Here is a 538,236-nt window from a genome sequence, read left to right as displayed (position 1 = left end):
TCCAGCTGCTTGCGGGCTGTAGGGTCTCTAGGGTGGTGTACGCAAGGCTTTCTTCTGTCTTGGCTCCTGTGATGGCTTATACACCTGTCTTCTCTTGGGCTGTACTGTGATTCTGGGGTTCCAGGCTCTGGAAGGCTTGGTTTGCGTTGGGGGCTGTCTTGCTTCTTTATCTGGGGGTTGCTGGCTATGGAGTGGTGTTTTGGCTGTCTTCTGGTTAGCTGTTGTTTGTATGCTGCATTTTCCTTCTCCTCTAGCCCACTTGTACCCTTGTTCATTTGTGCAGGCTAGGCTGTCTGACCTGACTTGGATTGCTCTGCCCTCTCTGGTTGTTTGGGTGGTACTTGAATAGCTTGCAGTTTTCTGGCCAGTGACTTCACATTAGTGCAGTTTCATCTGATGTGTGGGCCTCTGTGTGCTTCCTTTGTCTTGTGTTATTCTCAGAGCTTTAAGTGGGCCAGGTCGTGTTCTTAAAAGCAGGTGCCGAGATTAGTCCTTACCGGGCTCTCCATTTTTACCTTCACGGTTGGGGAAAAAAAGCTTATCTCGGCAATAATACCACCCCTCACTGCTTTTGATGTACCTTCAAAGAGACAAATTTCTCCGTTTTATATAGCACAAACAAGAGCACCAGTTACATTACACAGGAAATATTTGGTGTTTTGAATCACAGGATATTGCTGCTTTCTCAGCTCGAAAATCGGCAGCTCTACGCACAACCTCACCCACAAGAACGGGAGAATTTTCAATATGATATACAACAAAGTCATAGTTGTTGCTTATATATCTTATGCAATTTACAACCATTGACAACGTTAATAGTCCTGGTTTGTTGTAGGTGTAATGTTACTTGTTGTGTTACATATCCGGATGAATTGACAGAAGCAACAAAATACCAGTGCGGCAGCAGCAGCATGCTATGCAAAGCACAGATTTTTAGCTTGTGTATTAAGCCACACCCTTAATTACATCGGACACACCCCTGTGAGAGACCCCCAGTTTATTAATCCCACTTAAAGCCCTTGTTATCCTGTTTTATGACATCCCTTTTCATGACTGTCTTTATTGAGTGTTGTTCTGCTGGCTGAGCTTCTCTTCTGTGCTGGGCCTCAGGATCGGCCTCTTGTGTGAGGTTTTTCTTCACTGGCCTTTCTATGGCCTATCATTCCTCCCAATATATTGCCTGAACCTCTGGTTTGGCTGACTCTGTGGTATTTGGTTCTTGTTACATTCTTCCATGTGGCATTTTTTTGCCTGTGCCACATGTTCTGAGCCCTAGGCCTGTGAAGATTTTGGTTAGGCTGCTCCTGGGTTTCTTGGTTTGTCCTAGTATTCATCCTTAATTTTGGAGTATTTCTAGTTTGTTGTATTTGCAGTCACCTGGTAGGGCAGTTCAGCTTTCCTTTGTACCCTGTATCACTGACCCACTGCTCTGTTCTCTTTAGCTGGGTTCCTGGCCTTTCCCTTCCCCCCTTCTTGCATCCATGCTAGAATGGTCCTCTCATGCTTTGTTTTCCTCTTTGGTTGGGCTTTTGTCTGGGGCCTTGTTGTTCTGTGTGTGGGGATGCTCCCTCACTTTGTCTAAATCCTTGTGTTTGCAGTGGGGGCTGGGGTGTTTCTGGCTCAATACACTTATAGTTGCTGTCTTGGTTGTGTTTCCTCTTATAATGCTGTGTACTTCTTTTTGGGTGTCTTATTTTATTTATTTATTTATAAAGTTTTATACAGCGCGAACTTGATCCCGAGGGATATCAGAGCGCTTTACAATTTGAAGGAAAGGAAGGTAACTGTTCAGTGCATGAGACAAAAGGGGAATATACATAGACAATGAATCAAATAGGGAGGTGGGCCTCAAGGCACCGAAAAACTGACCCCCCGCCCCACCGGAGCAGCAAACACCAACTTCTGTGCTGGACGCGCTGGAATGAAATGGGTTCCAGCGCGTCCAGCGCTTCCTGATGACGTCGGCGCGCGCTGTGCGCGCTGATGTCACCAGGAAGCGTGGGGGGGCCAGGGGGTGGCAGCGGAAAGTCTTCCGCTGCCACCCCTCCTAAAATGAGCACGATCGTTGCCCCAGGGGGGGAGCGCCAGCGCTCCCCCCCCAGGGCTGTACTGATGACGGAGCGGTTCCGTCATCAGCACAGCCCAACCAATGCTCATGACGGACCCGCTCCGTCATCAGCATCGAAGGGGTTAAGGGTTTGACTGCAATGCTGTCCTTGATATATCGGACACCCAGTTCTTCATGAACAATGTCGGCTGGCGTACTCTGAGGAACTTTAAGCAGGAGCCGAAGATACTTATTCTCTTCAGTTTGTAGCTGTGTGGCCTGAATAAAAGCCCACATCTCGCTTCTATACAGCACTTTGGCGCAGCACATAGCATTACATAATCTCAACAGCTGCTCAGGGGACCAGCGTCCTAACCTGTGCGCAAAACTCATTATGGACCAGGTACAACTGGTCATAGCCCAGCGCTTTTCTTCTATCAGGTGTTTAAAATTTAGTTGGTGGTCAAATAAAATCCCAAGGTATGAAAAGGACTGTACCTTACCTAGGTGATATGATCTGATTGTGTATATATAGGATTTACCCGTTTTTTTCCCCACTTCCATTACATATGACTTTGCCAGGTTGGGCAATAAATCCAGATTCTCCATAAATGACACAAACCCATCAATTAAAAGCTGCAAGCCTTTAGGGGTGAGAGCTAAAAGTACCACATCATCTGCATAAAGCAGAACAGGGATTCCCGAATGCCTTTCCTAGGGGTGTCCACCTGAAACCTGCTTAATTAACAGTCCACACCATTTATATATAGTGTGAACAGAAAGGGAGCTAGTATGGAACCCTGTCTGACCCCACTGGAGCACAGAAAGCGTTCTGTTGTTTTCCCCTCCTGACTGTATCTGACCACTGCTGTGGTGTGCGAATGCAGGGATTTTAAAATGTTAATGAGCCCATGGTCCACACCAAGCGCACCCATAATAGCCCACAGTTTCCCTTGATTAACTCTTTTAAAGGCCACAGTCAGGTCCATGAATGCCAAATACATTGTCCCTTGGTTAACTATTGTATATTTGTCTGAAATAAGGTACAGATTAAGACATTGGTCGGTGGTAGATTTTCCAGGTCTAAAACCAAATTGGAGGTCAGTTATGACCCGATGCTCCTCTGCCCAGTCAATCAGCTGGTTTAAAACCACCCGTCCTATCACCTTCACTGACACATCAATAAAGGAAATTGGGCGATAACACTGCAGACTATCCTTATTGCCTTTTTTAAAAATAGGGATAATCATAGCAGTAGTCCAAAATACTGGCATTACCGTGTCCACTGCTGCGTTTATGACCCTCGTCAGGATTGGCGCCCAAAGATCCGCTTTACTGATGAAAAGGTCGGGTGGAATCCCATCCGGGCCCGGGGCCTTATTCCTGGTTAGGCCTCCAATTCCAATTTTTACCTCTTCCAATGAGAATCTTAATGGGAGTGTGACCTGTTCCCGGTGCTCCTCCAGCAACTGGTTCATGCTTGGGTTATGGTTATAGAGCCTTTGAAAGTGCTCGTGGGGGGCTTGGCCAAGATTAGCGCCTAATAGCTTTTGTAGGAGTCCGGCCAGCCTTCTGTAGTCCCGAGAGACTTCCCTGCGTCCTCGGCACCCCGTACACCCACGGTGGGTGGCTGCGGACATTCAGCAGCAGCGGCCGAGGTGGGAGCGAAGCAGTGCGGCCCAGCTTGCGTGCCCAAGTTGCGGCAGCGACCTGGAGCCTGGCACCGCAGAGGCTCCTGGGTGCCCTGCGGAGACTACGCCAGCTAGTGGTGTGGCCTGGTGTCCGGGAGCAGTGCGACCTGAGCTCCGTCTGTGAGGGTGGCAGTGCAGCTTGGATGAGCACGGTGAGCAAGCGCTGAGGAGCAGCGCGGCAGCACCTGTGGGTGGGGACCCTCCGGTGCCCTCGTCGACACGCCAGTGCAATCAGGTTGGGGCGTGGCTGCGTCCCTGATTGTGTGCTAGGCAGCCGGACATTTTTGCAGCTGAAAGACTCGGAGGGGGTAGAGGCCATACACACGGCACTCTGAGGCGCCAGAAATAGTTGGTGGCCGTATGAGGTGCCTGGATCTAGACTACTCCTGCACAGGGGACTCCTGAGAGTGTGCAGGTGCACCTGGAGACTTGATTTGGCAGCAAAATTCTCCCACGTGAACGTAGACACAACTCTGAACCTCCAGCCCAAATCCTTTGGAGAAGGCACACACCGCTGGCCTGAAGCTGCAATAGTCCGCCCTCACTCCTTGAAGTAGCACAGGTCTGCAGAAAGTGAAAAGCGGTGAGTGCTTCTTTAGGACTGTCCCAGCGCAGAGAGGCTTGAGTGATGGTTGGGTGCATAAGGGGGGCCCGGGCCGAGATCAGGGGCAACCAATGATTGTCCACATTCCTGAAGCGGGGCCCCGCGGTACTGGGCAGATACCTACAGCCACTGACTGTACAAAGACCTTGTAGGCGGTGACAAATCCTCACATCCCACGCTAGGCGATTCCCTGCTTGCCCCTCAGTGGAGGCAAGCGGCCCTTCAACTAAGCATGGGGGGGGGCCTTCTTCTGCTCAGCGCATTTGGAGAGAGGCGGTGGCTAATGACGCTGCTAGAAGAGGGGTCTTATCTCCCCCTATGAGATCCCTCACACCCCTTGTGGGTGCCCGCATGCCGGTTTCCGCATGAGTATGTCCTCATCCAGAACGAGGAAACAGAGGGCGTTGACAGATATTTTTGGTAGTGCTCAACCCACCTCCAGCCAGGCGATTGTGGCACCCAAGATGTCGTCCTCTCAGCAAGCTTCCGGCCCTACCGATGAGCCTATCACTAAGGCCTTCTTAGAGTAGCTCTTCAGATCGGACATACAGGCGGCGAAGGTTGAGTTGACAGCTGAGTTAAAAGAGATCCGCCGAGATGTCGACAACGTGGGGGAGAGAGTGGCCACTTTGGAAGATAAGAGAGATACCACGGCGACCAAGATGAACATGCTCCAACAGGAAATCATCTGACTGCAAGATCAGCACTTAGACACTCAGGTACATCTGGAGGATTTGGAAAATAGATTGCGCAGGCACAACATCAGGATCCGGGGGTGAAAGCATCATACGACACCACAGACCTTTTCTAGCACCTAGTCGCTAAGGATCACCACAGATTAAAGTCTAGGGCCTTCCCAACACAGTTGTTCTCCTCTAATATGACTAAATCGGCGAGGGTAGCAATTCTGGTCTCCCGTTCCTTTACTGGCAGGGTTCTCCAGAGGGAGGCGGAGATAAAGGGCCGACTGCTCAAGCATCAGTTCTGCCTGGGTGGAGTGACGCTCACCGTAGGCTCCATATATGCACCTAATGATGGACAAAACAGGTTTCTTCTACAAACACTCCAAGAGGCGGCGGCCACTGCGGACCGTCACCTACTACTGGGGAGAGATTTAAATATGTTTTTGGACAACGATCTGGACCACTCCTGTCAGAGAACGCACCAGGCTGGGCTACTTACAAATACAGGGCGGGCTCACCTCCAAGATCTGAGGTTGCAGGATCTTTGGCGCCATTTCCACCCGCGCACCCATAGTTACACCTTTTACTCTGGGGCACACAAAATGTACGCACGGTTAGACTACTTTCTCAGCTCCACTTCCCTTCAGGTTCACGCACTAAACACCGAGATTCTGACAGCCTCCCTCTTGGACCATTCTCCAGTCTTGGCCACCTTTCAATTGCCACCCACAGCGCGACCCCTCAGACACTGGCGCCTCCGGGACACACTGCTCCACCACCCGTCTGTTGCAGGCCAGATCCAGAAGGCCATTTCAGATTTCATCTCCATAAATGCCACACCTGACACATCTCTAGCCACACAATGGGGGGCATTGAAGGCAACCATCCAAGGGGAGCTTATTGCCATATCCACATCTCAAAATAAGGAGAGGCGCCTCAAATGGGCGGAACTCACTCAAAGAGTCGCGGAACTTGAACAAATGCACCTGGTGCATCGCGTGCCTGGCAGCAGCTATGTGTAGAACACAAGCATCTCGCTGCCCTAGACCAGGATAAAGCAGAGTATGCGGCCCTTAGGCTTCGCTACTCCTACTACACCGGGTGGGATAGATGTAGCCGCCTACTAGCCAACAAACTACGGGAAGCCAGACAGAAGCATGGGGTACACGCTATTCAGACACTGAGGGGCGAACCGGTGTGTGAGGGCGCAGATATCGCCGAAACGTTTCGGGACTTTTACGCTGACCTCTATGCTGGGGACTCCCTGGATGTCCAAGCTAGTGCCGAATACATAGCTAAAGCCAATATGCCCTCTCTTTCGCAAGCACAAGCTGATCATCTAGACAGAGCTATACAGGTGGAAGAGGTTATCTCGGCAATCTCACGCCTCAAACTGGGCAAATCACCTGGCCCGGATGGCTACACAGCCGCCTTTTATAAGGCATTCTGCAGTCAGCTGGCCCCCATTCTGACTGCGTTGTTTAACTCCTTTGAGCAGTCGGGAGCTATCCCAAGAGATATGCTAGAGGCAGCGATTGTTGTCATCCCAAAACCGGGGAAGGATGCGACTGTCTGTAGTGCTTACAGGCCTATCTCGCTTCTGAACATGGATATAAAGCTATACACTAGTATCATTGCGGCTCGCCTAGCCCCCTACATGGCCCCGCTGATTGAACCGGATCAGGCGGGTTTTATCCCACAAAGGCAGACTAGCAACAACACCAAGCGTATCCTACTCCTTATTGAGCGGGCGTCTCGAACCAAGGGAGAATACATGCTCCTGGCCATCGATGCAGAAAAGGCATTTCCATAGGGTGCATTGACCCTAGCTTGAGATGGTCTTGATGGTGGCTGGCCTTGGTGTGAAGTTGAGGACTCGGATCCTAAACTGTTATCGAGTCCCCAAAGCGACGGTGCGGGTGAACGGTCACACGTCTTCGCAGTTCCCTATTGGCAGAGGCACTAGGCAGAAGTGTCCTCTGTCACCCCTCATTTTCGCGCTCTATATGGAGCCCCTGGCGCGTATACTTAGACAACACCCCTTGATATCTGGGATTAAATTTGGGGGAGATATATTCACACAGCAAGCCTCTATGCGGATGACATCTCACTGTCTCTTTCTAACCCAATTACTTCCCTACGTGCCCTTTTTATTGAACTACATGGCTTTGCACTAGGGTCGGGATTCAAGATAAATATGGACAAATCCCTAGCCCTCGATATCTCACTTTCACCGCACACTCTCGCCCACCTTCGAGAGGAGCACCCAGTAGTATGGCCCCAGCCGCGATTCCCTACCTGGGGGTTCACTTAGCTCCCACTATACAGGCCACCGCTGAGATGAATTACTCCAAACTCCACACTCGTATACGTGGAGCTTTAGACAGGTGGAAGCATTGCACGATCTCATGGGTAGGACGGATTGCAGCCACCAAAATGACCATCCTCCCTCCCTCCCTCCTTGCCATCAAGATGTGTCTATGGTCTCTGATATTGAACCCCACGTTTCTACACATCTGATGCGCCACCTTATTGATCAGTTGTGTCGAGGGTTCCTCCCTGTGGTTGGTGTCAGCTGGGACGCCTGTTAGAACAACTGTGTACTGGCTTGAGGTAGGAGGAAGATCTAGAACAGGTAAACCAGGGGTACTCTGCGCCAATTGTGAGACCCTGTCTTTTGATTGCTGCGGCACATTATCTCCCCTTCTTGATCTAGAAGTATCCACTGACTGATTCGGAGGATTACCTGGGGTCACTGTCCTAGAATCCCCTGACCCCCCTATTCACAGAACTTGGGTTTGTTCTAGATGTTTCAGGAAACACACAATGGTTACTATTAGCCCCACACATTCCACTGGTACCTAATCATTGACCCTCTTTACCCTCTGCACCATCTGGTTGATAGGAGATGGGGCTTGCGCATTTATGACTTCTGCCCCCCCCCCCCCCCGAAACACATGAACATCTACATGCCCCTGTAATAATTAATACATTATCAGAGTTCTGGAGAAGCAACAGTCTTTTATCTATTGCCTCTAGTTTACGTAAAAGGGGTCCCATAAGAGTAGTCATCATAGTCTCCAATCGTGTCCAGATCTCGGGATCATCCCTAGCCTCCGCTGTTGTGCGATTTTCACCATCTGGGACGCAGATCCCGGCCAATCCAATATTAGGTTCTGATGTCCGCTTATCGGGAAAACTATTTCTTTGTTGTTTAGATCTGGGCTTAGGCTTGGGCTTCTGTTTTTGTGCGGCCCCCCCCTCGTGCGCTTTGCCGGAGGCTCGTCGGTGCTTACTATCACAGATTTCGGGAGGCTTACCGCACCATACCTGGTGGCCTTTTTTGATCAGGTGATGGCCTCATCACTGACACATTTAATTTCCATAGGCACCGTGGGCGGGCTTGCTATTTCTTCAATTAATATGGGTGAATGGTCAGAGTTCCCGTCCCCCAGGGGCTTCTGGGTCGGATTGACAGTGTGAATCTGTGCAACAGTAGTCAATTCTGATCCCGCTGGTTGTAAAACTGCATTCCCGTTAGTGCCCAGGGCCAAGTTGACGGTACATAGATTATCCACAGACTGTGGCGCGCCTGTAGAGGATTCGGGCATAGCTATGCATCCCAATGAAGACCGCTTATGGACTAAAAGGGTATAGGGAGAGAGTCTTTTTCCTGTCAGCTGGATCTGGTGGGTCAGGAGCGACTCTGCTCTTGTCAAAAAAGCGTCCGGGGTCCCTGCAATCCCCCTTACTGGTGGGCCAGTGGCCTTACGTTTGCTCATTTTGTTAAATAACTAACAAAATACTAATAACAGAGACAGGTAAACCCCCACCCAAATACAGTTCAGTACCTTGTTTAATTGCTGAAGTCCAGCATGGAGCATACGATGTCAAGGGGGTGGCCCAGCCCAGCCTCTTCCTGCCTCTTCCGAGCGCAGACGGGCCTGCCCTTGGCCCGGGCCCCCTTTTGAACGCCTCCTGGCGCTCAAAGACGCGTTGTACGGCGTGCGTGCCGCAAAGGATGGTGGGGGATGTAGGCAGTGGCGGCGATCGGGCATTAGCATGGCCCTGGAGTCGTCTCGGTCGTCCCAATGGCGGTGGCAACAAGTTAATAGCCGGTCACAGCAGGTAAGAAGTACGGATTTATAAAAAGTATAAAATTCTTGTAGAATCCCAGAATCTTTATAATTGGGCAATTGTTGATCATCAAGTATTGATTCTATGTTGAATTTGTGTTTTTTACCTTTCAGGTAAGTTGCTAATAATTTACCTGATTTATTTTGGCCCCCATAACATTATGCACTGGATTTAAGTAAGAACAAAGAAGCATTCTCAGTGAATTCCTTATTGAATTTATGAGATCTGGCAATCAATCTTTTGACTTAGTAGCATAGTAGGAATGTTCCAATCTCTTTATCTTTGCAAAAAGGTCTGTGGCAATTTTTCAGCATTATTTCGTTTCTTGGAGACGTACTTAATGTTAAAATCACGAGCCACAGCCTTAAAAGCATCCCAATATATATGAAAAGGGAGAGTGTCTGATTCATTTAAACGGAAATATTCTTAAAAAAAAGAGTTGAAACATGAGGTGAAAACAGGATCAAGTAACAACGAATTGTTAAATCGCCAACGTCTAGGAACAGAAGGTTTGTTAAGTATATCTAAGGAAATGGATACAGGGGCATGGTCAGAAATCAATATAGTACAAATATCTGCAAATTGTATGAATTGAGAGATGTTATGAGAAAAAAAATGTGATCAATGCGTGATTGCGTCTAGTGTGTTGGAGAGAAGTAGGTATATTCTCTCAGGGTGGGATTGCATAATCTCCACATGTCAATTAAATGTCTATGTTGGAAGGAGTGTAAGAATGATTTATGAGCTTTAGATGGTGTAAATGAAGTTAGGAAGTTACGGTCTATAAAGGGATCTATAATTTGATTACAATCTCCTGTCAAAATAACGTTATCTTGAGCGACTGCTTCAATTTTTCCGTAAGGTGAGACAAAAACAAGGAATCACCTGTAGTTGGTGCATAGACATTAAATAAAGAGAGTTGAACCTTCCCAAACAATAGATCCACATTTAACCATTGATCTACATCATCTTTTTCTTGAGATACAAGCTTAACATGAAGAGATTTATGGCATCAACTAATAACACCATTTTGCTTCCCTTCACCCGGAGAAAAGAAAACATCACCAACACAATCTCTTTTTAACTTTAAGGATTCAGATTCTGTGAGGTGTGATTTCTGAATCATTGCTATATCAGCTTTCAATTTAGATAAGTGTGATAAGATTTGTTGCCTTTTGATCAGTGAATGCAAACCTCGAACATTCCAAGTAACAATATTCAATGACATAGAATATCTATTGAGAGAACAAATTGAACTAGACCGACAAAATATAAACTTGATATATGAGAAACCAATACATCATGTAAGTAAGAGAGAATGTAACAATAAATGAAATAGGAAAAAAGAAGAAGAATATCAGGGATGAAGGGTTATAGAAATAGTGGGGAAAAAAGGAAAGAACCAAAATAAAAAAGACAGAAGATATAAATAGATGTAAAGCAACAAAAGATAAGAGAGGTAGATTAACACAGAAGGAAGAACACATACTTATGAAATCCAAAAAGGAGGACAGGGGGGAGAAACCACATGGAAGAGCGTTCCGTCCAGAACTCACGAAGAGAGGCACAGGGGCGACTGGCTATGAAAAGATGCGAGAAAATGAGGAAGACATACAACCGGGATGCCTACAGGAGGAAATAAAGAAGATTCAATTATTAATTAGGGCCATATGTATGAAGCGAAAATCCTGTCGCAAACGCTGCGAATCGCTAAAAATAGCGTTTGCGACATAACAAATCACTAATCCCAATGTATGAAGGCGAACATGCATGCAAAAGAAGGAATCGCTATTTAGCGAGTTCCAAACCTCGCGAAAGTGCTAAATAGCGATTTCCATAGCGAATTCCAAATTTGCGCTGAAACCTGTTAGCGAAATCCGCTATTCTGGAAATCGCAATTAAGAATTCGCAATGGTATGTATCAACCATTCGCAAATAGCGATTCAAGGAAAATCTCAAATTAAGGAATCGCAATTACCATCAAGTTGGAGCAGGTGGTAACCAGGTGCAAAGTATAAAATGAAGCCCAGAATGCAACACACTCTTGTCCACAATGTCTGGGCTCTACATGATACTGAGGAGGCGAAGACTGAGAGCTGTGGCGCAGAGGAGGAGACGGCAGGAGAGGATATTCCGTTTGCGCACCACCATCTTCCAGCGCACTGAGGAGAACATCTACACCCATTACAGACTGGAGGAAGAGAGCATACTTGATTTAATTGAGGAACTCAGGCCCCACCTAGAACACCCCACCCGCAGGACACAAGCCATACCCACACACATCCAGGTCCTGTATTCACTACACCTGCTGGCCTCAGGTAGTTTTCAGGGGGTCATAGCCTCAGCAGGAGGGGTGTCACAAAGTGCCCTGTCGTGCTTCTTTCATGCGTTCCTCGACGCCATGACACATAGGATGCAACACCACATCCACTTCCCCAGCACCCCACAGGAACTAGCACAGACCAAGCAGGATTTTTACAACATTGCCCAATTCCCCCACGTAATAGGATGTATAGATGGGACACATGTTGCCATTTCACCCCCCTCAAACATGGAGTATGTATTCCGGAACAGGAAATGCTACCACTCGCTTAACATACAGATGGTGTGTGATGCCAAAAACATAATCACCGACATAGTGGCAAAGTATCCTGGAAGCACACATGACGCCTTTATATTCCGTCACAGTGGGCTATACCGTAGACTATCAAGAGGTGAATTTGGAGAGGGATACCTACTAGGTAAAAGCACACAATGACAGGCCACATTTCTAATGACTAGCATATGCATTACAGTGACTGACCTTTAAACATTTTCACCCACAGGGGACAGTGCCTATGCAGTCCGGGATTTCATCCTGACACCCTACCTAAATCCTGCCACTGCTGGGGAGCGGCGCTACAACCGGGCACACATTTCTACAAGAGGAACCATCGAGAGAACATTCGGCATATTGAAGAGCAGATTCAGATGCATTCATAAAAGTGGAGGAGCCCTCCAATACAGCCCTGAAACGTGCTGCAAAATTGTAGTAGCTTGTGCCATGCTGCACAACATTGCAACCAGGAAAGGGACACCAATGGAGCTGAGTGACTCAGAATCCTCCGACGTGGAGGGACCTGGACCTGTACACATGGAAGCTGGCGTAGCTGTTGCAGCAGCAGGGCGACAGAGACGTGATGAGCTCATGTGCAACTACTTCTAGGTGAGTAATAATGATACAATGAAAACTTAAGCCTTTGCTAATGTGTTTAATTCCCAATAGCAACAATGTCACACATCCAAATAAACAGAAAAGAACTCTCCCAATCCAATGCACATGTTGAAATCACAGTGCAACAATTTTAGTGTAATAACAGCAAATGCTACACTGTTGCTGGCCCTATTTCTCCCCTGTGAGTTATCGTCATTTGGCAGCAGTTCCTATTGGTGTGTGGCAGGCCTGTTGCTCCTGCCACTACGGCGCCTCTCAAGAGTGGGTGGTGGGGTGTTGGAGCTCCGCACTGACTGGGTCAGCACCCCTGGACCAGCAGTACGCAGGGCTCGCAGTTCATCCAGGGCAGCAGTTGACTGCACTACCACAGTGGCGATATCCTGAATTACGTGAGAGAACTCACGCTGGGTCTCTATGGTACGCCTTGCCAGCATATTGGTAAAGGAGGCCTGCCGGTTAATTGCGCGAGTGTAGTGTTCCATGCGGGCAATCTCTTTGCGCCTGGCTGCGTGTTCTGCACGCAACTCTGCAGTTAGCTCCTGCACAGCCCCCCTGATTTCTTGGCAAATTGCCCTGTTCCCTGCCCTAATCTCTCGCTGAATGGCCTTCATATTTTTTGCTTGCAGGCGGTGTACCTGAAGCATGTGCAGTTCGAGCCCTGCAAAAACAGAATCATCCTGATGCTCCCTGGAGCTGAAGCCCATGCGGGGTCTACGCCTGCCTGTGCCCTGTGGTCTTGACTCCTGCTGCTGGGAAACTGGTGCTTCAGACTGCACTGACTGATTGTTGTCCCCATCCCCTTCTTCCATGATTCTCAATGGCCTCACGATCCTCCTTCTGTGTCCCTGTGGTGGGATGAAAGGACTGTGCTCCCCATCTGTGTCCTGGCCCTGGTTAGCTTCTCCAGAGGCTTGGGGTCCTGTGTCACTTGCACTGGCTGTTGCATTTCCACTTGCAGGTGCTGTGGATAGAACAGCACACATCAATGTTTTGTTCCTGTCATATGATGTTCAAATAAATTATTTCACAGTTTTCCCTAACTTTACTTGTGTCATTCACCTTCCCTGACCTGCACATGTGAAATTGCATTAGATGGATGCTACTCCCAACATTACTAACTATTGTGACTACATGTCCCATAATGCATTGCTGTGACTGCCTGTGTACTTGTTCTAGGCTGACATGTGGTTCCCCTTATCCCTAGGTTGCTGCAGGGGGTTGGTGGGGGTGGTTTAGGGTGGGAAGGCATGCTTCTTACCTGGTCTTGCAGCTGGTTGGGCTGAGCTGTCTAGCATGGACACGCCCGCAACACTCTGTGGGGGCAGTGTGCCCTCTACCAGTTCCTCCAGTGGTGTTGAGTCTGTGACATTGGAGGTTCCCCCACCGGTGAGCTGGGACTGCTCCAGCCTGGCAGCCAATTTCTCCTTGGAGCGCTGGCGCAGGTCGTACCAGCTCTTGCGCAACACTTCTACAGTCCTGTGTGTCACTCCAAGGCCATTTACTTTGGCCTGAATCCCTTCCCAGATCCGTCTCTTCCTGGTTTCAGGCACCTTATGTGAGCTCCTCCCAAATAAAATGTCATGGTTTGGCACCATCTCTGTAATGATGGTTTCAAGTTCTGCCTCAGAGAACTTCAGCTTTCTCTTCCTGGCTGCTTCCCCATCTTGCTGCTCCTGCTGGGTTGCTGGAACATCCTTATTTCCACCTTCTGCCATGGCTCCTGAGTAGCAAACAACACTCTCACACTCTCTCCCAATCAACACTGCAGCACCATGGGAAATCACTCACTTCCTGGATGGTGATGTCATCAAAAAGCATCAGGATTGCGAATGGATGTTTCCAGAAAATCGCAAATTAGAGACTTTTCCCCATGGGAAATCGCAATTTAGCGATTTTCATGGTGCGATCTCGCAATTTAGCGATTTTCATGGTGCGATCTCGCAATTTTGCGATTTTTAACAGATTAGGGAATCGCTATTGCCCATCGCGCAAATATTTAGCGATTCTGGGTGAATCGCTATATATTTGCGAATGTGTTGATACATGCCGATTTGCGATTCTGAATTTGCGATTCGGTAAAATTCGCAATTTCAGAATCGCAAATCGTGTTCTTGATACATATGGCCCTTAATGAGGTAACCTTCACAGTATAATCGGGACAGCGAGAAACAAGAATAATTTAAAAAGAAATACTGAGTATATAAAAGCAAAGGAAAAGAAATACTAATCAATATTAAGTCAAAAACATATTGTCAAAAACATATCTTCAGCCAAGTTGAAAAGTTGAAGCACCAGAAGTGTCCATAGTTTCAACTCCACATGCATTGAGAAAACTTTTAAGCTTAACTGGGTCTTCGAAAGAGGTTGTTTTATTTCTAAACGTGACCTAAAAAAGACAAGGATGAAAAAGGCCATATCTAGCACCGAGAGCATGAAGATCTGGTCTCATGTTTAGAAACTCTCTGCGCCTGTCTGCAGGACTCTTGGCATAGTTTTGCAAAAAGAACCGTGTATAACCCAACCAAGAGATGCGTGTTGACCTTTTAGATGTTGAAAGAACCTTAAAAAGGTCTGTATATTCCAGGAAATACAGAATGACACCTCTTGGAAAGTTAGAATCAGAAGTATTGGCATGCAACCATCCCAAATGTGTGCGCGTTGAATGTTCAAACTAGTATCTTCAGGTAGACCCAACACTTTAGGTAGAACATTTTTGAAGAAGGTGAGAGGGTCCCAACCTCTGTATTTTCTGGTAAACCATAAATGCACAGATTTTTTCTTCTATTTCTATTTTCCAAATCCTCAACAAGCTTCTGCAAAGAAGATACATGTGTGTTAGATATGGGGCTCTCTAGTTGGCAATGGTATTCACCTTTGTCCAAATAGGGACCCTTACTTCTAAGTCAGGCTAAGGGGATTACACTCCTTAATGACCCCTGCTCAACTCCTTGGTAACTTGGCACGAGCAGACAAGCTTATCTCAGAGGCAGTGTGTTAAGCATTTGTGCACATACACAGTAATACAGTGATAACACTACAGATGGACACAACACAGGTTTTATAAAAATAAGTATTCTTTATATAGACTTAAACACAAGACCACAGACAACAAAAATCCACATTACTACACTTAAGATTACTTAAAAGATGATTAAAGTCTCTTAGTTCAACTTGATGGTAGATGAGACAAAGTTCTCAACAAAGTACCTGGATGCGTAATGCAGTGTAAACAAAAAGACTCGCAGAAGGGGAGATGCGTCGGTTCCGTGACCCGGGGGAACAGTTACATCCTTCCTCAATGCTTGCGCAGAGTAGGGGACTCGTCGTGAGCCTTATCGGTGCGGAGGTGATGCGTAGGTTCTCGGCCTGCGGGCCCATTGCGGTGCGTAAGATGGCGCCTCGATGCAATGCGATGATCCAGTTGCGATGCGAGAAGATGACGATGCGATGACACCCTGGCAGCCTTGCGGCGACTCTGTACTTTTGGAGCCGCGACAGGCCCTGCGACGCGCTTCTCCGGTGATGCGATGGCGACTCTATCGATGGCGTCACGCTTCTCCGGCGATGCGACAGCAGGCAGCTTCGATGAACACACGCTTCCAGGGAGATGCGGTGAAGGCTAGCTTCTCCGGCGTTGCGATGATTTCAGCTGCGGCGGCGATACGCTTCTTCCCGATGCGTCGCGCTTCCAGCTCCCAGCGGCACGCAAGTGACTGGAGTCAGAATTCCCAGCAAGGAAATTCAGGATGGAGCTGGAGGTGAAGTCTTTTGGCCCTGAGACTTCAGCAGGTGGCAAGCACAGTTCATGCCCTTGGAGAATATTCTGTAGATGAAAGTCCTTACAAAGTTCCTTCTCCTTTCCCTTGGCAATGAAGCAACCACTGCGGGCCAACCCAGCAAACAGCACACTGGCAGAGAGGCAGTCCAACTCCTGCAGCTTCCTTGGTTCTTCTCCTTGGCAGAAAGGTTTCTTGTTCCAGAATTGATCTAAGGTCTGTGGGACTGGGTCCCAATATTTATACCCCAAAATCCTTTGTTCTCTGAAGGCAGAGAGGCCTCTGCCTAGTTCAAACCAGGTTCTGAGCACGTTGTTGACATGACTCTCCTTTTCCTTTCAATGTGCAGGGCAGAGACATCAGCCGCTCCACAGGAGGTGGAGCCAGCACAGGGGAGGGAAGATACAGCTCTGGAGCACTCTGTTGACAGGATTCCTCTTCTCCTTTCACTGTGCAGGGAAGAGACATCAGACAAGCCACAGGAGGTGGAGCCAGCATTGTAGAGGGAAGGCTCAGCCCTATTCAGGTCCCAGGTGCACTCTCCCCCTCCCATGTAGATGTAAATCTCCCTATTCACCACTGGGCTGTCCCAGACTGTCTCCTGGAATTTCCCCAGCCCTGTCACACACAAACCCAAACAAGGAATACAAAACTCAGCAGAGGCAGGCTCAAATGGTTAGGCAAGCAAATACCTACTTTCTAAAAGGGGTATTTGCAAACACAGAATATTAAAATAAACTTTACTAAAAGATGTATTTTATTATTCCGAGTTCAGGCATACTAAATTTGAATTTCTACCATGTTCCCTGAGTCAGTTAGGATTATAAGAATGTAATCATCTTCACTGCCCATTCTGGCCTATGAGAACAGGTAGCCTTCAATAGTGAAAAACGAAAATGGCTGTAATTCACTATTAGAACATGCTACACACATCAGAGCATGTCCTACCTTATACTTACAATGCACCCTGCCCTTGGGCCTACCATAGGGTTGTCTAATATGAAGCAAAGGGAAGGTTTAGGGACTGGCAAGTGGGTGCACTTGGCCAAGTCGACATGGCAGTGCTAGACTGCACACAGGCCTTGCAATGGCAGGCCTGAGACACATTTTACAGGCTGCTTCTGTGGGTGGCACAACCAGTGCTGCAAGCCCACCAGCAGTATTTGATCTACAAGCCCTGGGCACACATGGTGCACTGTACTAGGGGCTGACAGTAAATCAAATAACCCAATTGTGGAATAACTAATCAGTACATTAATTTAACATAGGGAGCACTTGCACTGTGGCACTGATTAGCAGTGGCACAGTGCCCAAAGCATAAATCCAGCAAAAACATATCAAAACAGAGGAGGCAATCCGTCAAAAATGGAAGTGAGACTCACGTCAATGTTGTCAGGTCTAACACGTGTCCCCTCCAGCTGAAATGTGGGGAGAACTACCCTTCCCCTTGGGAGTTCTCTTCACTAAGGCGGAAAAATCTGGACAGACCATCAGCGTAGGCGTGTTCTGTACCAGGCGCTGAACACTGCAATGTCATCCAGGTAGGCGGCACTGAAATCCTTCAGCCCAGCCAACACCTGGTTGACCAACCTCTGAAAGGTGGCAGGTGCATTCTTCATCCCAAAGGGCATAACCTGGAATTGGTAGTGCCCATCTGGTGTGGAGAATGCTGACCTCTCCTTAGCCCCATCAGTCAAGGCGATCTGCCAGTACCGAGATGTCAAATCAAACGTGCTGAGGTACCGTGCAACCCCTAACCGATCAATGAGCTCACCAGCTCTGGGGATGGAGTGTGCATCAGTCCTGGTGACTGAATTGAGCCCTCTGTAGTCCACAAAGAACTGGAGTTCAGGTACGGAGCCCGGCGAGGCAGCCTTTGGAACCAAGACCACTGGGCTGGCCCAAAGACTGTTGGAGGACTCAATGACCCCTAAAGCAAACATCTTGGAGATTTCCTCCATAATGTAAGCCCTAACCTTGTCAGTCACTCTGTAAGCCTTGTGCTTCACAGGAGGACTGTCGCCAGTGTCCACATCATGGACGCACCACTCTGTGACACCGCTGACACCATCCACTGACCCATCTTGCTCTGCTGCAGACAGGAGGTCAGGAAGAGGCTCGGTCTCCTCCTCCATTCCATCATCTGTCACTAGGAGCATGCCCACTTCGGACCTTTCTAAGTGGGGCTTCAGGCGGTTAACATGAAGGACTCTCAAAGGGTTCCTTGAAGACCGCAAGTTCACCAGATAGGTGACATCACTCTTGCGCTCCACCACCTCGTATGAACCGATCCACCTGTCCTGGAGCGCACATGGCTCCACAGGGGCCATGACCCAAACTTTCTGTCCAGGTTGAAGCTCAATCAGAGTGGCATTCTGATCATACCACCGCTTCATTTCTTCCTGGCTGGCTTCCAGATTCGCCTGAGCGAGATCCCTGAAACACCGAGTCTGGTTCCTAAAGGCCAGCATGTAGCTATATACATCCTGGGGAGGTTTCCTGGGAGATTGCTCCCAGCCTTCCTTGACCAGACTTGAAGGTCCTCTTACCGGGTGACCATACAAAAGCTCAAAGGGGCCGAACCCTAGAGACTTTTGTGGCACCTCTCGGTAGGCAAACAGAAGGCATGGCAAGAGGACGTCCCACTTACGCCTCATTGGTTCTTCAAGACCCATGATCATGCCCTTAAGGGTCTGATTGAATCTTTCAACCAGCCCATTTCCTTGTGGGTGGTAAGGAGTGATGAACTTGTAGGTAACACCACACTCCTTCCACAGAGACTTCATATCATTGGAAATGAAGTTCGTACCTCGGTCAGACACAACCTCTCTGGGGAACCCCACACGGGAGAAGACCCCCATCAGTGCACGTCCCACCAAGGGGGCCGTCACTGTCCTGAGCGGAATGGCTTCCGGGTACCAGATAGCATGGTTCACCAAGACCAGGATAAACCTGTTGCCAATGGCTGTCTTGGGGTCCAGTGGCCCCACATTGTCAATGCCCACCCGTTCAAAGGGAATCTATGACATAATATCGACAGACAGAATATAGACATACAAAAATATCGAAATCAAAAATATCGGATTTCTATCTACATAAAGGTAAGTACAAAAATATCGAGAAAAAAAATATAGTAGTACAAAAATATCGGTTAAAAATATCATTTTTTAAAATGTATTAATAATGATGTAAAAATAATTTTAAAATACATATAATTTAGCAAATTATAAAAATCAACATTAAAACATATTTAAAAAATAATAACTAATACATACACATTTAAAATAAATTAAAAACTACATATAAATTAATATATATACTTACTCTACATATTGCAACAGTAGGAAAAGCGTTGGATAGCGTAGGGGTAAAAATAACTATTCCCACTCCAGAGAGTGCAACAGTAGGGAAAGCGTTGGATAGCGTAGGGGTAAAAATTACTATTCCCACTCCAGAGAGTACAACAGTAGGGAAAGCGTTGGATGGCGTATGGGTAAAAATTACTATTCCCACTCCAGAGGGTGCAATAGTAGGGAAAGCATTGGAAAGCGCAGGGGTAAAAATTACTAGTCCCACTCCAGAGAGTGCAACAGTAGGGAAAGCGTTGGATAGCGTAGGGGTAAAAATGACTATTTCCACTCCAGAGGGTGCAACAGTAGGGAAAGCGTTGGATAACGTAGGGGTAAAAATTACTATTCCCACTCCAGAGGGTGCAACAGTAGGGAAAGCGTTGGATAACGTAGGGGTAAAAATTACTATTACCACTCCAGAGGGTGCAACAGTAGGGAAAGCGTTGGATAGCGTAGGGGTAAACATTACTATCCCCACTCCAGAGGGTGCAACAGTAGGAAAAGCGTTGGATAGCGCAGGGGTAAAAATTACTATTCCCACTCCAGAGAGTGCAACAGTAGGGAAAGCGTTGGATAGCTTGGGGTAAAAATTACTATTCCCACTCCAGAGAGTGCAACAGTAGGGAAAACGTTGGATAGCGAGGGGGTAAAAATTACTATTCCCACTCCAAAGGGTGCAAGAGTAGGGAAAGCGTTGGATAGCGTAGGGGTAAAAATTACTATTCCCATTCCAGAGGGTGCAACAGTAGGGAAAGCATTGGATAGCGTAGGGGTAAAAATTACTATTCCCACTCCAAAGGGTGCAACAGTAGGGAAAGCGTTGGATAGCGTAGGGGTAAAAATTACTATTCCCACTCCAGAGAGTGCAACAGTAGGGAAAGCGTTGGATAGCGTAGGGGTAAAAATTACTATTACCACTCCAGAGAGTGCAACAGTAGGGAAAGCATTGGATAGCGAAGGGGTAAAAATTACTATTCCCACTCCAGAGGGTGCAACAGTAGGGAAAGCGTTGGATAACGTAGGGGTAAAAATTACTATTCCCACTCCAGAGGGTGCAACAGTAGGGAAAGCGTTGGATAACGTAGGGGTAAAAATTACTATTCCCACTCCAGAGGGTGCAACAGTAGGGAAAGCGTTGGATAGCGTAAGGGTAAAAATTACTATTCCCACTCCAGAGGGTGCAACAGTAGGGAAAGCGTTGGAGAGCGCAGGGGTAAAAATTACTATTCCCACTCCAGAGAGTGCAACAGTAGGGAAAGCGTTGGATAGCGCAGGGGTAAAAATTACTATTCCCACTCCAGAGAGTACAACAGTAGGGAAAGCGTTGGATAGCGTAGGGGTAAAAATTACTATTCCCACTCCAGAGGGTGCAACAGTAGGGAAAGCGTTGGATAGCGTAGGGGTAAAAATTACTATTCCCACTCCAGAGGGTGCAACAGTAGGGAAAGCGTTGGGTAGCGTAGGGGTACAAATTACTATTCCCACTCCAGAGGGTGCGACAGTAGGGAAAGTGTTGGATAGCATGGGGGTAAAAATTACTTCCCACACTACTCCCCCTTTAACACACAACACACTACACTTACAAAAAACCACAATTAATATAAATATCAATTAATCAATTAAAAACAATTAATATTAAATTGATGTAATTATAAATTAGATAATTAACACATTAATTACCAATTAATAATTAATTAACAAGATATTTACAAGAATAAACAATATTTATTAATACATTATTTATAATTAATATTATGAAATAATTAAAAAACTAATTACCAATTAATTAATTAACAATGAATTAACAATAAATACCAATAAATAAATACACTCTCTTTAATTAATTTAATTTAATTATGTCACACCCTATTCCCCTATAAACATACAACACACTACACATAAATAAATCACATAAAAAATGTAATTGTCATTTAATCAATTAATAATAATTAATTAGCAATTAATTAGCAATAACAAAAAATTAAAAATATTAGTATATTAACTCTAATTAATTTAACTAACTGATTAATAATAATTAATTACCAATTAATTAATAATTAACTATAAGAAAAAATAATAAACATCACTACATTAACTCTAATTAATTTAATTAACTAATTAATAATAATTAATTACCAATTAATTATTAATTAACAATAAGAAAAAATAATATATAGCACTACATTAACTCTGATTAATTTAATTAACTAATTAATAATAATTAATTACCAATTAATTATTAATTAACAATAACAAAAAATAATAAACATAACTACATTAACTCTAATTAATTTAATTAAGTAATTAATAATAATTAATGGCCAATTAATTATTAATTAACAATAACAAAAAATTATAAATACTACTACATTAACTCTAATTCATTTAATTAACTAATTAATAATAATTAATTACCAATTAATTATTAATTAATAATTATTTATTAATCAAAAATATTTTTAAAACATATTAATCAATTAATTATAATTAAATTACTTCCCACCCTATTCCCCTATAAACCCACAACTCGCTCTGATACTAAAACGCAAAATGTAAACAAAATTACTAATTTCTAAACATACATTAAAAAACATGTTTAACAAACATATAAACACCATAATAAAATACATAACACTAAACAAAATTTCGATATTAGTAACATATATACCTTAATATCGATATTCTGTCTATCGATATTATTGCACATCGATATTCTATACCATCGAAATTAAAACATTGATATTATTGTATATCGATATTTTAATTTTGATATTTTGTCTCTCTATCGTTCAAAGGGGGTACTGACTACAGGGAAAGGTTGTAGAGGGGCCTTGTGCCTCCTTCCACTTTTCCCACTTGCCTGGCAAGTTTGACAGGTCCTACAATGAGTATCTGAACTCTTCCGCATCTGGAGCCAATAAAAGTGGGAGACCAGCCTTTCAAAGGTCTTGTTCTGCCCAGATGACCAGCTAAAGGAACATCATGAGCCAAACCCAATAGGAAGGCTCTGAAGCGCTGGGGTACCACCAGCACACGGGCTGACCCAGGCACAGCAACCTTAGGCTCACTATACAGGAGACCATTCTCCCAGTAGGTCCAATGTGATCCAGACTGATCACCTGCTGCCTGGTTTGTGGCCTGTTGCCTCAAACCCACAAGAGAAGGGCACTTCTGCTGCTCTTCACAAAATTCCTCCCTGGAGGGACCCCCTTCTTGCTGCCAATGGGTCAGCTCAGGTAGGTTCCCCAGTTCAGAAACTTGCTCACCAAGGGGTTCCAGGGCATCCCCCTCAAGGTCTGCCTCCTCCTGAACCGTGGGAACAATAGGGGCTGGTTTCCCGCGCCCCTTACCGCTTCTCTTTAAGGCAGGTCCCTGGGCCATATTTTCAGGCTCCAGGGTCTCTTGAACACCCTTAGCTGCCATAGACTGAGTGGTCACACATGCCCACTCAGGCAGACCCAACATCTCTAAATGCGCCTTCCTCTCCACCTTCATCCAAGGGGAGTTTTCTAAATCATTGCCTAACAGACAATCAACAGGCATGGATGGCCTCACAGCCACTTGAAGAGTACCAGAGACCCCCCCCGCCCACTCAAAGGGAACTTGAGCCACCTTGCAATGGCTCTCTGTGTTGTAAGCGGCAACAACTGGGAAGAATCCATTGAGGACTACCTGCTCTTAAGAGACCAAGTGACACTTGACAGCTGTCACACTTGCTCCTGTGTCTCGGAGAGACTCCACTCTATGGCCATTGATGGCCACCCACTGCCTGTATTTTTTACTGTTCTCAGGCAGCTGAGTTTTAGGGACCATCTCAAAGTCTCCTAAAGAAACAAGGGGCATTTCTGCGGGACCCCACCCACCTTGGGCACCAATCTCCTCCCCACCCAGGGCTACACTGGCCATCTGATGGGGTGGTGCACGGGGTGGCACATACTGTCCTTTCTAAGGACACTGGGGATCATACCAACGGTGTCCCACCTGCTTAGACTGAAAGCAGGTAACAGGCCCCCTAAGAACAGGTTTACCTGTCGGGGATCTTGACTTCTTTTCAGGGGGAGGCTGGGAACCCTTACCTTGATTCCCTTGGGAATTACTTTGGGGACCTTTTTGGAACTCCCTCTGTTTACCCTTGTCCCCCCCACTCTTCTGCTGGGGACCCTGCCCACCTTTGGTGGAGTCTCCCACAAGCCCCTTGTGGACCCTGGTACTGACCCAGCGATCCGCCTCTTCAGCAAGCTTTCTAGGATTAGTCAACTTGCAATCAATAAGGTGCTGGCATAGCTCTGAAAAACAAGTAGCAGACAAGTGCTCCCTAGCAATCAAATCATAGAGCGCTTGAAAATTATCAACATTGATACCCTTCACCCAACCATCCATAGCTCTGCAAAAGAAAGTTACATATTCTACCCAAGTGGTTCCCTCCAGTTTCTTACAACTTCTGAACCTCTGTCTATAGAGCTCTGGAGTTAACCCATACCTTGTCATCAGTGCTTCCTTCATGTGGGCAAAATACATTCTATGAGAACTAAGCAAGTCTAACAAAGTATCCCTACCCTCATTTAAAAAGCGCCCCCACAACCCCGCTCCCCAATCCTCCTCAGGGACCTGGTGGGCCAACATTGCTATCTCATAGGCTGCAAACCACTGCCCAATATATTCACCTTTGTGAAAATCTTTGATGACATCCTTGGGGATATGTACCCTGCCTTCTGAAGGCACAGATGGTACGCTGCCACCAGAGGGATTGATTTCTAAACCCATGGCCTTGATCTCTAACTCCCTCAAGATTCTCTCATGCTCCATTCTCATTCTCTCTCTTTCCAAAGACAAGCTGTTATTCTCCCTGTCTTCCAGCTGCCTGGATTCTAAAAAAAAAATATGTGGTCGCGTTTGGTCTGCACTCACTAGTAGTGTACACCAATCACTGTATATGAAACACAAATGCAAAGTCCAAATCCTCACCGCTGACACCAATGTTAGATCTGGGGGTCTCTAGTTGGCAATGGTATTCACCTTTGTCCAAATAGGGACCCTTACATCTAAGTCGGGATAAGGGGATTACACTCCTTAATAGCCCCTGCTCACCCCCTTGGTAGCTTGGCACGAGCAGACAGGCTTATCTCAGAGGTAGTGTGTTAAGCATTTGTGCACATACAGAGTAATACAGTGATAAAACTACAGATGGACACAACACAGGTTTTATAAAAATAAGTATTCTTTATATAGACCTAAACATAAGGCCACAAACGACAAAAATCCACATTACTACACTTAAGATTACTTAAAAGATGATAAATGTCTCTTAGTTCAAGTTGTTGGTAGATGCGTCAAAGTTCTCAACAAAGTACCTGGATACGTAACGCAGTGTAAACAAAAAGACTCGCGTCGGTTCCGTGACCCGGGGGAATGGTTGCGTCCTTCCTCAATGCTTGCGTAGAGTAGGGGACTCGTCATGAGCCTTACCGGTGCGGAGGTGATGCGTAGGTTCTCGGCCTGCATGCCCGTTGCGGTGCGCATGATGGCGCCTTGATGCGATGCGATGATCCGGTTGCGATGCGAGAAGATGGCGCCCTTGATGCGGCGATGCGATGATGATGCAATGACGCCCTGGCAGCCTTGCGGTGACTCTGTACTTTTGGAGGCGCGACAGGCCCTGCAACGCGCTTCTCCGGCGATGCGATGGTGACTCTCTTGATGGTGTCACGCTTCACCATCAAGCGTCGCATCGTCACGCTTCTCCGACGATGCGACAGCAGGCAGCTTCGATGAACACATGCTTCCAGGGAGATGTGGCGAAGGCTCGCTTCTCTGGCGCTGAGATGATTTCAGCTGCGGCGGCGACACGCTTCTTCCTGTTGCGTCGCGCTCCCAGTGGCATGCAAGTGACTGGAGTCAGATCCCAGCAAGGAAATTCAGGAGTATTTTGGCCCTGAGACTTCAGCAGGACGCAAGCACAGTTCAAGCCTTGGAGAATATTCTGTAGATGAGAGTCCTTACAAAGTTCCTTCTCCTTTCCCTTGGCAATGAAGCAACCACTGCAGGCCAACCCAGCAAACAGCACACTGGCAGAGGGGCAGTCCAACTCCTGCAGCTTCCTTGGTTCTTCTCCTTGGCAGAAAGGTTTCTTGTTCCAGAAGTGATCTAAAGTTTGTGGGACTGAGTCCCAATATTTATACCTCAAAATCCTTGGTTCTCTGAAGGCAGAGAGCCTTTGCCTCGTTCAAACCAGTTCCTGAGCACTTTATTGATATGACTCTCCTCTTCCTTTCACTGTGCAGGGCAGAGACATCAGCCGCCCCACAGGAGGTGGAGCCAGCACAGGGGAGGGAAGATACAGCTCTGGAGCACTCTGTTGACAGGATTCCTCTTCTCCTTTCACTGTGCAGGGCAGAGACATCAGACAAGCCACAGGGGGTGGAGCCAGCATTGTAGAGGGAAGGCCCAGCCCTATTCAGGTCCCAGGTGCACTCTCCCCCTCCCATCTGGATGTAAATCTCCCTATTCACCACTGGGCTGTCCCAGACTGTCTCCTGGAATTTCCCCAGCCCTGTCACACACAAACCCATACAAGGAATACACAACTCAGCAGAGACGGGCTCAAATGGTTAGGCAAGCAAATACCTACTTTCTAAAAGTGGTATTTGTAAACACAGAATATTAAAATAAACTTTACTAAAAGATGTATTTTATTATTTTGAGTTCGTGCATACTAAATTCGAATTTCTACCATGTTCCATGAGTCAGTTAGAATTATAATGTAATAATCTTCACTGCCCATTCTGGCATATGAGAACAGGTAACCTTCAATAGTGAAAAACGAAAATGGCTGTAATTCACTATTAGAACATGCTACACACATCAGAGCATGTCCTACCTTATACTTACAATGCACCCTGCCCTTGGGCCTACCATAGGGGTGTCTAATATGAAGCAAAGGGAAGGTTTAGGGACTGGCAAGTGGGTGCACTTGGCCAAGTCGACATGGCAGTGCTAGACTGCACACAGGCCTTGCAATGGCAGGCCTGAGACACACTTTACAGGCTGCTTCTGTGGGTGGCACAACCAGTGCTGCAAGCCCACCAGCAGTATTTGATCTACAAGCCCTGGGCACACATGGTGCACTGTACTAGGGGCTGACAGTAAATCAAATAACCCAATTGTGGAATAACTAATCAGTACATCAATTTAACATAGGGAGCACTTGCACTGTGCCACTGATTAGCAGTGGCACAGTGCCCAAAGCATAAACCCAGCAAAAACATATCAAAACAGAGGAGGCAATCCGTCAAAAATGGAAGGGAGACTCATGCCAATGATGTCTAACAGTGTGACCGAAGGAAGTTAACTTTATTTTCTGTTACATTGTATGAAGAAACACTTTGTTCCACTTTAAGGAGTTGTTCATCTATTTGAGACCATCTATCAGTCGAAATTTGAAGTTTAGTGTTTGTTTCTGCCATAAAGTGTTTTAAGGCACATTTTTCCTCTAACAGTAGATCCAATGAAGCAGGAGGTGGAGACATAGCAGGAGAAGGTGGATCTTTCTTGAGGCATTTGGGGTTAACCTTGACATGATTTACCAGAGTGGATATCATTGATACTGTAGGTGAAGACGCGCCAACCCTTGACTGAGAAGCAGAAGAGGAATCCATTGCAGCACGCTTTATGAAGACTGTGGAATTGTTGATGATTCTGCACTTCGGCGGCGAAGTAGAAGAATTAGGCCGTGTTAGTCTCCCCATAGACTGTGCAATTATAAAATGTAGGGTCCTTGGTGTGAAGGAACAAATTACAATAACGAGTGCAAAGTACTGACTGTAATCAAATACCAAACTGAATATTTAGAGCATATTCCTATTGGTAGAGAGACAAGACAAAGAACAAGCGACTAATGCTCTTGAAGAAAATACAGACCTTCTATTGTTCAAGAAGTATCCTTAGGGGTGTTATTGAGAACAGGTTCCTCTTGGTAAAAGAAGGAGAAAGGCCAAAAACGAGGAAGATATGACACAGGCTGCTGAGTGGGTGTGTAGACTTTCCTTCATCCACATATGTAGCTACAATAGTGCTCAATAACAATAAAAGAGAGAGTGCTCAAAATTAAAATAGCACGCATCACAGCATGTTGTTGAGGGTTAACATCAAAATTTTAAAAAAATTGGAACAATAATGAGGCGGAGTCGCGTGTCCTCAGCGTTTGAAGAAATAGCAGTTGTAGTGGCTATAATAGCAGGGTTGACAAGCACTGTCCGTTTCTGAGGTAATTGCGCCGATTATATAAATCTGGACTCCACATTATTGGTGAGCGCTATGCATTAGCAAGAAGTCGGTGAGCGCTTTGTAAAATTAAATAACAGCATGTGTAAAGAATCCACATGCTCACTAGAGGTCAAACCGGTAGAAGAAGTTAGATGGTTCACTTCAGTGTTGCCGAAACGGCATTTATTATAGCGGACGCATTTAAAAATGGCGGCCGCGTCTGAGGTATTTGCAGGAACGGTGGAAATGCCTTAAATTCTTTAGGTTGGTGCGCTTCTCGCACTTTCAGGAGGTCGTCGGGCGAGTTATTATGGGATACCCACATATTTAGAAGGGAATGAGTTACAGGACCCGCGAAAATTGTCTCTGACCTGCACAGTCGCACCGGAGCTCACAGAGCAGCTGCCATCTTCCTTGGGCGTCAAGCCACGCTCCCCTCCAGTTTCTGACTTAATTCACAGAAAACCCAGTTTCTCCTAGAAGGAAGTGATAAACTGAAGGATGGTCCTGTTATCAAGTTAGTTGGTAAAATACCTGAGGACTGCCTTAAAAAAAAAAGAAATTATAGCACAAACACACTACAATTATCTGACATTCGATTGTGTAATTTCCCTCTCTCTAATCAAATGTATGACTATTATAAAATGTTCTACCTAAAGTCATTTCTCTTTTTCATTCCATTTCGATCTATGTATATGCCTCAATTGTAAGAGGGTAGATTCTGTAGTTCCTAATTTTTGAGGGTCTCATACAAAACAGAGTGTGCCTATTTGTTTCTTCAGCAACTGCTTGCAAAAAAGACATGCCCTTTCTAGCTTCTGTTTATACTTCTGGGCTGCCATGGGGAAGACGTATGTATGTGGATCAGATTCCACTTACGAGACCCTTGTTTTAACATTTTTTTTCATCTTCGTCATATATTAATCTGGCCAAGATTGCTGCATTAGGGTAAATGGGTGATTTTTTAAATTCTTTAATCATGTTTCAGGTGTATGCAGAATTTATGAACTATATGAAAACACCCTTGCTGCATGGTGTCTCTGCTTTTGGGACCATCCTCTACCTCCCCACTATTTTCTACAACATATGATTTTGGGTATGGGAAATATTCGATGATCTGAAGTTCAAACCGTTTATGCAGTTGTCATCAAAATTCCTATTCTCTCCAGGAGGTTTTAAAAGTATCTACACATCTTTTTTTCGTACAAAACTGTTAATCTATCAGATTCATATACAGTACTGTATACTAAATGAACATACCTCTCCTTCAGATTGTTTTTGTATACCCTTTTTGTAGTGGAAGACAAAAATTATCTTCTAGCTAGGGCTGAAAATGGTCATGATTGACTACCATGTGGATTACGCCAGGAAAATTGAATCTCTTAATTGCCGACACTCAGTCACACTGGCTTTTACATTTAGACTTCAGCAATATAATGATTTTAACTGAACTTCCAACAAAGTTTGAATTGCAGCATTGGTAAAGTGGGACGATGAGGACTGTTCCATATTATAAGCACCAGTGCTAACGGACTGGACTTTTGTCTCGTCTATAAACCTGAGGAAGTACTGGTGCAATGTACTTAAGCCTTTATCTCCGATGTAAGACCAAGATTTTTGACACCTGATTCTCAGACTGAGGGCATGATTTAGATCTTGGTGGGTTACTCCATCTCACTGCTGAATTATAAATCCTAAAAGATATAATGGGATTTATATTTCGACGGACGGGATATCTGTTACTGTTGTGACGGAGTAAACCATCCACTAAGATCTAAATCATGCCCTAAATCTTTTGGATTTAGTCTTGAATGTGACAACAAGACCGTTTTATTGGCCCTAAAGGTTCGAAACGTATTTGTTGCTTGTAATTGGTCATCAAGATTTTCCTACTTTCAAAGATTATTCAAGAGCAATGTTGAAATATCACATCCTGGAGTTTCAGGTGACTCAAAAAACGGATTGTCTTTCCAGGTGCAACCATGCCTGTAGTATTTAATTTGTAAAAAACAGAGTGCCTGGAACTCTGCTCTGAAGCCCGCAGATGGTGCAATTAAATGTCAGTTTGTTGAATACCAAGGCTGCGTAGTCTTGATTTCACCTCATGCCTCTCCACTACCCTCTCGTTCTCTCCAAAAATGCCTGAGGTGGAAAAATAAGTGCCAGTTCCCAAAAGTAAGGGCCCGCTGGCACCCATTGGCGCAAATTAAGCACTGCATACAAGGCAAGATCTGTAGTAGCTGTGACATTACTGAGTTCTGGAGTAAGACAAGGGTGTCATATCCTTTTCCTTGTTTGAAAGTGTGGTATCACAATTATACATAACCCATTAGTTATCTTTGCTTTGTATGCTATAGTTTACTTTATTTTTTTAAAAAGGCTGCGTGTACATGCGGTTTGACGGGAAAAAGTCCATCTGACATTGGTCTGTATGTTTAGTAATGGTTTGATGCATGTAGTTTTAATACCGACTGGTAGTTCACCATTTTCGGAGGATCAGATAGAGATGTTTAGAAAAGGCAATTTGATCGATAGACCTCTGAATAGTTGTTTCATATATATTATGGGCCAAAATTAATCAGAGAAACCAAATTTTGTTCTTGATTAAAATAGGTCAGAAAATCATGAACGTGATAAGGGGTGTAATGTTGAGTCTGATATTTTTTCCCCTCCAAGCATTTTATTAGTTTTCTAATGACCAAAACAATACACTGGACAGAAAAACAAAACACAAAAACCAGCAAAGCAAACACACCAGCCATCGTAGAGCAACCCGGTTCTGGCCTCCTTCCTGCACCCCTCCACCCACACATATTAGTGGCACAACAATTTAACCTTCCCTCTAGTCGCCCAAGCTACCCCCTACCCTACGCTAGCCATACGGCTTACCATCTCATTCTGAGTGTACCCAACGCTTCCCACCTGCTATCCTTCCCCTGACCCCCTTCTCCCAGGTCCCCAATATTTGCTCCTATTTAACGAAGGCAACCCAACTCTCAAAGACCATTTTTCGCCAACTCTGCACCGTTCCATTCCTTCCTGCCATTCCACTAGCTGCATGCAGTGAGGACTGCCCCAGTGTCCGACAATATCTCTCTTCACCACCATTTAGCCCAAATTAACCAATTGCTTGATGCAAGAGGTTACCTATGAGTCCACAAGATCCCCAGAAACACCTTTGGTGCGTATAAAGGCAATGGTACCCCTGCGGCCTGTTCCAGGAATGACATCACTCCCTCCCCAAAAGAGAGGAAGTTTCAGGTAGTCCCACAGTGCATGTAAGAAGGTACCCCGCTATCCACACTGTTGGAGGCAATGATCGTACAGCACTCTACCAATCTTGTGGAGCAGGACCTGGGCATAATATGTCCTGTGCAGCATTTTTCAACTGAATAACACGGAAATTTGCCCTGATGGCCACCACCCTTGGGAATTGCAGAGCATCCCCCCATTCCTCGTCCTCCAGCTCCCCTATTTCTCCCTGCCATTGTTCTCACAGGCTCGTGAGCTCCCCCTGTGTGTGCCCAATCAATGTAGCACACGTGAGTGAAATGGCCTGGGTATCCAAGCAGCCGTCTAAAAGCTGTAATTCTGTGTTTGATGTTTGGCTACAAGAAGAAGGACAGGAGCAGTGATTAACTTGTCTTGTAGAAAATATATATAATAAGTGTTATTTCCCAAGGTATTTCTCAGGAGTCTAGTACAGTTGGTATCACCCACATTCCAGTCACTACTGTTGAATGTGAGTGCCAGCATTACCAATTAAACATTGTGAGGAAATGGTGTGCATTATATGGTGTGGTTGTGTGACCTGACTGTGTAATACTTATCAACCCCTTCAGGACCAGTAGGTTTTGTTTATTAAACCCTAAGCTCAACCATGGGTAACTGAAGCTCTGAGCAGTAGGCTCACACAAAGGAACAAGTGTTAAACATTTAAACAGCGCCAAAACAATTGAATAAGAAATATATGAGACACTCATGAAATCCAACACCAATTTATAGAAATAGACTGTATTTGTATGCATGTTTAGACACCACAATGAAAAAGGTCCACCGGAGGGGTCTGGAGATATAGCAGTTGCAACGTATAGTGCACTTCTTCACTTAACCACAAACAAGCATTGGAAAATTCAATCAATTTGACATTCTTAAACGTTTTCAAGAAAAACTTGGGTAAGTATCAAGGCGGTTACTTTGAGTTTCTTTAGGGGACCAATTCCAGCAGGGGGCCAGTCAAAGGGGGGCAGCAAAGTCCTCAGAAACAGTTACATTGGAGGAAGAAGTCGTCTTCAGTACGTTCTAGGCACTTTTATCCCTTTGGTATAGGTTCCTATGGAAGTGGTCCTGATGCAAGGGATACAGGATGCTGAAGATGCTCAAGGATGTAGTGGATGCAATGCCGGTGATGGGGTATTTCTGCGGCTACTCTTCGGTCCACGAACTAGGTGAGGTAGTCCTAGCCAAAGGGCTTTTCATCCCTTGAAGTCCTCTTAGTCCTTGTAGATCTCAAGTCACCAGTGGGCTACCAGTCACCGGGTATTGCGAATCCTTTCCTGGGTGATAACTTGTCTTCTGGGTGAGCAAGCTGCACTCTAATGACTCTCCTAGGTCCAGGGAACTTGGGTGAAACTTTCAGCATTGGGTCCTGGTCTCTGGTGCTGCGCAGCAGCCAGTTGTGGTGACGTGAAGATACAAGCTATCAACTTGGCCCAGCAAACTTCTTCAGCTGTTGTGGCCCTGTGCTGTAAACAGGTCAGCCAACTGAACGTTGCAGTCTCTTGCTTTGGCTGAGCTCCGAAGACAACGCCTCCATGACCAGGACACTGGATACACAGTCCCTTCGCCTTTTCTAGCTACCAGATTTAGCAGGTGCATTCCACACCGGTACAGCCTCTCTTTGCTGGTTACTCAGTGTAGCAGGACAGTCTTTCTTCAGTCATCTTTTCAAATCCATGGAGATCTGAGTTCTGGGTGCTAGTGGTACCACTTTTATGCTTAGAATATGCCATCAGAACAGGATACAGTTGGTAACCACTGAGCCACCAGGTTATTTCCCTCCTAATGACCACTTCCTGAGACGTGTGGCATCTAGCTATCTAAGGATGCATAATTCTGCATACTTACAACATGGCAGAACCCCTCTATTGACGTACAGTACTCCCTAGTCCAACTCAGAAGTGTGGCTACAAAGGCCCAATTTGTCTTCCCCATCAATGGGGGCATTTTCTGTTTCTCCATTCCATGATCTAACTCATCAGTACCTATATCTTCTACTGCTGTGGAGGTGCTAGTGCACTCCTGAGCCTTCCAAACCATACTATACTCTCCACCAGCCCCAGACTCTCTTAAATTTAAAGGGGTAGCCCTTGGCCTAATATGCTACCCTTCATACAGTTCCATACATGTTCATGTCGTTATCCACATATCTTTAGTGGGGCCCTTTGGCCTCTCCATCACCTTGCAATACCACATTTCACCTGCATTAACCCCAGTGAGCAGAACAGTAGCTCTGCCCTGGGTAGGTCAACATCACTTGGAATACCCAGTATAATGAAATGTGGTGTGTCCGGAACAGAAGCCCGCAGGACCACCGACCATTGAGACAATATCACCTGCCAATATTGCCACGCCCAAACCATATGGGAGAAGGTGCCCTCCGCTACCTAAAATCTCAAGTAGTTGGGAGACAGCGCCCTTCCCATCTTGCAGGGCCGGCTCTAGGCTCACGGAGGCCCTGAGCAGGGAGTGTAGGTAGGGGGCCCGAGGCCGCCAAATCCCTGCCAGGGGCCGCCACGCAAATATGTATCTAAGGATATATATTGGCGTGGCGGCCCCTGGGGTTTGGCGGCCCTGTGCAGGTGCACAGCTTGCACATGCCTTAGGCCGGCCCTGCATCTTGAGATTGCTCCTGTTATAGTACACTCTATATAGCACAGTCAGTTGAATAAGTCTAAGGCTTACATTAATTGCTACCGCACACTGGGACCATCAATGTGGCCTCCCAATCGACATTCTCCAATTGGCCAACCTCTGCCTACCATCTAACCTTGAGTTTGTGTAGGTTGTCTAGTCTGTTGTTTATCAGCATGCAGTAAGATTGGGACATAACCTTGCTAGTCATTTCTTCTGCCAACACTCTACCCTATACAGGGTTGCTCTCTGGCAACTCTGCCTAATCAATCCCAACCACAGCTAGTAGGGAAACCTGATGCCTAGAGACACACGCTGCACCTACGCCTCACAGCCTTAGGTGGCCCAACCGAAGGTGTACAGGCAACCCCCGGCATCCCAACATACATCTCCAACCAGTGGTCACCTCCAGGAAGCCTACCTGCCTGAACCTGCAGTGTTTGTTCCAAATGGAGATGTCCCATTGAAACCAACAGGGCACCCAATGCCAAATCAGCACCCTGCACCCGGCGGCTCCTGTGCTGCTGTGGGTGCACTTGGTGTGCTAACTCGGATCCCCCTTTGCCCTGAGCTTCACCCTAGGAGCTTTGCTCTCTCAACCCTGTGGCTTGCACAAGAGCAGCCACCAACCAACAGCTCCCTAGCCCCGTAGGCTAACATTGGGCCTCAGCAGTCTGCACCCGGCCATCGTAGTGCCGCTGAGGGTGCTTTTTGAGTGCATCCTTGACCCTGGGGGAACCCTTGTTCTAACCCCAGAAACTCAACACCAGAGACCAATTGCTTACCTGAAAACTGATAACCAAATTTTCCTCCATGGGATTGCATTGCCTGTTTTTCCTCTGAAAAAGTTCTAAGTGTTGAGTTGTGTTTATATGGAAACCTAAGCAACTGCGTTTTAATTCGAAAGTGTTTTACTTACCTTTGTCTAGGTAATGTCCCTTTGTGATATCTAGGCATACCACATTGAGTAGAAAAAGTAACCTAAAAAGTACTCTCAAGAGTAATCTGAAAAGTAATCACAAAGTAATTACAAATACCTATTGTCTTTAAATATTTTACAAACCTGTAACAAAGCCAATTTAATCTGGCTTGCTTATTTTGAACCTGTTTCAAAAAGTACAATTCTACTTACCTGTACCAATTCCTGCTTAGTTCTAAAAATACAATACAAATAAAGATTTTTTTTTAAACAATTGGTCTGAGTTCAGTCTTTGAATGTGTGACATCATTTCTTGCCTGAGTGTGTACAATAAATGCTTAACAATACCCTCTGATAAAGCCTTACAGCTCACCCACACTGACACAAATACAGAGTATGGTATTATCTACTTTTACCTCTGTAAGCCTGCGGGGATTCACTGGACTCTGTACACACTGGACCTCACTTTGGTATAGTATAGACAGAGTCAGCTTCCTACAAGGGTCTTCTCCAAACTATGGAAATCCCTTGTTCTCTGGTAAGCTTCTTTTCTCAACAATTTCAAATGTGACCTTGAAACATTTTTGACTAGGTAGCACTAACACCGGGTTATGTTAAAGTTGACCTTTTGACATTGGCATAGTCCTTACACTCCTGATTTATGATCCCTGTTTTGAACTCAATGTAAATGAAAATACACAGATGCTATTTTATTTTGACTAATTCTGATTTTGCTCTGTTTTGTATGCATATGTATTACTTAGATTTTCAACTGTAATACCTTAAATCCTTTGTGCACAAAAACCCCTGTCACTTATTGCAACTTGTCAACTAGTTCTGGTTAATTTTGTTATACTGTAAAATGCTAATTCTTGCTTATAACTTTTATAGTTGCAGACCTTGGACTCTGGGTCTCACCAGGACCGGTCTCTCTGTCCTTAGATCACCAAATTATGTTCACCTGTTTGTGTTCTGTTCCTTTTACTTAAAAAATAAAGAGCATACATGCCAGTTTGTAAAGATATATTTGCATTGCACAGCATCTACTTCCTAGATTATTTTTTTAACAGACTTTTTATTGTTTTCCACGTTGCTCGTATCCTTTCCAATAATCATCACATTTAAAGCCATTACGCAGATGGCCCATCAAGCATTTTTCATGTCAATCAAGGATACTTAACTGTCCCCTTTCCCCAATAGTTCTAACACCCCCTCCCCTCTACCGCCACCCCCTGTCAGTGTGCCCCATCCCATCCAACCCAACCTGTAGCTACCGAACTGTCCTGTCTTCCTGCCAATCAAAAAGAGGAAAATAAAAATAAAATACAAAAAGGAAGTTCCGTTGCCTAAATGTATGTTCCCTTGCGTCACCGCTCTAGTCCGCTAGTACCACTAAGCCTGAAATGTGCAAGGCGGCCCTTCCCCACACTGCTACTTGGTGCACCATCCCGTACTTTACTTCTTGTTGGTTCGTCATCTTCTCTCTCTCCCCCTGATCTAACTCTACATCCTCCTCCTCAGCATCCATAGCAGGGGTTTGGAGCTCTGCCACCAAAGCCCCCTGTTGGGACGGGAAGTCTCCTGCATGTCTCTGGAGAGAGTGCTTCTCCTGCCTTATGCTAATCTCCAGGCAAGTCACTCAAAAGCTACTGTATAGTTTCTAGATCCCTACCTCAGTGAGCATGACAATCATACAAGTCCACTGAGGGTCTCCCTGTTTACATGGATTGAGACCCTAGAGCTTGGCTCTGAGGTTGAGGGGCATGCCTAGTGCACCCCTATTTTTCAGAGAGTGGCTACTGCCCTCTCTATTATGGCTGTGGTAGACTGACAGTGGTGGCAGCAATAAATCTATAGTCAGGAGGGGTGAGTCCCTAGGCACCCTCCTGACCAAGTCTGTGCAGTTTGCCATGCCTGTGGGCCTGTTGCCTTTGTCTGACTGATGTGTATTTGAGAGCCCGTGGGTGTACAGGGGAAGAATGGTGATTTGAGCCAGTGTGAGGAATGCGAGCTGTTCTGCTAACATCCCAGGTCCCCCCGTGCCCCTCCCTATTTCCTTAGAAAGGCCTGGTGGGCTGGGGTAGACACTCTGCTCTTATCTGGGTTTAGCTGCACTAACTTTGTGGAGAGAATCCTCCCCCACTGGTCAGGGCCTCCTGGGCTGGAGTTAATTAAAATTCCTCTCTAGAGCGTTGCACAGCCTGATACCAGAACAGGACCTGCTACATGCTTTACCCATGCATTGAACACGCGGTGAATGGTCTGTGATTGGATGTGTATTCAGAATGCAGAAAGCGGCAGACCCTCTGATTGGATGAGCCTATCAATCAGAGGTGATAAAAGTCTGGCCTGAGTGGTCAGCTGTTGTTCAAGACTGGTCTATGACTGACGAGTGGCCACACCAGAGCCCTCTGACAGTAACCAGCCGCGACCCCGCGGTGTGAAGACAGAAGATAAGACTCTGTTCACTGCGGTCTGGAAGGAAGGCGTCATTAAGGACCAGCTGTTTGTGAGGCTTGGAGGAGCGGTCGCTTTGGACCAAGGAAATTACAGACAGCTGCCCAAGGTGTGGGAAGGAAGCTTGCGGCACATCACCAAAGGTGTGGAAAGGAAGCTTACAGCACATCACAGAGGCTGGTGGAAAGAAGCTTGCAGCACATGACGAGAGCCAGAGAGAGGAGGATGCTTGATTCTAGTCTTTGAAGGTGAGATCAAATCCCCTCTAGGCTCCTCCCTTGCGCTGTGGGAGCCTGTACAAGCAGTAACTGGGAATAGAGGCCAGTGAAGCAGGCCCCCACCTTTCTTTTTGTGAACTCTGAGGGTATCAGGGTGAACTGGCACTCTGCCCAGCCACTACCCTCCTACAGCTAGCCAGTGACTAGTGGGACTCCAGTAAACTGTGCCGAGACATCCGGCACCTTTGATCAGATCCCTGACACCACTAGAGCGGTGTCCTCACTCACAATGGGAGGGCACTTCTGTTGCTTTGGGTGGGGGGGTTATGGGGCTGATGATGAACATTTGACTTCACATCATATGCTGAAACTATATCCTTTCAATACAAAGTTTGGTATCAAGGCTCTAGTGAATGAGAACAGCCCTGTGTAACATGATCTGTAATATGCAATGCTTACTGTGTGTTTTCATGTTAACTGTGTTTTTATAGTGCTTGGCGTCTAGGCGCTATAATACTGTTTGGGGTCAGAACTCTGCCCCAGAGGGTTGTAGAGACTTCTGGTTTTCACTGTTTATCCTAGTTTTATGTGTAGAATAATTATCTTATGTGTATTAAAGTACTTTTCTTTTATAAAAAGTAAAGCACTGACTGGACATTGAGTTTATCAGCTGGTGGTACGGTTTACACTGTATTCTGAATGTCTAACCCCACCTCACCTCCTTGAGTAAGCCTTGGACTGCTCTGTCTCGCTACCCTGAGAGAGTCAAGTGCTGGAGAGGAGTACTTGGTTATCCAGTTTTGGGTCAATCAGTACTGAGGCCCCAGGACACCAGTGAGGGAACACTCCAGTTGATGCGATTGGAGCGCAGTTACCCCTGAGTGCCCTGGTGCCCAGGAAGCCGGGTCTAACACCCCCAATGCCCTTGCCGCCTCCAATGCCTTATCATTAGCAGTGCGCCTAGCTAGTTGCAAGCGAAGTGTCCCTTCGCTGCCCGCCCAATTTAAAAAACTTGCTCTCCATCTCAGATAATTAGGCCCAGCCTTCGACTTCCAGTGCATAGTAAGCTCCCTTTTTGACATAATTAACCCTAAATCACAGAACTTACTAGTAATCTTAGTATTGGGGGTATGTGGGAACCAAAGTAATAAGCAAGTCCCCATCTCTGCCTCTATCGTTCGTCCCGTCGCCTGATTCAAACATGCCACCACCTCCTCCCAGTAAGACCCCAGCCCCGCACAAGACTCTGGGTCTCACCAGGACCGGTCTCTCTGTCCTTAGATCACCAAATCATGTTCACCTGTTTCTGTTCTGTTCCTTTTACTTAAAAAATAAAGAGCATACATGCCAGTTTGTAAAGATATATTTGCATTGCACAGCATCTACTTCCTAGATTATTTTTTTTTAACAGAATTTTTATTGTTTTCCACGTCGCTCGTATCCTTTCCAATAATCATCACATTTAAAGACATTACACAGATGGCCCATCAAGCATTTTTAGTGTCAATCAAGGATACTTAACTGTCCCCTTTCCCCAATAGTTCTAACACCCCCTCCCCTCTACCGCCACCCACTGTCAGTGTGCCCCATCCCATCCAACCCAACCTGTAGCTACAGAACTTTCCTGTCTTCCTGCCAATCAAACAGAGGAAAATAAAAATAAAAAACAAAAAGGAAGTTCCGTTGCCTAAATGTATGTTCCCTTGCGTCACCGCTCTAGTCCGCTAGTACCACTAAGCCTGAAATATGCAAGGCGGCCCTTCCCCACACTGCTACTTGGTGCACCATCCGGCACTTTACTTCTTGTTGGTTCGTCATCTTCGCTCTCTCCCCCTGATCTAACTCTACATCCTCCTCCTCCTCCTAAGCGTCCATAGCAGGGGTTTGGAGCTCTGCCACCAAAGCCCCCAATGCCCTTGCCGCCTCCAATGCCTTATCATTAGCAGTGCGCCTAGCTAGTTGCAAGCGAAGTGTCCCTTCGCTACCCGCCGAATTTAAAAAACTTGCTCTCCATCTCAGATAATTAGGCCCTGCCTTCGACTTCCAGTGCATAGTAAGCTCCCTTTTTGCCATAATTAACCCTAAATCATAGAACTTACTAGTAATCTTAGTATTGGGGGTATGTGGGAACCAAAGTAATAAGCAAGTCCCCATCTCTGCCTCCATCGTTCGTCCCGTCGCCTGATTCAAACATGCCACCACCTCCTCCCAGTAAGAACCCAGCCCCGCACAAGACCAAAACATGTGACGGAAATCAGCTCCGTCTGCATTACACCTCGGGCACGGCGATAGGGAGCCCCCAAAATACTGTAGGATTTTAACCGGCGTCAAATAGGCCCTATGTAACGTAAAGAACTGAACTAATTGGAACCTAGCGTTATGTGTACCCTTCCAAGCCCGCCGCATCATTTGAGACCACGTCGTCTCTGGTATGTATTTACCAATATCCACTTCCCATTTGCCTTTCAGAGCATCTAGGGGTGAAAGCCGCTCAGTCGACAGTCGTTTGTAGAGGCACGTGCTAGCCTTGAACGTACCTGCCGCCATGGTTACATACTGGCAACCTAATGAAGTCGGGGGTTCCAGTAGCCCCATCTTCCACTGTCATTGAATCCCTACTATTAGGGCAGAGTGCAATAAATAGTTTCCCAGAGGCAACCCAAAAGTGCTCAGCAAGTCTTGAAATGACAATAGAGCTCCGTCCCTGTATAAGTCACCTAACATATGGAGCCCATGCTCCTCCCAAACAGCCAGCGCCGACGAGTTCCCCGCATGCGGAAGGGCTGTACACATGCCCAGAGGGATCTCCGGAGCATATGGGCGGGGAAATCCTGCTCGTTTCTGGCTCCGGTTCCAGCATAAGCGGAGAGTACGTTCCTCAAGAGTAAACTGATCGAGACTGATCTTCTGTTGGAGAACTATAAATGACAATACATGCCGGGGAAATACTCTACCGTGTGGTCCTTCAGGGCCTCTAAACTCCCGGGCCACCGCCTGTGTGAGCCACTGTAGCTGCGCTGACAGATAGTACCATTCAAAATCAGGGACCCCCAGTCCCCCCTCTGCCCTCGGTCGCATCAGGGTGTTTAGCGCGACTCGCTTTCTACCGGAACCCCAAATAAACCCTGTAGTCAAGGCCCTTAGTCTCTGAAAGAATGATGCCGGGATCCATACGGGTAACAAACAAAAAAAGTAGAGCAAACGTGGGAGCGCCACCATCTTCAACAGCGCTACCCTCCCGGCCACTGATAGGGGAAGGGTTTGCCAGAACCCCATACTGCCCTGGAGCCCCCTCATCGCCCTGCCCACATTGCCTTCCAGGAGGTCGGGATGGGTGTGATAAACGTGAGTACCCAGGTAAGGTAGGCACTGGGGCTCCCATCGCAAATCCCCCACAGCTAGAGGCACACGGTCATCCGGGGTCAAAGGAAACAAACAGGTCTTACCCCAATTCACTTTTAACCCAGAAAAACAGCCGAACTCCTGAAGCAGAGCTTTGGCACCCTGCAGTGAGTCATCCACATCCGCCAGGAACAACAATAAATTGTCCGCATACAAGGAAATGTAGTGGACCTCCCCCCGCAGCGATAAGCCCTCATAGGACCGTCCCAGTCTAGTATGTGCCCCCAACGGCTCAATTGCCAGGGCAAACAATAACAGGGATAAGGAACAGCCCTGGCGAGTACCTCTCCCCACCTGATATGCCGCTGAGATGGCAAGCCCCGTTCGAACCCTAGCGGTAGCTGAGTTGTATAACAGTGTAGTCCACCGTATGAACTGCTCCCCAAGGCCAAATTCCCTCAGAACTTGAAACAAATACGGCCATTCCACGCTATTGAAGGCCTTCTCAATGTCGACCGATAGCACCACCGCGCTTGGTGCCCTATCCTGTCTTTCTCCCATAACCCTAATCAGCCGACGTATACACGTCGCTGTGTTCCTGGTGGGGATGAAACCCGCTTGATCCGGGTGTACCAGAGCATTCATGTGCTCCAGGAGTCGCGTTGCAAGAATCTTACTTAGAATTTTATAATCCACCGTGAGCATTGAGAGTGGCCGATATGCCGATCGAAAGCAGGCATCCCCACCTCGCTTCAACAACGGTACTATGATCGCTTCTCTGGCAGTCGAAGGCAACCTACCCAGTTCCCACGCTTCCCTGTAAACAGATTGTAAATACGGTGCAAGGAGGTCGAAATATGCCGTATAAAACTCCACAGGGAGGCCGTCCGCCCCCGGCGTCTTCCGCCTAGCCATATGCGTAATCGCTGTTCTAATCTCACCTAGAGAGATTACCTCTCCCAGCCTGTCCCGCTGTTCAGGGTCTAAACGGGGTAGTTGCGCCGCTGACAGGAAGTCGTTGACCCAGTCCGACAGGCCCTGCATCGTACTCTGATAAAATGACGTGTAATAGATCAGGAACTGATCATTAATCTCCTTTTGTGAGTATACTAGGTTCCCGGCCGCTGTAGTCAGTGATAAAATCGGAGTGCCCCGGGCTGCCGGGTTAGCCAACCTAAGCTAGTAAGGACCCCACTCGGTCCCTCTCTGCATGAGCCCGCACCAAGTATTCCATATGGTCAACACAGCGTAACCGTTCAATTTGAGTAGCCACTTTTTCGCGCACTGCCAGGACTGCCTCCTGCCCCTTCGTATCTATATGGCTAGCCTTCTCTGCTTGGCGCAAACGATCCTCCTCCTGCTCTATATCATGCAATAATGTTGTGCGAGCTCCCGTCGTGGACGAAATACACACACCTCTCACTACAGATTTAAAAGAGTCCCACTCCTGGGCCCTACTCGATGCTGTCCCCACGTTCTCCGTAAAGTAATGCTCTATACCATCTCGGACCTCAGCACTAAAAACTGGGTCCTCCAGTGTCATAGGGTTCAAGCACCACGAGGGGATCGCCTGTCGCTGGCTGGACCACTGTACTGCTATCAGACAAGGGTCGTGATCAGAGATCGTCCTCGCCAAATATCCACTATGGTAAGTCAGCCCCTGAGCTTCCGGTGAACACAAAATACTGTCAAGTCGTACATGTAAATCATGCGGCACTGAATAAAATGAGTAATCTCTATCCGTGGGATGGTGCGTCCGCCAGGCATCGACCAGACCCCAGGCGTCTTGCCACTCTCGCCTCACCTTCGCTAGTCGGTGTACCGCAGATTGGGCCAGCGGAGGATGTGATCGATCCAAATCTATATCAGTGACTGAATTAAAATCACCCCCCAAAAACACCGTGCCCGCCAGGAATGACGCCAGCTTCCCAGACAGCCGTGAGAAGAAAGTAGGCTGTTCTACGTTCGGGGCATACACACTACACAGTGCTACATCTCTCCCATCTAGTTGCCCTTGTACTGCCACAAATCTCCCCTCCGGATCAACCACCGTAGTCAAAGGCTGGAAGGGAACACCTGATTTCACCCATATCAATGTCCCCCATGCATATGCAGAATAGGTAGTATAAAACAGTTGGCCCCTCCATCTCCGCAGCAACCCTGCCCCTCAGTCTGATCAATGTGAGTTTCCTGTAGAAAGGCCACCTGAACCCCCTACGCACTAAATATGCATGCACCTTGTATCGTTTCATCATGGAATTCAGCCCCCGCACATTCCAGGTGATACATTTCAACTCAAGTCGGGTCCCCATACAGGAGCATGCAACAGAACAACCTCCTCCCTAGCTTAGTAGGCACACTGACAGACCCCCTGAACCCAAAACATCCCCAACAAACCCTCAACCCATCCCTCCCCAGAACAGGTGCTAAACCATAGTTACCCATCCAAACCCAATCCCAAATAATGGGAACTCTCTGGTAGCTACCAGAGTCTCACAACTAGCGTGAGGTCGAGGGGGTAGCTCTACACCAAGTCAAGCTGGACAGCGATTCCACAGCCCCTCCACCCACGCTCAACCTCGAAAGTAAAACTCCCCTGCGCTGCCCCGTCTCAGAGGAGCCCCCTCCTAAACAATCGCTGCTCCCATCCCGCTAAACGGTGAAGACATTGGAATAAACCTCCCACCACAGTCTCAAGGCCCACATCTGAGCCCTCTGTTATCACATTCTATAGCTAGGATTTCACCCCCTTACTACATACAAACTGGAACATGCAAAGTTAATTCGTCCAGGAGGCCATCAGCAATCCCCGGGTAACATGAGGCATGTTCTGGCTGTCCTCCTCAGGGCCCTCCGACACCAACTCCTCCGAACCCTGCTGAGATCCCGATTCCGCCAAAGGAGCAGTGGCTACTGCTCCCGATATGGCGGAGACCGCCTGAAGGGCCGCCTGCCGTTCCAGTTCTGTCTGCGACGTCGATGGCGCTTGGCTAGTAGCCGCTTGTTTCCTGGTCCGTCGGCTTCTACGAGGTTTCGGTCAGGCCTCCATTGTCCTCTCCTTTCCCCTAATACCATCAAGTCCAGCTCGATATGTTTCCAGCCAGCTCCATGCGTCATCCGGTGTACTATAGAAGGACGCTTACCATCCACCAGCACTTTCAGGCGAGCCGGGAACAGAAGAGAGTACTGTGTGCCCTCGTCACGGAGGGCCTTTTTGACCGCCAGGAATGAAGATCGGTTGCTCTGGACTTCATAGGAGTAGTCAGGATAGATGGAGACAGAGGCATTATCCACATGATAGGGGCCCATGGCCGTGCTTTCTGCAGGATAGAGTTGCGGTCTTTAAAGTGCAATAGTCGTGCCACCACAGGTCGAGGGGGCCGGCCAAGAGCCGGCGGGCGGGCCGGTACCCGATGAGCCCGCTCCAACGTGTAGAACTGCGATAATCCATCGGGGGCAACCACATCGCGCAAGCAGACCTCCAAGTAGGTGATCATACTGTCCCCTTCAACATTTTCGGGCAGGCCCACCACCCGTATGTTGTTACGCCGATTACGGCCTTCGGCGTCCTCAGCTCTTTTCTCTAGGTGCTGCACCCTTCACAACAAATCTCCCGCTGCTGCATCCGTTGCCTTTTGGGCCGGTTCCAGCACTTCCAAGGTAAGTTCCGTGTACTTGACACAGCCCACCAGTTTTCCATGGTCTGCCCGTAATAGCCCCAAACTCGTCGAGACTTGTGCTATGTCATGGTGTAATGCTTCCCTTGTGTCCGAGATGGCTTTCAGAATTTGGTCCATCTGTTGTTGTTGCAGCCCTGTTGTCTGTGGTCTGGATGGATCTTGATCCTGACCCTGCGGCAGCTCCTTAGTGGGGTCAGGGGGCATTGCCCCGGGCTTCGGTCGTGGTTTTCCCATATTCCAGGCCCCAGCTGCTTTCCAAGATGTCAGTCACTCGGAATCTCTCAGGGAAAGTCCCCAGCGGCAAGAGTGCCAGTACGGGCGGTCTGCCGCCACCACTCTATGCTGGCAGATTTCCAACAGCGCTGGAGACCCCTCCGCTGTTCAGTCACGGTCGCAGTAGGGTATCTCAAGAGTCCAAACGTAACTACCCAAGATCCTCGCCGCCAGGTGGCTCACCAAATACTATTAGATGCTGTGCAAGCACAGATGGGCTGCACCCCCAGCAATGTAGCACCTCTCCACAGCAGCCCCGCTAGGCCGACTCCAGTCGCTGAGGGCCGACGCCCGCTCCACCATCCCAACCTCCTGGCAAATGGTCCCGTAGAAACCGTTCCCGTGCTTCCTGCAGCATGCTCCGGATCCTCAGTGCTGCCGCTCTCCCTGATGCTGCCCTCTCAGGGTATGGTCCGGTTCTAATGCCCCCCAAGGTAGAGGGGGGCCATCAACGTGCCACAACACAACTACGCCCGCTGCCGTCCTCCCTCCGGCCGCTACACCAGTCGTATGGGCATCTGGCTGTGAACCCTCCATGGCAGCAAAACTCACGTGGTGGGACGGGTCCCCACTGCAACAGTGGCCGCATCTCGTCGCTGGGAGTATATGCACGGCTCTTAGCTGGCCAGTCCCACAAGCGCCCGGGCGTCCGCCGTCTCTGCACCAGCACAGCGCCCCGCACTGGTCTCCTCGCGGTGCCACCAGCCCTCGGTCACAGCATTCTCCAGCCACCGGGGTCTCCTGCTGCCCTGCACTAGCAGCGTCATTCACTGTTCAGTCCGCGGCAACTCCGCCTCAGAACAACGGTAGTAGGCGTACGGCACCGGACCCAGGCGCAGCCATAACCGGCCAACCCCCTCTCCGCGGCGGTCCGCTAGCCACTCGAGGCTGGGGATGCGATGTTCGGAGCAGGCCCCACCAAGATGGCCGACACTCTCCGAGAAGGCCGTCAGAAATCTCCGCTCCGGTCCTGTCGGCAATCTTCACACGCGAACCCCAGGTATCATATAGGGATCCACGCAGTCCCAGGGGGTACGGTTTACACTGTATTCTGAATGTCTAACCCCACCTCACCTCCTTGAGTAAGCCTTGGACTGCTCTGTCTCGCTACCCTGAGAGAGTCAAGTGCTGGAGAGGAGTACTTGGTTATCCAGTTTTGGGTCCCTCAGTACTGAGGCCCCAGGACACCAGTGAGGGAACACTCCAGTTGATGCGATTGGAGCGCAGTTACCCCTGAGTGCCCTGGTGCCCAGGAAGCCGGGTCTAACACCCCCAATGCCCTTGCCGCCTCCAATGCCTTATCATTAGCAGTGCGCCTAGCTAGTTGCAAGCGAAGTGTCCCTTCGCTGCCCGCCCAATTTAAAAAACTTGCTCTCCATCTCAGATAATTAGGCCCAGCCTTCGACTTCCAGTGCATAGTAAGCTCCCTTTTTGACATAATTAACCCTAAATCACAGAACTTACTAGTAATCTTAGTATTGGGGGTATGTGGGAACCAAAGTAATAAGCAAGTCCCCATCTCTGCCTCTATCGTTCGTCCCGTCGCCTGATTCAAACATGCCACCACCTCCTCCCAGTAAGACCCCAGCCCCGCACAAGACTCTGGGTCTCACCAGGACCGGTCTCTCTGTCCTTAGATCACCAAATCATGTTCACCTGTTTCTGTTCTGTTCCTTTTACTTAAAAAATAAAGAGCATACATGCCAGTTTGTAAAGATATATTTGCATTGCACAGCATCTACTTCCTAGATTTTTTTATTAACAGAATTTTTATTGTTTTCCACGTCGCTCGTATCCTTTCCAATAATCATCACATTTAAAGCCATTACGCAGATGGCCCATCAAGCATTTTTAGTGTCAATCAAGGATACTTAACTGTCCCCTTTCCCCAATAGTTCTAACACCCCCTCCCCTCTACCACCACCCACTGTCAGTGTGCCCCATCCCATCCAACCCAACCTGTAGCTACAGAACTTTCCTGTCTTCCTGCCAATCAAACAGAGGAAAATAAAAATAAAAAACAAAAAGGAAGTTCCGTTGCCTAAATGTATGTTCCCTTGCGTCACCGCTCTAGTCCGCTAGTACCACTAAGCCTGAAATGTGCAAGGCGGCCCTTCCCCACACTGCTACTTGGTGCACCATCCGGCACTTTACTTCTTGTTGGTTCGTCATCTTCGCTCTCTCCCCCTGATCTAACTCTACATCCTCCTCCTCCTCCTCAGCGTCCATAGCAGGGGTTTGGAGCTCTGCCACCAAAGCCCCCCATGCCCTTGCCGCCTCCAATGCCTTATCATTAGCAGTGCGCCTAGCTAGTTGCAAGCGAAGTGTCCCTTCGCTACCCGCCGAATTTAAAAAACTTGCTCTCCATCTCAGATAATTAGGCCCTGCCTTCGACTTCCAGTGCATAGTAAGCTCCCTTTTTGCCATAATTAACCCTAAATCATAGAACTTACTAGTAATCTTAGTATTGGGGGTATGTGGGAACCAAAGTAATAAGCAAGTCCCCATCTCTGCCTCCATCGTTCGTCCCGTCGCCTGATTCAAACATGCCACCACCTCCTCCCAGTAAGAACCCAGCCCCGCACAAGACCAAAACATGTGACGGAAATCAGCTCCGTCTGCATTACACCTCGGGCACGGCGATAGGGAGCCCCCAAAATACTGTAGGATTTTAACCGGCGTCAAATAGGCCCTATGTAACGTAAAGAACTGAACTAATTGGAACCTAGCGTTATGTGTACCCTTCCAAGCCCGCCGCATCAATTGAGACCACGTCGTCTCTGGTATGTATTTACCAATATCCACTTCCCATTTGCCTTTCAGAGCATCTAGGGGTGAAAGCCGCTCAGTCGACAGTCGTTTGTAGAGGCACGTGCTAGCCTTGAACGTACCTGCCGCCATGGTTACATACTGGCAACCTAATGAAGTCGGGGGTTCCAGTAGCCCCATCTTCCACTGTCATTGAATCCCTACTATTAGGGCAGAGTGCAATAAATAGTTTCCCAGAGGCAACCCAAAAGTGCTCAGCAAGTCTTGAAATGACAACAGAGCTCCATCCCTGTATAAGTCCCCTAACATATGGAGCCCATGCTCCTCCCAAACAGCCAGCGCCGACGAGTTCCCCGCATGCGGAAGGGCTGTACACATGCCCAGAGGGATCTCCGGAGCATATGGGCGGGGAAATCCTGCTCGTTTCTGGCTCCGGTTCCAGCATAAGCGGAGAGTACGTTCCTCAAGAGTAAACTGATCGAGACTGATCTTCTGTTGGAGAACTATAAATGACAATACATGCCGGGGAAATACTCTACCGTGTGGTCCTTCAGGGCCTCTAAACTCCCGGGCCACCGCCTGTGTGAGCCACTGTAGCTGAGCTGACAGATAGTACCATTCAAAATCAGGGACCGCCAGTCCCCCCTCTGCCCTCGGTCGCATCAGGGTGTTTAGCGCGACTCGCTTTCTACCGGAACCCCAAATAAACCCTGTAGTCAAGGCCCTTAGTCTCTGAAAGAATGATGCCGGGATCCATACGGGTAACAAACAAAAAAAGTAGAGCAAACGTGGGAGCGCCACCATCTTCAACAGCGCTACCCTCCCGGCCACTGATAGGGGAAGGGTTTGCCAGAACCCCATACTGCCCTGGAGCCCCCTCATCGCCCTGCCCACATTGCCTTCCAGGAGGTCGGGATGGGTGTGATAAACGTGAGTACCCAGGTAAGGTAGGCACTGGGGCTCCCATCGCAAATCCCCCACAGCTAGAGGCACACGGTCATCCGGGGTCAAAGGAAACAAACAGGTCTTACCCCAATTCACTTTTAACCCAGAAAAACAGCCGAACTCCTGAAGCAGAGCTTTGGCACCCTGCAGTGAGTCATCCACATTCGCCAGGAACAACAATAAATTGTCCGCATACAAGGAAATGTAGTGGACCTCCCCCCGCAGCGATAAGCCCTCATAGGACCGTCCCAGTCTAGTATGTGCCGCCAACGGCTCAATTGCCAGGGCAAACAATAACAGGGATAAGGAACAGCCCTGGCGAGTACCTCTCCCCACCTGATATGCCGCTGAGATGGCAAGCCCCGTTCGAACCCTAGCGGTAGCTGAGTTGTATAACAGTGTAGTCCACCGTATGAACTGCTCCCCAAGGCCAAATTCCCTCCGAACTTGAAACAAATACGGCCATTCCACGCTATTGAAGGCCTTCTCAATGTCGACCGATAGCACCACCGCGCTTGGTGCCCTATCCTGTCTTTCTCCCATAACCCTAATCAGCCGACGTATACACGTCGCTGTGTTCCTGGTGGGGATGAAACCCGCTTGATCCGGGTGTACCAGAGCATTCATGTGCTCCAGGAGTCGCGTTGCAAGAATCTTACTTAGAATTTTATAATCCACCGTGAGCATTGAGAGTGGCCGATATGCCGATCGAAAGCAGGCATCCCCACCTCGCTTCAACAACGGTACTATGATCGCTTCTCTGGCAGTCGAAGGCAACCTACCCAGTTCCCACGCTTCCCTGTAAACAGATTGTAAATATGGTGCAAGGAGGTCGAAATATGCCGTATAAAACTCCACAGGGAGGCCGTCCGCCCCCGGCGTCTTCCGCCTAGCCATATGCGTAATCGCTGTTCTAATCTCACCTAGAGAGATTACCTCTCCCAGCCTGTCCCGCTGTTCAGGGTCTAAACGGGGTAGTTGCGCCGCTGACAGGAAGTCGTTGACCCAGTCCGACAGGCCCTGCAACGTACTCTGATAAAGTGACGTGTAATAGATCAGGAACTGATCATTAATCTCCTTTTGTGAGTATACTAGGTTCCCGGCCGCTGTAGTCAGTGATAAAATCGGAGTGCCCCGGGCTGCCGGGTTAGCCAACCTAAGCTAGTAAGGACCCCACTCGGTCCCTCTCTGCATGAGCCCGCAACAAGCATTCCATATGTTCAACACAGCGTAACCGTTCAATTTGAGTAGCCACTTTTTCGCGCACTGCCAGGACTGCCTCCTGCCCCTTCGTATCTATATGGCTAGCCTTCTCTGCTTGGCGCAAACGATCCTCCTCCTGCTCTATATCATGCAATAATGTTGTGCGAGCTCCGGTCGTGGACGAAATACACACACCTCTCACTACAGCTTTAAAAGAGTCCCACTCCTGGGCCCTACTCGATGCTGTCCCCACGTTCTCCGTAAAGTAATGCTCTATACCATCTCGGACCTCAGCACTAAAAACTGGGTCCTCCAGTGTCATAGGGTTCAAGCACCACGAGGGTATCGCCTGTCGCTGGCTGGACCACTGTACTGCTATCAGACAAGGGTCGTGATCAGAGATCGTCCTCGCCAAATATCCACTATGGTAAGTCAGCCCCTGAGCTTCCGGTGAACACAAAATACTGTCAAGTCGTACATGTAAATCATGCGGCACTGAATAAAATGAGTAATCTCTATCCGTGGGATGGTGCGTCCGCCAGGCATCGACCAGACCCCAGGCGTCTTGCCACTCTCGCCTCACCTTCGCTAGTCGGTGTACCGCAGATTGGGCCAGCGGAGGATGTGATCGATCCAAATCTATATCAGTGACTGAATTAAAATCACCCCCCAAAAACACCGTGCCCGCCAGGAATTACGCCAGCTTCCCAGACAGCCGTGAGAAGAAAGTAGGCTGTTCTACGTTCGGGGCATACACACTACACAGTGCTACATCTCTCCCATCTAGTTGCCCTTGTACTGCCACAAATCTCCCCTCCGGATCAACCACCGTAGTCAAAGGCTGGAAGGGAACACCTGATTTCACCCATATCAATGTCCCCCATGCATATGCAGAATAGGTAGTATAAAACAGTTGGCCCCTCCATCGCCGCAGCAACCCCGCCCCTCAGTCTGATCAATGTGAGTTTCCTGTAGAAAGGCCACCTGAACCCCCTACGCACTAAATATGCATGCACCTTGTATCGTTTCATCATCGAATTCAGCCCCCGCACATTCCAGGTGATGCATTTCAACTCAAGTCGGGTCCCCATACAGGAGCATGCAACAGAACAACCTCCTCCCTAGCTTAGTAGGCACACTGACAGACCCCCTGACCCAAAACATCCCCAACAAACCCTCAACCCATCCCTCCCCAGAACAGGTGCTAAACCATAGTTACCCATCCAAACCCAATCCCAAATAATGGGAACTCTCTGGTAGCTACCAGAGTCTCACAACTAGCGTGAGGTCGAGGGGGTAGCTCTACACCAAGTCAAGCTGGACAGTGATTCCACAGCCCCTCCACCCACGCTCAACCTCGAAAGTAAAACTCCCCTGCGCTGCCCCGTCTCAGAGGAGCCCCCTCCTAAACAATCGCTGCTCCCATCCCGCTAAACGGCGAAGACATTGGAATAAACCTCCCACCACAGTCTCAAGGCCCACATCTGAGCCCTCTGTTATCACATTCTATAGCTAGGATTTCACCCCCTTACTACATACAAACTGGAACATGCAAGGTTAATTCGTCCAGGAGGCCATCAGCAATCCCCGGGTAACATGAGGCATGTTCTGGCTGTCCTCCTCAGGGCCCTCCGACACCAACTCCTCCGAACCCTGCTGAGATCCCGATTCCGCCAAAGGAGCAGTGGCTACTGCTCCCGATATGGCGGAGACCGCCTGAAGGGCCGCCTGCCGTTCCAGTTCGGTCTGCGACGTCGATGGCGCTTGGCTAGTAGCCGCTTGTTTCCTGGTCCGTCGGCTTCTACGAGGTTTCGGTCAGGCCTCCATTGTCCTCTCCTTTCCCCTAATACCATCAAGTCCAGCTCGATATGTTTCCAGCCAGCTCCATGCGTCATCCGGTGTACTATAGAAGGACGCTTACCATCCACCAGCACTTTCAGGCGAGCCGGGAACAGAAGAGAGTACTGTGTGCCCTCGTCACGGAGGGCCTTTTTGACCGCCAGGAATGAAGATCGGTTGCTCTGGACTTCATAGGAGTAGTCAGGATAGATGGAGACAGAGGCATTATCCACATGATAGGGGCCCATGGCCGTGCTTTCTGCAGGATAGAGTTGCGGTCTTTAAAGTGCAATAGTCGTGCCACCACAGGTCGAGGGGGGCGGCCAAGAGCCGGCGGGCGGGCCGGTACCCGATGAGCCCGCTCCAAGGTGTAGAACTGCGATAATCCATCGGGGGCAACCACATCGCGCAAGCAGACCTCCAAGTAGGTGATCATACTGTCCCCTTCAACATTTTCGGGCAGGCCCACCACCCGTATGTTGTTACGCCGATTACGGCCTTCGGCGTCCTCAGCTCTTTTCTCTAGGTGCTGCACCCTTCACAACAAATCTCCCGCTGCTGCATCCGTTGCCTTTTGGGCCGGTTCCAGCACTTCCAAGGTAAGTTCCGTGTACTTGACACAGCCCACCAGTTTTCCATGGTCTGCCCGTAATAGCCCCAAACTCGTCGAGACTTGTGCTATGTCATGGTGTAATGCTTCCCTTGTGTCCGAGATGGCTTTCAGAATTTGGTCCATCTGTTGTTGTTGCAGCCCTGTTGTCTGTGGTCTGGATGGATCTTGATCCTGACCCTGCGGCAGCTCCTTAGTGGGGTCAGGGGGTCATTGCCCCGGGCTTCGGTCGTGGTTTTCCCATATTCCAGGCCCCAGCTGCTTTCCAAGATGTCAGTCACTCGGAATCTCTCAGGGAAAGTCCCCAGCGGCAAGAGTGCCGGTACGGGCGGTCTGCCGCCACCACTCTATGCTGGCAGATTTCCAACAGCGCTGGAAACCCCTCCGCTGGTCAGTCACGGTCGCAGTAGGGTATCTCAAGAGTCCAAACGTAACTACCCAAGATCCTCGCCGCCAGGTGGCTCACCAAATACTATTAGATGCTGTGCAAGCACAGATGGGCTGCACCCCCAGCAATGTAGCACCTCTCCACAGCAGCCCCGCTAGGCCGACTCCAGTCGCTGAGGGCCGACGCCCGCTCCACCATCCCAACCTCCTGGCAAATGGTCCCGTAGAAACCGTTGCCGTGCTTCCTGCAGCATGCTCCGGATCCTCAGTGCTGCCGCTCTCCCTGATGCTGCCCTCTCAGGGTATGGTCCGGTTCTAATGCCCCCCAAGGTAGAGGGGGGCCATCAACGTGCCACAACACAACTACGCCCGCTGCCGTCCTCCCTCCGGCCGCTACACCAGTCGTATGGGCATCTGGCTGTGAACCCTCCATGGCAGCAAAACTCACGTGGTGGGACGGGTCCCCACTGCAACAGTGGCCGCGTCTCGTCGCTGGGAGTATATGCACGGCTCTTAGCTGGCCAGTCCCACAAGCGCCCGGGCGTCCGCCGTCTCTGCACCAGCACAGCGCCCCGCACTGGTCTCCTCACGGTGCCACCAGCCCTGGGTCACAGCATTCTCCAGCCACCGGGGTCTCCTGCTGCCCTGCACTAGCAGCGTCATTCACTGTTCAGTCCGCGGCAACTCTGCCTCAGAACAACGGTAGTAGGCGTACGGCACCGGACCCAGGCGCAGCCATAACCGGCCCACCCCCTCTCCGCGGCGGTCCGCTAGCCACTCGAGGCTGGGGATGCGATGTTCGGAGCAGGCCCCACCAAGATGGCCGACACTCTCCGAGAAGGCCGTCAGAAATCTCCGCTCCGGTCCTGTCGGCAATCTTCACACGCGAACCCCAGGTATCATATAGGGATCCACGCAGTCCCAGGGGGCCCCTCCGAGCCGCAAGCACCGCCGGGGCAACAATTAAGACAGGATGAGCATCGAGGTAAGCGCGGAGCTCACAGCTCACGCGTCCATGCTCGTCGGTGGTCAAGCCATGCCCCTCTCCTACTTCCTAGATGTTGCAATTCCCCTTACAGTACAATGTTCCCTCTCCTTCAGGGCGTGATCCGTGCTATACATAACCAGTATTGGCAAAGCCAAAGGTCTACCCTATGCAAGAGCTATTTACTTTGCCAAAGTGTTCTAGACATTTTACAGTATAGTGGCGTAGAGTAGAGTGAACTGGTGTAGAGTGCATTGGAGTAGAGTGTTGCAGAGTAAAGTGGCATAGAGTGCAGCGCCATAGAGCTCAGTTGTGTACAATGAGGCATCATAGAATGTGGTGACTTAGATTAGAGTGTTGCATAGTAAAGTGAAGTAGTGTATAGTAGAGTGGCGTACAGTGGCGTTGTAGAGTGGTGCAGAGTAGAGTATAGTGCTGCAGAGAGCAGTGGCATGCAGTGCAGGGGCGTAGAGTAGAGTGCTGCAGAGTGAAGTGGCGTAGAGTGAAGTGGGGTACGGTAGGGTGGAATTATATCAAATAGAGTGGCGTAGGGTGCAGTGGTGTAGTGCGCATTGACAAAGAATGCAGTAGTGCAGAGTAGAGTGGAGTAGAGTACAGTGTTGCAGAGTAGTGTGTCGTGGAGTTCAGTGGTGTAGAGTGCAGTGTCGTTGAGTATTGTGGTGTAGAGTAGAGGGGAGTAGTGCAGTAGTGTAGTGCAGAGTGACGTAGAGTAGTGCAGAGTGCAATGGCATAAAGTGGGTTACTATGGAGTAGAGTAAAGTGGACTGGTGTAGAGTGCATTGACGTAGAGCGTTGCAGACTTTGTGGCATAGAGTGCAGCGGCATAGAATTCAGTGGCATACAATGCAGTGTTGTAGAATGCAGTGGCATAGATTAGAGTGGTGCATAGTAGAGTGGAGTGGTGCAGAGTAGTTGGCATAGACTGCATTGGCGTAGAGTGCAGAGTAGAGTGGTGTACAGTAGAGTGGCTTACAGTGCAGCTGCATAGAGAGGTGCAGACTGAAGTGGAATAGAGTGCAGTGGCATAGAGTGGTGCAGAGTAGAGTTCAGTGCAATGGCATAGAGTGCTGCAGAGAGAGTTTAGTGGCGTGGCTTAGAGTGGAGTGCTGCAGAATGCAGTGGCATAGAGTACAGTAGTGCAGAACAGAATGGCATCGAGTGGGGTGTTGCAGAATAGAGTGTCAGAGTGCAGTGGTGTAGAGTTCAATAGGGTGCAGTGATATACAGTAGAGTGGTGTAGAAAGCAGTTACATAGACTACAGAGGTTCAGAGTAAAGTGCAGTGATGTAGAGTACATTGGCGTAGAGTGCAGTGGCGTAGAGTACAGAGGCATAGAGTGCAGTGGCGTACAGTAGATTGTTGCAGAGTAGAGTGAAGTGGTGTAGAGTGAAGTGGTGTAGAGTGGAGTGGTGCAGGGTAGACAGATGGGGTTGAGTGGAGTTGTGCAGGGTAGAGAGCAGTGGAGTAGAGTAGAGTGGCACAGAGTAATGGGGTAAAGTGGTTTAGAATGCAGTGGCATAGAGTGCAGTTGTGCAGAGTAGATTAGAGTGGCATACAGTGGATTGGTATAGAGTGCAGGGGCGTAGAGTGGAAAGGCACAGTGTAGAGTGCAGTGGCATAGAGTGCAGTTGTGCAGAGAAGATTAGAGTGGCGTACAGTGGATTGGTATAAAGTGCAGGGGCGTAGAGTGGAAAGGCACAGTGTAGAGTGCATTGGGCATAGAGTGCAGTGGCATAGAGTGAAGTGTTGCAGAGTGACAGAGTGGAGTAACATAGAGTGGAGTGACCTGGAATGGAGTAGTGTAGAGAGCAGTGGCAAAGAGTGCAGTGGCGAAGAGTGCAATGGTGGACAGTTGAGTGGCATAGACTACATTGGCATAGAGTGGTGCAGAGTAGAGTAGAGAGGTGCAGAGTGAAGTGGCGTAGAGAGCAGTGGCGTAGAATGGAAAAGTGCAGAGTGGAGTAAAGTGCAGTGACGTAGAGTGAAATATGCATGGTGTGGTCCATTACAGACAACACATCTTCAATTGAAACCACCATTACATGTGCACAGACATGAAGTTTCACTGATAAAAGTATACAGTGCACAAACAATAATCTGTGGAAATGTCCTCACCTAGTGTATTGATTTGCTTTGATCGTTTTAAAATGTTTCGTTCCCCCATACTCCAGAATTGTTTAAAAATGTGATTCATTTGGGCTGCTCCAATTCTGAAATATCTGCACAGTTCATTTAGAGACATTTCAATTGTGTTCTGTGCTAGAAAAAAATGTCATTGTTCAGCCTTCCTCAAGCACTCGCCAGAGCCAGCATGATTTTCACAAATGTTCTAACTTTGAAGTTAAAGAAAAGTAAACACCAAGGTCCCTGGAAGAGAGAACCTGACATTTGTCCTTTCTCTTTCAACGCACAGCAAATGTGACAACCTAGGAACAAGATTTAAAGGCCTGTTTGTAGAAATCAAGCACTGGTGGACAAATACAGTAAACAGGGTTTGGGCAAGGGAATGGACGAACCTGAGCTGCACTGCCTAAAACAAATAGAAAGCAAGCAAATGTGAGTTACAAAACCAATGGTAAACAACGGGCAGAATGCATTACCAGGGAAGCTTTCTGAATGTCCCCAGGATGTCAATAGCCCAGACAGCTGAGCTGTCTGGTAGGATTTGACCTAAAAAAGACATGGTCAGGGCTGCACAAAAGGAATGGAAATGAGATCCAGAAAAAGTAACAGTGTGAAAGAGTAAAGGAAGAGAAGGTTAGGAGACTGCTGGTCTATTAGAGGAAATGTGCTAAGAAGGGTAGCTCTTGAGTCAGCGTTTTGTAAAATTAACAAAGGATTATGTGCTGTAAAGGTATTGTGTTTTGATTGCCAATGCATAATTAGCACAGTAAACATCCATATTGCCTCTAGCTTATGGTATTTTGGAAAGTCAGAGCTGCAGGCCTCTTGAATTCACTTACTGCAATACACATACACACACTGCATCACTGTGTACTCACTAGCACTGGCACACCCAACCCCCTCATTCCTGTTAACTCACAAATGCCTCACACTCTAGCATTCACTCACTCTCACAATGCAGTAGGTGATGTGTGATGGTAGTGAGTATTGAGTGAAGTGTGGGTCAGTAGGGTATTTTGTGGCAGAATTGTGCCTTATTTGTAAAAGAATGAGTGTCATGGCCCAAATCTTTGCACGGAACTCCGCGGCCTCCGCTATCAATTGTTGCCCTGACAAATACTAAGGCTAAGTGGTCTTGATTCCATCTCATGCCTCTTTCGTCCACCACCAGACAATCCCTGTCCCTTTTTTCTCAATGTTCAAGTTTTCACCCTTGCTTTTGTTCTTTGCCATTGTTTTTCCATACTTTTCTTGCTCCTTTTGTGTTTTTCTTTCTGGCTCTGGATCAAAGTCTGATAAAGAAACTAAGCGCTGGTACCCAGTGCTTTAAATGGAATCATTCTGGAGTATCTGCTTGCTACTGAAAAGTGCTGGTACTCTCCCAGTAAATGTATTGGAGCAGTGCTGTGAAGTGCAGGTACTTTCCATCTCCAAATAAAGGAATGCAGATACTGAGTAACGGTCAGTACCTGCCCATTTAAAGCCCTGCTGGGCCCCAAAAAATAGAGGGCCAGCGGACCCCGCCAACAACCACCGGCTCAAATTAAGCACTGGGGCAGCGTTGTGCGCTGCAAGGGCAAACGGGCGAGGTGGGAATTGGGAGAGGAGATAGTGAGTGATGCGACGTTGGTAGGGTTGTGAGTTGCAAATGAGGCAATTGGGTGATATCGTGTGATTGAGGATAGTGAGTAGGTCTGGTAGTAAGGTCAGCATGGAACTTCTGTCGTCACCCGGCAGCACTGCTGCTGCGTAGTCTACTAGCCATTCCACACGGCTGGAATGTGGGAAGGGGAGGGGGAGACGGAAGAAGCCGAAGATTGTCGAGCGCATGGCCCTCGCTTTCGATCCCAGAGTGCACCGCTGGTCCCCCGGCCCATCCCTCTTCGCAGAGAGCAGCCCGACGCAAAGCGTCTGCGGGACTCAGCTGAGAAAAGTTTTGGGGCTGCTCCACTGGAACCGAGCCGCCGCCTCCAAAGTAGGGACCGCGAGTGCCCCGGTACAACAAAAGAAGTGGGGGTCGCGCCAGCCCAGGACTCGAGACCGCAAAGAGGGGGACGCGAGAAGTGCATCCTCACCCCCCTAGGACAAGCGGCGACAAGAGCGTGAACTCACTCCCCAGCTGGAGTCGGCGGAGCGCGAGGACCGACCACCGCCCTGCAGCCAGCGGAGCGCGAGCCCCTGGGAGCCAGCGCGAGCCCAAGAACTTTCAGAACTCTGGTGGCGCACGCGCGAGCCCATCACCTGCAGCTCCGAGGGGCGCGAGCGCTGCAGTGCCAGGCGCAGGGGGAGCGCGCGCCGCCGCCGCGAGGAGCCCCGGAGGGCGCAGAATGTGGCCGCCGCTGCTGCTGCTCTGCCTCGGGCTGCTCTGCGCCCGGGGGCGCGCCGCCATGGACGAGTGCACGGCCGAGGAGGGGCTGCCGCAGCGCTGCATGCCGGAGTTCGTCAACGCCGCCTTTAATGTGACGGTGGAGGCTACCAACACGTGCGGCTCCCCGCCGGAGGAGTACTGCGTGCAGACGGGGGTCACCGGCGTCACCAAGAGCTGCCACACGTGCGACTCGCGCTCCCCGGCCCTGCGGCACAGTGCGGACTACCTGACCGACTACAACAACCCCCAGGACACCACCTGGTGGCAGAGCCAGAGCATGCTGGCAGGAGTGCAGTACCCCTCGAGCATCAACCTGACGCTGCATCTGGGTGAGTACAGACATCTTAACACCCCCAAAACCCTCTTTCACCACAAACATAATCCAAAGCGCAGAACTCCATTCGGGGAGCAGCACCCTGACACTGCACCTGGGTGAGTACAGAGACATCTTAACACCCCCAACCCCTCTTACATCACAAGCTTACTCCAAAGCTCAGAACTCCATTCGGGGAGAATCACCCTGACGCAGCACCTGGTGAGTACAGAGACATCTAAGCACCCCCAACCCCTCTTACATCACAAGCACGCTCCAGAACTCAAAACTCCATTCTGGGAGCATCACCCTGACACTGCACCTGGTTGAGTACTGGCAAAGCACCCCCATTATCTTGTGTTTGTGCCCCATAAACTACCAACCAACCTTAACCCACTCAGACATGGGGGGGGGGGGCGGTGTAACAGTGAGCCATCACCCTAGCCCCCTTCCTGGGTCAATAGCACCGAAACATCAAACCACTGGGCGCAGTTCCTGGGAAACGTCTGCTTGACGTTGCACCCGGGTGCAAAGGCCAGGGAGCATAATCATCCCGCTGCACCTGAATGAGTAGCTACCAACTAATCTCAACACAACTAACGAATCACGGGGAGCAGTAATACTGGAGCATCACACTAACGTTGCACCTCGGCGAGTGCCAAAGAACGACACAACTAAAACATCCAGTATCTTCGTACAGAAGATTTGTGGGTGAACATCAGTCTGAAAGTTGCACACACACACACACCCATCTCTGTATTCGGGTAGCATCATCCATATGCTGCACTTGAGAGATGTAACAAGTAAACTCAAAACACAACCTCGGGCATCAATGCCAGGGGAGCGTCACCCCAACTCAGCACCGGGGCGATCACCGAGGATCTAACACCCCAACAGGACGATGTAGCAAGCCTCCTCCTCGGAGAGCAGATGCCTCTTGTAACCTTTCTTATACTGCAGCCCTAGTTATGGGTCAAGGACTGACCAACCAACCCAATCTTGCATTTGACAGTCTCCCGTCACTTAAAAATACAGTCTGGAGAGGCACCAGTTCCCAGGTCCTTAAAATGAGGTGATGGCGGAGGGACGTATTCATTCCCGAACTCAAGGTGACCTTAGTTCTAGCCCGAGTCATAAGGAATGTGGATTGCGACAGTGCTTACTGCATGCTTAAAAACACATCGAATAAAGCACTGTTGGTGGATTCAGAGAGTAACAAATCTAGCCTCTCAGCCTGCCTTAAACTGTGCCTTTGTATTAATATTGGTGTGTGGTGAATTCGGGGTTGTGCTCAGCAAAAAACATAAGCCAAATTGTAAACACTTGTAATAATAAACGCTCTTTATGTATTCTGTACCTTCCAGCTATGTTCTATATCCTTTAAGTCTCGCACTTTACCTTGTGTTACTCGTTTTAGGCCCCTGAGGGCATCTATTTCCACTAAGAACCCGTCTAGCCGAACAGACGTACCTATTTCATATTATGTACGTTTTTATTGACGGGCATTTTAGATTTTAAGACTCCAGACCATAAAAAGATGCAATAAGTTGAGGTTCTTTAGCAGCACTGCTGTTTTGAGAACTATGCCCGTGATATAAACTTGAAATGCATTGCAAGTGTCACAAGAGCACTCCTCTCAGGTGTTTTAGTATTTGTTTGCAGCTGCCGACACAAATTCAACCCTCCCATTCTTTCATGGGGTGTAGGTGGGGGGTCCTTGTAGTCTCTAGGCAAAAATGGCACCTGTTTGAGTATATCTCTCTGAAAGATCACCAAATAAATTGTCAGGTGCTGCTTTGTACCCCCGCACAACCTGTTTGATTTTTGAAGCAGCCGGGGTTATTTTGTTGGTAATATTTGCTAATATTGCACTAGTCGGAGAGTTTGAAGCAGATTCATGTTTACCTTTAAAAAGCGACTATGCAATTGCATATTTTCGATGCGCCTAGCTTTAGTCCACTTTGGACTGTGTAGCTGCAGCCGACTTTTAAGATTTGTCCTAAACCTTCATTCAGTTAAGAGCCCAGTATGATCACAAAGTCCTAAAAGACCTCTGATATGCCCCTCTCAATCTGACTGCCAAGCAACCCCTGCAGTCGCTGTGATTTCCTGGGTGCGTCCTGCTAACCTGCTGCACTTGTAATGTTTTATGTGCTATCAAGGTTCAGACTGTGGCTGGTTCTGCACTTGTAATCATTTGTCCTGCCCGGAGCTGCCATACGTCAGATGCTGAGTTTATCCAGCTGCCTTCTATAGAAGTTGCTTCACCCAACTGCTGAGGTGACAACCACAAAGCCGTCAGACTTGATAGCCCCGCAACGATATTATATTAACTGCCGAATGGCAGAACAGCAACGCATTATAAAATCCAGAAAGATCACTGGGCAGTCAATATCTTATTTTCCTGCTGTTGTCATGTAACTTGAAAGCGAATGTACCAAATGGCAAGCCAGTGCTAGCAGCTGCTGTTCCTATTTGATGTATATGCTGGCTGCCCTATAAATGATGTGTTCCAGTACTGCTAACGCCGTCTTTGAGCGGTACTAGAATTGCTTGGTGTTAAGTGGTCGGAAGTACTTTGTTACTTTCTGTGTGGTTTTTGAGGGACATTTTCTTGTCAAAAGCTGGAGACGTGGAAACAAATTAACAAAGCTGCTGTGAGTGTTGCAGTTATAGGGACCCGGCTTTTCAGCCTGGATTCATATATACACGTTCAAGAAGTAGTGTGATGCCTTATGTTTTTGAGATGCTCCTGCTGCAGCGGCAACAATTGTTTTCTGTACAGCACTTTGTTGGTATTAAACAGTGTTGCACTTTTTTTTTTTGTCGGATCACACATTAGTCTTTTAACTACTTTTGTCCACCTGCTCTATTAGTGAGTCGTGGTGGTACAGGTCACAGAGAGAGCATAGGGATTTTACCAGACTTTGCACAAGGATATGCTGTAGCAGAGCTAGGATAGCGCTCTGCTAGTGTAATGTAGGCACTTCTGTTGGTCTCCTGACCTGTAGAAATATGGGACAAGACTTGTGCATCTGTTAATTATGAAGGCCACTTTGAGCGCCGTTTTATTTGCATTGCTGAACTCTGATGCGCTACTTTTAATTTAATGCTGTTTGACATTTTGAGCTATCTTCTGCAAGGTTGCAGGCATGTGTGCTGGTGGCAGGCAGCCATCTCAGAGATTTTTTATTTTTATTCTTGTAACCCTTCTGGTGCTATGGGTGCAATGAGGTCCACGTCCATGGCGCTCACATCTGGGTGCTGTGGAGTTAGACATGGCACTAGCGCAGCAGCTGGTGAGTATTGCTTCTGTGTCCCTCCTGCCCCCCTGTAAATCACCCCTGGATTGGTGTTTAAGACACACCTGCTCTGAGGGGGGGGGGGGGGGGGGGGTTCTCCAAATGAATCATCATTGGGATGTGATTGCCTTGTGCTTCCACTAGACATGGGTTTTTTTTCGTAGAGGGGGGCTCCCCACCTCACCTAATATTTTCAGTTTTCTGTTCCGCCCCCAAGGGTGGATGGGGGTGGTTATCCCAATCAAGCTCACTGGGCAACAGGGAAGGTTAGAAACCAGAGAAGGCTGGGCAGCTCACAGTGCAGTAGAAATCCCACTAAATGCCAGGAATGTATCAAAAACAAAGGGATGGGGCAGCCCTTCCTGGCGTAGGGCCATGACCCCACCTGGGGCAAACTAGTAATTGTACCACCTTTAGGGGACAGGGAGTGCTTTTGCACAGGGTAAGGGGTGGCAGAAAGCACACTAGCACCCACAATTTCTAAATGGTTCCAAAAGAAACAAAGATTGGGTGGGCCACAGTGGTACCAGGTTATACCCCACCTCAGATATGGCATTACAGTATTCCTGCACCCATCTCGGGAAGCAAATAGATTTGTCCTGAATTGAGAGGTTGTCCCTAATTTGCCCCTGGAGTGGTAGAAGGCAAACTGAACACCAGGGATTGTACATTTGAGCAAAGTAAAGGGGTCCTGCATTGGGTCACACCCAGCCTTAAAAAGAGTAAACCAGGATTTGTGCCCTACTGAGGGGAGGGTTGTCCTAATTTGCTTCTTCAGGGATGTGTGTGTGTGTGTGTGTTGGGGGTGGGGGGTTGGAACCACTGGCTGCCAGGAATATGTTGTAAAATAATGGCTTCTAGTCCACCCTGCTATCTGGACCCTTGGACCCTCCCCTAGAGCCTCAACAGTCTATCTGCTCACCTGGGACTAAAGCATCCCAATCTTAAGGCAGGCAAGAGGACATTTTGATTTTTTTGGGGTGTTGTGTTTTCATATGGGCCAGTAGAGTGGTACTAAATCCCAATATCATCCTGCCTGCCATGCTGAATTGCTGCACTGTTGGGCTCTGGCTTGGCCTCCACCTGGCAAATCTACCAAACCCACACATTTCTGAAATCTAGAATTGGGGGTAAAGGGGTCCATGAAGGTGTGCTGTGTGTCTCCCCCATGGTGTCTGACCCTCCGTGCCCTGTAAACCTTCAACTTTGCCTAAAATCACTACTTTTCCTCACATGACTGTGACTTAAAGGTCCTCCCAATAAATATGTTACCCCTTTTATGTGGCTCGGGACCCCAAAACGCAACTTGGAAACATCAACAATACGGGTAGCTGCAGATTTGGGTCCAGGCTGGCTGCCACCTAGAGAAAGTTACCAAACCTAGGCATTTTTCCCAACCTGGACACACTGGGGAATTCAGAGTGGTGTGGCTTGCATGGAGCTAGCAATTTTTTCTTACCCGTTATTCCTTGTAAACATGAAACCTTGCCTAGTCATACATTTTCCTTGCATTTCAGGGACAAACTTCCTACCACCCAGCGTTTTCCCCACTTGTCGCGATTAAGAACACTTTTCCCGCCAGTATGGCTGGGCCAGGTGCTCGCAACAGGAACTGATCAAACATGGGGCAATGGAAGTCCCCAACTGTGCTCTTGGAGGAAAGTGATAGTCTCCTATAAGTACTGAAAAAAATTGTTTCCGTACTTGAACATAAGGATGCAATTTATTCAGTCGGAAAGCAGCAGTTTTCCAGAGGTGCAACATAAATGAGAATAGTGAGGAAAGCCATGGAATCGGTGCTTAATTTGTTAAAAAATAAGTGCCAGGGACCTCATCAAGAGCCCGTTGGAGCTTGCGCCACCCGGTGCACTGACAGCACTGCTGATGACGGTACAAAAACACAGACTAACCATCAACTCCAAGTGTGAAACTTCAGATTATTCCAGACCCCCAAAGCTCTAGGAATGGCTTGGGTGGCAGGTATTAGTTATTTTAGCACATATTGAATGAATAAACAACTGTTGTTATGGTCCCTCTCTAATTGAAATAAGCAGTGCCACCACTGCAGACTGTTATAAGTGCTGGTGTTGGCAGTTAAGTGCCAGTGCCAAGCTCCGAAAACCAGGGGCTTAAATTAAGCACTGCTTGGTATAAGAAAGGGAAGTGCAGAGATGGTCAAGAAAGTGATCCAGTCATGAGCAAGGCCTGACTCCAAGCCCATTCCGTTGCCATCATTAAGAGTGGCCAGGTATTTGGTGTGTGGATGAGTTTATCAAATGCAATAAATGACACTCGATTACTAGTTTTCTGTTTAATAATGTGGATTCTGTACAAAAAACTGCATGTTCTTCTAAGTACCAAGTGTTTCCCCCGACAAGTATTTGCTGTGTTGACCTACCTGTAGTTATTCTACAACTCAAAAACGACCTGAAAAATTATAGGCCCATTGCGAGTCTCCCATTCATGGCCAAAGTAATTGAAAAGGCTATGAATGTCCAGTTATCTGAACACATCGAAAAACATCATCTTTTGGATGACACGCAATTCGTTTTTCGGAAATACCATGGGACCGAAACAGCCTTGATAAAGGCTGCTGATGACATCAGGGCAATCAGGGATCAAGGGGGGACAGCGATCCTGGTAATGCTGGATTTGTCCGCAGCCTTTGACACGGTCGACCACACCATCTTGGTCGACCGTGTCGAAAGGATTGGCATCTGTCATTCTGCCAAAGACCTGCTTGCCTCTTTTTTAGCTAACAGAACGCAAGCGGTCACTTTAGGACCTTTTCAATCGGCGCCACAATCATCACCATGTGGAGTTCCTCAAGGCTCATCCCTCAGTCTGACATTTTTTAACATCTATGTGTCGGACCTTGCTAATGTCATCAAAGCACACGGGATGAGCCTAACCTCCTATGCTGATGATACACAGTTGGTGTTAGCCATCAAAGGCGATGGAGCTCAAGTGGCAAAGAAATTTAATAAGGGACTGCTAGACATAGGAGAATGGATGGCCACCAACTGTTTAAGGTTGAACTCAGATAAAACTGAGGTGGTCATTTTTGGACCTCTTCTCCCAATCTGGCCATCAAGCTGGTGGCCAGAAACTTTTGGCACTCCCCCGAGCCCAACAGCCAAGGTCAGGAACTTGGGTATCATCTTCGACGATGGACTAAATTTTATGGACCATGCAAAAAAAACAGCATCCACAGCTCATCACAAATTGAAGATGATTAGGAAGATTCGCCCTTTTCTCCCGGAAACAGCCATCAAGACCTTGGTCAGCTCCTTAGTTTTGTCTACTCTGGACTACTGCAACGGTTTATTCCTTAACGCACAATCCAGAGTCATAAGGAAGTTACAATCCATTCAGAATGCGGCAGCTCGCCTGCTCTCTGGAAAAACAAAATATGAGCCCACATCAAAAATCATAAAGGAGTATCACTGGCTTACGATCCGGAATAGAATACATTTTAAATCTTTATGTATAGTCTATAAGGCACTGAATAATCAAGGTCCACATTTCTTGAAAGAGCAACTCCAATGCTACAAACCAAGTAAATTGCTACGATCAGCCACCCTCAATCAGCTAATCGTTCCACGTGCCAAAACAGTGTCCTGGGGCGATCGCCGCTTTTTGGTGGCTGCCCCGAAACTGTGGAATACTCTTCCCCAAAATATCAGGCAAAGTTCTTCCCTTTTTCATTTCCGTAAACTTCTAAAAACTTGGCTGTTTGACCAATGACTCTTCATCATGGTTTAAGCTCTCTTCTTTACAAGCAAGTGCAGTTTAGCGCCGAGACGCCTACGGGTATTTGTTGCGCTCTAGAAATGTCAAAAATAAATAAATAAATAAATAAACTCATAATTGCGTTGTGTGGTAGCAGCATTTATCGTATTATCGAAATTAACCATGCCACTTCTAATAAGAGCCTATATACATTGGAAAACTCACAGGAGGCCTTCGAAAGCAAAGCTGTCTGTAGCTGAGACCCTAAAATCATGGAATGCCTCAGAGTAAATAGAGTTGCTGAGACTAATTCATGTCTTCCATATATCACTTGTTTGTGCTATCGCAGTGCACATCCTGTTTGTCATTGTTAACAGGCACTGCAGAAAATCTGTATTGTCGAGGAAGTGATGTCATCACTGCACTTTGCCTCATTCCGAGAGCTGCTGTAACCTTCTTTCAAGTCTCACTGTATTTGCTTCGGGTGTGGAATCACGGCTTTCACGCAGGTTGTGCTTTCACCTTCGTTTTTAGGTCTCGCCTGTCGATGCGCATGCGCATCGAGCAAGGCGAGAGTATTGGCACTTATCCGCTCTTTATCCACACTGCAAGGAATCGTGGCGATTCCTTGCAGTGCACGAGAAATTTAAGCTCAATGCGCATGCGCATTGAGCTTAAATGCGCGTGCACATGCCCCCAGCCGCCTGCCTTGCCTACTCTCTCTCACAGCCTCCCCCAGCTCCGCCCCCTCACTACTTGATTGCACGGCCGCTAGGCCGTGCCTCCCCTACTCTCCTCCCCCCTCCTCCTCTCCTCCCCTGCCTGCCTGCCGCTAGCCTTGCCTACTCTCTCTCACAGCCTCCCCCAGCTCCGCCCCCTCACTACTTGATTGCACGGCCGCTAGGCCGTGCCTCCCCTACTCTCCTCCCCCCCCCTCCTCCTCCTACTCTCCTCCCCTGCCTGCCTGCCGTGTCGCACCTCTCCCCTCTCCGCCCCCTCCCCTGCCCGCCGTGTTACGGTGAAAGGCTTGTTGTTTAACCCAAGTGTGCATATAATCCAGATATCTTCCAATAGAAATCGGTGCTCCTTTTATGGGAAGGATGTTTTTGCGTCTTGTTTTTGGAAAAGCATGTTATTTAAAAAAGGTAAAAGAACATTGGTGGTAGTTAGATACATCTGAGCCAGCGGGGTCTCTTTTCTTTCTGATTTGAATGGTCGTTTCTCTCATTATCTGCGAACCTAAGACGAGCCGAACATGTATAAATAAACCGGTTCCACAATGGATGTTTTTTTAAAGCAAAGATTGCAACACAGCGCAAGAACCGTTGAGAAAGAAAAGCGCGAGGCAAATTCCCAGCAGGCTGCTCCTGTTCTCTCTCTCCGCCCTCCCCTTTCTGAGAAGCCGTGGAGTTTTTTTAATGCAGCTTGCTCGCTCGCTCGCTCCCTTCCCTCCGCTCCCCTCCCCCGCACGTAGGCTCTTGGAGAAAGGAGGGGAAAAAAAGCTCCCAGCCTGACTCGAAAATCAGCCTCGTTTCCTCAGAAACCGCAGCTGCTGCTAGAGCAGAAAACACGTCAGGCTGGCCCTCCAACGTACACAGATGTGCCTTTGTAACTCCACATAAATGCTGGGAAAGGATTGCGCGTTGGAGCAAAAAAAAAAAAAAACTCCCATGCAGGAAGAGGCGAATGTTTCGTGCAGGCTATGTTTTTACCCTCGATGGCGCCTTCCTTCGCCCCTCCCCTGACCTTGTGTAACAGTTACTTTTGAGCTTTAAAGTTGTATTTATTGTTGGTGACTGAAAGGATTTAGACTTGAGGAAGAAAAGGCATTCCGATTTGCAGTGAATAACAGTCCGCTTTTAAGTTTTTTACTTTCGTTTTTTTAGGTTTTCAAAGACCGAGGTAAAATGTCAAGCTGTGTTTACATGGGAAGCTTTTTATTTTGCTCTAGGCTAACTTCAAAGTGTCAGCGTTTATAGGAAAGAGGAATGCAGTATACTTGCTCCAAAGAGCCTGCTTGTGCCTTTAAAAAAAAAAAAAAAAAACCTCACTCACCCTCACCCTCACTCACCCTCACTCACCCTCACTCACCCTCACTCACCCTCACTCACCCTCACTCACCCTCACTCACCCTCACTCACCCTCACTCACCCTCACTCACCCTCACTCACCCTCACTCACCCTCACCCACCCTCAACCCCTCACCCTCAACCCCTCACCCTCAACCCCTCACCCTCACTCTCACTCACCCTCACTCACTCACCCTCACTCACTCACCCTCACTCACTCACCCTCACTCACTCACCCTCACTCACTCACCCTCACTCACTCACCCTCACTCACTCACCCTCACTCACTCACCCTCACTCACTCACCCTCACTCACTCACCCTCACTCACTCACCCTCACTCACCCTCACTCACCCTCACTCACCCTCACCCTCACCCACTCTCACCCTCACCCACTCTCACCCACTCTCACCCACTCTCACCCTCACTCACCCTCACTCACCCTCACTCACCCTCACTCACCCTCACTCACCCTCACTCACCCTCACTCACCCTCACTCACCCTCACTCACCCTCACTCACCCTCACTCACCCTCACTCACCCTCACTCACCCTCACTCACCCTCACTCACCCTCACTCACCCTCAACCCCTCACCCTCACACAGTGCAATAGGTCTCGGAGCATTTGAGTTAGAGCTTTTAGAAATGTTTATGGCTTTTTTTTTTTTTATTCTTTAGCATTGGCTACAGGAAACAAAAATGCTTAAGATTTACAAAAAAACCCATAAACAATTCTAAAAGCACTAACTCTAATGCTGCGAGACCTATTGCATTTCCAATGCTTGTTGCATATTGCAGTTTCCTAAAAGCAATACCTTGAGTAATTTGCAAGAACAAAACATTGTGGACATTGGAATACTGTTTGATTAAAAAAAGGTTTACAGAAACCTTTCGTGGTATTTCTGGTGGTAAAACCTGGCATCCGGCCGAATAATCTCCTAGAAGTACAGTACTTGTGTGGTATTCACTTTACAACATCGCTCTTGCAAACATTTTGGTAAAGTGTCAAGAGTATTTGTCTGTTTCTGTCGGTCACATTTGGAAGCCTGGGTGATGCCTATAAGGCTACAGGCGGGGTGTGCAGTGAACTCGCGGATTACAAGGGCGGTGCCAGTTCTGCTGTGGGAATCAAAGCATGCGTTATCTGGGGTTCATGCGTGGTTCAGAATGAACAGCCCCAGATAAGGCTCATCGGGGCTTGGAGTGGGGGGCTGGGGAAGAGCATACATGGCATGTCTTGTCCGGAGATGTGCTCTCCGTCCCATCAACCAGCAGGCGCGAGTCCGATAAGGTCTTGTCAGGGGTCGGACTGAACTGGCGATGGTCAGCTTGATAGCAGGCCGGCCAGAGGGGCCGTTGAGTGCCTTGGAGGCGTGACGCCTTCCTTTGAAGATGCCTCGGCTCCTGGACCCTATAGTGCTTCGTAAGTTTCGGGTGTCAAAGCTCTAGTGCTTGCTGCTTCTGCCCAGTGCACAGAAGAATTACTTCCGTCCTCCTGCCCGGCCTGCCCAGGTCTCCAGATGCCTTCTTAGGGCGCGGCAGCGGCCTCCTTCCCCTTGACTGCTTCATTCCGGGTAAAACTGCGCTCACTTCCTGGGAACGTCGAGAATGGTCGGGGAGAGAAAGGGCAGGCTGGAAGCCGGGAGACGTGCAGAAAGACACTTTTGTTTGGGAGGGGGTTTGACGTCGCCGCTCCATGTGTAGCAGGATTGTTAATGCACTATCGGGGGCTGGGGCCCTTCGGGGTGGACTAAATCGCAGCTTTGTGACGTCCGAACTTAATTAAGGCCACAAAGCCCGGGCAGTGTTTAATCCGTGGCCTGGAGACAAAGGCAGTGGTGTCTGGGTGCAGGCGGTCCACTTGCAGAGGCGCTTTGCTCGGGCCTTCCTGCCCTCCGGTCAAGAATGCACTTGCTGGTTTCAGGGCCGGACCGTCTAATCTAAATGAGTTAATTAAGGTATGCTGGCTGTGCTGGAGTTAACACTTCTTCCGCGACCAGCATCTGAACACTTTGCGCACGATGGTATAGTACATTACCTACCCACAGCCCGCTCACTTTGTTAAAGAGCCATTTTCGTTTTTTCGAGTGGGCAGGTTTCTTGTGCCCTAGTAGGCAACCGGGGAGCACGTGACTGATGATAGTCCCCCTCGGATATCCATTTAGACGGGCAGCATTCTTCATCTTGGTTGCCTTTTGGGCACATTCCAGGATCTGTATTCGAGCTCTGCCTGTTAGTCAACAGTCAGTTTCTGTCATGGGGGCCAGTTTAGCTTTAATATTTTTGACAGCTTTGGTATGTAGTGCTTGTTTGAAATAGTCCCTCGTGAATGTTAGCTCCCGAGTGTTGCCAGCTGTGATGTGGCGACGGAGGCAGATATGTTTATCGCTGTGGCGTAATACCTGTGACAGCCTCTCTGCTGTCTTTGGGTACTTGTGATGCGTGGAGTAGAGATTTTCAACATGGACGTGACCTCTGCTTAGGCATGTTGTAAATCAGCGGCTCTACTACACGTCTAAGAGAACAGACAAACTTGATAGTGAATGTTTCCTTGAGGGCCACAATCCATGCACCATCTGGCTCTTCCTTCTCTGGCATCCTTACTTCAGTTACAGCTGGAGACGAAGTCAAGCGCCGCCGGGCAATCTCCTGCTTGGAAACCGTGCCAGCCGGAACACCTGACGGGATTTCGCTAAGGGATAGGTTGGCACCTTGTGCAGAAAGCTAGAAAGGTGCATGCAGCCTGCATACATTGTACGTTGAACGATTGTTTAAATTGGGAACCCAGCGCAAAAAGAATTGTCCATGCAGAACAATTGCAGCAGGAGCTCCCAGCTTTCGAGGCCCTTGGCAAGGCCCGGTGCTATTTCTAGAGAGCCGGCGCATTCTTTCCTGGCAGGTCTGACGGAAAGAGTGCTCCTAAAACGAGGCTTGCTTTAGACCCACGGATCCGACAAACATTTATGTAGTCCTGCGCAGCGGGTCGTGTTTATCGTTCTAGCTGAACGTCCCCGTCACGAAATTGCAGAAAATGCCACCTCGTAAATGTTACACAGCAAATTGCCTGAAATATACAACTTGATGAACAAAGTAAAGTTCACCATTTTACTAGGAAGTTTACTGGCTCTGTCTGCTGAACATATCCGAATGTATCGAGGCTGGAAACGGTCACACGGCCTGTGCTCAACTGGGCCTGTGCTCAACTGTTTGAGCGGCATTTTTGGTTGCAAAAACGATGGATTGCCCTCAGTTATAAGGAGGTGGAATTTGGCAAGGCAGGGTCCTGGGTGTTCTAAAACCACCCTTGAATACACTGAATGCGCACAGTAACGTTTTACGACCCCATTCTGACTTTCACCAGTCGCATTGGCTGTAACAATATAACCACACATTTCCCTCATACGGAGTCGTAAAACTAAGCATCCCCCCCACCTCCCAAAATTGTGAACACTGGTATTCATTTTAAGCACAAAACAGCAAAACAGTGTTGGCCCTAGAACGACTGCACTAGTGCTTTTGTTGGATATAATAAATAATAGTGCTCAGCCCCTTGCGGTTCCACTGCCTGGGGACCTCTAAACATATAGGTGGAGAAGCGTGGCTCAGTGGTTAGAGGCGGCAGACCCGGAAGCTGAGATCGACCGTGGACCAGGGTTCGATTCCCCGCCTCGGCGGGTCTCGGGCTCAAAATTCCACGGACTCGACAATTCTCGCTCTGGTGCCTACTCAACTCACGGGGTGACACTCTGCGACTCTGGGCAATAGCTTGCTCAATCTCCACTACGGCCCCTCGCGGCGGGATGCCTGGCTTTCACCTTGTGGACACCCTGCCGGGGTTTCTCACAGGGGAATACCAGGACGGGTTCCCTAAGCAAGCGCCTTGAGACCCCTGGGTGATTCGTGCGCTATATAAATCGAAATACATTTACATTTACATTTACATAAGAAATTCTACTGAAGAAGGAACAATGAAAGTGTTTTTACGCAATTTAAATCTAAAGATTCAGATTAATGTACAATTAAATCACTCAACTTCTTCTTTTACGCAGCATAAGGGAGGGAGCTACGCGATTTCCAGTGAGAACGTATTAATGTGTTCATTACGCTGTTTCAAGACGTTCTGCCTGCTCCGAAAGACATTCAGATGGATCCACACAGAATCCAGAAAGACTGTCACCCATACACTCATCACCAGCAGACTGTACTACGGCAATGCACTCTAGGCCTGCATCACCCTTAAACAGCTCAGGAAACTACAGAACTTCCCAAACACTGCAGCCAGACTGGGCCTCGACATCCACTGCCGCACCCACATCACTCAACACCAACAACTCCACTGGCTCCCAGTCAACAAGAGAACCACCTTCAAGCTTCTCACGCAGCCCCACTCGTGCATTTATATATATATATTTTGTGGTTTACGGTTAATCTTTATTAGACATCCTCTATGCCCATTCATGTCTCTTGCCATGAGAACTAAAGACTTAAAGAAAATGTACTGGACTACTTTTGAGTATTTGATTTTAGTTGCTATTGTATAGATGGAGACAGACCGTAAGAAATGTTGCCTACAGTAACTCTGTTTCTAAAGAGTTTGTCCTTATTTCCAAAATGTTTTGCAGGAAGTTGCCTGCAATTTGTAGCCAGTCACTCCCCTTTAAATCTTAGACCGCTCCCCGCATCGAAGGCTTCGAAAAGAAATAAACTTGCATTCTTCTTTAAGTTTCCACTGCCGTTTTTTTCTCCTAGATTGGAATGCAGTGACCTCATTTCCTTTAGCTCCCTCACACCTTCCCCTCGAGGTCGTAATATAACCCACTGCCAAAAGGAAGCCTTTTACCTTTCTCTTTACTGCCGGTGAGTTCCCGCTTATCTACTTTGTTTAGCATCCCAGTCTCTTCTCCGGTCCAACTTAATATTTCAAGATGCGACTTTTAGCAGCCCTATAGCAAATTGTTTTGTTTTTTTGCTGGTTCTTGTTTTGTCTATCAAGTTAACATTACGCCACCTACACGTTTGTAAATAAGCCATCTACTGTGAAAATCTGGAGGCTTGTGAACGTTTTTCTTGTCTGCAGGTATGTGGAATTACTATAGCCAGACTCCCAGGACATATTGTTTGGGGTCAATGGCACGAAGTTTTAAGGTGTATTTTGTCCTTGGGACAAGTAGGCCTAACCCCTCACAGCACAAACTTTTTGGCTGACAGTTTACAGTAACTCATTATGGACCAGGGAAGGGCAGCGTCTGCAGTTAACGTAATATTTGTGTCCATGTGTTAATGCTGTTCAAACTTTTATTTTTGGTTTATTAATGCAAAGCCTTTATTGGGATGAGCGCTTTAAGTAAATGTTGTAAGCTCGGACTGTACTACTGACAGTGGTTCCAGTAAAAAAAAAGTGTACACACGATTTCAAAGTTTAGCAATATGAGGCTATGTATAATGCTCCCAGAATGCTATGTGATTAGATGCAAATATTTGCAGAGGCTTGAACCAGGTTTGAGGAGTCTTTGCTTTCAAAATGAAAAGTTAACAAAAAAATGCTAGTAGGAAAAAAATATTTGGCTTAACTACTTAAAACTTCAAGTACCATTTCTTTGTAACATTATTTAGTAAAATGTGTTGATGTATGCTAGCATACCCCAAAGATATTCAAAATACAAGATCGGTGTAATCCGCTTCAATATGAGTGTGGGAAACATAAAAATAAACATGCATTGGTAAAGCTAGAAGGTCTGAAATTGATGGTCAGCTTTTTGGTTTTGTCAATGTCTGACTTCGTTTGGCATGGTATTTATAAAATCAAATTGGTGTGGGAGCTGCCGGGCCCTCACCATTGGCAAAAGCAAAAAGTTTTTGGCCGCAAAAAGCACACATTGCCACATTAGTTCCTGGCACTAAACAAAACTACTTTGTGTGCCGATATGCTCCTTGTGATTGAGGAGAATGCTGCTACTCACAGTGAAGCAAGCTGATAGAGAGAGGGAGAGAGAGAGAGACGGAATTCTAATAAACGGAAAAGGCCACGGTTAACGCCAGGCCTAATTAGGGGCTCAATTATTAAAGAAAGTCTAAAAAGTGCACCCATGGTATATGTCCTTGTATTAATTGTAGATATACAACTTCACATAAAGTTACAGAAGTAGGCCAAGAAATAGTACTCATAGAAAATATTTGTGAACTGCATTTTAGCATGAGCAGATATGCATTTGTAGATTTCCTCATGCGAATCTGAGTGTTTGCACGTTCACTTTACCTACAACCACTTTTTTCCCAACCCTGGTAGAAGTTTCACATCTGCCATGGTTAGGAGTTAAGTTCCAATCTTTCTCAGTATGGGAAAAGATTAGAGAAGAGTTGGTGAAAATCCTTAAAACATGCACGTTAGTAGATTTGCACAGACTCAGAGGGGCATTCCAACCCTGGAACTATTGCTTACCACTACCATCAGCCCCAGTATGTAGATCTATGGAAACGTGGCAACATAAGGGAATGGCTAGTATTCAAACCTTACTATAGTATGAGCCTGGCATAATCAGAGAGGCTATATCAGATATCTTGTATAATGAGATTGCTGCCATCGTTTGTTACCGCATTACACAGCACAAAAGGGATAATTAGATTTTGTTACAGGACAAGTAGGTTTGTGAAACAACCTGCCCCATGGACAAGTAGATATTTTATTAAATTCCACACCCCTGTGTCTGATGTCTGTGGGCAGGTAACATGAAATTGAGTTCTTCCTGGAGTACTTAATGTTAAACGGATATCCCTGGAAGCCAATCGGACCTAGTAGTTGCCTTATTTCCATCCAGGATAGCAAAATTAAATATACTTGCATACCCAGCCTTGGTTACCCCTACTTCCCCTGCTTTCGTGCACATGAGAAGTTCGGTTTACCTGGCATGACTGGTTGTTAGTGCCAAGGGACTTTCATCTGTTTCCAATAGTTGCAGGCTCTGGGCGGTCTCCTTGTTGATGCTTCTCCGTTTTGATATTCTTCCTACATGTGGATTGACAGTTTACTGGATTAGTTGGCCATTGATGCCCCCAAATGGATTTGGTTTTTGGGTAATTACCTTGATGGACATAAAGAAAACCTTGTGGCCAGTTTCTCCAGGAAGAGGGCTTCTTAACCTGCCCGGCTTCTTAACTTGTCCCGTTCGAATCTCTTTTGTTTTCAGCCCTACTTAACTATGCAGACTCCTTTCACTTCCCAATTTCTCTTAATGTATAAATATGTGGTCAGACTTATTTGCTTATGTCCATTTCTGAACTGGGGTGGTGGGGTGAACTAAAGAATGATGATGGATTAAACCCAGATCAGTTGACACTGGGTGAGTGCTTGCATTGTTCAACACTCCGTCCATCATTGCCTTTGGTTTTGCTTTGTTCGCCCTAAATTGGCAGGGTATGCCCAGACGTGGGTCCCTTGCTCACTTTGCCACTGGATTCAAGTTAGCTTGGCTGATGACGGCTGATTAGCCAGAAACCGGTCCCAGGATGCTTGTTTCCGGGCTAGGGAAGACTTGGCTTGGCAGTTCGGGCTGGACTCTTCCCATGAGGCACAGGGTCAGACTGATTTGCATATGGCCATGTTTGAACTGGGGTGGTGGAGGGAGTTAAAGAATGATGATGGATTAAACCCAGATCAGTTGACTGGGGGTGAGTGCTTGCATTGTTCAACACTCCATCCATCATTCCCTTTGGTTTTGCTGCTTTAGGAACCAGCGTGAGACCAATATGTGACTGCGACATGACATTCAGAGTGACAGCCTGTAACAGCAGTGAGCCCATGCATTGGTATTGTGAAGGCCCATGTATGTATGTATTGACCTTTATATAATGCAAACCTAGCTAGGAAGCAACAGTTCTGTATATTATGTATGCATGTATTGGTATTTTATATAGTTCAGACGAGCTAGGAAGCAACAGAGCTCTGTATATTAATTGGAGGAATGGGAGGCAATCTGCAAGATAATGTGCATTAAGTGGGGATTACACAAGTATAATTCATAAATTACATTTAACATTTTTAGGCACAGGGAGATTAAAGGATTTGTCCAGAATCACATGATGTGGAGTTGGTCACATAGGCTGGGGTTTGAACAAAGGTCCCCGATTTCCAAGTTCAGCTCTGTCTGCTATGCCACATCTCCTCCATCCTTTACTTCTGTTGACATGAGGCTGCCATGCCCCCACACCCTTCACTACTCCTCCCAGTGCCCTCTAACTGTGCAGCAGCCGGAGTTGTACTACCATTTCATGATCCCTGCACCCCATCCAGAGCGTCTGATCAAGAGGCTGCATCCTACCTGAAAACAGGAAACTAAAAAGAAGCATTGTTTTCTCAGCATTCTCACAATCTGATGCTTGTCTCCAGTGACAACTGTCACAGAATTCGGCAGCCTGCTAAAGTTTGTCCTTCAAGCGGTGTAGGAACCCAAAGAGAGCTTGCACCATCCTGTGGTCGTGCGACAGCAACAAGCCTCGTGTGATCGGTTGACCACAGCACTGAACACTTTATAAAAACTGTGAACACCTGCGCAGCAAAATATATGCACAAGCCTGCGCTCCCTTAGCGGATACAGTGTATGGCAAAATTTTGGGAAAATACTTGTGTGATTTTAACCAAGTTTTCCCTTCACACTCCTAAACCCTCTTTTTGTTTGGTGGGCACATAATTGTTGTAGTACATTCACTATTGCACAAAGTATATAAATGCCCTAAAACGTCTTTAGTTTGTAAGTGACTGAATCCTAATTCTTAAATCTTTTGAAATGATTAACACTGTTTGCACCTTATATTTATTATGCAGAGTACTAGTGCTACCTCATTGTTCTTCCCCACACCACCTTGAAGGAGTAAGCCTTGAGTTGATGACCTCGCTACCTCAAAGTCACAGCATAAAGAGGAGGTACTTGGCAATTCGGTAAACCTGCAGTATGACCTGATTCCTATGCTTCCAAGGGCTGAGGCAATACTCTTTACAATGATTGGCTAACTGCCCTAGAGACACCCCTCTACTGGAGAGCTTGCCTGACAGCTGGAATTATTGGCCAGTTGAGGGACCAGGTTAATTGTGGCAGTTTGTTAACTGTGTCTGGAATTGGATCTGACTTTCTTCCCCCCCCCCCCCCCCCCCCCCCGTCCGTCGTCCCCCGTCCCCCACCCCAGCGATGTTTTGTGTGTCATTCAGGGACATCTGGGAACTGCCAGACCCCTCCAAATTAGTTTGGGATGTAGCAAACCATACCAGAGCTAGGATAGCCTGTAGAATGTACATGTGGCTGGCAGTGCTAGATTGTGTCCAGACACCAGAGCTCCTACCTTTAGGTGAATTATGATGAGTAACATTCTCCTCGGGGAGTTCGCCGGCTTCCCTCGACCACCCAGGCGCTTTAACATTTTCTTCCATTTTTTTTCTTTACCAGTTAAGATTTAAACCTACCCTGTACATACTCTTTCGACCCTGTATGGTTAAAAAACATAAATGCCAGGGTCTCAGACACACGTGATGTTTCTTGGCCAGTGCTGTCTTCGAGCCCAGGCATCTCCATCGCATTCTGCCCTGAGACCCTGTGGAGCATTGTGCCCAGCATTGCAGCTGCTATTGCGGCCTTCGGCTGTAGTCTGTCCTACCTCAATATTTAATTACATCAATCATGTGGCTTGTAAAGTGAGACTACTCACGCGTAAGGTTCTCTAGGCGCGGGGCTACTGATCCTTCGAGGGCACGGTGGTTCAGTCGAAGACCCAGGTCTTGCTGTTCTTTCTGAATTGAGGCAGTGACTGTGATTGCCTGAGGTGGAGAGGAAGGGTGTTCCGGGTCCTTGCTGCGAGGTAGAAGGATCTTCCTCTGGCTGTGGTCTTGCTGATGTGTGGGATGGTGGCCAGATCCACATGGGTGGAGCGAAGGTTCCTGGTGTGTGCGTGGAATACAGGGGGTGGTTAAAGTACTCTGGTCCCATGTCGTATAGGGCTTTGTAGGCATGTGTGAGGAGCTTGAAGGTGATTCTTTTGTTGTTTGGGAGCCAGTGGAGGTCTCTCAGGTGGCTAGTGATGTGTGTGTGGCGGGGATGTTGAGGATGTTCTGTATGTTCTGCAGTTTCTTGAGGAGTTTCTGGGTAATTCCAGCATAGAGTGTGTTGCTGTAGTCGTTTCTGCTGCTGATGAGTGGATGACTGACCATCTTCCTGGACTCTGTGCGGATCCACTTGAAGATCTTTCGGAACGGGCGTAGCATATGGAAGCAGGATGATGAGACTGCATTGATCTGGCGGTCCTTGATGATGCTGAGGTTTTGTGCATTGTCAGTGGGGGTCTCTAAGTGCTGCGGGCCACCAGGAGTCATCCCAGGCTGAGCCCATGATGAGGACTTCGGTCTTCTCGGATTTTAGCTTGAGCAGCTGGTCGTCATCCAGGTGGCGACAGCCTACATCCCTTCGTGGAAGTTGTCATTGATTTTTTTATGTTTGCTGTTTGAGCGAGAGCTTTGGCCCTTACTTATACATATCACAGGCTGCGAGTCGACCTCTGAAATAATTAAATGTATACCATGCCTTGTGTGCTGAACGTGCACAAATAAAAGCATTTAGGTAACGTGCTGCCTACGTCTGTAATTGTAATATTTGGAGCGTTGCAAAGTGGCTGTCTGCAGACTTTATGCTCCTTTCTAAGCAGGTTGTTAGTGTCTTTCTAATATAACAAGGGAACCATTCTGTTTTGTGGGTCACAAATTGTGTTTTTTTTTTTTTTTTGGGTGACTCGCAAAATGGAATGTACTAATGTGTCTCCGACACATTGAGCGATTCCCAATGGGGTTGCAAATGACCTGCCTCCTCAATATTCATGAGGCAGGTCACAGTTTGCAACCCATTGGGGATGGACAATAACGCAGGGATGTCAGACATCGGCCTGCTGGGGACAGCAGATGTCTGTTTGCTTTTTAAATGAAGCAACTTTTTTTTTTTCAAATGCAGACCGTTTTCCTTAAAGAAATATGGCATGCATTTGAAAGGAAAAAAATTAAAAGTTTTATTTTCATTTTTTTAGGTCAGGAAGTCGTCCATGGGAATATTTCTGCTGCTAAACACAAAGGAAAAGGGGTCCCCAGGGCACCTCTTCCCGTTTGCGACTGGCTTACCACCAATTTGAAATTGGTGGTAACTGCGATTATTTTGCGACCACATTTGCCGTCACTAACTATCAGTCACCCCCCATGATTCGCTATTAGGATGGGATGCCCTTGGCATGCCCCTTCCTAATAGCGACTTGCAAACCCTATTTTGCAAGTCAGTAATAGGTTACAGACTCGCAAAATAAGGTTTGTACATGCTAAAACCCCTTTTAGCGGTCGCAAACGGCCCGATTTTCCTTTTGCAGGCGCTAAAAATGGTTGTACATCTGGCTCATTGTCTGATGCTTTGCATTGTCAGCTAAGCACTGTAAGCTATCTTGTCCTTATTTACTGAAGTGAATTTACGCTTTACTTTGATCGGTCTTGAAAGAGCGGTAGGTTATTTCCTGGCAGTCGAAGGGGTCCATGCCTGCAAGCAAACAGTTCAATCGCTACTTTGTGTGGGGCGTTTTCATTTCTTTTATGAGGGCGGGGATGTTCTGCCGGTTTCCGAGGCTTCAGTCCAATGCAAGTCTGCAATTAACAACGTTAGCATTGTCTCTTAGTTTCCCCTAATTAAACTTGTAGCCTTCTATTGTTCAACACACACGAGGGACTAAAATATGTACTACAGCAGCAGTGCGTGCAGCTTACCTCTTTCGCTGAAGGGAAGTGCAATTGCCGATTCATCCATCGGTTTGCCTTGTTCTCTTTGCTGTACATATTATCTATTGAGGGCGCCTGGCCGAATCTCATCTTGGTAGACATTTGTAGAACCCCCTGCATGCAGTGCTGGAATGCCTTATTCTACCATCATGGCCTTGAGAGAAAACATGTTGGCTCTGGTTGCAGTTGTTGATGTATGTGGTTGGAGTATTGCGCCTGGAAGGTAGCTGTTCCAGTCGCTCGGAGGGACCTTGAATAACTTCTTTTGAGGTCAAGATTAAGTTCATATTTTGACTCTTGGCAAGACTCCTGTCTGTTTAACGAGAGCAGTTATTTATTGTACCATAGCTGTGCTCGGTTTTGGAGATTTCCTTGTGCAGATGTCAGATCGCGATGAACTGGACGGGTGGGTGGGGGGAGGGGCTGTGTTTGAGCAATTGAAGGATGTCTTTTCTGCCACTTTTTGGTCCCGATTTTTTTTATTTTTTATTATAGCTTTTAAAAGCTGTTGAACTCGACTGTTATAAGATCCAGTTCAGTTTTTTGTGCGCCATCTTTCAGTGGTTGTTGGTTTGAGGTACCGTAAAGAGAGCATTTTAGTTTAAAATCTGTGATATTTACGTTTTCTAATGATCCGAGTTCAGGTGTGACTGGGAATTCAAGTTATACAAATGAAAATACAGAAACATATGGCCGTATATAGAAAACTTAGTTGGGAAGATCTTTAAATGACTTGGCGGTAAGCAGAAATGTTAAACGGTTACCGACAGTTTTAAGACTGGGAATTATGGGCTGTCTTCTGTGCTAATAGGTTCTGTAGTACAATTCATCTAGACACCTGGCACATAGTGTGATGCCTACTCTCATATCTGTCTACAGAAGATGTACCCCTTAATCTGCTGAATGTGTGTTTAGCAATTTTAATCTAGCAGCTCAGCATGCCTTGGATTACCATGCACGTAAAGATGTGCGTGAATGAGGTTGTGCAGCCTGAAATTCCAAGATGCTGCCTCGTCAGATCTCGGGATGAATCTGAGAAGGCATAAACTATAAATGTTCATCCAAGTAACTGTCCCAGTTGGGAAGAATTATGATAACGTGGAGAAAAAAAATTCTCTGCCCTCATCCCCATTCCTTCAGTATGAGCTTAAACTCTATCTCAACTTACTTACAATGTTATCTTTCTAAGCATCCCCAGCCTTTGTCCTTCTTGCTGGCTCAATGCCAAGAAAATGTAATGATTGCCAGCACTTTTGAATTTCTTAATATTTTTTCCAAATAAGCCAAGACGTAAATGTCCGAGCCGTGGTTGACATTGGGGATCTGCAGTATTGAAACAAAGGTTGTGGGCTGGCCAGCAAGGTTTTTAGAGCTCTCCTAGCTGAAGGTGTATGTAGTGGTGCTGCATGACCTGTTACAGTAAACCGCTTTTCTACCTCTTTATTGGCTAGTGCTTGCTGATGTCACTTGTTCTTTCATTTGGCGCTTGGACCAAGTATTGATTGATTTAGGTTGATCAGTGTCCTTCTGCTGTCAGTCAACTGCTTGCTAAGGTTCAGGTACAATTTTCTTTATTCTTCCCCTCCCAACCTCCACCATTGTCTGTTTTGAAGCAATCTTGACACCTGCGCTTTAGCTCAAAATGTTGACAGATAAATTGTGGGTGTCGCAATTGTAACAAAAGTAAAAAAATAGAAAAAAATGCGTGTGGCCGCATGCTTTTTATCAAATGTATTTCTTTTTCTTTTTTTTTTTACAATTGTGGCACTTGCTCTGCAGCTTTGAACATCTTAAGCTAAAGCGTGAGTGCTGCGATTGCTTTAAAAGGAAACTAACAAGGAAAAAAACTTTTTTTTTCTATGTGTTTACTTTCAAACCAATCGCGGTACCCGCAATTTAGCTCAAGATGTTTCAAGCTAAAGCACAGGTTCAAGCACTGAAGGAGAGCGTCAGGACAAAGTTATTTAAGAGAATAGTGCTTGTAATTAAGGCCTACAGAGTAACACGTAACAGTGTCCTTAATGGAGGTTACATGAAGAGAAAAGATGATACCGAGGAGGGAGTACTATGCTTAGTGACCAATGAAAAGCCACCATTAAAGGATGTGGATAGGAGCCCATTAAAACAAGCATTAGAAATGCAATCGGGCTCGGATTTATTTGAGTTTGAGCTAATGGCATTGTAAATGCCAATGTATTGTTGCTATGTGTTATGGAGTGTGTTCATGTGGTGTGTACTGCCAGTGATCTCCTTGTGAGTGTGAGAATATTGCACCACTTGCCTGTGATGTCCTTCTTGTGAGTGTGAGAAGCTTGCACCTCTGCTGCCTGTGGTCTCCTTGTGAGTGTAAGAAGCTTGCACTGCTGCTGCCTGTGATGTCGTTCTTGTGAGTGGGAGAAGATTGCACCACAGCTGCCTGTGGTCTCCTTGTGAGTGTATGCACTGTCATCGCTAGCCTGTAGATATGCACTGTCATCGCTAGCCTGTAGATAGTGCATATCTACAGGCTAGTGAAGCCAATGCATGTCATCGCTAGCCTGTAGATATGCATTGGCTTCACTAGCCTGTAGATATGCGCTGTCATTGCTATCCTGTAGATATGCGCTGTCATTGCTATCCTGTAGATATGCATTATCATCGCTAGCCTGTAGATATGCATTATCATCGCTAGCCTGTAGATATGCACTGTCATCGCTAGCCTGTAGATATGCACTGTCATCGCTAGCCTGTAGATATGCTCTGTCATCGCTAGCCTGTAGATATGCTCTGTCATCGCTAGCCTGTAGATATGCTCTGTCATCGCTAGCCTGTAGATATGCACTGTCATCGCTAGCCTGTAGATATGCATTGGCTTCACTAGCCTGTAGATATGCACTGTCATCGCTGTCATCGCTAGCCTGTTGATATGCATTGGCTTCACAAGCCTGTAGATATGCTCTGTCATCGCTAGCCTGTAGATATGCACTGTCATCGCTAGCCTGTAGATATGCATTGGCTTCACTAGCCTGTAGATATGCGCTGTCATTGCTATCCTGTAGATATGCGCTGTCATCGCTAGCCTGTAGATATGCATTATCATCGCTAGCCTGTAGATATGCTCTGTCATCGCTAGCCTGTAGATATGCTCTGTCATCGCTAGCCTGTAGATATGCACTGTGATCGCTAGCCTGTAGATATGCATTGGCTTCACTAGCCTGTAGATATGCACTGTCATCGCTGTCATCGCTAGCCTGTAGATATGCATTGGCTTCACAAGCCTGTAGATATGCACTGTCATCGCTAGCCTGTAGATATGCTCTGTCATCGCTAGCCTGTAGATATGCACTGTCATCGCTAGCCTGTAGATATGCATTGGCTTCACCAGCCTGTAGATATGCGCTGTCATTGCTATCCTGTAGATATGCGCTGTCATTGCTATCCTGTAGATATGCGCTGTCATCGCTAGCCTGTAGATATGCATTATCATCGCTAGCCTGTAGATATGCACTGTCATCGCTAGGCTGTAGATATGCACTGTCATCGCTAGCCTGTAGATATGCTCTGTCATCGCTAGCCTGTAGATATGCATTGGCTTCACTAGCCTGTAGATATGCACTGTCATCGCTAGCCTGTAGATATGCGCTGTCATTGCTATCCTGTAGATATGCGCTGTCGTCGCTAGCCTGTAGATATGCACTGTCATCGCTAGCCTGTAGATATGCACTGTCATCGCTAGCCTGTAGATATGCATTGGCTTCACTAGCCTGTAGATATGCACTGTCATCGCTAGCCTGTAGATATGCTCTGTCATCGCTAGCCTGTAGATATGCACTGTCATCGCTAGCCTGTAGATATGCACTGTCATCGCTAGCCTGTAGATATGCACTGTCATCGCTAGCCTGTAGATATGCACTGTCATCGCTAGCCTGTAGATATGCTCTGTCATCGCTAGCCTGTAGATATGCTCTGTCATCGCTAGCCTGTAGATATGCACTGTCATCGCTAGCCTGTAGATATGCACTGTCATCGCTAGCCTGTAGATATGCATTGGCTTCACTAGCCTGTAGATATGCACTGTCATCGCTGTCATCGCTAGCCTGTAGATATGCATTGGCTTCACTAGCCTGTAGATATGCACCGTCATCGCTAGCCTGTAGATATGCACTGTCATCGCTAGCCTGTAGATATGCATTGGCTTCAGTAGCCTGTAGATATGCGCTGTCATTGCTATCCTGTAGATATGCGATGTCATTGCTATCCTGTAGATATGCGCTGTCGTCGCTAGCCTGTAGATATGCATTATCATCGCTAGCCTGTAGATATGCACTGTCATCGCTAGCCTGTAGATATGCATTGGCTTCACTAGCCTGTAGATATGCACTGTCATCGCTAGCCTGTAGATATGCATTGGCTTCACTAGCCTGTAGATATGCACCGTCATCGCTAGCCTGTAGATATGCACTGTCATCGCTAGCCTGTAGATATGCACTGTCATCGCTAGCCTGTAGATATGCATTATCATCGCTAGCCTGTAGATATGCATTATCATCGCTAGCCTGTAGATATGCTCTGTCATCGGTAGCCTGTAGATATGCTCTGTCATCGCTAGCCTGTAGATATGCACTGTCATCACTAGACTGTAGATATGCATTGGCTTCCCTAGCCTGTAGATATGCACTGTCATCGCTAGCCTGTAGATATGCATTGTCATCGCTAGGCTGTAGATATGCACTGTCATCGCTAGCCTGTAGATATGCACTGTCATCGCTAGCCTGTAGATATGCACTGTCATCGCTAGCCTGTAGATATGCACTGTCATCGCTAGCCTGTAGATATGCACTGTCATCGCTAGCCTGTAGATATGCACTGTCATCGCTAGCCTGTAGATATGCATTGGCTTCACTAGCCTGTAGATATGCACTGTCATCGCTAGCCTGTAGATATGCTCTGTCATCGCTAGCCTGTAGATATGCGCTGTCATTGCTATCCTGTAGATATGCGCTGTCGTCGCTAGCCTGTAGATATGCATTATCATCGCTAGCCTGTAGATATGCACTGTCATCGCTAGCCTGTAGATATGCACTGTCATCGCTAGCCTGTAGATATGCATTGGCTTCACTAGCCTGTAGATATGCATTGGCTTCACTAGCCTGTCGCACGTGTGACTCCACTCAGCCTTTCTTCCTTCTGAGGTTGATAAAATGAGTACCACCGAGTCGGATAACAGTAAACATCTTTTATCTGTCAACAGCTGTAAATGCATGTTATATAAGAGAGAGAGAGACATTTTCAGCAGAGCAAGAAGGTTTCAAACATCCAGGCAAATCACCTCACATTTCTGGCAGTTTTATTCACATCCCAGTCTATTGCCGAGATTGTGAGCTGAATCGCGACCCAGGAGAGGACTCGAAACCACTTCCACATGGCATTTTCTTCACGTACGCCCAAAGAATGGAATGTTATTATTATTATTTTTTTTTGGGTGCATGCACATTGTCAAACTTCTCCCGGGCTGCTGATTTAAAGCTTGATAAGCCCCCACAGAGCTGCTTTTTAGGTCTCGCCTGTCGATGCGCATGCGCATCGAGCTTGCGAGCCTATTGCGGCTTAAACAACTTTTAACTGAGAAGCAAGGAATCGTGGCGATTCCTTGCAGTGCCCGTGACTTTTAAGCTCAATGCGCATGTGCATTGAGCTTAAAAGCGCGTGCACAGCCGCAATCGCCGTCAGCCGCATTCCTCCGACACCTTTTGAAGTGAAGCTTAGCTTCACTTCAAAGGCCCGGCTTCTTAACACCCACATGCCGCTCTCCCCGCTCCGCCCCCTCCCCTGCCCGCCTTGTGCATTTCTCCCGACTGACTGTCTGCTCTCTGTAAGCCCGGCTTCTTAACACCCACATGCCGCTCTCCCCGCTCCGCCCCCTCCCCTGCCCGCCGTGTGCATTTCTCCTCCACCCCCTCCCCACAGCAATGCCCTCCGTCTTGTGTTCTCATTCCCGCCACCCTTTTAAATTCAACTGCTTTCAATCCAACAGAAAGCTTTTACCAACGCAGCACTGTAATCCCGTTCAGAGGCCTTACATGTCATCACGTGATTGAGTAATTTCATTCGATGCATTGAAAGGAATTCTGAGGACATTGTAAACCTCAGCTCGGTTTTATTTTATTTTAACTTCAAGAATGCTTTCTGCCGTAGCTGTTTGTTTATAGGACACTTTTGGTGAATCTTATAAACATCCTCTGCCTTTCCTTTGTTGTCGCGCCTCTCACAACAGCCCCTGACCCTCCCACTCCCCCACCACAGAGCGTGTCTCAAGTCCGCACTTTCACGGCCGTGTCTCTTTCACGGCCAATGCTTGTCTTGACATTTTTCGTAGAACATTGAAATATTGCTGTTGGACATTTTTAATTAAAGCATGTGTAAAAATGATAGCAAGACATCTGCATTCATGTAATTTAACCTTAAAAAGCATGGGTCGGCAGGGCCTTGGAAAACGTGCATTATGTGCTCGCTGCATAATATACCGAAAATGGACACATCTACAGATAAATAGACATAAACATACAAGGAGCGTGTCTCTCGGCCGCACTTTCACTTGGCCAATGCTTTTCTTGACATTTTTCGTAGAACATTGAAATATTGCTGCGACACATTTTCAGCAGAAATGATGGTACACTGCAAGGATCTTATTTCAAAAGACAGCCAGGAGCATGTGATGTGGAGAGAATATCAATTCATATATTTTTAATGTTTGCATCTAAGCGTCATTTAACTGCCATTTTAAGTTTCCTCTTTGTTTATGACAAGAACGGGTTGGAAGTCTGTCTTTGGGAAATCCTCGCTAATGGCAAATTCAGAAATTCAGTTCCTGCAAATATGCAGCCAGCTTCTGTTCACTATCCCACTTCTCATTTTAACACATAATTTTATTTTCTGCAAAAACATATGACAGTATACATTTAATTTCTTCAAAAACGTGTTTAATAACTTTCATTTTTTTATTACAAGTGCACTCGCTCTACACCGCGCCCGTGTGATCTCTCCAGCTGGTGCACAGCAGTGCATTCAAGCCGCTTTCAAGTCATGCAAACATGGGTGGGCCCTGGCGGGAGAAAGTGTGAAGGACGAAATATAACCCTAGCCCTTTCTGCTGAGTCACAACACACTGCTGGAACAGTTGGCAGCATTACCTATCTCTGCTCCTCCACCCTCTCGCTCCGCCCTTAGCAAACCGCGTCAACCATCTGCGAGATGAAGGAGTGTTGCACCCTGCTAGTGTGAAAGCTCCCGAATGCCCTGGTAATTGCTGACTGTTGCTGCTCCTGCACTGTCGCCGTGTACACTGTCACAACAGACGATAACAGTTTATTTCAGGAAGTGCTCACGCATTCACCACCTTTGAACAGCTCAACCCACAACAGACTCACTTTAGATTATGATTGTGATACAACATGGTAGAGTTCTATGCCAGGCTTCACCTCCGGGACAGTTTGTGTGCTCCTCTGCAATTCTGGTTTTGGTCTTTCCTCGCCATCTGCTGCTTGCCCATTCACATCCCTGCCCCCCCTTCTCTATGTTACTCTTCCAACCAAATGCTTTTTTCCACCATTTGCTTACATCCCGAACACCCATCCCCTCCATCGCTGCTTCCTCTGAGCCTCTTCCCACTGCAAACAAAACAAGCATTGGCATAGCCCACCAGGTCTCGCTTTTGGGACCTTCTAAGTCATTTCTGATGGAGAGAGAGTCATTTTTTTAGACCCCCCACTCTATTCTTTCTCACCCTTTCTCTCTCTTGCTCCTTCTCCCACTCCCATTCCCTCTTCCCCCCTCCTTCCCTCACTCTCTCGCTCTCTTCCTTCTCTCTCTTTCTTTCTCCCCCTCTCTCCTCCCTCCCTCCCCTCTCTCTCTCTTTCTCTCCCTCCTTCTTACCTCCCCTCTCTCCACCCTCTCTTGCCCCTTCCTTCTCTCTCTCTTGCTCCCTCTCCCCTTCCCTCTTCCCTCCCTCCATCTCTCGGCCCTTCTTTCTCTCTCTCCCTCTTCCCTCCCTCTCCTCTCTCTCTCTCTCTCTCTCTCTCCCCTTCCTTCTCTCTCTCACCCTCTTGCCTCCCATCCCTACCTCACTCTCCCTCCCCCTTCCTTCTTTCTCTCTCCCTCACCCTTCTCCTTTCCTTCTCTCTGTCTCTCGTATATTCAGTGCTTTTCAGGTACATTTGCAAAATATACTTTTGTGACCTCTGTCACATGAAACTAGGGTGATTCTTCTCTTGTAGTTGCTTTCTTGATCTAACATGGTTGTTTTCTGCAGTGAGAAGATAAGAGCGCACGTTCCCCGAATGTCTGAGCTGGGTTCCGGGTCTTCCCGGCTGTGATTGGTTGTAAGGTGGAACACAAACAGAGGCAGAAGTTACACAGTGATGTTTCCCATATGCCGTTAAATGAGAAGGGGATGTTGATGAATAAACACGTTACAAATCTGCCCCACTCCACGCAAATATTCGACAAACACATCGTTTAAATACATAGGGTGAACTTGGGGAGATACTAAAACAAGCACTGGCGTTGCCAATAGGTTTCGCATTTGGAAAGTTGGAGATATTGGTTTTGTAAATGACATTTTATATTTATATATTGTTATTGACAATGCCAATAACGATATATAAATATAAAATGTCATTTACAAAACCAATAGCTCCAACTTTCCTACTGCGAGACCTATTGGCAACGCCAGTGCTTGTTAATTGCTTCCGAGGGATGCAGGTCAGATCTCCAGTTAGCCGCAGCGCCTTGTGGTTGCAAAAGCCATACTGTGGCTTTTATTTGCATTTCGAAAACATTTTTTTTTAACTTATTAATGGCATGTAGGTAAATCATTATTTTTAATAAACGGAAGAGAAGCCTACGGTAGAGGAATACCGTTCACAGAATTATGCTTTAAGGTCCTACTTAAAACCATTCTTTCATCGTCACATTTTTTTTAAAAATTTCCATAACCTCGGCTAAACGAGCGCTCACAAACCTTTCCCTCTCCATTTTTAAAGAGGTCTCGAATTTCACTTCCTAATTGGCTCGAACCATTGATGAGGCATTTCCTATTTGAAGAAAACGTCTCATTTAAATAGCTGCACTTCGGTTGAATCTGTTCTCGAAATTTAGCAATCGTAAAGTGTAACACTAAAGAAAAATGTTATTTACTCGCAGGAGCGGCTGTCAATGCCGGAATTCGCACCCGTGCGCCTTGAGGTGGCAGGAGATGTAAGTCGCGACCTATGCATACATTTGCATCTTTCACTGAAGAATCTTTCAGCGCTCCCACAAAGGGTCCTTAGCTCGCTTACCGTGTCACTGTTCTGTTGCATGCAATGGTGAACGCGCTCGCACCATCTGGATTGCATTACACGGGCACTCTGACAGCTCATAATTAAGATTAATCACTCTGCCGTGCTCGTTCTCGCACACAATATGCCACATCGGGCACGCGTAAATTACTTACAGCCTACCACGTCAACGCTACTACATACACAGCACAGCGAAGACGAATCACTAGGCAGATGACAGAATACACTAAGGAATGTGTCTGTTCAGAGCCCTAGAGATCCTTTCTTTGTTCTTTAGCATTAGGAGCTCGAAGCTCCACCCACTTCGTGGGCGTAGGCCGAGCCCTAAAAATGGGCGGAAAGTAGGTGGATTTTCATGCCCTATCCTGAATACAGCATGTCATGAAGAGAAAGCATAAGCACTGCCTAGGCGAGACCTAAAAAAAATACGCAACCACTGCTGTCTGTCATAGCGCTTTTTCTTATTTACTAATGCCCTGTTTTTTATTTTTATTTTATTAACTTATAGCCAACCATTCTGCTATGCAACGCTCTGATTCCCTCCGGGATCTTGTTCGCGCTATATAAAACTTTTTTAAATAGAAATAAATAGAAATAGCTTTCGCAGAGGCAAGAACTATTTGATTTGCCAATGCTTATATTCTGGATTCTTGCTGTTTTGTATTCTGTTGCCTAAGTACCCGGCTTATATGAGCTCGTATTTGCCAGTGTTTTGTGATGGTTAAACTCCACAAAATAGGCACACCACTGTTGTTTTTGGAAACACTGACCCCGGTGTTGCTGTCAGAGTGACTTTTGCGGTATACACGTGATTTGCTACTGAGTTCCAGTGGTAAACTAGAAGTACTACAGGATTAAATCACAGCAAAGTATTGGTCAACTGGGTACAATTCGATGTATATTTTCTTGGTTAGCCTGCATGTTAACTCTACAAAGCAGTTGACCTAAATATCTATCCCAAATAGATCGCTGTTCAGCGCACCTTTCAAGAGAGGCTTTGGAGCTGTCCACGTGGCCGGTTTCCCTCGAGATGTGAACACCAAAAGAGGTTTTACAAAATATATTTTTCGGGAAGGGCCACGGAGATATGACTGCACGAGAACTTTCGCGGTCATTAGACTTCGTATCGAGGGCTACCCTCTTTAAAATGCCAGCGCAAAACGTGTATTGGAATATTCAGCTCGGACTATCTCTCCTCCGCCCCGGGTGGGAGGGCTCTCTGGGTGCCATCAGATGGGTCTTGGGTGGTCTCTGCCGAAGCCATCTGGGGGCTGGGGATGGTGTCTGCTGGAGTTTGGAACTAACAGGGGGTGTGCTCTGCCCGAGTGCGGCTTGGCGGCTGCATGGGCCTTTGGAAGATGCGGGGGCCCACTGTAAATGCCCTGTCTTATTACCACCCCCACCTCCAGAGCCACAGCAGCCGCCCCTACCTCTGCGGCTGGTATTTTGCAGAGCCCCGGGGCGCTCAGTTCCAGCGAGTCTCACAAAGGACTTGATTTACATGCGTGCAGGTTGCAACACGAAATGCTTGGGAGGCATTTTTTTTAAATAGTCATCAGTTGTTCAGAACTCCAGCTTATGCTTAAATCTGCTTTAAAGCTCTGAACCCTTTCATTTTTTGCCTTTTAACTCCAGACTGCAGTGCCCTCCCCTGTCTGGCTCCCACACACCACCCCCTTGCTCATCTCCCCCGTGTTGACGGTCCGGCAGGAATATCCCGGTGCAGCGGCGCGGCGTTTATTTTGGGGGTGGGGATCGTGTGGCTCTGCGATGCGAGCGGTGCCGGCTATTTGCAGTGCCCTTATCGGTGCAGGGGGGAGCGAGGATGGGGGAGGGGCGTGCAGTTGTCATGCTGTTTTGGGAGAGGGTTGTATAGTGGTGCTCAACAAAGGCAAACTCTGGTTTCTGCATCTCTAGTTGGGACTGGGGTGGACGCAGGTGGGCACATCTCTGCTCTAATGGGTGCCACCAGTGCCCAGGACTGGGCTCTGGAGGCCGATGTGCCGGGCTCTTCCGTGTTTGGCAGCTGCCTGGGACGGAAACACCGCGTCTGATCGCAGGTCGGGCAGGTAGCCAGCTCGTCGGTGGCTGGCAGGCTGCAGGGCCGTGTCCTTACTTGCCAGGCCGCCCTGTTACTGCAGCCGGGGGCTAAAGGAAGTCGTAGAGCGGCAGGAGAAAGAAGCAGTTCTTCTGGCCCCAGTATCCACCTATTGTTAAAATGTTAAGAGCCGGGACGTGCCAAACTTAAATCCACCGACAGCGGTATGGCGTCCTGTGGTACTAATAATGCTCAGAACATGCTTCATCTAAATACAGAGCACAAGCGAACCCTGCGAGCAGAATACTGGCATGAGAGCCCCGGGGGCGCCTTTCAGCGCCTCAGTAGATGAATGCCACTCGAACATTAATTTTGGCAAACGACATCAGAGCTGCTTGGTATGCCATTACTCTTTCGGAAATGTCTGAGGCAGGAGCTTCTGTGCACATTAAACTGGCTGTAGTGACGCCCTTGACCGGACGATGCCAAGCGAATTGTTGTGATGTTTTTTTTCCAGTTAAACCATATTAGTCTACTGCAAAATGTGGAAGGCCTACTTCTTGAGAGCTCAAGCAGCGTCAATGCAGAAAATCATAGTTTTAGAATCCAGCTTAGCTTTTGAAGATTTAGATGTAACACAACTCTCTCACGCAAAGCGGGTTCCTTCGGGTCTTTTATTTTTATTCCAGACTTGCTTCTACTGCCCCACTTAAAAAAAATAAGTTACAAATAATAAACACGGAGGCATTAAATATGAACCGGTCTTTTACGGCCTGCAAGAGGTTAATTATCAGAGGGCTCTTTCAAATACCTTTATAATGAAAAAAAATCACCAATTACAGCTGAACCCTTTATGGTTGTGGCAGACCTAGCACAGTCGGTTGTAGCACAGACGTGGGCAAAAGGAAGAGTCTTTTTCCACCTTTACCTGACACTATTTAAGGTATGGGATTATAGGTGAAAGACAAGCCACCCAAACACTTTTCTTTTTAAACCTGGTTTAGTTTGCAGTCGATATGCTACGCTTTATTACATTTGAAACATCTGGACCCATGTTATCTTTAACTCCCAAGATTCTAATGTAGAATTTAAAATGTTTTTTTGCCTTTGAGTGTCACAAAGTTGTTGGAAGATTAAGTAGAGCCAAACCTCCATGTTAGATTGGAGTGACTCACATGACATAGGCATTAATCGATTGAAAATGCGAGTGTATTTCTGTGATATCATCCTGTATCCAACTTTGTTTAGGGCTTGCCAACCGGACTGCTCATACTGCGGACCTGGACGGAGATGTGCCCACCTCTGTCCAGGCCAGTCCCAAGCCGAGGTCTCAACCTCAACTAGTGAAGTCAACCCATTCAAACGTGACGGCCTCCCTGAGTCACCGCGCAGTGATGCAGAAATCAGTTTGCCTTTGTTGAGCACAACCCTCTCTCACAGCAGCTCATACTGTCTGGCAGCGAAAAGACTTATTGTTAGCTTACTGTGAGCTTGGAGCCAGCCCTTGGTTGATAATTAGATCGCTTTATTGTACTTATAATTTGCTTATTTTTTTATTATCTTGTGTGGGATTTCCGTGTGTTTGTCCCTCCCTATGTGTAACTGCAACAAATCATGGATGGAATACTGAATGATTCAAACATTCTCCCTCAGTCAAGAGATCTGGGTTAAATCCATTGTTCTTTTGCCCACTACACCACCCCAGTTTGGACCCAGCCATATGCAAATCAGCCTTGACCCTGTGCCTCATGGGAACAGCCCAGACAGAACGGCCAAGCCAGGTCCTCCTCCCTGGACTGGAAACCAGCATCCTGGGACCGGTTTCAGGGTATGTCACCCTTTATCAGCCAGGCTAACTTGAATCCAGTGGCACAGTGAGCAAGGGACAAGCCCCTGATTGCCCCCCTGTTTTGGTATCCACTGGTAGAAAAAGAAAAAAAAAGCATGCGTTGTGTATTATTGGAAGAAATGACTCTTTGTTCACTTCTTGGGTTAGAAGCCGTTCCCACAAGCGGTTTGCTCATGATGAGGCTGTTTGAACATGCCGCTTTAGATCTGTTATTGTTTTGTTGTAGGTGACACTGGGATGTCTGTAGTACCAGTGACGAGGAACAGTATCTTTATTGTTCTTCTTACAAAGAAGGCATATATACAATCATGAATACATTAAAATCCTCCACAAACGGGCGTAGGTCAACAATCCAGTATTGTACAAGAGTCTTCCTCCCTACGTATTAAAGTTTATAACCTGATAATAGTGGTACCTTTAAAATGTACATGAAAACCTCTAGCAAATGTTTTGTACATATTTTCTGGACGAATGTCTAATATTTGCCCCTTCAGTTCTAACGTTTTTATTGCCATGATGGGTGCTCTTAATTTGTTTACTTTCATTATGTGGGGTGCACAGTTTGACCATATTTTGGGGGTGCTTGTTGTTTAACTGAATTTTACATGTGTCTCATTGTAAATTTTTTCTTTCTAGTTGTTTTATAACCGTTTGGATTTGACTATACTTAAATGGCGGTTGACCTGTGGAAGAATAATAGTTTCTTTTTGTGTCATCTAGTGCACTATTGTCATGAAAGACATAATTTGAGTGTGGAGCTGTTCTCTACAGCCCTGCATTGCCTAGAACCTAAGCCTGTGGTGAGGTACCTTATTGACCACACCGCCAGATGCTGGTTCTTTTTTGCCACGTTGCTTGGCCTTGGTTTCCTGCAGCTATTTCTCCACCTTTGCTCTCAAAGAGTTTTCAATGTAATGATTCATCAAGAACAGAGGAGTAAAAGGAATTTTCTGCATAGAAGTACTGTACTGCAGCGCTCACTCTAACTGATAGTAAAGGTAACAATACAATTTGTGATTAAAATCATGCAATCAATACAAAATAATAGTTCTAATTAAATTTGCCTGTGATAAGTCAAAACCGCTTGAAATCATCGTCTGTGATTAAAAACAGCCCTATTACCTTCATTTGTGACTGTTAGTTGATTTCAACTTCCTTCTGAGAAGACTACGGAGTCGCCTCCCCTCAAAATCTCCTTACACATCGAATAGCAGGATTGCTTTTATCAAGGGGAGCAAAGTGCCATCATAACTGATTGTATAGACCTGTATGATTCTTCAAAAAAAATGTGGCACGGCTGTGTTCATTTGTCCGATATGGTCTTAAAACAAAACAGTCTACGTATCAATAAAAGCAGCCTCACCTGCTGCACAGATAAAGGAGGGTAGTCTACACGGCCAGGAATGACATTTGTGGGTCTTACAAATGTGTTTGAATGAATGACATGCACCCCTTGTGCCTATAAAATGCTCCTCCACATTTTAGACAACCTTGTTTTCTTTTCTATAAAGAAGTAGCAACACGTGAGACTCTTTGGGTGTGGTGTGGCGGAGTGGTGTAAACCTTGAACCTGTGATTTCACAACATCTGTACACTCCGAGCTGAAAGTTAAAAAGTCCTGCAGTAAACCCCCAAGCCCTGCCAGAGTCTGTATGCCCAGCAAACTTAATTATACTGTTGATTGAGGGACTCTTCTGAAATATACGTTCCTTAAAAATACATTTAGTAGCATGTTATACGCTGCTGCTTTAACCAAAACACTTTTTTTTAAATGGCTTCTGCATGAGAGATTTGTGGTTGTTTTTGTCAAGACCGAAGTGCAAGTCTCACCCCAAGGGTCTTATCCCCTGCTACAGCTGTGTGCTTCAGGGGCGTCTCTGCCTGCTGTGGTGGCTCTGCTAAGAACCTGCTGTGGTCACTGCTCAGTGAGCGAGAGCACCTGGTGTTCAACATACGAGAGTCCAACACCTGCGAAGCAAGTGGGTCTGGTTTTAAAAAATAAATTGGAAAACACCATGCGAACCAGACCTATTGAATTTGCCAATGCTGTTTATAGTGCCCTCTTATACTCTTACAAATAGTCTGTAAGAGAGACTTGAAACAGCATTGGAAAAACCAATAGGCCTTGTGCACTATGATTTCGAAGCCAGACTCGCTGTCAATATTTTCTGCAGCAGCAGCTTATAGCTGTATGGTGTTGAAAGACCTATTTCTGACCCTATTGCTGACAAATAACAAGACTTCAGTGGGATATGGGTCAACCTATTGCATATTATCGGTTGGCTTTGTCAGTATAATTTGGTTGCTTCATATCACTTTCCATTCTCTTCTTGTGTTTGGACCTCCCAGGAGCATAGTTATTTACCATCTTTTTGATTGGATGACTTGTATCCTTCCACAGCTTAGACGCTGGGATCAACTTTTTTTCTGTCCTTTTAGCGCTCCCTGGGAGTGCATGTATTTTATTGCTCTCACCCGTGTGCTGATTTTCCCTTCATGCCCCTACACATGTGCTTTTTTGCTCTCTAACCCCCATCTGTTCTCCCCAACCCACCCGTTTCTGTTCATTTGTTATAACGCCTACCATTTGCCTCTGCACTTTATTTTCCTTCCCCACCCACCTTCTCCTTTGTTGACCTACTTGTTCTGCTTTTAACATTTTCACAATGTAATGCTCTGTTGCAACTAGTATGAGAGTTTAAAAAGTAATTGAAAACCAAGTTTTATATATTTTGCAGGCGGCCATTGGGACCATTGGGGTATGTTTTAGGGTTTAGTGCTGCAGTGTGGCAGCCAATCCTGAAAACATATAAAACAGTTATCTATACTTTAAACATGATCATTTGCTTCATTTGACTAGGCCAATTGCAGTGCATTATAAAAGTATCCAATATTGGCAAAGCCATTTATGTTGTCTACACAAAGCTGTGGCAAAAAAGTGAAATCTGTTGGCTTTGGCAATGCTTGTGTTTTTTCTTTTCTTTTTCCTATGTCCTATCAATCTATTTAGGGTTGGTCTACAGTCAGTGTTAGCTGTTTAACCACCCTTGTGTAAGAAACAAAATGAATATATTCAAAATATATGTTCATGACTACATATACGTGAATGGGCTTTGTAGGCTCACTTTATCCATTGGTCAGTTCTAACTGTTCAGATTTTGTTTTCACTTGCCACAGCATACATGAGGCAGTGGGTCAGCTCTCTTGCACTGTGATTGATGACATTTAGTTCACCATGTGTACATCCACCTAAAAAGTAGCTTAATTTGGGGGATATGGTCAGTGTGCCAATACTTTAATTGGCCGACAATTGTTTTTTTTTTTTAACTATTTATACTTTTTGTCATTCTTTTTGTTTTTAAACTGATTTCAGGTTACACCAACTTGAAGTCAATAGCACTTTTGTTTGCACCAGTGAGTCATATTTTCCTGTTATGTGCCAAGGGTTTTTCCACAGGTTGTATGTACATCCACCTGCTAGGAAGCACCTGTACTGTTGCTATAGTTAATTTTACATTTTTTGTATTGCGAGCATATGGCCACCAAGTTTATGCAGTAGCATGTTTTTTTTTCCTTTTTGTGACAGATGCTTGCAATAAAAAAATGAACAGCTTCCCTAGGCCTAGCTTATTGTCTTTGTCATATTTTCTTTCCACAGCCATATGCTTGTTCTAATGTTATTTTGCTGTTAGTCTCAGTGGCGACGGCATGAGTTGGCAGGTGTACAGTGATTGCTTCTGTATGCTTTTCTGCTATCTTGCGCATGAAATGATATTTCATTGTAGGCTAAGTTTTGTTGGAACAGTGCCCTGTAATTCAAAAGAAGTGACTCATGGATACAAATGAACACTATCAACATCCTTCAAATCCCAAATCGGAATCTCCTAGAAATGCAGTGATGTCACCTTTCTGAGCCCCGTACTGCTTAGTAGTTCAGCGAGATTCTTTAGTTTGCCATTCGTTTGAAAGAAAAGCGTAGTTTGGTTTCTCGTACGCCCAAAAGTTAATGGTCCAGTTACCCGATTATCCTCTTCCATTCTGCTTGCTTTCTTTGATCTCCTTTTAATGTTTCATTTACGTTTCCTCCTCCACTCTGTGCCCATCTCTTCCTGTCTCGCTGCTTTTTCATCCATGTAAGATGGTTTGCCCTGCTTCCTCCCGATGATTCGAGCACTCAGTGTACAAATATACATATAATGTGGTCATTACATTAGTCGCCTTTCTTCAGCTTTCTCAACGGACTGACTTTGCATGTACACTAACACGCACATGGCTTGATTCTCTCATCAAGAACATTGCTTTTGTCCTGCGGACTGGGTGACAATGGATTTCCTATTCATGCTTTGCCCCCGATAGCTGCAGAGGAGAATGGTATGTAAGGTTTCTGGTACAGTTGTCCTTTGGATTATTTTTTTTCTCCCTGCGTAGTGTATTGCTAGTATTTTGTCTCGTATTGGGAGCGCTGCGAGTACCCCTGGCTTTGTTGTTGTCTGTTGCAGGTATCCGCAACCACAAGAGTCCAGCTTTGTTCAGTCACACCCCTGTTGCTGCACATCTTTCCAATGGAACTCTGTGCATAAGAGCTTTTAGATTTACCAACGGGTTCAGCAGATTCTTGCAAATTGATGCATTTAGTTTAGTCCGATTCTAAATGTGATTCCCATTAAAGTCTGAGGAAGCACAAGGCGCTCTAAAGACAGTATTTGATTAATTCGATTAAAAGTACAAAAAACTTGTGTACTCACATGAGGGAGTTGCGTTGGTGTTTGGGTGCTGGTTACAATAACATAACATCCCCCGCTTCTGAGCGAACTAGAGGAAGTACAGTGAGCTAGCCATGATGGACCAGTGAGAGAGAGCAGTCTGAGAAGCCATTCGGCGTCTTCAATGCTGAAGGGGAGCTGTGCTTCCGAGGCAAGCTGTGAAGTTCTGCTATGAGCTTCCTTAAGGTGGTAACGACGAAACTGCACTAAAACTGAGAACGAATTCATGGAAGCCTTGTATAAGGCTGGCTTAGAATATGGTGCACACTTAAAGGGAAGGATCCTGCACTAATCCAGACAACCCTTATGGTGACTTTAGTGGTCTTCGACAACCATAGAAAGCTCTCTTAGTGGTAGCTATGGGGAGCAGCCTTCAGGCTTAGTCCAGAAAGAGTGTTGTGCAGCTTGTTTTACCAGATCTAATTATAGACCGTTTAGGTTGTTAAATGTAAAATAACCACACAGTGTAGTTATAGAAATATGTCTATTATTACACAACACTTACTAACACATTGGTATATCTCCCACCCGGATACACAATAGTACTTCAATTGCAAACGGTAAGTAAGCACAATACACAGTGGTCTCCAAGGAGAGACCAAACCATATACTAAGAAAGTGGAATGCGAACTGCTACCGAAGTCGGGACTTGGACCTGGAGACTCCGAAGAGGTGGGGGCACAAGAAACCACACAAGGTAAGTACCCAGGAACCCCACAGAGGCTGTGTGCAGAGTGGAAACACAGCTGCGTATTCAATAGAAGTCAACGGGAAGGTCACAGTTGCAGTTTCAGAGACGGAGGACCCTTCCAAGAGTACCCTGAAGAAACCCAGTGGAAGATAGAAGGCAGGAGAGTCACCCCACCCATGGATACCCCAGGATCCCTACACTATGGATGCCGGGTGAATAGGTGTGAAGTGACATCCCAAACCGCCATTGACCACAATGGAGGACTTCAATAAAGATGTCGCTGGCGAAGAGTGTGCAAGAGTCCGGTGGAATCTAAGGGTGGATCTTTAAGAGAATAACCTGTAAACAGAGGGGCCAGAGTCTATGCCACTCTGAGGTGACCAAGAGGCATGGAAGAGCAATGCCCACCGATGATGGACAATGCAGGAGTGATAACTGTGACCTTGTCGCTGCAGCTATGAGGACCAGGCATCGCTGAGGAAGACAATGAGCTGTGCACGAGCTGTCCCATGTTGGAAGTTGGGGACCAGGGGATCGGTGTCTGGTAGGAGCACCAACAAGCATTGGTAGCAGCAAAAGACCTGGTAAACAAATGGGTAACGTTGGGACCAGCAAGGTCTAAATTGACTCACTAAGTGCAGGAGAGTCAGAGCAGGCCCTGAGCAAGCAGGGGAGCCCACTGAAGCAGGAGAAGAATCTCACGAAGACCCACACGCCAAAGGCACAGGAGTCGCAAGAGGACCTTTAGCAGCTCACCAAAGATGAAGGCCGACTCTGTAGAGCATGTGGTGAGGATGATCTTGGCAGAAAGAGATGCTGGAGCTTCATGTATCCCGCAGATCCCTGTAGTGCAGAGCCAACAAGCCTTGGCAACGGCAAGTCGACGTAGTGCACAGGGTTCCGGTCCCAGCAGTTCTGACGAGGGATACTGGCCTCAAAATTGCAGAGATGACAGGTCAGGCCTTGAGGGATTTGAAGAACCACCATCTGTGTTGCTGGGCCTTTTCAAAATCTGTGGGACTTCAGGAGAAGTAGAGCGGTCAGCTTTGTTGCGGCACCTGCAGATGCAGCGGAGTGACTCCTTCACTCCAAAGGAGATTACTTTGGGTGTCCTTGATGCCCACAGGTCTGTTGAAAGTCCTGGAAGAAGCTCAGACTGCAAAGAAGACTTTCAGAACAGCGAGACCAGGGATAACAGGAGTCTTCCTTGATGCAGTCTTGGTTCCAGGCGAAGTCCAAGTGTCCAGATGGTCGAAAAGTAACATGGTTTCAGGCTTGAGTCTTGTCCCATGAAGAATCTGAGGACCCACCCACAGGTAAGCCCTTTGATACCCTAAGAAAAAGGTTAGGATGACTGGGGTCCCTCCCAGATGAAGGGCTGGACATAGTGGAGGATACTACCATGTCCTTTGTACAGTTTGGCCCCAGAGCAGGACCCAAAGACTTCCTGAACTGTCTCAAACCGGAGTATGCAAGGAGGGTACCAAATGTGCCCATCAAAGCAGTCGGGTGGCGCTGGCAAGCGCCCCCAGTCCAATGCACTAAGTCCTGTCTGGGAGGCGATCACACCTCTCTGTGACAGGAAACCTAATGTTATACTTTCCCTTGCTCGAGCTCAGCAGCAGGAGGGCAGAATCGTGTCTGGGGTCGGCTGCAGCACTAGCTTGCTAGCAGACCCTTTGACTTTTACCGGGAGTATTGGGGGCTTTCCGGAGGAGCCCTCCAGTGCTTCCAATCTTACCCCAACACCTGTAACGGTGTTGGGGTATGATTCCAACATGTTTGATAACAAACATACCCAGGTTCGGCACACCCACTATATAGTTAGCCATCGCTTTTAAAAAATAAATAAATCTTTATTGCATTTCTGGATTTTGTAACATACAGATGTCATCCAGAAAGGCATACATAAGAGTATACATCTGCTTTGTGAATGAGTACTTATAGCGGAGGTGCATATCAGAAACATTAGTAATGGATATATGTGTGTATACATACATTTCCATAGGTGCACTATGTCATTAAACAGTTGCATGCCGCTCACCTCTCGCATTGCATCACACTAGCCTCTAGTTCACGGATAATATCTGCGAAATATGCAGTCCCGACTCACATGATATCGCTTAACAAACACTTGTAATATACAGACGCGAACCACATGGGGGCTGCGAATGTATGGCCACCTCAGTATAAATTAGGAAATCGCAAAATGTGTCCATAAAAGAAACGTTAACTGGTATATTAAACTAATATCAAACCAAACAAACTGCCATCAAGAAATCCTACACAACCGGGTATGGGTACATGCGTCTATTGGATTATACCATGTAGATTGGCCAGGGAGGTCACTATGATAGTTGAAACACACAAGATGATGGACGGAATGTTGCACAATGGCAAAACATTCACCCCAGTCACAGATCTGGGTTTAATCATCGTTATTTTGCTCACCAAGCCACCCCAGTTCAGACTGGAGTCAAGCTATCCTGGCTGAAGACGGCTGATAGCCAGAAACCGGTCCAAGGATGCTTGATTCCGGTCCAGGAAAGACATTGCTTGGCAGTTCGGGCTGGACTGTTCCCATGAGGCACAGGGTCAAGGCTGATTTGCATATGGCCATGTCTGAACTGGGGTGGTGTGGAGTGCAAAAAAACTATGGATTTAGGCCCAGATCTCTGTACTGGGGTGAATGTATGACATTGTTCTGCGTTCTGTCCATCAACTGTTGTTTTGCACTATGATAGTTAGCCATAGCATGATGACGGACTGCCACTATTTGTATCAAAATGGCTGACCGCACTTACAAAACTTGGACAATTGACTCTGGGGTTTGTAGGGGTGTCTTGCTCATGCAGTGTGCAGTGGTACCCTCACACTTCTAACCCAGTACCCTGCCTTCAGGACTGAAAGTCATACCTTAGGGGTGATATAGGTTTTAAGTGTAGTGACCTCAGATCTAGGGAAACATATCTATCGTATGTGGTGCTAGCACCAGCTTACCCAGGCTGCAATGGCAGGCCTGTAGTCAGTTTGAGTGGTCTCTCATGGGTGACATAATACATGATGCAGCCTATGGGAGACCCCTGGTGTACCTATGCCCAGGTTGCCTCATACCACGTACTAGAGACTTACCAGGGTACACCAGTAGCCAATTGTGGAGGTACAAAAGTACTTACCATGTCAAATTTAGGAAGGAAACCGTGACCAAGGTCCTGATTTATCAGAATCCCAGTCAGACTAGTCAAAAAAAACATACTGACACCCGCAAAAAGTGGGGGTAACCATGAAAGCAGATTCTACTTTCCTACAAGCCTGAATCTAGCAAAGCTATACTTGTACTTTCAACACATCTGGTCCTGCTATCTCGACTAACCTCTCGAAGTAGAGCCAGAGTAGCACATAACTTAAATTCTAGTGGACTGTTGGATAGACCGCTGTGACTGGGGCAGGTTTTGGCGAAGTTGGCAAATTCAGCCAGGGATGATGCCTTTTATGGAGGTGGCTGTGGAAGGGGACCAGTGGTATGCAATCATAGAACCTACATTTAGGTTATTGTAAAAAGCTGTTTCTTTTTGCTATTCCCATTGAATAGTGCGGGAATGGCAATTATACTTGGCACCTCGGTTCTAAGAAGGCCCAACAAAGTTGTAATGCTTGGGTCTTAACTATTTAAGAAATCTTTGAGGGTATATTCCTTTCAACGTATGTTTAATAAAATGTCTCACTGATGGCCAGAGGAATCTGCAAAGGCCCCTTGTTCACTGGCAGTTTTAGGTCTCTTATGATTTTGGTTAGTTAAGTTGTTTCCTCACTTTCTTGACTGTTGTGCCGTAAAAGCCTAAAATAGACAACTTTCCTTTCCTATGTCATTTTATCTTCATCAAATTAATGTCGACTGATTTTTATTTTACTCTCGTCTCTAAAGAAATGTTAGCTGTGTGGGCTTAACTCTATTAGTAATGCAGTTCTCTTTTAGTTGTAAAATAACCGGATGCCTAGTTTACCAAGGCCCAATAAGCACATGTCTCTGAAGTGTTGTTGTGATTAGAGGCCTCTTCGGGGTGTCCGTTCATTCTATGTTGCGGCGGCAGACCTGACATGTCTGTTGGTGTTGCCAGTACCGTTGACACCCTCTGTGTGGTGTGATGGGTGACTTTGTTCCTCCAGTGGAGCTAGAGAAAGTCTGGGCCAACTGCGTTTTCAGCACTTTCGATGTGAAGGGGCCCGTTTGTCGCGGGAGTGACCTCTTTATGGGTATGAGATGGTGTTAAAGGATTGGTGTGATTTGGTTAGTTTTTTTGGTGCGGTTATTGCTGTTTGCAGCAGCCCAGCTGAGTGTGCAGTGGATGAGGAATATGCGGAGTTTGAAGTCGGGGTGGGCCTGTGTTCGTCTAGTAAGGGGGGGGGGGGGGGGGCAGGTCGGGTGAGTTGGGCAGATTACACGGTGGTACCTTTCACCGTGTAATAACTTCAGAGGAGGTGCCCTGAGGTGTCCCATGGCTTTGCGGGCCTGATGTGTGCGTGGCACTTGCGTGCGGCGGCGGAGCGCGCGGGAGGCCAGGACCATCTCCAGACCTCCAGGAATAGGTCCCGGATTGACTGGGCATGCGTGCTAAATGACGTCCAGTTCGTGGTCCTTTTTTGGAAGACGGAGGTTCTTTGCTTCTTGCCTGGTTTGTGTATAGTTGGTAATGTGTTTATGCTGCTGGAGCCCCCGCTGCGCGTGTTCCGGTTGTGAAGCGGAAGCCTCGCGCAGTTACACCGGTCTGCTCCGCCCGTTGACTGATCCCCAGGCCCCGAGGTGCTGGAGTCGCAGCAGGTCGAGGGTGGCGCGCACTCCCCTGCTGGAAATGAGAGCGGCTCTCACACTCGGCGCTGGCACGCACAATGGCTGCGTTTGTGCACGGATCGGCGTTATTTGTTTAAGTCTCCTCTCTGTCCCCACGGTGGCGCCTGTGCCCTATGTGCCTGGCTGGCACCTCGCGGGGCCGGGCAGACTTGAACCAGGTCGATAGATGTCGCCTGGCTGCTGCAGTGGGTGACGCACGGTTCCCACAGGGCGGCATGCTCCCTACGAGGGAAACCCAGGCACACACAAGAGTTTACCTAGTGCCAGGAGGCCGTCCGTATCCATAGTACTGTGCAGTTCATTATAGCCACCCGAGGAGGTTTCGTGAGGCGCGTCATCTACTGACTGCCCTTGGAATGTGGCGACCCCTCGAAATCCAATTGGGACCCCCTGAAATCATACGGTATCGGTTGCGCGGGTGTGAACTCCACGTGCAGGTGAATGGCAAGTTAACACTGTCGTGAAATGCAATAGCCGCTGATCTCGTGTGCGCAGTGACGCCGGTTTGTATCAGACCAGCAGGTTTTAAAACGCCCAGAAAGCTGAGCTCCCGAAAGCAAGAAATCGAGCACCCGGTAGTAGGTTACATGGCTAGATAAGCGTTTTTTCATCAGTAAGTGACGTTGCATGCACCTGTGTTTTACTTTTCTTATGTTTTAATTGGACATGGGTGATATGCCCACGGTGTACAGCTAGTGACCACCTCTGCTGTGACTTGGTGTGCCGAGAGCGGCCTTGGCCGCGGCTTTCCCCTGAATCTCCACTGAGACGGAGGCGCTGCACACCCCTGCTTTCACACACTTCATTTTAAGGCCAGTTCACGCCTGTGTGACTCGTGCTCCCCTGGAGCGCTCGCCAGAGTGAAAGGACCGGGGCTCGGTGCTGTGTGTGATCCGCGTCCCTCGCACTTCAAGCTATGGGGTCGAAATTTTGTACCTCACATGTGATGTTTGGTGCCCACTGGATACGGGATCGGGGCCGCCAGCGCAGGTGGGGGTGTGCTGGGCTCACTCTGCCCTCGAGCTGAACTGCTCTCAACGAGCCCTCCAAATGTCGATGCGCCCTCCGCCGCCCCTTGCGTTTCCGGCTTCGCAGCTTTCCTGCCGCTGGCAGCCATGACCGCGTGTGACACCGCTTCCCACACTAGGAACAATTGGTCTCCCAGCGGTTAGAATAACAGCTCCTCGCCAGAAGAGCGCTACAGCAAAAATACTCAGCGCTTCAGGCTGGTGAGAAGCGTCAGAGTTGACGTGCCGGCCACCCCTGGCACATGCCCTGTCCACAGGCGGACTGGTTTGACCTGGAAGCGACAGAAAACACAACCATGACTTCAGCCGCAGCTCGGGCTTTGCTGCTCAGCCTGCCCCTCCCTCTGCGTGCCCCTGGCGCCCTTTGTGCTGCGAGCAGAGCTCCCCACCAAGGGCCTCGACAGAAATACAAATATTCCTCGATTACTCAAAGTGGGTCAACAATTTGGTGCCACTAAATGCACGGAACCATTCCAGCCTCAAAGTATGGAAAAGTAACCGGGTTGAGTGATTGCCTCCTGCTGAAGTATTTTTCAAACGAGTTTTTACTTGAATAAGGCCGAGTGGTTTTTGCACTCTGTTCATGCTTTTCATTAGGGCTGCTGTTCCATCAGATCTTTTGCTTTTACTAAAATTCTATGCACAATAGACCTATGTAGGCTTTTAGCCAGCATTTTCATCCATTGTTTTGGTGATATTAACATTTGTCTTCCGCCCACTACACCATAGAGTATCGGTCACTGTGTCTGCCCACATAAACCATTGGCTAACTTCACTGTGAGAGCATTGTGCTCTTACACAAGGGGCACGTGTGCACAATAATTATTCTTTCAGTGGTTGGGGACTACTATGCCATTGTATGCTTTTAGAGACATAAACAATGTTAGCTTGCAAGCATTTATTATATTGATGGCACAACAGCGTCCCTAACAAAAAGGCCACGATAAAACAAGCTTTGATAAAACGATTTAGCAACGCTGCCAATACTAGTTTCAGAGCCGGCCTTTGGTAAGATTGCGCCCTGGGCGTGAGAGGAGAGAAATGTAGCGCACTTGTGTGGTGAATTAAATGAGTTAGCAGGGGGGGGGCTTTTGTGTTTACAGGTCATTACCCCGAGGAGCAGGGACTGGTTCTGAACATAAACATCCCCCGACCTCCCCCAGCTCGCTTAAATCACCTGAAGGCTCGGGTTTCTCACGCAGATGATGGTTTGGTTGACGTGTCAGCAGGGGTCCGAGGGTGAAGGGAGGGTACGGAAGGGAGCTAAAGGGGGTGTTAAAAACATCGCCCGATGTATAATAGCGAAGGATAAAACCACCTTAAACTGACAGAAACTAACAGGCAGGGACATGGGTGAAACGAGATGAGAAGGGCGCTGTTGGCATCACAGATTCTGCGCCACTCAGGAGATTGGCGCCCTGGGCTTAGGCCCGACTCGCTTATGCTAAAGGCCGGCCCGGGTGTAGTTTTACCACTAGGTCTGCCAGCCGGCGTGCCCTTCTCAGTCCACCCTCTGCTGAGGGCTTTTCCCTTGCTGCTGTTTCCCCGCCGGGCCTTGGGAGCTGCCCCCTCCTCTTCTCCCTCCTTGAGGTGCCCGAGGCCACGCATTCCACCCTTCGTCGGAGCGCACCTCGGAAGTCCTCTCAGAAGGCCTTCCCCGTGGAGCTGCTGCTAGCCTCCCAGCAGACAGGCACGTGGCGGCAGCAGCAACTGCCCCGTGACCAGGTGCTGTGTCCTGTGAACTTGGGTATTGTGCCTTTTTGTATCTTCCACTGCAGTGTGTTATATCAGCCCGTGCTGTGCCCGGACTCCACCTTGTTGGCCAAGATGGTGACTCCCTGCTCTGCCGCTAGAGCTGCTGCTGCGGTTGTGTTAGTTGAAGGCTGGTGTCATGTGCACGTGACCCCGGCTGGGGGGCTCGATGACGACTTCGAGTTTAAGCATCTTTATTTGAACTTGGCTTCCTCCCGATTTTTTTTCTTGCATTCTGGGATGAGCAGTACACCAGGTTTATATCTTCGATTCACAGCAGAGGAATTGCTAGCTACCGACTGAATGCTGTCTCGAACCCTGTTAATCTTCCTCGGGAAACTTCTGCCAGTGTAGACCCCTCTCTGCCTCTACACACTGATCCATTCCTGTGATCCATTGCTATTTAGTTAGGTGGTACTTGTTGCCCTTGGTATAGGGTGGGGTGGTTGGTGGGGGTGGTATTTAAGTGCCTTAAACTGCCGATCATGAGTGCGGCCCTAAGGGTCTGCAAGCAAATGAGGATTACTGGGGAAAGCAGTACTTCCTCATTTTGACCTGTTTTTTTTTTCTTCCATGGACTCGACCTGCATGTGCGTTAAGTGGAGCCACCTGGTGAGCTGCCACAGATCCGCTGGGTTACTGTGGATCTCACAGTAGGAGTTTGTGGCCCCATGATAGTTACACAACTACCCATAACAAGGGCCCATAGTATAGGCAGAACTTTGTATTTTTCTATGGGTAAGCATGGAAGGGCCTTGGTGTATTTAGCAAAGCTGTTTATCGTGGCCTTATTTTTATTGACTTACACAGTGCCACAAAGTTGCTTTAGAGTTCTGGATCACAGCGCATTCAACCATGGACGACGTAAGCATAAGCCTTGCGACAAGTAAAGAATGGGCATAAAGAGAGAGGTTGGAGAAACTGCTAAAAGGGCAGCTTTTTAAAGTGAACATTTGGGATGCCCTTGATACGAGAGCTGTAAGATTGGGCCACCACTGAAGGTCCTGTATTTATAGTTTTTAATACAATCCTCTTTGTGTGTTTCATGTACCGCCCTTAGTGGCATGGGTATACCCACATGTGTCCCATCCTGGTTACTGGAACTGAGCTGCACCTGGTTGACAAGCCCATAACTAGGGTGAAACTGATTCTGGGTTGCTTGTGTTCTGGTTCAGTAAGGACCTGACTTGGCAGTTCGGCCAGGACTGTTATTATTGGAGCTGGGTGAAGACTGATTTGCATATGGCTGTGTCCAAACTGAGGTGGCATAGTGGGTGAAAAATAATGGCTTAGGATGCGGTCCCGAGCGATTGCCAGTGGCAGAGATTAATTCAAGCATTCCATCAATCACCTTGATGTTGCAGTTGACGTCCAAGTGCGGCTTTGCCCAGATTTGGGTCTCATGCTCACTGTGTCACTGTCACCAAGCTGTATCTGTCTGATGAGCCCATAACTAGAGTGCATCTGGGATGCTTTTGTTCCAGTTCAGGGAGGACCTTGCTTGGCACTTTAAGCTGGACTGTTCCCATGAGGAGCAGGCTCAAGACTGATTTGCATATGGCTGGGTCCAAACTGAGGTGGCATGTTGAGCAAAAGAACGATGGGTTGGAGTGCTACCCCGAGCGATTGCCAGGGGCTACACATTGCAGGTAGCCCCCACCCCCTTTTGTGTGTTTCATAGTCTCAAATATCTACAAAGCAACATGTATTAAGCTTTTCTGCAAGTGGATTGGTGGGAAAGCCGGTTGAATCGGAGTTGGGATGCAGTTGTGGATCCAGATTATTTAATAGGAGAAGGCCTGATGGCTCGTCCTCTCTATCTTGCACTTTCTTGTTTCAAGCCATGTGATGCCACTCCAGGTGTTGCATGACTGATGAGCTTGCTTGCTGGATTTTGCAACGTTAAGGAGTTTACTGTTTTGTGGGAGTTAAAGCAGTTTTTGTAGATCCTACTGCAGATACAGGGATCCAGTTGAATTCGTGGACTGTGAGTGAATTTTGCCCTATTTTTTTTAATTTAATTCTAGTAGTCGTGGTACTGTGTATGCCTTTTTGTTGGGGTATTGATGGGGTATTATAACAGGAAGATAATTTGCTTCCATGAAGGTGTGACTGGATTAGAGGTTGGACAGTGAGTCTGAAGTCGGATTCCAGAAGATATGCCTCGACGTTGTGGAGCAAAGAGTTGGTGACTGGCAATTGTTTTATTTGTGTCGTTTTTTGTGAAGATGAGATTGGGATCTACAAATCTCAGGGATTCAGGGTGTTTGACAATATTTGTAGTGAATCTCCCGAGATTCATGACTGTGACCCAAATTTGCACTCGGAGTTGGCGGGTAACACTAATTTTTTCTTCAAAGGTTTGAGCTCATTCATACTTGCAGAGAGGTAGTCCTTTATACATGCAGGTTAATTCAAGTATTGTCTATCTAGGTATAACCACCTCTGCTTCACTTGTGAGGCAATAGTATTTTCCCCAAAATTTGATATGTGACCAGCACGGACAATAAAACATGAACTTCTCTGAACAATAAAGCATTTCAGATGGGATTGCGTATGAAAGTAAAAAAAAAGGGGGGTTACAGTGAAAGATGGAGGAAAAGAAGGGAAAATACAAAAATGAGGGACGCTGGAGGTACAGGGATAAGAGTTCTGTAGGGGTGGTGCAAAGAACCTTTTCCATGATAAACCTCCTTCCCGCATCTGCCAGTGACAAATAAGGTCTTGAGCAGTGTCCATGCCTTGTGCTTCCGATGTCTATCTCTGCAGCAGTTGATCAAGATTATGCTTCATGCACACTGCCCGTTATGCTGTCGACAAGACTTTGCAGTTAATCATTGTGCAAGAAACCACATTACCCGACAGCGCTACCTTCAACTTCATCATTTCCCTTAATAGGGAGAAACAGGATAGTTTTTGTTGTTGTTTAAATTTGTTTATTGGTTTTTAACATCATACATAGCAGATTGGCATAGTACAGTCATAATAGAGCGATACATGTTCGTAATACGGACAAAGAAGGAAACATCTACTGATGATCAAGTTTGCAATAACTGTTCTTACAGTGTACAAGTAACATTTCTCGGTGGTATTGACTGGGTGCTACCTATTTGGTAGGTCCGAATATTTTAAGAGACGTGCAATAGCCTGGTTGGGCACGGTTCCCGGGAGTCTGGAGGTATGCCTAGCCCCATACTGATGCTTGGGTGCTATGTAGTTTAATAGGTAAGGGATACATTCCCTGTTGATGCTCACCGACTATGGAACTGCCGATGGATAGTATGAACTTCAAACTTGAGGGGGTGAACTGGGGAAGCTGTAAGGGTGGAAAAACGGGGATATGTATTGCTTAAATCCGATATGTAGCTGGTCGTAGTGTGATATCACCTTGTGATCGTGCATACATGGGAGGACCGTCTCGGGCAGTTACGGGCGCTCTTGGTGCAGTGTATGGGGCCTACTGGGTTGACTCGGGTAGGGCGACCATCTTAGGTCCTTGGGCTCCGACTATTGTGTACTGCTGCCGGTCCGATTGAGAATACGTGTGGTGTCTGGGGTGGAGAGGATTCAGGCACTTCCTCTGGTGTGGTTTCGTGTTTAAATTGGTGTAATATCTGTGCCCACTCCAGGGATATTGGGTGTTTGCGCGTTCCCTTCACTTCCTCATCTCGCAACACCTTCTTTGGCTGCACCCCATTTTCGCACCGCCCCCACCCATGCTGGGGAGAAACGGGATAGAGTTAGGCAAACATTGATCACACAATTTATTCGTTGATCATGAACGCTTTAACAAAATACGTTTCTAGAACAGAGTACATTTCTCATTATTTTATTAGATTTAACATGCTTAAAAGAACTGTTCATTTATTTTCTTCTTGGAAATCCACACAGTCTCCTTATTCAGAAGATGCTTTATTAGTCTGTCTCCAACCTGAATTGTTACAACTCTCCCATTGGATCCAGTGAATCAAAATCTTCACATTTAACATGCACATTAAAAAACAAAAACACGATTTCCATTTATCTGTTATTTTCCAACGGGGATAGTTCTTTGCTTTTGCATTCAATCCAATGATTCAAGTCTTTCAGTGTGCCCAATAATTTTGTTACTGATGAGGATCTGAATTGTATTTTCCTGTGCGTGCAATTCTTTTTATGATTACCACCCCAAATGGTCTCAGTCACGGTCTCCCTTTGATTCCATCACAAGAGAGCTGTGCTTGAAAACCATTAAATCGTGTAAGGTCACCAAGGATGGGCTTTGCTACTTGTTGCATCCCTTTTTAGTTTATCGTTCAGGACAAACTGCTTTGACTTGTTCTTTCAACTTTGCATGGTTCCTCGGAAAGTCTACAGGATTTGCACGCATTTGATACTATTAAAGGGGAATTAATATATTTTGCCATACACTCGTTTCAATCCCTGCATTCCTTACAATGGGTCTTGGAGTTCAGGAATATTCAGGGTCACAGTGATGGTACTGCTGTCAGCTGGTTGAGGGCCTGATGATCCGGAGGGATAATGTGTTTGCATTTTTCACTAAAAGGGAAACAAACCCCAGCACTCGTATCCTACTCTTGCAGCGTTTTCATCCGTTTCATCATGCTTTTTTTTTTTTTTTTAGGTCAAGCCTAGGCAGCATTCTAGAAAAGGGGGCCCCCACCACCCCCTTCTAGGAAAAACTATAGGTCAGGGAGAAAAAAGGGGAAAAAATACCAAAAACACAGAGAACAATATGTCTCCCTCTAGACCTAGCCTAGGCAGCGTGCATGCACTGTATTCGAGACGTAATATTTACTCTATGGGCTTTGAACACACCCAGCACTTCTTATTGGTTGTTTCCTCTGGCTTTTGAAATTCCCTTGCTGCTGTTGGTGAATGTTTACATTTATCCTACCTTTTGACTGTTTAGTTCCCTCCCTGGAGACTGTTCCTGCTACATGGATAATAATACCAGTATTTGTAAAGCGCGCACAATTACCCGAGGGTGGAAGGCGTTGGGGGCCGTCAGGAAGATTAAGTGAGCTATTGCCCAGAGTCACATAGTGCTGGGCTAACCTGCCACCGATGCCGGGGATCTAACCGTGAGCCCCTGTGCTCCGGAGTCAGCAAACCTGGCAGCTGCGCCACACCTCTTCCCCTTTCATTATTGACCATATGTTTAGTTACAGTACAATCCCGTTTTATTTTTTTTGTTTTAATTAATTTAGCTGTGATTGCAACTTTGGCTGTCATGTGATCAGCGTGGCATGCTGTGCTCTCTTTAAGTATGGCGGCCGCGCCGTTCCTTTGTTCTGCACAGTGTGGCTTGCCCACCTCTATTTTTATTAATTATGACGAGACTTTTTTTATTTCATTATCGGCGCGTACTTTCCAACTCGTGTTTGAACTCCGCACTTGGCACTCTCTCTGCCTGCTGTCTTTCATTATCGTTGAACACTCTCGCTCCAACATTAGCTCAGTATTTGTAAGCAGGCTTGCAGTATATCTGAGCGTTTAGTTAAACAATGACATTTATTGGTTCTTTTGTGTGTCACGTTTGTGTGTTATGAAAAAACGTTAACATTTATAGTTGCTTTTGTGCTCCGCTTCGAATTTGGTGCTTTTTCTGGTTGTCTGTTTTCTTTCGTTACTAGGATGATTTTAGGCTTACTTTGTTTTCTGCTCAGGTTCCAAGTCCGCTCCATAACTTATAATATATTACAGGCGCTATTTTTTGCAGAGCATTCTCGCTCCGACATTCGCGCTGTACATGTACGGTACTTTTATTGGAGGTTACAGTTGTGTTATGAAAATGTATCTATATTTTTATTCAAACATTCACATTTATAGTTGCACGTAAACTCGTTTACCAAGGTGCCATATCGTTGGTGCAACGATATTCGCTTAACCAAAGTAGTCCTATTTACAGCTGTTGTGATAAACTATGCAAGGACCTACTGTGGTCTATTGTGTGCATGTTCCTGATTTACAGGAGCACAATCAGCAAACACACTAATGCAGCACGTACACATAATTTAACTTACAAGTACACTGTTTACACAATGTGCACTTTTAAACCACAGAAACATAATGCCTCAAAGTGCTGACAACAATCTCATGTCTTTGTCATTTTAATAACTCCCTTCTGCTCACGGGGAGTGCCATACATACCCTAGGCAGACACTGAACATTCCAGTTGAGGGTCGTTCCTCTGTTTTTCTTGTAATCTCCCTAACACTGCCCACATAGCCACCAAGTACTACGCGTAGTAAAATCAGATTAATAACTATTAAACACTTGCAAAATTACATTGAGCATGTTCATGCTAGAATCACACAAATTCATCTCGTATTTACTTGAAAATTGCTGGGAAAAAGCAAAAAGAATCAAGTAACATATATCATGTCACTCCTGCCATTAATCAATATAGGTTTGTTGTAATTGCATCACTAACTGGTGATTTTAGTGACTGCATTATTTCATTTTTTTTTTATTCAACGATTACATTCCTTTAGGTTACATACTTACCCTATCAAGCCATCAATTGCATTTCCAGTGAACAAAAAATAGCACCAAACCACAACCGTAAGGATGTCTGGCCTTTCACCAGTGGCACATAAACTAACATGAAATGTTGTAACACCAGGGATAATGTGCTGCATAGTTTAAAACTTATATGGACTCAAAGGCGAGACCTTTTGGCTATTCAAATGCTTGTTGTCCTTAGTGTCACCAGCCTTCTGTCTGAGGATGCCATCACGTGGTTCTGTCCCTTTGACAAGTGCCCCAGCTGGCAATATTCCCCCCTTTTCCTGTGCTAGAGTGTCATGAAGTCCTGCCTTCCCATGTCCTCTTAGTGACGAAGTGGTGAAGAGGAGACGGGCCCAGGACTCCAACTTTGGGCCCCAACGGGAATGCGGAAGTCGGGGAGGGGTGCCTTTGCGCCCCCCCCTTGAGGTTGGCCTAAGGGCCCGGGACCCCATCCCTGGGACCTGAAGTGTGGCCGGAGGAGGGGGGAGTGCCGTTGCACTCCCCCGAGGCGAGCACAAGCTTCCGTGTCGGCCCGCTGGCGCGGGCTGACCACAACTGCAGGGCCGGCTCCTGTGGCAGCACGCGGGGGTGCAGGCCGGGCGGGGAGCCGGCGGGGGCAGCTGGGGGTGGGCTCCCCAAGCTGCCCTCCAACGAGTCGGCATGCGGGGGTCCCGGAGGGGACCAGGCCCCCCAAGAAGAGCGCGAGAGGTGCCAGGGTCCTGGGCGGGACCGGGCCCCAGAAAATCGGTGGATCGGCTGGGGGCGGGCTCTCCGAGCCGAATGACTCACCCGTGGGTCTGGGTGGGACCGGACCCTTCCATAAACATCCGAAGCGACGTGGGGCGCACGTCACGGCTCTTCCCGGCACAGCAGGAGAGCCACTCATTTATTATGCGGGGAAATCGGCATGAAGTGCCCCAGAATGACTTACGAGGCATTAGGAACTCTGCTGTTTTGGATGCTGGTGGCCCCCAGAGGAGGGTGAGCCTCATTTGTTTAAGGAGGGGCAGGGGGTGCTGCAGGAGCAACACAGCTTCCCCCATCCCAAAGAAGAAAAGTCCCACCCTAAGTGTCATGGGGTCTTAAAAAGGATAACCCCTCAGGGGCTCAGTCACCAGTTCATCTCCTCTTTGGCTGGAACTTCTGTTCTACAGCTGGAGGAGGAATTAAAAGTGCATCAAGGAGTGAAAGGCTGAGTTAGTGTTGTCTGGAGAAGGGCATCCCCTGGAGGTGAAGAGTGTAATTGCACCAGAAATGCATGTACTAAAGGTTATTACTTTTAAAGGACTGAAGGTCACATGGTGTGAAATGTGAAGTGCTGGTGTAAGGTGACCTCATAAGCCATGTGGGGTTATGTTGTCAGACATTCCTGCTAGGGTGTCTGGCTGTATATGCATAATCCTATGATTTCATCTGTGATGCCTTTAGGGGCTGTAATTGCAATGCATTTTTAATTATATCCAAATGTTATGAGTACTGTCATTCTAAAGTGTGCGTAAACATGTATTCTTGCTGCTGCATTTAGGTGAAGAACCCAGACTGTTGGCCCTTAAGATGTAGTGGTACATACTTTATGGTCAGTAGGAGATGCTCAGTCAGGGTCATATGTCACCAAGGCAGGTGTACCCCTGTTTAATGCTTGCTGATGTAATGGGGGGGGGGGCACTGGGATGGTGCCAGTGCGCAGGGCCTTCGATCCAGGTTTGGTTAAACTAATTGCATTGGGGGGGCAAGATGATGTGCATACATGGGAGTGGTGGTACTAGACCCCACCCCCCTGCGGGAGGGGTGGAGATGTTATGCAATGTCACAAAGTAATTCCAACAGCTTATGTATATTTGTAAATTGGTGCATAGTTTTGAGTAGTGTCTGTGTTTAATAAATGTACTCTTACTGTTACTGTTATAAAGCAAAGTACAGACTGGACAATTATTGAGTGTATTCCTGCGCACTTGCAAATGGCGATTACTAGCCCACACCACCTCCCTTGAGTAAGCCTCAGACTGCTCTGCAACGCTACCCTCTGAGAGTCAGGCGCTACAATTGGGTGTTTGGTTCCCAGTGAAGGACAAATGTAGTCATGTTATTTGTGCAGGCCTCACAGATGCTGCCTCATTTTCCAACAGGTGCATATAGACAAAAGTCTCCTGGACCAACCTGGCATCCCCACTGCCTTTTTTCAACTTTTCCCTTGGATGCCTGGGCAAGGGATGCCCTGGGACTTTATTAGAAAGGAGAAGGGTGTGGATAATAATTTGAAGTTTCAGTCTTGATTAGCTGCTGTGGCCAAAGGCCATTCATGTAACCTGCCTTCACTTTGGCAGCTGTAACTTTTTCTGATTTTCTGATTTTCTGATTATATTTTGAGTTGGAATTGGAGTCCACCATATTGAATCCTAGGTCATGAATGATTAACTCGGATTAGTGGTCTTATTTCCTGCTAGGCTGACTGCTGGAGCGCTTCTCCCTCTAAGCCCACAGTTTTTAAATGTATTTTTTTTCAAAACAAATTTTATTTGTTTTCTAAGGTACAGGATGGGCAATGCCCGAAGCAAACATTACAAATACATATCGCTGTAGAAAGTACCATATAAATTAGAACCTAATTAAACTGGCTTGTCTTGCATCTGGCTTAACAACGAAAATGTAGCACCGAACATCACTGAAATCCCTCAACCGCAAGAGACTAGTTGTGTGTGCATTGACGTCAGGGTTACCCGTCTGAGTCTTAGTGGTGAGTCGGGCATTTTTAAATGTACTTTATGTGCCAAGTTTATCACTGCTATAGTTGGCCTGTCTTGTTATTAAGTAAGCGTATTGTTCTTGCTTAATGTTCTGGTGTTTGGGCATATTTTATTCACAAAAGAGAGCGCGTAGCATTAAAAGGAAACTCCTGTGTTGGATTTTTATGACGACTTTAATGGTACTTTCTTCAAGATTTCCATATCCGTTTTGTGGCCCGGATGAGGTGTACAGACGGTTTCTTTTCTCTTCCTGCTCCATGTCTTGTTCTGGAGCCAGTCCGCAGCAACGTCTCTTTTCCATCTCGCATCTGAAGACCTCGGGCTACAGTTACCTGGTCCAACCCCGGTTTGGCGGTTGTCCAGAGTGCAGTTATCTTTAGAACGTGTTGCCTTTGATTGTTTAACGCCTCCTTGGGCACTCCATACAAACCGGATGCATGAAATGGGCGTTTGATGTCTTGGATCCGGTGAGGGTTTTTTTTCAATTTAGGCGTCGGGCTTACTTACGGTTTGTAGTTATATGCTGGCAGCGTGCGTTCATGGCTCCTGCTATTATGAGATTCGTTTTTTAGACATTTGTGTTTTTTTTATCCATCATTATTTTTCTTTCATCAACATTAATACATAGTTATTCACTGTACTTATATAAAATCAAGTTGCAACAAATATACTTCGAACGTTTACATTGATTTACACTCGAGCCCTAGATGTGTAGTGATATTATCAACTTTATAATGTGGAATATGGTTTGCTACACGGAGTGGGCTACACCTAGCCGGTCTGAAGTGTAGGAAAAACCCTAGACAAAGTACATTTGGTTAAAGAGATGAAAGGCTGAAAAACAACCAAGACAAGTCCCCCCCCCCCCCAATGCTCAAATTCAAAACTGCAGCAGGATTAAGGGATCAAACATAGTGCACCAAATGTTCACTTTGGCTGATTTTTACATAGAAATACAGCCAGAATTCAGGCATTTCTTCTGTAAATACTACTGCTAGAAAAAAAGCTAATATGTCTTGCCTACAATGTAATATATGAATCATAACTGCCAACACAATATCATTACAGACTCGTAGCATGAGGAGTTAAAGTTGTTTTCCTTTCAGAGGCATACATTTCTGAAAATGTGCACGTTAACCCCACAATCATTTTTTCAGATCAAGTTAATCGATATTAGAAACCATTAAGATACTGTTTTCTCTGCAAGCAGCTCTACACATTCTTCTTCAGCTTTCATTTTCGAACGCTAAGCTGCCAGCTGTCTCTTCTGCCTAGTGAGTTGTCACTTTAGACCTACTTCACTCTACAGCAGCACTCGGTCACTTGCCACACTTTAACCTGAGAGATTGCGCAGCTTCATGCTGGCATTTCTTAAGTCCACTAAGCATTGCTTTTTTCATGCACGTTACAGCTTTGATACCCAGGCTTTACGAGCTCTACTCATACACAGGAACCTAGACTTGTTACCACTGATAGTGTAAGACTACATATGTCGGTTTCAGGGCGGTGTGTCAGGGATAGGGGTATGTGCATATTCAGGGATTGCGGCATATTCAGGTTTTTTTTTTTAGTTTTTTTACCGTTCCCCCTGCGGTTTCTCCAACGGCAGTGTAAAGTGTTCTAGGAGTCGAATCTTTCTTGAACGTTATCAGTGTCTTTCCCAAGCTAGGCCAAGGAGGAGCACTGTCCTTGCTTGCTACCAAAAATGGACCAGCGGCTCGAGACTATTTATGATCCCTTGTCTGCAGTTCCGGGGTGGGGGCGGGGGGTGGGGGCTGCTCCCAGCCGCGAGTACGTTTGTTTGCCCAGATGTGAATTGAGGAAGGTGGGAGGGATCGGTCTGTCATGACTGTATTGTTGGCTGGTGAAAGACCCCAGTGTTTATGCGTCTGCGACGGAAGCCATGGCACAGGTGTTCTTTGCTACTGGCAGCATCATACGCTGAGATCCTCTCTATTCGCAAATGCTGAATGAAAGAAGTAGTAGCGTTTTTTTATGTCCCATATTCATAAAATGCTATTGATCTTCTTGGGGTTTTTTTAGGAAGCAGATTAACAATTCAGCCTCACATTTTCCTATTAGGGTTAACCTGCACAGTGCTTGCGCTGTGCATAAGAAATCTACTCTAAACAAAAAAGAGTTGACTGCTTAGAGCCCGCCTCTTACCATTTCTACCATTGGTTGGTTCCAACGTCACTCGTTTCCCTGCTGCTTATTGGTCAGAGCCTTTCCTTACCCTAGCTTCCTCCTGGGGCTCCGTGTGTGTCCCTGCCACGGAGCATGGACCAAGTACAGCTTTCTCTCAGAGGCCATTGTTCTTCACTGGCCTTGAGCTTCTGTGGGTACTTTACAAAAAAAATAAACTTTTGTCATGCACTCTTAAAAGTGCATGTCTCTGTAGTCAATTCTCCGTCCCTCCACTTTAACTGCTCCTGCAATGCTGTGCAACATTTTTTTAAAAAAAACAAAAAACTTGACAAAAGCAAATTGATCTCGCGTAGGTGAAATCTATTGTTTTTTTTTCAGGTTTTTTTTCCATGGTTATCTGCCTCCACTGTTTATGGTAAAGGGATCTTTTAAACATGTTATGTTCTACTGATAGAGGAGGCGTTTGTGGAATCTGCATGCCGCTCTGTGTCTGCATGCCGCTCTGTGGATGTGGGCCAAGAAAGAATGGCAACACCCGGGATTTCTCTACTTTGCTTTTCCTTTTTCTGTCTTCCTTGAGTTGAGCCTTGATTTGTTGCCGGTTTCTCGCTCCTTTTCAAAAGGAGTAGTGCAACTGGACTCAGATTAGATTCTTATTGCTTGTAGTCATTGCCTTTGAGGGCACTAAATTGAGTATTAATACGTAAGGGCATCCCTGAGCCAGGTTACCATCCCTTGCAAATCTCGCTTAACATGGGTCTCTGTTAGACGCCTTGTGACTAGTACTGTCCGGTGTCTCACCTGTTGCTGTCTCAGTACCCAGAGGCCACTGGTTCTGACCAAAGGTGTTTGCTTCCAGGGTTTTGTTTGGTCACCTGTTGCTGCCTGGTGTTTCTAGGTTTCGCAGCATGGTGGCTTACTAGCCCTCTTTAACAAAACGTGTAACTTGTCTCCGCCAGTCTTGTATGTATTGAATATCATGTGACCGACTGTCTAGTACTGTAAGAATATGAATGCTTTTGAGAAGCTTTGCAGCAGAAAAGAGAATCTAGTGAGTATTTGCTTCATATTTTCTGGACTATGAGTGTGGAGAAAGTAATTCAGAAATGAGGTATTAATTTAATCAACATTGAACCTTTGTCTTGTATATTGGCTCAGCATCAAAGCATAGTCTTATATATAGGTACCGTACTTGATTGAAAACCATTGTCCACTTAGTTTAGCACCTATTTCTGCTGTCTGAATTTGCACACAAGCACTTTAACGCCCATAGCACTGTTTTATGTGAACGAGAAAGGGCAGTGCTTCTAATTTGTCACTGCGAGGGTCCCCTTTAGTGGCAGTTCCATATCTCATCTTGTTAGGGCCAAATTTGTATTTAACTTGGCACTTCCGTCTTGCTCATTGGCTTTAAGGCCATTAGAAGTAATAGGGTAACCCAGTAACTCTCAGAACCTGGGTATGGAAGCTAAACGACAACAATGGTTCTGTTGGGGATCACAAATAATTTGAACAACCTGTAATTAATACATATAAAAACAACATCCCGTGTGGGATATAAGGAGACACACACTGCCAAATATGGTTCTCAAGGTAAATCTTTTTAGTATAAACCTTTTTGTGAATTAATTCACAATTTATGAAAAGCCGTCCAAAACAAAGAAAAACATAGACTATGTATACATTTAGTGATCAGGTCGTGACTTGTGACAAGGTGCTGTACAAAGTTAAAACAAATGACAAATAATCATACATATAGACAAAACATTAAATCATGAATGTCCACTTTTGAAATTAATTGTCACAACTGGATGAATTATTCCCTTGTTTTGTTGAGACTGTGTGGACGGATACACGAAAAGAACGTCGACGTTTCGACCCTATATAAATGTGCAGCTTTGTATGCATCTGTGTCTGGTCTTCATCAGGACTAAAAGGGAGAGGTAGGACAGCCTGAATATGCGTATATACTTCCTTGGGTCGGTCCTTCAAGGGGAGGGAGAATGTCAGCCGACAGACTCAATAGTAATTCTTGGAGAAATGGATTCTATTTCTTTGTATTAGTCGATCTTCTATACCAGCCGGTGGAACGATCGGGGGGGGGTGGGGGGGTGTATCCGTCCACACAGAGTCTCCACAAAACAAGGAAATAATTCATCCAGTTGTGACAATTATATTCAAAAGTGGACATTCATAATTTAATGTTTTGTCTATATGTATGATTATTTGTCATTTGTTTTAACTTTGTACAGCACCGTGTCACAAGTGTTAACTATACACTCACAAACCTCTCTCTGCACCCTTTTTAACAATACCAGCCGGGGGCTCAATAAAGATTTTTATTTTTTACCCCACGAGCCAGGTATTTTTTAACTCTCACCCACTTTAAACTCATCACTCACATACGTCCTTTACCCCACACACATTTACACATAGACCAATATAAAGTGCTCCCACGTAGTCGTCAGTCGCAGCACACCGCATCCCGTAGAGGGGTGCGAAGCCCCCAATGATTAAGCATGACACCAAGGGGCCTGTTGGTGTGTGAGGGGTATTTAAACAACACTGAGTGTTCCCTACTACAATAGGGACCATCTCATACTGCCCTAGTGGATTCCACTTTGTTTTTGTACTAATACTCGGGGAAACTGAATCCACTTTTCTCTCCCTCCCTCCTTTGTTAGAAATAAAATTGAATTTACACTTAAGTACTTTAACTTCTATAGTGGTGTTTTTAAGAGAATGGTAATTGGCTATCAAGGGGTGTCGAACATGTTTGTTTGTGGTCTCTATTGTTTAAAGTGGCCCTGGAGTGTAGAGGAACAATAACGTTTTCTTTACCCAGTTCTGCAGCAATAGGCATTCTAGACTGTTTCTTTGTTTGATGTCAGCTGGTGTTTTGAGAAGTGTTGTGACATATTTTACTGGTTGGCCCTTTTAATAGATTCAGTATTGTGATTGTAACTCTCCCACCTTGATTGAGGTTTGTTTACCCAAAAACTCCCCCAGGGAGACAGAAAATCCACTAGACACCAAGGGAATTCAACATGGCGCCAGAACAAACAAAATGCTAGGACTTATTTTGGCATGAAGCAAATGCTGCCACCCAAGAACGTGCATTAGGGTCTTTCTGCCCCTGAGGACTAGAACATTCTCATCCCTAATGTAAGAGGGTAAATGTATATTATTTTTGATGTTTGCTTTTTTCCCTTTTTTTAAAAAAAAAAAAAACATGGGTATCCAGGTGGGGTGAAGTCCCTATATCATCCTACTTCTGTCTTGAATTGATGCATTTAGCGAACATAATGGTATGACTTTTGTAAATCTGCCACTGTGACAAGAAACTACAGTTTAAAATGTCTCAAATGGCTGTTTTCTACTCATTTTCAATATTTTTTTTATTTCAGCTGTTTCTTGAGGATTCTACACAAATGACCCCTTGCTGAATTCAGTTTGGTCTCTTTTTCAGATTTGTTTAGGTTTACGGTAACCACCATGGGTTTCGCACTTATTTTCGCCACAAACTGGAAGTAGTCTGAAAGCATAAAAATTAAGAAAAATAGGCTACCTCTTAGAAAAACGCCAAAACTGTGGTGTGGTAAAAAAACATTTTTTTGATAAAGCTCTGTGTTCCTGAAAGCTGGGAAGATGGTGATTTTAACACAGGAAACCTTTTGTTGGTGCCATGTGTAGGGCAAAAAACAGTGAGCACACCCACGTACCCCAACAAAAAAACACAATTTAGGTATAACCTGCCTTTCGTTTTTGGCAACCTACAAAGGAATCTGCAAACCTGGAATACCTTAAGGATTCCCAGGATATTGGGTAGAAAAAACTCACACATTTGGCGTGGATACCTTGTACGGAAAAAGTTATGAAGGCCTAAGAGTGTACTCCCCCAAATAGCCAAAAAATGGTGTGGCATTCTAGTAGGTAAAAGCTTAGCAGCGAAAGTAATTTGCAACTTGGGCTGTCCGCAGCAGAATGTAATGTAGGTAATCTAAATGGCGACGTAATGTATCAATTTATGTGTCAATTTATGTGAAGCTCTTTGACACCCTGTGGATGTAATCTGCGTAGTATAAAACGTATCACAAATAAAGAAAAACATGTTGCCCACATTACAGGTTGGATTCCCACTACTTTTTTTCTGTTTCGTTAAAGCGCCCTCAACTTGTAGGTATCTTCTCCAGGTTTGTGTCAACACTACAGCTTCCTGTGTGTGGTTTGATTCGCCTGTGAAACCTGGGCTCTGGCTGCTTCCTGTTTCTTGAGGCATTCCTTATCCTTGAAACTGAAGCCTCTTCGACCTCTGTCTCGTGCGCTCTCACACCTTCTGTTCGAGCATTTATTTAGTGTGTTCTTTTTCTTACTCAGCCTTGGGTGCCCCCTTCTCTTTAATGTCTGGAAACTGCCCCTAGGGTCTAGCTTTAAAGCCTGTGCTTTCCAGAAAGACGTGCAGATAAGTGTAAAGTTTATCTGTGTGGCTTTGTTGTGACTTTCTGCTCCCCTCATGCTCCTTCTCCCTTCCTCTCCTTTCAGCCGCCATCATTTCTGTCTCCCGTGTTGTGTCTTTATAGGAGAGGGGAGCTCGAGTCTTTGTGAAGCTTGTGAAGGGAGATAAGACACTGCCTCTTCTTCAAATGCCTTCGGTTCGGTTTTTTCTCTCTCCACACCAGACCGATGCTGGGCGGCTGAAGTCCTCTGGTGTCACCGGGATTTGGCGGTGTGCACACTGATTAATGATGCGCCTTGGTGCAGTTAACAAACCAAATTAAAGCTTTAAGCCACCCTCCCTGCCACATAGCTTCACCTCAATTTGGAAGCAATTTTAGTGAGCAAATTACTTTTTATTGTCCACTTGCTGTGTGCTATTTTGCGTGTGACCTTTCATTCCCGTGCCCCTGGTTCTGTCTCCCCCCGTCCCCCAGCTCCCTCCACTTATCTGCATTTTAACCCCGCTCAAAGTCGGAAATAGTTGAGCGTGTCAGTTTACTGCAAGTCAATCCTATGAGTAACACCCGCCTGTCTCTGCAGTGACCACCCTTGCTTTGTGGTCTCACACTGGCATGTTGGGTTTCTATTTCCTGTTTAATTTTAGGACGCCTGACGCCCGCCGGCGGCTACTTGTTCTGCAGGGCAGGCACCAGATCTGATCTGGGTTAGGGATGTTGGAACTACTTCTGAAAGTCTCTTCTGGTGGGAGTCCATTTTTAGGTCTCCCCTCAGGCAGCGTGCATGCGCTATCGCTTGGTGACGAGCTGTGGTATCTTTTAAAAATATATATTTTTTAAAAGCACGTGCCACACGTTACTTCATGGTCTTTGTGTGGCGCTTGGCCCAAGTACAGGTTGATTTAATTTTGATTAGTGTCCGTCCACAGCACCTGCTGTGATTTAGATACAATTCAGTTGTTTGCATTTTTAAATAGAAGGTCCCAACTGGAAGCTATTGGGGTGCTTTACATGAGCACCGATTACATTACACAAGTTCACATTAATTGTTTTAGGCATGGGATATAGTGATTTGCATAGAATCGCAGGATGTTGACTTGAGATTCGAACTTTGGCCCCTAGTTCTGCAGCCGCCTGGCCTCTCTGTAGTGTACATTTCCCCCCACCCCCACCATCTACCGCATTTAGTGATGTAAAAGAATACGGGGAAGGCATCTTTTCCAGAAGGAAAGCACAAGCTTAGGGCAGAGCTGTAGAAAGGAACAATAATGGCATTAATGGCAATTCGCCTTGCTCTTTTACTACCTTTCTCTTTGATGATAGATCTATTCAAAGACCTATTTATTTGGACTTTTATATAGCGCTAGAAGTAGTCAAACGGTGAGATTAAAATGTCATTAGACTCAAGGGGGTTGTAATTAAATGTACAGAACTCTTATGAGAAGTTCTCTTACTGCAGCATTAGAGTATAAAATAAATTCATTTATTAGGGCATTTATAGTATATTAAGTGCTTTAAATGTAATGATGAACGGGGGTGTGCAGCTCAAGAAGTCCAATAGGCCAAAATCTTTCGAGAAAATCACTTCTGTATTCCCCAAAAAATTCTTTATAAAAGCATCAGGTCTAAACAATCCAGCTGGATTGTTTAGACCTGATGCTTTTATAGAGATTTTTTGGGATTAAAAAGTGATTTTCTCTAACGATTTTGGCCTGTTTGACTTCTTGAGCTGCATAACCCCGTTCATCATAATATTCTCTGATCTGGAGTTCAGGGACGCCACTCAGCGGCTGTCATAGGGGTAGTTGGCACAGCGAATTCACGTAGAGGAACTGGCACGAGGTGCAGCACAGGAGAGCCGCCATTGTTGCTCTGGGAGATTTGCTTTAAATGTACCAGCACTCCCCCTCCCCACCCCCCAGAGTACCGAACTTCTCCATTAACCCCTTCGACGCTCATGACGAGCTCAGCTCGTCATGAGTTACGCCTCTCGTACGCTCATGATGAGCTGAGCTCGTCAGGAACCGCGTTTTTTTAAAAAGTGCCGCGCACAGCGGGAAAACGCTTAGCGCGCATGCGGTTAACAAGGAGAGTACCGGTACTTACTGCATCAGTGGTTCATGTTAACACAATGGCAATTTCACACCGGTAGCGACGCGTCATAGCAGAACAACGTGTGATGTCACTTGCCAGGTAGCTTTGCGTCGGGAAGTAAGAGGTAGCTGTTCGCTAGGAAGTAAGGAGAGCCCTTTAAAACACGCAGTTCGAAGAGCCATACATACAATTCTGAGGAGGAGGCAGAGAAGAGCACCTGCCAGAAGCAGGTTTGCCACCCTTGCCAGTCAGATTCAGGGTCTTGCGGAGGACCTTCTGCAACTCCAACATAAGTGAGTGCCCTTCCGGCTGCCCCTGCTCCAAGCACACTGAAGGGGAAAGGATGTAGCGTAACAACCAGAGCTGCTGACTTTGTGTAATGTAACTAGCTCTCATGTAAAGCTCTCCAATAATTTTGGGCCAAGTTCACGCTTATATAAAACTGCAAAAAATCACAGCACCGCAACCTCCCATATACCTCTATTTAACTTTTATTGCTGCTGTACCAAACTGTCTTTTCAACATGCAGTTGAATGCCAAATCGTTATACAAGAGCTCAGGCAATACTGTTGACAGACTCACTAGTTCTTTGTAGCTACAGCTCCTAGAGTTGATAAACAGGCTATAGAAGCATTTGACCAGTGTGCTTTTCTGAGCTTTGAAGCACATGCTAACCATATACAGGGTGCATAATGCAAGCAGCCTTCTGGCCTCGGTTTGTAAAGCGGTTCACTAGTGAACTGGAGTAATGAATGTCACATCATCTAGAACCACGTGGATTGTTTTGCTGCACTATTCTGAGTTTTTAGTGGGGGTACAGAGGGTAGACCAGCAGAGGCACCAGAGGGGGCAGAGTCATCAGGGGCTACAGGCACAGTACAATGATGGTACATAGGTGGATTTACCCGAGGGTAGAGTAGCAGTGCACTGAGGGTGCAGATTAATTGTTCACTTGATTTACTGTATATATTCAAGCACCTTTACACCATGCGCCGTTCCTGCTGATCACAATTGTCACTTGCGTCGCCACTTCTTGTGTCACTTACACATGCCGAGCACCAAGTCCAATTCGGGTTGTTCTGTTATTTATTTGCGTACAGTGCTGTTACAACTGTATACCTTAATTTTCTTTGTTCTTTAATTATACAATGCCATGAGCACGTTTCAAAAACCAATTGAGTCTCCTTATTTCTGTCAACGTAATGCTTTACGCATACATGTTTAATCGCCTTCTACAATAACATTTTTTTTGTAGGCTTGCATGTGTAATAGAACATATACATAACTACAAAATGACAGACCCGAGTTACCACACTTTTTTAATAAACTCTTGTTCGCTATTCTGTACAGCATAACTACAAGGCATTAGCAAAGTTAGTAGGTCCCATAGACGAGATCTGTTGTCTTTACCAAAGTTTGTTGATAGATGGTGTTCTTTCACGTCGTCTTAGAATGCTTTATTTTTTAATCTGCAGTGCTGGCACATTCCCTTCAATTCAGATAAAGCACAATGTCTTTGAGCTTGAGACTGTTTTTCTTTGCAACAATCTGATTCTCCACAAACCGGAAATCTTGCTCTCTAAAAAAATAGCCTTTTGGACTTAAAGTGAAGCAAACTTTTCATCACTCGCTTGGGTGGCACATCCCCGTTTCCTTTTATTAATCAATTACCTGCCAGCACATAGGGCCCCCTCTGTGACTTACTTTTTGTACTGCTCCAAAACATGTTTATCATTCTGACCGAGATGTGTAAAGTAGTTTCTGGACTGTCAATCCTATGAACTGCAAAGTTTCTGACTCCTAAATGGATTTACTAACTCATGCCGAAAGCTTTGCCTTTCTTAGACAGTGCCCCCTACCCTCCTTCCAACTCCTCTGCAGTTTTGCCTAAAAACAAACTTTCGTTTTTGTGTTGTTTTTTTTTAAATCCACACGGGTTCCTTTAAAGAACATTAGCTGCTTTGAAAAAAAAATCGGGAATATACACTCAGAGCTCGTGATCTGTTGTTCCTTGGAGGCCACTACTCTTGTGTTTGTAGCCAACCACAGGGGGTCATAATAACGCCTTACAAAATTGCAGCTAGTTCTATGACTGGCCATTTTTCGATTGGACCTATTACTACAGTACATAGGTCACATTGCAAAGTTAAAGATTGATTGCAAAAACTCAGTGCACAATTTGTGGTCATATTTTGTCACCAGGCTTTTGATACGCCTGGCCTTACTGCTTCAGTGCGAGGTTAAAGAAAGAACGGAACAATGCATTATTGCTAAAGTTTTCAGTGATTGCTGAAGAGGTATCTAATCAAAAAGCAGCCATAAAGTAGAATGGAGTGCATGCGTGTAGATATTCGGTCAATGTATGTAAAAGTAGCTTGTATTTCAAAACATATTTCAATGTCTGCTCCTGGCCTCCTTTGAGGTTGTCGGGTTAGTGGGCTGTCCTTTGAACTGGATTTTTTTTACTCTTTCAGTCGTATCTGTTAAATGACATCGGGTGCTAGCTGGTGCTCATGTTAGCCCCAAGTGGCATCTTGGCGCTGTTGACTTATAACCTGTGGAGAGGTGTGGCGCAGCGGCCAGGGCGCCTTACTCCAGACCACGGGGGCTTACGGTTGGATTCCCGGTGCCGTCGGCAGTTAAGCCCAGCACCATGTGACTCTGGGCAATTGCTTTCTTAATCTTCCAGACGGACCTCTTTCAGTCGTGTCTGTGAAATGGCATTGGGTGCTAGCTAGCGCTCATGTTAGCCCCAAGTGGCATCTTGGCGCTGTTGACTGGTAACCTGATAACCTTGCGCCTCGACACCCTCGGGTAATTGTTCGTGCTTTACAAATACTGGATTTCATTTCATTTCGTTGCTCATTAGCACTTGCGGCATTGCTTGCTGTGCCTTTCCGTAGTTCGAGTTTTAACTTTACAAACATTGTTATTGCAGACTTGAGTCTGATTACGTTTTGCTTAGATGTGGAGTCAGGGGGTTAGTACATTAGTCTTCACAGTAACCCCTCAAAGGTACTCCTTTTATCTGCTGGGTGAAAGGACTCCCTTTATTCAACGTAGACCCGTTCAGTCAGATACATATCTGAAGCGCCGGGCGTGGCAGCAGGACGTGTCTTGGGACAGCGGGCGCCTGGGAGTGCTGTTCCATGTTCTGCTGCTGCTGGCTTGTAGTGTGGCTAACTAATTTTGTACATGGTATTAGCCACAGTGCCAGGTAAGCACAATGTGTTCTTCTACTGAGCAAGTTGTCCGACTTATAGAAAAAGTAATATACCTGTGAGTACCGTGATTGTGGGGGCACCTTTCATGCTTACACTTTAACACTAAACTTGCAGTGGGTAATAAGTACACTTGAGTTGAGTGGTTTTTGTGTGTGCTGGAAGCGGTAGCCACAGAAAGGGCTTGCGTGTATTTCATGTTTGGGAAATCATCTCGGAGTTTATAAAAGGAATGTTTTTATCTTCAGCAAACACAACAAGATGATGGGTGGAGCGCTGACACTTTTCAAACATTCACCCTTAGTCACAGATCTGTTTTAAATCCATCATTCTTTTGCTCACTATGCTGCCCCAGTTTGGACCCAGCCATATTCACATCAGTCTTGACACTGCTCCACGTGGGAACAGTCCAGCCGAACTACCAGGCCAGGTCCTTTCTAGCCTGGAAACAAGCATATTTAGCGTCATTTCATTAGAATTTTGCTTTGCATAATGCCGCTTAAAAATGCACCTGATGTTTTGAGGAAAGGCAGCAATCATTCACGTTTTCTCCATGTCGCGTACCTCCTTTTGGCCTCCTTTCTGTGCCCTTTGCTGCACCATGTTCCATAAATCCCTACCCTTTGTTTCCTGCTCTTTCATTGTTTGCTGCATGTCCGTTTGAGTTGAATGTTCCTTTAAAAGAAGAGGAATGGGAGGGCCTTTGTATTTGCAGCATGAACAAGAGGATTCCTAGGCTGAATGAGCGCAGGGTTGTGTGGCAGGGCAGGTCTGGGAGGTGGTCGCTCACTTGTTGCTTAAGCAAACATTTTAGGAAGCTGTGAAAGGCAGAGGGAGCTCATGGGTGAGCTGTGGAAATATTCTCCAACAATGAAGACCTCCAGGAGACTAACCCCCCCCCCCTCCACCGCCCCCTTCCACCCGTGGTATGGATCACTAGAAATGAACATTCTTGACTACTTCCTCTTTGTGTAAAGCGTCTCCAACCTCGTCAGTAACTCCCTCCCATGTCACAGCAGCCCTATGAAAAGCCCTGTTCCTTCACCACCTCCCCCTGTACTAGTTATCCATCTGCCTTCTGCTTTTATAGTACTCCACACTTCAGTGTGTGCAAAGTCAAATACTATGGAAATTCACACTTTTTATTTTTTATTTTTATTTTCATCAATTTCCCAAAGAGTCAAGGCATTTAAAACAAGCATTGCCAAAGCCAATAGGTTTTCCCTGTGCATGATCTATATAGCAGGTGTCTTCAAACTGGGGGACTCCAGGCTCTGGCCAAAAGTAGCATTTTACTGACAACAGTGCTTTAGCCAAACAGCCGCTCTGTAATGGGCTGTCACTTAAATCTTTTGTCATTTATATTCCAGTTGGGAGTGTCAAAAGTGAAGGGACTCCAAATATTCTTTAAAACTCCCACCCCCATTTCTAACAATCGCACTGTGGATACTTGTACATGTTAGTAAGGCCTGCCTGACCAGACTAGGATGTTGGACAATCATGTATTTGATTGCATTTTTAAAACGGTAACATAATTGCATTTATTTAAATAAGTAGTGACACATTTAAACATTGCCAATTTAATAGAAAAATTGCGAAAAATACTGAAGGGGCGATTTGTTTTTCCTACTGGGCGGGGTGCGGAGTTACATTATGAAGAATACTGATCTATAGGCTTTGTCAATGTTTTTTGTAGACATGTTGCACATGTGCAGCATATGGCTTAAATGTAAAGAATAAAGAAAAAAAGCATTAAAGACGCAGACCGTGCTATCCGCACCGTAGCTAATTTTTACCTGACCAGGCGGTGGGGCAAGAAAGGAGGATGTGGCGGGAATGTGGTAAGCAACAAGGTTGTGGTAGACAGTGGGAGGGACTGGGACAAGCAACAAGGACGCAGAAGGGCTGGAAGTGTCTGGAGCAAATAATGAGGGCAGAGGGGGCGAGAGTGACTGGGAGAGTTAGAGGACCTGCAAACACATGCAGTCTTATAGAGCGCTAGATTAAAAGTAAAAAATAAAAGTACCTCTGTAAGCGTGCGGCCAGTGGAAGGGCACTGACAACATACAGGTTACTTTACTTATTCCATGCACTGTGGAAGACACAAAGTGGAAGCAGGAGGTGCTGATGACTGAGAAGCAGGGAAAAGAGTGCCGTCAAAACCAATCAATAGTAAGTAAGGTGCGTGCTCTAAGCCCATTTTAGGCTTTTTTGTGTTTGTTTACAAAAAATGTTGCAACAGTCTCAGGCAAAACCTAGAAAGGGGGGCAGTATGGTGAAGGGTGCAGAGACGGATGAACAAATGTTGCCTTGCACAACAGTGTGAAAATGGCCTCCTGCTGCCCATGACCTCGAGCTGGCTGGTAATGCTTGCAGTCTCTCACCGACAACCCCTTAGGGTGGGACTTCTTGTGGGTGGGGTGCGCGGAATGGATGCTATATAGATAGCTTCATCAGGTTTTTTCCCCACTAACACAGTGCAATTCCGTGCAGCCTGACTTCAGCCCTTGTCTGATGTAACGTGGGTTGCAGGGAATTGAGCCTGAGAGCAGACTTTCGCTTCGGGCAAAGTGTGGGAACTTCACCCGCCTTTCCGAAGGGCGACGTTGCCAGGCTTGGCACGCGTTAAAATGTGCATAGCCCCGTATCTCCCTCTGATTTCGAACTCTCTGGCCCTTCTTGTAAGCCAACCCCCCTCCTCTATCACGGCTTTGCCTCCCCCTCGGATTCTCACGCGTTGCCCCTTGTTATGCAGCGCTTGGGCCTTCCCTCCTCTGCCTCTCGGTTTAGCTACGGCGGCTTCACGTGCTTCAAGTCTTGCACCCTCAGGCCACGGAGAGGGCCTCTTCGCCACTCGTGCAGGGGCTCTCAGGCCGAGGGCCGGTCGAATGGAGAGGGGAGCGGTGATTCCGAACAATCCCCGCCTGTACCTTGCATGGGAGGGGTGCGGTGGTTACTGTTCAGTCAGCCTTTTGTTCACCTTTCAAGTTAATCTTTACATTCTTGGGGTTGGGAGGTTAATTGAAAGCTGCAGAGCAGGTTGTTGTGGGTTTTTAGTGGAATGTAAATGCGCAGAGTAGTGAAGAGAAACTCCAGCACGCATCCATGGGCACCTGTTAACGATTGTGGGCAACGTTTGACCTGCTTACCCCAGTCATTGGCCTCCCTGTGTCGCAACTTCCACCACCCTCCTCGGACAGACTTGTGTACAGTCAGCCAGAGCTTCATTTTTAAGTATTAAAATGTCTCCAATGGTTTGTTGATCAAGGAGCTCAGCGAAAGCGCTTTCATTAACAAATTACCCTTTTTGCTTGTTTAGTATTCATTTGGGACCAACCAAAGTCATTTCCTCAACTTTTTTTTGTCCTAAATTGATCCGTTTTCTCGGAAAATTCATTTGGAGGCAATCTTCTTTTTGGCTCTCTGATGTGATGCGGAACCTCAGACTGGATAATGTAGGCAGCTTGGCGCCCAGCTTGGGTATGAGCAAATAGAGGGCATATCGTGCATCAGTGGGTTAAACCTCGAGGATCGACTTTTGACGACCGACTTAAATTAATCATTGACCTAGGAGATGCTCTCCAGTTTCTGCGAGGCGACATGCGTAGATCAAAACTCAAAATAAATGGACTATTGGTAGCATCTTGCGTATTCTTCTATTGCAAGTCCTCGTGGAAATGTACACTTAAAAATTATTAACAAGACTTACTGTTAATCAGTAGCGGCCCCCTACCTCCCCCCACCCCCAGCGCCTTGAGACCCTCTCAGGTATGTAGTGCACTTAACAAATGACTGATTGATTGATTAATCAAATGAATGGAGAGATTGTTATATTTAATGGCCCAGTTTGGCTACATTTGCGTTCATTTCAAGACTGCTCATGGGTACCCACAATCGTTGCTCGGCAAAGCCAGTACTACCTCCACTGGCTACAAGTGCAGGAAAGAATACATTTTCAAGCCCTCTGCATTGTCCATAAGGCTCTATGAGGGTCTGGACCTCCTTTTATTAAAACTATGATGCGTCCCTACAAAGCCAATAGAAGCCTCCGCTCTGATGAGCTGTACCCAGCAGCGGTCCCTAGGATTAAGAAGGCCAAAAGTGGCTTCCGCGATTCTCATATGTTGCCTCAAAACTATGGAATAGCCTGTCGCTGCATCTTGTTAGGGAACCCAACTATTTAGCATTCCAGAAACAATTAAAGACATGGCTCTTTCCGTAAAGCTCCTGTCCAACTCTAGTAACCACTTCAGCGCTGGGATGCGCTATATAAAAATCTTTCCTTTCCATTCATTATTGACCATAATGCGGTCAGTGCAAAAGCGAATGTACTAAAGGACAATTATTTGCAGGCAACTTCATGGAGGCGGTGTTTTTTTAAGCCACACCACTTTCACTTAATTGCGGTCGCACACAAGGGGGCACATGGGAGTACTCCTGTTCTGGTATGCTAAGGTGTGGTGACGAGGACGATGAGGATGGTAGAGGGGAACCTGATTGTTTATCCCCGGTAAAATGCATAAATATTTATTTATTTCCTTCCCCAAACGATCCCCGGAAGAAAAAAAACAGCCACTCCGGAGTTGTACTAAAGATAGCAATTTATTTAAGGGCAAATGACAGTAGATAACTTGTTTTGACTCACCAGAGTCTTGGTCAGAGTGTTTATCTCGGGTAGCTTAAAATATATATATGTATGTATGTGTGTGTGTGTGTGTGTGTGTGTGTATATGTATATATGTATATATGTATATATATCTTAGTGGATTCAAAACCTGCCATTTCATTTTGGGTTAAATCAATCCATTTTTGGCCTTAATTCATGTTTGTTCTTTATGTGATGTACAGAATTTTAGTCTTTGGCTTCCAAAAGGCATATTGACTTAGTGAGCAAAAATGGGATCTAAATGGGTCTGCCATTTTACTTTACGGTCCTGAGTTGAGAGCCCATAGTTAACAGCGTTTGAAGGAAAGCATGTCTCTCTCTGTCCTCTTTTTCTGTTGTGTTCCTTAAATGGAATCTCAGTTGTGTGTTTCTGTCTTAAAGTATTCATCATATGAAGCACTCATTTTGGTGGGGGTGCTGACCTTTTTTTGAGTGTTTTTTGCAAGGATTTCTCCCAACAAATGGCCCATTGTTGCCAATTTTGCAGTTTCATAGTTTGCGTTTTGCTTGCGCAGTTTTCCCACTTCCTGCTGCAAAATTTTCGGACTAACTACTAGCGCTCATGATGAAGCTAGAACCGTAAAAAGAGGACCACTTGTGATTTTTCCACCCCTAACTTTTAAGTAATTTGCCTAGAGTACATGGTGGGCTTTTGGGTGGGAAATTCTGCAGTTCCTCTTACAACAAGCCCCGTTACATCTGGGAGATGGGACAGTGCACTTCGTTGGATCCTCTGGTTTCTATTAACTCAGACCACATCTTGTTTGCCTTTGGAAGAATGGCAGCTCCAGGTGTGTCGTCAGTGAATATTTTGCAAATCAAAATGGTATTCTTAAGCTTTGAGCTGACGTCCGAGGCTGGCAGTCACCACTCCCTTACTGAGAATATTGCAAACTGCATCCGATGAGCAGTTCTGCCGAATTTCCATCGGGCTCCTAGGAAAACGTTAATTTGCAGACCCCTAAATATTCACTTCAACATTAATACAGCGGTCCCTCCTTGAGCCCGGTAACCAGGTCTTTCCATGCCGTAGCTGAAACCCAGATCGGTGACTAGGGGTGAGTGTCTGAAAAGTTTCAGTGCTTCGGCCATAATCTGCTTGTGTTTGCTTTGGTAACCCTAAGTTGGCAGGGTATGCCCAGACATGGGTCCCTTGCTCACTTTGCCCTGGATTCAAGTTAGCCTGGCTGATGGGGCTGTTAGCCCGAAACCGGTCACAGGATGCTTGTTTCCGATCCAGGGAAGACCTGGCTTGGCTGTTCGGGCTGGACTGTTCCCATGAGTCACACTGTCAAGACTGATTTGCATAGAGCTGTATCTGAACTGGGTTGACCAAGTGAGCTAAAGAACGATGATGGATTCAACCCAAATCTGTGACTGGGGGTGAGTGTCTGAAAAGTTTCAGCACTCCGTCTATCATCTCCTAGTGTTTGCTTCGTAGCTGAAACTTTGACATTATCCCAGAGGCCCAGATGTTGTAATTCGACAGAAGTTTTAAGGTGAATTACTCCGGTCTTGTGATAGACTGTGCATGATTCCATAAGTGGGGGCACTTTGTGAAACGCTGGGCTTACCTGTTGGGCCCCGTATTCCTTTCCATCACTTGTCCTGCCTGCAGCCGGTCTCCCTCCCGCCGCCGCACCTTCAGCCTACAGCGGCCGCAGAGCGGAGCGGAGGGGAGGGGAGCCGGGAAAACTACATCACCCAGCCTGCACAGCGGCAGGAAGCAGGAAGCCGACACCGCCCGCAATCCCAGCGCCAGGAGGCGTATAAAACTCTCCACAGTATCTGTGGAGCGGGGGCACTTTGTGAAACGCTGGGCTTACCTGTTGGGCCCCGTATTCCTTTCCATCACTTGTCCTGCCTGCAGCCGGTCTCCCTCCCGCCGTCGCGCCTACAGCGGCCGCAGAGCGTAGGGGAGCCGGGAAAACTACATCACCCAGCCTGCACAGCAGCAGGAAGCCGACACCGCCCGCAATCCCAGCGCCAGGAGGCGTATAAAACTCTCCACAGTACCCGCGTCGCGGGACCGCGCGCGGATCTGCGCCGGGCTAAGCCCGGGCAAAGGGCGGGCCCTCTGTGGCCCTCAGAGGCCTGTAGAGACTGGACTGGGCAACGGACTTTGGCCGTAAAAGTAAAGTAGTCATTTCTCCTACATTTTGTGGTATATATGTTAACGCTCCTAGGATATAAGATCTTTGCAAGTTCTGTTTTGCAGTCCATTAGCAAGTGTTACCTGGTTGAGTTATTGGGAATATTTGGGAATATTTTATTTAGGCAGTCAGTTGCAAGTGTGCTTTGTTATTGCTAGGTTCTAAGTTATTTCTTTAGCAACCATGTCAAATATTAAGATCACTCCTACAGTACAAGGTGCCAACACTTTGGACAACTACCTTGTAAACAAGCATTAGAAATGCAATCGGGCTCGGATTTATTTGAGTTTGAGCAATTGGCATTGTAAATGGCAATGTCTTTTCGCCATGTGTTATGGAGTGTGTGCATGTGGTGTGTAGTGGAATTACGTGGGTTGGATTGTAATTTTACCAATGGTGGCATGCTGTGCTTTAGATGAATATGTTTAAAAGTAAAGTGTACCATACTGCGATTGCTACAATAGTTAATTGTGGATGCGTTAACAATTGATGCGTGCACTGATGGCTGGTGGTGTGTGACTCACTGTCACTCACTGTCACTCTGCACTCACTGTCACTCTGCACTCACTGTCACTCTGCACTCACTGTCACTCTGCACTCACTGTCACTCTGCACTCACTGTCACTCTGCACTCACTGTCACTCTGCACTCACTGTCACTCTGCACTCACTGTCACTCTGCACTCACTGTCACTCTGCACTCACTGTCACTCTGCACTCACTCTGCACTCACTCTACACTCACTCTACACTCACTCTACACTCACTCTACACTCACTCTACACTCACTCTACACTCACTCTACACTCACTCTACACTCACTCTACACTCACTCTACACTCACTCTACACTCACTCTACACTCACTCTACACTCCCTCTACACTCCCTCTACACTCCCTCTACACTCACTCTACACTCACTGTCACTGTCACTCACTGTCACTCTGCACTCACTGTCACTCTGCACTCACTGTCACTCTGCACTCACTGTCACTCTGCACTCACTGTCACTCTGCACTCACTGTCACTCTGCACTCACTGTCACTCTGCACTCACTGTCACTCTGCACTCACTGTCACTCTGCACTCACTGTCACTCTGCACTCACTGTCACTCTGCACTCACTGTCACTCTGCACTCACTGTCACTCTGCACTCACTGTCACTCTACACTCACTGTCACTCTACACTCACTCTACACTCACTCTACACTCACTCTACACTCACTGTCACTCTGCACTCACTCTACACTCACTGTCACTCTGCACTCACTCTACACTCACTGTCACTCTGCACTCACTCTGCACTCACTGTCACTCTGCACTCACTCTGCACTCACTGTCACTCTACACTCACTCTACACTCACTCTACACTCACTCTACACTCACTCTACACTCACTCTACACTCACTCTACACTCACTCTACACTCACTCTACACTCACTCTACACTCACTCTACACTCACTCTACACTCACTGTCACTCTGCACTCACTGTCACTCTGCACTCACTGTCACTCTGCACTCACTCTGCACTCACTGTCACTCTGCACTCACTCTGCACTCACTGTCACTCTGCACTCACTCTGCACTCACTGTCACTCTGCACTCACTGTCACTCTGCACTCACTGTCACTCTGCACTCACTGTCACTCTGCACTCACTGTCACTCTGCACTCACTGTCACTCTGCACTCACTCTACACTCACTCTACACTCACTCTACACTCACTCTACACTCACTCTACACTCACTCTACACTCACTCTACACTCACTCTACACTCACTGTCACTCACTGTCACTCACTGTCACTCTGCACTCACTGTCACTCTACACTCACTGTCACTCACTGTCACTCACTGTCACTCTACACTCAGTCACTCTACACTCACTGTCACTCTACACTCACTCTACACTCACTCTACACTCACTGTCACACTGCACTCACTCTACACTCACTCTACACTCACTGTCACACTGCACTCACTGTCACTCTGCACTCACTGTCACTCTGCACTCACTGTCACTCTGCACTCACTGTCACTCTGCACTCACTGTCCCTCTGCACTCACTGTCACTCTGCACTCACTGTCACTCTGCACTCACTGTCACTCTGCACTCACTGTCACTCTGCACTCACTCTGCACTCACTGTCACTCTGCACTCACTCTGCACTCACTGTCACTCTGCACTCACTCTGCACTCACTGTCACTCTGCACTCACTCACTCTGCACTCACTGTCACTCTGCACTCACTGTCACTCTGCACTCACTGTCACTCTGCACTCACTGTCACTCTACACTCACTGTCACTCTACACTCACTCTACACTCACTCTACACTCACTCTACACTCACTCTACACTCACTCTACACTCACTCTACACTCACTCTACACTCACTCTACACTCACTCTCACTCACTGTCACTCACTGTCACTCTGCACTCACTGTCACTCTGCACTCACTGTCACTCTGCACTCACTGTCACTCTACACTCACTGTCACTCTACACTCACTCTACACTCACTCTACACTCACTCTACACTCACTCTACACTCACTCTACACTCACTCTACACTCACTCTACACTCACTCTACACTCACTCTACACTCACTCTACACTCACTCTACACTCACTGTCACTCTGCACTCACTGTCACTCTGCACTCACTGTCACTCTACACTCACTGTCACTCTACACTCACTCTACACTCACTCTACACTCACTCTACACTCACTGTCACTCACTGTCACTCTGCACTCACTGTCACTCTGCACTCACTGTCACTCTACACTCACTGTCACTCTACACTCACTGTCACTCTACACTCACTCTACACTCACTGTCACTCTGCACTCACTCTACACTCACTGTCACTCTGCACTCACTCTGCACTCACTGTCACTCTGCACTCACTCTGCACTCACTGTCACTCTGCACTCACTCTACACTCACTCTACACTCACTCTACACTCACTCTACACTCACTGTCACTCTGCACTCACTGTCACTCTACACTCACTGTCACTCTACACTCACTCTACACTCACTCTACACTCACTGTCACTCACTGTCACTCTGCACTCACTGTCACTCTACACTCACTGTCACTCACTGTCACTCTGCACTCACTGTCACTCTGCACTCACTGTCACTCTGCACTCACTGTCACTCTGCACTCACTGTCACTCTGCACTCACTGTCACTCTGCACTCACTGTCACTCTGCACTCACTGTCACTCTGCACTCACTGTCACTCTGCACTCACTCTGCACTCACTCTACACTCACTCTACACTCACTCTACACTCACTCTACACTCACTCTACACTCTACACTCACTGTCACTCTACACTCACTCTACACTCACTGTCACTCTGCACTCACTGTCACTCTACACTCACTCTACACTCACTCTACACTCACTCTACACTCACTCTACACTCACTCTACACTCACTCTACACTCACTCTACACTCACTCTACACTCACTCTACACTCACTCTACACTCACTCTACACTCACTCTACACTCACTGTCACTCACTCTACACTCACTCTACACTCACTCTACACTCACTCTACACTCACTGTCACTCACTCTACACTCACTCTACACTCACTCTACACTCACTCTACACTCACTCTACACTCACTCTACACTCACTCTACACTCACTCTACACTCACTCTACACTCACTCTACACTCACTCTACACTCACTCTACACTCACTCTACACTCACTCTACACTCACTCTGCACTCACTCTGCACTCACTCTGCACTCACTCTGCACTCACTGTCACTCTGCACTCACTGTCACTCTGCACTCACTGTCACTCTGCACTCACTGTCACTCTGCACTCACTGTCACTCTGCACTCACTGTCACTCTGCACTCACTGTCACTCTGCACTCACTGTCACTCTGCACTCACTGTCACTCTGCACTCACTGTCACTCTGCACTCACTGTCACTCTGCACTCACTGTCACTCTGCACTCACTGTCACTCTGCACTCACTGTCACTCTGCACTCACTGTCACTCTGCACTCACTGTCACTCTGCACTCACTGTCACTCTACACTCACTGTCACTCTACACTCACTCTACACTCACTCTACACTCACTCTACACTCACTCTACACTCACTCTACACTCACTCTACACTCACTCTACACTCACTCTACACTCACTCTACACTCACTCTACACTCACTCTACACTCACTCTACACTCACTGTCACTCTGCACTCACTCTACACTCACTGTCACTCTGCACTCACTCTGCACTCACTGTCACTCTGCACTCACTCTGCACTCACTGTCACTCTGCACTCACTCTGCACTCACTGTCACTCTGCACTCACTCTACACTCACTCTACACTCACTCTACACTCACTCTACACTCACTGTCACTCACTGTCACTCACTGTCACTCTGCACTCACTGTCACTCTACACTCACTCTACACTCACTGTCACTCTGCACTCACTCTACACTCACTGTCACTCTGCACTCACTCTGCACTCACTGTCACTCTGCACTCACTCTGCACTCACTGTCACTCTGCACTCACTCTACACTCACTCTACACTCACTCTACACTCACTCTACACTCACTGTCACTCACTGTCACTCACTGTCACTCTGCACTCACTGTCACTGCACTCACTGTCACTCTGCACTCACTCTGCACTCACTGTCACTCTGCACTCACTCTGCACTCACTGTCACTCTGCACTCACTCTGCACTCACTGTCACTCTGCACTCACTGTCACTCTGCACTCACTGTCACTCTGCACTCACTGTCACTCTGCACTCACTGTCACTCTGCACTCACTGTCACTCTACACTCACTCTACACTCACTCTACACTCACTCTACACTCACTCTACACTCACTCTACACTCACTCTACACTCACTCTACACTCACTCTACACTCACTCTACACTCACTCTACACTCACTCTACACTCACTGTCACTCACTGTCACTCTACACTCACTCACTGTCACTCTACACTCACTGTCACTCTACACTCACTGTCACTACACTCACTGTCACTCACTGTCACTCTGCACTCACTGTCACTCTACACTCACTGTCACTCTGCACTCACTGTCACTCTGCACTCACTGTCACTCTGCACTCACTGTCACTCTGCACTCACTGTCACTCTGCACTCACTGTCACTCTGCACTCACTGTCACTCTGCACTCACTGTCACTCTGCACTCACTGTCACTCTGCACTCACTGTCACTCTGCACTCACTGTCACTCTGCACTCACTGTCACTCTGCACTCACTGTCACTCTGCACTCACTGTCACTCTACACTCACTCTACACTCACTCTACACTCACTCTACACTCACTCTACACTCACTGTCACTCTGCACTCACTCTGCACTCACTGTCACTCTGCACTCACTGTCACTCTGCACTCACTGTCACTCTGCACTCACTGTCACTCTGCACTCACTGTCACTCTGCACTCACTGTCACTCTGCACTCACTGTCACTCTGCACTCACTGTCACTCTGCACTCACTGTCACTCTGCACTCACTGTCACTCTACACTCACTCTACACTCAATCTACACTCACTCTACACTCACTCTACACTCACTCTACACTCACTCTACACTCACTCTACACTCACTCTACACTCACTCTACACTCACTCTACACTCACTGTCACTCACTGTCACTGCACTCACTGTCACTCTGCACTCACTGTCACTCTACACTCACTGTCACTCACTGTCACTCTGCACTCACTGTCACTCTGCACTCACTGTCACTCTGCACTCACTGTCACTCTACACTCACTCTACACTCACTGTCACTCTACACTCACTGTCACTCTGCACTCACTGTCACTGCACTCACTGTCACTCTGCACTCACTGTCACTCTGCACTCACTGTCACTCTGCACTCACTGTCACTCTGCACTCACTGTCACTCTGCACTCACTGTCACTCTGCACTCACTGTCACTCTACACTCACTCTACACTCACTCTACACTCACTCTACACTCACTCTACACTCACTCTACACTCACTCTACACTCACTCTACACTCACTCTACACTCACTCTACACTCACTCTACACTCACTGTCACTCTGCACTCACTCTGCACTCACTGTCACTCTGCACTCACTGTCACTCTGCACTCACTGTCACTCTGCACTCACTGTCACTCTGCACTCACTGTCACTCTGCACTCACTGTCACTCTGCACTCACTGTCACTCTGCACTCACTGTCACTCTACACTCACTGTCACTCTACACTCACTGTCACTCTACACTCACTCTACACTCACTCTACACTCACTCTACACTCACTCTACACTCACTCTACACTCACTCTACACTCACTCTACACTCACTCTACACTCACTCTACACTCACTCTACACTCACTGTCACTCACTGTCACTCTGCACTCACTGTCACTCTGCACTCACTGTCACTCTGCACTCACTGTCACTCTGCACTCACTGTCACTCTGCACTCACTGTCACTCTGCACTCACTGTCACGCTGCACTCACTGTCACGCTGCACTCACTGTCACGCTGCACTCACTGTCACTCTGCACTCACTGTCACTCTGCACTATAAACGCATTACAGTGAGTGATACAGCTGTGCAGATAAGTACAGTGAAAACTCCGCCTCCACCCGACACCTTGCATGAAAAGCTGGTGCCCTCGCGCTCTGCTCTTATGTATTTTTTGCATTGCCATTTGTGTAGCGCACAATCTGCCGTTGACTTGGCATCGCAGCGCCTGGCACGCGTTATACTGTGCTACCCTCTTCAGCGCAGCGCTACGTGGAGCAAAGGGTGACTTTTGAGCGCTTTACGCAGGAGAAGACAGAAAACGAAACAAAAACATCAATTTACAGTCTTAAAAACAATTACTAGTCGAAGCCTATAGGGACAGCTTCCTATATCGCGGATGGGCACTTTACATAGAAAACGCTATTAACGCATTACAGTGAGTGATACAGCTGTGCAGATAAGTACAGTGAAAACTCCGCCTCCACCTTGCATGAAAAGCTGGTGCCCTCGCGCTCTGCTCTTATGTATTTTTTGAATTGCCATTTGTGTAGCGCACAATCTGCCGTTGACTTGGCATCGCACAGTCCTGCCAAGTATCACACATCACGTGTGACACTAACGCATTTCGGTGCGGTGTTCTGCATCATCGCACTGAAATGCTTTGTCACGCATTTTAAATGCCACTGAAACAGCCAGGCTACCGCACTGGTGCTAGCATGCTGCCTATGCTGTACCAGACTTGCCTCAAGCAGCTCTGGCAGTGTGGCTCATAAATAGTTAAATTCTCGTTCTCCCCAGCTCAGGCCAAGTGAGTCACTGAGAGTGCTGGCGGCAGTGCTACAATGTTACCTTTGCGGCCTCAGCCGCCCGCCAGCCTAGCTCCATTAATTAATTAATTCCCGGCCCGACCGCGGTGCCGCACGCCAGGCTGTCGACCAAACTCACTGACTCTACCGATTAAACACCCGGGGCGGGGCCATGACATGTGTGCCAGTGGGGCCATTACCCCGTTACCACAGTTACCCTGTGCTGCTCACCGCCGTGGCCGCTGGACGACCGTGTAGTTAGTCAGGCTTGACTGAGAAGACCCGCGTTACCTTTACACTCTTTGCCAGGGCCGCAGTAAGTGACTACTATTGGGGGGACCATCGGGGTTCACACCGTGGGACAGGGGAGAAAGGGTTTCAAGAAGTTTGAACTGTCAATCCCTGCAAGACGTCATTAACATTATCCTCCACGTTGCCTTCACGCAACAATCATTGCCGTGAATGGGCAGTCGATGACGTTTTCCTATGGGTTTCAGTGACTCGCCCTCTGCCTTTTGCAAACTTCAGCACGAACAATCTCCCTACGTCCCGTGGCTGTAGCACCTAATTTAGAAATACACACATTGCCACCTCGGAAATTAGCTTTGCTAATTGCCATCATCTCATCGGTTAACCTTCCCACTGAGCGACTCCGGAACAAACAAAAGTTTTAGCATCAAAAGGATTTTAATTAACTTGCTGTTTACCCGCTGCACGCTTTTATTATTACTTATTTCAGCACAACAGCTTTTTCACATCCCCCAACCAGTATCTAGTTCCACTTGACCGATATTACATTGGGTATTAAGTTGGCTTTATTCAGAGCTGCTTCCGTTATCGTACCCTGTACTCTAGTATCCCTGCAGTAAAGCAGCGTGTCTCTGCTTCAACAGTGAAACGTTAATGCACATTACTAAAATGTAACAGAGTCGGGGTGTGGGTGAGTGTGCCGTGCACGGGCCTGGGCGCGCCTAACAAAAAGACATTACACGCTGCAGACGAACGCGCGCCTGATACATGCAATGCAATGCTGAATGGTGAACGCGCTCCCACCATCTGGATTGCATTTGGAGGAGCACCCTGACAGCTCCTAATTAAAATTAATGGACTGCCGTGCGCGAAACCGCACAGAAAATGCCAAAAATGGCGGACGAAAATTACATATAGCCTATCGCGTCAAGGCTACTAAAAAGACAGCACAGCGAAGACGAATCACTATGCAGATGCCATAAAAAAAGCTCGCGCACTAAGGAATGTTTCTGGCCCGAGCCCTAAAGAAACCTTTTTTTTCTCTCTTTAACAATAGGAGCTCGGAGCTCCGCCCCACTTCGTGGTGACGTAGGCCGAGCCCTAAAAAGGTCTCCAAAATTAATAGTGACCGGAGAGCCTCATTTGGGAAATCTAGCTCTTCAGGGGTTCCTTCCATTAACACTCTCCCCGACTCAATTTCGTCCACTCCTAATGTTAACACCAGTTTGGGAAGCAGGGAGTTGGTTATGGTTGAGGCTCAGGTTCACTTATCCCCACCAGTTCTGAATACTAACATAGTGGTAAGTGCTGATGATTCCATGGTAACTGATAGCCCCAAAGCAAGGAGAGCAGTTAGGGCCTGCAGGAAACAACCCTCCAAATGTGGTGGTGGTAGGCCTAGAAAGGTAATAGAGAATAAGCAAACACCACGCAAACAAAGAGGCAAGTCTGTGGGACCGGATCAGATAGAACCTGTAGTAAGTTGTAGCTCAAGCATGGCTCACTTTGAGCTACTTTTGGTTGCTTTTGAGGCAAAGCTAGAGGCAAAAATTGTAGACATTGTTACACCTCTGCTACTAAAAATAGACGCACTTGCTACTGAGGTCGACAGGCTGAGTGACAGTTAAAATCAGCCTAGCCCAGGTGTTACTGGCAGGATTACTAGTAAACCTGTTGATAGGGGGCAGCATCATGAGGCAACCAGTCCTGTTTTAACCCAGCACCAAACACAAAAACCTCCTGTAGCCGGGCCTATTCCAAACCTGATCAGTTCAAATGTCCAACGATCTCCTGGGCATAAAAAATCTGACCCTATTGTTATGGTGCCAAAAGGTAGCCAAAATCCTAGAATTGATCTCCCCCCCCCGAGGCTGCACCGTTTGTGTGTGTGTTCTCTCTCGGGTTCCAGAGCGCAAGCAGGGGAAATCAGAAAGCTTTCATGAGCTAAAAAATAAGGTGGCTTATTGGCTCTCTAAAAACAGGCCTCTTCCTCCCTTAATTGATGGCCGAATTTTAAACGTTCGTAGGGTGGGGTGGCTTGGCCATATGACTAAGGACATTGAAGGCGATCAGGTAATTGTCAATTTTAGGAACACCTATGTGGTCCCTTTTCTTAGAGGTTGGCAACCCCAAGGGGGTGATGGTTCCATTGTGACGTGGGAGCTTTCAGACTTCTACCCCAAAATACGCCTATTATTAATGTGGCACCAAAGCTGATGGCACGGTCTAATACCATCCGTTCTCAGGGTTCCACCAATGGGTCTGGCATTGAGTCTTTGATCTCCGCGGGTAGGTTTGCTCCCTTGTCACACCTTGACGAGAATGATTGACTCACTCTAGGGCAGGTTACAAACTCCAGTGGGGTAGAGAAGGGATATGTTCTAACAGCTAAAAGTTTAGAGGTTATCTCCTCTGAACTGTACTTGGAAACCGGGCATGGTGCTATCTCAATAGCGCCACATGACGTCACTATGCCCACTGCTCCAGTCAGTGAGCCTGCTCGGTCTGGGGTTATAATTACAACCGCGATGGACTCTGACTATACCAAGAATGCAGGTTGGAATATAGCAGGGCTTGAATCCCATGTGTGTAACCCACATTGGGTTGATTACATAGATTCCATAAGTAATGATGTGTGAATCACAACACTGATGCTTCATAACCAGTTTATGAGCGGGTGTCCCAGTCTTTTAGGACTCTTGGAGGAGGGGTAATATTTGCCATGCAAAAAGGGGTTTGTTTCTATTGCCCTTCTCTGCCCTGCCCTCCATAGATATAATGGAGAGACTTTCTTTTAGCTGCCAGAAAGAAACGTGGCTCAGCCTGCAATGCTGCTTTTGATGGGGATCCTGCCCTGTTGGGTTTGTGGCTCCTGTATAATTAAGCGTTTGTCAAGCTGAGGCGAGAGGCTGAGCAGAGTAAGTACTGTGTGTGGTGATACTCAAGCTTTGTCTTCTATAGATGCTTCCACCCATCAGCGCTTCGGCTTTGGAAGAGCACCACAGTTTAATTTTTTACTTTTAGTTAAGTTGTTTCAGCCCTCGAATAGAGCCCATCCGATTCTGGGGTCTTTGCCAGGACTACCTCTCCCGTTACAAAAGTGGATGGTGATGGACGGAGCATCTGAACCAATCAAACACTCACACCCAGTCAAAAGATCTGTGTTTAATCCTTCACCGTTCTTTAGCCCACTCTGCCACCCCAGTTCAGACATGGCCATATGCAAATCAGTCTGACCCTGTGCCTCATGGGAACAGTCCAGCCCGAACTGCCAAGCCATGCCTTCCCTGGACCGGAAACAAGCTTCCTCGGAAGCTTGTTTCCGATCCAGGGAAGGCATGGCTTGGCAGTTCGGGCTGGACTGTTCCCATGAGGCACAGGGTCAGACTGATTTGCATATGGCCATGTCTGAACTGGGGTGGCAGAGTGGGCTACAGAACGGTGATGGATTAAACACAGATCTTTTGACTGGGTGTGAGTGTTTGATTGGTTCAGATGCTCCGTCCATCACCACCCCCTTTTGTACCGCTCAGGACTACCTGTCCCAGCCTGTCTACGCATGTACCCTTTAGAAACCTAGATTTATTTTATCTATACTCGCGGCACGCTAAATAAAAAGGATACTCATTTGGGTATACCAGGAGGTATTTTTAATAGTTTCCCTTTCTCCTATTCTGGTTCCCTGTTTCTATCCAGTAAGGTACTTTTATTTAAGAACTCCCACTTTTGGTTGAGTCTGCCTTGGTGGTATCACCTTACCAGGGGCTGCATAGGCGCTGATGATGAAGCATGCCATAGTGGGTGATGCTTCTATTCCAATTTTTTGAATGTTTAAGGTAAACTTTGATAGTGGTCTTTTCCTTTGTTCGCCTTTCTGCCAAGTTACCATTTTGTGTTTAGCTGTTTTATGTGGGAGACTGTAACTAGGATCATTTCTCTCTTTCGGTCTGTGTGACATAACTGTTTGTTTTATATTCCCTTCATGAGAATCTGACTGCCAGAGTTCAATTTGTTAAAGCTTGGGAGGAATCAGACTCACTCCTGCTTGCTCTGGGTGCGAAAGGGCTGTATTCTGGTCCCACTGCCTTTTCTGGTCTACATTAATAACTTGTGTTCCACTTTGGCTACAGTCACCAGTGGCAACCCACAAAACAATGCTTTTGTGCTAGCACTGCTCTACGCAGATGATGGCGTTCTAATGGATCGGTCCCCGGGTGCCCTTAGTTTACTCGTAGAAGCCTTTGTTTCCTTTAAGTGAATAGAATCTGGGCACTAATGACAGCAAGTCAAATATAATGGCTTGTGGACAGAGGAAAGAATCCCCTGGATAATATAATGGTGAAGGGAAATCCCCAGGGTGGTATAAATGATCACAACCATTTAGGGGATACCTTTAGTAGTGCAGGGACTTGGCACACACAGATCAGAAATGCATGCCTAAAGCTTAGCAGAGCAGCTGGAGCAATTCTAAATTTACAATTTGCGGCTGGAAGGGACGCCATCTCCCAAATTCTTTACATGTATGATCAGTGTGTCTCTACGTGCTCTCTATGGGTCTCGGATCTGGGGCTTTGGTAATACTGTCTTCCTACAGTCCAAAGAAAAAAGTATTTGCAGGTGTATAATGAACTTACCGCCCTCATGCTGGCATTTCATCCTGCACACGGATCTCAAACTTTTGTATATTAGTGGCCTGGGCAAGCTGGCTCCATGTTTATTATGGATTAGCATTTGGTCTAAACGCAAGGCAAAAGTAAACAGGGAAGTGATTATGGGTTGCTTTAATCTTGATAATGGGCATGCCATCTCGTGGTTAGCCTATGTAAGTAAAATATGTGATGTCTAGAACCTTTCAATTCTGTTTGAATCACCGGACGAAATTAGGAAATCAGAGAAGGAAAAGACAAATTGATGTTTTTAGACCAATGTCTCTCCCAGAGACTTGTAAGTGACATGAATAATAGGAACAGTTAAACTGTGTTTTGATTTCCATGAATTTGAAAATGATATCCTGCATCTCACCTTACTTTTGTCATGGTGGATCTATCTCTCCGTTTCTGTTTTAGGGCCGGCACCGTGGCGCTGCTGCTTTTGGGTTTCCCGGGTGGAGGCGCATAACTGGCGCCTGTCCCCTTGACGGTCATTCAGAGCAATCCTTGATGCATTTGGGGCTTTTTTTGTGTGCCTTTTTCAGATACATTTTTAAAGCTTATTTAAAACCGATTTTGAAATTCTTAGGCTTAAGAAAGGATAAGGATGCAATGTTTCACCTCCTTTTGTTAACTACTTAGGAAGTGTGTCAATGAGATCTGTGCCTTTTTAAAAGCCACTGTAAGATGGGGTAGATCTATGGATGGGTAATAGGACGTACTATCCCTTCTTAGAGCAGGTATGGGCTGCCACATATGTTTTATGTGCATATTGCATGGGTTTCTTGCAGGGTGGCAGTTTCTGCTATTCGATAAATCTAATCTCTTGCATTTTATTATCAGTTCTTTTTCTTATAGTTTGTTTTTATGTGTATTTTTATGGCTGTGTATATGCCGAATAAAATAATTTTAACTGACTGGGTTTAGTTTTTATCCCCAAATGGCACTAGGAGTGTTGTGTCTTATATTCTTGAGGAATATTCTGCAGTTTTCCTAGTACCTTCTGTCACTCTGGGATTGGACTCGAGTTAGAAATGTCGTGCTGTTTTGTTTAGAAGCTCAATGAAGCAGTTAAAGCCCAGCCAGGGACATATGTAAATGGCTCCTTCAAGGAAACGGAATTTGCTGCCCTAGAGGCCCGGATGTCAGTAATTTGGGGAGCCTGTATGTTTCAGTGTAAGGGCATTGCCTGCAGGAACTACGCTAGTCCTAATTCGAAACCCAGAACGGAGGAACCTGGGGCCTGGCCGATAGAGATTTCGAGAGGTGCGAGAGAGAATGAATAAATATTGATATGTACTATAAACCTATACATGGAATTGTACATACTTAATACATGTATATAACTGAAAGGAAAGCTCTGCTCTCGACTTGGATTCTTGACAGCGATGCTTCGGGCGGCTGATACGGGCGCTGCTCTGAGTTTTAACTTGTGCCAGTATCTGAAAGGCAGGAATGTGTTTTGTTTGGAGACATTCTATATGCATTCTTCAGCGATAACCTTGCGATAGTCTTCGAGGCTTTCTTCTCTTCCCCTGCCCCCTCCTCTGCCAAAAACGCATCGTTTCAACTCCTTCAGTGTTCTTGAATCAGAAATTCCAAGTTAAAAAATGTCTTTTTGCCTCTCCCTTCTCGTTGCTAGGACTTCAATGCATTCCACGCTGTTTCTGTGATAGGCTTGCAGTCCGGCCTCGGAGGATGTACCTGACAAGGTACGACGAGTCGCAGCCATAGAATAATTATGGGGAGTAAATATCTTGTCCGTGCACTTTATCCATGTGTGTTCTCTGTGCCATTATTCTGCCAAATACTTAATCGAATCCTGGAAGGGAGGGGGGGGGGGGGGGGTACTTTCCCTGAAAATAGAAAACGTATGTCCTGGTAATCTTCAAGCTGGTTACTAGTACACATGTTTTTTTTTATGGGGGACAGGTTCAGCCAACCTATGGATCTGTACTCTTTATCCAGATATCTCAAAGTCAATTGTGCCTATGTCAAACTCCCTCACAAAGGTCCAGGCTAGTAACACATATTTTACTTAACAATCCAGCGATTTCCATTGGCAAGGTATGGACAATTATTTACCCTGTAACTCCGGATACATTGTTTGTTGTCTCCTTTATTTTACTGCCTGCCTTCAATACCATTGTTCAGTGTTTTTTTTTTTTAAAATAAATCACGTGGGCCTTAGTAATGTGTATTGATGGAATATGCACCATTAGAATACATGTGGATGATGCAGGCCTTTGCATGAGGGAGTTTTTTGATCGGTGTTCATCGCTACCCTACATACCATAAGCTTGGCAGCTCTGGCTTCCTAAGGACGATTTATTTTCCATACTACATTAAATTGTGCATGCACGCTCTCGGTGCTCCTGCTTGCTGTCATTTCCCTCCTGTTTCCCAATGCCTCATCTTTTCTGTTATCTGTGAGGGATGCTGAAGAGCCTAGTTGCCTGGCGCCAAGCCACCCAGCCATGCAGCATGAACTCTATGCTCAAGCCCCTCCCCCCATCCATCTCTTCCTACGCTCATAATTAACTATTAATCCATGTAGTCCACTTTTGGCACGTCCCCGGAGTTAAGCAGGGTAGGCTGGCGGGACTGAATGGCTTTGTTGAATGTCTCGAGTTATTTTCAACTTGGGCAAATCCCAGGATATAAAAATCCGGAAGGCAATTATGATGTCTACAGATAAATGCGGTGATGATGATGGATTTATGCAGCGCAAACCTGATTACGAAGCAATGTGCTGCTGTTTACAAAGGTGGAGGTAGAGGGCATGGTGGAGTGGATGCATCATCCGGATCATTCATTCCCCGTGGGTCAGGTGTTGGGTGAAGTTTGGGGTTTTCAGTTTCTTCTGGAAGGGCAGTAGTGAAGGGCATAGGCAGGTCTGGGTGGGGGAAAATAACTGATGGAGTTAGGTATGTCAAGATAGAAGTGCACAGTTGACAGTTTTAAGGTCTCTCCTGAGACGGCGTATGTGCTGATGCCTGCAAGATCTTTTGTTAAATTAAATGGGGATTAGAGCCTGCCCATTTCTTACCATTGGTTGCATTTGTCACCCATTTCCTTGCTTCTCCTAGATCAGCGTGTGTCGGTTTCACATTTTTTTTTGTGTTTGTTTTTTGATGGAGCATGGACCAAGTACTGATTAAGGTCTTTATTAGTGTCATTCCCCTGATCATGCTCTGATTTAGGCACTTTGACACTGTAGCCTCAAATGTATTTGCTGAACTTGTGAATAGTGATGTCTCCTAGCATGTACATGGCAGCAGTGCACAGAAAGAGGGTGCTTGAGTTGGGAATGTGTAGTGTTTTCTTTTAATAGAATAAGAAACCTCATCTACGAGGGCGGAGCTTGCTAGCGTTGATGGCGGACGCTTGAGGGCTTGGCTCCGCCGACTCACCCGACAAAATCCTGCCATAATCCTTTCATAACGGTGACCACTGGGCACTGAGGGTGGCGTACAGCTCCTGGGCACCACTTGCACCCTCGACGCCCGGAACGAGAGCCGCCTAACGCCGCAGTGGGGAGAAACGGAACTCTGACGCGGCGCAACTGAGGGCCCTGAAGCCGCGGCCTTGCGCAGTCCTGCCCCCGGGGTGCGTCACGCGACGTGCGGCAGGCGCTGAGCGACCGGACGCTGCAGAGGCGGGGAATCTGATCTGTGCCGGCGAGCAGGACACAGAGCAGAGACAGAGGTGAGTGTCGGACCCTGTCGTGCTCTGCGAGTGCCTCTGGCGGAGGAAGGAGAAGCCTGCAACGAGCGCGGCGACCCCTGATTGTGCTGGAGAGTGTGAGGCCCGTGCAAATCTCGACCACGGAACGTGTAAGCACGATTTGGGGCCAGGTGTTATTGTGTGGCACATCAAGACTTAGCGGACTTGCACTACGACCCGCTGGGGCCATTATCACATTTGCCTGACAACATTCCCTGTCCGGAGCGTCCACCCCCCCCCCCCCCCCCCCCCCCCCAAGACGGTGAGCCCGCTTGGCGCCATTACTGCCAGGAGCCACTTCTGTGGTAAACGCGGAAGGAATCTGGGGGAGGCGCTGTAGGTGGTCATCAGGGCCAACGGAGCCTCATTGTAGCAGACCAAGACGACTCATCCGAACCCCCTCTTCCACCAATACCGAGGGGACGCCCGGCTGGGGACTGCACTCTGCTGAGCAATATTTGACTGCAAGAGATTAGTTCATTGCCGATTGCCCCTGCTCTGCGGCTCCCTCCTCGTAGCGGTCTGGTCGCGTCGGCCCTGCCTACTGGACTTTGGTGGCTGCTCGGCGGAGAGGCATCTTTGAGACCCTGAGTATCTTGGCAGCAACGCGGCGACCACTGAGACGTCCCCTCCCCGGACGCTCACACACGCGGAGCAGGCCTTCTGAAGAGACACAGCACGATGGGAAAAGGCGATAAAACACAAACTAAGCTGCCATTCGAGCAAAGGCGCAATAAAGATATGGGAACCAGAGAGCCGGAAAATGGTCAGCTTCCTACAACGCAACACACCTCGTTATACGCCGACATTAAGGAGCTGCTAGTCAGTATGGAAAAGGGCTTACAAGACAGCATGGCTTCCTTAGGGACGAAGATTGACGCTCTTACATACCGTATGGACAGGATGTCTGAAAGGGTCGACAAGCATGCGGAACGCCTCGACATGGCTGAATGACGAATCACCGAAATGGAGGAAGGTCAAATGGAGCTGGATAAAGATCGCAAACACATTGCAAAGATTTTGCAGGTGATCCAAGACAAGTCGGAGGATTTGGAAGCCCGCTCCAGGAGATCCAACATACGAATCACGGGTGTTCCCGAAACGACCCAAACGGGTAAGATGGAGTTTTTCGTCGAGAAGCTACTAACTACCTTGCTGGGAGAGGAGGATTTTTCACCTATGTTTATAGTGGAGAGGGCGCACCGCAAACTGGGTCCGATACCGCGCCCGGGCGCCCCCCCCAAGACCTATAATAGCCAAGCTCCTGAACTACAGGGACAGAGACTCGGCGCTGCGGACGGCTAGAGAGAGGGGTACACTGCAGTTCGAGGGCTCTAACATCTCCATATATCCGGACTTCACTGCTAAGGTGCAGGAAGAGCGACGTCACTTTGCTCCGTACAAACGACAACTCAGAAACCTAGGCCTGGACTATGCCATGCTGTATCCAGCTAAGCTGAGGATAAATCGACAGGGTCATTCCCATTTTTTTACCGACCCGAAGGATTTGCAGAAAGCACTCAAGACTTGGTCCAAAGAACAACGGAACAGCCCTAGGGGTCACTCGGAGGAGCAGGACCTTAACAGTGGATTGGAAGAACAGGGATGATGCGTTGAGCCATTTATACCACTTGGGGCTACTTGGACATGCTCCAATCTGCTGGCACGACCCCGGAGAAGAGCGTTGAACACTGGTCTCTAGAACTTGCAAGACGAGCCGGGGGCAGAAACTTAAGATCTACTATGTGAGGCCTGAGACTTTGCGCAATGGTGAGACTGTTCCATAATAAAGTTATGATGTTTATCTCTTACATTTTCCTCCTTTATCACCACTGACCTGAGGGTTTTGGGCGGACGTCCACGATTCCGACTGGCTGCTCTGGGGGTGGTTGTTATATGTTGGGAATACGATCAAGCCCTGGCAGGGCACACCCACCTACATAAGCGAACAGTTGGGCATGGTCAGTCGTTAACAATTATGTGCCGGGTGAGGAGGCGGGGTGCCGGATAGCAGAAGCTGTTCTATTTCAAATGTTACCTGTTGCACATCTGGCAACCTTTGCCCCAGCGCTGTTAGCACCATGGGTTCCTGTTGGGATCTATGTAGATCAATTGGGGTACGTGGGAGGGAGGTGTGAACTCAAGCAGGACCAAGTTGGGGACGGTCTGCTGTGGGAGGGGGGGGTACTGTTTTACAGGGGGGCAACCGGGCCAGTTCCAGACGGCGCCGGTCTGGGCACTTCCACTTATGCACTACTTGGCACACACGATACAGCACAAGATGTAGCATTTCAAGAGCGAGACGATGATCTGCACCTAGACGACGCTGATGACACACACTCAATATGCGAGCCTATGACACAGCTGACATAATGGCGACTGACATGACTAACGCACGCCCTGACTCAATACGAGCGCTCACTTGGAATGTGCGCGGCCTCAATCATCATAGGAAGGTACGCAAGGTACTTAGCTACTTGCAGCGACATAACGTAGACGTGGCCCTGTTGCAGGAGACACACCTCCCTACGGACAGCAGGACTTTACAGCTCAGGGGACTGGGAGGTAATATAGCGACTTCAGGCTTCACTAGACACGCCAGGGGGGTAATAACATGGGTGAATCCAAGATCCCGGCTCACGCACCAGACACTAGAATCTGACTCAGAGGGCCGCTATGTCGTATCTAGGTGCACGGGTCGGGGAACGTCACTCGTTGCAGTCAATATATACGATCCTAACTTCGACTCCCCCGACTTTTACAAGACACTAGCAAACATACTCAGACGATACCACCCTGACGACCTATTGTGGGGGGGGGGGGGGACATGAACCTGACTCTGGACCCCACACTTGACAGGTCTGCTGGCCCACACCGTAAACCAGCAGCGGCTGCGATGGAACTGCAAGGGGTGATGACGCGGTTTGGACTATGTGATGTCTGGCACTCCTTAAACCCGACTCGGGGGGGATACACTCATTACTCGGCCTACCATAATATCCACACGAGAATCGATTACTGGTTGATCGCCGAGGCTAGAGTTGGAATGATCAAAGGTTGTGAAGTCCTTCCTCGAACCCTTTCGGATCACTCCCCTGTTCTTCTGGAGTTGTTTAACCGGCATGCATCCATCCCACCCTTCACGTGGAGGTTCCCACCGTATTCATTACTAGACCCGATTTTTTAGGGGAGAGCTAGCCGAAGCCATTGACCTGTTCTTCGAGACCCAAGTTGGCTCGGTCGACAGCTTCCAGACGGTCTGGGAAGCATTCAAAGATTATATCAGGGGGTTGCGATCTCTAAACACTCGGGAGTTCTTAAGGCGATCCGCACGCGACTAGCGACCCTGGAGAGACAGCTGGGTGACTTGGAAGAACGACAGAGACACAATGCTGACTGTGACTTGAGCACCGAAATTAAACAGTTACTGGAAGAATATCATGAAGAAGCGGATAGGGAAGTGAAACACCTGGGAAAATACGCTACTGCTAGGACGTATGGTGAAAGTGATAGGCCGGGCACGCTTTTAGCCAGGCTAATTGGCGGAGGGAGGAAACGCCAGGTCATAACTGCGATTCAGTCGTCTACGGGGGACTCCCTGACTGACCCCACAGACATAGCTCACGCTTTTAAAACCTACTACACTACTCTATACATGGCTCAGGGAGGGGGCCTTGATGAGGAAATTGACGATTACTTGGGACACATAGACCTCCCCTGCTTGCCTGACTCGGCTAGGGAGTTCCTAATGCAGCCGATTGACAAAGATGAAATCTCCGATGCACTGAAGAGCATGCGCTCTGGTAGTGCGCCTGGCTCGGATGGCCTTACGGCAGGCTTCTACAAAGCATTTGCGGAGCAATTAATTCCGCACTTGTCGACTCTGTTTGACGACATTTGTGCAGAGGGCAAGATGCCGGACTCGAGAGAGGCGCAAATAGTCACCATACTGAAACCCGGGAAGCCGAGTGATATATGTAGCTCGTATCGTCCTCTGTCCCTCCTTAATGTCGACGCAAAATTATACGCTAAGGTACTGGCGACTAGATTAGCCTTACTAGCCCCTCAACTGGTTGCCCCGGAGCAAGCAGGTTTCATTCCCAGCAGGAGTCTTACTTATAATATTCGCACTGTTTTAGGTACAATTCAAGACACAGGACAGGTCTGCGCTTGCGGTATTCCTCGACATGGAAAAGGCGTTTGACTCCGTAGTGGTGCCTTTCAAGCGACGGGTGCTACAGCGTCTGGGCCTCGGTCAACCATTTTTGCAAATGATAGGGGCATTGTACCATGGACCGCGAGCCCGGCTACGGATTAACGATCTAGTGACGGACCCATTCCCTATCAACAGGTGCACAAGACAGGGGTGCCCACTCTCTCCCCTGCTATACGCGCTGGTGGCAGAACCGTTGGCCTGCGCCCTACGGGAATACCACGCCAACGAAGGTATCTGCTTCCCCAACTACAAGATAATAGTCTCGATGTATGCAGATGACACACTGCTCTATGTTCGGGAACCAGAAAACAACTTATCGTCTGTGCTGCGAGAGGTAGTGCGGTTTGGCGCGCTCTCGGGCCTCAGAGTTAACTGGTCGAAGTCGTTAGCCTTCCCATTGACACCAGTCACACGGCCGACAACAATGGAGCTCCCGCTCACCTGGACCACTGACACGGTTAGGTACCTTGGGATTCATCTCCACACGGACTCTGAGACCCTATTTCGAGCTAATTATGGTACAGCCTTTAGTAAGCTGGAAGATGATGTGACAGCGTGGTGTAAACTTCCCCTCTCCCTCATCGGGCGCATAGCTATCATGAAAATGGTAGTGCTCCCCAGATTTCTTTTCTTGTTTGCAGCCATACCGATGGTGTTACCTAAAACTTTTTTCCGGAGGCTGCAGCAGGAGCTCACTAGACTGGCTTGGGCGGGCGGACAACCACGTGCGAAGTGGTCGCTCCTCACATTACCGTACAGCATGGGGGGGTCTCGGAGCTCCGGATTTGGAATTATACTACAGAGTTGCACAGGCGGCGCATCTACACACTTGGGTGCACGGGCACAAAGACATACCCCACCTGAAGATGGAGACCTTATTTGCTCTCCCGTTGTCCCTCCCACACCTGCTCTTTGAACCTGTCGATAGGCGCACGGGAATACTTGACTCACTGACAGCTACTACGCATTCGTGGGATAACCTCCTGCAGAGGCAGGGAGGTGCGCTGCTCTACACACCTAGCATGCCTATTGACTGGGTGCGGTGGCTGCCCCCTCTGTGTGAAAAGGGGGTGTTGGACACGATGCGGCAACTGAGGATTGAGACTGCAGGAGACTTGTTCAGTGCCGGGGTGGTGAAAACATGGGACCAGGCGCGGGCCACCCGGGAGGACCTCTACCACTGACAAGATTTCACTTCTTAAGAGTGAGGCATGCTTGCACTGAACTTCTAGGGGGGGACATGGCGTAACCACCGGAGGTTAAGGAACTCACGCACATCATAAAGGTCACTACCCCCCAAAAGTTACTCACTCGTCTGTACGCGCTAGCACTCTCACATAGGGAAAACACGTACACTAAAGCGAGGCTGGCGTGGCAGGTAGACTTACAAATGACACTGAGCGACGATATTTGGAGATACTGCTGCACTAACACCTGGGGCATATCTCTGAATGGCCGACACAGGCTTGTCCACTTTAAATTCCTTAACAGGGTATACTACACACTGTCCAGACTCCATAGGTATGGTCTCAGACCCACGGCAGAGTGTGACAGATGCCATTTCCCGGGCGCAGACTTTCTTCACCTAGAGTGGGACTGCCCAGGCATTAATGATTTCTGGGCAAAAATCTTTGCAGAACTCAGCTCCATTACCGAGGTGGATGTTCTACCGAACCCTGCGATGGCCCTGATAGGATACACCAAACACATACCAGGAGCAACCCGCAGGTTGGTGGACATGGGACTTTTACTAGCGCGCAGGGTTGTCGCATGCTGCTGGATGAGGGGCCCCCTCCCAATTGTTAAGCGATGGTCTCATGATATGCTTTACGCATGTACACAATCTGAGTTATACAGCGAACTGCTGCCCCCTACCAGTAGGCCGAAGAACTTTTGGGGTCTGTACCGTACATACCTGACTACCTCCGCAGCCTCAGATCAAGAGGTGGGGACGCAGATCACCCATGGGGAGGCTAGGTAGCACGGGAGTTGCAGCAGCAGATGGATCATGGGTCTGCTTGTGGAGTTGGGAAGGCGTGGAATCAGTTTACTGTCATTATGCAATTTGCGCTATGTGTGTGTTAATGTCATAGTGCCCTTAAAACGCCGCCTGCCCTTTTCGTGGGGTTGTTGGCTGAATGGCTGTGTACCCACTGGAGATAGCTGTGGAAGTGTGTTCTATATCGAGTTGCATTTATGGCCTATGGGGGGAGGTGGGCGGGGGGGGGGTGTTAGTAGGATCCATGTACTGGTTGTACACTGTATCCCAACATTTTTCACAAATAAAATAATAAAAAAATAAAAGAAACCTCATCTACAACATCTACAAAGTCCATTTAAGATAATGGGGTAAACCCTGTGTCCCTGAGAACCTGGGTATGACAATATAATCTACAGTGAGTTCTGTTGGGTGAAACAATTGCTAAGTAAACCTAATTAATGATTAACCGTATCTATCCTAAAAGACACTAAATGTCAAAGAATGGTCTAGTAATTATTCTAGACAGGAATTGAAGTCAAAACACACCGCAAACAAAAGATCAGTTTTTTCAAAAGATGTATATATTATTTATAATGGTAAACTTTGTATATGGCTGTAACATACACAAATGGCAGAATAAATAACATAAAGAACGTGACTTTGGTAAACAAGTGACATGAAGTGCATGCAGGGTTATGAAAAATAACCTAAATATACATAAATTAGATACATATATATACAACATAGGCCAGACCCTTTTCAGGTACATAAAGTTCTATCGACACCATTTGGACTGCCTTCTTAGTAAATGGGTGAAGAGTTTAGGGACATGAGCCGATCAATTTAGGGTCATTGATCTGCTCATGTCCCTAGTCTCTTTACCCATTTACTCATTTCTAGACCATTCTTCAACAATTAGTGTCATTTAGGTTAGATACCGTTATCATTAATTTGGTTTGCTAAGCAATTGTTTCACCCAACAGAACTCACTAGATTATATTCATCTGGAAAGCCAGCCTTGATGAGTTTACTGTATCTGCCGATTCTGTATGTGATGTAACGCTCAGCAAGGATAACACCTAACCAAAGAATACATGGATTTTGGACGTGATGATAGACTTTTAATGTATTTTGTATTAATTTACTATTTTCAAATCCTGCACATGCACCCTTTTCTTAGAAGAGAGGCGACTTTGATGATTCTCTTGATCCATGCAGTTAATATGTGTACAATTGTTTGGGCTTATTATTGGCATCAATAGTTTAGGGGTCATATTTCATTTTCATATTGTTCCAGTTAGCAACCTACTAAGAGCTTTGGTGGTCTTATTATTTGAATTTTTATTTTTCTTCAATGTTTTAATACAGATAGCAATGTATGTGTCCTTGCAGGGCACTTACTCCCATGCAATGCATTTAACACTTCTTTCAAAAGTCAATGGTGCAATCCAGGATATATCTGTATCTAAAAACACTCTTGCTGAAACAGACTACCACCTTTATGCCAGTGCCTTGTGTTGGGCTCTGGAACCTTGGTAAATTCCTCCAATACTCTGGCCAGTGCAGAGTTTACAATAAACTTGATGATTGTGATCCTGAAGTTGCCGATTCTTTCCCTTATTAGGGCGCTTTCCTTCGACTTTTTGCTTTTCTTTTTCCAGGTTTTGCGCTAATCTGGAAGCTAGCCGTAGGACTTTAAGCGCGTTTGACATTGCCATTCAGTGCTGGAGCACCATACTAGTCCTATACATGATTGGCTGATTCGAGTTCGCTGTAAGTCCCTTGTTGTGTATAAGATGTATACACAGGGCATGCATCATTGGTTTTGCGTCCACGGGGGTAGCTTATCGATTGTGCCACAGGTTTGCCATGGTGGGGTCTATGTGCAGAGGTTACTATTACTCAGGTTGGCATTTAAAAAGCTATGTACCAAGCTTCTGCTGGTCTCTTCCTATATTGGTGCACCCTGGGGGCAGGGTGTGGTGATGGGAAGAGGTAGGGCAAGTGGGTGTGTGCATTTCATGCAAGGGTCGTAAATGGCACCGGGTGGTGTGTTGGGTCCGAAGAGGCCTGCTTCCAGTATTGGATTAGATTGAGGGAATGTAGGAAAAGGCTATTGAGCAGTATTTCCTATGGGCAGAGTAGTAGAAGTATCGTGTTTGATATCAATGAGTTCGTAATGGTAAATCCTCTCCAGTAGTGCGAGTGGATCCAACATTACGTGTGTAGAAATGTCACTTTTGTGAAAGTAGATATTTCGATGCTCATGGTTCTGTGTGCTTGTCAGCCTGTCTCCAATTCACATCTGGGTGCTAGAAGGACTGCTACATCTGTGCATTCCTGATTGAAGGCCACAAACTAGGGGCTCAAGGGAAACTGCAGAACTCTGACTCTGAGTTGTCTTTCTGTGATAGTTATGTGGGGGTGAAATTGGTGCCTGCATTTCAAGGGGCGGGGGTCTTTGCCCCACTAAAGATAGTGATCTAACCTCCCGCGGTAAGAAGGGAAGGCAGGCATGACTGAGTTTAGGGAGGGCCTGTGCATTTCAAAGATGCCCTCTTGAACTGATTGTATCTTCAAAGGTCATTGATGGCAGAACTACTGGGGCTGTGGCCTCTGCAGTTAGAGATGCTTTTAGATTTGGAACCATACTATGCTGGTTCGATGCTTGGACATTGACTTGAGGGAACCTTAGGGCAGGAGGGACTTCAACTGGACTGTCCACATACTTGTTGTGGCCTGGGGCATGTCGTGTTCTGGAAGGGGACTATAACTTGGTACATTTTGCCTGGATGTTGCGGACCTGCAGCTAAGTGCCAACTGTCGTGGCCTGGGTCCCAAAGTACTCTCCAAGGGCCGGTTAGCTGTCATCCTGTTCACGAGATCCCAGGGACACAAAGGATCCCACTGTTTTCACAAGATCATAAGGTATGCACTGGGTGCAGCGGAAACAGGTGGAAATGATTGTTGGTTTGGACCAGGACCGTCTTGACCTACACCATCATCACTCTGTGCAAAGGTGTATGTTTGTAAAGATCAGCAGCCACCTGAGGTACCAACACATGAGGAGTTCGAGGAGTGCGAGGAAGCTTGCAGTGGTCCAAGTGACCCGTGCTTGCTACCAAGGGGACCAGTGTTAGCTTGTTCTCCAGTGCATGTGGTGTCCGAGGGTTGTTGGGGGAACCGGAGCGGGAGCTGAGACGGTCTTCTTCCTCATATCGAGAGACAGTGCCTAAATTGCTTTCTCTGTCCAAGATCACAGCCTTATGTCTACAGGGGATCGCGATTCACACTCATCCAAGTGCTGTCTGGCGCTTGAAGGTCTAATCTGGGCAAAACTGTTCCTTTCCGTGTTAGGTGACTCCGACTGTCAGTGGGGCACCAGGAGGGGAAGCCTATATCGCTGCCTGGTGTAGTTTAATGATCTAGTGACTGTCCTAATCAACATTCCCTGTGCCGCAGGACCCGCCACCGAACCTGAAATGAAAAACAAATGTAAATAAATGTGCCCCCCAACATCCTGCGTGCGCCTTACGCGAACTCTGAGCTACGCACATACCGCCGGTAGCAAGCTGATGACCACTTCCCCAAACGCATGATAGCCCCTTGCCCGCAACCTCGCCGCTGCGCCTCCGTCGCCGCTCCAATTCGGAAAGAGTGCGTGCCATACTGTTTGCCATCGACCCCCAACCTGTCCAGCGCCTTCCGCAGCACCCCTAACAGCTGCGGCCCGTTGCCCGCGTTCCATCTGCATGCTGAAACATCAAACCGTCCCCCCGCCGTACGCCGTTCCAAATTCACCCCCAGCGCACCGGGCACGCCACTCCCCCCCCCCCCCCCCGCAACGTCAGCCAGGCCCCTACCCAACGCTGGTCCGTTTTAGACTGCCTCAGCCATATGCGCACATCTCGGTGCCCCAACCGCACTTCTGACCACCCCAGACCCTGGCCCGTTCTCCCGCCCAACATTCAGACACCCGAAAGGCCCCCGTAAACATCCACACCATCAGTGTCGCAAACAAGTACTTTTCCCGCTCGTCCACACACACCAAATGCAACACCTCCAAAACTCTCCCTAGAAGCTCTTCCGACCAGGGTCGCCGCAGCACCCCTGCCCGCCCGCATTCCCGGGCCCATCCCTCCAACATCCTTGACCCGAGCTCCCCCGCGGAAGGTGCGTACCCCCAACACAGCTTTCCCATGAATGATATCCCTGCTAACTTGCCCGCTATGGTCACCCTCCGGAGACCCCTATCTATCAAGGAGAGCATAAATATGACCACATCTTCCCGTCTGTCAGCTCCCGGCGGCCTCCACCGCGCCCCGGACGCAACAAACTCTCCCCAATCCGCCACATACATTGTCCTGGTCGAGTCTGCCAAAGATCCTAGAACCAGCTGTAGCATCCGGTTTGCCCACCTGCCACAGCTGTGTCGGCATGGGCGTCGGGTCCCGCTCTGCGTCCTCGGCCAACCCACGGAATCTCCCCCTCTGCGAACGAGACAAGGCATCCGCAATGTCATTGTCGATACCCGGGACGTGCACCGCGCGAAAAGCAATGTCATGCCGCAATCAGCCAAGCACAAACACACGCAACAGCTTCAACACCTGTTCGTCCCTGGCTGACTGCCGATTTACCACCTGTACCACAGCCATATTGTCCACATGGAAAGTCACCCTTCGGTGTGCTAGCACCTCCCCCCACAGCCATATCGCCACTACCAAAGGGAAAAGCTCCAGAAAGTCAATGCTCCGGCCCCCTCCGCGCCACTCTAGGGGCCAATTCTCCGCACACCATTTCCCGTTCCAGTACAAACCGAAACTGTCGCTGCCCGCCGCATCTGAGAAAATCTGCACATCCCAAACCATGTCCACGTCCCGCTGTAAGGGCACACCGTTGAACTGGTTCAAGAAAAACCGCCACATCCGCAAATCTTCCCGCACGCCCGCCGACAAACGCACGTGGTGGTGTGGAGGCCTGTTGCCCGCCAGCGCCCTACCCAAACGCCTACAGAATGTCCTCCCCACGCGTACCACTCTGCATGCAAAATGTAGGTGTCCCAACAGCACCTGAATGTCCAGGACTGCCACCTTGTGCTTTGCTACCATCACTTCCAGCAATCCCAACATCTGTCGCTTTTTGTCCGCCGGCAACCGTGCCTCCATCCACACTGAGTCAAGCTCAATGCCCAAAAACGACAGCGCCGTGACTGGCCCCACTGTCTTTTCCGGTGCTAAAGGCACCCCTAGGTCCGCCATGAGCTCCTGAAACCTGTCCAGCGCCACCTGGCAGTCCGTGGAGTCTGGGGCCCCAACCAAGAAAAAGTCATCCAGGTAGTGCGTAACTCCCTGGTGACCCGTGAGTCCCGTAAAAAACCATTGGAGGAACGTGCTAAAACATTCAAAAAGGGCACAAGACATCGAGCAGCCCATCGGCAGAGCCATGTCCACATACCAGCGGCCGCGAAACTGGATCCCCAGTAGGCACCAGTCGTCTGGGTCAACCGGCAACAGCCGGAAAGCCGATTTGATATCGCACTTGGCCATTTGCGCACCGGGGCCTGCTTTCACCACCAAAACCATGGCCGCCTCCACCGAGGAGCACGACACCGTGGCCTCATTTTCATCAATGAAGTCATTCACCGACCCCCCTTCCGGCCATGACAAATGTTGGATGAGGCAAAACTGTCCCGCCTCCTTCTTGGGCACGACTCCAATGGGGGACACTATCAAGTGTTCCAATGGCCAATCCGAAAACTGACCTGCTATGAGGCCCTCCCGACCTCCCTATCCAATTTACTCTGCACCACCTCCGGGTGCTCCCTTGCCGACCGCAGATTGTCCGCCCAACGCCTCTGCTGCGGCCCCGCATAACCCAAACGAAACCCCACCCGAAAACCGGCTCGCAAGCACTCGGCGGCCTCCACGTCCGGGTACGTACGCAGGGCCACTGCCAATTGTTCCAACTTAACCGGAGTACGAGCCCTGGGTCCCAGAGCCCCGACCCCCCCTCGCCCGCTGCCCGCCTGTAGGGTGGCTCCGGGACGCGTGCCTCCCCCCGGCGCCTGTGATCCCCCCCCCCCTGCTGTCATGGGGGGCCCCAGCAACGTACCACAGGGTGTCCGTACCTGCCGCATCCCGAGCATTCGTGCTTAAAACGGCAATGCTCCCTGGCACATACCCCTCTGTTAAAATCCCAACAGGCGCCCGCCGCTCCAGGCTGGCTCTTGGCCCCTGCCCCCACCCCCCCACGGGTGGGGCGCCCTTGAAAGGGCTGGTACACTATCGGCAAACCGCTGGCGGTAAAAATAGCCTTACCCGACCACGCCAGCCCCATCGTGTGCTGCCAGAGGTCGCAATCCAGTTCCCCCCACTTGGCCTCCGGATCCCACGCCATCCGTGCCCGAAACTCCTCATCATACTGTGCCCACGCGGCCCTGACTCTCATAGTGTACCTTTTCCCGCAGGCGCCAACAAAACCTCCTCTGAACCCACACTCTTATCCGCCACATACTTGCCTTTGCACAATCGATTCCCCCCCCCACACCCCCTTCCCCCACTCCCACGGACACCATGCGCGTCGCATTGCCTTTACCTGGCACCAACGCCTCCCTGTGGCGCTCCACGCCTCTCCGCTCCATCGCTGACCTGTCCCTGGAGTGTGTCCGGGCTGCTGCAGCACCCAGGCCCTGTGACACTTGCAAAAAAAGAGCTCACACCGTTAACGGACCCTCGTCCGCCCTAGCAATCCTGTAGTTCTACCCCGCCCCATCTATACAACTGGCGAGCCAGCGGAGGCGCCGACTGTACCCTACCCGAGGCCCGCTCCCCCTCTCTACCACCAGTCCATACAAAACAGTCCTCTTCCCTGCTGCTCTCCGTCCGCCGCTGGACCCCAAGCCGTGGGGTGATGGGCCAGCGAGCCCGCCAGGGCCTTCGTGTGCCAGCCATGTTGTGTTCCCTCGCTGTCTCCAAGCCTGCTGCAAGAAGCACGGCCCTCCCTTCACCTTGGCGCCGTTCCGCCGCACCAAACCTGGCCAAGTCTGCAGCCCCGCGCCGATCATCCCCCTGCAATAAAAACGGTACTGCTGATGTGCTGGGTCCCTGCCACTGCGCGGCCCCCTGACCTCCTGCCACCTGTCCCGCGTCCCCACGACCTCCCCCACATCCTCCTCCTCGCTCCATGCCAGTTCCCCAAACCCCTTTATCTCCGGGGAACACTCCACCACCTCCACTGCACCCCTACCCCCCGCCCAACCAGTGGCGCCGCCACCTCCCCCCTAACTACCCTGCCCCCTGTCGCACCCTGGGCCTCTCTCAACCCCTCCCCCCAGGAATCCAAGACATCCAGGCCCTACCAATCCTGTTCGCCGTCCCCCGACTCTATTAATAATGGGGAGACCCAACCGTTCCCACCCTGTTCCCCTCTCCACCCCCACGACCCTCCCAAATCTCCCACCCGCTGCCCCCTACCCCCCCCCCACTCCCCTGCCCCACTCTCCCTTGCGCCCCCCTTCTATTCTCTGGCCTTACCTCCTTCCTGCCCCTCCCCCCTTCCAAGCTGTCCCCTTGTCTGGCCGGGGAGGGGCTCCCCCTCCTCACCCTCTGCTGTGTCCCCCTACCTGCCCCCTTTCTCTGGGCCCTGCTCTCTTCTGTGTCCTCTTGCCCCCCGCCCGGTACCTGCTATGACGCTCATCCCGCCCTCCCCCCCCCCTTTTTGCCCTGCCCCCCCACGGCCTTCCTCTCCGACTGCCACCCAACCGCCGAGTCCCTGCCCTTCTGAGGGATCTCCCCGCAGTCAGCCGACGTGCTGGGGAGATCCCGCGCGTCACCACGCTGCCCCGGCTCTTTCCCCGGGGCCTTCTCCACATGCGGCAGGCCCTTGTGCTCCGCTCCTTTTTTAAGAGCTCGGTGCTCCCGCAACGAGGCGCCTTTCACCGCGCGCTTCACCCCCAGCGACTGCCCCGCCCCCCCCACCAACACGCGGGCCGCGCTCCTGGTATCGGCGCGGCCCCCAGCACCCACCTGTAATTTTGGGGCTTTACGCGGCGGCGAGCAGGCAAGGATCGCCGCCGCCACACCTGCCGCGGCGCGCCTCGGCGCGCCTCGGCAGGCGTGTAGTCGCTACCGGACCCACCAGGAGGTCCATCCGCCTCGCCTCGCCCAGCAGGCGGATGGCCTCTTAAGACTCTAAAATCCCCTTGTGCAGCCATCCTATCGTCCGATAAAACGACCACCTCAGAAACGCTACCAATACGCTGCCGAAAAACTCCATGCTAGACAAATGCCAAAAAACCTACACTCCGCTCCCAGCCACCAGGTTTCAATACCTAAAATGGTGGCTGGGAAACGCGGCAAGCCCCTTTTATATTTGGGCTACAAAAACATGGAATTGGGCTGCCTTTGGGCTATTCCCAGGCAGCCCAAAACCGGCAAAATGGCCGCTCCCATGTCTTGCTCCCTCCCCTCTCCCAAAACTGCCCGGGGGGGGGGGGGCAGACCTTGCGGCTCGGCTGCCCCCCAAATCCCCCTTTTGATGAGCTATGTGCTGCATTGGGCTGTATGAGAGTAGAGCACATGGGGAGGGGTGGAGGCGCTGGACAAAAAGTGGAGCTGGGGAATGGGGGTGCGAGAAAGCAAAAAGAGAGGATTAAAAAAAAATATGAGGATCAGGGAAAAACATGCAAGTATCCTTCGATACTTGTCGGTGATATTCATTATCAATAGTATTAATTGTCATCATCACAGTCATGATTTCACCTCTAGACTGCAGCAAATGACAATGAAGCATGATGCTAACTTACCCTGAATATTGAACTGCACACCTCTCGATTATGTATTGTAGGACAACAGGGCACTGGATTAGAACTCCCGCCCTTTTTGCTAAGGATGCGGCTTAGCACTGGCTTCTTTTTGGCACTTTGTTCGACGTGAGGAATCTGCGCCTAGTAGGGCTGCTTGTTATGCCCCCTCCAGGTTGTCCTCGTCCATGTTTATCTGGGTGAAGGTTCCACAGATGTAAATCCAGCGGCGGCCCGCTTTGTATTCTGTTGACACAAAGTGAAATAAGTCGCATTGGCTGCCTCTTCTCTTCCAGCTTGTTGAAGCAGGAGTGTGCTTCTGTTTGTGAAGGGGGCATGGGGGCCTCCTCTGAGCCGTGTGAAGTGTGTGCACTGCAAACGCTTTCTTTGGGTCAGTGAGAGGACATGGCACAGCCTCTCGCTAGGATTAGAGGGAAGCAGAGGCGATGTTAATTGGAAGGCGTTGTAGTGGCAGAAAAGGAGAACACTTTGAAACCGGAGGGCTTCACATTCTTCTATTGACCGTCATTCTGGCAGCCCCCAGTGGGTCTCTTAAGTTTTACACAAATTATAGCAGATCAACCAGCATGTCGGACTGACATCAGTGTCTTGGCATTTCCGATCCCTGACTTTTCAGGTGATATTAGGGCTGTGACTACTAGAGCAGAGCAGGTCTCCACTGCCCAAGTTCATATTTGCCTTCAGCCAGGAGGTAGGACTCCACAAGGAAGTAAAACGCACTCTCACTGTTAAGTTTAGAGGGTGTAGGAATGGTTGGTAGTTCATTTTTGTGAAGACTTCCTACTTATCTGGGCAATAATCAGGGAGTTTGTCTGAAACCCAAATGGATTGCCTTGCAATAGATTTATTTCTCTTGGAAATGTTTGGGAATTTGTGGAAAACATGACAACCAAAAAGATTTCTGAAATTTCCCGAAATCTACAATCTTTTCAACCTCGAAGATGGTTTAGAAAATGTATGCATCTGCTTTCCACAGTTACTAGGTTTCTGCAAAGATGTACCAGAGTCCGATAAAGCCACGTTGCTTCAAGTACCTGTAATTGCTCACCCATAACCGCCTGATATTTTCTTCTGTTTTTATTTTGTCTCCGCTTTGGTCCGACTTATAATTCTGGAACATTAATGATACCCTGGAGACTGCTGAACACCGCATCGAGTGCTGCTACTCGAGAGTCAACACTACGTGCCTTGGGTATTCTTCCAGTAGTAGGGAGCTATCTGCACGAAGTGCTTTGTTATAATGAACTCAGTTGTCTGCAAATAATTTTACTGCAGCTGCAGACCTCCTTCGCTTTCATTTTTCCTAATTGAAAGGTTATGTTAAAAATAGAAATATTTTTTTGGAATTAAAGTGTACATCAAACTAAAGGGCGGTGACATCATTTCATCCAGTCTTCTATTGACAAACCTGGTGATTTTCATGTTCTGCTACCAACCAAGCATAGTATATTTCTTTTTACTGTCACTGTTTTGTTGAGCTCTTTGGTGTTTGTGTTTTTTTTAATTTTAAATATTTAGGATTATATTTCCAATATTTTCCTCTCGTCTCTGCTATGACGAGAAAGCCACAGAAAAATCATGCAGTTTTGAGTTGATGGGAACTCGTTTATTTGCCATGAAGGTTTTGGACGGACTTAAACTTCAGATTTTTTCTAAAATGTCTGTGGTTGTTCCATAATTCTATAAACCAGATATGTGAAATCTAAGTATATTGGGGGGGGGGGAGGGGTGTAGGGGTTGTGTAATTGTTATCTCAGATTATGCAAAATCTTTTGCTTTAATATTTTCAATTCCACTTGGATGAATGTTAGGAGGTGCCTTAAAACATGTCCTTAAATGATTGGGGACATTTTGTGGCACTTGAGGACGAACTTCTTGTATTGTCTGCATCCAACATATCTGCATGTATACCTGGTACATATCAAAGTGTATTGTTGATTCTGATGCTAGGTTAAGTTACGGTGGCCTTTCAAAATCTTTAATGCTAATCCACTTTATCCTACTGCCCCTGACTAGCACTGTGGCTTAAACTGCTGTTTTTGCTGTTTGGCGAATTCTGAGGCTGTGTTTAAGAGTTCAAAAGATGGGCACATACAGAGGCCATATTCATCAAGTAAGCTCTACCGCAAGGGCCAAAACCAACTGAGCAACTTATCTATCCACCAAAAGTACATCAATGTCTCATCAGGGTCCTAAAGCACAAAATAAATTGCAAAACAACGTATCTAGTTATGTGATGGTATGTCAAACGAGACAGCTCTTCTGGGTGGTGGGCATGTTAAGATAGCATAGGCGTCCTACACTCAAGGCTTTGAGATTCACATTTCACGATGGGTAAATGCCTATGTTTAATTTAGGATATCTAATGTAGCGCATGCGTTTGGTGTATGGAATGGTCTGTCGTAGCAAGGATGCAACATTTGTCAAGTGCTTGGCCAACTTCAGACAGTTCTGGCTTTTCACCCCCTATAGTTTTATATGCTTGAACTGTTTAGCCCCGTGCTTACGGTCCTTAAAACGAAATTGTAAAGCTCACAACTCAGTGTGCTATTGGCTAAATAAAAGCACCTCTTGCTGCATGTTTTGCATGATACGTTGATACTTGGATCTGAGGGCTCGTGGGTGTTTGCTCCCTGCACAGTCTGTTGGCTTACCCTTCAATCAAGTGAGTTGATGATAAGGGGCTGGTTAATCTCCTCCACTTCTGAACATTGGGTGAGCTCATGGAGTACCGCAGGCATGCGAAGGCTTTGGCTTGTTTATCGTGTTTGGGCGAGAGCAGGATCTTTAGCCCCAGAGGGCCCGAGTTGTCCCGCATTCACATCTGCTGGAAAGGTCATGCCGCTGATGCTCCTTGGTGAGAAGGCCATCCCTGCTTCTCCGCTCAAACGCTGCGCTACAAGGCTTCCCATTGTGCACCGCGAGCCTTCCCCAGAGGGTGGATGGAAGTTGTCTTTTTCCGGTCTCCCGAGCACTACGTGTCCCCTTAGAAAAGAACCGCTTAGACGGCTTTAATTCCTGAAATAGGAGTTTTAATTGGCCTCCCAATTTCATTCTTTAGCCCCCCCTTCCAACTCGTTCCCCTCTTGTGAACTGGGATTTTAAGAAACTACAAACACATCAGAGCAGTTTAGACTACAAACTGCTGGGCGATGTGCTCGCCCGTTCTCGCAAGGCTGCTTCAGCGCCTATTCATTGTAGAGCTTTGTATCAGATTTAACTTGAGTTTTGTCGAACAATGAACGACTCCGGGTTTATGTCCTTAATTAAACTTCAAGGAATCTGATAAAAACGTCTTTGCCTCTAGATAGTTTGGCAAATTACCTCGCTCGTTGGTAGTGTTAACAGGTCTTGCACTTGACAAGATTTTGTATTCTTTTATTTTTTATTCATGGGAGCCATAAGTAACAAGGGGCTTCGGACACCTACTCGGAACTAAACTATATGGATCAAAGGGACATGGAAGTAATAACAAATGCGATGCTTTTAACCTGCATTTAACATGTGCATGTTCATTGTGTGGCTCACAATGACCTGTTGCTGCTTCCCAAATTCGATAATTGCGCCTGGTTTATTTTGTACTGGTGTTTGATTCAACGGCATCTTGCTGCAGTGTCTGCACTGTGTGCAGCCTGGTTATACAGGGCCAGGTGTTAAAGCCACCTCTCGTGGATGAACAGCCCCGATGCACCATAGTAGGTCCCCACTCCTGGGTACTTTCATCCACAGGTCACGTTAAAGATGACCGTCTGGCTGCTTCAGTTTTTGGTATGTTGGTGCTCTTTCTCGCTGCTGGATTGCTGCCTGTACCGAATGTTCTATTGAAAAATGCTAAACCTTCACTTCCTTATTGTTAGAAGGTGGTTCTGACACTAGGGCCGCCCAGATTTTTCGCTTTTTGAGCACCTAATTATGGAGCTTTTACTGTGGGGGAGACTCATAATCTGGGACTCATCCACAGTGAACTCATAATGAAGGAGACTGCATGGAGATTTTACTGGTGTCCGCCTGGCTTGACTAGGCCGCTGCGCAGCAGCTGGAGTATGGGACACCGTGCTGGTTACATGCAGACACGGGTGTACATGCGTGTGCACACGTGTAGGAACTGCGCAGGGGAGATTCCTAGCGTGCGCAGTCCAGGAGCAGCTACAGAGTGAATGGTGTGGCAGGACTTATGCAGAATTGGGTGGTGACATGGAATAGGCTTTATACCCTGGGAAGGAACATGCCAGGGAAAGTCAGTGTGTTTTACTGTGTTTTCACTTCATTATTCCCCTATGGGGATGTGGGGCCCATGGCTAAAATGACTTCCACAAGGCCTACAGATTCCAGACACGCACTAAAGTCCATTGTAGAGTAGGTGAAAATAAGTATTCTGCAGAGTCCAAAGTCATATTTGTACTGCTTTTGGGTCATACAGAACGGTCATATTTCTCTGAGCCAGCCATGACCAGACCCAGGCTGAGGGTTGACCTCAGCTGGATGGATTGATAACCTTTCTTCCACAAGCTAAGGCCTCCTCTCCACAAAGAAGAAGATGGGTGGGGCACAGGCTCATCCATTAGCAGCTGTCACTGGGTGCCAGGCACCAGTTTGCACCCAGGAGAGAAGGCAGTGAAGGGGGGAAGGAGTTGGGTTTCAGAGGCCATGTGGCCAGAGACACTGGAGGACTCCATTTTGAACAAACCCAGAGGCTGGACAAGAAGGAGGGGGCGGGGGCAGGGAAGTGATGTGTCACTGTTTGATAGGACCCACAGAGACTTTCTGCCAGCCCCCTACTCAACTTTTAAAAAGTACTTGCACAGGAAGAGAAGCTCTCTCTGGGGTGTGGTCTGCTGAGGTGGAAGGTGCTGGAGCCTGGCAATAGGCAGTTGGAAGGAGAGACCCCCTGACTGTCACCCAGGCCCCTAACAGCACCAGAAGAAGAGCCCAGGACCGGTGCGCAGAAGCAGGGGCCTCTGCGCAGGGAGAAGAGGCGCAGGAGGAGAGCCAGGCGAAAGGCTGGCGAAGGGAGCCAGTGCAGACCGCTCCCTGCAGAGTGCACCCTCTTGGAGACCCGTAGAGTGAAGGAGAGTGCTCCCAGTGGCTGGGGGCGCCGCCAGGAGCAAAAAGATGCAAAAATGGGGCAGATCGGACCTCCAGGGGCTGAGATATGGCCCCCAGAAGGTGAGCGACCTTGGACCTGTGGCCCCCTGGCGGTGAAGCGCGTGAGGCTCTGCCGCTGGTCCAGGAAAGGCCCCCGGGGTGGGTCAGGTCCCGGGGACTGCCCTCCAACGTGGAGAGCCTGCGGGGGTCCCGGGTGGGACCGGGGCCCCGAACAAGGAAGGAGGAGCCAGGGGCCCGAGTGGGACCGGGCCCCCGACCAATGCGCGGAGCGGCCGGGTGTGGGCTCCCTGCGCCGCATACCCTTACCCGGAGGTCCAGGTGGGACCGGGCCCCCCACCGAGGCCCCAGAAAGCAGCAGGAGCTTGAAGCGCCGCATGATGCCTTGCAAGGCCTGAGGAATGGATTGTTTTTGGCGTTTTGGTGGCCCACAGAGGAGAGGGGTCACCCTTGAGTGTGAAAAGGTGCTGGGGGGAGCTGCTGGAGCAGCGCAGTCTCTCCCCCAGCACAAAACTAACCCCCACCCTAAGTTTATCGAGGATTTAAAAAGAATAACCCCTCAACTCTCAGCGAAGATTGCATCATCTCCTAGGCTGGAACTTTTGTTATACAGCCGGGGGTTCATTGAGAAGTGCATCAAAGATTGAAGGGCTGAGTTGGAGATGTCTCGAGAAGGGCATCCCCTGGAGGTGAACTGGCGTAATTGCACTGAAATGCATTTATTAATGGTTATTTCTTTTAGAGGGACTGATGTTCAATGTGAAGTACTGGTGTAAGGTGATGTCACAAGCAAAGTGGATTTAAGTGGCTAGACACTCCTGCTAGGGTGTCTGACGGTATTTACAACTTAATACTGTGATCATCTGTGATGCCTTTAGGGGCTGTAATTGCAATGCATTTTTAATGATATCCAAATGTGCTGAGTACTGTCATTCTAAAGTGTGCGTAAACATGTAGTCTTGCTGCTGCGCTTAGGTGAAGACCCCAGACTGTTAGCCCTTAAGATGTAGGGGTGTATACTTTAGGGTCAGTAGGAGAGGCTTGGTCAGGGTCATGTGTCACCAAGGCAGGTGTATCCCTGTTTAATGCTTGTTGAAGTAATGGGAGGGGGACGCCATTGGGATGGTGCCAGTGCGCAGGGCCCTCGCTCCAGGATAGGTTCAACTAATTGCATTGGGGGCAAGATGATGTGCATACATGGGAGTGGTGGTACTAGACCCCACCCCCCCTGCGGGAGGGATGGAGATGTTATGCAATGTCACAAAGTAATTCCAACAGCTTATGTATATTTGTAAATTGGTGTATAGTATTGAGTGATGTGTGTGTTTAATAAATGTACTCTTACTTTTATAAAGCAAAGTACAGACTGGACAATCAATTATTGAGTGTTATTTTTGCGCACCTGCAAATGGCGATTACTAGCCCACACCACCTCCCTTGAGTAGGCCTCAGACTGCTCTGCAACGCTACCCTCAGAGTCAGGCGCTGCCCTAGGGTGTTTGGTTCCCAGTGAAGGACAAATGTGTCATGTTATTTGTGCAGGCCTCACAGATGCTGCCTCGTTTTCCAACACTTATCAACTAACGAGTTGTTCCCAGTTTCCCGAGGCCGCAGGTGGTTCCTTTCAGTCCTGTGTTTTCACGTTCATTTATCTCATTGCAAAAATGTATGAGCAAAACAGGAAAGAAAAGGGGAGGAACGGATTTATTTGCCATTATTTTTTCTAACAAAGCAAACAAGAAAAGTGGAAAAAGTAGACTGGTAGGTTCCTCGGAGTTCTGCAGAAAGATATTTACACTGAAGGCATCCTAACCCACCAGGAATTAAAGAATACTGTAGGGAATGGGTGGTTCGTTCGTTCGTGGTAGTTCTGCTCATAGCTCCCCCTGGCATTGCTTTCCTGGGATGGAGAGCGAGATATGTGGGACTGTTCTAGGTGGCCCATATTCAATGGTATAACGTTTTGGTCACGTCAGAATTCCTTCGCCCAGGTAGCACAAGCCCAATGACTGTTACCAAACAAGCATATCTATTTAACCAGCCACAGTCTAGTAGAAGAAATGTCTTAACCAGAATAAACATGGTACAAAGTGCAAATGAACGCAGGACAGCTTTCAGAAAGGACTTGAGTTGACGGTTTCTAGAAAATATTATGACCAGTGGCGGAAACCAGTCTAGTATATGGAAAATCTATGCGGATGCCGGATGGCCTTGTCCTGCAGGTCCCCAGAACCTGGGAGACGGTCGATCGTGCGATGTTACCCTTTTCCGGAAGTGCAATTGAGCTAGGACAAACTATTTTTGTAAAAAGGGTCTACCGGTCTTGCCGGCTCATTTTGGGGTTATTTCAATGAAACGGTGCCAAGTGCATGTGTCTAACTGTGAAGGAGATTGTTTTTCCCGCTGTTCATGTTTCGATTGCCTGACAGTGAAAGTTAGTTGATAATCATAGGCTCAGACGACATAGAACAGGAAATGGTCTGGTTGTGTGAATAATCTGGCTTGGCCCCAAGTGTTGGGCATGTGTGCATGCCCCTGGTCCAGCCGCTGCACCACCTGTGACTGGCACTCCTGTGTGCTGCATACAGTCCTTTCCTTGCATGCTGGGCCAGGCAGGGTGACTGAGGGAAATGTAAATACCTTTAATGTGGTGTACCTTTAATGTACAGCCGCTCTACAGTAATGCCACCATCTTCGCTAGATTTTGAGTGCTATTGGCATCAAACGGTATCCGCTTGTTTGAATGGCCTCCTGGGTACAGAGTGAAACTTTTACTAGTCGATACTTGCAAGAAAAACTTATGGAAGAGGTAGACATTTTTCCCAACTGCTGGTATTAAAGTATTTGAGGAGATACCCAGTAACACAAAACACCGGAAAACAGGACAGCAGTCACCCAGAGGGTAGAGGAAACTTGCACTGAGATACAGGTAGGAGTATAGCTTCTGAAGTATACATTGGGTTAGAGCTGATACCCTCTAGCTAGGTACTAGGTAGGTGATGGAGTCCTCGCAAGGGTAGCAATATTGGGGGTATGAATATGTACACGTGGAGAACCTGTAGTTTGAATGGAGGACAGGTCCAAAGTTATAGTTAGGTTTATAGGTGCTAAAGTATACATAATTGGAGGTACTAAAGTATGGGTCACAGGAGAGGAAGGGGTAAAATAAAAACATATTTTACGGACAGAGGTGGGGGACTGACTTGGATATACAAAGATGTCTAGAGACATGACAAAATTAGGTTAGCCGTGTTGACGGGGAGAAACAAAAACGTGGAAGTTCTTCTTGTAAATGAGACCGGTGATCTATGTGACCGTGAAGTACAGTGCAGATTTTCAATATGATGGGCATTCTCCGAGATGGTTTTGGGTTCTTAAAAGGGAATGCTAGTGATTTTGAGAGCTTTGTGGACCCCGATCTGGTCATTGTTCTAAAATCGCACACAAACGTGTCAACATCAGCACTGCTAATTTGGGCCCACCAGTATTTCTCTGCGCATCATCTTTAAGGAAGGTGCCCTTGGGAAACTCCAACTTGTCATTTAGCTGTGCCCACAGCAGAGTCTGAGAGGATGCGGTAGTTGGTGGTGGAGGTGCTCAGACTTTGCGAGTTCGTTTCATGTGCAGTGTGATCGCTGCTGGCCTGGGAGAGCTGCCTCGCCCCGAGCAGGTTGGGCTCCAGCTGCCGATCTGAAGCAGCGTCTCGACCTGACCTGCCCAGTGCATGCAACTCGAGTACACCCAAGAGCATGAATGTTGTGTTTGGCACGCCCAAGAAATGTTATCTTCCTTCCGTACATGACGACTTGGAATTCCTCACAGAAAGTAAACATTCTTCAATGGCGGATGGAAATCTGTGACTCACCGTCAGTGTTTCTGCTCAGCAATCAGACATGTCCAGAGGCGAATGGGCGCCTCCCAGAGCCGCCCAGAGGCGCTTTCTCTTCGCAAGCTTCTGAACCTGCCGCCGAGGCGCTATGCCCTGATCTTGCTGTCGGTCAGCCTCACGCACGTTGGCCTTTTGTTGTGTTTCGACAATCCACGCTCTGTGTATTGATTAAGGAAAGAGCTGCCTTTATCATGGTGAAGGCCCAAAAATAGGAAGTTGATATAGTTTGCTAAAACAGATTTTTTCCATTAATGCATTTAATGTTGCCGAAGACATGAGTCTGTTCAATTGTAAAGAGTTTTTAACGGTTCAGTGCAACAAGTAGAAAATGTTGGGTACTTGATGAGCAGGTTATTCAGTATGAAGGGGGTGTGGTGTTGGTGGGGTGCTTGTGTTTCCATTGATGTAATTTCGGATTTGGCGAAATACAGTAGTGACGTGACTAAAAACAGTGTACAAAGTGCTGCTGTGATCAGCCGAGGTCTTTTTGCTGGGTTGGGCAGCATAAGGTTGCAGGTCTTGCCAGTGGCAGCAATTTGGTGTGTCTTAGGGTCACTTTCTCGCACCAACGAGAGTCACTGGGGCCATCAGTAGGTCAGTTTTTCGTCCTATTAAGCGCCAGTGGGAGTCCATTACTAGCAGTTGGGTACAGTCTAACATGGGGGTAGTCTTGAGTTGCTAGGGTGGGCACGGCACTTACATGAAAAGGAAAGATACGGGGGAAGGGATGTGGATACGATGCTGGTTATGGGGAGGTTAGACTCTAACAAGGAGCTGCTGGCATCATTATGCCTGACCCAGACCCCGATATCTTCCCTCAACACACACACGTGCCCCAGTTTGGGGAAGAGCGTCCTTGTAGAGCTGTGGTGCTGTGGCACCTTTTTCCCCCACTATACAAAGGATACCTTTGTGGTCACCAGAAGTGATTGAAGTACTGCAGTCAGAGAGCCTGGGGGCGCAGCTGGCCCCTGATCCTCGACTGAAGGAAGCGATGGAGAGTCCTTGGCTGGTAATGGAAAGCTACTCGCCAGTGTTGCCTAGGCACTTCCTTGGCTGCCAAAGTTAGCGGGATTTACCTCCAGGAGAAATGTAGACTTCTGAGGTGAGATAAGGTTCTGGCAGAAGGTTGATCGAGTTGCTGACTGCAAAAAAACAATGGATCCCAGGGCCTTCAAGCCGAGTAGTTGGCTTAGGGAATGGAGGAAGTGGGGTGGTGGTGCAGTTTACTTCCTGCCAAGAGAGGAGATAAACGAGAAGACTAAGAGTGATTTTTGTAGACATTTCTGTGTTAATTATTGAAAAACTGATAGTGGTGAAGCAAAAAGATTCCATGGTGTTCTCATATTCAGTTTAGGAGACTTTAATCAGCTGGTGTGAGGCTTTTACCATTTAGCAATTAATTGTCCTTGAAAAGTGGCATTCTTGGGAGCCGAGAATGTCTTCATACTAGAATATGATCGCGTGTGCTTATAAGCTTCGGTGTATTTGCAAGGAGGAGTACAATAAAGCATCTATTCATGTTAAAGCTTCAAACCCTAGCAAATAGTGGGATAACCCGGATGTGAATTTTTCTTTCAAATGCATGATGTTGAAGGAAATTAAGTGGGTCTCAGCCCTTTCAGCGGACGATCTCTGGGGCAGAGGAAAAAAGGTGCATATGATCCTATAATAAGAAAGCATGCACACACCTACCTGGTATCTGCAAATTCAAACATAACTGCCCTGCGCACCCCAAATAAAGTGCTTTAAGCAATCTAAAGAAATGTGAGCTCAAAATTGAGTCAGACTGGTTTGCTTAGCAATGCTCCCCCCCAGGTTTGCTTTAAGATCCCATAGGTTAACTCTTATCCCAATTGAAAGGCTGCTCAACAACTTTACTGTGGCTTATGCTATGGTTTTAGAACACCTACAGTGGGAGTGGAGTGTTTGAGGGGGAAAAGGTGGGGGTGGGGCAGATTTTGTAATAAACCAAGAGTCCTTGGCACAAAGGAATGCAGCTCAGCATAAAATCGAAAAAGAGGTACCATTGGGCCTTTTAGGGCGGAACCTCTAGAAGGTTTTGTGCGTTCCCAGTGGGTCCTAGTTCCAATAAAGGAGTTCATATTTCCTCACAATCTGTAAGCTTCACATACCAACTTGTTGATTTTCATCTGCTGGGCTTTGGTTCAGTGGTCCCTACTTCAAGTGTATGCAAATAGGTTGCTCTGATTTCTGTGCTTGCTAAGCACCATTCTAAGCTGTATTGGAGCCAGCCTTTAAGGAATCAGCTAGGACAAAGTTGATCCTGCATTAGCTTGGTTTATGTTAAAATGCACTCTCAGCATTTAATGTGAAGCCCTTTACAGGTGTGTGGCTTAGGTCAGGGGGTTTTACCAGTCTAAGATATTTATTAACAGGTCTTTGCGGGCTCCGTGCTGGCATTTCAGGGTACCTGCCGTACATCATTAGATGCATTTTATGAAAGAAGCGAACCTCCTAACATCTGTGCCGCACACTCATTGCCTTTAAAAGTAAATACCTACTAAGGAAACTGAAGGTCGGAAGGTTTCAACTCATTTAAAAAGCAAATTGCAGTGGTCTCTGGGACTTTGAGCAGAAGGCGTGTTACCAGGAGGTTCACATAGGGCTGGTTCGATTAGTTTAGTTTGTTCAAGGCAGAAATCTACGAAACACTCTGCGTCTCCTTCACACGTGCTGGAGGACCATTTGTGCACTGTAGAGCGGGGCTCTGGGCAAGGAAACCCTGCTTTAGAGTCACTGCTCTTGCCAGTAAGGAGAGCATACGATACTCTAAGCTACGAAGCCTACATTTGTAAGAATTTTAAACTATTCTATCAAAACAATCTTGGAGTATTTTAGTTTAAATGTATGTTTAGCAAGCAGCTCAAGTGTATTTGTTTTACAAAGCCCAACCCTTATAATTAAAAGTTTCTGCAATTTAGACAATGTATTACAATTTCTATTGGTTTTTGCTAACTGCAAACCTGTATTAAATAAGGGCCTAAGGCTCTTGGTCTCTGAAGAGCAGCTGTTTACTTTGAGGACGAGATTTGTTCTCTTGCTTTATATCACTGGGACTTAAGAGCTTGGCCAAATCTGGCCCCAGATCGTCTCTCTGTAATGAGTCCCTGACGTAAACCCTCCACCAAGTCAAGCAGAACATAACACAGCTGCTCCGCATCTGCGCCCCCATCCTGGGAACTGGTGCTGTGCCAGTGCATGCGGGAGGGGCAGCCAACTCCTCCGCTACTCTGACATTTTACTTGTTCACTTTGTGAGGGAATGCATTTTTGCAGTTCAAGGATTGATTCGTTGAACACTCGGCATTCACATAACCAGGATTATGCTAGTGTATCAGAAGAACAGACTTAAAATCACTACTGCTAGAAAATGTAGGCTATTAGTAGCACGAATTGTTATCTGCGAAAAAACTCAGTTGCTTCTCCAGGAGTACTGCATAACTAGAGGCAGGAAGATCACTGCTATGCCTGTAGTTCTGATATTGCACTGGTCATTAAAATTCTCATTGGTTCTATGCCCTTGCTTTGTCATTCTTGGTGTATCCTGCCACCTGGTGACGGTACTGGAAACTGCTTGAAAAAAAGCTTATTGAAAGCTGTGTGTCACACATGATCATACCATGGATGGCACTTCAACCCCTTCCATGCTTGACTTGGTAAACTTGCCTCTAGCCAAGAGTAGTCTTAGAATGTTTTTTTCTCTTACACTCTCCTCTTCAGAAGCTGCTTTCCTAGAAGCCTTCTTTCTTAAGTTTCTGATATGCCAAATGGATGCATAAGCAAACTGCAAGGCCTTTGCATTTCAGAGCCATACACTGTATTCCATCGGGACAGTGTGGTCCCACGGATCTATTCCCACCTTGTTGCCTAAGGTTCCGATACAGGTTCATTGGAATGAAGGGATTGTTCTTCTGATGTCTGCATTTTCCTCAGTGGGACCGATTTCGCCTCAGTTGTCAGGTAAGCTACTTCCTGTATCACTTGCGGTCTAGATTGCTGGCTCATCTCCATCCGGTACCTGGACGCACTCCACGAGTACCTTAAGTGGCAGCATGCTCCTGATACAAACCTGGCAAACACCTATTTTGGTTGTCTACATGCATTCAGGTATCCGTACTCCCCCTAAAATAACCAGTGCCCTTTAAACAGTCTCTTGACACATGCAGCCTCCCATTCTACTTCATAAATATTCCTTCTCAATATGTCACTCTTACACTACGAGTTGGAACAGTTTAGGATAATGCACTTTGTACACTGTGAAAGGCAGGGCATGTACTTTATTTAGGATTGTGGGTAAATGTCTTTGAGATGGAGACGCAGGTAATGGAGCAATTGGGTGCCAACATGGATTTACTTACAGTAATGACGTGGTGTTCCAAAGACAAAGCATCTTGGCCATTTTACACCGGGGGACAGAGATAGGGACAGGAATGCTAGTAGATGTGATGTTGCTCTAAGAAATGGAATCTACAAACAGCAGGGCAGGAAGTACTTCGACAAAGTGTCATGCTTACAGGGATTGGGATTTTCTTGAAACTGATTACATAGACACTGAGATGAATAATGTACAGACGGGCAACGACGTGGACACTTAATTTGTCTTCTACTGTGGGACAAAAACATGTACACACCCACACACAACCCACACAAAACAATAGGTTCGAGGCATGTGGGCTGCTAAATTCATATCTTAGCATTAGATCGCCGCCTAGTGTTGGGTCCGGATGATCGCACATTGTTGTCCTGGAAGAGTCTTCGAAGTATCCTGAGATAGGTGGCTCCTCCCCTGGACTACAGTGCGCATGGGCATCGGCTCCATCCCCAGATTGTTTTTTTCCGCCATTGGGTTCGGATGCGGTCTCGACCTCTCTCTGTTGGAACCGAGAAAAACTAACTTTTTAAGGCCAAAAGGCCTTGTTTTCATAGCGTCGGTATTGTTTGCGCACGGTCTCGAGTTCTTCCGTCTCTTGGAGTCTGATTCAGCGGTGTTTTTTCACTCTTCGGACATCGAGGCCTTCTCATCGCGACACGACTGCAACTTTCCAACATGGAGCGGAGTCCGTTTAAGTTCTGTCCGCTCTGTGGGTCCAAATACCCACATATAGATTTGCACCCCGTCTGTAACAAATGCCTTTCACCAGACCATGACGACGGAAAGTGCAAGGCCTGCGCACAATTCAGGTCTAAGAAGACTCTCAAGCTTCGGCGCCTGGAAGCCAGACAAGCGGCCCCGGATCCGGAAAACATTTTCGGCGACCAAGAAGAGGAGGACCAGAGTCATCATCTCCAAATCTCCCCGCCCGAGACGGAGGTCGAGGCGGATCCGGTAGACGACGACGGAGTCGTGGGTCAAGGCCTTGAATACGTCGAAGAGGTAGGAGACGTCGAAGAGATTTATGGGGCCGCGGAAGATAGCTCAGGGGACGAGCTATGCCCCGAAGGTTACGAAGATCACGATCGGGACACGGGATCGCCTGTTGGCCTTACCCAAGACCCCGTACCGCAAGCCACGGCCCCGCCTTCAGGCCCGGCCACGGACACACTTGCTGCGCAGCACGTTTCGAAACCGAAACCGAAACCTACGGTATCGACAACACCTAAAATGGCCGACCCGAAACTTATGGACTAGAGCGTCCCTAAAATGGCGGCCGTACCTATAAAAGCTACCGCACCGGCTACTTCATCGACTCCGTCGGCCTCTGGTCCACAGAAGTCGAAGAAATCGGTCGATTCCACGGGGTCGAAGTCGGCGCCAGAGGAGGGATCCTCTAAGAAGGGTGGTCGGCACGGGTCAACCGCTGCGACACCGTCCAAGCACGCCAAAGCCAGTGGCACGGCTCCGGTTCCGACTGGGACTTCGTTAGTCGGACGCGTGGTGGACACGGAGGCAACACAAGCACACGGATCGAAGGCTGGCACATCTGCGCATCGGTCCAAGGAATCTGGGTCGGCGGCGGCAGCATCTTCGTCTAAGACTCAGAAGGGCCAAGACGTCGGATCCGAGGGGAAAATCAAGCCATCCTCGTCGGCGCAAAAGGCCACTGCAAGTGAAGCGTCCCTCATCGCCTCTTCACTACAGAGAATCAGGGAGAAGGCCGCTGCTACGTCGGCTCCGATGCCATCGCCACACACTCCGGCAAAGCCTGCGAGTAAACTTCTTTTCCTTCTGCCACCAAAAGAGTCGCCGAAGGCCTTTTCAACGAAATCGACGCCAAAGAAGTCGGATTCTTCAACGGCAGGGGCACTTTCAAGTCGGGTACTCGACTCAGAAGAGGATTCTGAGCGTTTTATCGACGCCGACACAGGCAAATTGACCCTTTACAAGAGGAGGATCACTTCAGAGCCAGTGGACTCCTATGTCATCCCCCTGAAGAAGAAAAGGCTTCCTCAAGACGCTTCAAGCCTCATAGAACCTATCCAGCCTCCTCCAAGGAGGAGCCCTACACCCTCACCAGATCATTCTGAGGGTGAGGGATATAATGAGGATGACCAATACACCTTCCCCATCAATGAACCAGATGCACAGCCAGATTCATATGATGACATTGGTGACCAAGGCACCCAAAGTGCGGGGCAAGACCCACAGCCTTTCAGTGCACGTGCATCCCCAACAGAGGACTCTGCAGGTTTTCATGCACTCATTGAGAGGGCAGCTGCTAATCATGATGTGGACATGCATGCTGACCCAGTTGAAGAAGACTTTCTATTTGACACTTTTTCAGTTTCTGAAAGATCAGTGAAGACGCTGCCTATGCTCAAAGGGGTCCTCAAGCATGCTGCGGACATCTTTAAAGAGCCTACCAGAGCGAGAGTGGTCAATCCACGTATCGAAAAAAAGTACAGACCAGCACCTGCAGACCCTGCATACATTCGGGGACAGTTGCCACTGGACTCTCTTGTGGTCGCAAATGCCAGGAAACGGGCCAACTCCCAGACGACGGGTGAAGCTCCTCCCCCGGACAAAGAGTCCAAGGTGCTAGAGGCAGGAGGCAAAAGAGTAGCTGCACAAGCTGCCAATTTTTGGCGTATTGCAAATACACAAGCACTCTTAGCACGCTACGATAGGGCGCATTACGACACCCTAGAGCAGATTATACAACACCTGCCTCCGCAGTTTCAAGAGGCCACCAAACTGCTTATAGAGGAGGGAAAACTGATCTCCAACGCAGCCATCAAGTGTGCACTTGACGCCGCAGACACAGCAGCTAGGGCTATCAACACTAGCGTCATGCTAAGACGACAAGCTTGGCTCCGCATATCGGGGTTTAAACCAGATATCCAGACAACCATACTTAATCAGCCAGTCAATCCTGATAGACTGTTTGGTCCAGATGTTGACACCACCCTAGAAAAAATTAAAAAAGACACCGAAACTGCTAAGTCAATGGGGGCCCTACAGTCACAACAGTTTCGTGGCAATAATTTTCGTCGCTCAGGTGCGCGTGGAGTCACCAGAGGACAGATGGGTCAACAATCGCAATTCTCTAGAGGTGGAGCACAATCCTCGTACACCAAACAGAACAAGGGGGGTTACCGAGGAAACAGCACCAGAGGACGCGGCAGAGGGAACAACAACTCCCGCTCCTCTACCCCAAGCAAACAGTGACTCTCTGTCACTACCCCCCGACCACTTGACACCTGTCGGGGGGAGACTGCAGCAGTTCCTGCCCGTCTGGAGAAACATCACCACAGACAGGTGGGTGCGACAACTAGTCCAGTACGGTTATTGTCTAGAGTTGAAATCCACTCCACCCAACATTCCACCAAGGCAAAGGCCTATGTCTGCAGAGCACTTGCACTTATTGCAGCAGGAAGTAGTGGCGATGCTGCAAAAAGGCGCAATCGAGCTCGTGCCAGTGGGACAGGAAGGCACAGGGGTATATTCCCTGTACTTCCTTATTCCAAAGAAGGACGGATCTCTCAGACCCATTCTAGATCTACGTCCCCTCAACCTGTATATACTGTGAGAACATTTCCATATGCTTACACTGCAACAGATTCTTCCCTTGTTAAACCAAGGGGACTTCTTAGCAACCTTAGATCTCAAGGATGCTTATTTCCACATTCCACTACACCCGTCCCACAGGAAATACCTCAGGTTCACTATCCAAGGCAAGCATTACCAGTTCAAGGTCCTACCCTTCGGAGTCACCACAGCCCCAAGGGTGTTTACCAAGTGTCTGGCGACAGTAGCAGCGCACCTCAGGAGGCAGAACATCCATGTCTACCCCTACCTGGACGACTGGCTCGTTCAAGCCAAGTCGGAACAACAGTGCGCCGCGGACATGTCGACTACCATTCACCTCCTTCACAATCTAGGTTTCTCGTTGAACTACCCAAAGTCGCATCTTCAGCCGGCACATGTCCGGCAGTTTCTAGGTGCGACGATCAATACCCTGACGGCCATGGCTCAACCAAACCAAGTCAGGATAGACAGCATGCAGTCTCTAATCCAGAAATTCAGACCACAACACTCGCTTCCAGCGAGAGTGTTCATGCAGTTGATAGGCATGATGGCCTCCTGCATCTTCATAGTCCCTCACGCACGGTTACATATGCGCCCGCTCCAGGAGTGCTTAGCAAATCAGTGGACACAGGCTCAAGGACAATTAACAGACCTAGTGTTGGTTACCAGTCGGGCATACAACTCTCTGCATTGGTGGACTCCACACAACCTTTGCAAGGGCCGACTGTTCCAGGAGCCAGTGCCACAGATTATCCTGACCACGGACGCATCTCTCCAGGGATGGGGAGCTCATCTGCTCACTTACACAGTGCAGGGACTATGGACGACGCAGCAACAGAAGATGCACATCAACTATCTGGAACTGATGGCAATCTTCATGGCGCTCAAGTCCTTCATTGTACATCTGTGCAACAAGGTAGTGTTAGTCCGGACGGACAACATGACCGCGATGTACTACATTCAAAAGCAGGGGGGCACCCACTCGCCACAGCTGTCTCATCTGGCTCAGGGCATGTGGCGGTGGGCCATTCAGAGGAACATCTTCCTCATGGCAGAACACCTCCCGGGCAAGGACAATCAGATGGCGGATCTGCTCAGCAGATACAGCCATCAAATGCACGAGTGGGAGTTACACCCATCTGTACTCCACCCGTACTTCCAGCAGTGGGGTCATCCGGAGATAGACCTGTTTGCCACAAAGGAAAACGCAAAATGCCAACACTTTGCCGCCAGGTTTCCTCACCCACAGTCGCAGGGGAATGCGATATGGATGAACTGGTCAGGCAAATTTGCGTACGCTTTTCCGCCAGCCCCTCTGATACCGCTGGTCGCAAGAAAGCTAAGGCAGCACGCGATGACTCTCATCCTGGTTGCTCCAACGTGGGCGCGCCAAGCGTGGTACACCACGTTCCTCGAACTCTCAGTGGTGCCGCATCAAAGACTGCGCCTCACGCCCAGACTTTTGACGCAGAACCATGGAGAAATTCAGCATCCAGATCCGCAACAGCTCAACCTGGCGATCTGGCTCCTGAGGTCCTAGAGTTTGGATACCTTAACCTGCCTCCAGAATGCATGAACATCATCAAGGAGGCAAGGAGGCCAACTACCAGAGCATGCTATGCTGCAAAATGGAAGCGCTTTGTCATTTATTGTACAGCCAATGACATCAACCCGCTAGATGCATCTATCCCTAACATCATTTGCTATCTGTTGCATCTTTACAAGTGCAATCTAGCGTACACTTCCATTCGGATACATCTATCCGCCATAGCAGCTTATCTTCAGAACAGGCAGCATCTCTCTGTCTTCAGGGTGCCTGCCATTAAAGCTTTCCTTGAAGGTCTGAAACGAGTCATTCCCCCAAGAACACCACCAGCTCCGGTGTGGAACCTCAATGTGGTCCTCACCAGACTGATGGGACCACCATTTGAGCCACTGCACTCGTGTGAACTCCAGTTCCTAACGTGGAAAGTAGCTTTCCTGATAGCTATAACGTCACTGAGGCGGGTTAGTGAGCTACAAGCGCTCACAATCCAAGAGCCTTTCATTCAAATTCATCCAAATAGGGTAGTGCTACGCACTAACCCCAAATTCCTTCCGAAGGTGGTGTCACAGTTTCATCTCAACCAAACTATTGACTTGCCGGCATTCTTCCAAAACCCACAAACGGTGGCGGAAAGAATGCTCCATACCTTAGATGTACGGAGGGCGTTGATGTACTACATAGACAGGACACAACCCTTTAGGAAAACAAAACAACTTTTTGTTGCCTTCGCACCACAACACAAAGGCAACCCTATTTCCAAAGCAGGAATAGCCAGGTGGATCGTTAAGTGCATCCAAATCTGTTATCAAAAGGCCAAGCGCACTTTAACGATACCCCCAAGGGCGCACTCCACACGCAAATTGGGGGCATCCATGGCTTTCCTAGGGAACATTCCTTTAGAGGACATTTGCAGAGCAGCCACGTGGGTTACACCACATACCTTTACAAAACACTACTGTGTTGATGTGCATTCCAAGCAGCAAGCTGCTGTAGGGCAGGCTGTTCTCAAGACACTTTTTCAGGTTTCTGCAGCTGGCACGGGCAACCGCCGCTGATGGAGGGACTGCTATGTATTCTATGCTAAGATATGAATTTAGCAGCCCACATGCCTCGAACTGAATATGCTACTTACCAGTATGCATCTGTTCTTGGCATGTAGGGCTGCTGACATTCATATCGCCCACCCTCCTCCCCGGTGCCTATCGCAGCTGCAGATGTACTATTGTATTCAGTCATTAGCATGGACATCCTTTACACTTTTCACTCCATCTTCTGCCACAATGGCGAAAAACAATCTGGGGATGGAGCCGATGCCCATGCGCACTGTAGTCCAGGGGAGGAGCCACCTATCTCAGGATACTTCGAAGACTCTTCCAGGACAACAATGTGCGATCATCCGGACCCAACACTAGGCGGCGATCTAATGCTAAGATATGAATGTTAGCAGCCCTACATGCCAAGAACAGATGCATACTGGTAAGTAGCATATTCAATACTAAATAACTCTTATGCTTTTGGTTGAAAGTTGCAAAAACTAACTTCTTATTGGAGCCCCTGTGTTGCAAAGTAAACCATATTGAAACATGTTATGTAGTTCTTTATTCAAGATCAGGATCCCCAGAAAATAGTGTTCTAGGACATGCATGCTTTAGGCGACTGTATTATGCCAAAATAACATCAAGCATATGTAATAAGTCTCGAATTTGTGAGAGTTTAAGCTATTGGCACTGTAAATGACAATACCTTATATTTATGTGTTTAAGTGCGTATTTACGCACTACTCGCAGGTTTTCAAACCACATAAATAAAAGGCATTGTCATTTACAATGGCAATAGATCAAACTCTTGCAAAAGCGAGACCTAATGCATTGCAAATGTTTGGTGCTCTCCTGGCAGCAAGGGCTTCACTGGCCTGTGCTGCCTGGCCGCAGAGGGTCATTTCTTGGCAGGAATGGTTTCAATTAGTTGCAGCTGCCTATGTTCTCTGCGTGACTTCACGCAGGTGCGCGGCCTTCAAGAAGCTGTGTAGCCTGGGACCTGAAGTCTGCATGAGCGAGCGGCGCAGCCTGTGCTCTCTAGGCAGCACGAACTTCAAAGAGCCACAGCAGCCTATGCTCTTTCTGCAGCATGGTTTGTGCTCTCCAGTAAGCAAGAGCTTCAAGGAGCCGGCAGTGGCTTGTGCTCCCTGGCTGGCGCAAGGTTTAAGGGGCCTGTGCTGCAGCAGTGTATATTTTATGGTCCGCAAGGGCTTCAATGAGCTGTCCAAGGTTTGTGCTCCTTGCTTAAAGCAGCTTCAAGGAACTGCAGCGGCCTGTGCTCCATGCTTAGCGCAAGCTTCAAGGTGCTAAAAAGGCCAGTGTTGACCAGACATTAAAGGTTACCTGTGTCCTCTAGGTATCACAGGCTCTAAGGAACTAGCTACTGTGTTGTGTGCTCCGGACTCCAGAGCCTCAGGAAGCTGCAGCGGCCAGTGCTTCAGAACTGCGGCTTCTTCTGTTTGCGCTCCCACGGTCTTCAAGTCGCTGCACAGTCCCACTACTTGGAGAAACGGGGAGCAGAGCGTCCAGGGAAGCAACGGAGAGGCCGACATCAAGAGATCAAGACCTCGAGAAACGCTCTCCCGCTTAGGACTAAAAGACATGGGCGAGAGAGAGAGACCTGGGGAAACATTCACCCGCTCTGTACCAAGAGACAGTGTGAGAGTAAGCGGGGGAGAGAAAGACCCTGGATAACACTCTCCCGCCTGGCACCCTGAGACTAAGAGAGAAGTGGCCAAGGTAGAGACCTGGTGAAAATACTCTCAATACAACAAATAAATAGAAGAAATAGTCACTTACCTCAAGGGCGGCGTCTCATGAATGGTGTGGTGGCCGCCATTGTTAACCCCTTCTGCACCTGTGCGGCCGTTTTAATGAGTGGGCGGGATCATGACGGCCCCCAGCCATCATCAGCACATGTCCACCATGATGCATGACGGACGGGGGCCGCCATCAGCATGGAAGGGGTTAAACAAAAAGGAAAGTGAAGCGAGCAAGGGGTGCAGATAGTAAAATGAGATTAAGCACCGACTGGGTGGGTGAGGATTGAGATGATGCTGGGCGCCCATGTTACAGTGAAAGAGGGCGCCTATGTGATTGAAAGCGGGCGCCTGTGTTAAGGATAAAGCGGGCACCCTTGTTGTTAATTTAAAGCACATAAAAGAAAGCACTGCCGTGCTGCTTAAATAAACACAAGAGCTTCCAGCTGAAGCAGCGCATGTCCTGCCTGCAGTAAGAAAAACTCAATAAAGAAAATAATGCTTATAGACTAAATAACATACTGTGTAACAACCAAAGTAAAAGTCCCATTCGCCATGGGAGGTTACAAATGAAGACAAGGTTGGACTAAGGAGGGACTAACAAGCCTATTTACGAATTAGAATCCAGCATTTATGAAGGGCAATGACACACGCCAGTGACAAATAATGGGCGGAGAGTGGGCGGCGCTTCTATTCCACATACAGCATCCCTTGCCGAGCAGCGCATGCGTGCTGCCTCTATGCTCGACCTAACCAGCTTTCTAAAGAACTTGAACACATCACTTATGCTATCCAAATATTTAACAATTTAACTGGCATCCCACGTACTATATAGCACACTAACTGTTATCCTGGCTCTGTGCATTAATTAGCACATGCATATTATTCACTGTCAGTCATTTTGGTCTTTGAAATGCAGACTGCCTTCCACGCTGACAGGGCAACTTAACTTGAACCCATCCACCTAGCTTAATCGCCATCACTACCTTTTTTTTTTTTTTTGCAGCATTACATTTTTCATCATGTTGTCTTTTCACAGTACATTTTATTTAAAATATAAAACCGCTCTTTCTCTTTGCATTCAACCGGGTTTTAGTCTGGGTTAGGTGCCTTCCCGGTAACCTCAAAACCAAGGACCCGTGGTAGCATTCACCATAAAATGATTCCCCTGGATTATTTAAGCAACCACGCTCCTGGGTCCCAGCCTCTTACTTTCCACGGAGAGATTAAACTCCTTAACCATCCTGTTAATCTCTTTCCTATACCATTGCTTCACATATTATATTAAAGCTGTAATCAAATTACTTTCTCCCTGTTTTTCCAGCCTAACTTTTGGAACACCTTCATTTTTAAAGACTCCTTGAAGCAAAAGTGTAAAAATATGATAATCTCTTCAAAATTCAAAAAGTGTATTTCATTAACATACAGTACCTTCACACCTTAGCACATCAGATTATATCCATGCATTGAGAAGCTTTTTTTTTTAAGTGATAGTTTCTAAATTCATGTTTGAAAACGTTCATTCTCCCCCCCATCTCCCCCTACCTTAACATCCGTGCCAATATTGAATTTAGAGGCATGTCGGATGTTATTTACACTCTTTTGGTAGCCTGGGTTTCTTTTATACATGAACAACTTACCATAGTTTATCAAATCAAACACCATAGAAGGTTATGTATAGTGCACATCCTGAAGACATGTATTTAGAGTTCCACAAGTGACGAAAAAGGATTTAAAGTGAAATAATACAATTGAATAGGATCACACAATTTGGGAAGGTGGAGAAGCCAGAATTAATCCCAGGTTTTCTGGTTTGACCTTGTGCAATTCACCCATTAAATGTATATGCTTCACTACCCTTACGCTCACCTTAACACCCAAACCCCCAGAACACTTCCCCCTTCGGATTCCCAGCTGCTGGCATCAATGCGGTCCTCTGCCACATCACAGAACAAACTTTGTGGGCCCTGGAAAAATGATTGACAGTACCAATGACCTAGACTCATTTTCTTTTGGAATCACACTGGCAGCCCTACATCGTTCCATCTCATCAGTCCTACCCCAGTTGAACTCCTCACCCTTATCTCGCCATATCTGACTTTAGGCACCCATGTGCAAGTATTTCAACATCCTCATCTGCTCCTTCATCTTTTTTTTTTATTATTCATTCCCTGAAAAACGTATGGGATTTAGTTCCGTTTTGACACATTATCTGGAAGAATTGTGTTGCAAATACTTTTCTAATATTATTTCTCGATCTGCTAGTCTAACATTATTCTGTGCGTGACTATTGTATCCCCCATTGGCTGCACGAGAGGCCAAAACCTGTGATTTGAAAATTTAGGCAAATAATGTGCTACAAATTTCTTGAGTTTCAAATGCATAATTATGAAGTCAATTTCTATAAATCATTACGTCGCCCTATTATGTTCTATGGGAGCATGACTTGGATTCTTTTTTAAAACATTTGGTCTATATACACTTTTCAGCCTTGTTAAGCAGCGTGCTTGGGTGCAGTTTTAATTCAGAATTTCTCCACAATCTTTGCAGTAATCCTAGCAATGTGTGTAAATAAACAAAATGTTCAGAATCCGCCTTACATTATACTATTGACAGATTTATTTTTGAGAGAAATACCTGCCTTGCTCAAGGTGCGATCCATATATGAAACATTTACCTTAATTTGGCATTGTGACAATTTAATCATCAAATGCTGTTCCATTACTTCAAAGAATAACAATTCCAAAGATTGTCAAATATTTGCTTGGCCCACATATCAGAAAATCTTCATGGAGGCAACTCAACTTGGTGAACTCCTGACCTAAGTTATTACTCTCTGAAAAATAGCAGGCGAGGGCGCCAATCTGAGGCATCCATTTGCACTCAAAAGTAGTGATAGATGTAAAGTGCTTTGACTTTGGGTGCTGATGAGTTTCGATGTGCACAGTCGCTGTCCTTAACTTAACCAGCAGCTCATATTTTTGGGTGAATGATTAACCACCCAAAAGCATCAATTGAGTCGAAGTTTTGCACTCAATCTGCTCTCTCCACATCTTTTGCTCCCAAGCCAGCTAGAGGGCAGTCTCCAGATGACGGATAGGGATCAATTGACTTTACCAAAATCATAAGTGTTAGGAGAATTCTAGAAATTTACATTCGACTTGTGGGCACATCATTGTTAAACTTCCTCATTGAGAAGGTCTGCATAGAGAGACTACGGCAACCACTGAGCTGTTCTAAAAAGGCATAACCTGTTATTGTCATGGTGTCTGTAATATTGGTTCTGACTGATCAGATGTTCTGGGGCTCCCTTCAGCCTTGGCTTGCCCCCAGCATGTTGGGTCATTCATATTCTAGAGGCTGGGCTCGCTAAGTGGAGGTTCCCATGCTCTGGTGCCATAAAATGCTGTGTGCAGAGAGCTAGCCAGGAAAGCTAATTGTTTGAAGGATCTAATGAGCCTAAATTAGATCGAATGATGCCTGAATTAGCCTCCTAATGAAGGTGTACAGAATCGGAGGCAACTCCCCTCCCCACTTGCACTCCCCAGAGGCGCACTTAGTTGTGGCTCCATAAAGATGTGTGACTGTCTATTCACACCTGGCCCAGCCATTGGGGTAAGAGTTTAAACCCCACGCAGAGCTCTCGTCCATATTTGCTCTGGATAATTTTGAAGTACACGCAGGTGGCCTGTGTGCAGTTGTATTCAATTAAAACTGCTGCATTTATTATCCCATTAGTGGGGTGCAGCCTCTAATTATTTCAGGAATGATAGATAATTAAGTTCCCGACACACAAGCTACCTACCTAAAGTATGTTGTATTTCCGCCCTGAGTCTGTTCATTGACTAATATAATTTAGCTTTTCTTTCACAGCCGGAATGGCAGCTTATTGGGAATTTGACCATCATTTCTTTGCTAGCTTTGGGGCACGTGTTGGATTTAAGTCTTCTTTCATCTGCTTGGGGTAAAGCGATAGTAGCAGACAAGATTTCGACTGATGTGAGCAACGGGAATGTGCTCAAACTAAATGTCAAGGGCGATGCAGTCCCACTGCACTAAACTAACAAGTCATTTACCTTCCGTAATGCCTTATCTGGTAGAGACTCTTGCTGCAGATTCCTTACCTTAGAATTATCCCCAGGTGTCGGACTGGATTTGGGATTTTTTTGTGAGCAGGACCCCTATGCGCTGGTGGGTGGTGGTGTTCGGCTCCGCGTGGCATAGTCTACGCCGGAAGTGAAGACACAGTGCCTATGTAGGCACCCCCCCAGTGCACGGTTGGCAGTTTCTTTTTTAGACTTTCCATGCCAGGAGTGCAGGTGGCACGAACTCTGACCACTGGTGTGGAAAACTAGGGCCCTGAAAGGGTGAACAGCCTTGACCCTAGAAATCACTTTGCTGAGCAGGGAGGATAGGGGAGGTGGTAAGGAATCTGCAGCCAGGTATACTCTACCAGATAGGTGTACCAAAGGTAAGTAACTTCTACATCTGATAGAGCTTTCTAGCAGAAGAGTCATTACCTTAGAATAGATGCATAAGCAATACCTCCCCGTATGTGGGTCTGCAAAACCGTTTCATGCTAAAAAGTCCTGGAGGACCAAACGGGCAAAGTGCCCATCCCAACGGACCTGACTGTCCAGGCAGTAGTGCTTGCTGAACGTGTGCAGAGAAGCCCTCTTTGCTACCTGGCAGATGTCCAGGAATGGAACTACGCGTGCTATTGCGGTGGGCGCCGCCTCAGCTCTGGTGGAAGGAGCACACAAACGCTTAGGGCAATGCTTCTTGACCAGTGCGTAGCAGATTTTAAGGCAGACCACGATTCATCAGGAGATGGTCGGTTAATACACAGCCTTTCCATTCTTGGCTCCAACATAACCCACAAAGAGTTGGTTGTCCACCGAGAACTCTTTTATGCAGTCAAGGTGGAATGACAATGCTCTTTCTGCATCCAGTCGGTGGAGTCTCTTCTCTTCTTTCAAGGGATGTGGTGGAGCATGAAAGGGGTAGGCAAGGTGATCGACTGACCTCCATGAAAGGGAGTGACAATTTAAGGCAGAAGGAAGCTTTAGTGCAAAGAACCAGCTTGTCTGGGAAGAGGTTTAGGTACGGAGGATTAGATGACAAAGCTTGGAGCTCACTGACCCTCTGTGCTGATGTTATTGACACTAGGAAGGCCATCTAGATGGTAAGGAGTCTGAGAGGACAGTTGAGTAGTTGCTCTAAAGGAGCTCACATCATAGACGCCTGAGCCTGCCCGCCCTGATGTTCAGAGTGCCCGCCGGGTGTTGCACCACCAGGGATGTGATCTGATGTTCCAGCCATGTCCAGTGGCGCAGGGCCTCTTGACAAAGGGTCAACGACTCCACCCTAACCTGTTTGTTGCTGTACCACATGGCAGTGCTGTTGTCGGTCAACACCTACACTAGCCTTCCCTTGATGAAGCATAAAAAGGCCTTTAATGCCAGCCAAATCGCCCGGAGCACCAGTAGGTTGATGTGGAGTACAGATTCTGCCAGAGACCTGAGGCCTTTGCTCTCCACATCTCCCAGAGGACTGCCCCATCCCAGGAGTGATGCATCTGTCACCAGTGTCCGATCTGTTTGCGTAAGGGAAAGCGATCTGCCGCTGACCCCCCCAATTGTCGTCTGTTAACCACTACTGCAGGTCTTTTGCAGTTCCCTCTGGCGATGGGCAGTTGTCCTGTTCACAGGAGCCCCTGTACAGGGCTTGGCCCAGACCCCAAGCTAGACACCTGTGAGGGCTTCATTAAATGGGAGAAGTGGTTCTGAAGTGGTGACTTCTGGCTGAAGCACCTCCGTCAAGACTGCCTCTGAAGGCAGGTGAAGGTCTAGGACATCTGCCGCCCTCCTCACCACCATAGCAAATGTGGCACTCTACTCCATAGCCTCAGTAGAGAATAGAGACCAAGCCAGCATCTGGAGAGATGTCTTGTCCACTGGCATTTTCCAATACCTCACACCAGTGCATGTCAGTATCTATGGGCTGGCCTTCCTCAGGGTCCAGTGGCCACTCCCAATCATCCCCAAGTCCTAGCCCATTGAAATAAGGCTCAGGCATGGAGGGAATGGCTCCAGTCTGTGGAGGCGTTTTCGTCAAACGGTGCCCATCCAGCTCTGTGTTGGAGCCAGGGATGAGAATGGGGATGGCACCGGGAGTGTCGACATCTGGCATTGGGAAGGTCAAGGTTGTACGACTGGCAGTGGTCTGGATCCATGAGGGGGCCCAGGAAACCCGAATAATGCAGAGAGAGGATATGTTGATGGGGATCCAGTGGGGTCCCCCTCCCGAACACACGGCGTGGAGGCGTGCCAGTAGGGATTGACCGCCCAAATAAGATATGCAGGACCCCATAAACTGTGCAGAGTTGGGCGTGAGTCGGTCTCATAAACTGGTCCAGAGCTGACCCAGGTGCAGACTCTACCACGGAGCCAGGCCTTGAATGACAACACTCATCTCGCCAGATGACTTCGGACGGGGGTAGAGGAAGACCTCTTCGACTTTATACTCTTGGCCGACTTAGACTGCGAAGAAGATCAGTGGGGCAGTGATCGATCCCAGGACCTTCCTCTCGACCGGGATTGAGACCGTTGAGCACCAAGGAGCTTAGGGACCACTCCCTCAAGGCCTTGGGGTGCGTAGCGTGGCTGTCGACACAGGTCTTCGCGTCGTGGTTGCGCTCAAGACATCAGAGACAGACACGATTCGGGTATGTCACCAACATCTATTGGTGACAGGCGGCACAGGGCGTGATACCAGCCTTTTTAGTGAACAACACTGCCACACCAGAAAAAAATCTCAAAAAACCTCCAACAAAAAGTTGCAAAGGTTCAGCCAAAAATGACTGGGGGTAGCTCTCTACGAATCTACACTGACTGGCACAGAAAGAAATTAACTGATGTCAGCGTGATGGGGTGGTGCCTCTATAGGAACCGCAAACGTCACTTCCATCGTGGACGCCGCTGCCACGTGGGGCTGGATGACTCCACTTACTGACATGCAGGGGTACTGCTCATGTATCATTTCCGGATCCAGTCTGACGCCTGGGGATAATTCTAAGGTAAGGAATCTGAGGCTAGAAGTCTCCATCAGATACAATGTGCATTAAGCATCAACTCATATCTGTGGTCTTTGGAATGAAGAGATGGCTTGCAATCCACACTGGAAAAGGGGATGATCTGCAAGCAGCAAGGTCTTGACTCTTTTCCAGATCAGTGCTGGCAGAGCGTTCTTGTATACGGGTGAACCAACATTTTATGCTGTAACCTTTTATTTTTTTATTTTAGGGTGTTGGATATTAGAGGTAGGGGTGGTTTATCACATTCCTTGTCTGAATCAGGCTTTCCCTTTGTATGCTGGCTTGGAGCGGTCTTCCTTGTTTCAGTGTACGTCGTCTTTTCGGTCAGATGTTTGACTCGTTCTTGACTCTGGGTAGCACTATGCTGACTCACTCTTGTCTCTGGTTGCCTCTCGCTTTTGTTCGTTCTGACGCTCATGCATCCCGCGTACACTGATTTTCTCATAAGCAGTTCATGTAATGTCAACGTTTTTGCTCTTCCCTGGGGGCAGTGTGGTTTATATCTGGTTTTCTAATGTATATACAAAGACTAGAATATCTTACTTCCAAAGTCACTGGATTTTTTTGTACAGGGAAATTACTAGATTGCCTTCTTGATACAGTTCCCGCTGTGACAATGGAGAATCCAACCATTATGGTACACAATGTGGCTACTGCCCATTGAAGGTCTTTGCTTTTGTCGTTTTACAGAGTAAGTCCATGCACGCGATCTCCCCTTACAGGACACTTAACACCTCCAAATGATACAAAAAAAATGTATGCAGCCCTCATCGTTGTGCCAATAGCCTCGCCCTGCTGCTGGTCCAGATGCAGGGTTCTGTAATGGACAACAGATTTTAAGTCTGCATTGCTCTCTCACAGTCTTCCACCTCAAATTTACCATTGTTTCATGTTGCTTCATTTCAGGTAAATCCTTTGACATCACATATGTGCGTCTGAAGTTCCACACTAGTCGTCCGGAGAGCTTTGCCATCTACAAGCGTACGCGAGAGGATGGGCCGTGGGTCCCTTACCAGTACTACAGTGGCTCCTGTGAGAACACCTACAAGAAGCTAAACCGAGGTTTCATTCGCACTGGGGAGGATGAGCAGCAGGCCTTATGTACAGATGAATTCAGTGATATCTCCCCACTCACTGGGGGCAATGTGGCATTCTCGACATTGGAAGGACGACCAAGCGCCTACAACTTTGACAACAGTCACGTACTACAGGTATTTGACACAGGTCTTTTTTTAAGCTGAAGGACAGAGTGGGGATAGTCTCTCTATTTAGTTGGATAAATGCAGAATTAGCAAATGGAGAAACCAATTGTTTTTTACATGTCCAACCTTTAGCATGCTGTCACTTCAATTTATACCTCATTAATCCAGTGAAGTACCTGTTCCTCTAAGGTTTGATTAAAAGTCACATTTTCAACTGAGCGATATCGAGGCTTGCTGTGCAAACACCAGTCAAAAGATCAGGTAGCTGGTATCCCAGGGCTGTTTATTCCTTAAGAGATATGATGGTTAGTAAGGCGTAAAACTGCTGGTGTTTTGGGGGTGATGTTGCTAAGTCTGAATTTGGGAGCGAGGAGAGGTTATGAAGGATATCGAGTGACATTGGCCTCGAGGCTTTACCAACATGGAGAAGAGCGAATTCAGATGTTAACTTGTAAATATGTGGACGTTTTAAAACTAGCTTTGTATTTAATGTGGCTTGTAGCAGTTTGACCTGGGCGAGAGTAGTAGCAGTTTTATTTAGGGGACATAAAAGGGAAGGGTGCTACGGTTCTTGCAGAAAGGAACACACCAGATCACCATGCAGGCTTTTTCTTTGTTTTTCGACATGTTTTCCCCTGATTGCAAATATAGGTCTTTCTTTGCTTCCTGCTTTATTTAGGTCTCGCATCCACTTAGCTATAGTAGAGAACTTTTTGTCTGTAAAACAGTGAGATGTATACATCAAGCGGGCTTTGGGTCAGTTTCTGCTTTTTTTTGGCTTTATGGGCCATCCGGTTTACATGCATCTTATTCAATGGCTTTCCTCCCTATCCCTTTTATTCTGCCTCTGGAGAATTTCTTCTTTACTGTGTTTTGATAGGATGACTTGTGTTCCTCAACTTACATTTCAGAAAATATTTTGTTTTTAAGTACAGCACTCAATGGGAGCGGAAGTTTTTTCTTGATCTGTCCCTCGTTTAATACTTTCCCCATCCCCCATTAAATCCTCAACCACCACTCTGTTGCTTTCCTCTTTCAAGTAACCTGGGGTGGGGGGTTGGAGAAGAGGGGTAGTTGTACTCTCCGGCTGAAGTGCACTGGTATTTGTGGCTCTGGGACACCAGAGCATATGTTTCCACATGGATACTGCCTAGTAACTAGACTGCCCCAGACCCAAAACATGAGGGCATTAGCAGAGCATATGACAATGTAACGAGGCACTTGAGCGCTGGAGGAAAATAATTGAAGAGCTCACCCATATTCAATATATTAATGGTAAACTATATATTTACGTAATTGCTTTTTTAATATCCTCTTTTGTTACTCCTTTTTTTTTTAAATGTCAGTTTCTCATCCCTAAGCTTGTAATGTCAAAATTTCGTGTTTGAGCTTAGGCAACATTTAAACATTAAATAAAATAATTGTGTGTAAAATTTGGATAAGTTGTTTCTTAGATTTCACTTCAAACTTATACCAGTAGCGATTGTAGTAAATGCTGTATAGGTGCTTGTGTATTGTGTAGGCAGCCTTCAGTTAGCGCATGATCGGAACTGTTACAAGTGTTCAGATGGTATATCCCTCACATCCACTACAGTGCCGTCAAGTGAGTCTGGAGTTGCTTACCATTTTGTACCTTTTGAATCCTGGCCACTGAGGCGGGAGTACTTGAGGCTATAGATCCTCAGAATCCCATTTCAGTTCCTACCCAATAACATCCCAAGTAAAGGAAAGCTGCCTTCCTGCCTTCTCAGCTCGGTGCCATTTGTTATTGAATTTTTCTCCTGCAGGAAGACATCCGGGCCCTTAGAAGATCATCACTTTGGCCAATAATAGAGCGAACTCTGTCACTTTGCAGTATCATCTGATAATACAAACTTGTAGCGAATTTGATCATCGTGATTAATGTAATTTGTTCGTGGTTTTTTTAAGGAATGTTTGTTAGAATACTTTCATACTCTTTTTATGGCCCAAACAGGGATATGAGCGATAAGGTGAAAGAGGTATAGAGACTGACAGCCTTCCTAGCTACAGAGGTTCAGATGTTTACCATGTAGTTTGTAGGCAGATCTTAGAGTAAGCACGAAACCCAGTATGTTAGCGCTGTGCATAATTGGTGACCTGTAGGTCACAGTGCACAGCAGCAGATGTTTACCCTTTATGACCATAAATAAACTTTTTTCCCTATATTTTTAAATAAATTCTGTGGTTGGTCCAGTCGGGACTGGACATTGATGCACTCTGGTGAGTGTTTGCTCTCCAGAGGTGCAGGTGCCTGTCTGAGAGTGACCCCCCTACCAAGTGCACAGGTGCAAATGATTGGCTTTTGTAGCACACTCGTGTATTCACTTATGAAAGTAACGATCGCGTGTTTAGTTGCTGTGATGGTTACGTCAATCTTTATTTCTGTGGATTAAGTCCATTCCTTCCAGCCACTATGTGATTCGGTCTGGCTTGTTAATACTATGCAGACTTTTTCAATGCACTTCAAAGTCGTTGGCAACAGCCATTCAGTAAACTCCTTTTTAATGCGAGGACGGAAGTACACACACTAATCTTCTAAAAGTAGTGATCTTGCTCAATCACGAATTGGAGATTGAAGTATAGTCAATACAATGTGTTATTTCTGTTCGAGCAGGGCCAACAGACCCTTTGTGTGAAATAAAGTAACTATTGAGTCTGGATCACACAAACAAAGTAACAAAAATATGAGCTGTTAAAAATACATTAACGGAAACTGAGGGGTTTAGGTTTCAATATTTTTTTAAATTTTTGTTTCATTTCTTTTTTGGTAATAATTACAATATATAACACAATTTGTGCTTACAGTATTATATGAAATGTTTCGGACAGTCCTGTGAAATGTCCATCATATGTTTCAACATTTACAACCCAATGATGTTTTACAAGTTGTCGAGTGGTCATGATGAGAAAAAGCAGGCATGATACGACTTGAACGAGATGTAATTAGATTGATATTTGCAGAAATAATCAAAATTCTAATTTTCTTCAAGAAGTGTATCAATGGTTTAAGATAATTTTGACACAGTAATACATAGTGAGGAATTACTTGTTGAAGCCTTAGAACGCAGTACAGCATAAGAGTAAGTTATCCCAACAATATCTGGAAAGTATCTAGATAAGTTCATACACTTTGCGTTTGCCTGTGTCACTGCATCCGCCAATCTTATCTAGATGCTTTACCTGACATTATTGGGAGAACTTACTCTTATGCTATACTGCGGTCCTGCAAGATTTCGACAAATAACTCCTCGTACCATCAATATTATTTTAAGCCATTGATACACATTCTTGAAGAACCCTTTAAATTTGAATTTTTTTATTTCTACATATATCAATCTAATTACTCCTTGATAAAGTTGTAGCAACGAAACTGGTGTTGGCTGTTTCTCATCTCACCATGATCACTCTTGACAAATTGTAACACATCAGGTTGTAAATGTTGAAACTTCATATGACAAATATTTCAAAGGTCTGTCCCAAATATTTCACATAATAATGTACACACAAATTATGTTTCAATATATTGTCATTTTGACTGCCCATCAAAAACGGAAGCATTACATTTTATTTTTTGATTGAAAAACAAACTAATGACCTTGGTGTCCATTTGTGTATTTTTAGCGGCTCACATTTCTGTTACTTGTTCACACTTTGTCATTTGCAGGAGTGCTTCAGACTTAATAGACAGTGTTTTGGGATAATTCTTTTTTCCCTTTTATCCAAGTTGCAGCCTTATGGTAGCAAGGCACTTGTCTGATTTAGCTCCCATTAATCAAATTCCGTTTGCTTCTTTATAAAAAAGTTTTCTCATCACAGCTTTTACTAGTGGAATAAGTGGTTAATCAAATCCACTGCTGCCATTGTAAAGTTGAAATAAAATAACTTCTGCCAGTCCAAAAATTTCTATCAAAAGTTAGAGGGTAAAGGGTCCCAGTCCTTTGCAATTCTTGGATAATAGAGCCAGATAGTTGTTTCACTTTTTCTTGACAATGGGAGACCCCTACACCATTATGGAAAATGTGCTTGAAGATGTATCAGAACAAGTTCAGATCATCACTCTTTTTAAGGATTTTTTTTTCCAATATATTGCTATTTTCATGCTTTTTAAATAAAGTCTTTATGATGCTTGATTCTTTTACTGAATGCCGATAGATAAGACCAGTCAATGACCGGACGTTCTTCATTTGAAAGATCCTATTTCTGCAGCACCTACCACATGAGCACACTCCGCCATTAACCCTATATCCCGCCCTGAGGAAGCTCCAGGCCAGACGGCCACTGTAAGGGGGTAACACATGTGTTGTCTGTTACTTTACCTTTTGGATTGATGGATCTTTGATCCGTTGTTGTTGTTCATGGCTCTGAATTCTGTAAAAGAGTCAAGCATCATAAAGACTTTATTAAAAAAGCATTAAAGCAATACATTTGATTTTTTTTCCTAAAAAAGAGTGATGATCTAAACTTGTTCTGACACATCTTCAATTCCGAGTATTTCTGCAGTGTCGGTCCGCAGGTACAATTATTGAGCAGTTGAAACTGTTTCTCAACAGCCTAGCACCTAAAGCTCACCAGCTGCACTAGTTTTCATGGATCGCTCCAAATGTAAAATACCTTACCCAAGCCAGATCTGGACAGTGACCCAGTATTAAAAGTAACATTAACCAGGCCACTTTTCACAAGTTTGATAAATAAATAATAGTTTGGTGAGAAGGAAGGATGATTAAGATGCTCCTGGGTACAACGTCCTATAGTTATGTCATACATGGCAACATTAAAGGGCAGTAGCTGTGTTGCTCTCCATGATACAGTACTTGGCCCCAACCACCGCCTACACTTCTTACAGCAGCTGACATCGGGTTGGAGAGCGGAAAGGAGCCTTGGTTTTGGCATCCCTCTAGTAGCGTCACTTACATGCTCAGTTTGGTTGAGGGGGTGAATTTACAAAGCTCTTTTGGGCGATACCCACCCTACGTTCCTCCTTAATTAATAGTTCTTTGAAATATTGATTACTGTGATAGTCTCGGTTTTCACTGGTCTCTTCTTTATTTAAGGGTACAGATTAAGTTTAAGGGCAATCCAAAAGCAACTAGTGAATCGAAAATGGGACTGTAAGGCATTGACACTGGAGTCTGTTGGGCTTTGGGATGAAAGTAATTGCTCCCCTATTCTTGAGGGACCGTTGAAATCCTGAGCAAATATAGAGATGGCATGGTATCGCTCAGCCTTGAGTCAGAAGCAAAGTTTTCCTGAACAGTAGTATCCAGATCCAGGGTGAATCCTGAAAAGACAACATCCGGGGCAAAAAAATGCTTTGTGGACAGTAATGAATTCAGAGGGGCAGTCCGCTTTGGTCATCTAGTAGATGACTGCCCAGGATACGTTAACCCAAAGCTCTGCTCAATAAACATGCAACAAAAACCTCAGAAGAAAACAATCTCAGTTTTGTTATTTATTTAGCTGTTACATATAATTAGCTTCTGAAATACTTTGGCTGTGACATAGCTGCCTAAAGGAAGAGTAGTCCTGCAGCTCTGATTAGTGGTAAGCGGTATTGTCCACTTAACCAAGAAGGCAGCCAGGAGTGATCAGCCCAGAAACCCAGATCAATCTCTGGCCGCTCCCACTCTTTCAGATCCCACCATCTCATTCTGTGCCTCTGGCAGGCCATGGAAACTACTGGGGTTCACAAGAAATAACAAAGTGAGAACTAAGGCGAGCTAGGCAAGGAGTACATTAAAGATACACAATGATGTTATGGAAACCACTGACTCTTACACAAATTCTGTCAGTTATGCCGACCAAGAGTGTAGGAACATGGACCTCTTCATCTTCCCTTGGGAAAAAGCCTGTGGTGGCGGCGTGGCTGGTGGGACTCTGACGGGAATGGGCAGAGAGGCCTGCACACCAGATTCACCCTCGGGTCCAGCTGCTATTCGTCCTGCTTACTTGCGTACGAGCTAGGGCTAGTGGAAAAAACATAATCGGTGTTATTTCTCTGGCTTCAGTCCCGCATTCAAACTGTGATTGATACTTCTGGGCACAGTTTAGGGGATGGAGGCAGCTGCAGCAAGTGCACTGTAAATAGTACCTTTAAACTAAAGAGAAGCTTTATTTTAATTAGATTAATGTTAATGGTTTATTGAAAAATGTCCTTGTGACTAGATGGAAATGAACAGTTGTCTTTGAGAGTGCTAATATAAACCAAACAAATGTATCACTTGGTGTTGCGGTTTCCAGGAACACTACCGTATTATAAAGAGAATTAGTAATCCCTTGTAGGACGTATGCAGGTAATTTCATATTTTTTTTAATGTATATTCTGCTTAAAAGGAAAAACATAATTAAAGCATCAGAGTGCAAGGAAAAACGACTTGGTGAGCTATTGTACGAGAAATTATCACTTTGAAATCTTCCTGTATTAGATATCAGGATGCTTTTTACTGCTCCAATGACATTAAATATCAAAGTCACAAAAATATATTCTGAAGTATGACCTCAGCTCTCTACTTCACCCATATCTGGTCTGAGTGGCTTGCAGATAGCTCTATGGGGCCCGATCCATTATTTTCAGTTATAGTAACAACTGTTATTTACAGTGTTTAGAGGTAGCTCTGCGATGGAGACCTAAATGAATCCTAGTGTGTGGGGTTTGCATAACTTGCAAAGATATGTGCCCTCAACTAGACTATCCTAATAACAGCTGAGAAGTTTAAAATATGCCATTGTCTTTGTACAATTTTATGTGAAGCTTGAGGCAATTACACCTATCTTTTGTGTTGGGAGCTTGTGACTCTTCTCACGTTTAATGACGTAAACCTAAGTGCAGCATTTGAGATATTATGATCTCTGTAGGAGAGCTGGTGAGATATTGTCTTGTTGATGTATTTTTGGGGTTTAGCTGCAGCGTTTCTGAAATAATTGTTCTCCATTTGTGCACGTTCTTTGATGCTGGGCAAACCATTTTCCTTACTCTCTTTTTTTCATAACTACACATTTTGAAAAACCTAGTAGTGAGGTATTCTAAATATTTTCTAAGTAAATTTAGTGGTATCTAGTTTAATCAACTTTCTTTCCTGTGCTGTGTCCTACTACCCACACGTGACTGACTTAATTGTTCTCTGTACTACATAAGATGACTAAGTTTACCGCTTGCTGTTGACTGACGTGCTGTGATTTGCAGTACATTTCCAGCCCTTTCACTCGATGAGAAGGCATATGTGAGTCAGTTCGAGTAGTTCTTCAAGTCTGCTATTTCTCTGACGCTTTGATGGGATAAATGGGCTGAGGTGTTAAAACTGCAGTGGTTCTGACCCAGTGCTGAAACAGGGGAGCTGGCAAAGGGGATTCACCCCTTTCCTCGGCTACCAATAAAAAATAGACTCCTGGTAATGGAACGTCTGGCGTGGTTAATTTTTATAGGGTAGTCTCTTCCTCCTACCTGATCAAGTGGTAATTTATCCTCGCTGCGTTATGGACCGACTGTAAGACCTGGACAAATGACAGCAAAGGGGTATGGATGGTCTCTAAAGGTCTAGGATGAGAGGGCAGAAGCGGCTGCCCATGCACTGGCATGATGTCTTCTTCATGAGGTGGGAGGGCAGGGGGCTAATTGCTGGAGGAAGTGGACTACTAACAAAGAGGCTCTAGATCAGCAACTCTGCATTTTGAAGAGGCTTGAGTATTCTGGTCAGAGGTGCTTGATGTCTGAATGCCAGAGAGGAGGTCCCAAAGACGGCAAATGCTCCGTAGGCAACCCCGTCTCCACCATGGTGGGGGGGTGTATAACTTGCATGGAGAAAAGGGTTAGTTCAACACAGGCAAAGAGACAAAAGCGCAACGGGACACAGGCTAACAAAAAAGCAGAGGCCAGCCATGGCTCCCTGTTAGGGAGAGAATAAAATTTAAAGCCCTATGCGTATTCCACCAAGCTTTCTGGAGAACTGGTCCCAAGATCAATCACTCCCTCCTCTCTCCCTACTGCCCCACCAAGCAACTCCGTTCCACCCATGCTTTTTTGGCTGTAGTCCCCCGGATCAAAAGGTCAAGAGCAGGAGGAAGATCCTTTATGTTCAACGCGGTGCTATGGAAAGCTGTGTAACTCCCTCCCGGTACATCTAAGATCGAATACCAACCTGCTATCTTTTCGTAAACAGCTTAAAACCTTCCTCTTCACCAACTGAACTCTTCTCCAAGCTGTTGCTACCCGAGGCACTATCCTTCTTCTTAGCGCTTGGACGCCTTAGGGCAGCAGTCGCACTCAACAAAACCCCTTTTCATTTCATTTCATTCATTTCATACAAAGATAGAAGAGATAGGGCAAATAAATGAGAAGGAAAAAGCAATAGGACACAAACAAGTCATTGATCAGGTTTGAGCTATTGAGGCATAAAAATGGATCGGTTCTATACAGGTAAAGTGGTGATAGGAAAATGGTGGGGGATCATAATCGTGTCCGAAGAAGCTAGAGGGATGTAGAATGTATTCATTTATATTACGATGTTAAAGGGATATTGCTGATAGCCATTGTAGGAAATTTTTCTTTTTGCGGTTTTCATTATAATTTAGTATTAATATTTACACTTTGGGCATCTGGTATTTGACTTCTGGAATAACTCAATCCCGCTAGTGTCTAAAAAAATGGCTTCAAGTTATTAAATGTCATACTTCGCTATATCAGCTCTAAATGTGCATAAAGAATTTACATAGCTGTACTAAGATAAAATATGAAATCGAAGATTGACAGGTATTTACCCCCAGTTGTATCTAAATCAAGGGCATGTTTAGAAGCACTTTTTGGTGCAACAAGCTGTAAATCTGTTGGTGTAAAAATCTGACAGAGGAAAAACTTTTTTTCCTATCTCTGCTTAGGAAATTCTTCAAATTTGAAAATTGTTGCATATTAGTAAATTGTGTACAAACCTGGTTTTTGTTTGCTTTTTTTTTATTACATTTTCTCAACATTAATAAGTTGTGATATTGCCTGCCTAAAGCACAGCAGTCGTGTCAGCCAAGATTTAATTTTTCTGGCAGACCACCAATGGTGTTCATGCGTCATTGTTCACTTTCATGCCAAATCCCTCCTAGTGCTACAGCAGCCACATGCCAAGTGTTTAAACATTCCCTCATGCAGTAGATGCAGAAAGGGGTAACCTGCCTGCACCCATATTTGAATCACAACTCCTGTTAAGGGAAGTAGAAGATCCAACTTCAGACAAGTTGTGCCTCATATGCACCACATGAAATAAGGACAGATGGCACCCAGAGAGGTGATTTTCTTTGATGCTGTTTGTCTGACCTTGGACGTAGATTCAAGACGTAGAGAGTTAAATCAGTGATAAATGATGGCTTAAATTTTTCTATCGTGAAGGTCCCTGGGATGGCTGTTTTAGAGCCTATTTCTGAAATGGCTAAATCACACTGCTGAGACAAATAGTTCTAAAAGCGTTGAGGGCAAATGGTCCATGAAGAATTACTTGGTCTGGAGAGAAACGCGGAATCGGGTATTGTGGTTGAGGAATATTCTAACCCCACCTCAAAATGGGCGACCACTGCGCCACAAGATAATGAGGTGGCAATCATCTGGATGGGACTTCTTGTGAAACCATTTATAGAAGGACATATTCGTCTTACATATACAAATAAGCCCTAATGAAGTTCAGTGTTGTAGAACGAAATGTGTTTGCTGTAACCTTGGCTGTTTTATATGAAAAGACATCAACATTTCAATAAAGTTGATAACTAATATACCAAAAGAATCTGGACTTTTTCGTGTTTGGGTGCAACATTCTGTGGTCTTTCTTAAAGATCCAAACCTTGCTGACTATTTTTCACGAGTGCCAGTACAGTGTCCTGGTACCACTTCCAAAGTGGCTGAAGCAGACATTAACTTCACTGTACATCCAGTGCACCTGCTGCTATTTCATTGAAGCAAATCATTACATCCACCAGCACCGATGGTGACATGCTGATACTTGGACAATATTGTGCAGCAGTCCTGGAAACAGCACACTCTACCTCTAACAAATGACAGTGAATATCATAAATTCAAAAATGTGAAAGATGAACTCTCCATTACTCGGGAAGGTCTTGCCTTATGAGGTTTGAGAATTGTCATACCAGAGAGTCTGCGACAAAAAGTAATTGGAGTGGCAGATGAAGAACATTGTGGAATTGTCTCCACTAAACAAGCTCTCCGAGACAGTCATCTTGATGAGAGTTGAAAGGGAAGTAAAGGCCTATCATTTGTGCAACTGCTTATCTCCTATATTAACCCAGCATCCATTGAATATATCTGATCTTCCGAAGCATGTGTGGGAGATAATCGCTGTTGACTTATTTGGACCCCTTGACAATGGACATCACCTGATGGTGGTCGTTGATCAGTACTCCTGTTTTCCTTTCGTAGACCTTTCATCGATCACTCAGGAAAAAGTTATCGAGAGGTTAGATGACTTTTTGCTACATGGGGTGTTCCTTCAATTCTCAAGTCTGACAATGGTCCCACCTTTCAACAGTCGAAAATTCAGAGACTTTCTTAATCATCCCCATGTGAAGCATCAGAAAAGAACACCTCTGTGGCCACAATCAAATGGCGTTGTCAAGCATTTTATGAGCACACTCGAGAAGACCATTCAGCGTGCTGCACTGGAGAAGCTTGATCTCAAATCAGCTTTTCATTCTGTTCTTCGTGCCTACCAGTCAACTCCCCATTCAACGGGTGAAAGTCCTGCCACCCTTATGCTTGGGAGAACCATGACAACCATGTTGCCACAGTAGACCAATGAAAGATTAACAATTGATGGTGAACTTCGTCAAACAGATTTGTGTCACAAGCACAAGATGAAAATCTACGCAAATAAATGCTGATGGGCTAAGAACGCTGTGTACGGAAGGAAGTAGGCTCCTAGTAAGACAAAAGAGAAAATGTTAAGTCTGATGCTCCATTTATTGCTGAACCCTTTAAAGTTGTGACTAGTAAAGGAGACATGGTGATGGCTGACCGTCCTGGAAAGTCCATTTTGCAAGATTCTTCGCATTTTAAGCATCTGCCTAATCATTTGCCAATTCCATGTGTCAGAAACAAGCCTGTTTCAATTGTGACTTCTGAGAGCCCACTGACTGCACCTTCCTCTGTATCACCAGTGCCAGTCATGGACACCTCTACTATCTCCTCACAGCCTCTTCGGATAAGTTATGAACAATGGTTCCGAGCTCCACAATGACTTATCAAAGGGTTGTGATGTATATATGTAATATTTGTACTTTTTATGTAACAAAGGGGGGAGATGTAGTGTCTTGTGAGTCAGAGATCACTGGATACTTTTGGTCCCTGACGAACTCCTTAGCACTGGGATGTAAGTTTTCGGGTGTGGTTAATAGAATTTATGATTAAGAATGTTGAATTCACAGTTACACGCTGAGGAATAAAGAAGTGTAATACAAAACTCCATGTGTGGCGTAATCATTTACTTGTACCGAGGCTGCGGAGTATGCTACAGGGACCTAACAATAATAAGTAGAAAAGTTTTATTTGAGGTAACCTATTAATGAAAAATATAGCAATGGATATTAGTAGAGGTGTTGTACTCCTTGCCCGTTTTAGTCTGGAAGTTAATAGGTTGACTTTGAATTTCTAAAATGTAAATGTAAACTTGATTGTAGATTGGGCAATATGACAAGCTAAATAAGTTATTTAGTTAGTAGACTGATCCTAGGGGGATGCCAGTGTTATACTGTTGGTTACTTTGTGTCTTAAGTCTGACTGCAGTGATTTAGAATGTCTCATGGGATCTGTTGGCTCCTTTGAAGAGGATTCCTGTAGGATTAAATAGACAGAGGAGCTTGCATACAACCTAGGTGAAAAGTAATGGAGAGAGCTTTGTGGAAGCCTCATAAGTGAATTTGATAATATGTTGTGATACTGTTAGCTAAGAGTAATTCTCAGAATCTATTGATTGGGCATCGTTATGTTGGCTAAGCTATGTTTGGGTGATGCAGCATTGTGTTGCCTGTGCAACTTCCATCCTGGAAAGGGGGAGTTTTTTTGAGAGGAGGGCAGGTTGGTGCAATGTATGATTGGATGGATATGGTCTTTCTTGAAAATGTGGCCAAAAACAACTCCTGTACTGGTAGTTCTGTAGTTGCTAATGCACATGCTTAATTAAAGTTCAGAAACTGGATCCTACATGTTCCGATCTCAGCCAAAAAGCAAATATTTAAAGTTTGGTTGTTCGACGATTATCTTCTTTCTATGTAGCCATTTCTGCAGGATAAAAGCGCACCAAGTGGCTATAGGTCAAACCAAGTGCGAGTGGCTTGGTATAATTTGGACAGCTCTTGTGTGTGAGGGTGTTATTAATTTTTTTTATTAGATAAGGCACTTTATTTTTGAAAATCTTTATTCTATGAGTAGAACCACGCTTGATGTTTCAAAACTTTGGAAATAACAGGCTTTGCTATCAGTCAACTTCTTGGTACTCTGTGTACTAACAGTGGACGGGCGACATTCTTTCTTGGCCTTTCTGTGATTCAAAATATGACCTGTAGATCACAACATGTTAGCCGAAAACATTGCATTCACTGAGGTTTCGTGCCATCTTGAACACTGTATAAACAGACATAAGACTCTAGGCCATTACAGCTCCCTCTCCAATAACCAACCCTTGCTCGCCCCCAGCCCATGTTGCCTAGTGATTACCTATATCTGGGCATCACAGCTGAGGAGTATTGAGTTTATAGTTCTGAAACTACTGACCTACACCTGTGTATGTTACGCTTACATTTTGGTTTGCTGGCTTATTTATAACTATATGGATCTAGAGTCTAGACTAACATTTTGCTAAAGAAGCCAGTGGCTTCCGAGGCATAAGTTGCAGGCTCTAAGCAACGTTTTTGGAGGTGCCAACGTCAGATGAGTGGTAACGAAGAAATAAAAAAAAATCAAGTCTATACTCGCTTCTGTTACATGTGTTTGCAGCCTGCTCACTCAAGTTGACTGAGTCGCTGGCTACTCCTGTCACTGTTGGAGCTACTTCTTGCACCTAGGCCCCTTGTTTTAGTGTCCACCAATCTGTGTACAGCAAGAATTCACCCTTCCTTTGCTTGCTCCTCACACCCCTTTGCCTGCTTCCTACTTTCGCCCCACAAACCCACCACCTCTCCTTTGCCCTTCCTGCCCTCATGTTGGGGCACCCTCGCACCCGGATCTTACTATTTCCAAAATTTTAAGAAATAATTTTTTTTTTTCATTTTTATGCAAATTGTACAAGGGAGTTGGAGTCCCCATCTTATAAAGCACTGCATTTTGTTGTGGGATCACAGCTTCAGTTTTCAACATTCAGTGGAGATCGATAACACGCCCCTCCTTGTGACAGTAACAGTGTTTGGTAATCTTTTTAAGTTGGTTTAATTTTATTACATATGTTTAGTGTTTTGCGCTGACAAGATTTTACCTTACCATAAATAGTGTTTGTTTTAATGCTATTTTGTAAACGCATATGGAATAAAGACACAAAATAGTGCTTGGGATAGTTCCCTGATTACAGACGTGAATGGGCCCTTTAATAAGCCTCTTTTTAACTCTAGTTTAAGTAATTTCATACGCTTAAATATACCATATCATTCATGTTGTGTGTGTGTGCTGAATGGAGTGCATTTCCAAACTGATAAAGTTCTTGGTGACTGACAGCTTCTTTATTAGCATCTAAGGAAACATCAACAGTTACAAAGTGCATAGACGGCTATATATAGAAACCCTCTTCTAGTCTTATTGGATGTTGTACCACAACTCTTAGTGCTTTTCCCCTTCATTTAGAAGGGGATGGGTGACTTAGGAAGTTTTTTTTATTTGAGAGGGTAGCAGAATTGACTAGCATGCGTTGATTCATGCAGTGCACTTACTCTGATACAGAGAACGAAATGTAAACTAATTTGAATACTTTTCTTCTTTTTGACCACAGGAATGGGTGACTGCAACAGACATTCGAGTGACATTGAACAGACTGAACACCTTTGGCGATGAAGTGTTTAATGATCCCAAAGTATTGAAGTCATACTATTATGCGATCTCGGACTTCGCTGTTGGTGGCAGGTAGGTTTCCCTTAAAGCTGGAAACTAGTTCAGGACTTGATCAATGAGTTTAGTGACTGGTCTGCACACCTATGGATGTGGAGTAATCCAAACAAGACATGTCTCATCTTGGCCGCCTTGTTCAGTGTCTGCAAATGTTGTTTAGTTCCGGGTATCCAGGCATATTCCTAGTCATTTTGCGACGATAGGACTCCAGAATGAGTTTGAGATATTACCTCAACTGGATGATGGAGTGCATTGTGTTGTACGTCCCATTGAATTGATGTAAACTAATTGTGGAAGGCTTTCATGCAGAAGATCCCCTTGTATTCCTTTTTGAAGAATATTTTGGTCATATAGCATGTTTCAAATCCTATATTTAAATTATGCTGTAAGTAACAGATGCATCCATTGATGTTGATGATAATTCTTGGCAGATGGGCCGGACGGTATTTCCCCCCCGCACAGATGGGCCGGACAATATTTCCCCCCCGCACAGATGGGCCGGACAGTATTTCCCCCCCGCATTTCGAACATACCCAGAAGGGACCGGTTCTTGAAAACCTATTAATTGGAAATGATCTGTATGAGGCGGAGTTTTATGATAATAGCTCACGGGTTGCCACATATACGGGAAGGGACTGTGATTCGATAATTGATTTTATTTTTGTATCATTAGGTCTCCTTAAATATGTGATCTCTTATAATGCTGTAGCTATGCCGATGAGTGATCATAACCCGGTGGGGATGGAGCTAGCTAATGGTCTTTTGCTGCTAAATTCATCTGTTACCCCCCAGGCTATAATGCCAGTCAAAACTAAAGATCGGGGGAGAAGGATTAAATGGGGACAGGTAGTCCCTGATGATTTTTTTGTAAAATTAACATCTATGGCTGCTGAAGACTTTAATGTTTGTGCCAATCCCCACTCTAGGAGCGAGGAGGTTTTAACTTCCTTTGAAGGTGTCTGTCGGACAGTGGCCATAAACTTAACAGCTAAAAGCCAGGGAGGTAAAAATAAACCGGTAATGGGCTGGTTTGATAGCAATTGCAGTAAAGCCCATAACCTCCTTAAAAAAGCACTCAATACCCGTCCGAGGGACAAAGTCCTAGTGATGCAGCTTAGAAAGGATTATACCAGGGCAATTAGAACACGTAAAAATGAACTAAAGAGTGATGCCTGGGCCGAGCTCATGGATAAAGCCACTTTAAAAAATAGTGCTAAGTTTTGGTCAATTATTAATACCCCTTTGTTTTCTCGTGACCAAAATACCGTGTTGGAACTTAACATCTCCGAGGAAGACTGGCTTAGCCATTTTGAAAAAATCTACGGTAGCAACATGGAGCAGGAATCCTTTGTAGTCCCTGCGTCCGAATTCCCCCTGGCACCTGTTAGTTTTGATACAGTCGAAGTTATTAGAGCAATCGAGGGCACTGCGGGCCGAAAGGCCCTGGGCCCTGATGGGGTTCCAGCTGATATGTTAAAGGCTAATCCGTTGTATTGGGCTAATATTTTAACCAAAGTTTTTAATGCCTCAGCAACTGTGGGATTTCCTAAATCTTGGTCCTCAGCTACTATAATCCCAGTGTTCAAAAAAGGTCAGAGGGGAGACCCTAGATGCTATAGGCCTATATCACTGCTGGACTCCTCGGTTAAAATCCTAGGGAAGGTTGTTCTGGCGAGAATAGCATCTTGGGCGAAAGGGCATAACATTCTGTCAGATGCACAATACGGCTTTAGGTCGGGGAGGAGTACAGAGGACCAATGCCTCAATCTTCACCTCATAATCTCCAAATATACGAGGGCAAAAGGGGGATCGATATTTTTAGGCTTCATGGACCTGTCCACAGCCTTTGATCTAGTTAATAGATCAAGGCTGTGGACTATGCTCCTGAAGCTGGGCCTTGACTGCGCCTTGGTACATTTCCTAGCAGAGCTCCATAAAGACCTGAAAGCCTGCATTAGGATGACAACAGAGGGGAAATGTACGACAAGTTTTAGATCAAGTAGAGGGGTGCGCCAAGGCTGTATCTTGGCCCCAATGTTATTCACGTTATACGTGAATGCATTGGAGGCTGACCTAACAGCTGTCACTCAGGATATCCCATGCATGGGGGGTGCACCAATACCGGTGCTCCTCTATGCTGATGATGCGGTGCTGATAGCTAGGACCCCAATTGCTCTGCAAAAGCTTCTTGATTCCTTTGGCAATTTTATGTCCAGTCTAGATCTGGTGATCAATAGCAGTAAATCCCACACAATGTCAGTAGGCTGCTCTAAAAATAAAGAGAAAACCTTTTTCTGTGACGGTGAGGTTATCTCTAGCGTTAAGGTTTTCACCTACTTGGGTGTAATTTTCGACCATAGGGGCATTTGGACACCACAGTTAACATCTAAAGCGAATGCGGTGAGAAGATCAGCCTCCGCAGTCTTGGGGTTCGCTAAAAGACTTGGAGGGAAACCCATAGAGGCTATCTTGGCCATCTACAAAGCCAAGACAGCCGCTATTGCAAGATACGGGGCTGCAATTTGGGGCTATGCAAAACCCGACCGCATCCAAACAGAGGAAAATAAATTCCTGCGGTCATTGTTGGGCCTACCACAATCAACAGCAACTTATTCCCTACACCTTGAGCTAGGTCTTGGTTATATTATAGACACGATAAAACTAGCCCCGTTCCTGATGTGGATCAAGCTCTGGCTAAATCCGAACCTTAGCCTTAATCACAAGATCATAAAAGATTGCCTTAAACTAGATCACAGGAGGGATATCCAGTGGCTGTCCTATGTAGAGTCTTTGGCTGTGAAGCTAGGACGCCCTGAGATTTTTCATAGTCCGGAATCCCTGTGTAAAGCAGATCTAGTGTGGGCGAAGACTAACTACATTAGGCTTTGTGTTGCCGAGCGCGAAACGGATGAGCTATGTAAACCATCGGTGAGGGCGCATGCAATGATAACTACATCCTTTGAGCTGGCCCCTTATTTGTCAGTGGTGACAAATTTCTTCCATAGATGGCTACTGACTAATTTCCGTTTCAATCAAATCCATATGGTCCTTTATTTATTTAATTATTTCAAAGTTTTATATAGCGCGAACAAGATCTTCACAGATATCAGAGCGCTTTACATAGAGGGGTACATGAGGGAACATAGTCAAACAATAAATCAATAGATCATACAGTACAAATCGGTGGCTACAAAGCCCATCACGTGAATAATAAGACAACTAATACAAATAAGTAAATGGGTCAAGCATGTAGTACAGATCGGTGCAGGTTGTTAACAGAGTTCTAGATAATAGATCAAGTGTATTTAGCCATAAGGATAGCTTTTACTTCTTTTTTAAAGAGTGTAGTGGAAGAGATAAGCCTGGTTTCGGGAGGGAGTGAGTTCCAAATCCTAGGCGCCAATCCTGAGAAGGAGCGCTTGTATGTTTTTTCCTTCCTGAGCCTCTCGTGTTTCTAATTCCCCCAGAGATTGTCAGTTTCTGAGCGAGGTAGCCGGGTGAGTTTAGGTGTAACGCCTTGTGTGTCATGCAGGCGATTTTCAGATGTATTCTGGCTTCAAAAGGCAGCCAATTCAGGGATTTCAAGTCAGGGGTAATATGGGAATGCTTTTTTGACCCAGTGATGAGTCTCGCTGCAGCATTCAGAGAAGCTCTTAGTGGTGCGGTAGTAGTTAGGGGGAGTCCGCAGAGGGCGGTGCTGCCGTATTCAATACGTGGGATGACTAGCGCTTGTACTGCTGTTTGGAAGTCTTTGGCTGGGAGGTAGGGTTTAAGTTTCCTCAGAGTATTGATCTGGAAGTTCGCTCCCTTTGTTGCCTTGCTGATATGTTGCTGCATGTTGAGGTTGGTGTCAAGTGTTATGCCTAAGGATTTTGCTGAATCCACTATGGTCGGTTGGACATTGAGTGCTGTTAGGTGCTTAAGCCATGTTTGTGTGGTAGATATTTTCGTGGGAGGTGAGATCAGAAGGAACTCAGTCTTCATAGCGTTGAGTTTGAGGTGGTTATCAGCCAGCCAAGATTGGGTGCTTCTGATCGTTGAGTTCAGACGCAAGATGTCTTTGGGGGATTGTAGCTTGAGATATAGCTGAGTGTCATCGGCGTACATGTGAAAGTTTACGTTGGATGCATGTAGCAAGGAGGTGAGAGGTTCCATGACTAGGTTGAACAAAGTTGGGGATAGAGAAGATCCTTGGGGGACGCCTAGCGTTACAGGTATTGGCGAGGACATCAGGTTGTTGCTCTTGAATTTCTGCGACCTGTTGTGAAGAAAGGAAGTGAACCACTTGATAACAGTTCCAGATAAACCCATTCTTGTGTTTAGTAGTTCTAGTAGATTCTCATGTTTAACGGTGTCGAATGCTGAAGAGAGATCTAGAAGGATGAGGAGGCAGGTGTCGTTTTGGTCTAGCATTTGAAGTGCGTCGTCAATTATGTGAGTCATAGCAGTTTCTGTGCTGTGTCCTGCTCGGAAGCCTGACTGGTGGGTGTTGAGGAGATCAAATTGCTCAATGTGTTTAGTCAATTGTAGTTGTGCGCATTTTTCCAACAGTTTGGCGAGAGTAGGAATATTGGTGATGGGACGGTAATTGTTGAGATCAGAGGGGTCGGCTGTAGGTTTCTTTAGTAGAGGTGTGACCTGACCAACTTTGAGGGAGTCAGGTATGCTTCCTTGTTGGAGAGAGCTGTTGATAATTTTAGTCCAGAGAGGGAGAAGCAAAGGGGTAAAGTCTTTTACTGCGGAGGCAGGGAGGGGGTCCGTGAGGTGATTGGATGGTTTCAGGGTGCTGAGCAGTTTGCCAATTTCTTCTTCCGAGTATGTGCCGAAGGTTGACCATGTAGCATTGTTTTTTGGTTCAGTGGGTGCTAGGCATTGGGGTTTGGAGTAGAGGCTTGCGTCACTGAGGAGATCGCTTTTTATTTTGTCAGTTTTTTGGATAAAGAAAGCAGCGAAGTCTTCACAGGAGGGTGCCTCATGCCTAGTGTTGAGCGGTTGGGGTTGTTCCTTGGATTGTGTTCTGATTAGCTCAAACAGTTTTCTCGGGCGGTTTTTTGCTTGGTCGAGTTGGAGGCTGAAGAAGTCTGATTTTGAGCGTTTTATTTTCCTGAAGTAGGCGTTTCTCTTTTTCTTCAGCTCTTTTAGGTGCATTGCAGAGGGAGCTGATCTCCACGTACGCTCTGCCATTCGCATGTCTCGTCTATCCTCATTGAGACTCCCGTCGTACCATGGTTTGGAGATTTTAGTAGAGACTCTTTTCAGCTCCATAGGTGCAGCCTCATTAATTATAGAGGTCATAGCGTTGAGATAGTGGTCAGTCAGAGTTTGGAGGTCTGTAGCGCCTGTCGGTGGCAGTAGGAGGTTGCAACTGTTAAGGGGCAGAGAGCCTGGGTTGAGCTTTTTCGAGTCTCTATTCCAGACTTTGGGCTTGGAGAGTTGAGCCGGGTTAACTTTGACTTTTTCATTGATAAAAAATGTGACAATATGATGATCTGACCAGTCACAGGGTTGGATGGACTCGAGTTGGATAGAGTCCTCTTTGGAGATGATCAGGTCGAGGGTAGAACCTTTCTCGTGGGTCGGGCTGTTGCATATTTGGGTGAGGTTAAGGGCATCGAGGAAGTTTTTAAGACTATTTACCACTGCGTCATTGCGATCGTTCCAGTGGAGGTTGAAGTCACCAAGGTATATTTGGGTGAGTTGCCGTCCGGAATTAGTTGAGATCAACGCCATTATTTCTTGGGAAAAGGTGAGGTTGTCCCTGGGTGGGTGGTAAATGCTGTGAAGCGAGCATATCGGTTTGCCCTCACTAATAATGTCAAGGCATATGTATTCCCAGGATGTTGGGGATGGTAGGGAGGTGGAATTGACTTTCTGAACAGAGAGGTTGTTCCTGTAGATGCATGCGATTCCCCCACCTATTTTGCCTGTTCTGTCGAGCCTGATAATGTGTCCTTTGGGACGAGAAAGATTGGTGTAGGCTTGAGGAGTCGTCCCCATGCAAATGTGATGACCATTCCACCCAGGATACTGCGCATTTTCTGTTTTTTTGCTCCTTGTATTGTGAACCCCGGAATCGATTTTTAAAACCCATACTGAAGGAGATGAGATTTACGCAGTATAAGCCCGCATTGTTATATTCGCAAATGATGGAATCTCCTGTAACTATGTATTGTATTGCCAGTTTTCTGGCTGCAGCTGTAAGAAGTAGGAGATTGAGATCAAGATTGGATTTTTAATGCTGAAATATCTGTATTATGTACTTGATTATTGGACTGTTGGGCCCAAACGGAAATGAAATTGTGTAATTTTCTTTTTTAAACTGGGTTTTAACTATTGTCATCTTTAATACTGTATTAATTGAATTTAAAAAAATGTTTTAACAGTTTTTATAAATGTTTAGAATACTTTTATGATTTTAACTAATCGAATAAAGTGATTTGACTTGACTTGATCATTCTTCTATAGAGCTTGACAGTACAGGCTGTCAACGAGTGAGGCTGCAACCCTAGGACCTTCCAGTTTTATTGACATATGTGTAGTTGACATAACTGCTTTGCAAGCCAGTATCTTTAGGTGTTTGTTGCCGTTTTGGGGTGTGAGTATTCCCATGACTTGGATGACTTAAGCTATGTTGGTCTGGTGATGGACAGTCACTTGTCAGTAGTTTCAAACTGCGTACGTGTGCAAAACACTAATAGGGTCCTAGACCCAGTGGAAGCTGGTGCTCTGGGGAGTGTTCCAAAGTTGTTTGAGGGTCCGAGTCTTGAAACTACACTACGTGCGCCTCAGTTTTGTTCTTTTTGATGTAGGTGAGATACTGCAGTACTGCAAAGATAATGGACTAAATATTGGATGTCTTTTATGCAGTTACAAAAGACTATCTCACGTCGTATTGTTGTTGCCCAGCTTTTGCTTGTGAACATTAAATGCATTTATTACCCTCTCTTTGCAGGCTAGGGATCCGGACTGTAAGGATACAAGTTGCTTCTGTTTTAATTGCTAAGATAGCCCACCGGTGGTTGGGTTTGTCAAAATGATGAAGACTTGTGAACAAAGTGAATCATGAGCCTGATCATAATTAGTGATTGGCACAACCAGCGTCTTTGTCAAATGCTAAGCTCGATAATATGTAGTTTGTACTTATTTTCCATGTATTCCTTTCTGTGTGTTAATAGGATTTTAATTATTTAATAAATGCAGTTATGACTGTGAACACTCTTTGTATGTGGTAGAAAGGTTGACACTCCGGTACAAGTTGTGAGGAGAGGATTTGTATACTGAGGACTGCTGGTCCCCAAAGAGTCCAGAAGCTGACAAGTGCCTACCAAGGGGAAATGTGTAGGCCGCTGGGTGAGCCCCTCAACTGGTAGGCTTAAAGCATCTTGTGCACTGGTGTATGTAAATGTAAATGTAAATTGATACTTGCATAGCGCACTACTCACCCGCAAGGGTCTCAAGGCGCTTGTACGAATACCGCTGTGGAACCCATCCTGGCTTTCCCTGTGAGGTGTCCACTCCTGGGCACCCCCAAGGTGGAGGCCAGGCATCCTTAGCCTTGTGGGGGCCGTTGTGGAGATTAAGCAAGCTATTGCCCAGAGTTGCAGAGTGGGACTCCATAATTGGAATAGGCACCGAGGCGAGAATTATCAGGTCCGTGGAATTTTTGAGCCCAAGACCCGCCGAGGCGGGGAATTGAACCCTAGTCCCGGGCTAGATCTCTGCATCAGGGTCTGCCACTCTAACCATTGAGCCACACTTCTCCATTTGGCGAGAATCGATTGGAACTTTGGTGCTGCTAGACTGGTGTCCTTGGGAGGAACCAGATTTTGAGATAGTGATCCCTAAGAATGTTATGAGAAGAAATGTTTTTGTAGGTTTGCACAGTTAGGCAATTTGTGGCTACTGAAGGAGGACACCCCAGCAGTCCCTGTGAGGGCTAGAGGGCTGAGAGTACCTGCTTGACATCCTCGGTGCCCTGCTACCCTCATGTAAGGTGTTTTCCCTTTGCCAAAAACCGTTTTAAGCTCTTATTGTTATTTTTCAGCTGAGTTAAATTGCACTATAGTTGTAAATGCCTTATTCAATATGTATTTCATTTTTCTAAAAAGCTTAACTTTTTGGTTTCATTGTGGGAAAGGCAATACATAGGGATCCTGTTTGTGGCTTGTTGCTTACGCGTTTTCAATAGGATTTGTCTTGAATCTTTGACCGTGCTGCCCACAGTTTAGCCATTAGTGAAACCAGTTTACATCTGAAGATTACCCCGTTTGTGCAAGGAGGGAACCCTACCACACTTCTCGTTTAAAATTAGAATGCTGCTTCTTTCCTGTATAATGTACCTGGGACAGTTTCCCAAAGATTGATACAAACCGAGCTTTTTGCCTGTGAAAATAACTTTGAAACGTAAACTGTTACATATTAAAACGTATCTCACTCAACGTCCTTGGAGGTGCACTAAATAGGTTTTCCATTATGCTAATCTCCAATCACTGTAAGGTGTAAAAAACTTTATTTGAAGACTGGCATTGTTGACTGCTACATTTTATTTCTCCATCTTCCTTCACCCACTATATGTTGTGTGCAAAGAATATGATCCTGTAACTGTTTAATCTGCAAAACTATTAAGGGATCTTTTTGTGTGTTCTAGACAGTCTGCTGACCGCCTGCTTGTCCTTACTCCTCCCATCTTTAGGTGTAAGTGCAACGGTCATGCCAGTGAGTGTGTAAAGAACGAGTTCGAGAAGCTGGTCTGCTTGTGTAGCCACAACACCGCTGGCGCAGACTGCGACAAGTGTCTCCCGTTTTACAACGACCGTCCTTGGAGGAGAGCAACTGCCGATAGTGCCAATGAATGCCTGGGTATATAGCAATATCTCCTCCCCATTTTCGACTTATTTAATTGTGTATGGGGAATGCTCCCTTACTGTAAAAGCTATATTTTGGTCTTGAATGCAGATAAGTTACTGCCACACACTACAAAGAAATGCTCTTGGTTTATTTTATTTATTTATTTATTTGTTAAGCTTATAAGGCGCACAGCTACCCACAGAGGGTTTAGCACTAGAAATTTTCTCGAGGGAAAGGGTGCTATCTTAAAGGGGAGGCTTAATGGGTGGGGTTCTTATATGGTCCATGGGGATTTGATTTATAGGGTGCTCAATCTAGCTTTCTAAATTGGATTGTGATTTAACTCCCATTCAGCTTGCAACTGTAATGGTCGATCAGGAGAATGCTATTTTGACCCAGAGCTGTACCGTGCTACCGGCCATGGAGGGCATTGCAGTGGCTGCATTGACAACACTGACGGCGCAAACTGCGAGAGATGTCGTGAGAACCACTACCGCCAGGCAAGCGAAGAACCTTGTCTTCCATGCAATTGTAACCCAATTGGTAAGAAAAGAAATTAAGGATAGTCTGAATACTGTCTACAGTTTATGTATTTCTGATAAGTAAATGACCTTGGATATTCCCAGTGCAGAAATGCCCTCATGTTCCTATACTTGCACTTCTCTTCTCCCATTGCTAATTAGATGTCAGGGTTGTTTTAAAATATTCGAAAGAGTAACCTCTCTTTTCCTCAAAGTAGAAAAAAATCCACAATGATGAAACAAAGAGCACTGCCTTAATGTTCCATGTTTAGGCAGAGCCCAATCCAGTGTTTAAGAATTCTGGAACTTCTGAGTTCCTTACAGTGTGATTTGCATTCACACCAGTGGTGGTTCCTCCGCTAAGGCGCAGGAGCGCCACCTCACTATTATTTCAGCACTGCATAAAATAGAAATAAAATGATAATTGGACGTTATTTTATTTTTCTATGCAGCACTATGGGGCAGTGGTGGCCTCTGAGACACCACAACAGAGTGAGGAGTGGTTTCCATTGTAAGTGTGCATGATGGTTTCGCTGGCTCCTTTTGGGCTGGCCCAAACGTCATGTGCACTTAGCATGTTCTCCATGGGGCTGTGTTGCACAGTTCCATGGAGAACATGCCCAGCCTCCCAGGCACTGCCATAGCAGCCAAACAGGTCGCTCAGACCAATCATGACGCTGCTCATGCAGCGCCGTGATTTGCTTGGAGAGTCTGGAAGGCTGGGTGCTTGCAGCAGATCTGAAGAGGACGGAGGAGAGGCGTGCAGCAGGTAAGGTAAGTTAATTTTTTTAATCCACTCTGCCGCACCACCCCCGTTCTAAGGCAGCCGCCACTGATTACCCCCTGGGACATATGACGCCCTGACTTGAGTATGGACTGGATCTTCTTTCACATACAGATGAGGGGGTCTTTGTAAGTTCACGCTCCTATAGTGTTATCTTTTCAACACATTGGACCAAAGTAACTTGCTCAATTTTTCTAATTTTTAAAGTAATTTTCATTCAGTGACCTTCTGCAGTGCATTTGAAAATCATCAGTATTACTCACGAGCAATGATGGACTGATCTGTCAGATTTTTACTTGTTAGTCCTCTTATGACCTTCTTCGAGAAATAATGCAATTTCATGACCAGGGCGGTTCAGTAGATGCAAAGTGATCCAGTGATATGTATGTCAGGTGTTGGCATTTCATCCAGTGTCTACCACTGTCCGAGGGAGCTAACAAATTCTGAAAATGTGCATTTCTATACAGTAATAAATGTCTAGCCAGTGACAGTGATGAGTGTGGCATTGGGATATCACCGCACTTAAGGGTCACTCGGGGATGAAACAGGTGCTAACTTTTCTTGGGACAAATGTGATTACTAGGCAGTGACTGGGATGGTTTTCGTCATGTTTGCAGTATGTGATTCTGTCGATAATGTGCTGTGCACACTATTGGTATCAAGTATTGGCTTGGACATTTCAAGTTCCTTTTTTTCACCCCAAATTTGTAGTTTTGGTTTTGAGGTGTCTTATGATGTCACCTCTGAACCCATAATGCACTTGGGCACAAATGCCACCTCAGTTTTGTTTTTCAGCCATCCAATTCAGCAGTGTTTCCATGGCACCAATACCTCTGCACATCAAAAGATATTAATCATGGTGCCGGATAACTAGAGCACCTCTAACCAAATAGACATCGAGCATTTGACAGAGAAAATCAAGGAATAATCCCTTCTTTGACCTAACCGGAGCTGAACTGGATGATGAGCCTGGAGCCAGATCCTATAACGATGACTTATGTGAAGAGGGTATGAAAAGCACATTTAAATGTATACCCTTCCTGTTCTAGTAAATTCATGTGGTAGAATCAGCATCAAGTCTGAAACTTCTTCCTCCCTATGGACCACGACAAGGCTGCCTATTTGGCCTGGAATGCCTTTTGACTGGCGGAAAAAAACATTTGCCACTGAAGGGGCACACACTGGGTACTAACCAACGCTCCCAAGGCCTTGAAAAGACTGAGGTCACAGACAAGAGGAGATGCCCTCTGCGGAGTGACCTCTGCTCTTTCAAGAGCACCATACCTTTCCTGAAAAACCACGTACAAAGGAGCCCCTTTTGGTGCCGACCACATCATCTGTGAAAACTGTTCGATTTTGAAAAAACACTCTGTCCCAGAGGAACCTCAAATCAAGGACATAAAGCCTCAGGGCCAAGAATGCAACAAACTGGCCTCAGCACCTCCAGGAACCAAAAAAAGCTGCAGATCAGAGACAGAGGACTGTTGAGTTATTTTCTAAAACTGAGAACATATTACCATAACCCCCTTCCAGCACACTCCAACTCACAAGCAGCATAGGCTAACAAGCTAAATCTCCGGATATTGGGGTTTATTCCATTCGTAAGAGAAAGCATGGAGCTATAAACCACCTAAGTCACAAACAGGCGAGCAACCCACCCCACCTGTATTTAGCAACTCAGACCAATATATAAATGCAGACCATTGCACATTTACCATTTCTTCTAAGTCGGATTCACTGTTCAGCAGGATGATGCCCAACATGATTCACCAAGAAAACTCCTTCTTTGAGCCAAACTCATAAGGAGCTGAAACCATTTAAAAAACAACTTACTACCTGATTTTCACTAATGTTCAAGGCCATGCTGAAGAAAACGTTCAAGCCGCTGAAATCCGAGTAGTATTGCCTTGAATATGGAACTCAAACCTACACAAGAAGATAATTTATTTATATAAGAGGTGACATGCTCCTAGACGTACTTAAAGAATTTAATGTTCGTGGAGCCAAAAGTTCAGCACAAACTTAAATGGTGGATAAAAAAACAAAAGTGACTGGGCAGGTTGCTTCTTGATCCACAGCCTCAAGTGACTATCAGGAGACTCATCCCTCATTGGTTCAGGAGCCCACATGATCATCGTAGCAACTCCACACTAGCTGCTCCATCACATCAGTGTGCTGTAGTTAATGGTAGAGCAAATAGCCCTGCATTATTTTCAAAGCAAATTTGCAACAAGATAGTGCCTTTTTTGCACAGGCATGACAACCATGTATTTTACCCAGAAGCAGTGTGGTACCCAATTAGTCAATCATAAATATTAATTTCGGAAAACAATTTCCAATGAACATACAAGTAATAAATACCTGACACATTCAGAAACCTCTAAGAATTGAAGATATGACCATCTCCACCACTTGAATCGAAGAGCAGTATACATACCCATACAGTTTGCTGCCATACAAGACTACAGGCCCACATTTGGCTTAAAAAATCTTCAGTAAGGTTTGAATTGGTTTGTTCACAAGCCGGGTGGCAAAATCGAAGAGTGCACTCACTGTCCTCCCTAAAAAGTGACGTGTTAACAAAAATCAGAGGTGACCAGGATCCTTTCTGATTAAACAGAACCCCCCCTCCCACCGCAAGTGATGGCAAAGCATTATTTATTTATTTATTTATTCAAAGTTTTATATAGCGCGAACAAGATCTTTACAGATATCAGAGCGCTTCACAGGGGGCAACAGGAGTGGGCAACAGGAGGGTGAATAAACATAATAATTGGGTACAGTATAGTAAACGCTAGCATGCTAGAATAGCAGTCATGTGCTGTTATAAATATAACAATATAAGGCGGTGCAGAGTCTTTGATCCAGCTACAATGTAGATCAGCAGGTACCAATAAACACTTAAAATAGACAATAATATAATATATATTCTGTACGATCCCTATTTCCACCATACCTAATGCACACAGACATTCAATTGCAGGTCATCCAGGAAATAAAAGATCTAAACAATAAATCCTAAGGAGATCCTCAAAGGCCAAATTGTTTCTATCCACACTGTCAAACACAGAAGTGAGATCCATAAACATCATTTGGATACTACTTGGCGTAGCCACAGTGAACATAGTGATTATAAGATTTCATTTCAAAGCCTGAAGAATAGTGCTTTTCCTTGGTCTAAAACCATATTGAATGTCGGAAAGAATACGATTCTGCTCCGTCCCCTCTTGAAGACTAACTAAGATGACTCTCCCAACAACCTTGAGAGTTGAATCCAGTAATGATGTTGGCCTATAAAACTTAAGGTCTGACTTGACTCCCTTTTTAAAGATAGGAATAATCAGAGTGCGACCAGGAAGAGGGGATCCCAGTTGTAACTATGGCACTCAAAATCCTAGTGAGAAGAGGTGCCCACAGATTAGCATTCAATTTGAATAAATCAGAGGGAGCCCCATCCGTGCCAGAGGCATTATTTTTGCTAATCCACCCAATCGCATCCCGGACATCCCCTAATTTGAACCAAATGTTAAAGTAGTCCGAAACAGTGAAAAACTCCTCTTTCAATCCCTCGGGCCATAGAACCATAAATCTCTCTAAAGTGAGCTATCAAATTGTCTGGGGCTATAAAATAGTGGAGGGCCAGGGAAACATTACTAGAAGAAGCATTTGCAATGCAATAGGTCTCGTATTTACGAGACTTTGAGCTATTGGCAATGTAAATGTCAACAGCTTAAATTCTCGCAAATATGAGACCTATTGAATTGCAAATATTGTTTCCAAGCGCCCATACCGTGCTTAGACTTAATAGAAGCCACGGCCCTTTCTTTAGGCGAGTAGTGTTTAAAGAAAGGGCCGTGGCCTCTATCAAGAGAATACGCCGCATGGGGTGCTTGGAAACCAACCACAAATAAAATTTGTAAAGCAATAGGTGTTGCATTTGCGAGAATTTACGCTATTGTCGTTTACAATAGCAATAGCTCAAACACTCCTAAATGTGAGTCCTTTGGCATTGCAAACAAGTGGCCGCCATTGTCCCGGCTGCTTGGAAAGTGAAAGCACGCAAGGTGCGCTGAATGTGAGGAAAGCACATCGTGCCTGCAGTAGGGCAAAATCCATGAAAGAAAATAGTGCTTACAGAGTAAATAACACAGGCGGTGTAACAACCGAAGTAAAAGGGCCAGTCCTCATGGGAGGTTACAATTAAAGACAAGGCAGAACTAAGGAGGGACTAACAAGCGGATTACCGAATCCAAAGCCAGCATTTACAAAGGACAAAGACACAAGCCAATGAAAAATATGGACTGAGAGTGGGCGGAGCTTCAGGTGCATAATCTAGTACAGCATGCCTCACAGAGCAGCGCATTTGCGGGCCAGGCTCAGCCTAAAAAACAGGACTGTTACAAATTCCAGCATGTTTGTCCTTTGGGGTCATATTTTAATTGCTCTGCAAGTACAAGTGTTATTTTTGTTTATCATAGCATTGACTGAGCATTGTTTGAATGGCATTTATTCTGCCCTGCTCTGTCCGAGTTTCTAACCTGTACCACCTCCTATATTAAGTTTTGACTGCATGCTCTTGCAATCTAGAGAGTCAGGTGCCGAAAGGGAGTAACTTAGATATGCAATTGAAGTGTAATCTTGTCGGTGGCCTTTGAGACACCAGTGGTAAATATTTCCCACATTAGATATTGACTAGTAGCCAACGATTTCCCCAGGACCTTTAGAAAAGCCAGCTCACGTCCTGTTCATCAACTCAGCTGGTTCTTTGGATGTCACCTGTGACTACAATTTCCTCAGTGCTACTTGTCACATGAAAAGTCAGGGCCGAAAGCATGGTGTCCTGCTGAGTAGGCAAACGTAAACAAATAAAAAGGACCCGCAGCGTTGGAAAGTGAGAAGAATTTTTGAACATGCAAACACATTTGATATTTCACGCAAAATTCTACATAAAATATAGAGGTTTTCTATTGGTAGCGAAAGTGTTTCTTGGAAATAAGGTTATGTTCGAGGCATATGGGCTGCAGATGGTACATTTATGAATAGATCGCCATCTGGTGTTGGGCTCGGATGATTGCACTTGTTTTTCTTCTGGAGAAGTCTTTGTCGTCATAGATGACTCCTCCTCTTGGTGTTAGTGCGCATGGGCATCGGCTCCATCCTTAGATTGTTTTTTTCCGCCATCGGGTTCGGATGAGGATCGAAGCGCTCCGGACCGACTTCGATAAAGAAGGTTATATTCGGCGCGTAACCCTTTCCAATTCGACGGTATTGTTATCGAACGCGACTTCACTTCCATACCGACGCGTTTCGAAGGACGACGACTACGAGAAACTCGAAGTAGTCCAGCCCGGGGTCCATGGAAAGGACTCCATTCAAAAAATGTCCAACGTGTGGTGCTAAGTTCCCACACAAGGACCTACACGAGGTGTGCAACCTCTGCTTGTCCCCTGAACACGAATCCAGGGACTGTGAGGCCTGTGCAGCGTTCTCTTCAAAATCGACGATTAGAAACCGTGGAGCCCGAAGACACGAGGTATCAAGAATGCAGTCACAAGCAATCCCGGAGCTGTTCGAGGACCAGCACCCAGAAGAGGAGGAAGAAGAGGCCGACGAGGCGGGGTCTGAAGCGGACGAGTCCGACGTCGAGGAAATCGACGTCCAACAAACCGTGAGTGACGACGTCCCCTTACCAAAAAACAGACCCCGCACGGTGTCGACCCCGCCCTCGAGCCCGGTCAGACAACCGAGAAAAGTTTCCGACGCCCCGCCTTCGAGCCCGGCAACGAAACCGAAACACTCGGTCTCACATCATGGTGGTTCCGATAAACGGACCACATCGACACCGAAGCTCCAAGTCAAGGAAAGCTCGAAGTCGAAGCAGTCCATGTCGACACCGAAACATGTTTCGACGTCGAAAACACCCTCGACACCGGGGACATCTTCGATACCGAAGACATCGGATCCGAATAAAATCTCGGTGCCGAAAATACAAATGGACAGTCAGAAGAAAAAACACCTTTCGGAACCGAAAACTGCGGTACCGACACAGGAATACAAGACCGATCCTAAACAAAAGACTCTGTTTATTGATCCAAAAACGGGCAAGGTAGTCACAGAACTACCTAAAAAGAGGAAGAATGAACATTCGGACGACAAAATTCATCCGAAGAAGAGAACAATGGGGACAAATACAACTCCTCCCCCTTCTCCAAAACCTAGACACACACCGTCTTCTCCTCTTCCTCACAATAGACCAAATATTCCTCCCACACGACCATCTACACCTACAACAGATGTAGAGAGTGACACAGGGGAGGGAGAACATCCTGGGGATGATGAAGACACAATCCCAGAGGAGGCAGACCCATGGGAAGAGTACAATGTAGGGTCAGATAACGATAACGACCCTGAAATGTATCCTTCAAAACCTTCACCTCCTGATGATAATACTGGTTTTGCGCAACTCATTAATAGAGCAGCAACATATCACAAGGTAGAACTACATGCAGAACCTCAAATAGAGGATTTCTTATTAGAAACACTACCTACTGCACAAAGAACATCAGGAACACTACCAATGCTTAAGGGCCTTCTCAGTCATACATCAGAGATATTCAAAGACCCAGTGAGGGCTAGGGTACTGAACCCAAGAATCGATAAGAAATATAGGGCAGCTCCAAAAGACCCAATAAATATACATTAAAGGGCAAATTCCTCTAGACTCACTAGTGGTCACAAACGCTCGTAAGAGAGCAAACTCTTTATCTACAGGAGAAGCTCCACCTCCTGATAAAGAGTCTAAGCTAATAGATGCCTCTGGCAAGAGAGTAGCATCTCAAGCGGCAAACAGCTGGCGCATAGCTAATACGCAAGCACTACTTGCAAGGTATGACCGAGCGCATTATGATGAATTAAAAAAACTCATCACACATCTCCCTAAAGAACATCAAAAGAGGGCAGATCAACTCATACAAGAAGGGAAGTTAATTACTAACACTTCTATAAAGTGCGCCCTAGACGCGGCAGACACTGCAGCAAGATCTACAAACACAAGCATCATGTTAAGGAGACATGCATGGCTCAGGGTATCAGGGTTCAAACAAGAGGTACAAACATCGTTACTGAACCAACCTTTTGATGGGAAAACACTTTTCGGCACAGGGACAGATGAGGCCTTAGAAAAAATGAAAAAGGGTACAGAAACGGCTAAATCAATGGGAGCATTGCAACAGCCGACACAAAGAGGTTCCTTTCGTAGGTCCACCTATAGAGGAGGATCCAAAAATACAGGTACAAGCCAGCAACAAACCTCTTTTACACCTACATCACCCAGAGGTAATTCTAGAGGCAGTTACAGAGGTAACAACAACAAGGGTAGAGGTCGCAGAAACAACAACAACCGCAACTCTCCAACCCCAAAACAGTGACTTCATACAGCTCCCCCCAGACCATATAACACCGGTCGGGGGACGCCTATCACAGTTCCTACCTGTCTGGGAAAACATCACATCTGACAGGTGGGTGAGACAAATTATCCAACATGGTTATTGCCTGGAACTCACATCTACCCCACCAAACATCCCCCCCAAACAGCGTCCAATGAAACAAGATCACCTGACACTGTTAAAGCAAGAAGTACTATCCCTGCTAGGAAAGCATGCCATAGAGAAGGTTCCACAGCACCAACAAGGAACAGGAGTATACTCCCTATACTTCCTAATTCCCAAAAAGGATGGGTCTCTAAGACCGATACTGGACCTAAGACCTCTCAACGCATACATAAATTCGGAACATTTCCACATGGTCACGCTCCAACAAGTACTTCCTTTACTGAAGAAAGGGGACTTTCTTTCTACACTGGATCTAAAAGACGCTTACTCTCATATCCCGATTCACAAAGCCCACAGGAAATACCTCAGGTTTGTGGTAGAAGGACAACATTATCAGTTCAAAGTCCTTCCGTTTGGTGTCACAACGGCACCAAGGGTGTACACAAAATGCCTGGCAGTGGTGGCAGCTCACCTAAGAAGACAACAAATACATGTCTTCCCATACTTGGACGACTGGCTAATAAAGGCCAAGTCACAAAAGGAATGTCTTCAAAACACACAAAAGACAATTCAGCTACTACACCAACTAGGATTCACGGTGAACTACACAAAGTCACACCTACAACCAAGCAAGGTTCAACAATATCTGGGGGCTACTATAGACACAGAAAAAGCCAAAGTATACCCCAATCCAGTCAGGATCCAAACAATGCTTACAATCATTCAAAGATTCCAGCCACAACACTCACTACCAGCAAGAGTGTTCATGCAGCTATTAGGGATGATGTCATCCTGCATACTGCTAATACCATATGCCAAACTACAAATGCGTCCGCTACAAGAATGCTTAGCGACACAGTGGAATCGGGCTCAAGGACAGATTACAGATCTGGTGTTGGTAGACGACCGCACACACCGCTCTCTGAAGTGGTGGAACACAACAAACATTGCCAAGGGGCGGTCGTTCCTAGAACCAATTCCACAGGTGACAATAACAGCGGACGCATCGCTCACAGGATGGGGAGCACATATGGAGAAATACACAGTACAAGGAAGGTGGAGTGTGCGGGAAAAAAGACTGCACATCAATTACCTAGAACTACTAGCGGTGTTTCTAGCATTGAAAGCCTTCCAAATACATGTTACCAACAAAGCAGTCCTGATCAGAACAGACAACATGACATCAATGTATTATATTCAAAAACAGGGGGGGACGCACTCTCTCCAACTATCCAGACTAGCACAGGAAATCTGGAGATGGGCCATTCCTCAAAACATCTATCTGTTAGCCGAACACCTACCAGGAGTCCAAAACCAGATAGAAGACATCTTAAGCAGACAGTCGGAACAAATACACGAATGGGAACTGCACCAACAAATACTGCAGCCATTCTTCCAAAGATGGGGACAGCCAGAGATGGACCTCTTTGCCACTCATCAGAACGCAAAATGCCAAAGCTTCGCGTCCAGGTACCCGCACCACCTGTCGCAGGGCAATGCGTTATGGATAAATTGGTCCAACAAATTTGCATACGCTTTTCCCCCTCTCCCACTAATCCCATTAGTGGTCAGAAAACTACAACAACACTCAATGACCATGATACTAGTAGCACCCACGTGGGCAAGACAACCGTGGTTTACCACGCTCCTGCAACTCTCACAAGTGCCACATCAAAAGCTACGAATTCTACCCATGCACCTTACACAGAACCATGGAGAAATAATGCACCCAGATCCCACACAATTGAACCTAGCGATCTGGCTCCTGAAATCCTAGAATTTGGGTACTTAGATCTACCCCCAAATTGCATGGAGATAATTAAACAAGCGAGACGTCCCACCACCAGAGCATGCTATGCAGCTAAGTGGAAGAGGTTTGCTATACACTGTACTAATAACAATATCAACCCTCTGGACGTATCAACAAAGGAGATTATCTGCTACTTATTACACTTACAGCAATGTAATCTAGCGTACACATCTATCAGGGTACACCTAGCAGCTATAGCAGCGTACCTACAAAACAGACAGCACATATCACTGTTCAGAGTACCAGCGATAAAAGCCTTCATGGAAGGCCTTAAAAGAGTCATTCCACCAAGATTACCACCTTCCCCAGTCTGGAATCTCAACGTAGTACTCACCAGACTAATGGGACCACCTTTCGAACCTATGCATAGGTGCGAAATACAATTCCTTACATGGAAGGTAACTTTCCTTATAGCCATTACCTCACTCAGGAGAGTAAGTGAATTACAGGCATTGACAATACAAGAACCATTCCTACAGTTACACCAGAATAAAGTGGTTCTTAGAACAAACCCAAAGTTCTTGCCTAAAGTGATTTCAGCATTTCACATCAACCAGCCAGTGGAACTACCAGTCTTCTTTCCAAAGCCACAGACGGTAGCAGAAAGGGCTCTACATACACTAGATGTCAAAAGAGCCATTTTGTACTACATAGAAAGAACACAAAACTTCAGGAAAACTAAACAACTATTTGTAGCATTTTCCCCAACACATAAGGGCAATCCTATCTCTAAAGCAGGCATCGCTAGATGGATTGTAAGATGTATACAAATATGTTACATTAAAGCAAAGAGAACATTAACTGTTCCTCCTAGAGCTCATTCTACACGAAAACTAGGAGCATCTATGGCATTCTTAGGGAACATTCCCCTAGATGACATATGTAGAGCAGCAACTTGGTCTACACCACATACATTCACAAAGCACTACTGTGTTGATGTACAGGCTGCACAACAAGCCAGAGTGGGCCAAGCTGTATTAAAAACTCTATTTCAAACAGTTGCGACAGACACTGGTGACCACCGCTAGGGAGGTAACTGCTGTACAATCTATTCATAAATGTACCATCTGCAGCCCATATGCCTCGAACGGAATATGCTACTTACCAGTATGCATCTGTTCTTGGCATAGAGGGCTGCAGAGTGGTACATGCCCTCCCTGCCTCCCCTGCCTCCCCGGAAACCTGTGTCTGTCCCAACATTATCTTATTTAGATACACTTACATGGGCATATCTTTATGTATTATACTACACTACTCCATCTAACCCTACTATGGCAAAACAATCTAAGGATGGAGCCGATGCCCATGCGCACTAACACCAAGAGGAGGAGTCATCTATGACGACAAAGACTTCTCCAGAAGAAAAACAAGTGCAATCATCCGAGCCCAACACCAGATGGCGATCTATTCATAAATGTACCACTCTGCAGCCCTCTATGCCAAGAACAGATGCATACTGGTAAGTAGCATATTCCTTATTAGGCAGGTGCTGAATTTATTGATCAAGTATGCACCCTGTTAATGCTGATGGTCTTATTAGTGTATCATGGATACTGTTCGTATTTTCATGTTCACAGGACCCCATAAAAATCAAGAACATTCAATCTGACAATCAGTGTTGCCTTCGTTGCAAATTCGAATACGGATACCCTAAAACTATTTAGTTTAAAGCACCATTATAACTGATAGTGTGAGAAAGCGGCTGTGGCACAGCGGGGAAAAAAGAGCAACTTGGAAAGAAGCGCAGTCTTAGCACCTCCTAGAGTTTCGTTTTGCTGAAACTGCAAGAGGGGGAGAACAGAAGACTTAATGAACGAGCAGGGGAATTCTGTGAACATTAGCATTAGGCTTGTGACCATAAATGTACCCCGCTTCATCTCAGCCTTCTCTATGCCCTACAGTGGAGGGATAGCTTTCAGAGTATTTGCGTACACTGCCAGGGTAATTAGGGATAAGAACTGTGTGGGATGGCAGAACCATGGATTGTATTTCTGGTAACCGGCGATTGATGCTCCTGCCACGATATATGCCTGCACGCTTTTCTTTACTTTAGTGCATGTGCCTTTTTTGGAGAAACACACGTGGCAACCTTATTCCAACACCTTTCTTAATATGTAGGTGAATGGAGGGTGCTCTTCACAAGTACACATGCAACATAAGGGGATTTCTGTGGCAGATCCTAGATTCATTGCCCTGTTGTAAATAAACCATCATGGTTACTAGTTTGAGTACAAACTGTTGTACCCGTCTGAGTACCTCAAATGTCTGTTGATGAGATCTTTTATCTCTGTCTGCACAGGGTCTCTCAGCACACAGTGTGATAACTACGGGCGATGTAGCTGTAAACCAGGAGTGATGGGCGAGAAATGTGACCGATGCCAGCCCGGATTCCATTCTCTCACAGAAGCTGGCTGCAGGCAAGTAGATTACTTAAATTGTTTGTGTATTAAGGTATACTCCGTGTAGGATTTCTTGGGAGGATTCCCGCCCTACTTTTGTGAATGTCATCCTCCAAAGAACTGTTCTCCTTCCCTGCTGGATGTGGACCTAACATGAGCCAAGTCTCCATTGTTAATACAGAAAAACTGTAGTTTTGGCATGAGTCTGCATTCTTGCCAGGATTCAGATTTTACCTGCTGTTCTAGCTATAGGTAAATCCACATACTTACTCCTCTTCCCAATAAACAATGTTGTGTATTTTTAAAGTGCACCAGCACCCCAATGGTATCCTAGTGCTGAGCGGGGGGTGGGATGTCTGTGTCTAAGTCTAATCCTGCCTATGGTAGGTCAGTTAATTAAAAAAACCAGGCCTTCAGCTTCTGGTGGAACTCATGAATAGAGAAGGCCCTGGTGAGGAGAAGGAGGCCATTCCACGCTTTAGGAACAATGTAAGGGAATGCGTTGCATGGTCATCACCAAGTTTTACGACTGATGCTGCTGGTTTTCTAACTCTGAATGCACTGAGGCCTGCTAGCCCGACCTCTGTGCCAGTGCCCTGACCTTAAAGTTTGTCGTATTGGCTGTACTCCATTGGATATGGCCAACTCGCATGTAACTCCCAAGTAAATGGCGGCACGCTGGTACCCAGGGCATGTAAGTTAGAGGGGTACCCAAGGGCTTGCAGCACTTGTTGTGCCTCCCTGGAGGTCTCCCAGTCTGCCACTGCAGATTGGCAGAGCAGTCGTACACTATGTAGGAAACTGGGCTTTTGTTGCAGTTGTCCCCCCCCCCCCCCCCCAACACATTTTGCTTCCTTTTTGATGCTGGATGCTGATTTGCATTGAAGCCATCTAACCAGACCTCCATACCAGTGCTCCCTACTTAAAACAAAGGGATCTCATTGTTCTACAATTGGCAAAATACTTTAGTACCCCTGCAAGTCCCTGGAAAATGGTGGTGCCTAGGGCATGAGTACGTAAGAGGATCCCGAAGGGCAGCAGCATATCTTATGCTACCCTAAGGGAACCTCAATCAAATTCCACACAGACTGCCATTGCAGTGTATGTGACATGGTGATAACTATGTCTGAAACATGACATGGTTGTGCCGTGCCAAATACACTGCATGGGCTTATATGTAAGTCACCCCTGCTGCAGGCCTTGGAGCCCTAAGACAGGCTGTGTTATAGTATGTGAGGACATATCTGCATGAGCAGATGTGTCCCTGTAATGTCTAGTTTCATTGCTGGATATCACAAGTGAGCAGAGAAGCAACTAAAAGTATGTTCTGGTCACTGGTCTAAACTAATTTTCCAGCTCCATAATTGCTTCGCAGAAACCTATGGTGTTTGGTATCAAACAACTTGTATTAATAAATTGATGAGTTTTTTTAATACATGCACCCTTAGAGGTACCCCCTGATCCCTTGTTTTCCTCCAGTGTGTTGGCTAACTAGTCCTGCCCAGCCTGATGCCACAGACTAGTTTCTGACCACTAGGAGGTGAGGGCCCCGCTCTCAGAGGTACAAAAAAAAGCCTTCTCAGACAGGAGGTGTTTACACCTCCTCCAAACGGGATATCTAGTAAATTAGCATGTCACGGCAGGGGGCTTCATACAGCCCACTGCCTTTGATATGCAAGCCTTGCTTCCCCCAGATCTGGAGGATGCCACCCCCTGCCCTGAGGCCCATTTGGCACCAGGACAGGTGGGACATTTTGTCAGGAGGCGTGTAGCACTGCTAGGCTGGACACACCTCTGGAGTGGGCATCCAGAAGTGAACATGAAAGAAAGGATTCCCCCATCTTGAGTGTGGTAGAATTATGAACACTGGGGTGGGATGTTACCCACTCCCTACAGCAAGTATTCATCTAGGGGGTGTAGTGATACCAATGGAAAGTAGCCCATTGGCTACTATCCTTCATTGCCCCTAACACCCCAAAATTGAGTATTTCGTTGGCCCCCTGACACCAGGAAATTAGATTATACTCCTGGAAACCGAGGAAGAAAAGAGGACTACTAAAGAGATTGAAGGCTTGCACCATCAAAGATTGGCACAAAACCCTGTCAGGCTGCTTGCACTTTGAGCATCGCTAGGACTAAGCCAAGAGCTTGATATCTTTCCCAAAACCCCTGGAGAACTGCCCCGCACCTCAACAACAAGTAACGATTTCCCTTAGAGAAGAGGAGCTGCTCCCTACCTAGTTGCTGGCCATTGGGGCCACTGAAAGAGCAACACGACAATAGAAGGTTTTGGTGCTCCAGGAGGTCAGATCCATCTTCTTGACACGTTTGGAGATGCCAGGACCCCCGGGAGCTGCCCTGCATGCATGCCCTGGGCACCAGAGCATTTGCAGCAACCAAGGCTTGTTGGTGGTCCAATACGGACTCCGACAGCACAAGGACCGATCTACTTTCCAGGGATATCAGGATCAGGCCATCACTGAGAGTGTCCCTGCAGCCCCATTTCCCCTCTTCTCCAGGTCACCATAAACAGTGAGTCTCTGACTGCCACACCCTGTCACAAGCCACACCCCGATGTCTCAAAGCACCCGAGCCTAAGGTAATACGATGGTGCCAATGGGGTCCGTGATCCTCAAAAACTGAACTCACTCTTGGGTTTGGCCAGACTGGTCTCCTAGTTACCACCTGTGGCCTCTTTCTGCAGTAAACTGAGAACTGTGATAATCTTCAGCAGCACAACCCCGCCGAACAAAACCTCACTGCACACAAGTCCCCCTGCCAGAGTTAAGAGTGGGCCAACAGTGGGTGTCCCTGCATGCCCAAGACACTCAAATCTTGATCCTCCCTTTGGTTTCAGCTGGACTGGCAACCCAGTCACTGCTTCCAGCTACTTTTCTAACAGGACCAGTCCCCATTGACTTAAATGGGCCACCTGTTGCCAATAAGCACCTCTGCACCGAGACCTCCAAAGCTGACTGACATGACCTGTTGGTGCTGCCTTGAACCTTGCCCCATACTTACCTTAAGTCCAGAAGAACAGTCTGGTAAGTCATTGACAAGTGATCATAAGCAGTATGTTTCTACCCCACGTTTTGCATGGTTCTGATGTTGTTTCAAATGTAGTGCACAGGGTTCCTGCCAATCAGTCATCCGTGCACAGACGGTAAGCCTCATCACTAACCGCTAACAGAGACCCTGCCCTATATGAGCACGTTTTAACATCACTTTAATCACTTTAACGCAGTCACAGCGTTTTTCGCCTAGTTCCGCGTCCCGCTACCTTCGAACCCGCCATTGTTTCCATGCAATTACGGGTCGATGTAGGCACCCAAGATACAGTCACCATTTTCACCCTGCCAGTTCACGTCGGTCTACGACTAGAGAGCTAATATAGCAAATTTTCCATATGACACGACTGTATATGCACATTAGATACACTGAAGTGACACACTTTGTATCGCTTTCACTTACCCGTTTCTACAGCACTTTACCTGGCTAATTAATGAGCACCCTTTTAGTTTTTACTGTCTTTTTTTAACGTTTCAGGATATTACCATCAGTAAAACAGTTGTTTTCTTTGTTGACAGAAAGTATATCCCCAGATGAAGGCAATTTTGATATGCCGAAATGCATTGGGATTGCTTGAGTGCATTATTTTGAACCAAAAGGATTGTGTTAAAGACAGAAAAAATCGATGTGACTTGAACATAATGGATTAAATACAAGCATCTTGCAAAACGAAACGTTTTAAGGTCAATCTTTCATTTACATTGGTGAAACCTTTATACTAGGACATTATAGGAGCCCGGGGGACACTCCCCAATCGGGGGGTGCTACCTGTGTGTTACCCCCTCAATGGGACCATGCCAAACGACTGTCGACACAGCACCCTGACTGTGTGCCATGCCCACTAACCTTGTCTGAGGGCATAGCAAGTCACCCTCTACCAGGTCTCACAGCCGTAAGGCAGGGTGCACTATCCCACAAGTGAGCGCTTCTCTGCATGAGCAGATATGTCTCTACAACATTAAAGTCCATTTCCTTATATTGTAAGTGCCAGTGAAGCCATAGAGAGTACCTGGGCTGGAAACTCGACAACTGGAGTTCCACAGCATAATGATGGCTTTGAACACAGGAATGTTTGGTACCAAACTACTCCTCTCAGTAAACCCACTCTGATGACAGTGTGGTATTTATATTACAGTATACCCATTGGGTAACTCGGAGGTGCCCCTGAAAACCTTCCAACCCTGATGTGGTCCTTCACCAGCTGTAGGTAGCCAGCCGCCACCAGATATGTTTCTGGGCCCCCGAGTAGAGAGCCCCGGTTCTCTGGGACCACAAACAATGCACATCCTGGGCAGAGGTGTCATGCCTCCCCCCCCAGGATAGGCCTGTAGAGGGAACCCATAGCCTCTGCTACTAGCAGTAGATGCATCCCCTGGTTTACACCCCCACTTTGGTCGGGAAAGCGGGAGAAAAAAATCAAAAGAATAGGCGTTGTGCCCACCTTTGCCAACCCCACCCCTAAGGTGAGGGAGGCGAGATAAAGCACAACTTACAGTACTAGTAATCTTGAATATGGAGGGGCACCCCTCCAATCAGGCCTAGGTTTATGCCCCTCCCACAGGAGGGTGGCATAATAGAGGGTGTAGTCACCCCAGAATCCAGCATTGACCGACCTCTCCTGGCCCCCACAGCTGCACCTGCAGAGTGAATCTGAAGGGTCCTCCCGACTGGCCGGGAAAGATTTCCGACGTCGAAAGGCACCGCAGCTCACAGGCTTTGGTGCGCTTAACCTGCAGTGCCCCTGTGACCGCCCCCCTCCCAACCCCCCTAAAACCTCAACTTACCTGTTCTGTGGCTGCTGTTCTGTGTTTGCCCCTTGCATCCGGCCGCCCCTGTGCCGCTGGTGGTGTTTGCTGCTTTGTGCCATTCCTCCCTCTCCACTGGGCTGGTCCTAACGCCCAAAGCGTGGCCCCTGCAACTGTTCCCCTACCTACAAGCAGTGTGTCTTTTTTTCATCTGATTTGTCTGTAGCCATCAGTCAATTCTTGAACCTTGGTGCTTTTCAGGTGAACATGTGCTCTATGCGTACTTAGGTTACAGGAATTGTGTGGACAAATTTGCTCTGCAGCCTTCTTGAAATGTTAATACCTAGCAAAAAGGATTGTGTAATCGTGAGAAATTTTGTTTCAACTTATCAACTTTCTACATTGAGCTTTCCTTTAGATTTGATTTCTAATTAACTATTGTCTCTTTTTTTGCAGGCCATGCTCCTGTAACCCAGCTGGCAGTACTGATGAGTGTAATGTTGATACTGGACGCTGTAACTGCAAAGATAACGTGGAGGGCTTCAGCTGCGAAAGGTGAGTCCGCTTACTGGGTATTTGTTTTTTTTAAATCTATTGATTTGTTTGATGGATGCAAACAGTCCTTGGCATCTGTATTTTGGTTCCTAATGCTATTATTTTGTGTAACCACAATAATATAAAAGTAGCATCTTTGTGCTAGACTTTGAGATGAAATCCGTGTTTTGCAGAGTTTAAGAAAAGTTGGCATGAATGATATTACACATATCCTATTACTTTTATTGAATCCTATTATCCTAGTTTGTAGCACGAAAGATCTCCCTTGACCAACATGTCCTACTGTTCTGTATTTCTGTAGTAGGGGATCTCTGTGTATAGTCATAATCTAGTGAATAGTCCCGCCCATGTGCGTGGACCCCGGCAATCAAAAATAATCTCTTAAGTTGTCAGAAAATTGCAGAACTGCAGACACTTAAGAGAAAATTTAAAGACAAATAATGCAGCCTATATCCACAGGCTACACTGTCCAGTACTTCAACTAGAAATTCCACCAAAAATCCACAAACAGCAAAGCCTTTCCTGATTCCCTTGTTTTTACTGCAAAACCCCTCAGAAATGATAGAGAGGAAGACCTGGACAGACAAGCCCCATAGGCTGCCATTATGTGGCTTAAATAGGATACTGTGCCTTTAAGAGAACCTTCCAGAACCTTCTCTCAGTATCCCAGAATGCATAGCAGGTCCAACTTACTTTCAGTTCTTTTTTCCGGCTCCTGCTTACAGGACTCTGTGCATTGAGCTCTCCCCTTTTCAGGGGTTTATTGGAGTTTTTGACACTTTTTGGTTTTAAAAGTGTTCTGCTTTGATTCTTGGTGTTTCCTGTTCACTTCTGTGTGTTTGTCCAGGCTTTTAGGGATCTAAAATGCCTGCCTTATTCGACAAGTGCCCAGCATGTGGAAGGAAGAAGGCCAAGACTGATCCACACGACGTCTGCATTATTTGCCTCCCTGATGAGCATGTCCCTGAAGGTTGTGACATCTGCCAGGCCTTTTCTACAAGGACCCTGAGGGAAAGACTGAAGATTAGGCTCCAAGGCCTGGAGGAGAGGCGTCTGCAGGTGGGTCTGGGCAGGCTGGGAAGGCTCCCTCTGCCCCTGCTGAGGCCTCTGGGGGGCTCCCCAGAGGCAGGAAGACCAGCAAAAGATCCCGGTCTCCGTCGACGTCGATAGCATCGACGACGACGTCGAGAGGGATGACGACGGTGTGTTCCCCTTCTCCCCGGGGCTCCGGGTCGAGACAGCATGGGAAATCGACTTCAAGAGGCCTGGCCAGGCCGCCGTCGAAGTCACCGCAGTCTGAGTCGTCGACGTCATCATCGTCGTCGACGTCGAGGCATCGCCGTCGACGAAGACACCGGCGCTCGCCGTCGAAGCGACACCGCCGGTCGCCGTCGACAAGTTCGACGTCGAGGGGGCCCTCGGCGTCAAGGACAGTGAGGAAGCGGTCTTCGAGAAAGAAGAGTCGACGCTCGCCGTCGAGGTCTGGCCGCTCGTCGTCGAGGGGGCGACGATCGGCGTCGAGGAAGAAGCGCTCGACGTCGAGGGGGCGACGATCGACGCCAGAGCCTAGAGATAGCCGTTCCACGCATGGGAAACGCTCGATGTCGAGCAGGAAGAGATCAGCGTCTCCTGGGGTCTCAACCTCCTCTAAGAGGCGCAAGAAGGATTCTGGCGCCAGAAGTCACGCCGGATCTGGTGGCGGACGTCGGAGGCGTCGCTCACGCTCGGGAGGGTCTGGCTCACAGGCCCCCTCCTCGAAGAAGTCATCGGGCACGAAGTACTCGGTGGTATATACACCACCGAGGCCTGTGACCCCTCCTCCTCCTCTGCCGAAGGAGGCTCTTCCGGCTAAGCCGCCTCTCCCCTCCCTGCCTCCGCCGTCTACTGAGGGGCGGCCTCTGCCGCCAGTTCCTCCTCATAGGCCTCCGAGGTCAGTGTCCCTGCCTCTGCTTCCGACACCTCCTAAGGGTACGCCTACCCCGAAGCCCCAGGACAAACCACGGATGACGCCTCCACGGAAACCGGTGGAGCGCCCACGTGCTGGGAGGTCACGCTCCCGCTCCGGGCAAAGGGAACGTTCGCGTCATAGATCTTCAACGCGATCTAGACGGCGCCACCGGAGACACAGGTCTCGTTCACGGACCAGGTCGTCTGGGACCAGGGACTACTCCCCGACCTTGTCAGATTCGCCGGACACGCGGGTCTCACCGGTCGACGATCTGGTGTCCTTCCAGGACGTGCTGTTACGGGGTGCAGCGAAACTGGGCATTACTTTGACAGTGCCCACTCCGAAGACCTCGGTCATCTTTGAGACGCTCCATCAGAAGCACTTGTCTCGGCCGTTACTGCCACTGGTGCCGGGCCTGGAAGAACCGGCCCTGGATCTTTTCCTTACTCCTGCGGTGACTAAGGCGGCGCCTTCCAGACTGCAGAAGAAGTACCGGGCTCCCGACTCGGACCCAGCCTTTCTGCGGCTGGAGCCCCCTCCAGACTCGGTGATTGTGACGGCGGCGCGCAAACAACATGCCACCACGCCTTCCTCCACTGTTCCGCCAGACAAGGAATCTAGGTGGTTGGATTCCTCTGGGAGATGAGTTTGTGGGACTTCGGCGACCTCAATGAAGGCGGCTAGTGCCACGGCCTTGCTGGGTCGGTATGACAGAGCCCTCTGGGAATCTCTTCAACAATTTGTGGAACTTCTTCCGCGGGACAAGCGGGAAGACTTCCAGGAGGTGCTTAACGAGGGGATGTTGGTGGCGAATCAGGTCATCAGCGCTGCAGCCGACTCCTCTCTTCTGGCGGCGCATGGTTTCTGCCACGGAATTAACCAGCGACGACATGCCTGGCTCCGCCTTACGTCTCTGAAACCGGACGCTCAGCAGAGGGTTGCCAATCTGCCATTCTCTGGCGAAACCCTGTTCGGGAAGCACGCTGACGACGAAATGGCCCGCATGAAGGCGGAGGCTGAGACGCTCACAGCGGTGGGTTTGGAGAAGCCCAAGGAGACCAAGAAGACGTACCGTCCGTTCCAACGCCGGTTCGGTGGTCAAGGTAGAGGGCGTGGCCAGTCTTCTGGACAACAGCAGCAACAACAACAGCAGCAGTTCAGAAGGCCATTCCAGAAACGCCAGAGGGGCAGAGGCGGCCATCAGTCGGCTCCAGCGACTAAGGGCCAGGCCGGGTCTAGGCCCTGAGCACTTTCTTCCCCGTCAACTGTTACCCGCTCCGGTGGGGGGAAGCATTCAATCTTTTCTGGCAGAGTGGAGAAAAATTACTCAGGACAAGTGGGTGCTGAATATTGTTTGCAATGGATACAGTCTTCGGTTCACCAGCCCTCCTCCATCGATCCCTCCGGTCAGCTCGCAGTATCAGCTGCGCGAGCTCCAGGCGGAGGCCGATATCCTGTTAAGGAAAAGGGCGATAGAAGACGTACCTCTGTCTCAAAGAGGAAGAGGTCTGTACTCCCGCTTCTTTCTGGTTCGCAAAAAGGACAAGAACGAGTTCAGGCCCATTCTGGATTTGCGACAAGCAAACAAATGGATTCGCAGAGAAAAGTTTTGCATGCTGTCGTTGCATCAGATTTATCCTCAGCTGCAACGGGGAGACTGGCTGTGTGCCATCGACCTCCAGGATGCATACTTCCATGTGCCCATTGCACACAAACACAGGAAGTTCCTGCGGTTCCAAGTCGGCGCCAATCACTATCAATACACAGTACTGCCATTCGGACTGAAGTCTGCGCCGAGAACATTCTCAAAGTGCATGGCGGTGGTAGCAGCACACCTGAGGAAGAACAAGGTGTTTGTCTACCCTTACCTGGACGACTGGTTGATCAAGGCCTCCTCCTTCGCGGAAGCGCAAGCACACTTCCAGAAGACGTGCGTTCTCTTGAACAAGCTGGGGTTGCACATCAACATGTCCAAGTCGGTTCCGACTCCAGTCCAGTGCATTCAGTACTTGGGAGCCTCCATCGATACGCTGTCAGCAAGCGTGTCTCCTTCGGAGGAGCGACGATTATCACTACTTCGGAAGGCTCGGGCTCTCATGTCCGCTCCATCCACGACAGTGAGGACGGTGTCTTCTCTGCTGGGATCGATGGCCTCCTGTATCTTCCTGATGCCACATGCACGGCTGCACATGAGACCGTTGCAAGAGTGCTTGGAGGATCAGTGGGATCAGAGGAGAGGATCTTGGGACGACAAGATACGCCTATCTCTGCATGCTCTTCAGTCTCTGAAGTGGTGGTGTTCAGCGGAGAATCTCCTCAGAGGGGTTCCCTTCCACAAGGACATTCCTGCTCAGGTTATCGTGACGGATGCTTCTCTCCAGGGCTGGGGAGCGCATTCTGGAGACCTACAGATTCAAGGGACGTGTTCTCCGGCGGAGTCCACGTACCACATCAATTTCCTGAACTCAGAGCTGTTCACTTGGCACTGAAGGCCTTTCACCCGTCCTTCCTGACCGACTCTCTCCTTGTGCAGACGGACAATACAACCACAATGTATTACCTCAACAAGCAGGGAGGATCGAGGTCACGCACCCTGTCGCAGGAGGCGCAGGCGATCTGGCGCTGGCTTCTGGCTCGAGGACTGACGATAACGGCTACCCATCTGCCAGGTGTGCAGAATGTTCAGGCAGACGCGCTGAGCAGACTGATTCAGGAAAACCACAAATGGGTCATAAACGACGAAGTACTAGGAGAAGTCTTCGCAAGGTGCGGGACTCCAGACGTAGATCTGTTTGCCACCGCAGAAAACAGCAAATGCCGAGACTTCGCCTCCAGGTACTACCAGCCGGGGACGCTGGGGAATGCGTTATGGATCAACTGGTCGAACAGCTTTCTGTACGCTTTTCCACCCATTCCCCTGATTCCGACGGTTCTCATCAAACTGTCCCAGTCCAGGGCGCGGATGATACTGATTGCCCCGGAATGGCCCAGACAGTGGTGGTTCACGGACCTGCTTCACCGGTCTCTCCTTCCTCACATTCGGCTGCCGTGCAGGCCGGACCTTCTCACGAAGTTCGGGGGGCTGATGTTGCACCCCAACCTCTCGTCTTTGAGTTTGGCAGCATGGCTCCTGAGTTAGTGCAATATGGTCATCTGAATCTCCCTGCAGATTGCATGGACATACTGAAGGAGTCTAAGAGACCTTCCACTAGGACTTCCTATGCTTACAAGTGGAAGAGATTTTGTATCTGGTGCAAGTCTAAGAACTATGATCCGACGACTTGTAAGGAAGATGTCATCCTTCCTTATCTGCTACAGTTGGCGCAGTCTGGCCTTAATGTCCATTCTATTAAGGTTCATCTTGCTGCTTTGACTGCCTACAGGAAATGCCCTTCGCAGACTTCCTTCTTCCAGATCCCTGTGATCAAAGATTTTTTGGAAGGCTTGAAGAAAGTGTTCCCTCCTGTCAGGCTTCCTTCGCCTTCATGGGAATTGAATGTGGTGCTGTCCAGGTTGATGAAGGAGCCTTTTGAACCTATTCATAAGGCTTCGTTGCAGCACCTGTCCTGGAAGGCGGCGTTCCTCGTGGCCATTGCGACCTCTAAGCAGTCTATCTCTAGGTGGATTGTGTCCTGCATACAGCTATGTTACCAAAAAGCTAATAAGACCTTAGGAGGTAAGCCTAAGGCTCATTCCACCAGGGGCAAAGCTGCCACGACAGCTTTGCTCCGTAATGTTCTGATTGCAGAAATCTGCAAGGCGGCCACTTGGAAGTCGGTTCATACCTTTGCTAAGCATTACTGCCTGGACACTGATGCCAGGGCAGACGCTCAGGTTGGGCAGGCTTCGCTGCGAAATCTGTTCGCACAATAGTGGCGTTAATTCTCTTTTCTCCACCGCCGCTTTGGTGTGGGGATGGCTTGCCATTCTATTCACTAGATTATGACTATACACAGAGATCCCCTACTACAGAAGGAGTAGTTTCTGTCCTGTAACTCCAGTTCTGTAGTAGGGGTATTCTGTTATAGTCATAAGCGCCCTCCCGCCTCCCCGGTGGAGAGAAATGTTCCTTGAGGAATGCGACAGGTCTGGCGTTTTACGCCTTCAAAAAGAACTGAAAGTAAGTTGGACCTGCTATGCATTCTGGGATACTGAGAGAAGGTTCTGGAAGGTTCTCTTAAAGGCACAGTATCCTATTTAAGCCACATAATGGCAGCCTATGGGGCTTGTCTTACCAGGTCTTCCTCTCTATCATTTCTGAGGGGTTTTGCAGTAAAAACAAGGGAATCTGGACAGGCTTTGCTGTTTGTGGATTTTTGGTGGAATTTCTAGTTGAAGTACTGGGCAGTGTAGCCTGTGGATATAGGCTGCATTATTTGTCTTTAAATTTTCTCTTAAGTGTCTTTGCAGTTCTGCAATTTTCTGACAACTTAAGAGATTATTTTTGATTGCCGGGGTCCACGCACATGGGCGGGACTATTCACTAGATTATGACTATAACAGAGATACCCCTTCTACAGAACTGGAGTTACAGGACAGAAACTACTCCTTATGCAGCAACACCCGAGTTAGACTAAAATATTTTAGCAGTGGTCAGCCTTCTGTTAAATTTTTATTCAAGATACTAGCCGCTACAGCTCGATAAATGAAATTTAGATCGCAGATATTGCCAATTTATATGCATTTTGCACAGTGTGCACTTAAGTTCTCGGAAACATACTTCCAACTTCTCTTTTAATTTTATTGAGAGTATTAGATCGGTTTAGTATATCTGCTTTGCGTACCTGGCCTGTGGAGTGTCTGCCGTTTTTTATTCTTTAATTTGTAAAAGACCTGCTGAACCTTCTTTTGTCACCCGATTAGAGTAAATGTACCTCTTTGCTGATTTTTATTCAGTTTTGCAAGGAAGATTTTGTGGCCTTATAACCTTTCAGGTGTTCTTTATATGGCAGAAAACATGGCTTCTAATAACAGTTGTATTGTATTGGGCCCATCCATTCTGCCTTGTACTGCACGGTTTCAAATATTTCAAGAAACAAGCTATAAAAGTTAGTCTAGGAGAATTTCAGAATTGAAGATTTGTCGAATCTTTGAAGAGTACAGCACATACATCCTTGGAACTAGACATCGTAAAGACAGAAGACCAACTAAAAAAGCAACAGGAGGAAGCCCTGACTGGCAGGCAGATCTTCAGTGTGTCAGTTGTTCATCACAGATAGATGAGATGGTTATACCATTGTTTTGGACCCAGCTATTGAAGCTCTGCCTTCACAGCAGGTGCCCTTTAATCAAGGAATTGAGAACCAGCAAGTCGAAATTAGTGTACCTTGTTGTAGTGTGCAGCTTTTACAAAGCTGCCAACTTGAAAGGAGAAGCTGCCTTTGAAGGGCGATTGTGTCACACTAGGGAAGAGGGCTGTCCCATTGTTTAGACAGGCTGGCACAGAAAGTAAAGCTGGGAAAACAGTTGCCAAACCGTTTTCCACAGGGGGTAAACCCTGAGGTAGCCACACCCCAGTGATGGGCTAGGGAGATCTGGACACAGAGAGAGGGGTCTCGCCATATTTGGGGTTGGCAGAATGGTGCATTCTGGGATAGCCAAATGCCACACTCTACAGAAAGTAGTCACCATGTGGGAGGGAACCTGGTAACCCATTAGCTACCAACTGCATCCTACCCTAAGTGCAGTTTCCGATCATAAAATGGGCACCCCTGGCACCCAGCCCTCAGATCTCTATCTACTGAATGAGGGACCAAAAGAGGACTGCCCTGCTTCACCGAGGGACCAGCAAAGAGAGGCTGCACCGAAGATGACTGCACCGAAGACCACCTAGCGAAGGAAGGGACTGTGCCTGTTGTGAATTAAAAAATAAGGTTTAGAGCACATATATAGACAAACAGAGAAACAATCCTATTGATAAAAAAATGAAAGTCCTAATTATTATTTTTATAAATAGCAATGTCGCGTTGTCTTTATAAATTATTTCCAATGAAGGTTACAATATGTTTTTGAAAAATTTAAATATAAAGAATTCCTTTTGGGCCACACATGTGTATTGATCTTTGCTATTAGTCACAGAAAACAAACTGCTGATTCTGTGATACATGTATATACTGTATGATTATAATTTATTTTTGAAGCATTTTAAGTATGATGGGTGTGTACTTGTGGGTATGTGAGTATGTCTGAGGACTGGAATGTATTTTATTAACATAGAAGAAGAAAAACTTTATTCAATCAATTAAAATCTTTACAATAGAAAACACTTTGATGATAAAATATTGTGAAAGAGAATCCGTAATACAGCCGACGACTGTTAAAATAAAGAGTCCATCGATGGTAGCTCCATTGACTGTGATCCCGTCGACGACTGCACCGGTTACAGGGATGGAACCTACTCCAACTACGGTTTTAGCGGTGGCAACTTTTTCAACACCTATTTCATCAAAGACTTTTCAGTTTAAATCGTTTCAAAGACATGACTGTTCATATGTCTCTCCTCTTACTCCATCTCTCCTTCTTGAGACATATGTCCAAGAGGAGGATGATGACTATGACGACGATGATGGAGTTTTTGGGGTAGCTCGTCATCCTTCCGAACGAAATATTAAATGTCAGGATGAAAAGGAAGATGAGGATAACTATCATGAGCATTACTACAAGAAGTCATTGTTGTTCCTCATTACACGGAATATCAGAGGCAATCTCGGCCTCTGGATTCTAGCCATCTGCCTCCCAACCTTATTCAGGACTTGCAAGCCATGTTAGCTGATTATAGGCAGCGCTGTCCCCCGCAGCAGGTCATTACTCCACCTCAGCCTGTGGTGGTTCCAGACCATGTTCCCCCACCCGAGGTTCCGACGCCAATGTCTCCAGTTGCAGAACCCTCTCAGGAGCACCCACCCCCTCAGCCTCCTCAAACACCAAACACTTCTTCAGATGAGGAAGTGGAAGACGGTGAACTTCCAAAGAATCCCCACGTGGCCCCATGGGATTCATATATTATCCCTATGCCTTCTCCACCAACTCCTCAACCATCGGACTCTCCACCAGAAGATATAGGTGGATTTCATAACCTGATGCAGCGTGCTGATGCTAGGTTTCAACTTCCGGTAACTGTGGAACAAACTGAATGTTTCCTACATGATTTCGAAGAGGAGATTAGGAAAATTACCCGAGCCATTCCGATCATAGACTATATATGGAACGAGGGCATCAAGATTATGGAAAACCCTGCATCTGTGGCTGCTGTGCTTCCACGAATCGATAAAAAATATCGGGCTCCAGCCAACAGTCCATCCTGCCTCATCGGACACCCTAGGCCAGATTCGGTCATTTCACAGGCCGCCCAGCAAAGGTCCAAAAATCCAGCAACGCCCATCACTACACCGCCGGACAAAGAGGGCCGGCGCCTTGATCTCATAGGTAAAAAGTTTTCAACCATGGCTGCTGCTTCCATCCGGGCAGCAAACTCATTAGCGATCATAGGGCGTTATGATCGCCAAATGTGGTCGGATATGGCTGGTTTGAATGAGGGGAAACAGGAAGCTTGGAAAAATCTCCTGGAGGGAGAGCGCGCGGCAGCAGAGAGGATCGATTGCGCTCTTGACATTGTCAATACAAATTTCAGGCAATTAGCTGCGGCTGCAGTTCTCAGGCGCCAGGGTTGGTTAAGAGCTACCACCTTCCGACCAGAAGTCAAAACAAATATATTAGATATAGCCTACGACGGACGATCTTTGTTTGGCAAACATATTGATGAAGCCCTCCAAGCAATCAAGACCGACACTGATACGGCAAGATCTTTAGGTTCCTTGCAGTACAAGCGTGGGACATTCAGAGGCGCTAAGGGACGTGGCTACTCCTCTAGAGGAGGTTACAGTACACGACAAAACAGACCATATGAGCCTCAATATCGACAACATTACCAATCATCATACTGCCAATCCAATACGGCTGGTTTCTCTTGGCAAGGAGGCCGAAAATGTTCCAACAAACAAGGGCGAGACTCCAACAGAAAGCAGTGAGTTCAGCCGGGCGGCAATCACATTTCCTTCCTTCCCCGTGGGTGCGAAAATTTCATCTGTTCTAGAACATTGGCAAAAAAATACCTCCGACCAATGGGTGTTAGACCTAGTAAGAAATGGACACACCCTAGAACTTAACAAGCCACCAACCACTCCGCCCAGGGGCCCCCCTCCCCCTCGTCTTCACTTATTGTTCAAAGAAGCTTATACAATGCTCCTAAAGAACGCTATAGAAAAGGTTCCAGTACATCAGAAACTGACAGGTTTCTATTCCCGGTTTTTCCTAATCAAAAAGAAATCAGGGGAATGGCGACCAAGCCTGGACCTTCGCAATCTCAATAGATTCCTCAAAAAACAAGGTTTTCCTATGGTAACTCTCTGATTCTCAACTGCCTGAACGAGGGAGATTTTATGGCTTCTTTAGACATGGAAGACGCTTACTTCCACATCCCAATGTATCCGAAAAACAACACTAGTATCTCCGCTTCACTGTCTGGCGCCCATTATCAGTTCAAAGTGCTCCCGTTTGGACTAAAGTCGGCTCCAAGGATCGTTACGTTCTTGGGGAATGCAGGTCTTCCCGTACTTGGACGATTGGTTAATCAATGGTCCTTCGCAGCACACTGTAAAGACTGCCATTTCAACATGTCTCAATCTTTTTGCCTCCCTGGGGTTAACTGTGAACAAAAGCAAATCCCAATTACGTCTGAAACAAATTCTGCCTTTCCTTGGAGCAAGTCTGGACACAATCAAATGCAAGGCATTCTTATCTCAAGAAAGACAACTTTGACTCCAAAAGCTAGTACTCCGGGTCTCAAAAAGAAAGTCACTTTCTGTTTGAATATTCGCTTCACTCCTGGGAATGTGCTCTTCGGCCATAAATCTCATTCCCTTGGCACATCTCAGAATGAGACCTTTACAGGAGGAACTGCATCTTCAATGGCAGCAAGCGACAGGTTGCTTCAACGACACCAGGGTCACACCACGCATGGCTGGACGCTCTCCACTGGTGGTCACAGTTGACCAATCTGGCACAAGGTCTCACGTTCATACAAAATCCCCCAGACTTTATTCCGACAACAGATGCGTCCATGGAGGGATGGGTAGGTCCTCTCCAGGATTTGCAAATTCAAGGCAAGTTGTCTCAGAAGTACAAACAACGGCACATAAACAGCCTGGAATTGCGAGCAATCTTTCTATCGTTGCAAGCTATCCTTCCAAGGATTACAGGATCATCGGTACTGGTTCGAACCGACAATACCACCAGCATGTTTTACGTGAACAAACAAGGAGGGACAAGATCGGCAACCTTGTCAAAGGAGGCTCAGGAGTTATGGGAATGGATCACACTCCACAACATAACCCTCAAGGCGGAACATGTCTGAGGCCTCCACAATACCCTGGCGGACACGCTCAGCAGATCCCTATCAGACTGCCACGAGTGGGAACTCAACTCGCAGCACAGGGATACAACAACTGAAGATGCCTGCTGGGGCAAGTTGGTAGCCCAAAGTCTCCAAGCCGTTACCACGGTCGCTGTGCAGCACCAATGACCAAGACCCAAAGCATAGAGTTGCACACGAGTTCTCTGAGCCCAGGAGTACTGTCGTAGAGTTGCTGGGACCCTTAGAAGGCGAGTTATTGACCTATGAAGGATTGGCCTGTGACTATGACACAGGGCGACTGGTAACTTTATGGAGAATGTACTTTGGCCCAAAGGGAAAGGACCTTGTGGGTCATCGTACTTGCAACCAGGACCCCTGCACTGTCTTCGTGGACCAAGGAGTACCTGATGGAGCGGTAATTTCTTCTGGTAGTGTCTCAATGTAAAACCCTCATGCTACCTCTAATTTACCGCTCAAAAGGTGTTGGGCCCTTCACACCATGTATTACCTTCAGGAGAATTTAAATAAAGATGAACAGTCAAAAATGCAATTTATTATTCAAGCCAATAAAGAGAGTTGTTGAGTATTTTAAAGGGTTTTATTTTCTAGTCAAAAGTAAAGTTTTCTCTGACCCTTTATTCATTAGTAAAATATCAATCAGGTTACAGAATTTGGAAAACAGGAAAAATAGCATTAATACAGAACATATTACAGTCTGCATATAAGCATCACACTTAGAAAAGCAAATGTGGCGCAAAATATCAGTCAAAATTCTTAAAGAGTTTCTAAGAAAAATAGTCTTGCAAAGCTAATCCAATAATTAAATAGTTGGCAAAAATCTCCCATTAAGAGAAATAAATGCATAAAACAAATCTTTTTAGACCTAATTAATTAGTCAAAACATAAACTTAGTTTAGCATCTAAATCTAAAGAGCCTTTCTATCTGTTGCTGCTCTGTGCATCTCTCTGTCTAAAGAGCAACAAGCATTTGCAATGCAATAGGTCTCGCGTTAGGAAAGTTTGAGCTATTGGTATTGTAAATGACAAATTTTTTATTTGTTTTTTTTTAAAGTAACGAAATTAATAGCTTTGTCATTTACAATGCCAATAGTTATAACTTTCGCGAATGTGACACCTATAGCATTTGTAATGCATTATGTGTTGTATTTACGTGACTTACATGTATTGATATTACAAATAACAATGGTTTTTAACTTTTTATCAATAATTAAAACTTTGAAAAGTTATTGTAATTTATAACGGCAATAGCTTAAAGTTTTGTAAATAACTTTTGTGAAGATTATACGCAGTGCTTTTTTTTCTTTTTATTTAGTGATCCAAGTTGGATCGGCAAATAAAAAGAAAAAATGTGCTAATGCATTTCTTTTTAGGAGGGTTGGGGAGCAATACGAGGCGTGTGAGTGGGGAAGCAACATGTGGGAGCAGGTGAGGAAAGCAATATAGGGGAAAGGTGGGGCAGAAGTGAAACAAGCACGAGTAGCGTGGAAGTAACACAGGGGAGCGAGTGGGATGAAAGCAACACAGGGACAAGAGTAAGATGAACGCAACACGGGGGCACGACTGGCATTAGAAACATGTTACAAGCGGGATGGAAGCACAACACGGGTGCAAGCGGGGTGGAAGCAACACAGTGGTGCAAACTGAATGAAAGCAACACAGGGGTGCAAGTGGGGTGGAAGCAACACAGGGGTGCAAGCGGGGTGGAAGCAACACAGGGGTGCAAGCGGGGTGGAAGCAACACAGGGGTGCAAACTGAATGGAAGCAACACAGGGGTGCGAGCAGGATGGAACACAGGGGTGCGAGCGGGGTGGAAGGAACACAGGGGTGCTAGCGGGGTGGAAGCAACACAGGGGTCACAGGTGGGGCAGCAACATGCAGACAAACTTTTGCGAGCACACTTTTTCCTGACATCTTCTGACGCTAAACAAGGTGTTATGGTACATGATGACCTATGGAGGACATATAATAAAACAGAACATTGGCGATTATACTGCAGAGACCACCAGTTACATGTCACAGGCACGTTAACAAGTAACTTCCCCATTACTAGACTCTAAAATAAATCTAAACAACAGACCACTCGGCGTACTTTTGAAGAATTCCAGCCTTTGCATTTATTTTTTATATAGACTTAGGGAAGCATGCAGAAAGAGTGCACCGGGTGTGTAATCAGGTTCTAGAAGGGCAGATTTTCGGCAGAGAATTATCCGATCACTTACCAGCAATGTCCCACATCTGGAGTCGCACCACGGTTTCTGTGTTCCAGTTCAGCACCTTCAAGGCGAAGTCGACCCCGATGGTGGCCAGGTAGTGCTGGGAGAAGTTCTGGTGCACAAAGCGCTTGATGATGCCGGTTTTCCCCACCCCGAGGTCCCCAATCACCTGGATCTTGTAGAGGTGCTCTTTATCGTGGCCCTGCATCTTAGCTCCTGGTCGTCCTGCAGACTGAGTTTGGTGGAACCCTGCCAGGGTCAGGAAAAATTACTGAGGGGGAGGGCAGAGAAGGCTAAAGGGAGAGTATGGCTAAGGAGAGAGCAGACCTGTCGATATTGATAGGAGAAGCGAACACGGGTGGGAGAGAGAGCATCGGGGATGCTTCTGCCTGAGACGGAGGAAGGGAGGTGAGAAAAGCATTAATTCGGTATCTAGGCGAAAATTGGTTAGGCTGCGACACTGCTCCAATCGCATCTTTATTACATTTACAGGGATTACAGGACAGGCTGCCGGTGAAGATTATCGAGCAGCCCTTCCTCGCGAGCAGCCATGCCTGCACTGGGCAGGGGGAGGGGCTGTGCCCCTGCGCCAGAGACAGCAGTGATACCCTCAATCACCACTGTCCAGCGAATTACCAGCAAACAACCCTACAGTAGTATGCTCTGCATTAGGCTGCTTCCTTGTTGTACTGCTCCTCTGTTAAAGGCAGGCACCCTTCACTTGTAAGGTCTCATTCTTATCCCTTTGCTATAATTACTTGTGCAGGGGCTGGCATAGTAGTTCACGACCTGTGAGAGCTATTTTAAGTTTATTATATAGTGCAGAAATGAGTGTTAGTGCGAATGCTTGTTTAACCCCCCCCCCCCCCCCCCCCCCCCGATCTTGCCAATAATTACCCTGGTCAAGTTGAACGTTCTTGGTTTGAACCTGTTGATTGTCAGTTGGTGATATAAAGATGACTGCCAGAGAATTCGGGGTAGTTGGGTGTAGCAAACTCAAGAGGGTGTCGATCTTATTTCTTTAGTGGGTAACAACGCTAGATGCCGGCCCACACTCTTACGTAACAACTGACCACTGCTGACTTCCTGCTACAAAACAGAGAAACTGCCAAGACCGAAGAGACCAGAGCAGACCCACCACCTCACTCATCCGGCAGTGGTGTGTTCGGGCGGCAGCTTAGCTCGACAGGTGGGGAAAGCCACGGTATGAGTCGACAACCGCAGCCTGAACCAGTCACCCGCTGCCAGCACCCCTACTAGGGGCCGCTCGCCTTACCTGCACCCTGGAGGAAGGGTGGTGCGCAGTACTGGCTGCAGCAACAAGTCGGGTCCTGCAGCAGCGCCGCCCACACGCGGTGACGGCTTTTGACCAAGGGGTGCACTATGGACGATTTTACCAGTGAAGTAGGCTGACGAAATAATGATATTACACAAGCCCAGTCTCAATTAAATAAAAAAAGGTAGGAAGGCACCAAGAGCCTGTGCGACTGTAGAGAAGAGACATCCTAATACAATCTAGTGGCAGAAGAAAATGAAAAAACACATCTCAGCCTAAAGCACTAAGAGGCAGAAAACTCAGACCTACAATCTAACTTTTCACAGCTGATAAAACAAGCAACAAGCTGCAGTAATTACAAACAGATCCCCCGGTGCAATGAATTGATTTCTCTAAGCGAGAGCCTACCTCGCTGTACTGTGGACGGAAGACGCTGTGCCCGCCTCCCTGCTCGGGGCTGCGCTGTCATTGGCGGCCGCCGAGGCAGGAAGACAGGCAAACACGGAGGAGACGTGGAGCCACTTCCTTTGGGCGGGACTTCTGTCTTCTGAAGTCCCGCGCACGCGCCCACGGAGTACCTGAGAGCGGGGCTCCCATGCCCGAGGGAGAGCCCCGGCTACCGAAGTCCCGAATGGCGGTAAGTGGGGCTTAGTTCTAGGGGGGAGGGGAGTGCGCTTGTGTGTGTGTGTGTGTGTGTATGTGTGCGATGGCGGCGGGGGGAGGGGAGTCTTTGTATGTGTGCGTGCGTGTGTGTAGGTGCGCTGGTGTGTGTGTGTGGGGGGTCTCTGTGTGTGCGTGTAGGTGCGCTAGTGTGTGTGTAGGTGCGGCGGCGACGGGGGGGGGGTGTGTGTGCCTGTGTATACGTGTGGCTGTGTATGCGTGTGGCTGTGATGTGCGCATGCGTGAGTGTGGGTGCGCGTGCACGCAGTGTAATCCAGCCGAAGAGAAGCGCGTGGCAGTTTCTTGTCCTTCATTCCCCCGAGTCAGCTAGCTATAAGTCTCCACCTGGACGCATCCTTCGGATGCGAATTCCAGGCTCGACCTAAAAAGGAGGGAGACAGCCCGCCCTTCACCAGACCTCAAAGGAATGTGGCCTGATGTGCCAAGATATGACGTGGAAGCAAGAAACCTCCCCCTGAATCTCCTCGGACGCACCTCCCCTTCAGCAATCTCCCGGGACGTTTCTTGTACCTAACCCATAGAAGCCAGCTGAGCTGAGAAAAGCCAGCCCCCATCCAGAGAGGACATTATTTTATACCCTAATTATTGGCAGACTACACAAAGATGTAGAATCTTTCAGGAAAACCTGTACGTGATTGGTCAGTCATGATGGCATGAGTTCTCAATACCCTGACTCATTCTAAAATCCTGACTTTACCAGTTTTAACAAAAGAAGCATACATGAATAACTACATTTATAAACATTTGCAACATTTACTAGGAAAAATGTTTCATTCTAATTCTCCTTCCTTCCTTCCACAGCGTAGTCAGATCAACACTTTTAACTAACACTGGTACATTGGCAGAATCACAAGAATGTACAGTTGAAGATGTCCTTCACTTCTTGTTATGAGGAAAGCTGCCACAGTCTGCGCATGCTCCCTTCTCATTAAATTGCAAGCCATAGCCTTGATGGATTCACAGGCAGCCATGTTTTGTGTAGGCCCCGAAAATAAAACAAACACAAAGATAATATTAATTTCATGTAAATCAGCCCATTATGTTTCCCTCCCTCATACTAATACCCCTTATAAATGTTTACCTAGCCAAGCTATTAGTGAAAAGCAGCTTTTTTATTATTTATGACAACATGCAAAATAAATGTGAAATGTGCAACATAGCATTTTCATGCTTTAGTGTAAAATTTAAAAGCACACACAATTAATATAGTGCACACAGCAACATGCATTAGTGTTTTAGATAGCTTTTCATGCAAAAAGCATTTAGTCCCCTGTGTAGTGTTTGGTGCATTATTAATTCACACACATTATAAAAAGAGGTGTTTTTAACTGAAAAGGTTTATCAAAATATGCAACAAGTCAAAGTCTTTTAAGACAGAAATATTGAATTTTAGATTGCATGGGATGGGCTGGGAAGAGAAAAACACATTCTATTAATCTTCAAAGCTAAAAAGGCCACTTTTCTCTACACTGTAAAAACACATGTTAATTCAGCACAAGCATTTCAGACTGAATAGGCCTCACTTTCATGTTTTTCATGTGCCATGTTTTTAACTTGCACCAAAATGTGCGTGGCAATTTAAATGCAGTCTGTCTGTAGCACAAAAATAAAACAATGCCTGACTGCAGATGAAATCTGCTCCATCATACCTGCAGGAAGTACCTATTGACCGCATCATATCCACAGCATTTAGATCGTCATCAGCTCCGTAGGAATCTATTACAAAGCTGATAAAGTGCCTAGAACTGCAGGAGGACTGATTCTCCTGTGGAGGTAACTGTTTAAAGGACCTTGCTGGTCTCCCCGACTAGCTGCCTGCCGGAGTTGGTCGCCCCAAGTACTTATACCTGACCACATTGACAAAAAATGTTTTCAAGTGTCTGAATTTGCCAAGGTTTATTCGTGGTTGAGTGAAAATATTTTAATTTATTATTACATGTAAAATCCATATCACTGGAACCTTCTGGTGAATCTTTTTCGTTCCAGTGTCTAACAAAATAAAGTCTATTTTTATACATTTAGGTTGAATTTCTTGCATGTTGTGCTGATTTCTTTTTCAATTGTTTTGGTGCTGTTTAAATGCTTCTTACTCTGTGTAAGCCTTGATGTTCTGTGCCACAGCTACACGGGGTTGGGCTGAGGGTTTGGCAGATAAAACCTCAAGACCTAAAGAGGTTGGTAAGTGTTTTACACAGTGAGGTCGCACAACCACACCGTAAAATATACCCCATTTTCACACACTTAATATTTAGGTCTGTTTTTTGTCCTTTAGACCTTCCAAACCTGCTTCTGTTTATCTTGTCGTCATGATTGCCCTCAATTGCAGTTTGTTATTAATTTTTCTGGGTTAAGGGGCAACTGGATCAAGAAATACCCAAAATGTGTAACTCCTGCTAGAATTGCTTTCAAGGGCCCTCAATCCCTCCATTGAATTATTTCATTATGACATTTGCTGCTTATTTCTCCACTGAGTTATTTAATTATGCCAGTTGCTAGTTGTCACTCTTGCTGCCACACTGTCTAAAACGTGCTGACTAAGCACCTCATTCAACTCTGTTATCCCACAGTCCTCTGAGGGAAAAGCAGTCTCTCATACTGATTCATCAAGTTTTGGTTGCGTTTTCACCTAAGAATGTGAAGGTCCCGGGTCTCCGGTTTTGGCAATGGCCACTAGCTGGTTACACACCCTCACGCCCTGCTCAATCCCTCCCTTAGCACTGTTACCCTGGCTGCAAACTGCACCACCCTTTCCCCAACCTGGAATGACTAAGCCCTCACTCACCGGTGGCCTCCGCTGCTGTGTGTAGTCGGAGAAAAACAGCTGAGCGTGCTGGATCAGGCAATAGCCTACTCAGTCAACGGGCAGGTGCGGCGTCTGGGTGAGCAGGCAGAACCAAGGCTGCCCAAAGTACCCACGGCACGAGCATGGCTGAACTCATCCTTTCGGCCTTCGGCTATTCTGCGGGGACCAGGTCCAGATATGAGACTGAAATTAATTTTCCAGCATTCTCTCCTTGTTTTCTTCAAGTCCAAGGCTGGTCCAGGCAGAGGAGCCGATAATACAGTACCGGGTCAACTTCTGCTCAGCCCTGCTTCTGAGCTCCGGAAGCGGTCTGGAAGCGAAATGGTATGGTGACCTGTGGACTGTGTGAGCAACTAATTTCATCTGCCATGGGACCAGTTTGGGAGCTGGTAAATTTTGCTCAGCTGCTTTCCCAGTCCTTGGTCTCTTCAAATCTTGTTTTGGCATTGGAAAAATCATGATATAACGCGCTGAATTGTCTCAAAGACACTCCACCTCCATAATGAGGACATTCTCGCTGGAGTTGTGGGCCTCAAAATGCTACGGAGTGGTCCGAGAATGCCGTTCCTTAACTGACCAACTAGCGTTAAAAAATGCTCAAAATTGGTACTGCCCACTGTTCAAAAATGTTTCGGCATTCTGAGACAATAACCACCTTAGAAACAGCAAAGGTAATGTTAATTACAGATTATTTTTTTTTAGGTCAAGTGATTCATTGCATTTCACCTCGTAACTAACAGTTGAGGTTTTTAATTATACATGGGGGAACTCGCTAATAAAGAAAATCTTTGAGTATACCTCTAGGTTTATTTTATACTTTTTCTTGCCAATTTATAAAAACTCTCAGGGTATAAAATAGTATCCCTTGGTTGAGGCCACTGGGGTGGTATTGTTCCTACCCCAGTGTGAGAGTTCATCAAATGATGAAGTATGCCCTGATACATTAAGGGTGAGACGACCTCTCAAACCTTTTATTCACCCCCTGCTTAAACAAGTCTGAAGAGCAATAGAATAGTTGTGACTCCAACATATTCAAATAGTTTAGTGTGTTTATTTATGGGAGGGATATACTTGAGAATCCACCTCCATTGCTCTCCCACGGAGATAGAGTATTCATTTGTGCTAACCATTTATGTAGCCTTCATTCTGTATTTGTGTGACTTTGTGGTGCTGTTTGAAGTCTGAAGTCTTTGGGTCTTTCAAATTAGAATGCAGATGTATTTACCTCTCAAACTGCTACAGGTTGTTTTTCTATAGCATGTACCAAAGTGTGAATGAAAATTGGGGTTGCCTAGGTGCAACTTATTTGCCACTTAAATTAGAAAATACTAGCCGATTTTGATTCTTATTTCTGTTTTTTCTTGCTTAGGTGTAAACCAGGGTTCTTTAATCTGGATTCTGCAAACACCCGTGGCTGCACCCCCTGTTTTTGCTTTGGACACTCATCTGTGTGCATCAATGCTGAAGGCTACAGCGTTTACAGCATCTCCTCAACTTTTCAGATAGGTAAGCAGTTGTGTCCATTCAGTTATGTTCTCATCACAACCTCCAATTCATATGGATGCACACTGTACTGCACTTATTTTTTTCATTATGAATTCCTATAACCCAGTCTTACGGTGAGTGGTAATTACCCGAAAAAAGGTTTGAAAGGCTCCATCAGCTCAATCAGTTTTAAAAACAATAGTATCCATGTGCAATTTTTCATGCCCCCCATCTAATGTCTGTCCTGTTGTAATATCTTTTCTCTAGCTTGTTTTATTAATAGTAACTATTTTTTAAAGTTTTACACCAGGGTGCATTAGCTGTCTTTAGAGAGTGTTCATGTGACCAATATAGGGCCACACCATTTACCAGATGGTTAAAAGTTGCCATTGACGTTGTCATGCCCTTGGTGATGTGGCAAATTGCTTCCTTGCTGCACATGCAGCGAGTTTGTCAAGAACTTCACATCCGAGGCGCTCAGTGCTGCTAAGTGCACTCACATAGCCCTCTCCTGCCAAAGGTGTTTGCCCCTGGGTAACTCGGCAGAGCCCTTTCCTCAAAGTGCAGTGTAGATGTATTGGTTTTGTCAGTGCTTGTTTTGGCATGAATTTGCAATAGCTTATAGTTCTGTGCACAATGCTTCCGTTTAGTGCTTGTGTTTAGAAATTTCATAATGTAAAGATAAGCGGGCATGTTTCAAAATCCAGACTGTGCCCTTTGACTGATAAACTCAATTCTCCATGTTTTGAGCTCATCAGGTCACAGTTGTATGTGAATATTTTTTATACGTTTGAAATATGTTGAAGTACGTAGGATCGCTTGCAAATCTGTTAAATAGTAAGCTGCCAAAAATTAAGTGAGATAAGAATTCTGAGTAGCATAAAACTTGAAGATCCCTATTGTATGCATCCATTTAAAGTAGTAATGTCCCTTTTCAGTTTGGTTTATGGTAGTATGCAGAATCTTTGAGGAATGCATGATCATGCTTTATTTCTTGCCTGCACATCTACACACAAGTATGTTGTGACCACATATAGTGAGCTCCATGTTGCTGCTCTGAATATGTAACTTTGGTAGCAATTGTTTTTGCATGATAGATTTTCTGTAGGTGTATTTTTTTTGCAGTTATATGCATTGTACTTTCCCACTAGTAATCCCCATATGGGGCCGTCCGAAGGCATCAAACATCTGCTTCATCTTTTCAAAAACCCTTAGTCTTGTCTATACTGTCAATGACAGCGCATTTAACATCTCCAGGAGGCAAAAGCTCAATAAAACTTTTTTGGAAGCCAGTAGCCTGATTTCAGTGAAACTGGGGGATGATTCTATGTGAAAAGCAAGGATATTGATAAGAAAATCCTGTCTATTAATTTGTATAAATGGTTCTTTTATGTGTAATTCACCGTTAGCAATCAGCGGATTACAATGAGCGCTTCTACTTCACCAAGTTGCATAGTGCGGCATTTATGCATCTGTTAAAACAATTGAGCCATTAAACTTGTGAGTGTGATGCCTGTCGAGGTGTAAATCTGCTGATGCTGAAGCGGGCACTGCTGTGCATTGCTGGAGAACTGGAACTGGCTTGTGCTAACTAGCAGCTAATTTTAAAGGCCACGCTAATGATCGTTCAGGTTTTAACATCCTCCTTCAAGCCTAGGTGGATTGGAGTGTTGTCTTAATTGGCGACCTGTAAACATGGAGCATTGATAGTTTGGGTAGAGGATGTTTCAAAAGGTGTACAATGGCTAAGCCCTAAAGAAAACCCCATTTTAATTTTGATTTAGATTTCAAAGCAGGCAGGGACAAGAACGTGTAACTAATTTAGGGGTGTGCATGTACTGCCATGATCCTAAAGGGGTAGAAACAGCAGCAAATGGTCGTTTGTGTGGAAATTGGTAATCAGATCTAGAAATACCACTGCCCCTTCAGCTTACATTTGTAAGGGCCATTAACAGGCAACAAATATAGCTTCAGCCCTCATTACGAGAAATGTGTCCCTATAATCTGATGCTTTAGTTTCCAGTTGTGGTATCCGATGAGCTTTTTTTTTTGTTGCAGAGTTTTATATAGCGCGAACTAGACCCGAACCGAATCGGGTATCAGAGCGCTTTACATATTTTCCAGTTACGTTACATGAGGACACACTTTCATTTTAGGCACGGGGAGATTAAGTGATTTGCCCAGAATCACAGGAGGTTTTGGCGTCGTTACCGAGACTCGAACCCAGGTCGAGCGCCCTAGCCGTTAGGCCAACTCATTGGTGTGTTTTGGAACACAGCCTGTCTTGTCAGCCAGTCGTGCTAACTTTCAACCATTATTTGCTAGTGAGCCTAGTGGGTTGTATGACAATACAACGCACACCTTTGCCACGCATATTCCATTACTATGCACGTCCTTACCATGCATGTCATTACCACAAGCATACATAGAAATACATTATATGAACATTACCATGCATACTGTTACACGCAGACTTTTACCACTCGAATCTTTACCCCGGAACGTTTTTTAAAATATAAAAAAGTTAATAAATGTGGATAAAAAATAAAATATTTACATAGGTCATATTAAAATTGGATTTTTTTAACATTTGCATGAAAAAAATTGCAAACCGCATCTTCAGGCAGCAGAACACAACAGAATACATCATAAAACAATGCCCATCCAGGGCAGAATCCCTGAATAATTACTATGAGATTTACGTTTCACAGCATGAAGCATTGTAATTTGGAATTATGGAATGAAATAATTATGTTCCTTAGATAACTCCTGCATATTTAAATACACTTTTTTATAATCTTATCCAGTATGTTGAAGTATGTATGCCCGCATAGAGCGTAATTGTGTTTAGATGTGAAGTTATGGTGATTGGCGTCATGCAATGTTTTATATTGAATAAAACGACATGTAGAATACCGAACTGTAACATAAGGAAATGCGCTCCATATGCTGTTCCAATAAGGCGCCTGCCCATACAGTTCTTTATCGCGTTTCAATGAGTTATCTCAGCTCACGAAAATTGACTGTTATGGATGAAAGTAAGTTTCATTATAGATGTATCACCGGGACCCATGAGATTATAATGGATTGCCGTAACAAGCTCAGTTGTATTTACATCGTACTTTCAGCTATTATGACACTGCACATTAAGCTGTAGAGTGTTTTGAGCACTGGGAGTGCCACAGAATGACTTATGCCAGACAACATCATGGTGAATGATATATAATATTTATTTTGATGCAGTGATGAATTAAGTTGTCATAATCTGGCGGCTGTGGATGACGTGATTTTGTTAAATTTAGAAGCAATGTCCTCCATTTATTTTTGCAGTATGGCAATTAACCTATGAAATGTGTTTAAAATGTGGTTCATGACGTGTGCACACTAACATTGATAAAGGTGCTTGCCGGAACGTGTCCATCAGTCTACTCGGGTTGATTAAACCAGAGTTCTTTTGAGAGAAGCAATTGTGAAATAAATATGTATATTTAACATTGTCTTTAAAAATTTTAAAAATAACACTTAACAAAACCTACATATACTTGCCAAGGTGGGGTAAACGGATCTGCGTGGTAATAGCATTTCGTGGTAAAGTCTGTGTGGTAGAGGATGTTTCCCCAACTAGTGTTGGCTGACAAGGTTGTAATCTACACGGATGTGCTCATTGTAGGGTTATCTGACACGGGTGTGGAATTGTTAGAAAAATGTACTAGTCTATGGGACAATAAACGTTAAGACACCTATAAGCCCTCGCCTACTCTGTAAATCCATGTACTTGTCTGGCGTAAACACATTCACGGGATTTATATTTTGTTTTATTGAAATTGCCCAAATGAATGTGATCGTAAAATAAAACTTTTTTTTATAACTAGGACAATATGACTGATGTTTGGAGTTTGAGGCGGTCTTGATTCTGGTGATTTGCATTTTAGAGAACATGTTCCAATCTGTTTAAACTATCTCTCCAAGTGTCCACCGATTTAGAATCGTTACCCTCTTTTAAAGTTTCAGTTCTTTGGTCTGTAGTCTCTTCTATCGTTCTTTTCACCTTGTTTGCCGATATCTATTTTTTTTCCGGGTTTTCTGCCAATGCAGTGCTTGTCTCGTGTGTCCCCTTCGTGCTCGGTGTGCTACAAGCATCTTTAGGCTTTTTACCTTCCATTTTCGTTCCTGGCATCGTTGCAGATTACATGAGTAGGGCGTAATCCTGGATTCCCCCCTGAACGTGCTGCGTGCACATTGTGCATCTTCCCTGCAGGCACGCCCTTAAGACGCCATCGCCATGCATAAACACCTTGCATTAAGGTCGCGCGCACACCCCGCAGAAACTGTCTCACTGACCATAAGGGGACAACCTCCTCCCCCCCCCCCCCCCCCCAGTTGAAGATTAGATTCTAACAGTGCATGCTTAGCTCTTATATACGGAGACTAGACAAAGTCAAAAACATGTCTCTCTTAAACACATGTTAAGTGACAAGCTGTGTGCCTTTTTTTCCCCTCCATCGCATCTAGATGTGTGGACCCCCTTACATTGCTTGGCAGTTCGGGCTGGACTGTTCCCAGGGGGCACAGGGTCAAGACTGATTTGCATATGGCTGGGTTCAAACTGGAATGGCATGGTGAGCAAAAAACGATGGATTTAGGCCCAGATCTCTGTACTGGGGTGAATGTATGACATTGTTCTGCATTCTGTCCATCAACTGTTGTTTTTGCATTTGTCACCCCGAGTGGGACGGGTATGCTCAGATGTGAGTCCTGTGCTCTCCACACCACTGGAGTCAAGCTATTCTGGCTGAAGACGGCTGATAGCCAAAAACCGGTCCTAGGATGCTTGATTCCGGTCCAGGAAAGACATGGCTTGGCAGTTCGGGCTGGACTGTTCCCACGAGGCACAGGGTCAAGGCTGATTTGCATATGGCTGGGTTCAAACTGGAATGGCATGGTGAGCAAAAAACGATGGATTTAGGCCCAAATCTCTGTACTGGGGGAATGTATTGAATTGTTCTGCATTCTGTCCATCAACTATTGTTTTTGCATTTGTCACCCCGAGTGGGACGGGTATGCTCAGACGTGAGTCCCGTGCTCCCCATGCCACTGGAATCATGATATCCTGGCTGATGAGGGCTGAAAGCTAGAAACCGGTCCTAGGATGCTTGTTTCCAGTCCAGGGAGGACCTGGCTTGGTATTTCGGACTGGACTGTTCCCATGGGGCACAGAGTGAAGACTGATTTGCATATGGCTGGGGTCAAACTGGAATGGCATGGTGAGCAAAAAAGGAAGGATTTAGGCCCAGATCTCTGTACTGGGGTGAATGTATGACATTGTTCTGCATTCTGTCCATCAACTGTTGTTTTGGCATTTGTGACCCCCTTAGCTCCCATGCAGGATACTCCACCAAAGAGAGGCCTAATGGACCATTAACTCCGACTCTGTTATGAACGAAGCTGGAATCTGATAAGCCCCTTGCCCGCCTTCACGTTGATGCTCGGAATAAAAGTAGACAGCGTGCAGGCGCTTCTGAATGTGCCCCGGTGTCAGAAAATTGCACCAGTACAAGTTCCGCGTATTTCTGGGAGAAGTAGGAAAGGAACGTTGCACTCCGCAGCTTTGCAGAAGGGTAGACGACTTACGCTCTGAAAATAGTGGGTAAACGGTGTCTAACCAAGTCTACTCTTGGCTCGAGCACTGGTCAAGACAATCGCACCCCAATAAGACCTACCAACCGGCAAACCTCAACCCCACTAATAAAGGCTGCAGCCTGGATCACAGTATGTATATGGGTGCTGGTGGATTAAGAAAAGATCTGAGATTAACAAGGGTGTAGTGGGGCAGTGCAGGCAAGATTGGGGTACATGAATGGTATCCTGGCATGCAGAAAGGAAATATGTGGGTGTTCTGCTGATTCATCCAGATGCAGAGAATGTGGATGGTTCAGTGGGAACAGAGGCGCGGTACAGGGGAGTTCTGACACGAGGCAGTGCCTCGGTGAAGGTGGGCTAGACTACTAGATTATGTTCTGGAGAGCTCTGACGGGTGTAACTGCGGTTTAGGAGGCTTGCAGCCCAGGAGATCCTTTTGTGGCAGTCACTGAAGGGAGAAAGCTGCGACAAGTTGGTCTTTCCGCATCACTGCATGCTCCGCCTATCCGAGGCAGCAAATAATAGAGGCCGGTTTTGATCTTAATGCACAGTTTAGGCTACAGTTTTCTCCTACGTCGCTTCCAGTTTTGCCTTTCCATTATTAGGAGTTTTTCGCTAAATTGTACGTTAGATGAAACTCACAACTTGAGATTTTGCATGACAGTGAGTGTATTTGAGTAAGTCCCTTTCTTTCCATTATTTTATTTCTGGTGTGCTGCAGCCTTCTGCAGTGGATGCTTAACACTGCCACAGTCTTGTTCCTAAGGACGGTGCACTCTATAAACAAATCAGAAAGATGTAAATTCTTTGGAGATTATTCTTTATTATTCAATTTCTTTGGAAAACAGCGGCACACAGCCAATGCGTTTCGTTCACCCGTGCCGTAGGAACTTCGTCAGGGCTGTAAACAATTATATAAAAGACTAACGTAAATATACAAATATATGAACAATAACCATATGAAGTACATAAGAATAGAAAACGTAACATAATGACAGTGAGAAATGATAATGGTACGGTACAATGTTAAACGAGATGACCCATTACAACATGCAAAGATTATGCAATACCAAAAATGCACAAATATAAAATTAGCTCCACACATATTGTCACAAAAATACAAAATGCAAGAGACAAACAGGATTGGGCCACAGGACCCAAGAAAGACATATTTCAGGGGCAAACCGGAATATATCGCGGTATAGATACCAGCGAATTATAGATAACAAACACATTCCGTACTGTTAAAACCGTAAACTCACAGAAAATACTTTTAAAATTAAGGTGGGAATATATTAAGTGAACTACAGAGAGAACAGGATAAGCAACAAAGAATAAATAGAATAACGATTGGAGGAAACAAAGTAATGTTTCACAGAGAACAAAAAAGCTAAAAGCGAAAATGTAGTGAAGAAGTAAAGAAAATAGAAAGGAAAAGAGGAAAAAAGAGAAGAAGAAAAAAGGAAGAAAGAAGGAAGAAAGAAGGAAAGAAAGGACCGCACTTCAGGGACATGAATTTCTAAGTGAGGTTGCAATGATCAGATCAGGTAACTGGAACCAACCTCACCTTGAAGAATATATCTGGGCTTCCAATATCGACCCAAGCACAATATGCGTCCGTATGCAAATACCAAGAAAAACGTCACACCCGAAGAGCAATCGTGGTCCTGAATAGCATAAAGAAATGAAGAATGATATTAGAAAACACTCCCTATCTAAAAACAGTAAGCTCAGAAATCTAAAGAAACCGAACTAGCTAAAAGACAAGAAAAGTGATCAGACTCAGATAAAATTCCCATGAGAATATGGAGATGTCAACTATCCGTAGGTGTCACAAGTTGAAAATAACAATGTAATGTTCTCACCTCGAGAAAACTTGAGCAATATGATGAATGGGAGGTCGATAATTCTACAAATGTATGAAAGAAATGCTGTAGAAAAAGAACCAAGCATGAATCGTGGAGTATATAATCTAAATATCTATAGCAGAAAGGAGGGCCATAACGGCTCCCCCCCCCATTTGAGAGGCTGACCCACCACACCAGTGTATATAAAATAAGCAAGGAAAACTGAAATGTATAAAGAAGAGCACCAATCACACCCTTGCGCCTGGGTCTTGACCATGAACCATAGAAAATCTAACCTACATATGGTTGCTCTTTAAGGATCCCAAATGTTGGATGATGCCATGAAAATATAAGTGCGTGTAACACCGCAAATGTGCGGTGTCCTTTCCAATCACCCCACTGCAAAAAATGAAAAAAACAAAAGAAAGACACCAATTACCTTTCTTGCCTCGAAGTTAAATAGCAGAGGTAATAGTAGCCAGCATAGGTTTAATAACCCAAGGAAATATATAGTAAACGTAGGGCTCGTGTTAACAAGATGATGCCTACACATTTGAAGACACAGATACCGGAATGGTAAATAAACCGTTCATCTAAGATAAAGAAAAATCAAGATCTAGGCCTTCGGCCAATTATGGCTACTGAGCAATTAACATCAAAAGGCGAAATTTAAAACAAAAAAAGGGGGGTACATCGATTGGAGGGCAAGGCGTCTACATCAACAAGCGCTTGTCACATCGGGCATTATATACCTTACCAATCAACAGCAGTAGCAGAGGGTGAGGGTGAAAATTGTTGGAGAAAAGATCTTCGCGCAACGGCCAGTCTAAGAGCAAAAAATTTGGACAAATAAAAATGCTGTGTAGTGGGACCCAAGACCTGTTCATACCAATGCTTAATACATAAAAAAGCAGCTTATGTCAAATTAAGGGACGCAAAAAGTCACAATATTTTATGACACGCATGAATGGTAAATAACACTAATTTGTAGAATGTGGGGAGTAAGCAGACATAAAAAGTGACCCCACCATTAAGTTATATCAGAGCCGACAGTAATGATTGGCCTTTTCCACCCAAACAGAGTCTTGCGATAGATGCATCGATAGTCCAGTGGCAAATATCGCTACAGGACGTGAACAGTAAGTAAGTCTATGAGTAAGCAGGCCAGTAATGCCGTAGCACCCCGTATTTTCCAGAGATAGTTACGAGGAAAGTAGGAAGCCCACCAAATAACTGACAGGGGAAAAAACACCAGCGTAACCCCTTCAATAGTCCAAAGGAGCTTACCAGAAGTTCCGTGATAAGAGACTGACAGGCATAGTAACATGAGACTCCGGCACTGCGAGATCGCTGCCATGTTTTTCAACATTAAATACAGAGTGTATGTGCGTCTCCGCCCCAAAATAATAAACGTGGAAGAGGGACTATATTGCTGCATATGATGCGTTGGCCACATAGGTCACGTAGCTCGATAGAAAAAAGACTACACTAGCGTAATAAACTAGAGCAACATCAAGAAGGATATTTTGTAGAAGCGCCTCAATTAAAGATTATCTACAATAAAGGGAAAGTGAACTCCAAAATGATGGCGAATTATATAAAACCGCATGATTTTGAAGGCGGTAGTCGGTAAAGTTAAAATTCGACAAGGGACTCTATCCGTGATCACAACAACAGTGATCCAAGCATGGTCATGATGCATAAAAAAATCAACAGTATAATCACAAAGGAATTCCAAAGCACAGCATAGCCATAAGTAAAAAAGATTTTAAAAAAAAGGATATAAAGAAAGAACTTGGGCATCGTAAAAAATGCCAAAAAGGACTTTATAGCTGTAATAGGGGCGGCCATGTTGGAAAGGTCATCTATGTATAATATGATTGAATACATGGATTAGCTGTAGCATCGCGCTACCAAAGATGACGCTACACAGAATTGTATATTTACGAGCTCTTTATTAAGCTTCCTCTAGGTTCCCCGTCCCTACTCTAACTGCCCTAACCTCCTCCTCTTAGCTCCTCCTGTTCCTGTTCCCCTAGCTCCACCCTCAACCACTAGACTGCATCACAATACTACATCTCCCCCTTTTTTAACAAAATTAATTTAGCGTCCACCATATCTGTAGTTCTTCGATCAGCCACATGGGTCTGCAGGCCGCCCATTTAAGCTATGACGACACATCTCCAGTTCCAATGGTGTGGCTTCCTCTTGCCTGGACAAAAGTCTCCTTGACTACAGGAGTGCATCTTTGAAATTGCGAAATGTCTTGTGTGATCTTCTTGTTCCTTGATTCATGGCGGTTTCCGATAGGCTTCTGGGTCATCCACTCATCTTCAGTCTCCGAGGCGATCATGACTGCTCCTCGTGATGTGACCATGAAGGGCTCAGCGTGATGGCGGCAGTCCGTTTTCCTTTGAGGCTCTTGTTCAATTGACGCTTGATCTCCTTCATGTGAGGATGTTGTTCTGGTTCTTTTCCGAGCACCGGCACATGATTTGACTTCCTTTTGTCTTGTCCCGTCGAGGGCGGCACTGTCTTCCTGTTCAACGTTATGCATACCAGGCGGTGACACACCATTTGAAAAGATCATCCTAGTTTAGTCCGGGGACTCATCTGCCATCCTCGTCTGATCGAGGGACTCATTTGCTGCCGCTGGTTGTCTCACCCACTCCCACTCACTTTTGGGACTGGTAAACCTGTCGACTACCTGAGCATGTCCATGTTTTCCTCTCCTCTGATGATGATTTGTCTCTATCAACCCATCAGGGTTTCCTTGCAGAGTGGCTGGATAGCCCTTTCTCATCCGGTGTGTAATGTCCCTTATATCCGTTTTCATTAGGTAGGTCCTTTGAGTCAGCCTCGCTGACCCCTTCAGGGATGACGGTATGTTCTTTATGTCTCGACATACCTGCGACTGACATGACAGATTGTCTTGTGGTGTGATTGGTTCTTCAGAGACATTGGTGTGAGATAGTTTACTCTTGATGGGAAGACCGTCCTTTGGTTCGATGGTGTGTTCGGGTGATTGATGCCATGGACATTGTCGGAACCATGACTCGGTCGACCCGAGAGATCGAACAGACATGCTTTCTGAATCGGAAGAGTCTTTTGCTGATTTCCTTCGAGAACGTTCCTTTGGGTGTATCTTGAATGATAGATTTCTTACACAGGTAGGCCGTGACGGGCTGCTCCTAGAGTCTGAGTTCTCTTTGGGATATTTCTTCGGGTACCTTTCTCGAAGTGGCTTCGGTGCCATCTCATTGGAGAGGTTGTTTGATTACCACATGTTTATTTCTTGTGTTTGATCCCCGGGTACTTCGTCTCTGCCTCTCTCGTGTAGGGATAATTGCCCCCTCTCAGTTTCCTCGTTCTTTTGGATGTCATGAATGCGTTTGTCTTCCCCCTTTCGTTGCCTGGGTGGATCAGTCCATCTTATGCAGTTCACTTCCTCTTCACACTTGTTTGGTGTACTAACATCCGTGTTACCGGTGTGGTGTGTTCTCCTGTTTGACGTCTCCTCGGACTCGTCTTTCGAACAGTGAGGTGCTTGTGTGTGGTCGTGTACCGATTTCCAGCGTTGACTTGATTGGTTCAGTCTTCTATATTTTGCCTTTCTTGCGCGTTTGTTGGGCAGACTGTCATCTGGTCCATTTGTGCGATCTGTCCCACTTGACACTTCCTCTGCTTCAGAACCGTTTGCACCATCTGTTGACTGACTCCTTGAGGTTGAATAGCTCCTTGAGGTTGAATAACTCCTTGAGGTTGAATAACTCCTTTAGGTTGTATCAGTGCCGCTATCGCAATCCTGACTCATCCTGGTCTTTTGTGTTGTTGACTCGGAGTATTTCATGACGATATTTTGTGTTGTTGACTCGGAGTATTCATGACGCTATGCCCCTTGTTTTGTCTTGGCTCTGATCTGCCTTCACCCTCCCTCTTTCTGGTTTTGTCTGTTACCTGGGCCTTGCCCCTAGACACGAGGGATGTCTCTTCCCAGACATCTTTGTGTCTTGCATTCGAGTGCACGTCTTTTGATATGTCACTTACTTCGACCCGCACTCCAACCTTGGCCCCCTCTGATGATTCTCTTTAGCGACCACTGCCCCTGAAGAATCTTGCGCTTTGTGTCTGCATTTGAACAGCCGTCGATTATCCGGAGCCGAACTGCCTCTTCATTTGAAAATGTATTGAAGTAGCAGCATGGTACCAAGCTTTGTAACCGGGCGATGAAATTTGGCAATGGTTCTCCTGGTTCCTGCCGGGCTGTGGTGAAGGCGATGCGAGCATGATCCACGTCTACCTGTGCATGGAAATGGGCACGTAGCTTCTCTTGGAGTCTCTCATAGGTCTCTGTGTCCTTTTTCAGGAAATTTTCTGACTAAGCGTCGGCCCTCATGACCTACCAGTTGGAGGAAGACTATCAGACATTTTCTATCTCTTCGTTCACCGATAGCGTCAAGAAAATCGTCCAGTGATTCCAGCCACCGGTTCCACTTGGGACCCAAACTCTGACTGTCAGTCTGTGTCACTGGGGGTGGTACTTCAATGCAGGGATTGGATTTTTGTTTTCCTTTTCTCACCGACATGGCGGAGGAGAGTCCTAGTATGCTACTGTCGCAAGACTATTCACTTGTGCTATCCGCGTTATTCTATAACTCTCTGCAGTCGAGGTCTTACGTACAATTGTGTCCTCTGATTTTAATTGCTTACTTTCACTTAGCGTTGGAACTTACTTTGAGACCTGGGTTCGTTCGTGCCTGTTGCATTCGAGCTTGGTATTGGCTTGTGTGTTTCATGCGTGACTTGTGTTTACCTGCGTTCTTTGTAGTCGCGCCTTACGTTTCCTTGTGCTTATTTACATCTGACGCTTGTTTCTGCTCGGGCTCGTCTATTTCAGGCCTTGCAGTTGCCTGTGTTTGTTTACACGTGAAACTTGCATTTACTTGTGTGTGTTTCTTACTGCACCTCTTGCCTTATCTTGTGCTTGTTTGTATTTGTGCACACTTGTGTTCACTTGTTGCTTCTATCTACCTCTTGCACTTGTCTGTGCTTGTTTTCTTTTATCCTTCTTGCATTTGCTAATGTTCGAATCAATACAGGTGCCAATGCTTGTTTTCATCAAACTGGAGATTGCCTGACTCCAAAATGGCCGCTTCTAGGCCTCGACAGGGGATTGGTGGGGACAGCCTGACTCCAAAATGGCCGCCGCACTTGAAATCTCGTTTCCCACGAGATTTTGGCTCCCTCCACTGCACTTCAGTCATCGGCCGGTTCTAGGCACTCACCGGGCTGATGGGACTCACGCCGGGTGCTGGGGCCTTCACTCTCCACCGCTTCTTTTCACGCAGGATCTCCTTCGCACAGGTAGGACCGGGGTGAGCTCCCGACGTCGCTACCTCTCCCGCAATTAGTCACGCATCTGGGGTGAGCACCCGATGCTGGTATTCTGCAGCGCTTCCTCCGCTGGATCACCTCAGCGCTCGACCGCGCTTCGCTTGCTGGGCTTTGATGACCAGCTTATTCCATCACAAAATGTGGAGCGTTCACCTCACCGCTGGCCTCTTCCTTTTGGCGGCAGTTTTCTTCCAGGCACACGTGTCGCGACGGCGACTTTTTCGGTGTGCTGCTCGGGACGGGTACTTGTCTACAGGGGTTCAGGGTGGCAGGCTTCACCATCCCATCCTCGTCGCCAGCTGTAGCATCGCGCTACCAAAGATGACGCTACACAGAATTGTATATTTACGAGCTCTTTATTAAGCTTCCTCTAGGTTCCCCGTCCCTACTCTAACTGCCCTAACCTCCTCCTCTTAGCTCCTCCTGTTCCTGTTCTCCTAGCTCCACCCCAACCACTAGACTGCATCACAATACTACATCAAAACGATTCCTGCCTCCTCATCCTTCTTGATCTCTCTCAGCATTTGACACAGTCAAACACGAGAACTTACTCGAGTTGTTAAACACCAGAATGGGTCTATCTGGGACTGTTCTCAAGTGGTTCACTTCCTTTCTACATAACCGGTCTCAGAAATTCAAGAGCAACAACCTGATGTTCTCACCAGTGCCTGTAACATTAGGCGTCCCACAAGGATCTTCCCGATCTCCAACATTGTTCAACCTGGTCATGGAACCTCTCACCACTTTTTTACAAGCATCTAATGTTCACTGTCACATGTACGCTGACGACACCCAACTATATCTGAAATTACAATCCCCCAAAGACATCAAACTGCTGAACTCAGCGATCAGAAACACCCAATCATGGCTTGCCGATAATCACCTCAAATTCAATGCTCTGAAAACTGAGTTCCTTCTGATCTCACCTCTTGCGAAAAGCTCCACTACTCAAACCTGGCTTAAGCACCTAACTGCACTCAATGTCCAACCTACCATCGTGGACTCAGCAAAATCTGTAAGCATGACACTTGACGCCAATCTCAACATGCAACAGCATATCAGCAAGGCAACTAAGGGAGCTAATTTCCAAATCAATACTTTGAGGAAACTTAAACCCTTCCTCCCAGCCAAGGACTTCCAAACTGCAGTACAAGCCCTAGTCATGCCGCGCTTAGACTACGGTAGTGTCGCCCTCTGCGGACTCCTCCTTTCTACAACTGCACCCCTGAGAGCCTCTTTGAACGCTGCAGCGAGACTTATCACTGGATCAAAAAAACTCGCATATTTCCCCTGACCTAAAATCCTTAAACTGGCTGCCTTTTGAGGCCAGAATACATCTGAAAATTGCGTGCATGACTCAAAGGGCTATACACCACAGCTCACCCGGCTACCTCACTCAGAAGCTGACAATTTCTGGTGGCTCAAGAACCACAAGAAGTACAAAGAATCTTCTTCTGAAACCACGTAGATTCCGGAAGGAAAAAACATATTAGCGATCCTTTTCAGGAATGGCACCCAGGATCTGGAATTCACTCCCTCCAGAAACCAGACTTATCACCTCCACTACATTTTTTAAGAAAGAAGTGAAAGCTATCCTCATGGCTAAATTCACCTGAACTTGTACTTCTCTTTGGAACTATTTGAGACTCCTCACCTTTGTGTAATATTCGTTTATCTGACTGTCTACTTGTATTATTGTTTTAGCTGATTGACTATGCTCCCTCATGTATCTACCCTATTTTGCTACTCATCTATTACCTATAACTATTCTTTGCTCAAAAACTTGTTAATCGCTCTCTTGTTTTTCCTACCCCCTGTTTTTGTTTTTTGTAAAGCGCTCTAATATCTGCAAAGATCTTGTTCGCGCTATATAAAACTTTCAAAATAAATAAATGAATAAATACAATGATCGGACATGATAACAAGGCAGGCCGGGTGAGTAAGGAAAATCCCTGTTCACTGAAAAATAACCAAAGGTCAATAATTAAGACTAAATAGGTCAATTACACCAATATAGACAACAATGTATAACGGAAATGGTGACTGTATAGAGCATGGGTACTCACAAACTTTCTCTCGGGGGCCAAATTTACAGTGTGGTTTGTGTCCGAGGGCCGCACCGGTGGGGGCGGGGTCAGTGGGGAAGGGGCGGGGCTAGAACAACAAAAAAACTGTGACCATGAGGTTGATCATAGGTCCCTGCAGCGGATGCCTTCGTCCACTGAGCCACCAGACCCGGCACACACACATCTCTCTCTCTCTCTCCCTCTCTCTCTCCCTCTCCCTCTCCCTCTCCCTCGCCCTCTGACTCTCTGTCTCCCTCTGACTCTCTGTCTCCCTCTGACTCTCTGTCTCCCTCTCACTCTCTGTCTCCCTCTCACTCTCTGTCTCCCTCTCACTCTCTCACTCCCTCACTCTCTCACTCCCTCTCACTCTCTCACTCCCTCTGTCTCCATCTCTCCCTCTGTCTCCATCTCTCCCTCTGTCTCCATCTCTCCATCTCTCCCTCTGTCTCACTCACTCTTACTCTTTCACTCCCTCCCTCTGTCTCCCTCTCTCCCTCTGTCTCCCTCTCTCCCTCTGTCTCCATCTCTCCATCTCTCCCTCTGTCTCCATCTCTCCACCTCTCCCTCTGTCTCCATCTCTCCACCTCTCCCTCTGTCTCCATCTCTCCATCTCTCCCTCTGTCTCACTCACTCTTACTCTCTCACTCCCTCCCTATGTCTCCCTCCCTATGTCTCCCTCCCTCTGTCTCCCTCCCTCTCTGTCTCCCTCCCTCCCGCTCCCTCCCCCTCCCTCGCTCTCTCTCGCCCTCTCTTTACCTCCCTCCCTTTCCCTCCCTCTGTCTGCCTTCCTTTCCCTCCCTCCCTCGCTCTCCTTCCCTCCCTCGCTCTCCCTCCCTCCCTCTCCTTCCCTCCCTCCCTCGCTCTCCTTCCCTCCCTCGCTCTCCTTCCCTCCCTCCCTCTCCCTCTCCTTCCCTCCCTCCCTCTCCCTCCCTCTCCTTCCCTCCCTCGCTCTCCTTCCCTCCCTTGCTCCCCTCCCTTCCCTTGCTCCCCTCCCTTGCTCTCCTTCCCTCCCTCCCTCCCTCTCCTTCCCTCCCTCGCTCTCCTTCCCTCCCTCTCCCTCCCTCCCTCGCTCTCCTTCCCTCCCTCGCTCCCCTCCCTCGCTCTCCTTCCCTCCCTCCCTCTCCCTCCCTCCCTCGCTCTCCTTCCCTCCCTCGCTCTCCTTCCCTCCCTCGCTCTCCCTCCCCCCTCGCTCTCCTTCCCTCCCTCGCTCTCCCTCCCCCCTCGCTCTCCCTCTCTCCCTCGCTTTCCCTCCCTCCCTCTGTCTCCCTCCCTTTTTTTTTAAAGGCTTTCTGCAACCAGAGCTCGACTCAGAGACACTGCTGCCTGTGGGGGGCGGGCGATTTCCGCCGTAGTCAGAGTGGGGCTGCAGGGGCCTGAGAGGTGAAAATAGCCTCATTAACATGCAAATGGTCTTTGAAAGACCTGTATACAGCACATCAAGCCACACATCTATTCTTTGTAAGTGCTGTGATTAAAAGATGTTTCTATTTCCTTAAGTCACAGAACTGCATTGAACGACACCAGAAGGCTACAAGTCCCAGCCAGCCTTGCGAGGATTCGAATTTGTGACCTGCAGATCACTGCATGTCTCAATCGTGCGTGTTTAATTCGCTGAGGGATTCTGTCCGATTAGGTAATCTGAGCACTGACAGGGCCAAAGGCGTCAAGAACTGCGCAGTGCTCCACTCCTCTGACATGGTCAAAAGGGTGACCCTGCCTGTGTGCCCTCCCCTCCCGGGCTGTGACAGCTTCCAGGCACGCTCACACAGCCGCATCAAAGCATTTCACAGGTCTTTAGAAGACCATTAGCATGTTAATGAGGCTATTTTCACCTCTCAGCGCCCCTGCAGCCCCACTCTGACTACGGCGGAAATCGCCCGGCCCCCACAGGCAGCAGAGTCTCTGATTCGAATGAACTCTGGTTGCAGACGGCCTTTAATAAAAAAACAAAAACTCAGGTATGATGTCTGAAAGGTCCGCGGGCCGCCAGGGAAGGCTTGCCGGGCCGCCCCTGGCCCGCGGGCCGTACTATGAGTACCCCTGGTATAGAGTCACCCTTCCATAAGAAGTGACGCAAAGGTCCAAAGATCCGACCGTCTGTAAAAAAAAGAAAAAAGAAAACGACCTCCACATCTTTAAACAATTTCAAAAACAAGTATTGTCAAAATTAATAGGAAAATATGTATACTGAGGTTCAAGCTGTATATGGAACGCCTCTGAGAAAAATATGATAAAAGAAATGGAAAATAACTGTACGTTAAGAGTCAGCGAGTATGAATCATGTTAGGAAACACTCAAGACATCATTACCAGTTCAGCGAGTAGCAGGAAATTGTGTACCTTAAAGTTAAGAAAGTACAGACACGCAGGGAATTTTAGGAGGAAATTGAACACAATTGAAGAGCAAAAAGTGAGAATAACAATGTTCCACACACGTAATAAACACATATTAAAAATTACTCGTAACATTTGGGCTATTAATTTGAAAAACTGATTGTAGAACTACCCAAAATGGCATTTATGTCAGAAAGTAATGTATTATGGCCCACCTGGGTCGCTTTAAGACGACAGATCCATTTGTCCTTTCTTTGACTAACCTCCAGTTCCTGGTTGCCACCCCTTACCCCAGACGGTACATGATCGATTGCATGGAACCCAAAAAAATTGTCATCTGGATGGCATTGCATGTAGGGTGAGGTGTGTGGCTGTGTGCCGCTTTCTGATTTGTTTATATAGTTCACCTTCCTTTTGTCCTTAATTCTTATTGTATATTAGCATCTCCTAGCAGCAGGTGCTGGAAGTAGCTGCACTTAAAAAAATAATTCGAAACTAAATGAGTGATTGTGCTTGACCTTGGTCTGCTGCTGTGTTCTTTCGTTCTGGCACAGTCTTGTTCCTGTTTATGTAACTTGTCTAGTTGCCCAACGGACTCAATGGGCATTACATTTTCTTATCCCACGGGGACATCCACAGGTCTTGGCTGTTTGGAGACCTATATTCCACACCGTTTGATTTTTCACCTCAATCAAAGCCTTGCACTTGCATTCCTTTCTCAGTGGTTGTGCCTGGGGTTTGTTTGCACTTAGTCCCAGGAAGCATTGCCTTGAAATATCGGTTTTTTGCCAGGAGGTTGTGTTGTATGCTTGATTCAATTTCCTACATGTAACTGATAGAACAAGGTGAAATAGTTATGCAGCATAACCATCATCTGGATTCATGTCATCATAGTCCTGGTTTACTTTTTTCAGAACACACAACTGGACCCCGTAGCATCTATTTGTGTCCATGTGTGACCTTGAGCAACTCAGTGACACGTTGTTGAGTCTTCAAACCGGGGTTGGGAGGGGTTAGGGGGATGGGGTGGTGGCGGTGTTCCTCCGAGTTAAAGGCCTGGGTGGCCACGTGCCGTTTCACAGTTTTACTGCAACAGTAGTTTTACAGCAGTTACTGGACCTAACCTTCCTTGCAGCAGGATTTTCAGAAAGTTAAAAGATGGAAGGCAAGAGATAAGAGTATCCGAATAGCCGAGAATAATGTTTTTTTTCCTGTTTCAGATGAAGAAGACTGGCGTGCTGAACAGAGAGATGGCTCTGAAATTTTATTACAATGGTCTTCTGAGAATTCGGACATTTCTGTGATCTCGGACAGCTATTTTCCCATTTATTTCATTGCACCAGGTGAGTTATGTGGTTTCAGATAAATAGTGCACCAACGTGTTGTCAGAACATTTCAGATAGCACAAAGGTGGTGTCATTTGTAGAAATCAGGGTTTTGACAAGGAGGATTCTATAAAATAATTTTTTTAATCTAGCTTTATATACACCAGGATTCTACCATTTCTAAGCGCATGCAACTTATGCATTACTATAAACCAGTTTAATACTACAGATATCTGGCTCAAATCAGTTGCAATGGAGTGGTCTAACATCTCTGTTCGGACCTATGTTGTATTTGTGTTAATAGATTTGAAATGCACAGTGTTTCTGAGATGAAACGGGAGCTTTCTTGTGCAGATGAAGCACTATTACGTCTCTCTTGATTTGGAGATAGAAAGGGTGTGGAGAGAATGTCCTAACTTTAAAGTTCCGGCCTTCGTATGGCAATTGTAGAGCAAGTTAAAATTTGTTTCCCGCCATTTTTGGTGTTTGAGTGTGGCGATTATAGAACCTCAGTTTCCACTAATCTTTCTTTCTTTTAAGGCAAGTTCTTAGGCAACCAGCAGTTAAGTTATGGACAGAACATGACTTTCAGCTTCCGGGTTGACCGAAGGGATACAAGACTGTCTGCTGAAGACCTAGTGCTGGAAGGAGCAGGCTTGCGTGTGTCTGTGCCTCTCATTGCGCAAGGAAACTCGTACCCAAGTGAGAATATGCTGAAATATGTCTTCAGGTGAGACTAATGAGCTGAGACTGTTAATGTTGTGGAAGTTTGTTTTAGCTGCAAAGAGGGCGTGGGACTGCAAGTTTGAAGGCAAACCTGAATGTATGTGTTTGTCGTAGACAAGTGACGAGGCCCTGATTACCTTTTGCTTCATCACCAGATTTCTGGGCGATCCCATGGTTTTTGTGGTGGGATTATTGTAGTTTGAGTGGTGGGTGTTTGGGCATGGATATTGCTTGAAACACTTCGGGTAACTACAACACCAGCAGCTGAAGTTTCAACCCACTTAACGTTGAATCAGTACCAGAGTTGGATCCAAATTACTTTATATCCTGCACAAACCCAGATCCTTTGCAAGAAAAAGGCCCTTTCAAAAGACCAGAGACATGAACATTTGCACAAGACTATCAAAACCTGAACATTCTTGAAATTCAGTGAGTAGACCTGAGCGCAGCCCCAAAAGATAACTTTGCCCCCTAGCATCAATACTGTAACAGTTGGGGTTGCTTGTCTTTTCTTCTGTGTACCCAGTTTATTCCTGATCTGCTTACCTCCCTATTAGTAAACCTCCTTTTTTAGGTCTCGGCTAGCCACGCGAAGCGCGTCTCCGCTGAGAACCTTTTGTCGGCATGTGTGCTTCCCAGGAGACAATCCTGGCCGCGCGCACCGCCTTGGAGGCGATTTCAAACTGGCACGCAAACGAGCGCTGTGGCCAGGCGCTGTCTCCTGGGAAGCACACACGCATGCGCATACACACACACAAGCGCCCACGCACGCACATACATACAGAGACACCCACCTCCCCGCACACATACACACACACGCGCGCACACACACACGAGTGCATCTCCCCCGCCGTCGCACACATGCATACACACACAAGCACACACACACACAACGAGGGAACCGAGCCCCCCCCCCCACCCTTTTCAACTTACCAGGTGAATTCTGTGGGACTCCGCTCTCCTTCTGGCGTCGCGAGACGCTTTCACTCCGCCTTCTCTTCTGGTCCGGACGCAGCCCCGCCCCCGTCACAGGTGACTTTGCCTGACTTCCGGTGAGGCTGCTGGGCTCGTGAGTAACAGTGACTTCCTTGTTTTTCCTCACTCTTCCCCCTCCCCAGCGCTCTCCATGTTGAAAGCTTGTCCGTTGCTAGGTTCTCCTTTGTGCATCCAACCAAGAGAAACCCAAATATCATCCTTACACAATACTCCGCTTATCTAGACAAGATTAATTAGAAATATAATACAAGGCAGCTAATTCTGACCCGAACCTCTTTAAAGTGAATTGAAAGCTACACTTGAAGGTTGCCACTCTCATCTGAACTCCGTCTGCCAGCTCGATTACTGTGGTCACTTAGGGCGCGGAGGAGATGCAGATCAGGTCCCTTGGTCAGGGAACTGAAGCATCCTGCACAGATGATTTAGAGATGCGGAAACCTGGTAGTGAATCGATATGGACTGATCCGCTTGCCCAATCTGACATGTAATTAAGCCGAGGATGGTGACCACGAACCAGTGAGGTCCTGAACAGACGGCTCAGAGTTTGCCTTTGCACAGTGTGGGAAGCCATCAAGCGGGTGGATGGGTGTCATGGAGCGGGTGATGGTGTTCATGTCATACCCGGTGCTGTGTGCGATTCTCCTTTGTCCCTATCTTGGCGATAGTGCTGCAGGCATTAACAACGGTGGTATGGGATTGGCCAAAGTAAGCAGGACTCCATCACAAACCTTTTTGAAGTACATCATACCCGAACTGGGACCGTGAGATTATTGAAGTCGATGCCACATTACTCTATATAGGGCTATGTTTTCACACTGAGGGAGTCATTACATATTGGCTGTGAAGACGGAGGTAACAACAAGTGCGAGATTTCAAGTTTTCCAAACTTTTCCCCAAGACTAATTGGTTTTGTGAGTGAACATCCACAAGGGTGAGGGGATCTACTTGGAAGAACCCAGAAAACGGGTATGTTTGTTGACTGTGCTGAAGGGGAAGTCATAAAGGCCCAATATTCGAACACCCAGGATTACCTGGTGAGGCAGCAACTAGTTGCCAGGTGGAAACAAACCAGGTGAAATTGAGTGGGTGTCCGTGTACAGAGCTGTATCGCCTCACCCACACCGGGCTGGGTGCATGTAACGATTGGCCCAGATGCCCTCAACACCTCCATTCAATGACACACATTTGCCCCACTCACTCTCAATTATTGTCTGCTCAGAACAGGTGGTAAATAACAGCTGAAGACAAAACTCTTAATTGGCCTGGGCAGGGGTCCAATTGCCGCCTGCAATTGTTTTTTTGATCCAGTAATTTCAGCTCTCTCTGGCTACTGTAGTTAGCCATACACATTACGCGACTTTGAGCTATTGGCATTGTAAATGATAATGACTTTTATTTATGTTTTGGTTTTTAAAACATAAATAAAAGACCTTGTCATTTACAATGTCAAGACCTTAAACTCGCGTTCATGTACAATGCTAATAGCTCTAACTTTTGCAATGCCGAGACCGTTGCATTGTAAATGCTTGTTTTGTAAAGCAAGGGGCCTTATTGAGCATTGCCGTTACTTGGTGTCATGCTGTATTGTGAGTTTTAAACCTCATCACCTCGTAGAGTAAGTCTTGAATATGTGCCCTCACTGCCTAGAAAGAGTGAAGTAAGCAAAGAGAAGTAACCTAGTTATTCAATTGGGGAATAATGTTTTTGGGGACTGGGAACACCAGAGGTTGATAGCTGCCGCACAGTTTACTGTCCAATCACCCGTGCCTGCTAAAGGAGTGACTTGCATCGATTATTACACATAACTCTTTTCACCTACTTTGACAAGTTCTGAAGACGTATGATTCCTTTCCAATGTCACCTTTTTGAATGAGAAACACCTTCCTCTTCCCATTATGTAAAATTAATAAAATGATGGCTATAATGTGAGACTTTCATAGGCTGATAAAAAAAAGTGCAAGCTGTCTTGTGACACCGAGCAGGTAATGTATGTCGGGACAGCAGTCTTTTGCATGGTGTTAAGAGGCTGTGACATTCTGTTTGCTTTCCATCATCTGCTTTGGTTTCCCTCAAGTTGACTAGCCAGCTCGTGTGCCCACCAGATGTCCCTCCATCTTTGCTCATTAATAAATCAATAGAACAGAGCCCGCTTTTACAGAAATGAGCTAAGCCCTAAAAGTACAACTCCACACCTTCCCCCAACACCACACCGAGGGTGATTAATTCGTGCTCATGCCTGCACTCTAGTTGGGAGTCTGCTTGCTGTCCTCCCATGTGAAGCTCCAACTGTTCTCCTGTGACTAGTCTTTTCCTGTCGTGTGGTGTATTTCACATGAAACATTAGTTGTCTGTATGCTACAGGTGTCCATTATAGATTATGTGAAGGTAACACAAGATGGTGATTTTCTTGCAGGTTGTCCTTGTCCTCGATTGCACCCTTCAGACATACTTCGTGTTCATTTGGTTTAGTCCCGTTCCCTTAGGCTTCTCTACTGACAAGCCATTAAATGTTCTAAATATATTTTCAGGTTGTCTCTGGCTCAGAAAGTGATTTGTCCCTTGTGTTTGAATGCGGCCTATTTTACTTCCCTGTTAATAAGTGTAATTATCTTCGAAGTGATAGCAACGATGAAACATCCGATTTGTATATTTTGTTGTTGTTGTTTTGGCTGTCCCCAGCTCTTTAACTCCTACAACCTGCTAAATGAAACCTTGACTGATTGATCTTGCTAGACTTGAGTTAAGAGCCCAAAAGGTAGAAAAGTAAATGTATGAAATGTGATAGTATTAAGAACACCACTGATAAACAATACCTGCTTAGTGTACTGTCCAATAATTTTCACTGCCCCAGGACCCCAAGAAAAGGCATCCCTGCAGATAGTTGATTGTAACGCTGATAAAACATCTTTTGACTTCTTTTGAGTTTTGTGAATTTGTAACAAAAAAAGCAGTTATTTTTGGGTATCTGGCATTGGTCCAAATCTCGTGCTTAAATAAGCATTTTAACTTTAATTTTTTTTTCTTCCCCACAGGTTACACGAAGCAACAGACTACCCTTGGAGGCCAACTTTAACCCCTTTTGAATTTCAAAAAATGCTTTACAATCTCACCTCTATCAAGATACGTGGAACATACAGCGAGAGAAGTAAATCCCTCATATGTACTGTTTATAGTTGAGGTGCTAGGAATTTTTTTACGAACGCAGCTTACACTTAACAAAACCTTTCAGTTTCTACCAATCTTTCCGTCTCCACATTTCTCCTTCCTGTTAGGCATTTCCTACATTGTGTATGCAACACTGGACTCTTTTACAAAATGTATTTTAATGAAAAAAATAAATATTATTGTAATCCCAGTTTAGAACGCATTTCCCAGGTACTTCATTGGGGAATTTGCTCTGCCGCTTTAAAATCGACTTAATTCCCTTCACCTGGCCAAGTCTCTGCGCCCAATGAAGGATACCAACCGTTAGTCCTAATGTGGCGGCGTTATGTGTGGGTTGGTTGGTTGTGTATATGATGATGATACCTATGATAGGATCGAGTTACCTTTAAGTATTTGTCGCTTTGCTGCTCCCCCTCTTGGGTTAATTCGGATTTTTGAGGGGTTGCAGAGGTTAGCCACCTTCAATACTATTTCTGTAGCAATGGTTTTTCATTCTAAGTGACTCAGTGAAATATTTACATTCCTTTATGTTCTTATGCACAGGTGCTGGATATCTAGACGATGTCACTGTTGTGACTGCACGTGCTGGGCCTGGTGAGCCTGCATCCTGGGTGGAAAGCTGCACCTGTCCCCAAGGATACCTTGGACAATTCTGTGAAAGTTGTGCTCCAGGATACAGAAGGGAGTCGCCTGGCTTGGGACCTTACAGTCCGTGTGTTCTGTGTACCTGCAACGGACACAGCGAGAGCTGCAATCCTGAGACTGGTAAGACTGCTTGTGAAAATGGGATAAAAGGCTTAAAAAAAATAAACCTTCCCTCTCACAGGGTATTTTAGGGGGTCTGCCAGCAGCAGGATGAAGTGAAGTATAAACTAAATAATTGCACTACAACGTTGTTGAAGAAGACAGCAGTGCCACGGCTTAGCTAGAGCATGCTTGTCAGGAGCCCATGCTAAAAAACAGAGATGCTGTTTTGAATATGAAATACATGCCTCGACGTCTGTTACTTCAGAAGGAAAGGTCACTGCCTGCTTCGTGAAATTAAACTATACCTCTGCACCGGAGGAGCAGCGGACTCATTGTATTACACTTCTGTAAGCGTGAGACGACAGCTTCTGTATAACAGAGGGGTTTGTGAAATAAAGCGGACATATGCAAAAAATTGTCCAAAGTCTCCTAGAGATTAGAGAGCCTATTCCTAAAGCTATGGCTTGCTGGACATCTCTGTAGATGTACTATCAGGATAGAAAGGTTTTTGATCAGTTAGAACCGAGTGCACAGCCCGTATGTACGCACATCAGCATAAAATTCTTAATTATTTTGGTGCAGGACGGCGAGTGGAAAAACCTTGAACCACTCAGTTGAGTAGAAAACAAAGAGAACTACCCATGTATGAACAGAATTGGTTGCCGTTGCACTCAAGACAGTGTATATGGTGTTAAGTAACACAATAAAACAAGCATATATCAAAATGACAGAATATCAAAACAAAAGAACTCTCAATGAGTAAATCTTGGAGTCTTTAATGTGATGAACAGCCAGCCGACACGTGTTTCATCGCACTCGCGATTCCTCAGGGCTAAATGGCTGTAATCCAGTCAGAAGGTCGCTCAGCTGGTGATACTTCCAACCCAGCTGGGCTCTTGACCCTAGATACTCCGGTCGAGTATCCGATATGAGAATAATTATTATTCAAGGTGTATCATAGAGTTTCCCTTGTCGATATCAGAATTCTATGGTGTTCTATTTATTTTGCCCACGGCGAGTAGGATAATACTCCAATAGTATAGGATAAGTTCAATTGCCGTGGTCTCTGTCGGTATATTCAGCGTTCCCAGCTTTGTCAAGCGGAGAAGCGGCACGGAGAACGTCCGGATCCGACGGCCGTGTTCCTGTTTGGACCAAACAGGAACACGGCCGTCGGATCCGGACGTTCTCCGTGCCGCTTCTCCGCTTGACAAAGTATTATCCTACTCGCCGTGGGCAAAATACTCATTGAGAGTTCTTTTGTTTTGATATTCTGTCATTTTGATATATGCTTGTTTTATTGTGTTACTTAACACCATATACACTGTCTTGAGTGCAACGGCAACCAATTCTATCTCTGTAGATGTAACTTGAGAATGCATTTTTTGTAATAGCCCAAAATAACAGCCTGACCCGTTTTGCGACAGTGAGAAAACTTATCAACTCTTCTTTACAGGTGTGTGTAACTGTAGAGATAACACCGCAGGCCCCCATTGTGAGCGATGCAGTGAAGGATATTATGGGGATTCAACAGCGGGCACCTCATCAGATTGCCAACCTTGTCCGTGTCCGGGAGGCACCAGCTGTGCTGTAGTTCCAAGAACAAAGGAGGTTGTCTGCACCAACTGCCCAGCTGGCACCACTGGTAAGTCCTGCGCGTGGACCACTCGGTCACATATGACAGTCAAACTCTCCAATTTGTTAGTTATAAAATTGTGATATTTAGCTTTTCGTCACCTTCCAAATACTAGAAAGCAGTTATCATTTTTAAAATACTCCCTGGTTAGTACCAGATCTAATGAGGCAAATAGGTTTCCTGTTCTTTTCCACTGAACTCCTACATCTCTAGACGCTGCCATCAGCAGTCCTTGGTAAATTGATCAGAGTTCTAACTAGTGTAACACCCATTACTCTTTATTAATCAACCCACAGGCATTTTATTTTATCCATAACCTTTTAAGGAATGACTGAAATTCCTAACTCTACATGTTAGTATACCTTATTCCTTCAATCTTGTGGGTTTTAGAGCGGGCAGTGCTTTCTCATAAATATCTGTGGTGGCTACTGTTTAAAAAAAAATGTAAGCCACTGTGGGTGGAGCTGTGTTGCAATTGGGTAACTGCCTTTTGGCATTTAAATCTCCAGTGGTAATGAAGTTGAGTAGTTAACATTTTAGTAGTGGGTTGTATACACAGATGCAACATAATGTAGTGAATAAGACACACACTTGGAGGGGAGGAGTTTATCCTCAAAGCAGATTGGGGCTTTGTGAACAGTTGAGTGAATCACATGGGAGCTATTGAGAACCATTAGTGTGCTATTAGTAAACAATAGTTAAAAACCTACAAGTTCCAAAATTTTAAGGTGACCCCCCCAACCCGCATCTCAGTAGGATAATGTTGGCATTTACATAATGTTGGCCTTGGAGTCAATGCAACGTGTAAAACCATGAGCATATATGTGATAAAACAGATTAGCGTCTCTTATTTGCCTGAGAAGGTGTCCACATCGTTTGGTCATCTGCGTGTTTAAGATGTTTAGTCCGAACTGCCAGGCCAGGTCCTTCCTGAACTGGAAACAATCACCCTAGGACTGGTTTCAGGGTTTCACCCCGCAGTAGCCAGGCTAGCTTGACTCCAGTGACCTGGAGAGCACGGGACCCACGTCTGGGCATACCCGTCCTATTCAGGGTAACAAAAGAAAAAAGAACAATTGATGGACAGAATGCAGAACAATGTCATACATTCAACCCAGGACAGAGCAATTATCCTGGCTGATGAATGGTGAAACCCCGACACTGGTCCTAGGATGCTTGTTTCCGATCCAGGGTGGACCTGGCTTGGTAGTTCGGGCTGGACTGTTCCCATGAGGCACAGGGTCAAGACTGATTTTCATATGGCCAAGTCTAAACTGGGGTGGCATGGTGAGCAAAAGAATGATGGATTTAACCCAGGTCTCTTGACTTGGGGTGAATGTTTTGCTTTGCTCTGCATTCCGTCCATCAATTGTGTGTCTTTTGAACTGAAATGCAGGCCTCCAAGGGCCTGTTCTTCTGCCTATCGAGTCTGGTATATCACTTATTCAGTCATGCGTTGAGGACCTTTCACATTAAGGCCTAGGGCTATGGCCCTAGAAGTAGGTATATTTTCAGTGCGGCTCCTGGATCTCATTGCCCTGGATCTCATTGCCCTGTCTTTGTGCGAAGGGGTGGACAGCGGTGTGAAGGATTGCTTCGCAGGCTAATGTCTGGTCTCCCAAATGTGGTTCAATACCGGAGTTGGCTTGGACCATCTAGCAGACCAGGTGCTCCTTTGAGGCAGGTGGCAGTCAATTCTTCACTAGTGACGTTCTCTCCATTCTGTAAGGCAAGTTAATCAGTGCCCTTGATAGTGGGCCAGCACTTATGTGATTGAAGTCGCCCCCTCACACTCCTCCAAACATTGCTGAGGTCTCCTCTTTTTTATGGGTGAGTTTCTCTTCATACTCCTAGTGTGCATTAAAAAGCCTATTCCGGACCATGATAATGCACGGTGACCTGGAGGGGGTGCATCAAGTGTGCCCTCATTATGCGTGTTGGACTCCGGTGGTAGCAGTGTACTGTATTATTTAAATGTATAAAGTGGCAAGACCCTTTTCTTTTTTTAGGAGTGGCTCCTCGTGTGTAAAATTCCGCTGTACAGGAATCTCAGAACCTTGAGCTTGCATGTAGAGTGCATGTTTCTACAGTTTTCTGAGTGTTACATGTGTGCTATTAGGAACTCGGTGTTGTAGAAGCCAGAGACTGTGGCCAGTAGAATAATTTTTAAATGTCCTTGCTTTTAGCATGGCACAAGATTGAGCATGAGGACAGTTATCCTTAGACAATATTGCTTGCATTCCTGAAATAAGAGAAGATGGGGACTGGCCCATCTTTAGAAATTCTAAGGGGACCAAGGTACCAAGAGGCTTCTCATTAGTTCTTCCTGAGCACTGCCACTTGGTGCATTGTAGGGTTGAGGGATGGAACTGCTGTTTAAAATGAGGATCTTTCAAAGAAGGCCTGTGCTTCAGGAACTCTGATGACCGCTTCATTATGTCCATGTTTTAGATCCTCCTGTTTGGAGCTAGCAAAATTCCTACCTGGTGTAAGAGTCCTCAATTTACACAAAGGCGTCATCTGGAGAGCATTCTGAGGTTGATGTCTGAAAGAGAAATAACCCAAACCAGTTCTGAAACCTTAGACAGCTGATCCTTATTGCTGGAAAATGTGTATAAATGTGGACTCCAAATCACTCCATTTTGTTTGTCTCAACTTCTTCTAGACCAATGACGGGAGTGCTCCACAGAGTACTCGGTAACCTGCTTTAAAACCAAGGCTGATGTCTCGCTAATAGTCACGCAGAGGTGAGGGGACAGGACATCACCTGAAGTTTGCCCTTTCTCCTGCAGGAGCTAAGGCTCTGTCTAAGTGCCGGAAAGCCTGTGGAAGTGTGCTCTGCCCTGCAGATAGAGAGACTGTCCAGGAGTAGATTAACATGTTCCTGGTGTGAGGAACACCCAGAGAAAGCCAACTTGCTCTGAGTGTGAAGCCAGGAGTGACTCATGTCATGGAGCAGCTTCTCTTGTTGCTTTGCACAGTTTCCATGTGAGCTGCAAGAGACTAAACCAGAACTGTTTTCCTCCATCACCCAGCAGTTTGCCAGCGTGCTTAAGAGCCTGATGCTGGGACGCTGTGAGTGAAGGCAATTTTACTATTGAAGCAAGAAGCCCTGATCAGTTCGGAGGCTGCAGTTTCTATAAAGAAACCACTGTGAGCGATTCAGCCTGGAGGCCATAACTGAGCATTTGTCTGCAACAGCTCTTTAAAGCAATCGCCATGTCCTGCCACACAGATCTGCCTCACCAATCTTAGGAGTTGGCACTGCTGTGAGTGAAGATGCCTGAACCTCTTCCACTGTACATCTGAACTTCTACAATAACCAATAGGTAACTTACCGCTCCGAGCCTGCACTGGGTACAAGAGACTAATCATGTGCAGAGTTGTCTGATGTGCATGCTGCGACATTTACCTACAAGGTAAAGATGTATTCAATTGAGTTGCACATATGACTTGAGTATTTGAGCAGTCTGCAACTGTGTTTCATCCTGCCTAAATCCGTAGTGAGTTGGGAACTTTAATTACAGGATCTTGGCCTTGTGTAGTATTTAGTTTGGCTGTGTGTTTAAAGTACTTTCTTTTTACATAAAACCTAAGCACTGAGATAAATATTAAGGTATTGTGTCTGTTGGTTTGCTGTTAAGCTCTGAGCTCTTGCAACTTGGACGGAGAAGCCTTTGACTGCTTGCCCTTGGTACCTTGAGAGTCAAGTGCAATAAATATTGCATTTACCCCAGTTTGCAGAGCCGTAATAAAGTCGACCCCAGGACTCCTGTGGCAAACAACCTCAACCACAGCTGGGGCCCAGTAGGTCCTGTGTGCCCTATAGCTCCTCAAACGGTGTTAGACCGGAAGGTTTCATTGTTGGGTTTATAGCTGCAGGAATCATTCTATGTATGAGTCGTTTTGCAGCTTGAAGATTTTTTCTAGATTCAATGCAACCCCACTCCTCCCATATCCCCATTCCCTGGAAATGAAGAGGCAGCAAAAACAGAAAACCACTACAAGGATCAAATTCGCCAAGGAACAAGAGGAAAATAATCTGAAGATGATCACTCAGCTCAGCTTCCGGGGCAGGCATCTGTATCAAAGGGAATGACAATTGACCAAATGGCCAACACACCACCCATAAAAGAAATACTACAGAGAAAATTCTGGATTCAATAACCAGATGCTGGAGTAATGCACAGCATGTGAATCCACAAAATTCTTCAAGCTGCTAAACTTTAAAGTATCCATTTCAGTTCTCATTATAACCTCCTCAAGCCAACTGTATTGTTTATAAGTATTTCTACAAGGCAACGATTAGGCATACAGTCATAAACCTACAAAAATAACATTACTTTTGTTAAATAATGAAACTTCTCCTAAGAGGGGTTAACAAGAATATTCACAGTGAACATATTCTACCACCCAGGGTTTTGTCAGTGGGGGGTTGCCAACTACAAAGCCCTTTACTACCATGGTAATCTGTGTGATCCTATGTAACAGAAAAAAACTGTCTACAGCCTTTAGCACATGTAATATCTGTCCACCCTGAAGGTCTATTGGCTTTAGCAGATGCTTTCACAATAAGTAAGCCAGACTTATTGCATTTGCCATAACATTTCTTAATAAACCAATCAGACCAGTGGCAGAGAACATATTTTTTCCCAGGAAACCAGTGAGACTGATGGTCTTTATCACTGACTTGTCACATCAACCAACTCAGGCCTACTGTAGTTGGCATAAGCTTTCATGCAAGGCAACCATCAGGCATACAGTCATAGAATTATAAATGAAGACACAACTACAGTTGGCTAAACAAAGTACAGCCCTCCAAAGAGTATCTAACAAGAATTATCACAGTTCAAACCTTCTAAATCCAGGGTTTGTAAGTGAAGTTAACCAGTACCACAGAACATGCCTACTGCTATAGTCTGAGAGTTCATGTAACAAAATATCTCTGTACAGGTTTTAATACAGTGTAATATCAATCTACAATTAAAAGCCTATTGGCTTTAACATAAGCTTTTCACATTAAATATGCCAGGCCTACTGCCTTTGTCATATTTTTAAATAAAAACAGATGCCTTGATCATTGCATTGGTATCGCAACCAACCTCAGCCATGATAAATTGAACATGAATGAGTGTTTCCACAAGGCAAGCACTCTTTTTCAGCTCAAGCACGCAACATGTTTTGAAGGACATCAATGTTGGTAGTGCTACTGGCCTCTCTCTCATTAGTGCTTCTTATTGTTCTTTTTCTCTTTGACACCTGTGCTCAGAAGCCAGACCAAAAAATAGCAAGAATCAAAATTGAACAAAGCATAACAAATGTAGCATGCGTAATCAGCCATATAAGCTACTAACTTATTTATTTTATTTATTTTGAAAGTTTTATATAGCGCGAACAAGATCTTTACAGATATCAGAGCGCTTTACAGAGAAAGGCAGCAGCGTGTGAGTATATAACAATTGGGGTGGGGAAGATACATGTGGGAACATAGTCAGCCAGATACATCAATAATGAAACAGATACAAATAATTAAAAGCGTAAACACTCAGGCAGGTCAATAATACGACTCATACAGCAAGCATAGAAGATCAGTATAACTGAATGGTACAACGTCTGTAAAATCATCCCCAAGAACAATTCAAGTGTATTTAGCCATGAGGATAGCTTTTACTTCTTTCTTAAAAAGTATGGTAGAATAGATGAGCCTGATTTCAGGGGGGAGTGAGTTCCAGATCCTGGGCGCCATTCCTGAGAAGGAGCGTTTATACGTTTTTTCCTTGCGGAACCTTTGGGGCTTTAGCAGGAGATTGTTTGTGCCTCTGGTCTTTCTAGAGCCTCCAGATATCGTCAACTTCTGGGCGAGGTATCCGGGTGAACTCAGGTGGACAGCCTTGTGCGTGATGCAGGCGATTTTCAGATGTATTCTGGCTTCAAAAGGCAGCCAATTCAGGGCTCTCAGGTCGGGGGAAATGTGTGAGTGTTTTTTTGATCCGGTGATGAGTCTCGCTGCGGCGTTTAGAGAAGCTCTTATGGGTGCCGTGGTAGTTAGTGGGAGAACGCAGAGGGCGATGCTGCCGTAATCTATTCGGGGGATGACTAGAGCTTGTACCGCAGTTTGGAAATCTTTGGCTGGAAGGAAGGGTTTGAGTTTCCTTAAGGTATTGATCTGATAGTTTGCCCCCTTAGTTGCTTTGTTGATGTGCTCCTGCATGTTGAGGTTGGTGTCAAGTGTTATGCCTAGCGATTTTGCGGAGTCCACGATGGTGGGTTGAACATTGAGTGCCGTTAGGTGTTTAAGCCAGATTTGAGTGGTATTGGACTTCGCAGGAGGTGAGATCAGGAGGAACTCTGTTTTAAGAGCATTGAGTTTGAGATGATTAGCGGCCAACCATGATTGGGTGCTTCTGATTGTTGAATTCAGGAGCATAATGTCTTTGGGTGATTGCACTTTGAGATAGAGTTGGGTGTCATCGGCGTACATGTGGAATTGAACATTGTATGCTTGTAGCAAGGTGGTGAGAGGTTCCATAACTAAGTTAAACAAAGTTGGGGATAGGGAGGATCCTTGTGGGACGCCTAGCGATACCGGTATAGGCGAAGACAACACGTTACTCTTGAATTTCTGCGTTCTGTTGTGTAGAAAGGACGTGAACCATTTGAGCACAGTTCCAGATATACCCATTCTTGTGTTTAGGAGCTCGAGTACGTTCTCATGTTTGACGGTGTCGAATGCAGAAGAGAGATCAAGAAGGATAAGGAGGCAGGTATCGTTTTGATCCAGGATTTGGAGGGCGTCGTCAATTATGTGAATCATAGCAGTTTCTGTACTGTGGTCCGCTCTGAAGCCTGATTGATGAGGGTTGAGTAGATCAAACTGATTAATGTGTCTAGTCAATTGAGTTTGTGCGCATTTTTCCAGCAGTTTGGCAAGGGTCGGAATATTGGTAATGGGACGGTAATTATTTAGATCAGAGGGGTCGGCTGTAGGTTTCTTTAGTAGTGGTGTGACTTGTCCAACTTTGAGGGAGTCAGGAATGGTCCCTTGTTGGAGTGAGCTGTTGATAATTTTAGTCCAGAGTGGGAGGAGCGACGGGGTAAGGTCTTTGACCGCGTTGGCAAGAAGGGGGTCCGTGAGGTGGTTGGCTGGTTTCACAGTGCTGAGCAGTCTAGCAATTTCTTCTTCCGAGTAGGTGGCAAAGGATGACCATGTAGCATTGTTTTTTGGTTCAGTGGGTGCTGTGCAGAGGGGTTTGGGGTAGAGACTTAAGTCAATGAGGAGATCGTTCTTTATGTTGTCTGTTTTCTGGATAAAGAAGGAGGCAAAGTCTTCACAAGAGGGTGCTTCGCCCAGGGTGCGGAGTGGTTGGGGTTGTTCCTTGGATTGTGTTCTGATTAGGTCAAACAGCTTTCTCGGACGATTTTTGGCTTGGTCAAGCTGGCGGCTGAAGAAATCTGATTTTGAGCGTTTTATTTTCCTGAAGTAGGCATTCCTCTTTTTCTTCAGCGCTTTTAGATGCAGTGCGGAGGGAACTGATCTCCAGGTGCGCTCTGCCATTCGCATGGCCCGTCTATCGTCATTGAGACTCCCGTTGTACCAAGGGTTGGACATTTTTGTGGATGCTCTTTTTAGTTGCATAGGTGCAGCTTCGTTAACTATAGAGGTCATAGCGTTGAGATAATGATCCGTCAAGGATTGTACATCCGTAACGCCATTGGGAGGAAGTAATATATTGCAGCTGTTGGGGGGCAGAAAGTTTGGGTTGAGTTTTTTCAGGTCTCTTTTCCAGACTTTGGGCTTTAAGGTTTGAACCGGGTTAAATTTGACTTTTTCGTTGATGAATAAAGTGACAATGTGATGATCTGACCAGTCACAGGGTTGGATAGATTCGAGTTGGATAGAGTCCTCTTTGGAGATGATAAGGTCGATGATGGAGCCTTTCTCGTGGGTCGGGCTGTTGCAAATTTGGGTGAGGTCAAGGGCGTCGAGGAAGTTTTTAAGACTATTTACCACCGCGTCATTATGATCGTTCCAGTGAAGGTTGAAATCGCCAAGGTATATTTGTGAGTTGTCGCCCTGAATTGGTTGTGATCAAATCCATGATTTATTGCGAGAAGGTAGAATTGTCCCCTGGTGGGTGGTAAATGCAGTGAAGAGAGCATATCGGTTTGCCCCCGTTGATAATATCGAGGCAAATGTATTCACAGGAGGTTGGGGAGGGTAGGGAAGGAGAGGTTACTTTCAAGACAGAGAGGTTACTCCTGTGTATACATGCGATCCCCCCCACCTTTTTGACCAACCCTGTCTAGTCTGGTGATGTGGTAGTTAGGGGGAACCAGAATGTCCAATATGGGTGTAGAAGATTCAGTTAGCCAGGTTTCAGTCATGATGATTAGGTCAAGGTCTAGTGAGAATATGAGCTCAGCGATTGCAAAGGAATGCCTAGAGGCCGATCTGCAGTTTAGGAGGGTGCATTTGAGACGGGGTGTGTCGAGGGTGGAAGGGGGTTCTAGAGAGAGGGGGACTTTTCTCAGGTTGCTCAGGGTAGAAATTCTGTTTTGCGTGGGGGCTCTAAGGGGATTTGGATGAATCGTTGGGATGGCGTGGAGTGTGGAGGGTATGTTGGTAAGGGGAGCTGGGTCGTAGGAGCGGAGGAGGGTAACTATGTCAAGGTCCGATAGTGTGTTGCAGGAGCGATGCGGACGGTTTTCCCGATTGCGAACAGGGATTGTGGTCCAGTGCGGGGGGCGTTGAGTGCGCAAGTCAGCCAACCCTGTGGTGGTCCTGTTAGGAAGGGTGGGGCTGATGAAGGCGGGTGCGGGGTGTCTGGGATGTGTGCTGAGTAATTGTTTGATGATGTGAACGTCTTGTTTGAGCTTGAGGAGGATGGTGGGTGAGGAGTGACTGGAATGCGTGCAGAGTAGTTGTTTGATGATGTGAATGTCTTCTTTGAGCTGGAGGAGGGAGGCCATAACGAAGTCTAGTGTGGTATTTGTGTTGGTAGTGGGTATTGGAAGGTTGTGGGAGGATGACATAGTATGGAGGAGGGTATTGGTGGTAGGTGGAGAGTGCATGGTGAAGGATGGGCGTGTGTTAGCGGTGATGGGAACGCCTGCAGGGTGATGGGGGGTGAGAATGGGAGGGGAAGTGTGAATGTACGTTGTTCTATTTTGTGGAGTCGACGTTGGGTTGATAGCGACGTGCTCAGTGTGGGTTGTTAATGGGTGGAGGTGGGGGCTAAGAGTGGGGAGGAATAAGGGGTGGGGTTTGTCTGTGTGCGTGTCGGTCTGGTGCTGAACTCTGTTGGGCGTATTGTGAGTGGGAGCTGTGGTGTCATGGGTGAGAAGAATGGGCATGTGGGCTGGTGAAAGGGGGGAGGGGGGACTGTTGGTGTGCGTGGGTGACCTAACTGTGACTGTGGTTGAGGGGTGTGAGGTATCAACCGCAGGTGGGTGTATGACTGTGGAGCCGGTGGTGGAGGAGAGGTGCGTGATCTTTTGTGGCAGAGCTAGGTTAGAGGCGTTGTGGTTGGGGGCTGTGTTGTCAGGGGAGGGAGGAATGGGAGTGGTATGATTGGAGGTCAGGGTGTTGGTGGGACGGGAGGGGGTGCGGCTGGTTTGTGCCGGGGGGGCATCTGAGTCTGTGATTAAGGAGTTTGAAGTGGTTGCAGTAGGTGGGTGGATGACGGCGGTACCGGTGGTGGAGGAGAGGTGCGTGTCATTTAGGGACTGAGTTGTGTTGGCATCGCTATGGTTGGGGGCTGTGAGGTCAAGGGTGAGCGGATTGAGTGGGGTCCGTGTATTGGAGAGGTGCTGTACGAAAGTGGGGAACAGGTTGTCTAGTAGTTCCAGGTTCCTGTCAGTGGATTGGATTAGGACAATCCCATTGTTATAGACAGTGATGGAGGTTCTGCCTGGGAAGAGTAGGGATGGTGTGATGGAGAGTGTTTGGCCGTGAGCGGATTTCCTGGAATTGGATACGGTGAGTAGAGAGAGGAACGTTTTTCTCCATTGAGCTCTGCGTGCGGTGTGGAAGATATCAATGTTTACGTCACCAATGACTGGTGAGTAGTAGGTGTCTGCAAAGGGTGTTTCAGGGTGAGACCTCAGTAAGTTGTGTTTAAAGCGTTTAGCTGCTTTTTTGGTGAGTGCGGGTGGGTAGTTGATTCTGTATGTGTGCTTGCCGATGAGCTCCATGTTGGGGTGTTGTAGTCGGCAGTTGTGGGAGGGTGTCCAGTAATCGCCGGTTGCATGGAATGAATGTGACCCTAGTGGACAGCTAAAGTGTATGCTGTAGTAGTCAATGCAGATAGGGGTAGGCTCTGTAGTGGGTACGGGTTGCACAGGTGTAGGATGCACAATAATGATATACGGGAGCAGAATACAAACACTTAAGCTAATACACAATCGCATATAACAACAGTGACATTGATGAGCAGCCAGAGTATATGAGGTAATAATTGGTGTCTAAAGGAATGAAGCTTGAAATGGGGGCAGGTTACATAAGTGTGGCAGGTCAAAATGTGCAATTATTCGGAGCATTACAGTGAGGTCATCGTGGGTCACACAGGTACAACATAAAATATAGGTTTAACACTGATGGTATATTGGACTGAAATACCGATGCAGATAGTAAAGTGCCTGAGTCAAAAGAGACAATAGTGAAAAGTCAAGGAAGAGTGTTTCAAAATAGATGAGGTACATGAGTCAGTAGCAGGATAGAGTTGCAACAAAAGCTATGTGCTATAAACAATAGTGAGTAGTCAAAATAAGTGAGGTATATGAATCAGTAGCAAAATACAATTGCAACCTACAAATTACATGAGATCTAAAGTGACAATAGTGAGCAACCAAAATATGAGGTAGCAATTGGTGTATAGAGGTGCAGAAAAAGTGGGATTTGCAGTATACCATTAAGAAAAAGTACATATAATCACACCGTAAAAGGCAGACACCCTATCATTAGGATTATAGCCATATAATATCACCGTAAAATGCAGACACCCTATCATAATCTTGCGTGTAAGCATATGATGCAAGGTCTGGGGTAACGTCGGTACATTACAGGTGACTAAAAAGTGAGGTGTGCAAGATACAAATAGGCATCTCCAAAAAGTACCACTGTAATAAGGCAGACATTTAAACGTGGGGGATGACTAGTCCAAGATGGTCGCCAAGGGTAAGGATAGACAGTCCAAGATGGCCGAACCGCTAGAGGAGATAGAGATATTAGTCCTCTGTCTGCTGCTCTTCCTTTGAGCACAGGAAAGGGCTGTTTCACTTTCCGTTAGTGCAGGCACTGCTCATAGCATGCTGAGAGGGAGGCTTATCTCTACTTCTGGTGTGGAGGAGTTGAGCTGCAGGGCCTCGTGGACATCAGGGGCGTCGGTAGGATTTATTACTACAGTTTTATGGCCCTAGCCATTTTGAACAATGGAGATAATTTAAAATGTGGGTAGGCGGGAGGGGTGGAATAAATACCTTATGTACCAGCTGCACCGCGTGTATGCTGAGTTTGCCAGCCGGGATTGTCCATTTGCTGTTGCCCCAAATTGTATACAGGGCTGGGGGGGGGTCCCTCTCTCAGCCCTCCGTTGACTCTGTCACTTCAGCCTCCGGTGTCAGGCTCCACTTATCAGGCGTCCCTGCTGATCCCACCTGGTCCCGTTGGTGTGCCGCGTCCAAGGTCTGAGGTGCAGGCTGATCACCGCACCAGTACACCAGCCCCCATCTGCCGTGGAACTGGGAGCAGGGAACGAGAGGGGGGGCCCTCTCACAGCCCTCAATGCCGTCACGCTTCCCCTGCTGTTGAGCCGGCGATACTGCTTGGGTGCTTCCCCAGTAATCCCTGCTTCACCGACACAGCAGCCCACGTCACTGCCGCGGGGCGGGCGGGGGTGGGGGGTCTCCCGGTCCACCGAGGGCGCCGCAATTATTATGATGTGATGCGGGCTGCTCCTCTCTGCAATTCCCCGCCAGTCACCGCCAGTCGCAGCAGCCGGCGCATCAACTCGCGCCTCTGCCTTGGAGCGGTCGGGGGGCGGGGGGCCTCACTCACCTCCCCAGTGCCGCTGCGAGTCCTCTTCTGTGATGTGTGCCGAACACCAGGCAATCCGCAGTGCAGGTAGCACGGTGCACTCCGCAGGTTCCCGGAGCCCCAGCCGCCCAATCCCGGCGACGCGACGGGGGAAAGTCTAGAGGCAAGGTCGCGGGGCTTTGCAGACACCCAGCATCAACCCAGCCTGACTCTTCAGCCCGCTCTGACTGCAGTCTCCCGGCGTCCGGTCTCGGCGTCGCGATGTGTCCAGTGGCAGGTCGCGGTGCTCCCCAGGCTCCAAGCTCCGCCGTCGATCTGGTCAGCAATCCAGTTACTTGTAGTATCCTGTTACTTGTTTATTGTTCCAGTTACTTTTCTTTCTGCTTCTGATGGGTGCTAACCGGGATAAAGCCCGAAGCGGGGTCCCAAGCACTGGGAGCTCTTCACAGGAGCTCCTACCAGGCGGCCATCTTGGCTTGAACTAATATTTCTGATTTCTGGTATTTACATTAAGTAATGCACATAATTGTATCATATGAGCAGTTTCTACTGGAACAGAAACCAAGATATGTCTCATTACTCTTTCCAGGTAAACGGTGTGAACTCTGCGATGATGGCTTCTTTGGTGATCCACTTGGTGAAAGTGGCCCTGCAAGAGTGTGCCGGGCTTGCAACTGCAATGAAAATATAGACACAAATGCTGTTGGGAACTGTGATCGTCTAACAGGCGAATGTCTAAAATGCATCTACAACACTGCTGGTTTCTACTGCGACCGTTGTCGAAATGGCTTCTTTGGAAACCCTCTGGCTCCTATTCCTGAAGAGAAATGCAAAGGTAATGGTAATCTTTCCTTTAGTTGGTCTGCTAATTCTCATGGTTCACCTATAACTGTTAAACTGTCGCATCATCTGACATGAATCAACTATATCAGTGATATTGAACTTTTCTGCCTTTTCTCCCCCCCTCCACCACCCACCATATGCCTTATTTCTGTCTTCCAGCCTGCAGTTGCAATCCTTATGGTACTGTCAACCAGCAGACCAGTTGTAACCAGGTTACAGGGCAGTGTGAATGTCTCCCACATGTCACAGGAAGAGATTGTGGCGCCTGCGAGCTAGGATTCTATAACCTCCAAAGTTCACTTGGTTGTGATAGGTGAGACACTTGATGTTTGACTAATATTTGTTTACTGCTTTCCTTCCCTTTAATACCCCAAAACCCTTACTGGACGGTTATATAAGTATCTTCTCAGTTTGCATAATTTATATAGTGCTTCGTACATCAGATGAGGCAGAAGTGCTCAGATTTGCTCCAGTTTCCTCGGTGCCCTTAGGACAGGACATGGTGGAAAAGGTGTTGGTTGTAATTTGCCATATAAGGGAACCTTTGGTGGAATTGAATACGGTTTGACGGTGTAGGATAGACCTGGTGCATCAGACTTCTTTGCACATAACCATTGGTTATTGAAGAGTGTGTGTTTGAGAGAGTAAATGGTCCCAGGTGCAGTTACTTGCATCATATAGGGTTGGTATTACCAAATGTAAAAAAACACCTACGATTCGCAACTGTGGTGTATCCCTTGCTGCATTCTGTCGAAGTTCACCATGTAGCTATAGAAAGCAAACCCCACTTCGTGGCAGTTAAAATTATGTACTGTATATGTCCTTATTTGCTTACTGGCAGTAATACAAAGCAGGTGACACTTAGTGCAACTGTACCTTAAAACTCTGAAGAAAAAGAGAAACGCCTACTTCAGGAAAATCAAGCGCACAAAATCAGATTTCTTCAGCCTCCAGCTCGACCAAGCAAAAAACCGACCAAGAAAACTGTTTGAACTAATCAATACACAATCCAAGGAACAACCCCAACCATCGCATAGCACTATAGGTGATACACCATCCTGTGAAGACTTCTCTGCTTTCTTTAATCTAAAGGCTGATAACATAAAGAACGATCTCCTCAATGACGTAAGCCTTTACTCCAACCCCCACAGCATAACACCCAATGAACCAAAGAACCATGCTACATGGTCATCCTTTGACACCTACTCGGAAGAAACAATTAACAAACTGCTCACCACACTGAAACCTTCTAATCACCTCACAGATACCCTTCCTGCTAACGCTGTAAAGGACTTCATCCCACTACTTCTACCACTCTGGACTAAAATTATTAACAGTTCACTTCAACAGGGACGCATCCCCGACTCCCTCAAAGTTGGACAAGTCACACCTATACTCAAGAAACCAACAGCTGACCCTACTGACCTAAACAATTACTGTCCTATTACCAACATTCCCACCCTTGCCAAACTGTTGGAAAAATGCGTCCAACTCCAATTAACGAAACACATTGATCGGTTTGACCTCCTCAACCCTCATCAATCAGGCTTCCGAGCAGGGCACAGTACTGAAACTGCTATGACAGACATAATTGATGACGCCCTCCAAATCCTAGATCAAAACGATTCCTGCCTCCTCATCCTTCTTGATCTCTCCTCAGCATTTGACACAGTCAAACACGAGAACTTGATCGAGTTGTTAAACACCAGAATGGGTCTATCTGGGACTGTTCTCAAGTGGTTCACTTCCTTTCTACATAACCGGTCTCAGAAATTCAAGAGCAACAACCTGATGTCCTCACCAGTGCCTGTACCATTAGGCGTCCCACAAGGATCTTCCCTATCTCCAACATTGTTCAACCTGGTCATGGAACCTCTCACCACTTTGTTACAAGCATCTAATGTTCACTGTCACATGTACGCTGACGACACCCAACTATATCTGAAATTACAATCCCCCAAAGACATCAAACTGCTGAACTCAACGATCAGAAACACCCAATCATGGCTTGCCGATAATCACCTCAAAATCAGTGCTCTGAAAACTGAGTTCCTTCTGATCTCACCTCCCGCGAAAAGCTCCACTACTCAAACCTGGCTTAAGCACCTAACTGCACTCAATGTCCAACCTACCATCGTGGACTCAGCAAAATCTTTAGGCATAACACTTGACGCCAATCTCAACATGCAACAGCATATCAGCAAGGCAACTAAGGGAGCTAATTTCCAAATCAATACTTTGAGGAAACTTAAACCCTTCCTCCCAGCCAAGGACTTCCAAACTGCAGTACAAGCCCTAGTCATGCCGCGCTTAGACTACGGTAGCGTCGCGCTCTGCGCACTCCCCCTTTCTACAACTGCACCCCTGAGAGCCTCTTTGAACGCTGCAGCGAGACTTCTCACTGGATCAAAAAAACACTCGCATATTTCCCCTGACCTAAAATCCTTAAACTGGCTGCCTTTTGAGGCCAGAATACATCTGAAAATTGCGTGCATGACTCAAAGGGCTATACACCATAGCTCACCCGGCTACCTCACTCAGAAGCTGACAATTTCTGGTGGCTCAAGAACCACAAGAAGTACAAAGAATCTTCTTCTGAAACCACATAGATTCCGGAAGGAAAAAACATATAAGCGATCCTTTTCAGGAATGGCACCCAGGATCTGGAATTCACTCCCTCCAGAAACCAGACTTATCACCTCCACTACATTTTTTAAGAAAGAAGTGAAAGCTATCCTCATGGCTAAATTCACCTGAACTTGTACTTCACTTTGGAACTATTTGAGACTCCTCACCTTTGTGTAATATTCGTTTATCTGACGGTCTACTTGTATTATTGTTTTAGCTGATTGACTATGCTCCCTCATGTATCTACCCTATTTTGCTACTCATCTATTACCTATAACTATTCTTTGCTCAAAAACTTGTTAATCGCTCTCTTGTTTTTCCTACCCCCTGTTTTTGTTTTTTGTAAAGCACTCTGATATCTGCAAAGATCTTGTTCGCGCTATATAAAACTTTCAAAATTAATAAAATAAATAAATCCTAGCAATTACATATAGGTATGCATTTTATAGGTTAGTATGTTCTTCAGTGTTTTTGTGTTTAGTTTGTCAGTGGCTGTTTTGTTAAGTAGTGGTGTTTTCAACTGGACTTTACTTGGGGAAATGTTTGTCACATGTTACAAAAAGATTCATTTAGCTTCTTTGAATAGGCCATGATCTTTGTTTGCCTCAAAAGGAGGTATATCTGTATGCTGAAAAACGTTATGCATGTTGGTGTATCTTGGCAGTTGGCTGCTGGTGTAGCCATTCCGTCTGGTTAATGCAATTTGTGTTTTGTCAGTCTACTTTTTTTCTGTACTTGTCATAAGCACATACTCTCGTGTTGTCATAAGTCCTTACTTGACTAACTTGATGCATGCGTTTAGTTACTAAACACCTTCCTTTTACATTGTGTATTGTACTTGTGTCTATTTCACTCTGACATGCTTAATTGTAACCACTTCATTTGGGGTATTATCTCAAATGCATTAAAATGTTGTAGTAGTGGTTAACTGGACATAGCATTGAAATTGTGTTGCTTATTGTAAGGACATTTAATTGGACTGTCACTCAAGGTGCTTCTGTAGATGTATTGAGTGTCCATTATCCATTCAAGTGTAGCCATCTATAATCTCATTTATCATAGGTGTGAATGCCATGCACTGGGCTCCACAAATGGGCAGTGTGATATCCAATCAGGTCAGTGCGAATGTCAGCCTGGCATTACTGGCCGTCGTTGTGAGCGATGTGAAGTTAATCACTTTGGATTTGGACCTGATGGATGCAAACGTAAGTAGAAGCAGCCGCTCACACAGTATAGCAACTAGTGCTCTTGCCAGCCTACCACATTAGGCCCATTCTAAACATTGTTTTCAGCCACTGTCAGCCACCTTCATAATCTAGTGGTTACAACGTCCCTCCCATAACGATCTGTCTAATCTGTTAAGCAGATAGTGAGCTGGTGAGTGACCGTACATCATTCATTGTAAGCCATACATAATGCTACACTGCATATTGATGTGGTACTATACCTCTAATCAGGATGTATAGGTTTATTGCTGCTTTATGCTTGCCTAAAAGTTCAGGGAAAAGTTAGTGCCAGAGTGTTTGCATTCGAACAGTCTGTGATGGTTATTGTCTACAGCGGAAAGAAGAGAAGTTGAAAATTCTACAGTGACCTCTTCACCTTGCTGACTGCTGGTGGGCTGTGCAGATGCCCCCTTCCTCACTCAGTGTGATGGTCCCACTTCAGAATGTAGAATATGAGAGTGCATCCTTAGCAGCTTTGGCCTACATGCACCCATAGAAACTGTGACAGTCATCTGCCATCCTTAAGGCATCCAAGCAAGCTTTTTTTTTATCCTTTGCCTTACTGTGTCACAGACCACAATTGTGAAAGATGAAGCACCACATTAGGATAGATCTATTTCCCTTTCAAATAATGACTCCAGAAGGGAGGGCGAGTGTTACACTCCCAAGATTTCGAAAGTGAAGTTCTGTGTATTAAACATATTGCATTCTAGTATAGAATACAGTATCTTAGAGGTCTTTTCGAAAAGCTTTTTTCATGCGTCATTCACTATTCAGGTTCATTAATGGTCAGTCTGCTTTGTAGATCCAGACAACATGCATTTCGCCCTTTATTGTCCTGCAGGCATAGGACTTTTTCATTGCTAAGCATTGTTTTCAGTTATGAAAAGGAAGGATACTATCTATGAAGAGCTCAGTTAATGGAAAACTAAGGCATACCATAAGGTCCTTTAGACAAACAACGTCTCCATGGTCACAAGTGTCTGGCCACTCACGTGATTTCCAAGAGTGGTTCAAAATAGTTTTGGGACACGGTAAGTCAAAGCTGAAAAGCATGTGTTTGAGCTCCGTGAGATGTTAAATCTTGGAAGTAGTTGCAATGAGTACATGCAGGCCAAAGGTGCTAAAAGTGCATTCTCATTTACTACATTCTGAAACGGGTCCATTGTGGAAAGAGGCATGGAGGTGTTAAATCTGAAATAATCGTGTATGCCAAATGTGGTACTCTGAATAGATGAACTAGGCACACTATGTGATCAAAGACCAAGGTGGGTGCCCAATGCATAGCCCACTACCAAAGGCAGTGTGCAGTACTTCTGTAGGCGGGGGTAATGGTTGCAAAGTAGGGCTAACGAACTAGGAGACTTGACACTCCAATTATCCAGAGTGGGCAACCTGGGCCAGTTATGAATATTAAACTAGGAGAAAGACTTGCTATCGGAACATGTGTACCATATGTATCAAATAATGTTATATAATGCCTTTTACAATGGTGTGTTTAAATAGAATCAAGTCTGTGTAACTGAATACAAGTACAGACCGCCTTGTGCGCCTTTGCATAAAACCTCCCTTCTTGTTTTGTCTTGTGCAACGTGGGTCACGGGCCGTGCCCTCTTGTCATTTTATGTTGATCCTTTGAGCTATTTCAAAAGATTCTGAAATTATTAAAAACCTGTCCGGCTGGACAAAGGACATACATGTTATCTTTTGTATGCCTATCATTCCCTGATTCTGACTAAACTAGGTACCACTGTTCCTTAAAAATGAACTATTGCATGTCACTTATTATAGACAGTTGACTCATTTGGTTTGATCGTATCCTATGCACATTTTACTAGTCTAAACACTTTGTCTCTTCACCCCTCTTCAGCATGCGACTGTGACCCAGAGGGCTCTCGATCCTTACAGTGTAAGGACGATGGTCGTTGTGAGTGTAAAGAGGGTTTTGTGGGAAACCTCTGTGATCAGTGTGAAGAGAATTATTTCTACAATCGATCCTCTCCAGGCTGTCAAGAGTGCCCTGCGTGCTACAGGCTTGTAAAGGACAAGGTAATTATGGGATATACTTTTTAAAAAACATTGGCGAAGCGAGATGACCAAAATGTAAGCTTCTTGATGAATCTTTCCTGCATATTGTCCCTCAAGAAAAATCTTCCCTGGTGTCACTAAGGGATCTAGATTTCCATTTCTGTAAGATGTATTCAGACTTTTTTGGTTGTATGTTTTTGTTATTGAAATTTATTTTTTCTTTGAAGCTCCGGTCAGTTGGGCTGAGCACCTTTCTGCTTCAGCAGGCCTAGCGTAGTAGAGTACTCTGGGCATTAGAAAACCTGTCCGTACTGACATCCAGCAATTCCTAAAGATGTGATGGGGCACAGTTTAAGTACCTGGTGAGGACGCTCGGAGAATGCAGTTTTTGGCCTGCTGAGTCTATCTGGAATTTTCAGTCATTTATTTATAACTGGTTTCTGTTCCATGCAGTGGAAATGTGGTCTCTCAGTAAAAAAATATATATATATTTTATAGCTTGAAATATTACATACAAAGTTGAATTAGTGCTAAAAATATAGTTTAGCAAAAAATTCATTCAGTTCAATTCCATGACAAATATATCAATTATGAATCCTCCATATTTAAAAACCTTCACCAAATTTTAATATATCAAGCATATTATGGAAGGGGGCGTGGCTGAACACGCAATGGTGCCAGACGTGCCTGGGTAGAGCTCCGTGAGAAGCTCCCCTACCACAGGCCATTTATCCGCTGAAAATGCTTGCTTTGGCCTGAAAACGTCAGCGGGTGCTCCCGCAACATCCCACCACTGGCCGGCGAAGTTTGGACCGAATTGCTGGCACCGAGCTGCCCCCTCAGAGGACGGCAGCGGATCATCCCGGCGGCAGGCACTTCCGGCTGGCCTCGCCTCCTGCCTGAGGCCGGGGCTGCGGCCTAGTTGGTGGGCCCGGGGACGGAAGACCGCGGTGGAGAGACGTCAGCGCTCGGACCTCCCGCCGAACCTGCCACCTACTGTGCCCGCATCGGAGCAGTTACAGCACTCCCTGCTCTGGCTGACCTGGGGGAAGTCCTGTTCGGTGCACTATGGGAGACGACGCTGAGATTGCGTCGGTACTGATCTGCCCGCCGGCTGCCGGGTGCACACGATGCCGCTAAAGGCCCCCCTGCTGTGGATCCCCTACCGCTGTTACCAATCGGCGCTGCCTACGATTACCGGTGAGGAGACTCGTCGCGCTTCACTCCCTCTCCCTTGGTGAGGCCGGCTGCTTGCCCTGGACTACCCAGCCCGCGGCACTTCCGGCCGGCGGCGGCCATTGCCGGAGGCCGGGGACGCACGTTGCCCACTGGGCCCCCACGGGCAGCAGACTGCGGCGGGGAGCTGTTGTGCTGTCGATGCTCGCAGCGGTGCAGCCCTGGCTGCTGCGCAGGTGGCGGAGCAGATGGTGGGCTGAGCTGTAGTGGGGACGGTGGTCTATGCCGTGGGAGGTGCCGTGGACTGCCTGCTGTGTATGCCCGTCTCCTGCCTGCCGGGAATACTGTTTGTGGGGAGGCAACTTTGCTCCTGGAGCTCGTCCTACCTCGCACGGGCTCTTGCCCCCACCTGGCGCCATCATACCCTGCGGCTGCTTGTTGGATGCCAGCACACCGCTCCATCCACGTAGGGTGGGCGCTCCCTCGTTGCGCGCCCTTATCTGGTGCTGACCTGTGCCTGGGTTGAACTGTCGAACACTGCCCAGCCTTTTGATCACCGGAGGTCTGCTCCAACAGATGGAGAGGTAGCGACGCTGCGCTGCAGCAGGGGCACAGCCTGCCTGCGGATACTGCTCCTCTCTCTACCCCCTGGGAGGACGCCTGACTCGCGCTGGTGGCACTAGTGGCGAGGGCCCGACATCTGACCTGTGGACGACCGGCTGCTGGGGGATGTTGCTGGTGCGTAGGACCCCCCCGCCTGCTGCGTTGTCGCTGTGCAGCCGCCTGCCGCGCTGCAGGTGCCTTGCCGTGGCGGTCTCCACGACCCACTCAGGAGAGTCGACACGTGGATATCGGTGCGGGGTGCAGGCCCTGCTACTTGCTGCCCGCCATGGTCTACATGGAGTCGGAACTGCTTGGGTACACGCCACCACGCGCTCCTAAAGGTGAGGGTTGCTGACTTCCGCCCCACCTGAGGTGGCACACCGGGATAGACGCCTATTCCCCGACGGTGTATGCCACTTGCCACTGGCCGCGACTGGTGTGGGTACGCCCTGCCCTGCTCCTCTGCCCCTTCGTCACGTACCTGGGCCTGCCGGGAAGGCCCCCCACTGAGAACCCTGAGAGAGTGACCGACCCATAGCCCTTCCAGATTGCGACCCATGGACTTGGGCCCGGCCCACTCCTGGCTGGCCTACTAGAGCGACCAACCGGACCGTCCAATCGCCTGGACACTTCTACACCCTCCATGCCAGGTGGCGCCAAGACGAGGGCAGGTGCCAATGGCGCGCAAATGAAGGGGAAGATGGCGAAACAGACTGAATTGGACCTCACCGCCTCTAAGCTGGACACGATACTGGCGGCAATGGAAAGGCTGGAGGAGTCGATCCAGCTGACCCGTACCTCATTGGAGACAAAGATCGACAGTGTGGCCATAGATCTGACACACCTGCGTGCTGACCACAAAAAGCTTTCCGAGCGGACGTCCACAATAGAAACCTCGATCACAGATTTGACGCCCAAGGTCACGCAGATGGACAAGCATGTACAGGATCTCCTCAACAGGGTGGAATTCCTAGAGGATCGTGCGGAGGACACGGAGGGACGGGCGAGGCGAAACAACATTCGCGTAGTGGGTCTGCCGGAGAAATGGGGGCCCAGAGAAGTGGCGGAGCACATGGAACGCTGGCTAACGGGTCTGCTGACGGAAGGTACCCTCTCACAACATTTTGTGGTGGAACGTGCCCACCTTGTGCCGTCCCGGCCCCCACCTGCTGGCTCCAATCCAAGACCCATGCAGTCTTGAACTATCGTGACCGAGATGCCATTCTCCGCGAGGCTAGGAAACTACCTGAAATCAAAGTGGATAATGCGAAGGTCATGTTTTTCCCGGACTATACTGTGCAGGTACAACGCCAACGCCACTCTTATCTGCCAGTGAAGCAACGGCTCCGCCGCCTGGCCCTTAAATACTCCCTACTTTTTCCGGCCCGGCTATGGGTGGTGGCCCAGGATAAAACGCACTTCTTTGACACCCCCGAAACGGTGGAGACCTGGCTAGACTCGGGTATAGATAAGGATCCTGGGGAACTGCCACCGAGGAGACGTGGTGCCAGGGGAGCGCGACGACATCGTCACAGGGGGCCTTCACCGACGAATTCGACGCGTGGGGAGACGGAGGTGGGACCCTCGCCTGAACTTATACAGAGTGAGCAACGGGAGGCACTCCGCATGGTGGCGGAGATCAGCGGGTCGTTGACGGAGGATCCTGCCCCGGGGGCCAGCCCTAACGCCCTTGCGAGCGACGACGAATACCTGTACGAACTGCCGGACTCTCAGATCTCAGTGGACCTCCCGGATGTCACGCCGCAGACAGCTGACTGCATCCAGTGAACATGGCGTGGACCCCTCTACTTCCCTGTTCCCCGCCGGGGATGCTGGAGACTGCTGATCTCCTGCGCCCATGGCACGTACCTGTCGCTGCGCCATTGGCCCTGAGACGACCTCTGGGTCCGCAGACTGGAGGCGCATGTCCCAAATTCTCCGTCTGCGCCATGGCGTGGGCACACCTTCTACTGGTGAGCTGCAGGGCTGTTGTTGGAGGGGTGGACGAGCCCCCTGGAGGTGAGTGACTGTCTGAGACTTACTCCGGGTTTTTCCTGGTCAATTTGCCCACTGGCCTGGAGAGAATAGGCGTATCATGAACTGGGAACACTTGCTGTCCTTTGGCTACACGATGGTACCTGCCTGTGGTGGGGGATGGCGCCCTCGCCTCGAATGCATAATTCAGTTGATACGATTGCATTACACTCAGTGACCCCCCTTGAACTTACGTTTTCTTAGAACTCATTAGAAAGTTTGGACGACATCATGTTCCACTGTCGCCCTTTTGGCATTCTGCTTAATTTTTCTTTGTATTTCAGACTGATGGCCTTAGTTTCCTTTTCCTGTTTCCCTGCAGAGTGTGCGAGATGCGATGTGCGAATGCGTGTGGTTGGCAGCATTTACAGTGGATGTCGATGCTGTCGGAGGGAAGTGCTGGGTGTCGGGGGCGGATGGCTGGAGGGGGATGCTGTGAAGCAAAAGTGCAATGATCATGGTTAAATTCTGTACCTGGAACGTGCGTGGCATGCATACGCCCTCACGCCGTTATCAGGTGTATTCATATCTTAAACGACACCAGGTGCAAGTGGCATTGTTACAAGAGACCCATTTGACTGCTCCTAAGGCACTCACACTCCATCGCAGGTGGAGGGGGCAACTGTATGGCACAGGTTTTTCAGCATTTGCACGCGGGGCTTTAATTTGGATATGCCCCGGGGTCCCCTTTGCCCTCACACACAGTAGTATAGACACCGAAGGTAGATAAGTAATTCTCCAGGGTAAGTTGGATGGACAACAGGTGGTAATTGCTTCCGTGTATGCCCCTAACACTGAGCAAGGGAGGTTTCTTACGCGTGTATCGTTGGAGTTGGCGCCATGGCCGGGTATGCCGCTCCTGCTGGGAGGTGATTACAACTGTGTCCTGGACGTAGGATTAGATCGTTCACTTCCCCCCCTGGACAGTGCCCCGGCGAGCGGAGCTTCGAGGGCGCTCAGAGACTGGGCGACGCAATGGGACCTACATGACGCCTGGCGCATCCGCAACCCTACTTCGAGGGTCTATTCCTTCTATTTTGGTGCCCATGCATTACATGTCAGACTAGACAGGTTCATGCTTGTAGGAAGGTAGATCCCCGACTATGGTTGCCCCCAACTTTTTGCCTGGTGTTTTGCTGGTTTTCTGACTTAGTTGACCTGGGGCCCTGCTATTCAGGACCCCAGGCCTACTGCTCTCTCTGTAAAATGGATTCCATGTACCTTAGGTACATATCTAAATTGGATACTGAGTCACCTTATCAGTCCCTGTACAGTGTACCTTAGGTACCCAGGGCATAGGTGTACCCAGGGCCTACCAGGGGCTGCAGCATGTATTTTGCCACCCCTGGCTGGCCATCCAAATCTGACACAACTGGCTGCTTGACAGCTGGGGCAAGGTGGTGTAATCACCCTTTGCTTTAGATATAGTATACCTATATCTAACCCTAAAAATGGACACACAGATCTCCTATCAGTCACTCCTATGGCAGGCCTTAACAATCCTGAAGGCAGAGTGCTTGGAATCGTGTGAGATGGTGCTCTGGCATGAGCTGAGCCTGTCTGCGGCTTTCGGGATCCATCCCTTAGCCGTTTCCATGATATCGCATACCATATACTCTTAAGTGCATTATAATCCTCGCGGTTATATGCCAACTCTGGTATCGCTTTATCAAAACATGTCGAGTAAGGTGTCATACGAATTGGAATACTAACCCCTCGCCAATTCTGGCGACGGGGTTAGCATTCCACCCTTCTAGAGGGACACGACATGTATGTAACCTGTAACCCCGGTTAAAGTCAGACAGAGCCTTAGCATCCACAAAATGGATGCTGCCACCGAGACTCAAGTCTGCCCTCCTGCTGCTGGGAGTCTTCCCAGAGCAGGAGGCAAGGACAAAGGGTTTCCTGCCAGGGGCGGTGCCAGCACCGTCCCAGACAGGGTTTTGTGTATTCCAGGTAGGCAGGGCTACAGAGGAAGGTGACTGCAAGTGGCACCCCGGTGCTCACTGTGCATAGGCCGGCTGAAACCAGTTCCAGGGGCACTCCAGCCCCTGGCCTGGGGAAAGCCCGCCAAAGGAGAGGGGTGTAACCACCCCCCTCCTGGTCCCACCCATAGGGCAGGACTTAGTCGCGTGCCAGCCCCCTTTTCCCAGATAAAGGTAGGAACTGGCCCCCTTCCAGATCAGATCATCTTTGAATCCTGAAACTACTTTCTACGAAAGGAACTCAAGACTTCTTCCTAAGATTTCTCCCTTGTGGCTAAGGAGTAGTCACCCTGCATCCGCAGGCACCATCGCAAGAACACTGCGGTCTGCTGCAAGTCCTTCCTCCGGAATCCGACTGCCCAGCTCGACGAGAACCGGCTTCCCTGGCACCTCTGACCTCTACCCACCTCTACAGCCCAGCTGAGAACCGTGGGTGCGACGAGACCTCGAGGGACCGGCCATCTGCAAGACTGCACGACTTCTGCACAGCAAGCCCGCCGAGTAATTTCCTGGTGAGTGCTTTGGGGTCCGAGAAGCCCCGACCCTGAGCAGCTCCAGCACCGAAGTGCAGCCTCCCAGCATCTCCACGATCTGCGTGGGGCCCTTCTGCTTTTTGCTGCTCACCGCGTTGTTTGGCTACTAGCCCGCTGGCTTGTGGCCTTCTGAACGACGCCCGACGACATCACTGCTGCTGGTCTGGTTGCTCCAGACTGGCCCTTGCTCCCTTCCCGAAGAGGAGCACCCCGGACCCTCCTGGTCCACTCAAGACGCCATTTTGAGTCCACCGCGTGGGCTTGAATTAGCCAAGGCTTGTTGCCCAATCCTGGGTAACTTCGATGCCGACAGCTTCATCCATCGTGGGACAGCTCGCCTCTCCATCCTGGTCGCCGTCAACGCCTCCTGGTCCGTGAGATCTGCAGAGCCAGCGTCGCCCACTCACCTAGTCGAGGTGACTGCCATCCGGTGCCCTCCTGGTGCCCACTGACTACTGGCTAGTAGTCACGAACTTGGTCCCCTCTGCTTTCAGGTGTCATCCATCTTCCAGATCCAGGCTTGGATCAACTCGAACTATCTTCACTGGTCGCCTGCCAGCATCTTTTCTTCCAGGCTCCTGGTCCGGCAACGAGGATTCCCGACGTCTTTTGAGACCTATGCAGCTGCAGCCCCTGGGCTAGGTAACTTCGGCATTTCGGTGCCCCAGCATAGCCTCACTATCCAAGGGTCAGGATCCACTGTCGTTTTCTCCCTACCAGGTCGGGTTCGCCCGTGAACACTAACGTTAGCGTTACTAGCTATCATAGACTTTGTCCCGCGTGAGAGTGCACACTCTGCACCCGAGTCCCCTGGGCCTCCTAGAAGTAATCTAACGATTCTATAGTCACGTCCTAGCGATTCCAAAGCCTATTAGTACTGTACTTACCTGCTAGTAATTTCGCATTCCACTTTCAGAGTATATGGTTTTTCGTGCCCCTCGGGCATTTGTGTATACTGTGCTAACTTAAGTATTTTTATAAGAGCTTTGTTGTGTGCTTAGCTCCCTGTCTCATAAAGAGCCAGGGTAGTCTTGTTATAAATAAATACACAGTTTATTTTCATAACAACTTGTGTGGTGTCCTTTCACTGGGTGTTCAAGGGGTAATGTGATGGTAAAACAGCTGGCTTAACACGCCCTCTAGAGTCTTAGCCTTAGACTGCTCGTATCCATGCTACTAGGATAGCTGGTCTATAAGGTTGACTTACAACCAACCATCAATAAGGGTTGTTTGGACTGATATATAGTGATCACTAGAACAGTGAGCACTGCACATCAGGCCAACTTCTCACATTGGTGGCAGCGGTGGGATTTGAGCTTGCTGTTGTTTTACCACACATATCCTAAGAATATCTTGTGAAAGATCACATAAGTACTAAAGGTACATATAACTTAGCTTAGAATACTCTGAGTTCTACTGAACCAGCTGTTGTAGCTCCTAGGGCCTAGCACACCCTAAACTACAACTCTAGCAAGGGATCAGTAGGTAAACATATAGTGTAGGTAAGTGCACCACTTACACCTCACTAGAAAAGCATGTCTAACCATGGAGAGTCTTCAGAGACTCCCCTTGTGGTTATTGACCCTCCACAGGTCAACTCAAGATATGCAGCTCTCAATTTCCAGGAGCTGAGACACTTGTGTACCTCCAGGAAATTGAAACAGGGGTCTAACCCCACCACTCCCTTTCTCTTGGGTCTCTTAGAGACTTATGATGCTAGGAAAGCATCTCAGGGAGAAGGGAGTATGCCAGCCTTAGAAGGCACCTTGGTGATCCAGACCTCCCCAACACTGCCAATGCAGTTGAGGAGGAGGATCTTGAGGAACTCTCTGGGGATGAGGCAGACAAAGGTCTTGAGGTAGTCAGAAGGCTAACTAGGGCCAACTTAGACCTGCTTGGGGAAGGATCTGGGGGACCCCCAGTACTGACCCTAATTAGGCCTAACCTTGGAGTTAGGAGAAATAGATCTCCTTCTAGGGACTCCATTAGATCTCTGCACTCTAATGCCTCTTCTCAGGGGAGAAGGAACTCTCCCCAGAGGAGATTGACTTCCCCTCAGAGAAGAGAGCATGAAGCAAGGATGAGACAAGCTAAACTGAGGATTGAAAGGGAAGAACTTGCCCTGGCCAAAGAGAAGCTTGCCTTTGCTAGAGAGCAGCAGATGAGTGGGTTAGCTCCCACTGGTGGCAGCAATCTCCCAAGAGAAAAAGAGAAGGGTTTAGATACTAAACACCTGACAAAAATAGTGCCCCCCTTTAAGCAAGGGGATGACATCCAGAAATGGATGGCTGCTCTGGAGAGGGCCTGCACTGTGCAGTGTATTCCCCAGAGTCAGTGGGCAGCTATACTGTGGCTCTCCTTTGATGGCAAGGGTAGAGATAAGCTCCTCACTACTAGAGTTGAGGAGGCTAACAATTACCAGGTCCTGAAAAATGCACTGGTTGATGGGTTTGGCTTAACCACTGAGCAGTACAGGTTGCTGTTCAGAGACACCCAGAAAACTCAGTCTCAGGACTGGTCTGACTTTGTTGATTGTGCCACTAAGGCTTTGGAAGGCTGGCTACTGGGTAGCAAGGTTACTGACTTCACAGGATTGTATAATCTTATTATGAGAGAGCAAGTCTTAAATAATTGTCAGAACCAGTTATTACACCAGCACCTGGTAGACTCTGATCTGACCTCTCCACAAGAATTGGGTAAGAGGGCAGACAAATGGGTCAGAACCAGGATTAGGCCCAAGAACCAAGGTGGTGACCAGAAAAAGGAATCAACCAAGCCTCAAGAGAAGGGTGGGAATAAATCTCCAGATCAAACCACACCAGGGCCCCAAAAATCCTCTGAGGGGGGTGGGTCCCAGAATCCTTCTAAAAACCAGAAGAAACCTTATTGTTAAACCTGTAAACAGGTGGGTCATTTGAAAACTGACAGCAGTTGCCCAAAGAATAACAATAAGGAGAACATACCCCCAAGTAACATTCCCAAACCTCCTGTTACTAGTAGTAGTAATCCCCCAGGTGGTGGGAGTGCCCCCAAGAATTTGGGTGCATTTACTTTGGGAGTTCCTGGGGACTCTGGCCTAACCAGGTCCCCAAACTTAGATACTCTTGTCTGTGAGACTGGCATGGGGTTTGCCAACTTCACAACTTGTCCCAACACTTTGGGCAAGTACAGACAGGAGCCCCTCATCAATTGTATAAAAGTTGAGGCCTATAGAGATACAGGGGCTAGCATCACTATGGTGACTGAGAGTCTAGTCCCCTCAAGGCAACTTTTACCTGGTGCCACATACCAGGTGACCAATATTGATGGAGTACAGAGAGATCATCCCATGGCAGTGGTCAATCTCAGCTGGGGAGGTGTCACTGGCCACAAGAGAGTGGCAGTGTCACCAAACTTGCCTGTAGATTGCCTACTGGGGAATGATTTAGAGCTCTCAGCCTGGGCTGAAGTAGAGCAAGAACCCCATTCTAAAATGGTAAACTTCCATGGTAAGGTTAGTGGGGCAGTGATAGCCACAGCCCCAGTCCAAGATATCCTCCCTGAACAGGTCAGGAGGGCTGTGCCAGTCACAGCCCAATCTCAGACAACTTCCTTCCCAGAACAGGTTGTCAAGGCTGTGATGGTCACAGCCCACACCCAAACTGAGCCCCCTCCTGAAAAGGTTGGGAGAGTTGTGATGGCCACAGCTCAAACTCAGACAGATGATAGTGTTGTGAAGCCTGAAACTATGGATCACTCCACTCAGACAGAGAGCATTGAGGAGGAAGAGAAATCTCCCTCCCACCAGACTTTAGGAAAGGGTCAGCCTCCTCAGGGAACTGATCTGACCCCTTGTGAAGAAACTGCCACAGAGGTAGTCAGGCCTAGCCTGGCAGAACCCCTGATGTCAGTGGACCCTTCCAAGGTGGGACCCAGTCTGGAGCAGGTAACCTGCCCCTCTCTACCCTGCCTCAGTCAGCCCAGGGCTGTAGAGGTCAGGGAGGCCAGTGTTGGACCCCAAAGGGCCCCCTGTCCAAAAGAACTTCCCAATCAACAGATTAAGGGCACTGAAGCTAGTAATCCTAGCCAAGTGAAAATAAAACAGACTCCTGAGGGATCCCCCTTAAATTTAGTTAGGGACCTCCCACAGATGGACACTGTTGGGCACAGCCAAACCTGGGACCTGAGGGCCCCAAACCTGACCTGTCCCTCCAGTAAGCCAAACAGAGGGACCCAACCTCCAGCTGTAGGTAGCCAGAGGTTGACCCTGAGAGCCCAAAACAACTCAGTCTTGGAAAGAAAGGCCTCTATGGTGGAAAATGATTGGAGGAAGCTGAGCCCAAAATTAGTGGAGCCTCACTTCAGTACTCCATTTCAGCACCAGCCTTTTCCTTTGCCAAAACACACCACAGGTAGAGATTCCCTATGGTGGAGACCCTCAGATACCCTTAGGGTGAGGGATTGCTTAGTGGACCATGAGATAGGGGGTAACCATGCCAGTGCTGGTACTTCCTTATATGGCCACTCAGGCAATATAGGCTTACCTGGCAAGGATAGCCTTATCTCCTTTCATTTGGGGGGGGGTTATGTAGGAAGGTAGATCCCCGACTATGGTTCCCCCAACTTTTTGCCTGGTGTTTTGCTGGTTTTCTGACTTAGTTGACCTGGGGTCCTGCTATTCAGGACCCCAGGCCTACTGCTCTCTCTGTAAAATGGATTCCATGTACCTTAGGTACATATCTAAATTGGATACTGAGTCACCTTATCAGTCCCTGTACAGTGTACCTTAGGTACCCAGGGCTAAGGTGTACCCAGGGCCTACCAGGGGCTGCAGCATGTATTATGCCACCCCTGGCTGGCCATCCAAATCTGACACAACTGGCTGCTTGACAGCTGGGGCAAGGTGGTGTAATCACCCTTTGCTTTAGATATAGTATACCTATATCTAACCCTAAAAATGGACACACAGATCTCCTATCAGTCACTCCTATGGCAGGCCTTAACAATCCTGAAGGCAGAGTGCTTGGAATCGTGTGAGATGGTGCTCTGGCATGAGCTGAGCCTGTCTGCGGCTTTCGGGATCCATCCCTTAGCCGTTTCCATGATATCGCATACCATATACTCTTAAGTGCATTATAATCCTCGCGGTTATATGCCAACTCTGGTATCGCTTTATCAAAACATGTCGAGTAAGGTGTCATACGAATTGGAATACTAACCCCTCGCCAATTCTGGCGACGGGGTTAGCATTCCACCCTTCTAGAGGGACACGACATGTATGTAACCTGTAACCCCGGTTAAAATCAGACAGAGCCTTAGCATCCACAAAATGGATGCTGCCACCGAGACACAAGTCTGCCCTCCTGCTGCTGGGAGTCCTCCCAGAGCAGGAGGCAAGGACAAAGGGTTTCCTGCCAGGGGCGGTGCCAGCACCGTCCCAGACAGGGTTTTGTGTATTCCAGGTAGGCAGGGCTACAGAGGAAGGTGACTGCAAGTGGCACCCCGGTGCTCACTGTGCATAGGCCGGCTGAAACCAGTTCCAGGGGCACTCCAGCCCCTCGCCTGGGGAAAGCCCGCCAAAGGAGAGGGGTGTAACCACCCCCCTCCTGGTCCCACCCATAGGGCAGGACTTAGTCGCGTGCCAGCCCCCTTTTCCCCGATAAAGGTAGGAACTGGCCCCCTTCCAGATCAGATCATCTTTGAATCCTGAAACTACTTTCTACGAAAGGAACTCAAGACTTCTTCCTAAGATTTCTCCCTTGTGGCTAAGGAGTAGTCACCCTGCATCCGCAGGCACCATCGCAAGAACACTGCGGTCTGCTGCAAGTCCTTCCTCCGGAATCCGACTGCCCAGCTCGACGAGAACCGGCTTCCCTGGCACCTCTGACCTCTACCCACCTCTACAGCCCAGCTGAGAACCGTGGGTGCGACGAGACCTCGAGGGACCGGCCATCTGCAAGACTGCACGACTTCTGCACAGCAGGCCCGCCGAGTAATTTCCTGGTGAGTGCTTTGGGGTCCGAGAAGCCCCGACCCTGAGCAGCTCCAGCACCGAAGTGCAGCCTCCCAGCATCTCCACGATCTGCGTGGGGCCCTTCTGCTTTTTGCTGCTCACCGCGTTGTTTGGCTACTAGCCCGCTGGCTTGTGGCCTTCTGAACGACGCCCGACGACATCACTGCTGCTGGTCTGGTTGCTCCAGACTGGCCCTTGCTCCCTTCCCGAAGAGGAGCACCCCGGACCCTCCTGGTCCACTCAAGACGCCATTTTGAGTCCACCGCGTGGGCTTGAATTAGCCAAGGCTTGTTGCCCAATCCTGGGTAACTTCGACGCCGACAGCTTCATCCATCGTGGGACAGCTCGCCTCTCCATCCTGGTCGCCGACAACGCCTCCTGGTCCGTGAGATCTGCAGAGCCAGCGTCGCCCACTCACCTAGTCGAGGTGACTACGATCCGGTGCCCTCCTGGTGCCCACTGACTACTGGCTAGTAGTCACGAACTTGGTCCCCTCTGCTTTCAGGTGTCATCCATCTTCCAGATCCAGGCTTGGATCAACTCGAACTATCTTCACTGGTCGCCTGCCAGCATCTTTTCTTCCAGGCTCCTGGTCCGGCAACGAGGATTCCCGACGTCTTTTGAGACCTATGCAGCTGCAGCCCCTGGGCTAGGTAACTTCGGCATTTCGGTGCCCCAGCATAGCCTCACTATCCAAGGGTCAGGATCCACTGTCGTTTTCTCCCTACCAGGTCGGGTTCGCCCGTGAACACTAACTTTAGCGTTACTCGCTATCATAGACTTTGTCCCGCATCCCGCGTGAGAGTGCACACTCTGCACCCGAGTCCCCTGGGCCTCCTAGAAGTAATCTATCGATTCTATAGTCACGTCCTAGCGATTCCAAAGCCTATTAGTACTGTACTTACCTGCTAGTAATTTCGCATTCCACTTTTAAAGTATATGGTTTTTCGTGCCCCTCGGGCATTTGTGTATAATGTGCTAACTTAAGTATTTTTATAAGAGTTTTGTTGTGTGCTTAGCTCCCTGTCTCATAAAGAGCCAGGGTAGTCTTGTTATAAATAAATACACTGTTTATTTTCATAACAACTTGTGTGGTGTCCTTTCACTGGGTGTTCAAGGGGTAATGTGATGGTAAAACAGCTGGCTTAACACGCCCTCTAGAGTCTTAGCCTTAGACTGCTCGTATCCATGCTACTAGGATAGCTGGTCTATAAGGTTGACTTACAACCAATCATCAATAAGGGTTGTTTGGACTGATATATAGTGATCACTAGAACAGTGAGCACTGCACATCAGGCCAACTTCTCACAATGCTCACAAGCGACTTGTTGCCCCATGTCACGGACACCTGTTACCTGGGTCATACCCACTCTGATCACAACCCTCACCCTAGATTTCGCCCTGGGAGCGCCCACACCCACCGGTGCCCACGTGGAGACTTCAACCGGACGTCTTGCTGGACGCTACCTATAGGGAGGCGCTCTCGGTCTGCATTTTGCAATATTTTGAGAATAATACTGACACTGCCTCCACCCCGCAGGTTGAGTGGGACGCCTTTAAGGTGGTCACACGTGGTCACTGCCTAGGCACACAAGCAGGACTGCGACGCCAGGTGGAAAGGGAATTGAGGCAAGTGGAATCCACTTTACTAGCTAGTGAGCGGGAGGCGGCTGAGGGGGATGACACGCGGCTAGTGGCGTCAACTTATGGATAGGTTGAAAAACCTGAACTATGCTGCGCTCTCAGCCCGCACACACCACCTTGGTGACAAGCCAGGGAAGCTCCTATCCTGGCTGATACGACGAGACACCCAAACGACGCCAGTGATGTCCGTTCGCGACACTCACGGCACCACTGTTTACATGCAGAGGGCTATTCACACAGCCTTCACGACCCATTATGAGGACCTCTACCGCTCCCAGGTCCCTGAGGACGACATCTCAACTTACTTATCGGAGTTGCCCTTGCCAGCAGCTACTAATGCACAACGGGCAGAATTGGGTGCACCTTTGGCGGAAGACGAGCTCCATACAGTCATATTCTCCCTCTCCAATGGTAAAACCCCAGGCCCAGACGGGTTGCCGGCGGAATTTTATAAAGCTTACTCCACGATCCTCATACCTGAACTCTTGCGAATGTATGGAGCGGCATTTGAAGCTGCTGCACTCCCGCCCACTCTGAATGAAGCAACAGTGATATCCCTTTTGAAGCCGGGCAGGGATGAGCTCAATCTGGGGTCATACAGACCGCTTGCGCTTCTCAATACGGACTATAAGATTCTAGCGTCTGCTCTGGCTCAGAGACTGGCGCCCCTGGTCCCTACCCTGGTGCATGCTGACCAGAACGGTTTCGTGCCGACCCGCAGTACGTCCTACAACATCAGACGCCTCTTCCGTGTACAAAGCTTGGCTACGACCCAGTGGCCTCGCTCAGGGTGCGTGATTCTCGACCTCGATAAAGCGTTCGATTCTGTGGAATGGCCTTACCTGAAGCGAGTGCAGGAGAGATTTGACCTGGGCGACGCTTACCTTCAAATGGTGGAGCTTCTCTATCACGTCCCAATAGCGCGCGTACGTACGGGTGGGCTCTTTTTGGAGCCGATAAGTGTCCGCAGAGGCACCAGACAGGGATGCCCCCTCTCCCCTCTAATCTTTGCGCTCGTGATGGAGCCCTTGGCGGCGCAACTGCATATCTCTGGCGCGGACTGGGGTATTCCGTTGGCGGACGGGACACACTCGGTGTCGCTATATGCCGATGATCTCTGATCTATGTCCGTGTCCTGACCTCTTTCCCCTGCGTGCTCACTGACATATTCCGCGCCTTCGGTGCCGTGTCGGGACTCCGGGTTAATTGGGCCAAATCTGGTGTTTATTCTTTCGCTGCGGACACCCCGGAGTGCGACATAGTGGTGATGGGAGAGCGGCTCCTTTGGTGCCCATCAGTTTTTCGATACCTTGGTATACAAGTCTATCGTGAACCAGCTGACCTACTGGAGGGCAACCTCACGAGAGCCATTTCGTCCCTTACGGCCCAGGTGACCTTCTGGAACTCTTTTCCGTTGAACGTCCCGAGCCGCATCACGCTCACGAAGATGATTGTACTCCCCAGATTGCTATATTTTTACGCAAATCTCCCGGTGTATGTCCCGGCACGAACTTTTCGAGAATTGGAAACTCTGACCAGACGCCTGATCTGGAATGCTGGGAGGCCCAGGGTTGTGTTGAAGACGCTATATGCTGCAACGGACTCTGGAGGGCTGGCTGTTCCTAATCAGGAGCTCTATTACCTGGCGGCGCAGCTGCAATGGGTTGCTTACTGGCTGAGCGGGAAGAACTTGACCAATACCACCTCGGCAGACTCGGTCATGACAGTCACCCAGATACACACACTGCTTTATCCCTTGGCTAAGTCCCGCTGCCCTGCTCAACTACACCTTGCGGTGGCAAGGAAATGCTATGCGCGAAGCCTAAAACTCACGTGTACTATCAAGCCCTACGCCCCGAATCTCCCCCTATTGGGGACACCCTGGGAGGGTGGGGCGCTCACAGAGTCTGTGCTGCGCAGTTGGTCGGCAGCTGATCTGGACAGCTTGGGGGACTTTTTTGCGGAGGGTGCACTACTTGACTTTGCGACTCTAGCGGCACAGACTGGACTACCTGCGGGGCAATTCCTGACACACGCGACCCTTGTCCATGTCTTGACGCGTTCCTGGGGCGGTCTGGCGGAGGAATTGCCAACACACCTGCTGATCCAGTATTTGCATGTGATGGGCAATGGCTCTCACATTGTGCACTGGCTTGCCCAAGCATTACACACCCACACGCAGTTTTCGTCACAGCGCCTACGAGACAAATGGACGGTAGATAGGGGCGTGGACTGGACTAACTAGGAGTGGGCGCAGGTGCTAGCGGGAGCGAACAACATACCACGTAACTCCCGGTTTAGGATAATACAGTATTACATTGTGCACCGTGCGTATTTATCTCCGGACAAACTTAATCGCTACTTCGGCCTTGACACATCAGCGTGCCCAAGTTGCGGACTAGTGGACGCACACCTACTGCACGTACTATGGGAGTGCCCTCCCCTGCAGGTTTATTGGACCTCAGTGACTGATACACTGTCAGCAGCGACTGGAAGTAGCCTAACACACACATGGGAAGCCTGCTTGTTGGGCCTATTTAAAAGAACGAAACAGACGAAGGTTCAGGCGCGCTCCTGGGACTGTTAACTGCAAAACGCTTCATTACCAAGCGGTGGAAGAATAGCGCTTCCCCCCAGGCGATACACTGGCGCACCTCCTTTGACAATTGGGCATGGGCGGAGAGTGCGGCGCTACATAGAGAGGAGACGGCGGGCCTCCGCATGTACCCCGTCGCGCAAGACTGGGATAATGCCTTGGCTACTTACCATAGGATGTGCCTCCAACGTGGCATTGTTTAGGCCCACATCCCACACGGAGTACAGTTTTGTCTATTCCCCCCCCCCTTCTCTCCCCCCCTCCCTCCCCCAATCCTTGTCTCTGCCTCCGTCCCCCCCCCCCCCATGCCCTGTGACATGTTCGACTGGTGGCACTGAGCGACCTCCGCTATTGCCACGACACCATCCATGACCATCCCTCGCGGATTCCGCACACACGCATGCAGTATGCCAACATCCAGTCTTTTTTCTTTCTGCTCTTTTTTTATTTGTGTATTTCTGCATTCTTCGAGTTGTCAATCGCAGTATCTCGCCCTTAATGCAAAGGGCTGACTGTACATTACACTGTTGATACACTTGCATTGCCTTGCTTTGGGGGCGCAAAACAGCGAGTGACCCACACTTGACACTTTGCTACTATTATACGAGATTATACATGGCTGATCCTGGGAACCACCACTACTGATTTGTGACAGTGGCCGCTGATTGTGCCCAGACACTCTGAATACCTTGCCTTTCTCCTCACCCATCCTTGTCCAGCTAATTTATGCAAGTGTCCAACTATTGAGCGGTGTAACAAGTATCCTACATTGCGGACCATCGTGATGTTTGAAATCTGGAGACTTCCTTGCGAGTTGTTTGTTAAAGTTAAACAAAAAAAAAGAAAATTTTGAAAAGCCTAGACCTGTGCTTTACTTGTAATGTGAACTACTTGGCATTGTACACGCTACATAATATTACGCCACCGGACCCCAGGGTTGCCGGTTACATGGCTGTCTACTTTTCATCACCACTGCTGAACACTCATGTACGCTGCGGCCGGCCCCCGTGGTTGTAGGCCTTGTGCTGTGTCTTCCTAGGAGTGCTAAATAAAGGTCTTTAAAAAAAAAAAATAATAATAATAAAGCAAGCATATTATTGAATTATAAGGTGTATAGAGTATTTCCAAATTTTAGAAAAGGGTCCCCCCCCTCCACATCCCAACTTAACCTCTTGGCATACAAATAGTTTTTGATGTAAACTCTACTTTACGTCTCCAGCTACAATCGAAATTTGGGTGGTTTAGGTGATCTCCAACAAGTAGCAATCGCAGAATGTGCGAACGGTATTGCAATGGACCACCAGAAATGTGCATCTCTTGGTCGAATTCCCAAATTCTTAGAGCTACCAAGAAGAATATAGTTCACATCCAGAGTAATCTCACCCACCCAGTTAAACCTACATGCTTGTCAAGACTCCTCCCCAAAATGTTATTAGCCTATTAGATCTCCAGATCAATTGAACCAAGTTTCCACACTCTGGATACCTGGGATACTGATGAGATATATAGACAATCCACTGAGAATTCAACTGCATTCTCCGTAAATTGGGTCCTACCAGCCCTCTGCAGTTTATGTTGGGAGGTTTCTATCCGTTCTTCTTGTGTCACCTTTGTTTCTTTTGACCATCTACTTGTTAGAGCACAAAACTGGTCTTCAGAGTTGTTCTGCACGACCCATAAGCAGGGTACCTAATGGCTTAACATACCCTGATTGCTAGAAGGGCCATCTAGAGCCTGAACTACCTCCCTTGTAGATTCAGTGTGAAGCTGCAGATATTGGTTGACTGGGGTGACTGTTTGAAAGTAGGGAAGCTTATTCTGAGTCTATGCTGATAGAAGTTTAACCTGAACTGCTTCCCATGAATCTAGATTATCATTAATGAACCAGTCCCCTACTTTCCAGAGATGGCATTTTTTCTGTTTGTCTCTTTTGACCAAGCTTCTAAACATATGTATTTAAGAGGGGTTTCTGCATGGATGTCAGGAATCTTTAACCATCAACACAACTACTGCTGTTTTTGGCAGAAAATAGTCAATATGTAATACCTTACCAATTTTGGAGTCCTGACTGAGGGGTTTGAGTACCTGAATAAGGGAAATTCCCAAGCCATCCTAAAGTAATTATTAAATATCCTAGATTGATTAAAATTGTAAAACCTTTATTATTAATAATGCAGCAAAATAGTATGCTTCCATTCAGGGAGTGACCGTATGCCATCTTCATATGTCTAGGTGGACTCTGATTCTGGAGCGCTGGGGACCTCGCTTGGACCGATGGGCCACCTGGTTTCGGGCCGTAGGCATCTGGTACAGTGGTGGTTCCAGGTGTCTGGTTTCTTTGTCCTCAGCAGGCTCAGAGTCTGTATTTGAAATTTCTTTTGAACACAGCTGCTGTTCACAGGAGATGCAGTCTTTCTTGAAGGCATTCAGTCCTCCCAGGGTTCTGGAAGTCGCTGGCTGCAGGACAAGGTGACTTTTTGCGGAGGATCTCTGAAAATTGCAGACGGGCCAGTAGGGCAGGGGATAAGTCAGTTCTTCTCTGCAGTCTCCTCTGCTGGGCATCTTCTTTCGTCCTTCGTAGGTTGTAGGAATCTGTCTAATTGGTTCAGGGCTGCCCCCTATATACTGTATTGAAATGGCGTTTAAGGGGTCTTGAGGTCAGTAGCCATTGGGCTACTGACCTTGGGATGACTACACCCTTGGTGTGCTCACCCCACGTGGGGAAGTGGGAACAATCTCTAATTCTGATTGGGGAGTGTCTGCCATCTGCAAGATGGCGGGCACTGAAGAGTGGGCTTCATCTCACCTCCCCCCACCTGAGGGGTGGGGTTGGCAGAGGTGGGCACACCTTCTGGGCTGCTCTAATATTTCCTGCCTATCTTCCTGCTGAAAAGGAGGGGAGACATGTAGGGGGCTGCTGCTGCTGATAGCAGGAGAGGCTGGGGGTCGCATTGCAAAGGCAGCAAGGCCATTGAAGCTCCCCTGCCACAGATAGCTCTTCCTGGCCTGGGGAAGGTGTTATGTTATATTTAATTGTATAGCGCGCAGCTTCCCCAGCTAAGGGGCGTCCCGGCGCTTAACCAGAGAGACCGGGAAGTCAAGCACAGCAGATATTACAGTGAAGATATAGCATAACAAAGCAGTCTAGCAGAAAAGATGGGTTTTAATGGCCTTTCTGAAAGTCAAGTCATTCAGATCACGTATCTGGGGTGGTAGGGCATTCCAAAGTTTTGCTGCGATAAATCGGAAGGAGCGCCATCCCATCCGGGCTCGCTTTATTCGGGGAATCACTGCCAGATTCTGGCCTTCTGATCGTAGGGTTCGCCGAGGGATGTACTTAGTCAGAAGGGGACATAGCATAGGAGGAGAAGCTGTTTTCAGGTTTTTAAATGCAAGGCATAAAGTCTTGCAATGAATCCTCTTCTCCACAGGAAGCCAGTGGAGTTTAGTAATGGTACTGCCAGCTGATTGGAAGCGGGGGAGCCCTTTCAGGGCTCTGGCTGCTGCATTTTGCACTCGCTGCAGTCTACCCATCTCCGCTTGGTTGACCCCCAAAAAAAGGGAGCTCGCGTAGTCCAGTCGCGAAAGAATGGCTGACTGCACCACAAGCTGGCGGGTGGGGGGATCAACATTTTTTAGAATAGGCTTGAGATTTCGCAAGATCCCAAAGCACGTAGCGGCAACTTTCTTAGTGTGATGGACAAAATTCAGCGAGGAGTCAATCCAGACTCCGAGGTTTTTTACCTCGCTTTAAGGTTCGGGGGGGCTGCCAAGAATGTCCGGCCACCATTTGTCTCCCCATACCAATCCCTCATTTCCCACTAGCAGGACCTCAGTTTTCTCGGCATTAAGCTGTAGGTAGTTTGCTGTCATCCAGTTGGTTACAGCTGTGAGGCCCTGTTTGAAGTTGTGCGCACTCAGCCCGGACTCGTCACTCAGCATCACCACCAGCTGAGTGTCGTCCGCGTATGAGACTATCGATAGCTCCCACCGTTTGGCGACCTCAGCCAGTGGTTGGACGTAGAGATTAAAAAGCGTCGATCCCTGGGGGACGCTCTGCTCGATAACCCGTTCGTTAGAGAGGAACTGAGGGGTAGAGACCCGGAAGGATCTTCCAGTCAGGAATGCCCTAAACCATTCAAGAGCCTGTCCCATAATCCCTGCCTCCTTCAGTCAATATATCAGGACCTCGTGTGAGACCGTATCGAAGGCAGCACTAAGATCTAATAAAATCAGTGCTGCAGTCTGGCCGGAGTCCAAAATTGTCTGGAATGTTCTGTCACACTCAAGAGTGCGGTTTCGGTGCTATGGCCCGCACGAAAGCCATGTTGGGAGGCATCTAGGGTATTATTGGCACAAAGAAATTACGTCAAGATGGTATTGACGTGAGACTCGGCCACCTTGGCAGGCCAAGGTAGCAATGACATAGGCCTAAAATTCTCTGGCCTAGTGGGGTCCAGTGTAGGTTTTTTAATGATGGGGGACACCCATGCCTGCTTCCATCTAGTGGGTATTATGGCTGTGGAAAATGAAGAATTAATAATCTCTCGGAGGGGTTTAAGGACCAGTGCGTCTGCTTCTCTGAAATGCGCGGGTTTTAGAGGATCTGCCGGAGAACCCGATTTAATTTTCCCACAGAGTCTAAGAAACTCCCCTTGACTCATGTCAGGTATACTCATAAGTCTTTGGGTTGGCTCGTCTTGAGAAGGGGTGAGGCTTGGTGTAGCTGGGAATGAGTTCTATATCTTCCGGACTTTGTCAATGAAAAAAGAGGCCAATTTCTCACAATGAGTGTGGGAGGCCATTGTCTCCTCGACCGCTTTTTTGGCGCTAAGATGCTTGAGGATCTTGAAGATGATTTTAGAGGGGTTCTGACTCATGCTAATCTCGGTGGCGTAGTATGCGGCTCGCGTCCTACAGATGTTTCTGTGATAGTTTTTTTGTATCAGCACGTATTGGGTCTTTAGCACTGGGTCATAGGATTTCCTCCATTTACACTCCGCCGCTTTACATTCTTTCCTGAGGATGGTAAGCGCCTCATTGAACCAAGGCCTGGACTCCTGGGTGCGCGCCCTGATCCAGTCTGCCGGGATCAATACATCCAGGACCTGGGTTAGCCAGCTACAGAAATTTTCGTAGCCCTGTTCAGTGTTGTTACTGCCCTTGGGAGGGTTAGCTTTAAGTAGGGTGTAAAAGTCTTCTAGTCGTAGCTTCCTCCAAGGGAGCTTGAGAGCCCCTTGGGTCAAATTCATGATAGGGGTGTCATGCATAGGTAAGACATAATCACCAACATATGGTCGGTCCAGGTCATGGGAATTGGCGCTTCTACTGTAGCTTCCTCTAAGTTAGTAAAAATAGGGTCTAAGAGATGTCCCCCCCTGTGAGTAGGACCCTTTACTAGCTGGCAGAGTTGGAATGCGGCTAGGTCGGCTAACAAGCTGCTGATCTTTTTGTCCGTAGTCATATCGAAATGGATATTAAGATCTCCAAAGATGTTAAAATTGGCGGTGCCTATTACTAAGGAGCAGACTGTCTCTAGTAGAGCTTTAACGAAGCTACTATCCTGCCCAGGGGGTCTATAAATCAAGATGCCTGACAGTTAGGTGGGGGGTTATCCTGATACTGTATCGAGCACATTCACTTCCCTCAATATCCAGCTTGGTAAACTGGCATGAGTATTGGGATCTAACCATCACGGCAATACCTCCGCCTCTAGATTGTCTATTCAGCAGGTGGGTAGAGTATCCTGTAGGAGTAGCCAGGTTAACAACTGAGTTCATGTCTTCTTGCACCCAGGTCTCTGTAAGAAACAGGATGTCAAGAGAGCGATCCCTAACTAGATAATGAATTTCCATGTAATGTCTTGCCAGGGATCTTGTGTTAAGCTGCGCTACCAGAATTTGTTGTTGGGGGCAGGCGGTAGTGAGAGGCAAAAGTGTAGTGGGTTTAGAGAAAGTGTACCCACAAGTGCATTTTATGCTGCCCCTCCGATGTTGTGGTGATGTCCTAGTACATAAGGCTGCCTGGGTGTTAAGATCTAGAAGAGCCTCCCTGGTGTAGGTATGACCACCCTTCTCCTCCCAGCCAGGATCTCTGGCGAGAGGCGACGTACTGGCGCGGACGGGCGCAGACGGTCTTGTCTTGGGCGCGTCTTCGGCGCGCCAATGGCGTGCCCGCCTCTGCACAGGAAAGGCTTTGTTTCTGGTCACAAGGAACGAATGCTCCCACCCCAGGTGTCCAGAAACATGTCTCGTGGTGGCAGGCTGGTGTGTACCAGTCAGGGAACACACCAGAGGCGGGACGTTTTTCAGGGGGCATCTCTAATGAGCCCTTTGAGTGCATTGTATAATAAATCCCACACTGGCATCAGTGTGGGTTTGTTAAAGCTGAGAAGTTTGATACCAAATGTCCCAGAATTCAGTAAAGCCATGATGGTGTTGTGGAGTTTGTAATGATAAACTCCCAGACCATATACTCTTTCATGACTTTACTGCACTTACAATGTCTAAGAATGGACTTAAACACTGTAGGGGCACAGTGTTCATGCAACTGTACCCTCACCAGTTGTATTGTGCACCCAGCTAGAGGGGTGTCTTACCTACTTACCTGTACCATAGACAGTGGGTTGCAGGCTTGACACAGGGCTCATCAAGTCAAAGTGCCTTACAAATCTGGCAAAAAGTGATGGTGGGGGGAGGGGGTGGCTGGGGGGAGTTACTGCACCAGAAACCCAGCTTCCTACACCTGTCTTGAAGATGAGGGGACTCTTCCAGAGCTGTGGGAGGGGTCATAATAGGGGGTGTAGTCACTCTAAGTGAGGTGCCCATTGACCTTGCCTGTTACTTCCTTTAAACGCCCACTTAAAGAATGAAGAAGTTTCCAACTACAAAAGTCGCCAAGGGGAAAAAAATCAAAAGATGTAGACCATGCACTGGAACGTCCAGGGTGCACGTCTGATGTCACAAAGGGGCTCGACTTGCCACCAAATGGTGGTTGATGCCCAAAAGAGAGAGAAAAAACAAGCATTTACAATTCAAAGGTCTCGCATTTGCGAGAGTTTAAGCTATTGGCATTGTAAATTACAATGCCTTTTATTGATCTGTTTTGATAATTAACACACAAATAAAAGGCATTGTCATTTATAATGCCAATAGCTCAAACTCTTGTAAATGCGAGACCTATTTAATTTCAAAGAAGTGGCCGTCATTGTCCGGGGCTGCTGGAAAGTGAAAGCACACATGGCGTGCTGAAAGTTGCAGGAAAGCATGTTGTGCCTGCAGTAGGAGAAACTCATGAAAGAAAATAGTGCTTACAGACTAAATAAGACATACCATTTTAACAGAAGTAAAAGGGTCAGTCCTCATGGGAGGTTACAAATGAAGAGACAGCGGTACTAAGAAGGGACTAACCGGCTTATTAACGAATCAGAAGCCAGCATTTACAATGACACAAGCCACTGAAACATATGGGTGGAGAGTGGGCGGAGCTTCAAGTCCATACTAGAATACAGAATGCCTTGCAGAGCATGCGCTGCCCAGGCTTGACCTAAAAAAGGACAGGCAGGACTCCACGGTAAAACCCACGGTGAAGGAAAAATATAATAATTCAGCAAAGGAACTTCTATATATAAAACCATTGCTCCAGTAGACTACATCCTAGTCTCCGTTGTAATAAAGAGAGCCAATGCCCCGGCATCTAACGGTCAACCACTCAGAGAAAGAACAAATTGTGGCTGGAAAGATGTGCCAATCCACTGCTATTACGGCAAATAGTTTACTCAAACTGGTAACTCAGACACCCTCCTTAACAGATTGGTCATCAACAATGGTAGGAAATAAAGATTCTGATGCAACACCTCCCGGACAGTACAAAAAGGTCTAAAGCTGTTCTGCTGTAGGGAAAATTAATAATGAATACCAGTTGAAATCTACCGTCGACGTAGGTGACACAGACAGCAGGCAGATGTGCTCCGGCACCAAACTTAGAAGTCACTCCTGGTTAAGAGTGTCTAAGTTTAAGCAGTAAGTTTAGGTATCTATTATTAGCATGCCTATTTATAGGGGCTAGTGGGGGAGTGTGTGTAACGGCAGCGGATGACTCCCAACAACAGATGATAAAAAAGATATAGCAAAGGCAGCTTAAGAGTGTGGTAGTTGCCAGGGAGAGTAGAGATCGGAGCAAATTCACCTCATTGGTTGGATTATTGATCAACATACGAGTTGCATGTTATAATAATGGTACTAGTTCGAGGCATGTGGGCTGCTGAATTCATATCTGTGCATAGATCGCCGCCTAGTGTTGGGCCCGGATGATTGCACATTGTTGTCCTGGAAGAGTCTTCGAAGTATCACGAGATAGGTGGCTCCTCCCTCAGACTACAGTGCGCATGGGCATCCTCTCCATCCTCAGATTGTTTTTTTCCGCCATTGGGTTCGGATGCACTTTCCAGCACTCCAAGTTCGGAATAGAATTAAACTTTTCAAAAAGGCCTTCGGATTCGTCGGTCTTGTTTTCGATCGGTACCGAAAAGCTTCCTTCATAATTTACATGCACTCCGGTCGTCGAATCGGGCTGTTGGGCCTTCTCGACGCCACGTGGACCGACGGTCGATGGAACGAAGTCCATTCAAATATTGCCCGAAGTGCAACTCAAAGTTCCCGGATACAGATAAGCATCCTGTGTGCAACAAATGTTTATCACCAGATCATAATGAAGATAATTGCCTAGCTTGTGCCCAATTCCGGTCCAAAAAGACCATCCGGATTCGGCGGGCGGTAAGGCAAGAAATGCAGAGGTCGGCACCGGAGCCCAAGAATATCTTCGACGATGAGGAAGAACTAGTTGACGCCGAAGACTCAGATCAAGAGGAAGATCAATACTCCGAGCACGACTCTGAATATTATATCGACGAGGAAGAACAAATCGTCGAGGTCGAGGAATACAACCAAGACATCGTAGCTGTCGAAGACGACTCCGATGACAACGGGGGGGCGAACCGTGAGTACACCGCCCCACACAGACACTAAACCATTATCAGAGACTCAGGTCGAGGCATCGCCAACAGGCCTTAGCCAAGATCTAAATACTGGTTCTATAGCCCCGCAATTCCGCCCGGCTAAGAATATACAAAAAGAGCCTTTTGAGACACGTAATCCAAAGCCGATTCAATCAAAACCGAATGTCATCGACACGACAGTCTTCGGACCGAACGTCGTCGAACCGAAGGTGATAAACACAAAGGGCGCCGAGCCGAAGGCCAGCGTTCCACATAAACCTTCGAAACCAAGGGCCGTCGACTCGAACAAATCCAGTTCAACAGCCGGAAAGGGACAAAAGGTTGTCGAAGAAGGCAAAAGGGCTACGCCCAAGTCGGTCGTCGAACCGAAAGCGAAACCGAAAGTAGACCAACCGAGAGCGGTCGAACCGAAGCCCATCCATCCAAAGAAGGGCATAGAGTCAAAGCCGCAGGCTCCGAGGACACCTCTACAGCCGAACAAGTCAGGACACCCAACGAAGGTTATCGAACCGGCAAAAGTAATCGGTCCGAAAAAAGTGGTGCAACCTGTAAAAGACGTCGCACCGACAAAACCTGTTGGACAGACACTAAAGCCTCAAAAGCAGATCCAGGCACCAAAAACGGTCGACCCGACTAAAGGCATCGAACCGAAAAAGGTCAAACCTAAAACTACGGCGCCAAGGCACAAGACTGTGGAAGAGGAGATCATCCATCCAGACCCCTCTACAGAAGATCAGTCCAAACTATATATTGACCCAAGTACTGGGAAAGTGACTGTTTATACAAGGAAGAAAAGACCAGTGCCTGCTGAAGACTTTTCTAAAATACCACTAAAAAAGAAAAGAGACTGTGCAACCTCTCCTATTCTTTTCCAACCTATCTCTCCAGCTATGCCTACTACTCCATATGCACCATACTCACCTGCACGCTCTGACTACAACCCAGATGTAGATCAGGACGCAGATGTGGGTTTTGGATATCCACAAAACCCATATGTAGACCCCAACTCACAGCCATGGTGGGGATGACCCAGACACTGATGGGGCTCAACCCATTACAGACACAAATGTATACCCAGTTAAGCCATCACCTACAGAAGACACAGTGGCTTTCAACTCATTAATAGACAGAGCAGCACTCTACCATAATGTAGATTTGCATTCAGATGCTATAGAGGAAGATTTTCTGTTTGATACGCTTGCAACATCAGAAAAGAGTGTCAAAACACTTCCAATGTTAAAAGGGGTCCTCAAGCACGCAAATTACATATTCAAAGACACTGCAAGGGCACGTGTCATCAACCCTAGAATTGAAAAAAGTATGGGGCTGCACCAGTAGACGCTACTTACATCAGGGGACAACTGCCTTTAGACTCATTGGTGGTATCCAACGCACGAAAACGTGCTAATTCACAAACTACTGGAGAAACTCCTCCTGATAAGGAGTCCAAGATTTTAGAAGCATCAGGCAAGAGAGTAGCTGCTCAAGCAGCAAACTCATGGAGAATAGCCAATACTCAAGCCTTGCTGGCTAGATATGACAGGGCGCACTATGACAGTCTAGAAGGACTTCTCCAACACTTACCTGAGCCTTTCAAGGAGCAGGCAGATGAACGTATACAGGAGGGAAAGCTCATCACCAATGCCTCCATTAAGTGTGCTCTAGACGCGGCAGATACAGCTGCCAGATCTATCAACACAAGCGTACTGCTTAGGAGACACGCATGGCTTCGCATATCTGGATTTAAAAATGAAGTCCAGGCCACAATTCTTAACCAGCCAATAAACCCTGATTTTTTGTTTGGTCCAGCAGTTGACTCAATTCTGGACAAAATGAAAAAGGACACAGAGACTGCAAAGTCAATGGGAGCTCTTCAGTCCCAACAACACAGAGGCTCCTTTCGTCGCTCCAACCATAGAGGAGGAGCGCGAGGTAACACATCGCAGCAATCCTCCACATACAAGACTAATACACAATCCACATACAATAAAAACACAAATCGTGGTGGATACCGAGGAAATAATAACAAAGGCAGAGGTCGTGGAGGCAATGCCAATAGATCCTCCACTAATACCAAACAGTGACTTCTTGGCACTACCCCCAGACAATACAACACCGGTCGGGGGAAGAGTACAACATTTCCTACCAGTCTGGCTAAACATCACTACGGACAAGTGGGTCAGGCAAATTATCCAACATGGCTATAAAACTCACATCAACACCACCCAACATACCACCCGTACACCGTCCAATGTCAAAGGAACATATAACATTGTTGCAGCAAGAGGTCATCAGTATGCTGCAAAAGGGGGCCATAGAACCAGTCTCATTAAAACATCAAGGAACAGGAGTATACTCACTATACTTTCTCATTCCCAAAAAGGACGGGTCTCTCAGACCAATATTGGACCTCCGGACCCTCAACCACGAACATTTTATCAGAGCATTTTCACATGCTCACTCTGCAACAAGTCTTACCACTGCTGCGGCAGGGAGACTTCCTAGCAACTCTAGACCTCAAAGACGCATACTTTCATATACCAATACACCCTGCTCACAGAAAGTATCTCAGGTTTACAATTCAAGGACAACACTACCAGTTCAAAGTCCTACCATTCGGTGTAACAACAGCTCCACGGGTGTTCACGAAATGCCTAGCGACAGTGGCGGCACATTTCAGGAGACAACACATTCATGTGTATCCATATCTGGACGATTGGCTAATACAGGCGCCATCGGCCCAGCAATGTGCCAGCCACATGTCAAAGACCATTTATCTCCTGCACAGTCTAGGTTTCTCGCTAAACTACCCAAAGTCACACCTACAACCTTCCCACGTACAACAGTACATGGGAGCGACAGTAAATACACTAGCAGCAAAGGCATATCCAAACACAGCACGGATCAACGGAATGCAAACGTTAATCCAAAGGTTCAAACCACAACACTCATTGCCAGCACGAGTGTTTATGCAACTAATAGGCATGATGGCCTCGTGCATATTCATAGTCCCTCATGCCAGACTACACATGCGTCTGCTACAGGAGTGCCTAGCAAGGCAGTGGAACCAGGCTCAGGGACAATTAAAAGACCTAGTGTTGGTGACCAGTCGGGCATACAACTCTCTGCATTGGTGGAATCCACAAAACCTTTGCAAAGGACGACTGTTCCAGGAGCCTGTCCCACAAATAGTGATGACGGCGGACGCATCCCTGCTAGGCTGGGGAGCCCATGTCCTGCATTACACAGTCCAGGGACTATGGACTATACAACAGAAAAAGATGCACATCAACCTACTAGAGTTGATGGCGGTCTTTCTAGCCCTAAAAGCGTTCAAGAAACAGTTATGCAACAAGACTGTGTTGATCCGGACGGGCAACATGACAGCTATGTATTATATTAAAAAATAGGGAGGAACACATTCCCCACAGCTGTCGCACCTGGCTCAGAGTGTGTGGAAATGGGCCATTCAGAGGAACATGTTTCTCATGGCAGAACACCTCCCAGGCAAGGACAATCAAATAGCCGACCTGCTCAGCAGGCACAGTCAACAGATGCACGAATGGGAGATTCACCCCAATGTGCTCCAACCATTCTTCCGGCAGTGGGGACAACCGGAAATAGATCTGTTTGCCACAAGCGAAAACGCAAAATGCCAGTACTTTGCCGCCAGGTTCCCACATCCGCAGTCGCAGGGCAATGCGATATGGATGAACTGGTCAGGCAAATTTGCGTACGCTTTTCCCCCAGCTCCATTAATACCGCTAGTGGCACGCTGACGCTAATCCTAGTTGCTCCCACATGGGCGAGGCAACCATGGTACACAACGTTCCTAGAACTGTCAGTGGTGCCTCATCAAAGACTGCGACTCACACCCAGTCTTCTAACTCAGAGCCATGGCGAAATCCAACACCCAGACCCGCAACAGCTGAACCTGGCGATCTAGCTCCTGAAATCCTAGAGTTTGGATACATAAACTTGCATCCAGACTGCATGAATATTATCAAAGAGGCAAGAAGACCCACTACCAGGGCATGTTATGCAGCTAAGTGGAAACGTTTCGTAATTTACTGCAGTAACAACGATATAAACCCATTGGATGCTTCTACGCAAAACATCATTTGCTATCTCTTGCATCTACAACGTTGCAATTTAGCCTACTCATCCATCAGGATACATTTAGCTGCTTTAGCAGCATATCTCCAAAACAGGCAACACCTTTCACTGTTCAGAGTGCCAGCAATTAAAGCATTTATGGAGGGACTGAAACGAGTAATTCCCCCAAAACACCCACCTTCACCAGTCTGGAATCTAAACATCGTTTTAACCAGACTTATGGGACCACCTTTTGAACCACTACACTCATGCGAACTACAATTTCTTACTTGGAAGGTGGCTTTCCTTATTGCCATTACTTTACTTAGAAGAGTTAGTGAGCTGCAAGCCCTAACTATTCAAGAGCCATTCATTCAAGTACATGCAAATGGAGTAGTTCTCAGAACAAACCCTAAATTCATGCCAAAAGTGGTATCCCATTTTCATATAAATCAAACAATAGAACTGCCAGTGTTCTTTCAAAATCCACAGAGAGTAGCTGAAAGGGCCTTGCGTACTCTAGATGTCAAGAGAGCCCTGCTATACTATATAGATAGAACTAAGACATTTCGAAAGACAAAACAGTTGTTTGTTGCTTTCTCACCGCAACACAAAGGCAACCCTATTTCAAAATCGGGTATAGCCAGATGGATCGTTAAGTGCATTCAGATATGTTATTTAAAGGCAAAACACACCTTAACAGTTCCCCCTAGGGCGCATTCTACACGCAAACTAGGGGCCTCTATGGCTTTCCTAGGAAATATTCCTTTACACGAAATTTGTAGAGCAGCCACATGGTCAACCATACATACATTTACCAAACACTATTGTGTAGATGTACATTCCAAACAGCAAGCTGCTCCAGGACCGGCTGTTCTCAAAACTCTTTTTCAGACTGCTGCAGCTGACACAGGCAGCCACCGCTAGGGGAGATACTGCTATACATTCTATGCACAGATATGAATTCAGCAGCCCACATGGCTCGAACGGAATATGCTACTTACCAGTATGCATCTGTTTTTGGCATGTAGGGCTGCTGACATTCATATCGCCCACCCGCCTCCCCGGTGCCTGTCGCAGCTGTAGCATTCACTCTTTGCATGGACATCTCTTACTGTACTACACTCCATCTCTGCCACAATGGCGAAAAACAATCTGAGGGTGGAGAGGATGCCAATCCGCACTGTAGTCCGAGGGAGGAGCCACCTATCTCGTGATACTTCAAAGACTCTTCCAGGACAACAATGTGCAATCATCCGGACCCAACACTAGGCGGCGATCTATGCACAGATATGAATGTCAGCAGCCCTACATGCCAAGAACAGATGCATACTGGTAAGTAGCATATTCCTTTTTCCTTGTCGAAGGAAAATAATTTGAAAGGGTAATTTTTTACTAACTTTTGTAGTGTAAACTGTTGTCTTTAGTCACATGCTGTGCATAATTCCACCATCTAGTGGTCTAGACCGAATGTATTTGTATTTGGAGTCTTCCATGAAAAACTGGTCAAACTTTGGAGGCACGTATGTATCCAGAATTTGAGAAATGTTTCAACTTCTTTAACACCTTAACTGCTTCGAACGTTCAGCGCCAGTGCTGAACGTTCGAAGAAACGGGTGGGGCCGCGTCAGCCGTTGGACGTGCGCAGCACCAGGGAGGTAGCTCGCGCGACGTCCAACGGCCGACAGAAGCACTAAACGGGTTAAACCTTGGATAGTCTAGATTGTTTTGTAAATTCGTGCTTGGGTTCTGGCAGTACAGCATCTGTATACCCTCTGCACAAATCCGAATCCCTTTGCACGAATCCGCTCCTGATTTGAATACTGTCCCTTTGGATAATATTTTTAGATCCCAGTTTAAACTTTGTGATTTGCCTAACCCATAATAAAATAAATATTTGATTTTTTTAACTTTTGGATCAACACTGGGATTTATTCCCTGTCAAGCTGTATGTGTTTCTAAACCATACAACTTCCTGAGGTGAGCCTTAACAACTCTCACTCACTTACTAAAATGTCAATTCCAAAAGGGATTAAAATGTCTATCCAACGGGAGTGCAGGAGTATTGGTACCCTGGCAAACCAGTGGTGTATAGTACCAGCAGCGGCTACTGCCTAGCAGGCACAAGTACACAATCATTCTTTATCAGTGCAATAAAGACCTGTAACAAGTTTCTGGACTTGCTGCACACTAGCAATAGGTTTTAGTGTTGATGCACTTTGATTCTTCTTCTCTTCTACAGGTTATGGAGCAAAGAGAAAAGCTACAAGATCTGGAAAACCTTATTGCTAACTTGGGGACAGGTGAAGAAACTGTGACTGATCAGGCGTTTGAGGAGCGATTGAAAGATGCAGAGATGGCCATCATGGACCTACTCCGTGATGCTCAGGAAAGCAAAGGTACCTGCAATGTGTGCATTCTAATAAGGGTCTGGTGGGAGAATGAGCATCCCGTAGGCAGGGTCTTACAAATTATCTGCTTTTACCTCACATGGACAGTGTCCAAATTGTAAGGTGGAAGAAAGCGGTTCAGATTAATATTCCTTTTTCTTACTTCTAGTAAGTGGATTTTCAAAGTGCTACCCACAAGCTTTTGCTGGCCTCAAGCTTGCGTGCACGCTCACAGCCACCGTCTCTGTGATGCTGTTCTCCAGTACAGCTCTCTGGTGTGGTGCAAGAATTACTGTAACCACATATCATCTCAGAGAAGCTTGCATCCTACTTAAAGTCTAAAAAGGTCTCTCCATTGCAGTAAATGATAAAAAACCTACAACCTGAGGGATGGGTCATTTTGCAAACTATGTTTCAGACACAATATTTCTGTCAAGCTATATTTTTGCTGACATCTAAAATACAACTATGCCCAACGCAGGAAGCAGCCCGCATGTGTGGTTCTCTCACCATGACCCCTTCCGTGTACTCAGGCCAGCCTTAGTACCTGAACCTCAAATAACAAACGACCTGCCCGAACCATGACTCCTAGCCACTAAGTTAATGCACGTACTACAGAGCTCAGCATGCAGCTTGAAGCTCAGGGTTTGCAATGCTGTGGGGGGGCTAACTGAGAATTTGATCCTTCTTGGGTCGATGGACTGTGCTCTGCCTCTTGTTTAGCTAGTGAGGGGACGGGGAGGGTTCCTACTATTTGCAGCAACTAAAAATGTATTTTCTTTAGCCCTCAGTACTACAGGAAGATTTACAACTGAGTCACAGAGGTAGGAAAAAACAGGAAACCTGTTTGTGCAGTGAGACTATTTTTTGCAAGCTTTGTAACCTTTACAGTTAAACAAGAATTGTTTGTCTTTAGCACCTCTGTGACTCCCACGTTTTTCATAACTTTACAATATAAACGTACAATTCACCATCCATTAGTGTGAAAACCTGTCCTTTCTTTGGTCTGCGATTGGCCAGGCCATGTATATACGAACTGCATAGCTAATCACTTAAAAGGTCCCAAAGGCGAGACCTGTTGGCTATGCCAATGCTTGTTTCAGATGCCCTCAATGAACTCAGTATGAGGGCCATGAATTTGTGCATAGACATTTAAAATCACAATGGGTTATGGTAGGTTTCAGGGCTTCCAGGCTGTGATTGTGAAGAATGGTTTATAGTAACCTATATCCGTTTCCAATTGGCAGCTGCGGTACTAGTGCACTAAACTCCCCTCCCACTTTTACATAAAGGGTTCCTACTGGCAGTTTGACTCCCCTGTCTTAGTGAGTTAGTAATTTACGGTAGTATAAAAAGATCAGCATCGAAGAATATTACCTTTATAACCATCACTTTTATAGATGAGGTCTTAGATGAGGAGTAATTGTATTCCTTAGTTATCAACAATAGCATTGACGGTGATGCTCCTTGGGCAAATCTTGCAAAACGGCCATTCTGATTTGCTAAATCTCATATATAATTGAAGCTTAGACCTAAAGAAGACTATTGGAAATCAGGATGGGATTTGTGGTTCTCTTCTGTGCTCCTGGTACTAAATTTAGTAGTTTGATCTTAGCTAAGGAGTTATTGCTGCACTTGATGATGGCAAATGTATTTTCGGGTATTGTGATTGACCCTTGTTTAATGTGCCATACTACTGCGTATAAAATACAGGAATATATTTCTTTGTCTAACAGTCCTTAATTGTAACATAGTATTTCAACTGTGGTTTTTTTTTCCGGGTCTGAATACAGATTGTGATATTACTGCATTGTTATTATGATGTTCAGGATGACTTCTCTAGGGCAAGTGCATGGTAAATATTAGTGCATGGTATCCCATTGTACGCATCAACATTACATGAAATTGCGACATAATTATTTTAGAAACTGGGATGCAACCCACAGATGGGTCATGAGCACATTTTTTGGTGTATTCCGAAAGTCATAAGTAATAAAGTTGTCTTTTATTTTTATGTTTATCGTGTCACATTTGCTGTGCTAGAAGATAGAGGACAAATGTCAGGCTATGTGTTTTGTCAAGTTGGTGTTTACAAACTTCTCTCACTTTGTAGTCAGAGGAAGTAAAGTGAATTATGGGACAGTCTTGCTGGGGTACATGTGTATGAAAGGAAAGGCTGTTTATAAGATGTCCTATTTTTTTTTGTTGCACATTAAAATGTAAACACCTAAATGAATTGCACACATTCAGCATCAAAATGCCCTAGGCAGATATGGCTCCACTCCCCCAGTACAAGTATAAACTAAGACTTTTGCAGCATGAATATTTTCTGGATTCACTATGCTGTGCATTATTCTGCCATAAAGTGGTTGGGTCTGGAATTATAGTATTTCGTCTCTTTTTAGGTCTCGGCTAGAAGCGAGCGAAGCTCGCTCTCGCCAAAGACCTATAGTGAGCGTGTCAGCGTTCCAGGAGGACAGCACTGGCCGCGCGCGGCGATTTGTTAAGGTCACGAGAACGCGCTCGCGGCCAGGTGCTGTCCTCCTCGAAAGCTGCCTCCCTTCCCCGTGCAGGGCGGGCCGCCGCGCTGCCTGCGGCGACCCGGAAGCATTGCCGGCCAAACCGGAAGTAGGTGCTGTTGTTGCTTGCGGTTCTTCTTACCTCGCCTTAGGCTTCTGTAATGCTGCTGCGTATGCTGCTTTGGATGTACATATATTCAAACTACAGTGACGACCTCAGCATTAGAAATAAACAAATCGTTGGCAGTTGAGCACAGCATTGTAGAACAGAAGGCACGCTTAGCGCTTAAATAAAGATAACAGGAACACGCTGTTACTGTGAACAGGGCTCGAATCAATCAATCACCGAACAACTCGCAGTCTTTTTGCTTTTCCGCCTCCCCTAGTTAAGAAATGCACAATTTGGCACGAGGCGCTCGATGTACTAATGTTCTTTCAGGAGTGTATTGTGCACTGCTCTGCCGCTCTCCGCCCACACAGCCTCTCCGGCTGCCCTGGGTCGGTAGTTACAGCCGAGTGAATTGCTTGGGAAGCGCGGCTCATTAAACGGCGCTTCTGTAAGGAGGGGAGGAGTGCTTGTATTACGGCGATTAGTCATTGTATGCAGCCCCGTGTCTTCACAGCGAGTACTGTACCCCATGTCTACTGTAATGTATGTACCGTGCATGCAGCACCACTTGTGCACAGCGCCGAGTACAGCGAGCCCGAACGAGTTCCGGTAATGAGTGCTGTACCCCATGTCTACATGTGTACCTTGTGTGCAGCACCACTTGTGCACAGCGCCGAGCTCTGCACCACCGTGCGTAAGCTCTGGCGGTGGGTACTGTACCCCGTGTTTGCTGTATTTACTTTGTGTGCACCCCCGTGGTCAGTGTGAGCCTCCAGCGCCACGCGTGCACAGTGCCGAGCAAACTCTGTCATAGTACTGCACTTCAGTATTTACTGTACGTAGCGTATATGAAGGACCCCTTGAGCATCTGCACCACGTGTGCACAGCGCAGAGCTCAGCAAGCCCTTTACACGCTCTGACGGTGCGTACTGTGCTGTACCGACCCCCAGTGTTTACTTTACGTTCCTTGTATAGGTCACCTGTGAGCTCCTACCACCACATGTTCACAACGCCGACCTCAGCAAGCCCCTGGGCAAGCTCTGGCGGTGCGTACTGCACCCTAATGTGCACTCTATGCACCTTGTATACGCCACTCGTGAACATATAGCACTCATGTCACATGCACAGTGCCCAGCTCTGCGTAAGTACTGTGCAAGCCCTGGCGGCGAGTACTGACCCCCAGTGTTTACTGTATGTAGTGCCCAGTGCACACCCAGCACCACGTGTGCACCTGGTATGCACCACCATGTGCACGCCTAGCACTCACTTCAGGTGCACAGCGCCAAGTTCTTCGAACCCATGGTAACCTCTGGCGGGGAGTACTGTGCTGTACCCCAGTCTGTACTGCATGCACCATGTATGCACAACACCATTAGCACCTAGCACTGTGAGTATTGTACTGAAGTTGAACCCGATGTTTCCTTTGTGTACCTTCAATGTACCACCCTGTGCAGGCCGATATTCCTGGACTGCACATATGTAACCTGCACTCCTGCTACGCAAGTGCAGCGCTAAGCTCTACAAAGCCCTAGGCACGCTGCGCTGGTGGGTACCAAGGCACCCTGTGCCACAACATATACCCTGCACTTGGACACTGTTTGCCTCTTCCAGCACCGAAGGCCACACGTTTGTGACACAGGTCAGCACGACCTGGGAAGTGTCTGGCACCGGGTATCCGTGCGCATGGAATCGTGCAGTGCCATGGTGTGCACCAAAACACCCAGTGCACCTCCCTCCCTTGAGGACCCGCGTGACATCCCTCACCCCAAACCTTAGGCGCATGGGACTCAAACTCTGGCAGTGAGTGCAATGTTGAGTATCGTCAACATCTTGTGCGCATCCTGGCTCACCTGGCATCGCGTGTGCACAACACAGCGCGGCGAGTCTCTCGCGGTGAGTACGTGTGCACTGCTGGGTTCCGTCCTGTGCTTAATTTGAACAGGAGCCACTAATTGTCAACACCGGCGCTTGTGGCACAATCAGTCTAATTTAGTTCATTATCAATTCAATATACATTAGAAATGACTATGACCTGCCGCCCAAGCCATTCTTATAGCTGTGGGGGCCTGAAATAGTCCGAATTAGTTACTAGTAATTCGTAATTGGTTAGTAGTTGTGTTGTTACTATTTTTGGCAGAACAGAGAGTCTTGGCACATATTATTTTTACAAAATAAGCGCTGGTTCCGTCTATAGTGGACCACGAGAGATACAGCATACATCTTATCGTATTTTATCTCACCTCACCCAGAGTGTGCACAACGCCCTGCCCAGCGAGCCTATGGTAAACTGTGGTGGTGAGTACGTACGCCATGCAAGGCCCAGTACTGGTCACAAAGTATATGGTACCCGAGGGATACTGGTGGCATCCTGGGCTATTCGAGCTCACGCCGCATCGCGTGTGCTCAAGGCGCGGCCCAGCGAGCCTCTGGCGCTGAGTACTGTGTGCACAGAAATGGTCTGACGCCGTCACACATAGGCGAACACAGCAGTACAGTTTCTGTCACTTGTATACAGTCTTTGCGGCAGTGTGTGCATGGCGTGTCATCCACCTGTCCTCCACGCCTGCGAAGCTCCGTTGCTTTATAGCAGTGACTACCCCTCGTGTACCCAATACTCTGCACGCCAGAATGTACATATAGCCAACAACGCCACGTGTGTGCGGAATGCAAAACATGCACTGTACACACATGTTCTGTGCGTTACAGGCGTCTTTACGGGCCTGAGCGCCAGACCTGAACATTTGCAATTTTTTTCCTGTTTCTATCTTTTATGTAACTCATGTAATCCTAAATCCTTATGTATCGCAACTGGTTCTTTTATAAAGCACTCTGATACCTTCGGGTAATCTTCACGCTATAGAAAATCACATGAAATAAATAAATGAACCCCAAAATCAGCAGCATTCACTTGTGCTCTGCTGCACTTTGCTCAGTGTAACACAGCGCCAGTGAAACCGATCGTAGTAACGTCAGGCCCCAGTCACACCCATACCGCGACTCACTTACCCTCCAATACTCACTACCATCCTCACTGCATCGCCCTCTCACTCCAGCACTCACTTACCCACTCCAGAACTCACTACAACTCTCACTGCAGCACACACACCCTCCAGCACTCACTAAATCCCTCACTGGAACACACTCCCACTCCTGAACTCACTACAACCCTCAGTGCAACACACTCGCCCTCCAGCACTCCCCACTGCGCTGGCGCACTCGCGTCAGCCCTCACTGTCCCTCCCCCACCCTCACTCCACCCTCCAAGCTCCCCCTCTGCCTGCTTCTCACACTCAATGCAACATACACTCCAAATACCACTCAGTGCCACATAATTACACAGCACATAATTACACTCTACTGAATGCAACACACACTCCACACAATACCACTCAGTGCCACATAATTACACGCCATACAATTACACTGCACTCAATGCGACATACACTCCAAATACCACTCAGTGCCACATAATTAAACGCCGCATAATTACACTGCACTCAATGCAACATACACTCCAAATACCACTCAGTGCCACTACACGCCACATAATTACACTGCACTCTATGCAACATACACTCCAAAGACCACTCAGTGCCACATAGTTACACGCCACATAATTACACTCTATCGCATCACCACAGCATCACTCAGCACCTTCACAGCATCACTCAGGGGCACCACAACATCACTATGTGAGTAGAGTAGTGAGTAGAGTAGTGAGTAGAGTAGTGAGTGGAGTAGTGAGTAGTGAGTGCAGAGTAGTGAGTGCAGAGTAGTGAGTAGTGAGTGCAGAGTAGTGAGTGGCTGGCCCTGTTTCTAGCTCAAGCGGCACCGGCACCTGTAGTCTAAAGATAATACCTCTGCCTCAAGTGAAGTACTCTGGTACCCAAGGATGACTAGCAAACAATATTATTCACAACGTTGCTTACTATTCAGCAACATTTGACAGTTTGCACTCAATCTTTATAAAACAATTCAGAGTTTGATAACAAATTAATGCAACACATTGTAATATACAATGCCAATAGCTCAAACTTTAATGCTGCGAGACCTATTGCATTGTAAATGCTTGTTTTTTTTTGCTGTTGGTGGGTGTTGACTACGTAGTACCATTTGGTGCCCTTCTGTGAGGTCGACTGACTTTCTCAGAAAGCTCCCACCTTTGGTAGCCATCTTCATATTCTGTTTTTTCCCCCCTTGGGTCTGGATTGATACGGAGAATCTCCCAAGTTTGGAGAGAAGAATCGTGGAAAATCGGAGAAAAATCGGTCGAGCGGTGTCCTCCACTTTCAATTCTAAATCTACGATGACCACAGTTCGAAGAGGGGAAAAAAACTAGAACTTCGTAGACGATTGGAGAATGCGCATACAGGGGGCTCCCTGGGCGCGGTAATGGACAAGACACTGTTCAAGTTCTGTAAGAACTGCCACCACAAATATGCACAAAAGGATCAGCACCTGGTCTGTAACCTGTGCCTGCCGCTGGATCATTGAAGTGACTACTGTAACGCCTGCTCCGTCTTCACCCCGAAGACGTTGAGGGTAAGAGAAAGGCAGCGACAAGCCAATTACAACATGCAGGGCCAAGGACCACCACCATCGCTGCGAGACCTGGGCCTCTACAGTGAGGAGGAAGATATCATTGCAGAAGGACCAGAAGGTGATGAGGAAAGTGAAGTCTTGGTCGTGGAAGCAGAGAAGAAGAATTCGAAGGAGGTAAGAGTCATCGACCTCGAAAAAACTAGAATTGTCTCTAAAGTCAGACTCTAGACCCCCAAATGGATCCTCAGCATCGAAGCATTCGGCGACCATAGCTGCATACCAAGCAAAAACAGACTGTAGGATCCTTGGATAAGGACAACGGACCGGCAAAGGTCCTCGTAAAATCTAAGACGTTGAAAGACAGTCTGGAAAAGGACGCTTTGGCGTCGAAGAAAGAGAGACCGAAACAAACCTCGATGACCGGTTCGGCGTCGTCAGCCGAAAAGCAGAAATTATCTCGACCCCGCAACACACGAGGCTGAGATTGACAAAAAGAGAAGAAGGCTCGAAGCCGAAATGGCAACTATCCTTCAATGCAAAAAAGACATCGAAAGCTTGAAGCAATTCAAGGTACTGCCAAAAACAAGGGAAATGGAAGACGAAAGGGTTGCCGAAGAACCAATAACGCCTAGAATCCCCGAACAGATCGAAGAGGAAGGTTCATTCTTCTTCAGGAAGAAGTCGAAGACAATCGAGCATATGCAGAATCGTTGAATTCGGAGAATCAAGAGCTCCAATGGCAAGATCTTGACGCAGAATCACTGGAGGAGGCGGTGCAATCATATCCTTCAGGCCATCACCCCCAGATGACATTGGCATGTATATTCAGGTGATTAAAAAAGGCTCCAGAAACTTATGGGGTTCAGCTAGAGGAAGGAAAACCTCAGTCATGTTTTTTTATTAGAGACCCTGATGCCTACACAATCAAGGAACCCATTCCTGCCAATGCTGCCTAGTGTCTTAGACCAGGGCTAAGGGGCATTCAAAGAGCCTGCTACATACAAGGCTATAACAACAAGGGCAGGGAAACAGTATAAACACTCCTCTAAAGACGCTATATACATCAGGGGATCAGTGCCAGCTGACTCTATCATTGCCTCCACAGCAAGAAAAATAGCAAATGTACTTACTACAGTAGGACCATGTCCAGACAAGGAAAGCAAGAGGATAGACCTCGTAGGAAGGAAGGTGGAGAGAAGTGCAGCGAATCAGTGGCGCATAGCAAATCCAAATGCATTGCTGAACAGGCATGCGTACCAACAGTGGGAGGAGGTAGGAGAACTGTTGCAAAACGTACCAGAACAATTCCAGAAAAGAGCTAGCCACCTGGTGGAAGAGGGAAAAACATTGTTAATACAAGTTTAAAATCACCCCTTGATGCTCCTAAAATGTCTAGCAGGCAAATGATGATTGGCATAACGGAACGGAGGAACGCATGGCTTTAAATCTCAGGCTTCAAGCCAGAAGTGCAAAGCAACATCTTTAATTCACCATTCGAGTGAGAGCAATTGTTTGGAATGGTGGTTGATGAAAGTTCAATCAACTAAAGAAAGATAACGAGACCGCAAGATCCATGGGGGCTCTGCAGTTCAGAGACATGCGTAGAGGCACACCATCAAGAAGAACAGCAGGAAGAGGTACACACCAACCTACTACCTCACATCAAGGTTACCAGCAAACATGCCAAGCTGGAAACCAGGGCACACAGCCGGGTCAGCAACAAAGCTGGCAATATCAAGGAAGGGGATCCTTTCGAGGGTGCACCCATAGCAGAGGTCAGCCACAAAGAGGGGGGCAACAACCCTACCAAGTGCTGCACTCACAAGGAGCTAGACTCACAAACAGCAGTGAGAGTACACACAAAAATGAAGAAGTTACCAAAATAAAAGAAAACCAATTTACAGTTCTTCCAACATAGCACTCCGGTAGGAGGTAGACTAGAACTTTACCAACAAAAGTGACCACAGACAAGTGGATTCTAAACATAATACATTACATTTACTGTATGGCGTTAACAAAACAACCTCCACACAGGAGGTCAAATCAAAGGACACTTTCAAAATAAGAATTATCTCACCTAGTCAAAGAGGTGAAAAAACTTCAGGGAAAACATGCAATAGAACATGTACCACACGGAGAAAAGAACGGAGTATATTCAACATACTTCCTAATTCCAAAAGTGGATGGAACATTGCGGCCAATATTAGACCTAAGGTTTGTAAACAAGTTTATAAAGACGCAGATATTCAAGAGGACCACACTGCAAGGGGTGTTACCTCATTTGCAAAGGGGAGATTACATGACAACAATAGACTTAAAGGATGTGTATTTACACATCCGAATAAACAGAAAATACAAAGCAATGTTAAGGTCTTTCGTGAACAAACAACACTACTGATTCAAAGTACTTGCTTTCGGTCTAAAATCTGCACCAGGGGTGTTCACAAAGTGCCTGGCAGCAGAAGCAGCACATCACAGAAGGCAAGAAATTCATGTTTACCCCTATTTAGACGACTGGTTAGTAAGAGAACTCTTATTGCCTATGCAAACAGCATATACAACAAATGATAGAAACACTAGATCCGCTGGGTTTCTCCATAAACTGGGAAAAATCATCAATAGAACCGGAACGCAAGAAGGTGATCTTAGGCGCAAGGATAAACACTGTGTTAGCAAAAGCATTTCCCAGCGAGAAAAGGAGATCAAGTCTATTGAAGGAGACTCATCTAGATCAGAAGGGGCATCATCTGACCGTGAGGACAGTGGGAAAATTACTAGGAATGATGGCTTCATGCATTCATTTAGTTCCCAATATTCGTCTGCACATGAGACCTTTTCAAGAATGGCTCCAAACACAATGGTCACAAGCTACGGGGAGTTCTGAGGATCTAGTTTTTGTCACAGAGTTCATAAGGAGATGGCATGGTGGAACGAAACTAACATAGCACAGGAGAGACGTTTCACACCTCCAACTACAACAATGACCATAACAACAGATGCGTCCCTAGTAGGATGGGGAGCACACATGGACAATCTCAAAGTAAGGTGATTGTGGGCACCACAGGATACGGTGAAACACATCAATATCTTTGAACTAAAAACTGTGTTCTTAGCCTTAAAAGCCTTTCAGAAAGAGCTATAAGGGAAAAGGGTGTTGATTCAAACAGACAACACTACAACTATGTTTTACATAAACAAACATGGAGGGACTCAGTCTGTACCACTTTCAACCCTAGTACAACAGATGTGGAGATGGGCAATTCCAAAATAAATATACATTTTAGCAATACACCTACCAGGGAAGGACGATCTAGAAGCAGACAGACTGAGCAGACAACCAGCATCCCACGAGTGGGAACTGAACCAAACAGAAGGGCAAAGAATTTTCATAAAATGGGGAACACCACAAATAGACCTATTTGCAACACCCCACAATGCAAAATGCCAAAACTTCGCATCCAGGCGACCTTGCAACCAGTCCCTAGGGAATGCACTATGGATAGACTAGTCAGGGATATTTACGTACGCTTTTCCCCAAATACCATTACTGAACAAAGTGATCAACAAATGAAGAGTCAGCAAAATGACAGTGATTGTCATAGCACCACAAAGGGCCAGACAAACATGGTTCTCCAAAGTAATGGAAAATTCACAAGGAACAATGCACAAACTTCAGAAAAGAAAAGATTTGCTAACAATGCGGAACGGGAAAGTCCAGAACCAGAGAGCTCCTGAGGACTTAGTTTGCACATCTCAAACTACCAGAAAGCACAATGGCTGTTCTAAGAGGAGTTAGGAAACCAACAACAAGAACGTGTTATACTGCAAAATGGAAAAGCTACACCCATTGGTGTCTTCAAAGGCGTCTTTCAAGAAAAATTACAAAAGAAAGAACAGTGCTAAAATACCTCACACATTTACTACAAAGTAAATTATGTTTTATTTCACTGAAGGTGCATTTAGCAGCAATTGTGGCGTATGCATGTGGTCAAAATGTTCCTAGAAGGTGCGAAGAGGATTGCACCACCAAAAATGGTATCGGCGCCAACTTGGAATCTGAACATAGTTCTAACACAAATGATGAGAGCACCTTTCGAACCACTACAAAAAGCAACGCTACAAATGCTTACAATAAAGATGGCATTTTTAGTGACAATAACATCCTTACGTAGAGGTAGTGAATTGCAGGCACTAACACAACAGGAACCCTACTTCCAAATACATAGTAACAGGACTGTCATGAGGAGAGAGCCACAATTCATGGCAAAATTGGTGTCAAGATTTCACATAAATCAGAGTATACAAATACCAAGTTTCTTTCCAAACCCTAAGAACAAAGCGGAAAGAGCTTTGCACACTCTTGACGCAAGAAGAGCAGCCATGTATTACGTGGAAAAAACTAAAGAATACAGAATAACAAGGTTCGAGGCATGTGGGCTGCTAAATTCATATCTGTTGCATTAGATCGCCGCCTAGTGTTGGGTCCGGATGATCGCACATTGTTGTCCTGGAAGAGTCTTCGAAGTATCCTGAGATAGGTGGCTCCTCCCCTGGACTACAGTGCGCATGGGCATCGGCTCCATCCCCAGATTGTTTTTTTCCGCCATTGGGTTCGGATGCGGTCTCGACGTCTCTGTCAGAACCGAGAAAACTAGCTTTTTTACGGCCAAAAGGCCTTCGTTTCATTACGTCGGTATTGTTTGCGTACGGTCTCTAGTTCTTCCGTCTCTTTGAGTCGGAATCTGCGGAGTCGTATCACTCTTCGGACATCGAGGCCTTCTCATCGCAACACGACCAGAACTTTTCAGCATGGAGCATGGAGCGGAGGCCGTTTAAATACTGTCCCGTCTGTGGGTCCAAATACCCACATATCGACGCGCACGCGGTCTGTAACAAATGCCTTTCGCCAGACCATGACGAGGACAGCTGCATGGCCTGCTCCAGATTCAGATCAAAGAAGACGCTCAAGCTTCGGCGCGCGGTGCGCCTCGAGGCCAGACAAGCGGCCCCGGCTCCAGAGAACATCTTCGGCGAACAGGAAGAAGAGGGCCTAAGCCATCATCTTGAAATCTCGCCGCCCGCGACGGAGGTCGAGGCGGATCCGGAAGATGACTACGGAGTCGTAGATCAAGGCCTTGAATACGTCGACGAGGTAGGGGACGTCGAAGAAGTTTATGGGGCCGCGGAAGATAGCTCAGGGGATGAGCTATGCCCGAAGGTTACGTGGATCAGGCTCGGGTCACGGGATCGCCACTCGGCCGTACCGCAAGCCACGGCCCCGCCTTCAGGCCCGGCCACGGACATACTTGCTACGCAGCCCGTATCGAAACCGAAACAAACGGTATCGACTACACCTAAAATGGCCGACCCGAAAACGAAACCGAAACTAACGGATTCGAGTGCATCTAAGATGGCGGCCGTTCCACCGAAAACACCAAAGCCTGCTACCTCATCGACTCCGTCGGCCTCCGGTCCACAGAAGTCGAAGAAGACTGTCGATTCGACAGTGCCGAAGTCGTCAACGGTGGAGGCATCCTCTAAGAAGGTCGTCCGGCACGGGTCGACCGGGACGACGCCGTCAAAGTCCGCAAAAGCCAGCGACAAGACTCCGGTACCGACTGGGACATCGTTAGTCGGACGCGTGGTTGACACGGAGCCTGTGCGATCCCACGGATCGAAGAGCGGAAGCTCAACACTTCGGTCCAAGGACTCGGTGTCTACGGCTGCAGCATCGACGTCTAAGACTCCGAAGGGCCCACAAGACGTCGGTTCCGAAGGCAAGGTGAAGGCCTCCTCGTCGGCGCCAAGTGCCGCCGTGAGTGACGCATCCCTCATCGCCGATTCACTCCAGAGAATTTGGGATAAGGCCTCTACGACGTCGGCTCCGGCGCAGTCGCACCAGAAGCCGATGGACATGCCGGCGAAGCCTGCTAGCAAACTTCTCTTCCTTCTGCCGCCGAAGGAGGCTCCAAAGGCCTTTGCGCCAAAGACGGCGCCAAAGACATCGGACTCGTCCACGTCTGCTGGAGTATCGGGTCGACAACTCGACTCAGGAGACGATTCGGAGCGTTTTATCAACGCAGACACGGGCAAGTTGACCCTTTACAAGAGGAAGATCACTTCCCACCCAGTGGACTCTTATGTTATCCCACTGAAGAAGAAGAGGCTTGCACAGGACGCTCCAGTCCTGATTGAACCTATCCAGCCTCCTCCTAGAAGGAGTCCGACACCTTCCCCCGAACACTCTGAGGGAGAGGAATATGGACAAGATGACCAGTACACTTTCCCCATCAATGAACCCAATGCACAGCAGGATTCCTATGACGACATAGGCGACCAAGGGATACAGATTGTGGGGCAGGGCCCACAGCCTTTCAGTGCACGTGCATCCCCAACAGAAGACTCTGCAGGTTTTCATGCACTCATTGAACGGGCAGCTGCTAATCATGATGTGGACATGCATGCTGACCCAGTGGAGGACGATTTTCTGTTTGACACTTTTTCTGTCTCCGAAAGGACAGTAAAGACTCTACCTATGCTCAAAGGTGTCCTTAAGCATGCTGCGGACATCTTTAAAGAGCCTACCAGGGCGAGGGTGGTCAATCCACGCATCGAAAAGAAATACAAACCAGCACCTGCAGACCCTGCATACATTCGGGGACAGTTGCCACTAGACTCTCTTGTGGTCGCGAATGCCCGCAAACGGGCAAACTCCCAGACGACGGGTGAAGCTCCTCCCCCAGACAAGGAGTCTAAAGTGCTTGAGGCAGGGGGCAAAAGGGTAGCTGCGCAAGCCGCAAATTTCTGGCGTATTGCGAATACACAGGCACTATTGGCACGTTATGATAGGGCGCATTACGACACCCTTGAGCAAGTTTTAGAACACCTGCCTTTGCAGTTTCAAGAGGCTACCAAACTGCTTATAGAGGAGGGCAAACTCATCTCCAACGCAGCCATAAAGTGTGCACTTGATGCCACTGACACAGCAGCTAGGGCTATTAACACTAGCGTCATGCTCAGACGACAAGCGTGGCTACGCATATCAGGGTTTAAACCGGACATTCAAACGACCATACTCAATCAGCCCGTCAATCCTGATAGACTGTTTGGTCCTGATGTTGACACCACCCTCGAAAAGATTAAGAAAGACAACGAAACAGCTAAGTCTATGGGGGCCCTTCAATCACAACAATTCCGGGGCAACACTTTTCGTCGCTCAGGTGCACGTGGAGTCACCAGAGGACAGATGGGTCAACAATCACAGTTCACTAGAGGTGGAGCACAGTCCTCCTACCCAAAGCAGAATAAAGGGAATTATCGAGGAAACAGTACCAGAGGACGTGGCAGAGGAAACAACAACTCCCGCTCCTCTGCCCCAAACAAACAGTGACTCTCTGTCACTGCCCCCTGACCATTTAACACCTGTCGGGGGGAGACTACAGCAGTTCCTGCCACTCTGGACAAACATCACCACAGACAGGTGGGTACGAAACTTGTCCAGTACGGTTATTGTCTAGAGTTGAAGTCCACTCAACATTCCCCCAAGGCAACGGCCTATGTCCGCAGAGCACTTGCACTTATTGCAGCAAGAGGTAGTGGTGATGCTGCAAAAAGGCGCAATCGAGCTCGTGCCAGTGGAGGAGGAAGGCACAGGGGTATATTCCCTGTACTTCCTTATTCCAAAGAAGGACGGATCTCTCAGACCCATTCTGGATCTGCGTCCCCTCAACCTGTATGTACTGTCAGAACATTTCCATATGCTTACACTGCAACAGATTCTTCCCTTGTTAAACCAAGGGGACTTCTTGGCAACCTTAGACCTCAAGGATGCTTATTTCCACATACCACTACACCCATCCCACAGAAAGTACCTCAGGTTCACTATCCAAGGAAGGCATTATCAGTTCAAAGTCCTACCCTTCGGAGTGACCACCGCCCCAAGAGTGTTTACCAAGTGTCTGGCGACGGTAGCGGCGCACCTCAGGAGGCAGAATATCCATGTCTACCCCTACCTAGACGACTGGCTCGTTCAAGCCAAGTCGGAACAACAGTGCGCCGCGGACATGTCGACTACCATTCACCTCCTTCACAATCTGGGCTTCTCGCTGAACTACCCAAAGTCGCACCTTCAGCCGGCACATGTGCGGCAGTTTCTGGGCGCGACGATCAATACCCTGACGGCTATGGCTCAGCCAAACCAGGTCAGGATAGACAGCATGCAGTCTCTGATCCAAAAGTTCAGACCACAACACTCGCTTCCAGCGAGAGTGTTCATGCAGTTGATTGGCATGATGGCCTCCTGCATCTTCATAGTCCCTCACGCACGGTTACATATGCGTCCGCTCCAGGAGTGCTTAGCAAACCAGTGGACTCAGGCTCAGGGACAATTGACAGACCTAGTGTTGGTTACCAGTCGGGCGTTCAACTCTCTGCATTGGTGGAATCCACACAACCTTTGCAAGGGCCGACTGTTCCAAGAGCCAGTGCCACAGATTACCCTGACGACGGACGCATCTCTCCAGGGATGGGGAGCTCATCTGCTCACTTACACAGTGCAGGGACTATGGACGACGCAGCAACAGAAGATGCACATCAACTATCTGGAACTGATGGCAATCTTCATGGCGCTCAAGTCCTTCAATGTACATCTGTGCAACAAGGTAGTGTTAGTCCGGACGGACAACATGACAGCGATGTACTACATTCAAAAGCAGGGAGGCACCCACTCGCCACAGCTGTCTCATCTGGCTCAGAGCATGTGGAAGTGGGCCATTCAGAGGAACATTTTCCTCATGGCAGAACACCTCCCGGGCAAGGACAATCAGATGGCGGATCTGCTCAGCAGATACAGCCATCAAATGCACGAGTGGGAGTTACACCCATCAGTACTCCGCCCGTACTTCCAGCAGTGGGGTCATCCGGAGATAGACCTGTTTGCCACAAACGAAAACGCAAAATGCCAACACTTTGCCGCCAGGTTCCCTCACCCACAATCGCAGGGGAATGCGATATGGATGAACTGGTCAGGCAAATTTGCGTACGCTTTTCCACCAGCCCCTCTGAAACCGCTGGTGGCAAGAAAACTAAAGCAGCACTCGATGACACTCATCCTAGTTGCTCCAACGTGGGCACGCCAAGCATGGTACACAACGTTTCTGGAGCTCTCGGTGGTGCCGCATCAAAGGCTGCGCCTAACGCCCAGGCTTTTGACGCAGAACCATGGAGACATTCAGCATCCAGATTCGCAACAGCTCAACCTGGCGATCTGGCTCCTGAAGTCCTAGAGTTTGGCTACCTTCGCCTACCTCCAGAATGCATGGACATCATCAAGGAGGCAAGGAAGCCGACTACCAGAGCATGCTATGCTGCTAAATGGAAGTGTTTTGTTCTTCACTGTACAGCCAATAACATAAACCCGCTAGATGCATCTATCCCTAACATCATTTGCTATCTGTTACATCTTTACAAGTGCAATCTCGCCTACACTTCCATTCGGATACATCTATCCGCCATAGCAGCTTACCTTCAGAACAGGCAACATCTCTCTGTCTTCAGAGTGCCTGCCATTAAGGCTTTCCTTGAAGGTCTCAAACGAGTCATTCCCCCAAGAACACCGCCAGCTCCGGTGTGGAACCTCAATGTGGTCCTCACCAGGCTGATGGGACCACCTTTTGAGCCACTACACTCGTGTGAACTCCAGTTCCTAACATGGAAAGTGGCTTTCCTTATTGCTATTACGTCACTGAGACGTGTTAGTGAGCTGCAAGCGCTTACAATCCAAGAGCCATTCATACAAATTCATCCAAATAGGGTGGTACTACGTACTAACCCTAAATTCCTTCCGAAGGTGGTGTCACAGTTTCATCTCAACCAAACTATTGACTTGCCTGCATTCTTCCAAAACCCACAAACGGTGGCGGAAAGAATGCTCCATACTTTGGATGTTAGAAGGGCGTTGATGTACTATATTGACAGGACACAACACTTTAGGAAAACAAAACAACTTTTTGTTGCCTTCTCGCCACAGCACAAGGGCAACCCTATTTCCAAAGCAGGAATAGCCAGATGGATTGTTAAGTGCATCCAGATCTGCTATCAAAAGGCTAAACGCACCTTAACAATACCCCCAAGGGCGCACTCCACACGCAAATTGGGGGCATCCATGGCTTTCCTGGGGAACATTCCTTTAGAGGACATTTGTAGAGCAGCCACATGGGTTACACCACATACCTTTACAAAACACTACTGTGTTGATGTGCATTCCAAACAGCAGGCAGCTGTTGGGCAGGCTGTTCTCAAGACACTTTTTCAGGTTTCTGCAGCTGGCACGGGCAACCACCGCTAATGGAGGGACTGCTATATATTCTATGCAACAGATATGAATTTAGCAGCCCACATGCCTCGAACTGAATATGCTACTTACCAGTATGCATCTGTTCTTGGCATGTAGGGCTGCTAACATTCATATCGCCCACCCTCCTCCCCGGTGCCTGTCGCAGCTGCAGACATACTCTTGCATTCAATCATTAGCATGGACATCCTTTACACTTTACACTCCATCTCTGCCACAATGGCTAAAAACAATCTGGGGATGGAGCCGATGCCCATGCGCACTGTAGTCCAGGGGAGGAGCCACCTATCTCAGGATACTTCGAAGACTCTTCCAGGACAACAATGTGCGATCATCCGGACCCAACACTAGGCGGCGATCTAATGCAACAGATATGAATGTTAGCAGCCCTACATGCCAAGAACAGATGCATACTGGTAAGTAGCATATTCATTATTTGTATCCTTTGCAAAACGTTTTCTTGGAAGATCAGTAACCAAGAGCACAATCGCAAGATGGGTAGCACAAGCCATACAATTCTGCCACAAACAAGCAGGACAAACTTTACAAGGGGCACCACGGGCGCATTTAACAAGGAAGAAAGGAGCAACTATTACATTTCTTGCTAACACTTCAGATCAAGACATTTGCATGGCTGCATCGTGGTCTTCTGTACACACATTCACCAAACCTTACTGTGTGGGCATTCAAATGAACAAGGAAGCACAAGTAGGACAAAAGGTCTTACAGCATGTATTTACAAACCAAAGTTCATCTTCCACCCAGCCACCACAAGACTAGCAACCCGCTACAAAGTCTATGCACAGCGTAGTGAATCCAGGAAAGATTCACGCTGCAAAACTACTAATTGTCTTACCTGTCGGTGTAGTTTTGCAGCTTGAAGAATTTTCTGGATTCACTAGTGAACCCACCATCCTCCGCCAAGGAAGAGAACTATAAGTGGGAGAGAATAAAAGGAAAGGACAAAGAAAAGAGAGAAAAAAAAAGAATCCAAAGATGGCTACCAAAGGTGGGAGCTTCCGGAGGAATCCCGTCTACGTCACAGAAGGGCACCAAATGGTACTACGTCGTCGACGCCCACCAACAGCAAATTAAAAAAAAATTAGAGAAGAAATACTACAATTCCGGACCCAACCTTTAGATGGCGGAATAATGCACAGCATAGTGAATCCATAACATTCTTTGAGCTGCAAAACTACACCGACAGGTAAGGAACTATTACATTCAGTGCTTAGACTCCAAGGGTCGAGCTGCCCTACGACCCCCCTGAGTCACATATAAGAATAATCACTCAATTAGTCTAGTCAATCCAATTTTTTATTAGCTAATCACATTATATAAAACAAGTTTTCAAATATCCATGGTGTTGAGGCGTTGTTATCCTATGTATAACGTCCAATAAGGAGACCTAAATGCCTTTGATTAAAAATACATAATCAATGTGTTCGAGGCATATGGGCTGCAGATGGTACATTTATGAATAGATCGCCATCTGGTGTTAGGCTCAGATAATTGCAGTTGTTTTTCTCCTGGAGAAGTCTTTTGTAGTCACGAGGCTGGTGACTCCTCCCTTAGGTGATAGTGCGCATGGGCATCGGCTCCATCCTTAGATTGTTTTTTTCCGCCATCGGGTCGGATGAGGATCGAAGCGCTCCGAATCGACTTCGAGAAAGAAGTTATATTTCGGCGCGTATTCCCTTTCCAATTCGACGGTATTGTTTATCGAGTGCGAGTTCATTCCCATTTCGACGCGCTTCGACGTCAACAACAAAAATTTTCAACTCTACGTCGACGAGACCGAGAGGCCTATCTCGACGTAGTCCAGCCTGGAGTCCATGTAAAGGACTCCATTCAAAAAATGTCCAACGTGTGGTGCTAAATTCCCACACAAGGACCTACACGAGGTGTGCAACCTCTGTTTATCACCTGACCACGAATCCAGGAACTGTGAAGCCTGCGCGGCTTTCTCCTCCAAGTCGACGATTAGAAACCGTCGAGCCCGAAGACACGAGATGTCGAGGATGGAGTCAGATGCAATCCCAGAACTGTTCGAGGTCCAACACCCTGAGGAGGAAGAAGAAGATGAGGACGGGTCGGGGTCGGAAGCGGACGAGTCTGAAGTCGACGTTCATCAAACAGTGAGTGACGACGTCCCTTTGCCAAAAAACCGACCCCGATTGGTGTCGACCCCGCCTTCGAGCCCGGTCAGACAACCAAAAAAAGTTTCCGACGCCCCGCCTTCTGGCTCAGCAACGAAACCGAAACACTCGGCCTCCCACTATGTCTGAGCCGAGAAACGGTCAACATCGACACCGAAGCTCCATACCAAAGAGAGCTTGCAGTTGAAACATTCCATGTCGAAACCGAAAGATGCTTAGACGTCGAAGACTCCCTCGACACCGAAAAAATCGGACTCGAGCAAACTCTCGGTGCCGAAAACACATAACACCGAGACACAGAAGCAAAAGCACCTTTCGGACCCAAATACTTCGGTACCGACACAGGAGCAACAAACAGATCCAAAACAAAAGACTTTGTTCATTGATCCACAAACTGGCAAGGTGGTGACAAAACTACCTAAAAAGAGGAAGACTCAACAGTTGGAGGACAAAGCTCCTCCCCCCTAAGAAGAGAACAATGGGGACAAATACAACTCCTCCCTTTCTCCACAGCCTATGGACACACCCTCTTCTCCTCTTCCTCATACTCTGCCAGCTATTCCTCCACCTTCTACACCACGCCCATCTACACCACAAACAGATGTAGAAAGTGACACAGGGGATGGGGACCTTCCTAGGGATGTGAACAATACTATCCCAGAAGACACAGACCCATGGGAGGATTATGACGCAGTGTCAGATAATGATAATGACCCTGACCTGTATCCCTCAAAACCGTCTCCCCCGATGATAATTCGGGTTTTGCACAATTAATTAATAGGGCCGCAAAATACCACAAGGTAGATTTACATACCGAACCTCAGATAGAAGATTTCCTTTTGGAAACACTACCTGCTGCACAAAAATCTTCAGGGACCCTACCGATGCTTAAGGGTCTCCTCACTCACACATCAGACATATTCAGAGACCCGGTGAGGGCTAGGGTGTTAAACCCAAGAATTGACAAAAAGTATAAGGCAGCCCCAAAAGACCCAGTATTTATTAAGGGGCAAATATCTCTGGACTCGTTAGTAGTATCAAACGCTCGTAAGAGGGAAAACTCACTAACAGCAGGAGAAGCTCCTCCTCCTGACAAGGAGTCCAAGTTAATAGATGCCTCTTGCAAAAGAGTAGCATCCCAAGCAGCAAACAGCTGGCGCATAGCAAATACTCAAGCGCTACTTGCACGTTATGATAGAGCTCATTATGATGAGTTAGAAAAACTCATTACACATCTCCCTAAGGAACATCAAAAAAGGGCAGATCAGCTGATACAAGAAGGGAAGATAATAACTAACACTTCCATTAAGTGCGCCTTAGGCGCAGCAGACACTGCGGCAAGATCCATAAACACCAGTATCATGTTAAGAAGAAATGCATGGCTCAGGGTCTCAGTGTTCAAACAGGAGGTACAAACTTCTTTATTGAACCTAAAGACTGATAACATAAGGAACGATCTCCTCAATGACGTAAGCCTTTACTCCAACCCCCACAGCATAACACCCAATGAACCAAAGAACCATGCTACATGGTCATCCTTTGACACCTACTCGGAAGAAACAATTAACAAACTGCTCACCACACTGAAACCTTCTAATCACCTCACAGATACCCTTCCTGCTAACGCTGTAAAGGACTTCATCCCACTACTTCTACCACTCTGGACTAAAATTATTAACAGTTCACTTCAACAGGGACGCATCCCCGACTCCCTCAAAGTTGGACAAGTCACACCTATACTCAAGAAACCAACAGCTGACCCTACTGACCTAAACCATTACCGTCCTATTACCAACATTCCCACCCTTGCCAAACTGTTGGAAAAATGCGTACAACTCCAATTAACAAAACACATTGATCGGTTTGACCTCCTCAACCCTCATCAATCAGGCTTCCGAGCAGGGCACAGTACTGAAACTGCTATGACACACATAATTGATGACACCCTCCAAATCCTAGATCAAAACTATTCCTGCCTCCTCATCCTTCTTGATCTCTCCTCAGCATTTGACACAGTAAAACACGAGAACTTACTCGAGTTGTTAAACACCAGAATGGGTCTGTCTGGGACTGTTCTCAAGTGGTTCACTTCCTTTCTACATAACCGGTCTCAGAAATTCAAGAGCAACAACCTGATGTCCTCACCAGTGCCTGTAACATTAGGCGTCCCACAAGGATCTTCCCCATCTCCAACATTGTTCAACCTGGTCATGGAACCTCTCACCACTTTGTTACAAGCATCTAATGTTCACTTTCACATGTACGCTGACGACACCCAACTATATCTGAAATTACAGTCCCCCAAAGACATCAAACTGCTGAACTCAACGATCAGAAACACCCAATCATGGCTTGCCGATAATCACCTCAAATTCAATGCTCTGAAAACTGAGTTCCTTCTGATCTCAACTCCCGCGAAAAGCTCCACTACTCAAACCTGGCTTAAGCACCTAACTGCACTCAATGTCCAACCTACCATCGTGGACTCAGCAAAATCTTTAGGCATAACACTTGACGCCAATCTCAACATGCAACAGCATATCATCAAGGCAACTAAGGGAGCTAATTTCCAAATCAATACTTTGAGGAAACTTAAACCCTTCCTCCCAGCCAAGTACTTCCAAACTGCAGTACAAGCCCTAGTCATGCCGCGCTTAGACTACGGTAGCGTCGCCCTCTGCGGACTCCCCTTTCTACAACTGCACCCCTGAGAGCCTCTTTGAACGCTGCAGCGAGACTTATCACTAGATCAAAAAAACACTCGCATATTTCCCCTGACCTAAAATCCTTAAACTGGCTGCCTTTTGAGGCCAGAATACATCTGAAAATTGTGTGCATGACTCAAAGGGCTATACACCACAGCTCACCCGGCTACCTCACTCAGAAGCTGACAATTTCTGGTGGCTCAAGAACCACAAGAAGTACAAAGAATCTTCGTCTAAAACCACGTAGATTCTGGAAGGAAAAAACATATAAGCGATCCTTTTCAGGAATGGCACCCATGATCTGGAATTCACTCCCTCCAGAAACCAGACTTATCACCTCCACTACATTTTTTAAGAAAGAAGTGAAAGCTATCCTCATGGCTAAATTCACCTGAACTTGTACTTCACTTTGGAACTATTTGAGACTCCTCACCTTTGTGTAATATTCGTTTATCTGACTGTCTACTTGTATTATTGTTTTAGCTGATTGACTATGCTCCCTCATGTATCTACCCTATTTTGCTACTCATCTATTACCTATAACTATTCTTTGGAGAAGTGTGGCTCAGGGGTTAGAGGCGGCAGACCCGGAAGCTGAGATCGGCCCTGGACCAGGGTTCAATTCCCCGCCTCGGCGGGTCTTGGGCTCAAAAAATTCCACAGACTCGATAATTCTCACTCCGGTGCCTTCTCGACTCACAGGTTCACACTCTGTGACTCTGGGCAATAGCTTGCTTAATCTCCACAACGGCCCCTCGCGGCGGGATGCCTGGCTTTCACCTTGTGGATACCCTGCCGGGGTTATCTCACAGGGGAATACCAGGACGGGTTCCCTAAGCAAGCGCTTAGATACCGACCTCGGTCAGTGATTTGCGCTATATAAATACATATACATTTACATTTGCTCAAAGACTTGTTAATCGCTCTCTTGTTTTTCCCACCCCCTGTTTTTGTTTTTTGTAAAGCGCTCTGATATCTGCAAAGATCTTGTTCGCGCTATATAAAACTTTCAAAATAAAATAAATATGGCTGGGTCCATACTGGAATGCCATGGTGAACAAAATAAATGATGGATTTAGGTCTAGAGCTCTGTTCTGGGGGGTGAATGTTTGACATTGTTCAGCATTCCGTCCATCAATTATTCTTTTTGCATTAATCATTTTTGCCCATCGTGAGGCTATCCATGTATTTGCAAGAATGATGTTGCATTGTGACACTAAATGTTTTGTATTTGGTTAGTACTGCAGTTTGGCTTTTCAATAAACTTTAAAGAAGTGTAGTAATTAGCCAGGTTCATGGTGCCCAGTTTATTGATGCTAGAAGGATGAGACTGATGTGGCCCTGCTGGTATTCACACTTGTGACTGGTAGGTCATACCTTTTGATAGCAGCACATTGTCAATTTGCTGAGTCTTCATGCCAACTTCCTTATGCTGCATGTATGTTTTTGTTTGATTCCAGATGTAGACCAGGGCCTAGTGGATCGTTTGGCTGAAATAAACAACACCTTGACGAGCCAGCTTGGGCGACTTGAGAATATCCGTAAGACTGTGGGGGACACAGAAGACATTGCACAAGAGGCTCGTGTCCGGGTAGAGAACACGGGGACTCTGATAGAGACGGCCCGTGAAGAGCTGGAGAGAGCAAAGGCTGCCATTGCTAATGTGGTGAGTAGTAATACATCACCAGACTATCAAACACAGTTTTGGATTCCTGCACTGTTCAGATTGTAGGCCGAATGCTGATTACTCTTTAGATTCATTGAGGGAGAACATAAATATTTAAACTCTATTCTAAGTCTTTGCACACAGAACATTAACCTTCGCCTTTCCACTTCTAATTGGACTAGATTTGTCATGTCTTGCACAATTCTGTTTATTGGACAAGTGGAACAATTATTGGGTAATCACTAAGTAAATTAACCAGTCCCTAAAGGGAGGGCATTTACTAAATGCCCCAGTTTTCCAAGGGATGTTTCTTCTATGAGATGATACTCTTACATTCCTTTCAGTAGCAGTGTATACGTGGGACGGTTTTGAATATTGTGGGGTTGGTGCTGTCTCATCAGTCATGGTTGCCATGAAAGAGATGAAGGCTGTTTTCCAGTAGAGAATTGAATTAACGATCTAGGGGCTTGTCGGCCAGGCTGCGATGTATATGACTACTATGGAGACTCGTGGGTATGCACTTTGCATGCTCAATTGTAGCTTATTGCAGTTCCTAATTATGATATCTCTAATATTAATACATGTTTAAATTTCACAGAAAGTTCATTGGAGGCTTAACATTTTGGCTTTCCATTTTTAAGACCAAGAAAGAATATGTGCAGCTTCACACACAAAACTGCACTGTGCCTTTCAGGCAAAACACTGCTTAGCCAGCCGATGGGGCACTACTTTAACAAGTGGCCCTCAGGCCATCTTTCTGCTGAGTTTGTATTTTGAACACCAGACTGTCAATTGCTATACAATTCTTAATTAAAAAACTTTAGCGCTCCAGTGTATATCATTTGGTAATGCATCAAAGTGCTCTGCGTCATTTTGCCAATGTTGGAAATAAAGTTCAATTAATGAATTTGGAATGTTGTGCTCACCTATACTGTAAATGTTATAGCCAGATTTGTTCCGGAAGTAAGTTCTCAGGTCCTGATGGAGGACTTCTACATTTCTGCTTTACTATTCATTGGCAGAGAGCTAGCTTTGTTGTGGGAGGAAATCCCCTTTAGTGTCTATCCTGGCCCATACCAAGTGTGGCTTTTGCCCCTTTGGAGTATTGCCCTTAGGCCAAGCTGTAAAGAGGCTGCAGATGTTGAATATGATAACTTTGTAAGGACAAACATGTTATTGATTCATTTGCTGTGCATATCTCCCATTCAGTGGTTGAGCCTGGAAGTACACCGGCCAGGAGACTGTCCACTGCTTCTTCCATTTACGGGCTGGTGCTGTTGCCATAATAGGCAACCAGCCGTAACCTCAAAATTTGTTGGAATTGTGTAGGTGCTGTCTGTGTTGCATGGGTGCACAAGATGGTGCTCCCTCTGCAGGCTCCCTTTTTATGGTCTGGTTTGACAGAGCCGCTGTTGCCAGAAAATTATGTGAGCATTACCAGAGAGGGGGGTTTGCTCTGCCCACATGTTGGGAGCCAGGATAAGTGCTTGGCCTCCAGCACCTGACATCATTTTCTGTATTTATCCAGCTGTCTAAGATTTATCTTTCATGGGGACACATGACATTAGATTGCTATTAAAGAGTCTTAGACAACTAGATAATTTGTTGTTTTGCTCTGGCAGCAGCACAGATAGGAGGAGGGCAGTAATTAACCTACATGGATTTTCAAGTCTGGCTTGCCAGTGCAACTGTCACCTGACCTTTTAGTCTAAACCAGTATTATTCTGCAGTTATTTGCTTCCTCACAATACCTACCTGTTGCCATGCTATTTACTTGTAATGCTTCACATTGCCGTACAACATTCCTTTAAATCCAGACCTATTGGCATTGCCACTGCTTGTTTCCAGATGGGCAGTGGCTGCTTGCCGTTCCTTGTCCCTTAGTCGACCCCGTTGCTGAAGTTTGTTGTAGATATCTGAAAGAGACTCATTAGTGATCGATTCCTTACCTTGGAATATTCCCCAGGCGTCAGACTGGATCTGGGAAATTTTGCTTAGCAGTACCCCTGCGCGTCGGTAGGTGGTGTCGTGTGGCTCCACGTCCTTCGCTGGCGTCGTGAGCGCCGAGATGACGTCACGGAGACTACTTAGGCGCCACCCGTGCGCGCTGATATCAGTTCTTTATTTTTCTGCGCCGAAAGCGCAGATCCGGACATTTTTTTACTACTTTTTTGGGACGTTTTATCTCCTTTTCTTGTCTCCTGGTGCACGTAGGGATGCCCGGTTTTAAGTCTTGTGGGTCGTGCCGCCGTAACATGTTGGTGGCGGACCCCCACGATGTGTGCCTCTACTGCCTGGAGACCGATCACGACTCCCGGGACTGTCGAGCCATGGCCCCATAGGCCTTGCGGGAGTGGCGCCGGAAGTTGCTGGAGGTCCGGCACTCCTCTCACCGCCGCTCGGGTTCTAGGGGCCGTTCACAGGACCGCTCGCGGGACCGGAGCCGGCGCTCCTCGGGCTCTTAAGTCTTCGCCTTCAGATTCCGTTAAGCGACGCCATCAAAAGAAGTCTAAAAAGCGTGTTCGGTCTCTGACGTCCCCCCGTTCATTCCCGGAGGCGGAAGAGAGGGACAGAGACTCCGCCCCTGCGGTTCCTCTGGAGCCGGGGAGTCCCGCGGCCTGCCCGCTATACCCGGGTCCGTCGGCGACTCCCGAACAGTTGCACGAGGTTCTTGCTGCCATGGACCGCATTATCAGGCCCCAAGCTCCCGCCGGCCTGCCTTCGGCCCGCAGTCCCGTGTCCAGATCTTATTGGCCCAGCGGCTCCACCACCGGCACTAGCCCTGGCGCCACAGGACCCTGCACTGCCGGCTCAGGCGCTGGCTCCACAAGGTGCAGCGCCGGCTCCAACGCCACCCTTGGCTCCGCCACAGGCGCCTCACTGGGTGCCGTTTCTCACACTCCTGCCCCAATTCCCGGACCATGGCTGGTTGTGGACCATAATAAACTACCCACTTTCAAGTTTTACTGGAATTCCTGCAACTGATTACTTGGCTTTATCTGTATACACATATTACCTGAATATTACCTATGTTATACCCGGTGTATTTGTGTGCGGGAGCATTGCTGTGCCAATTCCCGGACCATTTCGTTCCAACCTGGGATCCGAATTGGGACACGCTCGGCCCTGGCTGGCGCCATTCCCAACGCTACTTGTCCCCTCTCCGGCTCCATCTATGCCAGAGCCGGAAGAGGACTGGGACGGCTCCGAGGACCACCTTGCCCGGCAGTGTGACTCCGAGCACGATTGGGTGGATGACCTCGAAGATGCGGGCGATCTTGATGTGTCTTCTGACCCGGGGTTTGCCTTTCCTCCACCGTGGTGCTGCGTCGGGCTGCGTCGGCTCTCAATCTCGACCTCCCTACGGTGGTCCTTAAAACCAACCTCCTTACGGAGGTGCTCTAGACGGCATCTGCGTCGTCGGAGCCGCTGCTTCCTTTCAATGAGGCCCTCACCGAAGTCCTTTTGGGCACCTGGTTGCGTCCGGCCACGGGGGCGCTGGTGGATAAAAACATTGCTAGGCGTCATCGCCCGGCGCCTGGTGATCCCACCTTCTTGACCACTCAACCCACGCCTGAGAGCCTGGTCATTCAGGCCTCGTCGTCGCAGAGTGCCTTTCCCACGGCTCCGCCGGATAGGGTCTTTAAAAGGCTAGACCAATTTGGTAAGAGGTTGTTCTCCTCAGCCAGCCTGGGGTAGCGGTCGGTTATCACCGCCTGCTTATTGGGCCGTTACTCACATGCAGTGTGGGATTCGGTAACTCAGGTCTTGCCTCAGTGTTGTGAGGAGGTCCAGGCTGTCCTTTCCCAAGCAATTGCGGAGGGTAAGGATGCGGTGAAGTTTGCCTTCTGGTGTGGTTTGCACACCGCTGATTCGTTGGGCAGAGCATTTTCTACGACTGTGGCGTTGCGGCGCCACGCCTGGTTGTGTTCCACTGGGTTCTCACCCGATGTCCAGAGCGTGCTCATGGACATGCCCTTTGATGGCTCCCGCCTCTTTGGCGAGAAGACCGACAATGCCCTGGATTGCTTTAAAGACTCTTGTGCCGCGGCCAAGACTTTGGGTCTTTCCACAAAGAACCCTGCCACGCCTGGGTTTCGTTCCTTTCGTGGCCAAGGCAGGGGCACTCAGGCTCGCTCTTCCAGCAAGCCTGTGCAGAACCAGCCTCAGCGCAGCCGTGGATTCCGCAGAGGCGGGTCTGGTAACCAGTGCGCGGGTCAGTCCACTTCCACCCCCGCTGCTTCCGTCCTCTAAACCTTCCTAATCCTAGCTTCAGGGAGCACCCCACGCCGGTGGGTGGCAGGATCCATCACCGCCTCCACCACTGGTGCGAAATGACATCAGACAAGTGGGTGCTGCAGATAATCAGCCAAGGTTACGCACTCACCTTTCTGTCCTGCCCTCCGGCCATGCCACCTCGGTACCACCGCATGTTGGGGGATCATTTGGCTCATCTTAGTCAGGAAGTCTCGGCCCTCCTGGCCAAGGGGGCCATCGAGCGTGTTCCCGGTCAGGAAGTAGGGAGTGGTTGTTATTCCCACTACTTTCTGATCCCCAAGAAGGACAAGGGGGGGCCTGCGCCCCATCTTGGACCCCCGGGACGTCAATAGCTTCCTCCGGAAGGAGAAGTTCAAGATGCTGACTCTGGCTTAGGTCCTGGCTGCCCTGGACCCTGAAGACTGGATGGTAGCATTGGACTTGCAGGACGCTTATTTTCACATCCCTGTCCTGCTGGCCCACCGGCGCTACCTGCTGTTCACGGTAGGCAAGGAGCATTTTCAGTTTGCCGTGCTCCCCTTCGGCCTTACCAGTGCCCCTCGGGTGAAGGTGATGGTGGTGGTCGCTGCTCATCTGCACAGGTCGGGGGCGTCAGTCTTCACCTACCTCTACAGCTGTTGAAGGCGGGCTCACCACAAGCAGTCATCTCCCAACTCCAGACTATGGCTGACCTCTTGCATTTGCTGGGGTTCTCCATCAATGTGCCAAAGTCGCACCTTAGTCACTCTCAGAAGCTCCCCTTCATCAGAGCTGTTCTGGATTCGACGCTGTTTCGGGTTTATCCTCCGGAGCAGAGGGTCCGGGATATTCAGGCTATGATTCAGCTCTTTCAGCCTCTATCCTGGGTTTGTCAGGCTGACCCTCTCGCGTCTGGGCCTGATGACCTCCTGCATCCTGCTGGTGACACATGCCAGATGGCATATGCGGGCTCTGCAATGGGACCTGAATTTCCAGTGGGCACCGCATTAGGGCAACCTGTCCTATCACGTCCAGATCTTATCACGTCCAGATCTCGGAGGGCGCTGCACGACAGTTGCAGTGGTGGCTCACGAATCGCGATTGGGGCAGTGGCAGATCCCTCTCCCTTCCCCAACAGAGCACACAGTGGTGACGGATGTGTCCCTCCTGGGATGGGGAGGCCACATTGGAGAGGTGGAGATCAGAGGCCTCTGGTCTCCGACGGAGTCCTGGCTCCATATCAACCTTCTAGAGCTGCGGGCGATCCGGCTTGCACTGAAGGCATTCCTTCCGTCGGTCCGGGAAAGTGTAGTGCAGGTGTTTACGGACAACTCATCGCCATGTGGTATTGCAACAAACTGGGCGGGGTGGGGTCGTGGACCCTATGTCTGGAGGCTCTGCGCCTCTGGACATGGCTGGAACATCAAGGCATTACCTTGGTGGTTCAACACCTGGCAAGTTCTCTGAACGCATGGGCGGACGAACTCAGCCGCCGGTGCATGGTGGATCACGAATGGCGTCTGAACTCGGATGTGGTGCAAGGTCACTTTCTGCAATGGGGAGAGCCTTGGTTAGATCTATTCACCACCGAAGAGAACGTGCAATGTCATCAGTTCTACGAGTTGGAATTTCCAAGGCGGCACTCGCTCGGAGACGCTTTTCGTCGGTGGAGCTGCGGTCTATTGTACGCCTTTCTGCCTATACCACTTCGGCCCAGAGTGCTGAAGAAGATCAGGCGCGACCTGGCCCAAGTGATTCTTGTGACCCCGGACTGGGCTAGAAGAGTATGGTATCCCGAGCTACTCAGTATGAGCATCGATCCCCTGATCTGTCTGCCTCTTTGGGAGGATCTGCTGTTGCAGCAGCAGGGGACGATCCTCCACCCGAACCTGTCCAGCCTCCACCTCCATGCATGTAGATTGAGCGGCGACAGTTGACACCTTTCGATCTTCCTCCCAAAGTCTGTGATGTAATTCTGGCAGCCAGGCATCCCTCCACCAAAACGGTATATGATTTGTGGCATGGTGCACAGCGAAGGCTGTGGATCCCCTTTCTGCCCCTCTTACTGAGGTTCTTCTGTTCCTTCTCTCTTTGGCCCAGCAGGGCTCTGCTCTGGGCACTATCAAAGGTTATCTTTCGGCCATGTCTGCCTTTCTGCGGCTTCCAGATCAGCCTTCTCTTTTTAAGTCCCTGGTTGTTAACCGTTTTCTTAAAGGCATTATGCATACGTTTCCACCCGTACCCTTCATAATGCCTCAGTGCGACTTAAATCTTGTCTTGACTTTTCTAATGTGCGCTCCCTTCGAGCCCCTTCATAGCTGCTAAAGACAGCTTGCCTGGTTGCTATCACCTCTGCCAAAAGAGCAAGTCAGCTCCAGGCCCTTTCTTCCAAACCTCCTTTCCTTTCCGTTCATCCGGTCAAGGTGGTTTTAAGGACCGGTCCTTCTTTTCTGCCAAAGGTTGTCATGCCCGTCCACATCGGGCAGACCATCACTTTGCCCACCTTCTTTCCGCCTCTGCATCCTTCAAGGGAAGAGGAGAGACTCCATCGTCTGGACCCAAAACGGGCGCTCGCATTCTATCTGCAGCGTAAGCAGCAATTCCAAGAGGATGATCAGCTTTTTGTTTGCTACGTGGGTGCCAAAAAAGGTCAGGCTGTGCAAAAACGGACCTTCTCCCGGTGGGTCGTTCTGTGCCTCAAAGCATGTTACTCCTTGGCCAAGAAGGAGCCTCCTGCGGGGCTGCGTACCCATTCGACCAGGGCAACTGCAGCCACTACTGGCTTGGGTCGTGGCGTTCCCTTGCAGGACATTTGTCATGCAGCTACCTGGGCCTCGCTGCACACATTTACCAAACACTACTTCCTTGACAGTCCGGTCCGGAGAGACGGCTTCTTTGGCCGTTCTGTGCTCCGTGACTTTCTGGTGTAATCTTGTTCGCAGACCCACCACCGGGGTTGGTATTGCTCAGGTATCTATTCTAAGGTAAGGAATCTATCATTAACGTGTCTCTTTCAGATGCACAAGTTACTACTTGCATAACGATATATCTGCAAGTCATTAGTTTGTGATAGATTCCTTACCGCCCCACCCATCCTCCCCGTTCTGCGAACTGATTACTAGGGTTGAGGTCATCCCCTTTTAGGGCCCTAGTTTTATGCACCAGTGGTCAGTATCTTGCAATGCTCTGCGTTTCGGCGCGGAAAGTCGTATGCAGAACTGACGTCCGCGCGCATGGGTGGCGCCTAAGTAGTCTCTGTGGCATCATCTCGGCGCCCACGATGCCCGTGACGGCCGCGGAGCCGCACAACGCCACTTACCAATGCGCAGTGGTACTGCTAAGCAAAACTTTCCGGATCCAGTCTGACGCCTGGGGAATATTCTAAGGTAAGGAATCTATCACTAACCAATGTCTCTTACAGATATATTGTTACAAAAGTAGTAACTTGTGCGTTAGGAAAGACTATTGCAAGCTCATGACACCTATGTTAAGAGCAGATTTCCTGTGCTCTGATGAAACCCATCTGTTCCCCCTGCAGTGCTTGCATTGTCATCCTCTCAGGGATGTCACACTATTGTATTGTATTGTAATTGCATTTATATAGCGCTTACTACCCCTGACAAGGCGTTGAGGCGCTTTTTCGGCGAGTAGCACGCTACTCCGGGACCCTTAGAGGATTAGTGTTGAATTAGTATAGTAAAACATGCAAGTACATTTTAAGTGATGGATAGGTTAGTCAGGTATTTGGATTTGGAATGATAGCAGAAGGATAGTGGAGGACAAAGGTTTGTATTTATATAGCGCTTGTTGATGAGTAAAAAGGAGTTTTGGAGGGGAGGGCTCAGAGGAAAGAGTTTAGAAAGGTTTGTTTTAGGGGATCGGCATAGTAAAAGAGGTGTCAGATGATACAAGGAGGGGTAGAGTAGGAGAGAGTCTAGAAAGGGTTATTTTGGCAATCATAGTAGTGGTATGGAGTTTAGGATAAATGAGAGAGTAGAGGATATATTGATAGATGTATAGGATGAGAGATAGGGTAGTGCATTGGAAGGAGTAGTAGAAGAAGTTTGAGATAAGTGAGAAGGTTGGGCTAGAAGATATATTGAGTGAAGTATAGGCTGAGTTAGTGCATTGGAAATGCTAAATTAGAAAAAAGTGATAAATATGTAGATCCATAATTACATTGAAAGTATATGTGTTGCAAGAGTCACAAAGTGTGGTGGTGGTGTGTGTGTTGTGCGTTAGTGTTATCATGGTAGAAGGGAGAGGAGGGTGTTTGTTGGACAACTGATGGAAGGTCTGTTAGGTGTAATTACAGCAAGGAGAGTGTGTCTGGGTGGGATGTAGTTATGTATGGTTTGATTGGTGTTGTGTTAGTGATGAGTGTATTGGTTAGTGGTATAGGATAGAGTTGTGTACTGTTTGTAGGTGATGGTGGATATGTGTGGTAGTTGGGATAGTAGGGTGTGTAGATGTGGTTTGGTTGGGTTTGTAGTGCAGGCTGGTATATTAATCTGTGCATAGTGTTGTGCGTGGTGTACATTTGGTGTGAATGTGTTGCTCTGTTTGTGGATGTGGATGGTGTGGGCTGGGTATTGCTAAATGAGAAAAAGGGCAGCATTTCTGGCCCTAGTCCCGACCAGTCTCGAACAGGCTCAAACAGGAAACTGCCCTTGTCCTCTCTGCCCTTGTCCTCTCTGCCCTTGTCCTCTCTGCCCTTGTCCTCTCTGCCCTTGTCCTCTCTGCCCTTGTCCTCTCTGCCCTTGTCCTCTCTGCCTGTGTCCGCTCCAGAATGCTAACAGATACCAAACGGACAGATCAGAAGAAACTTTACAATATCGACCACAATCATTTTGTGGCTAAAGACAGTACCCATTCCATGGGTGATACCAGTTACCAGCTGCACCGTAACCCACCATATCAACCTCACTAGTTTCGGACATACTATACCCGGCAACAACAAATGCTGTACAGACCATTTCATACCCGCCCTACTGTAGAGCCTCATCCCAGTACACAGGCAGACAACAGAGAGGTTCGGACGCCAGACGTCATTGATAACTCCAAGGCTCTGGCTACCATTTTCCAACCATGCAAGGTTTCATAGTACGCAGGCTCTGTTTTACAAAAAGTGGGCAAAATCACCACAGACTGGTGGGTCCTGTATCTGATCCTGTGTGCTAATGTGCTAGAATTTGTTGAGCTTCCACCAACACCACCTCTAGCAAAAGTCAAAAACAGGCGCTTGGCTTTGTTGAGAATATGCATTCAAAACATGCCGATGAAAGGAGTTATAGAACTGATCTAGAAACAAATGTCCGATTCTATTCCATGTACTTTATCAGGAGGAAGACCTCAAAATAATACAGACCCATTTCATAGGAAAACAATCATTCAGAATGGTAACGTTCTTCATGAAAAATAAAAATATGGCATTGTTGACCTCAAAGATGCATTTTTACACTTACCCATCCACTGAAAAAACCAAACATTCCTAATGTAACTGGTTGCCACAACCAATTTTGCATTGTGGCTTTCATCCAGCACCCAGAAAAGTTACCAAATGCATGGCCCAAGAGATGCTCAGCTCAGATGTCTAGGATACCACATCTGTCCATGACTGGATGGTTATAGTCTCATCCATACTTCTACAAAATGCTCAATTACAGCCTGCATCAATTTTTTCAGGGCTTTAGGTCTTAATCTAAAGTCACTCAAATCCTGTTTTATACTGTCCCATAGGCTGCAATTCTTAGGAGCAGTATACTAGACACAAAGCAAGCAAATAGATATCCAATGTTAGATATAGAACTGCTCTCAATGCCTTGGCAAGTCAGGTAATGGAACTATCAGAAGTCAATGTTTCTCTATTAAAGTACCTGCTGGGCATGATGCCTCCATAATAGGAAGAATTAGATGGACTGTGGGCTCAGGTGTCTATATGTGTCAAATACATTGTAACAGACAACATGTAACAATGTTTATATCCACAAACTGGGAGGAACGTGATCACAGATATTGTCACTAGAGGCACAACACTATGGTATTGGGCAGTTCAACACCACATAGCTAGCTGCGGAACACCTTCCAGGCATACAACACGAACAAGGGGACTATATCAGCAGAACCCTAGAGAATAGTCACAGTGGGTTCTGAAGGACAACATTCTGAACAAAGTGTTACCACATGGGGAAAGCCGGACGACTGCGAAAAGAAATGCTGCTTCTATGCATGCTGGCATTTCCAGCCAAACTCAAGGGGAGTGCTTTTTCAATAAGATGGTGTTTGGCTATGCTTTTCTACTGATGCACCTGTCGCCCAATGTGGTTGCCAAAATGAAGGGAAAGTCCTGCAGACTCATTCTCATAGATCCATCATGGCAGAGACAATACTGGTTCACAGACCTTATACTTGAGGAAGTATCACCCAGCAATTATGAGGTCTGACCTAATATCGAGATGCCAGTGCTAAATAATCCATAAAAATCTATGATCTTGTAGGTTGACAGCTTGTCTCCTGAATGCCATGAAGTTCGAGGCATGTGGGCTGCTAAATTCATATCTTAGCATTAGATCGCCGCCTAGTGTTGGGCTCGGATGATTGCACATTGTTGTCCTGGAAGAGTCTTCGAAGTATCCTGAGATAGGTGGCTCCTCCCCTGGACTACAGTGCGCATGGGCATCGGCTCCATCCCCAGATTGTTTTTTTCCGCCATTGGGTTCGGATGTGGTCTCGACGTCTTACTGTCGGAACCAAGTAAATCTATCTTTTAGCGGCCAAAAGGCCTCGATTTTCTTGCGTCGGTATTGTCTGCGCTCGGTCTCGAGTCTTCCGTCTCTTGGAGCCGGAATAAGCGGAGTTTTCTTCGCTTTCTAAACTTTGAGGCCTTCTCATCGCGACACGACTGCAAGCCTTTACGGACATGGAGCGGAGCCCGTTTAAATACTGCCCGCTCTGTGGGTCCAAGTACCCACACATCGATCTACACCCCGTGTGTAACAAGTGCCTTTCGCCGGACCACGACGACGGCAAGTGCAAGGCCTGTGCACAGTTCCGCTCCAAGAAAACTCTCAAGCTTCGGCGCGCGGTGCGCTTGGAAGCTAGGCAAGCGGCCCCAGATCCGGAGAACATCTTCGGCGACCAGGAAGAAGAGGTCCAGGGTCACCATCTACAAATCTCCCCATCACAGACGGAGGTCGAGGCGGATCCGGGAGACGACGACGGAGTCGCGGGTCAGGTCCTCGAATACGTCGAAGAGGTAGGAGACGACGATGAAATTTATGGGGCCGCGGCGGATAGCTCAGCGGACGAGCTCTGCCCCGAAGGTTACGAGGATACCGACCGGGACACGGGATCGCCTGTCGGCCTTACCCAGGACCCGTTGCCGCAAGCCACAGCCCCGCCTTCGGGCCCGGCTACGGACTCACTTGCTGGGCACGCGGTTTCGAAACCGAAACTGAAACCATCGGGGTCGTCAACACCTAAAATGGCCGACCCGAAATCGAAACTGAAACCAAAGGACTCGAGTGTCCCTAAGATGGCTGCCGTGCCTGTGAAGAAGTCGGTGCCCGTCACCCCGTCGGCTCCGTCGACCTCCGGTCCGCAGAAGCCGAGGAAGTCTGTCGATTCCGATGCTCCGAAATCGAAACCGACGCCCGAAGAAGGGGCCCCCAAGAAAGATGGTCGGCACGGATCAGCGGCTACGGCGCCGTCCAAGCCCGCCAAGGTCGGCTCCAAAGAGGCTACGCACAAGAAGTCTGCGCCCCGGCCTCAAGATTCGGAGGTGCCGAAGACGGTTTCCGCGCCCAAAACGCACAAGGCCCGAGAGGACGTCGGATCCGAGGGACAGCTCAAAGCATCCTTGTCGGCGACGAAACCCACTGGCAGTGTACCGTCCCCCATTGCGGAGTCACTGCAGAGAATCAGGGAGAAAGCCTTTGCTCCATCGGCTCCGATGCCATTACCGCAGCCGCAAAAGGACGCTCCGGCTAAGCCTTCTGGGAAACTCCTCTTTCTCTTGCCACCTAAGGAGGCGCCGAAAGCGTTTTCGACGAAATCGGCTCCGAAACAGGGTTCCTCGCTGCCTGACCCTCTTCCACGTCGTGTACTCGAATCGGAAGACGATTCAGAGCATTTCATCGATGCTGCCACCGGCAAGCTGACACTCTATAAACGGAAGATCACTTCTGGGCCGGTGGACCCCTACGTCATCCCACTGAAAGAGAAGAGGGTGCCCCTTGACGCCTCAGGCCTCACGGAACCGATTCAGCCTCCTCCAAGACGGAGCCCTACTCCCTCCCCAGAACACTCTGTGGGTGAGGAATATGATGAGGATGAGCAGTACAATTTCCCTATCGATGAACCTGATGTACAACCAGATTCATACGACGACACTGGTGACCAGAACACCCAAGGTGTGGGCCAAGACCCGCAGACCTTTAATGCACGTGCATCCCCGACTGAGGACTCAGCAGGATTTCATGCACTAATTGAAAGGGCGGCGGCCAATCATGATGTGGACATGCATGCCGACCCGGTTGAGGAAGACTTCCTTTTTGACACCTTTGCCATTTCTGAAAGGACAGTAAAGACACTTCCTATGCTGAAAGGTGTTCTCAAACATGCTGGGGACATTTTTAAGGAGCCTACGAGGGCGAGAGTGGTCAACCCTCGCATTGAAAAGAAGTACAGGCCTGCACCTGCGGACCCCGTCTACATCCGGGGACAATTGCCACTGGACTCTCTTGTGGTTGCCAATGCCAGGAAACGTGCCAACTCCCAGACAACGGGTGAAGCTCCTCCCCCGGATAAGGAGTCCAAAGTGCTTGAGGCAGGAGGCAAAAGAGTGGCTGCACAGGCGGCAAACTTTTGGCGCATCGCAAATACACAGGCGCTCCTGGCGCGTTATGATAGGGCGCACTACGACACCCTAGAACAGGTTATACAACACCTGCCCCCACAGTTCCAAGAAGGCACCAAAATGCTTATTGAGGAGGGTAAGCTAATATCAAACGCAGCCATCAAGTGTGCACTTGACGCTGCGGACACAGCTGCTAGGGCTATCAACACTAGCGTTATGCTGAGAAGACAAGCCTGGCTCCGCATCTCAGGGTTTAAGCAGGATATTCAAACAACGATTCTGAATCAGCCAGTCAATCCTGATAGTCTATTTGGTCCGGATGTTGACACCACCCTAGAGAAAATAAAGAAGGACACGGAAACTGCTAAGTCTATGGGGGCCCTGCAGTCCCAACAGTTTCGTGGCAGCAATTTTCGTCGCTCAGGTGCACGTGGAGTCACCAGAGGACAGATGGGTCAACAATCCCAGTTCTCCAAAGGTGGGGCGCAATCCTCGTTCACTAAACAGAACAAGGGAGGTTATAGGAATAACAGCAACAGAGGTCGCGGCAGAGGAAACAACAGCTCCCGCACCTCTACTCAAAGCAAACAGTGACTTTCTGTCACTGCCCCCGACCACATAACACCTGTCGGGGGGAGACTGCAGCAGTTCCTGCCCGTCTGGAGAAACATCACCACAGACAGGTGGGTGCGACAACTAGTCCAGTATGGTTATTGCCTAGAGCTGAAATCCACTCCACCCAACATCCCACCGAGGCAAAGGCCTATGTCCGCAGAGCACTTGCACTTATTGCAGCAGGAAGTGGTGGCGATGCTGCAAAAAGGCGCAATCGAGCTCGTGCCGGTGGGGGAGGAAGGCACAGGGGTATATTCCCTGTACTTCCTTATTCCAAAGAAGGACGGTTCTCTCAGGCCCATTCTCGATCTACGTCCCCTCAACCTGTACATACTGTCAGAGCATTTCCATATGCTTACACTGCAGCAGATTCTTCCCTTGCTAAACCAGGGAGACTTCTTAGCGACCTTAGATCTCAAGGATGCTTATTTCCACATTCCACTACACCCGTCACACAGGAAATACCTCAGGTTCACTATTCAAGGCAGGCACTACCAGTTCAAAGTCCTACCCTTCGGAGTCACTACGGCCCCGAGGGTGTTCACCAAGTGTCTAGCGACAGTGGCGGCGCACCTCAGGAGGCAGAATATCCATGTCTACCCCTACCTAGACGACTGGCTCGTACAAGCCAAGTCAGAGCAACAGTGCGCCGCAGACATGTCGACTACAATTCACCTTCTTCACGATCTGGGTTTCTCCCTAAATTACCCAAAATCGCATCTTCAGCCGGCACATGTCCGGCAGTTCCTGGGTGCTACAATCAACACCCTGACAGCCATGGCTCAGCCAAACCAAGTCAGAATCGACAGCATTCAGTCACTGATCCAACGATTCCGACCAAGACACTCCCTGCCAGCGAGAGTGTTCATGCAGTTGATAGGCATGATGGCCTCCTGCATCTTCATAGTCCCTCACGCACGGTTACATATGCGCCCGCTCCAGGAGTGCTTAGCGAATCAGTGGACACAGGCTCGTGGGCAATTGACAGACCTAGTGTTGGTTACCAGTCGGGCATACGACTCTCTGCATTGGTGGACTCCACACAACCTTTGCAAGGGCCGACTGTTCCACGAGCCCGTGCCGCAGATTGTCCTGACGACGGACGCATCTCTCCAGGGATGGGGAGCTCATGTGCTCACTTACACAGTGCAGGGACTATGGACGACGCAGCAACAGAAGATGCACATCAACTATCTGGAACTGATGGCAATCTTCATGGCGCTCAAGTCCTTCATTGTACATCTGAGCAACAAGGTCGTGCTAGTCCGGACGGACAACATGACCGCGATGTACTACATTCAAAAACAGGGGGGCACCCACTCGCCACAGCTGTCTCATCTGGCTCAGAGCATGTGGAAGTGGGCCATTCAGAGGAACATTTTCCTCATGGCAGAACACCTCCCGGGCAAGGACAATCAGATGGCGGATCTGCTCAGCAGATACAGCCATCAGATGCACGAGTGGGAGATACACCCTTCTGTTCTCCACCCGTACTTCCAGCAGTGGGGTCATCCGGAGATAGACCTGTTCGCAACAAAGGAGAACGCAAAATGCCGACTCTTTGCCGCCAGGTTCCCTCACCCACAGTCGCAGGGGAATGCGATATGGATGAACTGGTCAGGCAAATTTGCATACGCTTTTCCGCCAGCCCCTCTAATACCGCTGGTTGCAAGAAAGCTAAGGCAGCACTCCATGACTCTCATCCTGGTTGCTCCAACGTGGGCACGACAGGCTTGGTACACCACGCTCCTCGAACTCTCAGTGGTGCCGCATCAAAGACTGCGCCTCACGCCCAGTCTTTTGACGCAGAACCATGGAGACATTCAGCATCCAGATCCACAACAGCTCAACCTGGCGATCTGGCTCCTGAAGTCCTAGAGTTTGGATACCTTAACCTACCTCCAGAATGCATGAGTATCATCAAGGAGGCGAGGAAACCAACTACTAGAGCATGCTATGCTGCTAAGTGGAAGCGTTTTGTCATCTACTGTACGTCCAATGACATCAACCCACTAGATGCATCTATACCCAACATCATCTGCTATCTGCTACATCTCTACAAGTGCAATCTGGCGTACACTTCCATTAGGATACATCTATCCGCCATAGCAGCTTACCTTCAGAACAGGCAACATCTCTCTGTCTTCAGAGTGCCCGCCATTAAAGCCTTCCTTGAAGGTCTGAAGAGAGTCATTCCCCCAAGAACACCACCAGCTCCGGTGTGGAACCTCAACGTCGTTCTCACCAGACTGATGGGGCCACCATTTGAGCCACTGCACTCGTGTGAGCTCCAATTCCTTACGTGGAAAGTGGCCTTTCTAATAGCTATTACGTCTCTGAGGCGTGTCAGTGAGCTGCAAGCGCTCACCATACAAGAGCCGTTCATTCAAATTCACCCAAATAGGGTAGTGCTACGCACTAACCCTAAATTCCTTCCTAAGGTGGTGTCACAGTTTCATCTTAACCAAACTATTGACTTACCAGCATTCTTTCAAAACCCGCAAACGGTGGCGGAAAGAATGCTCCATACCTTAGATGTACGGAGGGCGTTGATGTACTACATAGACAGAACACGACCCTTTAGAAAGACAAAACAACTCTTTGTTGCCTTCGCACCACAACACAAAGGCAACCCAATTTCCAAAGCAGGGATAGCCAGGTGGATTGTTAAGTGCATCCAGATATGTTATCAAAAAGCCAAGCGCACTTTAACAATACCCCCCAGAGCGCACTCCACACGCAAACTGGGGGCATCCATGGCTTTCCTAGGGAACATTCCTTTAGAGGATATTTGCAGAGCAGCCACGTGGGTCACACCACATACCTTCACAAAACACTACTGTGTTGATGTGCACTCCAAGCAGCAAGCAGCTGTGGGACAGGCTGTTCTCAAGACACTTTTTCAGGTTTCTGCAGCTGGCACGGGCAACCGCCGCTGATGGAGGGACTGCTATGTATTCTATGCTAAGATATGAATTTAGCAGCCCACATGCCTCGAACTGAATATGCTACTTACCAGTATGCATCTGTTCTTGGCATGTAGGGCTGCTAACATTCATATCGCCCGCCCTCCTCCCCGGTGCCTGTCGCAGCTGCAGATATACTATTGTATTTATTCATTAGCATGGACATCCTTTACACTTTCACTCCATCTTCTGCCACAATGGCGAAAAACAATCTGGGGATGGAGCCGATGCCCATGCGCACTGTAGTCCAGGGGAGGAGCCACCTATCTCAGGATACTTCGAAGACTCTTCCAGGACAACAATGTGCAATCATCCGAGCCCAACACTAGGCGGCGATCTAATGCTAAGATATGAATGTTAGCAGCCCTACATGCCAAGAACAGATGCATACTGGTAAGTAGCATATTCATTTCAGCACATGGATCTCCTGGAGGAAATCAGGAATAACTTGGTGCAATCAAGAGCTTTAATCGCTATTAAATCCTATAACACTAAATAGAAAAGATGTGATCTGTGTTGTGCCTCCAAAGGTCTGCACTCTAAACCTTTCCCATGTCCAAGCCCACAAGATCTTCGCAAGATCAGGATTGGATCGTACTTCAAGGAAAGTTCACCCAGCGGCAGTCTCACTTTTATAAATGATCCCCAAGCAAACCTTGCACGTCCTAAGGGTTCATTAAGGAATTCTTTATAGGCCTATTTTGAATGTATACTTAATAGCGTGATAACACAATAGTGATAAAATGTCTCACATGGAAGGGGGCCACTGTATTGTCCCTTACTTTGGCAAGAAGAGTAAGTGAAATCTTTGCTTTCAAAATTACAAAACTTGCTTACACTTTGCTAAAGATGGAGCCGCCCTAAGAACTAACTCATATTTCATTTAGAAAGTTCCAACAGATTTTCATAGGACTGAGCCTGTAGTTCTAAAAACGTTCCTTCAGTATTCCTCCAACACTACTGATAGAGCATTACATTCGCTTGATGTTAATTGTCTCAGGGCCTACCTAAACGGAACAAAGGTTTCCAGAAAATCAACCCATTCTTTGGTTTTTCTCCAACTCACATAAGTGATTGCCAGTCTTGAATCAAGCAATTTCTAGATGGGTTGTGGCAACAATAGCTTTCTATCATGGGAAAGCTAGAAGACCTGAGACTGGCCCTGTAGAAACATATTTCACAAGAAATATGGTGACCTTGTCAGCAATCTGCAAAGTTGTGCTGCCTGAGGACATTTGTTGAGCAGCAACATGGAGAAATAAGCATACCATCACAAAGCAGTATTGCTTGGAGGCAGCAGCGGACAAAGAGACAATGTTGGGGCAATGTGTTCTTCGACATCTTTTCAAATAAGGTAAGCTTATCTATATCATGCATGTAATCTATGAAGGATACAATGCTAGAGAAGAAAGGTTACTTACTGTAACTGCACTTCCCCTGGATCTCGTGTCTGCCCCTAGCAGCCAAAGTCCTGGAAAAAGCCATTAACTCAGAGCTCACAGAATACCTAGACACTAACAACCTCTTAGACTCAACGCAATATGGCTTTCAATTGGGCTGCTCCACAGAGTCTGCATTAATCATGGCCACTGAAGAAATACGATGGCAAATTGACAGGGGTGGTAGGGCTATCCTGATCCTTCTTGACCTATCAGCCTCGTTTGATACAGTTAATCATACTGTACATAAGCGACGGCTGGAGGCAGTGGGAATTGGAGGCACCGCACTCACCCTTCTCACCTCTTTCCTCTCAGCTAGAGAACAGAGGTTGTGCTGGGACACCCTAGAATCTGGCAAATGTGATCTTCCTGAGGAGTGCCACAAGGGTCAGCACTTCTCCAACGTTGTTTAACATATATGTAACCCCATTGGCCAAACTAATCAGGGACCATGGCTTCTCAATAGTATCTTATTCTGACGATACTCCAATTATTATCTCCATTTCATCAATGACAGATTCGGTGGCAGACAGATTTATAACTGTCTTGGCCACATCATGAAATGGATGCATAAGATCTATTTCAAATTAAACACAAACAAGACCGAGGTCATGGAATTAGGAAATGATCCTCCTATCTGGACCCAATCATGGTGGCCAGCAGTGGCAGGAGTCTGCCCTCTCCCTGCTACCAAAGTGAAAAACCTTGGTTTCTTATGTGAGGCCCAGCTCAACTTCTCAGGGTAGATCAATCAGTTGACATCAGCCTGTTACTTACTTTTAAAAATGCTATGCAAAATCCTACCTTTTCTACCTAATGGAGCTGAGGAAAACGATTGTGGTGGCTCTTATTCTATCTTGCCTAGGTTATTGTAACGCCCTGTACCTAGGCGTTGACAAATGCCAGTTGTCTAAACTTCAAACCCTACAGAACACGGCTGCACGCACCCTGCTAGCATGCCATAATATAGTCCTATTTCTGGTGCCATTAGAAATCTGCATTGGGTTCCAGTAAAACAACGAACTGAGTTTAAGGCACTTTGCCTGGTTCATAAAACCCTATATACGGGGGGCCTAATGACTACCTATTCCAATGGCCTGCCCCCGCCGGATGTTAAGATCTGCCAATAAAGCTTTGGTCTATGTCCCTAGAGTGAAGGAGACCAGATGGGGCGGCAGATGTCGCTCTTTCCTGGCATCTAAGCTCTGGAATGCACTTCCACTCAATATTAGGCTTTTATCATTCAGGTCCCAGTTTAGGAGCCAGGTTTTAACCTGGCTTTTCCCTCCCCAATAGCGATCAAGCACACCCTGACTTAAGCATCTTCTTGCTTCCTCCAGCGCCAAGACGCCTCGGCATTCGTGCGCTTTATAAGCCTCTCACTCACTTACTTATTATGGTCATCTTTCATAGATTCACAAGCTTTCTGCCCTTCTCTCCAAACAGTCTCACCTCAAACATTTCGTTTCTTTTTATAATCCACCTGTGCTAAGAAATCTGAGGTGAAGATCTCTGAGATGGGTGAGACAAGGAACACCCCTACCTCCTTCGCTGAAGCTTGGGCCTTTTACAATTCAGTGAATGTGCTAATAAAGGGGCACTGTTTGGCCTAGCTCGCCAGGCAGTGCCTTGCACTACTAGACAGAGAGAGACTCACTTTGGGGAATAATTCACACATGAGAGCATATGAAAGATACCAACTCTGGAGAACTGCATTTACGGGTAAGTAGCTTTTTTCATTTGTCTAGTTGTGCCATTCCCAACATGACATGAGTCTGCTGCAGCTCGTGTTACTTATAGAAGGTTCCAAACTGTATTGTGGAGGTTGTAGAAGTTCTTAAAGTACCTCCTTTCTGCCCTCTCACCTTTTACTCCTCATTCTCATTTGTATATCGACAACACATGATTCACTTAATAGTTTACAGAATAAAGAGGCTACTTAGTGTCTAACATTTCTGAAAATGACCTACCAATATGGTGATGCCTGGAGGAGAGAGTTCATATTCTGAGCATATATTGTTTTATGTTTTTTAGTCAATCACGTCACCAGAATCTCCCAGTGATCCTAATAACATGACTCAACTAGCAGAGGAAGCACGGAGGCTCGCTGATAGGTAAGATCAATGAGGCAGGCACTGAAGCGTAGTGTTATCCTTGAATGTAAAGAAAGTGAATAATTCAGTCCATAAAGCACTCCAGGGCTTGATGTATGGTAACTTGGTTGCATTATTTGTAAGCTACAGCTGACGTGCACTGCCCTATGAAGTCGCACTGCTCTAGTACACATCACTAGTTAGGTGCTGCTTCGCGAAAGCTTGGTGTGCAGGCCTTAACTGTCAGTTGTACATTGCTGTGAGCATAACTGTGCTACTTGAACATGCAGCCTCTGTACATTATATTCTGTGATGAAACAAAGAAAACAGTTTGACGTGTGAGGCTAATGAAACATTCATTCTACTTTCAGACACAGACAAGAGGCACGAGATATTGAGCGTGTTGCTAAGGAAGCCAATGACACATCCACAGAGGCGTATAAGCTGTTGCTGAAGGCACTTGCTGCAGAGAACCAAACTTCCATCGAAATTGAAGAGCTCACCAGGAAGTGAGTCTGCTGCCAGTTTTATTGCCACGTTGTAGGTTTTCTATTCCCATGCTTCTTTTGCACTCAGCTGAAAACACCATCTTGCTTCAAACATACCAAGCCAAAACAGTTTGCTTAAACTTTAAATCCTCCACTGCTCGCTCCGAATAATCTGTCACCTTAGGATCTTTTTACCTTATTAATGCTTTTTCTTTCTTTTTTTCTAGTCTGTACTGACCCTTTCCTGTTGTGGCCCACTCCATTCTTAGACTTCACACCCCCAAAATACTTTAGTAATGTATTCATCCTAAGGAACAAACCTAGCCTCATTTGTCAGGACTACTAATGTTTTTAGTCTGGAAATATTACAAAGAGTAACTCTCCTTCTACTGAACTTGCGTGTTTTTATTTTATTGTAGCTGATGGTATGCTCTGATTTTTTCTCTTAGGTACAATCAAGCAAAAAACATTTCACGGGATTTGGAGAAGCAAGCTAATAAAGTGCATGCTGAGGCTGAGGAAGCTGGCAACAAAGCTCTGGAGATATATGCTAATTTGACCAGCCTACCTGTTGTAGATACGAAAGTGTTGGAGGTAAACATCTTGTTTTGACAGCATGGGCTAGAAGTTTCTTGGCTTGCTCACCCCTTTATACCTCATAGTTGTCGAATGCTTCCAAATGGCAGTTTCTCGATTACCATGGGGTCAGTGGCACTATAATGTCAAAGGATATCCCATTCATGATGGAGGTTGGGAAACATACTGTTTATATCTTGTGTTGTTCAAGATACACATGCTCTGCATACTACTGCAATCTAGTGTTGGGCTGAGATGTTTGCATTATGTTTTTCTTTGAAGAAAGTTCAGAGTCGCAGGTTGCATTTTGACTTCATTCTAAGTTGCAATTGTGCATGGGCACCAACATGTTATATTGTTTTCCACACAGTGGGTGAGGGTGTATATGGAGTGGTAAGTGAACGCAGCATTGTGTACCGTTTGTATTGTGAAAGTGAATTGCGTAGTAAAGCACTACAAGCTATGAATAGATACTTACAGTGTAAGTATGGTGTTTTAAATCTAATTCATTAGGGATATCTTCATCAACCAATTCATAAGTTATCTAAAGTCTATCTTCCTGTATGGCCATCTGCCAGCTCTCCGTTGGATGACTTTAATTGTCTACCACATCAGTACTGTTTTTGGTTCTGAGCTGCGCTTTCAGTGATCCACCAAGAATATTACAACGTCCCCTACGTACCGTTTACTGTTTACAGTAGAGGTCCTAACTTTACTAGACACAAATAATCATAAGCTAACTCTAACCTCGCCTCTTAGGAATTAACTTCTAGAAGGAGCAATCTTGTATGGCCCCTGGCATGCCTACTTGAATGAGAGCTTTTCATACACTGAACTGATTTTGTTTTGGAATCCTACTGCACTCTATAAATTCTATAAGTTCCTGAATGTGTACTCCTTTCTCTTGATCTACAGAATGAGGCAAACAAGATCAAGAAGGAGGCAGATGACTTGGATCAGCTGATTACCAGGAAGCTTAAAGATTATGATGAGTTGAGAGAGGATATGAAGGGGAAAGAACTGGAAGTGAAAAATCTTCTGGAGAAAGGAAAGACTGAGCAGCAGGTAAGTGTTTTTTTAAAAATTATTTTTGTTTTTGTTTTCATGGATTTGTTTCTCGGCCATATAGTTAAGTTAAATAAGTTTCCAAGCTTTCATGTAGCACCCTTTAAAACTACCCAAGGTCTTTGTTTAACCTCATGCCACAAAGTCTCAAAGGATGAGACATTGTGCAGTGCATGCACTGATAAAATCTTAGGAGTGTCCGGTTGTCTGAAATGACTTATTTTATCTGGTTTCAGACTGCAGATCAGTTGCTGGCCCGAGCAGATGCTGCCAAGGCACTTGCAGAAGAAGCTGCAAAGAAAGGAAAGGCTACCCTTCAAGAGGCCCGTGATATTCTTAACAACCTGAGAGGTATGGAAATAATGCTTAGAAAGGGAAGGCTTGGGCCCCTTAATCTGAGAGATTAAGCAGGATTTATTTAACCTATCGGAAAGGCATTTTTTCAGACATCCTGTGGGTAGATTCATAATGGTTTGGAAGTCTGAAAACAGATTTAAAAAATAGCTTACTTGCTCACAAGTGAAGTGTCCCCAGTGCTCTTAGGCAGAGCATCCTCTCTAGATTTTTGTTTCTGCGATCTGGATTGCAGATACAGCAGTGGTTTGGTGTGGCAAGGGGGACTGAGTAGTCGAGTGTGGTATTTTTTCAAATGTAGCATGTCATGATTTGTCTCTTGAAACATTTTTTGACACAAATGTTTTATGTTGATGGATGACCCCCCCTTCCCATCCCTCATTGATATAGGGTACTGAATAACATTTGTATGCAGCTATGCCAGGACACAACCATCTCTAGGCTGAACACGAGGCAAATCAGTTGTGCTTGTAGGGGTTACAAACTGAGATACTACAACACTTGAGGGAAAAATATTGGCCCAGAAGAGCCATAAGGAAAGTGATAAATTAGTCTGTGATGATAAACCACATTTCTTTACTTTGAGGTATGGGAGCTTGAAGGTTGGTTGCATTCTGTGGTGCTTCTATACCTAGCTTCTGCTCCCAATAAATATCGAAAACTGTGCACATGATCAAGGAAACCATGTTTGAAAATGTGTTCTGGGTGGCAGCGGTGAATTAGTGTCCTGGTGTCTGTGTTACCTCACAGCTGCAGAGAGTTTAATGAAACACAGTTCAAAAGTTCTGAATCAAAGACCCAACTTATCTCACAAAATGTGTAAAGTTTTCAAAGAGAATAAAAGCTTGAGTGGGCTAATACCAGTAAAGCAGAAGTATTTCAAAACGGGTTGGCCGCTGTCGAGATTTTCAGTTACCAGGGGCAAACACTAGGCCCAATCTTCAACATTCCATTCTAGAAGTTGGAATATTGAGCTGGTGTCCAGTTGAGCCCTCCACACACACTGTAATTACCATGACAGTAAGCACTAGAGAGATGTTTCAAGCAGTTCTGGGTAAAGATGAGCCACAGTCAACTGGGCACGAGCACAACACCCAGCCAGGGTGAGCAAGATAAACTTCAGTCACTCTGGACCTAAATAATAAGGGCAGAAATCAAACTGTAAGTGCATAACTTCTTATGGATATTACTTTGTGCATATCCCTTTCAGCTTGAATGAAATCCCCCAAGTATATGACTGTATCTAGAAACTTAAAATAGCTCTCCTGTGCCAGTAAATGACTCCACAGCTCTGGCTCGGCTCCCGGATCCACCATGACATCTCAGTCACATAGAGTGCCAAACTGGCATCCATTATTTTTCATCGCTCAACACGGAGATCTGGAGTTGTTCTCTTGGAAATGTTTTTCAATAAATTGTTTTTTTGCAGTTTTAAATAAGAATAATATATCCCCCCAAAATGTAAGGGTTTAATCAGTGCTACTTGTGTGGCAGGCAGATGAAGCTCAGTGACCCACAAATTGTCTGCTTTTGGTGCGTGGGCTCCAAGCCTGAATCCTAAGTGTTGGGAACTGTGGCTGTATGAACACAAAGATCATAAAAGAGCGGACACCAAAATGTCATTTCTCAAGATGAACACCGGGGTAGGGGGTGTCAGTCTGCCTCCAGGTCCCACTCTGGCTCATCGTAGACTTGCACATCCTTGAAACGAGCCTCCTCGAAGAAAAGATGAAGTCCTCCCTAAGAGTGTACAAGAGTGACTCTTCACTTTCCTGAGACTAGTTTCCCGCTCTACATCTTGCATTCAGCTACTTCATATCCCAGTGTCTATTTTGACTGACTTGATGGAAATAACGTTGATGCCAGATTCCAAGCCAGCGCAGATTCTGGCCGCAGAAGCTTCGGACTGCGTCTTGCTTTCCTGATCCCTAAAACCTTCCCCCTGCAAATTGCGGCCTTCAGGAAGTAAGTCTGCTCAGATTCCCCCTTCTGCCCCTCATGGCCCCCTAGGCGCCTTCATTGCCCCCCACTAGGCACTTCCACCAGCTCCAACTGCACCCCTGCTGTGACACCTCATGAAGTCATTCTGCCGAAACAAATCCTCTACTCTCATGTGGACCAAGTGAATTCAGTGACTAGGCCCGTGGGCTATACCATACTAGTCCACCACCACACTTTGATGTGCTCTGCTGGGTTATCGTGTGACCAGGCAACCATTATCGACATACCCTTCAAAGCATGTCTTTTCAGCAACAAAGTTTACCCCATCAGTAGTACTGAAAGTTCAGGGGATATTTCTGAGAAGTGCTCTCACCAGTGCCAGTGCTTGTAGCCTGTGCAGCAGCCCAATGAGCTCTTTTGAAGCTACATGCGACATGGCGGTTCAAGAGGCCGTTGTGGACAGCAGCAACAGTCCTCCTCTTCCTGCCCAAACCACTTCTATCTGCCTTTGAATGGGGCAATTGCGTAATCATTTGTCAAGCTTGCAGGGCTTCACATCACACTATTGAGTCCTGAAAGTTGTCTGGCAAGGCTAAACCGGGTATAAACCGGGTTGAGCTTTGGTTGATCTGACTTTCCCTTGAGGCATCCCTGTCATCCAGCTGCATTTAACGGCTGCAAGTCATGACAGATAAGAGCCCCAATGTGGTGCACCTATGAACACTGTGTTCTGGCGATAGTACCCCATGTGTCTGTAGGCACTCAGGCTGTTGTGATGTTCTCAGGCTCACAATGTATTGCTGGTTATGAACCATCTGATGTACTTGCTGAACATGTGGTCTGATGACTTATTACCATTTTACTGACTGAGTGCCTCTTTCATATTCGAGTAGTCCATTCTGTTTTGAGGGTCTTAGACACTCTTTTGGTGGACCTTTTTGCCACTGTTAGAACAAGCGGTGCCCACAGTTCTGCACCTCGGAGTTCTACTGCAAGGTGCCCTGGGAGACGCGTTCCTAGGGCTTCCATTTGCTCTACACATTTTCTCCAATCCTTCTCTTTCCTCCGGCTTTGAGGAAGATCAATCAGGATTGCGTGCATTTGATCTTAGTAGTGCTGGAGTGATCTTGAAGGGAGTGGTTCTCTGATCTGCTCTGCCTGTCCGTGCCCTTCTCTGCTCTTAGGGGCACGGGCACTTTTGACAGTCAGTTCCTATCATGTGCCTGTTGAGGTGGTGTATGTAATCTTCTTAACCCATCACCTCACGTCAAAATCTTTTTTCAATTCTATTAGTCCTATTTTGTTTCCTGGTGTGCGGAGAAGAAATTCAGCCTCCTCAAGACGTGCTGATCTGATGTGTTGGGCCCTTTCTTTGGCCTTGCAAGGCTTTTAACTGTCGTTTTGACTTTTCTTTGTGTACTATAGCAGGTACTTTTGTTTAAGCCTATATGTACGTATTTAACTAGTTTGACTTACTTGTTTGCCCTTTCTCCCTTTGTTATGCCTCAGTGGGACTGTAACTTGTTGCACAGGTTATTTGCTTGAGCCTTTGCAAAGTGGGTCTTTGTGGTTCCTTCTTTAATGACTGTTCTTGATTGCGCTTACCTCGGCTCAGTAACTAGGTGAGATGTAGGCTATCAGTTAATTCTCCTTTTACCTTATTTTTCTGGACACCTGGTTCCTAGGATCAAGGTTTAATTGTCTCATTTTTCACTGCATTAGTCTCGCGGTCTACCTGCCTTCTAGTCCCACTAAAAAGGAAGGACTACACGTACCTGAATCCTCACTTAGAGTAAGTATAGAACGTGTTAAAAAGATACAAATTATATTCAGGTAGATGTTGAGGCAGACTTACTAATAGTCTACAAAATAAGTAATATTGCCATGTATTCTGTATCTATGGAGCCTCCACCAGCCAAAGAGTGTAAGAGGTTGGAGGCAGTGGGTAGGAAGACGGCCAGAGCATCTGCCACCCAATAGCAGATAGCAACTCCAGCGCTCCTCTAAATAGGCAAGCACCCCCCACACAAGGGGATGATTGTTTGATTTGCTCAAACGCTCCGTCGATCATCCCCTTTTGTATCGCTTTGTTCGCCCTAAGTGTGGCAGGGTATGCTCAGACGTGAGTCCCTTGCTCACTTGGCCACTGGATTCAAGATAGCCTGGCTGATGAGGATTATGAATCCGAAACCGGTCCCAGGATGCTTGTTTCCGGTCCAGGGAAGACATGGCTTGGCAGTTCGGGCTGGACTGTTCCCATGAGGCACAGGGTCGGACTGATTTGCATATGGCCATGTCTGAACTGGGGTGGCTGAGTGAGCTAAAGAATGGTGATGGATTAAACCCAGATCAGTTGACTGGGGGTGAGTGTTTGATTTGCTCAAACGCTCCGTCCATCATCCCCTTTTGTATCGCTTTGTTTGCCCTAAGTGTGGCAGGGTATGCTCAGACGTGAGTCCCTTGCTCACTTGGCCACTGGATTCAAGATAGCCTAGCTGATGAGGATTATGAATCCGAAATCGGTCCCAGGATGCTTGTTTCCGGTCCAGGGAAGACCTGGCTTGGCAGTTCGGGCTGGACTGTTCCCATGAGGCACAGGGTCGGACTGATTTGCATATGGCCATGTCGGAACTGGGGTGGCCGAGTGAGCTAAAGAATAGTGATGGATTAAACCCAGATCAGTTGACTGGGGGTGACTGTTTGATTTGCTCAAACGCTGCGTCCATCATCCCCTTTTGTATCACTCTGACATTGTTAACATGTAGTATCAAACATAGGTCTGAATCCATGGTTACCAATAGGTTTCTGACTTGTCTTGATATTGTTGGAGGTGCCTCATGTTCCTAAAGCCATATGGCGGTAGGCTTGGTTTTGTGCCAATTTCCTCTGATTATAATCTATTTGCAGTATTTAGCTTTACATGGGCACATGAACAGATATGCCCATGTGCTGTCTAGTCAATTACTTCACTTACAATGTTTGTGAATGGCTGACACTGTAGGGCATATTGCTCATGCAGTTATGCCCTCACCTGTGGTATGGTGCAACCTTCCTTAGGGCTGTAAGGCCTGCCAGAAGGGTGCCACAGGCAGTGGTGGGTAGGCATTGTACCCACGGATGTGTGCCATGTCGATTCTTCAGTTTAGTCTGCACCAAAACACACAAGCTACAATGGCAATGTGTTGGTGTTAAGGTGAGGGGTTTCTGAAGGTGGCATAATAAATGTCACAGCCTTCAGAGATCCTCTCTGGTCACAAGGCCCTTGGTACCAGAAGTACCTTTTAAAGGGGACTTACATGTGGCCCAGAGGTGTTCCAGTTGTTGAAACAAAGATGCAGTTTTGGTAAAGAACACAGGATCTGGGGCTTGGTTAGCAGGGTCTCAGCACACACTTAGTCAAGTTGGCATCAGGTATCTGGAAAAACGTTAGGGGGTAACTATGCAAAAAAGGGCACTTTCCTACAGGCACCTACATGGGCCAGCCAGCCAGCCCTAGTTCATGACTCTGCTCAAACTCTCACTGGTCTGCACAAGAGGCTCTCCAACAAGCCGGACATTCTCATGCAGAACCATGGAGAAATCAGGAGCCCAGATCTCTGGTCCATCAACCTTGCAATCTGGCTCCTGAGGTCCTAGTATTTGGATACCTTAATCTTCCACCTGATTGCTTCAGCATGCTCAAGAAAGCACACATACCTACCACTCTTGCCTGCTATGCAGCGAACTGGAAGAGGTTTGTGTACTACGGTCACCCAACACACATTGACCCTTTAACGGCCACAGTATAGGACCTTGTCTGCTACCTGCTTTACTTGCTGATTTGTGGATTAGCCTTCTCCTCCATGCAGCTGCACCTGCCTCCCGGGGTCGCCTGTCTTCAGTACAGACGAGATTCATTGAGGGCCCCAAGAGAATCATTCCCTTTTTGGTCCCACTGGCCCCAACATTGAACCTCAACAGTGTACTGACAAAAATCATGGGTCCTCCATTTGAGCCTCCCCACTTCTGCCCCCTTTAGTTCCTCTCTTGGAAGGTGGCATTTCTGGTCTCCATCACTTCACTCAGACATGTCAGTGAGTTACAGGCACTAACCTTAAAAGAACCTTTCTTCCAAGTACATAGGGATAGGTTTGTCCTCAGCACTGAGTCTAAATTCTTCCCTAATGGTGAGTTCCCACTTCTACCTTAATCCATTGAACTCCCTGTCTTCTTCCCACAACCTGACTCAGTTGTGGAACTGGCTTTCCATACTTAGGATGTGAAATGAGCCCTCATGTACTACATTGACTGAACGCAACCTTTTAGGAACATACAACAACTTTGTTGCTTTTTCCAAACTCTATAAAGGGAAGGCCCTGTCCAAATAAGCCATTGCTAGATGGACCGTGCGATGCATGCAGACATGCTATGATAAAGCTTATTAGAATTAGCCCATTCCTCCTAGAGCCCATTCCACTCGAACTGCCTTCCTGGGGAATATTCCAATAGTTGACATACAAAGCAGCTACCTGGTCCACACCACTTTTACATTACAGTGTGGCTGTGCTTGCTCACCAACAAGTCAATGTTGACCAGGTGGCACTCCGTACACTTTCACTCTACTGGCACACCCACAGACTAGTCGCCACTTTTGGGTGGACTGCTTTAGTCTATCCATAGCATGTGCATATACAACCAACATCCTTTGATTAGAAAATGTTACCCTGTTAGCATCGGTTCGCGGAATGTAGTGCTGTAGATTCACTTCTGCCCACCCTCCTCTCCAGACTCCTGTGTCCACTGCAGTGTCCTTTACTATCCCTTTTCTTTCTTTTGCGTGAACACTCTCTAAACATCGGTTCACTTTACTTTCCATCCTCACCTGCTGTGCGGGAAAACGATCTTAACAATGGAGTTGATGACCATGCTCATTAACAACAAGAGAATGAGTTGCTGTACCACGTGTCTCAAAAGACTTCTTCAAAGAAAAACAACTTGCACACATCTAGGCCCAACGCTAGATGGCACCAGTATGCTTAGCATGTGGATCTACATCACTACATGCCACCAACAGATGCTTACTTTGTGAGTAACATTTTCCTTTAACTCCGTGATTTTTTTTTCACTTGTATGATCTTGGTTTTAACAGTTTTATTGGGGGGAAATAATTGTGGCTTTTTTCCCCAGATTTTGATCAGCGTGTAAATGATAACAAGACTGCAGCCGAGGAGGCTTTGAAAAAGATCCCAGCCATCAGCCAGACGATTGCAGATGCCAATAATAAGACAAGACAAGCAGAGACCGCACTGGGAAATGCTGCTGCTGATGCCAGAGAGGCCAAAAAGAGGGCTGAAGATGCAGAAAAGATTGCAAACTCTGTCCAAAAGGTAAAGTTGCAGATGTAGGAATAATAGGCAGTATCTTGTGTGTTGTCCATGCCGCTACCGAAAGACACTAGCTTTTGACTGCCATCTAAAATTTGTACATCTGTTAATATGTTGCTGGTAAGAATGATGTGACAAATTGCTGTGTTGTGTGGTCAAAGGGAATGGAATGTTTCAGAATGGAAACAAGAACCCCATTTCACCTTCTGTTCAGTACCCACATATGAGTGCCCTATTGCCTAAGCCATATTGCTATTGTGAATAGTTTTTAGGCACCTGTCTAAGGCAGGAGGCAATTTACAATAGTAATGCACAGTCGAGAGAAGATCCTAATTCTCTGCGATTTGATTTTACTTTTCCTAATGGGGCACAGTATCACTGCACATATATCTTCTGATTATCTGCCCAGCAGATTTAAACTCTACAGAGACCTGTTACAATACAGCTTTTACCTTCTGGGTGTTGAATTGATTCACCATACTCGCTCGCTCTCTTTGACACTGGGTTTCTACTTCCCGTTATAAAAGTTGAACACTGTAGAGGGAGGAAATATATAGAGTGTTACTGTTGAAGGTTTTTGCTGTTGATTTATGCCGGTCTGTCTTTTTTAGAATGCTGCCAAAACCAAGTCTGATGCCAACCAGACCTTCTCTGATGCAATTGACTTGGACAAGGAAGTGGGGGATATGCTCACGCAGCTAGAAGGTGCAGAGAAGGAGCTCAAGAAGAAGCAGGCAGAAGCAGACCAGGACATGATGATGGCAGGGATGGTATGTGAATTCTATTTTGGCTATGAATGAAAAGAGATATTGGGTCAGTATCTCCTTATATCAGTCGCCTTGTTTTTGAGGTTCTCTAGAACCCTTTATTAAGGCTGACAAACTCTCCATCAGTAGATCCTGAAAAAGGTTACTTGCTGTAAAATATTAACCATCTTGGGAAAGCATGCGACAATGGCCACCTTTCCCTTGTGACATCCTCACTTCACCCTGTACCACAGTGGCTAGGTGAAATCCCACTTGTAAAACAAATGAAAACCCTGTTCCGGGATCACCATAGTCAGACACCACACGCATTTGTGCTGGAAATAAATTAACAATTGCTTTTAAGTGTGTAGATGGACCCAAAAGACTGATTCTCTGGCAGGAGTAATTCTTTAGAAGGTATCCACAGGGAGAGACCTCTTGTTGAGGCAGGGAGTGGTCCCTTGTAGTATCCTGTGCATGTACTGTCATTTACTACCGGTGCTCAAGCCCTCCAGTACATTTGCTCTCCAAATGGACTGCCAGGTTGTTCACTTTGTGTACTATCTATGTTAGGGTATTGAAATCGAGCAGACAGTGCTTAGTCTAGGAGGTGGTAGTGTTTTGAAAAAGACTCGCACAACATAGTAAATAGTATTTCATAAACTGTGTCCAGTCTGTGCAATTTCTGCAAATAAGAATAGGGCTTAATGACATAAAAATATACATTCTCAGACATTTTTTACAACACTTGGGGATGTTTCTTTTATTTTAGACATGACGAGCCTAGCCATCTGTTATAATCACTTCTGAGTCTAGATGCAGCTCTGTGGGTTAAAACCCAAAAGGGATTCCACAAAAGTAAATAGTGCTGTTCAGGGTACTTTCAGAGTTATTATGTTCAAGTCCGTGGTAATTGGCAGTCCAGTTACCCTACCAGGAAGCGGGTGCTGTAGGAAGCTGGCTCTGTATATACTATACCAAAGTAAGGTATAGTTTGCACAGAGTTTAGTGCATCCCCAAAGGCTTACGGAGGGAAAAATAGATACTACCTTACTCTATTTGTGGTAGTGTGGGCGAGCCGTGAGGCTTTATCAGAGGCTAGTGTTGAGCATTTATTGTACACTCAGGCAAGAAATGATGTCTCTCACTCAGACTGAACTCAATCCAATTTTTTGTATAAAAAATATATTTCTTTAGTTGTATTTTATTTTGAGAACCAAGCAGGGCTTGGTACAGGTAAATAGAATTGTACTTTTCAAGACAGATTGAACAACAAGCCAGCTGTATGAAAATGACTTTTGTTTACAGGTTTCTTAAATTATTCCAATACAGCTTATATTACTTTTGGATTTCTTTTTCTATTCTGTGTGATATGCCTACATATCATATTGGGACATTTCCTAGATAAAAGGTAGGTAAAACAGTTTTCATTAAAACAGTTATTCACGTTTCCATACAAACACCCTCAACACTTAAAAGCTTTTCAGAGGAAAACAGTCAATGCAATCCTATGGAGAAAAGGAGGTTATTGGTTTGTAGGTAAGTAAACGGTCGTGAGGGTTGTGTTTTTGGGGTTAGAACAAGGGTTCCCCCAAGGTCAAGGATGCACTCAAAAAGCACCCCACACAGCACTAGGAGTGCTCAGGCCCAATGTTAGGCTATGGGGGTGTTGGTTGATAGCTGCTCATGGGCAAGCCACCGGGTTGAGGGAGCAAAGCTCCTATGGTTAAGCTCAGGGTAAAGGAGGATCCAAGTTAGCACACAAGGTGCAACGACAGCGGTACAGAGGTGGCCGGGTGCAGGGTCAGCATTGGATGCCCTGTTTTCAATGGGAGTCCTCCGGTCGGAACAAAGATGCATGTTCGGGCAAGGAGACTTCCTGGAGACAACCACCGACTTCCTGGAGGCGACCACTGGTTGGAGAGGTAAGTTGGGATACAGGGTGTTGTCTGGACACTGTTGGTTGGGCCACCCAAGGCTGTGGGGCGTTTACACAGCTGTCTTTAGGCGTCTGGTATCCTTACCAGCTTTGGTCGTGGTCGGGGGGACCCTCCAGACTGAGGCTGCAGGCGTCATCGGGAGGCTTGAGGTAGGTCCGGTATCACCAGATCCCAGGTCAGGTTCGCTGGGGTGGGACCTCCGTGTGGTGTTGAGCTGTGGGCATCGGCTGCAGAGTGGTGCCGACTCGCGTATTCGCTCGGACCCAGAGTCTGGTTCTTGAGCAAGTCCAGTGCTCACGGGAGAACGTCTTCGCAAGGAAGGCAGGGAAGTCCTCCGGGTTCTGGAAGCTGCTGGCTGCAGGACACACCTGGATTCCGCTGGAGCCGTTTGAGGTTGGAACAGGCCGGTAGGGCTGAGGATAAGTCAGTTAATGTCCTCCTCTTCCTTCACAACGGCTCTTCGGTCCTTCTTCTTGCTTGTCTGAGGAGGCAAGGTTTGGGGTTGCCCCTAAATACTAAATGTAGGGGTGTTTTAGGTAGACACAGGTCAGTAACAATGGGTCCCTTTATTGGGTAGGGTACACCCCCTATTATGCCACCCTCCAGTGGGAGGGGGGGCATAAGCCTCTCTCTGGTTGGCTGGCTCCCCCCCCTTCCAGATGGCGGGGACTAAGAGTTGTGCTTCGCCTCCTACACCTGAGGGGCGGAGTTGGCAAAGGTGGGCACACCTCTCCTCCTATCTTGGTTTTCACGCTGATTCTCCCTCCCCCCAAAAAAAAAATTGGGGGCTAGAACCAGTGGGGGCCAGTTGCTGGGAGCAACAAATGGCTGAGTCAGCTCACAAAGGTGGCAAGCATATGACACTTCCTCTTTGTGGACCCTGCCCATCCAGGGGGAGGAGGCTTGGCACCTCTGCCCAGGATGTGCTTTGTTTCAGGAACCCGAGAACAGGAAGCTCTCGACCCAGGGGTCCAGAAACATGTCTTGGGGTGGCAGCTGATGAGCAGCCACTCAGCCAGGACACTAGTTGGGTTGTTTTTCAAGGGGCATCTCTAAGATGCCCTCTGAGTGAATTTGGCCTTAAATCCAACACTGGCATGAGTGTTGGTTTAATGGGCTGAGAAGTTTGATGCCAAACTTCCCAGAATTCAGTAAAGTCATTATGGTGCTGTGGAGTTCGTAAAGACAAACTCTCAGACCATATACTCTTTATGGCTTTACTCCACTTATAATTTCTAAGACTGGACTTAGTCACTGTAGGGGTACAGTGCTCATGCAACTGTACCCTCGCCAATGGTATAGTGCACCCAGCTAGAGGGGTTTCTTAACTATACCATGGGCAGTGGGTTGTAGGCATGGCACACAGGTATGTGTAAAAGAACAAGGCCAAGCCCATGAGGCGGCTTAGACAAGGTGTGCACTACTAAAGAGATGTATCTTAAATATTTAACAACTTGGGAACACATTCATGTGATGTATTAAAACATTTATTCCTTGTTAATAATTGATTAACAAATAATGGTAATATAAATCACTCCTCTCTAACAATGTTAGTGCAATTATTGAAGCAAAATTGTTTTTTTTCAAACAAGAACTTTCTTGAGATTTGTGATTGATCCACACTTGTGACTTATGCCCAGTGCATCTCGGGACAGGTATCGGCCTGCAGTGTGTGTGCGTTAAAGTACAGGGCCTTTAAGGGTGGCACAATATGTGCTATAGTCCTTAGAGGCCTTCCCTGATCACACTACCCTTGGTACCCATGGTACCTTTTACAAGGGACTTACATGTGGCCAGAGAGGTGCCAGACTTTGGTGGTTAGGTAAGCATGGGGGGGGGGCACACAAAGCACCACCAAACAGATACCACTAGCTGCACAGGGGTGGCAGGGTGCAAATTCGACGTCTGGCGCCCAATGCTTTTTTGTGAGGATCTTCTTGATGGTAAAGAGGGTGCACTCATGGCACCGGAGGTTGCAAGAGGTAGACCAGCGACAGCGAGGTAAGTTGGGATGTAGTAGGTCGTAGGGGCACCATCGGGTCCACTCACCAAGGCCCAGGGGCTTAGGGTGCTGGGATGCTTTTGGACATCTGAGTTTTCTTACTGGAGCCGGTCGCGGAGAAACCTCTAGGTTCGAGGCATGTGGGCTGCTGAATTCATATCTATAGCATAGATCGCCGCCTAGTGTTTGGTCCGGATGATTGCATATTGTTGTCCTGGAAGAGTCTTCGAAGTATCACGAGATAGGTGGCTCCTCCCCTGGACTACAGTGCGCATGGGCATCGACTCCATCCCCAGTTTGTTTTTTTCCGCCATTGGGTTCGGATGCATATTTGATCACTCAACTTCGGAATCAATAGAAACTTTCTTTTCGGCCCAAAGGCCTTTCCTATAGCGTCGGTGTTGTCTTGCGTTCGGTGCCCAGCTCTGTTCCGGCTCAGTTCCCAAGTCGGACATCCAGAGGAGTCGCGTGGCTCTTCGGTGCTCGAGGCCCAGTCAACGCAACAAGACTTATTCGATGACACATCATGGAACGGAGCCCGTTCAAGAGATGTCCCGTGTGCAACTCGAAGTATCCCCACAGCGATGTCCAGCCGGTGTGCAACAAGTGCCTGTCGCCGGATCACGATGAAGCCAACTGTATGGCTTGTTTTCGCTCCAAGAAGACGATTAGATTTCGGCGCGTGGCGCGCCAGGAGGCCCAGCAGACGGCCCCTGACCCGGTGAACATTTTCGAGGGGGAAGAAGCAGACGAGCAGGAAGATCAAGAGCCGATTTCAACTCCAGCAGCAGAGAACGACTCCAACTACGACGCAGACGTCGAAATGCTCGACACAGAAGACGTCATCGACGAGGTAGGAGATGACAATGAGGCCTATGGGGCCACGGAAGATAGCTCAGGTGAAGAGCTATGCCCCGTTCGAACAATAACTAAGGCTCAGGTTGAGGGATCGCCACATGGCCTTACCCAAGATCTTGCACCTGGATCCACGGTCTCGCCTCAGGGCCCGGCTACGGACACTTCTACGGAGCCGCCATTGGTCAAATCGAAACCGAAAGTGAAAGCTTCGGTCTCGACAAAACAAAGTGGTAGAGGCGCCGGCGAAACAGAAAGCGCCTGTCGCCTTGGTCGGCTCCACGTCTTCAGACCTGTCGGTGCAGTCTAAGCCTAAGAAGGTTGTCGAATCGGTGAAGTCGCTCAAGGGCGTCGAGCCGAAGACTGGGCCACCGAAACCGCTTGTCAAGGCTGCCGACCCGAAACCGTCGGCACCGAAGGCCGTCGACACAGACAGAGGACTCGGAGCTCCGAAAGCTGTCGATCCTGCACGTCGGCCCGAAAAGGCCAGAAGCACTCTCGCCCTAGAGTCTGCACATGGTGGTGGATCGATAACACCTGTCGGGTCGACGAAACCGTCCGCATCCTTCATGAAGCAGGTGCCGGACTCGTTGCAACGCATCAAGGACAAGGCTTCCGCTGTCGAACCGAAGGATGCTTCCACCCCGAAGCCAGCAGCCAAGCCGCAAAAGTCGAAGGCGCCGATCCAGTTCACGCTGCCGCCGAAAGTGGCACCGAAGGCTTTCGCGCCCCGGAAGGTCGTCGACGCACCCATGAAGGTGTCCACGGGGCCGAAGCCTACCCCTGCAGTTGTAGGCACAAAGCATCGACAACCCCTACTGGAGGAGCAGTCGGAACAATTTATCGACGCCGACACCGGTAAACTTTCCATCTACAAGCGAAAGATCACACCGGCACAGCCTATGGAGTCCTACACAATTCCTTTGAAGAGGAAAAAGGCTTCTACAGATTCCCCGGTTCTTGTTGAACTGATTACTCCACGTGCTCAGGACACTGATCCACTCTCGCCCACTTACTCAGATGTGGAAGCTGGGGACGGGGACGATGAGGAGTACAACTACCCTGCCGACACTGATCCGGAGGATCACCATGACACATGGGCAGATGCTGGGGACCCAGGGGATCCGCAAACTGCCCCGGACACTCAAGTATATACTGTCAAAACCTCCCCTACAGAGGATTCTGCGGCATTTAATGCTCTAATTGAGAGGGCAGCTAAGAATCACGACGTCCAGCTGCATGCTGACCCTATTGAAGTCGACTTTCTGTTTGATACCTTTTCCACCTCTGAAAAGACTGTCAAGACTCTGCCAATGCTGAAGGGTGTCTTGAAACATGCTGCAGACATTTTTAAAGAACCCACAAGTGCCAGGGTTATAAACCCCAGAATTGAAAAAAAGTACAAGCCGGCACCTGGCGACCCTACCTACATCAAGGGCCAGTTGCCGTTGGACTCCCTGGTTGTTTCTAATGCCCGGAAGAGGGCAAATTCACAGACTACTGGTGATGCTCCTCCCCCTGACAAGGAATCTAAGGTGCTAGAGGCATCAGGGAAGAGGGTGGCGGCTCAAGCGGCCAATATCTTGCGTATTTCTAACACGCAGGCGCTCTTGGCCAGATATGACAGGGCACACTATGATACACTTGAAACCCTGTTACAACACTTGCCAGATGAGTATAAAGAGGCAGCAGAGATGCTCATTCAAGAAGGGAAACTCATCTCAAATGCTTCTATTAAGTGTGCACTGGACGCAGTGGACACCGCGGCCAGGGCCATTAACACAAGTGTAATGTTGCGGCGTCAAGCCTGGCTCAGAATCTCCGGGTTCAAACCGGAAATACAGTCCACCATCCTCAATCAGCCTGTAAATCCTGATCACTTATTTGGACCTGAGGTGGACACCGCCCTGGAAAAAATCAAAAAAGACACTGAGACTGCGAAGTCTATGGGGGCTCTCCAGTCCCAGCAGTTATGGGGTAGTACTTTTCGTCGCTCAAGCAATAAAGGTGCTTCCAGAGGCCAGATGTCCCAGCAAACACAGTACACTAAAAGTGGTGCACAAACCTCTTACAACAAGCAGAGTAGAGGCGGATATCGCGGCAACGGCGCCAAGGGCAGAGGTCGTGGAAACAATAACTCCCGATCCTCCGCCGCCAACAAACAGTGACGCCTTGTCACTGCCCCCCGACCATACGACACCTGTCGGGGGGAGACTCCAACAGTTCCTGCAAGTCTGGAAATCCATCACCACAGACAGGTGGGTCAGGAACCTTATCCAGTAGTGTTATTGTCTGGAGTTAACATCCACTCCACCCAACATCCCCCCAAAGCAACGTCCTATGTCAACAGAGCATTTGCACTTATTGCAGCAAGAGGTGCTCGTCATGCTGCAAAAAGGGGCAATCGAGCTCGTGCCAGTGGAACAAAGAGGCTCGGGAGTGTACTACCTGTACTTCTTGATCCCAAAGAAAGACGGGTCCCTGCGGCCCATACTAGACGTCAGGCCCCTAAACCAGTACATTCTCTCAGAACACTTTCATATGCTCACGTTGCAGCAGGTTCTTCCGTTGCTCAATCAAGGGGATTTCCTTGCAACATTAGATCTAAAAGACGCATATTTTCACATTCCACTACATCCGTCACACAGAAAATACCTCAGATTCACCATTCAGAATCAGCATTACCAATTCAAGGTCCTCCTTTTCGGAGTGACCACAGCGCCCAGGGTGTTCACAAAATGCCTGGCGACAGTGGCTGCGCACCTCAGGAGACAAAACGTTCATGTCTACCCTTATCTGGACGACTGGCTTGTCCAAGCAAAGTCGGCCCAGCAGTGCGCTGCCAACATGTCCCACACCATTCACCTTCTTCATGATCTGGGATTCTCACTGAATTATCCAAAGTCACACCTTCAGCCCGCCCATGTGCGGCAGTATCTAGGCGCGACGATAAACACTCTGGCAGCCACAGCACAGCCAAATTCACTAAGGATCAACAGCATTCAATTGCTGATCCAGAAATTCAGACCGCAACACTCGCTTCAGGCACGAGTGTTCATGCAGTTGATAGGCATGATGGCCTCCTGCATCTTCATAGTCCAGCACGCGAGACTACATATGCGTCCGCTTCAAGAGTGCTTGGCACGTTAGTGGAATCAGGCTCACGGACAGTTGAAAGACCTAGTGTTGGTGACCGGTCGGGCATACAACTCTCTGCATTGGTGGAATCCACACAACCTTTGCAAGGGCCGACCGTTCCAGGAGCCTGTTCCACAGATCATCCTAACAACGGACGCTTCTCTCCAGGGTTGGGGAGCTCATGTGCTCCACTACACAGTGCAGGGACTATGGACGACACAGCAAAAGAAGATGCACATCAACCACCTAGAGCTGATGGCAATCTTCCTGGCAATGAAGGCTTTCAAGATACATCTGTGCAACAAAGTCGTGTTGATCCGGACGGACAACATGACAGCAATGTATTACATTCAAAAGCAGGGAGGTACACACTCTCCACAGTTGTCTCATCTGGCTCAGAGCATGTGGAAGTGGGCCATTCAGAGGAACATCTTCCTCATGGCGGAACACCTCCCGGGCAAGGACAATCAGATGGCGGACCTGCTCAGCAGGTACAGCCACCAAATGCACGAGTGGGAGATACATCCATCAGGGCTCCACCCGTACTTCCAGCAGTGGGGTCATCCAGAGATTGACCTGTTCGCCACAAGGGAAAACGCCAAATGCCAAAGCTTTGCCGCCAGGTTCCCGCACCCACAGTCGCAGGGCAATGCGATATGGATGAACTGGTCAGGCAAATTTGCGTACGCTTTTCCCCCAGCACCTCTAATACCACTGGTGGCACGAAAGCTAAAGCAACACTCGATGACGCTCATCCTGGTTGTTCCAACGTGGGCCCGCCAACCATGGTACACCACGTTTCTAGAACTTTCCGTGGTACCGCATCAAAGGCTGCACCTCACACCCAGACTTTTGACGCAGAGCCATGGCGACATTCAGCACCCAGATCCGCAACAGCTCAACCTGGCGATCTGGCTCCTGAGGTCTTAGAGTTTGGCTACCTCAACTTACCTCCTGACTGCATGGATATCATACGGGAGGCAAGAAAGCCCACCACCAGAGCATGCTACGCAGCAAAAAGGAAGCGGTTTGTCATTTATTGCGTGGACCACAACATTAACCCACTTGACGCGTCCACACACAACATCATTTGTTATCTGTTGCATCTTTACAAATGCAATCTGGCATATGCTTCCATTCGGATACATTTATCCGCCATAGTGGCTTATCTCCAAAACAGGCAGCATCTCTCCCTTTTCCGAGTGCCTGCCATTAAAGCTTTTCTAGAGGGGCTCAAACGAGTCATTCCTCCCAGGACTCCACCTGCTCCTGAATGGAATCTTAATGTGGTACTCACCCGACTGATGGGTCCACCTTTTGAGCCTCTACATTCATGCGAGATTCAGTTCTTAACATGGAAAGTGGCTTTCCTTATAGCCATTACGTCACTGTGACGTGTTAGTGAGCTCCAGGCGCTCACTGTACAAGAACCATTCATACATATTCACTCCAACCGGGTGGTGCTGCGCACTAACCCTAAATTTCTTCCAAAGGTGGTTTCGCAGTTCCATGTCAGACTATTGAACTGCCTGTGTTCTTCCAAAATTCAGAGACAGTGGCTGAAAGAATGCTCCACACTCTTGACGTCAAACGAGCTTTGATGTACTACATTGATAGGACCAAAGATTTTAGGAAGACGAAACAACTCTTTGTTGCCTTTTCTGCCCAACACAAAGGCAACCCCATTTCCAAGGCAGGTATAGCCAGGTGGATCGTTAAGTGTATTCAGATTTGCTATCAAAAGGCTAAGCGCACTTTAACGATCCCCCCCAGAGCCCCCTCCACCCGTAAGTTGGGGGCCTCCATGGCTTTCCTTGGAAATATCCCTTTAGAAGACATTTGTAGAGCAGCCACATGGTCTACCCCACACACATTTACGAAACACTACTGTGTAGATGTGCACTCCAAGCAGCTGTAGGGCAGGCTGTTCTAAAGACACTTTTTCAAACATCTGCAGCTGGCACAGGCGGCCGCCGCTAATGGAGGGACTGCTATATATTCTATGCTATAGATATGAATTCAGCAGCCCACATGCCTCGAACTGAATATGCTACTTACCAGTATGCATCTGTTCTTGGCATGTAGGGCTGCTGACATTCATATCGCCCACCCTCCTCCCCGGCGCCTGTAGCGGCTGCAGAATTTACACTTACTCTTAGCATGGCCATCGCTCACACTGATACACTCCATCTTCGCCACAATGGCTAAAAACAATCTGGGGATGGAGTCGATGCCCATGCGCACTGTAGTCCAGGGGAGGAGCCACCTATCTCGTGATATTTCGAAGACTCTTCCAGGACAACAATATGCAATCATCCGGACCCAACACTACGCGGCGATCAATGCTATAGATATGAATGTCAGCAGCCCTACATGCCAAGAACAGATGCATACTGGTTAGTAGCATATTCAATTCACACTGGAGGCGCCATCATGGAGGGCAGTAGAGGCCAGCCAACACTGGACACAAGGTCAGGATCACCGGGGAGACTTTACTGCACAGGTCACTCACTCGGGCCGGGGGCGTCGGGTGCAGAGTGGGCTGGAGAAGCTGATCCTCCTGCACAGGTAATCTGTCCAGGATATTGGTGCCTTTATTGAAGGCAGCAGTTCTGCTAGGGGTTTTCAGGGTCGTTGTTGCAAGACAGGTCGCCGAAGCTGTAGACAGGCCAGTAGGGCAGGGCCAAGGCAGTTATCATCGTCTGCTGCAGGGTGTCTTCTCTTCTTAGGTCGTCACAGATCTGAGGGTCAGGTCTGGGGAGCCACCTACATACTAAATTTAGGAGGCGGTTTAGGGGAGTAGCAGGTAGGACTTAACTGCACCTTACCTGGGGTGGCTACACCTTCAAATATGCCACCCTCTTATGGAAGGTAGCATACACCTAACCCTGATTAGTGGGGTTCCCCCCTCTTCAAGATGGCAGGGATTGAAAGTTGTGCTTCACCTCGCTTCCCCCCACCTTAGGGCTGGGGTTGGCCAAGATGGGCACACTGCCTATCTTTTTGCTGGTTTTCCTGCCCAAAATAGGGATGTAAACCAGGGGCTGCTATCTGCTGCTAGCAGCTGAGGCTGGGGGTCGCATTACCGGGTCTGGTGGCTCAGAGTATTAAAGCAGCCTCTGCAGGGGCCTGTGTTCGACCTCATGGTCACAGGTTCAAATCCCGGCGGGTCCACTCGGCCTTCCATCCATTTAAAGCCGATAAAATGAGTACCATTGAGTTGGGTAACAATAAACATCTGTTCAGCGCCAGGACACCTTCGGGTAATCACACGCTTTACAAATACACCTGTTATGTTACAAAGGCAGCAGGCCTTTGAAGCTTCCATCTTCTAGCACTGGACCATCCCAGGGGAGGAGGCATGACAGCTCGGCCCAGGATGTGTATAGTTTCTGGTCCCAGAGAGCAGGTGCTCTCCACCCAGGGGTCCAGAACCATGTCTGGTGTTGGCTGACTGCCTACAGCTGGCCAGAGACCCCACCAGGGTTGGTAGGGATTCAGGGGGCACCTCTAAGGTGCCCTCTGGGTACATGGTACAATAAATCCCACACTGGCATCAGTGTGGATTTATTGAAAGAAGTAGTTTGGTACCAATCACTCTTATATGCAGTAAAGCCATCATGGTGTTGTGGAACTAGAGTTGTTGAGTTCCCAACCCATGTACTCTCTATGGCTTCACTGGCACTTACAATGTTGGGAAATGGTGCCCAAATTTGTAGGGGTACATCTGCTCATGCAGATGTGCCCTAACCTGGATTATAGTGCGCCTTGCTTTAGGGCTGTGAAGCCTGCTTGAGGGGGTGATTTATCTATACTGTCAAGCAGGGCTAGCTGGCATGGCACCCAGGCAGGGTGCCATGTTGACTTTGTCGTTTTCTCCCTCACAGTGGCATTGTCCCAGTTAGGGGGAGAGGGGTCCCAATGGACCCTCTTCAGCTCACAGGCCCTAGGTACCATTTACTAAGGACTTACAGGGGGCAGAAGTACCAATTGGGGTTTGATTTAGGGAAGGAGCACTGGCTCAGGGGACCTGGTTGGCAGGGACCCTGTGCACTACATTTGAAACCACATCAATACCAGGCAAAAAGTAGGGGGCTAACCATGCAAAAGAGGCACTTTCTCACATGCGTCCTGCTTGACCAGCTTCTTTGGGTAACTATTTAAATATGTGCGGCCCTTTTTTCACAAGAGTGCTTAGTAACATGGTCCTTTTCCTTCTATAGGAAAATTCCAGACATCTAGGGCTTCCAGGTAATTGTCAAAAATATCCACCCACTCCTCCTGCCCTACAGATGGGGTACCAGGCTGAGAGAGGAATCATGGAGGTGGAGTTATGGCTGATCAACTCCATGACTGATGCAGCAGATACCCCGGTGGCAAAGCCCAAATAATTAAGTGCAAACTAAGTTGAAATGTCACTCGAACACCACAGTCGCACTAAATTCCAGGCAGTAGTAAACAGTTGCACCGTACAGTTACAACAATATTTCCTAATAGCTGAGACCCTAAACGTAATCCAAAGTAAAAGTATTGAAACTTGTTTCAAATTCCGTGAATGTTGTTGGTAATCCTATGAAATAAAATACTCTGCCCAGAAATTGACTCTACGTTACTCTGACAGTGCTGCTGAATGCTTGAGCCAACAAAAAACAAATGCCTATACTGATATTGTTTAACAAAGATTTTGCCACCAGAGCAAAGAATGTTTATCCAAGCTGGGAAGTGCTTATAAGTAGCCTTTTATTAAATTGTCTTGATCCAAAAAACACAGGGGTATATTTGTATTAGTCATATACATTTGAGAACAAAAGCAACACTTTTACATACACTAAATACAATACGGACAAAAAAGGGGGTGAATAGATTCTTTAAAAACAATTCAACAAACATACCAAAGTCAGTCGTATCACAATCATACCTTACCATTCATACATGGAAAACATACAAAAACAAATACATACACGATTAAGTAAACAGATAAACAATCATGTAATGTATTAGGTCTGCTGCAATCTATACAATTTATATACACAATAATATTTACAAGTATAATTCCAAATTACTCAAAGAAATCAAGTATCAGCTTGAGATGTAAACAGCAATTTTTTATACGCCAGTAATGTGACACTGTATTCACACTAAAGGACAGAAACCTATCGAAGGAAAGCAGACACTGAGCATGGAACGGCCTACGCGTTTCAAATCCCAGGGTTTTTAGCCGGGATTTTCGTCAGGGCCAGGTCATTCTAAAAGAAGAAGAAGAGAAAAAAGAGAATTCTATCGTGTGGATCTATAAAACTATTATAGTAGAATATCAAGAGCGCTCTTCAGCATAACCACCCAAGGAGCTTTCTGCTTACCACTATGGAAAATATCCAGGGAAGGAGTAAAACCTGTGTGATGAAAAGAACAACATGTAGAGGACTATATGAGTGAGTTGAAAAACACGCAACGAAAATGAGGTTTGCCATGTGTCAAAACAAAGTTTACCTTAGCGGTATCTTGTGTTGTTGCAAGTTCAAGTAGGGGGCCTGTAACAGAGCAACGTTCGTTTTAGTGTGGCATGATCGAAGACAGGGCTCATGAACCAAACCAAAAAAGGGGGTTGTAGAGTGCTTACCAGCCAGTTATGGTCAAATGCGTCCTTGAACGAGGACAATGCGGGTACAGATTTGAATCAATTTCTTCCAAAAAAGCGGCCTCTATTTGAAAGGGAAAAACGAAGGGCTCGTTTATTCCATGTACCAGATTACTGTGGGCATATTTGACAAACAACCTAGTCCTGTTCGGGCTTACCGGCATGAAGCTCCGTTGTTCTCAATCAATCGGCGTCCCCTGTAGCACTGCTCTCTCGCGCATGCGTGGAGAGTAGAGAAACTTTGCAAGGCTACTCAATATATGTAACGCAAATGCGCATGCGTGGGACAAAGACAGGCCGAGAGGGCATTTCCTCGCGCATGCGTGGAGAGTAGGGAAACATTGCAGGTCTAATCAATATATAGCGCTAATGCGCGGAACAAAGGCAGGCCGGGGGGGCATTTCCTGGTGTAGTGTAGATTGCGCATGTATAGCGTCCCATAGATTCATTGTGTGGTGTTATAACTCCTAAGTTATAGCTTATATATCTCTGAAATCTCATTAAGTCCTTTGACTGCTGTGTCAAACTTTACAATTAAGTGGGCTTCCCTTTTGGATAATTTCAGCTCCATGTCTCCTCCTCGTGCATCTTTTTCAACACGTGAGATCACAGTCCATTTAAGGTCACTGAACAGATGTTTACAACGTTTCCAATGGTTAACTAACGGGGCAGTGTCGATCCCATTTTTTATTCTGGATTTATGTTGTGTGATTCGTGTCCGAATTTCCTGATTAGTTTTTCCGATGTAAAGTAACCCACATGGACAGGTAATGCCATATATGACATATTTAGTTCTACAGTTGCTGAAACTGTCATGTTTCCATGATATCCCACGATGTTGGAAGAGGGATCCCTCGACGGTCAGTTCGCAGCACAGGCAAGTGCCACAAATGTGGCACTTGCCTGTGCTGCGAACTGACCGTCGAGGGATCCCTCTTCCAACATCGTGGGATATCATGGAAACATGACAGTTTCAGCAACTGTAGAACTAAATATGTCATATATGGCATTACCTGTCCATGTGGGTTACTTTACATCGGAAAAACTAATCAGGAAATTCGGACACGAATCACACAACATAAATCCAGAATAAAAAATGGGATCGACACTGCCCCGTTAGTTAACCATTGGAAACGTTGTAAACATCTGTTCAGTGACCTTAAATGGACTGTGATCTCACGTGTTGAAAAAGATGCACGAGGAGGAGACATGGAGCTGAAATTATCCAAAAGGGAAGCCCACTTAATTGTAAAGTTTGACACAGCAGTCAAAGGACTTAATGAGATTTCAGAGATATATAAGCTATAACTTAGGAGTTATAACACCACACAATGAATCTATGGGACGCTATACATGCGCAATCTATACTACACCAGGAAATGCCCCCCCGGCCTGCCTTTGTTCCGCGCATTAGCGCTATATATTGATTAGACCTGCAATGTTTCCCTACTCTCCACGCATGCGCGAGGAAATGCCCTCTCGGCCTGTCTTTGTCCCACGCATGCGCATTTGCGTTACATATATTGAGTAGCCTTGCAAAGTTTCTCTACTCTCCACGCATGCGCGAGAGAGCAGTGCTACAGGGGACGCCGATTGATTGAGAACAACGGAGCTTCATGCCGGTAAGCCCGAACAGGACTAGGTTGTTTGTCAAATATGCCCACAGTAATCTGGTACATGGAATAAACGAGCCCTTCGTTTTTCCCTTTCAAATAGAGGCCGCTTTTTTGGAAGAAATTGATTCAAATCTGTACCCGCATTGTCCTCGTTCAAGGACGCATTTGACCATAACTGGCTGGTAAGCACTCTACAACCCCCTTTTTTGGTTTGGTTCATGAGCCCTGTCTTCGATCATGCCACACTAAAACGAACGTTGCTCTGTTACAGGCCCCCTACTTGAACTTGCAACAACACAAGATACCGCTAAGGTAAACTTTGTTTTGACACATGGCAAACCTCATTTTCGTTGCGTGTTTTTCAACTCACTCATATAGTCCTCTACATGTTGTTCTTTTCATCACACAGGTTTTACTCCTTCCCTGGATATTTTCCATAGTGGTAAGCAGAAAGCTCCTTGGGTGGTTATGCTGAAGAGCGCTCTTGATATTCTACTATAATAGTTTTATAGATCCACACGATAGAATTCTCTTTTTTCTCTTCTTCTTCTTTTAGAATGACCTGGCCCTGACGAAAATCCCGGCTAAAAACCCTGGGATTTGAAACGCGTAGGCCGTTCCATGCTCAGTGTCTGCTTTCCTTCGATAGGTTTCTGTCCTTTAGTGTGAATACAGTGTCACATTACTGGCGTATAAAAAATTGCTGTTTACATCTCAAGCTGATACTTGATTTCTTTGAGTAATTTGGAATTATACTTGTAAATATTATTGTGTATATAAATTGTATAGATTGCAGCAGACCTAATACATTACATGATTGTTTATCTGTTTACTTAATCGTGTATGTATTTGTTTTTGTATGTTTTCCATGTATGAATGGTAAGGTATGATTGTGATACGACTGACTTTGGTATGTTTGTTGAATTGTTTTTAAAGAATCTATTCACCCCCTTTTTTGTCCGTATTGTATTTAGTGTATGTAAAAGTGTTGCTTTTGTTCTCAAATGTATATGACTAATACAAATATACCCCTGTGTTTTTTGGATCAAGACAATTTAATAAAAGGCTACTTATAAGCACTTCCCAGCTTGGATAAACATTCTTTGCTCTGGTGGCAAAATCTTTGTTAAACAATATCAGTATAGGCATTTGTTTTTTGTTGATTCATAATTTTGGCTCAGCCTTGCTGATTAAGAGCCCACCCAAAGTGTTCTTAGAATGCTTGAGCCGTCATTGAACACTGAAGACAGAAATGCTCAACATGAATCCTCGCTTGCCAGGGAGAAGCGGCCTACACAATGGAGATAATGGCGCACAATGATTCTTCCTGCAGAGCATGTTCCAGCCCCAGCAGGAAGCTTATGGTCACGCTTGCAGTGATCAGTGGTTCCCAAGGAAATGTGGGTCTCGATACAATGTAGCGGTGTGCGCTCAGCGAAGACTTTGAATGCTGCCATAATAAACTGTACGCAGCCTTTGAATAAAAATCCCACCACTGAAACTCCGCCCCTACTCCGTCTCGACCTAAGGGAATAAAGCATTAAATGGCAACACTCTAGCGGCAGGCACTTATTTATCCAGGAGCACTCTGGCCCCAACACTTGAACACATATAATGCACTGACAGGGGCAGGCGTGTATAACTGCTTCTACACCAAAGCCTATGCCCTGCCCAGTTCATGCAGTGTGCATAGATAGGCTCACTAAATAGAAGACGACAGAGTATTTGAGTGGGCACCCCACGAGGAAAGCACATGGGGAAATGTGCGCTACATCTGCCATACACAAGCCATATTTTTTAATTGAAGACATGTGTTGACTGTATCCACTATGTTAAGAGTCTTCACAGCGCCTGCATAACTTGCACATCATTGCCAAAATAATGTGAAAGTCGTACACCAAAGCATTAAATGAAGGCTTTTATTAATCAAGGCTAGGACTCCCAAACGTGGTACACCCTTTGCCAGTCAGCAGGCAACTGTCTGCAAATATAACACACACAAACTCAATATGAATTGATTGGGAACTAATGTAATGTCAGGGGTGATGGCATTCCAGGAAAAGTATGCAATAACATTACAACCACCAACTCCTTTCATGACCATCACAAGGGATGGGGGGCTTACATGGGCAAGCTGAACGTCGGCGGTATCTTGTCCCCAAGAAAGCAGTGCAACACGTGCAGGAGCTGAAGATTTTTCTGACACTTAAGGCCTTCCAGAAACATTTTACAGGGAGGGTGGTCTTCAAACGGAAAACACAATGGCAATGCACTACTTGAGCAAACCGCGCAGGACAAGATCCTACCCACTATCAGCCTTGGCTTAAGGGATATGGGAATGCGTGATAGTGAATTAGCTATCAGTAGTAGCAATATACCTACCAGGAAAAAAAAAACAGAAGCTGACCGGCTAAGCAGGAAAGCAAATACCACACAGGTGGGAACTAAAACAAGAAGTGTCAAGGCAGATCTTCCAGATCTGAGGGACTCCGCAAGTAGACCTCTTTGCAACACACAAGAACGCGAAATGTCAAAGCTTCTCATCCACGTTCTACCACCCAGAGTCACTGGGGAATCCTGTCACGAGCAAAATAATATATATATGCGGAGTTACTCCCACCTAGATCCAGGCCCGAGACATATGGCAACCCTTCAAGAGTTACCTACAGAGTATCGGAAGTGATGAAGAGGAGAAATAGATATTCGACAACTGAATGTTAGTTAAAAATAATGAATGGAGATTTGTGGACAAGACCTTTATGCCAGGACTGTGTGTAAAGAATGACCCGTGTACCACGTCGAGGGATAACACAAAACTACAGGATGTATGTTTGAGAGAACAAAATATGATGATATGAATAACATGCCAGAATACTGTTGTAGGTATGTGATGTATGGAAAACAGAGGGTAGAACGTCTGATTTATTCATTCATTTTTTACTTTCTAAGATAAGTAGCTATAACAAAATGTGTAAATTAACTGATGTCTGTACCGTATTACTGAAAATGCCAATAAAGAAAGTTTTTTTTAAAAAGTCACTGGGGAATGCCCTGTCGATGTATTGGTCAGGCAGATTTGCTTATGCTTTTCAACCAATTCCAGTGATACTGAAGGTGATCAAAAAGTTCAGACAGGAGCAAGTCAACTTGATCCAGCTAGCCCTACAATGGGCTCAACAGACATTGTTCTCAGACCTCATGGAAACATCCCAAAGGAGTACATATCACTCTCAGCACACCGAGACCTGTTCTCAATTAAGGGGGGGGTGAGTGGGAACCGGAACAAAATACCCTCAACCAGGTAGCATGTCTCCTGGAGACTTAGTATTTGTGCACCTCAAGTTGCCAAGAAGGGCAATGGAGACAAGTTGACCAACAACAAGGAGCTGCAGCAAATGAGAGAGATTACACCTTTGGAGTAACAGACAAGAAAAAAATATATTGGACACGAGGCCACAGTCATTAGATACCTGATACATCTACTAGACAAACAGCTCGGCTATGCTTCTATCAAAGTCCACTTAGCAGCCATGGTAGTATACTGTGGTGGCTCCTTCACAAAGGCAGAGGAACGTTACCCTACTGCTATTCGGCAGTGTAAGATAAAATTATAATAACTCATAGTTGTCATTTTATTTTTTTCTAGTTGCAGGCAAGGCAGCTTTTGGGGCGAGGGGCGGGCTGCTCTGCGGGAGGGGAGGAGTGGTTTTGCAGCGTGAATATTTCTGGATTCACTATGCTGTGCAGTAGTCTGCGGTCTAGTGGTTGGGTCCGGAATCGTAGATTTTTCTTTCTTTTTTTTTTTTTTTTTTCGTAGCCCAGGTGGGCGTTGATGTCCCACCTCTGGTGTACTTCCTGTGACGTCTGCACGCTTCCTGCGGAAGCTCCCACCTTTGGGCGCCATCTTCAGATTGTTTTTTCCGCCGTTGGGTCTGGATCGTCACCAAGAGATTCCAGAGTTTTTGGAGAAAAGAAGAAGAAAAAGCTGAAATCTACCGAAATTTTTGGGAGAATACATCCAGAAACAAGACTGACGGGACGACGAAGAAGGAGGAGAACTTCGAATACTTTGACGTCCAACGGAGAATGCGCACACAGGGGGCCCCTGAGCGCAGGAATGGACAAGACCCCGTTCAAATTCTGCCGCAATTGCCACCACAAGTACGCGCAGAAGGACCAGCACCCGGTTTTCAACCTCTGCCTGCCGGTCGACCACGAAAGCAAGGATGGCAACGCTTGCTCCGTCTTCAAGCTGAAGACTCTCAGGATTAGAGAGAGGCAGAGGATAGCCAACCACAGCATGCAAGGAAAAGGCCAACCTCCGTCGCTTCGGGACTTGGGCCTCTCCAGTGACTAAGAGGACAACATTGCCGAGGGACCAGATGACTTCACGGTCGTACAGACCGATCAGAAAACTACAAAAGATGTAGGAGAGACGTCGACTCCTAAAGCACAGAAAGACTCTCGAAAGCCTGAGTCAGACGCTCGAAAAACAGAGTCTTAAGTCCACGAAAGGAGCACTGGCGCCGAAAATTTTGACGGCCGCAGCTGCATCCAGGGACAAACAGCCCAGCGGATCCCTCAAAAAGGACTCCCAGGCGGCGAAGACACAAGAAAAGCTTAGGTCGTCGAAGCACGCACCTGAAAAGGAGCACTCAACGCTGAAGGAAAAGGACCCGAAGGCTTCTTCGAAGTAGACATCTACGTCGAAGAGATCGTCCTAATCACCCGACGCCGAACAGGCTGCCGAGATGAAAAGGAAAAAGAGAAGGCTTGAGGCCGAAATGGATAACATCCTGCAAAGGAAAAGAGAATTCGACGAGCGGATGAAGAGGTTCACCATCCCGATCGTCGAAGTCAAGGAAGAGGAGGAGTTCGACGCCAAAGAGCCATCGAAAACTCCAGAACCCCAGGAACACCAAGAGAAAGAGGGCCTCTACTATTTCGAGGAAGGCGAAGAAGACCAGCGCACGAGTTTGGACTCTGCATCCTCGGTGGCGATGGACCTGGATTGGCAGGTCCTCGACGCCGAAAGCCACGGCAAAATGCAATGGTTACTTACCAGTAGGAGTAGTTTTGCAGCTTGAAGAATTTTCTAAATTCACATGCAACCCCTCCACCTCCAGCAGTATAGGTGTATATACAAACTCAACTTCAGAGGATCCTGTCAACCAGAGAGAGAGAAAAGAATCTTAGGATGGTGGCTGTGTCCAGTAATTTCCGGGGCGTATTTCTGACCTCACATGAGGAGGGGTTTAAACCAAAAATGGTTGGTGTCCACAGGGTAAAAAGGGGACTTTCTAGACCCAAACACGAGATATCAGAATAATGCACAGCATGTGGATCCAGAATATTCTTCAAGTTGCAAATCTACACCATCCAGTAAGTAACAATTTTGTTTTTACATATTTACATGTGATTAACCATCGTCGCCATGTTGTGGAAGGGTTCCCACGTGAGAATTGTTAGTTTATATATTTCACCACGCATACTTAACTTTGATATGACTGTGCCAGTGCAAAATAACTGAATGTGCTTTCAAAGTCAGTGCCATTCTAGGCCTCTAGTTGATGTCCTAGTGATTCCTTTTTGACAGGTTTGTCAAAACGTACTTTTTATCTTTAAATAAATATTTTCCAGCCACTAGTTAGAGGAATTAAATTGGCAAGTGAGTAGTATTTATACAGCACTTTCCAATGTTTGACGGCCAGTTTCTCAAAAGCCTAAGAGGTATGCAGCCAGGATAACAATTGGCATGCTGTCTGTTTAGTCTCATTACTTTTTAAATTACAGCCCAATAATCGCCTGTCAGGATTTGCTTTTTCATGGTAGACTGTCATGCTCCTTAACAGCTGGGGTAAAATACTTATTCACCCTTTAGGAGTGATCATCACAAAATCACTGAGTGCATCATCTGGGCTTGCTGCATGCCTGTATTTAAGGGTCATAATTACATCCATTTTTATTTCCGCTGTGATAGTCTCTACTTTTTATGCAGAAGGATAGAATGGGATTTAAAATACTTCTCTAGTGGTTCAGGAATTGTACTGTCCAGGTCATACTGAAGCACAGTAGGTTAAAAGTAAGACAGTAATTTCTGAATATATTGTGCTATGCTTGTGTTTTTCTCAGGAGAGTGCATGGCATTTACTTCTCTCAGTGTCAGGAACTCTGCCATTTTGATGAGAGGTATCCAGGACTTCAGACACCACTGGGATAAGGGTTCAAATGTATTATTTTGGTTTGTCTCCTGTTCTCTTAAGTTGTGAAATTGCTTGATGCAGCGTTAGTACCATTGAATTATTTCAACTTTAATCTTGGGCCCAGCAGGTTCTCCTGAGGTTCTCATAAATCCTTGACTAAGCCAACTAAACCATCATTGCTTTTTCTGAAAGAACATCTTAGTTCACCTCCTGTATCTGCTTGCGTAATTGTTTATCCTGACCATTTTAAGATTAAATGTGTGAATATATATATGTTTTTATCAGGCTTCACAGGCAGCCCAAGAAGCTGAAGAAAATGCAAGGAAAGCCAAGAGTTCTGTGAATGGAGTTCTGACTATCATTGACGATCTTCTCAAGCAGCTAGGTATAAATCTGTATTTTATTTTTCTAATCTTTTTATTATGAAATTGCAGCAGAGTTGCTTCAAATCATGGGGAGGGTTGAACTATTTTCTATCCCTGGAGATGTGCTAAAGGATTATCGTAAATAGGTGAAGAATCACTTTTTAAAATGAAGAAAGTTGGCTAGAGAACAGTAGGAATTGTTATAACCAACAGTACAGCGGTGTCTTGTTGAATACGACCCAGTTGATTGAGCATTATTAAACAATTGTGATATCATGGAATACTTTTTGCTTACCAGATTTAGACTCAATCTATTGCATGTATCGCTAGCATTCCCAAGTGGATGGCATGTGGTTGTTTCACTGGGCCTTGTCTCCAAGATACAATGCATTTTACGATGTTCTGTAGGTTTTTTGGTGGGCCAAGAAAAACCTTTGTTTCGTTTATTGAAGGCTATGGCATTTTCACAAGTATGTGCTGCTTTCATGCTTGTATAGCTATTATCTCATGAATAGGTAATTTTTAATGTTGCCTGTTTTTTACAAGCCGATGAGATTGAGGTATGTTAAGAAAGATGGATTCTTTTGTTTTATAAATGTATTCTTACTTTTTACTGATTATTGTATGTATGACTTGTAAATACTGTGCTCTCATGGTTTCAAACACACCTGAATAAAGCGTGATTTGAAGATCCAGGCCTTCCTCATCAACTACCTGGAACTTCCAGCCATTCACCTAGTGTTGAAGGCTTTCCTACCTCACCTGATAGGAAAGGTGTAGGAAGCTTCCTTTTTATGTAGTGACGCCAATGAAAGGGCACACCATGCAAAACGTCCAGACAACCCTTATTGGTTTCCAAGGCTTACTTTAATAATCCTGAGTGCTCTATTTGTTGTAGTAAGCTTAGGCTTATCAGAGAGAAGTGTTAAGTATTTGTTGCGCACACACTCAATCAGTAAATGGTTCAAACACACTGTCAGTAAATGGTTCACATACTCCATAAGAAATCCAAAACCAATTTATAAAAATACAGTAAATTTTTGTAATTTATACACCACGATCTTTGGAATAACTTCAGTACAAGTGGAGATATTGATTTTAGAAGAAAATACAAAAATACTCATAACATTTTGAGGCATTAGCCTCGAACGCTACAATGTTATCCTTTTGGAGCAAACGCAGATAGCAAACCGGTACTTGCAAGCAGTGTTTTGAGTTGCCATTTGGGACTTAAGGTGGTACGGGGGCCAAGGTCCAAAGTACCACCAGTAGGTGTGTTTTACCTTCCCTGAGGTGTCCGGGTGCAGAAATGCTGGTCGTGATGGTAGCCTAGAGCTCTTTACTGTTGATGCCAATGGGACTTAAAATGCTCAGTTTAGGGGAGCACGAAGTAGTAGCTAATGGGCTACCTACCCCTAGGATGCCTACATCCACTACATGACCACTTCCTGTGTGAATGGGTATAATCCTGACCCAGAAGTCCCTATTTCACCAAAAACAAAATAGTGAAACCCTTCCCTGGCTATTTACTTCAGGTAGCCCACCTTAGGGGTATGGATGGCCTGTGGGTGCAACACTCCTCCTGAACAACTAATTTCCTGCCTTCTCTGGTACCAAATGCACCCCCGGGCAGGGGTGGCGTTCCCAGGTCTTGGGAAAAGCCAGGGTTGCATTTCAAATATGCAGAGGCTTTGAAGTGCTAAATTGTTAGCCATCCTGCTGGAAGAGGTGAGAACATCTTCTGCTGCTGAGCTGGCATTGTTCCTGACCTCTCAGAGCATGAGCTCTTCCTTGCAGAGTGTCAGAACTCAGTCTGTTGTGGCAGGCTGGAAGGTACCAGTCAGCCGACACATTAAAAGACTAGTAGGACTACAGGGGGTTCCTCTAAGGTGCCCTCTGTGTGCAGGTCCTAATAAATCTGATACATCAGTATAGATGTACTAGAACAAGGTGTTCGATACGAAACACCAGTACTTTCAATGAAGCCATTATGTAGCTGGGTAACTCATAATGGCCAGTGCTCAGTACATCAGAATGGCTTCCTGAACACTTGCAATGTCTAGCAATGGAACTATGCATCAAAGGTGCATATCTACTCATGCAGATGTACCCATACATGTAATATAACCCACTATGACTGAGGGCTCTTGTGGCCTGCTGTAGGGGTGACTTACATATAGTAAATGCAGTGTACACAGGCATTGCATACTGACAGTGGGCAATGTTGTGTTTTCTAAATGGCTTGCACCCTTGCACACATCCTGCAATGGCAGTCTGCCTGCAGGTTGAGTGTGGGTCCCTTTGGGTGGCTGTAGGAAGCTGGCTATTATATAGTTGAGGTACACTGTGTAAATAGTCCAGGCAACCCTTAGTGGTTTAAGAAGGCAAAAATTAGAACACTAAAAGCTTCCCTTTATGGTAGTGTGGGCAAGCAGTTTAGGCTTATCAGAGGGTAGTGCTAAGGATTTGTTGTACTCATAGAGGCAATAAATGAAACATACACTCAAGAATAAATCCGAGACCAATTTAGAAAAATTATTTTTTTAAATACAGAATATTACAGGTTGGTAAACAGTTTATTTAAACACGACTTTGCGCAGCAATTCTTCCCTGGGGCAGAAAAGGCATATGTTGCATTCAGTTATTTGAGGTCGGTTTCTTGGGGACGGGGTCTCCTTCCGAACAGAGGGTTGTAAGGGGCATAGGTCCAAAGTACCACCAGCAGTTATTCATTACCTACCCTGGGGCGTCCAGGTGCAGGGGTGCTGGTCGGGTGGGTAGCTTTGCGCACTACGCTGGTGGAAAGAAAGGGGGAAACCTAGAAACATGCTGCAAAGGGGGACTTGGGGACCAGTCCGGAGCTTCCAGCGGGGGAAGAGGGGTGGGGGGGGGGCTCAGGTCACAAGGATCCTGGGTACAATAGGGCACAGCCGGTTTGTCGGTACCTGGGCTGGGGTGCTTGGGTGCAGAGTGGAAATGTCAGCTGGACTCTGTGGGTCCTATGGCCTTGCAGTTGTCTCGCTGGTTGAGGGTTCAACCACTGGACTACTGGGCCACTCTGCAAGTGTGTGTCTGCGGTGCTAATGTCCTTCTAAGGCTGCTCAGTCTCAGTGCTGTTAAGAGTCCCGACTGGACTTAAACAGGCCTTGGCTCCTGCAAGGGTCCAGTACCCCAGATATTGGTCCTCTCACTCAGTGGAGGGACCGATCTGACCTTCACAAGCACAGGTACCTCTTCCTAGGGTGCTGCTGCTTCAGACTGGCTAGAGAGCGCAACACAGTAAATTGGGTCTGCTTCTTAGGGGAGTAGCTCCTGTACTCCAATTGCTGACAATTTGCAAAGTGCGGGCAGACTACCGGGGTTCTTGGTAGTTGCTCAGCTGCAGGATGACTCTCAGTTACAATTGTCAAGACTCATGCAGGTAGCGTTTGGTGCCAAACGTCCCCAGCAGTCTTCAGTTCTTGTTGTCTTGCGGCTCTTCTTTGTCCTCTTCTTCTGGATCCATCGAATCTGATTTCCTGGCATCAGAGGTGTCTCATAAATACTTAACTTAGTGGTGCTAAGAGAAGTGACAGTTAGTAGCCAATGGGCTACTTATATTTGGGATGTCTACACCCTCCAAATGACTACTTTCTGTCAGAAATGGGCATAACCCTGACCCTCGGAGAACGCAGGCTCTCGTCTGCAGTGGTCAGAAACCCGTCCGTGGCAGCAGGCTGGTCTGCACCAGTCAGCCAGTACACTAGTAGTCAGTAGGTTTTCAGGGGTAGCTCTAAGGTGCCTCTGGCTGCATGTAATAATAAATGCATCACTGGTATAAGGGTGGGTTTATTAATAAGAGGTGTTGGATACCCAGTACCATAGGTTTCAGCGAATCCATTATGTAGCTGGGTAACTCCTTTTCACCAGTGCTGTGTACATACCTTAAGATGGCTTCCCTGTTCCCTTTTGGTGTCAGTAATGGAATTGACCAGCACAGGAACATATCTGTACATGCAGATATGTTCTCACTTGTAATATAATGTACTCTGCCTTAGGGATGCAAGGCCTGCTGTAATGGTGGCATCAATATTGCGTGCAGTGTTAGGGGACATGTGCCATGTTGTGTTTTCACTTTTTAGAGCACCTTGTGTCACACCGCATGCAGTGGCAGTCTGCCGGAGTTTGGTGCTGGGTCCCTTAGAGTGGCACAATATATGCTGCAGCTCTTAGGGACTCTCTTTAGTACCTATGCCCTAGGTACTGTGGGTACCACTTACTAGTGACTTGCAGAGGTGCTAAAGGCCTGGTCAATTGGGGATCAATTGACCAGTTACCTTGTTTTGGGGGAAAGAGCACTGGGGACTTTGTTAGCCGGAACCAAGTGCACTTGAGTCAAAGTTGCATCAAAAAACAGGCAAAAAGTGGAAGAGCTACTGCAACAAAAACCCAGTTTCCTACAAGGGGTATTAACTAACGCTTTTCCTTCTCTCTCGTGGTTTAGAGGCTTCAGCAGATGTCCCTCATGCTCATCATGGTGGAACCCACACGGGCTGGCCAGCCCTGGTTCACGACTCTGCTCAAACTCTCACTTATTTTGCACAAGAGGCTCCCCAACAAGCCAGACATTCTCATGCAGAACCATGGGGAAATCAGGCGCCCAGATCACAGGTTCATCAACCTTACAATATTGCTCCTGAGATCATAGAATTTGGATACCATAATCTGCCTAAATGCACGAGCATTCTCAAAGAAGCATACAGACCTACCACCCGTGCCATCTATGCGGCCAAGTGGAAGAGATTTGCCTGCTTCTGTCACTCAGAAGAAATTGACCCTACGAAAGCCACAGTAAAATATATTGTCTGTTACTTTCTTCACTTGCTGGTTTCCGAGCTAGCCTTTACCTCCATATGATTACATCTAAGTGCCGTTGCTGCCTACCTTCAGAATGGACAACACATTTCTCTCTCTCGCTTCAGGATACTGATCGTTAAAGCTTTCATGGAGGGTCTCAAAAGGGTCATTCCTCCCCAGGTCCCACCGGCACTCATCATGTAATCTAAATATTGTATTTGCACAACTTATGGTTCCTTTATTTGAGCCCCTCCACACCTGTCCCCTTCAGTTCCTCTGCTGGAAGGTGGCATTTCTAGTTGCTTTCACCGCACTCAGACTTGTCAGTGAGCTTCAGGCATAAACCCTGGAAGAACCTTTCTTTTAAGTATATGGTGATAGTGTTGTCCTCTGCACCAACCCCACATTCCTCCCTAAGGTAGTTAGTTCCTCACTTTCACCTTAATCAGTCCATTGGCCTTTCTGTTTTTTCTCCAAAACCTGATTGTTATGGAGCAGGCTCTCCATTCTTTGGATGTAAAACAAGATCTCATGTACTACGTTGCTTTCTCCGAACTCCGAAAAGGAAAGACTATATCCAAGTCATGCATTGCCATATGGATAGTTCAATGCATCCAGGCATGCTATGCTAAAGTCAAGAGAACTCTTTACACTCCTTCTAGAGCACACTTCATTCTGAAGAAAGAAGCCTCTGTGGCCTTGCTGGGGAACATCCATATTGCTGATCTATGCAAAGCAGCTACTTGGTCCACACCACACACTTTAACAAAGCAGTACTGTGTGGCTGTCCCAGCCCGCCAACAAGCAAATGTTGGCTAGGAAATTCTTTGTACGCTCTTTCAATGTACTGCAACACCCACAGGCTAGCCACCACTTTTTGTGATGGCTGCTTTATCGTCTATGCACAGCATGTGTATCTACAGCCACACTTACCTTGAATGGAAAATGTTACTTACCTTTAAGCATCTATTCGTGGCATGTAGTGCTGTAGATTCACATGCACTCACCCTCCTCCCCAGGCGGCTGTTGCAGTCTCTTACTTTCTAATGTTTCTCTTATTCATGGACAGCTCTTTATACATCTCTTTATATTTCACTTCATTTCACATTCCATCCACAACCGCCATGCAGGAAAACAATCAAACAATGGAGGTGATGACCACGCGTGTTATTGCAGAGAGGAGTCTCAGTACCTCGTGACTTGATAGACTTCTTCAAAGAAAAATAACTTGCTCACATACAGGCCCAACACTAGTTGGTAAGTATGCACAGCATATGAATCTATAGCACTACATGCCATGAACAGATGATTACAGAGTAAGTAACATTTTCCTTCTGTGATCAATTTGGTGTTAAGGAAGTTATTGAGCCAATGTATTATCAGATAATGCTGAGGGACTGGGTGGTGAGGTGGGGGAGGAGTTTTGAAGCACTTAAATCATCCATTTAAAACCCTACTCTCATTCATGCTTGCTTCTTCCCATACAGGGCAGTTGGATCCTGTGGATCTGAGCAAGCTTTCGGAGATTGAGGACAAACTGAAAGGTGCAAAAGATCAATTGAAAGACAGTGACTTGGACCGGAAAGTCACAGAGCTGGAAGAGGCTGCCCGCCTCCAAAACGATTCCATCCTTTCATACCAAAGGGACATCAGTGACATAATCAAGGACATTAGCAATTTGGAGGACATTAAGAAAACACTACCCTCCGGCTGCTTCAACACGCCAACTATAGAAAAACCCTAGAACCACCGGCCTGCAGCCTCCTCGGGGAATATATCCCCCAGCACTCAGCTCAACAGCTGTGATTGTGGAGCAATACACCGAGTTGATGCCCTTTTCCAAAACGGATTCACTTGTTTCTTCACAGTCTATTTTAAATGCTACAATAATTGTTTTTGAAATCTGGAAAAGGGTTGCACATTTTAAAGAAGCAAATTGCTCCGGGTTCCGTGAATCATAAATTGTGGGTTATCAAAAATGTCCTCTTTGAACGCTCCACGCTCCTTTGCCTCCCCCAATCCGTTGTTTGCATGGAGGTTGGAAACCCTCTGGACTTAAGTGTGATTGTGACCATGTAACCTACCCTACCTGTCCTCACGATTGTGTTCATTGCTAGGGTACTGGTGATTGTTCCTCAGGCCTACCCTCTGTCCATCCAGACAGTCCCAGAGGGTATATATGAAGGAGAGCACTTGAATGGTGAAGGCCAGTACAAGCATTCTCACTCTTGGACCATCCTACAAATAACTAATACGTGATAACAATTGGCAGAATAGAATGCGTGGTTGAGCAAATTGCCTTGAAGGCTTCAGGCCCAGTCTTAATAGTATATGTGCTGCACAGATACCTTCACGCTGATGGGTGGGAGTGTATGTGTATAGAAGTGCTGGTAAACCAGGATGTAGGCAACCAGTGATGCCTGTATTATCGCAGCAGTCGTATGGAAGACATCAGATGCATTGCACATGCTAAAACGTTGAAGGGACTCAGCTAGTTGGGAGCGTTGGCCAAGTGGAGACTGGCGCTGCTGAGGTCGATATACTTTCCTAGAGGGTCCTCTTAACTTTATTAACAAGATAGACTTTCTGAACGAGCTGCAGGCACTCCAATGGGTCCTGCTAAAATCTAGCACTGCCTGATAGGATGCGGCCTCCTCAGTTTTATCAAGATCAGTTTTTTACTCATTTATTTCCTCCATATGATGTTCATGGTTGTCTGCGTTATATTCTCAACCCATTTGGAACCTGGTTGTCCAAGTTAAGTTTCATCTGAAGTCCATAGTCAGTATTTTTATACTTTTTTGCTAGTAAACCGGCCACCATTCTCCTAATGGCACGTCCACTCTCGTAAGGTTGTCTGAGTGATGCCTGTATATAGTATTAACACCAGGCCCTCTTGCACCCGCCTCCAGTGCTAACAGTTGACACCATCGACAGTGTCCATTTCAGGCTAGGCTGCTGCACTCCTAGTTAATAATCCTGGGGTGGGTACAACAGAGGTGCCTCCGGTAGTGACCTTATTTCCTCATTAATTCACACATTGGTGCTCCTGGGTTGCTGAAATGTGGAAACTAGTGTTTTTTGAGGGGGGAGGGTGCTATGGTTTGAGGGAGGAAGTGGAGTCCATTTAGGAGCGAAGTGGAAACATCATCTGACACACTGGTGCTATACATTATTTCAAATTTATATTTTTGTGTGAATGTTTTTCTCTTTTTGTATCCCTGATGTGTGGAAAAGTCAATTTTCTTTCTGTGTAAATATACCTGTTTCTTCCTTACACCTAATACTCTGCTGCTCATTCACCGTCTTAGCACACCAGGTTATGTTGATTCTGTAGCATCGGGTGTTGCATAGATTCACATGCTTGCTTCAATATCCCCCTCAGAGTGTTAGAGAGCTACGCTTAAGCGTTTCTTTTAGCCGAAAAACATTATTATGACAAGAGGGCCCTATCCCCCTAAATAGGCACAAAGTCCGAGCACTGTTTTATGTTCCTGTTCTCTGGGACCTTTGTCACATTATGAATCCATTATAAAGAACAAAATTAAATATACTTTCCAAATAGTGGCATATTCCAAGCTTCTATTGTCCTCTCTCAGTAGACTAAAAGACTGTGTGATAAGCACGGGAAAAGGCCTTTTGTATAGACTTAGTTAAAGCCAGCTAATGCTGTTATGGGGAAAAGAAATCCGGCTGGACGGGACAGCGAGTCTTCAGCTATCCTGAGTTCTGACTGCAGATTTTTCTTTATCAGTCACACCACCCCCTCCCTCCATAAATCAGGAACATCTTTGTTCTGCTAATCATTCGATCACCTGGATTGTCTTTAAAATCATTGAATTCGATAATAGGGAAGCACAATGAGAGCCTTTTGGTCAGCGGCGCTAGGTAGATTTGGCTTCGATGGTCAGATCTGGGACAGGTGGTGGTTGGAGGTACTCTTCTAGCCTTCCTGCCACTTCGGCTAGGAAAGTGTGCTGGATTTGAAATTCAGATTCTGAAGTCAATGTAATTCAGACTTTTTCTTCATTAGACCTCGTCCTCAAATTTAATTTGCTTCAGAATTCTTCCCTGTACCCTTATAGAATTCTAAGAGGATGTTTTCAAAACGCAATTTATTTATTTATTTATTTTTGCTGCATGAACCTATTCTAGGTTCACATGGTGTGCATTATTCGGCCACCTAGTTTTTGGTTCCAGTAATATTTTCAACAATGAAATAGAAGTTTACATTTGTGTCGATCATAGGCTCAGCCAGTAGACTTCATGTAGAATATAATCCTACTGTGACCAAGTACAAGACCACCATCTTGGGGTAAAAACATGTTTGTGTTCCAGACAGATCTGCCGTACTAGAGGGTATCTTTTGAATCTTGTGTACGATGTTGCTAGAATGCTAAACACCTAATTTACCTCATGCCTTTAAACTGATTTTCTCTTGCTTTCTTCTTGTAGTTTGATTTGCCTAAAAAAACTCAAGTCTTAGCCACGTTCGTTTTTTGTGGCGCCTGTATGAAAGGAATTCTTTGCCTTAAGATTTATACAACTTTGAGTTGTGAATTTCTTCGAGCTAGGGATCTGATTTTCAAGACGTGCAGCAGATGTGTGGCGGAAGGACAGTGGACATGCAACTTGAATGTACCCAGACACCCAGTGATCCCCTTGATACCTCTCTGTGTCCTGAGAAAGAGGGCAGCATCCCGTCTTTGTGTAGGTGGGATAAAGTACATTTCTCCACATCTCGCAGAATGGTTTGTCGCTGACCTGTGATAGCTTGGCTGAATCATGTGACTGACAGTCTATTTAGTTTGACTCATTTGTACCTTCATTTTGAAGGTCGCAGTGCCTGACCAATAACTTGATTTGAAATTGTAACGCTTCCGTTTGAGGGACTTCTTAGTAACCAGCACAAACATGGCTCTGTACAACAAGATTAGTAAGCTAATCTTACCTCAACTTTTAGTTTTCGATATTCATTCAGGTGAATGTATTTTAAGATGAGTTCTTCGAGAAATAACATGTTTTATTCCAGGAGCACCTTTGATGGTGAAATAAACAAATGGAGCCCATTCAGGAGGGTAGGTAAAAATGGATCCTGAGAGGTCTAGTTGAGCATCAAAATGCTCTCTGCTACCACAAGGAGTTGGAATCATTTAACCCCATTTTCTATTTGGATAAAGGGTTCCCAGGTTCAAGGCAGTTGCCTAATAGTAAGTGCTTTTTAGTTTTTTTTAAAAGATGCATTTTTAAAGATTTGAGAATTCATTATTTTATTACAGCACACGCTCCACCTATAAGAGAAATACCTGGTGGTAGCATGAAACAGAGGCCCTTTGCTTTGGGGTTTGAAGACTGTCTGGTGTATTCCTCTATCACACCAACATTTTATTCAGTTTTACCAGTGCCCTTTTTTAACCTACACTTTCTCAGACGGAGGAAAATATTTGTTGGAGTTGCCAACTGGGCAGCCATCCTTGATCTTTGCTCCTTACAAAAAATCCTTAAAATACAGATTTTCATATTTTTGACAATCTCTTCCTAGGCACTTTATAGTCCAATCTTAGTGCAGGTTTCATCATGGTCTTAGAGTACTGTTGGTTATCCAACCTTCCTATATGTTCTATAGTGTCTCGTCAGACGAGCTACTAGTGATATAGCACAAAGTGTAGTGCTGATCTTGACTCTGATTAAGGTTCAGCAGTATACGTTTGACTTGCCTATCAAAGGAATCCCTCTCTTTAGATGGCTGCAGTCAGAAAATTCAAGGATAAACAATGAATGTTAGTTAGGTTAGATGTGAAACAGGCATATCAAGTAAAACCATTTCCCCCAACAATAGGCGCACTTGGAGGAATGCTATCACCTGTCCACATTTTCTCAAACAATCACTGCCATGCTCAACAACTTGTTGAAATCATACCCAAATTACTCTTCTCCAAAAATGTCTTCACAACGTTCTCTGCTTTTACAGCAAGATCCTCACAGCTCCTGGATGCTATATAATAAGTCCATGAAAGGGTCAAGCAGCTTCCTATCTTTTCATTAGACAAAGAATGGGATACACAGTCTTCTGTGGCTTTACAAACTCCTCTAGGGGAAATGTAAGCATAGGGTGCCATTACTGATGACCATTTCACTTCTTGTGGCGTTTGATTCGCACCCAGTTATGACAGCTCATGAAAATGAGATTTGTGATGGGACCGAATCATCACCAGTTTTTCCATCCTGTGTTTTCCTACCTTAGTGTCTGCCTTCTGTAGGTCTTTTCCTTCTGAAACAAAAATCTTGGTAATTTCTTACCTAGACAATTGGGTGATCTGTGCAAATACATCCAAGTAGGCCAGAGAAGGTGTTCGAATTTCAAAATTCAAGAGCCAATATTTTTCATGAATTGCGCAGCACCTATACTGCTTACTGAAGAACAGTTTCTTTTTTCTTGTGCATTTATTATACTCTAACAGTTCAAAGTTTACACCTCTTAGGAAATACATTTTTGGCCTTCAACCATTAGAGTGCTTGTCTTTGTGCATTGGATTTGGCATCAGATGCATGTTAGATTTTCATGCGAATTCCCCGACTGTAAATTATTTCTGTTTCTATTCATTTTATTTTGTGGGCATCCTTGGATCCTGTTAAGTATCTGGCCTCTTCTCTACATGGTCTGAGGTCGAGAAGAAGTTGACCCTCACATAAGTGTACTGAAGTTGAGGGTAGTCAAACACATTTCTATGGCCAGATCAGAATCGAGCAGGTCACTAAAATACAATTCTACTCATAGCGAAGTATGTTTTTGACCTTCAAATTCTGTGAATGGTTAAGCCCAGCAAATGTCTTTTGGTGGACCATAGAAATTCAGCTTTGCCTATCGAATCTGTAGGTCACCTGAGATATAGATCTATGTCCTGAATGTAGAACAGAAACATATGCTGACAGATCTAGTACATGGGGCTAGAAAGTGATCACCAACCAATGCATTTTTGGTAAGCTTATTCAAGATGGGTCTCATCTAATCCTTATGGGATGCTGAATATTATACAAGTTGTAGCTTGCAACAGTTACCATACTTTATCCAAGCTCCATGGACACACTGTACAAGTGTGGTCTCAAGAGTAATTACGTTGACAGTATTGCCCCAAATGTATTTACTTCACATGGTAGATCTCCTATTTATAAATTTGCAAAGGGAAGGCCATTAAAGTGTCCTGAATCAAAGCATGTATTTTCAGTTTCAGTTGAACATCCTAGTATTCAGTTCTTCCAATATTGAATTTTACATTTTATGGAAGAATTTGTGACCACTAGAGTGTTCTATTGCTAAAGTGGAGATGATTTTTATGTTTGGTGGCATGAAATGGCACTTGTATTTAGTGTTATTAGGAAGGGCTTTTGCTCCCTTTGGTCTGTGCAGAACTGGTAGAGGCTAGCTATGCAGGGAAGACTTCAGTTGACCGTCTCTTTTCACTTTCTGATCTGTTGTGTCCAAATGGAGCCCTTTCGCTGGGCTGTCATTCCCCTTCTATACTCTGAAGGTCTGTCTAGTGTGTAGCAATAGCCTCTTCTTTGTGCTTTCACAGCATTTGAAACAATCGTTTGATAACCATTTTGTTTTAACTTCTTTACCAGCACAGCAGTGAATAACGGATGTCATTCCATGTTTCACACTGATGGCCATTTACAATATTATATTCTGGATTTGGGCAAATAGCAGGATGTGCTGATGGGACCAAGTTTCTTTCCCTGTTCAGTTAGGGCAGGATTACCACTTGCAACCCTTTCTTTCAAATTGCAGTAATCACTTTGTCGTCCATTTTAATGCATAGGCATCTACGAGATACTGCACTGAATAAATAGAGTGATCCTCAAGCATGAGCATCCTCTTGAGTTTCCGGTGGCCCAACCAGCCTCCCTGTGCTTAGAACCTATTCAAAATCATGAGTAATTTATAACTCATGATGCACTACTTCGTGAATCCTATGCTTTGCATGAGCTTTGAGATTCGCTCTTGAAGGGGCAGCGCCTGCCTAAAAGTGATGTTAAACAATCTGTTGAAATTTGACATTTATGGAATGTAAAATAAGTGAAGGAAAAGAAAGTATCTGGAATCAGTATCTGTGGGAAAGAAGTTTGAAATATATGCTGAAATACCATGTCACAGATTAGTAATTTGTTTTTCTTTAATTTCCCAATATTCTTTGTCAAGCGGTGCACTCGCGTTGAACATCTGTACTATGCTGTTGATATCAAGAGTGCTGGCTCTCATAAATTCGGATGGAATGACCTGGGATCACTTGTTTTGGGCAGTCATTCCTGTAGGGACACAAGCTCCAGAATGGAGTAGGCCACTCAGTTCAAATAAAAACCTCCATGTCAAATTGAATTCTTCAGTCCCCTTATCCATTTGTTAGTGTGCGTTTTGACTTTAGTTCTCTTTATTCCTAACATAAATCCTTTCCATTAACAAAGGCTTTCTGGAATGGTCATCTTCTATAGATTACCGTGATTCCCTCCTTGGAGTGAATTGGGCCAGCTTCACTTAAGTCTGCTATATAATACTAAAACCTTACCACTGTTAACTGTTGTAAAAAATATGTATATAATAATGTGGTCTGGTTTTACATGAGAAGAAAAATTACAGTGGTGTTTGGGTTCTAGTCTTACTGACTTCATGAGGGTAGTTGACTGATACTGGCAACATTGGTACGGATATTCTACCAAGCATGTGAATCTGTAGCAAACAGTCCTGATTAGAGAACCACTGATGTTTTATTATTCCTTGGCGCTGAAGCTCAAGTAACATTTCATGCCCTTATTCAGTCACCTCTTTGTGTTTGATATATATTTTATGCTATATTTACAGTGTCTGTACACTCCACCTGACTGCTTGGGAGTCCTTTTCTGAACCCAGTGTTATCTGACCCTAAACATGGCAATGCCACTGGTTGTGTGTGAACCCTGCACATTTTGTACTGTAGTGGGGACCATGCAGACATGGGCAGTTTGTTACAGAGTATTCTTGTGCCTTCAGGCCTCCCATAGATACAATAGGTGCTACACATCAGTACTGGAGTCTGTCAAAAGGCTGATGACCGCAGAGCTGTACCTTTAAGTAATGGGCAAGACACCATAGCTACTGGACTTGAGCGGAGGTATTACATTTTTTAGCTTCTGTCTCACTTTCTCTAGCAATTTGTCTTACTTTTTACAAGAATTCAAAATACTTCATAGGGAAAATTCATGTTCAATACCTTACTCCGCTCTCATGTAATGGTGCAATACATTTAGCAGCAGTTTTATGTTTTTAAAAAAATTTGAGGCTACCGCAGTCACTTTTACTGTCTAATGGATCTGGTTTTAATTCAGCATCCTTTGTTTTAATAAGTCTCACAGTGGCCAGCTACCTTCCTTGAAGCTTTTATTTTTACCAGGGAGGTGCATGGGTCAGCATGATGGTGGATATGAGATCCGAGTCCCAGCACAAGGTGCTGTGAGCCCATTCTGTGTTCCTGGACTAAATCCCTATGCCTTAACTTGTGGTCGCTGCTGTCAGGGGAAGGGGAGAAGGAAAACACAACACTTGCAGTTTTGTATGTATAAAACAGTATTTCTTATTTATAATAAAGTGAATATTTGTAACCTTATCCTACAAGTATTGTTATGTCTTTGAAAAAGCTAATCTGTAAAAACAGAAAAACCCTGTATCAGACTGAATCAGCTATTTAACTTTGACGAAGATCGATGGCTCCTCGATCGGTCCTGGAACCTTCCTCTTAACCGGGATCAAGGCCGTTGCGTCACAGTACGTTGATCAGCAAGGAGCTTGAGGGACCGCTCCCTCAAGCCTTGGAGAGTATAGCACGGCAGTTGACACAGTTCTTTGCATCGTGGTCGTGCTCCAAGCACCAGAGGCAAACAAGATTGTGGATCTGTGACCGACGTCTGTCATTGGCAGGCTGCGCAGGGCTTGAAGCCAGTTTTTTCTCGTGGACATCCCTGGTACACCAGGAGAAGGATCTTTAAAAAACTTCAACACAAGTCAAAGAAAAGGTTTTGCAGCATGGATCCTTTTCTGGATTCACATGCTGTGCATTATTCTACCATCTAGTGGTTGGGTCCGGAATTGTCTTTGTTTTTTGGGTTGTTGTCGACCACCATTTGGTGCTAGGTCCATCCCTTATGTGACGCCAGACGGCACCCCGGAAGTTGCTAAGCGTGGTAGCCCCCTTCAGATTCTTTTTTCTGCCGTTTAGTCGGTAAGCAAAAGGAGGCACTCCGAAATTTTGAATGAAATCCCCGAAAGACTTAAGGAATTAGTGAGAAACCATTGGTCATTGACTGAAGACACCGGAGAGGGAGAGATAACTCTGGATACCTTTCCCCGTCAGGGGACCCCAAAAGAGCAACAGCGCAGATGGATCGAAAGAGGGCAAGGTAGGGACCATGCAAAATACCGCTTTCACATTTTTCCCAAATTCCCACCACAAGTTTGCTTAACTCGATCCAAACAACATTTTTAACCTCTACCTGCCGAGGGATCACAAGGATAAAGACCGCAAGGCCTGCATGGTGTTTGTGTCGAAGACGCTCAAGGCACGTTGAAATCAGCGGGAGAACGATTACGCAGCCATGCTCCAAAGCCAGAAATAACAATCACAGAGGGACTTGGGCCTCTCAAGCGACGAAGACAACTCTGGAGTGGCCACAGAAAATACCTTCGAAGCTCTGGCAAACCCCAAACCTCATGAAGAGGACATCAAAGAGGAACCTGATCCTCCAGAAGAGGAGGAAGCCTCGGGAATGTTTGAGGAAGAATGGAACAACCGCGACACAGACCCAGAAGAAGAGGTCTGTAGCTATCCTCGAAGACTTCGCCATCAGACGACATAGTCTTCTACAACAGCCTCATCAAGAGAGCAGGTGATACCTTCTGGGTCCCCTTAGAGGAGGAGAAAGGAGACTCCTGCTTCCTCCTAGAAACTAAAACACATCCACCAAGGGGAGACAATACCTTCCAATGCTACCAAGCATTCTGGACTAGGGCAAGGAGTCTTTCAAGGAGCCTGACTCAGCAACAGGGGTAACCCCAAGGGTTGAGGTAAAAATGCAAACCCTCTACAAAGGACCTTAAATATATTCAGGGAAACACAGTGCTAGACTCCATCATTGTGACCACATCGAGAAGGAGCGATGCTCACTCCTCCACTGGCCCACCTGCAGAGAGAGAGAGAAAGTAAAAGAATGGACATGGTGGGGAGAAAGGTGGAGAAGGAGGCAGCATCCCAATGGCGCATTGCAAACTGTTGCCCTTCTCAACATGTATGGCCATCAACAATGGGAAGACATTGAAGAACTGATGAACAAGCTCCCAGAAGAGGATAAGAAAAGAGCAAAGTCCATCATACAGGAGGGAAGAAACCTAGCGACAGCTGCCTGAAATCAACTCTAAACGCAGCCGATACAGCCAGCAGACAAATGTGCACAGGCACAGCGTTAAGAAGGCACGCCTGGCTCTGAATCTCAGGCTTCAAGCAAGAGGTCCATACATCAATAATTAACAAACCCTTCACAGTCGACTACCTGTTTGGAAGTGAGGTAGATGAACCCCTTCTACAAATAAAGGAGGACAATGAGGACAGCCAGCGGGGCACCTTCAAGAGAGTAGGATTTAATCTCAGAAGAGCCACAGGAAGGGGAGTCTTCTCAACAGGTCAACAACATCATCAAACACATTACAGCGGCCAGCAATCAAACCAGCAGTCCGGATACCAAGCCTGGCACAAACAACCAAGGCAGTCCTTTCAGGACTGAGGAAGAGGGGACAACCCTCGAGAGGGGAAGGAGCAAACTCAAAAAGTGACTTACCCACAGCAGAAGACTCCTAAACAGTAGTGGGAGGCTGAATAGCGCCCCACCTACATCAATGCAAAAACCTTCCCACTGACAGTTTGACTTTAAATGTTGTATGCCACGGCTATTTTGTATAGAACTAACAAACAAACCCCCCACCAAAAAAGAAGAGGTTCCAAGGAACAGAACTCGTACAAGTAAGACAGGAAATAAAGGAACTCCTACAAAAAAAGCAATTCGGATGGTACCAAGGCGTGAACACAACAAAGGAAACTATTCACATATTTCTTGGTACCAAAGCAAGATCTCACGCGAAGACCTACCTTAGACCTCCGATTAATTAACAAATTAATTTGCACACAGCATTTCAAAATGTCAACCCTACAGGAAGTAATCCCACAGCTACAAACAGGAGATTTCATGGCAACATTAGATCTATAGGACGCCTATCTGTACATCCCCATGAACCAAGCTCACAAGAAAAACCTCTGGTTCTTTCACGAGGACACTTGCCACCAATTTGAGGTCCTGCCCTTTTGGATAAAATCAGCACCAAGAGTCTTCACAATGTGCCTAATAGCGGTTGCAGCATCCCTAAGAAGGAGAGGAATACACATCAATCCCTACCTAGACGGCTGGTTGGTGAAGGCAAATTCAAAGCAAAGATGTCACACGTTCATCAGGTGATAACTACCCTGCAAAAATTGTTTTTCAATAAACCACAAGAAGTCCTCAACAAAGCCAGAACAAGAAAAGACCTTCCTAGGAGCAAGATTAAACTCCAAGGTTGCACTGGCATACCTGATCCAGAAGAGAATGCAAACTATCCGTCAAGAAACTCGCCTCTACGAGAAAGTTCAGTCTCTGACAGTGAGAACTGTCATGAAACTCATGGGCATGATAGCATCATGCATTCCCCTCATCACTCATGCACACCTCCACATGCACTTTCTATAGGAGTGGCTATGCAACAGTTGGTCACAAACTACAGGGAGTTGGGAGGATCTTGTTGTAACAGAAAAGGTTCAGACAGAGATACAATAGTGGGCATCCAAGAACATAACACTAGGCAGACCTTTCAAATTACCTACTCCCTCAGTGACCATCACAACAGATGTGTCCCACAAGGATTGGGGAGCACATTCAGGAAATCCGAGGGTATGGGGTTAGTGGAATGATGTAGACTCCATAAAGCACATCAAATTCCTAGAGTTGAAGACGATGTTCCTGGCACTAAAGGAATTCCAAACCCACATAGGAAGAAAGACAATATTGATCCAGATGGACAATACCACGACGATGTTTTACCTCAACAAACTGAGAGGAACTAAATCATTTACCTTAAGCAAGCTGGTTCAGAAAATGTAGAAATGGGCCAATTAAAGGAGAATCAGCCTACAGACAATTCACCTGCCAGGAAAGGACAACACTGAATTGCAGACAGATCAGCAGCTCACACGAATAAGAGATAAAGCAAAGGATCCTGCAACAGGTCTTCAACCTCTGTGGGACTACAGAAATGGAGAAACACAAAATGCCAATCCTTCGCCCCCATGTTTTAACACCACCTATCAAAAGGGAATGCCCAGTCACTAAACTGGTCTGGGACATTTCCATGCACTTTTTCTCAGATTCCCCTACTGCAAAGGTCATTGGGGAAAGCCAGACAATCAGGAACAAATCTAACCCCTCAATGGTCAAGACAAACTTGGTACTCAAGCCTATTCGAACTGTCCAGGGGACAGATGATCAAATGCAAGGCAGACAAGGGCCTTCTCATCATGCAAAGGGGTCAAACGTTTCACTGAGAACCGGCGACACTAAGCCTGGCGCCTGAATACATAAAGATCAGGCATTTGAATTTACTGCAAAGAAAAATGGAAATACTAAAGGAGGCAAGAGAACAGACCACAAGAATATGCTACCCAGCTAAGTGGAAACGGTACACCATATGGTGTACAGAAAACAATACCCTAAATTCGATTTCCACACAGGAAACAGTTCTCGTATATCTTAAACACTTGCTTGATAGTAACATCAACTACTCAAGCCTCAAGGTGCACCTGGCAGCAATTGTAGCCTACACCAGGGGAGGTTAATGTAAACGTTTCTTCACTGCACCAGTCGTCATAAGATTCCTGAAAGGGTCCAAGAAGATTGCACTCCCAAGAAAGGCTCCAGCCCCAATGTGGAGCTTAAACACAGTCCTAACACAACTAATGACAGAACCATGCACAAAGCAGAACTCGGATGCATCACTATAAAGAATGCCTTTCCAGAAGCTGTAACATCTCTGGAGAGTAAGTGAACTACAGGCATTAACAATTGAGGAACCATACATGCAAATCCACAAGGTTATCCTAAGGACAAACCCTCAATTCCTACCTAAGGTAGTAAGCAAATTCCACATGAACCAAAGCATACAGCTAGCAGTCTTCCAAAATCCAACATACATGACTAGAAAGAAGCTTTCATACCCTGGACCTAAGAAGGGCGGTACTATACTATCTACAGGAGACAAAACAATTCCGTAAAGGCAATCAATGTTCATCTCTCACTCAGAGTCCAATAAGAGAGCACCCTTGTCAAAGGGGACTATTGCATGTTGAATTGTAGAGGCAATTCAAGTATGCCATGCCTCAACAGTAAAGACTAAACACGTGGCCAGAAGCCCACTCAACTTGCAAAAAAGGGGCAACCCTAGCCTTCATGGCCAATGTGCCAAAAGACACTATATGTGCTGCGGCAACATGGACATTCCCACACACCTTTACCAAACATTACTGCGTGGATATACAAATGACTAAGGAAGCTCAAGTGGGACAAAAGGTACTTCAACACTGGTTTGCAAAGTCTTCCTCATCTTACCACTACCACCCCAAGGAAGGGGAAACTGCTACATAATCTAATGCACAGCATGTGGATCAAGAAAAGGATTCATGCTGCAAAATGAAATAGTTACCAGAAGGAGTAGTGTTGCAGCTTGAAGAGTTTTCTGGATTCAATTGCGACCCACCCACCTCCCCTCAGAGGAGAAATACAAGCAGGTGGGTAAAGATCACTTAAATCAAAGAACTCACATCTAAAAATGACAGGATTTAAGACATACCCTGGAGAAAAAGGGGGGAAAGAATCTGAAGATGGCTATCATGCACAGGAACTCAGGGGTGCTGTCTGACATTGCACAAGGGATGGACCTAGCACCAAATGGTGGTCAAGGCCCCAAACAAAACAACAACTGTTGAGTATTCCGGGCCCAACAACTAGATGGCAGAATAATGCACAGCATGTGAATCCAGAAAACTAGTCAAGCTGCACAACTACTACTGGTAAGTAACTATTTCGTTAGTCATCAAAAGACTAGGGGTAGCTCTCTCTGTATCTGCTTTGACTAGCATGAAAAGAAATGAACTGACAGTGCACTGGGATGGTGCCTATATAGGCTTTGTGCATGTCACTCCGATGTGGACTACGTCACTCAGAGCAGAACGCCACCTACAGCACACAGGAGTACTGCTGACGAAACGTTTCTGGATCCACTCTGATGCCTGAGGATAATTCTAAGGTAAGGAATCTGTGGCTGGACATCTCTATCAGATTTTAATCAATTTTGCATTATGTATGCAGATCGGATTCACATGCTGTGCATTTTGCTGGTATCTAGTAGTTAGGTTGGAAATTCTTACAGTAGTTGACTTTGAAATGTTTTTTGAACAAGTTGAATGTAAGCTGGTCTGTGCCTGTAGTAAGAAACCTATCCTAGGTTGAGATGTTGCTGTGCCTTTTAGTTTTTCCCACATTTGGTTTGGTTGCTCTTTGCAGTGCATAAACATAATTTTTGGGAGAAAATGAAAAAAATCAAGCCAGCATAATGATTGCTAGACGTAGCACCTTTTTTAAAATCAATCTGCAAATTTAAGTGTAAACGTTTTGCAGATTGTGACCTACCCAAGAGAGGTGTTTGGGGGACTTAAAAAAATATTGTTTCTTTGTATAGATCAACATGAAGTTTGCAGTTGCTTTGAGGAGCATAAGTGAAATACTTGTGTTAAATCTGGCCCCGAACCCACAAGTTTGTCATCAGTGAATTCCTAGTCTTAATTACGCAAAAAACTCCCAAAATGTAGGGGCAAATAAAATGCATAATTACCCTTTAATGGTGGAAGTATCCTAACTGGTCTCTATAATCGAAACATGCCTGATATCAAGTTTTGAATCTAGAATAGGATTTTGAGATTTTGTAGGGGAACTTTCATTGACCTACGGTGCTGCCCAATGTAGGTTCCAGGAGTGCCAAATCCATGCCAGATTTTCAGTATAGCCAATTACCAATTTTTGTTTAAATATCTTTATTGGTATTTTACATTAACATGACTGTCATTGTCAATTCGTACAGATATGTTTGGAATCAGACATAGGAAATGCAAACCCATGGTCAGAGTAGTAGTATATCGCACAGTAATATGTAAACGACTCAATATGCTGTACACCACTACAAACAGTTATATCTCACATGAGAAAATTTACCAATACCTCTGCATGCCATTGCTCACAGTGTGATTGCATCATACTTTTATCAAATAGCGTTGTTGTTGTTCACCTTGTTCACTAGACACAACTCATCGAAGCAGTCCTGACCGGGTTTCGCGCATACGTGCTGTGTTCGAGGCATGTGGGCTTCTAAATTCATATCTTAGCATTAGATCGCCGCCTAGTGTTGGGCTCGGATGATTGCACATTGTTGTCCTGGAAGAGTCTTCGAAGTATCCTGAGATAGGTGGCTCCTCCCCTGGACTACAGTGCGCATGGGCATCGGCTCCATCCCCAGATTGTTTTTTTCCGCCATTGGATTCGGATGTGGTCTCGACGTCTTACTGTCGGAAACAAGAAAAAATAACTTTTAGCGGCCAAAAGGCCTCGATTTTCTTGCGTCGGTATTGTCTGCGCACGGTCTCGAGTCTTCCGTCTCTTGGAGCCGGAATAAGCGGAGTTTTCTTCGCTCTCGGAACTTTGAGGCCTTCTCATCGCGACACGACTGCAAAACTTTTTGGACATGGAGCGGAGCCCGTTTAAGTACTGCCCGCTCTGCGGGTCCAAGTACCCACACATCGATCTACACCCCGTGTGTAACAAATGCCTTTCGCCTGACCACGACGACGGCAAGTGCAAGTTGTGTGCACAGTTCCGCTCAAAGAAGACTCTCAAGCTTCGGCGCGCGGTGCGCATGGAAGCTAAACAAGCGGCCCCGGATCCGGAGAACATCTTCGGCGACCAGGACGAAGAGGACCAGGGTCATCATCTCCAAATCTCCCCACCCGGGACGGAGGTCGAGGCGGATCCGAGAGACGACGACGGAGTCGCGGGTCAAGGCCTTGAATACGTCGACGAGGTAGGAGACGACGATGAGATTTATGGGGCCGCGGCAGACAGCTCGGGGGACGAGCTCTGCCCCGAAGGTTACGAGGATATCGACCGGGACACGGGATCGCCTGTCGGCCTTACCCAAGACCCGTTGCCGCAAGCCACAGCCCCGCCTTCGGGCCCGGCCACGGACTTACTTGCTGAGCAGACTGTTTCGAAACCGAAACCATCAGGATCGACAACACCTAAAATGGCCGACCCGAAAACGAAACCGAAACTTAAGGCCTCGAGTGTCCCTAAGATGGCTGCCGTGCCGGTGAAAACGACGGTGCCCGCTACCCCATCGACTCCGTCGACCTCCGGTCCGCAGAAGTCGAAGAAGTCCGTCGATTCCGATGCTGCAAAATCGAAACCGACGCCAGAGGAGGGGTCCTCCAAAAAAGATGGTCGGCACGGGTCAGCGGCTACGACGCCGTCCAAGCCCGCCAAAGTCGGCTCCAAGGAGGCTACGCAGGCACACGGAAAGAAGTCTGCGCCCCGAACACAGGAATCGGAGGCGGTGAAGACAGGATCCGCGCCCAAAGCGCACAAGGCCCACAAGGACGTCGGATCCGAGGGAAAGATCGGACCATCCTCGTCAGCGCCGAAACAAACTGTGAGTGAGCCGTCCCTCATAGCCGAATCACTGCAAAGAATCAGGGAGAAGGCCTTTGCCCCGTCGGCTCCGATACCATCGCCGCAGCCGCAAAAGGACACTCCAGCGAAGCCTTCTGGGAAACTTCTCTTTATTTTGCCGCCAAAGGAGGCGCCAAAAGCATTTTCAACCAAATCGGCACCGAAACAGGTGATTTCTTCACCGACTGGCCCGCTTCCACGTCGGGTACTCGAATCAGAGGACGATTCAGAGCGTTTCATCGACGCTGACACAGGCAAACTGACCCTCTATAAGAGGAAAATCACTTCAGAGCCAGTGGACTCCTATGTCATCCCACTAAAGAAGAAGAGGGTGCCCCTTGACGCCTCAGGCCTCACGGAACCAATCCAGCCTCCTCCGAGACGGAGCCCTACTCCCTCCCCAGAACACTCTGCGGGTGAGGGGTATGATGAAGACGAGCAGTACAATTTCCCTATCAATGAACCTGATGCACAACCGGATTCATATGATGACACTGGTGACCAGAACACCCAGGGTGTGGGGCAGGACCCGCAGCTTTTTACTGCACGTGCATCCCCGACTGAGGATTCAGCAGGTTTTCATGCACTACTCGAAAGGGCGGCAGCCAATCATGATGTGGACATGCATGCCGACCCGGTTGAGGAAGACTTCCTTTTCGACACTTTTTCAGTCTCTGAAAGGACAGTAAAGACACTGCCTATGCTTAAAGGAGTCCTCAAGCATGCTGGGGACATATTTAAGGAGCCTACAAGAGCGAGAGTGGTCAACCCTCGCATTGAAAAAAAGTACAGACCTGCACCTGCGGACCCCGCATACATCCGGGGACAATTGCCACTGGGCTCTCTTGTGGTCGCCAATGCCAGGAAACGTGCCAACTCCCAGACAACGGGTGAAGCTCCTCCCCCGGATAAGGAGTCCAAAGTGCTAGAGGCAGGGGGCAAAAGAGTGGCTGCACAGGCATCAAACTTTTGGCGCATCGCCAATACACAGGCACTCTTGGCGCGTTACGATAGGGCGCACTACGACACCCTAGAACAGATTGTACAACACCTGCCTCCACAGTTCCAAGAAGCCACCCACCTGCTCATTGAGGAAGGAAAGCTAATCTCAAACGCAGCCATCAAGTGTGCACTTGACGCTGCGGACACAGCTGCTAGAGCTATCAACACTAGCGTTATGCTGAGACGACAAGCGTGGCTCCGCATCTCAGGGTTTAAACCGGATATTCAGACAACAATCCTTAATCAGCCAGTCAATCCTGATAGTCTGTTTGGTCCAGATGTTGACACCACCCTAGAGAAAATAAAGAAGGACACAGAAACTGCTAAGTCCATGGGGGCCCTGCAGTCACAACAGTTTCGTGGCAGCAATTTTCGTCGCTCAGGTGCACGTGGAGTCACCAGAGGACAAATGGGTCAACAATCCCAGTTCTCTAAAGGTGCGGCACAATCCTCGTTCACAAAACAGAACAAGGGAGGTTACAGAAATAACAGCAACAGAGGTCGCGGCAGAGGAAACAACAGCTCCCGCTCCTCTGCTCCAGCCAAACAGTGACTCTCTGTCACTGCCCCCCGACCACCTAACACCTGTCGGGGGGAGACTACAGCAGTTCCTGCCCGTCTGGAGAAACATCACCACAGACAGGTGGGTGCGACAACTAGTCCAGTATGGTTATTGCCTAGAGTTGAGGTCCACTCCACCCAACATCCCGCCAAGGCAAAGGCCTATGTCCGCAGAGCACTTGCTCTTATTGCAGCAGGAAGTAGTGGTGATGCTGCAAAAGGGAGCAATCGAGCTCGTGCCGGTGGGAGAGGAAGGGACAGGGGTTTATTCCCTGTACTTCCTTATTCCAAAGAAGGACGGATCTCTCAGACCCATTCTAGATCTACGTCCCCTCAACCTGTACATACTATCAGAACATTTCCACATGCTTACACTGCAACAGATTCTTCCATTGCTAAACCAGGGAGATTTCTTAGCAACCTTAGATCTCAAGGATGCTTATTTCCACATTCCACTACACCCGTCACACAGGAAATACCTCAGGTTCACTATTCAAGGCAGGCACTACCAGTTCAAGGTCCTACCCTTCGGAGTCACCACAGCCCCGAGGGTGTTCACCAAGTGTCTGGCGACAGTAGCGGCGCACCTCAGGAGGCAGAACATCCATGTCTACCCCTACCTAGACGACTGGCTCGTGCAAGCCAAGTCAGAGCAACAGTGCGCCGCAGACATGTCGACTACAATTCACCTTCTTCACGATCTGGGTTTCTCCCTGAACTACCCAAAATCGCATCTTCAGCCGGCACATGTCCGGCAGTTCCTAGGTGCGACGATCAACACCCTGACGGCCATGGCTCAGCCAAACCAAGTCAGGATAGACAGCATGCAGGCTCTGATCCAAAGGTTCAGGCCACAACACTCGCTTCCAGCGAGAGTGTTCATGCAGTTGATAGGCATGATGGCCTCCTGCATCTTCATAGTCCCTCACGCACGGCTACATATGCGCCCGCTTCAGGAGTGCTTAGCGAATCAGTGGACACAGGCTCGTGGACAATTGACAGACCTAGTGTTGGTTACCAGTCGGGCATACGACTCTCTGCATTGGTGGACTCCACACAACCTTTGCAAGGGCCGACTGTTCAAAGAGCCTGTGCCGCAGATTGTCCTGACAACGGACGCATCTCTCCAGGGATGGGGAGCTCATGTGCTCACTTACACAGTGCAGGGACTATGGACGACGCAGCAACAGAAGATGCACATCAACTATCTGGAACTGATGGCAATCTTCATGGCGCTCAAGTCCTTCATTGTACATCTGTGCAACAAAGTCGTGCTAGTCCGGACGGACAACATGACCGCGATGTACTACATTCAAAAGCAGGGAGGCACCCACTCGCCACAGCTGTCTCATCTGGCTCAGAGCATGTGGAAGTGGGCCATTCAGAGGAACATTTTCCTCATGGCAGAACACCTCCCAGGAAAGGACAATCAGATGGCGGATCTGCTCAGCAGGTACAGCCATCAAATGCACGAGTGGGAGTTACACCCATCTGTCCTCCACCCGTACTTCCAGCAGTGGGGTCATCCGGAGATAGACCTGTTTGCCACAAAAGAGAACGCAAAATGCCAACACTTTGCCGCCAGGTTCCCTCACCCACAATCGCAGGGGAATGCGATATGGATGAACTGGTCAGGCAAATTTGCGTACACTTTTCCGCCAGCCCCTCTAATACCGCTGGTCGCAAGAAAGCTAAGGCAGCACGAGATGACTCTCATCCTAGTTGCTCCAACGTGGGCGCGCCAGGCCTGGTACACCACGTTCCTCGAACTCTCAGTGGTGCCGCATCAAAGACTGCGCCTCACGCCCAGTCTTTTGACGCAGAACCATGGAGAAATTCAGCATCCAGATCCGCAACAGCTCAACCTGGCGATCTGGCTCCTGAAGTCCTAGAGTTTGGATACCTTAACCTACCTCCGGAATGCATGAACATCATCAAGGAGGCGAGGAAACCAACTACTAGAGCATGCTATGCTGCAAAGTGGAAGCGTTTTGTCATTTACTGTACAGCCAATGACATCAACCCGCTAGATGCATCTATCCCCAACATCATCTGCTATCTGTTGCATCTTTACAAGTGCAATCTAGCGTACACTTCCATTCGGATACATCTATCCGCCATAGCGGCTTATCTCCAGAACAGGCAGCACCTCTCTGTCTTCAGAGTGCCCGCCATTAAAGCCTTCCTTGAAGGTCTGAAACGAGTCATTCCCCCAAGAACACCGCCAGCTCCGGTGTGGAACCTCAATGTCGTTCTCACCAGACTGATGGGACCACCATTTGAGCCACTGCACTCGTGTGAACTCCAGTTCCTTACGTGGAAAGTAGCTTTCCTTGTAGCTATTACGTCTCTGAGGCGTGTCAGTGAGCTGCAGGCGCTCACAATCCAAGAGCCATTCATTCAAATTCATCCAAATAGGGTAGTGCTACGCACTAACCCCAAATTCCTTCCGAAGGTGGTGTCACAGTTTCATCTAAACCAAACTATTGACTTACCAGCATTCTTTCAAAACCCGCAAACGGTGGCGGAAAGAATGCTCCATACCTTAGATGTTCGGAGGGCGTTGATGTACTACATAGATAGAACACAACCCTTTAGAAAAACAAAACAACTCTTTGTTGCCTTCGCACCACAACACAAAGGCAACCCGATTTCCAAAGCAGGGATAGCCAGATGGATTGTTAAGTGCATCCAGATATGTTATCAAAAAGCCAAGCGCACTTTAACAATACCCCCCAGAGCGCACTCCACACGCAAACTGGGGGCATCCATGGCTTTCCTAGGGAACATTCCTTTAGAGGATATTTGCAGAGCAGCCACGTGGGTTACACCACATACCTTTACAAAACACTACTGTGTTGATGTGCATTCCAAGCAGCAAGCTGCTGTAGGACAGGCTGTTCTGAAGACACTTTTTCAGGTTTCTGCAGCTGGCACGGGCAACCGCCGCTGATGGAGGGACTGCTATGTATTCTATGCTAAGATATGAATTTAGCAGCCCACATGCCTCGAACTGAATATGCTACTTACCAGTATGCATCTGTTCTTGGCATGTAGGGCTGCTAACATTCATATCGCCCGCCCTCCTCCCCGGTGCCTGTCGCAGCTGCAGATATACTATTGTATTTATTCATTAGCATGGACATCCTTTACACTTTTCACTCCATCTTCTGCCACAATGGCGAAAAACAATCTGGGGATGGAGCCGATGCCCATGCGCACTGTAGTCCAGGGGAGGAGCCACCTATCTCAGGATACTTCGAAGACTCTTCCAGGACAACAATGTGCAATCATCCGAGCCCAACACTAGGTGGCGATCTAATGCTAAGATATGAATGTTAGCAGCCCTACATGCCAAGAACAGATGCATACTGGTAAGTAGCATATTCAATACCTACAGACTGTCACAATCGAACCTTATCATCTATTCCCTGTTTAATAGGAAAAGTGTCTTATTTGAGGATAGAGCATAGGTAATAATCACCCATTAACACCAATAAATCACATTTTCTACAAACATTCGATATAAACTGAAACTTAAAACCTATAAAACATATCTACCATCCATGAAATACAAATAATATTGCTAGTGCATCATTAAATTACCCAAAAAAGAATATTATCAGTACATTTCCGCCTAGCCACAAGTCTGGCGAATAAGTGAAATATTGAACACATCAAGGCATATTAGATTGCCAGCAACTAGGACTACCATGCTTAGAGGCGGGTGAGATGCTAGTGAATATCCATATCAGGCTGGGGTAAACAACACCTGCCCAGTCTATGGTGTTTGGGCTGTGCTGCCTCTCCCTGACCAAGAGATGTGGGTCTCAGGGGTGCGTTATTGATTTGCAGATAATGTGGTGTCAGCCACTTTCTGGTTGCCAGTCTGTAAGACACCCACCAGTGTGTCCCAGCTCTGTGCAATGGGCAATTTACAAAGTCCTGCTGTCTCCTCCTTATGTAATGCCGTACTTTTTGTTTGTGCCCATATTGCGAATAAACGCTTCCAGCTGAGTGTCTCCGGTGGGGTGACATTTTTCCCTTTTTTAGTTATGAGACGTTTAGCCGTGATGAGGCCCAGATCTCGGAACCTGGAGGTGACGTTAGACTTCTTGAATCTGGTGTAAAGCCCTAAAAGGCAAACCTCCCATGACCGCAGCATCACCATGTTTGTACATGTGGCTTATGTGACTACTACTTGCCAAAAGTTCTGGAGGGATGCACAAGTCCACAACATGTGCAGCAAATCTGCATCACGGTGCTGACAGCGTGGACATGTGGGAGTGGCGATGTGGAAATACCTATGTTCGAGGCATATGAGTTGCAGATTGCACACTATGCATAGATCGCCACCTTGTGTTGGGCCCGGATGTTTGCAGTTTGTTGTTGTCCTGAAAAGTTCTTTGGAAGTCACGAGATAGGTAACTCCTCCTTAGGACCACATTGCGCATGGGCATCGGCTTCATCCCCAGATTGTTTTTTTCCGCCATCGGGCTCGGATGTGTTTCCTGCGCTCCGGTTTGGAACCGATTTTCCTTTGGCGCGCAATCCCCACCCAGTTTGACGGTATTGTTTTGATCGCGCTACACATCGACGCGATTCTCTACCACTTCGAAGTCTTCGATTCCGGTCGTCGACGAAGGCCTTCGGGCCTACCTAGGCCGTACTTTCTAGCTCATGGAAAGAACGCCATTCAAGAAGTGTCCTCAATGTGGGTTGAAGGTTCCCCACACCGACCTACATGAGGTGTGCAACCTTTGCCTTTCACCGGAGCCAAAGACTGTTCGGCGTGTGCATCATTCCGCTCCAAAAAAAAAAACATTCGGGACAGACTCGCTCAGAGAACTATGGCTCGCTTGTCCGCTTCGATCCCCGACGACATTTTCGAAGAGGGTGTCGACGTGCCAGAACACCGGCACGCCGAAGAGAGTATTGGATCCTCAGATGCCGAAGACTCCGACATCGAGGACATCACTCTATCTCAACGGGTCATAAGTAAGACCGTCGACCCCAACTTCGACACCTTCAAAAAAGGCTTAGTCACTCTCTCACCTTCGTGCCTGTGTGCACACCGAAAGACTGCTTCCCACGCCCCGCCTTTGGGCCCGGCAAAGAAGCCCACTTGTAGTGTAGTTCCTATCATCCCAATAGGCTCTGCGCATTGGAATAATACCTACAGCAGTAAAGGCCTAGGCCAGACGTTAACTAGGTCTACTACTGTCGATACTAGACTTAAAGTTTTGGGTTTGCCAGCGTAGCTCAGAGTTCACTAGAAACTTTCTCGAATGTTCAAGGAGGACTTAACTTCCCTGATTAGACAAGAAGGGATTTAGTTTCTGACAACCATAGAACATGACAACTTTGCTCTCCCCTAATCAAGAGTAAATCTCGAGAGTCGTGTGAACAAAAGGCAATTTATTTTACTCAGTCAGTACGTGCATTCTTAGTCTCATCAGAATGTAGAGAAAAGGAAGAGACGGGCGTGTTCAATAAAAAGGTGTTATTTATTGATCAGTCTCTTTTCTCATACAAGAGAAATGGATCGATATTATTGCAATACTTATAGCTAAGTAAAGTGCATACATTAAAAGCAATAGTATAAAATAATACTGTAAAAACATTGATATGGTTTCTAAGCCATAAGATGTTTTAAAATGAATAAAATATATTACATACACATATACATTTGACTAAACGTGCTCAACTGGTGTTTCTAGATACGCCTACCCCGTGTACCTGACCTAAGCCTAATACGTGGGCGGGAATAGAAAGTTACAGTTTAAGTTAAGTTTGTTTTTGCCAAGTGAATAACTAAAGAATTCTCTGTGAGGGGTTATTCAGTTCTGTACCTGGAAGTTAGGATGAATGAGGAATGGTATCTCTCTCTCTGGTCTCGATATTCCAGGCTGCCTGCGAGGGCTACCCAGAAACGCCGGTGCTGGATTCTCGGCAGGAGAAAGCAGCGCGTCTCTCAGCGCGTCAGGAAGGCGGGGCTGCTGCCAGCGGGGTCTGCTCTGCTCTTGGCTTCGGCAAGCATGGCTGCTCCGTCTCGTCACCACGCGTGTGTTTGCATAGGGCAAGATCGGTAATATTTATACCTTTAAGGTGCCGAGATTGACGTAAGGATGGACATAGATACGTCAATAAGGATGTCATACGACTTGCTCGTTAGCACATTCTTTTACTGAAGTTCTCGGTGAAATCAAAACAATGGCCGCAGGGTTTTGCCCAGGTTGTCATAGGTTTGATTTGTTATGAGAACTCCGTATGCCTTATCAGGGGCTGGAGGAATATCGCTTGTCTAATTAGATCGCAAGCGTTATGACCTAATCAGATAACACGTTCCTGTGCCGTAGTGTGACTGCGTCAGATAACGGTATCTGCATCATGGGGGTTTTCTGCCTCATGGGCTGACTGCTAGTTAACTTGTTGGTTTGTTTAACTAGAATAGGGTCAGGAATAGGGGGATCGATTCAGAACCTATAGGAATACATGACACACTAAGCCTTCAGGCGGCTCGGGCTCAAGCCAGCCTATTCCCGGTGCAGATCCCATACCGACACCGAAGAAGAAGCCATCTTCCTCTACCACGCCGACCGTTGCTCCGACACCTAAGCACACGGCACCGAAGACTAGCAGCGGCTCATCGGTGCCGAAACCGCTTTCGGAGCAGAGTAAAAAATGCCCAAAGCGCCAGATTCACACGTGTCTGAGCCGAAAAAACACTCGGAACCGAAAAAACAGGTTCCGGTAAAAGACATTTCAAAAGGGCATACTCCTAAGCCAAAAGACCCGACGCCAGCTAACGACTCGGTGCCGAAAAAACCTACGGAGCCGAAAACTTCGACACCGAAGGATCTGCCCTACTCAGAAGAACTTTTTACACGGGATCCCAATCAGAAAACTCTTGTAAAGGATCCTAAAATCAGACGATTGACTCTCAGCTTCAAGAAGAGACTACTTGAGGCGGCAGCACCTCCTCCCCCTCCAAAGAAGAGACATTGCAACCTCTCCATTAAGGGTCCCTTCTCCACCACCTCTCCATACTGTTCCTCCTCCACCACATCATTCACCTACACCATCTACTAATCCAGATGATAATGTAGACACAGATTCTGATGACACAGGTGGGGGTGCACATGACCCAGCAGGGACCAATAGTCCCCCTCAGTCACCTAATCCATGGGATGATTACAACACCCCTGATGTGCCTTACGTCCCACAAAATGATGTATACCCTTCCAAACCTTCCCCACCAGAGGAGGCTATAGGTTTTAACCTACTAGTCCAAAGGGCTGCACAATATCATGGGGTGGACTTACACACTGATGCAGTGGACGAAGATTTCCTATTAGATACTTTTGATAACACACAAAGATCTACTGCCATTTTGCCAATGCTTAAGGGTGTCATCAAGCACTCAACAGAGGTTTTTAAGGATCCTGTCAGGGCTAGGGTCCTCAATCCTCGCATTGAGAAAAAATATAAAGCTGCCCCTGCAGATCCAGTTTATATTAAAGGTCCAGCACAGTTAGATTCTCTAGTAGTGTCTAATGCATGTAAACGTGCTAATTCCCAGATATCAGGTGAGACCTCACCACCAGCCAAAGAATCTAAGCTCCTTGACGCATACTTCCACATTCCCATTCACAAGGCTCACAGGAAGTATCTCAGATATGTAATAGACTGGCAGCACTATCAATTCAAAGTACTCCCATTCGGAGTCACAACAGCACCAAGAGTATTCACCAAGCGCTTAGCAGAATGAATGAATGTGCAATTTATTAAGCGCAGACTAAGCCCAAGGGCATCAAGGCGCTGTATACAGACAAGCCTACAAACAAAACCAGCATACGTGCTCAAACCAGTCTCACAGGAAACAGCCAGGTCTTAAGGGTTTTACGGAAGATTGAACGAGCTTGTTGGCCCAAGAGGGAAACGGGGAGAGAATTCCACGCCTTGGCTGCGGCCAGCGAAAAGGCTCTCCCACCCCATCTCACCGGGCCGTGTCCATAGTATGCATTGTGGATGAGACATAATGTTTTAAACAAAACTCTACGGTCCACCGGGAGCCAGTGTAGCGAACAGAGAGGAGATGAGGACGAATGATGCTTGGGAAGATTCAGCATTAGCCTTGACCCAGTATTTTGCACCAGCTGAAGGTGGCGCAGCTGACCCTTGTTAATTACAGTAGTACAGCCTGGCCAGTATTAAGGCCACGACCACCTTTTTCCGTGCTTCCAAAGACAAAAACTGTGAAATTTTCCTTATGACTCGAATTAGTCCAAAGCAAGTGGCCACTGTTCTGGAGACCTGACGAGTCATGGAAAGGCAGTCATCGACCACCTTTCCAAGATTCTTTCCATAGGATACTGGAGTAGGACAGGTGCCCAGAGAATTGGGCCACCACTCACTCGACCAGATGTCAGTTAGCACCAAAAAATCAAGACTTCCGTCTTCTCACAATTTAATTTAAGGTAATTTTGAACCATCCATGAAGAGACCGCTGTCATACAGTCTTTGAAATTTTGCACAGAGTCCTTGGCCTTTTGAGTAATAGAAACCATGATTGAGTCTCGTCGGCGTAAGACAGCACCTACAGTCCAAATGATTTCACCACCCTTGCCAGCGGGGCCACGTAGATATTAAAAATCTCCTTAAGATGCTCCACCAGTCTCAAGGGAGACAGGGTGTCGACTGCGGTGGTAAGATCGAGTAACATAAGAAGAGTGGTATGCCCTGCGTCCACCTGCACTCGGATATTACCCAACACCGTGGTAAGAGCGGTGTCCGTGCTTTGAGTAGCAGTGGCAGCGCATCTATGAAGACAGCACATCCATGTCTTCCCGTACCTCGATGACTGGCTCATAAAAGCCAGTTCATACAATTAATGCGTGGAACACACTCATACCACCATCCAACTGCTCCACAACTTGGGGTTCACAATAAACCACACCAAGTCTCATCTACAGCCATCCAAAGTACAATAATACCTCGGTGCCACAATAAGCACCTCAACAGCGCTAGCTTATCCCACTCCAGCAAGGATAGCCAGCATGCAAACTCTTCTAACAAAGTTTCAGCTACAACACTCCCTCCCAGCACGAGTGTTTATGCAACTCCTAGGGATGATGGCCTATTGCATCTAAAGGCTGCACCAGTGGTCGAAGTGGGCAGGATCGGCAGGGTACAGCGGAGATGGGACAACCCCCCTCACCCAGCCTAACGGCAAAGAATCTGGGAGTGCGGTGAGATGACAGTCTGTCCTTCACCTCGCACATCCAACAAGTAGTCGGCTGCTGCTTGAGTAAGCTGAGGAATCTCCGCAAGATTCTGAGACTTCTACCTGAGAGTTGCAGAAAAATAGTAATGCATGCCATAGTGACATCTAGGCTGGATTACGCCAACGGCCTATATCTGGGCCTACCAAAATACCTAATTCAAAAACGTCAGCTGGTCCAAAATGCGGCTGCGAGACTGCTAATGCGGATTCCGTTCAAGCACTCAGTCTCTCCGTATCTTCGGTCACTTCATTGGCTACCAGTTGCCAGCAGAATCAAATTCAAGGCACCCACGCTGGATCTCTGTTTGGCACCTGTCCTAAGTACTTGAAAACTCGACTCCCGAGATACTCCCAGGCCCGAGCACTTTGCTCCAGCTGCCGCGTTCGGCTTGCCGTCCCACGAGTGAAAAGGGCCCGACTGGGGGGTTGAACTTTTTCGGCAAATGTTGCGACACTGTGGAACACCCTACCCCCAGCAATTCAGCTAGCCCCCTCTGAAATCTGCTTCAAGCGGTTGCTAAAGACTTGGCTCTTTACCCAACCGCGCTAGGCATCATTACTTCAGTCCTCTTGGTTAACTGTGTTCTGTCAAGCGCCGGGACACCTCCTTGTGAGGTAGCTGTTCGCGCTATATAAAATGCCGTATTATTATTATTATTATTATTATTACAGCGTGGCCCAACTTCTTAAATCTCATAGAGTCCGTTCCCCTACTTTCTTATTTTAAGAATGCCTCCCGGATGGCAGAAATCACCAAGGTCACTAGTTAAGGCTCCGTTTTTGGGGACGGGCGGACCAGGCATAGAAGGAAAAGACAGTGTACAAAGAGGCATGGAGTACAGTAAAAATAGAAGCGCCTGCCTGCGAGCTAATGAATAAATATAGTACTGTCTAGATACTCTAGAGTATCGAATATTATCAGTAACGCAAGTGTTATATTAATATAACTACGCAAGTGAAGATTAGCTGTAACGCAAGTGATATATTAATATAACTGGGTAGGACCCAAAGAGGATAGGGTATACACGAACAAAGAAAAATATATATATAAAAAATGAATATATTGAATTGAAAAAGCCACAAAAGAAGCATATCTATTGAGAAGTGCGGCATAAATACGCCTTCCAGCCATATGATCAACTCGGGACTCAAATTGATTATATAATTTTTTTTAAATCGGGTAAGTTGACTGAAGCAACCCTTGGGTATAATTAAAAAAGTACAAAGAAGAGCTTAACAGTAAACAATATGATTGTATACTTACTCTCTAAAGAACCCTCTGAGAATAAATTTTGAACTCGGTGGCTCCCTTGTATATCCATATTAATCAAGATAACAAGATTACCTTAAGGTAAATGATTTAATTCCTCTTAAGGGTTAGATATTCAATACGTCAGACTAAAAGTGACTGAAAGATATTTTACTTTTTCCTACAGTGGTTTTTAATTTAAAGAATTCCAGTTCTTACAAATTGACGAACCAAAGATCAAGAAAACTGTCAAAGAAAAAACTTCAGACTAGGGTGATGTTTTGTATGAGAAATTACTAATATTGAGGTATGCAACAAACCTTAAACATGCGATACACTGAGAAATCGTTTTTATATATATATATATATATCCGAGGTTGATAGCTATACGCTTCTCCTCACATGATAAATACAGACACAAAAAAACTTTTTTAAATGTTGCTCCACAAGACCATGACCATGACCGATTAGTTAACTTCAAGTAGTGCCTCTGAGTACCTAATGTGTGCCTTAATATAATCGACAAATGTTTAATAAAAAAAGTAGCCTAAGTGAAATTTGTATATACACTGTGATGATTCAACATGCTAATTGTATGTTTCTCTTATTAAATAGACAACTGTCCTGATGAAGGTGTAAATCTACATACCGAAACGCTGCGTCGGCTACATTGTTGTTTCCTTTGTTTTTAATACGCTTATGTGTATTGACACATATTTTAATTGCATTCTGTATAATGGTACTCTCATATAGAAAAATGTATTGTTTTAAATAAATTCTGTGTTTTTTGAAGATCACTTGTTATTAATATTTTATTTTTATCTATTACTTTGTGATATTACCTGTGGCCCTTTTTTTGATGATCTGAGAGGTCAGTGGTTGCTTACTTAAAAAAATTCTTTTTGCATATACCCATAGGTGAAACTATAGGGACCCCGTTTGTTTCTTTACATTTCTCTCCTCGTCCCTTATCGGATCTTTTGAGGAGACCTCCCTTTCCTTTTAATTTGATATCTAGGGCAGTGTGACCGCACCAGGTGCTGATCAGCCACGGTCCGTGCAGATAACAGTGGTGGGGCAGAGGGGCCGGGTAAGGGGAGATTTCAGGGGACAATGCAGAAGGAAAATTAAATAAATGATTAATTTTCCCTCTGCATCGTCCCTCGAAATCCCCCCTTACCCGGCCCCACCGCTGTGACCTGCACGGACCACGGCTGGTGCTAACTTCAGGGGGGAGATGTTGTGTTTGCAAGTATATGGTTTGTTTTAAAAGCACCTTCTGCCTCCTTCCTGGCCTCCAACAATTTTCTGCAACAATTAAAATGTCATGATAACTCCAGTGATTAATGTTCTTAGTAGAGAGAGATGGTGTTTAGTCTAGTGGACATTTTGACTCATGGAAAAGAAGCTCAGTGGGTTAATGTGCCTGCTGCTAAGAACATGTACCATGTGATGGAGCAGGGTTTCGCAAAAATGAAACCTGTTCGAATTGATACCCCCATAATACGCACTAACAGAAAGTAGCTGTAGTAAAACTAACTTACACCCAACATGAACACAAGGGAAATAACTTTGCGCATGCCTGAACTAACATGTAAATAAAATAATATTGTAATAATATTAGTGCTTTGAAAGAAAGGAGAAATATTGCATGACTAAGCCGCATGTGCATCAGAAATTTGCATGTTGCATCCTGCTTTGGAATAATAAATAACGCCGCTTTTACACAAAGTTTCTGCTAAGTAACATTATTGGGGAAAAATGCGAGGTGGGTGGTAAACAGTGACGTTTTAATTATCATATCATTAATAAATGTTCATTTCCATTTACTTTAGGGTGCTGGATGAATCTGCCATCTTCCTAAAGTTGGCTAAAATGGGAGGGGGTAATACGAGTAGTGAGTTCGCTCTGTCAGAAGCAAACAGAATGCGTTGTGCACCGCAGATGACATGAGAAGGTTGAAGGCCATAATGATGAACGACTGCCAAATTATGACACATTCTGCGAATGATGTTAAAGAAAGAATAGAAAATGTTAAAATTTGTATCGCATGAAGTAAGCGTGAGAACGAACAAAGACCCAAATTCTGGGAACTAATACTGAGCAATGAAGCAGTTGAATTAAAGTTGAAGTCACAGTGGTGTGACACCGCCACCTTCTAAATCCACCAATCCCTTTGCGAGTTCATAAAAGTTTGCAACAATTGTGGGATGGACATGTTAGTTTTAGGGTAAAATTGGGGTGCTTTTAGGGGTGTGGTTTAAGTTTAGGCTGGCATGAGAGAAAGAGAGATGTGTTGCCTCTGTCGGTTTGCAGAGAGGCCTAGCTGTTCCTGACCTGTCCCGTTCCTGTCCTATTTATCCTGTGTTCCCTGATCCTATTTCGGGGAACACACACCATTTCCTAGGCCGAGGGGGTGGTTTTCCTATCAGAGCGCTTTACATGTGCAGAGACAGGATTACAGGAGTTGTTCAAGGGCACAGTATAACAGTGATAAAAAAAACAACACTCCAATTCAATGTGCAAAAAACAAGAATTACAGAAAAAGTTCTAGGGAACAATATAACGATAAGTAAATACAAACACTCCAATTGAAGACTAATAAATAGATATACAGCTAAAGCAGATACATTTATATATATAGTGGCTGTGGTGGGAACAGGATTCTGGGCAGAGCTGTACATATTACACAGACAATCAATCATACTTGTGCAAATCACTGCATAGGAAATGTTACATAAGACAGAGGACTACAAGGTGTAGGAGTCACATGACAACCATACTAGTAGGCAGCATAGTTACTTCAGTCATTTTAATTTTACCAGTGGCAGCTGGCAAGTCGCCCTAACTTCTGTAGCAAAAGGCCATGTTACTGTGACCTCTAACAATTTAAAGTAATGTCCTTAGGGTTGAAGAATGCACCAGTTACCTCGCAGAGGCTGGGGAACACGTGCTACCTGGCTTACATGCCTTTTATCTGGCTTACCTCGTGATATTGATGTATTGAGCAATGCAAGAATGTCATGCAGCACACCTTTAAACTCTTGACTGTGAAGCATGGGGCGCATACTGACAATGCAGTCAAGAGTCAGACTGGTCAGGTCTTCTTGGTCCATCTGGTATTAGGTTAGGCACATGGAGGGGAAAATCTAAGCAGTTTTGGATTTGTGGGTGGGGGTTCCCACTACCAAAACTCAGGTGAAGCCCTTCATTGGTCGCATTTGTTACTGCTGGGGGGAAACATCGTTTACAATGTATGCGATGCATCGTATGCCATTACAACGCGGTTATTACAACGACTGCGTTGTTACATCGCATACCATTACAATGCAAGTTGTTAGAACGACTTGCTGTAGGGGGCAGAAAGTGTTGGATTTCAAATCCAACACCTTCTCTACTGTTGCACAGACTGGAGTTGGAATAGTAAATTATACTATTCCAAAATCCAGCACCCCCCAACAGCAAATCGTTGTAACGACATACGTTGGAATTGCATGCGATGTAACAACGTGGTTGTTGTAATGACCGCGTTGGAATGGCATTCGATGTATTGCATGCGTTGTAATGTGGGCTATTTGCTGGGACATGGAGACCAACTAAGGTATGATAGCTGTCTACTTGACAGTGCTAACCTCCAAAAGCAGTCCAAGAAAGTTATTTGTCTTGAGGACTATCCAAAGGTATTTGAAGATCCAAAACAGGCACTAGGCAAAGCACCTGTTCTGAAGACCCCTGGGTACGAACACCCCTACATAGTCCGTCAGCAGAGAGGGAAGGAGCATCTGGTGACCTTTATCAGCTGCAAAGTACTCCCTAGGGATCAGAATTGGCCAGCTTTAGAGAGCATACTTACCACTGCAGGTCATGACAGCACTTCTGTTTGTTTGTGATGAGGTGTCTGCTTGAGACAAATCCACATATTTATAAAGAGATTGATGGCATGCTTTCATTGCACTTCAGTGATGGACATAGCTGTTGACCATAAGAATGTGACATTGTGCTGTGTAGTTCTTATAAAAAGTATACAGGAGAGAATAGTTCTTGGTAACCATCGAACATGACAACCCTGATCCTTCAGGACCGTTGAAATACTATACTGCCTTTCGCTCAGTCACTCGTGCTTACTTAGTCTGTCTCAGAGAGATACACCGACTTAAACAAGCTAGTCGTTTTCAATAATCATTTATTGAACAGTTGTTATTCTGGTGTAGAATAGATGTGCTGCAACAACCGTTAGACAGTATAAGATGTAAATGATTAACAGTACTATAAAGGTAAAAGGTTGGTATGTTCTACCATCTTACTAAAATCATGAATATATTCAAGTATTTAAAACAACGGATAAAAGATGCGTACTCCTACGATGCCTCCCTAACTAGATGTACCTGAGTGTACCTAGCATGGGTGTAGCTGTTAAGCCAAGAATTCCTCTAAGATTCAGTCAGCCCCATTACCTGAAGTGAGACTGTGGGACCCCGTCCTGGTCTCGAGCTGGACACCCCGCGAGGGGTATTAGACTATTGCGAGCTGGAGCGTCTGCATACAGTAACCTCAGCTTCTCTCGTCAATGTCTCGGCCTTGGAAGTCTCGATCTCCTCTAGCTATCTTAGCATGATGTGATGTATATATACCCATAGGTCTCCCCAGGCGTCCTACCTTGCTGTATTACTGTCTCGACCTAAGGATGACGTCAGGGATTAACTTTGTTCTTAGATTTTTATACAGGAGATGGCAGTCCTGCTGTGCTTCCAAGAACCCTCATGCATAATGAATGAGATTTCGAACTAGAGAAAACCTGCGTTCTGAATGCAGTGTAATATCTAGGTAAAAGGTCAGTCCCTGTAAACCGTGACAAGTGTAATGTAGGAAGAGAATATAGGTGAAGGGTAACGAATTTACTAAGGCCTATATTATAGTACCTATATGGAATATGACACCCACTCCTCTTCTGAATGGACGACGTAATTTGAAATTCTGCACGTACTACTAGGTGTTCTGGATACTCGTTATCTTATTTTTGTGTTTTATAGAGCGCAAACTTGACCCGTTAGGGTATCAGAGCGCTTTACATAGTCCAGGAGTTGAACAATAGGTAGGGAATCGCGGGAGTACAAGGGGATGCAAGGAACACAAGGTACAGTTAGCATTACAATAGCATAGGACAATGGGAGGGAGGAAGGGTACAAGTATGGTTAACATTATAGTTGCTGAAGGTAGGCCCCAAGTTTCATGGTGGGGCGAAAGGTCGACGGAAGGAGGTAATAGTCTCTGTTGAGTTTATGGGACAGGGTTTAGATGAGGAATTTACTCATGAGGAAGAATTTGGCCTCCTTTTTGAAACGTGCAACAGAGGGGATTCTTCTGATGGCGTGTGGGAGGGTGTTCCATATTCTTGGCGCAGCCCCAGTGAATGCCTGATTATAAGGTTTTTTTTCCGAAAGCATGCGGGCTGGAGTAGGAGGTCTCTGGCGGACCGTGAGTTTCTGATTCCTCCCGATAACGCAAGTTTCTGTGACCGGTATGCAGGGGAGTTCGAGTATAAGGCCTTGTGCATGATGCATGCCAGCTTAAACTGTATTCTGGCCTCGAGAGGAAGCCAGTTCAGCATTTTCAAGTGTGGGGAAATGTGATAAAATTTCCTTGTGCCGGTAAGTAGACTGGCGGCTGCATTGAGGCAGGCTTTTAATGTTGCTAGCGAGATCTTGGGTAAGCCAGAGAGGGTGGAGAAGCCATATTCCAGTCTAGAAATGACTAGTGCTTGGACTGCCATTTTTAGGTCGGGAGTGTCCAGGAAGGGTTTCAGTTTCCATAGATAGCTCAGGTGGAATCTGGCAGATTTGGCCATCGAGCTGATGTGGTCTCGCATGTTCAAGTTGCAGTCCAAGATTATTCCCAGCGATTTGGCTTAGTTCACAATGGTCGGTGGACAGTTTAAGGCTTTGATGGCCTTAATCCAAGTTTGAGCTTCAGGGTGGGTTTTAGGCGGGGAAATGAGAAGAAATTCCGTTTTCTTTGCGTTGAGTTTGAGTTGATTGGAGGCGAGCCATTGGATGGTCTGCTTCCGGGCCTCATTCAGGGAGAGAACCTCCTCGAGAGATGAGATTTTGATGCAGATCTGCGTGTCATCAGCGTACATATGGTAGGAGATATTTGCGGTGCGGAGGACTTCGGCAAGTGGTTCTAGATAAAGGTTGAAGAGGGTGGGGGACAGCGTTGAGCCTTGAGGGACTCCTACTGTGACCGAAGAGGGAGCGGACAAGATGCCATTGATTAGGAATCTTTGAGATCGGTTTTGGAGGAAGGAGCTAAACCATTCAAGGACGGTACCATCTAGTCCCATCCTAAGTTTTAGACATTCGAGAAGTTTCCCATGGTGACCGTGTCGAAAGCAGAGGATAGGTCTAGTAGGAGTAGGAGACCGGTTTTGCCTTGGTCAAGGGCTTGGAGGGCAGCATCGACGATGTGGAGCATGGTGGTTTCAGTGCTGTGTCCTGGCCTGAATCCAGATTGGAAGTCTTCGAGTAGGTGGAAGTTATTGATGTGATGACTAAGCTGCAGTTGCACACATTTCTCCAGCACTTTGGCTAATAGAGGAATGTTGGAAATAGGTTTGAAATTTTTAGGTGAGGCTGGATCCAAAGATGTCTTTTTCAGAATGGGGAGGACTTGGCCCACTTTCAGAGAGTCAGGAATTGATCCTTGCCGGAGGGAGGCATTAATTATCACAGTCCAGCTAAGGATAATGGATTGAGCAACGGTAGCTAGGAATTTAGAGGGGAGTGGGTCGTTGACGTGGTTGTTCGGCTTTAAGGTAGATAAGATTTCGGAGACAGAGTCTTCGTCGTAGAGTGTGAAGTTGGTCCACTGTGCTTGTCTCTTGGGTGAAGCCTGTTGGGGCAGCGTGGGTGGAGGAGGCAGGTCAGGGGGTGTTAGAGAGAATGAGGCGGAACTAAATTCGTTATCTAAGGTTTTAATTTTGTCCGCAAAAAACTAGGAGAATTCCTCGGATGAAATTAGAGACTTGGGGTTTTCTTTTGATGTTTTGACCAATTTGTTGGATATGTGTTTGACCAGTTCGAAGAGTTTGCTGGGCCTGTTCTTTTTTGAGTTGAGGATGTTTTTGTTGTATGTATTTCTGTCCAGGCGGAGAAGTTTTAAGTGGGCGAATATACAAACATTAGTTTCTTATTGTGTTCAAAACATTTGTTTAAAAACGTTTTCCCAAAAAATCTAAAAAGAAAATTCTTAAAAAGGGAAAGTATTAAAAATTGATAGAATAGCTACTGCTCTAATATGTCCATAGGTATTGTCCGAACTACTACAAGCATTTTGAAAGCCATACATGCGTGAAAGGAATGTCAATTTTGATATAGTTTTAATTTTCCTGGTTTGCTTTTCAAAAGCGAATTTCTTCCCAGCACATGATGGGGCAAATGAGTCAGATATTTGTGTCCTGGCTGGTAGACGCGACATTCTCGTTGCTTGCTGCCGCAGTTGGCGGTCCCTGTAACACCTCGCAGATTATGTCTATTGAACACAGATGATTTCCGTATTGTCCACAGCCAGTGCTGGGGCAGCCTATGCAGCCTGTACCAATCCAAGGCCTGGGTGTCAGAGGAGGAGCCAGTGTCAACAGGTGTTGATGTTACCTGCGGTGGCTCTAAGAATGCCGACATCAACAAGGGAAAATGCTGGGGACATTGCAAAACATGGGCCGTTATCGGGTCCAGTAAAGCGCCAACGTCTAGTCGCGCACATGATGGGAGTGTCTGACAGAGATTAAACACGCATTCTTCTCCGCAAAACAGGCATCGGAGGACAGTCAAGATGCAGTCCATCCAGACCGGTGTAAACAACAAGAACCAAGAAGCACTTAGTTCCCTTAGGCGAGGTGTGCCTAGAAGTTGTACCAATGCGATCACAGTATTTTCTCTCCAAGAGTACTGTTTCCATCTCCTTAGTGACTGTGACGTCCATTGCATAGCAGAAACACGACAATTAGGATACCTGCTATTAGAAATCGGATCAGCGGCAGTCCTCCAAAAGTAGTCTGAATTTGAAAGTAGTCTGAATACTGGAGTGATCACAACAGCTGGGGCACTCTGAGTGACAGGACAAGTTTGCTACTGAACCATTACAGGCCCTATTAAGCATTATATCCTGGCATATAAGTGATCCACTTAAGGTATTCTCGTAGTTAGTACCGCTTACAAACACTTCTTTTTCCCCACTCTGGCATTCAAATCTGTATGGCAATTTCCAAGATTCCTTGATGAATTCCCTATCCATTTCTTCATATTTGCCTGCCTGCATTCGTTCTAGGCAATATTAGAATTGAAAGGTTGTGACCGGAAGAGTTATGTGGCCATGGATTAACCATTCTGTGGACAGTGATTTTGCCACTGTGAATGCTAATCTGTCCAGTTTTTCAATGCGCAACATGGTATATTTTGCTCCTATGTGCCATTTCTATCGGTTTTTTGTCAGATTGTATGAGGAAAACAGGGAGGTGCTGTTTATGAAACGCCATGCATCATAGCCTGCGCGCAAAGATTGCAGTGTCCAGCTTAGTAACATAATAGAACGTAATTGTGAGTGCCCGTGTTGTAAAATAGACAAATCTTGTTCTAGTACATCGAAGGCAGAAGATACAATGTTGCCCAGTGAATCTATCCTCGATGTTAGTTGTTAACCCATTATCGACCACCACTAGATCTTTCTTTACATTAATAAGATCTATTTCTCGTAATCTTTTCGGGGCCTCCTGTTGTGAAATCTTCCAAACTCATTGTAGATGGCATAATAGAAACTTGATAGCAGAAGATACAATGTTGCCCAGTGAATATATCCTGGATGTTAATGTTGTTAACCCATTATCGACCACTGCTAGAGCTTTCTCTAGATTAATACGATCTATTTCTCTTAATCTTTCCGCGGCTTCCTGCTGTGAAATCTTCCAAATCTCATTGTAGATAGCATACTAGAAACGTTTGTGACGTGGTTTCCTAGGACATAATAAAAAAAATCCCGTAGGTCCACATCCCCTGTAAGTAAGGATAAGTGTTGGTGTCCTGTGTGAGTGTTGAGGTTTGTAGCCAATCGAGGCATAACTTCCCAACACTGTTTGATGTCACTACACCTGGGTGTTGTCTTTGCACATAACGTAGATCTGGCCTATTAATACTAAATCCTTTAGTTTTACCCAAGAATCTATCTTGACAGTTATTAGTGTCGACTGGCCAATCCAACTATTCTTTCCAATCGGGGTCTGGTCTATTGCTTTTCAAAATGTCATCTACTGTAACCTTTTTTTCTGATGTTATGTTATCCTCAGGGTGTGATGGTGCTGGCACCCAAGGTGTATTCAAATCTTTATTCCTGGATAACCCAAGACAAGTTGTTTGTTGAACTGTTTCATTCAAGAACATTATTTGTTGAGGAATAAGACATGGTATACATAGTGCCTCTGTTCCCTGGACCTGCCTATCTCTGGTACCCCAAACGGATTTTATGTCTATGGTGTCTTTCCATAGGTCAAACCCTTGTTCAGACAACTGGGCAATAAAGGTAGCAGAATAGATCTATCTGATAGAGACATCTAGCAACACATTCCTTAACTTAGAATATCTCCCCAGGCATCAGACCGGATCTGGAAAATCTGATAGAGACATCTAGCAACAGATTCATTAACTTAGAATATCTCCCCAGGCATCAGACCGGATCTGGAAAATCCTTTTCCCCCCGGCAATAAGTCTGCACGCCGGGAGGTGGACAATACCTCTACACGCCGGGAGGTGGCATCGCCCAGCTCCATCCTGACGTCATCCCGCGTGCTGACATCAGTTTCCATCTTTTCCGCGTCCTAACGCGGATCCGGGAATTGAACACCTCTGGCCTGTTTTGGTTATCTTCAAGCCTTCTCAACGCCTTTTTGCATCAAGGAACAGTGTGTTCGATGCCTGCGGCATTCACACCGTGCCATTCCTGCTCGCGACAGATGTCCGCGAAGGACCCTCACCAAATCTTTATGTGGTGCTTGGGGTGGAGATGTCCACGCTGCACCAGTCCTCACAGGAGGACTCTCCTGTTCGGGGCAGGTCCCGGGAACGTTGCCGTCATTCGCCTATTTCAGATGAGCACAAACGGAAGTCGCAGAAGCCGTTAGCTTCACGTCAACATCATGTCGGGGGCCCGCAGTTCCCGGTCTTTGACGGACTCGGGCCACCAGGAGTCGCACCCCGCATATCTCCCGTTTCTGGGTGTTTGGGTGACTCGACTTCAGATGGAGGACTACTGCAGGGCCCTGCAGTCCTTTCTTGCTTTTCCCTCCTCCCTGGCGTGCCTTCGGGCCCCACACAGGGGTGGTAGGGACTCCACCAGTGGGTTTACCCTCGGCTCCGACCGAGTGCCCTGCCTCTGACTCTGGAGGCGCTGCAACGTCATCTAGCCTTTCAACAGTGCCGTCGCACAGCCTTCCAAGGCTCCCTGCGGCATCGCTGGAGGTAGCTGCGGCGCAGTGCATGACACTGCTTTGGCGCACTCTCTCCCCACAGGTTTCCACCTCGGGGTATGTTGAGTCGATGCCGGTCCCACTCTGGCCGGTCGAGACCTTTTCGGAGATCGCCGCGCTTTCTCGACTCAGCCTGTCGAGGCCTTTTCGGAGGTTGCAGATGCCGGCTCGACGTCGCCTCGACGCTGGTACCTTCTCCGGCTTTAATGGTGGAGGATATGGTTCCAGTGGATTCCCCACCCCCTCAATCATTTCAACGCTCTCCGGAGCGAGCGCCAGTGGGGCATTGGCCTACTCATCCTTTTGCTGAGCCTCTGTTAGGTGGCTGGATAAGTTTGCATCTGTCACCTACTGATGACTTGCTGTCACCGCCTTACAGGACTACGGAGGCTAGTGAGACATTTGCCAGGGCTGTTTGCAGGGCTGCAGACATTTTGAGGATGCAGCCGCCCTCAGTCTCTCGACCTTTGGAGCCTTTGCTGGATCTTCTCCACCAGGGCGTGGTGGACATTGAGCCATTGTTGCCATTTGCGGACTCATTATTTGACATCCTTCTCGGGACATGGGCGATGCCCTCTTCGGGGGACCGCGTGGATCGTGCTGTGGCGCATCACCATCGCGCAGCTCCCAAGGACTCCGCCTGTTTGAGCCTCCATCCTGGAACTGGAGGACTTGTGCTTCAGGCAGCTCTCTCTACAACTCCTGTTCCGTTGCATCCTCCCACTCGGGAGTCTCTGTGGTTGGAATCATGTGGCCACGATGTGTTTGCATCGACCAGCTAGGAACTCCGGTCCCTAAACTCGTTGTGTGTGTTTGTTCGGGCTGCATTTGCCCGTTGTGAGACTGTTGAGCAGCTCCTACCCTCCTTGCCGGAGAGCTCTTGTGTAGATCTAGCCCGCCTAATCCGTGATGGCCATGATATGGCCCACTTTTTGATTCGGTCTGCCTTGGACACCACTGAATCTGTGGGTCGTGCTATAGCCAGGTCGGTTGTCCTGCGCCGCAATGCGTGGTTGCGTGATGGTGTTTTCCAGAGCATGTTCAGGAGCGGCTTAAAGATCTACCATTTGATGGGGGTCACTCTTTTTGACGCCCATGCTGATTCAGCGGTCAGGCGCCTCCCGTCTGTTTGATTGTCTTTCCAGGTTTTAATCCTCGTGGAGGATTTCTGGTTTCGTGATGGTGTTGTCACTTTCTTTTCTATTACCCAATATGGGTTCAGGTTGTTCTGGATTGGGTGGCTGTTTAGCCGTGTTATTTCCTTATTCTGGTACAGCTGGATAGCTGTGTTACTCTTTCCTTTGAGCCTTTGCCTACGAGCTTGTCTGAAAAGGGTCCCTTCTTTTTTAGGGTTTTGCCTTACCCTATGTGGGCTATTTGTTGGCGATTATATTGCTACTCTTCCTTACCCCAGGAATTTTAGCCGCAAGATGACTCTTCCTACTGTTGTAGGATGTGCCCTCTGGTAAGATCCATGGGGTTGGTTTCTCTCCAGGGGTTACAATTGGTTATCTACGGTTGGTCCGTAATACATCTCCGCCTCCGTGAAAGCCTCCTTCCCTGCTTTTTCATTGGGGTTTTGTCACACCTGGTCTTGCAGCCTCGCTGTGCCCCTCTTACCTTTCTACAGATGGACATGCACCCCTGGGGGGCTCTGTTTTGTCCAGAACAGTCTCTTCTGTCAATACCTGCCATATTGGTGCATTAAGGTTGTGCTCTACGTCTTTTCTTGTGGCTCAAGCACTGTCAGGCATCTTGCCTAGGGAAAGGGGAGTTCCCACCGGCTCTGTCTCTGCTGTGTGTTGCCTCCTATTTCGTAGTTCTTCAAGGAGTTGCTCTTGTTTATAACTTTCTGCCACTGGATCAATGCTCCACCCCAGCTGTTATCGAGGTGTGGGTTCTTATTCCCATTCTGGCACAGTTGCTTCTCTAGGTGGCATTACTGTGCATGTATTCTTCTCAACATTCTACTTTTTTTTTTGCAGAGTTTTATATAGCGCGAACTAGACCCGAACTGAATCAGGTATCAGAGCACTTCACATAGCACCAGTTACGTTACATGAGGACACGCATTCATTTTTAGGCACGGGAGATTAAGTGATTTGCCCAGAATCACAGGAGGTTTTTGGCGTCGTTACTGAGACTCGAACCCAGATCCCCAGGTCCGAGGTCGAGCGCCCTAGCCGTTAGGCCAACTCCTCTCCACTTGTTGGTAGACGGTGTCGCTTTTTGGCAGTGTATTCTTTTTGGGGACAGGCTCCGGTCTGTGCCTTCTCTCAATCTTTTACTCGCAGTATTGTGGTCTATGTTTCCGCCTGCCTCACTGCAGACCAGGTTTCTTCCCCCTCTGGCAAACTGTTGTTTTTTCTGCGTTCTGTGACTATTATGCCACACACCGGTACTGTATTACCGATTAAGCGACTCCCCTGTTTAGGGTTACGTCACTTCACATGTATGTGGCAACATTCCTGTCTCTTTGTGTATATCGCATAGGTTCTACGCACTGCAGGGGTGCTTGCATACTATGTTCTTTTTGCCCTAGTATCAGGCCTTCTTGTTCACTCTCCTTCCGAATAGAGTCACCTATGTATTCCTGGCTTTGCAGGTTATCCCCTCACAGTGGTACCTTTTGGTACATTTGGCTGCATGCCTACCTACTGAGCTTTTGCTCAATGGTGCCTCTTCTGTCTCTGTTGGCACTAGCCTCTTGGTCTGGCCCTGCCACTGTTGTTGCATGTCCTAAGGGGTGAACATTTGATCTGTGTTTTTTCTTACACACATGGGCCTCCTGTTGTGGCACCTGTTCTTGGCCGGACAGTCTACGGACTATCCCCTGTTTCATTTTGGCATCCACTGTGGTATATGTGCGACGGTATGCTCTACCATTGTCATGTTGTTTTGCCCCTTTGAAGCTTCGTTCCTCATAGATCATAAGGACCGGTACTGGGATCCTTCTCTGATGGGGTCACTGCATTGGTTCTTACATTGGCACTGATCTTTCGTCTCTGTCTGGGCAAGCGAGGTCTTACACCGTCCCTCGTCAGATTTTGGTGTCTTTGCCGTCCCTTGTTCATGTTTCTTATGGCGTTCCCTGGGTTTAATGTCACTTGCCCTGGCAGTGCGGTTCCCACCGTGTTTCGTCAGCCTTTTGACAAATACGTTATCCTGGAACTTGGTGGTTGTTTGCAGACCCTCCTCCTATGGGGTATGGCTTTGGTATCCTTTCTAAGTTAAGGAATCTGCGGCTAGATGTCTCTATCAGATGGAAGAGTTACTTACCTTGAGTAACAATATATCTGGTATAGACAGTCTAGCCGCAGATTCCTTAATGCCCGCCCATCCTCCCGCTCTGTCAAGGCCTTTTCATATGGTGTTTTTCAACATAGCCCCCCTTTCTGGTGGCCTTGGTCTTCCGGAGGTGTGCTCTCGCACCTCACTCTGGGGTAGGGTGTGTTCTCCTGCGTAGGGCCTTTGGTCTCCCCTCCATCCTACTGTTTGGTTGGTGACATGTTCTCGCACCTTCCTTTGGTGCAGAGGGTGTTGTTCGGCTTTTGAGCACTTTACATCTCCACTCCGTCCACGTTTTTAGGTGGTTAAGATCTTTACTTTCACTGCCTTCTCATGTTGCTCCACCTGTGTTCTTCACGCGTGGAGTTATTCTGTTTTTTATTCCTTCCCACCGCCCACATCTGTGCCTCCTTCTTTCTATGGCAGTCGTTGGGTTCTCTTTGGTGCTACAGTCATTCACTCTCTGGAGGGTGTGTGTAGTAAACTTTCTGGTGGTCGTTCACTTCTAGTCACTTGTCTTGAAACATGTTGATGCCATATTGTGATTCTTTTATTTTCCCTTCTGTGGTGACAAGCTTTGCCTGGCTTGTCATATATTTTGTGCGGCAGCCGTTACCCCCTCGAAGTGGGACACCACTTGGCAATCTGTTGGGCCCTTGCTTGCAGTAACTGCTCTGTGAGCTCCCTTCAGTCCCTCCGGGTAATGGGAGCTTTTTCTACTACCTATTGTTTTTCATTCCAAATGATTTGACTCTCATTTTCATGTTACTTATCATTGTTTTTTTCATCAATGTTGCTCTTTTGTAACTCACACTGTTCCTATGCTATTGCAGTTTTTTGCATGGCTCCGCGTTGTGACGCGGAAAGCTTTCCTGTAGAAAACTGACATCAGCACGCCGGGAGGGGCTTATATGGCTCCATTGATGTCAGGACAGAGCCGGGCAATGCCACCTCCCGACATGCAGAGATATTTCTGGGGGGAAAAGGATTTTCCGGATCCAGTCTGACGCCTGGGGAAATATTCTAAAGTAAGGAATCTGCGGCTAGACTGTGTCTCTACCAGATATATTGTTACCGAAGGTAAATAACTCTTCCGTTTGGTGTTTATCAACATATTTTTCTGTGCCGGTGTAGGTGCAACCTTAGTAATATGAGGCTGGGTCTGACGTGCTAAACCGTGAAAATTTTGAAAATGTTTGTTCAAATGTCTAAACTGCTTTTTGGCGGTGTCGGGCAATGTTCCCATTGGTGATATGTGAAAACATTCCTAGCGTTATCAGATGTATGCAGAAAGTGATGACCATAATGTTGATAGCAATACATTTTCTCAAAGTCTGTGTCTCCTAACATTTCATTATTAGAAAAGGCAGCAGATTTCTCTAAATCAGACCACAATATTTACAGTTAAATAATCCCAATCATCGGAAAACGTACTGGAGGTGATATCATTCAATGATATTTTAAATAAATGTGGTATTTTAAAAGTTCAGTCGGGCCAATTATATTGTAATCAACCATTTCCCACATTATACCATCAGGTATAGGAACTGCTGTAATGTTTATTGATGACAAGTCTCTTTTTACATGATGTGATGATAGGTGCGGTTTCAAGATCACATTCACTTTTTGTTCTGCAGAGCTTTCTTGAAGATAAGTTCCTTTAATAAGCATACTAAAAACAATTGCTAGGCCAATCCAGAAGAGAAAGAAAAGTATTCCTGTAGATACCCAGAGTTCTACCCAAGGTGATACCAGGTAAGTCTTTTTAAGAAAGTTCAGAAAATCCTTAAATCCCTGTAAATTAGTTTTTTTGGGCTTGCATCATTTCTGGTTCGCTTGGATCTAATGAAAAGGTGTCAAAGTCAATGAAATAGCCAGATGCAGTTTGATCAATTTTCGGTAGTTCTGCAGGTTTTGTAGGAACTGTAGCTTGCTCTTGTTGGGGCATGTTGACGTAGATATCCATGTTTGGTCAAATTGAAATGTGTCTTTCAGTGGAGTTCTCATTTTGAACTTCAGTATCAAGAGTAACGAGTTCCATTACATTGTTGCTTAGTCCTTCATTACTTGTAGGTGACCCTTCAAACGTGATATGTCTTTCTGTTTGAACTTCCTGTATAGTTGTGAGAGGAGGGTGTCTGTTACTTACGATTCCACGTGGTGTACTGCTCAGTATAGGCCACGTAGTGTTGTTTGATTAGGTCAATTGAGACAAATCATTTCTTTTTTTTACCGGCAAGAGGTGGCAGAAGTACAGTTCTTGTTCCTTCACCTGCAAAGACAGGTACAGGCTTTATGTATGATGGTCCAAATTCTTTTTTGTCCGCTATTTTCTCTCTCACCAGATCCCCGAATTTAGGGATCTAGAAAGGTCTTGCCGTGACACTTTTTACTTCCCAGTGGCTTTCTTCTTTATATTGACATTACTCTGTAGTGTCCTGGTTTCTTTACGGTACTGTAAAACAGCCAAACGTTTATGGATGTCGAAAGGTTTGTCATCTGCCACTGTGACTTCACAATCAAGATCAGGTACCCACATTCTCGTCCCAAATAGGACCTCATAAGGAGTGACCCCCTTAGAGAGCTTCTTGGCTGATTGTTTAATGCCCTCTGGACTAAATACAGATGTTTTACCCAATTTCCACCTGAGCCTAATACTCTAGGTGTTAAAGATTGCTTTAAGTCACGGTTTTCCCTTTCCACAACCACATTTCCCTCGGCATGGTATGGAGAGGAGTACCGCAATGCTACACCCAGACTTCCCATAGCTTCCTTGTAAGCCCTAGAGCTAAACGTGGGGCCACGGTCAGAATGTAGTGTGCCGATTGTGTATTTCCCTATAAGATGGAAGAGTTACTTACCACTCGTAAATCTTTTATAACATTTTGAGCGTCAGCAGAGCGCTGGGGCCACACCCATAGGAATCCTAGAGCAGGAATACACTGCAGCCATGATATACTTGTAATCCCCATCAGATTGTAAGGGGCCCCAGTGATCCAAATAAAAACACGTGAGTGGTTTGTCTGATATTAGTAATGGTGTTTGCACTGGACGTGTTAATGTGGAGCCTTTCATCTGCTGTCAGATGTTGCATTTTAAGACATAGTCCTTAGTCTGCCTTCTTAGTCCTGGCCACCAGTAGTGTTGTTTCATTAGAGAAACAGTAGCAGAAACTCCTGCATGTGCAGAACCTATACCCTTGTGCGCTGCTAGAATTAATCCTAACCTCCCATCCATATTTGGTATTACTCTATCCCCCACTCCTGGAATTTGAGCAAATGGAACTTTGCTTGCTTCTAACTTGTATGAGTATTTGAGTGGTAATCTTTTTGGTACTGCTGTGTTATTGCGCGTGACAATAATTGCAACCATTATCTCACAGTCTATCCTTTTTTTTTTTTTAAACGAGTGATTAGGGAAGCCATGCGTGCAGCCCCCTTTGCCGCTTCGTCAGCCAAAGAATTTCCTTCAACGGGAACGCCATCATGTTGTTGACTCAGCGTATCTATCACATGAGCTCTTGGTAGTTCGTTTTTCAACTCCAATACCTATTCCCAATGTGTTTTGTGCTTACATGTGTTACCTTTTGCATATTTAAACCCATTCTGTCCCCAGTGATGTAAATATTCACTGTATGACTGTACGCAATAAAAGGAAACGCACACGATTAGTGTTTGGAATTCTCGATCCGTATTTGCCAGTATAAGTGCTTTTAGATCTGCCATCTGTGCCATGCACTCTCCAAGAGACAGTGTTTTTGTGCGATTTGGATGAAACTTTCCATCCCGCATCCGGCCTTTAATGATAGCGCACGCAGCGCTGTATTGTTGTACTCCCTATCGCCGATTGCGCAGAACCGTCAGTGCAAATAATGTATTCATACTGATCTAGAGACATTATTTCATTTAGTTTCATATTCTTGTTCGTATTTCAGAACTGCTTATGTTTTTAAATTTGGGTCGTACCTGTAATCTACATCTGTTGCAGTGAGATAATTAGCCCATTGTATCCATCTTGGATGTAAGGCTTTAGCGTTGGGAACGCTTGCCTTTGTTGCAGCCTCTAAGGTTGGAACTGGTGTAACTACTATCATACGTTTGCCTTGAGCTAGAGCTCTTTCTCTAACTACAGCAGTATACAAATGAGATTTATATGCTATTGGTACCATTTCACCTTCATTATATGTTAGATTGGTGTACCCAGATTGACCCGCAACTATTTGGATCACCAGGTTGCGTACGTTTACGCGTGTCTGTAAGTGTTTTGAAGCTATCATGTCAGCTTGTAAGGAACAAAGTGTATCTGTGTGTTCCTATGTCCATTGTCACAACTGAAAAATCAGATTTTATTAAATCGTAGAAAGGTTTTACACTTTCTGTGTAATCCAAAATGTATGTTCTGTTAAAGTTCAAGAATCCCAAGATTGATTGTAAGTTTTAATGATTTTGGAGGTTGGAGCAGCGCACACTTTTCTAAAAAAAAAAAAATAGCTGCCAGGTTTTCCCTTCACTTGAAAGCTCATATGCTAGAAATAGGATGTGAAAGTCGGCTATTTTCAATATTTTTTAAAGTTAAATTTATAACCCTCGGAGGCAAATCCCAAAATGATGGTATTCACTCTGTTCAAATGTTCCTCCAGGTCACCGTCTGTTAGATAAATATCCACATAGGACAATGCCTCCTCATCCAGATTTTGAAGTAATTCAGTTTCTCTGGCTGATAACAACCCAGGGCTGTTCTTATACCCCCGGGGGAGTGGAGAGAATTGTCTCTGGGACCCTAGTGCTGAGAATGCTGTCAAATATCTGTTTTCAGGTGCTAAATTTTGGCAAAAAGAATCCATTTGAGATATCTATTGTTATTTTGTATTTTTTCCGCACAGTGTTATTCCTTAATGAGGTAAAAATATGTGAGAGGTACCCCTTAAACTAGAGTCAAGGGAAGTAGGGTTAACCAACCAGTAGACAAAAAATATATTCCCTTGAAGAATGTGCAATAGAACAATTTAAAACTCAAAGCAAATAGCACAATACATTAAATCAACAACAGTTTTGCAAAAAATGTTTTACAATTTATTAAAATTATACAATGTATTAAAATACCAAGTTGGTATTTTAATACATTGTATAATTTAAATAAAGGGAATATATTTTTTGTCTACTGGTTGGTTATTCCTTAATGAGGCACTGTGTGCATTTAGAACTGCAAACATCTTAGTGCAAGTGTTTAAATGTTTGTAATCTAAAACTAAATGATATGAATTGTCTGGTTTTGATACTGGAAACAAAGGGTTGTTCATTTGACAGGTACAAGTTTCAATCACCCCTTGATATTCAAGTTGATCCAAGATCTCCCTTACTTGTTTTTTTAGCTCCTTGCTTTATAGGATACTGCCTTTGTGCTGTTGGAGTATTTTTTTGTGGAATAAAGTGGTGGGTTGAATCTTTCTCCCATCCAACATGGTTTTTGTATAATGCTGAAGCCTGGGCTACCGCCCACTCCTGCGCATATGTATATTTTAAATATTTTGGAACGTGGTCAGAAAATGCTGGTAAAATTACCGTTTCTCCCCTAGGGCAATCCATGACGAATGATGGCAGCCAATTTTCTTCAGCTAACAAAATGTCATAGCCAAACGCCAGGTTCTCCCAAAAGAGACCTCTAACTGTCCTACATTTATCCCCCTCCATCTGGAGTGTTATTTCATACAATTTATGTGGGACACTTACCCTAGTATCAAGTGTTTCCACCGTGATATAATCATTCAAGTCGGCTGTCACCAGAAATTCCATCAGTTTCTGGCAAGCTATTTTAACTTCTGCTGCACTGTCTAGCATTGTCAGAGCCCATTGCCCGTTCAGTAGTCGAGTCCTCAGAATTCTGGGCATGTCTGATCTTTAGATATGCAACCTTCTTCTTTTTGAATTGTGGTTTTGGTTTGGCGTTATCTTCGTTTTTGGAAGTATAGTCTTGAGTTTGTCTCTGGACTTTGTATGCTCTTCTTGTCTGTCTGACCATCCTTCCCTCTCTGAGTTTTTCGATGAACCCTGAAAGGAACGAGAGGAACGTGTATCAGTATCCTGATACCTGTCAGATTTCCTAATGTTATCCCTATTCCTAGGGTTATACCTCCTTTTGAAGTGCTCCTGTGGAGGAGGATCTACCTCAGGATTGAGATCCATTTTCCTTAATGTTTGTTTTTTTGTTATTGCCTCACTTCTTTTTAGAAGAAGTAGGCGTCTGCTTGAATATCTCCTTCTCTGGACTACCCATTATTTGTGGTTTTAACGCTTTTCCACCCAAACTGTCCCTTCCTAATTCTGCATATGCAGTTTCAATTGTTTTGGGTAGTTTGTGCTCCTTTTGTAAAGGACTGATCTCCCTTAGGTGTTGGCGGATGGCCACTGATGCTGCCTCCCCTTTAATATTTCCTAATATTATGGCTGATACCTGGGCATAGTTACCTAGTAACTTCATCCCCAAGTTCAGAGCTCTGCTCCGTACTCATTTTGTATTTGTCTTAATACGTATGGTAGTACTGCTAACGACGGGATACCATGAGTTCTGGTATATATGGCAGCAAAAACTGTACCCCACTAGGTACAATCCTCTATCTGTGGTGTTATACCGATGGGAAAGTAGATTGTGAGCATTCTGTGTTTTTCATAAGTGCTAGTATTTGGAAACACTGCTTCTAGCTGTGTTATTTTCTGAGCTATCCAGAATGGCATTTGTTCATGTTTTGCGGGCATCTTACCCATTACTGCCTGGAACATTTGTGGTGTAATTTTAGTCTCTGTATTTTGAACTTGAGCTGTATTTCTTGTTGCCATTGATGGGTAGATTGTAAATGTCCTCATGACGTATTGGGTCATGTTTCTGTAAAGTTTTAATAATTCTTTGAGAAGTATGAGTAAGTCTGGTCCTGGCATTGTTTCAATGTCCGGATGTGGTGTGTAGGATGCTAATATTGGCCATGTCACTCCTCTTCAGTGTGGACCAAGTCTTACTCTTCTTCTTATATGTGGTAGGGCACCTTTAAACCAGAATAAATGTTCCTGGTATGTGAGTGGAACCTCAGTGTCCTCAAACAGACAGTATTGCATTGGTGCATCACCTTCTGTGTAGGTGTGAAATGTTTTTGTTCTTGCATTTGCTGCAGGGAATGTAACCCATAATTAAAATACCTCTGTTCTGTACGATCCGTGTGCCTCAGTCGCGAAAGCTACTAAGCCACCTCCAGGTGTTAGACCATACGCAAGCAGTTTCAGGGTGACTGCATTTCTAATATTTGCCACAATTTGTATTGCGTTTGCATCTTCATCGTCTTCTGAGAGGGGCAGTGCTTGCTCTAGTGCATGGGTACTCACAAACTTTCTCTCGGGGGCCAAATTTATAGTGTGGCTTGTGGCAGAGGGCCGCACCGGTGGAGGTGGGATCAGTGGGGGAGGGGGAAGGGGCTAGAAAGTAAAAAACTGTGACCATGAAGTTGAACACAGGCCCCTGCAGCTGACGCGTTCATCCACTGAGCCAACAGACCAGCATACACACACATCTCTCTCTCTCCCTATCTCTCCCTCCCTCTCTCTGTCTCCCTCCTTCTCTCTCTCCCGCTCCCTCCTTCCCTCTCTCTCTGTCTCCCTTTGTCTCTCTCCCTCTGTCTCTCTCTGTCTTACCTCTCTTTCTCTCTCGGTCTCCCTCCCTCTCTTTCCTTCCCTCTCTCGGTCTCCCTCCCTCGGTCTCCCTCTATCTGTGTCCCACTGTCCATCTCCCTCTGTCTCCCTCCCTCCGTCTGCCCTCTGTCTCCCTCCCTCCGTCTGCCCTCTGTCTCCCTCCCTCCGTCTGCCCTCTGTCTCCCTCCCTCCCTCCCTCTGTCTGTCTCCATCCCTCCCTCTGTCTTCCTCCCTCCCTCCCTCTGTTTCCCACCCTCCCTCCCTCCCTTTGGCTCCCTTCCTCCCTCTGTCTGTCTCCCTCCCTCCCTCCCTCTGTCTGTCTCCCTCCCTCTGCCTGTCTCACTCCCTCTGTCTGTCTCACTCTGTCCGTCTCCCTCCCTCCCTCTGTCTGTCTCCCTCTCTCCCTCTGTCGGTCTCCCCCTGTATGTCTCTCTGTCTGTCTCCATCCCTTCCTATGTCTGTCTCCCTCTTTCCCTCTGTCTGTCTCTATCGCTGTCTGTCTCTATCGCTGTCTGTCTCTATCGCTGTCTGTCTCTATCGCTGTCTGTCTCTATCGCTGTCTGTCTCTATCGCTGTCTGTCTCTATCGCTGTCTGTCTCTATCGCTGTCTGTCTCTATCGCTGTCTGTCTCTATCGCTGTCTGTCTCTATCGCTGTCTGTCTCTATCGCTGTCTGTCTCTATCGCTGTCTGTCTCTATCGCTGTCTGTCTCTATCGCTGCCTGTCTCTATCGCTGCCTGTCTCTATCGCTGCCTGTCTCTATCGCTGTCTGTCTCTGCCTCTGTCTGCCTCTATCTGTCTCTGCCTCTATCTGTCTCTGTCTGTCCCTGTCTCTGACCCTATCTAGCTCCGTCTGTCCCTGTCTCTATCTGTCTCTGCCTCTATCTGTCTCACCTCACCCGGCTCTCACTCCCTGCTGCCCTCCACCTCCCTCACCCGGGCTCTCACTCCCTGCTGCCCTCCACCTCTCTCACCCAGGCTCTCGCTCCCTGCTCTGCCCTCCACCTCCCTCACCCGGGCTCTCACTCCCTGCTCTGCCTTCCACCTCCCTCACCCGGGCTCTCACTCCCTGCTGCCCTCCACCTCCCTCATCCAGGGTCTAACTCCCTGCTCTGCCCTCCACCTCCCTCACCCGGGCTCTCACTCCCTGCTCTGCCCTCCACCTCCCTCACCCGGGCTCTCAATCCCTGCTGCCCTCCACCGCCCTCACCCAGGCTCTCACTCCCTGCTCTGCCCTCCACATCCCTCACCCGGGCTCTCACTCCCTGCTGCCCTCCACCTCCCTCATCCAGGGTCTAACTCCCTGCTCTGCCCTCCACCTCCCTCACCCGGGCTCTCATTCACTGCTCTGCCCTCCACCTCCCTCACCCGGGCTCTCAATCCCTGCTGCCCTCCACCTCCCTCACCCAGGCTCTCACTCCCTGCTCTGCCCTCCACCTCCCTCACCCAGGCTCTCACTCCCTGCTCTGCCCTCCACCTCCCTCACCCAGGGTCTAACTCCTTGCTCTGCCCTCCACCTCCCTCACCCGGGCTCTCACTCCCTACTCTGCCCTCCACCTCCCTCACCCAGGCTCTCACTCCCTGCTGCCCTCCACCTCCCTCACCCAGGCTCTCACTCCCTGCTCTGCCCTCCACCTCCCTCACCCGGGCTCTCACTCCCTGCTCTGCCCTCCACCTCCCTCACCCAGGGTCTAACTTCCTGCTCTGCCCTCCACCTCCCTCACCCGGGCTCTCACTCCCTGCTCTGCCCTCCACCTCCCTCAACCGCGCTCTCACTCCCTGCTGCCCTCCACCTCCCTCACCCAGGCTCTCACTCCCTGCTCTGCCCTCCACCTCCCTCACCCGGGCTCTCACTCCCTGCTGCCCTCCACCTCCCTCACCCAGGCTCTCACTCCCTGCTCTGCCCTCCACCTCCCTCACCCGGGCTCTCACTCCCTGCTCTGCCCTACACCTCCCTCACCTGGGCTCTCACTCCCTGCTGCCCTCCACCTCCCTCACCCGGGCTCTCACTCCCTGCTGCCCTCCACCTCCCTCACCCAGGCTCTCACTCCCTGCTCTGCCCTCCACCTCCCTCACCCGGGCTCTCACTCCCTGCTTTGCCCTCCCACCTCACCCGTCTCTCAGTTCCTGCTGTCCTTCACCCTCCCACCCCCTCTCCCCTGTGTGTCAGCCTGGCTGACACAGCCTCCCGGGCACCCCAGTACTTCACAGGTCGTTAAACGACCATTTGTTTGTTAATGAGGCTTTGTTCACCTCTTAGCGCCCCTGCAGCTCCACTCTTGACTGTGGCTGGAATCGCCCGGGCCCCCACAGAGTAGTCTCTCTGATTACGCACTGCTTCTCCCCGAGGTGTTTGCTGAAGTCTCAAGCTCCGCGGGCCGCCACTGAAGGCTTGCCGGGCCGCTACTGGTCCGCGGGCCGTACTTTGAGTATCCCTGCTCTAGTGGGTCTATTTCCTGGTTAGTCATTGTGTTTAAAACACAAAATAACATTTAAAGGAAACCAAGATAAGGTGTTTTGCACAATTTTAGGAACTTTGTGTCCTTCAAGCTTGATTAACCAACAGCTAATAAATAGGATTATTTTTTGCCTACTCAGCTGTGGCAGAGTTTTAACCTACCCACTCCAGACGTCTCTGGTGTTTTGTGAACAGGAATTTCTGAGAATAGCACGACTGAACTACTTAGATTCTATGGTTAAATAAGTGCCCAACCATCGTTGGCAGCTCCATGTCATGTAGTTCCTATAAAAGTATACAGGATCTGCACGTTTAGACCACATACACTGTAGGATTGATGTCAGACGAACTCTGATCACCCCCACCGGGTATGTTGGCCTTCTTGTACCAACTAGCTCACAGTGCCACTAGAATCTCCTCTTACAAAGGAGAGAATAGTTCTTGGCAACCATCGAACATGACAACCCTGATCCCTCAGGACCATGGAAACAATATACTACCTTCCGGTCAGTCATTCGTGCTTACTTAGTCTGTCTGAGAGAGATACACCAAATAAAACAAGCTGGGCGTGTTCAATAATCATTTATTGAACAGTTGTTATTCTGGTGTAGAATAGATGTGCTGCAACAACTGTTAGACAGTATAAGATGTAAATGATTCACAGTACTATAAAGGTAAAAGGATGGTATAGTTCTACCATCTTACTAAAATCATGAATACATTCAAGTATATAAAATACATGATAAAAGATGCGTACTCATACGATGCCTCCCTAACTAGATGTACCTGAGTGTACCTAGCATGGGTGTAGGTGTTAAGCCAAGAATTCCTCTAGGATTCAGCCAACCGCATTACCTGAAGTGAGACTATGGGACCCTGTCCTGGTCTTAAGCTGCACACCCCGCGATGGATGTTAGACCACTGCGAGCTGGAGCGTCTGCATGCAGGAACCTCAGCATCTCTGGTCAGTGTTTCGGCCAGGAAGTCTCAATCTCCTCTAGCTATCTTAGCATAATGTGATGTATATATTCCCATAGGTCTCCCTAGGGGTCCTACCTTGCTGTATTACTGTGTTGGCTTAAGCATGAACTTTGTACATAGATTTTATACAGGAAATGGCTGTCCTGCTGTGCTTCAAAGAACCCTCATGCATATTGCATGAGATGTCGAACTAGGGAAAACCCCCGTTCTGAATGCAGTGTAATATCTTGGTAAAAGGTCAGTCCCTGTATACCGTGACAAGTGTAATGTAGGGAGAGAATATAGGTGAAGGGTAACGAGTTTACTGAGGCCTATAATGTAGTACCTATATGGAATATAACGATTGAATAGGTATACTGTGGGCATTTCTCAATGGTTTACCCAAACTGAGGACTGGGGTTCTTCTGGTCAGGACTGGAGCCCGGGCAGTTTCATTTGAAAATTCTTGTTCACGTATACTAGAAAAATTTTGATTCTATGTCAAGACTGAAGGCTTCCATTATGCAAGTTTAAAGTTCATCAGTCACAGTAAAAAACCAAATGCTTACCAGGTTATATGAGAACTCCTTAAAGACGTAGTCTGTGGACCAGTTAGATATTCACACTACAGCATTATGCCATAGAGTGAGACTTATAGGCAGTGGCACCTTTGACGGAATCAGCTCTGAAAATGGTGACATCAATTCCAGCTTCTGACAAGATCCACCTGCCTAAAGTAACCAAAGAAACTGGTGCATATAATCATACAAATGGGATCAAGAGCTGGCCAGAAGGAGAGGATCTACAGTCCTTTGTAACTTTCCCCTACACCTGTAAGTGAATCACTACACAAAGCATCACATCCCCGAAAAAACTAGACTAGGAAGTTGGCTGGGCTCAGTCTTTTTCCTCTGCGACAAAACAAATGTGACACCCTAAGGTGCATAAAGTCTGACTGCTTGATCCAAGCTCTCACGTCAGATATCCTTCTACTGAAACCCAGGCACAGAAGCTTGGTCAACTTAACTAATAGCTGTTTTCTGGACAAGGCCTTATTGTGAGGCCAAGCTTGGAAAAATCTAGGAGCAATGCACTTATTCTAAAGAAAAATATGTATTTATTTTTTCTTTGAAAGGTTTTATATAGCACTGGCTAGACCCGGGGTATTAGAGCGCTTTACATGTGCAGAGACAGGATTACAGGAGTTGTTCAAGGGCACAGTATAACAGTGATAAAAAACAACACTCCAATTCAATGTGCAAAAACAAGAATTACAGAAAAAGTTCTAGGGTACAATATAACGATAAGTAAATACAAGCAATCCAATTGAAGACTAATAAATAGATATACAGCTAAAGCAGATACATTTATATATATAGTAGCTGTGGTGGGAACAGGATTCTGGGCAGAGCTGTACGTAATACACAGAGACAATCAATCATACTTGTGCAAATCACTGTATAGTAAATGTTACATAAGACAAAGGACTACAAGGTGTAGGAGTCACATGACAACCATACTAGTAGGCAGCATAGTTAAATAGTGATTGGTCTGGAAAACACAAACTCAGAATTTAAAACTTAATACCATGGTTGGGGGGTTCTCTTTAATAATCAGAATTGATTTCTACCCAAATGAACCCTTTTTTGCAACATTAGGATAATCAAAGACTGGGGAAAAACATAACCCTCTAATTTATACAATGCAGTTTGCATGCAGCTCTTGCATGACAGTTAATAGCTAACTGTTCTATGTTAGGATTTTATCTTATTAACTGCAAGTAACAATAGGGTCTCTCTGACAAAAGCAGTAACCCACTGACCTATTAAATTATGTGCACTTTGTGATCTGCATGTGATCCAGCGCGACACCAATAATTGATATGGGATCAATACTCAATGACATCATATTACAATGGTCCATACACATTCACGCTGAAACCCTGATGCACTGCGGTCAATTTATATGTACGTTCAAATTCTTTCCAATTCATTTATTTAAATGAGACATCATAACTAACTTTTACATCAACTTTCCTTCCACTTGGTGGATGGACCAATTAATTGAATAGGTGATGGCAATGATAGCTACTACCTTACCAACAGATAGTAAATAAAATAATCACAGACTCTTGGTAATGTTAATAATGAATTTATGTAAAATATTAAGGATTATGCTCAACAGCATTTGGTCACAAAATACAAACACTGAATATCACAAAAGGAGAAAATTATATATGCAAACTTAAATGAATACAAACTCATCCATCAAACAATGACTTTATGCAAGGAAGGAGTGGATAGAGTAAGAGACAAAGTTTCAGCAAAATTATATGCAAAACATAATACACCCAAGGGAGGGGATAGATGAAGAGAATAGTTTCATCTAAATAATACATATCAATGTATTGTTGACGGAGTGGTTAGGTGGAAGGTTGAGGGTGTGAAACAAATGTAACGCTCTAAAGCAACTTATATACCAATGGATGCCGAACCACCAGGAGATTGGCAATAGGGGCATGGCCCGCCAAACAGCTGAGCAATAGGAACTGATCATTCAGCAGGATAGCACTTCTGCCTCAAGATTTACCAGAAAACTCACCAACCAACCAACCTCTGGGGAAAGGGATTGCATGAACAGGTTAATGGCAGGTTTTGTGGGTATTAGTCGAAGTCTATTTATATCCACGTCCCATTCCTGGCATCCTCCAGGCTTTGTTTTAAGAGCTTGGTTGTCTTGTGTGCTTGGATCTCCTCTGGTATTAAAACATTTATGAAAGCAGTTTCTGACTCCAACTAGATGGCAAGTAAAACCGCAATGAATGGGGAAGAGGACGTAAGAATTGCATATATTATCAAGCCAATAAAGGGCCTGTCATACAGTCTATCAAGGTGCACTTTTGGTTTACAGAAAAACATCAGGGCCTCCTTCGCTTTCATGAATGTAATAAAACGTGCCTATCACAGGACTCGGATAAGCTGTTTCCCCAGTAACCTCCCCACCCCAACTCCACTCCCCCCTCCCACACACACACGAGCACTCATATTCATTCATAAAAATTGTTCTGTACATATGAGGTCAAAGGGGAGCTTTGTGGAGAATGTGTTTCAGTGATGTCATTAGAACCCCTTTCTTCTGCCTTTTGTGGTGAGTGGAAGCCCCACGTACTGTCATTTTTAGGTCTCGCCTGGCGTTAGCAGCGCACAGCGCTGCTCTCGCCATGCGAAGGCCTTTTGTAATCGATTCAAGCTAGATGTACACGCGTAAGGAGGGACAAAAAATGCAGGCGCACAGACAGACAGATGTGCACACACGCTCACCTGGACAGTGCAACGCCAACTTTTTTTCACTTTAAATGGACTTGTGCACTCTCGTCAAATTTCCAGACGTCCACTTTTCCGACGGCGCATGTGGACAGCCCTTGGAACAGCCGCAGCTGCTGCTGCTGCTCCTCTTCTTGACGGCAGGCTTGAAGCTGTTACTCCCACCGGCACTGCAGAGCTTCTCCCCCGGCTTGGCGGCCGGGTAGGCTGCCTTGACCTTCTTCCGGGGACGGTACTTGTTAGTAAATGTGGGCCTACTTTACTGTCCTTGAATATTTTAGAGAAAATTTGAAATTCCCCAAATGCTTACTCAGCAGTATTATTTATAATGCTATCTGTGTCCTTGGGCAGGCTGCGAGATGTCTACTGCCCTCAATCCACAAACCTGGGCGGGTCCTCGCCCCTCCCTGCCCTTGGCACCGCCCTCTCAGCGCTCACAGGAGCTCGTTTGGACTGAGAGCATGCACTGAAAGTCGTTCTAAAGTGCCAAAGGCATCTCTTCAATAAAACAAATATTTTCGGGCGTCTGGTTCGTCTCCTGGCGCTAGGCTGCATGATGCGTGCCTGGCATGGTGGGTGCTGATGATGCTGTAGTCGTCCTGGGGGTCTGCGGGAGAAGATGTGGTTCTGACCCGGCTGCAACTCAGCAACTTCTTCAGTGCGTGAAGAGACTGAGAGAAGCCTCTGTTGATCCATGTCTGTGGAAAGATTTTTCTTTATGTTGAGGTAAGGGTAGTGTGTCAATTTTGAGCTGCGTGCAACATAAGAAAAAGGCGCAGTCGCATTTTGACCACTTCTCTTTAGTATGGAGGGCTTGCATTGTAACAGTGAAAGTTACCAGCCTCGTGACATTTTTTCACAAATATGATAAAGCGCAACACCAAACCGTGCACCGTTGTTAGTAGCATTGTAAAGTTAGAGTCTTGGAGTTGTAGGGGGCATGAGGGTGCCAGATGTGTTTCTCACATTCAAATGGAGTGGTATTACCACATAGTTGTTAACGGGAAATAATCTCCTCCACAACAGTCAGTTTCTCTTGACTGGTACTGAGAGGGATTTATCTAACCCCTTACAGTTAAATGGCACTGCCTTTGAAACCGAGGAAAGAGTGGGGTAGAAATGTATGCCTTCATAAGTTCTAGTTTTACCAAATCCAAATCATGCCATTTTTTCCACGTGTTTTGAATTAATGTCCCTTTTTCACTTGCATTTGAAAAAAAATGTGTTTAACAAGAAATATAACCATTGCCAAGCCGTCTAGAGAGAAAGTGACTACTGTATGCTGTTAAAAGATACAAACAAAACAAGCATTGAAAATACAGTAGGTCTTGCCTTTGATTCAGTTAATGCCATGCTTTGCTATACAATACCATTAGCAAATTTGTGGATACTTGGATATCCAAATAAAGTTCTTTGATTGATCGACCATTAGCAAAGCAAATAGCTTTACTTAATCAAAGGCAAGACCTATTGCTTTTTCAATGCATGTTTAGAGCTTCCTGGAGCGGTGTAGCCCTGTCCCGTGGCGATGTGCTCCAGTCAGAGGTGTGTGGCTCCCCCACGGGAAGGGTGTGCTGACTCTGCAGGACTGGGCCTGCACTTGCTGGCGAAAACCCTTTGCCGCAGCGTGTGTCTCGCCAAACAGACCTTGCTAAGGTTTACTCAAGGGGGCGGGGCACCTGCTCTGGGGTACGGCCATTGATTTGGCTAGTTTTGGGCTTTCACATTTTTTTGTTCCTCGTAGGCAAAAAAGTCCTCCACCAGGCTACGTGCTTACGTAGTGCGTCCTGCAGGTAATACAGCAATCACCCATATAACAACACCCTTCCTTGCCAAATCCGGAAGCGTGCGGTCAGTGGAGGCCGGCAGACATGTGTCACTGGCTCGATCTTTTACCTGCAGAAGCGGTGTGCAGGGCGTTGCTTGTGTATACATTTCGTATCTTTGAACGCTATTGTGTTTGAATGTCTCTGCATATTTAAGGTACGTTTTTTATGGAAAAAGGTGTGCATCGATTTGGTAACATGAGAAGTGCCCTCACACTTCGGGGGGGTGGGGGGTTAAATAGATTCGGAACAAGAGGTGCCAGATGTTAGGCCCGCTTAACTAAACAGATAATTATATCAGTGAATTTACCAGTCGAGATGTTGAAGTGCTGGAGATGCTCACAGTAGAAACGCAGTATTTCCCCCAGTTTTATGATAGCGCGAACTCTGCCCGAAGGTGCTGCTCTTTATATAAGCACTAATGACATTACACAAGGCCACATCATTATTATTAATATTTTTTTTTGAGACACGAGGAGGTTAAGTGATTTGCCCAGAATCACAGGATCTTGTGCCGATGCCGAAATTCACATCTGGCTCACCGATTACAAAGTTGACAGCTCTAGCCGTGACGCCACATTCTCTCCCCTATCCACCTGATCACATATCTGGTATGAGACCCAAGTGATACTGACAAATGTGAATTGAAAAGTTTGAGGACATGATGTTGTGTCATTCAAGGCATGTCTTCGAAAAATTAGTGCATGTTCTCACTCACTGTGTAATTTAATATCTTCCGTCCAGCAGAGTTAAGAAAGTATATTAAAAACATTGTTTTAAATGTTTTTTTTCCGATTCATAACCCTACCATAAAAACATCTGGGGCCAGATGTAGGTAGCCAAATACCGGTCGGTAACGGCCGAATTTACCGAATTTCGGCCCTTACCGACCGGTATTTGGACATTGAGATGTAGGGCTTCCAAAAACTCCCGAATCGGTAGATTTACCGATTCGGAAAAGATTCCGAATCGGTAAATGTTCGGAATCGGTAAATTTACCGAATCGGAAAATAAGAAATGGAAAAATAACACCCTTGAGATGTAGGTGACCCCTAAAATACCAATTTTGCTGCACATTTGGTATTTAAGAGTCGGTATTTAGCATGGATTGAAAGCAGGATTGAAAGCAGGTGGTAACCAGGTGCAGGCTATAAAATAGGGCCCCAAAATGCAACAGTGTAACCAGAATGGCGGCATTCTACGTCATAGCAAGGCGGCTACGGCTACAGGCAGCAGGAGAGAGGGAATGGAGAAGGGAGGAGCAGGTCTACAGGCAGAGGATCACACTCTTCCAACTGACAGAGCCAGAGATACTGCAAAGGTACAGACTGCACCCCCAAACCATCCTGGACCAGATCAGGGACCTGCACCCACTCCTGGAGCACCCAACACCAAGGGCCCACGCCATCCCACCCCATGTGCAGGTTCTCTGTAGCATACACCTGCTTGCATCTGGGAGTTACCAGAGTGTTGTTGCTGTGGTAGGTGGTGTGTCCCAGAGCTGCCTGTCCCGTTTCTTCAGGAAGTTCCTGGATGCCATGATGCAAAGAATGGAGCATTACATCCACTTCCCAGACACTGAAACGGACCCGCTCAGGACCAAGACTGACTTTTACCTAATGGCAAATTTCCCACACGTGATTGGCTGCATTGATGGCACCCACATCCCAATATGCCCACCTGCTGCCACTGAGTACATATACAGGAACAGGAAGTCATCACACACAATAAATGTACAAGTAATCTGTGATGCCAAGTACATGATCACAGATATAGTGGCCAGTTACCCAGGAAGCACCCACGACTCCTACATCTTCCAAAACAGTGGGATCTACACCCGCCTGACAGCGGGGGAATTTGGGGAAGGATACCTGCTTGGTAAATCACTGTGTGACACCCCCTTGATAGATAATGCAGACGTATGTTAATGTGTGCCTGTGAGTAATGGTTTTCTCTTTTCACATTAGGGGATAGTGCATATGCCCTCCGTTCCTTCGTTCTGACACCCTACCTCAACCCCATGACCCCCAGCCAGAGACAATACAATGTGGCACATAAATCAACCCGTAACATCGTGGAGCGCACCTTTGGCCTCCTGAAGAGCAGGTTCCGCTGCCTCCACAAAAGTGGTGGGGCACGGCAGTACTCACCAGTAATATGCTGTAAGATCATTGCAACCTGTGCAATGTTGCACAACCTCGCAACTAAGAAGGGCACAGAGGTGGAATTGGAGGACTATGAAGACCATGACGACGAGCAGCCACTACCAGCAGCCGACACAGTAGGAGTACCAACACCGACAGACGGCAGACAGAGACGGGCAGAGATCACACACAACTACTTTTGAGTAAGTAGAGAGACACAGCAAGGGTTCAAATGCAATGAACGTAGTTTAATTGGCACTACGGTAAATGTCTGAAGACACAATTGTTACATCCTAAGTGTGCCTAGCACAACTGGGTGGACGGGGGTTACCTCACCCCCACATGTCTGACCGAATTTGGCAGCCTCACTGCTTGCGCCCATGCACAGCACTGCGTGATGCCTGAGGTTGGCTTTGTTCTTTGTCTGCTGTGCCAGCGCCGGTACTCTGGCGTCTGCTGCTCCTCCAAATTTCCGGGATAGGGGTGCTGCTCCTGCTACTGGTGTTGTCTGTGTCCCCTAAACCTTCACCTCCTGTGGTGGCTGACTGGTTAGTCAGCAGCACTTCCATTGCTGTAGTGACACTCCCCCGATCCCCCTTGTGAGATCTGTGCAGCAGTGCACCAGCCCCTCCTGCATTGCAACAGAACGGCGACACAGCAGTTAAGTCGCGTTGCAAGACGGTGCATGCCCCTTGTCTGCTGTTGCATGCACTGCCTCTCCCTGCGCCTTTGTGCGCGGTCCTCATGGAGCTCATCACAAAGTGACATCACACACTGTGACATGTCCCTGACCCCATCGGCCATGTCCCTCATGCTGTCCGCCATTGATGTTATCCCCCGGTTCATGGTGTCAAAAGTTTTTGTTCATATGGTGCTGCACCTTGACCATTTTTGTCTCGAGGCCACGGAAGACACCCTCATCATGGCCACTCAAGCTTGCCTCCCGGACCCTATGACATCTTGTGCCTCCAGATAGAGTGACATGAGTGGACGGAAGACCAGCAGTATTTCCTGCCATTGACTCCATTGGGATCTCACCCTCCCTTTCCTCATCGGAGGATGTTTATAAGATCCTTAGCGGGGGAACGTCATGCCTCTTGGGCCTGCAGATGTCTGACACCTCTGAGTCTGCTGGTGTGGCAAGTTGTTGTGACTCATGTTGTGGTGAGTCAAGGAGCAGAGGAGATGCTTGCAGTTGCATGGTGGCTGCCTCTGGTGTGGCAGCTGCTTGTGTGCAGGGTGCTGGAGGTGTTGCAGTGCTGGGCCCTGCATCCCTGACTTCTTCCTCACTCCTCTCCCTTTGGGGCTGTGTCTTCTCCCTCTCCTGCATTGTCTTGCGCGAAGTCTCTCCTGTGGACAGATATGGACAGTGGCTTAGTGGTGCTTTCACCGTGTATTTCAAAATTAAATCACATGTCATCTGCACTATTTCCTGGTCCTCCCCTGTCTCTAATTGTATTGTGTGGCATGCCTGACATTATTTCATGTTGCCTGCTCGGATGTGTATTCTTATGACCACCACTCCCATAATGCATTGCAGATGGATACTGATGCCTGTACTGGAGTAACACACAGCCACATTGGGGGAGGGTGACAGGCAAGGGGTGAGGAATGATGGACATGTCCCTTACCTTTCTTTGATGCAGCTCGGGCTGAGCTGTCTGCATCACCAATTCCTACTACGCACTGTGGCTCCAGTGTGGACTCCACCAGCTCTTCCAGATCCGTGAGAGCAGGTGCCCTGTTCTTTCCTCTACCTGTAGCATTGGCCTCTTTCATTCTTGCTGCCAATTTCATTTTGGTAATGATCCTCAGATCATACCATCTCTTCTTCAGATCGTCCACTTCCCTGGTTGTCACTCCTATAGCGTTAACATTTGACTGGATCCCCAGCCAGGTGTACCTCTTCACAGCCTCTGCTACCTGCAGAGACTGCTTTCCAAATATCTTGGAGTAGTGCTTTACCACCTCCTCCACCAGCACCTGAAGTTCACCTGTGCTGAACTTCATCTTCCTCTTCCTCTCTGCACCTTCCCTCTGGGAGTCTTGGGAATCCATTTGTAAGTCCTTCACAGCTCAGCTTCACAACAGCCTGTCACTGTGTAACTGCTCTCCTGTGTGATCAGTTACTCTGCACCTGCAAGGGTGTGGCCACTTCTTGGTTGTGGGGTGGGGTGGATGCACAGGATTGGTTGATTGCTCTGTTGGTTGGCTGAGGGGCGGGGTGGAGGCACGTGATTGGTTGATAGCTCAACTGCCTGCTTTTTTGTATCCCCGAGTCGGTATTTACCGAATCGGTATTTACCGATTCGGTAAATACCGATTCGGTAAATCCCATTCATTCCTATGGGCTTCCAGGCCCATAGGAATGAATGGGATTTGCCGATTCGGTATTTGCCGAATCAGTAAATACCGATTCGGTAAATACCGACTCAGGGATTCCGAATTTTACCGTTTCGGTAATTTTTACAGATTTTTTTCCTACATCTCATTTCCCTTTTCTTAAATGCCGAATCGGTAAAATTCGGTATTTTAGAATCGGTAAAAATGAGTTACCTACATCTGGCCCCTAGTGTTGGCAAAGCCAACAGGTCTTGGCTGTATAAAGATGAGCCATTGGCTTTATCAATGGTTGTTTGTACTTGCTCTAGCTAATGCCAAAATGAATGTTAGTGTGTCATGACACGTTCATGCGAGCCACCTTGGAATGGGTTTTCTCTTAAAGAACAGCTATTCCAAGATATCGTTCATATGAGTGGAGACGGATGCGTTGTAAGACATGGGTGCCATTTTGGCATTTTGAATTTGGCATTGCAACATGGCCAACAGCTTGTTTACAATGATAAATAAAAAGTAAAACAGAGTGCAGGGAACTACAATAAATGGACACACGCGACCTGGTAGCATATTGCAGCTGCTAGCCGGGCCCTTGTAAAAAACAAAAACAAAATATTAAAAGCGGAGCGCAGGATGTGGCGTCAGACCGGAGAGTAAGGGATGAGCAGACAGAGGGTGTTATATGTAGAGCACATGGGGAGGGGTGGAGGCGCTGGATAAAAAGAGGAGCTGGGGAATGGGGCTGCGAGAAAGCAAAAAGAGAGAGGTTTAAAAAAAAAATATGAGGATCAGGGAAAAACATGCAAGTATCCTTCGATACTTGTCGGTGATATTCATTATCAATAGTATTAATTGTCATCATCACAGTCGTAATTTCACCTCTGGACTGTAGCAAATGACAATGAAGCATGATGCTAACTTACCTGAATATTTCTTGACATTAGCAAGCCCACTTGAAGGCCCTCTGTGTGGGGAAGGCAGAGTCGTTGTAATGACAATGACAATTAGGACTAAGGATAACGAACATTACCCGTAAGGATTTAAGACGTTATCCCAACAACCCATCGTCCTTATCTCAGTCATTACTTAAAAAGTATACTAAAAGCACAGTTGTCTTCGAAGCTAATTAAAAAAAGTAATAAATATACAAGAGGCTGTTAATACTGCAAGAAACGAATTTATTAGTGAACCAAAAAAACATTTGATAAAAAAATTCATGCAGATTTAAGACAGGATAGAACTCAATACCCCTGTCCAAGGAATACCCTTCCAAGCCTGACCACTTATTCGGTAGTGGTTGGCAGCGTATGAGGTGAATCAGAAATGGCTGCCCTACAAATACAAAAGTTAGGCAGAGAAATTTCCTTAGTCTCTGCCCAAGACACAGCCATCTCCATGGTGGATCTACTGGAAGAGGAGTTTCAGAGAAAGAATAGTCCAGAGAGATCATATAATGAATCCATCTCCTAAGGGAAATGGAGGTATCCTAGCAACCGTGCCCTCAATAATCCAAAAGCCCCAAAAAGGTGAGCTGATATTTGGAAAGATTAGCCAAATAAATCAATATCCCTTGATGACCGCGAAGGAGTGGGAAAAATATAGGTAATAACATTTCTTGATTCCTATGAGCCATGGATGCACCTTTATGTAAGGAACTCAATCAAGTTTCAAAATTATAGCATCAACCACATTTCTGAGGAATGGATGCTACACAGAAGAGACCCGACTTTACAAATTCTTTGGAAAAACTTTATAGCTACAAGGAAAACTAATTTGTTGTTAAACATTTAACATCTGCAACCTTGGAAGGCTGAAAAGGAGAGCCCAGAAGAGACTACAAATCAAGAAGCAAGACCCTAGGATGTGGATGAAGAGATGGATTCACTAAAAATCTGGAAGTAGGCAAACCCTTCAAAATTCTAGCAATAAAAAACTCCATCAACAATAGCTCCTTAAGGCTGGCAGAATTGCGCACTTGCTGCCCACTGCATTTTTGAAGTAAATCTGTGAGGTGTCTCTGAAACTGACAGATAGAAGAAAGATCACACCGAACAGGAGGCATGTTTAAATGTACAGCAGGTTTGAATGTTCCCCCAATGCCTGGAAAATACGTTTATGGTTGAACGGCATCTAGATCTCCGGATGGCATCAGCAAGGTGACTTGAGAGCCTCTGATCTTTAAACTGGCCCGCTCAACCTCCCGACCCACTCAGACAGGTATTGAATGGGAAGACCAGCTGGGGCCCAAAGAAGAAAGGGAACCAAAAGGTATCATGGAAGCTGGAGACAGACTTATAGATTCCAAGAGAGGAAACCACCCTGACTGGGAATGCTACAACTACTAAGTTAAAGATAAAGCATTGAACATTGAGCCTGGGCATGCGCCCCATCAGGAGTTCCAGCTCTCCCTGCAGGACAGTATACACTCCAGAGGCCTCGGGGGATCGACTCTGAGGTGCTCTTTGTCACCCAACTGAACTCAGAGACTGCCAGCACAGCGGAGTGGGAGCAGCGGTTGAGTGGAGGGCGGTGAAGACGGACACTCACAGGCACAAATCAAAAAAGAGGGGAGGAGAAATCAGAGTTCCATTAACCCCTTGGGCGCGGCCGCGATTCTGCGCCTGTGCAGCACTTTTAAACAGTGGGCGGGTTCATGACGGCCCCCAGCCGTCATCTGCACACGCCCACTGTGATGCATGACGACCGGGGGCCATCATCAGCATGGAAGGGGTTAAGCTACCAAACGGAACAAGTTATCAATCAGAAAGGGGGGAGGGGGGTAGAGAATGAATCACAACGGTCGTAATGTCAGAGTCTCCGCTTAGTGTGGTTTGGTGGATAGTATCCCCATAGTGTCTGCCACTTGAGTGTCCCATTCTCTAAGTGACTCCACAACCTCCACCAGGAGAGAGACTGTCCGGATCCTGGCAGTGGTAAGTGAATTAAAAGTATCTCCTATCCTGTAGGTAAATTCTTAGTGAGGGGAGAGTAAATAGGATAAGGAAAAGACTAACAACAAAATGTACACCATTTTGTTGTTGATGCACGGCTGATGCAGTCTCCTTCCTACATCTCGTGTGGGACTGTCCTGCAGTCACTCAATTCTGGTCTGGCGTCTTCGACCCCATTGCCATGATCACAGACACTATCTCCAGGGATCACTCCTGGTGGCCCTCTTGGGTTATGTTAAAGATAGTCCACCCAGAGACAGGCACCTGACTGCAATGCTGCTGCTCCAGTCCAAGCACAGAGTCACCATTCACTGGGACCAACCCCCGTCTAAAGTGCTGGCTATGGGAGGCGGCTCATTGTCAGGCATGGCTTGAGACTTACTGCCACTGAGCTCTTGCCATAAAGATATTTGGTCCCTTCGATCACCTGCCTTTCCACACTCTCGGAGACAGGAGCTGAAAGGGACACCTTCAGACCCTGATGGTGAAATTTAAAAAAGGTTATTTTGCTATGATTGTCTTAATCTGCGGCTTGCTCCAAATCCCAGGGGGCTGCCTGCTCACATAAGATTATTGATATATTTTGTTATCATATATCTACTAACATACCAGGGACTGTTATCACTGTACTTTAATCTACCAATCCCTTTGCCATGTTCCTTGTGGTGGTGCTATAGAATTTACATATTTTGGAATGTGATGCCCTTTTCATCCCTTTTTGTGCTGTTTCTTTGTATGGTAAAATGCAAGGAAAAAAAGAGACATAAATGCTATGAGGGTCCATCACCAGCACTGTACAGCTCAACATCACCAAATGAACAGGCATGGAATAACTGCAGAGATCTGTCACCCACTACTGGACAATTTTGTAAGACTTTAATGCAAATATCTATACTATCTGGCCACTTCTATCCATCTCACATACCCACTCAAATATGGAATAATTAAAAATGACCATCCCAACAGAGCTCTCCACTGCACTCTCCATTCAACCATGCCAGCTCAGGAGAACAGAACTAAACACAAAATCTCAGATTGGAAAACCCAGTGCAGTAACCAGATAAACACACTGTATCAAATGAAATATCATGAAAGCAATGCAGAGCTGTTCACAGCTGCCAGCATACTGAAAAACATAAAACTGTGCGTCTGTCTCGTACACAGCATCATTCAAAGTGCTGTTGCATGCTGTGTCCCATAACACGATAATCGCTCCTCGGTGGTCGTGACATGGAAATACTTGCCACATAGGATTAAAATAAAGACAACATCCTTCCAATCACACATCCTATACATGCTGTAGCGTGCTCCTCATACAGGCAACCGCTTTAGCGCCTTTCATAGGGGTAGTAAGCGCTATGTAAATGCTGCAATACAATACAGTGCACTTGGTACAAATGTGAGCACTGACAACAAAAGGCATTGATGAAACACAGTGGGCGTATAAAGAGGGCTGCATTGTACATGCGCATGTCCTCATGCATCTGCTCCAAGCATTGATTGCTGCAGTGCCAATCTTCAGCAGTAAGCCATTTGTTCACAATATGTGTGCCCTGCTCCTCGTGTTGACTTGAGGCTACAAAGCCACACTCAAAAGTGAACTCCTAATATGTGCAGAAAATATAGAAACACTCCACAACTGTGTGTAGTGTTTACTGTTAAGCTGTCTTTCTACTACATGAATACATCTTCTGGAATCCCCCAGCATTGTGTGCGTATTTCCCACACTGTGGATGGCCATGGATGGCTCAGCGGGATTATCGAAGGTGGGTGCACTGTATGTTCAGTGCTGGCTCTCACCTGTTGCCAAGGACCAGTCAACACTGTGACCTAAGTCACTGTTGAGTCAACAGTGACTTAGGTCACCCACAGCAGATGAAATACAGTGTTAGCGCTACTCACTTAGTGATTTGTTGCCACAAGACCATGAGAATGCGGCACCCGGAACCTAAGAGCACCTGCAGCTGGGGCGTGGAGATTTGCTTCTTTTGTGGGGACATCATTCGTCTTGTGTAACCCTTCCGCCTCCACTTGAAATGATTATCTGGAAACTGACAATAATTCACAAGCCAAATACCAAACTGTAGTCTTGTGGGCAGAGGGCAAATGTGAATGTAGCTGGCAAAAAGCCAAAGCTTAATTATATTGTAAATGCATTATAGGACGCCTACTTCTCTTGATGAGGCATTGAAGCGCTTTGTGGCTGGTAGCACACTATGCTATGGGGATGACTGAGTGCCCATTTTAATCTAAATTGTGCTGCGGAGTGATCCAAGTTGTAATTGGCACATAGGCAAAAAATAACTGAAGGGAGCTGACCCAAAACCCCTCTAGATACACACATTGCTTATGTATTCTTTTTTATTGCAAGACCCTGGCATTCAGTTAAAGTCACTCCAGATCAAAACCCTGCTTTTGCCCTCCCTCCTAAGGTTACAGAAGATTTGCATTTTTTTTAACGCTTCGGTCTTCAAGTGGATATCAACAGCAGATGATGCCTGTAAACTGGTGTGTAAATGAGCATTCATAGTCACACTCCAAAGCAAATCATTCAGGTCTTGTTCTCTTGCCTTTGTCCCGGCCAATGCCGGATGAAACCCTGTGGCGACCCCTAGGCTGTCGCAATTTTGCCCCCTCCCCTCAAATTATCTCTTAATGCCCGATGCCCCGGATTTTTTTTACTTTACAGCTGACAGCTGCTAGAAGATCAGCTTTTAAGAGACATGAGACAAGCTGTTATGTGAATCTTTCTTCTATGGTTTTTGTACTTTAAGTTGTTAATGGGTACATTACATTAATACAGTATTTTCTCTATGGAGTCTTTAATGTAAAGTTTTCGTTTCTTTGAGTTGATTAATTTTTTTCAGTCTTTTGAAAATAATATTCAAGAAAGCTAAATTTAATTTTCTTTCAAGATCAAATCAGTATTATTTTGATCCGTTGTCGCGGGGCCCATAGGCCGGTGCCCACTTTGCCTATTTTGTAATCCGTAACTAGCCCTGGTGGCCAGATCACGACCTCGCTTGAAATCACTTCATTACGAGCAGGCTCAGTGCCGCTAGGTGCAGGCATGTCTATAAAATAAAACACAATATTTGCTCGTTTTAACTTATAAATGAAGCGAAAGTCAATATATAACAGCAGACAGCAGGAGAGCGTACTCCCATAATGCATTTCCTCTGCCATCGGCCCCTTTTGCTACGACCTTTGTGCCTACATTACGCACATAGGTCGAAGCAAAAGGCGTGATTTCTTACAGGTTAGTACATTGGAATCCGATTAGTAGGCATGCACAGTACCCCCTTCTGCTCACTACCACCCTAAACAGCACCTCCAACGTTTCGACCAGCACTTTCCACCACCGTCTTGACGTCCACCATACTTCCATCCCCTCTTTAGTTCAGTAAACAGAAAAAATCTGAGGCCGTTTCCAGGGCCGGCCTTTGCTAGGATAGCACCCTTTTTGCTACTCCTCCTTTCTCCGAAGGTTTTCCCTTTAACCTTTTCGAAGTGCTGTATATAACAGGTCTCAGTGCGTAATTTGTGATAAATAAATAGCCAAATGGGTGCAACTGCTCAACATTTTTTAAGGGGGTCGTGGCCAATTTTCACAGTTGATGTGATCCACTTGCACCATTGGGCCATCATTGCACTGCCAACTGTCTTCAATGCCTCCACCAGGCCCGCTTGGAAGCAATAGTGACACTTCCCCTCTCAATTTACTTGGTACATCTCTTATAAAAATGTATAGGGCACATTTCTAGCATTAATGTTTTCCTACCTGCCCCTTCAAGTAAATTATGATCATGTAAATCAGGGAGGTGGACATTTCACAATCACTTACAATATATGGGCGCCCACAACAGTTACTCTCAAAACCAATGTGTACCTCTTTTTAAATTTCCATGTATTCCATTAAATACGTTTCTAGTGGTCTGTTAGCCGACTAGTCCTGCGCAAAGCGTTCAGACCTTCCAAACACTGGATCAGATGAGCCTATATTGCTCAGGCTCTTCCTCCTTTGGTCAATGTGAAAGGGTGCATCCACTTTTAAAAGCCTGTGTAAGCACTTAAGAAAAGTATGCAAGGTAGCTCACTAGGTTGAGCACAAGAGCTTCAATTGGCTGCATGGGCAACACATCCCTTCATCCTTCCGAGGTCGAAAACATGTGTGCCATACAGTTGTGATCTGTTTTAGACAAAATGATCAATTTAAAGTGCAGACTGCTTGCTGCAATTTGCTCAATTTATGGGCATAAAGAACAGTAGTCCTCGCCATCTCGGCACCTTTTTAAAGAGGATTTTCTGGTTCAAGGGGTTGGAGGACTGGTACCAGAAACCTGCAACACTGGAAAAAAGGGGAGAAAAGAGCGTTTAAGAGATGACTCTGCCTCAGAAGTGTGATCCTTTGCACGTGATCCGGATGCTCACTGGACACTGTACAACGCACACTTTTGTTTTTAAAGGATACATACAACCAGTGGCAGGCAGTGTGAGTGACGCTGCACGCTTAGGACCACTTACTCTTTCTTTGCATTATTGTTTTCTTCGGTGCAGAGCTCTCAAGTTAATCTATCACCACTATGTTCGTAAGTAAGGTGCTCCCCTCCCTCTCCCTTCAAATGAATTGCCTATTTAGATACTAATTAAGAATTGAGAGGCCCTGGTAAGGAGTGTGAGGGAGAAGGAGGGGAGAAGGGACCGGAACTAAGGGATTTGAGTAGATTTTATGCAGCAAGGCCCTGGTGACCTTAGAATTAAATGATTTGTAAAAAAGCAGGATAAAGGGAAACTCAATAGGCCCCTCTGAAATGAGGCGCCCTGGACCCAGCTCACCCAAGTCAAAGGCCGTCCCTGGGCATGCCATTCTGTAAGTGGGCGCATGCATGTTTACGCAAAGCTGTGCAGGGCGAGACCTATTGGCTTTGCCAATGCTTGTTTGAAGAAGCAGTCACCATTCTCTTCAGGCAGGACCCTTACAGGCTGCTGTCTTGTGAATATTATTTTTTATTTGATCCTCACACAAAGCCCTTTTCTTGCTGTTGCTTTCCATGAGCTATCAGCTTCTCCATTCTAATAGCAACTTTCTCTGAAGGACATAGTTCTCGATTAGGCTGGAGCCCAACCATCGCTCTCCCACCTGGCTCATCTTAGGCTGGCTGGCAGGCAAATGAAAGGAACAGTCCGAGAACAAAAGCAGTCCAAAATGTGCATGACATGTTGATCGTGACAGCAGTAGGGAGCCACCGGGTTCTCTTACTGTTACACTGAGCAGACTAGTGATGTTTGCTTTCATGTTCATCTGCCCACAACACCTCTACAGGGGCTGCTGGGATATTGAAAAGTAAGGGCCCTACTCACAAAGGTAAATTTCCACATACACGTTGACTAGTTTGTAAATCTATCACCACACCAAGTACTGACCTTACACTTTTTTGCTACTCACCATTTCGGAGTGTAAAAGTACTCCTGAGTGCACACTTACTGGTCCTCCTGGAACAGGATTTGAGAGTGTAAAGTTGCTTTTTGTAACTTTTCACACACAAGCAGAAGTCTCCGCCACTGGGTTGAAGACTTACCCTTGGTAAAGAATCTGCAAATGTATTAAAGTTTGCTAAACTTTTAACAATAATAAAATCATTTTACTATAAAAGATGAATGGGAACTAATTGTATATATTTACTTAAAATTTTGAATTCATAATCTAAACTTTTACAGCACATTAAATTGTGTATTAAATAATTAATTAGGTAAAATATATTTATTTAATTTAAAAAGTATCTGCAAAGAATACATTTAAGAGCAAACCTCCTACATTTTCCTTTTATAAATGTAATAACTGAATTTTATTAGACATTATTTATAGAATTATTGCTAACTACTAATAATTTTTAAGAAAAGTTTTCGAGTTTCTTATCATTGTATTATTAGCGGAAGTTTATTATTGTCTCTGCTCCTCATACCTCCGCTGGTGGCTATATATGCTGCATATTTCAACTTAGCCCCTAGATGGCGCTGTGCAATCACTGCACTACTGTCCTGAATCCTATGCGAGCTGATGCCTTATCTAAATCATAAAACAGGTAAGTGCTTAGTGCAGGATTGGAAAACAAAATTGGCCCCGACAAAAATCTTCAAACCAGCCCCGCATGGCAGGATATTTAGAGGGGCTTTCATGACTTGGTCATGGCAGCCCATTCAGCAAATAAGCCCCTTAGGTTGCGTCCTACCGAAAAAATACAGCATGCCATGTAGGTCAGTGAACAAGGCTCTATTTGTGCTTACATATTGCTACTGTCAAAGTCACCTTTACCCCCACTCCGGATGTGTGGCAGGTCCTGCCTGCACCACTTCACAAAATGCCTCTTCTATTCAGGATTGCAGCATACATCAGGCCATCCTGCCCGACCAGGCCTGAAGCCCATTTGGAGCATCGATAAAAACACACATTGTTCCTGTCATTTGCTTCGGTTGCAGCAAATAAAACATATTGAGGCACCCGCCTCCACACATGGCCAAAGCTTGGAACCACTTTCCCCTGCACCTCAGGACCACCTCATTAGTTCCGGAATTCAGGAAAGGACTCAGGAGCTGGCTGTTTAAATGAACAGATCACCGTACAGCAGAGAGCAACTCCAGCGCCTCGAAACCCTCATGGGTAATTTGCAGCGCTTTATAAATGGTTCATTGACTCTGCTGGGCTGGTCTTTTAGACGGCCTGTGGTTGGGCAATATGGGTCTATGTTTAAATCATTCAATGCATAAGAATTAATACGACACATTTTAACACCAGCAGAGCAGTGAGAATCTCTCTGCTGACAGATGGTGAAGCATTCATCCCACGACCCCTCCTGTCCTTCACATCAGTTTCAGCTCACCACACCCAGCCCTGAAGGGAAACATCCTTTACATCGCGGTGATTACTCCGCGATGCATTTAGTATGCTGACATTACAATGCAAGCATTACATTGACTTGCACTGGAGGGAGCTATAACCTAAGGAATAGTAAGATTTACTATTCCAACACCTTCCCTACTGTACGTAGACTGGTGTTGGAATAGTAAATCTTACTACTCCTAAGTCCAGCGCCCTCCAGCGAAAATCGTTGTAACGACTTGAGTTGTAAAAACTGCCATGTTACAAACCGCTATCATTTTCATCACGTTGTAACATCACATATTCCCACTGAAGAAGTGACACAGGTGATCTTAACAATATGGTTCTAAGGATGGCGTCCATTTAAGAAGAACGCCTGCCGGCCCTCTCCCCTAAGGTGGAATATGGCCGCCTTGTGGAAATCCTCACCTCAATAGAGCTGGACTTTGAGACAGGTCAGACTAAGCACACATTTCGCAATAAATATTTAATGATGGTATAAAGCATAAAACCTCAATGGCAACAGCCAAAGGTAGCCCATGCATATGTTAGAGGTCAACTCTTTACACATAACTAAATGTTTTGTTTGTTATTGATAGAGTTTAACCTTCTTTAAGAGCTCCCAACCTGGGTAGGTAATAAAACAGATGCAAATGAAATGCCCATTATTATAGACTCTTACGCTTTTCTGATTGTGGTACAGAGTCGTTTTTTTCGGTCTTGATCACTAGACATCACATGCACTGTCTGCTCCAAGACGATTATTAGCTTACCGTGGACTGCGTGACTTGGAGTCTGCACATTGCTTACCATTAGTGGGTTTCATTGCATTACAGGGAAAGAGCAGGAATACGTCGTATTTATCACAATACGGCACATTCCTGCCTTTTCCCAGCGCTGGTGCACAATGCACGGCATAGCGCCAATGCAGGCACCCTTGCACCATGGTGTAAGGATGCCTATGTTGCTTGCAGGATTTTTTTTGTGTAGGAAGGGGCAACTTCCTACACAAAAACAATCCCCACAGGCATTTTCCTCTATGTATGCTGCAGAATGCAGCACACATAGAAAGAGGAAGTGACGAGGAGAAATAAAGATATTTCTCCTCGTTACGCCTCTTCTGGGAAGGTGTCACATTTTGGTGCATTCCCAGGTCTACCAATAATGGTAATTCTGAGAATGCGTCAATATCCATGGGTGTTGCACGGGAACACCCACGCAACGCCCATGGAACGCCTCCCTGGCACAGAGTAACGCAATACAGCAGTTTGCGTTATATTACTCCTGATTTATTAAGCTACTCAGGGTCACGCAAAGTAGACTTGCGTGGCTTGGTAAATTGCATTTTGCGGTTGCATCATGCATGCGCCATGTTGCATGGGGCAACAGCGATGCAACCCCTTGATAAATAGGGCCATCAGTATAGTACACCGAAAGCAGCAGTGCAGTGTGCTGAACACGATGAAAGTAGAGTGGCTAGTATATGGTGATCCAATCCAGCTCACTCCTGTCAACAGTAAAGTGATTCATCACACACTTCACAGGTAAAGTGAACCATCACACCCTTCACATGTAAAGTGATTCATCACACCCTACACAGGTAAAGTGAACCATCACACCCTTCACACGTAAAGTGATTCATCACATCCTTCACAGGTAAAGTGAACCATCACCCCCTTCACACGTAAAGTGGTTCATCACATCCTTCACAGGTAAAGTGAACCATCACCCCCTTCACACGTAAAGTGGTTCATCACATCCTTCACAGGTAAAGTGAACCATCACCCCCTTCACACGTAAAGTGGTTCATCACATCCTTCGCAGGTAAAGTGAACCGTCACATCCTTCGCAGGTAAAGTGAACCGTCACACCCTTCACATGTAAAGTGACTCATCACACCCTTCACAGGTAAAGTGAATCATCACGCCCTTCACATGTAAAGTGAATCATCACACCCCCGCAGGCTCCTTATTCTCTCATACTCTTTCATCTTATGCCTTCTCCTTTTTAATTGCAGACAACGAAAAGGTACCACCTACTCCATCTCCCCTTTGGCTGACATGACATTGAGGTACCTCGGAAAAACTTCCTCCAGCCCTCCTAGCAGTAACTATATTCACCCCACTTTGAAGTGTTTCCCCCAAAGTGCTGCACTGAATCATCAGCCCTTAAACAAGCAATGCCAAAGGCATCAGGTCTGGCCTAAACTGAAAGTGCCCTTCATTAATTGGTGAGTTTAGGCCCTCAATCACTCATCATATGTGTACTGTGCACTCATCCTTGCTCTTAGTCATTCATTTATTCAGTCACCCATTGACTCATTCTTGCACTCACCCACATTTCTAGCACTACACACACAAACTCACAAATCAAGAAAGAGACACTTTTAGTTATAAGCCAAAATTATTGTCTTTGCCAGTATAGTCTCTTCTTTGTCTGCCTCTTGTTCATTTATTTACTTTCCTACTATTATAATTTCGTCTTCTCTCTATTTCCAGTTCAGTCCTGGTGACTCTTATCGCTGAGCCCTAGACAGATACCCTGCTTCCATGAGCATTTGGTAGTGGTTAGTATGGGCATTAGGACCGTGAGGGACAGAGGGGATAAATCCCCCCCAGATTTTGGAATGGGGGTGAAGGGGACAATACCCCCCTGCATTTTTAAGTGCAAACCCATTTTTAAACAGTAGAAGAATATCTCACCGAAGTCTCCTTTGAAGTTGTGTAACCTGCAGAGCAAGCTCTCTGGGGTCCCTATGACCTCTTTATTTATTATTTAGTTGCAGTCAGTGGGGTTTTTGACCCTGTCCTAAAATCGGTTGGATTGTCAAGCAAGAGAAGCCAGCAGAGAAAGGCAAGCATTTAATTAAAGTTAATGTTATTTCTGGCACAGCTGAGGCGAGAACATTTTTAAGGATCTCAATAAGTGAAATTAATTTATTAGCAAAAAATAAATAGGTCTCAGAGCCCCCACAGAGTTTACTTCTTAGGTCACAGCTCTTCCAGAATGGGCTTGTGAAGTGCTGCATGATTTCAGACAGGCATGATCTTCAACTGTGTTTGAGGTTCAGTATCTGTGGAAACATTCTAAACACAGATACAAACTTATGCATCTTAGGAGTACGTGCATGAATGTGTGTGTGTAGTGTAAGTTTTATTTAAGGTGTGATTTTATTTATTTATTTGAAGTTTTATATAGCACGAACATGACCCGTTAGGGTATCAGAGCGCTATACAAGGAAAGATATGATACATACAAGAAGGCAAGGGCAATGTACAGGGATGGGGGATAGGGAAAAGTCAATAGTGGGACAAAGCTGTGGCGATATACAGGAGTCAATACGGTTCCACAATTCGCGATGACTTGAGTACAATAAGTCAAAAGGAGGAGATGTATACAATAAATGGTACAGTTCCAAGTACAGGGTGGCATGGGCAGAATTCAAGGATGGGGGTTGGGGAAATGACAAAAGTAGGACAAGCTGTGGAAATATACAAGGGTCAATACAGTTCCAAAATCAGCGAGCGATTTGATTACAATAGGATGAAAAAGATATGTACAAAAACAGGAACAGGGAGCATTGGAAGGAGTAAGAGTTGTTACAGGTAGCAGGTCACACGAAAGTGCACCAAGGGGCCGTATTGGAGGAATTAGCTCATTAAGAAGGTTTTAGCTTCTTTTTTGAAGAACGCCAGAGACAGTATTCTTCTGATAGAGGAAGGAAGCGATTTCCAGATTCTTGGTGCAGCTCCGGAGAATGCTCAACTGTATGTTTTTGCCTTGCAGAAGCGGTGTGGCAGGAGCACGCGGTCTCTGGCGGATCTGGAGTTTCTGGATATCCCAGATACCACGAGTTTCTGGGTGAGATATGCCGGGGAGTTCGTGTAAAAGGCTTTGTGAGTGATGCAGGACAGCTTGAGATGATTTCTGCCTTCAAGGGGAAGCCAGTTCAAAGCCTTCAGGTGTGGAGAGATATGGTAAAAAGAATTTGAACCAGATAAGAGTCTGGCTGTTGCGCTGAGGCACGCTTTTAAGGGGGGAGTCGAAGTCTTAGGTAGGCTAGATAGTGTTGAGCAGCCATATTCAATTCTGGAGATAACTAATGCCTGCACAGCGGTTTTCAGGTCGGCAGTTCCAGGCAAGAGTTTTAGTTTTCTCAAGTAGCTCAGATGGAATCTAGCAGTTTTTGCCATCGTGTGGATGTGTTCCATCATATACAGGTTGTGGTCCAAAATAATCCCAAGAGACAATGGTAGGGGAGCAGTTTAGTGCTGTGATGGAGTTGATCCATTCTAGGATGTCTGCAGATTTTTTTTTGGGGGGTGAGATGAGAAGAAACTGTTTTTTTGGCATTCAGTTTGAGCTGGTTGTTGGCAAGCCAATGGACAGTCAGTTTCAGGGCGTCATTTAGATAGGCGATCTCCTCAATAGAGGAGGTTTTAATGTAGATCTGGGTATCTTTGGCATACATGTGGAAGGAGATGTTGGCCGAGTGTAGAATTTCAGCTAAAGGTTCGAGGTAGAGATTTAAGAGAGTGACGAACTGGGTTATTTAAGACCCAGCGGCGCCAGGGGCACGCCCAAAGTCTTCGGGTTCACCTGTCTTAGAATACAGAGACACGGGATACTTCTTGATGGCGTCAAAGATCAAATTTATTGGCTGCAGCCAGTAACAGAAGTCCTAGAAATCATCACGGTATGAGTTCTCAGGAGACTGCTCAATTTTACAACGCAAGTCATCCCTTTTTATGCCAAAAATCACATTCCAGACAAATGCCTAACATTTACAAACTGTCCAATCACACGTATTCACACCAAAGGTATCGCATGACGGTAAAACCCACTTTTCAGTTGCCCAGCCCATGATCAATCATCGGTCAAACCCAACATTCTTCTTTAGACAGGTCGAACGAACCCATAATAAACAAGCATTTACAATGCAATAGGTCTCGGGTTAATTACGTTTGAGCTATTGGCATTGCTAAATATTGCAACACCAACTGCAACAAAAGTCTATGAATTGTAGGCCAAAAAAAGTGTGTTTATTTTTGTAGCAATGGTGGCATGCTGCGCTTTAGATGAATATGTTTAAAAGTAAAGTGCGCCATACTGCAATTGCTACAATAGTTAATTGTGGATGCATTAACAATTGATGTGTGCACTGATGGCTGATGGTGTGTGTGCCTGTAGAAATTGTGCACTGATGCTGTGTGGCTGTGGTTGTGTGTGATTGTGTGTTTGTGGTTGTGTGTGTGTGTGGTTGTGTGTGTGTGGTTGTGTTTGTGTGTGTGTGGTTGTGTGTGTGTGCACCCACTCCATGCCTCATGTTTACAATTATACACTTAATGTTTAGCATACAAACTTCTCTCTGTGCATAACAGGTGCACCACACCTGCCTCTGTCTGTACACAATGTGCAACCTTCCTACCTGCCTCTGTACACGTCATCTACATCATTTTGGAGCCTGTACACGCCACGTGCACCCAGTTTACATATGTAGGAGCCTAGTGCATCACGTATACCAGCCACACCCACCTCGGTATATATCGTTTGCGTTCCCATACCCTCGGATGTACGCATCCCCTTCCACACTTGCACACAAAACACGCACACGCTGTTTAGCAGGCTACCGCCGCATGTGTGCAGTATTCCGTTCAGTGATTTTACACTCAAACGGGGCTGCTGAACCTATGGCTGAGCTGCTGCGCCTGTAATCCGGCCCCTCGCTCTCAGAGGGTGAATGCCTCGGGCCTTCCATGCTCCCTGTGGTGTGCACAGTTTTCAGGAGCGGGGCTGCTAGTCCCTGGGAGGGTCATGCTGAAGAGGCGGTCATTGTGTGTCAGAGGCCGGGGCGGAAAGGGATACATGTGCTGAGGGGCGCTTAGGACTGAAAATCGTGCTTTCCTCTAAAGACGGGGCTTCACACTAAACAGGGCTTACCTTAAATAGGAGTGCCGCATAACTGCCCGCATGCCTCCCCACCCCTACAGTTGTTGGGGAGTGCACTTCCCTCTGACGTGGCTGTTTCCATATAGAGGGTTCACAAAGTTCAAACTTCGAGATTTGAGGAGAAATAGAGGGAAAGCGGACACCCGGGATTTACACTCCTGGGGGCTGATCTGCAGAATAAACAACTCGCGTTCAAGACCCCAGCACATCATTAAGTCACGGCGCCTACTTCCTCCCTCCCCCTGCGCTGCTATGGTTGTGATGCCCCTACTACACCTGGAGGCTGAGCAGTGAAGGGACTCTATAAAGATAGGTCGAAATGCCACCCGCTGAGAGCCTGTCACTCGCTGCCCGAGTCCGGGGGCAGATCACACATGGCAAATGCGAGCACCCAGCTTCCTCGCGAGTTTTAAATTGCCCTGACGAGCACCTCTCGTGCAGCACCCTGACACCTCCTTGATCTTAAGTTACTGCACATACTCTCTGATTTCAAACTGTATATATATATCCCGCATTTAAACTCTCTCTTCTGCAAATCATGCTTAATGTATCCATCCCAAAATTCAAATAAAACAGCTGCTTACACCACACCACGAGTCATCTAGTAACTGGAGTAAAGCTGGCATTTTAAAGGGGTTTATACTATACACATGCAGTCACTGGGTGAATAGTGATATTTAAAAGGGGTTTTATATACACACTTTCACTGTAGTAAAAACTGGTATTTTAAAGGGTTTTATACACAGCCACTGGAGCAAATACTGATATTTAAATGGATTTTAAACATGCACCTTCACTGGAGTAAAAACAGATATTTACTTTAAATAAACAAGCACGATACGGGCTTCAAAATGCCTTCTTCTGTACAAGCAGCAACAACAAGCTTCGACGCTTATCAGCGCCGCGCGCCTCTCTGCAGACTCCCCCCTGCATTCCAGAGAGGCACGCGACGCGATCCGGTCCTTTCTGACAAGCTGTGGAGAAAAGACCTGGCCGCGCGCACAACGTTATCCTATGGGGAAACGCTGCGCGCGGCCAGGTCTTGTCTCACTTCGGCGTCTCAGACTGCTGAGACGCCGACTATAGTTCTCGGCGAGAACGCGCTTTCAGCGCGTTACTAGCCGAGACCTAAAAAGGGCACAACCCAATCGTAAATAGACCATAAAGAAAGGAGCAGAAACAGGTGAGAGTAGGATAAGGCATATTTGTGTGCAGTAAACGTTTATGATGTCCTGTGCTCTGATCCTTAATCTTGATCAGCTAAAGGGCAGGAACTGGTTTTACAAGGTCAGCTTCAGGCAACAGGGTCAGTTCACTCAGGTCAAACAGGAGTCAGCACAAACTCAAGCTAAGGTGTACATGTCCTAAAAAAGACTAGTTGAGCCACAGTCATCGGCCTATGTGAGGGCAACCACAAAATGGCTGCCAAACTCCCTAAATACGTAGTGAATCCATCGGTCTAACATGATGAAAACACTCATACTTGCCGCACTAACTAGTTACGGTTCGCTAATATCAAATTCGTAATGAAACCATGACCTTTATGAAACGGGTTCAGAATTCACGGAACCTCAAGAGTAGGGGACAGAGTGGAGTCTTGCGGGACACCGATGGAGATCGGGGATGGAGCAGATAGGTTGTTATTGACAAGGAATCTCTGTGTGCGATTATGGAGGAAGGAACCAAACCATTTGATGACGGTACCTCCTAAGCCCATCCTGTGTTCGAGGCGTTCAAGGAGTTTGTCGTGGTTGACCGTGTCGAATGCCGAGGAGAGATCCAGAAGGATCAGAAGACAGGTTTTGCCTTGGTCAAGGGCTAGGAGAGCATCGTCAACGATGTGAGGAATAGTAGTTTCAGTGCTGTGCCCAGGCCTGAACCCATATTGGAATTCGTCGAGTAGATTGAAATTGGCGATGTGTTGGCTTAGTTATAGCTGCACACATTTCTCCAGTACTTTCGCAAGAAGAGGGATATTCGAGATGGATCTGTAGTTATCTGAAATTTCCGGATTCAGAGTGGGGTTTTTTAGAATGGGGATGACTTGTCCGGCTTTCAGTGAGTCGGGTATGGTCCTTTGGACATTTTGGGTGATTTATGTTAACCTTGTCAGAACATGGAGATGTTCTTGAAATTTTAATTAAAAAAAATATTAATTTCAATAAATGTCACTAAATGCAGTGATTTATTCATATATAATTAATTGAGACACTGAGAAATACATTTTCATTTTAAGGTCTTGATCATATTTCTTCATGACATTTGTTGCCTGATTTACATCGGTTGATGGCTTGTCTGGTGTGGTGATTTGCCACTTTGAGCCAAACCAGACTCCTGGATCTGCACTCCCCTAGACTGTCCGTGTCCCATCCTCACCCAGAAATTTAGTGTCTCATATGTCTTGGTAATTACTATTTAAGCAGCGATACATTCTACACATTTTTACCAGGTGAGCGAAGGGCCAAAAGTATTCGCTCCCAGAAGCCTCTGCCTTTGTTTCCCGCTAGACCACCACTGGATCTCTACATGACTAGAAATAATAGAAATCGTGGCTGAGAATTTTTCTATGAATTTGTAGATGTTCTGTTTCCCTGAATCTAGCATTAATAAGAGAGACTGTGAGAACCGAGTTCATAGGGCTACGGGTCAAGCAGGAAATACTGGGCCCATACTGTGGTGTTTGAGGCCTTTTACTCCTGATGTCCCAGGGCCCAGCCTACTATAGGCTCTTAGCAATTGGGCCAAATACCCAGTCAATCCATGACTTGCAGTGGTAGTGCAGTTTGAGCAGTCCAAGACCTCTCAGGGAGGAGGTAGGTGTATGATGAGCATACACTCACAACTCATACATTCAGCCACCCCAATAAATGATGGTCCACTCAAATACATGTTTTTATATAAAAATAAGTATTTATCTCCTTACACAGAGTACAGTTCAACACACTGCGAACAATATACACAGCCTTCTAGAGGCAAGCCCACTAGTATTACTCTGGCCAGATTTCCAGTCCCACCTCCCCATTTATGGCTGATGCCTGGTTATTTCCCATTAATGTGTGATGACATCCAAGCTAGGCTCTGCTAATGAGTCTTAGTCTCAGACATTCTATGGGACTCTTTGGCAAGGTCCTTGAGTCTCTGCGCTGGAGCATGTTCATTCAGAGCATGTTCACCCTGACAACCTGTCCAACAGTATTATCTGCTCTCGTGGAGTAGCAGTTCACAGTTTCCGGGCACCCCTTTCTCATTCAATGGTGTCCAGACAGGGTGAAGCTACAGTCACAGAGCCTGCTGTCCTTGGTTCTTCTCCGATGCGGTAAATCTCGCCTGGGTTTTATGGGCAGATCTCTGATGTTCCCGGATGCAGATTTGAAGTAGTTGCGCTTTCTATCAATGGGTCATGGTCCATGGTGTCTTCTCCCCTGCACGTGAGGGCAGTGTGACACCCCTCTTCCTCCTTCATTGCCCCTTTCTGTTGACGCACAGGTGGGGGTCTCTCAGCACATAAAGGGTGGCAGCCCTCTTTATTCACCATGGCTCCTCTCTGGCATACGGGGGTCATGAATGGCACAAAGTGACGGTTGTGCGGCAACACTTATCCTTCACTGGAGGTTGCAAACTTTTGCACATCGATAACCCGTTTGGTGCAGTGGCTGGATGGACAAGAATCTCACACTCGGCTTCCATAATCCATGCAATAGGATCCCACATTCTCCAGCACCTCACAAGGCCCACTGGTCTTGGGTCAGGCAGAAGCTGGTGTTCCAGGCGAGTTAGTGATCCTCCTGGGTGATGTTTCCTCACCAAACATGGGGGGTTAGCACACCAGTAGTACTCAGACCTGGTCACAACAGGCAGAGTTTGCTCTGAGCTTCATAAAGCTGATGCACATTTTCAGTTTGACAACTTGGGGGTCTAAAGGTGCCCTTTCTATAATCCATTTCTAGACACACTTGTGATTTAGGGTCTCTGCATTTTCAATTTGTGTTCCGGAGGTTCCTCACTTTGAAGGTCCACTTCTTTGTTGTGATCTTCTCTAGAGAGTAGTCTATCACAGCAGGACAGTCTCCAAACTTGATAGCTCTAAACAAAGGCCACATGAGTAACTGAATGTCAGCCTCAGTGAAATGTGCTTTAAAAGTTAATCAAAGGGCCCCAACCCTACTCATTGTGAGTCTCTTATCCGTCCCGTCTCTTTTCTTAGATGTGTCCAGGCCACTTTGACCAGTAGCCTCCTTTCAAAAGCAAACAGCGCTATTTCTCCTGCACTGTACCATCTCTCAGGCACACATACTTCCTCCGGTGCCCACACAGTCACTTACGATATTTCTCCTGCATTGAACCATCTCTCAAGTAAACTTACTTCCTCGCTCTGCAAGCAATACAATGCAGGCCAAGGATTGAGTTAAGTGCACAGCAGTGGAACTTTACTGGAGTGGGCCAAAAAGCATCACTCTAGTGACACAAACAGACAACCTGTTCGCTCTACTGATTATTAAGAAGAGGGCATGCTGCGCCCATTGTGCTCATGCTACTTAACTCCAGGTGAATGCAGTAGCCTTACACCTCCTATGGGTAACGCTTTGGATGTCCCTCCTGATCTAAGCAGACCACAATCCATGAGACAGCCCTAGATCATAAGGAACAGGAGTGATCTGTGTTTGGTCATGAATATATATCATTACAAAGGATCCAGATACCATCACAACTTGGGCACTCAAGTGAGGGGTACATGTCTGTCACTATACAAGGGACTTTTTTGTCCCAACACTGCCCTACAGAGAAGTTCAGCAGTCTGCCTCAAGGTTTGTAAATTGTCTCCCCTACTTTTCAAAATGTATAATTCTATCTGCTACACTGGTGTTTTCCTGCTTTTAAACTTACACTCATTTAAGATTGATTATTCAAACCTAGTGCTTTCTGTAATATAAAATACTATTTGAGAGGTACATTTTGGATTTTGCGTATTGTTCAGTCTTTAAACCTTTTGTTTAAGCACGAGTTTAAAAAATGGAACATTTCAGAGTCTTTCCCCCTATTATGTCATACCTAGAAAGGTGCATTGAAGCCTTGGGACTCACAATCAATTTTCAAAACTGAGGCCTCGAATCTAGCTACTCCAAAGGGCCAAGAGGGGATCCTCACTGTAGTTGACATAAGAATCCATCACTTATTTTGGCATACAATTAGCCCCTCCTATACTCAAAATGGTTGAGCTTTATTAGCCCCTGCTTCCCAAAGAGGTCCAGCAAGAACTTCAGATCTGCCACATAGGGGCTATCTCTCAGCTTGGGTGGAATACAGAAGTCAGTACATCAGCTCTACCCAAATTATGGTATTTGTTCCTAACAATCACAGTGGCGATCCTTGTCTCAATGGTTAAGTATCTCAGCGGTTTATCAGCAACTTCATTTGAAATGGTAAGGCCATCAGAACTCTAAGATGCTGATGTTCTTCACTCCACGATATGGGAGACTGGACTTGCAAGACATCCAAAATTACTTCCAAGCCGTGTTGGTAGTTTTTATGGTGGAACAGTGCAGCAGAGAAACGGAGCAGCAGTGGTGCTTGATTGACCATACGACAGTGAATCGCCCATAATGGACAGTCCTATTGTTGGCTAGGGGTCGTGGTCAAGGTGATGTTCTTCTCCGAAGAAAGTGATGCTCTTCTCTGAAGAAGGTGATGTTCTTCTCACATTTATCTAAGGTTACATTTTTAGTGTGGCATAGATGGTGTTTTTAAGGGGTTCTCTTACATATCCTCCCGACCTTCTCTATTGTCTCGACACTCGACTGCATCCCTGCTTTCCATTATAAAGGGTTTGCTTTGTGTAAGGATAGAGACTATTGCACAACATGTGATATGTATGCACTGGGAGAAAGTGTAGGAAGCTGGCTCTGTGTATACTATACCAAAGTAAGGTATAGTGTGCACAGAGTCCAGTGGAACCCCAAAAGTAGGCAGAGGTAAGAGTAGATAACACCTTACTCTCTATTTGTGGTAGTGTGGGCGAGCAGTAAGGCTTTATCAAAGGGTAGTGTTAAGCATTTATTGTACACACTTAGGCAAGAAATGATGTCACACACTCAAAGACTGAGCACAGGCCAGTCTGTTTGTATAATAATATTATTTAATTGTATTTCATGTTCTAGAACCAAGCCAGGCCTTGAACAGGTAAGTATAGTAACACTTTGAATGAATAATGCAGTTAAGTGCAGTTGAATGCAATTGGATGGGTTACAGGTAAGTCATTTGTTTATAAAGCAGTTTGAATTACTTTTCAGTTACTTTTCTGATTAATTTTCAAGTTACTTTTCAGATTACTTTTTAAGTTACTTTCTCTACTCAGTGTGATATGCCTAGATATCAAACTGGGACATTTCCTTGAGGAAAGGTAAGTAAATCAGTTTTTGTACATTTAAGGTTTCATACAAACCAACTCCACACAACAATTTTCACAAGAAAGCAGTCAATGCAGTTCTATAGGAGAAAACAATATTATTGACTTAACGGTAAGTACTTCGGTATGAGAGTTGGTTTTCTGGGGTTAGAACCAGGGTTCCCCTGGGGTCAAGGATGCACTCAAAGCACCCTCAGTGGCACCAGGGTGGCTGTCCACAGTGCGGAGGCCTTCTGGGCTGTTCTAATTTGTCCCATCTGTCTTCCAGCCAAAAAGGAGGTGAGAAAGTAATGGGGCCTGCTCCTGATAGCAGGGGAGGCTGGGGGTTGCAGTACAAAAGCGACAAAGCCCTTGAAGCACCCCTGCCACAGATGGCTCTTCCTGACCTTCAAGGGGGGAGTGGGTGTTGACCACCTCTGCCCAGGAAAGGCTTTGTTTCTGGGCTCAGGGACTGAAGGCTTTCACCCCAGGGGTCCAGAAGCATGTCTTGTGGTGGCAGGCTGGTGTTTACCAATAATCAGGAAATGTAAATGTACATGTATTTATATAGCGCAAATTATCGACACGGTATCTAAGCGCTTGCTTAGGGAACCCGTCCTGGTATTCCCCTGTGAGATACCCCGGCAGGGTATCCACAAGGTGAAAGCCAGGCATCCCGCCGCGAGAGGCCGTAGTGGAGATTAAGCAAGCTATTGCCCAGAGTCGCAGAGTGTGACCCCGTGAGTCGAGTAGGCACCGGAGCGAGAATTATCGAGTCCGTGGAATTTTAGAGCCCGAGACCCGCCGAGGCGGGGAATCGAACCCTGGTCCACGGCTGATCTCAGCTTCCGGGTCTGCCACCTCTAACCACTGAGCCACACTTCTCCACCAGAGGCTGGTCGTTTTTCAGGGGGCATCTCTAAGATGCCCTCTGAGTGCATGGTATAATAAATTCCACACTGGCATCAGTGTGGGTTTATTATGTAGAGAAGTTTGATACCAAACGTCCCAGAATTCAGTAAAGCCATTATGGTGCTGTGGAGTTTGTAATGACAAGCTCCCAAATCATAATCTCCTTATGGCTTTACTGCACTTACAATGTCTACAAATTAACATAGACACTGTAGGGGTACAGTGCTCATGCAACTATACCTTCACCAGTGGTATAGTGCACCTAGCTAGAGGGGTGTTGTACCTATACTATAGGCAATGGGTTGCAGGTATGGCACACAATGTGTGCCATGCCGACTCTTCACTTTTCTCTGCACCAAAACACACAACCTGCAATGGCAGAGTGTGTGTGTTAAGGTATAGGACCTCTAAGGGTGGCGCAATATGTCATAGTGCCCTTGGTACCCATGGTACCTTTTACAAGGGACTTATATGTGGCTAGAGAGATGCCAATTGGGGGTACAAAGGTACAGTTTTGGCAAAGAACACAGGCCCTGGGACCCGGGCACATCAAGTCAAAATGCATTAGCATTCTGGCAAAAAATGCGGGGGTTACTGCAACAGAAATCTAGCTTCCTACAGTAAGTACGTCTTTTCACCAGTTGAGGGATGAATTCACCTTTCCTAAGGCAGAGAGGTTCAGTTACTGTTAACCATAGCACTGGGGGGCATATTTACAAAGTAGTGGCAGAATGCAGTGTTAGCCTCCTTAGCTTAATAACGCGCTCCACCACTTCTGAAACACAGGGATTTGCTGTATTTACAAGAATACGGTGCAGCCTTGCATTTCCCCCTGCGCTGGTGCTAATTTAGTTACCTGGTGCCAACGCAGGCACCCTTGCACCACAGTGCAAGGGTGCCTGAGTTGAGGCGAATGATTGTTTATGTGCCGGAAGGGACAACTTCCTGCACATAAACAATCTGAAATGGTGTTTTGAAACTTCTATGTGTCCTGCAGAATGCAGCACCCATAGACGTTGCAAGCATCATTTTGTTAATGATTGTTTGTGTGCAGGAAGGTGTCCCTTTCTGCACATAAACAATCAATGACTATTTGCTGTTTCTAAGTCTACTGCACAATGCAGCACAAATGAAAACAGCAAAAACGAGGAGAAATAAAAATTTCTCCTCGTTGTACCAGGGTAAGACTAGGTTTGCCCTTGTCTTAATTTTTGCGCTGCCCCATATTTATGCCACCCTTGTAAATATGGGGCAGCGTCAAAATCAATGGGTGTTGCAGTGGAATGCCCACCACAACACCCATTGCCCTCCCCTTTCACGCCAAGTATAGCGTGAAAGGGTGCCTTATTCATTAGGTGGTGTTAAGTGGTTTAACATCGCTTTGTGAAAAAGTCGAAGCCCCTATCGCCACCACAACATCGAGAAAAGTGACATTGTGGTGGCGATAGGGGCTTGTAAATATGCCCCTGGGTGTCACAGTCTACCATTAAACCAAGGCGACGAGGCCATTGACACAAAACCTGATTTGGAAATTTCCTTAACTCCTTATTATTAAATGTGGGAGGTTTGGAGTGGACAAAAGCAGCCCACAGCCTCTAGGAGGCAGACCAGGAGAGGGTACTGAGTGATGAAGGGCCAAAAGAGGAAGTATTTTCTTAGGACACACAAGACAGCTAGGAGTGCCCAGTATAGGGGATCCCTATGCAATTTGACTAGTATGTTGGTCCTGCAAGGACCAAAATTTGTAACAAATGAGAGTCCGATTTGTGCTGGAGTATATGAAGGGAGAAGGGCACTCTGCTACATGTATTCTGGCCCTGCCTAAAGTTCTGGAAGTCCTGGGAAGAGTTTTAAGATATGGCAGACAGGTTTTATGTTATTGTCCTCCCCTGAAGCCCAAAGACCATTCTGTTGGGTGCCCCTAATTCTGGGTACATCCCCGTTAAATCCTAAAATTGGGAAACAAATGGCACTTACACTCCTAGGGCGATGTCAATAATAGGTGCCACTGTGGCAAGACATCACTTTATTTGCAAATTGATAATCAAACAAGAATATGGGATTTTTTGGTCAAGGAGAAACTGACACTCACAATGACAAACAGGCTGAGTGTGGTGTAGATTTGAGTCCTACGTTTACAATTCTAGCCTCTGAATTTATTTAAGGCACTCATGTACTTCCTATTCTTATAACTGGCCAGAGTGATTCCACAAGAATTAACTCAACTTTGTGACCATTTATTGTAACACAGAAAAAGCTCTCATCATAATTCATAAAGGGTTCAGTTTCTTTTGAGAGACTCCTTGGAGTGCCTTTAGGCTCTGACTTTGGAGAAGAGCAATGTTGATGAAGGTTTCAGATATTTGTACAGCATGAGAGTGGGGTAGTTGGGGGACAGAGGGAGAGAGGCGAGGTGGGGTCGGTGATTGATTTGGGCTCCTTGTAAGGTTATTGTTGGGCTTTCCTGCCTAAGGTTTGGGTATGGTGAATGAAAAGTGACACTATTTCGAGATCGATAATATCGACCTACAAAAACTTTGCATCCAACACATCTTTGAGGTTAAGTATATCACTGCTATCCTTCCCTCCTCATCTACTCACCCAGGCTTAACTTGTAGTGGGTTGGCCGATGCAACATTTTTGTCATCTTCTATAATTAGGGTTTCTGGCTTTTTAGTTTAACCTGATTCTAATTGAAACAAGCATTGGCATAGCCAATAGGTCTCGCCTTTGGGACCTCATAAGTGTTTAGCCATGCAGCACATTTTACTGGGTGTTGGGCAGCCAGAAATTGAAGAGCTATACAACTGCTACACACTAGTTCAAGCAGTCTGATTTAGAAATAAATGCTTGCAAACGGGAGGATGAAACAGGAGGCGGGACAAACTAGTTTCTAAAAACAGAAGCGGGTGGTAGCTGATGTTGGATAGCATCACAGAAAGGAAGCGCTCAGATCTGGAAGGGCCTGCTGGCATAGCAGCTCAGTGCAGTGGGGCCCACTAAAGGGATCTGGGGCAGGGATGACAGAAGGGGTCACAAAGAGCAGCAGATGCTATCCCTAGCTTGCTCTTGGCTACCCCTTTACTACCAGGGTCGCATCAGCCATTATGGAGCTCCAGCAATAGAAGAAAACAGGACACATACCCTCGATTCGGAGTGCTGCGGTTAATCGTGACACATGAAAACGTTTACCATCAGTACGAATTGTCTGCACCCTCTGAGTTTTTACTAAATATATTAGCAGGTCAATCCTGCTGATATTTACCAGGTGAAAAGGTCAGTTAACTAGCAGATGTAGATTTTTGGTGTGGAAAGCAGCAAAATGCTCCTTATTTCCCAATGCAATGAGGAAATCTGGTATTAGGTGCTCGCTATAGTACACATTAAATTCCCACCCCGGAATCAGTATTTAATGGGTGTGATAAATAGCGCCTGTTACCTAGCTAGCCAGATCATAACTAAGGCCTCAGACCCCAGTTTACTTTATATAGTTTGCACTTTCACTAAACCCTCGGCAGAAAACTGTTGAGGGACTAGCAGTGGGGCAGATCGTGATATCATCAGGAGGTCAAGGGTCTTGCTGGTTGCAGGTTTAACCCTGCGTCATCTCAACTAGTCCACTAACATCATGTCAGAGGAGAGAGCAGGAAGAACCAGATATTGTTCTTTATCCAAATTTCTGACACATTCATATACCACCAACATCTTACAGTGAGACATAGGGGAAAGAAAATAGCATAGCATAGAAGGAGATGAGAAAGGATGAGAAAGAAAAGAGGGGAATAGGAAAACAGAAGGAAGAAGAGGGAACACGAGGACAGATGTATAAGACCAAAAAGTGAGAGAAGAAAAAAGAAATAGAGAGAAAGGCAAATTTAAAGCAGGGGTCCAGCAGGGGCTAAGGGAGGGAGAATGATGGAAGGCAAAGAGGGAAAAAGAAAGAGGAGACAGTGAGAGTGAAAATGACAGCATGGAAAAGAGTGGAGTAGACAGGAAGAGGAGCTAAAAGATGCACAGAAAAAAAGTAAATGATGAAAAGAGAAAAGTAATGACAGTGGCAAGAGTGAGACACTGGGTGAGCAGAGCAGATGAAGAGAGGGGGAGAAACATAATAGTGGATAAGGGTGGAGATCCATAATGTCGGTTTAAATGAGATGCCCGTGAAAAAAGGGTAACCATGCAGGAAAGCGATACGAGTGAGGTTGTGATGGAGACAATAAGTTAAAGGAAGGGACAATGGGCATAAAGGACATTAGGAAAATGAGAAAGGTGTTGACGTTGGATTGAAGTGAAGAGAAGAGAGGGCGACAGAGGTAGAAGACGCGAGGGAGGGAAGCGAATTGGATATACAAAGAAAGAAGCTGGAGGAGGGAGGGGTGGGAGGAAAGAGGGGGTAGGTGGAGAGAGGGGGTAGGTGGAGGAGGGAAATGAGTAGGTGGGTGCGAGCTGTGAGGAGACAAAGGTAGGCGAAGAGAGAATGGGCAGATCATGGAATTATTATACAAGGAGGCAAAGCAGAGAATGAAGTGGAGAGCAGGCGACAAAGAAAGAGAGGAAGGACGAGAAATCGAGCTTTGATGTGTAGTGATCCCGTAATAGCCTTTAGGAAAAGGGTATCTGGGAAGAAATAAACCAGAGTAAATGGACGAGAAAGGGAGAGGACGGGAGCCAGTTGGAGAGACATTGGTGTAGCTTCCATTGGTGCAGCAGGTGCAGTGGCTCCGGAGCCCAGAAGCAATAACGGTCCACTAGACAATTATTATTGCTGCACTGCACAGTTAAAACAGCGACCAGGGGCCGGTTTTCTTTCTTGCACTAGGGCCTATAACACACCTGATACGCCACTGTGGAGGAAGGAACTGGGAAACTGGTAGAATGCGAGGAGAAGGCATGGTGTAGCTTGGTAACTCGAGCGAATCTGTGACTGGCCCGAGACGGAGGCGCGCGCGCACAGGATGAATGAGAGGGCAGGTTATGCATGGGGGAGGCTTTGGCGAAGTAGAGTGGGAGCTCAGAGCGGGGGTGGGTGTGTGGAAATATGGAGTGTGTGTGTGTGCGTGTGGAGGAGGGGGGAACCGATACAAGAAATGCTGAGAGGTGCCCGAAGGGGGCAGTTCCAAAGTCCAGCAATGAGGACAGCAATGAGGACAGACATGGTTGAGTCTGGCTCCCCCCTCAGTGGATAGGGGCAGACTGTGAAATAAAGAGTACCTCTGTCTCACTATCCTACACATAGCGCCGAACTACACGAGGCATATCAACGAAGAACGGGAGACTAGAAGTCTCTAAGCACCAATTGCAACCAACAACAAGGGGAAAGGGTTAACAACCTGCACATGCCGCCGCTGGAGTAAAGAGAGGCAGGAAGCGGGGGGAGTGCTGGTGCTGGGTTGGGGTGGTTGGGGGAGGAGGGGGTCACAGTGCGAGGTCTCAGCCTTGAGAAATCCACAGCTGTATGTGTGCTTGGAGAGTAGGGGAGGGCTCGAGCGCAAGGAGGTGGGGGGAAGTCACGAACAAAAAGGCAGCAGTGAAAGTGAAAGCTGCCCTAATATCAATGTTTCTGAAACATAAAGCAAGGCGTCTCTGAAGTTGTGCTGATAGAGTAGCGGAGGGAAGCTCGGTAAACAAGTGGGAGGGGAGTGTTGCCGAGAGCAGGGACGTGCAGTGTTTACCTTGCGGGAGCGAGCGCGATAATTACTAACAGATGGCGCTGCTCGCTCCTGCAAGTGAATTGCCAAACGTGCACGCGTTGCCACTGAAAGCAATGCAAAATGTGCACGGTTTTTGGGGGAAAAAAGGATCGATTCCAAGAGGTCCCCTATTATGCAGCGCATGCGCGCTGCGTAGGCGAGGCCTAAAAACACCTCTGACTAGAAAATCTACTTTGCATTTGAAACAAAAAAGCAGAGATTTTCAATGCACTGCCGCTGCTTTGACACCAGATGGTGCCAAAGCAGCATTAGTGCATCCCAAATGTTACATACTGTTTGCTATCACAGAACACCAGCATTGTATTGTAACATTTATATCACTCTTCATATCCCTACCTGTGGAGTCAAAGCGCCTTCCAGGCTGTGTAGTAAGTTACACCGTGTAGGACTGTGTGTTTGAAGGGTGTTGTCTATGAGAGTGTGCCCATGTGGGAAGGGTTTTGTTGTTACGACTAAGTAAATAGAGAGATGTTTTTATCTCGTCCTGAGAAGCTGCACTTAATGATGTGATGAATTAAAGTAGTGTGCTACATGGAAGGTCAGAGCGTTATAGTAGCTGGCGGTTTTGCACTGCAGGCCCTTACTGCGACTTGTTTTGTCAAGTACCTTTCCTTGCTCAGGACCGGAATTGGGAGCCAAAAGCAGGCCTGGTAAAAATTCTCAAACCAGCCCCACTCCCCCTCTAGGAATATGCATCTCAGGACTGTTTTTATGCAGGAAGGTGTCCCTTTCTGCACAAAAACAATCCAGCGTGCAACAAAGGCACCCTTGCACCATGGTGCAAGGGTAGCTGTGTTGGCGCTAGGCTGCCAAAAGGGCGCCAGCGCAAGCGAAAAGGCAGGAATGCGCCATATTGCCTCAAATACAGCGCATCTCTGCCCTTTCTCTGTCTCGCAGCATAGCAAGGCGGCCTTCTGCGCTGCACTTGTGACAAATTCGTAAATAGGCACTTTATCGTATGCATGCTGTCTGCATTAACTAAGTACAGCTCTCAGCTCAAGGGCAGGTCTTCTGTACCAGGAGGCAACACCATACACTTGATTCACCCAATGTACAGGTCAATTTTTCAGTATTAGGGCTTAAAAAGCGTAAGCTTCCAGTTAATATTCGCCTGACTCTTCAAACTTTGAGTCCGCAGGAATAGGGCCTGGAAATCAAAGGAGCAATCCTCTAGGAACGTCTGATGAGATCGTACTTACATTACAGTAAATAGGGACAAAACATACATATTTATTACAGTGAGTGATAGGAAACTGGGATTTTAAGAATCATTTAAGTCAATTATAACACTGTTCCATGTCATTATTCATTTTTTGGTTGAGCATCAGCGATGACCTGTTGTATCTCTCTGTGTGGCTTTGGCAAAACCACCCATTGCTATTGGCTGTTACCTGCAGCATTCAGAAATGCTGGTTTCTTATTGGTGCATTTCTGTTAAAGTCCCTCCTTTGTGTGTTTAGCTCTTTCCGGCGATTTCTCATAGAGCATTTTGCTCTCTTCCCTCCTCCCATCTGGTTTTGGAAGGTGGCCATGTAGTGAAAAGCATTTGTGTTTTGTTTACTCTGCTGTGCAGACTCTTTCATCACAGACTCCGCGCTCGTTGTTTACTTAAGGCGGCCGTCCGGTAACTGTCTCTGCTCTCTGTCAAACTGGCTGCTTTGGGAGGCCAAGTCCCTTTCTATTTATTTTCACCCCCTCCACCGCCCGTCACTTTCCGCCCTCATTTTATTATTCACGTAGCGCAAAGAATCACTCAGAACCATCACTAACATCAATATAGCACAAGGGTCACCCTTGTTACGCTCTTGGCATACGCTGGGAGGAGCCATCTGCACTTGCGCAGGGTGTTTCCGTTTCATTTTGCATCCCAACAAAAAGAACAAGCATTGGCATAGCCAATAGGTCTCGCATTTGGGACCTTATAAGTGTTTAGCCATTCAACAGTTGGTGTTGTTGCACCAAGCATATTCTGCTGCATAACGAAATACTTATAGGGTCCAAAAAGCGAGACCTATTGGCTATGCCAATGCTTGTTTGTTTTTTGTTGCTGTTTTGTTCCAGTTGCCAGATCTACAATAGCTGGACATAGTTTTTGTTAACAGTTCTTTGCATCAAATGAACTTGTTTTCATTGCTCTGAATGTTGTTTCCATTCTGGTTGTAGGAAGCAGTCATTCCTGGGGGTGTGGGGGCTGCCTAGCTGTGCGCTTGAGCCGAACTTTGCAAATGAGAAAAAGCCTGGTGCAGGCGCAATTTACAAGTGTTGAGTGACTGAGCCCCAGGCAACATGACTCACTCACACAGGAGTTCATACACTGCACCTGCATACTCAGCATGGTTTAAGGGAACTTAACCCACTCTCTCCCAGGCATCGAACACATATTTACCAAGAAACTCTGAGAAGTGCCTGCCTGCTGCACTGACGGCTGGTGGTGTGTGTGCCTTGTGAAAGCGTGCACTGACGGCTGGTGGTTTGTGTGCCTGGTGAAAGCGTGTACTGAGGGCTGGTAGTGTGTGTGCCTGGTGGAAGCGTGCACTGACAGCTGGTGGTGTGTGTGCTCGGTGAAAGCGTGCACCGACAGCTGGTGGTGTGTGTGTGTGCCTCGTGAAATCGTGCACTGGTGGCTGGTAGTGTGTGCCTGGTGGAAGCATGCACCGATGGATGGTAGTGTGTGACAGCTGGTAGTGTGTGTGCCTGGTAAAAGTGTGCACTGACGGCTGGTGGTGTGTGTGCCTGGTGGAAGTGTGCACTGACGGCTGGCGGTGTGTGTGCCTGGTGGAAGCGTGCACTGACAGCTGGTGGTGTGTGTGCCCGGTGAAAGCGTGCACTGACGGCTTGTGGTGTGTGTGCCTGGTGAAAGCGTGCACTCATGGCTGGTGGGGTGTGTGCCCGGAGAAAGCGTGCATCGACAGCTGGTGGTGTGTGTGCCCGGTGAAAGCAAGCACTGACAGCTGGTGGTGTGTGTGCCTGGTGGAAGCGTGCACTGATGGCTGGTGGTGTGTGTGCCTGGTGGAAGCGTGCACTGACGGCTGGTGGTGTGGGTGCCTGGTGAAAGCGTGCACTGATGGCTGGTGGTGCGTGTACCCAATGAAAGCGTGCATCGACAGCTGGTGGTGTGTGTGCCTGGTGAATGCATGCACTGACGGCTGGTGGTGTGTGCCTGGAGGAAGCATGCTCCGACGGATGGTAATGTGTGATGGCTGGTAGTGTGTGTGCCTGGTGAAAGTATGCACTGATGGCTGGTGGTGTGTGTGCCTGGTGGAAGAGTGCACTGATGGCTGGTGGTGCATGTGCCTGGTAGAAGCGTGCACTGAAGGCTGGTGGTGTGTGTGCCCGGTGAAAGCATGCACTGACGGCTGGTGGTGTGTGTGCCCGGTGGAAGCGTGCACTGATGGCTGGTGATGTGTGTGCCTGGTGGAAGCTTTCACTGATGGCTGGTTGTGTGTATGCCTGGTGAAAGTGTGCACTGACGGCTGGGAGTGTGTGTGCCTGGTGAAAGTGTGCACTGATGGCTGGTGGTGTGTGTGCCTGTTGGAAGCATGCACTGAAAACTGGTGGTGTGTGTGCCTGGTGGAAGCGTGCACTGACGGCTGGTGGTGTGTGTGCCCAGTGAAAGCGTGCACCGACGGCTGGTGGTGTGTGTGTGCCTGTTGAAAGTGTGCACTGACGGCTGGTGGTGTGTGTGTGCCTGTTGAAAGCGTGCACTGACGGCTGGTGATGTGTGCCTGGTGGAAGCATGCACCGATGGCTGGTAGTGTGTGACGGCTGGCAGTGTGTGTGCCTAGTGGAAGCGTGCACTGATGGCTGGTGGTGTGTGCGCCTGGTGAAAGAGTGCACTGACGGCTTTTGGTGCGTGTGCCTGGTGGAAGCGTGCACTGACGGCTGGTGGTGTGTGTGCCCAATGAAAGTGTGCACTGACTGCTGGTGGTGTGTGTGCCCGGTGGAAAGCGTGCACTGACAGCTGGTGATGTGTGCCTGGTGGAAGCATGCACCGATGGCTGGTAGTGTGTGACGGCTGGCAGTGTGTGTGCCTTGTGGAAGCGTGCACTGATGGTTGGTGGTATGTGTGCCTGGTGGAAGCGTGCACTGACAGCTGGTGTGTGTGTGCCTGGTGGAAGTGTGCACTGACGGCTGGTGGTGTGTGTGCCTGGTGGAAGCGTGCACTGACGGCTGGTGATGTGTGTGCCTGGTGGAAGCATGCACTGACGGCTGGTGGTGTGTGTGCCTGGTGGAAGCGTGCACTGAAGGCTGGTGGTGTGTGTGCCTGGTGGAAGCGTGCACTGATAGCTGGTGGTGAGTGCGCCTGGTGAAAGCGTGCACTGATGGCTGGTGGTGAGTGCGCCTGGTGAAAGCGTGCACTGACGGCTGGTGGTGTGTGTGCCTGGTGGAAGCATGCACTGACGGCTGGTGGTGTGTGTGCCTGGTGGGATCGTGCACTGACGGCTGGTGGTGTCTGTGCCTGGTGGAAGCGTGCACTGATGGCTGGTGGTGTGTGTGCCTGGTGGAAGCGTGCACTGACGGCTGGTGGTGAGTGCGCCTGGTGAAAGAGTGCACTGACGGCTGATGGTGTGTGTGCCTGGTGGAAGCGTGTACTGACGGCTGGTGGTGTGTGTGGCTGGTGGTGTCTGTGCCTGGTGGAAGCGTGCACTGATGGCTGGTGGTGTGTGTGCCTGGTGGAAGCGTGCACTGACGGCTGGTGGTGAGTGCGCCTGGTGAAAGCGTGCACTGATGGCTGGTGGTGTGTGTGCCTGGTGGAAGCATGCACTGACGGCTGGTGGTGTGTGTGCCTGGTGGAATCGTGCACTGACGGCTGATGGTGTGTGTGCCTGGTGGAAGCATGCACTGACGGCTGGTGGTGTGTGTGCCTGGTGGAATCGTGCACTGACGGCTGATGGTGTGTGTGCCTGGTGGAAGCGTGTACTGACGGCTGGTGGTGTGTGTGGCTGGTGGTGTCTGTGCCTGGTGGAAGCGTGCACTGATGGCTGGTGGTGTGTGTGCCTGGTGGAAGCGTGCACTGATGGCTGGTGGTGTGTGTGCCTGGTGGAAGTGTGCACTGATGGCTGGTGGTGTGTGTGCCTGGTGGAAGCATGCACTGACGGCTGGTGGTGTGTGTGCCTGGTGGAATCGTGCACTGACGGCTAGTGGTGTCTGTGCCTGGTGGAAGCGTGCACTGATGGCTGGTGGTGTGTGTGCCTGGTGGAAGCAGGAGCATTCACAGTGAGAGAAGACACAAATTAAACTGACGAAGAGGAGGGGGAGGAGGGGGAGAAGGGAGGGGGAGTGCAAGCAGAGGAGCATGATTCACAGCTAGAATACACAAATGAAGCTGACCAGGAGGGAGGAGGAAAAGGGAGGGGAGTAGTGCAAACAGAGGAGCCTGATTACAGCAATAAAACACAGATGGCAACTGTGCAAGTGCAGGAGCTCGAGAACGCAAGCTGTAGGACAGCAAAAGCCTCTGGTGGCGCTTTTAAAAGCCACTTACTAAATGTCTCGAAGAGACAGCGCATGCGCGACCTAAAAAGAAATAGACGTGAAAAGTCAGAGCAGACCATACACGCTTCTAAAAATGGAAGAAGAAACAGTTTTGCAGTAACTGGTAAAACTATGGCGCAGTTTTGTTTTGTAATTGGATTCCAAGAAATTGTGTCAGCAATGCATTAGTAAACATAAGACAACACAGGACTCTGTGCCGCAGCAGACTGCATCCTGTGTGCGCACGGCTCAGGACGACCTCTGCTGCTTCCTCCTATAGAGAACACTGATTACGTCCGCAGCAGTAAGGGCAGCAGGTATTTCACTTTCTTTTCCGCTTATTTTTCTTGTGTCACAGCGAGATCATTGGCTACAGTATCCATCTCAGCTGCCAGTATTTTACTAGTTTTTGGACCGTTTTCTTAATTCCCGCCATCCTTTCACACTCAGTTGTTTTTAAACCAACCCCCACCCCATCTCCGTTCTCACTGGGACTCTTACACATTGTGCTCGCAGCAATGCTTTTTAAATTTTTTTTTAAATGAAGGTAGTCTGGGCAAAGCAGGACAGAGATACTGCGCCCGGCCCGTGACCCACCTTGCTTGATGTGGTGCTGTCCCTACATGATTGGTGAGGGTGTGGGAAGTGCCTAAACTCCGGGAGTCCGAGCTGATTGCAGACTGTATATTATTGTTTCAGGTGCTCTTTCCACATTAAAAATACTTTAACGAAAAGTCACAAGCTGCTGCTCTAAGCTGACACACTAATTGTGCCCCTTCACCATAATGCCTCTTCTGCGTTTACAGTCTGCTGTTTGGTACCTTCTGTGCTCATCGCCCAAATAGGACCAGCCGCCCCCCTTAAGGCTACGCACATTCCACCTCCTCGCTGCTGCTTATTACTTGCGGTTCTTATGTCCTAAATCTTCTGTTACTGCTGGCAAACTCATATGCTGCAGTAAGGGCCCAAGACAGTTCCACGTGCAAGCCTGACACTCCTCTGACGCTGCTACTAGGACCTTGCGTCCCACACACATGTTGCTGATGTCCCCTCCTCGAACAGCCAACAACAATAAGCCCATTCCTGACACCTGTGTGAGTACAGCGAGGACTGCTAGGTCCTCGTACTGATCTTGCCTTTCTACAGCTGACGGAGCTCCCTCTCATTACCAGGAGACCCAATCGCTTCTGGACAGTCCCACCCCACATCTCCACCACATGTGCTTATGCAGCCCAACTCAATACATAATACAACTACCCACCCACGTGCCGCGGAGCAACGACTTCCAGGGCATTAAGGGGATCCCTTCCGGTGTAGAGCCCGAGTGGGTTTCCTTGATGATTGGTGGGTCGATTATTTTGGGGCGGATTATTATCTTTTAATCTATCGCAGGGCTTATGGAAAATTCTGCCACTGAAAGCTTTCATACTGCTCCACAACCTATCAATTAAGATTGAAACCTTTCTATTGCTTACACAGTCGGAAGCAAACTAGAAACATGAGCCATCTCACGATGGCATGACCGAGTGTGTAGTACTGATATAGCTCTCCGATCCCCGATGGCACAGCACCCAGGATAATGTGCTGCATGGCTAAATACTTAAAAGGTCCAAAAGGCGAGACCTATTGGCTATGCCAATGCTTGTTTATCTTGCTTACTGGTTTTATTTTTAATCATCCTTATTTATAGGTATTGTGCATTTAGGGACAAGCACTCTGCCTTGCTGTTTCCCTCTGCTCTCAGCTTATAGAATCCCCAGGAATTCCCTCTTTCCTGTGAGCGTTGGGGTACAGGAGAGTGTATTTACAGTACCGGCGGGGAAACCCTTGGCTGTACTGAAGGGGAGATGCCTCCTGTCTCCCCCTGCACCCCAGGCACATTGGAAATCTCTGAGATGACCTGCTCTGGGGAGGGCCTGCACCCTCCTTGAGACAAGGTGTTCCAGTTCTGCCAGGGCGCAATCAGTGAAAGAAGAGGAGCAGTGTGCAGGTTCATGAATGGAGCACACGTGCACTGCCCCACCCTCCACCATTTCCCTCCAGGCCCCACAGAGCATTCCATGAGCTTTCTACCATTGCCAGACTGGCAGTTGCAACAGGGAAAACAAGTTGCCCTGCCCATCTGGGAGTCTCCTGTATTTGTGGCCATGATCCCAATCCTGTACATCTTCAGGGCGCAGGAGGAGCTTTGGGGCGTAGGACTAAGGAGGAAAAGTTGGCAATCAGCAGAATGCAGGTGCTCTCTGTCTCCCACTGCTCCCTTTAATATCCCCTCTTGCTGCTATACCTCTGGTATGTAGTCAGAAAGAATTACTGTGTGGCTGCAGGAGGCTCATATTCACGGTCAGACTGGCCTGTGGGGAAATCAGGCAGTGCCCGATGGCCTGGTCTGACAGATCAGTGGGTGAGCTGGTCTTTTAGTCGTATGTGGGCCTGTTTTATGGCCAGTTGAGCTAGTTTTTAAATTGATTTCACTGATATTACCATAAACATTGCCTGTCGCAGGCTCAATTCCATGCAATCTCCCACAGCTTTCAAACCACTTATACAGCTTATCTCCAAAACTGGCTGATCTGCAAATATCTGCCACTTTTTAAGCTGTCTGGAGCCATATTATAGAAAGTGCCCCGGAGGCGCAATGGATATGTGTATCTGCTTTGCGCACCCTCGGGGACTTTGGTATTACAGAAGGGGTCGTGGACACCTGTACGGCCCTTTCTGTAACACAGCACATATAGCACCAGCGCTGTCACCAGAGGGTGTTCCCTCATTTGCATGGGGGTGTGGCCCCATGCAAATGAGGGAATCGTTTTGCCTCTGTGCCCGCAGTGTATTATAGACACGAATGCAGAGGCAAAGAAGCCGTCGGGAGGCGCACTGACAAAGTGCCACCAAAAAAGTGGTGAACTGTCATTGCGCCCCCTGATGACAGCCCTCTGAAGGGGAGAAAGGTAGTCCTATGGACCCCGCAGATATCCTCTTACAGGCTACTGCAGTCACTCATTGCACCACCTGCATGGATATCTCTCTTCACTCTCAAAAGTGCATGCAAGTTGCCGCCTGCACAGTGAAACACAGAGCGGCTGCTTCAAAGCCACTTCTTTTATCACTTGAATGCACTGCCCACAAGACAGCACAACTTTGTGGCTTACTTGGGGGCACCTCATTCATTGTAATAGGCTGCACTTTCCCTGTTTGCACCCAGAGCACCTGCTTTAAGGTGCACCATGGCACAAATAGGTAAGGTGCGCTCTATGTGTAATAGGGCCCCTAGTTCATAAATGAGGGCAACCTTTATTTTGGTGCCCAGATCTTTTTTTTGCCCCAGTCCAACCCTACTCTTATTGACTGTTTTTGTCCCAGGAGAGACGAATGTGGAAGAAAAGTATAATTTAAGCATTAACCTTAATGTTGTGAGACAGCCTCAATCTAAGAGAAAGATGCTTTAACTTTTTCGGTATTCTGTCATCTCAAAGGGGCACCGGGCCTACATGAGGGGCATTTAATCTAGTGTGAGCTAAGTGACATCATGACCCTAACGCGTGGGTGCCCAAATCAAATGGAGTGTGGCACTGACCTGAGGCTTGAAGAAGTGTAATGAACAGATGCTTCTGATACGGAGGTAGTGTGACCTAATTGGTAGAAGATCTATTCTGAGGGATCATAGCCACACCCTGTTCAACATCTACATGACCCCCTCGTTGACGACATCAGATCCCAAGGACTCAACATAACCTCCTACACAGATGCTCACAAGGACCCTTCCAGTTCCAAAACCAACTTTTGCAATGCCATACCAACATAGCCACATGGATGAGAGACAACTGCCTGCCTCCAACTCAACTCTGACAAAACTGAAGTGCTCGGGAAGAACACCTCCTCACGGGACAACAGCTGGTGGCCTGCAGAACTCGGACCTACACCCACACCGACCGACCTTGCATGCAACCTCGGCATCATCCTCAACAGTCAACTGATCATGAAACAACAAGTCAATGCAGTTGCTTCCTCCTGCTTCCACACACTTTGCATGCTCTGCATAATCTTCAGATGGATACCAATGAACACCAGAAAGACCATCATTCAGGCCTTCGTCACTGGCTGCCTCAACTACAGCAACACCCTCTACGTCGACATCTCAACCCATCCCCTCAGAACCATCCAGACCATACAAAACATTGCAGCCAGTCTCATCCTGGACCTCCCCAAACGAACCAACATCACCCCCCACCTGAGAGACCTCTGCTGGCTCTTTATCCAGAAGAGATGCCAGTTCAAAGTCCTCACACATGCCTACAATTTGTTTTTTCTAGCAAACTTTATTCATCAGTTCCAGTTACAATACAGGTAGAAAAGACATTAAATTGTTATTTTCTTCATAACAAGATCCTACACATATGCAATGTCATAACAACACACAAGAAAAGACACATCAGTGCACATCCATGTAATACGAACATGGTCTACCTAAACAGACAATCCGTGGGGCAGCCGTCATTTGAATGGATCATTTCTTTGTGTCTTGTAGCAAATAGCTTAGTACCTGTGTAAATAAAGTGACAATAACATACTTTTAAAAAATTCCCCACCCCCACCTGTGCTGACAAACCACACCTCCCCATATTGTTTCCAGTTTATTTGATAATTGCCTAGTGCCAGAATGAGAATGCCGTATATAGTGGATTGGGAGAGGGTTCAAACGCCAAAATAACGTTTTGGTCCACCAATGTATATGGGCCGGGAGTATAAATTACGAGAGTAAGGTCCTTCCCGACATCCTGCTGAAACAATGAGCAGAATGGAAATGGAAATGAGGTCTCGCAGTATTGGGTGCCCGCCATGCGGTCTGTATGGCTGCACCTCCAAAAATCCGGGCAGCCATACGGACCGCACGGCGGGCACCCGACACCACGGGACCTTATTTCCATTTCCATTCTGCTCATTGTTTCAGCAATACACTATATACGACATGGATAGGATACCTTAGAGGTTCCCATCTTTTCTACAAATGATTACGCTTACTCGGTTGGACCTTAATTCTTTCCTATTATCCGTTTTACCTGTGGCCCTGGATTTAGGCCTTTGGCTCTCCATTCTAATCAATCTCCAGGATATATTTTTGTTCTAGACGAATTCAGTTCATCCTTCATAGACGTCCCGGAACTGTTTATCTACTCAGGTTCCTTTTCCATCCTGCGCTTCTTGTTTATCCACAGCTGCCAAGCCTATTCTTGGCTCAGCCCCAGTCTAGATATGATACTCCTCATTTACTAGAGCCCTGTTGTTTCTTGATTGTTGTTTCTGTACCATGAATATTGATGGCACTGTGTGACCACTAATCAAGTATGATGAACTCTGCGCCCTGATGTAGGAGTTATAACATTTGGTACTTACGAAATGCACGTCGGCGCATTCACCTTGTCTCCTTGTTTGTTGTATTTTGTTCATATTTAATGGGTTGTTCTAAAACAAATGTTTCTTTGGTTTTTGTATATGTTTATTGTAGATGTTGTCTTTTGTGTATTGTATTGTATTGTTTCATTGCACATGATTTATAAGTTTGTCATAGTTATATATATATATATATATACAGCCGTTGTTTGTTCAGCACTGACCCAGGGCCTCTTTTGTTTATCCTGCACACACTATTATGTGATTATTTATTATATGTTGAAGTGTGTCTTTTATAATTCATTGCTTGTTCAAATTAATGCATAAAAATGTATATATATATATATACATATATATATATATATATATAAAAAGAAAAAAAATTGTATATCTTTGAGAATAAATAATTGAAAAATGATATACTCTGTGGGCGATATATATATTTGGATTTATTACCTGTCTATATGAATACCGAGTGGGGGATTCCTCTCATGTTTTATGCTGTACTTCTCCCTGGACTTGTTTCCCCCCCAGTACCTGTTTTTGTTCTCAGGGTCCCTCTTCTGTTACTTAAATTTTTTTTATAGTATTCATAAAATGCTGCATTTATGTCCATTTGTGTAACAACCTTGATATGTTGGAGTGATCAAATTGCAGTGATAGGAGCAGGGGAATAGCATTCCTCAGAACCCGTGCCAGCAGTGTACCCGGTCTATCTGAGTCTGCGTGTGTTTTAAGTAGTTATGCACGGTGGTCAATTATACGCAATTGCTCCAGCAATTCTGCATATTTAATGCGTGCTTCCTGGAGGTCCAATTTAGCCAAGGGGTCCCGAGACACCCAAGTTTCAAGTGTGCGTAAACTATCTTCAGTATCTAGCAAGTCCCGATGGATCTGTTGCCGAGCTCCAGTGGAAGTGCTAATAGCTGTACCCCTTAACATCACCTTGAATGCTTCCCACTCCAGTCCCGTAGAGGAGGACATACCCACGTTCTCCAAAAAATAATGAGTTATGGCGGATTCGAGTGCTGCATGATAGACTCCGTCGTCCGAGTGACCGGGGTTAAATCGCCATGTGGGCACTGACATGGTGACCAGCCCCAGGAAAGTGTAATCTCTAATGCACTATGGTCAAATATTGTTTTGCCCACAAATGCGGCTTGAGTGGTCCGGGTAATGAGCGACAAGCTACATAAGAAATAGTCAAGCCGCTTATTTGTCAAAGTAAAATGAGTACTCTCTCATGCCCTTGTTATGCTTGAGCCAAACATCCACCATGTTCCACCCCTGCACCCAATTAAGTAACTTTCTCGAGTGGTGAAGTGTCGGTGCCACGGCTAGAGGAGGGTAGGACCTGTCCATAAGTACATCCGCCACCGCATTCATGTCACCTCCCAGCACCCATTCGGTCTCAGACCAATCGGCCAGGGCAGCATTCACTTGAGCATAGAATGCTTCATGTTCAGAATTAGGCGCATACAGGCTATCCAGGACTATAGGACTCCCATCCAGGTTACCCCGAATTAAGACAAATCTACCCTCCTTGTCTATGTATTGGTCCTGCACTTCAAACGGGACCCCGAATCTCAACCAAATAGCGAGCCCCCGGGCAAAAGCAGAATAAGTTGTGTAATACAGTTGCCCCCTCCATTTACATTGCAATGTGGTGACTTCCTGAGCTGTGAGATGCGTCTCTTGTAAGAAAACTACCTGTGCTTTGCGACAAATCAGGTTGCTGTGTACTCTGTGACGTTTATGGGATGAACTCATTCCCCTAATATTCCAGGTGATGCAGGTGTATGATTGCATTGCACTTGAACTAGCCATAACTGTGCATCAAACTAGGCCAGATAGGAAAAAGGACAACTACTGGGAGGAACTGCCCGTCAACCCCCTGTCTTAAACACCCCAATACACGGTCCAACTACGGAAATAGGTTTGACCAAACTAAAATAACAACACACAAAGAAATAAATAAATTGAACATGAACATTGGCAACTGTAGTGGGGTTCATGGCTAAGGAAGATTGCTTTGGGAGCCGTTCACACTACGCAGGAACTGTCTCGCCTAAGCCAAATAGGGAGGGGGGCTGCCTCCCCCGGCCCTGGGGTCCCCACCAAGGCGCTACATATTAGTGTTAAAGTTTCAATAGAGGCAGACATAAGGCGCAGCACTGGCATCCGCCTCCAACTGGGGGGAATCCCCATGTATGAATCTATCTCAAGTGGGAAGCATACTGTGTCCATGTAAGTGTCCTACCTTTACAGCAGGGGAACCTTGTATCACCCCACCTAGTGGTTTTATATTCACTAACAAAGTACATTGATGGAAGTCCGCCCAAGTATGCAGGGGCGACAGAGTTCTGAGGAATCCTTCTGCGTAGTTGTCAGTTGAGGAGTGTATTCTCCATATGGGATTGTAATGAAGTTGACAGTCTAGTAGCTGGGGGGGCGGAGCTAGGTGGGCTGAGGGGAAGAGGAGGGGTCCGGACAGGATGAGAATTAGTTAGAGTAGGGACAGGGAAGATACTGGATGTGTGTAATAAAGCTCCAGTCAAATGCCAAGCAGTGTCTGTGTTTATTTGTAGCACGATGCTACAACTGGCGACGAGGGTGGGATCCTGAACTCACTGCCTGCAGCACCCTGAGAGAACACCTGTCCCAGGCAGCGTCGAAGAAAACGCTGCCGAGTGGAGCCCAGCTGCCGCCTGAAAAGACGAGGCCAGCAGCCGGTGACCCTGCCCCTCCAGAGACTGGGAGGGAGCCGAGAGGGGCCGCAGGAACGAGCGCTGAACCGCTTGAAAGAAAAGGAGCTGATTGCGCTGAAGCGCGTCTCACGCTGGAAGCGTGTGTCCCGGGTGAGTGGCACGAGTGCAGAGATCGGGAGCCCACTCCGACCCTGTGTTGCGCCCGAAGACCGAAGAAGAAGCGCCCCCAGAGCAGTGGACAACGTCCGTGAAGTGCTGCTGGCAAGCGCCGCTGAGAGCGCTGAAGTCGGGGCTCGAGTGCTCACCGACGGTGAAAACCTCACGCCTGATGCGTGAGTTGTGGCATGCTGTCGGCGAAGAAGCGCGGGAACCTGCAGAGTAATGCGGGAGCCCGCCCCAACCTCACCTGGTGGCAGGAGTAGCTGAAAAGAAGTGTACCCTGACCTGCGCTGCCACCTGAAGTCACCTGCCGGTGAGTCCAGAGTAAATTGGGACTGAATGAGCCGAGAGAGAAAGCCTTGTGTGTCTGCAGTGACGGCGGCCATCTTGAAGTCAGGCACTTCTCAAGACAGACCCCTTAGTGATGGTAGGGCGGCCATCTTGAAGTCAGGCATCCTGCAATTTCAACAAGCACTGACAAGAACAAACAAACAAGCATTGGCAGAAAGAAGCAAACAAGCATTGACAAAAGCGAACAAACAAGCATTGGCGAAAATATATAACCAAGCAGTGATAAAAGCAAATAAACTAGCATTGGTGGAAAAGAGCAAACAAGCATTGACAAAAGCGAACAAACAAGCATTGGCGAAAGTAATTAAACAAGCATTGATAAAAGCAAATAAACAAGCCTTGGCGAAAAAGAACAAACAAGCATTGACAAAAGCAAATAAACAAGTATTGGCAAAGGAAAAAGCGAGAAAGAAACAGCAACACGATGGTGACCCCCGACGTTTCACCGCAGCGGACTGAAGTCAAGCCCCTCGTGGCGGGAGGATCACACCTGCGAGCTCCAGAACCCCTGACTGTGACCACGGGGGGAGCATGGGCCCCAAGTGGCAAGAATGGCTAGAAGACTTCGAGGATTACGTTGAGGGATCCAAAGTGACAGTAGACAAGGAAAAGCTAATTGCCCTCCGCAACCTAGCAGGCCGAGAAATAAGCAAGATTATCAAGGACCTTCTGCCTGCAGATGCGGGAACATACAACAAAGTACGTGAGGCATTAAACAAGAAGTTCCTCCATAAAAGCAACGTGGACTATGAACGCCATGCGTTTCACCAGGCACGTCAAGGGAAAGAGGAAGCAATGAGTGCATTCATTACCCGGTTACGACGGCTGTCGAGACACTGCGAATTTGAAACTTTCTCGCCTGACGCTGCCATCAAATCGCAAATCATAACCGGCTGTCACTCAGAAACGCTCAGGAGGCGACTGCTGAGGAAGCCCCATGAATTGGAAGAAATAGAAGAAATGACTCGTGTCTACGACCAAGCGGAGGAACATGCTGCTACCATTGAAACCGGTCACAGTGTAAGTCACGAGCAAGCACACCGTGTTCAAGAGCGACCCAGTAGCAGACGCAAGTACTCGCACGAGAAACAGTGGAAGCCAAGACAGTCATCTCGCCAACGACGCTCGGAACATAGGAGGAGAGATCCAGGGCAACGGGACCGAAAGCCAGAAAGAACTAGACGATGTTATCGATGTGGGTATGACTATCCTCACATAGATACTTGTCCGGCATTGGGTCAACGCTGCAGGAAATGTGGGCGGTCGAATCACTTCGAAGCAATGTGCGGAGACTATCACAAAGAAAGGCGAAGTGAACCAACAAGACCATCTCGCTCTGATACTAGGAAGCATCACATACGAGCTGTTCAAGGAGAGCCCATGCGGTCCCCAGACTCATCGCATTCCAGCCGGGAGTCACGCAGGTCGCGGTGGGAACGCAGATCCCCGTCGCGTGACTCGAGATCATCTTCGTCCAGGGACTCTGCCTACACCGTAGAATATTTAGACATGATAGCAGATCCTGATCAACTCAAAAGGTACCCACGCCTAGACATTAAAGTAGGAAACCATGACACTAAATTCGTAATGGACAGCGGGGCTTCGCTGAACTACATCCCAGTCACGGAACACAAAAAAATGATCCCGAAGCCCCCATTGACTTTTGCACCAGTCCGTGTTTTCACGTGGATGTCCAAAAAACCACTCCCGTGTCTGGGAAAATTCCACACGACACTCACTCATGACAATATCACCATACCTGCGGTCATACACGTCATCAAGGGGCCTGAAGCTGACTGCCTGCTCAGCCTCCCCACCGCAGAACGTCTTCGTCTGGTGAATATTTTGTTCAAGGTCTCCGACAACCAGAACTGCGTCAGCAAATTTCCCAAACTATTCCAGGGCCTGGGCAAGCTAAAAGGGCGTCAAATCCATCTGCACATTGACGAACAGATCAGACCTGTTGCACAGCACCCGCGACGGGTTCCATTTCATCTCCAAAGTGCCGTCGAGGACGAACTTCAAGAGCTCCTAGCAGCAGACATCATAGAGCGCACAGATGGCCCGACCCCCTGGGTGTCACCGGTGGTCATCGTACCTAAGAAAGGGACTCCCAACAAAGTGAGACTGTGCATTGACATGCGCCTACCCAACACTGCGATTGAAAGGGAGCGGCACCCTGGTCCGCACTTGAGTGACATGATCGCTGCACAAAGCTGGACTTAAACAAGGGCTATCACCAGCTGGAATTGGACACCAAATCCCGCTACATCACCACGTTTGCAACGCACCTACGACTTTTTAGGTACAAACGGTTGAGCTTTGGTGTCTCATCCGCTGCTGAAATCTTCCAGGAAGCGATCTGGCAGATAATCCAGCACATCCCCAACACTCTGAACTACAGCGACGACATCTTAGTCTATGGGTCGGATGTTCGTGAACACGACATCGCTCTTGATCGCGTCTGTCACGCACTGTTGGACGCCAATCTGACACTGAACAAGGAAAAATGTGAGTTTCACCAGGCCACCCTGAAATTCTTTGGCCACATCTTCTCTGATGAGGGTATGAAGCCAGATCCGGACAAGATTGCGACTTTGAACAATACCAAGAGTCCACAAGATGTCAACGACTTGAGATCCTTCTTGGGGATGGCCAGCTACTGTGCTCGCTACATCCGTGACTATGCGACCATCAGCCACCCCCTTCGGATCCTCATCAAACTCTGCCAACCGTTCGACTGGACCCCTCAGTGCGAACGAGCATTCAAAGACATCAAGCGCGCCGTGGAATCGGCCGACAGCCTCTCCTTCTTCAACCCTCACAGGAAAACCGAGATCACAGTGGACGCCAGCCCCGTTGGTTTGGGGGCCATCTTGGCTCAATACGATCATGACTCTGACCAGAGACGGATTGTCGCTTATGCCAGTCGCAGCCTGTCTGATCCTGAAAAGAAGTACTCTCAGTCTGAAAAGGAAAGTCTCGCTGTGGTCTGGGCGTGCGAACACTTTCATGTCTTTGTATATGGCAAGCACTTACCTTGACCACCGATCATCAGGCGCTGGTCACCATCTACGGCAACCCAAGATCTAAGATGCCCCCGAGAATTGAGAGGTGGGGTCTCAGACTCCAGGAGTACACTTTTACCATAGTTCACAAACCGGGGAAGGCGGAGAACTCGGCCGACTACATGTCCCACCACCCTCAGCCGTCATCTGAATCCAAACCATCGATCGCTGAGGAATATATCCACTTCGTGGCTGACCAGGCGCTACCACCTGCCATTCCCATGAACGACATCCGGGAGGTCACCGCCCAAGACGCTATTCTGCAAATGGTATGCCGCCGGATTCAAACCAATCGGTGGAGGCACAACCCCCAAGAAGAAGACACAGACCCCACAGTCCGGAAAGAGATACAGGCATTTCGGCATGTCTGTGATGAACTGTCAGTCACTGATGATGGAGTCATCCTGAGAGGTCAACGGCTCGTGATCCCTAGCCAACTCCGGCAGGGAGTTGTCAACCTAGCCCATGAAGGCCACAGAGGAGTAGTATCCACGAAACGAGCCTTACGGGAACGCGTTTGGTTTCCTTTTCTTGACCAGATGGTAGAGTCGACCCTAAAGGATTGTCATCTCTGCCAATTGACCAACAAGGGCAATCCACCGGCACCACTACAGATGACCACCCTGCCCAGCGGAGTGTGGCAAGAAATTGCCATGGACTTCTACGGACCGCTGCAGTCTGGGAAATATGTAGTTGCCATAATCGACGAATATTCTAGATTTCCCATTGCACAAATAGTATCGTCTACAAGTGCTTTGTGCACTCTCAAAGTACTAGATGAAGTATTTGCAACATGGGGTGTCCCCAAAGAGGTTAAGACAGACAATGGTCCCCCATTCAATGGGCACGAATTCAGTGCTTTTGCAAAGCACATGGACTTCAAGCACAAGAAGGTCACACCACTCTGGCCACAAGCAAATGGCACCATTGAAAGGTTTATGGCGACAATCAAAAAGACATTTCAGCACGCCACAGCTGAAAAGAGGGAGCTGCAGGCTGCCTTGAATGAGGTCCTCAGAGCGTACAGGACAACTCCACACTCTACCACAGGACAATGCCCTGCAACCCTCATGCTAGGGCGACCAATGAGAAATCGCATTCCAACATGGGAAGGGGCCTTGCAAGCTGTGTCGCCGAGTCACGACCACCATGAAATGGCTGCAACTGACAAACACAATAAGGACAGAATGAAGTCATATGCCGGTGCGAAAAGGAGAGCGAGGTCTCCATCCGAACATGAAGGAGACTATGTCCTCGTCAAGCAGAGAAAGACTGATTGTCGATTCCGTGATGAGCCACTGCTGGTCACCCAACAAAAGGGCACCATGCTGACTGCCGAATCTGACCAACGTCGAATCATCAGGAATGTCTCTCACTTCAAGAGGTGTCCTCGAGACACGAATGGGCCACTGATGAACCCCATTGGTCCACCTGCACCTGAGGAACTTAACTCTTGCGACACAGACAGCAGAGATCATCAGACTGGACTTTTGCCGACGGCGTCCACAGCAGCCATGTCTCTGCGACCACGTCGTGATATCCAGCCACCAAAGAGACTCATTGAAGAGATGGATTGAAACCATGTTTGTTTGTTTATTAAGAAAGGGGGAGATGTAATGAAGTTGACAGTCTAGTAGCTGGGGGGCGGAGCTAGGTGGGCTGAGGGGAAGAGGAGGGGTCCGGACAGGATGAGAGTTAGTTAGAGTAGGGACAGGGAAGATACTGGATGTGTGTAATAAAGCTCCAGTCAAATACCAAGCAGTGTCTGTGTTTATTTGTAGCACGATGCTACAGGGATGACAGGGACAAAAATAGGGGTGGGCTATGCTCCGGCTGAGCCGCCTCTCCTGTCGAGGATTCATCGTCAGTGATCATCCTTGTGTCTCTGCAGGTGGCAGCAGAGATGATAGCCCTTCTTTGTTCCTCCAGGACCTGTGCGGACATTGGAGTAGCGTCCTCCTCGCATCGCTGGGGTTTGGTGCGTCGACGCTGTGATTGTCTCCTCCGGGGTTGTGTCCCACCAGTTTGTCTGTTAGACGAATTGATAGGCAGATCAGGGAAAGTATGCTCAATCCACTCCCATGCTTACGTAGGGGTGTCAAAGAAATTACTTTTTTGGCAACAAAGTATTTTAAGTTTCACCGAATACAGGAGCGCATACTGAACGTTAATGGTCTGCAAATGCTGTTTAACCCCCTAGTATTGCGCCCTCTGCTTTTGTACTTGGAAAGTGTAGTCAGGAAACAGGGAGATATGTACATTGTCTTTACGAATCGGAGCTTTCTCTCTCGCGGTCTGCAATATCACATCACGGTCCCTGTAATTGAACACTCGAGCTACCACAGGGCGAGGTGGCGTGCCCGGCACTCGACGATGTGCAGGAACCCTGTGAGCTCTTTCAATGCACAAAGTGTCAGACAATCAACCCGGTGGTATAAGAGATTTAAGCCAATGTTCAAAATAGAGCGTAACATTTTGACCCTCCACGTTCTCCGGCAAGCCAATAATGCGCACATTGTTACGACGAGCTCTGCCCTCTGCATCTTCAACCCTCTCCTGAAGCTTTGTTATCTAGTGTTGCATCCGTGCCAGTTCAGTGGAATGTTCTTTCTGCTTTGGAATGAGTTCTTGTACCGCCGTCCTTTTTGCGGAAACCTTGTCTGCTAATTTATTATGATCGTCCCGAATGAGAGCGATGTTCCCTGTCAGAGTCCCCAGTTGCTACTCCATCAATGACCGAGGTTGGCGGATTTCCTGCAAGATTAGATCAAGCTTGTCCGTTTGGCCGTCTCCCACTATGGGCGGCACCATCTCTGTGGAAGTGTCAGTTGAAGCAGGGCTAGAATCCTCCATTTCCTGATTTCTGCCCTTTATCTGCCCCATCTTGTTACAGAAGGCGTATATCGGGCAATTGGAGCGATATAGGAGTAGCGGTTCTGGTGGTTAAGGGCTGTGCTGCAGCGAGCACGGAGGCGATCAGTGTCTCACAAGTAGGTTGTGCTCCAAAACCCAAAAAAAACAGTACCGTGAGTAGGAATATCCCGGCCAACAAACTCTTCAGGAGCGTCAGACACCTCGCTGCAGGGTGCTGCCCAGATCAAGTAGTAATAAGACCAGACTTATGCAGTGTTACGCTCCCACCAGTCAGTTTTAAGTTCAAGCCAGTGCTCTGTAGGGGTATGTCTATAAACCAATTTCCAGGAGAGAGTATTCCTGGCACTGGTCTTAATTGCAAGCAATCGCAATGCTAGGAGCCTCAAATGCACATGTCATCACAGGGTCCAGCCCATCCAGCAACCACAGTGCATATTGGGAAGGCCTTTCTTAGTCCACCGGCCATTGCCCTACTTTAATACTCATTCCCCAGAGGTCGGCATGGGCTGTGAGAGGGGCCTGCCTCCTGCATGTCCCAGCGTGTCCCCCGCAGTGGAAGCAAATAGAAGCTTCCGGCCACTATAAATGGCCATGTCGTACCTCCGTGGGCTGCAGCAAGGAACCAGACGAGTCTTCAGAAGGAGGGACCCAGCTGGCGAGGTCGCGGGCCAAGCCACGTCTGTATCCACATCTCAGAGCCGGACCGCCGATGTGATGCAGTGCACAGCTGCATGAAGCTAAAGCCTTAAAGGTAGGCTGCCTGCCGGCTCGAGTCCGCAGCTCTACGCGGCCTCCCCCAGATGGACTCTGAGGGAGGGTTGGGACATTCCGAGTCAACAGGGTGATTCAGTCAGCCCTGCGACAGGCTACCGCAGGCTGCATTGCATCGGGAGAGGACGGGTGCCGCCATCTTGTCCCGTACCTCTCCTTCGCGAATCACCGTTGTTTTGGGTCCAACCAGCAGATTGTGGGACTCCAGCTCGGTGGGACATCGGCAGAGCCTCTACTGCTCCCCCCAGCATTGTGTGTGGAGATGGGCGCTGTCCTGATCCAAGTGTGAGGCGCCGACAGGGACCCCCGGCCAGGAGCTCACCGTTCAAGCGGCCGCCATGATCGGCGGTTAGCCATGTCCCCTCACACATGCCTACAAATGCCTCCATGACCTAGGACCTGCCTACGTCAACCATCAACTGAACTTTCACCAACCCTCTAGACACCTGCGTTCCTCTTCACTCACCCTTGCACACCCCGCTCCTTCTCCTACATTGATACGAAGACCTGGAACAACCTTCCCCTTCAGCTCTGAACAGCCCCCTCACTGGCAGACTTCAGAAAGAGACTCAAGACCTGGCCCTTCCACAGAGACAAAGTGCCCAGATGCCCCTAAGGGTGACAGTGTTCTGCTTTACAAATGTTGTTTGATTGATTGATTCTAAAAGACAATGAGGAATGTAGATGGAATCATGACAGTTACCGTAGGGGCAGCACCAGCCACCAGAGCCAAATTGCAGTCTGTGCAAATTCAGACAGGACATTCGTAGTCGCTTACAATGCAGGTAGGGGAGCTGCAAATAGGTCAGTTGCATCCAGAACTATTGAAGTGTGCGCAACTGCTCAAGATTGACTCTGTGGGATTGCAGCCTGTGTAGTTAAAGCCAGGACAATGCAGGACTGTGCAGAAATACAATTCCTATGTGACTCTTAGAGTATATCCATTCATATCCCTTCCCTATGTATATAGAGATAACTCTAATCACTAGTATATGCAGTAGACCTTTGTACTCTCTACCATTCCTATGTGACTCTTAGAGTGTATCCATCCGTATCCCTTCCCTATGTATATAGAGATATCTCTAATCACTAGTATATGCAGTAGACCTTTGTACTCTCTACCATTCCTATGTGACTCTTAGAGTATATCCATCCGTATCCCATCCCTATGTATATAGAGCTATCTATAATCACTAGTATATGCAGTATACCTTTGTACTCTCTACCATTCCTATGTGACTCTTAGAGTATATCCATTTGTATCCCTTCCCTATGTATAAAGAGATAACTCTAATCACTGGTATGTGCAGTAGGCCTTTGTACTCGCTACCATTCCTATGTGACTCTTAGAGTATATCCAGTCGTAGCCCTTCCCTATGTATATAGAGAACTCTAATCACCAGTCTCTTCTTTCTGTGACTTTACATCTTGTCCATTTGCAATTTTTTTCTTTTTTATCTTTTGTGTAACACATGTAATCCTTAGTCCTTATGTTTTGAAACTGGTTCTTATGTAAAGCGCTCTGACACCTTCGGGTAAAGTTCGCACTATATAAAATCGCATTAAATAAAAAAAAATTAAAAAAAATAATAAATAAAGCTATGGTGCTTGCAGTCAACAGTAATACAATACATTTTCTATTAGTACTGGAAAGCTTGCTATCATTGTTCATGGCACAAAATTGTTAACTGTGATAACCATTGATTTTTTACAAATTTGAAATACTAACAAGACACAACGGAAATCCATAACAAATATAAACGGAAGGTAGCTATAACACAAGGGGTACTTGGGGTAACTCTATGCTTCCCTATATGATATTTTGCCCTTCGATATTCTTCTAGCACAATATTTTGGGGGTCGATATTCTGGAGTACAATTGCTGGTGATGTACTGTACAAAATGTACAAAAAACCTGTAAAACTGTATAGACACGAAAATAGGCTAAACCAAACAATACATTTTTAAATAGCATTCATTGGCTAGGATATGTCCAGGAGCAGCTGATGAAGCTAGGTAGCCTGGACCTGTTCACCAATCCAAAATCTTTGCACTCAAGTGATGTTTTGGTTATCATAGATATGTTTTTAGCCAGGTGGTGGGGGAAAGGAACGATAGGGAACGTAAGAAACCTACAGTGCGGCAACACGTTTTGTTGACCACGAGGTTGAGGGGGTGAACCCTATTTGTCATATGTTTATAATGCCTACCACTATTTTATATTGACCAGATTTAGATTTAAAACCATACACTGGTTTTTAAATGTCCCAATGGGTTTTTCTAAGATAGGAGCCTTGAAACGTTGCCCTTGTGATGATTTTTCATAACAGGACATTTTGTATTTTACATTTTTCTGTGAATTTTATTCAGCTTTGAGGCACAAATATATTATTCTGCTTTTAAGGAATAATCAATTTGTACAAGTAAAGATTGCATTGTTGTTTCTACAAATTTTACACTCCCCATGATTTGTTTCAGGGTCACAGGCATCTTTTCAGGAGCCCTCCGCCTTTGGAAAAGGCTATTTAAGGACTAGAGGGTCTCCTTCTCAATTATTCATATCAGATGACATTGAATGTAATTACAATTGGTATCTTTATTGTATTAAGTTATAGTCTGTGGAAACTGTCCAAGAAAATGTAGTAAAGCACTTGCGCTTCTAATGAACACTTTGTTATGTTCTACAATGTACTTGGTTATAAGCCTTTATCTTTATTTATATATTTGTATTTAACCTTGGTTATAAAACTGTGTTTTTTTGGTCTGTATTTATCTGAACTGTATCCTGTGGTTTTATGGTCTATATTTGACCGAATAAAGCTGCATCGAATCGAAATAGTTAAAGTTAGGTAACTCATCTTTAGAAAATACAGGCCATGCTTATTTATTTAACATTAGAGTTTAAACACAAGAAAACATGATCAATTGAGCAATAATTTTGAAGAGGCAAGGCAGGTGCTGGAACTGAGAGCCTGTTTTAGAGGTGTGTGGTAACAGGCATCTGTCAATAATTGTCAACATTATCATTCACAACCCCTCCCCCCATATACACAATATCTATCCCAGCTAACAGTTATGAACCTACAGCTATTGTAGTTTAAAATATAAACTCGATGTAAAAAAAAACTTAATGCTAGTCCCAGTGTGGCCTGACGGGGCCTTATGAAAAAAGGATAAAGCAGACAGAGAGGTAAAAGATAAACAACCCCCCTCCTAAAACTCCCTCCCACATGAGGAGCCGTCCCACCTGGTAAATTACATTACTGTATCTATCTCAGGAGCCACTCAGAAAAAACATATTCATCAGCAATCTCCTCCCTCACCCAGTGTCTAAAAGCAAATACTTCAAAAATCCCTAACTGAGTCCCCCTGGGTGCACACATACGGAATTCGCTTTTCAACGTACAGGAAACCCCACGGATGACACAACATCCGCCTCCAGACATTTCTTCACTTGCAGAAGAGCTTTTATCCTTCCAAGTGTCTAATGACTCAAGGCACGGAAGAGCCGGAGATGAACCCCTCCATCATCACAGGCTTCCGTTCACTACAGCCTTGAGCAATCTCTCTTTCCATGTTACTGTTGCCAATATACCCATCACCGCGCTCCCATTCCAAGAGACCCATTTTAAATCTCATTGAGGCATCAGAATCACAAACAACTACCACACTGAGCATGTATTGAAATAAAACAAGTCACCCACCGCCTTGCTCTGTTCATCAGAAGAAGAAGCCTGTGTAGGGACACCCAATACTCGCAGATGAAATCCCTTCTGAAGGTATTCAGCTCTTTCAGTTTCACATCAATCGAATGGCCATAAAAGTACCCGGACCTCCGATAGCCTTGCCAGTCGCCTTTGACTCTCCTGGGACTGAGACTTCGTCCAGCTTGATCCTACTTTCTTTCCTCATTGACAACACATTTCTTCTCGCCAGACTCACCGCCACAGTTTTCACAGCAGATTTAACGCTTCTACTTGTCACCGCTCATTAAAGGAGTGTAGGAGGGCCCTCTCTCCACCTGTCAGCTCCCAAACATGAGAGGGGTTTGTAGACCCTCCCTTTTGGTCTTTCTCCTTCATCTTCCCTCGAGGTTGGAGGAAGTCTTTCATGCTCCTCTTCCTAACACCCATCGCGCTTGCCGGCCCTCGCTGGTGGTGGGATCTCCAGCGAAGTCATGGTCCTTCACTTCTAATGCTGTTGTGTTCAACACACCACTTCGCTTCAGTACCAGCCCCAAGGGGCTGCTTAAGGGACAAATTCATAACATATCTGGGGGACTCGACTACAGAGTAACATAGTAGTTAAAATGACCAAGTGCAACAACTGCATATAGCAGGATATTATCAAGGCAGTGGTCGACGCGTTTCGGTGGCTGCAAGACGATGAGTTACCACCTTCCTCAGGACCTGCCATATATATAGCCTCACAAGAGCCACGCATAGTTCCTGGATCCGACCTATCAGGCAGGTCGGATCCAGGAACTATGCGTGCTATCGGTTATGCTGGCCACTAACCACGATGGAAGTGACGTCATTTTGTGAAAGCTTGAGAATATTGGCTATTCTGTGCACCAGGATTTTATAAGGTGAACTCGCAACGCGACTGAACTTGTTCTAAGGAGAAGAGTCTTAGGATTGCGTTACCACATTCTCTCTTTGATGAGTGACAATATATGGTGTTTAGTTACTTTGGAATTTGGGAGTTAAATCCAGTAATTACCTGTTGAGAAGTGGCAGCTTCTCAGTCAGCTTAGATAAGAACTATCTGTAGTATAACAGACTATAGTGGAACCAAAGTGGTATTTTTATTCCCAGGTGGAGTGGCTCCTGTGAGGGCTATATATCTGGCAGGTCTTGAGGAAGGTGGCTTCCCATCATCTTGCAGCCACCGAAACGCGTCGACCACTGCCTTTATAATATCCTGCTATATGCAGTTGTTGCACATGGTCATTTTGACTACTATGTTACTCTGTAGTCGAGTTCCCCAGATATGTTATGAATGTAGAGGTTTGTCTGGGTTTGTGCGAGTATGGTTTGAATGGTGGTGTGTGAATCTGGCTTGTATTTCTCTACCTGGGTTTATATTGTATGTTATATTTATTGTCTTTATTCTATATGATCATTGATGAATTTATATAATTTATGTTGATGTAATAACAAAAAAAGCTAAAAAAAGATATGATGATGAAAACATTTTTGATAAAAGAAATGAAATAAAAGAATATAGGGCCAGATGTAGGTAAATGTCATTTACCGATTCTTAAATACCGAATTTTACCGATTCGGTATTCAAAAATCGGTAAATGAGGTGTAGGTCAAAAATCGGTATTTTTTACCGAATCGGTAAAAGTCGGTATCGGACTTTCTGTAATTACCGAATCGGTAATTACCGAATCGGTAATGGCCATACAACCCTATGGGCCAAAAGGCCCATAGGAATGCATTGAAAATACCGAATCGGTAAATACCGATTCGGTAAATACCGAATCGGTAAATACCGAATCGGGAAGCAAGCAAAAGTGAAACTAATGAGAACAGCCAATCAGGTGCTACCACCCTCCCCCTCCCAACCAGGAAGTGGCTACCCAGGCAGCTGCAACTCATTAGAAGGTTCTGGAGAGGCAGTCAGAGCTGAGCAGAGAGACAGAACAGCAGGGAGAGATTTGTTTGCAGTGAAAGAGAGTAATAATGGCAAGCAGCACAGAGAGCCAGAAGGCTGACAGAAAACGAAAATTTAAGTTCAGCAGCATGGAGCTGCAGGTACTGATGGAGGAAGTGGTGAGGGTCCACAAACAGCTTTATGGCAGGCTGTCCCTCACAGTAGCAGAGTCAGCCAAAAGAAAACTGTGGCTTGCCATAGGGGAGAAGGTGAATGCTGTGGGTGTGACCAGCAGGAACCAAGAGGACCTGAAGAAAAGATTTTACGACCTCAGGAGCCTCACCAAAAACAAAAATGGCAGAGATCCACAAGCAGGCTGGTGTGACCGGTGGAGGCAGGAACCCTGCGCCCCCCCCTGACTGACCTTGAGAAACTGGTGGCCTCAACCATCGAGCCTGACAGTGTTGTGGGAGTAGGAGATGTGGACAGCTCAGCCAGAGCTACTACAAAAGGTAAGAGGCTTGCGCAGCATGACACCCCAAAGCAAACTGCTTCCCTTTAGCCTTTGTGTACAGGCCCTCCCCAGTCCAGTACTGCTAGCACTATACATGAGCAATGCATTATGGGAAATGTAGTCAGCAAATGTAGGACCACATGTAAGTGCACTGAAAACAGAAAGGCATTGAAAGGCAATCAGAGTAATGAAAGTAAAATGTGCAATGCATTTATTGTAGTGACTGTAAGACAATATCACTCAGTGTACATACGCTTCTTTATACCTAGGGCCAACATCAGGCAGTGGACCATCTGCATCACAAGGAACTGCACCAGCGAGGGAGGAGAGTGTTGAGGCAGGGCCAAGCACCGCAGATGCCTCGCAGGAGGACGAAGACGCCACTGCCGTCTCCCATGAGGATGACACTGTTCGTCCCCTTGTGTTTCCCCACTCCCCACACCTTTCCCAATCCCCCACATTCGTGTTCTCACCTGAGAACTCCCCATCATGGTCCCTGACAACACCTGCTACCTCACCAGCCAGGAGGAGAAATGTGGCCCCACTGAGAGTCATGGCGGGAGGTGAGGGTGAGGCTCCAGCAACCATAGTAGTAACTCCTACTGCACAGGTGTGCACCCATCAGTCCAGCAGCACTCGCCGCCGCCAACGCACTCCCAGCAGTGCAGGTCCACTTGGAGAGGGCACTGTGTTCCGTGGCCTTCAGGGGAGCATGGTGCGCATCCAGCGCATGCAGGGGAAAGCGATTCAGGCCTGCCACCGGCAATTTCGAATCCTAAATCAGCAAATGGGAGACATGGCCAAGGGCATCAGTGATTTAGTGGAAACCAACAGGGAGGTTGCAAAGACCAATAGTGACATTGCATCAGGAATGCTTCACATGACCACCGCCATCAACCAGTTGTGCGCAAAAATGGATACCCAGGAGCACACAAGGCGCAGGGATGCGCGTGTGCACAACAGGGCTATGAACCGGATGGCCACGGCATCATCCCAGCAATGCCGTAGGGGCGCCAACATGCAGGAGAGCCTCACGCAAAACACCGCGGAGGTAACCAGGGGCATGGGCAGGATCACCAATGCCCTGGAGGCCATGATCATCTCCCATACTGCTGTGAATCCTGCCCTGGACGTGGCTGAGGCAGACGACAGCAGCAGCCCGGCTAGCGCAGTTGTTGAGCCACGCCGGAGCACCAGGCGCTCAGCTGAGCCTGCAGGCCATGCTGAAGGGAGTGAGCAACACCCCAGTGGCTCTGCGAAGCGCGCCCGCAAATGACATTGACAGTGTGGGTGAGGCAACCTGGGACATTAGCAGTCCCCACGTTCAAATACTTTATTTTTTGTTCCACATCAGTGCATTAACGTTGTGGCAACATTAAAAATCGTTTTTCACATTCACAACCTGTCTGTGTCTCTTTACTCACTCAGAAATAGTTGTCTGTAATCTCCTCACGTCTGTATCTGCCATCACTTGGTGTTGACACTCCAGCAGGTTGGGGTTCTGGCACAGCATTGTCGTCATCATGATCCTCGTAGTCTGACAACTCCACCTCAGTGCCCTTCTTCACTGCAAGGTTGTGTAACATGGCACAGGCAGCAATTATCTTACAGCAGGTGATGGGGGTATACTGCCTTGGACCTCCACTCTTGTGCAAGCATCTGAATCTGCTTTTCCAAATGCCAAAGGTCCGTTCGACTACATTCCTTGTGCTTTTGTGGGCTCGGTTATACCTCCTCTGCCTGGGTGTTGAGGGGTTGAGGTAGGGGGTCAGTATAAATGAGCGGAGGGCATATGCACTGTCTCCTGGAATGAAAAGGGAATACATTACTCACATGCATACATGTACTTCCTACTGCAATTGGTATGATGGGGGTCTGACACTGTGTCTCACCTAGGAGGTATCCTTCACCAAATTCTCCTGCAGCCAGCCGTGTATAGATGCCGCTGTTTTGAAATATGTAGGAGTCGTGGGTACTCCCAGGGTATTTTGCCACTAGGTCAGTGATGGCGCACTTTGCATTGCAAATCACCTGCACATTGATGGTGTGCGTTGACTTCCTATTCCTGTAGATGTATTCCGTGGCAGCAGGGGGACAAATGGGGATATGCGTGCCATCAATGCAGCCGATGATATGGGGAAATCTAGCCATCTGGTAGAAGTCAGATTTGGTTTGAACCAGTTCAGCATGGGTGGCAGGAAAAGAAATGTAAAGCTCCATCCTCTGCAACATGGCGTCAAGGAATTTGTGAAAAAACCTTGACAGGCTGCTCTGGGTCACCCCACCTACCGCAGCAACCACACTCTGGTAGCTCCCAGAAGCAAGCAGGTGTAGGCTGCACAGCACCTGCACATGGGGAGGAATAGCGTGTGCCCTTGGGGTAGTGTGCTCCAACAGTGGGTGGAGGTCCCTGATGAGGTCAGTGATGGTGTCTGGGGCCAACCTGTACCTCTGGAGTATCTCTGCCTCTGTGAGCATGAACAGGGTTATCCTCTGCCTGTAGACCTGCTCCTCTCTCTGCCATTCCCTCTCCCCTTCCTCCTGTAGCCGTAGCCGTCTTGCAATGACATAAAATGCCGCCATTGTGCAAGAAGAATTGCATTTTGGGTCCATTTTTATAGGTTACACCTGTTTACCACCTGATTCCAATCCATGGTAAATACCGACTCTTAAATACCGAATTTCAAGCAAATTCGGTATTTCAGAGCTTCCCTACATCTCAATATCCATTTTTTCCACTTCTTATTTACCGATTCGGTAATTTACCGATTCGGTAATTTTACAGATTCGGTAAATATTACCGATTCGGTAAATATTACCAAATCGGTAAATTTACCGATTCGCAAACCTTTGCGATTCGGTAAATTTACCGATTCGGTAATATTTCCGATTCGGTATTTTACCGATTCGGTAACTTTACCGAATCGGGTGATTTTCGATCTCCTACATGCCGAATGCTAAATACCGGTCGGTAACGGCCGAAAATACCGATTTTCGGCCGTTACCGATCGGTAAAGGCCTTCCTACATCTGGCCCATAGTTTTGTAATTGTTGGAGTATTTGTTTATTGATGAACAAGTTATTTTGATTGCTCACACTTTACATTAGGATTACCTTGTGTGTATAATAATCTGAGGTCTGGAGAGAGATTATTTTTGTGTTCTGTTATTATTTCCCCTCTTCTCCCTGGTCGTTATTATCTTTCAGAGGGGGTTCCCTATATAAATTGCATGGCGGAGCGGAGGTTCCTCTTGGGTATGTGAAATTGTACTCTGTCGATGAGGTATTTGGGTCTGATGTTGAGGGATTTGTAGGCGTGGATGAGGAGTTTGAAGGTGATCCTCTTTTCGAGGGGTAGCCAGTGGAGGCCTCGTAGGTGTTGGGTCATGTGCTCGTGACGCGGTGTTCCGAGGCCAAGTCTGGCTGCGACGTTCTGGATGGTTTGTAGTTTGTGTGGAAGAGTTCTGTTAAATCCGGCATAGAGGGCATTGCCGTAATCCAGTCTGCTGGTTATGAGTGCGTGGGTGACCGTCTTTCTGCATTCGGGAGGGTTTGGTTTGAAGGTCTTGCGGAGGATGCGAAGGCACTTGAAACTGGTGGACGTGATGATGTTGATCAGGCGAGTCATGGAGAGGGAGGAGTCAAGGATGATTCTGAGGTTTGGAGCGTCGTCTGTAGGGGTTGGTGGGTTCCCGAGTGTAGAGGGCCACCAGGTGTTGTCCAAGGCGGAGGTGCAGGGTCCGATGATGAGGACTTCAGTCTTCTCTGAGTTGAGCTTCAGGCAGCTGTCCTTCATCCAGGCTGCCATGTTCTGTGGGTGGGCGTGTTGACAAGCTGTTTCAGTCCTAGGTTGGCGTGGTTGTCAAGGAGAGTGGTGGAGTCGGGTTTGTTGCTGTTGTCGAGGTGAAAGTTCAGGTTCCAGAGTAGAATGTAGTCTGTGGAGGTGATGGCATGGGGTGCGACGAGCTCGGCGATGGTGCTTGCTGGCTAGGTGCGAGGTCCTTGTGGTCTGTAGGTGAGGGTGCCACGTAGCGTGATCTTGGGGCTGGTCTGGATCTGGAAGTGGAGGTGTTCTGTGTTGGAGTAGGGGTTGCTCGTGCTGGATGTGGAGAGTTGGAGGAGGGTCTTCTGTGCAATGGCGAGTCCCCCTCCAGGGCGGTGCAGCCGGTCCTTTCTCTGGGTTTTGTTGCCATCCGGGACGGCCGTGGCGATGTCGGGCCTGAGGTGGCGTTGGTCCATGTTTCTGTGAAGAAGGTGACATCGGGCGAGAGGGTGTCGATCAGGTCCTAGATTTTTATGGCGTGACAGTGCAGGGAGCGCACTTTGAGAAGGATGCATGTTAGGGTTCCGGCAGTGCGAGCATCAGGTGGCCCTTCTTCGGCTGCGGGAGCCTTGACTATGTTGAAGGATCTGAGGCAGTGTCTGCACAAGAACTGCCCATGCGTCGTGATCAGCGAGGATCTTACGCAGGAGGCGTGTCTACCAGGATTGAGCGTGGAGGGTGGCTCAGTTGTACCTGTGGGGTCCAGGTGAACCAGGGTTTCTGGTGCTGGTTGCGGTCGGGTCATGGACCGGTACAGACTGGCTTGCTTTAGGCACGTGCGCTGTGCCACAGTATAGCGGTCGCAATATGTAGGGGGAGGGGTTGGGAGCAGAGGCAGGGAGGCGGGAGCAGCTGAGTCGGGGGGGTGGGGCAGCAGCGGCTGTAACAAAGGGGGAAGGAAAAACAAAACAACTATGGACAGTACAGAAAGGGGAAAACCACACTAAAACATGTCAGCAATGAAAAACTGGCGAGAATAACAGTGAGCAAGTGGAACA

At 46.9% G+C, this 538,236-nt stretch overlaps 1 protein-coding gene across 1 annotated transcript; it reads left to right on the top strand.

The window, feature by feature from the left end:
- Positions 1 to 57,328: 57,328 nt before the first annotated feature.
- LAMC1 (laminin subunit gamma 1) lies at positions 57,329 to 422,863 on the top strand. Its single transcript, XM_078643183.1, has 28 exons — positions 57,329 to 58,146; positions 193,634 to 193,938; positions 207,909 to 208,039; positions 216,717 to 216,883; positions 217,226 to 217,414; positions 229,836 to 229,953; positions 235,206 to 235,304; positions 255,029 to 255,165; positions 273,645 to 273,767; positions 274,290 to 274,479; positions 278,504 to 278,616; positions 279,180 to 279,401; positions 280,840 to 281,028; positions 293,643 to 293,888; positions 294,056 to 294,209; positions 297,587 to 297,729; positions 299,621 to 299,799; positions 331,695 to 331,851; positions 355,688 to 355,893; positions 376,041 to 376,120; positions 376,471 to 376,608; positions 377,037 to 377,181; positions 378,079 to 378,228; positions 378,465 to 378,579; positions 385,690 to 385,889; positions 386,498 to 386,656; positions 408,310 to 408,409; positions 414,713 to 422,863. The coding sequence occupies exons 1-28, from the start codon at positions 57,777 to 57,779 to the stop codon at positions 414,967 to 414,969; spliced, it is 4,782 nt and encodes a 1,593-aa protein (XP_078499309.1). The 5' UTR covers positions 57,329 to 57,776; the 3' UTR covers positions 414,970 to 422,863.
- The last annotated feature ends 115,373 nt before the right edge of the window (positions 422,864 to 538,236 follow it).

Source organism: Lissotriton helveticus, chromosome 1_1 (genome assembly GCF_964261635.1).
Source record: "Lissotriton helveticus chromosome 1_1, aLisHel1.1, whole genome shotgun sequence".
NCBI lineage: Eukaryota > Metazoa > Chordata > Amphibia > Caudata > Salamandridae > Lissotriton > Lissotriton helveticus.
The sequence above is the reverse complement of the archived record's forward strand: the minus strand, read 5'-3'. Positions and strand labels throughout refer to the sequence as shown.

Bases quoted from the DNA above. Each gene is read 5' to 3' on its own strand.
- LAMC1 (XM_078643183.1), top strand. From the start codon at position 57,777: ATGTGGCCGCCGCTGCTGCTGCTCTGCCTCGGGCTGCTCTGCGCCCGG. The intron at 235,305-255,028 runs GTGAGTCCGCTT...TTTCTTGCTTAG, and splicing joins GAGGGCTTCAGCTGCGAAAG to GTGTAAACCAGGGTTCTTTA. The intron at 408,410-414,712 runs GTATAAATCTGT...CTTCCCATACAG, and splicing joins CGATCTTCTCAAGCAGCTAG to GGCAGTTGGATCCTGTGGAT.